The 535,678-nt window shown below is 31.3% G+C and overlaps 18 protein-coding genes and 3 long non-coding RNA genes across 45 annotated transcripts; 11 read left to right on the top strand and 10 right to left on the bottom strand.

Annotated features, from left to right (window-relative positions):
* The first annotated feature begins 10,906 nt into the window (after positions 1-10,906).
* Positions 10,907-27,098, top strand: LOC130901106 (tau-tubulin kinase homolog Asator). 3 transcript variants are annotated; one of them, XM_057812206.1, is made up of 17 exons: positions 10,907-11,111; positions 11,942-12,056; positions 12,127-12,296; positions 12,358-12,553; positions 12,617-12,788; positions 13,953-14,170; positions 14,233-14,463; positions 15,933-16,062; positions 16,126-16,466; positions 16,528-16,774; positions 19,983-20,278; positions 20,802-21,078; positions 21,139-21,321; positions 22,630-23,026; positions 23,079-23,238; positions 25,434-25,623; positions 26,178-27,098. In XM_057812206.1, exons 2-17 carry the CDS (start codon positions 12,003-12,005, stop codon positions 26,342-26,344), a joined length of 3,429 nt encoding a protein of 1,142 aa, XP_057668189.1. In that variant the 5' UTR covers positions 10,907-11,111; positions 11,942-12,002; the 3' UTR covers positions 26,345-27,098. The 3 variants fall into 3 exon arrangements, with proteins under 3 accessions (XP_057668189.1, XP_057668191.1, XP_057668190.1); XM_057812208.1 differs by having other exon boundaries at positions 11,063-11,176; XM_057812207.1 differs by lacking the exon at positions 10,907-11,111 and adding an exon at positions 11,759-11,873.
* Positions 27,099-29,334: 2,236 nt separating this feature from the next.
* Positions 29,335-48,788, top strand: LOC130900391 (choline/ethanolamine kinase). The gene is made up of 6 exons (XM_057810951.1): positions 29,335-29,818; positions 30,024-30,139; positions 32,934-33,258; positions 43,003-43,282; positions 47,695-47,990; positions 48,049-48,788. Exons 1-6 carry the CDS (start codon positions 29,792-29,794, stop codon positions 48,136-48,138), a joined length of 1,134 nt encoding a protein of 377 aa, XP_057666934.1. The 5' UTR covers positions 29,335-29,791; the 3' UTR covers positions 48,139-48,788.
* A 48,811-nt stretch (positions 48,789-97,599) lies between these two features.
* On the top strand, positions 97,600-149,329 carry LOC130900815 (alpha-1D adrenergic receptor). 3 transcript variants are annotated; one of them, XM_057811706.1, is made up of 4 exons: positions 97,600-97,845; positions 125,936-126,013; positions 144,022-144,156; positions 145,871-149,329. In XM_057811706.1, exons 3-4 carry the CDS (start codon positions 144,029-144,031, stop codon positions 147,282-147,284), a joined length of 1,542 nt encoding a protein of 513 aa, XP_057667689.1. In that variant the 5' UTR covers positions 97,600-97,845; positions 125,936-126,013; positions 144,022-144,028; the 3' UTR covers positions 147,285-149,329. The 3 variants fall into 3 exon arrangements, with proteins under 3 accessions (XP_057667689.1, XP_057667686.1, XP_057667688.1); XM_057811703.1 differs by lacking the exon at positions 125,936-126,013 and having other exon boundaries at positions 97,644-97,845; XM_057811705.1 differs by lacking the exons at positions 97,600-97,845; positions 125,936-126,013 and adding an exon at positions 142,412-142,716.
* A 2,678-nt stretch (positions 149,330-152,007) lies between these two features.
* On the top strand, positions 152,008-155,405 carry LOC130902230 (D-altritol 5-dehydrogenase-like). The gene is made up of 8 exons (XM_057814186.1): positions 152,008-152,273; positions 152,372-152,810; positions 153,030-153,157; positions 154,238-154,404; positions 154,481-154,678; positions 154,737-154,923; positions 154,998-155,105; positions 155,161-155,405. Exons 2-8 carry the CDS (start codon positions 152,670-152,672, stop codon positions 155,270-155,272), a joined length of 1,041 nt encoding a protein of 346 aa, XP_057670169.1. The 5' UTR covers positions 152,008-152,273; positions 152,372-152,669; the 3' UTR covers positions 155,273-155,405.
* A 146-nt stretch (positions 155,406-155,551) lies between these two features.
* On the bottom strand, positions 155,552-158,281 carry LOC130902231 (regucalcin-like). The gene is made up of 6 exons (XM_057814187.1): positions 158,027-158,281; positions 157,766-157,927; positions 157,510-157,713; positions 157,124-157,339; positions 155,835-156,004; positions 155,552-155,748 (listed from the first exon to the last, which is right to left on the bottom strand). Exons 2-6 carry the CDS (start codon positions 157,920-157,922, stop codon positions 155,593-155,595), a joined length of 903 nt encoding a protein of 300 aa, XP_057670170.1. The 5' UTR covers positions 157,923-157,927; positions 158,027-158,281; the 3' UTR covers positions 155,552-155,592.
* A 3,183-nt stretch (positions 158,282-161,464) lies between these two features.
* Positions 161,465-180,667, bottom strand: LOC130902228 (P protein-like). 6 transcript variants are annotated; one of them, XM_057814178.1, is made up of 15 exons: positions 180,460-180,667; positions 179,650-179,805; positions 177,698-177,858; positions 174,797-174,981; positions 174,448-174,714; positions 173,123-173,326; positions 171,756-171,871; positions 171,562-171,700; positions 169,930-170,065; positions 169,676-169,872; positions 166,559-166,652; positions 166,304-166,446; positions 164,595-164,853; positions 163,368-163,461; positions 161,465-161,633 (listed from the first exon to the last, which is right to left on the bottom strand). In XM_057814178.1, the coding sequence occupies exons 1-15, from the start codon at positions 180,486-180,488 to the stop codon at positions 161,549-161,551; spliced, it is 2,265 nt and encodes a 754-aa protein (XP_057670161.1). In that variant the 5' UTR covers positions 180,489-180,667; the 3' UTR covers positions 161,465-161,548. The 6 variants fall into 6 exon arrangements, with proteins under 6 accessions (XP_057670161.1, XP_057670166.1, XP_057670162.1 ...); XM_057814183.1 differs by having other exon boundaries at positions 179,650-179,766; positions 180,460-180,650; XM_057814179.1 differs by lacking the exon at positions 180,460-180,667 and adding an exon at positions 180,318-180,448.
* Positions 180,449-181,147, bottom strand: LOC130902229 (uncharacterized). The gene is made up of 3 exons (XM_057814185.1): positions 181,012-181,147; positions 180,756-180,930; positions 180,449-180,704 (listed from the first exon to the last, which is right to left on the bottom strand). Exons 1-3 carry the CDS (start codon positions 181,072-181,074, stop codon positions 180,583-180,585), a joined length of 360 nt encoding a protein of 119 aa, XP_057670168.1. The 5' UTR covers positions 181,075-181,147; the 3' UTR covers positions 180,449-180,582.
* An 8,137-nt stretch (positions 181,148-189,284) lies between these two features.
* On the bottom strand, positions 189,285-190,200 carry LOC130901494 (uncharacterized). Of its 2 annotated transcripts, none has more exons than XM_057812924.1 (3): positions 190,072-190,200; positions 189,949-190,003; positions 189,285-189,846 (listed from the first exon to the last, which is right to left on the bottom strand). In XM_057812924.1, the coding sequence occupies exons 2-3, from the start codon at positions 189,991-189,993 to the stop codon at positions 189,331-189,333; spliced, it is 561 nt and encodes a 186-aa protein (XP_057668907.1). In that variant the 5' UTR covers positions 189,994-190,003; positions 190,072-190,200; the 3' UTR covers positions 189,285-189,330. The 2 variants fall into 2 exon arrangements, with proteins under 2 accessions (XP_057668907.1, XP_057668908.1); XM_057812925.1 differs by having other exon boundaries at positions 190,076-190,176.
* Positions 190,201-190,877: 677 nt separating this feature from the next.
* Positions 190,878-201,964, top strand: LOC130901493 (CUE domain-containing protein 2). Its single transcript, XM_057812923.1, has 5 exons — positions 190,878-191,045; positions 191,970-192,152; positions 192,284-192,458; positions 192,602-192,755; positions 196,132-201,964. Exons 2-5 carry the CDS (start codon positions 191,981-191,983, stop codon positions 196,492-196,494), a joined length of 864 nt encoding a protein of 287 aa, XP_057668906.1. The 5' UTR covers positions 190,878-191,045; positions 191,970-191,980; the 3' UTR covers positions 196,495-201,964.
* A 443-nt stretch (positions 201,965-202,407) lies between these two features.
* Positions 202,408-214,152, bottom strand: LOC130901000 (lachesin). The gene is made up of 7 exons (XM_057812040.1): positions 213,956-214,152; positions 213,107-213,324; positions 211,071-211,251; positions 210,818-211,009; positions 210,423-210,734; positions 210,079-210,193; positions 202,408-207,377 (listed from the first exon to the last, which is right to left on the bottom strand). The coding sequence occupies exons 1-7, from the start codon at positions 214,014-214,016 to the stop codon at positions 207,356-207,358; spliced, it is 1,101 nt and encodes a 366-aa protein (XP_057668023.1). The 5' UTR covers positions 214,017-214,152; the 3' UTR covers positions 202,408-207,355.
* LOC130901001 (uncharacterized) lies at positions 212,281-217,201 on the top strand. Its single transcript, XR_009060235.1, has 3 exons — positions 212,281-212,665; positions 212,727-212,847; positions 216,857-217,201. It is a non-coding gene; the product is annotated as an uncharacterized LOC130901001 (long non-coding RNA).
* Positions 217,202-224,917: 7,716 nt separating this feature from the next.
* Positions 224,918-397,132, top strand: LOC130901877 (calcium/calmodulin-dependent protein kinase type II alpha chain). Of its 11 annotated transcripts, XM_057813522.1 has the most exons (17): positions 224,918-225,176; positions 238,634-238,728; positions 246,496-246,555; positions 269,093-269,147; positions 277,929-278,067; positions 282,068-282,349; positions 285,486-285,608; positions 287,987-288,070; positions 288,127-288,169; positions 312,495-312,584; positions 336,082-336,138; positions 352,993-353,130; positions 364,527-364,589; positions 369,123-369,198; positions 370,300-370,394; positions 376,430-376,544; positions 381,423-397,132. In XM_057813522.1, the coding sequence occupies exons 1-17, from the start codon at positions 225,112-225,114 to the stop codon at positions 381,556-381,558; spliced, it is 1,716 nt and encodes a 571-aa protein (XP_057669505.1). In that variant the 5' UTR covers positions 224,918-225,111; the 3' UTR covers positions 381,559-397,132. The 11 variants fall into 11 exon arrangements, with proteins under 11 accessions (XP_057669505.1, XP_057669506.1, XP_057669511.1 ...); XM_057813523.1 differs by lacking the exon at positions 336,082-336,138; XM_057813528.1 differs by lacking the exon at positions 352,993-353,130.
* On the top strand, positions 350,079-351,868 carry LOC130901878 (uncharacterized). Its single transcript, XR_009060333.1, has 3 exons — positions 350,079-350,114; positions 350,177-350,230; positions 351,462-351,868. It is a non-coding gene; the product is annotated as an uncharacterized LOC130901878 (long non-coding RNA).
* Positions 397,133-400,968: 3,836 nt separating the features above from the next.
* LOC130901874 (uncharacterized) lies at positions 400,969-414,475 on the top strand. Its single transcript, XM_057813520.1, has 10 exons — positions 400,969-401,080; positions 402,619-403,175; positions 406,959-407,140; positions 407,659-407,892; positions 408,929-409,592; positions 412,265-412,503; positions 412,560-413,018; positions 413,337-413,549; positions 413,610-413,999; positions 414,319-414,475. The coding sequence occupies exons 2-10, from the start codon at positions 402,782-402,784 to the stop codon at positions 414,472-414,474; spliced, it is 2,931 nt and encodes a 976-aa protein (XP_057669503.1). The 5' UTR covers positions 400,969-401,080; positions 402,619-402,781; the 3' UTR covers position 414,475.
* A 1,117-nt stretch (positions 414,476-415,592) lies between these two features.
* Positions 415,593-438,507, bottom strand: LOC130901875 (uncharacterized). Its single transcript, XM_057813521.1, has 4 exons — positions 438,324-438,507; positions 418,383-418,644; positions 417,482-417,639; positions 415,593-416,341 (listed from the first exon to the last, which is right to left on the bottom strand). The coding sequence occupies exons 1-4, from the start codon at positions 438,334-438,336 to the stop codon at positions 415,869-415,871; spliced, it is 906 nt and encodes a 301-aa protein (XP_057669504.1). The 5' UTR covers positions 438,337-438,507; the 3' UTR covers positions 415,593-415,868.
* On the top strand, positions 432,042-435,344 carry LOC130901876 (uncharacterized). Its single transcript, XR_009060332.1, has 2 exons — positions 432,042-432,132; positions 434,910-435,344. It is a non-coding gene; the product is annotated as an uncharacterized LOC130901876 (long non-coding RNA).
* Positions 438,508-440,780: 2,273 nt separating the features above from the next.
* On the bottom strand, positions 440,781-453,147 carry LOC130901431 (RWD domain-containing protein 1). The gene is made up of 2 exons (XM_057812825.1): positions 452,492-453,147; positions 440,781-451,694 (listed from the first exon to the last, which is right to left on the bottom strand). Exons 1-2 carry the CDS (start codon positions 452,982-452,984, stop codon positions 451,462-451,464), a joined length of 726 nt encoding a protein of 241 aa, XP_057668808.1. The 5' UTR covers positions 452,985-453,147; the 3' UTR covers positions 440,781-451,461.
* A 1,592-nt stretch (positions 453,148-454,739) lies between these two features.
* LOC130901432 (HIG1 domain family member 1A, mitochondrial-like) lies at positions 454,740-455,603 on the top strand. Of its 4 annotated transcripts, none has more exons than XM_057812827.1 (3): positions 454,740-454,984; positions 455,090-455,182; positions 455,303-455,603. In XM_057812827.1, exons 1-3 carry the CDS (start codon positions 454,975-454,977, stop codon positions 455,485-455,487), a joined length of 288 nt encoding a protein of 95 aa, XP_057668810.1. In that variant the 5' UTR covers positions 454,740-454,974; the 3' UTR covers positions 455,488-455,603. The 4 variants fall into 4 exon arrangements, with proteins under 4 accessions (XP_057668810.1, XP_057668812.1, XP_057668811.1 ...); XM_057812829.1 differs by having other exon boundaries at positions 454,754-454,874; positions 455,087-455,182; XM_057812828.1 differs by having other exon boundaries at positions 454,761-454,874.
* Positions 455,604-457,557: 1,954 nt separating this feature from the next.
* LOC130901322 (vascular endothelial growth factor receptor 1-like) lies at positions 457,558-501,930 on the bottom strand. 2 transcript variants are annotated; one of them, XM_057812625.1, is made up of 26 exons: positions 501,510-501,930; positions 498,355-498,476; positions 496,437-496,620; positions 494,371-494,507; positions 494,155-494,317; positions 493,467-493,615; positions 492,131-492,278; positions 490,382-490,508; positions 486,948-487,129; positions 484,996-485,150; positions 484,549-484,690; positions 481,386-481,562; positions 481,179-481,331; positions 479,703-479,827; positions 476,644-476,806; positions 476,461-476,567; positions 474,300-474,450; positions 471,778-472,002; positions 468,955-469,123; positions 468,301-468,422; positions 466,859-467,019; positions 465,220-465,342; positions 464,455-464,666; positions 463,541-463,646; positions 459,883-460,093; positions 457,558-458,243 (listed from the first exon to the last, which is right to left on the bottom strand). In XM_057812625.1, the coding sequence occupies exons 1-26, from the start codon at positions 501,577-501,579 to the stop codon at positions 457,906-457,908; spliced, it is 4,122 nt and encodes a 1,373-aa protein (XP_057668608.1). In that variant the 5' UTR covers positions 501,580-501,930; the 3' UTR covers positions 457,558-457,905. The 2 variants fall into 2 exon arrangements, with proteins under 2 accessions (XP_057668608.1, XP_057668609.1); XM_057812626.1 differs by having other exon boundaries at positions 485,005-485,150; positions 501,510-501,880.
* Positions 501,931-503,160: 1,230 nt separating this feature from the next.
* On the bottom strand, positions 503,161-510,296 carry LOC130901325 (chitin deacetylase 8-like). Its single transcript, XM_057812628.1, has 5 exons — positions 510,097-510,296; positions 508,024-508,226; positions 506,979-507,362; positions 506,466-506,658; positions 503,161-503,416 (listed from the first exon to the last, which is right to left on the bottom strand). The coding sequence occupies exons 1-5, from the start codon at positions 510,259-510,261 to the stop codon at positions 503,228-503,230; spliced, it is 1,134 nt and encodes a 377-aa protein (XP_057668611.1). The 5' UTR covers positions 510,262-510,296; the 3' UTR covers positions 503,161-503,227.
* Positions 510,297-517,834: 7,538 nt separating this feature from the next.
* Positions 517,835-524,971, bottom strand: LOC130901324 (chitin deacetylase 8-like). The gene is made up of 5 exons (XM_057812627.1): positions 524,720-524,971; positions 522,761-522,963; positions 522,257-522,640; positions 520,253-520,445; positions 517,835-518,111 (listed from the first exon to the last, which is right to left on the bottom strand). The coding sequence occupies exons 1-5, from the start codon at positions 524,882-524,884 to the stop codon at positions 517,920-517,922; spliced, it is 1,137 nt and encodes a 378-aa protein (XP_057668610.1). The 5' UTR covers positions 524,885-524,971; the 3' UTR covers positions 517,835-517,919.
* Positions 524,972-535,678: the final 10,707 nt, after the last annotated feature.

Raw genomic sequence — 535,678 nt, 5'->3', positions numbered from 1 at the left:
CAAATAAAAAAAAATCAAAGTCGAGTTCACAATTTTCTTATTAAAATATCGCTTTAATATACATATCAACAATCCCCTGTAGCATTAATAATTTTTTTCCGTCTAACTAGAACAATGCTCCGATCAATTTTAACGTTTCAATGTCCCCTCGTATTTTTTCTTCTATTAATTGTTCATTGCCCTTAAATCTCGCTTCCATATACATATCAACAATCCCCTGTAGCATTAATAATTTTTGACCATTTGTTTCTAAAACAATACATCGTTCAATTTTAACGTTTCAATGACCCCTTGTACTTTTTCTTCTATTAATTGTTCAATGCCCCTAATCTACCATTTATCCTTGGATGTTTCCTTTCGTAGAAATGGGCCAATAACTTTTGTTAACCCAAATAAAAAAATCAACGTCGAGTTCACAGTTTTCCTATTATCAGTATTTTTGGCAGCATCACCTGATGACCCATTTTTAACAGGTAATTAAAACATGGTTCCTATCTTTTTCTCGTATTAACGTTTCGTTTTATATATTTTCTTTAGAAAAAAAACAAGGTTGTATTAATTCATGTTTTTATTTTTGGAACTTTGGGATTATTCATGTACAGGGTGCAAAATCAAGGAATACAAACGACAAATATTTTATTTTAAATTTTAGAAAATTTTTTTTGTACCAGCTACTAAATCTACTTCACGAACGTTAATGGATATATGTGGTAATAAAAAAACAAGTGTTGACCACTATTTTTGGTTGATATTGTGGTGTATTTATTTTCGGAACTTCAGAATTATTTGTGTACAGGGTGCGATATCAATACTATAAAATGCATTCTAAATCATTTTATAGGTAGATAGTGATTACTAATGCCCGAATTTTTGTTTTTGGGTAAATTGGGTGTTTTTCACAATTCATGATTTACATTGTTAATTTCTTATCCTCGGATTTATTTATTTATATACAGAGTGTGACTAAATACTACATACAATCAACGATATGACAATGAAATAATAAACAGTTATTATAACTAATTCTATTAGGATTAATCAGAGTTTTGCACAATTTTTGATCCTTATTGTAGATTTTTTATCTTTATAACCGTGGAATTAATTATTTTTGTACAGGGTGAGATATTATTACTGCAAATGTACATTCTTAATCAATCCAAAGGTAAATGATAGTCACTAGTGACTGAATTTTGGGAGAATATGAATATTATTCGCAAATTCTTGATTGATATTGTTGATTTTTTATCCTTGGAACTTCCGATTCATTTATTTATATACAGGGTGTGACTAAATACCACAAACAATCAACCTCGAAATCACAATTTTTAATTGGCATTGTAGATTTTTCATCTTTATAACTGTGGAATTATTTATTTTTGTACAGGGTGCGATATATATAGATCTCACTTTTCGTCTTCTTCTGGCCAATGGTCGTTCTCTTTTCCTTCTTTTCAGCCAGGACAGTACAACCCCACGCAATCACCACAACCCCAGCCTTGCAGAGGAGCAACTCCTATATCAGGACCAACTCCGATTTCCCTTATCCTACCTAATAATCATCTAACGAATCTCTTTTCTCGCCCAATTCTTGCTTTGAATTGTAGAATTTTCCTTTTTGGTAACTTCAGAATCATTTATCTATATACAGGGTCACTATTAACTAAATCTGTTGAAAACACAAAGGAGCGTGTGGCAATTTAAAATTTTTTTAAATTTTTTTTGTACCAGCTACTAAATCAACTTCACGAACGTTGTTAATAATGGATATATGTGTAGAAAAAAAAACAAGTGTTTACCAGTATGGCGTAAATACTACGAACATATAATATAATTCGATTCTCTCACTTGTGATTCACTATTTCAATGTTTAGTGATTGAAAATCACTTTTTTGTGTGATTTATTTCAAATATAGTTAATGAAGAAAAAATTTGAAGGAATGTTTTCATATCAACGTGTCATTAACTTTAATAGGAATACGTATTTTGAAAAACTATTTCTTAATTTGTTATATTTAATAAAACAAAATTCATAATAATAGTTATGTAATGCTAAATCATCAAAATTGATTGAATTCAACGTGTGTTGTTTATAGAATAATCGAATAATCATATGATTTCATAGAATAAATCCAAAATACTTAAAGATTGATTCTTTTTTTATGAAAAATGTCCTATAAGATAAGGTTAATTCTGAAAACTGTGTTTTCTTGTTCATTACACTGAATTTATAATACCTGTTCAAAACAATTGAGCTAAATCGGCCGATTTCGGTGGAAATAGTGAAATTCATTTTTCCAATCTAAAAATATACTTACGCTTATATCGGAGTGGAGGTATCAAGAAGCTAAACTCGTATTTTCATTTTCATACTGTGTAAATCAACACGTAGACGCCGGGTCTATTTTTTTTTGATAATATATAAACCGCCGGGCAATACCGGGCGACACATATGATTCTTTTTTTCGAAAAGTGCTTCGAATGAAAAAACTTTATAAGGATATTGATTTGTTGTTAAATATTTGACAAAATGAAATGGTAAGTCAATTTGTGAATACGTGGTGATAGAGGACCAACTTTTATCAAGTGAATTAATAAACATTATTAAATTTTCTAGTCTACTATTAGATAGATGTTGATCTAAGAGATGTTAGGTACGAGGATGGTCCCAGGAGTGCTTGGAAACAGAAATTAATCCGAGGGGGCTAAATCTGGCAAATAAGGTATATGAGGTAGCAATTCAAACTTTGTTTCATTAATTTTGGTCATTGCAATAACGGATGTGTGAGCTGGTGTATAGTCTTGATGTAACAACACTTCCTTGCGGCCGTTTTTGCTCGATTTCTTCGGTCAAACGTTGCAATAAGTTTACATAATGCACTCCGTTGATAGTAGTTCATTTTCCATGATATTCAATGAAAATTATCCCAAAAAACCGTCGCCATGACCTCGTCTGCAAATGGAACGCTATTTACCTTCTTTAGAGCTGATTCTCCCTTTTCAGTTCAATGTTGTGTGAAATGAAACCCACGTTTCATCCATGGTTATGAAACCGAGAAAAAATACGGCTTCATTTCTGTAAAACATTCTGAATATACTGTTTATACCATCAATACAACAACACTCACAATTTCACTGTCTGACGCGTGTTTCGATAACCAAGTTATCATGTGAAACTAAAATCTAATGACTTGACTTACCTGTTTTATACTAAATTTTCCCACCAATAAACCTTCTCCCGCGAAAAGTAATTCCATCGGGAAAAAACTCTTTGGCATTCATTCCTTGACTACTAAACTATAGAATGGGCTGTAAGGAATTGGCTCTTTTTCCCTATTTAAGCTACTCTTACAACTAGCAATTTCAACATTATTAATATTTATGTCATGATTGTGACTGGCTGCGTAATCCGCAATACCTGATTTTCCGGACCGTACATATTTCAAATGAGCTATGTGCTCTTTAAATCAGACAATAACGAATCTCTTAGTCTGCCCAATATATTTTCCGTCACAATCACCACAGCTAATTTCATCGAGCGTGGATCCAGGGGGGACATAGCCTCCCTTAAACCCCAATTGATTAATTCGTTTTTTATAAAGGGGCGTTGTGATATATGAATCAAAGTTGATGAGAAATTGAGGTAAAAATTGCATAAAAATCGTCAATTAACTTATATTTTGTGAGTAAAAGGGTTAAAATGCGATGTCTTGGGGGGATTCGTCCTAATACTAATGACCCCCCCTTTATCAAGACCCTAAATCCGCCCTTGAATTTCATATATACCACTCTTCCAATTTTGTATTTTATCCATTGTTTTAATGTATTGTTGGATTTATAAACTAATTTAAAACCCACTCTGCTAAATGTTCCTCCCAATCCTTTTGTATAAAGATGATTGAAAGATATCAGAGCAAATTTTTCTTGTTTTTCATTTTGGGTTTGTGAAAAAGTGGTTTCACGTAGAGATTTCTTGAACCTAGGACGATTGATTAACCTATTTACAATTTACAATTACTTCAAGCAACTACCGCCATCTCCAGGTCAAGCCAGGTATTTCTGGGAATATCTCCGCAGAGAATTAGCCATAAAAACTATATATCAACGTGTTCGTATTTTTTTTTGTATTTTTATGTTTTTTGGTTAAAAATTGTTTCGAAAGGTAATAACTAACTTTCTATAGTGGAATCAACACAAATTAGTTATGATTTAGAAAATTGAAAAAAATACTACCGAGAATCATAAGTTAACTATTTTATATGTTTGTTTTGATCGTTATGTCGATAAGGTTTAATAATGTATACTTGAGCAAACTTTTGTATATATTCCAAGAAATGTTTTTTCATATTCTCGCCAGACGCGCGAGGCCAGCTGCTTACATTTCATAATAGTAATTTGTACGTAAATCAATAAAGAAACAGGTAAAATTACTATTTTCATATACTCCTTGTAAATACATTATAGAGTTTTTCCTAAAAATTTATGTTTTTTAGCTAGATCATTTCTAGACTCCTACTTATTGAATTGTTTCTAAATTGCAAAACTTGTTAAAATCAACAGATACATTCAGAACTTTTTGGCTCTGTTACAGATTTTGTATACACGAAATTTTAAATTAAGAACTATCATGTGTCTCGATAAAAAATCATTGATATACATTATCCCAAAACTAAATTATTTTTTAAAAACATAAATAAAATGTTCAAACATTGTCTACAGCGAAAACCAAAACTACAAACGAAATTTACAATCAATTTTATATAACGAGATGAACTAGAAGATGGTATTGCAGATATTATATAATATAATAATAATATTTTATTGTTCCTCTGTATACATTTATAATACATGAACAAGAGAGCCAGCCATGATTAATCGGATTCATGCAACCCCTTCAAAGACCATCCTCTGAGGGAAATAATATTGATATCTTTTTTCAAACACACTTATTATAATCTCAATTTTCATAAAAATCTGAATTCAAGCTTTACTTACCCTCTTCTACGAAATCTTTCCTGTGCCGAACCGGGCTTTTTATTTTTTGGGGGGGTATACACTATCTCTTATTGCAAAAAATTTAAAATCTTAGATTCTATACATGTTTCGGGTGAAATGATGTTTAAATATATCATTCGTTAATCTGTTGATATTCTCAAACACGTTTATTATCAATCAAATTCATGCAACCCCTCCAAATCATCCCCTAATCATATAATCTCAACGAATCTTTTATAATAAAAAATTATTCAAAAGTGTATTTATATTGAATTGAGAATATTCGTCGATATTTTTTAGAAATGTTGCTTTTTAAATATTTCAACCCTTATGAAACCCACCTTCAATGACCAAAAGTTGCAAAATTGCAGTTAAATTTTTTTTACAGAAATAATAATTTTTAAAACCAAACATTTTTAAATTAGAAAAAAATATAGAAAATAATTTTGAATAATTATATTTCATCATCACCAATATCTTCCTTCCCTTCTCGTTCGTGCCAGCTGTTGCTCGATTGTACGCTCCATGTTTCTCTTTTTCCAATGCTCCAAAATTCGTGTTCCGAAATTTAAAAAAAAATGGTTGGTTTTTCGACAATAGCTGGCTAATTTTTTTTCAAACTAGAAAGTTTTTTAAAAAAGCATTCTGTAGGGAATTTCAAGTACTTCAACAACATATCAATTAAAACTTTTTTCAACGCCCGGTTTTGAAAATAGTGCAGCTCAAAGGGGTTGCATAAGCCACATTTGGTACGCGAATGTAAACTTTGAACTAATGAGCTCAAAATTTTTGGCAAGAAAACCTTTAATTAATTAATTAATTAACATGAGAAACATTCTCTACGTGGATAGTTTTTCGTTTATTTGAGAAAAAAAATTTTTTTTTCAAGATTACGGAAAAGCAGTGTTCAATTTAATCATAATAAAGTTAATTGCAAGTGGATTACGATTAATTTGAATTAGGGTGGTGATGGCGAGGGTATAATAATAAGAAACCTTATTTTTGTTATAAATCAGTTAATTCTTATGCAAAAGACTTTTGACAGGGCTCATTTGGAAAGTTTTTCTATGTGCTTTGAAAAATATTTCTTGAGCTTTTCCCAAAAATTTCATCAATTTCAAAATATTAGAGGTTGAAGGTTTTCAATTTCGGATTTTCCCAAAAATAGCCATCCTTCAACGAGCAATAACTCAGTTAATATTCAATTTGAGAGGTCTTTAAAAAATGAATCACTTTGATTTTTCATTGCAGTGTTCGATTTAACCAATTAATTTTTCTAAAATAAGCATTCAAACAGAACAAATCACATAGGTCATATCAATAATACATAAATAAAGTTAATTTCAAATGGATTACGATTAATTTCAATTAGGGTGGTGATAATTATTAAATTTTTTCGAAAAATAAATAAGAAGAAACCTTATTTTTGTTATAAATCAGTTAATTCTTATGCAAAAAACTTTTGACAGGGCTCATTTTGAAAGTTTTTCTATGTGCTTTGAAAAATATTTCTTGAGTTTTTCCCAAAAATTTCATCAATTTCAAATTATTTGAAATTAAATATTCAATTTCAGAGGTCTTTAAAAAATTAATCTCTTTGTTTTTTCATTAGCTACATTTTTTTTAAATAATTATACTGTTAAATGATTTAAGTTATTCATGAAAAACGCTAAAAAAATTTGCGTTTTGGGTATTCGAGAGCTCAATACTTGCTTCTTTATAACGAAATTGTGGCTGTCGACCCACTATTTTAGTTTTGCTGCTTAAATTTTTCACAGTAGCAATCTAAAACCTTAAGGGTCCTTTGCAGCTCTATTTGAGTCCCAGCAAAGACCATATCATCGGCGGAGAGTAGCATAATAATATTTTTATTGTTATCCAAAGCTACTTCTTTAGTACCATGATTTTGAAAGTAGGATTCCAAGTCTGTGATGAAGAGAGGGAATACCAAGGAGCTCAGGGAATCTCCTTGTGGAACACCTTTAGTTGTTTCAAGTTTTTCGAAGCTTTGATCATCTTGCTCAATGAACAGTGAGTCGTAGAGAATTTTTACGTTTTTTTATGTTCTACAGAGTCAAATACTTTCCTAAAATTAACAAATAATGTAAATAATTTTATAGAGGGCAATCGTAAATAATTATTTCTAAATGTATAGAATAAAAATGTTTTCTTCGCTAGTTCGCGTTTTCCGATATCCTGTTTGGCATTCGGGTAGTAATTCAATTTTTTCAGCATAATTTGTGAGTCTAGTGCTAATTAGTTGGGTAAATAGTTTGATTGTGTGATTTATTAGTGCAATCTTGCAAGAACATTGAAGATTTCATCGGTAGAGAACGGTGTATCAAAAAATGGATGTAAAACATCTACATACCAAAAAGTTTAGAATTATATAATATATATTAAATAAACTAGTGGATTGTGTGGAAAAATGATTAATAGTCCGGTCAATATAGACATTTAAAATGACAAATATTGGTGGAGAGCTGGGGTTTACCATTACAAATGAAGTTTTAAAAATCCCCATCGATCCTATAAGAGCTATAATAGTTATCCAGGGTCCAAGGTCAAAATTTGAGATTTTTTGGATTCTTTTCAAACCAAAATTGTATATTTTAAAATTCTCTACAAAAATGGTTTCTGTGATTTTTTTTCTAAGAGTTACCATTTCTGAGATATCGCTATTATAAGTTTTTTTGCCGTGGTTTTACCCTGTAGGCCTACTCCACAAACTGTCATGACATATTGATATTGCTATTGATTATTGGATTAACTATTGTTTTGATTTATTTAGATATTTTAATACTCTTGAAAGTCTACTTCACCAGTCATGTCTTCTTCGATTTCTTCTTCCTTTTCCTCTTGCTGGATACTCATAAATTATTCAAATCTGGCTGAGTCATTGGCCTCTTCACTGAAATCACAGGAATCTTCCTCTATTGTACTAAACTGGGCATTTGAGCAAGACTGACTGGCAATTGGTACACCCTGCAGAACACAACAACCCGACTTTTTTTCAGCCACATTTGGCACTACAACCTTTTTTACAATTGCAAAAAATAGTGCTTAGGAGTATTTCTGGAGCAGGTTTTAATCGGTTCGAGAGTATTATCTATCAATTTCCAAGTCCGGTTATTTGGATTCAGTTAAATATCGGTATTTATCAATGCAAGTAATTTTTTTTTTGGAGCTTCAACAACCGCAAAAATAAAGCGAATTCCTTCCGTAATTATTGTTTGAGGTGTGGAATCAATTTCTGTAAATACTTTAGCGCAGTCAGTCAAATCTTTTCTTTTTCGAATAATTCAAATACTGACGTTTGGCACCTTCTGTATATTGCTGACGAAATGTCGCAGCCGGTTGAAGAATATATTTCTGTTCGGTGTTGAGCCCTTGCAAGCTTTTGAAAATAAATAATCGTATCCATTGGAATCGTTGCAGTAGTACTAACAAATCAGAATCTTCACCAACTGCAATTGTTATGTTTGTTGCATTAAATTTTTCTATTGCTGTTTCAATTATGAGGACATCTACGTCATTTTGAGCTTGTTTTGAGACACAAACAGGTATTTATACTTGTCTTAAAACCCTTATATGTATATACGTGGCTTATATATGTATGTATAATGTGACTCGCGATATCTCAGGAATGGTAATTCTTAAGAAAAAAATTATAGATATTATGTTTGTAGAAAATTTTAAGATCTACAACTTTGGTTTCAGTTATTTTTTTGACAAAACTTACCGTTTTCAAGAAAAATCCAAAAAACCTCAAATTTCGACCTTTGGCCCCTAGTAACTAGAAGACATAGGATCGATGGGGATTTTTAAAACTTTATTCGTAATGGTAAACCCAGCTCCCCATCAATATTTGGCTTTCCGGGAATTTTTGTTATTTGACCACTATTTTTATGTCTAAATTGACCGGACTATAACGAACGTATAGTTTTGTTAATAACACTAAAATGTTTTTCTAGACTATAAAGAAATTTCAGAGTTAAAATTTATTTCTGTTATGAATAAATTTAGAAATAAACTAAATTTCAAAAGTGTACTAATAAAAAAAGTTGCTACATCAAACGTTAAAAATAGTTTACATATCTTCACAATCTACATAGAACGTCTTAAGATAAAATTCTCATCATAAACAGTTAACCTAAGAACTTCAGAACCTAATTTAGTCTCGATTATATGTTCAGTATATTCAGAATAAAATTTTTATCTTTCTCTAAGTCAAAAGAAATAATATGATCAAATAATAAAAAAATTTCGAGGTTAGATACAAACACGAGATACCTTGATTATGAACTTGTACTCGTAATTGGAGTGTAATGCCCCGAGGGCTGTGCTCATTCACTGCTTAATGTTTTAGTACAATAACTTGTGGAATATTAAGTTGAACGGCCTACTAAAAAATTTGGTTTATTACTATATTAAATCTACCAGTTCGTGGGTGTTTGTATACAAAAAAATTTTATTTCAAAATAAATATTTGTCTCATGATAGTACAAGTGTATTTTTACGAATGATTTTTATTGTCACTTTTGTTTACTCCCCGAAATGCAAATGCAAAAAAGAATGTAAGTTTTTATGTACATACTAATGATATTTTTGGAAAAAACAACTACTCGAAATAAGTGCTTGTTTTTGAAATAAAAAAATTATGTGAAATTTATTATTTATTCAGAACCCACAATAATTTCTGAATTTTTATAAAGATAGCTGTTTTCAAATATTACAATTGTCTATTTAATCATTAAGTGAAATTATTTATTATTACTGTACTGAAATATATTAACGAATTTAGATAAAACACGTGTAGTGTTATTTTTGGAAAAATCAACAGTTGGCAAAAACAAATTTAGAACCAGTAACGAGTGCAACGATTCGTTACTTTTTCATTTATACCGCTTAAGCATTTTTTTTACCCACTGATATTTTTTCTCATTATCATAACTAATTGATTTGTCAATGAAATATGACAAAAATAAAATCTTCAGTTTGTTCAATTTTCAAAATTAAAATATGTTTCTGCTTAACTATGTTGAACATATTTGCCAGAATGGATTATTGTGCAATTAGTGCCCTGTCAACAAACTTAAACTATAACGTCTATTTTTTTTTGAAATTCGAACAAGTTAAAAATACATTTTTATTTTTAATGATGCTAAACACAAAGCATCCATTTCTAAAAATTATAGCAGGCCATCGTTTAAATTGACAATTTCACATAGAGAACCGAAAATATTTATTTTCGTTTCTTTATTTTAATTATTTATAAAATATATTCTACCTACGCCTATGAATTTGTGTATCTTTAGATGGTATGCGGATTTAAATCGCATTGTTGCACTCTAATCTACAATAAATAACTAGTTCGATGACCCAAACATTTCAAAATTAAAATAAAGAGACATTTAACAAGTGTTAAATATAATTAAATAAATATTTAATATTTCAGTATATTATGTCATACTGATATCGTGCTGACATCCATAGATTAATATTTGAACTTAGTTTACTGATACTTATGCAACACATATTTCAAATATTTGTGAAATATATTGCTTGCATCAGAGTAATTTGAATATTATATGGTTAAATGTTTTTTTTTTCTATTAAAATATAGTAAAAAACCTCAATTTATACTTAATTTTAAATAAATAATACTCTTTCAATATATCTACTAAAATGGGGCATAAAATAAACTTAACCTGATAGGTATGCAACTCATATATCACGTTTATAAAAAAGATATTAAAATCTTATTTATAATAAATATGAATTTTTAGATAGGGTATTTTTTAATCAATTAAATAAATATAATTTGAATATGATAATATAATATTACGGTTAAAGCTGTTTGAAAATAACTTTATGGTTTCCAAATAGACATTTACGTTTAGTATTGTCAGATGTAAATTACTTCAAAATTACAGTAAATATATGTCAATTTCAATCTTTTTAATTTGAAAATTGCATATCTTGGAAATAATTAAAAATTGTAGCTGTTATTCAAATATCATTCAAATAGAAGCGGCAACTGTCTACATAACATCTTGAAGCTAACTTCAGATCACCAGGAAAAATGGCGTTCATATTGATTAACACCACAATTAACTGTAAGAAATGTAAAATTTTAAGCCTTTTAAGCAGTTTTATTGGTATAAAGCCGTGTATTTAACAAGTATGCATGCTTTCATGTTCATCATTTATTTGATTTCACAAGATTTATTGCTTGAGGAGCTAAATTTTTGCACAACGTCCTATTGATAATGTCAAGCCAATTTTTTTTATAATTTGCATGTTTTGCAGTGATATATGTTTGAAAATGTTTCGTTATATGCATACTAAGTTTTATATCAACTTTTATATACATTTTATTTATGGCAATGATGAATTATTTGTGATATAATTTTGTACCTGTCAGTAGGTAGGTCATATATCAGCTTTTTCTAATTTTACGTAAAAGTTATTTTTGGCTCTGTATTCATAAGATTTATTGTTAAAATTTTCTTTTCCTCACTTATTAAGGTATTTTCAAATTAAATTATAACTTTACTGTTGAATAACTAAATTTTTATATAAAGCGAATCGTCTTTAAAAAAGTTGTTTTAAAAAAATTGTACTAGTGAATATTCTTATCAAAGATGAGTATTATTAAATCCCTTAATATTGTGGAATTTCCCTTAAAAATCAATAATCTTCGGGCGTTTCATAAAATCAGAAGGACATTGAGTCCTTTTACTTTGCGGAGCATGCGCAAAAAACAGTCAGCTGGTTTTTGACGCGGTTTTGTCCATTTTCAGGCAATTTCGTTTACATTAATGACATGCTGGTCCTCTATCACACAATAAAAACTAATTAGGAATTGATTGTTTTCGGTATTAATCCAAGCATTTAACATCATATTTACAATGAGTTATGAGTAATTTAAATGTTCATATTTCAGGCCAAAAAAGTTAAGCTGGGAAGGTCATTTAGATTCCACAGATCAAAATAACAATATTACAATGACATCCGAAGATCTTTTACAACCAGGGCATGTTGTGAAAGAACGATGGAAGGTAATATATAATTAATTATCTATTTAGCATGTGAAATTGTTTTTCTTTTTCTGTTTTGGTCTTGCAATAGGTGGTAAAAAAAATTGGCGGCGGAGGTTTCGGTGAAATTTACGAAGGATTAGATTTAATTACTCGCGAACAAGTTGCACTTAAAGTGGAATCTGCCCGACAACCTAAACAAGTGTTGAAAATGGAAGTAGCTGTCCTTAAAAAATTACAAGGAAAAGAACACATATGCAGGTAAATCAATGAAATTATTATATTTTGTTAAAAGTATGTTTATTGTAATTTTATTTTAAAGATTTATTGGCTGTGGTAGAAACGATCGCTTCAATTATGTTGTGATGCAATTACAAGGTCGTAATTTGGCAGAATTAAGAAGGGCCCAACCGAGAGCTGCCTTCAGTTTGTCCACTAGTATGCGATTAGCTTTACAAATTCTCAGATCCATCGAAAGTATACATTCTGTTGGATTTTTACATCGTGATATTAAACCTGTGAGTAATTTAATGTTATTTCTTTTAGATTTATATAAATTCTTGTTTTTACTAAAATTTCAGAGTAATTTTTCAATGGGTAGGCTACCATATAATTGTAGGAAAGTGTACATGTTAGATTTTGGTCTTGCCAGGCAATATACGACGGCAACGGGCGAAGTTAGAGCACCCCGTGCCGCTGCTGGTTTTAGGGGAACTGTACGTTATGCCAGCATTAATGCTCACAAAAACAGAGGTATGTTGAATATGAACAGGTTTTAACTTTTTTGATCAGTTTTAACTGAATTTTCACTGTTGTGGTTTTATTCTTTTCAAAAAAGTTTTCTTTTCATATCAATTTAACGAAATTGTGTTGATTATTTATCAAAATGATTGAAACTCTTTTCATTTTTTTAAATATGCTATAATAATAACTTCAAATCAATAATACTAATAATTGCTTGCATACATTTAATTAAAATTGGCAAATATACATGGGAACTAACTGAAACTAGTATAACAGATATATCTTATCTTGTTTGCCGCGATGAGTAATAACTTTTATAATCCTAAATATGAAGAAAAATTTGAATTACTTTGTGATAATTCATCAAATTTTAAGTCCAAACCAATTTTTTTCTTATTTGGTGTGTCATCGCAGTTCCGATTCGTCCTACAGGATGATATAGCATATTTATCAAGTTGATACAAGAATAACTTGTTTGCAAATATTCGGGGGAACCACTAAAAGTAGTGTACTAAATCTTATATACTATCTTATTGAGTTTGAGAACACAGTGGTTTATACAGGGTGGTATATTGAAACGTGATGAATAAGAATTTTTGAACATCTTAAACATAAGAAATATTAATAACTTCATAATTCATGAAATTTGTGACCAAAGTGATTTTTTTGTGTTCTCAATATCCCAATTCCTTGTAGAAGAATTAATCGTTGGTAAATATATGGAGGAAACAATAAAAGTTGCATAGCAATATTATTTACTGTCTTGTTCGCTTCTACAGGGTGATATTCTGAAACTTGAAGACTAAGAACATCTTAAACTTCATAAGAATTTTAAATAACGTAAAATTGCAAGACTAAATAAATTTTTTTTAAATTTTGTATGTCACAAAATCTCATTTCCTGCTACACAATGATATAGTTGATCTTGGTGATTACAACAATGATTCATTTATGTTAATCACAATTTGAAAATATACATAGGGACCAAGAAAAGTAGCATAATAGATCTTATCAATCATAGTTTGTCTCTAAGGGGTGATATATCAAACTAAGCAAAGTTCTGATATTTTGAGTCTGCAATTGTTTTTTTTTCTTCTTATATTTCGTATGAAATTAAAGTTTGAGGTTGATATATCAAATTTTTCATACAGTTTCCAATCGAATTTTTTATAGAAATGGGCAGACACGACGATCTCTGGAGTTTATTTTACATGCTAGTCGAATTTGTTAACGGCCAATTACCATGGAGAAAAGTCAAAGATAAAGAACAAGTTGGTTTGATGAAAGAAAAATATGATCACAGATTATTTTTGAAACATTTGCCGTCCGATCTAAAACAATTTCTCGATCACATTCAGAGTTTGGAATATTCTGATAAACCCGATTATCAGGTGAGATTTTTCTTGTTTGTTACAAGTATAAAAAACTTTTTTATTTATTTTTCTTTTTTCAGATGTTGATATCTCTGTTCGAGCGTAGCATGAAACGAAGAGGGGTGAAGGAATCAGATCCGTACGATTGGGAAAAACCGACGCAGACGGATAATCAAATCGTATCGCAACCGACGGTGACGGGTACGACGACGCAACAGGCCACCGCTCCCACGACCGTTCCCAGACATACTAGACACACACCCACCACTGATAATAATCAAGAAAACATCGAACCCACCGACAACAAAGAGGTCAGCACATTGAATAATTGTAATAACCTTTTTTTTGTTTTATTATTTTTGCGTGATGTTTTTTTTCATAATTTTATATTGATTAATTTTGTTGACTCAAAATAATTTTTTTTGCTCTTATTCGATTGATTAAATATTACATATCAAGTTTCCTAGTAGAATTTTTTTGGGACAAACAAAAAAATTTATATATTTTCAATGATTTTGTTGAAATTTTCGTATAAATTGCATGAAAAAAATTTATTTTTGGTAAATAAACTCTTGTTTAGATGTTTTTTCATATAATTATAAATACGAAGATATCAAATTTCATTTTCCTCATATTTTTGATACACGCTTTATATTCAAATATATAGTATGTCACAGGTTTTGGAAAGTTTCGTTTATCTTGAAAAAAAAATCAAAATAGTATTGATTAAAATATCGTTCAGATCATACAAAATGTCCCAAATATCAAACTGACTTTGTTGGAAATACTTTTTTTCGTTTTTTGTCGATTTTATTTTATAAATCAGATTATTTCATGTATTAGATTTTTTGATACACACTGTATAATCATATAATCAATATTTAACTATATTTTGAAGAATGTTCATAGTTAACTAAAATTCATTTTATCTTATTTTATAGAATAGAATAAATTGTATAAATAAACTGTAAATTGGCCGTCCCAAATGATAAATCTCTATCATCTATCAGTTTTTTGATTATTTGTTAGGTATATCTGATTTTTTTTTCTTGTCCAATTTCAATTTTTCTTGTAGAATATTTTTGATACAAACGGTGTATATGAGTAGATAATGACTCAATATTTTATTAATCGAAATAGAATTGATTAAAATATCGTTTACTTCATACAGAATGTCCCAAATATGAAACTGACTTTGATGCCAATAATTTTTTTCGTTTTTTGTCGACTTTATTTGATTTTCATGTATTTAATTTTTTGTTACACCCTTTATAATCAATATTTGATTATATTTTGAAAGACATTCATAGTTAATAAAAAAAATCTATAAAAATCATTTCATAGAATAGAATAATTTTTCTTTAACTGTATACTGGCTGTCCCAAATAAAAAATAATTGCGTGTATCAATTTTTTAATTATTTGTTAGGCTTATCTCAATTTTTCCTGTGGAATTTTTTTTAGACAAACGGTATATTTAAGTAGAGAATGACTCAATATTTAATTAAGTTTACAAAATTCTCAAAAATCTCAAAAAAAACTTCGATTTTCATTAAATAAAATTGTGAAAATGTGATGTATATATATTTTTGTTGCATTTTTTGCAGTTTTATATAATTTTCTTACTTTTAACTTGGTTTTCCACCATTTTGACTCTTGATTTAACATTTTTAAATAATGTCTGACGGTTTTGTGACACTTTTTTGCCTAATTTTTTAGCAAAAAATACAAATCACTTGTATGAAATTTTTGAATTACTAAAATGTTTGTATATATTTTAGGCCCAACTAGACGCGAGAAGACGTATAGAAACAGAAAATACCGCACCATTAGTAACAGATACCCAAATAAATGCATCCAGACCAAATGTTGACAAAAACTGCAACGCAACTGCAGTAGAACAAGTTCAAGGTAATTAATTAATCAAATTAATCGTATTTTTTCTTTATATTTGATATAAAAAAAATTTTACAGCTCGTAAACGTCGTGCGACATCCCACTTGGACCAACCGCCTGATAGGTTAGATAATGAAGCCGTAGCTTCGGCCAAATCGACGTCGGACGCCGTCAAACCGGCGCCTTTACGTAAAAGTCAATCCGGTGTCGCTACCGTGGGTAGATTACGCGTCGTTACACCGCCCACGCCGGCTCAGCAAGTACAAACTACTGCCAGTTTGGTAGATTCGCCCGCTACGCCGGATCAAGAAAAACCTAGAAGGAGACCACCGTCGGCTGTTAGGAGTTCACGTTCCGGCATGAGGGATCAAAGTTTGACCCAATTTGCTGTTATGGACGACGAAAATGTCAGTCAGCAGGTTAGATGAATAATGCGAGCCACTCGTATCGACCAGATTTAATACTGAGTTTCTTTTTCAGATGACCAGAGGGGGGGCTTTAACGTTGGCGAGTCAGTGGAAGTCTCAGTTCGATGATAGTGAAGAAACTACGGATAACGAATGGAAACCGGAAAGTCCAGAACATAAGGGTACCTTAGGGGTGCAATCCGAAGCCGCCGCCGCCGCAGTTTTACCTCCGATATTGAGTAGAATAAGCGAAGATTCACGTACTAGTCATAGAAAGTATATAAATATAGCCGGTATTGAGGAATATCCGGAATTAGTCGGTAAGAATTTATAATTTGATTTATCGTTGGAATATTTAAATATAAATTTGTATAAAAATGTATTATTGGTAATTTTTTTCTATTTCGTTGTCGAATAATATGGAATTGTGTGGAATTGTACTTGAATATAAATAAAAAATTGATTTTATCCGGCTCTAAGGACCATAATGTTTCAAACTACCCCCGCATTTAACATCATCCTGAATTTGTTTGAATTTTTTCATTGAGAATGCTTCGTTTTATGATTTACTATATTGGGATTGAATAAAATTGCACAATCTGTACAAAAATCTTATTTTTTAATAAAAAAAAGTTTGTTTATTGATCATATGAAAAGGTTTATGTATGGATCAAATTTGCGCTATTTTCTGTAATAGTTTTATATATTCGTAAAATGAGGACATTCTGGCTCGAAGGACCAAAATATTCATAATTAGATTCGAGAAATGTTTGAGGAAATAATATTTTTTTTGGATATTCTTCAGTGTGACCCAATATAATTACAGTTTCTGAATATTAATCGTGTTGCTGTTATTGTTTTTCCAAGTATTTTTTGAAATATCCGGCTCGAAGGAGCAAAATATTCATTATTAGAAATTAAACTTGAAAAATGTTTGTGGAAATAATGATTCTTCATATATTCTTCAGTGTGACCCAATATAATTACAGTTTCTGAATGGTAATAGTATTGTTACTGTTTTTCTAAATATTATTGAGAAATCCGGTTCAAAAGATCAAAATATTCATTGTTAGTTAGATATCAAACTCGAGAAATTTTTGTGGTAATAATGATTCTTCATATATTTTTCAGTGTGTCCCAATATAATTACAGTTTCTGACTAGTAATCATATTGTTGTTGATTTTCTAAATATTTTTGAAAAATCCGGTTCGAAGGAGCAAAATATTCATTGTCAGATATCAAACTCGAGAAATTTTTGTGGAAATAATGTTTTTTTGAGATATTCCTTTTGTATTGAAATTTTTCTAATAAAATCTGGATGCTATATTTCATGATATATTTTATTTTAAATTATGACAATACTAAAAATAATGTAACTAACGAATATTTTTCTTTCCAAATATTTATTAAAAATATTTTTTGACAGAATCCGAATTATTCTTAATCCAAATTAAATACGTTTTTCAATAAATTCGTGTATTACACTGACCCAAAATGAGAAAAAGGGGGGGTTTATTATAATGATTAACGATTTTATTCTTACGAGGGTATCACCAGTTTTAGCAAAACCGTTTTGATTATCTGTTCTAAAAACTAATACTAAAATTTTTAAACTAACACAGTTAAATAACACCATTAACTTTACAATTCGGTTAACGTTTTTTTTATTCTATTTGTAGACAAAATTCGTTTCGAACGAGAACAAGGAAATGGCTGTTATTTTTTGTGACAATAATTATATTAGTTATTTATTTGCTTCATAAATCATTTTATTTCACATGGCTTCTTTTTTATTTTAACTGTCTTGCTTCCACTAACAATCAGCTTCACTAAAATAAAAAAAACTTTTAATTACCAGCATGAAGCCTGGTTTTATTAATAAACCATTAACAATGACAATACCTTCGATTATTTATATCAACAAAAGGTATATACCATTTACATATCATACATACATATTACATCATTTATTCTACCATATATTTATTTACTCAAAACTACACACCCTATATATTGAACGAGTGGTGATTACTATAAAAATTGTACTTATTTTCTTGACACCCCCAACGACAGGACAGAACCCTTCGTTCTAAATGATTAGTAAATAAATTGATTAACGAAACAAAAACGTCGTACGAGGCGAGTTTTTAGTGGTGTTGAGGTTATTCTATCAACACAATTCGTACTAATTGATCAGTTGAAAAATTGACCAAAGAAAAACTTCGTAGAGTGCGAGTTTTTAGTGCTATTGGGGCTATTTTCTTTTTACCCTTCATACCAGTTGATCAGTAAAAAAATTGATTAAGGAAACACAAACTTTGTACAGGGCGAGCTTTTAGTGCTATTGAGGTTATTTTTTTTTTCACAATTCGGAATAAGTGATCAGTAAAAAAATTGACGAAACTAAACAAAAACTTTGTACAGGACGAGTTTTGAGTGCATTTGAAATTATTTTAATCACACCCTTCATACTTATTAATCTGTTGGGGTTATTATTTAATTTGAGCTAGAAATTGTCGGTTTAGTGATTCGGTGGACACACCTGGACTTTGCATACAAAAATTTTGGTTTATGTTTATAAAGAAGATTCTAATTAAATCGGAAAGAATGGCTGTTTTATTTAAAAGAATAAAAACGTGCTAAATTGAGTTATTGATAAAAGAAATCTGTATCATGAATTGTCCATAATTTTTTTCTATTGAAATAAAGAAAATTAATTTCCTTGAATAAATGATGTTTTATTCAGGCCGCCCTTTTCTTTTCTTCCCAATGAGACGCTAATGAACGCGCGTGTAATAATGAATAAAAAAAAGATAACATTTTTATTATAAAGTGTATATCCAGATGATTCTGGTTAATTAAAACATTATACAGAGAAATAAACCCGAGAAATAGCCCCCGGCTCGACGTCATTTTCAAGGTCAAACGATATAAGCTAGAAAATAACTTTCGTTTTCAAGGTCAAGGTCAAGGTCTCGTCGCGGTTTCATTCTATTTTGAGATTGAAATTAATTTGTCGTCAGATTTAATTATTTTATGGTATGATGGAATAATAAATTTGTAACTTTTGTAAAAAGCAATTCAATTATATAGTTCAGATTACATAAAATGTATTTTTTATAATTATTATAGTCTTTCGTTAATTTTTGTTTATATTGTGTTTCAAACATAAAATAAAATCGATAAAAATAAATTATAAAACTATTCAGTCTTCTTAGTCTTTATTAAAAACAAAAAAATTGATGTTTTGTGTAATTTTTTCAATATTCTACGGGGGGGGGGGAGGGGGCAATACATTCTAATTATTTATAGCAAATATCTCGGTTTTCATCGTCAATACGTAAAAATTTTATTTCCTACATTTTTATTTAAATCTTTTTGTTACACCTCCTTATATTTTCGAGATAATTTGATATTTTTTTATTTCGTTTTGTAAAAATAAAATGAAATGATCGTAATATTTTCTGTCTTCCATCGATATTTTGATTGATTATTTTATTGGACAACAATACGTTTTCATGTTTCAGGTGGACTTCCTAGAGCTTGGTCGACCCCTTGCTTAGGTCCTTGCGTACGGTCCACTTTGAAACCGCCGCTTTTACAACAAGCCGCTTTCGACGATCTCGTTTTTAAAGTAGACGTTATGAGAAACGTTGCTTCGAAACATTTAATCAGCGATCAAGACGAAGATACCAAAGTCATCATCGATTCGTATAGATATTCCAGTTTACCTGGAATCAATCTTCCCGATGTCGAAGGATACAAGAACGACGACAAAAATATACAACGAGATCAAATCGGCGAAGATGAAGGACTGCAAGAGGTGAGATATATTTTGATTTATCCCTTTTTTATTACCCTCGTAGCGTTTACTAGATTTTTTTGAGTTATTTTGGTGCCGTTTTCATACATTTTTTGATTTATCATCGATATATTTTAAAATTTATTCCATCATTGGTGCCTTTTTATACATTTTTTATTACCATTGTAGCTTTTACTACATTTTTTTAAGTTATCCTCAATGATATTTTGAAATTGAATCATTTATTGGTACCCTATTCATACATTTTTTGATTTATCATCAATTATTTTGAAATTGACTCATTCATGGCGCCTTTTTTCTACATTTTACATTACCCTCGTAGCGTTCACTACATTTTTTTTAGTATCATCGATTATTTTGAAATTGATTCATTTATTGGCGCCTTTTTGATACATTTTCCATTTACCTCGTAGCGTCTACTAGAATTTTCTCAGTTATCATCAATAATATTACCCTCCCTCGAAGAACTTTTCAATTTTTTTTCGTCGAAAAAGTGTTTTATCAATCGATTGGTAATTTCCAGGTGGCGGGAAAATTAGAAATAAGAGTAGTGCCAAAAGAGCAATTGAATAAAAATAAAATATCTAGACCGCAAAATTTGGTTTCGAAACCCCTGGTACAAAACGGCAATCGAGAAGGACCTAACAACGATATCCAAATAAACAGCAAGGAGTCGCCGCAAAAACCGAAAATAGAAAGAACCAAAAGTATTTTGAAACAGAGCAGCAAAGAAAAGAGCGACCTACAAGAATTGTCCAGTCCGAAAAGGGAGAATATTTCGTTTGCTCCTGAGGTTTTAGGTGAGGATTAACGCCGTTAAAAAAATTGCTAAATTCAAAGATTTTGCGTATTTTTTTCAGATAATAAATATTATGTGGAATCGTTGGAAAATTGTAACCCGATGGTGATAAATACTGGAATTCAAACGGCAGAAGATCGCGAAACGCAGTGCGACATTAAAAGAAACGTAGAGTTGGATAAAATTAATACAGTGTGCGTTGAAACTGGTGGTGTGTCGCCCAAAACTAGTGATAAACAAATTAGTAAGTATCTTTCATCGAATACATGAAGATTTTTATTTGTAGCAAGTCGAAATATATGATAAATTAATCAAAGGGTTTGTTTGTTGATGCTTTTTTTAGTATTTTGGCAGGATTTTGTGATTCAAAGGCCATTAAAACAAATTTGATCCCCAAACTTTATGAAAATCTGAAATAATTTTTTTTTAATTAAAAAAAATGGAAATTTCACCTCAAATTAGAATAAAAAGTGTTGTTGATGCTTTTCTTTAATATTTTGACAAGTTTTTATGCTTCAGAGGACATTAAAACAAACTTCATGGAAATTTAAAAAATGTACGAACAATAACATTGAAAATGTTTGCTTGGCATACTTCTTCACTTCATATTCTTTCTTTTTATAGTACATTCTATTTAAACGTTTGTGTTCAAAATGCAAAAAATTGCTAACCTCAAAATAAATTCAATATTTTTGCTTAATTTACTTTTATGGTAGATTCTAATAATCTGATATGTATGAAAAAAATACATTTTCAACTTTAGAAAACTTCCCAAAATAATGGAGATAACCTAACCTCAAAATAAAATTGAAAACGTCTGTTTGATATTTTTTAAGCTTTCTATTCTTTTTTTATGTTAGTTTTTAATCTTTTGATTGTCAAGAAGGAAAAAATACATTTTTTCTTCCAAATTTCATGAAAATTTTTCTAAAAGAATATAAAAAATTCAACCCAACATAATATTTAAAATTTTTGTTGAAACTTTGTTTCCCCAATTTAATTTTTATGGTAAATTCTAATAGTATGAAATGTAAAAAAAAATACATTTTCAACTTCGGAAAACTTTCCAAAAAAAATCGAGAATAAAATTGAAAATGTCTGCTTGACACCTTTTTACTTTTTCGGTTTTTTTTATTTTATGACATTTTCTGATGTTTCGATTGCCAAGAAGAGGAACAAATTTTTTTATAGTAGATTCTAAAAGTCTGAAATATTACTTTTCCATTCTCTTATTTTGTGACTGACTGAAAAACAGTATTTTCTTCAAAACTTCATGAAAATTTCTCTAAAATAATTAAAAAAAAATAACTTCAACGTAATGATTCAAATTATTGTATAACATATGTTTACTCACTTATTTTTATTTCAAAATTCAAAAAAAATGTCCAAACTAATAAAGATGTTTTTTCAACATATTTTCACTTTTTCCATTTCATTTTATGAAAGACTTTAATGGTCAGATACCAATGATCGACTGCCAAGAAGATATAACATTGAAAAAGTCTATTTGACACATTTTTGGTCATTTTTTTTTTCATTTATTTCGTGACAGGTACTGATGTTCCCGCTGCCAAAACTGAAGGCGAGACTAGCAGTACCGAGACGGATCACAAAGTGCCGAAAGAAGACGCATCTCAACAAGAAGATAGTTTGGAAAGTTCAAAAAAGAAGAAGATCTATCGGAAATCCAGCGTCGATTCGGATCGTTTGTGTCGAAGTAATTCCCCGAAGGCCGTTTTGAAACCGTTAGAGGCTGTGAAAAATAACGCGGGCGATTCGAAATCGTCCGAAAGTAGTTCGAGTACGCAGTACAGAAAAAAGGGAGGAGGCGAAGGTAGAGGGGAAAGTAGGGAGCAGAAGCAGAGGGTTAAGTGTTCACCGGGACACGATCTCGGTACTAATACTAATAACGTTACGTTTGTGTCCAGTACTAGCATTCCAGAGCAGAGGTAAGTTTTGGTACATTTGAACTACTGGTTGTTCGACAAGGAATTTTTTTAGAGAAAAAAGGTCTATAGCGAATGGATTGAGCCCCGGAATGGATGAACAGTCTGAGTATTACGATGCCACTGAAAATACTATAATGAAGGATAAACGTCAGGAACAGGACGACGAGGATAGCGGCGTCGATAATGCTAGTCAAATTTTGAGAGAAACTTCGGTAAGTACTACAAGGAAATTTCCAACTTTTATATTTTTCAGTACGAATTTTCTACAATTTTTTTTTGCTTGTCGTAACAGGAACCTCGATTATATATCTATATATATATGTTTTATTTTAAACATTTTCTACGTTGTTTTCATTTTTTTTCTATCTTATAAGTATCGTGTTACTTGAAGCAGGTCTAGCAGTGGGCAGTTGACCGTTTAGCTGGGAGCTGCTGTAAACCTCATTATGTTTCATCTAAAAAAGTGAGTCGTCTGTCGGTTATTACAGGCTTTTTATGACGGGCTTTTGACGTAAAAAAATGGAATGTAACTCCGAAAATCGCTTTATTGAAATTTTCTTAAAACTATGAGTAGATGTGGAAAAAAATCTCGAAATAAAAATGTGGGGATTGACTTGGACCGATTTTGACATTTTTTGTAATAGAAATCGGAATGTTTGATTTTTTAATTTTTTTTATTTTTATTCATATTTGAAAAGTTGAGGTTTTTTTTAAATGTGTTTACTGTGATTATAAAACATTTAGCTATATATTTTGAGAAAATAATTTTTCTAAATTTCAATAGAATAAAACATTTTTCAAAAATTTTTATGTTTTGAAATTTAAATTTCCACATTTATTTCTTAACAAGTTTTTGAAAAAATGTTTAATGAAGCTCTTTTTGGGATAATATTTATTCATTTTCTACCCTCCAAATGAAATTTGAATTATAGATTTTTCGAATCATGTTAATGATTGAGCTCACTTCTTAAGTGGTAAACTAAAAAGTCAAGGAAACGTGGGTAATAACTGAATTAATTTCGAAAATTTTATCTTGAGATAAAAATGATCGTTTGTACAAAAATCAATATGTGGTATGGTGCTTCTTCTTTTCTTTAGATCATCAAAACTTGTGAAAAAGGTATTACGTAGCATTTCGTATATAAATAAAATTCAATGACCAAAGTTATTATAAGAAAAATTCAATAACCCAAAATATTACAGGAAAAGTACAGCGACAACATTTGTGAACTAAATTTCACAGTTACTTAGTCGGAAAATTTTAGAATCACACTGTATACTCATTTGTGGTGTTTTCACGACTCTAAATTCCATAAGAACCGTCAAATTAACACGGTTTCGTTTGCAATAAAATCAAAATTAATTTAGATTCACACTTTATACTTTTGATATCCTTTCTTGGTCATTTATAAGAACAGTGGAATTGATTCGGTTTCATGTTCAATAATTGGTAATATCAAAATTACTCAATATTCACACTGTATACTTTTTTGTAACTTAAAACGGCATTCTCACCTCTTTTAATTCATAACAATCTTCAAATAAATTAGATTTCCCTTTAATAAAATCAAAATTAATATAGATTCACACTATATACTTTCGATACACTTTTTTGGTACTTTCTACGGTGCTTAAATGCCATAAGGACCTTTGAATCAATTCTGTTTCGTGTTCATTAATTGGTAGAATCAAAATTGTTTTATATTCACACTGTATACTTTTTTGTAATTTAAAACGGTGTTTTCACGACTTTCAATTCATGAAAATCTTCAAATTAATTCGATTTCGCTTTCAATAAAATCAAAATCAATTTAGATTCATACTGTATACTTTCGATACACTTTTTTGGTACTTTATACGGTGCTTAAATGCCATGAGGACTGTTGAATTAATTCGGTTTTGTGTTCATTAATTGGTTCAATCAAAATTGTTTTATATTCACACTGTATACGTTTTGTAACTTTAAACGGTATTCCCACATCTTTCAATTCATAACAATCCTCAAATTAATTCGATTTCGCTTTCAATAAAATCAAAATTAATATAAATTCACATTGTATACTTTTTTGTAACTTTTGTAAGGCAAACTACCTCGATTTCAGTTTCAATAATTGGTCATAGGTAAAATAAAATTAATTTAGATTCACACTGTACACTTTTCGGTAAATTGAAATTACTTTAGATTCACACTTTTTATGTAAAAAAATTTCTTTGTAATCTCAGGCACGTTTTGTTAAATTTTCATTTTCAAATCGATAATAAATTAGATTCGTAAAAAAAGTGAATTAATTAATTAAAAAACACTGAATACAGTGTACTTCGTTAGTTAGGATCAAAAAAATTATATATTATTTCCTTTGTGGTTTTTTGAAATCGACGTTCGACATTTTATTTTTGTTCGTTGCAGGTAAGTCCGGCGATGGAAGGTCGTTTTTCGAAAATTCCAGTAGCTGTTACAGGCAGTGGTCAACGTATAGCGAAATGTATGTCTTGGTCGGGTGATTTGACGCCGGGCCTTAGACGACGTAGACAAAATGAAAAATACGTAACCGATCCCAGTCAGCTTAAGCTTAGATTTAAGAGACACTCTAGTGGCGGTACGTATTTTTTTTCGCGATTTTCAATCTGAAAAATTATTTTTTACATTCACATTATTTTTTTTATTATAATTTTTGTTAATACTAAATAAATAATTGATATAGATCCCAAAAAAGTTGTGATATAATTTGTACCGGATTTTTTATTTTTTTTTGATAGGTATTTATAGGTATACATAATAAATAGTCGTTTTTATTAAAAATATCAATTTTAAAAACTGTTTCTAGAGATTAATTTCAATAATTCAAGTTATGTTATTAAAAAAACCGAATTACATAAATATTTATCATAAAAATTAAACATTTGAACAAACCTTTTATAATCCGAGTATTTACTTCGACCTTTTAAATTATAAAATTAATTCCTGTTTGTTTAACAATAATTTAGGGATATTTACAGAGGAAAAAATGTCGAAAGGGTCGAATATTTATAAAAAAATCCGAAAAAAATGAATTTGTCCTCTTTCAGGTATAACAAAGTCCCTTACGAATCTATTTCGAACGTTGCAGTGGATGCGAGAACGTTGTGTGTCATGGTTTTTGTGTAATTTCAGGTCTACGGGTACGAGGTATATCGACATGCCTCATAGACGCTCCAGAAAGTTCGCCTGAATCGTCGGAAGGACAACAACAACCGCCGCCACCTCCTCCTCCTCTTTCGCAAGGGGATCCGCCGTCTGAATCGCAGGTGCGTTGCCGTCGATTCAGACCGATCACATAACCTAACAATTTTGTTGTGAAAAGGGTGCGGGGCACTCTGCGGACGTGATTTTTTAATTGTTGTTGTGATTCGGGGGTACAAGATCTCGGCTTGTTTAGAAAAAAAAATCTATATATATATACGAGGTGCGAGAAAATTAGTAGTTATTACCTTCCAAGTTTTTCTTAGATGCCTCGAATAAATACTAAATCAAAAATAATCGTTACGCGACGTATTTTTGGTGGAAAAATTGTTTTTCCCAAGCGGAAAATTTATTGTTGATGACACGGATTTTATAAAATATTTTTTTGCAATCTTTTTTTTTTTCTTCATGAAATTGTGTTTTGGTTGTGGTGTTATTTTCTTTCAAATAAAATCTCGATACCAATTTTTTTTCTATTTTGAGTCTTTTTTTGTTTTATCTACAATTGCGCCATTGCCATAAAATAATTTATAGAATCTACAAAATTTTTTCCGAAAATTCGATTAATAAATTATTTTTAACAATTTATAATTTATTTTTTTACGAATTTTAAGGCTGATTTAATAGATCTCGATATATATATATATACCTCACACTGTACGATAGGTGGTAAAAACGCACTATGTTTTTTTTTGTTGAGTTAATAAGTAGAAAAAACTTGTGAAGGGCTAATTTCTATTTTTTTTTCTTTTTTTTTTTTGGAGTCTCATATAGCATTACTATAGTAATGCGTAACGTATTTTATAGAGAAAAGTGTCTTGTGTAACAAGAAAATTTTGAAAAAAAAAATAATTTATTGTGAAAATGTGATTTTTCTCTATTAAAAAAAAATTAAAAACACGCTGTTTTTGAGCGGTGGTGTGACTCACGCGTTTTATTATTTTCTTTTTTAGTTTACAGTTGATGTTGTTTACAAAAAAATTGTTGAATCGATTAAAAAATTAACGAAAATCGCGACAAAATATTCATTTTTAATTGAAACTTTCTACTGGAAATATCTCAAAAATCGTTTTTTTTTTTTAATTTGAATTGTTTTTCATTTGGAACTTTTCTTGTCTAAAATACTGTGGACATCGTTTTTTTCTAAAATGTTCCTGCTAAAAAACTTGTCTGAAACACCAAAAAATCATTTTTTTGTATCAAAATACCTGAAATCATTTTTCTGCGAAATACTTCGAGAAAAAAAATTTGCTTCAAATTTTTATGAAATATTTTTTCTAAAACTGTCTATTTAAAACATTTGAAAACCTTAATTGGCCGAAGCATGTTTATTTTCTGAAACTCAGAACCACAACATTTGTGTCTGAAACACGTAACATATTTATTTCTATCTATTTAAAAAGCATGTCAAAAACAAGATTATTTCATTTCAAATATTGTGAAGTTTCATTATTTACTGAAACACTTAGACAAACAAATGTATTAACACTACGAAAAAAATTATTTTGATTAAAATTCAGGGAAAACATTAGCTTTATATGTATAGTACAGTAAGAAAAATTGTAAGGGATCGAAATACCGTTAAATTTCAGTTTTATATTGAATTTTTCAATATTTCTCTATTCCTATATTAAATTAAAACAAAAAAATAATTTTAATTGAGAATTCACAGTTTTCGTTAATTTTTTATTTCGTATATTTTACTATGCTAAAAAATAAAAATTCTAGTCACCAGGTACTATCTGTTATTTATTTATTTAATGTTTTTTTTTTCTATATTTAAAAGTGGTCTTCTAGTCGAATAGTAGTTTCTACAGAAGAAACTATGTATTAAAAAAATAAATAAAAAATTTAAATACTCTGTAAAATAATGATATTGCAAACAAATACTAGCTATATATATATAAATATATGAAAAAAAAATTGTACTGTAACTTGTTATTACTTTATAGACTGCTAAAAAAATTGTTCTGATTTTTTTCTCCATTTTCTCTGTTTTATTATTATTACTAGTGCATTATAAATTATTATAGTTACAAATGAATCAAATAAAAATCTTTTATTTATGAATAGAAGTTTGTTTTTTTTAAACCTTGAAATCTACCTAAATAAGTTGTTTCATGTCAATGGGACAAGCTGTATATTTATTCGCCATATTAAATTCTATTTATGTCCAAACGCACGCACTACAATTGAATCAAATAAAAATATTTTATTTACAAACGAAAGTTTGGTTTATAAAAAAAATCTTGAAATCTAACTAAATAACTTAATTCATTTTGAAGGAACAAAATGTATATTTATTTGTCGTGTTAAATTCCATTTTCACGCAAATACACGGCGCTACATTTGAATTGAATAAAAATCCTTTATTTACAAATAAAAGTTTGGTTTAAAAAAAAAATCTTGAAATCTAACTAAATAATTTATTTCATTTTAATGCGACAAGTTGTATATGTATTCGGCATATTAAATTCTTTTTGTACAAAGGCACGGCGATACAAGTGGAAATAATTTGTTTCTACCCAAACGCACGCCGATACTGTCGTCCCTGACATTAAATCGTGTTATTTAAAAGTAAAATTAAAGAAAACTATGAAAATTGAAAATCAAATGTTTCCATACTATTGTATCACACCCCGTAAACACGTTTTATTGGTAATAATAATTTTGATTCGTCATAAAATGTATTTAAACAGTTATCAAAACGTACGTAATTATTTTTTGCCATAAATTAGTGTAAATATGCAAAACAGTATCGCAAATTTTTTTAATCTATTATCAGGTTAAAGTTAGTATAATATTTTAATTTTGTCATGTACAAATTAATATTACTTAGTATACAAATTTTATACAAAAAATAACATTTTGATACGCCACTGTTTGTCTAGTATTTCTGTTGTGTCCTTAGAAAACGGGCCACGTCATTATGCAGCTCGAACGCACTGTTGCCAAAACTGGGTTTTAAAAATAAATTACGTTTTATCAACAGCTCAACTCGATAATTAACTGTAACAACAAGTTAATTAACAAATAATTAAAATGTGTTTTCACGTATACATCGTCTATTTCAAGTTTTTTTTCATACAGAACCGTAGTATTATTTACAACGATAACGAAAACGTCAATAATTAGGATACTATTTGTTAAGTTATTCGCTACTACAACTTCATTTATGTAATTACGTATACTTATTTTTCTCTTTACTTCTAAAAATTTTGTTTTTTATTCATATATACTTATTTTATTAATTGTTAGTTAGTAAATATAAAATAGATATGGCAACGTTGCTATTTTCTTAATCGCCTGATATGAGATCGTCACTTCCACGAGAAACTAGCATTAAAAACATTCCATTTTGAGCAGTTGGAGAGATTAGAAGTGTTTAACTCGTTCGAATATAATATTTATATATATTTTTTGCTAAAATATTTTGATAATAACATTAATTTACTCTGTGATAAGAAAAACTTGTACCACTTAAAACAAACAATTATTAATAGGAAAGATTTAGTAGTTTCTTTTACCCTGTGATTATTTCTAAGATGATGGATATTGTACCAAAGAATAAGGTAAAATTAATTAATAAAAAATATATTTTTTGATAATTTCCGTATTTCAATAACGTCTGCGTAAAAATATCGATCTAGTTTCACTACAATTTGTCATTTGCCAATAGCAAACTCCCTATAAGATTTAATATCTTTTATATTAATATGTGATATTATGAGACCACCAATAATTCCTTATAAAATTTGTTTGGATTTATTTTTGAAGCCCGCTTCTGGAGACTGTTTCGAGATGAAAGAATTAACGGCGAGGATATGTAGAGATTACCTTCACGGTGCTTGGAAAAAGGTCACTGCTAACAATATCGGTTTCAAACATATCTGGTAAGTGAAAAAGTTTTAAAAATTTTCCTTAAAATTATCAATACAATATTTTATTTCGGGAAAAAAAATCTAATACATTGAAATGTTAAATAAACAATAATGAACTCTAGATTATTTGTTTTCAAATATTCCTTATCAAAATTATATTCTTAATAATAATAATACAAAAATTTTGTAGTTCTTATTAATACGTGTATACCTGGTGTATTAAAATTATACTTAATATAATTTCAAAAATAATTCATAATAGAAGTAAAGGCAAAGGTATAATTAAGTTATGTTAAAAATAATGAAAATTTGATAACAGTATAATCAGATAAATTTTATTTTATTGCAAATTTTATATATTACGTAAAATATCTATTTGGGTCAATGTTCTTGCAATAAACAAACATCTATTATCATTTTTTTGAATGACTCTCACCTTTACTACGAGCTTTGATTTCTTATCTATATTATTCCTGATAGATTATATAGTAAATGATAAGATAAAAGTGATCAATAAGTGTCGTAGTACTGTATTTGTACTATTAGAGGAGAAAGGCTTACTAATGATCTCTCATTCGTCATTTCCATGTTTTCCTCCTCTTATTTGCCAATCCCTGTCCCGAACACTTCTCAATTCTTCCCAAATTTCTATTAAAGATTTTTCCTAGGTTAATCTCTTCATCTTTCGGTCTTGGGTTTTCTTGTAACCTGGTGCTCCCAAGAGCTGTTTTTTTATCGAGCTCTGAATTTCCTATACCAAGGGCAAATCTAAAATATCCCTTACCCCATGTAAATGATTATATATTTGTTTTTTTTATGGGTTGTTGATGGTCAAAAGTCATTGTTCTATTAACATAAATCCAAAAATAACTAATATGTTTCTTCATTTCGTCAGTTTACTGTATATATTTTTCTTTTATTCGTTATCTGATATTTTTATACGACGTCGTGTCTGGAGAGTTATTTTTGGAAAACAGTAACCTTATAGTCTTATTTGAAACGTTAACATACTTTGGCATCCGACATCTTTTTCCAACACATTCCTCGTTTTACAGAATGAAAACTGATAAGACTAGTTTGAAAATAAACTTGTTTGCATTAAACATTTTAGGACAGATAAAAATGTTTGTACACAAAAAAGTAATAAAGATAAATATTACTAATAAATAATTCGGTGAAGGTTACAACATTTCATGTTGATTGATATCTTCTGATGTCTATTGACGTCGATTGAGATTGAATCACATCGAATCATGTATATTCAGGTGAATTGGCGTCTACTTTTGTCAGATATTGTCCATTAACATTCCATAGAAGATGATTGAGGTCGATTGTCACTTCATGTTGATTGATGTCTATTGGGGTGGAATCACATTGATTCCTCTATATTCAGGTGAATTGACGTCTACCTTTGTTAAATCTTGTCCATTAACAATCCATTGAAGCTGACTGAGGTCGATTCTGACTTCATGTTGATTGATGTTTTCTGATGTCTATTGACGTGGATTGAGATTGAATCACATCGATTCATGTATATTCAGGTAAATTGGCGTTTACTTTTGTCAGATCTTGTCCATTAACAGCCGATTAAGGTCGATTATCACTTATAGAACAGCAACATTAATTTCCAAAATTATCTTAATGCAGTTTATCAAAAGATAAATTTTGACGTGTGATTTAGCTTCTAATCTAGATAAATTCAGGTTGAAATGTGTTTTATTTGGTTTGGTTTTTCTAGTTGCGTAATAATTTATTATTCTTTTCCACAACTACTGGAATTTTAATTATTTGTTTTGATATTATATAAAAATTATGAATTAACCTTCACGAAATAGAGATATTATTTATTTGAGACGCAATTTAAATAAAACCTTTTCTTGGTATGCTGAAACATTAAAACGCGTAAACAATTTCATGGGAATATATATATAATATTTTGACAAAGATATCGCGCGTAATACAATGATAAAAACAGAGGCGTCGAATTACGTAGGAATTTAAAATAAGAGATGGAAAACGTACTTTGCTTCCTTGAAAACAGAAAAATACAATCTCCATCCCCCTTAATTTACGGGGATGTATTCATATCTAGTTAGCCTAAACCAGTTCCATGCATAAACAAAATATCGCGTTACCATAGCAGCGAACAATAAATTATTAGGAGTGTAAGGGTAAAGTTCGACGTCAAAAAAGTAAACTAGAGTTACGCAATAAATTAAAAGCAAAAAGATGTCCACCGAAATTGTGAAAATCGAAAAATTGGAGTATCGAGCCATCATCAAGTACTTACATATATACATCAAATATAGTATTTAAAAGGATTAAGAGGTAAGCAGATTTACGAAGATACCCTTGGTGATCAATGTCCTTCGTATGCGACCGTGAAAAATTGGACTGCAAGCTTCAAAAGAGGTAAATTTAATGAATCTCACCAAACGACGCTTCTGCTTATCGCAGACTGTCTGGCAGGAATATTTTAAAGGTATTGTGTACATACGCCTTCCGACAACTTCGGCCAACAGAAAGGCATTTATGTTTACGATTCGATGTTTTCATTGGTAAACAGTGGAGATGCTGAGTCCACGCGGACTGACGGCTTGTTAGCACCGCTAGTTTCGTTACTTAATACCAATACCTCGTATATTGTTTTGTCAACCAGAGAGATTTTTGTGTTAAATAGTGAATACGCGTTAATAAATTAATTAATACTGTATGTATTTTCTACATCGCTTAGTATGTAAATTATTTCGTATTTGTCGCAAGAAGAATACTTTGAGTTATAAAATGGCTTCCCTTTGTTATATAGTGGAGGTCTTTCTAACCATCTGTACCACGTATCTCTTCCTGGCGGCTTATTGACTGAATCCAAACAAGAAAACGAACCCAAAGACGTACTAATTCGAATTTACGGCCAAACTCATGGAGAAGGTGCTCTCGAGGCTCTAATTACCGAATCGGTCATCTTTACTTTATTATCTGAAAGGAATTTAGGTCCGAAATTACACGGCATCTTTCCAGGCGGAAGAATCGAACAGTACATCAATGCTAGACCACTTTTACTTGAAGAATTATCAGACGAAAGGTTGTCCGTACAAATAGCTAAAAAAATGGCGGCTATTCATTCGATGGAGGTAAGTTTTCGAATAGTTTGAATTAATTATATTTCTTTTCTAGATTTTTTTTTATCAAACGAGGAGGTAAAAAATATTTTCAATTTTTTTTAATTGGTTTATGTTCAGCCCATGGTTACGTTATTTCAGATGCTAATTTGGGTGTTGGAAATTAACGAATCTAATACTTTTTGTTTATTTTTTTTAAATAAAAAAAAAAGAATGTTGGTTAAAATGTAATGATTCGTTAATATCCGACTAATTTCGCTAAAGAACGTTTCAAATATAGATATTAAATTCCCTTAAAAAAATTAGAATATCATTGATTATTAAACTACGAATTTTTACTTTTTATTTATTTCACAGTTTTTCTTGCTAAATCCTCATGATTTTGGGTCTTTTTTCGGTCTTTATTCAAATATATTTTGACTGCAATGAACTACGTGTCTTTCAAATCAAGTGATCTCTTATTTTTATTTCTTTCATCGATTATTTTCATAAAGATAATTGGATACTATTTATTTGTCGTTTTTTTGAAATAAGTCGAAATTTGACAAATTTATTAATAAAAATATTTGTCTATATTTGAAACGGACTTTTTTTCATTATTTTTAACAAATCTAGAAACAATTTAATAAAGAATCGGTCAAAGATCATCAGTAAAACTATGAATGAATTTTTGATTATGGTAAATGAAGAAAAGAGTTTCTGAAAATTTTCTTTACGTAAGATTCGTATTACAAAAAATATCATAATGACAGAAATTTGATAATAAATTCGTCAGGCTGCAGCTTAAATGTAGTAGACCTACAGGGTGTTAGAAAATTCACCAAAAAATAACGATTTCTTTATTTTTAAATATTTTTTTGATTTATTTTCATATTTTATAAATTTTTCGTCAATAATAGTTTTTTTTCCGAGTAACTTCTCGTACACATTTTCACAAAAATTTAGTAGGATTTGAAATAAAAATGTTTTTCTATTTTTGTTTCATAACTTCTTTCTTTTTGTTATATAACTCGCTTTGTATGATCACGAGATTGATGTGGTGTTTTTTCTATGATACTACCAACGTTTCTCTTACAATTTTTTTGTATTACAACGTTGCCATTCATTCCTCAACTGTAGGTACTATGAATTTCTCTGTGGTTATTTTTCAAAAAAAAAAAAAAAAATGTACGCCAAATTTAACCCAGTGTATTTTTCACAAATTTGAAACGGGGGGAATCCAATATCAACTGTCAGTTATATACTCTTTTCCTCAATGGATTCATGTCAAAAATATTTCGATATCTCCAGTAGCTTCGGAAATATAGAATTTTTTATACAAGCATGTCAATTTTTTTTGTTAATTTCTGGATTTTTTTAACATAATAGTTGGAAATGCACGTTTTTAGCGAAAGTATGCGAAATCTATGGAATTTTGTATATAGTTTTCCGAAACCTAACCTAACCCAAAAATCACGCTAGTTTTGGGATCAAATGTCTAGTTTTCCGGAAAATCGTAAATTTTCCTCAATTTTCTGCCTCTAATAATTCTTTTTCTGACATACAATTCACGTGACTTCCTTAATTTTTCGTCTATAATAATTTTTACTTTGAGCAACTAATATTTTTTTCGTACCCCTCGTGTCAAAAAACCCTTTTCCACAGAAATTTGACATTTGAAATCTGCAAGAATTTTTTTTTACTTCCTGATATAAAATTTTGGTTCATAACTTCTAACTTTGTTATATAACTCGCTTTATATGACCACGAGAGGGCGTTTCTCTTACATTTTTTTTGTATTACAACGTTGCCATTCTTCAACTGGAGTAATCCAATATCAAATGTCGGTAAGATACTCGTTTCATGTCAAAAATATATCGATATCTCGAGTGGTTTTGGAAATATGGAATTTTTTATACAAGCATGTCAATTTTTATTGAAAGTATGTGAAAAACTATGAAATTTTATATATTTTTGACCGAAAAAATGTCTAGTTTCCCGGAAAATCTAATTTTTGTGACTTCCTTAATATTTCATCTATAATAATTTTTTTTCCTAGCAACTTTTTTTCAAAATATTATCCATTTTTGTTAGAAGAGTAAGGAATTTTTTATAGTTTGAATCGTTGTTAATACAACAAAGAAATATAAATACAATAAGAGATAAGGAAAAAAAAAACTCCATCCGAACATCTTATTTATATAAAAGCCATCGAACTTTCGAATGGAAAATAATCATTGCTCCTCATTTTAACGGAATACTGGGTGTGGTATATTTACGTTTGATACAAATTGGAACATTTCAGATCACATTGTTCAATATTATAATTGTAGTTCAATAAACTTGTTAGTTTTTTCTCATAATTATTTTTAATTAACTAATTTCTTTCTTCAATTTACTATAAAAATAAAGCGAATGCTTTTTAAATTTTGTTTGATTGATGAATAGGGTAATTGTGCCTAACTTATGGGGATATTTAAAATCTAAAAAAGAAATTGATAAAAAAACCCCTGAGGTCACACAAAATGTTGTACGAGAATTCAACAATCGCCTCGGCTATTGTCAAAAAGTGAATGGTGATCATTTTGATCAATCACTTCGGAATTATTTATTCTAACTTCGAGTTTTTGAAGAAATTAGTTTGTTATCGACCTTATTCGAGAAATTCAATCATTACTGCTTCAGGTCATGCGATCCTGCCAACGCGAGCCTTGAGTCTCTCTATCCATCCCTGTACCAGAGATTCATGTCCGTCCCATCCTCCAGATACTTGCTCCACATTTAAGGTTAACAATAATTTTCTCGTCTGATCCAATTTCTAGTAACTTATCTAATTGGAAAATTTTCGTTCCTACCCCTAACAGAATTGACATATTGAAGTTATTTCATGACAATAAATTAAGTGCTCATTTGGGCATACCTAAAACTGATTCTCATAACTGAGAAGTTCTGTATATCGCCAAGTGAATAAATGCTCAGTTTGTGCTTCTTGTAAAACCCAAAATTTGCCTAAGGCTGGTGTTATAAGTCAACAAAAAAATTTTGAAAAAAATATATTTATTGATCTTCTCTTATCTCCGTATATTTTCCCAGCGATGATTAATAATTTCGATACACTTTTTATAACAATCGTCAAGCTCCTACAAATAGCCATTAACTGCCGACATCACCTCTTTGTTTGGAAAATCTTTGGCAACTGTGCTTTTCTTTCAAGACTGAGAACAGAAAATAATCTTTTGCTAGAAAGTATTCGTTAAAAGGCAATCGAATCGTTATTATACGCCGTTATTTATACAGATGCACTTAATTGTAGTCTACTTGGAATTTAGAAAACAATCATTAACGTTAAATTGCTACAACTGAATATTAAATTATAAAACGTAAATAGACGAGTAAAATGTTCCTGCCTGTAAGGGGGTTTGGTTTAAAGAGAGTATCACACGTGAACTGAGTTCATTTTGCACCACATTCGTTTTTTTTCTGGAAAACAAATACCATAAAGGAAAATTAAATTTTTTGCAAATAAAATATAATAAAAAAAATCTTTGCAATTCCAAAGTATCTTTATAAATAATAATGGTAGTCAGAATCGTCTGAATTAGAGTCATCATTTGATTAAATTATTGAGGGTTGTAAATAGAGTGATACACAGTTTTTCCAAAGCTCTTGGCGGTCTGCTACTAGAACTTTCTTTACGAGATCAACTACTTCTTTACTCAGTTCTGGACACTGATCAAATCTTCATTCGCCTATGGTCTAAAGAACGCCATATTTCTATTTATTTAAAGAAATGTATGAATTAAATGAATCTCACCAAACGACGCCACTGCTTATCGCAGATTGTCTGGCGGGCATATTCGTTCCAACATATTCTTATTTCTTAATTTGGTATGCGTGCCGTGCGTATTTATGAAATATTAATTGTTCCCCGTATAACAATCTTCTGCAATTGATATTGGAAAAAACTATACATTGCCAAGCGCTGGCGTAGTCACCCTATTTCTTATTACGACGTGTTGTTTTAATAATAAACTTACTTTTTTTCCTTGTATATGTTGCTAAACAAAACGAAAAAGTTGTAATTATTTAATGTAAAATAATTTCTATTCAGTTGATTAGATCATTTATTTAGAAAGTTTTGCTTGATGATCTGACCTATGACATGAACGTGTCTAATAGAGGAAAAACCATGTGCTGACATATTTTGTTACCATTCTATCACACATATGTGGTATGTGATTGTTATGTTCTAGCAAAAATTGAATTGCGACACACATTGCGTGCCAATGGCGTGCCCTAAAGGCGGCCCTACGGGCTGAAAAATTCTATGGGATCCGTACAACCGTAGGGAAAATCATCATTAATAATGATTAAAAACAACATGTTTTTTGCTTATTTGTCACGGTTTATTTTTCATTATAAGGTATAAACAGTGTTCATTTCCTTGTCATTGTTTTTATTTTTTGCTTTTTCATTTCATTATTTTTTTTTTATACCTTAAACAAATGTTTTTGAAACTTTCTTGATTTTACTAATTACATCGTGGTAAACTGCTCACACTTTAATTATAACGAAACATTTACATTAATTTCATCATTTCTTTATTTTAATCGAATAATTATTTGTATAACGATAATAAAATTATTTAATACCTCCAATAAATTAATTTTATCTATACAGAATTATCTTTTATAACTAGACCTTGCCGAATCATTTTTTTATGTACACTCAGCATCGTTATCGAGAAGTTGTGTGAGCATTTTACAGCTTATCAAAATCATTAATTTGATAAAAACAGGGAGGAAATTTTTCTGTTGTTTACAATTTTATTTCAACGATTTATTAATTTTATTAATTTCCGGTTGGTTTCTGATCAATATCGATATAAAAATCAAGGTTTTGAATATTATTTAGTTGCGGTTAATCATCCTTCGATTTGCTTTTAACATTTATAAATCTATAATTTAATGAAAATAATTATGAAACTCGACCTACAAATCTTTAATTTTCATCTTAGGATTTCCAACAGATATATTTTTTTTCTCTCAATTAGGTTATCACTATATTAAATAAATATTATTAAAAGGGTCCTCTAGTTCCTCGGCTGTTTTTTTATTGCATTTTCAATATTTTTTTTTATGGGTAGACCATTGAAATGATCAAGTCAAAATATATGATGGAGTAAAAGTTATAATGGTCGACATGAAGACATCAAGTAAAAGTGGGGCTCGACAGTGACCAAAAATGCGGATGTTCTGCTTATCCGAAATCAAAAAAGTAAACGACATTATAATCTTCATATTTAAGAGTAGGAATTGAACTATAGGGAATTCTAAATTACAAAAACTTAATTTTTTATATACACCTTTGAAAATTTTTATCACGTTTGTCGCTCGTACAAAAATAAACTATCGAAGATATCATAGTTAAGTCGATGGTTTATAACATTAAAAATGCTGTACAAATTTGAACAAGATCGGTCCAGTAGTTGGTACCTGAAGTACCTTGCCCAACCAAGAAAACACAATCATTTTGGAAAAAAAATATTTTTCAACGTAATATCCTGTTAATTTTTCCACTGATGTTCAATAACTAAGCTGGAATTTCTGGAACCGTTGAGGATATTCATAGTGAATAGACTGTTTACACCAACACTCACACTATTACACTATATGACGCGCGTTTCGATAACCAAATAATCGTCTTCAGAGACAGTTTACCTTCAGTCTTGTCGAAACGAGCGTTAGACAATGCAATTATGAATGTTGGTGTAGTTGTAGTAAAAACAGTGTATACACAATGTTCAATAACTTTTTCGTAATAAGAATCGTCAAGCTCCTCAAAATAGCCATTAACTGCCGACATCACCTCTGCAAAATCTTTGACAACCGAACCATTTTTTCAAGTATGAGAACAGAAAATAATCCGAGGGGGCTGAATCTGGCAAATAAAGTGTATGAGGTAGCAATTCAAACATTACTTCATTAATTTTGGTCATTGCAATAACGGATGTTGTCTTGATGAAACAACACTTCCTTCTTAGCCAAATGCGGCCGTTTTTGCTTGATTTCTTCGCTCAAATATTGCTATTAGTTTGCATAATACTTGTTTTTCCTTTTTCAAAATATTCAATGAAAATTATCCCACCCGCATCCCAAAAAATGACCTTTCCTGCAGATGTCTTTTTTTCTACAAAGTACTCCCTTTTCAGTCCTCTGTTTTGATTGTTCTTTTGGGATGTGAAATGAAGAACACACGTTTCATCCATGGTTATGAAAATCCGGCTTCATTTCTGTGAAATATTGCTAAACACTCGATGGAAACATCATTTTTGTTCCATTGCGTTCCAAACGCGGCATTTATCTTGCGCACAGCATTATCTAAATTTTCAATCAATCAACATTTCCGGAGTGTTCCCTTCATTCAATATTTTACTCTGGATAACAAAGGAGCAGCCTCACCCAGAGTAGAATCTATTTCATCTTTAATACTAGTTGGGCTAGTTACAATTGATGGCTGCTAAACGAATACTAAACAACGTGGCGTCTTCAAACTTGAAACATATGCTGTATATATTGTGTATTTTCTAATACAGTAACTACCGCCATCTTTAGGTCATGCCAGGTACTTCCGTGACTATCCTTGTATAGTACGCTTCGCAACTGCCACAGCTAATTTGAACCACGGCGTCTTACTCATAATTTGGAAGCGTGTTTCAATAGTCTCTATTCCCCTTTACTCAGTCCTAATTCACGAAAGGTTAAAGTCATAGATGAACCATATCCTATAGACAGCTAACTCGAGTTCCCGTTTCAGCCCCATCTCTTGGTTCATGACCAGTACTAAACTTACATGAAATGACAGTTTCCTCTCTGCTTTTGGCGGGATACTTCAAATTCAAATCTCTCGACCAGTTATTTTTCGAAACAATTCAGTGGAGTTGTATCAACCAAAACGATCACGATCGTTGGTCTTAAATATACTTCCTTTTATAATTATGCGGTGAATGGGGCTTCATAAATAAAACAAAAAAAAATCAGCCGAACAATTTTTTTATTCGTGTTCAGTTTGTTGCTTATGTGTCACTGAATGCGACCATTAGTCAACGCCTCTCGGCTTTCGGAACAGCCCGGCGCGCTCTCCGTTCCAGGTTCGTAATTTGAGAACCCCTTCGAATATCGAAAAATACACATTTTCTACGCATGTTGTAGATGTGATTTATGAAAAAAAAATCGATTTTTTCGACTCGAGAAACTAGAGGAACCCCTCAATTAAGATAAAATACAAGCCACGGAAATTACGTTCCAATCATTAATCATTATCCAAACAAGTAAATTTCCTTCTAATTTTTATCTACATCATAATTTTTTCTACAATTTTCAGTATCATACTACAGGTACATTAAAATTTCAGACGCTTTAAACAGTCCATAAATTGTTGAGAGTATCTAATAATTTTTATACGTTTTCGTTTCCTCGTATAATATTCGCGATTCCTCCATACACTTTATACAAATTTATCAGATCCCCAAATATGAAAAATATTTTATAAGTCGGTAATTTTAAAATTTTCACACTTTTCAAGGTTGTAAATGGAACAGAAAAGTATGCAAGCAATTTCTAAATATTATTTCTCGACGTGTTCATAAATGTCATTTTTTTTTCTAAAAAGACATTTTCAGTGGTACTTACTAACTATTTAGGTGTCCAACACCCAAGATATCATCATCATTGCCCCCATTAATATATTTTAGCGACAAATAGGTATTAAACTTGAATAAATCAGATTTTTATGAAAAATTCTGATTGCGTTTTGTAAAAAATAATATGTGGTGTATTAAAAGCACGTTCGGAAATATATTGCTTCTACTACTAAATTCACAGACCTAATAACACAAGATCCAAAATACCTCATTGGTAAAATGCATCTGAAGGCGATCGAACATTGTTAGTGACCAAGTAATGAGTGCAAAAACGAGAGGACTATCCTTGTCAGCTTAAAGTTGCTTTCCGGCAACGACAACGCTGCAAAATGCGTACCTTCTTATGCCGCCAGTATTGTACTGATTATCGACCAATTTCTCCTTAAATAAAACATTTTTTGTAATATTTGGTTAGAACTAAGGAAATAATCTTTATGTCGAGAATAGACTATGGGGGATAAATATGGCCGTGATGTGGAGGATCCAGGATGATACTTTCCAGTAGCTCTTCTATCTTCCTCTTGTTGTCCAATAGGTAGTCGACGTTCACCTTGAAGGCGTTTTGAATGACGTCATGGCATGCAAAACAAAACCGTTGGTGATATTCATACTGAACACACTGTTTACACTACCACAGCACCAACAATCACGATAACACTGTGAGGCGCCGAAACTTCTAGAATATTCAAAATTCCAACGTGCTTCAACTCGTGAATCTAATTCTTCTGTTCATAATCCCGACCGCGGAAACCTTTCCGAACATTAAAAAAATAGACTATAATAAGTGGCTCCTCTTCTTTCTTTGCTATGATTCTTTTCGGTGTCTGCACTACTTCTAGTTGCTCTTTTGTATTCCTCGTCTTCAGTATCTGCAACTTTCTCTCCTTGATTGTCGTGAGAAGTTTACCCATTTACTGTAGGACCTCTATGTTTGTCTTATGTTCCGTCCAAGATATCCGCAGCATCCGTACAGAAGAACAGAAAATATGTAACAGCGAAGCATTCTGGTCCGGAGTTCCAGGCCGAGGTTGCGGTTTGCCAGAAGTGTCCTCATGTTGTTCAGAGTTTTCCGCGCTTGCTCAATTCTTGATCTAATTTCGAGTTTTGGGTCGCATTGCTGGTTGACGAGCGTGTCCAGGTAGAGATGGCACTTGTTCAATGATCTCTCCATGGAGTCTTCGAGTGGCGTTTCTTTGCATTTGAAAAAACCAATAATTTGGTCTTGGACGTATTCATATAAAGGCCGAATTGCTCGCTATATTCTACAATAACGTCCATAAGAGATTGAAGATCTGGTAGGCTACAGGTCACTACCAAGGTATCATCTACGTAACGAAGATTATTTATAATGTTTCCATTGATCTTTATAGGTGCAGTTATAGTATCTAACCATCGTTTTCTATGTTCTTTAGTTTATGTTTTGAACGACGTAATTCGATAAAAACTGACAGTATCCCTTTCAGATCTACTTCCACGCTTTATCACCTCTCAAAATGTAGGCATAGTAAAGAACTTTTTGATCCACATGAGATTGGCAGATTAAATAAAAGTTTGGATGTAAACAATTTGGTCTCTTGTGTTATTAGGTCTGTGACTAAATACCATTTTTCAATTATTTCCATTTATATATGTGGCGGACCGGTTATCCGGTCAGTGTGATACGACCTTAAGCGATTTAATAAATCACGCACTGTTTTTTTTTTCATCTTTTAAACGTTTTTAATATCTTGAGTATATTAAATTATTTTTAATAACGTAGATTAATTTATATATGGTGAAAAAATAGTGACTATGTATACATAATTTTATTTAAAAATATTATTCCAAAATTGTTGCGATATTATCGTTTTTTCTTTCGACACGAGAAGTATACATAGTCAAAATTTGAAAATTTATTAAAGAATCAAGAAATTTTCTATTAAAATAAAATTTTTGAAATCACCACATCGCCCATGGGTTCAAAAACATATTAAAATGAATGGCGAATGACAATTTTTTGCAGAAAACATATTGTTTCAGCTAAAATATTTTTTTAGGAAAACAGACAGTTCAATAATTGCTGTAAATATTTTCAGGTTCCGTTACATAAAGCGCCTGAATGGCTATGGAATACTCTCGATAGATGGTTGTGCACGTTCGATACCATGCAACTTAACAACATGCCACAATCGATTAAAATACTTTTAGAAAAAACTAATTTGAAAAGCGAATGCGACTGGTTGAAAACGAAATTAGAAGCAGAAGATAGTCCTGTCGTTTTTTGCCATAACGATTTTCAGGAAGGAAATATACTCCTTCCCATAGAATCCGATAAACAAAATAACAACGATGAAGAACCCAGGCTAGTTATTATTGGTGAGTGTCGAGATATTACACTACCGGTCAAAAGTTTTTGCTCACCTCACAATCCAATCATTAAATTTCAAAATAATACACTTTTCAAAATTTTTCTTTATACGAGGATATGTTGATATTTTATCGATTAGTGTCTATTCTTCAATTATAAATTATTTTTTCGGTGTTTATGATTGTAGTTTAGTCCCAGTGGGACACAAAAACGTGCTGTGATTTATACTTTTGGACCAAGACATCTTTTTGTGAAGTTTTCAAAAATTCATTTTTAAAATTGGTAAAACCAAATAACTAACAGTTGAAATACGTTCAATAATAGCAATAGTTTAGGCAAAAGAAACCGTACCTTTGCACCGAATTAGAAGTATCTTCACTTACCATTAAAAATTTTCGTCCACCAGGAGCTTTGGCGATAGGGAATGTTCAGGGTGGTATCGAAAAACCATAATTGATCAGATAGCAGCTCAGATCCATGAATCTGGGGATCTGCCTTTGAGTACTTCTACAGTGAAAAACTGGTGTTTTTGTAAGGGTGGCAATGAAGAAACTTTTTTGTAAACGTCAAAATAAAATTAAGAGTACGCAAGTGGTCTAAAGAACATTGAACGAAAGAAAAGTAGGAGACAATTTGATGCAGTGATGAATGAAAGTTTGAAGCTTCTAGCTCCAGTAGGAACATTTTTTTCCATAGGTGAAAAAAAGAACAGTTAGATAGATAGATAATTCCAACTGCAATACACAGCGTATGCTCGGTGTTGGTTTGGAGATGTTTTAGAGGAAGGACGACTGGAGACTTGGAAAAAAAGATTTTGATGAAAGAAACAATGTAGTACGTTCTGGCCAACGTCTAATCAGCAGAAAAATCATCTTCCAGCATTACAACGATCCCAAACATTCCTCGAAGTTGTACAAAGAATATTTGGTAGAAAGAAGGTACTTAAAATAATTATTCATAATAATTCCATTCTACATATTTGGAATATTCAGAGAAAAGATTATTTGTCGAAATTGTTACAGAGAATGCCAAAATTGTTCACTGAAATAATAAAATCAAAAGGGAGTTACATCGATGAATCAAACATTTTAAATTACAGACTGTAGTTTTATTAATATTTATATTCTTATATGAATTGGAACGGAAGTCTTTGCCAGCTAGATTATAAATGTTTTAGTAGTGGGAATATGACAAAAGACATATTGTACTAATCCTAATATATTCCGAGCTTTCGAATACTTATCTATTAATTGTCTGAGAAATAATTAGTCAAGATTCGCAGCGTTTTAAACTTGACTATTTCTTTTAAAAAACTTTAAATTCGTCGATGTCAAAAATCGATATTCAAATTGACACAGATTAATGTTATTGATAATTTATAACAAATCATTTTGTACATTGATTTTTGACATCGATGAATTTAATGTTTTTTAAAGAGATAATCAATTTTAAAACGCCGCAATTTTTTACCAATTATTTCCCAGACGATGAATAAATAAGTATAAGCTCGCAATATATCAGAGTTAGTACAGTTTGGTAATATATTCCAATGTTTAAAATATCAAAATCGATCGTATTTTTATTTGTTATGTATGATGTAAACTATAGTTGGGGAAAAAAAACTTTTGATATGTAGTATACTTATTAGAATGTTATTTAAAACTCACAACGAAAGTGTAAACATTTCTTCAGAAGTAGGTTTTTGTTTATTTCCATTGGTTATTCCTCATTATAAATGTTTTTTTTTTAATTATTCGATTACTAGACATCATTATCATATTTTGAAATAAATGAGCGGAAAAACATCGTTAAAATTATTTTCATTTGGTGTGTAGTGATAAATATTGTTTGTTATAATGAACTTAAACTCGAATGAATTCTCAAGTCAGTAATTTCATTAAATATATATATATATTTAAATATATATAATATATATATATATATATATATATATGTATGTATTTTGAAATTGAAATTTTTGCAAAAACTGGAAACATTTTTATGTTTTGTTTCAACTTACGAAAAATACTGAGTGAGTTGAGAAAAAAATAACTAAATTATATGGACAAAAGACAAAGGGAATCCTGAAATAATTTTAAATATTTTTTTTAATTACTCTGCACCAATACCTAGAAGATATTATCTACAACACTCTACACCTTATTATTTTGATTTCATAAAACCTAGACTCCTTCCAAAAGCAATTGTTTGTGGGTTCTTGTGTCCCACTTTCCTAGGTGCTAGTGCTACTTTTTGGAGATACTTAAACCTTTTAGTGAAATGGGTAGGACATTCGCAGAGTAGATGTTCTGCTGTTTCAACGGCTTACTCACAGTCGTCCTCTGTCATGCCCATTATCCAATGCGGTATTTGACAAAGCACTTACCTGTCAGAAGACCGACTAACAGTTTCATGTCGTTTCTGGTCATCACGACTTCTTAGCTGATATGGTTATGAAACTTTTGGGGTTACCTTATGCCTGGAGTGTTTTTCTAGTAAGGCTCCGTCTGATTCTGTAGCAATTTGTTCAGTTCGTTATTGATGTGCAATCTCGTGGGGCCACAGTAGGGTTTTGAACAGTTTTTTGCAAAAGGCTGTCTACTTCCTCATTTCCTGGTAGGCCTTGATGGCCTGGAAGCCGTATGAGGATTACTTTGTTTTCTCATATCCCATAAAAGTAAAAGAGAACATCCCATAAAAGTTGGGATGTTCTCTCAATAGCTTTCAGGACCTTTAAGGCCACTTCTGCTTTTTAGAGAGGTTTTCTATATAAACACTCCTGAGTGCAGTTGTTTATTGCTAGCAATTCTACCTGAAAAACGGTTAATGTTGTTCCTAGAGGTATAAGATTTTTGTTCAGAAACGTCCAGTCCAGTTCCTTACGCTAGCTTCGAATTATTTCTGTATACATTCGAGCTTGCGGAAGATCTTTGTCTAACATGCTATGCATTTGGTCCATTGGTTTGTCACGACTTTATTAGCTCTGAAATCCTTAGGTGATGTATCAGATTTCCTGGCTCTAGTTTTACTGTCTGGAGTAGCCTGTGGGCGTCGCTAAATGTTCAGTAGAGGCAGGTTCAGTAGCGCCTCTAATGCTGTTGTAGGACAGGTTGACATTGACTCTGTAATACCTAAATAGAATATTGTTAAGTTTTTTTTAAACAGTTTTCGATCACCAAACAAGCGCTGCATATGTGATCAAGGTTTTGATGACTGTTTGGTATGTCCAGAATACCATTTGAGGTTTTAGGCCCCATGCCTTGCCAATAAGCTTGTGACAAATTCATATAACCACAGTAGCTTTTGCAATTACCTTGTGGAGGGGATTGTTCCAATTAAGTGTTTTATCAAGGATGACTCGTAGATATTTAGCTTCATTGGAAAGTATTGATTTAGTTTCATTAAAGATAGGTGCGCTCATATATGCCTTCCTTCTCCTTGTAAATGAGTCTATTGATGTTTTACTGGGGTTGATCGAGAGTTACTCTTCATCACCCCAGATTTTGATTGTGTTTAGGGCCGTTTGCATTCAGATCATCCACATAGCATAGAACTGTAAATTCAACTCTACTAGTTCTACTGAGGATTTTATCCACTACCAATGACCATAGTAGAGGTTATAGGACTCCGTCTTGCTGACAGCCCTTTACTGTACTAGCGGTGGAAGTGTTTTCGTTCATTTGTGTTGCTTTGTAAAATATGCATAAAATAATGTCCTTTAACAATTTTTTGTCATGAAAATGTTTAAAATCTTAGTTCTCAAACAAAAGCATCAAATTCCTGAGGACAGTAGAGGCGACAAAAGATAAATGGCGTACTGGAGGCTAATCGGCAAATCCGCCCCTAACAACTAGGCAATGTAGTGGTTGACTTGCCTTTTTTTTTGCTGTGGAATGACTTTTTTGCGAGAGCGGTACTTCTGAGGTATGGCTTTTTCCATAGATTTTAAGAAAAAAGAGGTGATCTTGATCTTCTGGTCTCCAGTCCGTTTTAGGTATAAATACTAATTTTGCCTCTAGCCGTTTTGTGGGTATATAACCTACAATCAAAAAGATTCTGAAGGTATTTCTTTATTATTTCAAAGCTTTTTTGCACCGTGGCTGCCATCTTTGCTAGGTGATTTATAGGGGTTGAAGCTCCCAATCGCCCACTTGCTAATGTTTATTGAAAAGATTATTTGTTCCAGAATTATGCTTCTCCTGTTAAGAACATTCATTCCTTCTCTCAGTAAGTTCAGGTTTTCAGCATTTTTATTGACTTCTAAGCCGGGAAAGTGAGTCTTTGAAAGTATCTTTACACTTTTTGCCCATTGTTGCCGCATTTCTCGTTTGGTTTTTCAAATAAGTTTTGGCTAAGACTTTTTCAATATAAAACAAGAATCATAATGTGAAAAATTAATTAATGTCTTTTTTTATGTTAGATTTCGAATATTGTTCGTACAACTACAGATCGTTTGATATAGCAAACCATTTTGCCGAATGGGTATACGATTACAAATACCCCAAACATCCATTCTTCGAAGAAGATTGGAATAGATATCCGACAGAAAAACAACGATTGAGCTTCATTAGAGCCTATTTGCGCGAAATCGGTTCGCGAGAAAATCCCAAAAAAGTTTTAAGGGAAGTCGAAGTTTTCACTATGGCTTCTCATTTATTTTGGGGAGTATGGGCGCTAATAAACGCCGAAACATCCAACATCCCCTTCGGTTATTGGGTGAGTATATTCTATTAATATTAATAATTATTTTGTGATTAATTTTTTTTTATTGTAGGAATATGCGAATTGTAGATTGTCCAGTTACTTTCAGTTGAAGCAGAAGTTGTCGAGTAAATTCCAACAAAAAAGGAAAATGGACGATTAAATTTAGATAAAATAGAATATCGTTTTGTTAGTGGGAAGAAATTTTCGAAGAAAAAAAATCGTAACTGTGATTCTATGAAGAAAGAAATTGAGAAGCGGAATTTTTTATTGAAGATAATAAAATCACAATTGAATTAAATCCAGCACCTCTATCGATGTTATATCTGACAGAGTAACCCAAAATGGTCTTTTACTGAGATTTTTGGTGCCGAAAATTTTTTTCCAATTTAATTCATACGGGGGACGTTGAAGAAATTCTCTTTATTATAATCTGAAGTGAACCAATGGAATTTTGTGATATGAAATATTTTTTTGCCATATTTTTGGATTACTCTGTAAAATTATGAGATGGAATACTGGTTAGACTTAATTGAATATTTGTTTTTATATTTTTTTATTGTTATATATTTTTTTAGTTATTAAATTTTCTTAGATCTTGATGAAATGTGCTTATTGTTTTCGAGACTGAATTTTATTTAAGGAAAATATATGTTTATATATAAATATATGTGTGTAAATAAAAGGAATTAAAATGCATATATTTGCATTACATTATTAAACATGTCTTTTTTTTAATATTTATTTAACTTTAACAAAATTTGATTCAATAATTTTTTTTTCGGATATAAATAAATGGAATAACGAATTATCTTTTATTTCTTATTTCTTAAACCTTTTATATTTGTTTATATTTCTAAATCGTCTTGATTTTAGGTCTTCTCGGATTTGTATTAGCTTTTAAGACAGGTAAAAATTTGACGTATCGACTACTTTCAGTTTTTATCAAATTATTATTATTATCTTTTAATCTTTATCTACATAAAAAAATTAAAATAATATTGTATTAGCAATTAGTTTTGGAGTTACCCCTGTAACATATACTATGGAATTGGGAAACTAATTTGAGCAAATTTCGAGATTTTTATAAGAAAAATTTGTATTTATCACAATTTTCAAAAGTTTAAAATGATTGATTGATTGATTTTTTAGTATAAAATTGAAAAAAAAAATGATGCTAAAAAATCAATTAGAAATTTTACTTGAAATCGATAGCATGATTAAATACAACGCCTTTCAATTAGATGGTGCTGAAGTATAGAAATACACTAAAAAATTGAAACTTCAAATATTTATCTCTTTCAAAAATTATTAAAAAAACCAATTTTACAACAGAAACAACCTGAAACCAAAAACCTTTACAAGCATAAGAATTAAATTCCTTACAAAAACCAAAAAAGAGTGGCAATGGTTAAACATTATTGTAAGGTGTAAAAAGTTAGCCATAAAATCCTAAGTGTATTACAATATTACATCTTTGAATTAGATGGTACTAAAGTTCCATTGATTTTTTCAAATATGACTTTGGAAGTATCGGAAACTGTATTAACAATAATCGTTTAACAGTGAATGGTTTGCTTTTAAATTTTTAAATTAAAACAAACAAAAACAAAATTTTTTTATAAAAAAAGATGGAGAAAATGGTTAAAAATGATTTTAACATACATTGAAATGAATTGGATTTGTACATTTTTTCTTAAAATTGAAAATATAATGAAATACAAGTATAGAATAGTGCGCAAAGTTTATATAACTGACAGTTTTTGAATTCGATTATTTGTATAATCGATTATTTTAAACAGTAGAATCCATTTGACTTCGATGATATGAAATGCTTATTTATAATTCTGGAACTGAATATTTCACGAAAGATTTAGAAAAACTATAAATATGGAAAAAATGGTTTTGAAGCATTTCTCAAAAAATCGATAGTGTATTAAAATACATCTTTGAATAAGATTGTGCTGAAGTATGATTTTTCAAACATGGTTTTAAAAAACTTAAGTATTTAAAACTGTATCCCGAATAATACTTTGAAAGTGAATAATTTCCTATTAAATTGATAGTTTTTATTGGTTTAAGACTTTCGGTTTAGATGGCGCAAGTATAGAAATTCGTAATACAAAAACTGAATTTTTGTATTACGAATGGAAAAAGTGAGGATGGTTGAAAATTATTTCAACATGCATTAAAATGAATTGGATATGGACGGTTTTTCTTAAAATTGATAATGCAATAAAATACAACAAATACAAGTAGTGCGCAAAATCTACATGACTTTGAGTTCTCAAAATCGATTATTCGTATAATCGATTATTTTAAACAGTTGAATCCGTTTGAGTTCAATGGCATTAAAATACTCATTTATAAGTATGAAACTGAATATCTCTCAAAAAGGTTTAAAAAGCTATAAATATGAAAAAAATGGTTTTGAAGCGAGTAGAATCGATTGAAAGTTAACAGTTGGTCATAAAACCAAAAGTGTATTAAAATACGACATCTTTGACTTAGATTGTGCTGAAGTATAATCGATTTTTTTCCAATAGACTTTGAAAGTATTGAAGACTGTATCACGAATAATCGTTAAATAGTGAATGGTTTCCTTTTAAATCAATAGTTTGTAGTAATTTACAACCTTTTATTTCGATGACGTTAAAGTATAGGAATTCGTTACACAAAAACTGAATTTTTTTATAAAAACGATAAAAAAAGAGTGAAAATGGTTTGAATGTGGACACATATTTTCTCAAAATCGATAATGTGATGAAATACAACGTATAGGATTTGGGATGACAGGTCACAGAATGAAAACTTTTTTGACATTGACAGTTCTTAAAATCGATTATTTTTAGGAGTACAATGCATTTAGATAGAAATAACTACACCTATTTATAAGTCTGTAACTGAATATTTTACAAATTATTTAGAAAAATATTAAAAAATGGTTTTGAAGCATGTGAAATCGATTTAAAGAAAGTTTCTCAAAAAATCGATAGTGTGCTGAAATACAATTTCAATTAGATAGTGCTAAAGTATAATCGATATTTTTAAATATGACTTCAATAGTATCGAAAACTATATTACCAATAATCGTTTGAAAGTAAATAATTTTCTTTTAAATCGAATTTAACACCATTAAAATGAATTGGATGTGGAGAATTTCTCTAAAAAACATTTTTGGAATGCGCAGAATCAATGTGACTTTGACAGTTCTTGAAATCGATGATTTTTTTGCGTAAAAATCGATTATGTTAAGAAGTACAATGTTTTTGAGTTAGATGGCAAAAAACTACGCATATTTATAATTCTGGAACTGATTATTTCATAAATGGTTTAGAAAACTATAAATATTGGAAAAAAAATCATTCTGAAGCGTGTAAAATTGATTGTCAAAAAATCGATAGTGTATTGAAATACGACATCTTTGAAGTAGATTGTGCTAAAATACAATCGAATTTTCCAAAATTGGTCTAAAACAACGGGAATATTGAAAATTTGGAGTGTGGAGATACCTCTATAATTGAGAACACAAATAATCATTTTAAAGCAAATAGTTCTCTTTTAAATCTATGGTTTGGAGAAATTTAGAACCTTTGATTTAGATGGCGCTAAAGTACAGAAATTTTTAAAAGGAGTACTGAATTTTTAATACAAAATTAAAAACAAATTGTTTTGAGGTATGAAAAATGTTTGGGAAGTGAACAGTTCGTCATAGAACCGATTATAAAACTGGTAAATTCTAACATAAGCTAAATTTCTAAAATTCAAATTTTTCGAAATATTTTTTATTAGGAGTGCGGTTAACTAAAGTAACAATGGATTTTAGTACCAAATTTGACGTTTCATATTTTTTTTTTAATTCGATATCCAAAACTATGTTTATATTCACTTATAAACAACATTTTAATTTTAAAATTAATGTGATATTGGTAGACAACTAGACGTACAATTAAACGTTTATTTGGCAATCAATTATACTGTACAACATTGTACAGTGTAGCAAACTAATGTCATTATTTTTTTACACGTTTGTTTGATTATATTCTAATTTCTTCCTAATTATAATTATTAATGAAAAACTTGATGAAGAACATCAACAAGTATTTTTTAAAAATGATTATAAATAAACGGAGTCAATCGAATTTTGTCTCTATTGTCATCAATTAAAAATAAAATTGCGTGGGGAGCATTTTTTGTCACTTTTATATAAATAGTGACAAATGTATTTTTAAAACTTGGCATAGTATTTTGAAATAGCAAAATATTACCAATAGATAAATTAATGTCGTTAATAACAACTGATTTATTAAGAAAATCAATTTGGGAAACGATCGCCGTTAGTTTAAATAGAAGAAGTGTTTTCAAGTTTATGTCTTAGTTCGATAAGGGGTGAACGTCCTAAGATCGTAGTTCTTGTTACGAATTCTCCGATAATTTATATTTATCATCAAACGCCTTTGGTCAGGCTACATTTTATCAAAAATTTCGTATAAATCTATTGTTTGTCTTGTTTCGATATATATCGCGGGTTTTGTTACGAATTTTCCGATAATTTATATTTATCATCAAAGCCTTCGGTCAGGGTACATTTTATCAAAAATTGAGTGAAAATCAGTTGTTTGTCTCTTTAATAAGGGCCGTTCTGGTTTTTTACGAATTTTCCGATATTTTATTTTTATTATCAAATGCCTTTGGTCATGGTACATTTTATCAAAAATTTAGTGAAAATCAGTTGTTTGTCTCTTTAATAAGGGCCGTTCTGGTTTTTTACGAATTTTCCGATATTTTATTTTTATTATCAAATGCCTTTGGTCATGGTACATTTTATCAAAAATTTAGTGAAAATCAGTTGTTTGTCTCTTTGATAAGGGGTCCTAAGATGGCCGTTCTGGATTTTTACGAATTTTCCGATATTTTATTTTTATTATCAAACGCCTTTCGACAGGCTGCATTTTATAAAAAATTTCGTATAAATATATTGTTTATGTCTTTCTTCGATAAGGGGTGATCGTCGTTATTGTTACGTATTTTCCGATAATATATTTATCATCAAAGGCATTCGGTCAGGGTACATTTTATCAAAAATTTAGTGAAAATCAGTTGTTTGTCTCTTTGATAAGGGGTCCTAAGATGGCCGTTCTGGATTTTTACGAATTTTCCGATATTTTATTTTTATTATCAAACGCCTTTCGACAGGCTGCATTTTATAAAAAATTTCGTATAAATATATTGTTTATGTCTTTCTTCGATAAGGGGTGATCGTCGTTATTGTTACGTATTTTCCGATAATATATTTATCATCAAAGGCATTCGGTCAGGGTACATTTTATCAAAAATTGAGTGAAAATCAGTTGTTTGTCTCTTTGTTAAGGGCCGTTCTGGTTTTTTACGAATTTTTCGATATTTTATTTTTATTATCAAATGCCTTTGGTCAGTGTACATTTTATAAAAAAATTAGTGGAAATCAGTTGTTTGTCTCTTTGATAAGGGGTTCTAAGATGGCCGTTCTGGATTTTTACGAATTTTCCGATATTTTATTTTTATTATCAAACGCCTTTGGACAGGCTGCATTTTATTAAAAATTTGGTGAAATATCTGTTTGTCGTCGATTGTCTGGCTTTAAATTTAGTTTATAATAGAAGAATTTATGGGTCTAGGTAAAGGTCGCTCAACATCGTATCAATTGAAATCCGGTTTTCATGATAATTGGCTGTCATATTAGAAAATTGAGTCGCACAGCAACCAGACAATGACGGAACAGGAGTGGGAATATTATTCGTAAATAAATATATCCTGACCTAGTCCAACAAACTGCTACTGAATTACCGGTCAGTAGCGTTTCAATTTATATATCTAAAGGACCCAAAGTTGTACCAAAATTAGGATTATTTTGTTTAGTACTATAGCCGTTTTGCAATTAAAACATGTTTAATATATACTGGATTTATATATAGAAAAAATAATTTTTAATTATTACTAATATTTTTATTCCGATTTACATTTTGGTACAAAAATTGAAAGACCACTTTAAAACATTGTATTTACCCTTTTCTCATTATCTAAAAATTGAAATAGAATAAAACTGTTTTATTTTCTATTACGAGGGGTTTCTACTAAGTTTTGAGATAGGTTAACACTGATATTCATTTGTCAAATTTGACATTTTCATCATAAAGTTTGATATTTGACATGGTGCTATTTGAGTTGTTTACAGATACTTGAAACATTTACTATTGATCCAGAAATTGAATATAATCGTGAAAATTTTGGTGCGATGATTTTCTTTGACTTTCGACGTGGATTAAAACAACTTCGCTTCGACTTTTGGTGATAACGCCACCGTGTTTCGCTGGTTTTCTGAATTCCAACTGATATTGCAAATATGTATGTACAAAAATAGTTGTGTCGATTGGTGCAAAGAAACGCTAAGAAAATTCAATTCTGATGCTTCAAAAGACATCTATAAGATCATGACAGGCGACGAATCATGGATCTATGCCTATGAGGCCAAAAATAAATAACAATCGACTGAATAGGTCTTTCAAAATGAGCCAAATCCAACAAAAGTTACGCACGAAGCACTTCAAAGAAAATAGTCGCCTGTTTTTCGAAATAACTGGTCGTGTTGCCCCCGTTCTATTAGAGCAACGTAGAACGGTCGATTCTGAATGGTTTACCAGCATTTGTTTGCCAGAAGTGCTCGAACAAATCAGGGTAACCAATCGCAGAAGACGAATCATTTTCCACCACGATAATGCGAGCTGTCACACCTGAGTTTAGACAAAATCGTTTTCGAACACTCAAAACATCGAATTGATAAGTCCGTACAATCCTAGTTTGACGCCCAATGATTTAAAAAAGTAAATTGCGGGTCAACGTTTTTCTACACCTGAAGAAGCGTTCAAATCACAAATTTGGGAGGTACCTCAATCGGATAAATGTTTCACTAGAAATCATACACAAGTTCTAGAGGAGGATATTTTATAAAACAATAAAGCAATATCCAAATATAAATATTTGTTTTCATTCGTCTATTCCAAACCTCAAGTAGCAACCTTCGTAATTATTCTTTTATTTTTGATCCCATCTTTTAAATTATTTTGTCGTTCGCCAATGAATATGATAGATCGCGCATACGACTTTTGCTCTTAATTGATAGATATATTTAGAACATAAATTTAGGTTGTTCAATTTGAATGCATTTGGTTACTGTAGCGATGCATGTACCTGAAATTAATGCGAAAAAATTATCAAAATGTAGGTCATACCTTTTTATTGCAACATCGCTAACTCTGTGAAATTAACTATAAAATATTAGAAATTATATAATGGTACAATTAACAGAAATTTTTCCTAACACTTTTTATTTGTTCAAAATTATGTAGTAAATTAATTAAATATTTGACTAGAGTTGCTTTGACTGTTTATACTACCACGACACCAATACTCACAATTACACGTTTCGATAACCAAGTTATCGTCTTCAGAGACTGAAGGTAAACTGTTGAGTTGCTTTAATGATGATGATATTGGATTATGAAATAATTATTTTTCAATAATATTTTCGTACAGTTTTTCCTGAATTTTATTTTATTTCGTATACTCAAAAATTCCCGTATCTTCAAAAAAGGTGATTCTGTCTCTAGGTTAGATAAAAAAATCGAAAATATTTGAGGTTTGCTCAGTAAAAAAATTTCGTAACGCCAACGGTATTCAATATAAAGGGTGTTGAAGAAACAAAAATTATACACATTTTTTACGATTTTGCCGCAACTACTGTTTTGTAAGTTGGTACCTTCAATGAATTTGTTTCGATGTCTGATTCTCCAAGAGGGCGATAGTTCCAGGTTTATAACTTATGTCTTCTATGAGAGTCAGACATAAAAATAAATTTATTGGATGTATCAGCTCCCAAAATATATTCGTAAAAAATGTATCTTGAATACGAATGGCGTTACGAAATTTTTTTACTGAGTAAACCCAGAATATTTTTTTAAACACTCTGTATATAACTCACTAATTGTTTTTGAAATTTTATGCATTACGTAATAATTTTAAAAAGTTGTGTAATTTATATTATATGAAACATTTATTTTTGGACCATCAAATCAAGTAATTTTATTGAATAAAACTAATTTTTAATTCAAGAAAAAAGAATGTTAATTTATGAAAACGAACTCACTCATCAATACACGTGCGCTTTTTACTTATAGTGTCCCGAATATTTTTGTTTGCATGTAGGTTGAGGGAATTTCCACGAAATTAGTGAAAAATTACGATCGGTTGTAGCTCGGTTGACAACGGACGGAAATTATTCAGTAAAAAAACGTGGAAACTTTTTGTTCAAAGACAATTCGAATTAATTAAAAATTGATAATGAAAATTTGTAATTTTCTTATGTCGAGATTCGATAATATCGATGATAATGAAAATGTGGTGATTATCATGGCAGTATATTGAATTAAAATTTCTGAAATTTTACCTAACTAATTTTTTATCTATTTTTTTAAATATATCGTACGATTAAGTTAAGAAAAACGATTTTGATGAATGTCCAAATTATTTTTATTCATTTATAAATCTCAAGGTTATTTATTTTCGTATTTTCTGTCCGTTGTTAGATGAGAAATAAATTTGTTGTCTATACTTGTTCGAATAAATTAATCCCAATTTTCTCAACTGGAGACTGTTCTACAAAAGATGCTATTTTGGGTAATTTGTTTTTAACGTTTGATTTGTAAATAGCTATAATCCTAATGTTTTTTTACATAATATCAAATAATTACGGTTATTAATTATTTTTTCAAATTACTATTTTTTTCATACACTTTTATTACGATCTATACTGGTAAAGTCAACTTTCACGAACGAAATGTAGAATAAGACTTTTGTTATATAATTCCGATATAATAAAAAAAATACCGCAATTGTCATACACATTTTTCTTTATTTTATTACAATAAATAAATATAGTACCAATAAAATTATTTATTTAAATTAATAATAAAGATAAAATGTATATTTGACTTTACGATTTAATTCCACCGTTTAACGTAAAAACTAAAAATCGTTTCAATACTTAAAATATATTAACGAAATATGTGGGACATTAACAAAGTTTCATATTTTCAAAATATGCTATGACGTAAAAAAATTTCTCATACGTTTCTGAGTTATAGGCATTTAAAATTATGAAAATAGAACTTCAATATTTAAGTATATTTTCTCTAATTATACATTCGAACATTATCAATAATTAATGAATGGTTACGTATGTCCACGTAATGTGTTTAAGAAGTTAATAATTCTACATTACTATCTGAAGGTCAGGGGCGGCTCATGTCCAATGGTTAACAATCTGTAACTTTTACAGGGTCTGTAGAATCTGAAGATAGCAAAAATGATTTTTTCAATTGATTTTTAAACAAAACGACACTCTTTGCTTAACTCGATAAAATTTATTGTTTAGGAGATATGTAGATTTTCAGATCGTTGTACATTTCAAGGAAACTGTTCGCCAAAAAGACATTCTGAAGAAAACTATCATCAATTGTAGTTATCTGATTGATCAGCCTAAATCTTATCAAAGCCAACAAACGAATTTGTGCAAACGAAAGGAGTCACCAAAGAAGTACGGGAAAGATACTTCTGGAAACTTTATAACACCATAAGCATAGAAAACTACGCGTCAAATCATCAAATATCACTGAACGAAGAAGAGGTAATAGTGAAAAAAAAAATGAAAAACAGAAAAGCCCCCGGAGCAGACCTCATTCCAAACGAACTTCTAAAATATGCCGGTCTCGAGCTAGGTAAACATTTAAAAATTCTCTATAACAAAATTTTAGAGACATCGGAAATACCTACGAAATGGCACAAAAGTATAACTATTCCTGTATTTAAGAAAGAACAGAAGACGCACCCAGACAACTACAAGGGCATAACGCTGCTGAACACAAGCACGAAACTCTTCACTAGCATTTTAAAGGAAATACTTGAAACACAAATAACGAACAGGGAAGAACAACAAGGTTTCAGACGAAACAGATCCACGACCGACGCCATGTTCATTATTAAACAACTAAAAGAAAACTCGATCGAATTTAATACACCAGTGCCTCATATGTCTGCCTCATCGATTTGACCAAGGCATTTGATAGTGTCCGCCTCTCCGACATCATAAATATACTGATATCGAAAGAAACGCCAGATACCATCGTAAAAGCTGTCCGCAGTCTCAATACGAACAACACGATCATAGTAAAAGCAGGAGACACTTATACGGAAGAGACACCAACACCAGGTGGCATCAGGCAGGGCGACAGCCTCAGCCCATTTCCGTTCAATCTCTTAATGGACAGAATTATAGAGGAAGTATCATCACTAAATATGGGATATAGAATGGGACAGAATAAAAGAATCAGCATGGTATGCTACGCCGACCTACAGAGACAACTACACAAATTCTGCCAGGTCAGCCAAGCGATGAACATGACTATATCCACAGAAAAAATTAAAAGACACACACAGACGAATCGAAATCTCAAGTCGGTACGGGTATCGAAATCATTACACCAACCTCCAAATACATACTAAAAGCTCCTCCAGCCCCATCCTCTTTCACTGCTGATTTATATTATGCAATATATCGAGCTACACACATCGCTGCTTCATCAAACGAACCTATTGACCTCATACTCACAGATTCCTTTAGCTTAATCCGAACTCTTCAAAAAATTCCTTAGCAAACAAAATCAAGCAGCAACTGCAATATATACAAGACAACAACCAAAAAATTACATTTTGTTGAACCCCCTCAGACACTGGAATAAAAGGAAACGAAAAGGGAGATCTTGCAGCTAAGGAACTTTTTAACTACTGTCGATATTAAATCAATCCTAAAGCGTAAAGTGCTTAATGAATGTGAGAAAAATTGGTCAACGTCCACACATAAACCTCGTGAAGTGAAAGACTCAGTAAAACCATGGTCAATACTACCGAAAAATCGCAGAAGTTCTTCTAACGCATCTCCGTATAGGCCATACTCGACTGATCCATAGCTACTACTTATTTGATGCGAATCCTGAACCAAAATGTAGCAACTGCAATTGCGAATTAACTATAAAACACATAAACGCAGAATATTCATCTTTTAACTTAGAAAGATCATTATCAAATCTACCACTCGGAACAATACGTGAAATTTTAGAACCTAAATACAATATTACTTACTTACCTAAAAAATTACCTTAAAAAGATCTCGATCATAAACTTAATTTAACAAATATTTATAGATACGTAAAACACTTAATTTGTACTGAATTGCTAATAACCAGTATACGGTTGATGCGAATTTTGTAAAAATAAAAAAAAAGGTTAGGGAATTGACAACTAAAAAGAAACCAAATGGCCTACGGATGTCGAACTTAATATCCGAAAACTTAGAGCTTATAAAAATGTGGAAGATTTACATAGAACAACTTTTTGATTATGAACCTACAAGTAAATGTACACAACGATGACGTGTCTGCGCCTCAAATTCTAAAATCCGAAGTAGAGGCAGCCACACCGTCCTTAAAGCACTACAAAAAATCGGGTCCTGACAACATACAGAGTAAAATATTGAAATTCATGTGCGAAACAGAAAATCAGTTTCTTAAGATTTTTGAAAGTTTCCTAAAGACTGGCTGCAATCAACCTTTAGCGCTACCCTTAGAAAACCAGAGAGAGAAAGAGAAATGGTTTATTGTCACAAAATTGTTACAATTTGTAGACAATAGCTTGTAAAAACTAAAAAACAAACATAAAAAAACTAAATAAACATACAAATACGCCCTCAAATTATTGCGGAATGATGGAAAAGAGGATATCGATTTGATTTCAATTGGCAAGTGATTGTGCATTTTTTTAATTGTAAAATATTGAGCTCTGAACGTGGAGTAGGTAGGTAAAGGTCGAGCTCCGCGTTCGTAAGTGGATAACCGTGCAACGATATTTCTGAAATTGGAGAAGCGTGCTTACGAATTAGGCAAACGCAGTTTGGTTTTAGTAGTGTACTAAGTACAAGAGAAGCCATATTTAGCCTACAGGTTCTCATCCAGAGATGCAGAGAACCTGTGCTTTATCGATTTCTCTTAGACTTTCGATAACGTCATACACGAAAAACTTATCTCGAGGTTCTTAGAAACACTGGAACTGACAGCGGTGGAATTGCTGTCAAGAGGGTAGTGCGACAGGGTTGCATTCTGCAAAAAGAAAGATTGAGAAGAACAGTGGTAGAAGTATCAACAATATTAGATATGCCGACGACACTGTAATTATAACAAATAACAATGAGTAGCTACAAAATATTATGGAAAAATATACGCAGCAAGTTAAAAATATGGACTCTGGACTCTCCTTGAATATTTCAAACACAAAACATATGATTATTAGCAAAAGTCAACATCCTCCAGAACGTTTAACGATAAAGATCACGAATAGAGAGAGTTCGAGATGCGTAGAAACTATTTACCAGCAAAGATATTTCTTTACAACTAAAATTAAGACTAATCAATTGGTACATATTTTCTGTTTTGCTCTATGGTGTAGAGGCTTGGACCACAACCGAGGCTCTTTTAAAAAGACTGGAATTTTTCGAAATGTGGAATTTCCTGGACGGAGTATATCACGGACATGGAAGTTGAGCAGAGACTAGGGAAAGAGAAGGAAGTCGTCTTTACAATAAAAAAACGGATACTGGAGTATTTTCACCACATTCTAAGACATGACAAATACCGTCTTTTGTAGTTGATTGTCCAAGACAAAGTGGAAAGTAAGAGGGGACTGGGGAGAATACGGCATTCATGGTTGTTGTGTCATCTGTTGATCTGTTTAGAAACGCAATAAATAAAACAAGAATAGCATTGTTAATAGCCAATGTTTACAACGGGTAAGGCAGTGAAAGAAGAAGTTTTGATATTTTTGAAACACAAAATATAGATTAATATTTTTTTAAATATTGGTAATAGAAAATACTGTACTTTGAAGAGTCGACGACTCAAGGTAAAAATATCCGTAATTCAATTTCCAACTATCGATATAACTTTTATGTACCCATTATTATGCAGATATGTACTTATAAAGACAATACACGGTTTTTCCAGTAAAAACAATTTGTTTTCCTCGTTTAATTCGTTGTAATGATTTCTATTTTATTGTTAAAACATCTGTAGTCTTATCACATAAAGATGTAAAGTTTCTATTAATTTAATCATTTATAACGAGGACATTTTCGTGGGATTTTCTGTTGATTAACCGAAAACCATTGATTTCATTTGACAATTATCTTGTATATATACAGGGTGTTCCGGGACTTGCTGCAAAAAATTCAGGGGTTAGTAGATGACGTGAAAATAATGCTGTGACATAAAATAGATTTTCTCATACTTTATATGCCATTAAACTTGCGATATCAAACTTCTATTTAATGATTACGATGTCCATGTAGTATATTTGACGGAATCATTCTACACTACTTAAAAGCCAGGGGCGGCTCATGACCAATGGTTAACAATCCGCAATTTTTTCAAGGACAACCTGTACAAACTAAAGATAGTAAAAAAATTCTTTAACAAAACGGTACTTTTTGTTTGACTGACGAAATAAAATTTATGGTTTTGTAGATATGTAGATTTTTAGATCGTAGTACATGCCAAGGAAACAGTTCGCTATAAAGAGACATTCTGAAGGAAATTATCATAAATTGTAATTATTTGTGGAAAATACTTACAAGGAGATATCAAAACACAATCAGACATTTCTAATTGAACTATATACTGTCGAAGATCGTGATTATCAAATAAAAACAAAGAAAACTATAATAAATGTCCGAAGTGGGTACTTTGCACTTCTACACACTTCCGGAATGCTCTTCCAAGTTCAAAGTTCCGTACACTCCGGAAGTGTGTAGACGTTTTTATTTGATAAATTGTTGGCTAACTAGTTAAATATTTCTACATTACAATTCTTTTCTTAATACGATAATCGACAGTATACCGTTCACTTAGAAATGTTCGATTGTGTTTTAATACCATAAATTTTATCGAGTTAAGCAAAGAGTAACTTTTTTTTAAAATATCATTTTGCATCAAGTTCTTGATGCTTATAGCTATGTATATATGTTTTCCGAGAAAGTTTAAGCAACATTTGATCTGTTTGTATTATTGTTCGATTCAGGTCACTTAACTAGAATTGTAGAATAATATTCGAAGCGAAACTGGCAGATTTCTGTTTTTAAATACTAATTAAATACTTACGCAATGTTGTTTCTTTCGCCGTATGTGATAATAGGATAGCAAACATCGGCCACCCTGTAGTATCTACCTCCACTTCTTTCTCATGGTTGCTTATAGTGGAATGCATGCAGACTTCACTTTTATATCAAGTCGTTTCAAAACGATCATCCAGTTCACTTGAAGTAGTGTTGAAATGCTGGTACGTGCATTTCAAACAGACTTCCATATAAATGAATGATTATATTAATTCGAAAAGAAACCAAACGAAAAGATAAACATTCGGTATATAATAAACTATATTATAGACTATAGGTGTTGGAATATGTGTCATTAAAATATTTAAAACTGTGTCAAGTTTGTGGGAATTTCAAGGAATATAAATGAAATACATCTTGATATACGTAATATATAATTGGAGGTAATTTCGTTTCTAATTACTGTAGATTTAATAATTTCCTATTAATTGAATTACTAAATGTACCAAATAATAAGGTAATTATTTTGTTTTTGTTTTTAATAGTCATTTTATTGCTATCCTTATAGTTTCCTGTTAGATACCAAATTTTAGTCACCGTTTTACGACTACAAACGGTTTTATTTGAGTAAGGGTTTATAAAAATTGTTATTGTTGTGTATCTTTTATAAAACAATCCATTTCATGTCTATAACACTATAAAAGAAGCTAGAAAAGGGCACAACTATTAACAAAGTAAAAAAAACATCAAATCTCGTTCTTCGTTAATGTATTAATCTCATCTTTGAATCATGACTTGTGGTGTCTGTACTTTATATTGGACATCTAATTGTCAGGAATTGTGTCAAAAGGTTTAGTAAATTTTTAGACTCAAAGGACGCGTGGTTCTAAATCTAGTGAGTACAGCGGACTTGGACAAGTAACAACCAAAAACTGGCTAATCAAAAGTGCTTTGTACTACGGTGCCTTATCATGATAAAGAAAAAATATTTGGCCCGTTTTACAGGTGTTTTCTTCGTACATCAAATTTTGAACGAGAATTTTTGTCTACTTTCCGAACATTTCCACCTGGTTTTGAGGTTGAAGCACGTCAGGAGTGTCAATCATCACAGATGCTTCGTTTAAGATCTACAATACACAATAGACCCTGGAAATGATAAAGTGGTCATAGTTGTAGTCGAAACAGGATCAAATTTGTACCCGATTGTGTCAACATAAGAGGATGCGAGTTTTGTTTCAGAAAAATTTATAGAAAAAATACGTAAATAGATTTTATAGCTTTATTTGTTGTATTCTATAATTCGCTTTGCAAACAAAGTTGAAATTATTTCTAAAATCGGAGTTGGCATTGGAACTCGAACAATAAAACTAATAAAAACTATAACTACATACGTTGACAGTTGGTTTAGAGCAACGGTCTTCTTCCAAGAAAAAAAACATTAAGGAATCTCAACTAATTAAGTTGAGGTTGTACCATTAAATACATAATTGCACACTTTATTAAGTTGTATGTTCTAAATACCGGGAATGATTCACTTTTATATGTTTATATAACAAATAGTGGACTTTGTTATTGTTTGCTAGCTTTGTGAAAGTGCACGCAAATTAACCGTACCGCTAAATAGAGAACACGAGTTCAAGATGTCGTCATTTCGATGACATATTTGAACGCGTGAATAAAGATTTTATCCCTAAAATTGAATTCATTCGTACAAACATTTCTAGATGAACTGGTGGGTTAGTTTATAGTCAGCTTAATTTAGAAATTTGCAGTTACACTAATTCCCACCAAGCTGAAAATCGGTAAAATTGTTTAAAATATAATTAAAAATAAAATTTGAAAGTTCATCATCATTCCCGAGTATGGAAAAAATTTTATTCAAGGTTGAAGTTTGATAAAATAAGTTTTTCGCGATTTTCAGCAAAAAGGTAAGTTTTATGATAAAAATACTACAGACACAAATTGTAGGTCATGAAATTATCTACAAAAAACGTATTAATACTTTTTTCCTACGAGCCACTGTTTCTGAGACATAATGATTCAAAAAGTTGTAAGCGTCATGAGGTAGTGTAGTCAGTGTGTTTTTTAACGTAGTTTTTCCCAGTAGAACTATTTCACGTGTCTGTTAGGATTAGACTATTACAAAATAATGGAAATTAGCAGAGATTGGACAGATAAAAGCGATTTAAATTAAAAAAAGTTAAATTTGATCGTCAAAGTCGCAACTTTCAAATTATTCTTCTTCATCTTTATCTTTATTTTAAAATGGGATCCGGGAAACGGATCCTTCACTATTAGTGATTCAATACTAGGGTACGACCGGCATTGAGATGGTGTACATGCCAGAGAACAAAATACTCCGTCATTTTTGCAACCACATTTAGCACTGTAGCTGCCAAAAATTGTGTTCAGCAGTTTTTCTCGAGAACAGTTTCTAATGTATTGTTGACCAACTTCCAGTCTATAGGGTCTAGCTGACAACCAAGTCACACTTAGACTTGGTAATATACCAGAAAAAGATGTTAATGACTAACAACTGAGGTTGGAGGAAGACAAGCCAATTGAACTTGTTTTTTAGTTTTAGTATTTTTAACGAAACATGCATATCGATACTTATCTAAGCAGATAGTTTTTTTGATAGCTCCTTAGGTGAATACCGTTGGTAATAACTTGTTGTTGAGTTAATTTATTGTTTTTAAAAACTTCAGCACATTGAACCGAATCTTGTTTTTTCAACATTTTGAAAATGCAGATGTCGTTTCTCAACCAGTTATTGCGCTTAAAAATAGTACATGATTATAACACTTTGCAAAAGAAGATAAACTTTTTGATGAATAGATTTCCGATTGATATTGAGCTTTTCCTGGTCTTAAGAATTAATTAATCAATCAATTAAATTGCTCTATTGATGTTTCAATAATCAATACATCAGCATCATTATTAGCTTGTTTTACCAATATATATTTTCATCAGTAAACTTTTCTTTCAACATTGAAATAAACCGAGAATTGTTGTGAGTTCATCAAATCGAATATCAATTGACGAAGATGTTTCCAAAGTTCGACTACGTTGTTTTGCAGCTTTGGTATTTCTCGAGCAATCATTATAGCCATCAAATACGACAATAACTCTGGAACCAAAATGTCGACGTATTTATCTAACCGTAAGATAACGTATGGCGTATAAATTAGGGGCTGGGTTTCATTTTATCTGATATTCTTGTAGTTATAACTTATGTATATTTTATAATTAAAGTGTAAGTTACCATGACCGATAAAAAATTATTTACAATTACAACTCTAGAGATGCAGATTCGTGGCAACTCATGCATACTATGATGATTACAACTTTTTGAATCGTTATATCTCAGAAACTATGGCTCGTAAAAAAAAGTACAAGCACATTTTTTGTAGATAATTTTATGATCTAAAATTTTTGTCTGAAGTATTTTTATGATAAAATTTACCGTTTTGCTTAAAATTCCGAATTACATTTTTTCCATACACGGGAATGTTGGGGAACTTTCAAATTTTATATTTAATTACATTTTAAGCAATTTTACTGATTTTCAGCTTGGTGAGAATTTATGTAGCTTCTCTCCCATTTTTTGGTCTAATTTGACCGGACTATTATTATAAATAAAACGTTTATCGTTATTTAATCGATATAATAAGTCACGTGTTATATTTATAACTTCGAAATATATATCATATGTCAAAACACCACGTGATATAAACAAATAACGTGTAAATTAACAATTCTTTGATTATTGTAAATAAAACGATGAGGAAAATCCTCGTGAAAATATTACTTGACCCAGTTGGAAAAGAATAAAAGTGTAATTTATAAAACTTTGTTTATGTCTTTGGTAACACAAAAACAATAAAAACATGTCCTTTTTCCTTTATTACGATGGATTACGATATTATTGTTCATATTTTATCATCTTATTGATTTTTATGATAAATCTACGATGTCTACGAATTGATCTTCCGACTTTAAAATTAGTGAATTCAGATCGTACCGTCTTGTTAGGAATTATTAAAGCCAAATAGCCCGTTCGGTCGAATAAACAATTCTATAAAAATAAATTATAAATTCATTTAACGTTTTTGGGACGATCATAAATTTTTGAATTAACATTTTTATGGCAACTCAAATTCCATACACGTATAAATTTCAGGAAATAGAAGTTGACTTTGTTTTAGTTTAGTAAAGTGTGAGATCATCATGGTACAAGTGTCCAATATAATCGATGGTTAACCTGTCGTACCCGTGATACGAGGATGATCCCAGAAGTACCTGGTCTGGCGTCAGGTATTTCTGAGACAATCCTCGTACATCCATATCCTTCTAATGTGCCTAAAAGATGTTCTTCAATATGATTTCATAAGTAGCCACTTTTTTAGCGGAAATCTGTATGACGAATAGTTCGCGAGATACTTTGCATTTTTATCTGTTTGCCCGGAACAATATGTCAAATAAAACAAGTTTCTAGGTTATTTTTCAAGCGAAACTATTTTTGTCCAATTCTAACCTTACTTTGTTAGAATCGTTACTAAATCGAATTCATTGTCACAATCTTAGAAATTTTGCAGATGATTCACATTTTTTATCTGTACTTAAATAATTTTCAGTTTCACGTTACTAAAAGATCTGAAAACATTTTAAAATGTCAAAATAAACTTAGTTAATTTGTTTTTTGATATCAGACAGAACGAGTGATTTGTTTACTGTTACTATTATTCGAGGATTAGTTTACTGGTTTTAAAATAGTGGATTTCCTCAAATTTTGTTTATAAACAATTTAAAAATAAAAGATTACTCTTAATTCGAATGATGATTCACTCTTATTTACTTCCAGAATCGAGTTCTTTAACCTTTCTCATCGATTTAATTAACTGCTTAAAAGAAATTAATGATCGAGTAATTGAAATATATTTTGGAACGATTTAATATAAATAAAATAATAATTTCGCATATACCTCGTATACTTGTTCGATGAAACACAGTCATAAAAAAAACATCGGAAATTATATAATTATTGCAACTGTTAAGTTATTCTAAATATATAAATCTAGGTCAATATAAAATAATTACTTTCACAAATTATTTGCTTTGTCTTGAAGAGTACCTCGTCGTATCATTGTATATTAAATTGAGACCCCGATATAACTCATAAAGCAGAGGTTGCGCTATTAAAAACCTCTTGAAAATGAAAGCCTGAACGTCGAGATTCAAATTAAAAATGCGTCCTTAGGATTCATTCGTTTAAGGGCCGAAGTAAATAAAGCGTCACAGTTTTACCACTTAGTATCTTCATAAATCTGTACATTTTGAGTACAAGACAACCATAATATATGAGGCTTAATTCGTTGATTAATACCACATTTCAGACAGTAGAAACCTAACCAAAATTATCTCAAAAAATAGGGATTACCGTTGTCAAAATAACAATGAATAAGCTATTGCTATTTGGATTTTACGAGGATGGTTCTAGAAGTACTTGGTTTGACTTAGAGATGACGGCAATTGCTTGAAAAAAAACACTGTATTAGAAAGTATACAATCTATACAGCATATGTTTCAAGTTTGAAGACGTCTCGTAGTTTAGTAGTAAGGAAAAAATTTGACAACCAATATGAAAGCTGAACTAGACTTTACTCTTGGTGAGACGGCTCCTTCGTTATCAACAGTAAAATATTGGGTAGCAGACTTTAAACGAAGCCGTATTACCTGTGAAGACCAGTGGTCGACCCCAGAAATTGTTAAGTAAATCCACAAACTGGTCCTGGATGATCCTCGATTGGAAGTGCGCGAGCTAGTACACATAGTAGTCATTTCAAAAAGTGTGGGATATCACATATTAACTGAAAATTTGGACACGAGAAAGCTGTGCTCAAATGGGTGCCACATTTGCTCATTTCTATCGAATGTTTGGCAATTTTTTACAGAAATAAAGCCGAATTTTTACGCGTTTCGCAACAAAGGATGTCCATCATTTTACACCAGAAACAAAAGAACAATCAAAACAGAGGACTGAAATGGATGAACCGGCAACAATGAATACAAAGACCGTTCATAACTTTTACAACGTTTGAGTGAATAAATCAAACAAAAACGGTAGCATTTGGTTAAGAAAAAAGTGTTGTTTCATAAAGATAATGCACCAGCTCACACAACCGTTATTTCAGTGACCAAAATTAATTGATTAAAGTTTGAATTGCTATATCATGCACCCTATTAGCCAGATTTAGCCCCTCGGATTATTTCCTGTTCTCAGGCTTAAAAGAATGGCTCGATGGAAACAGATTTTCCCACAATAAAGAGGTGATGTCGGCAGTTACTGGCTATCTTGAGGAGCTAGACGATTCTGATTATAAAAAGGGTATTGAACTTATTGAACATCGCTGAGAAGAGGTACTTCTGGTAACTCGTCGATATACCATCCTCGTATATCAATCGATTCAGTATTCGTTGCAAGGATTAGAAAGTGGTTTTAGTTTTGGTTTGATGCTATAACAACAAAGCGTTCGCCAATGTTTTAATAGCTTTGTTCGAAATTATTACCTTGTGAAGGTTATAAGTACACAGCTTTTATTATTAATTTTAAATAAACTGCTAAAAATTTAGTAATATTCAAACGGTACTAATAAAAGTAATTGTATTAACCATTTAGATATTTTCCATTTTGGTAAATTAAACTATCGACTATGTTTTTTTCCGTTTAAAAATTAATTGTTTATTAAATTTCTGTAGATATATTTATTTGAATGGAAAATATAGTTACCCACTACCACAGATCAAATCAATTTTACCAAAAAAAAAATTGAATATTTCGTATAAAACATATTTTAAATTATGCGGTTTTTTAACATTAATTTGAGATAAAGCAGACTAATAGGTGTGTCTTATTCGATTTTTTTTCCTTAAAGACGTTGAACTTTGATTGTGAATGTATAAATTGCAATAACATGCGTACAATCAATTTAATGGGTACTGATCATTTATACAATACCCTTAAACGTATTGTCGAAGTAGACCTCTATGTTGTCAGTATATTTTGCGATTTCACATTGAAAGTTGATGATTATTCCTCCTCTTTCTTTTTTACCGATAATGTATACAGGGTGTTCCGAGAGGTATTAAAACACAATCAAGCCTTTCTCGTTGTATAAGAAATGTTTTTTATGTCACAGTTTCATTTTCATATCATCTACTCAAACCCGAATTATTTGCATCAAGTCTCGGAATACCCTGTATGTTAATATATGGCAACACTGATGTAAATATATCAAATCTGACAACCATCATAGAATTTGACATTTTTAATGGCGAACATACCCAGTTCGTGTTGTCATATGAGTGCTATTTGAGTTTACAGATATTTGAAACATTGAAGTTAAAAAATAGATTTGAATCGCAGACATTTTCGTATACTTGGGTATTAGTTCCACTCGTATACATTCAATAATGCATGCTCAAAAAAAGCTCGTATCGATTGGCGCTAAAAAAATTCAAGTGCGGTGAATCAAAAGATTTCTATAAGATCATAACAAAGGACGAATAAGGTTCTATGCGAATGAACCCACAAGTAAACAACAATCGAGTGTATGGGTCTGTCAAGACGAGCCAAATCTAACAAAAATTGTTGGCGCACGAAACAAACGGTCGCCTATTTTTTTCGAAATAACTGGACATTTCGCCACCGTTCTATTAGAACAACTTAGAACAGTCAATTCGAGATGATACACCAGCATTTGTTTGCCAGAAGTGTTTGAAAAAATGAGGAAAACCAATCGCAGAAGAGGAATCATTCTCCACCACGACAATGCTCTCACACACCAGCTCAAACAAAAACTGCCGTACAGACCTTGTTTGGTACTCAATGATTTCACCTTATTCCCGCAGATCAAAAATATATTGCGTTCAAATCAGATATTCTGGAGGTAGTTACCTCAATCTGAATGGAGAATGTTTTAAAAAAACAATAAAGCCATATCCAATTATAAATATTTGTTTTTATTTGTCTATCCCAAATCTTAAGTAGCAACACATTTAATTTGATCATAGAGCTCTATCATGTCAGTATACTTTGAGATTCCATTCCTCCTTTCTCTTTTAACGACACTGTTTATATGACAATATGTGCAATTTCTAACTTTGGGAAGTGATATGATATTTGCAGTCGATATACATATGCGAACTCGATTAAAACTTATATATGGGTGATTATATGAAATGTCAGTAACCTGTTGAACAAGGTTACTCTATTAGAGAGATGTTCATATCGACAATATTCATGCAAACCGCGACAAAAAAAAATGTCCACTATTATTACCATATCGATCGACGTACGATTTTGGTATAATGACAGGTGTAAAGTGGTGAACAAAGCGGCATATTTGCGATACGTGTGTGGTTTTTCAATTTATAATCCGATACGGGTTTTCTATTGATTACTCGCTAGGGAATTCTATTCGCGATAATGATAGGATTTAATGAAGGGATTATTGAACACCGGAGACTCGGTGGAAGATTTAATACAATTCATCACTTAAAATTTATCTGTTTTTTGTGAAACATTTAGCAAAATTAGAGAGGTAATATTCTGCAATAAGGAAATAATTATAAAAAATGTGGTAAACAAGGTAACAAATATTACAAAGTTTCCCAATTAATGTTATTTCATTTCAACAAATAATTGTAGCCTTCTTCTGGCCTTAAATGTTCAATGATTCCCCGCATCAGTAAACTTTTCATTTTCGTTCGATTCCTTTTATTTATATAGAGCTCGAAAACCACTTTTCTTAGATAATTTAATAAACGTTTCAGTTCATTTCTTTCCACTAGGACATGTTCGCCCTTGGGATGTTCGATCAAGTGAAAACATAAGTTCGTTATTCGTCTCAGGGTCGGTTTAGGTTACAAAATTACGAGTTATCAGTTTTCTTTCCTATTGACAAAAACTGAAAAGATCTTACTGTGGAGATTCAGGAAGTTGTTCTATTAGTAATAATACTAGTAAGAGATAAGTTTACCAACTTAAAATTTATTACAAATCAACTGCTGAATTGATGTTCTGCATTCAAATAAGTTCGTTGAAAAACATCCTTCTGTTATGTAAGAATTTTAGAAATATCATGTAACTGAAATTGCCACATATACTTTTAGCAACGATTTTATTTGCTTATATTTTTTGTAATAATTTCCTAAGAGAATATAAATAAAACAATTTTCAATTCAAGCTCTTTACATATTCAGTACTCTATTTAAATTTATTATGTATCAAACTTTTATAAGGTCTTTATTCAATCCACGATATTGACACGATAAAATTTTTAGACGTAAATATGAACGTTTCACAAAATTTCCACAATATTAATAAGAAATGGAAATACACTTGGCAACGGGAAAATTCCAATAGATGTGATAAATTTAGTTTTTTCCCCGTCGTTATGTGACAAGTAGAATTTATGACAAAAAAACACCCCGACATTGTGCATGAACTTTTATACGCGGTCTGGCTTTTAAATAACGAGACTGGTAACGAAAAAGAGTTTTATTATAAAAATTCTTCTACATTTGAATGCTCCCCTTCAATATACTCTCTACACACACCCTTCCATACGTTTTTACCATTGATCGAAGCAGTGCTGGAAGTCTTCTTTGGTGAGGACCTTTAGGAACTCCGCCGTTTTTTGCTTTACTGCTTCCATGGACTCAACTCGGATCCCTTTCAAAGTAGATCTTTTTCTAGCCTTTCGAGGAAATCTGTGCAGACCCGTTCACGCAAGAGCTTTTGGTCAGGAGTCAAATTTTTTGGCACCAACTTCGTACAGACTTTTGTCATGTGTAATTCCTCGTGTAAAATTTTTCTAACAGTTTCTTTATCGGCGTTTACAGCCTCGGCAATCATCCGAATGCTCATTCGACGATCTGTACGCACAATTTGGTTGATTTTGATCACTGTTTCCGGAGTTGAAACAGTCACAGGACGACCTGGGCGCTAATCATCTTCAGTGCTGTCTCGGCACTCACTAAATTGCTTACACCACTCAAAAACTCACGCACGCGATAGAGAATTGGCCCCATAGGCCTCTAGCAACAATTTATAGCACTCATTTTTTTCAATTTGAGATTGATACGCTGCTCCTGTTTTTCGTCACACATGGTTTTCGGCACGAGAAAAAAACACGTTCGTTTCAAACCACTACTACACAAAGACCCGTCTAGGGCGCCTTCTACAAAAGGCGTCAACCAAGTACAAACACACTGTCCAGTATCCAAACTTGTCATCAGCCAACAGACCAATCCCACATAATGCCAAATTCCCTGTTCCAAAGCCTCCAAATCAAGTAGAAAGTCAAGACTCTGTTTCTAGTCCGGAATTTGTTCTAAGTCATCCTGATAAAGTGTCTCAACAGAGTCACCCAAGTTATGACCCGTCAACTTCAAAAGAACCGCATTTATGGATACAAAGTGATTTGAACGATTTAGAATGTGATTAGAATTTGTCTATAAAACAAGCTGAGTTTTTGGGATCTAAATTAAACGATTAGATTTTACTTCCTCCTGGTACAAAAATTTCTTATTCTCGATATGGTGACCATGAAATGTAACCCTACTTTTCTAAAGCAGATGATTTAGTCTCTATTAATAACATTCCTATAGTGATGAATTTATTGAATTTAGAATATGATCCATGTCACTGGTAATTGCTTATTGATTTCTCGACAACTAGCTTAAAGCAGTATTGCTGTACAACGGACACAAATGTCTTTCAATGATGGTTGCCCATGGTTCTGATATGAAAGAGAACGTGAAGTTCTTGAGAAAATTGAGTACAATGAACATATTTGGAAAATTTATGGAGATTCTTTTGCTTGTGCTACAACTTGGTTAGACAAGATATTGCGGTTTTATTTGCGAATGGGATTGCAGAGACAGAAAAAGTCACTGCACAAAGAAAGTATGGCCCCAGCGTTGATCACTTACTCCAAGGGAGAAGAATATTAAAAATGATCCTTTAGTGAATCCTGACAACATACTTTTACCACTGTTGCATATAAAGCTCGGTCTAAAGAAAAATTTTGGAAAAACTATGCCTAAAGATGACAGTGAATTCTTATACCTGAAAGAGGAATGTCCCAAACTCAGCGAGGCAAAAATTAGAGGGAATATTTATTGGCATACAAATACGGGAACTATTGAAGGATTCTAACTATGAAGGAAAGCTGATTGATCTGGAAAAAGTCTCCTGAAAATGTTTTATGAATTGTCCTGGGAAAATACATATCCTACTCTGTCGAAAACGAAAACGAAAAAGGCGAAAGATTTCATCACGACATTTCCTTAATAGAAAAGCGCTATCAAGGAAAAGAAAGTCCAGGAATGCTAGTAGGTTACTATTGGAGACTTAAAAGGGATCTACCAGAAGCCAAACATTCATGAAAATCATAACTATTCAATGTACATTGAGGAATATTTTTTCTAGGTGTTAGTAATTCTTATACTTTTTATAAAAATATATGCCTGATGTATAAATTTTTTCCATTGATATACTATTGTTTAGTACATTCAAATTTTGAAATAAGCTTTCGTGTGACAAAAAAAGTTAACCAGTGTAATATTCGAAACAACGTTCTATGCACGTGTAAATACAAATTTGTTCATTACTAACTAGTCAATTTAATTTGTATTGCATGGTAAAACTGTTCGATGTATCTAATAAATATAATTATCTAAAAATAAAACGTCTTAGTTCCAATAATAGAACAAATTGTTGACTAAGATATGACCTTATATAAACTATTTACAATCGGTAACAAAGAGTAGTAGCATGCTTGTATAAAACACATCCGTCTAGACCACTTTTATATAGCTACAATAGTATAACTTTCTCGTTCATATATTGTTTTATTATTACATAACTCTTATTTTAAAACACGTGTGTCCACCTTTATGTCAACAAGTATATAGTTGGTCTAAATATTCGTAAATATGACATAGATCACTTGTCAGCACCTTTGCGAAAATTGAACGTGACGCATCTAATTTAATTATAATAATATAATTTACGAATATCTTTAGAAGTGTTTTCGAAGATCTTAAGAAAAGAGGAGTTAACAGTAGAAATTTATGAAAACTTGAATGAATAATAACTTATTTTTCTGCTAAAAATAAGTTATTAGGTTCAAATTTGTGTAAAACGAAATGTTTTAAAAATTTTTAAAAATATAAAATTAATTAGTGATAATTGTATTCAATGTAATTTATTAATATTGTTTTGTTTGTAAAAACATATGAACGAATCATACAAATATGGCCCCGTTTAAAATTCATGTTGGTTTTCGTATTTTCGTTTATTCAGGACGACCTTGTAGTTGTCAATTTTGGTAAATCGGAAATTAGACGAGAGATACACGTTCCAGGAAATGGAATTTCGTGAATCGATGTTGACAGGTTGATAGTGCTCATATGGGTCGTTTGAATATGTTGGAATTCATAAATAAATGATATAATGATATTTCTGAGTATCGATAGGGTTAAAAATTACACTACAAATTCTTATTTTTTTACATTCTTTCGTTGTTTGTTCTAACAGATTTCTTTAGCTGGGTAGTTACATTTTCAATTTTAAAATTTTACATTTGAAATGGATCCTGATTTCTAATAAGGTCAAATTGAATATATTTATCGTTTTTTATGTTTATCAATCGAATGGTGTCAAGTATATCAGATATTAATAGATCAGAAGTAATTTTTCCTGTTCGTTTTTTATTGGTACATCACTCATCTAAAATCTCAATATGTTTTTTGTATTTTATATTATAGACAGTAATAATATTTTGTTCTTTTTGTAATTTATTTTGCATATCAACCAAATATATTTTTATCTTATTTTATTATTATTATTATTAGCGAAATTAGGTTTTTATGATAATGAAAATGAAAATTTAGATAAAATGATTGAAGGAATTTATATATTGATTTTTATAACAAATATTAACTATCTAAAATCAATTTGTCATAAATCACGAGGGTTGCTACTTAAGTTATGAGATAGACAGATTTATAATTGGATTCAGCTTTATTGTTTCTCAAAATATTCTCAATTTAGATCAATTTATTTTTGCATGCGCTTGAACTAATTGAGGGAGCATTTCCTTCCTTTCAGATTGAGGTACCTCCAAAACATTGGAGGAATCATTGGATGCCAAACAAGGATTGTACGGCGGATGACCGACCAATCAATCTGATGTGTGAAAACTCGCATTGTCGTTGTGGAGAATGATTCGTCTTCTGCGATTGGTTCCACTGATTGTTTCGAACACTGTTGGTAAACAAATCAGAATTTACAGTTTTACTTTGCTCTAATGCTTCGTACGCGAATAACTTTTATTGGATGTGGCTCGTCTTGAAAGACCTATATAGTCGAGTGCTGTTTAGTTTTCGGTTCATAACTATAGACGTTTTTTGAAGCATCGCGATTGAATTTCTTCAGCATTTATTTGCACCAGTCGACACGAGCTATCAAATTATACGGTATCCAATCTTTTTGACAGCCAAATGTTCATGCAATATTGAATGTATGCGAGTGGAACTAATATCCAAGTAAGCCTCAATCACGGTACGTCCCCTTACGATTTTGCAATATCAGTTTACGCACAGCATCGATGTTTTCTGGCTCAACAGCCAATTTTGGATGTTCTTCATGAAAATAATCCTGTAGCGAATTGCCACCACGATCAAATCCGAAAAACCAGTGTTGGTTTAATGCACGTCAAAAGTCATAGAAAAAGTTCGCGATTCAATTCCATTTTTTGACCTAGATGAATGTTGCAAGTATCTTTGAACAACTCAAATAGCACTCGTATGAGAACACATCGAAAATGTCAAACTGGCCATATCTCAAAACTTAAATAGCAGCTCTCGTAATATCGTGCAAATTACGAAGATTATAATTAAAAAAACCAAAACCAAAATAATTAAATAAAATAGAATTGGCGAAATGTTTATGTTTTGGAATAATTTTGGTCTGTTTTTATTTTGTAATAATAAAACTTTCCGTTTTGTCGTGATTTTCAGAACAACCAATCAATTTAATGAAATATGCATGAGGTTACAATCAGACATGGAATATAAACAATAAACAACCATTTCACAGTTCGTCGAAATGTTAAGTAATCATTTTAGAAGCAAATCGTCTAAGGAAATTTACAGTCAATTTCATATTATGATAAATATTGTCATTGATATAAACAAAATCGCAGTAATTTTCATATAATTACAATTTAATTGTTGTGATTAAGTAATTAACAAGATAGAAAAATGTTTTAAGAAATCAATAACGACAAAATTATTGACTGAAAGTGAAATTAATGCTTATCATGTTTTGAAAAAATAACATTTTATTAAAGCATTTATTTCGACTTATCCCATACATAATGATATAATGAATTATTAAATAATGGTATAATAAATTATTAAATGATTTAGGAAAAGTAGGAATTTCGTTTTGAGAGCTCTTAAATATTTTAAAACAATTCTGTAAGAAATGCAATTGAACGTAAGAATCGTAATGTTTATGGATCGTTGCTATACAATTGGCAATAAAAATATTTCAAAGACATATTTTTACGATTAGATAATCGACAATTTGAACGCTTGCGAAAAATCTTTATATAATGGTGAAATTCTTCTAATATGTAATGACGTTGGTATTTATTTAAATATTATAATACAAAGGTGGAAATAACTATTAATAAAAACCATTAAATGATGATCACATTGTATAATACGATCAAATTTTCATCTCCTTTTTATATTATTTTGTTATTCTTTCATCATGTCTGAAATTTAGTCTCAATTTTTTCAAATTTTAATCAGTGGTTGAATACACAGCCACCATTTTTTTGAAATACACGATGTTAGAAATTTTTTTTTCGTAAAATGATGATTATTTGGTAAAAATATATTAAAAACAATACCAATATCAATATCAACGATGACAATTATCCATTGTGTATTTCCTTGTTAGAGTTACGTCACGTAAACTGAAAGAGACCTTGATTATTTGTATCACAAAAATACCAACACGTTAAACTACGTTTTAATTTTTGTGAAACAAAATTTTCTATAATGCATATATGATTTTCTTTTTTTTTTGAATTTGAAAATACATTAATTAAATCTCGTATTCAGTATCCAATACTTATTTTTAGTAGAAAAATAGTCATACAATATATAATGAATATATCAAACAGGGTGTTTCTAAATTCATGCGACAAAATTCAAGAGATGATTCCTCTTATGAAATTGAGATGGGACTTTCCTCAGCCCACCCCATTCCAAGATATCACCCGTAAAAGGTGATGACTAAAATTGAGTTTAATTTTTTTTTCTAAACGTAGGCTACGTTCATCTATTTAGGCTAAAGGTAGTTATTTCTTTTTTCTCTGCAGCTATTGGTTTTTTGAGAAAAAAAAATATTTTTAAATAAAATAAGGATTTTAAGTTATAATTTCTTCTTCTTCTCCATCGTACGCTAGAACTTAGTCCTGTGTTTGGATCAATGGTTGCCTAGCTGCAGCTGGGATGATGAAGACCAGCTTTCATACCAGCTTTGGTGTGAGAATATGCGTTGTCTTGAGGAAGAAGCACTTTCTTTCTCTTCAAATGCCGTCGTTTTTTTGTGATTCCTTTTTTTAAAGATAGACGATAAAGACAATGCCGTGACTATCTTAAAAAACGGTCGCCATCACATTTCCAACCGATGCAACCGTCGTTGCTTTTGGCTAGGTTTACCTTTAGCACAGTTTCAGTAGTGTTGTGGTAGATTCTAGTTTCAAACTGTTTCTTAAGCGCTTGGAAATGTTTATCACTCATCCATCTTCAGATATGCCGGTTATCGCAGTTCTTATCCTACATTTTAAAATTTAGGTCAGAAACTTTTTAGACAACCTTCGTCCGGAATTATACAGAAGCAAATCTATTCAGACACTCAATATGTAATATTTCTATATACTCATATATTTTTTAATTGCAAGTACATCCGGATCCCATAACTTTTTCCCAGCTTCTTTCCTAATCTATTTCTTTTTATCTTATTAAACCTAACCTAACCAAAGCTGGTGGTCGGGATGTATTCAGTTTTTCTTCCTTTGCCAACCTATTGTCTGACATTCTGTCCACGTAGTCTCTCCATTCCCGATTTCTCGCCCATCTCACTACATCCTGGATGTCACATATCTCCGTTATTACATCTTTCTGAGTACCCTGATATTAATGGCTCCTTTGTTGCTTGAGCTTTCACTGCATTCTTTAGATTTCTATTATGTTCGCTACTAGATATTTGAATGACATCACTTGTTCTTCACTCTGATCGTATATTGCGAGTTTACATCTTTTCGGCTCTCTGGATACTGTAAAAGATTTGGTTTTCTTCAGGGATATTTGCATGGTAAAAGCTTTTGTTCAAACCTATACCTATACTATAGCCTTTGAAAGTTATCTTCGTCTTCTGAGATGATCACTGCGTCATCAGCATAACATACTATTTTTATTTCCTTGTTTCACATTCGGTATCCTCTTCCAGCTTGCTTTACCTCGTTTATAATCTCATCCATTATGATGCTGAAGGTCAGGCTGAGGCTCTCTCCTTGTCTGATACCGGCCTTCACAGGTATTCTACTGCTCAGTTTATTTTCCATTCTAATATATGTGTAATTATCGGTGTTTAGGTCTTCTATTACTTTAATTATGTTGGGGTGAACCTTCCTTCTCTTCAGTAGAGTTGTTACTTTCCCTTAATCGTACTCTATTAAATGCTTGGGTGAGATCGATGAAGCACATATCTTTTTGAGCTCTATAGCCTTTTCCGTTATTTGGCGGATCACAAAAATAGCATCTATAGCACACCTGTTCATTCTGAATATCTGCTGTTCCTCAGAGATACCACATGACATCATTTCTTCCGATAAAAATTTAGTGAAAAGCTTTTGTACTGCACTGCAAGCTATAATTTCATTGTATAAAACTTCATCTTGAAAAAAAGTTTTGATATGGAATAAAATAAGGGTTAGTAATTTGCGAGTGTACGAAAATTACAGAGTTCCAAGTTTCTAGCTTTTACAAAAAAAAAAATTAAAACTGAATTTTAGTCTCAATTTTTAAGGGTGATATCTCGGAATGAGGAAGGCTGTGGAAATTTTGTTATGAGTAATACTCATCTTAATTTCATACAAGCAATCACTTCCTGAAGTTTATCGCATTTTTCGAATTCAGAAACACCTTGTATATGTCAGACATCGAATAATATAAGTCTGACGACATTTTTTAATTTAGATTTTTTTAAGTACAATAACTTCGACCTGTCTCCAATTTTCAAAAAGAAATATTCGTTATTTTACCCTTGCTGTGTCATTTTTTTTTATTTTGTACCGTCCCACTGAAATAAATTTTGGCAAACATTTGCGGACACGCTGATTGACATGTTGGAACGTGATGTACAAAGAACGAGATTATTTAAATAAATAAAATGACGTTCTCTTAAAAATAAATATTTTTTTATAAATGAATGAAAACGCATCTTGTCTTGTTTATAAACACACATGCATTTATTTTGAGGACATTTGATGTAAGCCATACTTTGAGAAACATTTTGGAGGTGATTCGGATTTGCTATTCAATCAAACTTATCAGATATATGTCAAATGTTTCAATATTTTCTTTTAAAATATAATGAAATGCTTGAAAAGAATTCATTTATCGTGAAAAATACACCGATATTTATCAATAAAGTTGAAACAGATCTTTCCGCATTCATGTCTTTCTTTTCAACGGAGAAACGACTACAGCTTCGAAAAATTAGGCACTAGTTTCTCATGGTGCGATTCTAATCTTCTCTGTCTCAACGTTTCTAAAACCAAAGTTTTATCATATAAAAGTACATTGCAGCCTTTTGTATTAAATAACACCACCATTGACGTTGTTGAATCTTCACTCATTAACTTTCCTTCTGGGGTACGTGTGGTGCGACTCAATTTGAGCGAATCTTCAAACCACAAAAGAGAGCTGTTAGATATGTACTCAGAATAAACAGCAGAGCTCACTGCAGGGACGTCATCTTTGAATCCGTTTGCCTAATTCGTAAGCACGCTTCTCCAATTTCAGAAAGATAGTTAATGCACGGTTATCCGCTTAGGAACGCGGAGCTCGTCCTTTACCTACCTACAGAATTAGTTGGGGGCTCAATATTTTACAATTAAAAAAATGCACAATCACTTGCCAATTGAAATCAAATCGATATCATCTTTTTCCGCATTCCGTAATAATTTGGGACATATTCACTGGAAAGTGTCTTCTTCTCTGTAGACGACTTCTAATCTAATAATAATATTTAATTCCGGGCATGCTGTATACTGGTTTAATTTTTGTTAAGAACTTATATACTAATTATTACCTATTACTATTACTTATAATTTTATTACTTATTGTGGTTTTCTTCCGTATATTTATTTGAACATTTATTTAGTTATTTTCATGTTTGTTTTTGTTTTTACAAGCTTTTGTCTACAAATTTTAACAATTTTTTGACAATGAAGCTTTTCTCTCTCTCTCTCTCTCTCCATCTCAAAATCGATGGAAGTTTCCTTAGGTGAATAAATTAAAAAAAAATACCTAACGTATAATGAAAAAACCAAGATATCAATCTAATTAGTATCTCTACCATTTAATTAAATTAAGGTCAAGATTATTCTCGTTTTGGACTAGCTTTGAATCGAACTACTTATTTTCAGATAAGGAATGTAGCTCATCTCTAAAATTAATCTCATTTTCGTTATAACCTTTGCATAAATATAAGAGAATGAATATTGTTGATTAGTTTCAGAAAGGAAAGCAACTCATTCTATTAAAAATAAAAACACTAGTTACTCAATCAGAAAATATCTACTCCAATTTGTTTCTAATGTCTTCATTTACTACACTCGCGTACATAGAAATTGGCCCAATGTGAACTTTTGACTGTAACTAATTTTTTTTTTTAAATTATTCATCAGATCAAAAAAATGATTATGCTGTTTGAAAGACAATTTAGAACCAGTTTTTTCACCCTACTAACTATTATTTACCGAATAACCAAAAATTTGGTTTCTTCGCCGAATTATTTGCCAAATAAGTTATTAGGCAATCACAAGTGCCAATTGAAGAGTTTCGTAGAAACTTAACCTAAAATATTAAACATCTAAAGTGGTTTGTCTATTTATCATATCTTTATTTGATTAGTTTATGTTTCGAAATATTCGTCATTTAAATAATTAAATATTTAGAATGGATGCTTTCGAAAAATGAGAAGATTTGTTTGATGAGGAATTGATTGAGGAAACACAGCAAATGCCAGAATAACGAGCTTATTCCGTTCGTCATAAAATTGATCATTACAATTTTTGGTCCGATGATGAATTTTATAAACGGTTCCTATTAAATCTTTCTTTGTATGTGATTTTGTGTTTTTATTAAAATTTTTTTAAAAATTTTTCAAGAGCTGTCTCGCCAATGAATAAATTATTAAAGACCGCTTGACATGATGCAAGAAATAGCATGAAATTAATTGCAAGGTCAATATATTGCTCGAGGCAGATTAATATTGCACGTCGTTTGATATTTTGCAAGTCTCTTAGTATTGCATCATGGCTGCCCCTAACAAAAATTTCATAAGTAAATTAAACAAATTTCTAACGTCAAATTTCATTTAATATTTTGCGACCGGTTTAAAAAGTAAAATAACGAAGCTAAGTGAAATGGACAAAAAAAGTGGTCAGTGAAAATCTGGCACTAATGCATGCAATAATCAGTTGCACTTCATTTGCGAATGCTTTTGATCAAGAAATATTGCGACTTGCATTGCATTGCACGTTGTATTGCATCATGTCAAACGGCTTTTATATAAATACTGCACGTCTCTTGCCATTACATCGTGACACTAGTCAAAATTCCATGAGTCAAAGTAAACAGTTTCCTAACCTCACATTTTATTTAGTATTTGTGTGTGGTTTAGAAATGAAAATAACAATGCTAGGTGAAGTAAACTAGCAAAAAGGAGTCAGTGCATCACTATCAATAATTATATCGTCTCTACCTTGCTTCTGGAGTCTGATGGACATAAAAGAGCACCCAGAAGATGGTGGTTCAAGCTCTGGCTAGATAGAATATGGAGAAATATGAGTTCAGCTATAAAATTAAACGAGAAAACATACAAAAATTAGTTTAGAATGGATGAAGAAACAGTTAAAAACCTCTTAAACAAAATAAAACGTACGATAACTAAGAAATTCTTGTCAAGAGACGTACTATCAGCAGATCAGAAACTCATTGCTCCCTAGAATTACACGCAATAAAAATGTTATCATACTGATAATATTGTAAGTGCGAGATCTTGCATGGCTGTTGACATGATGCAATATAACGTGCAATACAATGCAAGACGCAATATTTCTTGATCAAAAGCATACGCAGATGAAGTTTATCTGATTATTTCATTCAAAATCTCGCACTTCCAACATTATCTATTTGGTGCCAATTTTATTATGTGCAAGTTGCAATTCTAAGCAGATGTTGAGTTACTTTTCGCGAAACAACCAACCTGTTATCAAGCTCAATGACCTCAATAACCACTTTTTTCTTGTTCATCTCACCTAACTTTGTTATTTTCCGTTCCGAGAACGGTTCAGATTAGCAGGTTGGAACAAACCTATTATAACGTGAAGAAACCGGCCCTTAATATGCTTTAATGTGAGTATAAATTTAACAGCAAGTCTTATTTTTTCTATGCATGCAACCCGAATGAAACGTGTTTAGTCGCCCAAGTTATTGCTTTAATCGAAAATGAATTTGGTCAGCGAGCTGTTGCTAGACAATTGAATATGAGCAGCGCAGCGGTTCGAAGAATGTGCCAGCGTTATGAGGAGACTGGATCCTTTCATAGGCAACTTGGAACAAGCAGAAGCCGACATACACCCGCGAGGTGCGAGGAGTGACTATAAGTCAGTGGACAGTAAGACGAAGCCTGCTGGAAAATAACCTGACCCCTGAAACATCTGCTATTTACACAAAACTTATTTCAATTCATCGGCAAACACGCCTGCGTTTTGCACAGGATCATCTGAATTGGACGTTGGAACAACGAGGATCTGTTCTGTTTTCAGAAGAAACTAGAATATACCTCCATGGTAACAACCAAAGAAGGAAAGTGTACCGAATATCAAGAGAGCGATTTGCAGATTGCTACTTTTAAGATTGTTGTGCTTATGGAGGTGGTTCCTGCATGATCTGGGGTGCAAGCACGAACCGGCTATGTGTTCATTCGCAGTGGCGACGGTGCTCACAGGAGAAGAGGTTTATCGGCTGATAGATCTATCGGGGAGATTTTAGCTATTCATGTGGTACCTTACGTCGATTACATTGGAAACGAATTTACTTTTGTGTATGACAATGCAAGGTCGCCAGAATCGTGCAAGATTACATTGCAGAAGTTGGTTTTCGGGTTAGGAAGTGACCAGCATACAGTCCTGACCTAAATCCGATAGAACAACATTTATGAGATGCGCTAAAAAGACGAATTAACATCCCACAAGAAACAATACCTGATCTGTGCCTAATCGTATGAGAGATATTATTAGAGGAAGATGCATTAATTTTACTATTTTAAACATAGAAAGTCGAATTAAGTTTTTTGATCTAATAGATTTAAAAGAAATATAGTTAAAATCAAAAGTTTATAGTGGGACGATGTCTTTATTGCTCTATTTGCCTCTATAAACTAATAAATAGATATTTAAAGCAATTCCTCGTTAAAAATATTTATCGGGACCTAGATTTTTTCATTTCCATAACGCTGACCGATATTTTCGAAAAAAACTTAAACGTGGGCTATTAATGTTATATACAACAACAAGGAGAAAAAAAAGTATTCAATATGACTAATATTACATAGTACACACTTTAACCTAAATGTTATGTTAATTTCCTAAATTATTAAATGAAGTAGAAACGCCAGGACTGGACTCCACCACAGCAAATGATGGATGTATTCTATATATCTAATAAAAAACATCAAAAAGATAAATTAGCATGAATTATTATAAAAATAGATCCCATTAACATTAAAACTCAAGGCGAAGCCAAGCTGTTTTATTTAAATTATGCTATACCTATTTACATAGTTTGATTTATATTTCTTAAAGTGGTCGAATCAAAACTCTGATATTTATTAAGTTTTCCACGAATAGTATATTTTACCTCAATTTTTTCCAAACCCCCAAACTTTATTTTCCTTACAAAAAAGATCATATCAAACTATGAGTTGGCTAAGTGCCACCCTGGTAAAACTGAAGAGTTATATAAAAAATCAGATACATATCGTGTATGTTTTAGCAACGAGAAAATTATCTTCATCGATACAGACCCGGTTTATTTATTATTGGCCGGATCTTGACTATCGGTAGGATGTGAATGGAGTAGAGAAAATGTCGAGTGGTGTTTTTATGACATGTATAATTTGTGACCACGCACAATTTGCCTACTTGACCTCGCCTTTGGAATTTAGCATGAATTTAGTAACATTATCGACCAAATATGACTAGAATACTTATGTAGATATCTTCTTTTCACATAAATAATCAAGTAGAATTATATAAATGTCATTTAATACACAGTACTTGAGATAAAAAAATTGTTTAACATTTTCTAAGATTAATTACCAAGAACTAAAGTCTATTTATCAGAGAAAAATAGTAAACCAAAATAATGATCAGTACGTGATCAACAAGTGAACATCCCGGGAGATACTTGGCGCGGCATCGTTATTATTATATAATTATAATATATCACAAATAAAAAGCCCCGTGGGAAAGGGGAGGGCCGCATCGCTGCAGAAGCCGCTAGATCATGTATAGTACAGAGACGGCATTGTATTATCTGCTCACTGCAGTTAGTTGTTGACATTAGCTATACACCGCTGAAGAAGAGAGCTAAAAAGCATCATTTTAACGCTAGCTAAAAACAAATGATTATTTTTAAAAATGAAATGCAAGAAAATTATGACAAGCCTGTTGATGGCATTATTTCCAAAACAACAAATATTTCGGAAGTATCTTCTTCGAGTGTCTACCAAATCCTTCGTGTGTACAATCGTGTGGCCGACCCAAAAAAGGATCCATCAAGAGAAAAATTGACAATTCAATTGATGAATTCGACAGAGGCGCCATCAGAAGAATTGTGCACATTTTCTTCTTTCAAATTGAATTATCTACAGTGGATAAAGTTCTGAGAGTAGTTATCGAAGATAATATTTATTAAAAGAAATGGAATTTCAATACAAAAAACGAAGAAGGATCAGTTTATTATTAGAAAAAGCTGAAATAATTGATGGAGGCGAGGATACCTTAGAAAAAATAAGAAACTTCGTGAGTAAAATAGAATGGATACAATACAATACAATCCTTAAGGCAAGCATTCTTGATTTTATTAAAAATGTAGTTAATGTTACAAAAAACTATTTTACATTTTAGTGTCAAATGTCTTTGTATGTATTTGTGTAATCAAATCTAAGAAATTCATTTTGTTTGACTTCTACTTATAGCACTGTATCTTCTCTTCTTATTTGATCGAAGACTATCTACAAAACCATAAAACATGAATTAATTTCCTTATCTGTATTCATTAATTTCTCATTTGCTTGTCTAATTGTAAATATCAAGTTATTTGAGCTTCATTCATTTCTAAAGCCACATTGTGAGCTCTCTTAAATTTCATTTAAGTAAATACTTGTTTGTAAAAAGATTTTTTACTATTATTTATTATTGTGTTAGATATAGACTTAGATAATATCCATATTTATTACAAATCAAGGGAGTTCAATTAACAGCACATTTTATCTATTCAATTTTAGGAAAGAGCTAATTTGTCTCATCGATACTGAAGATGGTTCTCTACCAAATACTTTATGGGTATTTGAATCGATAGAAACCTGGAACTATGACGAGGAAATAGACGGGGTCTCTTTCAAAAATTGGTTTTCGAAAACTCTACCGAAGCTTGTAGAGAACTATTTTGTCGAATTAGACGATGCTTTGTATCACACGGGGAAACTTCCAACAATGGCAACAAGGAAAGCAGGTAGTCAAGAACGGCTCACTTCTAAAAATATCGATTTTGATGAAACAATGGTTGAAGCACAGTTTTCACATATTGTCAAAGGGCATAAAAATAAGTATAACTTACATTCCTACCATCATGAACTGAATCCCATTGATTTGATCTAGGCAGATGTGGAACAATATGTAGTAGCAGAAAATGAAACATTTAAATTTTCTGACCGTACAAATACTTTTCGTGAGGCTATTCAAAAAATTACACCTGATAAATCGAAACAGTGTATTCAACATGTCCAAGAAGAGATTGAAGCCAAAATGTGGAATATTGCATTGTCATTGATGTGTTGAACTCGACAGAAAATGGAGGTTTTATTTTTTCTCATTCTTTAGTTATTTGCTCATGGAATTTTTCTATTTACTCTGTTCAATTCATTTGAAAAACAAGTTTTTTTACTAACGTCAAGGGTACTTATAGAGGGCAAATATTTCCATCAGTTTTATTAAAAAAAAACATTTATGTAACAGCGGTTTCTTTGGCAATCTTACGTTATTGGTGGTCTATTCAAGGTTGCTTTGCATCGATGTAATACTGAATATGTTAAATCCTACTTATCATATATCAATAGTTTTTGTATCACAATTAATTTTATATATAATTTTCACTTAACAATAGGGATGTATAGAAATGATCTGGTTCGCAAAAATGCTACTTCAGATTCTTCTACGAGGATGGTCCCAGAAGTAACTGGCCTGACCTAGAGATGGCGGTAATTACTTGGAAAATACCACGGTATTAGAATATACAGCATATGTTTCAAGTTTGAAGACGCTACGTTTTTTAGTATTTATTTGGCAGCTATCAAAAGAGAACGTTTTCAATAAATTTGTATACATGAAAAAAATTGATCATAGTTATGTGATACAATATATTTATTTGAAATGCATTAACCCTACCAATATGAAAGTTGTAGTAGATTCTATGCTGGGTGAGACTGCTCCTTCGTTATGAACAGTAAAATATTGGTAGCTGAGTTTAAACGAAACCGTACTACCTGCGAAGACCAGCATCGAAATGGTCGACCAAATAAAATGACGACTCCAGAAATGTTGAAGAAAATCCACAAAGCAGTACTGGATGATCTTCGACTGAAAGTGAGGTAGCTAGCAGACTTAGTAGGCATTTCAAACAGTGCGGTACACCCTATATTAACTGAAAATTTGGACATTAGTAAGCTGTGGGCAGGATGGGTGCCGCGTTTGCTCACAATGGAACAAAAACAGCATCATGAAGATGTCTCCATTGAGTGTTTGGCAATGTTTCATAGAAATAAAACCGAATTTTTGCGTGTTTTCATAACCATACATAGAACTTTACACCCGAACAAAACAATAATAAAAAAATGGACTGAAAAGAGAGAATCGGTTCCAAAGAACGCATGGGATAAATTTCATTGATTATCTTGAAAAAGAAAAAACTATCAACGATGAATATTATGCGAACTTTTACAATGTTCGAGCGAATAAACCAAGCAAAAACGGCCACGTTGAACTAAGAAGAAAGTGTTGTTTTATCAAGGCAACGCACCAGCTCACTCATCCGTTATTCCAATAGCCAAAATTAAATTTGAATCACTACCTACGCGACCTATTTGCCAGATTTAGCTTCCTCTGATTATTTTCTGTTCCCAGACTTCAAAAAATGACTTGATGGTGTTTGTGTGTGTGTGTGTGTGTGTGAGTGTGATCATTCAATTTTTGTGTTTTCTTTGTTAAGCCAGGTAATTCTGGAACCATCTGTCTATCTACGACTATTTTTTCTATGATATTTTGAGCAATTTGTATATTTTGTTCAGTCATTCAAGAACATTAATTAGGTCGTTGCTCTCTTCACACGCTTTTTTTAAAGATCAATTTTGTCAATGAGCCTTTTATACATCCGACCGGTTAATAATAAGTGGGAATAAAGAAGCTCCAGTATATTTTGATTAATAATCAGACCACGTTTTATATTAAAGTTGGTTAAAAAAAAATAACCGTAGACACGGTATTGCAAATTTCAAATTATATCAAGATTCTTATCGTTAATTAATTAGTTAATTAAAAAAAATGTTCATTAAAATGTAAAGACCTTCTTTTTTTTCGCTTTTACTTCTTACAAAGGAGGAATAAAATTTATTTTGGATAATGGTATTTATATAGAAGTGGAGCTCAACCCCTTACTCCAAAAATTTATTGCTGTACTTGTAGGGGGTGGAATAACTTATGTTAATATGAAGGGAATATTATTTTTAAGGAATAAACATATATTCCTCATTTTTAACATAATTCTAGTTTACCGTTTCATGATAAATTATCAACAATTACTAAATAATTAACAATTACATTTAATATGAAAGTCGCCATCTGGGAATATCGAAAAGCGTCTGTTGAAAGGAAGCAAATTAAGGTGGCTCTATAGTACCAAGTCGAAGAATTTTGAAAAGACCGCCACTAACTTTTAGAGTAAGATAGTAAATTGAATTATTTTTTGAAAGTCATAACTGTTTCAAACAAACTATTAATATAAAAATTCAATCGGAAATTGTATATAAATATGTGACTGCTAAAATCATATCATTTCCACTTGCTACACCAGAGCTATTTTGGCGAATCTTTTTATTATAATTTGCTGTTTACATTATTTTTCAAATAATCTCCCATACAAGACGGTTCTCATTAACTCTACCTTCCATACACGTGCATCACGCTAAACTCGCTCCACGTTTCGGGTGTATGCACCGGAATCAGAATCTACGAAATTATAAGTATAATCAACTGTCAAGTGGTTGTAAGCTATAATATTAAATAAAAGAAATAGATACATTTTTTACAATAAGCTTTCAACGATTGACCTTTTTTTTTGTCCCAGAGGTGGGGTGGAAGCTAATGCCTTCCTCACAGCGGGCGGGTGCAATGCTGTGAGTTTGTGTGGGACTCTCACCCACTAAACCACCCTCCTCAATCCTTGAGAGTGTCGTACGCCGGGAGGACAACAAATTGCCATTTCATCAGCGTACAACACTTTATTCCCTTAGATTTTTTGAGCTGTTTCTTTGCTTTACTCCTCTCCACCTGCCCGTCAAGACGAGACGAGAAGAGAGGAAGTTACTGAGCCACTCCACCAAGGTCTTACAGCTTCCAGGAGTGGCTCAACGATTGACCTAATCTAACCCAATCTAACCAAACCTAATCTAATCTAACCTAAGTTAACCTAACCTAACCTAACCTAACATAACCCAGACAGAGAGAGCAAAAAGCTTTATTATCAAAAAATTGTTACAATTTATAGACAAAAGCTTGTAAAAACAAAAAAACAAAAATAACTAAATAAAAATACACATAAAATGAAATTTCAATATACAGAATAAAACCACAATGAGTAACTAACCTAACCTAACCTCAACTAACCGAACATAACCAATTTTTTGCCCTGAGGAGCTAATGCCTTCCTCACAGCGGGCTGTGCGAAATGCTGTGAGTTTTGTATGGGACTCTGACCTCACTAAATCACCCTCCTATTTTATCCATCGTTGTGTGTACGCCTGGAGGACAACAAGCTGTCATATCATCGGCGCACGTCGCGTATTTCCTTTCTCCTATTTAACCTTGTGTGTTCCCGTCCTCCTTTTTGGTCATAACGTCGGTCATGAATTTCGTTACCACATTCCAGGATTCCTTACTGTTAATCATGTTACCTATGATCTCGCCGACCGGTGGCAATTCTCTTTGGTTTTCGAGTGTTGTCCTTTTCTCACTCCATCGAACACATTCGTATAGGACAAGGCTCGGGTCATCCCTCTGGCCACATGTTGCACATATCTCAACCGTGGTTTTCTGGATTCTTTTAGAGAATGTGCCGAATTAACCGTGTCCCGTAAGAACCTGCGTGACGTAGTAAGAAGTAGTTCTGTGTTTACAAGTGACCCAACTTCTGATATCTTTTATTAGTTTTTTTGTCCACTGGGCCTTTGTGTCTAAGCTACCCCCCTCTCCTAACCTAACCTAACATAACCTAACCTACTTTAACCTAACTTAACCTAACATAACATCATGTGGTATTGTTGTAGATGACCAATATAATTGGATAATTATTGACATTCAATATGGATAAGGTAATGAGTGTTATGACGAAAAATGTGTCTCCCCCACCTTTACAGTACTAACAACAACAACCATATAAGTGAGAAAATATTTTTTGGTTAGGTTAGGGTGGAGCCCAACTTTTAAATATTTACCTGGATAACCTCAATCACTTAATTCTTGATAGTCAGCAAATTTGAAAAAATCTGACCTGTGTTTTAATAGATATTTCACTAAGTTATCAATTTTGGAGTCTCTATAATATGATTTACTCTTGCTCTGGTGAACGTTCACTAAGTTTTTAATTAAAAATCTGTTTTTAAGGATGAACTTGAGCTTTTTTTTATTTCAGTAATACACGCGAGCAACAAATCAATTTCATTTTTTGTGGCTTCTTCATTGTCTTTTCTAAATTTTAATAATGGTTTCCTTTTGTTATGAATTATATCTGAAGCTCAACCTTGTTTTATGATTGAAAAAAATTCATCTATTATTTTATTATGCAATAATTAGACATCAATGGTTCCAGAAAATTCTTCAGAATCTTAAACAGAATGGCTGTTATCGAATTATTAGTTTCTTCTAAACTTCTTTATAGCATTATTTTTTTGTCCATGGCAACTTTCAAACGTAAAGAACTTTACGATCTTCCTACTGGTTTATTTCTGTTAGACTGAAAACTGGTAAATACTGTTATTTTATTTACAAACTAAATTCCAAGAGTTTGTTTTGAACCGTTTAAAAACTATTGTTTATTTATAAAAAAAGCTGAAAGGTTAAAAGTAGGTCAATCGATTAGTTATTTGGTTCGATTTCATTTGTAATGAAATTTTTATTATTTGAAAATATTTAGGCAATTTTTCATCCATCGGAATACTTGACCATGAATTTTTAAATTTTGAAATACGAACAATATATTTTCTTCAATTTCCTTCTAATCAATCAAAATGGATTCATTGAAAACAAGTTTTTTTCAATGTTTTTCGCTCGAAATTTCATTATAACCTTAATTAATAACTACTGTCATTCAAGATCAATTTTTATATTATGATATATAGTTATAAAAGAATATAATCTTAAACAAAGTATTTATAATTATTAATTTATTTCTGTCGTTATAAAAACAAGTGTTTGTCATAAAAAAATTATGTTTATTATGCTTTATTTATTAAATTATAGTTCAGTTTCTTTGATATAAATACCCCTTACTATACGAGAGTTCCTACTAAGTTCCTCCATTAGAATAAATACACTTTCCATACAGATTGAGGTACCTCCAAAACATGTTATTTGAACGCATCAACCGGTTCTTCAGGTGTGGAAAAACGTTGACCTCGCAATTAATTTTTCATCTGTTGGAATAAGAATAAATCATTAGGTACAAAACAAGAACTGTACGGCGGATGACCCATCAATTCGATGTTTTGACCGTTCAGAAACGTTTTTGTTTGAACTGATGTATGAGAGCTCGCATTGTAGTGGTGGAGAATGATTCGTCTTCTGCGATTGGTTTTCCTGATTTATTCTGGCAAACAAATGTACAACAAAGGTGTACCTTTTAGAATTGATTTTTCCAGAATTTCTTTGTACCAATCGATACGAACTCTTTTTAGAACTAATGTCAAAATATGTCAATCTTTTTCACTGCTGAATGGAATGGAATATACCCGTATGTGGCATAACGATTTTGCATTATCAGTTCGCGCACAACATTGATGTTTTCTGGTACTACAGCCGATTTTGGACGGCCTTCACGAAATTCATTTCGGAAAACCAGCGAAACACGGTAGCTCGAGATGTTGGTCATCACCAAAAGTCGAAGCGAGTAGATAGGCATAATGCTGTTAGTTTAATCCACGTCGAAAGTTATAGAAAATCATCGCACGAAAATGCTCTCGATTTATTTCCATTTTTTGACCAAGATGAATAATTTTTTTAATAAATAGCACTCGTATGACAACATGTCCTGGGTACGTTCACCATTAAAAATGTCAAATTTGACATATTCACATCAGTGTGTGTGTCATATCTCAAAACTTGAGAAAGAACCCTCGTGTTACATTAAATAGAGACGAAGTGTTTATTAGATAGGTATTTTTTTTAAATTTAATTGCAAATTTACAATCTACCCAAAAAATACTGAGTATTAAGTAAATTTCTTGCTAAATGACTTGAGGTGGGTACCAACCACTGATGGGTCTCCGTAGATCGCTCTATGAGGTCTTCTAACCAGCGTCTTTTCAATCTTTTCTATTCCATTGGATCAGTGTAAAGCTTGGATATTAGTGGATTTTGGTGGTTTTCGTTGCGGTTTTTGTTTCTTATCGCTGATGTCTGAATAACTTCATTGATGGTTCGAATACCGAGGTCTGTGTATAATGTGCGTTTGCTTATAAACCATGGAGCATTAGCTATCATGCATCAAGTATTTTAGATTGAGAAGTTTGCAGTATCTTGGTGTTCGATGTTTTACTGCTGCCCTATAGCTCTATGCCAAATGTCCGTATTAGTTTTAGGATGATTTTGCACATAAGTATCTTATTTTCCATTGTTAACTGATCGTCTGCCGATTAGCCAGTTCATAATCTGAAGTTTTAGCTTTAGTTGTGTTTTTTTAGCTTGTATGTATTTCTTCCAAATTAATTTTTGGTCCAAGTGTAGTCCGGGGTATTTGACTTGTGTTTTCACTGGAATCGGCATATCGTTAATGGTCACTTGCGAACAGACACCTCGTTTTGTGGTGAACGTGATTTGTGTGGATTTGTCAGTGTTAATTTTCATTCTCCACTAATGTAGCCATTCTTGTAGAACATTTAAGTGGTATTGTAGCTTTTCTGATGCTCTTTAAGGGTCTGTACCTGAAGACATAGATAGGAATTAAATATGAAATTTAAATACATATAAGTATGTCAGCTTTGGTCCATGAAGAGGATATCTTAGTTATCGAAACGTGTAATCGCAAGTATTGGTGTAGAGGTAGTAGTGATTTATGTGTTAATTTTTAGAATATTATGAATAATTCAGATTTCTAAGCCGTTGTCGTTTATTTTCGAATGTTTTCAACTACCGACAACGTCGCTGACTAATTTCATTTTTACTTTGCTTTATTATAATTAATAATAATCAAATTAAATTAAATTCCATTTTTTGACCAAGAAGAATGTAAAAAACTCAAATAGCAATCGTATTATATTCATATCAGTGTTGCCATAACTCAACACTTAAGTAGCAAACCTCGTATCATTAAGAAAACATCTTAAAAACCGTTTGAATATTATCATTTTGAACATATAACAATATTCGGTGTCGTTTCACGATTATTATTGAGTTTTTCCATTTAACAATAATATTCTATTTCTGTAACAGGACACGGGATGTGTATTCCTTTCTATCACGTCTATTTACACATTCGCTACCCACACACAATCCGCAATGGTGTGAAAACTATTGTCTAATGTCTATTATATTGTGTGTTGCGTTGTCTCATTAAAATAACATGTCTCTTTTGTATATATAGATATGTTTCAATATTTGAATAGCTTAATTATAAAAGCGTTCTATCAAGAAAGTCTTATGAATTATTTCTTCTAATGTTTAAACAATAATTTTTGAAAAATCAACGTCTTCCATTCATATACCTTCCTGCACGTGTTTAAATTCTACTACATGAATTTATCCTGTAGTTAATAGTCGGAAGCTGAATAAACGACACCATCATCACACATCATCTTCTGATAGAGTAGACTTCGTTTTTCGTGCCTTAAAACTCTCTATATCAGAAGATATTATTCGATTATGGATACATTTACCTCTGTTTTGTAAATCGTGACCTCACGTTAGTATTTCCCATATGGTAGACGTCGTCATTGACCATAGTTCAGTGATTATGCATATTTGTGGAAATTACCAGCGATTAAGAATGTAGACGAAAAATGTTACCCTATTGACATCGAATCGCATTTACATACAATAACAAAAATATTAAATACGCGCGTTTTGTTTTGTTAATTTTTTTTAAATCGATACATCAAAGAGTTAAGAATAATAATATTTTCATCGAAAAATATCGATTTATGCTAAACTAAATAAATAAAATTTCATTATTATTCTTACTAAAATACACTGGGAAACTTGTTATTTTACTTAATTAAACCGAAGATTCGAAATTAATTTGACTAGCAATGCGTGAAATTAGTAAATAAAATATAATTGTCGCTATTCGAAGGTTCGTTCAACCCAAAAAGCGATTTTCATTTAATACATATTCATTATTTGTTTTTTTTTTCTCAGATATGAAACGAAATTAAAAGAAAATAAGGATGTGTCTCCACATCGAACCAAATATTGTAAGTAAACATTTTATTGCATACAATCCATTCAAATCCTGAATTTAATAATTGGATCAATTTGTTTAGTGATACGATTTATCGGAAAAGTTTTTGTCACTTCCATTAAACTTTCTCAAAGTTGCAAATTACTTCTGAATTCCCACAATCACACAGATGTGCCAGACTTATTTACAGGATTCATTTAGGTCACCGGAGTGTTTATTTGCAGAGTAGGATATTTTACTTTTCTTACGAACCATTTTTAAAATAATTTATAAGTTTCTTCCGCTGACTGTTATTAACAGATTCAAATCATCGGTCAAAACAGTTAACATACATATCCTGTAATATAAAAATATTTACGTTAAAGTTCAACGTTTTTTTCTCTACAACTATTATCTGAAGATAATTTATAAGGGTCTGAAATGAATTTTAACTTGAATAAAATATTGACGTTTTTATGTCTAGTTCAACGTTTATTGAAAAAGATACTTTTAAAACCACAACTAGGATTAAGGTGTTATCGTGGGAAGAACTGTCTACCTTATAATACTGAAAAAAAATTTGATTTTCAAAAAACAACCTACATACTCCTACTTCTTCGAAAAATTCTAGCCAAAAAGTCTGGGATAAGCAGTGGCGCGGCTTGGTGAGATTAATTTAATTCGTAAATTTCTTTGAATGAATAGAAATATGGCGTTCTTTAGACAATGGGCCAATGAAGATAATGAAATTGTAGTAAGAATAATGACAGGGATGAATTCAATAATAAAGATTTAGATATACAAACACAGCAAGTTATTTTAAATATAATAATAATAATAAATAATATAACATCATACTACTCGAGGCAACTCGATATAGTAGTGGTAACATATCTCGAATTTTAGCATTTATGTCTGAAAAAAAGGCCCACCAAACAAAGGATTGCTCACTGTTAGACAAGTTAGAGAAAATTTATTATATTGCCAAGTTGTGCAAAGACCAGGATCTCAGACTACCTCTTTACTATTGTATATTTAACACTATGGTAAAGAGGTTTTAGAACTCATAAAGAAAGTTCTAGCAGCAGACGCCAAGAGCTTTGGATAAATTCAGATAATGACTCTAGTTCAGGTGATTTTGACTGCCATTATCATTTATAAAGATACTTTGGAATTGAAATATTTTTTTTCTTTTGTTTTATTGGCAGAGAATTTATTTTCCTGTAAAGTTTTTGCTTTGAAATTTCGTTTTCCATAAAAAAAACGAATGGTGTACAAATAGGGCTCAGTTCACGTGTGATACTCTGTTTAAACCAAACGCCCTTACAGGCAGGTACATTTTACTCGTCTATTTACGTTTTATAATTTAATATTCAGTTGTAGCAAGTTAACGAGGTATATTAATGATTTTTTTCCAAGTTCCACTTAATACTTTCTCCCAAAAGATAAACATATTTTTAAAAGTAATTATAAAAATAATATATTTATAAAATGAGATATCTACGCCTACGGTAGATCAAACAAAATTGTCGGCAAGGGTTTTTATAATCTGCAATTGATATTGGAAGAACTATAACTATGTATTAAGTTATACAATATGTCTCTTATTTCATGCTCCATTAACGTATCGTCTCGGATTACCTAATTTCTGTCGTATGTCTACCTATTTAACTTCTAATTACCATTGTATTCGTTAAGATTTATTGTAAACTGACCGTCCTCAACGTCTTACTCATGCTATTCCATATGTCCCTTAGACACTTGAAGTTCCATTAACGTATCAAATTACTTACCCTTATTTTTGTATTGATGTGACTTTAACGATCATAAATATATTTAATTATAGCTTTTGTATACAATAGAATTAGTATTTAAGAGAGCATAAACACGCTTAGAGTGTTCTATATAGTCTTGACATCCAACAATTACAGTAGTCAGATTACTGAAACCATTTTATTTATTTATGTTAATAAATAGTTTTTAAAGTTGTGAATTAAGTTATTTAACTCGTGATTAAGCCATACATCACAGCATCTTACGACCGTTTTTTATCTAAAAGTAAGAAATAATCATATGGAAATAAAAATATTGTCGAATGCTCCATTTTGTTTTTATTCAAACGGTTTCTATTATCTCTTAAAACGATAAGATTTATGTTTATAAATGTTTACTTATTGTGATATTATATCAATAATACGTTCAAAAAAAAGTGTTGTTAATACTGATTTTCCATTTTGATATTGGACCGGATCTTGTGGATTTCCTTTTAAAGTTAACCTTGGAACACTAATATTGATTGTACATATTTACTTCGCGATAAATAAGGGCCAATAATTACACAAATTGTGCAAGACATTTAAAATTTTTCAATTATTAATATCTTATTAATATATCGAGATCCTTTTCGTATGTAACTTTTTTAAAAACTCTTTTTGTTTTTCTCCCGAAAAATATATCAGCCATCAATGTTTTACTAGTTTTTCAAGATAAATGATCGTTTCAAAAATTTTCGTGGATATTATCCTATATAACAAGTTTTTAATCTCCCAATATACGCACTTCCCTGTATTAAAAATATTCGGGCCTAAAATCATTTATGAGTTGATAATCTCAACGCATATCACCTCACCTTTTGTAAAAAATCCCCGTGTAATGCTAATTATTTCTTTTTTTATTTTTGAATAATTATGAATGTTCAGTAATATGTTTAAAACCCGCCGTTAAGTGTTGATTTTTCACATAAAATAAAAGCAAAACCGACTTGGCACTTACCCAGGTTAAGAAGAGACATCAATATAGCTTCGGACGAGTCTAGAGCCTCTCTACACTCTATATAGTAGGTTTAGTATTCAATCGACGGTCGTCGCGTGAAGTATCGTCAACGTGCTTTTACAACAAAGCTGCCATGATGCGAGCTTTCACATTTCCTAACCTCACAATTGTTTTTGTTGTAATTGTAACTTAAACGGGGTGGTTTTAAAGCCGTTTCTCGTGATTTAATTGTGTATTACTGCTCCTGTATATCATAGGGTGAGAACTGTTTTATCTATGTAACAATTTCACTTGGAGCTGCTTCTTGTTCTAATTTTCTTTTACAATTAACATTTGAATATAATGTATGAAAATAAAGTTTAATCATAATAATACATTATTATACTTGAGCATATTGTAGTAAATTATTAAATATTTAAAAATAATGGACTCCTGCTTGTTGAGACAGTATGAAATAATAAGTGTTATTTATTTCTATATAAAATTGATTTTAGGTCTTTTCTGTGTTAAAATTTTCATATTTAATATCATATTTTGATACTTAAAGAAAAGTCGAAACGTCAAAATGTATCTTTCTTTTAAAAATTATCAAAAAAAAATTAATTTTACAACAGAAGAGATCTGAAATCAAAAAAATGAAGGTTACATTTTGATATTATGAATAACCAATTAAGTATGCTCCTTTTTTATATCAACAATTACTAATAATGTTTCATTCTTCCTGTTTATCATTTATTGAAAAAATTAAATGTTACAACTACTCGCTTCCCGTTAACATGGGTCTCAAATCTTATCATTTATTGGCCAAATGATACTATCATCATACTAAAAATATTGCATTACCATCTTCTGACTCAATAATCTTGCAAAACCATTTTTTTGAAGGGGAGGCAACGGAAACGTTTGTAAGGAAAAGATTTTATTGTGTTATTTATCTCGATTCTTTCTATATTTTTGGGATCTCTGTAACGGTTACATTTGTTTTTAAATGATGATTTTTTCTCAGTGTCTTGTATATTGTAAAACAATGGGGTCAAAATACAATTTTGATATAATACAGGTACTTGATCTGTTGAAAAAATGTAAATTAAGTATCAATGAAAAACAAATAATGGAGATTACATAAAACCATTTCGAATATACATTATTTTAGTAAATTTATACTGATGTTTGTTTAATGATAATATTTATATATAGAAATGTTCATACATTCAGTACAACTCTAATTTCTCTCAACTTCCAAAAAAAAAGGTTCAGTTTCTTTATTTAAGACAAATTTCGTTACTGGAGTGTTCTTTTGAAATCTATAATGGTCACTGGAAGTTAATTATGGACTATACAGTGTATACAACAATTCCAAAAATTTGATAATTTGGCATATTTAAAATTTAGGTAAAACTACTTTAAATCTTTTCTCTACTCGATTGAAACTGGAACTGCTGGAAAATCCAAGGCTACCAAAGTTTCCACCTCTGATTTCCATGAACCTACATCGATTTTAATGAAATTTTGAGAACATGTAGGGAAAACCTCAAAAAGCAAAATCTACCCTATGCCGATGTTTCTTTTTTTCCTGGTGGATAGTTCCACTCCAACTAGGGGGTGAACATTTTTTGTGAAAAATAACCGCGGATATCGATAGAGGACCAAAACAAAAATTGTTCTTACCATTTTTTTAAAAAAATCAATAGTTTTGGATTGAAATTTTGAGTTTTTACGTTTTTAATCGATTTTCCATGATTCTCAAAAACTTTTATTTTATCACAAAAAGCCAAAATTTGCTTTAGGCATAATACAAACCAAATTATGATTTATTGAAGCTTGAATATTTTTATAGAATGAAAATTTTTTGAAATTCAATGTGGAGTAACGGAAAAACGGTCAACTTCTCGAGGTAATTGCATTTAATCTTTTTCAAAGCACTTTCGAATAGCTTTAAAATGAGGGTTAGTAGAACCCTCTAGGATGAGAATTATGGTCGAAATAAAATAGATTTATATTTGTTTTTTGTGAAACAAAAACTCAAATCAATAGTTTTTTAGTTATGCGCGATTGCAAACTAGAATTTTTCTTGAAAAAAACCACATTTTTAATCTATTTTTCGTGAATAACTCAAATACTTTTGATTTTATCAAAAAAAGTGTATGAGATAGAAGCGAAGCTTATAAAAAAACAAAGAGATTGGTTTTTTTTAATTTGCTTTGAGTATAATAAAACCGAATTATGATTGAATATTTTTATCGAACAAAAATTTTTGAAAATTCAATGTGGAGTAACGGAAAAACGGTCAACTTCTCGAAGTAATTGCATTTAATCTTTTTCAAAGTACCTTTAAATAGCTTTAAAATGAGGGATAGTAGAACTCTCTAGGATGAAAAGTTATGATTGAAATAAAATCGATTTATATTTTTTTTGCAATAAAAAGATAATTCACTGCCGATTCACTTTATTTACATACTAACAATCATTTCTGAAAGTTTGAACAATTTAGAATGCATAATAGAAGAATATGTTTATAAGTCCAAACATTATTTTCGAAAATTTCAAAAATTCCTTTTTTTTCTAAAATTTCGCTAAATTATAGTATATACTTAAAAATCAGTAGAGAACAAAAAGTTACTATTTTTTTTTCACAAACAGTTTGCTTCTTTTAATTTTTGAGAGAAAACTTGCCCGAACATTCGAACCCCATAAACGTTGCCCTTTTAAAAATAAGTGTGTGCTAAAGAAATTTGTTACTTTTATAAGCTTATAGGTAACGAAATGCCCTATAAAACTACGTTTTGAGCGACTAAATAGCTTCAAAATTCATCGAAATATTGCCAAAAGACAAAATACACTTTTTTTTAATTTTTGATAAGGTTGGATTTTGGAGCAATCACCTCCTGAATTTTGTCTCAGAAACACTCTGTATTTTTGTACGCCCAGTTAATAGAGGGTGAATAGAAAGTTGCATTTCAAGTGTAGGTGTGATGAAAACACATTCATCGATTTTCTAACAGTATTTGATCAATAGCTACATTGGGATTGGGCTGCATACATCTATACATAATAAAAACGACCTTGGAAGAAAATCTCTTAAAGGAATGCGGTATATTAGGATCGAATATGATTTGTTTTATTCGATTAAGAAATTCCTCTTTCTCGATTTATGTTGAAATACTGCATTTAAGAATTTATTGGAAATTACTAGAATATTCTTTGGAAATTGGAAATTCGTAAAAAATTTTAAATAGCTGACGCAATAAAAACCAGTTTTGTTATTGGGTATATCAGTTTCTTCATACTACTTATTGCGATTACTACTTGTCTACTTTGATTTATCCACTTATTATTTTTTTTTAATTACTTATTGTAGGAATTCAAAATATACCAATACGAATTGCGTCATGATATCGAACGTCATTATTTGCGTTCGATGATAAACCAAAAATTGTTTACTACGAATAATTGAATAATAACAAAATTATCTCTAAATTGTAAAAAATGTAACAATATCTCATCACGTCACGATGTTACAAAATAAATTTATATTTACTCAAAACTCATTATCTATACGACGAAAACTTGAAACATACTTATGGGAATACATAAATTTGGTTCTTACGATACTGAATCATACAATATAGTACAGGTAAAATAGGATTAAACCCGAAATTAAATTGTGTGCTTCTGATTCTAGATTCTCAGAGGTTTTCGGTTAATGAATAAATTTATCAACTCTTAACAAAATTAGGGGCACGGGTTTTCGAAATTTTGGAACTTGAAAACTAAGAGGAATTCGAAAAAAACTGCTTTAACAAAAAATGTAGAGAACAAAATTTTCTTCAAAAAAGGTCTCCAGTTATTTTTTTGTTGGAGCCTTTATTTCTGAGTAAACCTCCCTCAACGCCGGAAGCCGGAGCATCCGCGAATTCCTGTCAGTGCGAATTCAAGCCAATTTACGTTCTATGCTCACGTGGAAACTGCTCTAACTCTTGGAACACTACTTCGTTATCAAAAAATCAAAATGCATCATAATTTTCAACTTGGGAAAATTTCGAAAATCTTGGCTACATAAGCATTTGAAGTTTCAATCGATATATTTTATCACCCGCCATATAAACAATCAAATCCAACGAGAAATTCATCGTTCCAGTTATTATCAATATTTTCATGTGTGTACATGAACTAATTCTTAGTTTCAAATGAACTAAGTTTTAAAAAACGTGACCATAAACACTATATTCGTTCTCGATTGATTATTATTTCAATATCGACATACTACTTAATAGTTCCTTTTTTACAAGAATGTGGGTACTCATTTTGTGCTTTTTCATTTATGGCTCCGGCACTTTTTTCGAATTCTACGTAGTTTTCGATTTATTTGCGAATCAAAATATTTTTGAGCGGTCAAACCCATTTTATAATGGAATTGAAACCTTGTTTGTACAGAATGTCGTGCTCCACATTTTTTGTCCCGACAGTTTGGGTCGAAATCCTCATAGTTTTCGAGTTATCCGCAAATCAAAATGTTTTTGAGTACGTGAACTCATTTTACGTGTGAAAAAATGTAGAGAATTCTGTGCTGTACATTTTTTGCTCCATCACTTTTTTGCATTCCTTGTAGTTTTCGAGTTATTCGCGATACAAATTATTTTTTAGTGTATAAATCCATTCTAAGGTAAAAATTTTTAGGCTAGGAACATATACTTCAGATACTTTTTTGTAGAGAATTTTGTACTCTACATTTTTTCTTACGTTATTTTTTCTAATACCTCATAGTTTTCGAGCTATTCCCAAAATTTCGGAAATACAAAAAAGATTTGCTAAACTTATTGAGTATCCCAAAACCTCCCAGAATCTAGAAAGTAAAAACCGCCCAATTTACTTAAGGTTTTAGCTCAAAAATATAGAATAACTTCTGTAGCTACATTATATATTTCTAAATTTAACCATTTCTTGTATCCACGCCCCAATTTCTGGAAATGAAATGGGTGGTAAGTCAATTGTAATTTTTGAAATAAAATTATGCATGTTTAAGATTCTCTATTTATGAATCAAAAATTTAGTTGGCAATATTAAAAATGTGATAAAGAATCGGCTTCTCAAACATGGTCGTCATAAAATAAAATAGAATTCATTCTACTAAATAAACACATTATAGTGAAACAATTAGTAATTTATGGATTTGTAGAATTGTAGATAGCAATGGATTCTATTCATACACAATTTATAAAGAAATGTAAACTAATTAATTTCAGTTCTAATTTTTGTTGACTATGTGTATATATAATAAATTTACCAATAATGTCTAAATAAAAATTGACATTTATTAATTTTTGATAAGGTAATAACGAAAACCTCAGGAACGACTGTTCTTAACACTATATTTCTATTTTGATGGTTGCAACAGTATTTTAAATATTAATAAGCCTTGAGGATATCTGTTTACTGTTTTACGATTTTACTGGTTGTGGTAGAAGAATAATTTTAGAAAATTTTCATTCACATCTGGTTTTGTTCAAGCAATGTTTTTGGTAAAATTTCAGGCAAACAAAAGTTCCATAAAGTAAAAATTAACAAAGCATAAGTCAATGTTTTATTCTATGCTAATTCAACATGACGTTTTATTTTTAATTGGTTTGTCTTGATGTATTGCCAAATATATGTTTTGCATAAAACCATTGTTTTTACAAAATTTAACCACGCTATTTCCCTAAATATATTTGTAGTTGTTATATTTTGATATAATAGATGGTTGCCACATATTTTTGAGATGTAAAAACTTTGGAAAAAATAATTTTTCTTATTAAAACAGATTTCTATTTTGATATTCATGACGTAGGTGATCTATTGATTAATATAAATATATAAATACACTACCAAATAATTGTTAGTGTCAAATCATATTTTGATAGAGACTGAAAGTAGTCGAGATCTCAAATATTTGCATAACTTCTTAAAAAAGCTGATTTAAAACAGAAGAGACCTAAAATCAAGACGATTTAGAAACATAAACATATTAAAAGGTCTAAGAAATAAAAATTTATTTTAATATATTGATATACAATGTAGTCTATATGTCTGGAATAAATTCAAATTAGCGTTATTATGTACTATGGGGAAAAAACCTGAAATTATAAGCACCCCTTGAAAATTTTAAATAAGAAAGGGGGTCCTGTGGCACTTTGTTGGAAGGGGATTTTAGTCCTTTGTTTATCAATATATTTTCTTAAATTTGGTGCAATCATAACTGAGAAAATTAATTTTTAAGATGTAAAATTTTGATAATAGTGTCCCTCGGTTGGTTTGCAAGCCTGGCCTAGGCGTGACTGCCTAGATAAACCCAAGACTGGTCTGCAACCCTGGACTAGGCTGGTTGCTTGTAAAAATAGATTTTTAATATATTGTTAATAAAATTTTTATGCAAAAAAGAATTTTATTCATAAAAAATTATCACTTTTATTGTCGAGATATCTATTATGGATAAAATATTAGAACAAAACTTTATATAGTTATTCAGAATTCTGCCAAACCTGACTGACTATAGGATGGCCGAGGTCGGTTACCCAGAATTCAGCCAGGTTTGGGTGAATATGGGATGGCCGAGGTAAAGTTACATAGAGTTCGGCCAGGCTTGGTTGACTGTAGAATGGCCGGGGCTAAGTTACCCAGACTTCAACGAGGCTTGGGCCATTATCGGTTTGCGAAGACCGGGCTTCCCAACACTGGCCCAAGCTAAGCCCCGTCGTTCAAGTCTGGGGGTTATTTTGTTAATTTCTTCCGTTATCCTAGCGTTAAATCAGCGATATTTTCTGGTTTATTAGAATATACTTTAGAAATAATCGGGTATTTTCGTATCTGTTCTTCTAAACATCAGGAAAGAATTTCTGAAAATACTAAAATATTAGTCAAAAAGCTAGTAGGCTGCTGTCATTTAGGTATTTAAAGCTACTAAAAGACGTCAGTATAATATTTGTGCGCGTTTTGAGTTTAATCATGGCCTCATTTGTCCTAAAACAAGTTAGCAAAATTGAAAAAAAGTTTCGTGAAATTGGACATGTAAAAAATATTGAAAAACCAGGTAGAAATGTTCAATTAAATGATGAAAAAAATTAGATGTACTTCTAGAGATTGAGAAAAATCTGCATAAAGATATTATGTCATAAAGAAATCTCAGTTATAATTGTACCAAATTTAAAAAACTTTATACTGCTGTACAGAGGAGTAGAATCCCTTTCCTCCTTTCTTATTTAAAATTTTCGAGAGGGTGCTTATAATTCAGAGGGGTGCTAGAGGGAGAAAATATTTTCATACTGTAAATTGTCAATTTAAGAATAAAAATCGACCCAAATAGTGCATAATAACGCTAAAATTGAATTTATTCCTTGCATATTGTATAATTAGTAAATGTAAACATTTAACATGTAACATTTATATTAACGTGCCCTTTATATTACCTGCCAAGAATTTCAAAACTAGCGCCACCCAACGTCTCAATGACAAATTATATAAAGATTATTGCTGAAATAAAATTTATTTTATTTTTTCCATTCATTATTATTTATATCAAATAAACAATTATTGAAGCAATAAATTTCGTGTTCGTTGGTAAAATTATGAATGTTGTATTTTTTCTTTTTAATGAAAATAAACAAAGGTAGAAGCAAACGCAATAATATTGTAGGAAAATATCAGCATACGTTTCGTTCGCACTACAAATAGTTTTCTATTCAATGATCCCACTGAAATAAAAATATTCATCTGATTATAATTGTGGCATAAACCACAAATCGATACTCTTATCTAAATATTTATTTAAAAAACGTCAACGATGCGCTTCCATGTTTTAAATTTAATGTTATCTACTTCGGCAAATTATTCATTGTACCAGGCGGCGACGATAATGAAATGGTAACAGATACTAAAGGTGGAACCGAAAAATAGAGAGAGAGAAATTCTTTGTCAAAAAAATTGTTAAAATTTGTTGACAAAAGCTTGTAAAAATTAAAAAATAAACATAATAATAACTAAATAAAGATACAAATAAAATAAAACTTCAATATACAGAAGAAAACCACAATGAATAACAAAATTATAGGTGAAAGTAATAGGTAATGATCAGTATAAAAGTCGTATATAGTCCATAGCAAAAATTAAACCAGTATGCAGACACTTTCCAATAAATGTGCCTTCAAATTATTGCGGAATGAGGGAAAAGATGATGTCGATTTGATTTCAATTGGCAAGTGATAGTGCATTTTTTTGTATTGTAAAATATTGAGCACTTAACTAATTCTGAATGTGAAGTAGGTAAAGATCGTGCTTCGCGTTCCGTGCAACGACCTTTCTGAAATTGGAGAAGCTTGCTTACGAATTAGTCAATTGATTAGATTCAAAGATGAATAAGAATTTTTAATCTTTTGAAGAAGACCCTTCAGTGAGCCCTGCTGTTTAGTTCGAGTAAATATCTAATAGCTCTTTTTTTTTGAAGTTTCGAGATTCGTTCAGATCGAGTCGCACCACACGTACCACAGAAGGAAGGGCATATCGGAGATGCGTCTCAATAAGGGCATAATAGACTGTTGAGGAGGTGGTGGTATTTTTAAGTGATAAAACATGATTTTAGGGTGATTAGTTGAGTAGATATGATCCTATAAAGTGTCGTTAGATCAGGGTTGCTCCAAGAGAAACTAGTGTCGTCTGTAAATAGACATATTTTACCCCTGATGTCTAGATAAGCGATATAGTTTATAAACTGAAGAAACAAAATAAATATATACATATATCCAATATTTTTTTCAAAATATCTTAAAAATGTGTCTTCTATATACTCTATATATTCTACAAAAATATTATTCTTCTGTGATCTTATTTAAGGGCCCTCTAGTCTTTGTGAGTAATCAATCTCATAGGTTTCGCATGGTCTTTATTAACATTTAAACAAGCTTTACAAACCAAACAATGTGTTAATCCTCATATGCAAAACTACCAATTGAAATAGAGTAAATTCACAAAAACTATCGAATCAATCATGATAATCCTACTTCAGTCGCTAGCTTATATTATATTAAATATCGGTTCAGTAGTTTTTGAAATATTGTGGTCACCGTTTCGACAAATGGTATTTCCAGAAAAACGCGTTCGAAAGTTTGCGCATGTGGTTTATACTAAAAATTCCATATCACCGTCAATCTGTTATGGCTGGAACAAACAATAGGCCTGCCTCTTCTTCTTGGAAGTCACGCAGAGCTATTCCGTCTTCCCTTTTCGCTATTCGAACCTGTTTTACATCACTCATGCACTGGTCTGAACGGTCGATCTGAACGCATCAAGCTGGAGAACCAATTTTCACTCCCGTAGTATCCAAGGTTTTCTGGATAGATCCAAATCCTTAGATTATGACAACGAGAAACATGGCGATTTCAACCACTTTTGGCCTGGAATGGAGGTGCTTTGGAGCAAAAGTACAGATTAACGCAATGAGCGATTTTGAGTTTCCGCTCCCAGGCACCTTCTTTACAGGAGTCCTCGTAAATTGGCTATATAACTTTGTTCCTAATTCACAAAAGGTTCAGTAGCAGCTACACTTAGGGATATCAAGACAATGGTTAACGCCTCTCGGTTTTCGGAGCAGCCCGGCGCGCACCTCGTATACCTGCTCCGTTCCAAGGCCGTAATTTACGAACCACTTCGAATATAGAAAAATTCTTTGGCACACATTGTAGATGGGTTATGGAAAAAATCGATTTTTTCGACCCGAGATACTGGGGGACCCCTTTAATGGAAATATTTATGTATAAAGTCTATTTATTGAAGTAAAACACTAAACCAAAACAATGATCAGTGCGTGATCAACACGTGAACATCCCGAGCGAAATGAGTTGCGGTAAGGTTATTGGTCCAAATTAGTGGCACCTAGTATACCACAAATAAAAAGCCGCGTGGGAGGGGCGTTAGATCAGATGTAGTACAGGGAAGGCATCCTATTATCGTACTGCAGTGAGATTGTTTTTATTTGTGAGGTCCAGTTTTAGAGCGTTTTCCTATATTTTTCTATGAGTAGAATCAATTTTTTGAGGGTTCCGAGCCCAAATCTAGTCGAGTAACTTGTTATAAACAATTTAATTGTTTATAAATGCGAAATTATTGCAAAATTGATGTTTTTTTTCACTTTAACGGTCATTACTAGGTTAAAACATGACATAGAAATGTTTAAAGCAGCTCATTTTAAATTAAAACTTCTAAATGAGATTTGGTACACCTTTCAAATATATAATAATTTAGAAAAACGAGATGCACCTTATAGTAGCTTAAAGTGCTAATGAATATTACTTCTTTACAGTAACTTAATTGAAGTTGATTTTTTATGATCTCAAAAATATATTATATATCAAAATGAGCAAAGTCCGGATAATACATGCTGCTTCACAAATCAAACCTGAAAAATTTCTTCAATCAGTTTCTCATGGTAAAATGTATACATTATACATTTTTGAAACATCAAATTTGTCTTTCTTAAAGTATTATAAACACATTTCTTCTGTGCTCGCAGGTTTAACTGCTCTAGAAATAGAAATTTCATTACAAAAGGTAGAATTATATTAATGCAAGTTGTCAATAAAACGAGCTCAGTAAAAACATTCGATGAGTTTCATTACCAATACTTTTTTGAAAGTAAAATTATAATGGAATTCCACTAACTAAATTCTATCAGATATCATATTTTAAGAGCTTTCTACGAGATCTGGCTATTATTTTTTCCATTGATCGAAGCAGTGCTGGAAGTCTTCTTTGGGGAGGACCTTTAGGAGCTCTGCCGTTTTTTTTGCTTTACCGCTTCCAAATCGGGTCCCTTTCAAAGTAGATCTTTTTCTAACCTTTCTACCCTTTCAAGGAAATCTGTGCAGACCCTTTGACGTAAGAGCTTTTGGTCAGGAGTCAAAATTTTTGGCGCCAACTTCGCACAGACTTTTGTCATGTGTAATGCCTCTTGTAAAATTTTTCTAACCGTTTCTTTTTCGGCGTTTTCAGCCTCGGCAATCACCCCGATGCTCATTAGAGGATCTGTACGCACAATTTGGTTGATTTTGGGCGATCTTGGCGCTGGTCATCTTCAGTGCTCTCTCGGTCCTCACTAAGGCGCTTACACCACTCAAAAACACGCGCACAAGATGGAGAATTGTCCCCATAAGCCTTTAGCAACAATTTATAGCAATCAGTCGGAGTTTTTTTCAATTTAACGAGAAATTTGAGATTGATACGTTGCTCCTCTTTTGTTTTGGGACGCACTACTCGTTTTTTACTCCACCCGTCTAGGGCGCCCTCTAGACGCGCAGTCTCGTTATTTAATAGCCAAACCTCGTATGCTACTCGCGAGCAAAATAACCATTTTAAAATTACAACGTAACAAATTAAATCAAAAAGATTTTATATTTGAGACGTATGAAACTATTTTAATTCCAAAAAAAAAAGCTTCGCTGTATGAAATGTAATGCAAATTACCTAGTCTAAATTACCGTGCCTTTCTTTTTGTAAATACAACAAAGATAACATGTGTAAAAACGATTGTGGTACGAAAATAGATTGAAAATACATATTGGTACTTTAATTTTCGTCAAAACAAGTTTAAAAAAAAGGTAAGTTGCAATGAAACAATGAAATAATAAAATATTCTAATATTAATATATTTTTGGGACCATAAAAAATTAACAGTTTAAAACCTGCAAAACTTTAGAGCTAAGGGTCGAAAACATAATTGGAAGTGGTCAAAATGTTAGTATTGATTAGCACTTGAAGGTACCCTTAAAACACTTATAAATAAATTGTGGTGCTTTTTTTCATAGAAATTTGTGTATTCCAAATTCTGTAACTTTTTAATAGATAATATTTAAAAGGTCTACCACAACTCATTTTGAAGCTTAAACTTTAACGTATAAAATGAGCTGCTTCAAATATTTTTATGTCATGTAGGAACCAAGTCACGACAGATAAGTAAGAAAAAACATAAAGTTGGCAATAATTTCGCATTACATTAACAATAACTTTTTGAATATTGATTTTTTGCAAAAAACTTTGGAGAAGTCTTTTGTAGATCTTTTTAAAACAGATCTTTTTTATTGGAAACTTTTTTCATATCTCTTTGTTTAAGAGTTATAGCTTCATAAACAATTTGCTTATAACGAATTACTCGACTAGATTTGGGTTCGGCACCCTCTAAAAATCGATTCTACGCATCAAAAAACATAGGAAATTGTTCCAAAACTGAAGGGAGTATGAAACGGCTACGGGACCCCCCGTAGATGCCGTACGGATAGTGAGAATGATAAATTATTAATAAATGTAGAGCAAGTTCGTACATTTTTATAGTTTTTTATTCACATATAAATTTCACGTTTCAGTATTTTAAATTGTGTAACGTCACAAAATTATTGACCCCCCGTCCCTTGTCACACTCCAGTGATACCTTCCCTCCCCTATAATAGTGATGTAATATATAAATTACCACCGAGAGCTAATAAGTTTTATTTTAACGCTAGCCAAAAACAAATTATTATTTATAAAAACGAAATTCAGGAAAATGATGACAAGACTGTTAATGACGTTATTTCCAAAACGGCAAATATTTCGAGAGTATCTTTTTTTTCAAAATGTGGATAAAGTTCTTGGTGGGGTGGAAGTAGCACACGTGCATCGAGCATACACTACCTGTGTCGAATTTGAGAGATCGTTCGACGAGCGCATAAGAAAATTTGATCTGCAGAAGTGAGTCCTAGAGATGGGCAAACATACGAACTTTTGAATAATTATTATTATTAAGACAAAACGAAAAACCATCAGCAACATCTCAAATTTCCCAAAATGAGCAAATGAGTACATTTTTGGTATTAGGTTCAAAATAATTAAATAATTGCATTTTGAATTTTCCACAAAAAGCCTTTTAATTTAAGAATGGTTAGGTTAGGAGACTATGACTATAATCGCATTGATGAGAAAGTATTAACTCTTTGTTACTCTGCTGTTAACTCCTTTATAATTCTTCTTTTATTTACGATAATAAACATTCCAAGCTAAACGCAGGTATTGAAGATACCGTCTTTATACCTGCAAGTGTGCGCTCGATGCACGCATTCAAAGTTCTTAGAGTAGTTAACGAAGATTTCGAAAGCTCAACATTTTATAATTTATTAATAAAAATGGGATTTTATTAAGGTGTAGACGAACACAACCGTGAAATTGAATGAACACTGACTTTATTGATAGTAGTTTCTTTTTTTTATATTTTGACGCAAGGTTAGATAACTTGAAAAAAACTGAAGTAATAAAAAAGTAACTACAAACTGCACAGGTGCGGTATCATCTAACTTACGATGACACTGCTTTCACCATAACAGTCACAACAGTCTCCCACGCTTATTAAGACGTTATATAGTCTTTCAAGTAAGAGAGCACTTTGCGAGTACGGTGATATCAGTAGTGGGAGGCTCTGGAGCGGCCCCTGCAACTGGAATATCTGGTGTTGTAGTCTGTCTCAGGCCGGAACTTGAAGGTCTCCCCCGTTGAGTACGGTCAGAATCTGGATCATGAATAGGTTGAAAGTCATGTAGTTTTGGAGGAGAATGAGCAGTCGAGGTAGGTTGCAAATAATCGCCCTCTGGTTTAGGAGCAAATGAACCTTCTTCTTTGGAATTTCTGAATGCCGAAGCTGATCAATGTGACGCTTCATCTCCACTTGTTGATCGTCGAGCTGAATGATGTAGTGAAGTCTTCCGAACTTTCTGAAAATGGTACCAAGCTTCCACTGATTCCGGTTGTTGGCATACCCGTTGGTTACCCGTATAAGATCGAAATGCTACATTTGTCATTTTGAATTCATTTCATTCAGTTTATGATACTGGTATGAAGTGTGAAGTATGTGAAGTATGAAGGTGAACCCTGTTAGGATCAACTTCAAACTTCAGTGGATGACCCTGAACATGAACTGTGACCATATACCGTTCAGAATCAGTAGTGCGGGAGCTTTGGTGTTGAAAAAAATCAATGATTTGATGGCAGCCATATTTTCCGAGGGAGTCTTCATCCTCAACGAAATTTATAGATGGAACGTCTTTGGATTTGGAATCATGTTTCTGATTTTTGAGAATTGTTTGAATGCAAATTTCGACTATGTGACCTTTACGGCTACATCCCGAACATTTTAAGCTAGATTTTTCGGTGCGACATTCGCTGGTAGAGTGATTATCTCTGTAGCACACCACAGGAAAAGGTTGGCGATCCCTAATTTGGCGAGATTCAAGTGTGATTTTGACTGGTTTCGCTTAGATAGAGTGTCCCGGTGGCGGGAACCTTCTCGAGTGCGCGACTTTGACGTGGGGCGCGATTTAGAGTGGTACTTAGAAACCTTATGCACTCCTTTAGTTGATCCGTTCTTTATCTCTAATTTCGAAGCTTCCAATGCGTGTGCTTTAGCGCAAATATCACCAAACGTTTGCAAGTTCGACTGTAAATGCAGTTCCCTAATCGAATTGTCTTTGATTTCCCTGATAAATTGAGCACGGAAAAATTTGTCCACAATTGAAGTGACGCGTGTGCATTCACATGTAGATTGAAATTGACAGTTAATTGCAAGTCGGCGTAATTTGGTTATATCTTGCTGGTAAGTTGAGAGAAAAACATGTTGAGAAACCACCATACTTTTCTTAGGGCACCAAAACTTCTCGAGTTCTTTGACCAATGACGTATACTCAAGATGAGCAGATTTCTTGTGTGAAATTTGAGAGTTGAGAAGGTAATAAGTCGAAGAACCTACAGAATTCAAAAGCAACTGTGCACACATTTAGGCTCGGTTGAAATATTCTAATTTTCGAATCTCTGGAGATAGATTTTGAAGGATTCCTTATTTGAGTCGACATGTTCGAAGGATTAGATTAGAGCAAGATTGAACTGACCTGAAGGACGAGGATCATCACCAGAATTAGCAGCTTGAACGGCGGCAGTTGAAGCGACAGTAGATTGTTGAATCACCGTATCTAGTAGCTTCTTCTGTTCATCTTTGAACGCAGCCAGTTACTGTGCGAATTTTTCGGCATTCAATGTTTATATCGTCGCCACTATTATGGTGTAGACGAAGTGACGAACACAAAAGTGAAATTGAACACTGACTTTATTGACAGTAGTTTCTTTTTTTTTATTTTGACGCAAGGATAGATAACTTAAAAAAAGTAGAAGTAAAAAAAAGTCACTAAAAACCGCATCTTATTACTGTTTCTAATTTACTATGACACTGCATTCACCATGACAGTAACAAAAGATTTCAATACAAAAAATGAAGAAGGAACAGTTTGTTATTAGAAAAAGCATAAATAATTATGGGAGGGCGAGAATATTTTAGAAAAATTAATGTAATGTAGTGAAAAAAATAGACAAATTTACTACCTGGATGAAACAAGAGTAAACGCTGGACATACCAAGGATAAGGTTTGCGTGGACTCTTCCATAAATCCTCAATGCAAGAATTTTCGGATAAGATGCTAGGTATATATAATCATTTAAAAAAGTAGTTCCATATTTTGGCCGTTCACTTTATATCTACTCGAAACACTACGTTTAAATTGTATATTTTTGTAATAATGATTGAGCATAATTATTTAAAATTTATATTATTAATCTGCTGTATAAAACCGCGAATTTTTCCTTAAATGCGGTCCTGTTAAATGCTTCGCTTTGGCGTTTTCAGCCCTAAACACGTACACTATGCGTGAATATGTTTCAATTTACAATTTTTCTTCGATAAATAGACTTCAGTCTATGAATAAAGATCAAATTCTTTGTCAGAGTTATATAAGAAATTTTAATTGTAAAATGTATCAAATACGTCAATGCAAACGATTTAAAGCCTCATTAACACTCAAACGTGAGTTAATAACAATCAATTTTAAATTTATTTTTATTTGATTTCTTTAATAATATTAACAAGTTTTTAACCGGATACATTATGGTAGATAAATACGTTTCGTTAAAATGAAAAGTAAACATTATTTTCACGAAAAATTATATAAAATGGAAAATATCAATATTTACGGATAACGATAAATTCAGTTCAATTCAGTATATTCGCGATTTGTTTTTAAAGGTCTAAATCATTCTTATCAAATGTATAAGACAAATATTTCATATATTTCTATGAATGGGTGCATCGAGCGCATATAAGAAGAAAAATAATAACAAAAAGTTGATAATTTGACCTTTATTCATAGACTAAAGTCTATCGAAGAAAAATGTAAACCGAAACATATTTACGCATAGTGCACTTGATAAGGATTGAAAACGCCAAAACCGATCATTCAACAGGACCGCATTCAAGAAATAATTTGCGGTTTTATACAGCATATTAACAATATAAATTATAAATAATTATGCACAATTATTATTACAAAAATATACAATTTAAACGTGAAGTTTGAAGCAGATATAAAGTGAACACACAAAATATAGAACTACTTTTTTCAATGATTTATTGATATCTAGTTAGCCTAGATCAGTTCCATGCGTAAACAAAATATTGCGTTACCATAGCAACGAACAATAACTTATTAGAAGTGTCAGTGTAAAGTTTGACGACGTTAAAAAAGTAAACCAGAGTTACGAAATAAATTAAAAGAAAAAAGATGTCCACCGAAATTGTGAAAATCGAAAAATTGGAGTAACGATCCATCATCAAGTACCTGTATTTAAAAGCGTTAAGAGGTAAGTAGATTTACGAAGATGTGCTTAATACCCTTGGTGGTAAATGTCCTTCGTATGTGGCCGTGAAAAATTGGATTGCAAGCTTCAAAAAAAAGGTAAATGATGACCGATCGGGAAGGCCAGTTTCTTTGTCAGTCCCTGGAAATTGCGATGCAGATATCTGAAGCTCTGAATATTTCATACGAACGCGTTCATGACGTCAATTTGGACATGGGAAAAATTGCTGCAAAATGCATTTCCAAATTTTTCAACGTTATCTCCTATCAGCCCAATTCCCTTTTTTCCGCGAGGTTCAATTAGTTCAATACCCTTTTTATAATAAAAATCATCAAACTCCTCAATAGCCGTTAACTGCCGATATCACCTTGTAAAATTTTTGACCATTTTTCATTTTTCAAGTCTGGGAATAGAAAATAATACGAGGGACTAAATATGGCCAAACCATTGCATTTTTTGGAGCTGGTTCTCCCTTTTCAGTGCATTGTTTTGGTTGTTCTTTTGTTTCGGGTGTTAAGTGAGGGAGCCATATTCCATCCATGGTGAAACTGCTTTATTTCTGTGATACATTGTCAAACACTTGATGGAAAAATCTTTACGACACTGTTCTTGTTCCATTGTGAGCAAACGCGGCATCTTCCGCATAGCTTTCTCATGTCTAAATTTTTAGTTAATATGCGATGTACCGTACTTTTTAAAATGCCTACTAGGTCTGCTAGGTCGCGCACTTTCAGTCGACGATCATCCAGTACCCCTTTGTGGAAGTTGTCACCTTATTTGGTCGACCACTGCGATACTGGTCTTCGCTCGTTTAAATTATGGTACCCAATATTTTACTGTTGATAACGAAAAAGTCTCACCCAGAGTACAATCTAATTGAGCTTTCGTATTGGTTGGGATAAGATTTTTCAAATAAAAGTATTGTATCACATAACGATGATGACCAATTTTTTCCATGCTTACAATTCATTGCAAACATTCAATATTGATAACTGCCAAACAAATACTAAACAACGTGGCGTCTTCAAACTTATAGATAGATTTTTCAAGCAACTACCGCGATCTCTAGGTCAGGCCAGGTACTTCTGGGACCATCCTCGCATTAATAGTTTGCAAAAATGTACTGTTTTAAATATACATTTTTCCCGACAGGATATCGTTTTTCAATTATATTGTTAACAAACATCTATATACTCAATAAAAATATATATGTCCACACTTAACGATGCAATTAGTCCATAAATAGATGATAATTATACGCAAGTTACATCGCGCGATGATTACATAATCGCTTGGGGATTTGACTTGAAAAAGATATTTTCTTCGTAATCTCGGTTTCCAAAGTGAATCTAGTGTAATTTTTAAGTAGAAATATTGTTGCGTCAAAGAAGAGGAAGTTAGGTCATCAACTTCCGTAGTGAATTCATTGAATCTGTAAAAATTGATCCCAGTTTAATATTAATTAACAATGGTTTTTGTTTAGAGACTTGAAATTTTCCCAAAAAAATGCGACAAATGAAGTTACGATTTGAAAGAATTTTTAAAGAAAAGTTGTTATTATTTGAGTCACTTCGACTAACATATTGTGTTCGCACGTTTTACAAGAACGCTCGTTCACATGTCTTGACAAGCCGACTGTGTCGTTCAGAATATGGTTTAAGACACATTAATGAAGCTCCGAATGCAAATTTAATTAAAATATGCGTTAAGCGTTTTAAAGAGACCCGTTCCACGTTCAAACCACCAGCAAAAAGTCGTCCAAAAACGTCTAGGACCACAGACAATACTGATAGAGTGAATGAGTTAGTACGAGAAATCTGCATGTGTCTACTGGGAAGCCATCGGCGATTTTAAACTTTTAAGCTCTAGTTAACAAAGGTATTAAAAGATACCGACTCTGAAGCAAGATTGGCATTTACCGAAGAAATGCTTAGTCGATTTTCCACTTTTGACAACATCCTTTTTTAAGATGAGGCTCATCTTCATTTAAATGGGTTCGTAAACCGACAAAATTGTCATTATTAGACCGAAAAAAGTCCAAAAATGAAACACAAAAAACCACTGTATAGTGCGAAAGTATCAGTGTGGGTAGCAATCTTAATCAAAGGAATTATTGGCCCTTTCTTCTTTGAAGATTCCTGAGGACGAAACATCACCGTTAACACCGATCGCTATGTTGCGATGCTAGAGGGATATTTGACTCCAGCGAGTTCAAAAATAGCGAATACGACAACTTGGTTCCAACAAGATGGAACACATCAAATGAATCTAGGGCAGCTGTAAGATAGATGTTTCCTCCAAGACTAAATTCTAAAGGAGATGATATCCTCTGGCCCCTACGTAACCCTGACTTGACGCCTCTTGATTTTTTTGTGGGGACACCTCAAACATAAAGTCTCCATGAACAATCCGAGGAACATCAATTACTTATTCTACCATAGGTGTAGAGGTGATACTTCTCCATTTAATTTAATTAATTAATCTTTTACTTCCTGTTTAGCTTGTTTTCCAGTTCAGTTCGTTTCTCTATTTCATATTTCATCGATTTTCTTCACCTCATATCATATTATCTCATTTACCCTATTGGCTACCTCTTAGTCCATTCTTCCATCCGGTCTTACGATTGTCCCTAGATACTCCAACCTGGTAACGATCTTCTTTTCTAATTCTCATATTTGCACAGTTATTTCTTCTGGGTTTTTTTTTGGTATTTCCATTATTTCGGTCTTTTGTATACTTATCTGAAATCCGTATTGTTTTCGTCATAATAATTTCCCATTTAAAATTATTTAAATTTAAAAACATTGCACAAATGTAGCCTAGACAGAGATACAATCTCTTGTGTGTAAATTAACTCACCCCCGGTGCGACCCATTGTGAGTTGTTAGTCATTTAGTTGAAGGATACAAAAACCTTCCTAATTTTTACCCTCTCGGATTACCAAATTTATAATAATGTTAATGTGAGAAATCATAAAATAAGCTAATTAAACTCAAGATTTATTGTATTCATTGAAATTTATGGCACACGATCTTATTGGGGACCTACATCGTAGATGATTGATTCCTTGTGTCCCTTTGACACTTGAGTTCCAATAGGTGTCCAATTACGTACTTTATTTTGTATGGATATGACGTTAACAACCATACTTATAGATAATGATAACCTTTCATACAATATGATTTTTCAGTATTTAAGAGCGACCTGTAAATAGATAGATGTCTTAATAGTTTGGTGTTGTATGGTTATTACTTAATAAATAGTTTATTTCAAAGTAGTTTTGATGTTTTAATATAACGAATATGGTCAACCATCATTGGTTAGCCCGAAGATAGATAGTCTCAATTTCTTCAGCTATTTCGTCCATGACTAGAAGAAACAATCTCTGTCTACTTATATATAATCTTAATTACGTTTATCAGTTGTTAACTAAGTTTTCTATTCTTCATTATTTCCCATATATTTTTCTAGATCAACTGTTTCAACATAAATCCCACTATCTGCATCTGTTATTTGCCTCAAAGTGAATATCCAATATTCCGTTGATCTATTGATTCTAAATGCTTCCTGTGTGTCATTTAATGGGTTGTCTACTTCCTGTCCTAGTCCATCTTCAATTATACGGTCAAAGAGCTTGTATATAGTACAGAGTAGTAATTTTTGCTATCTTTAAAACTTCTTTTTTTGTGGATGGGTGCTATCATTGCTATTCTCCACACCTTTCATTCCATGCTACTAGTAAAAATTCTTTACCCTTATTACCTAAGTACTTTAACATTTCCGTCTTTATTTCATCTATTGACGGTGCTTTATATATTTTTAGTTTTTCTATCGCCTCTATTAGATCACTTTTCATTTCTGGTCCTGGCTCTGCAAATCGTATGTATTTAGATTTCAATGCCAAGCGACGAAAAAATATGAACTTTTACTTCTTTTTTCCCGCGAAATAAAAAATTGGCTACTTATAAAGCCTAGTATGCGAGGAAAATGAATACAATGTTCAGCGTTCGACGAAATATCTTTTGACAGAATTAATTTTCTCTAAATTGATAGGATTAAAAATTATTTATTGTAATTATACTGATAATATTATAACAGCATAACAATATACTGTATTTAACCTTAGTAATAACGATTCTGTTTATTTGAAGTTTACATTCCACTCGCACAAATGAGTACCAGTTATTGTTCTTTATAAATATTTGACGAATATTGTTTGATAAAGTTCATCCAACTGTTATAATTTTCAAAGTACTCGTGTTTATAGATTACTGAACATTTTCTAATGAACCGAAAAGTCACATCATCCAATTAAGTCAGTAGTAGTTGATATTTGTGAAAAAAAATATCATTTTCTGTTTACTCACCAATAAATTATTCAAATATTTTCCGAAAATAACTATGAATGAAAATTTAACATAAATAGGAAGTGATGTTGACTTTAGAATTACCGTTAAGCAATTACGTCAAAAACACGCAGAATAAGTAATAAATATATGCAATATCATACTTGTTGTGAATTATAAATACACGTGCATATAATTAAGATCTTCATAATAGAAAATTTTTTGCTATTCAAGCTTAAATGTTAATACGAAGTCAAAAACCCAGACATTACGTTTTATTTTATAAGTTCACAAAGGTTATGGTTATATATGTATGACATGCATACGTTTTGCTAACTTTTATCAAATTCAACAAGAATTAGATTGAGGTTAGAAAATAAATGAATGGTTTTGTACTAAAATATTATCATTTATACCGGATGTGATCATTGTTCAAGTTATTTAATTTGATTCTTCTTTCTTATGCTGACTCCATATCATCTAACCCCTTCAGCCCTGTCTATCCATCAATAAAGCTCATCCCATTTATTTCACCACAGCTTCTCGACGGCACAGACCTCTCACAAACAAGCCCTTTTCCTATTCCCACTACCCCAACATGTACCATTCACCTTCTTAAATTCAATACATTCGTTACAAGACAAGACAAACAAAGAAATCGAAACTGCTTTCAAAGAAATGACAAATAGTAGCAACTACGATCTATTTTTATATATGGATGCTAACAAAGAATGAAACAGGAATAGGAGGCTCAGATACAACGTCACCATCTCCAATCAAATCATCTCTAATTCCAACAACTTGCAGCGTTCATACAGGTGAATAGAGGAGAGGAACACCCCCAATTTTTTTGATGCACCGACCAACTTCGTTCTAGTCGCTAAAAGAGGTATATCCTTATATTTTTGGGGTCGCTGAATACGAATAGGATATTTATGTTTATCTAAAATACGAAAAAAAAATGTTTTGCGATTTCGTGTGTTCAACTCGATGTATCTTTGCAACTAATCGTTGTATTTTGATGAAAATTTAATGCCATATACTAGAGCGTATTTTTAAAGAAGATAGACTAGTCCAAATTTTCCAAAGCATTTTCCGAACGAACAAGAAATTTTAGAAAATTTTTCATGCTGTGACTTTTTACATAGTAATGCAAAAGTTGAATAATGAAGTTTTTAATTTCTTTTTTCTGAATTCATAGTATTGAAAATTACAATGCAGAGAAGTTTTGTGGAAATTTTCATATTTTAATATGCAGTAGAAAAAAATACACAGCGCACATGCATGCATGAATCTTTTTCCGGCCATTTATGTCATTTAATATTATATATTAATAAATATATAATTATTCAATATTTTTACATCGTAATAATAAAAAAGTATGTAGCTTTATTCCATAACGTATGTTTCATATTAATTTAACATTCTTGAATAAATATTTTTTCAATATACGTCGGATATTTTTCGCGGAATATCAAAAGTAAAACCAGTTCGTGTTGTCAATTTGCTTTTTCAGTAAGAAGAAAGTGCTTTCGAATAATGAAAATAAATCAAACCTTACCAAATTTTTATGTGAATATTTAAAAAAACAGCTACCTAAGTATCAGGATTGGTAGCGATAAAAAAGTTTGGTTGGTGTACTAGAGCCACGAAAATCCACATTTGTTATTCAAAACAGCTCTACCTTCATTGACGAAAGATTTGATTGCAGTCATATTTAAGCTGACACTCGTATAATTTCCCAGTTATACAGTATCGAATTTATTAAAATATAACGATTAGTTGCAAAGATACAGCGAAATCGTAAAACATTTTTTTTTTCGCATTTTTAGTTAAAAACTCGATTTTGACCATTTAACCCCAATTTTAGATAAAAATAAATATCATATTCGTATTATATTCGTATTCAGCGACCCCAAAAATATGAGGACCACTTTTAGCAACTAGGACGAGGTAGGTCGGTTTTTTAGGGGTGATCCGCTCCTCTAGAACCACTTAGCATTCTACAAGCCATCAATTTCATCTCCCTTCCTTATAAGCAGATTGCAATATGTACAGACTCACTCGCTTCAATTTCATCTAGTAAAATTATATAGACCAATCTCTGACATCATAAAAAATAACAGTTACTGTCATCTGGTTACTTTCCCAGATTGGTAACGAAGTAGCAGACCAACAAGCAAAAAGTGCTTTAACTAATATCATTACCGACAATATAACTATCCATAAGGACTTAAAAAACCAGAATAACGTGGAAGTAAAACTTGACCACTTCGCAGGCTTCTTCAGACAAGATTTAATTATTGCAAGAAGGATAAGAATCGGCCACTCAAGACTCACTCATGATTATCTAATGTCTTCTACCGCCAGATCCATTTGCACCAGGTGTAGTTCCAATTTGACGATATTGACTGAATGCCACAAATATGACCACCAAAGATTGCAGTTCCACTTCCAAGACATCCTGAGTGACTTGGAGCTAACATCTTTCGTGTTTTATTTATACTATTGTGGTGAATCAACCACGTATACTTTTTTTGTTAGCCTAAATTTCGTATCGAATATTACAACAAGTGTTGATTTATTTTTAGAATGTTTCTGGCACGCCACCGCTTCCCTAGGTAAACTAAAATGAAAAAGATGTAACATCTATAAACATTTAATTTTTATTAGTAACTGTCCTTATATTCAAGGGGAATCACATGCAAATATTTGAAATATAATTGATTGTTTTGCAAATATTAATATTTATGGAATTGAGATTTAAAAACGATAATGACGACAATATCGTTATAGTCCAGTCATTATAGTGGGTTGACCTCTGAAAATAGACGTAATCCTAAAACTATTTTCACAATTCACATATAATTACCTAGATGGTCGTGAGTTTTAAAGTCTTGACAAAAGGACACAAAAATCGATTTTTTTATATTTTTTGCAATTTTTTCGTTCCCTGTGGGTTTTACGCTATTTGTATTCCACATCAATATTGTAGAGAATTCATTCTGAACAACTTTTGTATTCAACATTTTTTTATACCTTGAACTGTTTCAAGAGATAGAGCGCGCGGCCAGAGAATTATCTCAAATCAACTGGTAGTCCCGATCAAAAACTCGTAATATTGAGGTTATAATTTATTAATAGATAATTAAGATTAAATTAAATCTTTCTTTATAATAATTCTAAAATGTATCAATTCAATAACACTCATCATCTCTCTCAGTAATTGAAAAATTACTAAGAGACATACTTCAATTACATTGTAATTATATTCTCATTTAAAATAATAGCATTTGAAGTAGAAAATAATCAAGTACGTCTTAAAAATCCGTAAACTTGCTGAAGCATTCGAAGAAGAAGACTGTCCGGTTCACAGATTATTTGAGAGTGGAATGCAAACCTCATTAGTAGTTTATAATACTCCGAAATCTGTAGACAGTATCGATCCTCACCGTTATGCTTTATACGTCAAGTCAACAAAGTCGAATGAATCTATCAAGCACTTATCAAATATTCCACCAACGAGTGGAGCAGCTCACCCACCAGGAGGTTGAACAATGCATAACGAATTCCTAGAACATATCATGACTATTTTACCACCTGCACCAGATGAATTACTCAATACAATATTCTGTAACCGCAAAAGCAGGGTTGCAGTGCTCTTTACCTTACGGCTAGTGTAACGGATAAGCTTATCTGATGATAGAACCTTTGACCCAGAAATCATGAATGATTTGGAGACAAATGTCGTTGAAGACGGTAATGAAGATGAATTTGAAATTCTGCAGCAGAGGGGGGATGACGACGATGATGGAAAAGAAGAAGAAAATGATGTTTGTTAAAAACATTAATCAAAAATTTATTTTTTCTCTTTTTTATTTATGTAGAAAGTTATTAGTAAAAGTTATATTAGAATTAAAATTCAATTTAAGTATTTTCATTAACAATTCCTAAGTACATGGCCTTAAGTGTTATTATATAAATTGACACTAACCATAAAAAAATGAATTTAATCTAAAAGTTAATAAAAAATGATAATTATATATTTAGCAATAAATTATAACCTTAATGTTACGAGTTTTTGATCAGGACTACCAATAAAACTCTTACCGCGCGCTATACGGTCTCTATCTCGAAAACAGTTCAATGTATAAAAAAATGTTAAATACAAAAGTTGTAGCGAATTAAATTCTCTACAATAATGATGATAAACACAAATAGCGTGAAACCCAAAGAAAACGAGATATTTGCAAAAAATGTAAAAAAATCGATTTTTGTGATCTTTGAACTCTGATTTTAAAACTTGCGACCATCCAATTATATGTGAATTTTTAGAATGCCAAAATACAAGTTTTTACGTATGTTAAGATGACTGGACTATTATTAAAATGTAATAAATAAAATGAAATCCACTGGAAATACCCATCATCAGTTACCTCAATCCATATTTTTAGATAAAATACAATGTATTGAAATTGTTAATAGATACTAGTATGAATAAATGGAAGTGGTTTATTGAGATGAGTTAATTTTAAATATATTCAATCTACAAATTTTCCCAATGGATGTTAGTTATTTTGGAAGGATGGAAATTTGAAATGAAATATTAGTACAGAATATAATTGATTGAAACCTCGGATTCTTTTTGTTTTTTGAAGAAATTTCATTCAATTTTCACTTTAAATATAGGATATACCAAGTCAAATTAGGCACAGATGATTTTTTTGTACTTTGAACCAACATTTTGCTTAATGATTTTATTTTAAATATACCATTCGTGCACGTTTTTTTTAATAAGAATCAATTTGTTGTTTATTGTTTATTTTTATAATTAGGCAATCCAGGAAAACAGTTGATTTACGTAAAACTGAACGAGCTAGGTAAGAAAAATAAAATTACCCTATAATGGATTCCGGGACATGTGAAATGAAATAGCTGATAAGCTCACTAAAACGGGGGCAGACAAGCCCTTCATGGGACCCGAACCTTTCTGTGGTATATAGTACTTTTTTAATTTTATAGCTATGAAATTGATCCAAAATCCATTTTAAAGAAAATTTCAAATGATACAATTCCTGATAATTCGTATATTACGTGATTGTTCGGTTTTTAAAAACTCAAGGTTAAAGAGCTCAAGAACAGGGGGCTTGGCTCTTAACTACAATCTTTAATCTGCGATATCTTTTTTATTTTTTGTCATACAATAACAAACGAAAGATCAAATCGTTAAGTAAAAAAAAATTATTTTATTTCAGATATTTTTTGTAACTGCTTTATTTATGGAGATATTAACCAAAAATTAATTTTTTTTTAAATTCGATTAATTTTTTTTCAATAGTACTTAAATTTTCAAATATATTGATCACAACTTGTTTAAACTTACGAGGATATATTGAAAAATTCTTAGCCTACTATAGTACCAAACAAAATTTCAATGTCAAAATATTTTATTACTCAACATATTCTTCTTAATTAATATATTACAGCGAACCTGCAACATCTCTAGACCTTTCAAAAAAAAAATGTTTCTTCTTGCCCTGCTATTATTACCTCCTCGTTGGAAGAGAATTTGCGACCTTTTAAACTATTTTTAGTTGAGGAAAAAGATGATAATCGGACGGAGCCAAATGTGGTGAATAAGGGGGGTGTTATAGTAATTCAAACCCTAAATCACGAATTTTTTGCATGGCAGCATGAGATTTGTGTGCAGGGGCGTTGTCCTGCAAAAACAAAACACCTTTGGATAGCTTTCCGCGTCTTTTCTGTTCAATTTCTTCCCGTGGAGTGGTCAGTAGTAATATCCAGTTATTGTTCTACCCTTATCCAAAATATCAATCATGATTACTTCATGGCAATTCCAAAAAACTAAAGCAAGAACTTTTCCAGCAGATTTTTGGACACGAAACTTCTTAGGTCTTGGAGAACCAGAGTGTCACCATTCCATCGATTGTTGCTTTGTTTCTGGATCGTAAAAATCTACCCAAGTCTCATCTATAGTTACAATTGGGTTTAAGAAGTCTACATAGTTTTCAAATCGAGCACAGATCGAACGCGATGCTTCTACCCTTGCACGCTTTTGGTCAACATTCAAACATTTGGGGATCCATTTTGCAGCAATTTTTCTCATGTCCAAATTGACGTGAACTATATGATGAACGCGTTCGTAAGAAATTCAGTGCTTCAGATATCTGCATCGATATCACCAACGGTATTAAGAACATCTTCGTAAATCTGCTTACCTCTTAACCCTTTTAAATACAGGTACTTGATGATGGCTCGATATTCCAATTTTTCAATTTTCACAATTCCGGTGGACATCTTCATTCTTTTAATTTATTGCGTAACTCTGGTTTACTTTTTTGACGTCAAACTTTACACTGACACTTCTAATAATTTATTGTTCGTTGCTATGGTAACGCAATATTTTGTTTATGCATGGAACTGGTCTAGGCTAACTAGATATCAATACATCCTCGTATTTAACATATAGTGAGTATCAAAATAAAGTATATTACGGAGTGATTATCTTTAATTTTTATATTCACGGAAAATTCATTACTTTTTGTATCATCCTTTTTTTGGAAAATTTTATAAAAAAAATTATTTTTGTTATAACTTTGTTAATTTTTATCCAAATGATGTGAAATCAAATTCATTGAATTTTGTTTTAATTTCGTTCAAAAAATACATTTTTTATAATATTTGATTAGCTTCGAGATTATCATTAATTAGCCATATCTCTATTATTTATTATTTTTACACTTATATTTTCAAAAAATCGTCCAAAAATACTCTTTTTTATACGAAAATTGAATCATTTCAACTACACATAACTTAAGAATTAATCGCTTAAATAAATGTTTTCAAATAACATTTATTACTTTTTTTTATCTATTTCTGCACTTCTTTTAAGATTATATTTCTCACCCCCTAGACAATACCAGGTGTAAGAATATTTTTAAAATCGATTCTCACATTGATTTTGACTTAATGTTACACGGGACCAAAACTCTTTGGAAAAACTCCTGATTGACTGGACTATGAATTCACAAACCACAAAAACTTATATATATATATATATAATACGGTAAAAGTATTTGTTTACCCCACGATGGTCTGAGCATTAGCTAATTTTGACAATTCGTTAGATCGCTCAATAGTTGACAATCTGTTTGAAGATTATTTTTTATTGTTTAATATAAATAAAAGTACAAGTGAGAATTTTCAAAACAATTATTACCTATAGAAAATAAAATTTAGATTTGTCTTTTTTTCAGGTAAGAAAATTCTGTTGAAAAAGCAGTACGAAGAAGCTGATGGCTACTAGATAATGTTTTCAAACTACTACTTTAGAAGTGAGTTGAAATTTATTTAAATTTCTTTTAAAATGAATTTCAAGAAATTCCCCAAATTCCCCTTACATTAATAATTGAATATTGTTTACAATTTTTTATTTTCAATTATCAAGGGACATAATGTCATGTTATAATGTCATTCGTTATTGATTGCAGCAAACAAAAATATTGTGATTATATAACTGACGTATGGAATCAAAATATTTCATTCATGCTCGTCTTAATTCTCTAGAGACTCATAAAATATTATTATTCATTATCGCGCTGTATAAAACTCGAAAGTTTTTGGATTTATTAACGAGTACTCGTATTGTCACACCATATACATATCGTTAACCTCGTTTTTTCCAATTTCGATATTGATAGTTTCAAAATTGACCCAGACATTTCAAATATTGGGTAAGTATTATTTTTTTAAATAACAATCAATATCAATGTACGAAATATTATTAAAATTGACGGTTTATAGAAGGGTAACTGTGCCAGTGGTCGGCCATGTCACGCCGCTCTGGACATTAGCATATTACTAAAAAATAAAGCAAAACTCAAAGACTAACCATTTTAAATGTTAAATATAATAATTATTGCCAAATACAATCACTTGATCAGATATTTACATTCATATTTATAATGATGTTTGTTTTAGCATTGATCACCTGTAACAAAAGAAAAATTTTATGTTCTATTTAAACTATTTAAATAATTATTTCCATTTAAAGTTTTTACCGTTACTTTCAAATCTATATCAATTCCAGCTTTGAACTTATATAGGATAACAAAATAAAAGTATGTTTTATGACTGTCTAACTCCAATTTTTACGTTGTGGCTGAGCTTCTGAAATTCTTTCTATTGAATAAAAGAAAAATCTTCAGGCTCATTTATGACCTGCGAATTGTCATCAACAATAACGGTATTTGTATCCTCAGAAAAATTTGTGTTTGCAAGATTTACTATTTCAGGCTCTACTGTTTCATTGTTAGTTTCTGTCTCAACAGAATTAAAGCTGCAGTCATCGATTATCGTATCATCATTGCCATTGCCATTGTTATCATTGTCGTCATGAGTAACAGTGGCTCAGCTTTCTTCCGCAAATGAACCTTTTCATATTTATACACACATACACCGCCATCTTTCAAAATCTCTCAAAATCAGTTTTAATTACATCCTCTGAATTAAAGTGTAATTCACAAATAAAATTGGTAGCTTTTAATTCTTGTCCCAGAGCAGAGGTCCATCTACTACGCAATTCAATGTCCTTAAAAAAAATTGTGTTTTTATATTCCACCAGATAAATAAAAATATATTTTTTAAATATTGAAAAAATACATAAATTTTAAAATTATTCGTTAATTGTTAATAACATGAATTTTGCATATTACTTTGAGATTATACTCACTTTTGGTACTTTGAATAATGCCACTTTTTCCACCTTCCCTATGTTTTCGTAAAATTAATTTTAAATAAATAAATTAATATTTCATATTTAATTAATTAATTTTAACATTCTCGAGCTAGCGCATGTTTACATGTATAATAAAATAATAAAAATAACTAATAATAATAACAACGGTACGTCATGAATACTTGCGCAGCTAGTGGCAGAAAAGAGAACTATGATTTGGGTTTATTATTGTGTACATGAATACTATGAAAAACCCTACACCGTTTAGACTCCTTATATCTATACTTCGTGGCCGAGTCGTAGAAATGTTAACAAAATAATTTGTTGTGCTGTTATTTATTAGAGAATTTTGACAGTTTTATAGTATTTCCAAAGTCATTGATGCTTATAAATTAATTTGACTTGTTTTATACTATTTTCAAAATATTGGTGACTCATCAATGAGGAGTTTGGAGGACTCATCAAGGGAGAAAACTTTTTGTATAGTACTTTGAAAGTCATTTGAAACCTCTATTAGTCATATATGGAAATTCTGACAATTTTCTTGGAATTTTCAAAGTTTTTTGAAGTTTCTGTGATTCATCAACGGAGTAGACATTTTTTATAGTATTTCTAAAGTTATTGATACTAGTAAATGGATTTGACTTGTTTTATAGTATTTTTAAAATATTAGTTACTCATCAATAGAGAATTTTGATATTTTTTTATCAGTTCCAAGTTTGGAGGACTCATCAAGGGAGCAAACTTTTTTGTATAGTACTTTGAAAGTCATTTGAAACCTCTATTAGTCATATATGGAAATTCTGACAATTTTCTTGGAATTTTCAAAGTTTTTTGAAGTTTCTGTGACTCATCAACGGAGTTGACATTTTTTATAGTATTTCCTAAGGCCTTGATACTAGTAAATGGATTTGACTTGTTTTATAGTATTTTTAAAATATTAGTTACTCATCAATAGAGAATTTTGATATTTTTTTATCACATCCAAACTTGGAGGACTCATCAAGGGAGCAAACTTTTTTGTATAGTACTTTGAAAGTCATTTGAAACCTCTATTAGTCATGTATGGAAATTTTGACAATTTTCTTGGAATCTTCAAAGTTTTTTGAAGTTTCTGTGACTCATCAAAGGAGTAGACATTTTTTATAGTATTTCTAAAGTTATTGATACTAATAAATGTATTATGGACGCAGAAAATCTCATAAATTACATATATTTTGAAATTTCTATTCTACGAGAATATTTTTATATTAAATAAGCGTTAGATTTTAAGGAAATGCATTTTTTTGGTAGCTAGCCGAAAGTATTTCGAAAGAATAACCTTCACACCTTTTACTGTGTGAAATTAGTTCCATTCTAAAGTATCCGGGATCCATTGTTAAAACGAGCACTTTCTGTGTAAATGTGGTATAAATGTAAGAAGTGAGATAATCTCAAGGTTGAAGAGTTTAAGTCTACCGTTATTAGTCTAGTTAATACGAACGGAGGACTTCTATTTTCGTCCAATATTATCGAACACAATATTTTTCATTTTATTATTGTCAGTTTACCTAATCTAATATTGACATTTCAAGAATTAATGATAACAATTTGTTCTGGTTCCCTGGAGTGATGTTTGTTAGGCGTATCGGGATAAATATGAGCGAACTAGTAACCCGATTCAAGAAATTTTTTCTAAAAGGTCAAGCATATGCCAAAGTATAAATAAATTATTAAAAATAACTGATGTAGCATACATTTCAATAACTTATAATAGTCGTATTTTTAATAAATTCATTCGAAAATTTCCCTGTAAATCTTCTTTGGAACAATATCAGTTGGTTATATCTTTTTTTTTCATATGTACATAGTGTTCCTGGACTTGATGTAAAAATTCGGAATTGAGTGAATTTTTAATGGATGATTACGTAGGTCCATGGAGTATGTTTGAGCCAGGTGTAGCTCATGCCAAATGATTAACAATCAGTAACAATCATCTACTCAATCTTGAATTTTCTTAATCAATTTTCGGAACATCCTGTATAATCCCCGTATATTTGGAAGTCATGATTCATTTGAATCTTTGCCTTTGTTTATTGTACAACAAATTATATTGTTGTTGTAAATTTTTTTGGTAGAGAAAGTAAAATCATTTCAATTATTCTCGACGAACAATGGAGGGCGTTGAAAACTGTTAATAAATCTACGGTTAAATAGAATTGTCTGATCGTTGACGGAGAAAATTATTGCAACACCTTCGTATGTAAATCTTGAAGGGATAGAGCAAGACAGCGTGCGATGAAATGCAAGACGCAATATTTATTGATCAAAAGCATGCGCAGATGAAGTTTATCTCATTGTTCCGTACAAGATCTTGCACTTGCAATTTTATCGATTTGGTGCCATTTTTATTGTGTGTAACTTGCAATTTTAGAAAGAAATGAGTTTCTTCATCGATTCTCAACTAATTTTCCTATTTTTTCTCGTCTAATTATCTAACTAAACTGTCCACCAGACTCCAAAAGCTAGATATAAGATATAATTATACCCAGTGATGCAACGATCACTTTTTTCTTGTTTACTTTACTTAAGGAAACTTGACATGGTGCAAGACAACGTGTGATGTAATTCAAAACGTAATATTTCTTAATCAAAAGCATGCGCAGATGAAGTTCAGATGATTATTTCATGCAAAATCTCGCCTTGCGACAAAATCGGTTTCGTGCCATTTTTATTGCGTGCAAATTGCAATTCTAGGGAGAGCTGACTTTCTGATCTGCTGATATTACGTTTCTTGCCAAGAATGTCTTAAGTATCTTATGTTTTTTCTTTTCTTTAGCTATAGAATTAGACGAGAAAAATTATATTTCAGAATGGAAAAAGAAACATTTGAAAATCTCCTAAAGAAAATAAAACATAAGTTACCTAAGACATTATTGGCAAGAAACGTAATATCAGCAGATCAGAAAGTCAGTTCTCCCTAGAATTGCAATATGCACGCAATAAAAATGGCACGAAACCGATAATGTCGCAAGACGAGATCTTGTATGAAACAATCAACCGAACTTAATCTGCGCATGCTTTTGATCAAGAAATATTGCATCTTGCATTGCATCGCACGTTGTCTTGCACCATGTCAAGCTTTCTTAAGTAAAGTAAATAAGAAAAAAGTGGTCGTTGCATCACTGGGAATAATTATATCTGCTTCTGCATTGCTTTTGGAATCTGGTGGACAGTTTAGTTAGATAACTAGACGAGAAAAAATAGGAAAATTAGTTGAGAATCGATGAAGAAACTCATTTTTTTCTAAAATTGTAAGTTACACGCAATAAAAATGGCACCAAATCGATAAAAATGTGATATCTTACATGTAACAATTAACTGAACTTCATCTACTTATGCATTTGATCAAGAAATATTGCGTCTTGCATTGCAATGCACGTTGTCTTGCATTATGTCAAGCGGCGTTTAAATGTCAAATAATGTGCAAGATTTTTTTATGATCTCTATCATATTTCGTGAGTAATTTCGTTATTTTTTCGATTATTTGCTTTTTCCAATTACAGTGGAATTCTACCGACTTCATTAGAATAATCGACAAAAAACGGGAATTACCCATCCGGGCAACAAAAATATCAAACAGATACGATTTCTTTATGCAGTTGTTCTTCTTTTTGATCGATGTAAAACCCGAGATTACGCAAGTGAATCCAATTAAAATTGTTAAAAGAACACATATTGAGAACGAGGATAGCAAACTGTTTAATTTATAATTATCAAAAGAATTAATTAGCTTTGTTTTAAATTGTCTAGATCGTTTTATTTTATGGAAGTATGAAAATTATCATCCACGAACAATGAACGTTTAAGACTTAATGTTTTAGGGATATTCTAACTGACTTTAAATAATTCCTAAATGTAGTTGAAATATTTCGAGTAATTCTTTTGAAATATTTATTTAAGCATATATAATATAAAAATTATATTATTCTTATGATGATTTCATCTATAAACAAATAGTATAATTCGATATTAGAACATGTTTAGTATTAGCGAAACTAATAATTATTCTTCCTTTGCTTTGTTAGCAAACTTCTTTATGTAAACTCCGATTGCCATTAGGTAATGACCGTATTGAAATCTTTTCATTTATTATTAAATCGAACGTGTTTCTGCAAAATGTTCGGCGCTTTTATTTGAGGAAGGAACTTGACCCCGTTTCGTCAGTTTGCTTTTAAGTGTCTGCAATTTTATATACATTTTTGTTTGAAGACACGTTTAATAGATATTTCAATTTAGTTGAAACTTAAATATGTTACAATAGCGGTACATTATTACGTTATTTTTTCAACGGATTTGAACCTTAGGGAATACGATAAATATTTTAAAACCAAATGGAATATTAATATCACGTTTAGTTACGTGAAAATTAATTAAATCATTGCAGGAAGAATTGAAAACAGTTGATTTTTTTGTCGAAAATAATACCATGTGCGAAACAAATAACCTCGCTATCTCTCTTACCGGATTGCAAAAATAGTGAACCTCCCATGACAAATTACAGGAGATCCTGTCGAATAACGGATGTTATTATTCGCATTGTTGTTTATTTTTTGATTAATAATACTATTAGCGATGCCAGAAGCTTGATTTGGAGTGAGATTTTTACATCTTGTTGTTTGGTTCATTATAGTTTTTTGTAACTTTATTAGAAGTTCCAGATATAAGATGTTTTGATATAAATCTTCATTGTTACCATTTGTTACGAGAGTTGTTTCTTAAGTTTTGACACTGATGTGAATATGTCAAACCTGACATTGTCATCATAAAGTTTGACATTTTTAATGCTGAACATACTCAGAACGTGTTGTTGTTCACACATACTTAAAACATTCGTCTTGGTAAAAAAATGGCATTGAATCACAAACATTTCGCAGTAGATTATTCACCATCTCGAGCTACCGTGTTTAGCTGGTTTTCAGAATAAAATCGTGGTTGACCTTCGCTACAGGATGAATTTTGTGAACGTCATTCAAAGTGGGCTGTTGTGCCAAAAAACATCGTGTAACAAATAGTTAGTAGTATTCGTAGACATTCAATATTGCATGGCTGTCAAAAAGATTGGATACCGCATAATTTGACAATCGTTAAAAAAATCTTGAGTCGATTGGTTCAAAGAAATACTGAAGAAATTCAACCACTGTGCTTTAAGAGACGTTTCTAAGATCGTGACATGCGACGAATCGGAACATAACAACTATATGGATCTTTTAAGACGAGCCAAATCCAATAAAAGTTGTTCGCGCACGAAGCATTTCGAAGAAAACGGTCGCGTGTTTTTCGGAATAACTGGACGTGTCTCCGCCGTTTTATTTGAGCAACCCAGATCGGTAAATACTGAATGGTATACCAGCATTTGTTTGCCAGATGTGTTCGAATAAATTAGTGAAACCAATCGCAAAAGATGAATCCATCCGCCGTGTTTGGCACCCAATGATTTCTACTTATTTCAGCAGATCAAAAATAAATGGCGAGGTCAACGTTGCTCTACATATGAAGAAGGGTTCAAATTACATATTTTCGACGTATCGGAATTGAAAAAATGCTTCGAAAATTGGTTTAAACGAATGGAAAAGTATATTGATCTTAATGGAGGATAATTTGAAAAACAATAAAGCCATATCTAATTATAAATTTTTTTTATTTGTTTCAAAACTTAATTAACAATCCTCGTGTTACAAATTCTGATTAATATAATACATTTTTGTTTTTTGTACACTTCTTAAAGAATTGATAAATGAATTTTCAAAATTGATGGGTGAAAATACTGAACCAAACGGCCATATCTCCTACATGATTGCCTGATAAAAATGCGCAACGTAGGCAGGAACTTCGAGTCTCTTTAATAAACCGTGACATAAAAGATGAGTCACGACTTGGAGAAATTAAAAAAAAATTCTCGAAGGAATTCCAAAAGTACTGTAAGAAACTGTTAGATTCTTTCTCGATTTACATTTTCGATGGGTTGTTTGTCTTGTACGATAAACGGGTATTCCCAGTATCTGCTTTCATTAAAATTCCAGATAATAAAATTAAACATTCATCAGTAATAAGAAAAAGGAAAATGAAATTTATGATGCTGCTTTTGATAAATAAAGATGGATATATATGTTACCGACTAAACCCGATTTCAGGACAAACTAATTTTGCCTAAACTAGTTCTTCCTATAGGCGATATGATTAATACTAATTTGTCTTAAGCCCGATAGGATTTTCATAAAAATACGTACATGTCAGGACTTGTACATGTGTGAGTACATTATAAAGTTTTCTTTTTCTTCCATATGGATGAACCTACGTTAAGTGGAAATGCAGATCAAAAATAATGGAGGTAAAAGTTTTTGACAAAAATTTTACAAAGTGAAAGTAAAAAGTTTTCTCCTTATAATGTGTTAGGTTAGGCAATGATAAATAATCTGCAATTCTAACTGCCACCAAAGTACACCATGTTAAAATAATAATAATTTTAAAAATTCAGCGCTTTGATTCACTGGCCGACAAGATTTTCCTAACACAGGCGAGACCTTTATTTTTAAAATGGAATTACCCGCCCAATAATAGAAAAAATATTTATTAAGCCCTAACACGTACCACTTTTCAATAGCTTAATTATCCCTGTTTACATTCGCAGGAAGGTAATTTTATAAAGGGACGGTTAATATCGGTAAATTTTATGGCTGAAAAAATACTTGAACTGTATTATTCAGATTATTAAACATAAAAATAACATTAACAATTAGTATTCTGTTGAGTTTCATAGCGAGTGGTTCACTGTTTATAGTGCAAAAAAAGGTTATAAAGACGAAAATGTCGAGTCAAATGCACAACAGCTGCAATGTTTCTCCTGATAAATTTTGCTATATTTGTGGAGAATTGATAGAGAAATCGCAAGCCAGTCTATTTTCCGGAAACATGAAAAAGCCTATTTCAAATATTCTGGTACTTTAATTGGAGACCAAGACAAGCAGTGGGCCCCCGTGTGTGCTGTGTTAGTTGTAGAGTGTCATTGGTGCAGTGGATGAATGGGAAGAAAGCCAAAGAGACAAAAATTACGCCTTAAAAAATGCTACATTTTCTGCATTCTACAGTATGGAAAATTCCTTGTGTGCGTGTACGAATATTGATGGTCTAATAAAGGAACTTGATAGTTTAAAAGCAGTTTTATTACACCTTGGAAATTTAAAACCGTCTATACCAGTTGCTCATTATGTGAAGATGAAGAAGAAAATATTCGCTTGCGTTTAGAGAAAATTAACTACAACAATATAAGTGACAGTATGTGGCGACCTGAAGGTAATTGGAATTTTAATGGGACTTCGGGGAGGGTTTACGAAACATTGCTATTTTCTTTGTCTATGGGATAGTTGGGCAGTAGATCAACACTATGTTGAAACAAATTGGCAAACAAGAATTGAGTTTCAACTGGAATCTCAAAATGTTGAGTTTATACCCCTTGTAGATCCCAAAAATGTCCTTCTACCCCCCCTTCACATTAAACTTGGATTTATGAAAAACTTTGTAAAGGCTATGGATAAAGAAGGTGATTGAATCAAATACCTTAGAGAAGTCCTTTCCCAGTTACATGGTGCCAAATTAAAGGAAAGTATTTTTATTGGGCTATAAATTGATAGACGATGACAATTTTGCACCAGACAGGAATTAGAGCGTGGAAGGCATTTGTTGTGTAGTGAGGGGATTTTTGGGCAACAATATGGATCCAAACTACCAACAGTTAGTTGATGAACTTCTAAACGCTGACAAATCTCTTGGTGCTCGAATGTCATTAAAAATTTATTTCCTCCATTCCCATCTGACATTTTTTCCCGAAAATTTGGGAGCTGGCAGTGATGATCACCAAGATATTAGAACAATGAAAATTCGCTATCAAGGACGATGGGATTCGGCCATGATGGGTGATTACTGTTGATTTTTAAAAAGAGAAAGTGTAATCCCTTAAAAAAGGATGAAGTAGAGCTATTTGATAAAGTGATTTTTTTGCAAGTTTTTGTTTTTAATAGATGTCAGGCATGTTTATTAGATGTAAACTAAAAATATTGTCAATATATACGATTTAAACAACGTGAAAGTATTTTTTTTAATAAATATTAAATATTTTACCAATGACTATAGCTTGAAAACCTTACGTGTTACTATTATTTTTTTTATATTTTCGTATTTGTAATATGTTAATCATTCTTGTGTTACTACAAAAAAAATTTTGTCGACCAGTGTATTGCTTTTATTAAAAAAAATATTCATTATTTGTTATAGTATGATTATTAGTATTACCAATTATCCATAGCTTTTAACGACGAGAATAGTGGTTTTAATAAAAATTATTATTTTTCCAATTGAGGAGTATTTTATGCAGTGTATCTGTTTTTTTTTGACTTTCTAGATATACTGTAATGTTGAGACTAGGCCGTACACTAGTTTATTCTAAAGTGTACGTATTTATATCAAGATTAACTAGTTTGCCTAGGCTAAACTGGTTTATCCTATCGGGCTTATACTACTTATACTAATCCTATCGCGTATAGGAAGAACTAGTTTAGCCTAGGCAAAACTAGCTTGTCCTGAAATCGGATATGGCCTGTAACATTTATAAAAAATTTCAGTCTACTAATATCGACTTTGTACCTAATCCACAGCAACTGCCTATGTATATATGAGTCATTATTGTATAATATTTAATTAAATGCTTTACCTTGATCAATTATTCACTGACAAAATAACGTAGGTGAGGTTTGCAAATTTTACAAAAATAATCAATTCATAATAACAATCAAATCTTTTGGAAAATCAACAATAAAAAAGATCCAAATTAACTATTTTCTATGAAAAATCTTACCTATTAGTTTTTTTTTCGATTCTGCATTTGGTTAAATGGATATAACAAGTTTCTTATAGCCTTGAATGAATATATTCACCTCGTTATGTTAAACTGGAAATCAAGTTGAAAATATTTCGTATTAACACGACTCTCTTAGTTAATAGTTATTTGGGATCCACGCTTTGTCGCTTTTCGCTATAATTTATTAATATTCCTTGAAAATAGACTAATAGAAATAATTTTACTACTTCAACCCTGGATATATACTTAAATTAAGGGTATTTAGTTTACCAATTTTAATTTGTTTACCAAGATATTTTATTTCTTTTTCATTTTTTTAATCTCTAGGAATTTTTCCAATATATCAAAAACTGGATTTAACATTTTGAATGATTGTAATTTCTTGCGATTGTATAGCTGAATACATACGATAAATGTAAAAATTGTTTTACTTCTACAGTCCAATAATATCACATAGTTCGATTGAAAACGAAATATAAACATTTCCGTCAGGAAATAGAGCGGCAGAATTGTTTTTGTTTTACCACTTTCTGTTTAGGTCACGAAAAACTTCAAAACATTCAAAATGGGGCCTGTTCAATTGGTAATATTTAAGATTGTTGTTTTTATTTTTCTTTTAACATTTTCTGGTTTACTTTTAGAATTTCGTTACAATATATTTGGCTTTTTATTGTTTTATTTTTGAAAATACCTACTTTAATATAAATACTTTCTAGTATTCATGAACAAATAATCAACATTCTTGATAGAATTTTGAAAATAAATAAACAACGTAATTATCACAAATTACGGGTAAATATAATACTATATTTAGAAAATAAATTGACACATTGGAAGAAGAAGCAGATGAATCTAAATTTAAGCATTTAACAGTCACCTTTAGAAAAAAAAACAATCTCTTAACTGGAAATTGATACTATGGTAGATTTATGGTTTCAATGAATAAACATTCATATGCTTTCTGCAATTTCCATCTCATTTAGCATAAGAAATTTGGTTTTAAGAAACAAACACCCAAGTCTGTCTCTGTCTTTGGGGAGTTTTTTACAAAATGGTTTATTTTTATTTATCTTGGGTAGGCATATTTCTTCCAATATCAATAGCAGAAGACAGTTAGGCGAGGAACAATCAATATTTCATAAATACGCACAGCACTCATAAGAAATTAAGAAACTAAAAATAAACTTAACTCCCCGTATATAAAAAACATCTAACAAACTGTCAGTCCACGTGGACTCATCATTTCCACTGTTTAACAATGAAAACATCGAATCGTAAACATAAATGCATTTCTATTGGCCGAAGCCTCGGAAGGTCAATGTATACAATTTCTTGGAAATATTCCATCCAAAAAGTCTGCGATAAGCAGTGGCGTGGCTAGGTGAGATTCATAAAAATAATTATTCATATTTTTGGTTTGCCGAAACCCGCTATAAGAGTTCAGTTTCTTTCAAAATGTATTTGTAAAAGTATTTACACGTCAAATGTTTTAATAAAATTCGACAACCAAAATTTTGGCAACATGTAATCTGATGCGTTTTTTCGTCCATTACTGATCAAGGAAAAAGCTTTTTCAACGTATGCGTTATGTCCTGTGATAGCAAAGCAATATTAACAAATAATTCGGAATTCTGGAAAGCAATCTTGACTTAACAACGATTTAAAATAGGCCATCCATTTCTTATGTGCTTTCAGTGGGCAAAAGTTTTTTTCAATTCTTGCATTTATGCTATTCATTATCTCAGAACAGTTTTCCAAAACCTCATTTACAGAAACATCAGCCTTCTATGTATCTTTGATGTAGCCTGCAGTCTACAAATATCCTTTCTATAACTGGAAAAGACTCAGCCAGCGCTTCTTTGAATGATAAAGTATTTGTTTAAAACTAATACATTTGAGCTCTTTTGTACGTACGGTAAATGTAGTCTAATTTCTGCCTGAGCTCGTTTGCGAAATATAAAAAGCCTAACTAGCCGGACCCAAGCCCACCTATGTCTGGCTTTTTCCAGATCCTTAGCAAAGCTCAAATGATACAGCAACATTTCTTTTTTGACATTTTTCTAATTTTGCGTAGGATAAGAGACATTTTTTTATGTGAAAGGTTTGTTGGAGTTGGCCCTGATATAGGATTTGTTCCTCTGTAGAGTTGGGATTATGGTAAATTGGTTTGTGCTTGTGCTGTCTAGGGAAAGGAAGAAAACCAGCGATCGCGAGGCTGAGGTTGTGGTATATTGGTTTGTGATAAATTGGTTTGTGTTTGTGCTGTCTAGGGAAAGGAAGAAAACCAGCGATCGCAGGGCTGAGGTTGTGGTAAATTGGTTTGTGGTTGTGCTGTCTAGACTACGAAAAGAAGTAAAACCGCAATCAATTGGCTCGAAGAAAACGAAAAAACAACTCCAGCCTAAACAAAAACGGTCCCTTTCAGTTTGGGAATATATTTTTTTTGATGTTTTTCTGTTTGTTTTTTTTTTTAATTAGAGAGCGGGTAATTGGGGTACCGGCGGGTATAGCAGCGGCTGCATTATTTCCTATCGTCGGCCATTTGGCTGGTGGACCGATTCACCAGGTTACAGGAAAACCTCAGAAAACATGCAACACCGACGATCGAAAAAGTCTGAGTGATATGTTTTATCTTATGAATATGGGAGAATTGTCTAGGAAGTTAAGGTACATTTCAGGCTGGGCTTCTTATGCTAGCAGTCGAAGAGGCAGATAGGGGAGATAGTTCCGTTTGTGCTTTTATGCGAGGGGCCATCTATTGGCGAACCAGGTGGTAATAAGAGTTTCTTTGGCAGCGGAATTGTTTGATTCGATGGTACCAATCACATAGCGGGCTGGAGGTCATTTAGACGGCTTGGGATGGGGCCTTTAAATTAGCGCTTTTGTGATAATTGAACTTTTGTAGAATATGATAAATTTAGTTCAGTGAACAACGTTAAAAATATATATATCAGAATTCCAAAAAGACGCATGGATTTGTGTGAAATTTTGGGATTAAGTTCTATTTATCCTTCAGAACAAAATATGTGGAAATTTTTCTAAGCGACGAAAACTACCCCTTATTGTCAAAATTCAATAAATTAAAAGTTGAAGCATTGAGTAAGTTAAAAAACCATTTGTAAGAATAAAATGAAGATCGCATGATATTTTTGGATACTATTTATGTTTTTCAACCATTAATAAATGTATTTCAACCCTTAGAAAACAACCCTTGTTATGATAAAATTTATCAATAGTTTAAAATATGTCGTAATAAACTAACTAGAAAGTATTGTTTTATTATTTGAATTCTACTTTTTGGAAATTGATTTTAAATTGATTATACGTAAGTGATCACAGTATATTTCCAATGCTTTTATTTTTATAGCTATTAAAATGATGTTTTCACAAAACACTATTATCAATCTCTCTCCGTATAAAAATCGAGGTTATTTTAAATATTCAGTATTTATTGATGATTAGTAATATATACTGACCTTTCAGAAAATTGAAAATTATGTAATAATTTATACAAAACGACTATGTTATCGGTGTTCCGTGACATCTTCCCTATAAAATATTGACTACAATATTATTAGACATAAAGATTTTATGAAATTTTCTATTCCGAAGACGATTTTCAAACACTTTCATTGGGGTCACAAAAAGTAAACCAAGAAACCTACATAATGACAAAAAAATTATTAGATAATGTGAAATGTCGAAACGATTTCACAACGAGCACGTTTTAAAAGGTATAATGTAATAAACGATTATCTAAATTATAATCTCCGTCGAAAATCACTTATTAGGAATTCAAATAGGTCCAAAGTTGTATATTTAGTGTCGAAATTGAAGGAAATAAAAATCCATTTTGCTTTGTTTCAAGTTGAAATTTCTGTACTTGGACGCACAATTAATCTAAATGTTGAACATTTTCAATAAAACGTTCATAATTCTATTACATTCGTTTGTATGTGTCCCGGAATATTTTCCTTTTGCTAAATACAACAAAAAGCTTTTTACCTACTATTCCTTTTTCAGTTTCACAATATGGTCATTTTTTTTAAGTAAAATACGTTTCTTCTTGGCTATTTTGCTAGATCTATGGAAATTCTATTATACAACACTGTTTACTATTATTGTATGTGTTTATAACACAGTCTCCTGCAGGTAGAATCTTCAGATTTTGGTATTTCTTTGAGAAAGATCCTTATCGACCGAAAGATATTAAATAAACAGGTCATTATTGACCCCCTATACTAATTTATGATTGAACGGACAAAATAAAATGCAAAAATGAAAAATAAAACACGAAATAAGACGTTTACAGGGTTGTTCCGGGACCTAATGCGAAAAATTCGAAACCCCTCGTTCATGAGTTGTGAAATCAGAACTTATTATTAAGTACGTCCATGTAGAGTGATTGACGGAATAAATAATTCTACACTATTATCTGAAGACCAGGAGCGGCTCATGCCCAATAGTTAATAATCCGTAACTTTTACAGGACTAAACAGCAAAAATAAATTTTTCAATCGATTTTTTAACAAAAATGTACTCTTTGTTTAACTCGATAAAATTTATGGTTTAGGAGATATGTAGATTTTTAAATCGTTGTACATGCCAAGGAAACCGTTAGCCATAAAGAGATATTCTGAGGAAAATTATCATAAATTGTAATTATTTATGGAAAATACTTACAGGAGGTATTAAAACACAATCAAATATTTCTAATTAATAAATAAATAAACATTTGTACTACATAATAGCGAAGATCATATTACTTGCATGAGGAAAAACTTTTTAGAGATTAATAATTAAAATATGAAAAATAACATTTTTCCTAATAGGTGGATTGGTCCAGGAGGTCCATTTGCATGATCACCACGCACCACATACAATGGATTCATTTTTTTTTTTTTGGTTAGGGGATAAAATTCCATTGTACCGCTATAAGCCAGAATCTTGGAACGCTCTGCTCCAAGTTCAAAGAAATACCCTCCGTAGACTCGGAAAGTGTCTAGAAGTAGAAGGTACCCACTTCGAACCTTCTCCACGACCCAACGCTTGGTTGGACCGTCCTGAGTCCTTGAAACATTACCTAACACTTGACACATCTGCTTACCCATTGTAAAAAAACTTACTTCTCATATTTTTTATTTTTTTAAACATAATTTGAATAGTATTTGATTAAAATTTATAATTAGTATTTACACCTTTACATTACGTAACTGTTTTTGGTAAATTTTGTTTTTAAGGGTATAAAAAAATGGCAAAGTTAAAAAAACGAGACTTTTATTATAAAATATAACAATATAAATACAACAACAAAAAATTGTTGTTATGATCACAGTTATTTATATTTTTTCACAAAAAATGAAATACAATATTGTGGTTTTCTAAAACAATCACTGCCAAGATAATCACTTCGGATTTCTGACAATTTTTCCAGATAAATTTATCAATTTTGGTTGGGGCTCAATATGTTAATATCTTCTATAAGTATTTTCAATCAATAATTACAATTTATCGTAATTTTCTTTATGGCGAACGGTATCCTTAGCATGTACAACGATTTAATAACTACATAATATCTCCTAAATCATAAATTCATCAAGTTAAACAATGAGTAGTACCTTTTTGAAAAAAGTTCAATTGAAAAATTCATATTTTCTATCATTAGATTTTACAGGTTGTCCCTATAAAAGCCCCTGGCGTTCAGATAGTAGTGTAGAATCATTTATTCTGTCAAACACACAACATAGACATACGTAATCATCCATTAAAAGTCATTATGTTCGAACTTATAATTTAGAAAATATACTTAAATATTCAAGTTCTGATTTCGCAACTTCAAATACCTATAACTCAGAAACGAGGGTTCGTATCAGAACTTTTTTTGTCACCGCATTATTTGCAAGTCATTTACTCATTCCCATATTTTTGCATCAAGTCCCGGAACCGTCTATATCCCAAATAAATAAATTCTCATATAATTTGTTGCATACGAAAGTATGTGTCTAAATTACGAAATGAAAAGCACCGTAAAGACTGTTCAAATATAAAGTTAGCCTTTATACTTGTCGCAAAGATAACAAAGTAGAGAGTTAGGTATTTTTCACACAGTCGAGCTTTTAATTTTGATTAGAGTTCAGTTTGTAGCTGACCATCGACAAGCGTACACGATTATCGTTGTGGTGTCGGTATCAGGACGCGAGAATATTTATTTTGTTCTGTTTGTTGGTAAATTTTGTTTTTCGAAAATATGTTTAAATGTTAATTCGTTTTTAAATACGTGATTAGACGAATATATTATGTGGTGATATGTGCTCAATACGCCGAAATCTAAGATAACCTTTGTGGATTATATGATACATACTAATCGTTTTTTTTATTACCGAAATTTTTCAATAAATTTTTGATATGTAAGTATTTTTTTATTCATTAGGTCTCATAACAGATTAAATTCTTTTTATATTGAGTACATTTAAGTTAGAAAGAATGTAAAAAATCAACTTTTGGTTGGTGTTTTTTCGAAAGATTATTTTTTTGCGGAATATGCATACTAGATGCAGATATTTGAATATTGTCTGTTCAAGCGTTTTCTTCTCTTGTTTTGCCAGATAATTTTAATCAATAGTGCAACTTGGTACTTACTATATAAGAGCTAATATTAGGCCAACTGTTATTACTGTTATTTGATTCCCTTTGGAGTAGAATTTTTAGCTTGATATCGACGTGTCTGTCACAAAGAATTGTCTCTTCCATTTGAATATAATTTAAAGTTATTTAGGCATTTCTTAGATTTAAATTTCTTCTAAATCTACTAATACAACATATTTACAATGACAAGGTTTTGGGACTTGTAATAAATACAACAATTAAATGGTACAATTATTGTCAGAGTTTACTTGAATCCATATTACCTCACGTATCTTATGTTCTTTTCTACTGAATTCAAGAAAAAAGATTGTTTGTACTTAATTTTCCTAATTTTAATAACAAATTGATTTAACTCTTCAATCGTGTTTATAGTAAGTGTCGATCATGTCATTAATAATTTTTTTTAGTATTGTGAAATCTCCAAATCATAAATTAGTTTAAATTTTGTTTTTCTGTTATTACCAGGAGCTTCAACATCGTATAGATAAGCAATTTATTTGTGTTATTAATAGTGTATGGAATTATAATTAAATTAATCACGTTTTTATTTTTACTATTGAATCAAATAAATGAAAACATACAAAAAATGATAAGGGGTTATCGGATTCATTAAAAAAATTTCCACTAGCATTTCTTCAGATTCATTCATAATTTTGACTCGTAGATAATTAAATTTATTAGATACTGTAATACGATTTGTTGTTCTGGTGTTATAATTTAATAGATTTACAAGACACGATGATATAAAATGCATCAACAGTATTGACATCACGGGTCAACAATTGTATTCGAAGAAATGTTGAATAACAGTACAATAAAATTCAAAATACTTCACCAATTGAACACTTTATTTTATTGTTAAAAAGTCTGAACAAGATCTTTTCAGTAGTTTATTTTGGAGGTTATCCAATGACGAAATTGATTTCCATAAAGGTAATCCGCGTTTCAAAATCGGTCATCAAGTCATCCAAGACCTCGTAAAAGTTTAATAAATTTGAAATTCATTTCTATTGATTTCTGATAATTGTGAGAATATTTTATATAAGATTGTTCTCTTTTCATTTCAGGCAATAAATGGATTCCGATTACCATTGGCTCATTACTATTGGGCTTGTCACGTTCTCAGTGATTGCAGTTACAGCTAATTTTGTTTTATTGTTCGTATTTTGTCGAAGGAGAGGACTTCGAACTGTTCCTAATAGGTAAATTATACTAATTATTTATGATATTAACTGCATTAATCATTAATTAATAACATTGCATATATTTCACTTTTTTTATACGAGGCATCTCCGATAATACATTTCGTGCGTGAAAACATTTTGTATTCAACCTTATATATACACATTTCTTCTCTATACGAGGATGGTTCCTGAAGTACATAATCTATACAGTGAATTTGTGGACAGGGAAAAAATTGGTCTTAGTTACGTGATACAATACTTTCATTAGAAGGGCGTTAGCACAACCAATATAAACCTGAACTAGATTCTATTCTGGGTGAGACTGCTCCTTCGTTATTAGCAGTAAAATATTAAGTAGCAGAGTTTAAACGAGGCCGGCGGCCGGCCTGCGAAGACATGCATCGCAGTGTTCGACCAAAAAGGGGTGATGCATCCAGAAATATTCAAGAAAATCCACAAAGCGGTACTAGGTTATCGTCGGCTGAAAATACGCGAGCTAGCAGATATAGTAAACATTTCAAAAAGTGCAGTACAACGCATATCAACTAAAAATTTGGTAGACGAGAAAGCTGTGCTCACAATGAAACAAAAACAACGTCTTCTGGATGTTTCCATTGAGTGTTTGGTTACTTTTCACAGTAATAAAGCCGAATTTTCACGCCGTTCCATAACCATCCATATGTGATGCGCGTGGGATAATTTTTATTTACCAGCTAGAAAAAGGAAAAACTATTAACGGCGAGTATTATGCTAATTTATTGCAACGTTTGAGCCAATAAATCAAGCAATCAACGGTAGCATTTGGTTAGGAAGAAAGTGTTGTTTCATCAAGATAATGCACCAGCTCACACATCCGTTATTTCATTATCCAAAATTAATGAATTGCTACTTTATGCAACCTATTCGCCGGATGTAGCCACCTCGGATTATTATCTGTTCTCATACTTAAAAAAATGGCTCGGTGGTCAAAGATTTTCCGACAAACAAGAGGTGAAATCGGCAGTTAAGGGCTATTTAAGGAACATCTTATTATTGAATTTCGCTGGGAACAGTGTATGGAGCTAAAAAGACATTACGTTGGAAAATAAATATATTTTTTTCCAAAATTTGTGTATTTTCTTTGTTGGGTACCTGAGACCATCCTCGTATGTACTTTGTACACAAAAAATTATTTGATGTCTAAGAAAAACAAAATAAACGTAACGTTTATTTTCACACATTTCTTAGTAAATAATATATTATTTAATCACTTGTGGTATATAATAGTAAGAAACTGAGTAGTATACAACGTGTCATGTATAGAATTTGAACCTATTCCGTTTTAAACTATTATTATCTTGCGCTTTTTCTTGTGGTTTTTTCTCCTCATTTAAATTCTACCGCAAGTTTTTCATTCTAAATGTTTGACGTCAATTTTTTTAATCACATACCGTTTTTCAGAATATATTAACTACTTACGAATGTTATAATAACGAGTGAATATGTGTTTTTATGTAGCTTAATAAGTTTCAACAATTTTATTATAGAATATTTTTTTATGTTTTTAATTTTGTGCCTATTAATATATTAGTGTATAATTAGCATTAAATGAGATGTGTATATCGATGTTACAAAATTTTGTTTTCACGTGTTTTATACTACGATTTATAATCAAATTTCTGTTTTATACTTTAATCTTCTCATAGTATTAAAGTTTCTATAACGATTTGTGATCAAAAATCTTTATTTCCAGATTCATCATTAATCTTTTGGTGACTAATCTTTTGTCGAGTATCCTCCTGATACCTCTTCTCCTAGTGAATCAAGAATCTTATTCATCTCTATCGACACTACCGACGACGACAGTTTATTCGGAAGGATTCAGAAACGATCCAACATCAAACACCTTCGAAGTGATAGTTTCTGGAAATGTTTTACCGATCGATCAAAACGGTACGAACGTGTTGTGCTATTTTGCTCAAAGTACCACGAGTTTTATTTGCACGGCATCCATTTTGAGCATCCTACTGATCGGAATCAATCAATATTTCGGCGTTATACACTCGCTGAGATATCATTTTTACATCAACAGATGTCGATCCAGTGTTTTTATCGGCATAAGTTGGTCGATAGCTCTAATTTGTGCTATTCTGAGTTCTTTAACTTATAGTGATAGTAGTATGTGGCATTTTTGTAAAAATAGACCACCGCCAAGTGACAGTGTACGAATTTTAAACACTCTATATGCTTTTAGTTATTTTTTTCTTGTGATATTAGCACCTTTCGTAGCCATATGTATAATTTATGTTTGTATTTATACTGCCGCGCATCAGAATAGTGAAAGGATGAGACGATCGGCTTCGGCTCCTTTGAATCCTCAAATCGATTGTACCATACACGTTCCCTTAAAAGAATCTAGTCATCACAAAGATTCGTTGCCGAAGGTACATTCGGCACCGAATTTTTCAACATTAGACCACGGGAAAAGTTTCGTTATGGAAGAAGAAATTAATAAAAAAGTCAATAGAAGCTCGAGCGATCGAAGTACCAATAGTTTTATAAGTAATTTGAAACATAAAATATCGAACGCGTCCGTTTTTAGATATAGGGAAGAAACTAGAGCCGCCAAAATTAGTATTTTAGTTATATTTCTCGTATTAGTGTGCTACGTTCCGTATGGTATCAGTTTAGTTTTGTGTTCTAAATGTATCGAAGTAAATACGAGTCAGATATTTAATTATCTCTCGTTGATATTATTAGTTCTCTCGAATATAATTTCTCCTTTTTTATTCGGTTATAGAAACAAAAGAGTAAAAAGGGAAATTTGTAAAATGTTCAATGTCTCGAATCAAAATCATAATTTGGAAGTCGTCGAAAGACCCAGAAGACAATCGACGGTTAAAAATTACAGTTTCGATTATATTCCGGAAACTATGGAAAATGATAAAACCGAAATTGTAGTCGAAAATAATCACGTGATACCCGAAGTTATTGTTACTTGTAAAAACGAAAATGACAGAAAAAGTATATTGAAACGGGTGTGTAATACTTCCAATTGGTCCAGTTATAAAAAATGCAATTTTATAACCGTACCCGATAGTTGCATAAGCGCCGATGCGAGAGGATCTTTTTCCAGTGCCAGCACCCAAATGTCAGTAGAAGAATAATTCCAATTACACACCGAGAGAGTAGATAACTTACCATTGGACATCTATTTGCATAACATTTATCAAGAATAAATAGATATATAACTGTTATTAACCGAGGCTAATAATATAAATTTATTTATAGAATTGTACATTGCAAAGTAACGGTTACCGCTTTAATGATATCATACAGGGTGATCAGACTAAACAACAACAAAATCACTAAATTTCATGGTTATGTATAAATTATTTCCGAACGTGTTTAAAATTTATTTCGTTTCGTCTATTTTTAATAAATGTTACGTCTCTGGGAATTACGCTGAAAGTTGACATAGTTTTTTAACTATAATTTTTTTATCGAAAAAACAAATTTGTCAGTGTCGACGATATAAATAATATATAATATTTAGGTCTTCGTTCCTATTATTTTTTTTTAAATATTTTCCTTGTTATCGTCACAAAATTTTTTTTGGAATAGAATGTTTACCAAAAATAAAATCCTAAGCTTCAGCCTATTTTTGAAAATTTGAAATCAAGTTTCGCTTGGTCCCGTAATTTTTAATGAAATAGACATTCCCTATCCGCTAAATAATGATGGTAATTTATTATTCTAAATTTGAACCTCATCAATTTAATCATTTTTTAAAGAAATTGAACAGTGGGATGAACGCGGTCAATTAAGCAAATCTATATTTTTTCTCATAATCGTTTCATTGCATTATTAGCATACAATTTGAATTTTTTTAATTAAGTACACTACTACATATTTTTGAACGTCTATTTAGCATTCAAATACCTCATCCAACTTGGCCTCGTGTTTGACGGGTTTCTATAATGACAATATATTCCTTTGGTGGAGAATAGGCCTTCGTAAACCACTTGCTTCCTTTTGTATGTGTGCGTTGTTGACTTATATGCTTTATTTCCACTTAATTCCCTAGTATTCTCCAAGGAACTCGACTTCCAAATGGAAGAAGTAACAACTACTGAGCGTTTATTTATGTTTTTAATTGCCTTCTGCAATGCGCTGTTACTTCTGAAATTGTCACCAACTCCGCTGATTGAAAGAGATTCTCAACTACACGTTTTTCTTATATGATGCTTTTTCGAAAATTTTCCGCGGTCTGCCTACATTAGTCGAAACGATATGGAGGATCGCAAATCTCGAATTTGATCTCTTCATCCAATCAAATTTTTGTTAGTTGTTGAAGCAAGCCATCACAGATTTTGGAGGCATAGCAAGCTAATATCAAATCCTTTCAGATTTTCTGGTGAAGTTTTCAAAATTAAATTTGAACGAAATGAGCTTAAAGAAAAAAGAGTTCTTATCTCCCTTTTGCTGCTTCAAAAAAGTCCCTCCTCGAGTGTTCTGGTTATAAAAAGTTTGATCATAAATGGAAAAATATATATTGAAAAGATGTAAGCAAATATTGTATAGCCATGTCTTGTTTACATCATTCCAATATCAAATTTTAGTATTCTGAACATGACTTTTTTCCACCTAGATCAAACAGTGGATTCGAGTGAATAAACGAGTTGTCAGCTTTTTTTTAGCAAGTTTATTGTTGAATGTTGCTTGGTTTGTTGTACTCTCCGGTTTCATTAATTGATTACTTTTCCTATATCCAAACGGCAGACAATTTTCTCAAAACTTGATATAACGTGAGATATGAGGTACCATAACGAAACTTCTGTCAAACAGTAATAATAATTTGATTGTTCCATTCTTCACAAAATATCTTATATTGAACGTATTTTAATGTGGAAATTAAAAGAGTTAGGTTCTACTGTTCGTACCTATCATTTTGTTTAGTAACAGTATTTTTTTGAAAAAAAAAAAACTGTTAAGAATAAGTTCGTATTTTTTTATAGACTGATGAATTTTTTTTATGAATAAGTTATATAGAGAGTATTTTATATTAAAAGTTTTTTGTAAAATCATATTGATTATTCAATTTTGTTACCTACATTTTTTTAGAGTATATACCTATATTTGTATATAAATTATTTATTAAATGTAATCGTGTAAGATGCTTTCATGTCAAAATAAATATTTTAAAAATATATTCGAGATTTTATTTATTTCAAGGAAATCATATGAAAAAAAAATTATATATAATTAGTGAAACTTTGGGAACATCTCGAATAAAACTGAAATAAGACATTACATACTTAAAAAAAAACTTTTATAGTTTTCATTTTACTTATGTACAACTTTTGATTCTGCTAATTCAATCATTATTTATCAGACTTGAAGTTATTCCCAAATGAAGAAAATTAAATCTTTATCTTTGACGCTATCTATTAACCAGATGCTAAACTATAAGATTAAAACAATTTTAAATATACAGATTTCTGTAATAAACTATAAAATTATTCCACAGATATTCATTAATCATATGAAAAACTGTCAGTAAATATATGTCATGCTGAGACTTAAAGTTTATATATTTATATTTCTAACAATTTTCATTCCTGAATCTGGAAAATAAAATCTTGACGCTATCTATTAGCCACAAGCTGAACTATCTGTTTGGCAAGCTTACAGATTCCTATGAAGAACTGATTTTTTTTAAATTATTAGATCTAAAATATGAAAAACTATATAGAGCGAAATTCCCCAAGAGTTCACTAGGTGAATATATTTATATTTCAGGAAATTTTTACATTCCACTACTCAGTTTGCATTAATAAGATATAAAAAAAATGCATCTAATACTCGGAATTAGTTTTACAAAGAATACAATAGTATGGACAAAAAATGACTGAAAATAGAGTTCGGTAATTTAAATATAGATGTCAAGACAAGTTTTTTGTCAACATAGAATAAAAATGGGTATTATTATAGTTTAGTAATTCACATATAGATGTCCCTACAACTTGTTCATCAATATGGACAGAAAATCGCTGATAATAGATATTATAGTTCAACAATTCACGTTAGATATCACAATTTTTTTGCAATATGAACAAAAAATGATCGATAATAGACATGATAGTTTGCAAAGCATATATGAATGTCACGGCAAGTTATTTCTGAATAAGGAAGAAAAATGAACGATAATAGACATAAAAGATAATAGATTATAGTCCGACATTTTAAGTGTAGATATGATGATAAGTTGTTTGTCAATATAGACAAAATATGGCCGATAAGAGACATTATATTTCATTAATTCATATATAGATATCAAGACAAGTTCAGAAACTTTCGTATAGATGTCACGAGAAATTATTTTGTAATATAGACAAAAAATGACCGAGATTAGACATAATAGTTCTGCAAAGCTCGTATGGATATCACCATGATGTAAAGACTACAAGGTGTGCTATCGCGCACCAGCTGGGAAGCAGCCAATGAGAATTCGCTCCCAAGATGACGCGCCAATTTGAAACATTTGAATTAAATACATGATATAAAGACTACAAAGTCAAATGTTTCAAATTGGCGCGTCATCATGGATATCACAAGTTATTTGTTAATGAGGAATAAAAATGGCCCGTAATAGATATTATAGTTCAGTAATTCACATATAAATATCACGACAAGGTGTTTGTTAATGTGGACAGAAATTGACCTATTTTGATCATTATCACCTGTATTCTGATCGATCCTAGTCATTTGTAAATAGTTCTTCGGAAGTAAAATTTGGATTTTGTCCATAATTTCGAAATGGTTGATTTTCGTTGTAGTTGTTATTATTTGACGATAATTTGTGATAATGCGGATAGTTTTCTGGAGATTGTTGACATAGGTGTTGGCTTAGGACGTTGATTCATGGGCTCTTGGTTTGGTCTGAAAACGTTTTGAGGAGGTCCAAAGACTTGTCTGCTCATCGGATATCGTCTGGGGACATTTGTCTAGGATATTAGGATAGGTTGATTAGGGAATTGATTATAGTCTATTTCAGAAAGGTATAGAGTAATAAAATGGGGAATTCCGTCCAGTTCGGCTCAATTTCGGTGTCGGCCATAGGTGTAAGAGCGTAAGATGCGTAAGAGAATTAGGAAAAGTATGTTTTCTGGCCTGGAGTGTCAATATCGAAATATTGTGCAGGGATTACTTAGGTAGCAGATTATACAGTTACGTTTTATATTAAACAGGTACCGTTTAACCTTCTAATAGTGCCTCTGCCTAATTCCAACCCTATTTCAGACTCGACTTTCCTTTTTATGAGTATCCTACCGGCACGCCTTTTTGCACACTATTTTCAGTGTTTGTGAATGGATAACAATAGGCTGAACCCATAAATTGAGCCAAACCCGGGCAGTACTACCTGCACTTGATAAAAAGAAAAAGAATTTTACAATGAAATGCCAAACTATGAAAGTGGCTTGAATATTCGTTGGGTCACTCTGGGGTCCTTTTGCATCTCCAATGAGATTTTATTCCTCTATACCTTTCTGAAATAAACTATAGATGGTTTATCGTTTTCAACAAAATGATCCGGTTGTTGGTAAGACGAGGTGGATGCTCTGCTATTGTCATTTAAATTGCCGCAAAACTTTTCAAAGTTTTCAAATTGTTAGTTGGTGATTTATATTCCGTTTACTGCTGATAATTTTTTCGTTATCTATTTCTATATTTGGAATTAAAATCTATGTTTATAGTAAGGAATCTTTCGCAATGAATAGAATTCAACTATCTTTACTAAAATCCTTATACAGAAGTTGTTGGAAAGGTAAAGAGGAAAAGGCACTTACAGATTGTACGTCAACTCGATCGATCTGCTTTCCCCGTCCTTTTTCGAGATTCGACGCTCCTGTTTACACTAGTTCGAAATTTTATAAGTTCGCAATACGGACTTGAGGTTTAGAAACTCCAAGGTCCCGAATCTCACTTCCGACACTATGCGACACTTCCGAAAGCAACGTTAGAATAAAGAATGAATTATTAAAAGAATTACAGTTTGTATTATCCTCCGTGTTTCTGGAGTAATCATAGTTATTGTATGCCGTCAGCTCTTAGTTTATAACTAATATAATTTGGAATTACACATGGATGGAGCAGTAAGTTGGTTTTTATAAATAATGTCTATAAAGATGAAAAAAGCTGTTGACTGTTAACAAGAACCTCTAGTTACAATGAAAATGTATTCGACTTTCAGAAAGTTTATATATGCTATTTGGTTGAAGAGCGTGCTTGGAAGTGGTTCAACGGTTTTGGGACCTATTTTTGTGAGCCTCTATTATCGAAAACAGAAGAAGAAGATTAAAATAGCTCAACTAAGAAGTCTCTCAGCTAATATTCGTTCCTAGTTAGAAAAACTAAGTTAATAAACGTACTGTATAAAAAAAAGATAACATGTTTAAAAATATTTCATTATCAAAAGTATAAATAATGTTTTTAAAATGTTTTTAACTTCACATATTCTGTGAAACTAGCTAAGAGGAAACATATCCAAAATGGAAGCCCTAAATTTTACTTTGAAAAATAAAAGATTGGAATTGGAGCAAGTACCTATACCAAAAGTGACTGAAAAAGATCAGGTGTTAATTAAAGTGGCATTTGCTGGAATTTGCGGTACGGACCTTCATATTATTGAAGTAAGTATAGTATGTCTTAGCATATTAATTGTAATTTGAAATAACAAGTTATATAGTTGTTTTTGTAAATTTCATTATGGATTAACTGATATTTCAACATATTAAAATTAACCTTGAATTATTAACAATCTTGCGTCAGAGTTTGATACAAACATTAAACAATATAAGTAAACGAAAAACTACTGTTTGTTTTATATTCTATATTGTTTTGTTTTTCAGGGAGAGTTTCCTTGTAATCCAAATAAAACTTTTACTTTGGGACATGAATTTGCTGGAACTGTTGTAGAAATTGGCGCTGACGTTAACATTTTCAAAAAAGGCGATAAAGTAGCTGTCGATCCCAATAGGTAAGGCATCAAACCGTGGATAGAAATGATTGTTTTATCAATGATTGAAAAATATTCTAGTTTTTCGGACGGGTAGTTGAACATATTATGCCTATATGTTTTGTCTGGCGTAGGGTCTCATGCGAATGAAAATTATTTATATGAGAATTATTTATATAGATATTTAAAATACTTGAAATAACTAAAATGTTTCTTTGTATACTACATTAATAACTTCTGTCCGATTGTGTGGAAAACGGACATGATTATATTTTACACATCAAATCTTCCAGATGGATTGAATTTTTACATTACTTTTAACAATTATCGTCATATTTCAACCCTATCATATATAGTTCTTCCAATATCAATTGCAGAAGACAGTTATGAGAGGAGCAATCAATATTTCATAAATACGCAAGGGACTTATACCAAGTTAAGAAATGAAAAATAGTGTTTACTCCCCGTATAAAATTCGCTAAGCATCTAACAAACTATCAGTCCAAGTGGACTCATCATCTCCACTGTTTACCAATGAAAACAGCGAGTCGTAAACATAAATGCATTTCTATTGAAAGAAGCTGTTTGTACACAATTTCTTCGAAATATTCCTGGCTGCGATATGCTGTAGCGTCGCTAGGTGAGATTCATTTAATTCATAAATTTCTTTAGATAAATAGAAATATGGCATTCTTTAGACCATGGGCGACTGATGACAATGAAAATGCACAGTTTTTTACCTTAAAATTTCGTTTTCCAGACAAAAAACCAGTAGGGTACAAAAACAGCTCAGTTTACGTCTGGTATCCCGTTTAAACCAAACGCACTTACAGGCAGGTACATTTTACTCGTCTATTTACGTTTTATAATTCAATATTCAGTTGTAACGAGTTAATGAGGTATATTAATGATTTTTTTCTAAGTTCCAAGAGGACTACAATTAAGTGCATCTGTCTAAATAACGACGTATAATAATAACTTTATAAAATAAGGTATCTACGCCTATGGTAGATTGAACAAAATTGTTCGCAATTGATTTTTGAAAAACTATATGTTTCTTTTGGATATGTTTATCATGGATAATTAATTAATTAATTTCAGTGGATGTTTCTGCTGCGATCACTGTCATGTAGGGAATCCACACTTTTGCAATAACGGAGGAATTAATAATACTATAGGGATTTTCCAGAACGGAGGCTGGGCTAATTACGCTTTAGCACCTGTTCATCAGGTATACAAAGTTCCAGATTATATCACTTTGGAACAAGGTAAAGAGGAAATTTCTTATTTTTTCTCATATTTCAAATATGAAATAAATTAAAGTCTTGGTGATATTTTTTTAAGCTGCTCTATTGGAACCACTATCATGTTTGACACATGGATGGGACGTTATCAGTCCTGTGAGTATAGGGCAAAAAATTCTCATTACTGGTGCTGGCATTATTGGTAATCTTTGGGTCTGCAATTTGCATTTACATGGTCATCGGAACGTAACAGTTTCTGAACCAAATAGAAAGAGATTGGAGATGTTGAAAAAATTAAGTATGTGAAATTAATTTAGACGAAATTTATTAAATCTCAAAAAATTATCAAATTTTAGATACTGGTTGTAAATTACTTACACCGGATGAATTGAAAAGGAATCAAGAAGCTGATCCTAATTATTTGTTCGATTTAGTTATAGACTGTAGTGGATATGCACCGGCGATTGAACATGCTGTTTCTTTGTTAGCGAAAGGTGGAAAACTTTGTATTTTTGGTGTTGCTTCACCTCATGCAGACATTAAGTTCGTATTTTTATCTGTTTATAATATTTATTTAACTTATTTATGTATGTATTTTTATAATTTATTAATTTCAGAATTAAGCCGTTCGATGTTTATTTTAAGGAATTGAAAATATTTGGTGTTTTAGTTAACCCTTTTAGCTTTCCAAAATCAATCGGTCTAATTGAGGCCATGGGAGACAGGTATTGATGAAAAACATAATTATTGAAAGTATTTATTGAATTATATATTTTATAGGTATTTGAACTATGAAAATTTGGGAATAAAAACATTTTCTTTGAAAGATTATAAGGAAGCGATTGCCTTGTTGAAGACTGGCACTATTGCGAAAGCCATATTCAAAATGTGAACCTACAATATTTTTTCGCCATTAGAAAAAACTATTTAGGAAAAATTTTATCATATATCGGTGACGGCAGTTATGTAAAATATATAATCATTTTCCAAAAAAATAAAAATTTCATAAAAATTCAATCGTATAGTGCTTCATTACCTTTGAGTCCATTGACTCCTGAGCCTGCGACTCGGAAAAGTATTTCAGAATATTTACCGAATCTGTTGTATATTGATAAAATTTGACAATTACATAATGCAGGAGCCGCTGCGAGTTTAAAAAAATATGAAACTATAATTTTTCACGATTTATTCAGTAATTATAAACTTTAATAGTTAAATTACAGCTTCATCAGCTTGAAATCCTTTAACATTCAAGCCTGTGACACGGAAAATCGATCCAGGCCATTGTCCAAAAGATCTATCTATAATAGATCCGCTTGTAACATAAAGTTCGTCCAAATTAGGTCCTCCAAATGAAACTGATGTTATCTGAATAAAAAGAATCATGTGAATCATTAGTTTTTCAAAGATTTATGCACAACAATGTTGATATATGAAGTTGCTTCAAGACCAACCTGATCAGCGGGAATTTTAACAGTTTGGAGAATATTTCCTGTTCTCGGATCAATGTTATAAACGGCGGCTGCACCAAACATAGCTACCCAAAGATTACCATCAGTATCTATAGTCATCCCATCGCATAAAATATCTTTATTTTCGTTTTTAAATATTGTTTTCTGGTTTGCTGAAAGTGAATAGAAGTTATTTAAAATTTAACTTTACCTCTGGTACACATCACTCAATAATTTGTGTGACTAACTAGGAAAAACACATTTTTTTGCCAAAAATTGATTTTATTCATCAATGTAATCTCCTTCAAGAGCAATAAAATCATTATAGCTTCTCGATGCCGTGCTTGTAGACCTGAATTTGTCTTTTGCCTCATATAAGCTTCAGTTTCAGCAATTGCTTCTTAATTTGAGTTGAATTTCTTACCGGCGAACATTTTTTGAGATCAGCAAATAGCCAGTAGTCACTGGGGGCCTAATCTGGACTATACGTTAGATGAGGAATAAATTCGAAGTGTAATTCGTTCAATTTAATCACCGTTGCCATCGACTTGTGAAACATTGTTTTTTTAATCAACATATGAGGCCGTTTTTCTTTGATTTTTGTATCCAACATCTCTATGTAGTATTCGCTATTGATCGTCTCTTCTGGATATAGTCGATGAACAATATTCCATGTACATCTCAAAATACTGAAGCCATAACATTCCCGGCTGACTGTTGTGCTTTTGGACGCTTCGGAGCAATGGATCCATGTTTCATCCATTGTCACATATCGGCGCAAAAAGCCTGATTTCTTACGTGGAAATACCGCTCTGAATGAGCAACACGTTATTGTTTTTGATCGACTGCAAGTAAACGCGAAAAAAGCTTTCTCATCTCGCGCACTTTCAATTTACAACTGGATATAACAAATTTGTGGACTTTTTTGATGTTTTCTGGAGTAACCACCTCAATTGGACGACCAGAACATTCACCATCAAGGTTCTTTGAAGCAGAGTTCGGATAACACAGTGCTGAGCTTGTACAATATTTCTTTTTTTATCAAGAATTGATGATAAATTAACACACGAAATTATTTTGAAAATAACAAAAGTAGCTTCACTTAATTGGCTGCAACTTTTTTCTGACTAATCGAAATGTCTTGAAATGTTACATATAATCTTTTGAAAGTTGGTACTTCATAAACGTCATATGGACATGATAGGTAGCGTCATCTGTATGTCGGTCACACGACTTATTGAGTGATGTTATGGTATGAATTAGAAATGGAAATATAAAAAATAAATACGTACATAGAGTTCCTTTTTCGAAATTAATATCGTATTGATCAATGCTGTAGCGGTACGAATCGATATAATACATTTTTTCTCGAACATAATCGAAGGCTATACCATTTGATATACCAACATTGTGTCTATGAGTGTTAATAGTGTTATTGTAAAAACTATAAAGTGCACCTTGATTATCCTCAATTCCATCAACTTTAGCAGCCGATTTTGACATAGTACCTAAACAAATCGATATTTTACATAAAAATTTCATTGATAGTTGTAAATTACAAATAACCCAAGAAAGAGAAGAAATATGATTATCAAAGATATAAGAAACAACAAAGGAAGGTCGAAAATGAACTAGATTTGAGTTGTTTAAGTAAATATTTATGAAAATAAATTTTTACCTAACCATAATCTTCCGGTTTTATCACATTTTCCGTCGTTGAAAACATGAACGGTACCTTCCTCGACTGTACAAAGTTTTTGAATAGCTGTTACCTCTTCACTTTCTCCGTCCCATTCTATTAAAGCGACAGATCTATCCAACGTAACCAAAAAATTATTTTTTTTATCCTTTATTGGAATTATTATCGATACATTGTAATTTCCTAAGAAAAATTGTAACTATAATACTTGGTAATATTACACCGGTATACTTACCAATTCTTGCTTGGGTGTGCTTGTTTTCACGTGGCACATATTTATGAATTGTACTCGCAGTTACGTCGACAAAATAAAGACATTGAGTATTATGATCCCAATGGGGGCCTTCACTCAATAAAAACCCATTTAATAATTTTTCTACCTTCGGAGTCATTATTTCTAAATAGAACACGGCGATTATTATAAAATCAAGTGTAAACTTATATCTAAATAAATAGCAGTAAACGGATAGATTTAAATATTATATATATTACTTACTCTATAAATGGCTTTCAGTATTAAGAGTACACTATATACTAATTCGATCGTACTCGATTCTATTTTGTTTTACATACGTTTAAATTATTCTTATTTCTATTTAATGAGTAATTATAAGTCAGGTATGGACTAAGGCATTATTATACTTCATTTAATCACTTGTTTCGAAAGCCTGTTTCTCGGAATATGTAATAATTTATCGTTTGAAATACAGAAAAATGTATCTGCGTTTCATGATGAAGGTCACGAGAGTTGGAATTGTTTTGCTTTTTAACGTAATCCATTCATAAATGTTATTGAGGAGATAATTTTATATTTATAATGATGATAATTTTGTGCACTTTTGTTAACTTTCTTTGACAAAAACAAAACGATTACTTGTATTCTTTGGAATTCAGATAATATTCAAGAGAAATTTTCAACATGTTAAATAATAATTTATCATAATTCAAGGATATTTTTAACGTATAATAATAATCTTATACAATGCGATATATTTTAGCGATATTATGTACTATGTAAAAAAACCTGAAACAGGTCGATTTTTATTTATAAATTGACATTTGACAGACAGTATAAAAATAGTATCCCTCTCGAGCACCCCCTCGAAAATTTTAAATAAGAAAGGGGATCGTGTGGCTGGAAAGGAATTTTAGTCTTATGTTTAACAATATGAAGTTTTTAAAATTTGGTACAATCCTAACTGACAAAATTGAAATTTTAAGATGTGAAATTTGGTAATGTCTCTATCACAAGACTTCAAAATAACAACCATTCACTTCTTGACTATAACCGAGGCGATTTTGGAATTCTCGTACAACATTTTGTATGACCTCAGGGGTTATTTGTTAATTTCTTCCGTTATCCGAACTGTTAAATCAGCGATATTTTCTGGTTTATTAGAATATATTTTAGAAATAATCGGGTATTTTCGTATCTGTTCTGCTAAACATCAAGAAAGAATTTTTGAAAATACTAAAATATTAGTCAAAAAGCTAGTAGGCTGCTGTCATTTAGGTATTTAAAGTTACTAAAAAAAGTCAGTATAATATTTGTGCGCGTTTTGAGTTTAATTATGGCCTCATTTGTCCTAAAACAAGAACTCAAAAGGAGGTTTGTGAAGTTTTTATCAATAAATACCCGTTTCGAAGTCTATAGCTAGCAAAATTGAAAAAAAAGATTCGAGAAACTGGACATTTAAAAAATATTGAAAAACCAGGTAAAAATGTTCAATTAAATGATGAAAAAAAAATAGATGTACTTCTAGAGATTGAGGAAAATCCGCATAAGACAACTCGAGAACTTCCCGTCTACAATGATGTAAGTAAATCATCTATTTTGAAAGCTTTGTTACCTTTACAATGTTCAGTTGGTACTCAGTAGTTAAATGAAGATGATCTTGATAAAGGGCAAGAATTCTGTGAAAAGAAGATGGACAGAATAACCGCAGATTTACAATTCATAAAAAAATTTCATTTACACGAAACGGCTGATAAACAGTGACGTTCACACTCAATATCCTTAAAAAGTGAACGTTTGAGCTGGTATCATTAACAATAAAATTATTGGCCCTTATTGTTTTAAGGGCGTAGTAAATGGTGAGGTTTATCTAAATTTATCTAAATCTAGGTAGATTGGAAGACGTGGAACGATCGAATGCCCGGCTACATCCCCCGATTTGACTCCTTTGGATTACATCTTATGGGGTTATTAAAAATCTTGAGTATATTTTAATGGACCAGACAATATTACTGAATTAAAAGTGAGGATAACGGAAGAAATTAACAAAATAAACCCCGAGGTTATACGAGAATTCAAAAATCGAATCGGTTGTCAAGAAGTGTAAGGTGGTCATTTTGAACATTTAATTTAAATGTAAAGTACATTAAAAATCCATATTATGCGACATTATTATGGTTTTTTTCACATAGTACATGATAAAAGTAAAATTTAATTTATTCCATACATATTGGACCGCATTGTATATAAAGAGCTCGTGTCTTGACATACATTTATGAAATTTTATATGCATATTCAGTAGGGCGGGAATCGGCTACAATCTATTTTTTATAGATTCTTATACGATCAACCCTTATTTTTTATTTGTTAATCATAAACTCCAATATTTTTGGCAAGATTTTCATTTTTATTTTGTCATGATTTAGAATAAATTCATATTACTCTCAATTTTTCACCCTTTCCCACTCCTATTTTCCCATAACGATTTTTAACTTTTATTTTATCCACAAATCTGCAATAAGGTTGCAATATGGTAATCGAATATAATAATTGTACTACGATAAATTCTTATTCAGAGTTTATAATTTCAATTTCCAGTTTTCTTTTCTGAATTAAAATTGCTCTCCCAGCGTCGCCGGTCGTTCATCGCGATGGATGCCCATCGATCAGTTATTCCCGCCAGGTGTCTATCGTTGTCACATCTCATCCAGCAAACATCCCGGAGGTAGGTATGAGAACAAAGCCGATCTCATGTTTTACTCACTATAAAGTTTTCGGCCATTTTTATCGATCGTAGCAGTGACTTTTATAAGTATTATTTTAATTTTTCTATGCAGCTCTCATGTTAATTTATCATTAATTTCCAGGGCAGTAATTATTTATTCACAATTTATTAATAACTGATAAAGACAGTTTTTACTCTCATATGAATAAACATATGTTGTGAGCTCCCGCTAACAACGGCCATTACCGTACCTGTACTTATTGTACATAACATTTTTTGGAAATAGTTTCAAATCAAAACAGAAACATGTGCGTGCTTTATTATTGTAAAAGGAAAGTCAAATAATGAGCAAGCGAATACACTATTTCTCACAAATAAGTATTTTAACTTGATTTATTTACAGGTTATATGTACATTCAACAATGCTATCAAGACTTAAAGGGAGCAATTTGAGTCGTCGAACAATCAAATCTCATGCAAATCCAACAAAACAATGCAGATTTCCGCGTGAGTATGACACAGTTACGCATTAGATGAACGAAATCAACAAAGACAATTAGAACGGAGAGAAGCGCGCTGATTCGTAGTCAACAGAATTGACCAACAACGCCTACAATTACTTCGAGCATTTGCATTAGATTAATTCCTTCAACTAGCATTCCAGCACGAGTCTGATGTTGAATATTATGCGCATTCCAAAGTGGTCATCCGTACTTTGGACAAGGACTTGAACACTTAAATTTAAGAATGAGTTAGTCAGGATGTGCTGCTCATCAGGAGAAGTGTAACTAACCACCTAACCATTGCACGGCTTACTTATTAGTTCATTCCTCTTTCAATTATAATTATATCCCCACACACTTATAGTGTCAGTTATTTTTGAAAATTTTTCTTAAATATTTCCCAGAAATAATGTATATTGCAAAACAACGTTTTTCGGGTCAGTTATATTTGTATACTTAAATAAGATGAAATTAAACATGGTTTTACTTTATTTACATAAATATCATTTGATAATTAAAACAATATATTCTTGAAATGAACAATAAAATCTCTACTTATTGCCAATTTAAAATGACGTGACATAATAATAAGTACAAAGTTATAACAACTGTACTGGATAACATCACTGGCAATCCAACTCTAAAACAAAAATATTTCAATCGTAAAAACGTTTCGAATGACATAATAGTTATTTACGTTATAAGTTCGGGAAGTGATTTAGTACGGTACGAGATAGATGTTTATGGACGAGGCGACGAAGGAGCCGAGTCAAGAATATCTAATCGAGTACCGTAATAATAACTTTACGGACGTATATCGTAATGTTTTTTCATATGTCATATTTGACAATTTTACTGAAAAATAGCTCCTTTTACTATTCTTTTATTATAAAAAAAAATAAAATTGCTGAGAAAAGTGCGAAAGCAGTAGGCCAAATTATTCGAATTAAGTCTTCGAAAAAGTACGAAAACGAATAAGTGAAACTTTTGTACAAGTGTTAAACCAAATCTACACATCTTCCAGCATTATTGAAAATAAAGAAGCACATCCAGTAATTCCTACAATAAATGTTTCTGGTAACATTACTGTTAACATTCAAAAATTAGAATAAAAGTTTAGTTATTGTTAGTTTAGTTTAGTTAACTGATTTTTTATTTCTAATTATTTAACGGGATTGGGAGAATTTAAGAGTACAGAAATTATTAGTGTAAAGTCCACTTTACAATACGAGTAATGTACTGAGTGATTTGATAGAAACTCATTTATCTAAGATACACAAAAGAGAATATGCATGTATTTTTTTATATTTAATTCATTCTTTACATAGCTATAGCTCGATAGAAAATATATATTTTGTAGAGAAAGTCAAAATAATGTAATTTTTGAAAAGGTTCAAAAGCGTGAAAAAAAATACCGTAGTGGTTCAGTTTTTCATGCTTTTAACGCAATTATAAAATTGTTTTATTAAATTAGTGGGCTGTGAACTCTTTCTTGCTCATGGCAATTCGTTCCTCTTATAAAATGTCACATTTTTATTTCTTGATATTCGTTCAAGAAAATCCTTTTTGTGTCTAATTAAAAGGAGTGTAGTATTATTATTAGTGATAAAGAGTAATAGTGAAGAAAGTTTAAACTGCACAACAGAAGATGTTTAATTGGCAACTGCAGCGACTATGAATCTTCTCTCTGAGAAATCCAGGGAAGAACAGTATTTGAAGGAATATAAATATTTTATGGAGTGTACTAAAAAAGGCATCAACAGAAGTAGCTTTCTTTGAAACTAAATCCAAAATGTGGAAATCTTCAACACTTTGGTTAGGTTAGGTTCTTTGAACCTTACTTTACAATTTTAAAAAATGTTCAGTTGGTCAAAAGTTATTAACATCGAAAGTTAGTAATAATAGTCGATTTTTAAATATGCATTATACGGAAAAAAAACAAAAGACCTTATCCTCTTAAAATGGGCCATATTTGCATAAAAAATTGTCATACTTTGTTTAAACAATGGCGATTTAAACAAAACGTACTAGTTTTTCGCAAAAACGTCGAGCATATTGGATTCAGCGACTCAAAATACATAAAAATTCCACTGTTTTATCTTTGGCTCTATGATTGCACACGGCAGCATTGACCGCACCCGGACTACTAGTACCGATTGATGATAATGATTAATCCAGGACGCCACCACCAATGATAATGCGTTTATCTCTCGCTTATTTTGCACTCTTCAATACATATTTTAAACAATTGAGAACAAATGAAATGAGTAAATAATGATTTTATAATAATTTTGCGACTAATATTTCTGAGAAAAAATAATGAAGTGAATAGAAACTATTATTGTTATGTTTTAGAATATTATTATATGCTTACTTTAAGAATTCTAAAAAAGTGATTCGATAACCGTGTTGTTCTGCCACACCTGCACAAATAATGTTTGAAGATGATCCTAACAGAGTACTGTTTCCTGAAATTTATAATTTTAATTTATTTCAATAACTATCAACTGTCTGATAATGATTTAAAATGAAAGAAAATTTGAAGATGGATCTCTATATTTCACACTGATTTATCATTTAAAATAATTTGGTCCATTCAAGCATTATTCTCCATCCTACTGTAAATATTCATATTTCGCCATAATATTGGATCTGTGATAGTTGAAATTGCCAATTGACAATAATATTGTTATACAAGTTGTTTCAAAAAAGGTGATCCCGTCTTAGGATACATAGAAAACGTCGAAGAAAAAGAACTTATACATATTTTTTACGATTTTGCCGCAAATACTGGCAACATTGTCTTGAAATTTTACACCAATATGTCTTGGAAGCTGGTACATTCAATGAATTTGTTTTGATGTCTGACTCTCATAGAGGACGCTAGTTACACGGTTCGTACCAAGTAGTTTTGAACATAACAAGTTATTAATTCTTATTATTTTTAATTAGTAAGCATCATGTGAATTGAACATTTTTTGTTGCGTAAAAAACCATATACATTTAAAAAAATTGTTTCTTGTAACGTTTCACAAAAATCCAGTCTAATCAGTATAGGATCTTGTTTTGCAAAGTTAAATAACTATAGGCACTGAGCTATTGGAGGCATTAGTATGAATCAAACAGCAATTTGATGATCGTGTATTGCGGTTCTGGGAGTCAAACTGTTGTTTGTTTCATACTAAGGCCCCCAATAGCTGAGTACCCATAATTATTTAACTTTGAATTTTACACGAAAATAGTATTTTCTCTGAGTTTGTTATGAAAAACTGTCATTCATTGATAGTTATGACGTTGAGTCAATAGTAATTACATTTCTGAAACCTTGTTATTTATTAAATTAGATATTGTTAATCAAAATAATTTTAATACGAAATTTTTTTACTGAGCAAACCCTAAATATTTGTCAGTTTTCTATAAATCCTAGAGACGGGATCACCTTTTTTTGAAGCACCCTGTATATTTATCACAAAATATGAAATGTTCTCTGAACTTTCAACTGATTTTTTGTTAAATAAATAAGACAAGGGTTATTGCCAATATGACGGTTGAAGACAACTAAAAAACTCTTATGTATATTTCAAAGAATAATTTTACCAACCTCCTAGACAAGATCCAAACGCAATAGCCCAAATTAGTGGAGGTAATGGTAAATGTAAATCCTCATTATTGGACATGTCTGCCGCTATTCGTATCATCATTGTTGCGAGTGGTAGATTATCTACCAAAGCTGATACTACAGATGACACCCATAAAATTAAAACTAATGCTGTGGCCAGTCTTGATTCTGGACCTACGGATGTAATTACATATTGCGTTTGTTTTCCTACCCAATCGATTAATCCCAAATGAGATAATGCCTGAAAATATCAATTCATTTTTCAAATGAAATCAAATATGTTTTTTGTAGTAAATAAACGAGATACTATATTTTATTTTTGTGATAGATACGAAACAATCACAAATTATTTTAGTTATTACGTTGGGCTTTTCTACCAAAAAGGTGAATTACCTCAGCTTGAAAAAATATGAAAATTAGATAGACAGATAAAAATGCTGCTTTTGTAACTACTGTTATTTTTTTCAATTCCGACAAACTTGTAAAACGTCGGTTCTGTAATCGTGAGAATTAGCTTTTATTGAGACGACAAATGATTTTAGATGTTTTGAAACCCGGCGGGTGTAATTTGGGCGCTAACCATCCTTCTTTACCTGTCTGACCAAGAAGGGTAGATAATCCGACATGTATTTTCGGCGCTATGAAGTGCAGGTAGGTCGAGTCATAAAATAACCCAATAGAGGGAAAGTTGATAGATTTTTAAGTAGGTTAGGTTAGGTTAGGTTATGTAAATCTCTTATTTCTATGTAATATATACTTAAGTGCTAAATAAAAATATAAAGAAATATAAAATTTACTTTATTCTGTAGTGTTGCAAAGTAGCCCCCTCTAACGGTAAATTTTTTCATACCTTAAGTGATAATAGGTCATTTCTCTTATAGGAAAATCTAAAAATACAAAAATATATCTTATTATAAATGTCGGTGATTTAATAAATAACTGTATTTCTTAAATCATATACTTCAGTCGGTTAGCGCCCAAAATACACATAGGATTAAAATGACCCTTCGGTCTTGGCCAGTACATTAATCCTTTACCGCCCAAATTACATCCGCCCTTAAAACCAGACGGTTATAGATAATTTACTTTAAGTTTATGACAGGGTTGATAGTTGGGACATTTTAAAAACTGGATGGAGGATTAGAAGTAAATCGGTGAAGTAATATAAAAAGAATTAGGAATCATATACCGAGCAGGATTAGTTATCAATAAATAATTTTAGGAACATATCTGACGACCAGATGCTCATAAATGAACGATTTTGGGTTTATGATGCGGTCGATAGTTGTAGATATTGGATATGGGCATTAGCAGGAAATGTTTGAAGTAAGATTCTAAAAATTAGAAATCGTACCATCCAGTAAGATACAGTTAGCTGGTTCATGTATGTTATTGAACTTGGAGCCGTTAAACAAACATAAGTCACTGATTCATTATTGAAAATAGATGAAAATTGCTGAAATTTTTGAATATAAATAATATAGATATATGAAAATAAACCGCTTCGGCTTTATTAAGGTCGGGTTTTAAATTTCGCCACGAAATCTTTACCTCCGTGGTATTAGAATTCTTTTAATATGTTGACGGTTACTTTATAGTCAAGGTAGAAAACCAAAAATGGATTTGCGATATCACGAATAATGACGTTTATTTAAAAATATTCAATAATATATAATTGAATTTAATCTCACCTCCATCAATATGAATAAAGATGCGAAAAATATCAACGTTGACCATTCAACTCTGGCAAATATTCCTTCTAGATCTTTTGTATCATAGAGCAGAAGAAGGAGTATTACTCCCAAAAGTGCTGTCCATCCAAGACCAAGGTTGCCTAACATTGAAACGTATCTCATGTATAATTTAATATAAATCATAACATTTTATTCTGCACTTCGAATAAAATTCTTCATTTGTTATACCGAAAATTAAGTCGTTATACTTACAGAAAGTTGGAAATGAATTCAAGAAAAACACGCTTATAACCAGGGCGAGCGTTATCCCGGATTTAATCAACAAAGATTTATTTCTTATCGGATACTAAAAATGAAACATGGAATGGTTAAAAATAAATGAAAAGAAAAAAATATTGGTATATATTCGTATAATGATAATGTTATTATTGCTGGTCGCCTTGATGGATATTGGATGTTGGCAATTCGAAAATATTTTTTGTTGTCTATGGTCTAGCGTCATTTCGGTTATAACCTCACTTTTCTAAGCGCTTGTGTGAAATTCAATTCAGTGTCTGTAAAAACTTTTTTGTAAATAAAACCTGGTGCTGTTATTGTACTTTTTTATATATTTGTTATTTAATGTTTACTTTTTTGCATATTCCTATCATACTGGGGGGCTTTTTTGATGAAACAATTTATTGTTTCGTATGCATTCTAACCTAACTTAATAATTTTTCCGCGGTGTCATATATAGTTTCGTATGCGCTGGTTTTTATGGCTCTCAGAAGCATGTTAATACTATACCTGGGGACGGCTCACTTAGTAATGATGAATTAGCTTCCGATTCCGATAGTGACGATCTCTTGTTATATCCGAAACAGATAGGGATCGCTCTGATGGTGAAACTAACCCTCCACCAACCACGCAGAAAAAAGGAAAGGCAAAAAAGATAAACCCACTAAAATAATACTTTATTGGAGCCACGCAGCTCCAGAAATGGAGCAATTTATTGGCAGGGTAATATTCATGTCAATAGTGAAATTACCGATCTCAAGATATTACTCGAACAAGCCTTCAGGACAGTCACAAATTTACGAAACTATGATAGATTTTTGTTATAAACAAAAATTACACTTGAAAGACAGCAATAATTATATCCCGTTGGGCAGTCCTAGGTCATGATACGTTATTCAAAGTGCGCTCACTTTTAGGCATTAGGCAGCAGCTTTTACTAGTACCCAAAGAGGAATATCTGGCAGTTGATGAGCAGATAACTCCCTTCATCATGACCTGAAACAATCCAGCGAAACCTCATAAATGTGGATATAAGATTCAAGTTCTCAGTGAAGTTATGATTTTGAGATTTTTGCTGATGATGAAAGTAATATACTACCTGAAGGTGCACCAGACTTGGGTGTTAGCAGCAATGTCGTGACTCGTCTTACTGTAATAGATATGTTAATTATAAGATCTATTTTGATAAGTGGTTCAATAGCATTAACTTTTGCCTCAAGTACAGATTCATTAATATAGATAGGCCGCCAGAAAAGGAGTTAAAAAATTAAGAGCAGAACGTGGATTTTTAATTGACAAGGTTGCTACTATTAACGAAGTTGGTGTTGGTACCGTTACTTGGTTTGATAATAAACCGGTTAAAATGCTTTCGACTTAGTAGAGAATCAACGACTACAAAATGAAGGTACTTTAGAAAAGGAAAACTATAGAAAAACATTAATTGCCCTCAAGCAGTTGAAGTATATAACCGATATATGGGAGGGGGCCTTGATTTATTGGACTCTATGCTTGATTCGTATAGAATTCATTTGAGATCTAAGAAATGATATAAACGAATATTTTTTCGTATGATAGACATGTGTGTTGTGAATACTTGGATTCATTGGCGCAGAAAAAATTCAGACGATTACATGTCTCTATTTGATTTCAAGCAAGCTATTTCAGAATGCGTAAGTGTTGGGTAAAACTGTAATGGCGTGAAAAAAGGGCGTCCTGTAAATCCCAGTAGAGGTGAAACACCAGTTTCTAGGTACGGAAGTCCTGCTCCATCCAATCCAGGCCATCCAATGGTCTATTTTGTAAGAACTGACAAAATAGACCATTTGCCTGAATGGATGAAAAACCGACAAAAATGTCGATTTTGTGGTGAAAAAACTTAAAGAAAGTGTAGAAGATGCTTATTTTCTTATGTTACAAAGACATACGAAACTGTTTTTCGGTATTTCAGATTAAAATTATTATAGTTTTTATTTTATACCAAATACTTAAATTCATATTTGTTCCTTCATTCTTCATACGAATTTAATTTCGATTTTGTAGTAAATTTTATCTCTAAGTAAAGCCCAAACAACTATCAAATATTTTTTTCCATGTTTTTCATAATTCATGCAGTAGATGGTTAACTAAATTACGGTTATTACATTGTAAATATACCGCGAAAGTGTTCAAATAGTCCGGAAATTTTTTGTTATATGTGTAGAGAATCCATTTCTACATCTCAGCGTCGAAAATTTACGCCGTTCCCTTAATTGATAAGTGCTTTATGAACTATTTTCGTTTTCCTGTGCGCCACTAAAGCTAAACAAGAATCTCGACGTTTTGCCTTTTGGTATATCAATTATTTGGTCGGAATCAATACATTATTGTTATGTTTGTTTGATTCAAACAAAATGCGTCATCACTAAATCTAAACACACTGTCCATTACCCAAACTTGTCATCGGCTAGCAGACCAATCCTACATAGTGCCGAACTCCCTGTGCCAAAGCCTCTAAATCAAGCAGAAAGTCAAGACTCTGTATCTAGTCCGTAATATGTTCTTAGTCAACCCGATAAGGTATCTCAGGAGAGTGACCCAAGTGATGAGCCGGCTACTTCAAAAGAACCGCATTTATTGATACAAAGTGATTTGAACGATTTAGTACGTGATTTGTCTGAAAAACAAGCTGAGTATTTGGGGTCTCGTATTTACTTTATCCTAGTACGAAAATTTCTTATTTCCGACATCGTAAATGATTAAATGAAACCTTACTTTTCAAATGATTTAGTTAATGTAATAACTTTCCAGTAGTGCCGAATATTTTAAATGTCCAAGTCACTGGTGATTGTTCATTGACTCTTTAAAAACTAGCTTGAAAGCAGAGTTGCTATACAACGGAAACAAAAGTCTTTCAGTGTCGGTTGCCCATAGCTCTGATAATAATGAGACTTCCGAGAACTTGAAGTTCCTTCTTGAAAAATTTAACTACAGTAAACATGTTTGGAAAATTTATGGAGTCACTATCTTCCAGTTTCTTTCTTTTGTTAGTTTTTTTTTCGCCAATTAAAATTATTTTTTATTATTTATATGATTTATATGATTATTTCACGTTACCTGTCTTTTTAAATCTTCTATCTGTTCCACACGTGTATCGTAAGAAGTGAAATAACAATTATTAACAGTATCTTTCAATTTATTTTGAAGTTGTGCTGTTTGTTTTAATAACGTATCTTTAATTATATTTTCATCTCTACTGTAACTACTAACAGAGGCTGCAGTTCGTTCCCAAGCAGCTATTTCTCTTTTCAAATCTAAACAAAATAAGTATTATAAAAGACATATCACATATACAAAAAATTCTGACAAACCTCGAATTTCTTGTGGTTCATCGGACTGATAATATTTCATGTCTCTGTACAAAATTTTTATTTGCAGACCGATTACGAAGAGAGTTATACAAACTCCAACGCCCATGTGTAAAGTAAATGTACCGAAAGTGACACCCTAAAAAGTGGAAAAAATAGTTTATCATTTTAACTGGTGTGAGAAAGTCATCGAAGTTTAAGATATTAGAGAAGAAGGTCTGAATATGTGTCCTGATGCTAATACGGGTCACCCCAAATATTTCGGAATACTGAGAGCGCCATTCTCCAGAATATACCTCAAATTACTCTCACCGTGTCTAGTTTGATTTATAGATGCGTGCTGAACTGCTAGACAAAAACAATCGAGCCCCCGGAAAAATTTCATTTTCAGTAAAATTGGAATTAATTCACTAGGTAAGTAAAGATCACTTTTTCTATTGACATTTTTGTCTTTAAATTCAGAGTTAGCTTGCATGTTGTAGTAAAAATTGCAAAAATGTCTCCACCTAACCATAAATAAAATAAAACTGTAATTTCCACAGAACATTTATGGATAGCTTCAAGGCTTATTATAGAGAAAGATCAGATGCTAGGTATATGAAAACCAAAGGGCCATTTGATCAAGCAGAAACAGTGGGGAAACATTTTTAAAATCTCAAACTGCCGAAATAGAATCAAATGGATTTAGAGTAACAGAGATTTTTCCATTTAATCGTAATGTTTTTTCTGATGCTGACTTCATCGGTGAGCAAACTGAAGCAGAAAAATCCTGCAATACTTCGAGCAAACCAACACCTGTAGGCTCAGTTGATTTAAAGGAATCAATGGATGAAAACCTGGACAATGATCCTCAATCAAGCTGCTTATAGGACCTCGACCAGAAGAAAACACTGGACCTCAATTTGCAGCAAATATGGCAAGAAGTTCCAAGGAAGCTGATACAACTGAGTAAATTTGAAAGAATAAAGCAGGGCCCTTGAAAAATTTCGTATCTCTTTTCGACATATCGCCAATATCAAAATTGAGAAAGAAAACATCGAATCGAGGAAGAAAATCTTCAAAATGTCAAATAATCACCTCCTCTCCTTGCAAAATGGAATTGGCAACATCAAACAAAATATAAGTAGCAAGGGAAATGCAAACTAGAAATGACAACTTCAAAGGGAATCAAAAACTGCTTGGTCGGAAGAAGGGGAGGATGAGGAAGATTCAGATGATTTTTCTCCAGCTGATGAGGATAACGATATGGAAGAAATTGGTGGCATTACAGATGTGGCAGACGCGGTATGCATGTTTTGCGATGATCATTTCAAGGACAACCCAACGATGAGGCCAGTGTTTAATGAACAATGTGCTGGAACAAAAAAAGACGCTTATGTCTGCGACTATTGTCGCTAATTTTTGCTAAAGTTCAACTTTTTATCAAAATATTTCTTGTTTCAAAAAAAAAGTTTTTTATTGGCATTTGACTACTGTTACAAAATATTTTGGTCCTAAAATACTACATAAGGAAGTAACAACAATCTGGGTGCTGAATTTTATATTCATAGGACTACATTATTTTGAGTTATTATCAAATGTATAAGAGGGGGCCATATTCGGACCTTCTCCTCTATATGAATTGAATATTCTTACAGCTTTAACTACATCTGGATAAGAGGCAATTAAGACATTAGGTGGATCTCCGATCGGCGTTATAGCTCCTCCAATATTCGCGGATAATACTGTGTAAATTAATATTTGAATCGGATTAATTTTCATAACTTCACACAACCTAATGGAAATTACAAGAATAAGATACTAGTTTTAAGTTCATCTTAAATGCTTACTTAATCGTAATGGGTGTGACGAGGAGAGCTGCAGTGACCGTATCCAAAAAACAAGCAGTAAGAGTTGATAATCCGCATAGAAGGTAGATCAGTGTCCACAACTTACCTCCAGATTTCTGAAAGTGACATATTTTACCACTAGTTTCATGATCTATTACTGAGAAATAAAAAATCAAGATTTCAATTCAGTAATTTTTTCAAAAAGAGTGTCCTTACATTTTTTTGAATAACTTTATTTATTAATTAAACGTTTTACAAAAGTACTAGCAATTGTTTGAAACTTAAATCAGTGCTTTAAAGCTCCGGCCTTGAGACTTAATTAACTTAGAGTGAACAGTCTCAAGTTGTCGCACTACGCAACTTATTTTCTCACAGTACCTACCAAGTCTTTAAGAATCTTCTACATTTTTTAACAAAGATTTGTTGAAATAATTTCATTACTTAAACTATTAAAGATTAAACAGATAAAACAGGATTATCTAATACTCTGTTAGTTCTGTTTTGCGATAGATATAAGTCTGTATTTGACGTTGATTTGTAACTGTGTATTTTATTATTTGAATTAAAGTTTGTATTTGATCTTTGCAGGTTATTTAATATTTTATAAACAAGTTTACATTGTTCAAGTTGCAATAAGGACTTGATATCTCTAACTCTTCATGCAAAAAATTTATTGGTGTGGGATAATTAAACAAAATTTTTAAAAACTTGTTTTGCATGATTTGAATTTCATTGAAATTATTTTTCCCACAGGCTCCCCAAATGCATAAAAATTCCTATACCTAGAGGATTTACTTTATTTACTATTTGATTTATAATCATTTGACAATTTAAAAACTCCCATCTATTATCAGTCCCAGATATTTAAGTGTGACAACTTTTTCCGAAAGAATCTTATTGATTTTTGAATCAAAATTGTTTACTAGTTTGTTTCTTTTTAAGAATTATATACGTGGTTTTTTCAATATTTATTTTTAACTTGTTGGAAAACAGCCAACGGCAATATTTATTAAGGTCTTCGTTAATATGTTTATTGTTTGCATTTGTCATTTTCAACTGTGTATACTAATAATGTATCATTTGCAAATATGTAATGCCGTGCTTTAAGATTTGCAAATTGTAAGTTAAGAACTTATTTTTAAAGCACTATTAAGCACTATCTTTAAAAGTATGTTCTAGTGAATTACTAATCATAAATTGAGCCATGCGTTTTTTAAGTACTCGAGAAGTTTCTATAAAACATTTATAACATAATTGTTATTTTCAAAATTAATCACGAACGTTTGGGATAATGATCTACATGAATATGCAGTCAAGATTGAAGCTTAATTTCATAAATTGACGTATCGATTATTCGAAATACGTACTTGGAATGCAATAACTGCGATGTAATCAAAAATACCGGTTTCGCTGAAAATTGATACAATTGTCATCATAGAAAACAACAGTATCAAAGTTTCAATATCTATCCAAGATATTAGCTCTGCCATTGATGGTCTTTGGTCGTAAGCAGCTAAAGCTGCTACAGAAATTGTGCTTGCCAAAATAGAAGCCATAGTTCGGTGAATTACCTGAAATGAAAAAATTTGTCAAAATGCTAATAAGCCAATTAAAGCTTGTGGAACGTTTAAGTTCCTCCCTATCGAGCGTTCGAAGAACCATAAAAGTATTTAGCTGCTGCCACATTTTTGAATTTACTTTTGTTTCTACAACGTACTCGAAGATTTTCCGACGCATATTATTATCGATTGTTGAATTTTTTGGTGTTTTTAGAGGGTAAAATCCTTCTTATTTATTTTAATTACGATCGATAATAATATGCGCCGGAAAACCTTCTTAGACCTTTTGATATATCAATGCTTCTAAATGTTTTTGATTTTAGGTCTCTTCTATTTTAAAATTAGTTTTTTTTAATAATTTTTAAGAGATTGATAGAAAATTGACGTTTCGGCTTAATTTTAGTCTTTATCTTTGATTTTATTTCATTTGTATTTTTAGCAATAGGTTGTTGTTTTAATCTGAGATCATCAATTTTCATGATATTTTTCTTTTTGCATTTATTAAAAAGTGATTCAGCTCTTTTTCGATATTTTTTTTTCAAATTTTTGTAAAATATCAATAGGAATTACTTCACTTATTTTGATAAAGACTGAAGTCGTAGTCGAAACGTCAATTTTTTATTAATCTTTCAAAAATCATTAAAAAAACTAATTTCAAAACAAAAGAGACCTGAAATCAGAACATTTAGAAGCATTGATATATCAAAAGGTCTAAAAAATAAAAAATAAAAGAAATTTATAAATTGTATAACACATCTGACACTGACTTAAACATTGAATTATCATTTTCAAACGTCAGTTCTGACATTTCTATTTCACCTATTTATACACGTTTACTATATTTAAATCAGTTGCTCCTAAGCTTCCTGGAATCTTTAAGTATCATAATTTCAAGATAACATACCCTCAATATTCAACTAACCTCACCTAACCTATAAATTACAATTTCACTTATAAGGACCTAACCTATGAAATGTTTGCCAAGATTTCCGGTGATTTTGATATTATTAAAGCTTGTAAAAATTTTTAAACTCATGGAATTCAAAATTCAATATTCAAATTGATAGAAATTTTGATAGAAATTTCTATATATATATACATATAAACGGTTATATGTGATTAAATATATTTACCTCAAATATAATAGTGGAATAAAGTATTATTAATATTAAAGCAGCGTACAAAACGCCATCTTCTGGATTGGTCGGCTGCAAATTATATTTCATCGATACTGTAAAATTCGATTGTAAATTTGTGTTGAATTGTAAACTAAGCAAATGATAGGTGAAATTTTTTGTTTCATATGGTATCAGCTGAAACACTTTACTACATTCCGTTTCTGGTATCTGATCAAGAAATTTGTTATTTGCCAATGGTAGTTGCCAATTTTCCGAAACGTTCTAAAAAAACCAATATTTGATTTGTAAATTTAGTAAAGTAAAACGAATTTTTATCGATTAAAGGATTATCATTGGGTTTTACCTGTAGTGAAATAACATTTGTATTATCAATGTACTCTGGATTGGTGGGTACATCTTTCATCACCATAAGTTGTACCCATACATCCATATGTTCTCTTGTCAAGTTTGCATAATAGGGAGGAAGAAATCGGCCATCTAGTATCACTTTTATTTTATTATCTTTTGGAAGCTCGTAAAGAACAAAACCTAAAAATCTTATTTTTCAAGTATGCTTCATAATATCGTGATTCAAATAAATTTCTAGTTTTATTTTATTTATTGGGTCAATTTTACCGCCTCGGGTAAAACTGGAGATTAAACTAAAATTTAAACTATGGCTTGAGCTCAAATTTAAACCAAGAATAAACAAGATTTGTTTTAAAGATAATTGTGTAACAGGTTGAGTGCCGACTACTCCAATCGGAGTGCACTGACACCGATCAACGACGCCGACTACTCCGATCGAAGTGATGTGTATGCTTAATTTTTACGTACCAATATGCAGTCGTTGCTAGCAAGGGTATGTTGGAGCTGCTCCAGCGTCCTTCTAAAAAAATTTGTAGCAGTGGTGACGAATATTTTTCGGAGTCCGAAGATGAAGATCATCTCTACGAATCAGAGTCAGAAAGTGATTCAGATGCAGATAGACATGATGATGACCAGTAGTTAGGAAATCGACCGGCTTCGCCTGTAAATATCGGTCCAGCTCCGACTAAGGCACAAGCAAATTTCCAGTGGACAAAAACATATACATTAAAAATTCAAGAAAAATCAAGAGCTGTTAGTACCGGTTCTGTGCAGAGGCAGACCTTTAGATTTTCTCTGCCTTATAATTGACGACACTAATTTATCGCAGATTATGGATCAGATAAAATGATTATGCTATTCAAATTTTTCTCAGCAGTGAAACATCTGCAAAGTCACGTATCACAAATTGGAAGCACCTTACAGTTCCAGAATTGAAAATTCTGGAAAATGGACCCGCTCTTCAATATATCCATTTTCCGGAAGCATATCTCAAGGAATAGATTTCTTCTCATCTTGAGGTGTCTACAATTTACATCTACCAACACTAGATCGCTTAGACAAAGTAAGATCTGTGGTCCAATCTTTCAAGGCAAATATGATGTGTTGGTGCTGAAATTCTGCGTGTTTGAAGGCTCATCAGATGAATATGGCGGAACTGGACATACAACCAAAGTAGTTATGCACTTACTTGAAGAAAAGTTAGGTCAAGGACACGCGGTATACCTTGAAAACTTTTACAACAGTGTTGTCTTAGCTATAAGGTTTCTGGAAAATGACACCTATTGCATCGGTACCCTAAGAAGAAGGAAAAAACGAATCTAGGTACTCTAATGGCATTCATGTTGGAAAATGGAAGAACAAACGCGACGTCACTGAATTTGGGAATGAAACTGGCATTTTCTAGAATAAAAAGGGGTAAAAGCTGAAAAACCTAAAGCCATTTTATACTATACATAACTATATGTCAGGAATTGATCACCCAGATCAAATGTTGAAGTACTTTCAATAGCAAAACGATAAGGTGGTTTTAGAAACTTTTCATTCATGTTCTGCAAATGAGTTTAACTAATGCATACTATCTACATACTTTGGTGGTCGTCGCCTTCGTTTTTATTACTTTAGACTGGAGGTAATCGGAGATCTGTTAAACCCAACTGATGATGTCTTGTCCGTTCTCTTAACCAAAAAAATAATCCGAAACCATGAGTTTCTAGGAAGGAATGTAGAACCTGCGGGCAAAAAAAATGAGGAAACAGACGACGTTTGAATGCAAACAACGCCCCTGAAATCCTGGTTTTTGTGTAAATTGATTTGAAGACTTTCATAAAAAAATGTAGTTCTTGTCAGTCTGGTATTTCCTATATTTTTTGCCACTTGTTTATGTGATTTCCATTTTCCTGGTTATTCACTGTAAACTAATAGATCGTAATTTTCTTTTGTAGGTATAATATCTTGTTACCAGTGTACTTTTAATGTGATATTCTTTATGTTTTTGTTTGCTTTGAGAAAATTTATTTATGTTGTTTTGATTTTATGAAAATATTAATGTATCACGCCGACCGCGCCGATGGGAGCATCTTTTTTTTTCGCTAATTTGAAACAAAAAATATAAACAGATAATAAAACTATAATTTACATGATTTATGGCATAAATAAAGGCAACAAAACAAATAAAACCTAATGGCGCCTGAGGGTGCCTCAAAAATATGGTCGGCAGTCAACCTGTTAAGAAAGTTGTATAAACAAATAAGAAAAATCGTGCAATTTCTGTGAAGTAGTACTTTTGGTTTACATTGTGAAGAAATACAAAGAGACAGTCGAATCCAAAAAAAGTGATACCGTAAAAGGAAAAAGAAAAAAAAGTGAGAGGAGTTGGCAATGGAATAGCATGATGAAAATAGCAAAAACGGTCATGTCATTAAATATAAAGCGCAAATCCTTAATAATTCTACCAAAATGCTTTATAATATTGTGAACAATATCTTCTTCTTCTTACGTTAGGACTAGGTCCTGTATTTTCATCAAGGGTTCGCCAGGAGTAGTTGGGATGCTGAGGACCATCTTTCATACCACCTTATAGGTGGTCGTCCAGGAGGTTTAGGAGGTTTATCCAACGGCTTAGCCTCGGATGTGACTGGATGAACAATATGAAAAAGTTAAATTCGGATCCTCCATTCCAATATAAACTAAAGGTTAAACTACCATCTGATCGCCTGTAACGTTTAAGCCGAAGTTTATAAAAAGTGGAAAAACCGGTATCCACCGCTTAAACCGACGCTTGAGTTAAACTCCATTTGTAAAATTGGGCCTTAGGTATAAAGTTCAATTTGAAGATTGTGATTTTGTCATTTCTAGGGCTTGCGCATACTAGCTGATTAAAGAACACTGCACTTACTGTAAGATGAACCATTTGGAATATTTAGTTCGTATGATTCCTTATCTCTTTCGTTATTCACCCACAGTGCGTAACCGCAAATCAACCATACTAAAACTAACCCTCCAATTTTGAGTATTTTATAATAATGTTTCACATCATATTTCATTCCTTCGGTGTCCCTATGAAACAGAAACATATAAGCTATGTTTAACAATTTCGATATTTTTTCTACATTCTCACTATTTGTTGTTGAATTTGAAATTGTAAAAATTGAATTGAAAAATTTCATGATAATTAAAAAACTGTGGTACCATCAATCGAGGGACTTTGCCCATTTTTGAAGTTACAATCAAATTTCAATTTCAGATATTTGTAAATGGTTTTTCCAGAAAAAAAAATACCCAATTTGTACGACTATGATCTGAAAATACTGAATCAATGATTTTTCTATTACATCATTAAATCTTGTCGCAAAAAATTGAAAAGTGTGTAGGCGAAGTCATCACCATTTTCCTATATTTATAGGTTCATATTCCCCGTGTCTGTAATTTTACACTCTGCCATGTTAAAAGGATCAGGATTGAAGAGCATACATAATCAAATTTAATTCATTTAGTGTATATTTTTATAGAAACTTGAATTCTTCAATAAACTCATTTAGATCACACTTTAAAAATGTCTAATGAAAATAAAGGATGGTTTAATAAACACTTTAATACACACTTCAAAAAAATTAAAAGACACTTCAGAAATATTTGGAAAAAATGGAAAACTCCTCTTCTTTCTTGTGGATTATCTGCTTGGAGAATAATGTCTGTGCGTGGAATGCTCGCCTCATCTAAAATTTCAAAGAATCTGAATGTTTTTCCCTTGTGAGATGTTTGCAAGAATGAAACTCGTATGTCCCCATCAATACAAAAGCTTAGTATTTTTGCCACTGATTTCTTTCCTTTAAGTTCAACAACAAAGAAATTTTCAGCATTGCATGTGACGTTATCTGATACCATACGTTGGACAGAGGAAACAGTTAGTCTATAGTCTTCTTCTTTATGGTCCGCCTCATATTAAATCGAGGAAAGACTAGAGTCATGCACAGAATATTTGTCATCGTCTTCAATAGTACTCTCGCTTCCAGTATCACGTTTTTTTTCTCAGCTTCCGAAGTACTTGGTATTGTCAAATATTTTGTTCGATTTGTAATGTAGGTAGAAAAACGTAATAAGGTTATAATAAGACTTCAATAATTTTTATAGATGAAATTAGCATTACAATATTCAAAAATGGTAATTTAATGAAGATTAAACAAGAAAATTAGGTGGGCAAAGAAACTCCGTTTTTCTGGTGAAGTACGAAGTGACTTTACCCACAAAGTTTCCTAATTTTAATCAAACGAATTAAATAAAAACAACAGCTTATAGTCAATACTCATTATATACCTAAATAAGATATATAGTTGATTTAACTCACCTTTCGTTCAGGGAGGCTCCACAAACTAAAGTTCGACACCACTATTAAGCACTTGTTGAATGTTTGGTAGAGAAAACAGCTGTTTGGAATGATCAGTAATTCCTAGACCGCCAAAAACTCAGGGGTGCCAACATCTGGGAAGGTTGATCTAAGTACATTAGGCGCTTCTGGTGTAACTTGGATCAACCATTTTTAAGTACTGAACATTTTCTCATAATCTCGACAAAGATACCCCGAGGGGAAAAGTCCTCCCAAATGACGGTAGTTTTATTATTAGCCTAACAGCATATGAAATTGTACTGTTTCTATACCAAATAATTATTTGTTTGCTAAAGACAATAAACATTTTTTCATTGTAAATAATAATAATTCAAGTGTCTAGAGTAAACTAATAGGAAAAAACGTGCTTAGTTTTTTTATTATTAGATACTAGTTTTATTCCAATGAATTTATTTTTTCGTACTACATTGTTTGTCATAATCGATATAAGAAATAAGACGTACCTGTTTTGTAAAAAAGCTTGTCTTGTAATATCTTCTGTTTCTGTGTTAACACCATTAAATCTTGAATTTATAGTTTTTGTATCCGGTACTGGTACGCTGATTTTTACTTTGGATGTACTAGGAATGTTGATACTTTTAAAAACTGTTTTGCTGGAACTTGTTTGTTAAACATTTTGCAGAGGACTAATATACGTTTAAAATGACAGGAAATGCATTCAAATTATGGTAGAAGGTTATATGATTTAATATTTTAAAAATTAGATATCATCAATTTATTTGAATAGATATTACGGTGAAATAACCTGGCCTAGTAGATACTATATTATATAAAAAGATTCTTTTACACGAATTTTTTTCCGAGAAATGAGTATATAGGAAATTATGAGGCCAAACCTCTAAATTATATAATATAGATTTTCTGGTATCACCAAGCTACATTCATCTAGAATTGAAATAACTGAACAAAACATTGAAAACGATAATAAATATTTTATCCCGAAAATAACTCGAAACGTAATTCTCGATCGAACAAACAGTAAAAGTTATTTAAATACCAAAATGAATTCATATATTTATAAACTAAATTTTGATTATTACAAATTAACAAAGTTTTATTTATATATTATTTATAATTGTACGACATGGATTAATGAATGTAAAGAAATCACCTTATGCTTAATTCCTTTTCCATTTTAAATAGGTATTATAAAAATAATCTAAAATACGTTTACTTGCACTGAATTACAAACATACTTTATAAAATAAAAGTAGACTAATCAAGTTTGGGAATAAAAGATTGTTTTTACTTACATTTCTTTATTGTACGCATTGGCCCACATTAAATATATTTAATAATTATTAGATGTTTTACAACATTCCAATTTAGGACAAAATGTTATAATAAAATTAATTTCAAACTAAGTTTTTAAGCAACTAGGATTCGCAAACATCGAGAGCTGCAATATCAGTGCATTCCATAATTTGAGGAACTTTCTTTAAACATTCTTCGTTAAAATCTGGGAATTCCTTCATTGTTTTCATAACGTCAAGTTTACCTGAAAATATATTATATTAAAATTTTTGTAAAAGTGAAAATGATGTAAAACCTTTTTCATCAATCAACTTTAGAGATATAAATATACAATGAAGGTAACAGTAACAATCTTCGTCTAGTTCTTCTATAGATTCATCTTCCATTTGTTTTACTTTTTCTTTACTAATACCAGTTTCCTTAATACAAAAATCTTTAACGGTGACATTACCATTCTCTGAAGGTTCGCACTTAAAATAACAAAAATATTTAAATAAGAAATTTATTATGAATGAAATTTTCTTTAATGAATCAATATGAATAAAACTTACATTTCCTTCTAATATAATACTACCTATGACTAAGATACTAAACAAAAAATAATTTTGAATCATGTTATCACTTTGCCACTTTTGGTAATCTGATTGAACTAAAAAATACGAATTTATTTAAATCTTTTTTATTCGCTGTTGTATTACATAATTCAAATTGTCCAGTAGCGCAGACAATGAAATTGCAAATTAATTAAATTACAATAATAATTTGTTAAATTATGCCTATTCTATTACTATGGCAAAAATTTGTTCGTGTATAATTTTATCCGTGGATTATAATCTAGAGATTCTTGAAGACAGTTATATAAATTGTTGGGATTATGGATTAGGTAACGGCGTATTTATGAAAAAAAACTAAATACGTTATCAATTGGGAGATTATTTTTTTTCTGTTAGAGTTTCGAAGGTATATCCTTACAATGTTAAGGATCGGAGAGAACTAACTACCTCCTATCTAAACTATATATTTTGGGTTTGTATTGCATGCAATATTCCCACACGCCCTCTCAAAAATTAATCTTATTTGTGATTTAAAATGTCAATTGGAAGAATTTATTTATAACAATATGGTAACTAAATACAATATTTGAATACCTTACTTCTAATATTAATCGACATACCTTCCGTTAACTCTTTGTTTGCGACGGTTATTATATAGTGAACCGATATCTGCCTATCATCACGATAAGGGAAACCCATAAAAAACCTTATCAGATCAAAAAAATTATAATATTTTATCTAAATATTATTTATTAATCAATCGTCCATTCCCATTTTTGCTCTCAACTCCAGGAATTTGGTATTGGCTTCGTCACATGTCTGCAATTTTCTTGCCAGTTAAAATACGTTTAACAATAAAATTTGATGTCAATATATTTTAATTCTTTGTGGCTTGTAGGATTATTAGATATGCTAATACACCCACTGTTATCTTCGTATATTAAGATACGTTCTTTAGTTTCCAGGTTTATACCTGATGCTAAAATCTTTAACCACATTGCCTCTTTGACAGCTTCATTCGGCGCGATATATTCAGCATTTGTGGATGAACCTGTCACAGATGTTTGTCTTTTCATATTCCAACGTAATTGTACATCTATCATACAACTTAAATAAATAACTCGTTGTACTTTTTCATTATCGTTTCCTCCCCAATCAGAGTCAACATATCCTGTAAATATATTATCATATGTTCCCTTTACATATTTTAATTTTAAATATATAGTACCTTGCAAGTACCTCAGTACTCGTGTTAAACATATCCAAAGTTCTTGGTTATATTTATTCACATATCTGCTCAATATATTTATAGTTAGAGTTAGATAAGGTCTTGAACAAACCATTAAATACATTAGACACCCGATGAGACTTCGACACAGAGCATCGTAATTTTCATTGGATTCCAACGCCTAATTTAAATTAGTTACTAGCGGTATACTCACATATTCACAATATGCCATATTAAATCTACTTAATACTGCTTTAATATATGTGTTGAATCAATCATTGAAAATGTATTCATTAATTAATGTTTAAACTTCTCAATGGTATTTTCATCTCAAGTACAAATCACTAGATCAACCACACATTGTACAATGTAAATATTTTTAGACTAACTAATATGTACATAGACCGATCCACATAAGAATTTTTAAAATCTATTTCTTCAAGAGTCCTTCTAAATATTTCAAACCAACATCTGGCAGCTTGTTTCAGGTCATTCAGCTTACAGACCTGATTGTCATTACTTTCTACACCCTTAGGTACTTGCATATATATCTCCTCTTTTAAGTCACAATTTAAAATTGCAGTTTTCACATCCATTGGTGAATTAACACGCTATGTTGATTTGAAAAGGCTATTAAAAATCTAAACGCTGAAATTTTGCAACTGGAGCAAATGTTTCATCATAATAACAAGATATTTTTGAATAAAACCCCTAACAACTAAACAAGATTTATACTTGATGGATTTCCGAACTCATCGTCATTTATACAGTATTTACAGTCTACAATATTTATGTTACTTGGTTTCGGTACTGAAGTCCAAGTATTATTTCTCATTCTGTGGAACTTAGCTACGATCTTTTGAATCCATTCCTTCGTCTAAGCACTACACTACCGTTATCTTGAGACGAAGTATTATCTGTTTGTTTTCCAACTATGTTTATCTGTATGTCGTTGAGGTATAGTATTTTCTGTATTTCAAAACTGCTATTACTACTATTATCAAGATTTATACAAAGGTCGAGAAAGAAAGAACTTTTAATTTTGGTCTCGACTCAATAAAATTTGTCTCGTCTACAATTACATCTCTCACTACCACATATTTGTCATTCCCCACTGTATACATCTTATACTCATTTGGCTCGTAACCTACCAGTATTCTCTTTGATTAATATTCATCAAATTTGTTTTTACTGGTTTTAATATGCCTATCTCGTACGGTTGAACCGAAAATCTTTAGGTATTTCAACTGTGGTTTCTTATTATACCATATTTCAAATGGTGTTTTATTTGCTTTCAATGATTTAGTTGTTGTCGTATTAATTAGATATGTAGCAATTAAAACTACATCACCTCAACAATATTTTATCTAATTTCGCACCAGATATCATTGTTTGCTCTTTCTCTGTGTTGGTCCTGACGATACTTTCAAATACATACACCATTTAACTGTGTATTAAACCTGAATTCACATTTTACTACATAATCTTTAAACATTGCAAATACATCAGATTTATTTCTAATTAAATAAGTTACACAGTAATTAGTAAACTCATCAATGAACAATACAAAGTAATTTTTATTATTTATCGTAGAAGGTGTGATGGGACCACACACATCTGAATGTATGTTAAATAATGGTCTTTCTATGTAGTCTTGCTTACTGTTTAAGCAAGCTTTACATAAATCATTATTAGGTATTTTTTCACTTAATTTTTCTTCATCATTTACTACTCGTTTTTTTCTTATTTCATTAAATTTATCTTTTCCGATATGGCCCAATCGCTGATGCCATACTTTGTAATTGGATACGTTATTTGAATAATTATAAAGCTTTTCCTTACAAAAAATTCCAGAGTAAATACGAGATCTTTTTTTTCAACCTCCGATAGGCTGTAAATAAAAGACAAGTTCATATAAAATAATAATTTTATTATCAAAAGATTGGTACACTTTTCGACATAATCACTGAAGAGAGTGAGACATTTGTCATATCTGTGGAGAAGCTTTTCAATACCCTCTTTAAAGAAAGTTGCCCCCAATGAATTCAAGTAGACCTTGAGTCTTCTGGAAATTCCGTAGACAAAGCGGTAATGGTAAATCTGCGGCTTTCTTTAACCACTCTGTCAACTCGTTGAACCAGGTCTTCTGAAACGACAGATTTGCGTCCATGGCTCCCTTCATCATGCACATAATTACCGCCATCTTCAAACTTTCGAAACCATTCACGCACAACACCATCACTCATAACGTTCTCCCAATACCCACTACTCATTTTCCGATGGATTTCTGCAGCACTATGGCCCCTGTAGAAAACGAATCACACTTCGCAATTCACACATGTCGGTAGCATTAATAATGGCGAGAGAGACAGTCGCCTACAGTGCATACCCGCTTTTTTCAGCTCGCTTAGAGTCTGCACGGAGCAATCGGAGGTTAAAAAAAAACAGCTCTCGTAGATTGTTATTTCAGTCATAACGATCTTACCATTACGTCTTATTTGCACTCAATATTCATTGAAGTTTACCGAGTATCCTGTTTGGTACATCTTGTACACTAACAACAAATTATACGATACAGTACATTCTCGATTGTCTCTTGAACTCCTTGTATTGCTCGTCAATACGATGGTTCCCATCTTAGTTGCAGTAATGAAAGCTCCATTCTTTGGAGGTCAGGTCAGAAAAAGTGTCAGGTCCTCGCGGTTTATCATGGTCAGAGGCACCTGAATCCAATAAAAAAGGAATTTTGTTTTCTTTATTTGCTATCTGAAAGTTTCTGACTAAAAATACAAAATAATCTTTTTTTCTGTGGATCAGCTTGGATTGTTTGAATTATTTTTGGTCTTTCTGTATTTGGTATGTTTTTTAAACTTTGCAAGTAGTAACGACATTAAACTTTATAACGTCCTCTCCCTCCGTAATGATACACTAAACATTCTTCTTGTTATTTGCACCATGACACTTTGATCTGACAATGCCACGATTATTTTCTCACGGTTTCCTAAAAGCTTTATCATTGCGTTTTATGTCATTAGGTTTCTGCTCCACATGAAGAACCTTTTTACTTGTATCAAGATTTTCATTCACTAGCTTAATTTCATGATCTAATAATCTTGAATTTACTAAACTCTACGTGATACTGTCTTCCGATAGCCGTTCTCACGCCATTCTAAGTAGTCGGTAAGGTCATTAATAGTTGGGACACTTTATCAACTTCTGAAATTGTTGCTCCGGCAAAGTACATAAAATGTTTACACAAATCTGTTTCACCTCCTAATTCTAAATTAAATAATTTCATTCGAGCTCCTAGTTGTATCACTTTACACTTTTTCACTTAAAGATATTGTTTAATACAGCAAACATTTGTTTTTTCGACGAATCCGGTTTCACATAACTTAAATCGGACAAATATTCGATTAACACATTTTTCGCGGTTGACTCTGATTTCTTCCACTTGTTTTTATCGATGTTTATCGATCACATGAATGACTTCGGGTTCACTTAAAAGACTAGGGATTCTAAACAATCATATATTATAATTTTCAAGGTTAAAAGTTTGAATGTTTCTTTTCGATTTTAAATTTTCCATACTGTCTTTTAAACAACAATTCTAATAATTGGAAATAGTTATTTTCTCTGAGAATCACTTAACACATTGATTATCAATTGCACTTTGAAATTTAATTTGTACTTTAATATTTTTTTTTTCATCAATCAAGAACATAACCTGGGCCCGTAACCTGTTAGGATTATGGATTAGGTAACGGTGTAATTATGGAAAAAAAACTAATTACGTTATCATTTGGAAGATTATTTTATTTCTATTATAGTTTTGAAGGTATGACCTTACAATGTTAAGGATCGGAGAGAGCTAACTACCTACTACCTAAACTTAACATATTTTGAGGTTATACTATCGATTTTATATTTAAACTTATACCTGGTTCTATGACAGATGTTTTAAAATAGAAAACTTTACTTCCATAATTATATTTAATATTAGTTAATATTATAAAAGTATGATATCTTAAAAAAGACATAAATATTAAACTCAAGTGTGGAAAGTTTAACATACTTATTTTAATTACTACTATTCTATATCTCATTTCAAATTTAGTTAAATTTAATGAGAATGATTTAAATTGATTTAGAAATACTATCAACTCTACTAAAAAATTTATTTTCAGAACATGTACTTCACTACGTGTTCAGAAATGTAAATTGTTGTAAAGTGTTTCATATTCAGTTTTATTTTATTTTAGAAGGTTGTAGTTATGAATCTTGTTTATAATACCCGCATAACTAAAGTTTTTGAAGTAAACATTTTTTCGTACCGTATAGCAGACGACACATTGTAAAGCATAAAGATGCGAACCTATTCACTTCAAATTTATGAATAATTCTGCACAGACATTTTTAATTCGTTTCTGGGAACTCTTCGATTGCATTTAATAATTTTATTACCCTGGCTTTTCCCAGGTAAAGACATATATTAGAATATGGTCCTTCGACCTAACTTACTCGATTTTCTATCTCAATATTAATTCATTTAATTAATTCCGTCGACTTTATTTTAAATCCATTTAAATTTGAAATGAGTTGATGATAAACAATACTACGTTTAAAAAAAATACTACGTCTATGATAAGTGGAACGAAATTAGTATTATCCGTGTTAATTACTAGCAAAAAAAACATCATGTTACTTTTTTTCACAGATGATAGATCAATCTAATTGATGTAGCAGAAATAATTGAGACCGGATGTATACAACTGTGAAATATGAAGATCAGACTAGTAGTTTTCCGTTCTATAGACTACACAACAATAACTTTAAAATAATAAATATTGATAGGAAGGTTAATTCCATAATTAATTAATTATGTAATCCAATGATTCAAATTTCAAACTTGCAAAGTTCTACAGAATGATTTTTTTTTTTGGAATATGTTCAGGGGTGTCCTCTGAATGTAAATCCAAGTAGACGTCATAGAGGGGCCGTCCGCATCAGCCGCCATGTTGAAAAACACGTTTTATCGAATATCTCGCGAACCACGCCTCGTACGACAAAAATAGTAGAGATAATTTTTATAGGTAACAATTTTTTCCATCTCTTTTATTTCAAACTCCTTTTGTATAGCGCATAGGTTTTGAATTATAGTGCTCCAAACTTTTTATTATATGGTTTTTGCTAAATTCATGATAAAGCTCACGATAAATTAAAAATGGTGGTTACTGAATTTGTAGAGCATGAAATTTCCTATAAATTTGATTGGAAACTTTTTTCTGTAACATTCATAGTTTAAGAGTTGCAGCTTGGTAAAACTTGCACCTCGTACATTATGAGTGTTCGGTATAGCTACATCGACAAGAAGTACTGATTTGACTCTTCTATCAACCACGATACCACCACGATGTCAGGTCTGTCTATCGGTTTATCAGTTTATCGGCGATAATGGAACTATCGTAGTAAAGTCTAAAATTGTTATTTTCGAGCACTGTTTGCGGCTAATGTATATGTTTTTGAGATTTTCGTAAAGTAATAGTTTAAAGTTCATGGCTTAACATTTAGATTATAATAGATTTGGAAATGTGACTTCACGAAATTTGGGACCATTATCCTCTCTTGACACACAATGTCACACTTAGTCGACCCCCTCCCACTCCCTTAACGTAATTTATAAATGGCCCCATAGGGCCTTATCATACTAGAGGATTGCGAGAGGAGCGGGCACCCAACGTTCACGCCGCTCACGCGCAGATAATTCGTTGTCGACGCGCTACGAAATCACTGCGAATAGTAGCGTGGACGCCATCTTGTACTATGTACTTATTTCACTTTAAAAATATACCTTGTAGTAATTACGAGCCTTTCTTTAGGTGTCACTGATAATCTTAAATGTGTGTCTTCATGTCTAAGTCAGTTTGTATCAGATGCAACAACTAAAATGGAGGTCTTGACATTCGCAACTAAGTACGAATTTTTTTTAGATCATTTTTGATTCGTTTGCAAAACAACACAAAGTAGTCGCTCTCTTCTATTCGATTAATTGATAATGGGTCCTCCCAAATTCGTCAATGCTTTCGTTTTCGTCTCCGGCGTCTTCAAAGTAACAAAATCCATTTTATTAATTTCGGCCACGCGTCCGCGACATCTGCGGATTTCTGTGGCTTACTAAATTGCAGCAGTGTTTACTTGGTTGCCTACAGCGCGGGATGCATTATAATTTTTTTCCAACTTACTCTTTCGTTTGAATTCTAAAAAAATAAGGGAACAAACGAAAAAAGATATCGTGAATTGAATATCGTATTGATATTAATTTCAGAAAACAAAAACATGTCCAAAAATATAGCTGAGCAAGAAACGAAGATTAAATAATCACTTTTCAACTTTGTTAAAAATCACATACCAGAAGCTGATTTGAATTTAATAGATGAAATTGTTTTATCTTATGTTATTGCCGTATTGGAAGATGTAGGAACAGATCCAGTTTTTGACGTAGAGGGTAAGTAGTTACTTACAAGTAGAGGAATGGATTGAATGATGAATTAAATTAAACTAAGTTTATTATACAATTATTCAAACTGTTTGTGATTTGAAGTTTTTTATTAGTTACTTTTCCAAAAATTCCTTTTAGGTTTTTGTGAGATGATGGCCGCTTATTTTCCTGAATTTGAATCAATTAATCATGCTTCTGATTGCCAATGGATGTTTGAACTGGAAGCCAAACTGCAAGAGGCTGAAGAATCCACAGAAAAAGATTTTACAATAAATATATCTCTTCCAGAAATCTTACCAAAAACTAAACCTAGGTAAAAAAATGTTTATAATCAAATTTATATTTTTTTCTTCGTGTAAACAGTTTGAATATATATAAAGCTTCAATTTATGTGAAAACCAGTTTGTTACAAATTTTTTAAAGTGTTCTGATCAGTTCTGATGTGGATGCCCACAAGAGGGATTTATTGCAATTTTTTTCCAACTTACTCATTAGTTTAAATTCTAAAAGGATAAGGGTAGAAAGGAAAAAAAAACGATGTCGTGAATTGAATATGTTATTTCTATTAATATTTTTTTTCCTATATCTTTTACACAAATCGTGATCCCATTAGTATCGGTTGCATTTCTTGTCCCATAGAATTAAAAGGTAATTTTGGTTCCACCATTGGTACCATTTGATCTGCTCCAGGTTGCAACCATTCTTGTGAAGGGAATTGCGCCTCGGGCATATATTGTTGTTGTTCTAAAGACACATCAGAGTTTGATACCAAACAATATAGGAGCTTATCAATATCCCAGCATGCTTTAATAGTACCTGACGGGAGTAGATTGCCAAGACATTGATTGAAAGAGGCAATTACTTTATTATTGTTATTAAATAAAGCCGTAAATAAGTATTCCATGAACTTTGATTTCATTAAAACGCCTTTATTGTTGAGTGTACCATCTTTTTCAAAAACGCACCTTTGAATGCACAACGCTGCTTCTCTATTATTTTCTATTCTATTATTTTCTACCTCTAATTTCGAAGCACATTGTGCATAATAATCCATGGTTCCTAAATTTCCACCTGTAAATGGATTTTGAGTCATAGACTTAGTTACCTAAAATATAAATGAAAAAAATATGAAAATATTTTAGATATTTGGTATGTTTTATTGCAATTCATGAATGTAAAATTATACTATATTAATATTTTTATTTACCAAAAAACATAGTATTGCCAAGCTTAAGAATATTGTACGGGCCATTGTAGATCACCTATAAATTAAGTAGAATCTATGAAATGTTCGTGAATTTATACTTTTCGTAATTAAAAAACAAATTACCTACACTCTCCACTATTGAACAGATACTTCAGAATTCAGGTGCAAGAGACGCGAATACTACTAAATCAGGAGTATATTTTACGCTTGGTGATATCTTATATAAAGTAAAATTCATTTACAACAAAAAAATAAATTTCAACAGCAATAAAATATTTTATATTCAATTGAATTATTAAAAGACAATGGTGTGTGTGGGAATTTACGACTTTAGTTTATTTAATAAATTGACTGTCGACTGATATGATAATTAAAATTGGAAAATGAAACAATAATAAATTAAATCTTCAGTAGATTTACACAATATTGCTAATTAAATAAATATTTTGATAAATTTGACCAGATTATAATGGTCAATTGAAGAGATTTTCAATATCTGCGTATATCCATTCCTTAACTCAAGATGAATTACATAAATTAATAGAAAATTTTCTTGATTTTCTTATTAAATTCCATATTAAATACTAATATAGAAAAAAATTTCTAACCAATATTTAGACACGAATTTACAATAAAATCTTTTTATTTTTACCTAAATATTCAAAAAATTCCAAATAAATATAATTATATTCTTCCATGGTTAGTTTTTTATTGGTATAAACGAAAATAAAAGCAAAAAATACGAAAAAAATATCAAGCTTATGTATACATAATTTTAAATCAGTTCCGAACAATTATTCATGGAACATATAATTTTTCTTATATCATATTTATGTATGGAACGATGAAATGCTTGTGAAACTAGCTTAAGTGTTAAAATTCCATGCTGAATTCAGATGTTCAATACAGCGCCCTCTTTAAATCTTTGTGCTAGTTATCAACTAGAATTTTACCTGTTTGTGCAATTTGTTTGTTATTGATTGATTGGTAGTATATCTATTTGGAATATATTTAAAAATTAAGAATTAATGGAATAACTGAATTATATTTATAACGTTAAATAGTGAAAATAATTGGTTTCAAATAATATTTTCCATGTAAGTTTTATTTATGGAATGTTTGTAGTTTATCATTTTAAAAGCTTTTTTTAAATTATGAAAAAAAAAATGTTAAACTCTAAATTTACGTATATTAAATGCTTAATACTATTCGAAATCGTTTTATTAATAATTTAAACGGGTAACTTGAAATATATTTTTTTGTTTTTTATCTATTAGGACTCTAGATGTACTAACAAAAAATAGTAATAGCTTGTTCAATAAAACTCTTTGTTGAAATTTGTGAACTACTTTACATCCCTTACACAAATTAATGAAATATTTCAACAAAGAATTATAGTAATAATGATACAAATTATTATATTAAAAAGTATTTTTTCTTACAATTTATAGGAGAGTATTGAAATGTTATATGTTTAGGTTTCAAATTATTAGGCATTAAATAACAAAAGATACACAACAACATTCAATATAACTGTTTCCTGAATATATAATAGGTGTATGTTTTTCATTTTTCAGTTTGGATTGTATTTAATTGAATTTTCTATAGACTCAGGTACTTATCAATAAAATATTTATTGGAATGAATATTTGTAAAATAATTGTTCACATTTTATCATCCTTAGTAATAAACATTATCTATTTAATAGGTATAAATAACAAATATCAGCAAATTTTATTGTTGTTACATACATAACATAGCAACGGTTTGTGCACAAACTGGTTGTTCTAAGTCTTTCTTAGCTTCCATTTTGAATTTTGCATCTCTTATGTACCTGGATGTATAGGATGTGATTTAAATGTGCTATATATTATCAAATACAAGTTGTATTTCATTTCGTTGACAGTTCAATTTCATGATATTTTATTATTAACCATTTAATGGTTCACAATCATCCCCAGGCATGAATTTTCTCTTATTTTCAAGGATAATAATATAAATTGTATTGATATTAATTTCAGAAATCAAAAACATGTCCAAGAAAAATATTGCTGAACAAGAAACAAAGATTAAAGATTCACTATTCAACTTTGTTAAAAATCACATACCTGAAGCTGATTTGAATTTAATAGATGAAATTGTTTTATCTTATGTTATTGCCGTATTGGAAGATGTAGGAACAGATCCAGTTTTTGATGTAGAAGGTAAGTAATTACTTACAAGTAGAAGAATGGATTAAATGGTGAGTTAAATTAAACTAAGTTTATTATACAATTATTCAAACTGTTGTGATTTGAAGTTTTTTATTAGTTACTTTTCCAAAAATTCCTTTTAGGTTTTTGTGAGATGATGGCCGCTTATTTTCCTGAATTTGAATCAATTAATCATGCTTCTGTTTGCCAATGGATGTTTGAACTGGAAGCCAAACTGCAAGAGGCTGAAGAACCTGAAGAAAAAGGTTCTACAATAAATATATCTCTTCCAGAAATCGTACCAAAAACTAAACCTAGGTAAAAAAATGTTTATAATCAAATTTATATTTTTTCTTCGTGTAAACTTTTTGAATATATAAAGCTTCAATTTATGTTAAAACCAGTTTATTACAAATTGAAGATTTTTTAAAAGTATTTTAATCAGTACATTTTTTTATTAGGACCACAAGTATAAGTTCTGATGTGGATGGCCCCAAGAGGGTACATAAGTTATCTGAAATGAGTGATGGGGGATCCACAGATAGCTCCTGCTGTGAATTTCCAGATGAAATGGATATTCTTCAAGAAATGTTTCCTACAGTTTGTTGCATAGAGGTATGAATAACCCCATAGTTTTTTATTTGGTAAATAATATTTTTTACTAATATTTTCAATCAAAAGTTTAGTTTTATTTTGAGTAGCTCAATTAGACAATGTTTTATCATAACTTTTGCTTGTAACATAATTTTAGATAAAATAAAAAAATCTTCTTTGGATGATAATTGAGTATTTTAAAAAGAAAATACTTTTTTTGGGACAATGTGTAGTGCAAAGTAATTCTAATCAATAAATAATAACCATTAAGTGTTTTATAAATACAATGCAGAGTTGATTGGTAAATTAGAAAATGCTGTCAAGCATCAATATCAAAGTGATTAGAACATTGTTTTTTGATAATTAGTTTATATATATAATCAAGACCTTGAGGTTATTGAAAATAATGAAAGTGTTTTGATTTGTCATTCATGATTCTATCATCTAAGTAAGCATGAAGTGGTAAAAGTTAATATCACTTGATGGTTTCAAATATTAAGCTGACCATACGTCCCGTATTGGCCGGTACAATCCCAGATTTCCACCTTGCATCCTGGATTTTTCTAGAAGTAACATTTGTCCCTGATCATATTTATATTTAAAATCTTAGCTAGAGTGGAAACTGTGAAATATTTTTGTAGCTTTGCTGAAACAGAATTTTCAATGTTATTGAGAAACCCCCAAATAAGGTGGCTTGCTTATAGTTTGTACTAAATTAGATAAACTTGAAGAAGAAAAAAAAGTATCTGAAAAGCAGATTATATAGTTTCGAGCTGACGCTGGTTAATTTTATCAGACTGCACTCAGTTATTCACAGAAATGGACAAAGATTTCAGGACCTGTATGGTCATATATGGATTTATATAGTGACCAGTATGGGTTGAAATTTAATCTTCACTTGTTAATAAAATTACAATAACCCATCAAATTTATGAAAATGGTATAAACTACGAGTATGCTTGTATGAATCTATATATTATGGAAGAGAAAATTGCATGGAAAAGTAAAGGAACTGCATCAATCCAATCGTGGATTGAAATGGTCTCTCACTTTAATAATTGTGAACTTCCATTTTCAAATTTATGAAAATTAGCAGAGTTCTTTTTCTGCTTGCCTGGCACAAATGCTTTTATGGTTAGAAAGTAACAAAACTCCATTTGAAATAATCACACTAAAAACGATATTACTTACTAAAGTTAGTTATGAAGAACATTCTACAGAATGTACACAATGCTTCAAAGTGAAAAAACCTACTGAAAAAGATCTGTAGTTCAGAAAAATATAAAAAGTTTTGTACTCAATAATTCTGATTAAAAAAATTCGATTCACTTGAAAAAAAAACATTAATTTTTATGATGCCTTTAAATAGTATTTGCTAAGTATACTTTTTATTAAAAAAATCATATTCAAGTTACTTAACTTACTTACTTACTTACTTACCCCCCTCACCTGCTACAAATTCCCGTCCTGAATTTGTAATAAAAAAAATATGGTCACCTTATATACAAGTTGTTTCAAAAAAGTGATCCCATCTCTAGGATAGATAGAAAAATATTTGGGGTTTGCTCAGTAAATAATTTTTTACGATTTCGCCGCAACTACTGGCAACATTGTATTGAAATTTTATGCGAATATGTTTTGGAAGCTGATACATAGTATTTATTTCTGACTCTCCTAATGGGCGTTAGTTACAGAGTGCTACAGGTGTTTTGTTTCGGTTTTCTCTTATACCTGAAGGATTAACGAGACTTCTCACCCTTCATTATTCCACTCCTAGCACAACCTTTAAACAATAGAAAAGAAAGCAGAAAAAATCTGCAGAGGCTTAGTCATAAACAACCATGAAAGTAAAAAACTTGAGGATGAAGTTATGCGTGAATATTTTTATGTTATTCAAATAAAACTAGTTTATATATATATATATATATATATATATATATATATATATATATATATATATATATATATATATATTTTCTTTTTCCATTTCTATACTGCAAAAAAAACGATCTGTTCTGACATTTGTGGGTCGTAGGTTTTTATATTTTTTATCAATGTTTACCAAGTTTAATCTATTGTCAGATATTTCACCAATAACAGTAAATCGACTTTGAACATGAGTTTTTGTATCGGGTACTGTGGTAATCAAAACATTTCCGATATTATTAATATCGTTACACTTCATTCTGAATACAATAAATTCTACGCTTACATTAAAATTATTCGTGGTCATACCTTTTGAATGAGATAATGATCGTCTGGAGCTTGCAACAGAAACTTATTAATTTCTTCACGGAGAAATGTTCTAGATTTTTTGAGTCTATAGCCAACTGATTTATTTTTCAAATATGCAATGAGTTTTGAGTATTTACTGATGTCTTATGTCGTTATTTACCATTAGGGTGCCTTCCAGTTTTGAATAAGACGACCAAAGTGCTGAAGACTTCCACATTTGGATATAGTTTCAAAGCTACTTCTATTTATGCCTTGTTTAGTACGCCACTCTGTAAAAGAATTATATTCCTTTAAATCGTTATCTGGATTTATCAGGGAAAAAATGAACTCCGGTACATTTTTCAGGCTTTCGACCGATCCAAAAATTACATTCTTTATGAATGCAAATGAAAAAAAAAAAACGTGAATGTTATAACGGACGTAGAAAATATATAAATAGGTGCCTATTAGCCTAGCGTTACCGCATGGTAACGCAAAGAAATATTTTAACCTAACTACAACATCCAAATAAAAATTATTTCAAATCCGTTAGAGCTCGATACTTTCATATATAAGGAACAAGATAGATAAACATCTCTAACCTCAAAGAATGATAAATAAGAATTTTGTACTTAGGTTCCATGTTTTTACACACTTTACAAACGATCACTTTTCAAACCGACAAAACTCTGCTACAAAAAATGAATAAAAGTTCAGGCTTGCGCTTTGGTCATCTCTCAATTATAAGCTGGTGCCATCTTTTAGTAGATGACTGCTTTACATAAATTCGTAAACGCGTTAACATATGGTAAAGTGGGTTAAAGAAAAAGTTTATGCTACAGAGGTAAGTTCACTTCAAGAATTAAAAGACAGAATTCAACGTCACTTGAATTTGAATGGTGCTTTATTTCACTTGAAATTTTGCTAAATAAATCGAATATTGAAAAAGTCATGTTCAATACTACTTGGTACTAACGAATAAAATTTCAGTAAAATGTTGCCGGTAGTTGCGGTAAAATCGTAAAAAATGTGGATAATTTTTTTTCTTCGACGCCCTCTATCTTCAATACAATCAATTTTTAACTTATCAAACCCCAAATACTTTTCAGTTTTCTATCTATCCTAGATACGGGATCACCTATTTTTGAAACATCCTGTTTATTGAAATGAAAAACTTTTTTAGGTTAAACATTGTTTGGCAATAGCCGCCGGGGATATCGAACGCGCCACACAAATTTTAATTGATCGCCAAGAGAACGGACAATGTTTGAACCAAAACAATTCGCTGACGATTCAAGTGGCCAAAAAAACGATAGACGATTCGGAATTGAAAAATCGCATCATAGAACGATATTCTTATATCGATAAAGATGCTTTTGCAAAAGAACATAGGCCGGTGGCGCCGAAAGTAGAACCGAAAAAGATGGTGCGTTACCGCGACAACAAAATAGTAAGTTTGAAAGGAGAACGTTTTACGGAAGTTAAAAAAGGCGAGGACGTAGACGACATTTCTTTGAAAAAAAACAAAAAAGGCCATACTCCGTAACCCGTAATAAGTTTCAACTTTCCCCGATCGGGTTTCAATATTATAGAACACGGCGGCGATTTTAATTGGCTTTATTTATATAATGTATTATGTGTATTAACCGCTAAGGCGGTTCGTTTTTATTATCAATACTCTCGATTGTTTTGTTATCTCGAATCCTTTCTGAGGATTTTCATTAGTTTTAAGTATATATTACGAAGTGTAAGGTTCGTAGGTAATATTTTGAATTCAGGTAGTGAAATTATATTAAGTATATATTTAATTCGCCTCGGTTTTAACTAGCTATAAGGAGCAAGTGTTAGGTTAGGATGTTATTATTTCGAACACCAAAAAAAATTATTTTTCTAATTGATCTGTAATATTTTATTTTGCAAATCTACTGATAGTTGCAGTATAGCAAAATACCTAAACTCAATTTGAATCTCATCTATTTATTTCTATTGAAATATATGTTTTAGCGATATATTTTAAACGGTTTTTTTATTTTTTTTATTCTTATTCAATATAAGCAACCACCCTCTTGAATTCTAATGTGTTTTAAAAAAATGTGATAAAAGTTCGAAACTAATATTTCTACACTTAACTACTTGCTCCGTTTTAAATGTATTATTATTGGTATTACTACATTAAGTATGTTAAGCTAGTCAAATATTTAATGAAAAAAAATCCTATTTCTTCACTTATTAATCATGAGTGTAAGATGGTTACTCGACTACATTTTGGATAAAATTTACAACAGTTTATTACATTAACTGTTAGAACTTTTTTGTAAAACTTTTAAAGCCACAAACAGAACTATTCAAATCACTTTTGCTGCTTATAACAGATATTTCTACATAAAAGTCAGTGGCGTATTTAAAAAGTAATGTTTTTATGATTGGGTACAAACTTGGTATATTTTAATGTAAAATTTTTGCAAATTTATCTTCTGAATACATTGATATATCACAACCTAATCTTCAATAAGTTTTAGCTTCAAAAATCAGAAAAATTCATATTTGAAACGTTCCGGGGCAAAGTGATCTAAGTGCCAAAATACGGAAAAATGAAAAAAACTGGTCAGTAACTGAAATTTCTCCATTTATCTTTATTAAAAAGAGCAAAACTTATACAAAACATATTATAAAAAAATTACAATTAAAAAAAAGAAACTTCTGCACAATCATATACAGGTAGTCCTCGATTTTCGTACAATTCGTTATTTCGTACATTTTTTTTATACATAATCCACAATTTGATCGAATTCCAATTTGAAGCACGTCGCTCTAATTACGCAAAGCACTACATCTTATTGCTTAAATTAATTTCACGTAAATAAATTTCAAAACAGGCCCTACAGGAAAGGCGGAAGTAGCTAATTTGCAAATCTTCCCCATCTCAAATCTAAAGCAAACAAAAGAAATAGCAAACAGTTTTAAGGTAATACATTCCACTGGCGGTTATATTAACCGAAAGTACATCCAGACAACATAATGGGTAAAAACAACATTTACGAGTTTCATCATTTAATAAATATTCTGTGTATAGCTACTTCACTACGTACACGTGCATCAGAAATTAGCGAAAAACTTATATCAGCATGTGCTTAGCACGGCAGATATAAACTAACTAGTTACAACACGCAAACACGAGGCGTCTAAAGGTTGCATATACAATGATGTGTGGACTGTGAATAAATACTTTACTTTTTGTGCTAGCAATTTTGGGCCAAATTACCCACTGAGCCATATTTACCTTATATATTTACCCCTTTTCGACTTCATGAGTGAAATCGGGCAACATCGGAAAAAAACTATCAATAATGAAGTATCCATGTAAACGAGACCGCTTCTGTTCAACTTCTAACCATGCAAAAACCACGCACTTTGTCACTTCATTTAGCAAAACATCTTCTACACAATAATAATACGGAAAACACGCCAATGTAGTAAAAATACACTGAACAAAAGGGATGAGGATATTCTCACGCTCTTTATCAGCTATGACGTGCCTGTGTTTTTCTTATTTGATTTGTACTTTACAACCACAGTATCATCAGCAAAGCTGATCATTTGTCCCATTTTCTTCAATCAAAATATATTATTCATGTAAATAATGAATAAAAATGGACCCAAGACCGTGCCTTGAGGCACTCCACATGTCACTTCTTTTATTTTGACCTGTTATTATTTATTATACTTATTCCTAGGTCCTCTAAGGTTTCTAGCATTTTTTATGCATGTGTCATGTGTGAATGAATTCATGGCCTAGTATTAAATAAACAAACATAAATATGGATTCTTCTTCTATTTGAAGCTGAAATTTATTGAAGATTAGGTTGTGACACATCGATGTATACAGAAAAAAAAAATTTTTCAAATACGCCACTGACTTTTATGTAAAAATTTTAATTATAAACTGTTTTCATTTTTTTTCTAGCTTATACAGGACTTGAGAAATAATAACATCTCCAAAAGTGAAATTTTTGTTTTCGCCTTGTATTTCAGGAACAAAAGTAATTGGAATATTTCCGTTTGTGGCTTTAAAATTTTTACTAAAAAGTGATACGGGGTCGCGAAAACCGCATGTCGATATCTTTAATAATAGCTGAGATACAGTGCAGTATCAACCAAATGGGACACATGTACATAAGGTGAATGAATGTACTTGAGTGACCCATCTTTTACAAAACTTTATTTATTTTTTTTTTGTAAATTTGGCTTAAAGTAACCATTAATCGTATTGAATTCTTAATTTGGATAATTTCGTTTAATTGAATATATAGTCCGGCCAGTGTGTGTTGACTTATAAACATTCAAAATATGGTTTTTTTTGAACGGTGACCAATCGGTGAAATGATGTAGGGCCAGAATTGTTTTATCTTTTTTGTTCTTATTATGTTCTCGACAATTACATTCTGGTATATTCTGGATTTCAAGTACTGTTTAGTCATATTAATGTAACTCTTATTGCATTCCATTTAACACGACGATTTATCACATTTCTTCTATTATTCTAGTTTATTATTTTTTGTAAATTCTAATTGTTTTAAGCCAATTTTATATTACATTAATGTAAACTGTGATTTCCTCTATTATGTTTTAAATAAAATGAATCGTTATTTTGAATTCTTAGTTGATTGAAATATGATTTTCAATAATTTAATGTGAATTCAAAATAATGGTTTGCGATTAGTGTTTAAGGGACGTTCTACTTTTCTACGGACAATTTGAGTGATAATTTTTTTTTATTTAAACAAAAATTAAAAGTTTATTTTTGTTATAAAAAGTAATTTTAAATTATTGTCCGATTATCAAAGATTTCAGAAACATATTATGCATCGACGTTTTATTTATACCTTTTATTTATTTTAAGTTTTATCGGAATATAAAATAAACAACTCAGTCACAAAAAAATATATTTATTAGTTATTATGTAAAATAATTTTTTTTAACTAGAATACACGACACTATTTTCTCTCTAACTTAAAGTCACCACCTAGCGCCAGCCCCCAATATTAATACATAGAAAGATGATTTTTGAAATTAGTTGAATTGATATTATTTGCTGTTAAACTCTGCACATGCATATGGTTTTATGTATTTGTGGAATCATCATCAAACCTTTCAATCCTTTAGATTATGGCAATCGAGTATAGCGCGTTAAAATCCTTATTTGAGGTAGATTACTCCTCGTTTTCTTATTTTTGTTTTCTTTATAGATTATCGTTTATCTTGGCTGTTTTTGTTTTTATTTTCCATTCCTTTTGGTTCCGGCATTTTGCCCTTCAGTTCAGTTGAGTCTTTTTGCTTTTATATATCTCACTATATTTTCCTTCTCCAGCTCTTTCTCTATTTCTTCGATTTTCTTTGATCTCCTTTGTCCCTCGTGTGTTATGTTTGGATCTGTTATAGTTCTCTCTCGGTTCTTTTAAGTTCTTTTTCCCTTTTGTTGATTACTGTTGTTTCCATCCATTATTCCTAGATAGTTGATACTATTTCATAATTTTATTTGTTAGTTTTCAGTTGGTTTGCTCTCTCTTCTGGTTTTCCCAAATTTTTTTCCTATATTTTGTTTTGTCTGCATTTATTTCCAGTCCGTAATTGCTTGTTTCTTCTCTTAATTTGTTGATCGCCTATGATAGTCACATCATCCGCGTAGGCTGCTATCTGTATTATGCCTGTTATAATGTTCTTATTCTGTAATCCTGCATTTCTCACAATACCTTCCAATTGGTTACATTGGATCTCCCCGTTTGACGCTTTTATTTGTGTCTGTCTTTTCTGATGTGCCTTGGAATCTCACTTTAATGTCGCTCTTATTAATTTTCTCAATTTTTTTGGAATTCCTTGTCTCTCTAGTTTTTATTTTCTCTCTTTTTATTGAATCGAAAGCACTTGCATTTGTGGAATACTAAAGTTTTATCAATGTTACTCTTTGACGTTATTTTTTTAAGCGAGGTCGTTTTGTAACATTAGGAGGCGCAAAGAGACACTTTTAGAATACTATGTCACAATGATTTTGTAAAAAATTTAAATAGGATTTTAGTTTTACTATAATCTCTGTATGGTCCAAAAAATCTTGTGGAAATAAAATTTTAGAAACTACAATTTTGGACAGGAGACGCGTCATTTTCTGTAGAAAAGTAGAAAGCCCCTTATATTATTTTATTATGAGTCATTTCTGAGTGCATTCTTCTAGTTAGTCTTTTGAATAAATAGTTTTTGAACAGAACATAGACAGCTTGAATTTTGGAAAATGCATTTTTTTGTATATTTAGAACTGTCGTAACTGTTATGTATCTAACCAATGATGGTTGACCATATTCTTTGTTTTAAATAATTAAAACTACTTTCGAATAAACTATTTATTAAACAAAAAAACATGGTTCCAATACTTGACGAATGCCAGACTATTAAAGACCTCGTATCTGTTTACAGACCGCTTTTAAATACTAAAATCCTATTATACAAAAGGCTATTAATAATTGTATGTATGGTCGAGTCACATCGATATAAAATAAATTACGTAATTTTATACGTTAATGGAAATTCAAGTGTCTAAAGAACACTTACGAGTCAATTAACGATGATGTGACTCCCCATTAGGATCGTGTACCAAAAATCTTAATAATCCTTGAGTTAGGTAACTAAGTATCACCCAACCAGATGATTATCAGATTCTAATGGTTCCCATCAGGAGATGAGTAAATTTACACACAAGAGGTTGTATCTCTGTCTGGGTTATATTCGTGCCATGTTATTAAAATCAAATAATTTTAAATAGGAAATTATTATGTCAAAACAGAAACATTGATTTAAAAATATGAAGTTTATGACAATTTTCAATGATTAATTTGTGGTATGCACTCAACTATATTTTACGGTTCGTATTATTATCAGTGTTGTACAAAGGAAAATTTGTGAAATATTTAATATTTTTTTTTTATTATTTCTATATCAATTTTAAAAATTAAATTTTACCAATCAAATGTGTGTCATTTATCTCCTATGTACCTAAATACAACTTTCTCAATTAACCAAAAAACCATCAAAACTACTTACTTACTACATAAGAAAACGATTCTCATTGTTTTTCAGTTGTGACGTCATAGGTTTAATAAAAATATTGAGCAGTTGTCTGCTTGATGTTCACGAGGTTATCGTTGCCGGCAACGTAACATGTGCCTTTATAATACAGTTTTTATTTATTAGTTACGTATGAATAAAAATTTTTATATATATAAGAATAAAACCTTTTATAGGTTAAGTTATTACATTATTACATAATCGCGTTAAAATTTAAAAGCATGATAAACTTAATTACTATGAAATATTGAAATAAAGTATATTGGAATCTAACTTACCTTCATTGAAATGATCCTGGCAACAACAATTCTTCTACTATGGAAAGGGAAAATTAAATAAAGAAAAAGTTATTTAAGTTTTTATTAAAAACAAAAATGGACGAATAAGAATTACAGATCATAAAATTTACCCAATACAAAAAAAATAACATGTATCCAGTCTCTAAAAGGAATGTATCTTATATATTGAGTAAGTCGTTTATTTAAAATTAAAACCGCCATTAATGCATATATGAGGGCCAGTTTCTTGTTTCAACAGTGCCTATATATAACTAAGTACTACAGATCCTGGCCCGCTTGTTTCAAATTTCTCAATTAAAATTGATAATTAAGTAGTACTTAATTACTTCCCAATATATTATAATGAAATTTGTAATATCTAGATTAGGTTACATTCCTCCGAAACCATCCCTTCAGGTACTCATTTTCGTTTTTCGTATGAACAATCAAATAATAACCTAACCTAAAAATTGTAATAATGTTTAGGTTAGGTATAGTATAGATATAATATACTAAAGTTTTAACGAAAGGTGCTACCTAATCTAGAAATTATTTCAATTTTTTTCCTTAGGCCATCTAACTACTTTTTAATCAAATATTTACAACGAATCGATTTATCGAAATTTATTCATCTTGAATATTTTCATTTAAATAGAAAAAATATATTTGGGCAGTATTACAGAGGGAATCTTAAAATCCAAGTCGGGACCTTGATAATTGCAAACTTTTAATAAGTAGAACAAAATAGGTTCTAGAAAATTATGATTTTTCAGTCAATTACACAAACACGAAAAGAAAATACCTTTTTTTGATATAACGTTTGCTTTTGTGATAGTTATAGAACTAATGCTCATTGTCAAATTTTTTTCTAAATTTCAGTTAGTTATAATACATTTTGAAAATACTGCGAGATCAGAGTACAGTGCCTCCAGATGGCTCTCGAGTGATAAAAAACGATCAGATGTTTTGTACATGTCTAGAAAATGTTAAAATGTAATCATAAAGGTGTAAATATGATGCGGATGCATTTTGTTTTATATGCGGTCAGTTTATTAAAGTTCGAAACATAAAATATGATCTTAAGACCTCACGTTCTCTGTGAAGCTGGAGAAAAAAAAAACAAGGGGCCGAAAGAAGTGGAGAAAAATTAAAATGCTATGGACCTAAGACGGTCCTTTGGGACGAGAAGATCGTTCCTGATATTTTAGGGAAACGAAAAAGTGGATCGTTTGCCCACATTAGTATCTGCAGATGGCAAGGAGAAATTACTTAAAAGTGGTACTGGTGCAAATGCAGTTTATAATGCACTAACTGAGTGGGGTTTGGAGAAAATGGTAGTTGGCGTGTGTTTCGACATAACAAACAGGAATGAAAAATGGAGCTTGCAGCCATGGTCGTAAATATTAGAGTGACTCCAGGCCTTGGGTCTATAAGGTCTGTTGCGCTATTTTTATATATAAATAGTCTTTTATAAACATTAATTTCGTGAATAAACGTCGATAAACGATTATCAAATTATTTATTTAATAAACAATATTAATCGTTGTTAATTATTGATTTTTTTAAAATTATATTAACTACTAACTAATAATGTGTTTTCTATAAAAATAAAAAATTATTTAATATACATACATAAATTGTGCAATTAGATTATAAAAAAGTATAAACATGTATAAAAATGCCTTTAAAGCTAAAAGCTAATTTTATATGGGTTAATATACAGAATTTGAATATTTATTATTGTTGGTGCTATAAATTATTTCAACCTTAAAGATATTGTCAATAACATTTCTTGTTTGTTGTTGGAAATAACAAGTCACTATTTTTTTTTTGAAAAATTATTTAGATTTAGTGTAATTTAAAGTCTGTTTTAACTGAATTTTAGTTTAAAAACAGATAAAATCTTGATAAATCATCAAAGAATATATTCAGTTCAGACACAGTTTGCTATGCCACACGTGAGGGTGACTAGCAAGTCTTTCCTTAATTTGTTTTTACGAAAAAATGACAGAAGAAAAGTTAATAGGAACACAGAGAGGAAAATGGTTTCGATTCATTCGGGATTAATTAGCAAAATCAGTACCACTCATTTTAGTTGTAATTGTAAATTATTCACTGTTTTTTCTCTTCGGTAAAATAAATTTATTCTTCATCAAGTAATAAAACATCATTTCCTCTTCAGCATCATCCGATTCTGATTAAGAACTTTAGTTCAATAACAACAATTGTTTTGTACGATTGTCAAAAATGTCAAGATATTTTTTGGTGCCGGCTAGTGCCTCGAAGTGCCAATCAAATCCAAACCCCACCGTTTCCTATTTGAAAACGCGTGTCTCAATATGTGGATCCCCACTCAGCACGTGTAGCATGTACGAGTCGTATCACGCTACCTCACATGTGCAGCGTCCTCTTTCGAGGTTTTTTTTTTCGTCCACTTGGCGGTAATATAACCAGCTTTCACCCTCACTACCATAAAATAAAGATAATAATAGATGGGTATTTCCGCTAATTGTACCTGAGTCTGACATTCCGTGTGCATACCGTGAAATCTTACTTAGTGCTAAATCGTAGATTTTCTACAGCTGAAAATTTATTTTGTGAAGGAAGCATATTTTCTTTTTGATTTGTAACTATAATAAATGTGTGTTTACGAACATGACAAAAATTTTGTCAAAAGTCTATTCAGATTTTTGGAAAATTCCTTTAAATCTTGGTGTCTTCAATCGAGGACGCTGAGCGTCGAAGATTTTCCAAACTGATGTATTTTGTAAATTTTTAAATTGGTTGCTAGCAAAGCACTCAATAGCAATTAAAGGAAAAAAAAGTTGGTATACGCATATTATAGACATGGCAGTGGTCAATGCTTTTTATTGTATCTTGCAGTAAACGGTAAAAAATCGAGAGATTTCCGAAGACAAATTGCAATTCATTACATAGGCCACGAGTAATAAAGAGTCGACCACTTAGCTTACCGTCGACATCAAAATCAAGTGTTGAAAAACTACATCGGTGTCAATTTAGCTATTGAAAAGGCAAGCCGAGGCATTGCGGTAAATGTAACATTAGGTTCCGAATGTTTTATAAAATTTCACAAAAAAAATTACATTTTTATTCTTTTTATTTTAGAATGGCGTTTTAAATTAACCCATCAAGGCCTAATGTTACCAAATGGCCACAGTAAATATATAAATTTACAGCATGAATTTAAAAAAAGCTTAGGAAAGTATCGGATAAATGGCACCATATATATTTACTTTGATGTGTATAACGTCTTCTCCATTAAGTTGGAATTTCTGGAACCGTTGGCGATATTCATACTGAATATACTGTTTACACCACCACTACACACTTTTCTATTCATGACAAGTTGCAGCTAGTGGTCGAACAGCTGTTTGTCAGCAGATTAAAGAAACTCCTCGTGGCCGTGCCGATTAAAATGGACATACGGTTCGAGAAAGTACAAATTCTCTTTTCACCGGAAACAAATATTTGATAACAATGATTGTAGCATAGATAATTGGCAGCTTGCGCGGAATTGGTCTTAACAGAAGAACATAGAATTGATCCTACTGAAGATGATATAACCAACGATATCAATACTAAAGGAAAATTATATATTACAGAAGCAGAAATCTTTAAAAACGGCACTGAAGACAGACTATCAGAAGAGAAAATTGAAAAGGTATTTTCAGCTTCAACTACTGTAAAAAATAATTAGCGTTGGAGTGTTGGCGGTCTTCAACTTATATCCAAATCCTTTCCCGAACCAGACTACAATCAATATTATAGTACGTCCCCTGTAGAGTTGTTTGAGTGATTTTTTGATGAAGATGTTTTCCAACATTTGCATACAGACAAGAGATTATGCACTTTTTAAAAACTATGCTGATCACATTTGATGAACTGTAATACTTCATTGGAATTCTTGTTATTAGTGGGTATAAAATTCTTCCCAAAAAACGTAATTATTGGGACACTCAAGGTTATATGCACAATAATATGGTCTCAAACGCTATAAAAAAAGCCGATTTTGCACAATATTACAATTTATACATTGTGCGAATAACAATGCAGTTGTTAAAAACGATAAACTTTTCAAATTGAGGTCACTCTTGAATGCTGAATCAAAGGTGTCTTAAAAAATTCGTCCCCCAGCAAAACCTAAACTATGATGAATCGACGATCAAATATTTTGGCCGTCATCCAAGTAAGCTATGCATCCGTAGAAAACCGATAAGGTAAGTTTTTTCTTTTTACTAAAATTTTTGGAATTCTGTATTTATTTCTGCCATTTGGAAACACGTTCGTATTCATATAAAACTAGTTAGTCGACAAAAATCCAAAATAAATTATTTGGGCTCTCATAGATTAAAACTTTTACTTTTAATTATAACATTATATATATATGATTCAACATTATTTGTACTTCATATATTTAGTTGTCTACATAAATAAAATTTATAGTTCCAACGTCCTCATTCGAGTACGGCCCTATAAATACATTTAGAAATAGTATCGTTTGAAAAAAAAAGTAAATTGGGCGTTAATGGGTTGATAAAATTATAATCTTAGTTTATTTTTAGTCTTTACGTGTAATGCTATTGACAATAACTTTTCATTTAATCTACAATGTTTTCATATTTAATAAAAATTCTAATTTTTTATTAAATTTAGTTGTTATACCTTTATGTGCGCCGGTATAATACCATTTCGATTCAACCGATCACTATTTAGTAAATTATTTGGTATACGCTATAAACATTGATGCACACTCTTTTTCACAATCTTTCTTGCCATATTCAGACAAACTTTCAAAACTACATAAATGATAATTTAATTTAAACTGAATAAAAATTCTTTAAATGAACAATTTTCTGTTGGAATCATTCTATTTTTGAAAACTAGTCCGAATGGTGCTAATCTTAATTATAAAATATCAAAACTGTTGTGAGTATTACAGCCGAAACTGCCGGGAGATTCTTTATAGCCGAATTCAACCATATAATACCTGGATAGTTAGGATTGGGTTCGGAAACTTCTGCAAAATATGATTAACAAATTTATAATAACAACAAAATATCGTTCAATTTCAATGACTCAAAAGTATAGTATTTTTAATAATTTAAGAAAGTGTCTTTTATTACTGAAGCCTATATAAAATTTGAAAAGATCCAAAAGTCGTAAATTCGAGGCTATTTATCATGGAGGACATCATGCACTAATATTAAAATACCTCTCATTTTCCTTATAGTTTAAAGAGAAATTTGAATTTTTTGGAATTTATTCGATTTCAACACAAACTGTTTCATGGCTCGAAATGACTGACACAGACAAATATAACGATTGAGTATATTTCTTGCATATCATATATCAACTGGAGGCTAGTCACTTTCTTGTATCATGAAATATTTTATACCAATGATTCAAAATAATTTTTAACATATATAAATATAAAATGAGAAAAATGTAAGGAAGCATTTTTTTGTAATTAATAAAACTACTTCTAAATATACAACACATTGGATTCATTACGTACATGCAAAACATTGCATCAAGCATTGCTTATATAATGTAGCAATAAATTCATATTAGGCATACACAATCTTGGAAATTATGGTGCTGTACCAATTCCACATTTGATTCCTATTCACTATAATTCAAATATATGAAAGGTTATTGTTTCAAATTGACCATTGTGTATAGTATATTTCTGGTTTCTTACATTTGATTCATTGATACATTCTATGCAGAATTGTAATCGCCCAAATTGAGCTCTTTTGACTCTTTATTTTGTGAGTGGTCCACCCCTATTTAATTACCGCTTATCACATATTTATGAAGCATCGACTATTGTTCTCCATTCCTTTCTGTTCTGTATCTACTTTTGCATATCTTGCACAATTCATCTTCTCATCTATTTTTGGTCTTCCAATCTTTTCTCGTTCGGTCTCCATTTTTCCATTTTTTCAATCTGTCTGTACCATTGTATTCTTTCTGCTGTAATTGTATTTACTATATCCTCATTTTCTAATATATTCTTAGTTTCACAGTTCATAAGTTCTCTAGACTTATATCCAACTTTCCCTTTCCAATATCCACATATCCTATTACTTGTATTGATTTATTAATGATACTTCCCTTATTAAGCCTTCAACTGCAATGTTAAACAATACCGCTGAGAGTCCATCCCTTACCCCAGCATTTAGCATAGTCATTTTCACCAATCATATCAACTTTTGGGGTACTTGTAGTTTTTCCATGTCCTTTATAATTGTCCTCCTTTTCAATCTGTCGAATGCTTACTTGATGAAAAGCATTTGTATATTAATGTTGTGCTTATAGCTTTTTTCGATTACTTGTTTTATAGTATGTATTTCATCTACTGTTGATTTTCCTTGCTAAAACCTTTTTTAATATTTCCCTACTTCTGGTTCCATACATTTTTCAGACTTCCATTTATTAATGTTGTAAGTGTTTTGTATATGGTATTAAGCAAACTAATACCTCTATAATTGTTACATATATTGGGATTTAATCCCTTCATTATTGGTATAATTTCTATGATCTTGAATATTTTGTACCTTAGGTTATCCCCACCATATTTTATTAATTCATTTACTATTTCGTACGGTCCTCCTGATTTATTGTTTTTCAGTTTGTTGATTATGTCACTACATTCTGCTTTTGTCGGTTTTTCTTCATTTTCTAGTATTGTATCATCTTTGTATTCACTATCTTCTTCTGTTAATAATTTTTGAAATGCTGTCTCCATTCTTTTTGTTCAATATTTGTTGTAGTTAGTTTTCTATTTTGTTTCTTTATATGTTGGTATAATTTAACATTTATATCATAGTTAGTAACCATTTCAATCCAGTTTCTTTTTTCTCTTCAATTTTTATTGTACATTCCTTATCAAACCATTGGTTATTTTTTCTAATATCTTTTTTACCAATGATTTCTTGTGTTGCATTTATAACACTTAATCTTAATCTCTTTCCATTGCTCATCAATAGTATTTTTTTCTTTGCTCTTTTGTAGTTGCTTTTCTATTTCTTTTCTGTATTCGCCCTCCCTCGTTTTCAGTTTCTGCACATCCCATTTTCTGCTTTTCATCATCTTGTTCACTATATTTACCATTCTCAATTTAATTTTTATTATTATTTAATGATGATCAGTCTCAACACCTATTCCTCTGTATGATCTTACATCTTGTATAATTTTTTATCTTCTTTTTGATATTAATACGTGATCTATTTGATTTTGTTCCAGGTATCATCTACGTAATTTTATATTCTTTCTTATGTTTAAAGCTAGTGCTACTAATATTCATGTTGGTTTCCTCGACTAGACGACATATTTGTCTTCCATTATCGTTCATTGTTTCGTGTAAGGTGTGTTTTCCTGCTACACTTCTTAAGTAGTCTCCTTTCCTATTTTTGCATTCATATCTCCAATAATTATTAATGTATCATGTCTCGTGATGTCTTCGCATAACTTAACCAGGTTTTCATAGAATTCATCTTTGTCTTCGCCTTTTGCTTCTTCTGTTGGTGAGTAAATATTAAACATTGTTATATCTGCTATACTATTTTTTATTCTTAGCTTTGATATTCTCCCACTTATAAATTTAATTGAATACAAATATTTAAATTGGAATGCATAGAATGATATTTCGCTTTGTTTAGATATTATGTGGATAGAAAAAGTTATGCGGTTAAAAAAATGAATTGAAAACTTACCTAAAAATAAAGATGACCACCATAAAGAACAGGGCAGCTGTACTAGTTGAAATTGTAGCGGCGCCAGCATACCTAGCGGTACCACAGGCAGGGGGACATACAGGGATGATTGTTTCTACACAACAAATACAACACATCTAGCTATATAATCTAACTACACAAACAAAATTAGAATGCATTAACAAAATTATAAAATAAAGATACATAATGATGAATGCTTTCTGAAATAAACATTAGTTTTGGAAAAAACATTCAAAATGCACATATATTCTAAATATCTAGTTTTACTAACTACGAAAATTTTCATGACTATATCAAATGAATAATATAATAGAAAAACTTACCGAATAATTCAACCCTTCCTTCAGCAGATCCCAATTTATTTGCAGCTTTGCATACATATTGTCCATATTGCCTTTTTTCAATTGTAATAACCCTAAGGGTGGTGTCTGTAAATTCGTCAGCGACCGCAAAATGTGATATAGAATAATGTTGATTATTTGATAAAGTAATATCGTCTTTTTCCCACGTTATGGCAGGAGGAGGGTAAGCTTCTACGTGGCATTCCAAATCCATGTCAAATTGAAGTGCTTGGCCAAGTCTAGGTCTTGGAACTACAACGACAGGAGCAAATTCGACTTCCACAGCAATGTTTCCTAAAAAAATGATATTATTATAGGTAAGAATAAACCAAATAGTAGCAATAGTTGATTTAGATATTATTTTGAAAGATATTTACTTTTTGTTCCTCTTCCGACGCCATTTTCAGCAACACAATAGTAAGTACCTCGGTCTTCTTTGCGAATTGATCTGATCTTCAGAATATTTCCTCTGTAAATTGAGCCACCTGTAGGCAATATGGCATTATTTTCACGTCTCCATGATATTCTAGGTGTTGGATAACCTCCTGCATAGCATTCCATTTCAACAGCTAAATAGAAAATTGAATATAATAAACAAATTCTTGGTGTAATAATTGAGATAAATAATACCTTCTCCTTCTGATACAACTATTGATCTTGTTGAATTATCGGAGATGAAAGGTGGTCTCCTCACTTGTAGTTCTACTTCTGCTGTTACTCTATTGCTGGGTGATATAAGAATTTGACATTGATAGTAACCTGCATCTGTTTCTTGAATGTCCTTAATTTGTAGTAGATAGGTTGAACTACTCTAGAAATGCAAAACATAAAATAGATCATATATCTGAATTGGATTTTTCATAATACCCAATTTTGGGAGTTGATAATTCTTTGTATAAGAATCAATTTGTTTCCAATTCAACTACTCGCATACTTGTACAATGACCTACCCAATGTTCTACCTCTTTAAATTAATAAAACAAATACTCCTAGTCACCATTATGCTCATTCAATAAGTAAAAGTACTATGTTGTGAACTGAATCAACACATTTCCTACCAGGACCAGTCAAATGACCATTTTTAAATTTTCAATTGGAATTTTCTACATACAACATAAGTGAATCGCTTTTAAACTTTACGACTTTCCCTCATATATATGTATGATATATTTTTGAAGATTTCGTAATAGCTCTCTCTAAGACTTAATGCCAAAACTATAAAGTCGTTACAAAGGAAAGATAATGTAGTTGAGGCGCGATTTTATCTGATAAGTGCCTTCTAGAAAATGGTTTATGGTACTCCAAGTGTCAACAGTCTTGCTCGACTATTAGTGTTTATATCTGATTATATCTAATCATTTTTTATCTATTTTTATTTACATTTTTATATTTTATTGTCCTCCAAATGTCAAGACGTTTGAGAAGTGCGAATGTATTATTAATAAGAAAAAAAATATTGATGCAGAATGTTTTGAAGTTGAAGAGAATATTTTGAACATATGCAGATTATTGTTTACTTCCTATAGTGAGAATGGGAAATAGGTAAGTGATAGATGGAACTGTTTGGCAGGAAGTAAAAATACAGTCCAATTCTGGAAGAGTACCTAATCATAATATTTTTAGGGAGACATCATCATGAAAGGCGAAGTCATTATGACATTGTGATAATTGATAAGAATATAATCGAGCTTATAAGACAAAATACAGAGGCATTTAAATTGTTGGAATATAAATAAGAACTGGCTACTGCAAAGTTATATGCATTTTTTGCAATTCTGTATGCACACAGCACATATGAGGCTAACAATATAGATGTAGCACTTCTATGAAAGTAGAAAAGACATGTAGACATAGTAGACATGACTTTATGGGGATTATGAGATTTATTCAATTTGACGACAGAAATCAACAAAGCCAGCAGTTACAAACCAATAAATTCTCTATGATTTTTGAAGTTTGGTACAAGTTTATTGACAACAGTCAAAATTATTATAAATCAGGACCATATATTACTATTGACAAACAATTGTTTCTGACGAAAGCAGAGTGTAGATTCACTCAATACATGCCCAATAAACCAGACAAATTTTAGTCAACATTTGATGTATGTATGCAAATGTATGATAAACTGCTTTCCATACTTGAGAAAAGATTAAAGTAGAGAACCCTCAGTTCATCTGGGAGAGTTTGTCACTATGAAATTAGCAGAACCGTATATAGGATTAGTAAGAAATATAACCACGAACAACTTTTTTACAAGCTTATCTTTAGCAACAAATCTTTTAGGAAAAAAACTACGATTGTTGGGACAATTCGAGCAAATAGAAAAGGGTTACAAAGAAAGAAAGAATAAAATATAGATGATGTACTTTACTATGTACTAATAAAAGAAAATATATTTATACTGGTAAGCTGGCTATTGGTCTGCATTCAATATTGAAAAATAGTTGTGAAAGATAAATTCATTTACTGGCCATGGTAGGAATAGGAATACGTGAAGTATCAGTAGGAATAATAAATAACACTTAATCAAGGTAGCAATTACAATAACTTTTTCTTAAAATGATTTATCATTCTATATATATATAATAAAAATCTGTTAATGTATATTTAAATATTTCAAATGTAATATTCATCAAAGAAATATTAACCAGTTGAGTACTTACAGGATCATATCTCAATGAAAATCTTGAATCATGTAAAATCAGTGAACTACCTGTAGAAATTGGTAAACTGAGAGATGTTTGTGTTTTGTCAACTTTCATCCATATCACAGAATACTCCTGAGTATATTGTACAGAACACAGAAGTTCTACTGTACCACCAATATCTTTGATTTGAGTTTGAGTTATATACGATATTGTTGGGGACCTCTGAGCATAATCTATAATCCAGAAATAATACAAATATATCAAAGACTAATACAACAAGATATTGTGTCTGAATTCTTTATGATCTTGAATGATAATGCAATTGAAAATTATTATGTGATGTAGTGTGATAGTAAATAGTGTGTTCAACAAATTCCAACTTAGATGAACTACTAATTTTAATTATCAGCATTGTTCAATATATTCCAAAAATCTAAACTAAGTTGAAATACTATTTTATTTTTATGATCTATTTGCTAATAAGATACATATACATTATTTATCAACTTATTAGATACTAAAAATTATTAATATTACATACATTAACTTATCAATTAAATATTTGATTAGCTTTCCAAATAATCAAATAAAAGGTCGTTTATAAATTTCTTATAGGCATAGTAAGTAAAACACGAAATAAATATCAATCAGGTAACAAATTTTTAGAAATTAAAGCTGTTGTATAATTATGGGTGTAACCTATCGTCAAACTAAACGTTAATAACAAAGTGATATCAACTTATTTATTATATTAATGATAGCGTCATCCGTAAGATATGTTTCACAAGTTTCTAATAGATAGACTATGAAAAATCTCTATATTTTTTAATAAGCAATTTTCAATTATGCAAATTCTTCACTTACTATGTTGCACCAACATAAACACAAACGGTAAACAAAACAAAATATAATGGGTCGCCATCATTGCAATGCTATAACATCAAGTTACAAGTCACTAATTTAACAGTGTGTTATTGGTTAAGCGGACTTAGGACTTTGGGTGTACTCCTCCCTCTTCTGTTACAGTTGTCTGTTTCAATAATTTCTACAGCAATATACTACTGGTGGTTAGGAAGGTTATTTGACTTTAAATTATTTATTTCCAGTTGTTTTGTACGCACAATTTGTTTATATTTATTCAAAAAATTAGATTCTAAGTAAAAATCTTATAATTTTTTACATGCGTTCACTATATACCTATATTATCTTTAATTTTTTGGCGGAAAACCGAATAGTTTTTTTAAAAATTCTGAAATTTTTCCGATCTCGTATTGATCCATCGACAATTAATACAATATAGTAAATTATTTTATAAAATTTTATAAATTATTTTCTGGGAAACCATTCTTCCGATTGAAAAACTGATATGATTTTCGGAATCCCATAATAAGTACATGATACCATGTAATTTTTTAAATACCCTTTGGTATAAAAATAGAATGAAAACTTTATAACTAGTTGGAAATGGTTTGTGGAGGGGATTAGGTATTGGTTCCAAAAAGTTTTCAACAATTCTTTTTTCACATAGAAATATTAATATCAATTACGGTTACGTAATATAATAATAATAATAAACTGTTGTTTTTCAAAATAATTTGAAAAAATTTAAAGATCATAGGACAAAATTTATCATTGGTTAATACTATTTATAAATTTTTGAATACACTAGCTACTTTCCATTTACATTCAAGTGAACTGAAACACTCAGTTATATAAGTATATAATGATATTATTATTTATAAAATTAATTACATCCTATTTGCAATGATTTAGTATTGTATATTTACTTGCTTATTTCGATGACAAGATCTGACAACGTGATGTCCTTGTTGGAGCTCTTAATCAAGTTTGTTTTGTGAACTGGTGAGTGACTGTGTGATAGTTGATCATGAGCATGTCAGGATCATTTGATTTAAAGGTTTCTATCGAGAAACTAGAGGATCAAAGCAAATGGTCGCATTAGAAAAGACAAATCACCTTACTGCTGAAGCATCAAAAGGTTCGGGATGTGGTAAAGGGTAATTTGACATTGGCTGCTGATGGTTCAAATAAGGATGAATTCGAAACCAACAACTCGCTAACTCGGCTCTTTTTTGTGAATACGCCGATTGCTTCTAATGAGGAACATAAATATATTTATATTTCTTTAGTTTCTTATTTTCAATCGTCTTGATTATAGTTCTTTATTTTTTATTAGTTTCAATAGTTTTTGAAAGATAGATGAAAATTTTGATGTTTCGACTACTTTCAAACTTTACCAAAATATGATATTGAAATTGACAATTTGCTTATTTATATTTTTATTTGATTTTATTTTTTCCTCATCTGAAAAATAATTAGCAATTTAATTATTTGTAGTTTTGTTAGAATTTACAAAATAGAGATATAAATTTTACAATTTTTCCTTCATAATATACCGCTTGGCGCGTATGAATGATGCAGATGCATATATTGAAATAACCGGATATAAATACGTCAAAAGTGTTTGTGCAGAGCAATTACTTCACATCATTTCAATTGACAACATCTTTACTTGGTTTCTTAAAAGAAACTCTTCAACCAAACATGAGACATGTTTCAGACCAACCGGTGAATATTTTTAAGGTGAAGCCGGATCATATTTGAACGGAAATCCTGTGCATATTATCAACCAATTTTTTCCAACAGCGCCTAGCGGTTATAAAATAGTAGAGTCAGCGCAAAATATCTTGTATTACGACGCCGACGTCAGACGATCAACAAAATCAAAGTAAACATCATTTATCAATTGAGAAATCTCATTAATTTTCAAGGTGAAGAAATAGCTGTTACTTTACACATCAGAAAAGTATAAGTCTTAAAATTTGATTATCCACATTCCACTAAAAATAATAAAAGACCCTCCATTTCTGCTAGAGGTATCAGTTTGATGGAATCGGAGACACTACACACAACCAAAAATAGACAATTGTTGAAATCTCTTGGATTTAAAGTACTAATATCCTACTGATGAAACCTTCAATCATACCACTATTGAGCCATTCCAATTTCACACATATCGGGTTGGTAAATTGAACTATAATGATTGATTCGATTGACCATTCAGGATATTTGTCAACAACGCTATCGCATTTTTATTTCGTGATTTAAACGGTGTCGTAATAGATTCATCCAAGGATGGTTTCCAAAAATTAAGAGTGAAAATGTGTTGGTTGACGTAAATGACAATTTCAATGTTTGTATATCATTACCATGCTTACTAATCAAACAGACCGAGACAATGGCGCTTTTTGCGGGAATTCGGTTGAACTATGGCTGTTTTTGTAGAACTACTTGATTTTTTGGTAGCTGTAAATTCGTTCTTTTTGTAGAATCTGACTTTCCGGATCAAACAGGTGGCCCCTGATTTATAAGTGTCAATTTAAACCGCGAAATACGAATTTTAGGTCAATGGTCATTTTTGTAAGAAACGCATCAATTACAAAGGATATAAGTAAAATTGATCATTACAAACTGACAAACTTGCGTATATTTTTCGATTTAGAAAGATATCCATATCACGATCTAAATTTAGATTTGCCTTCTTGTATAAGATGTTGGTCAATTCTCAAGATTCCTATGACCATCTTCAAATTAACCAACCTAATTTTACTCCATAAGAATTTAAGGATAATGCTCCTTTTGTACGCATTGATTGTTCAAAACAAAAAGAAGTTATTCAATTTGGTAGCATTGTTTTAAGAATAGAATTTGAGACTGATGAATCAATATCGAATGACGTTTCAGCTTACTATCTTATATTACATGGAAATGAATTTTCCGATAACCTGTAATACATTATTAATGCGAATGTTCTGACTGTATAAATAATTACAACCAACTAAATAGTCATCGACTGGCGTAACTCAAACAAGAATGTGACACCTCTACATCAATTTGGTAATATGATGAAGCATCTAATGCGGATATGGTTTATATTGAAGGACGGGAAAATAACATCTACTTATTTATGGATTCGATTCACCTTTAGAACACTCCAAGCCAAAATATTTTTTTTATAAAAGCAATGTATGTGTGCGTGCACTATCAAATGTATTATTTTTATATGATGCTTTTATAATGAAATAAAAAAATGTTTTCAATATTTTATTCTTTTCGTAATCCTCCACATGTAACATCATCATTTTAATTTACTGATGGACGCATTTCCTTTTTCTATCAAGATATGTATTACAAATATAGTGAATAATTTTTGCATAACCCACGTAAACGCTAACGTCATTCTTTGCAAACCATCTAGAGACTTCTTCTATACCATCTGGAAACTTCTTCATATCGGCAACACCCCCATTGGCCATCTCCCTGTTCATCCAATTCAGTGTCATAGAACATACCTATTATCAATTTCAAAAATTCAAATGGTATGGGAAAGCCCCAATATTTTGGTCGGACAACCGATTCTATGTGTATTACACATGTAAAGAAACAATACAAAATCAAAATGACATCTGTGGTAGTAAATGTAAGATTTACAGAAATTGGCAATTTTGCTGCATCCGATTGCATATATGCCTTGTGAAAATTGTCCGAAAAGGTTGGCTTGTCCGACGCCTTAAGTGACACATTATTAGATATTGCCCGTGTGTGTGTATAAAAAAAATTTTTTGCAGAAAATTGACAGCTTCGTGACAGCTTGACAGGCGAACGCCCCCCTACTATAATGCGCCCACTCCGATATTTGTCCGACTGCACCCAAATAACAGATACAAAAAGTTTGGGCGGTTTAGTCATAAATAAAAATTTTGTCGATGGTTCCAAGGACTAATTGAGGTTGGTTTTGACAAATGCGTATATTACATAATTTCTGAAATATTGTTTTTTTGTTGATATGCAAACATTGGAAACTACTTGTGTAAAGTTAAACAAATATAATTTTAAGAATAAAAAATAATTCTTATTTCCACAATGAAGTTACATCTTCTCGAATTGGACATGTAAAAGCCATAGTCTCTTCATTTCATATTTGAAACGATGGCTGCTAAACTGTACACCAATTTGATTGCCTACAAAAACCAAAAAACATTTGAAATCTCAATAAATTTAACGCATTGAATAGAATCACTGAATAGGCGCAGAATTTTGAAGCAACCATTTATCTTTTATCAAGTTTAAACAAAAACAACTTATTAGTTATTACTAAGGAAACCCAAATATACATAGGGTATATCTTAATGATAGATAGCAAACTGAAAAAATATTTGGTGTTTGTTCAGTACCAAGTAGTATTGAAGATAACTTTTCCAATATTAGACTTATTAAGCAAAATTTCAAGTGAACTTGAACATCATTTAATTTCGCACCAAAAACGTACTCTTGATAAAACTTGATTCAGTGTATCGTTTTAGGAATATTTTGATTTTAAAATTATGAAATAATAGCCGATCCTGGTATGAAGTAATGATAAATGTATTGATTAAACAAAAAATCACAAGATGAAAATTTCTAAAAAGGCTTATAACATAAAATAGAATTCAATAAGAGTAGATGTTCAAAATGTCCTCCGTTTTCACGAACACACAAGTTTATCCTTTTTTCTAAAGAATCCATTAATCTCCTAAACGGTTAGGAGTCAGCTATGAGGTCTTTAAATTGACGTTGAATTCTGTCTTTCAATTCTTGAGGTGAATTTACTTCTGTAGCATAAACTTTTTCTCTAAGGTGCTACCAAACTGCCTAATCCAAGGGATTGATATCACATGATCCAGGAGGCCAATAAATTGGATCTTATGCACCCCTACCAATCCATCGATTCGGAAAATGGTTATTCAACCAATTATCACACCTTCTATCAAAGTGCAGTGGAGCTCCATCGTGCATAAAAAATACAGATCTTTGCTCGTTTAGGTTTAATTTTCCGGTTTCAGAAATGTAATTACTATTGACTCAACGTCATAACTATCAATGAATGACAGTTTTCCAAGGCAAACTTAGAGAAAATGCTATTGCCGTGTGAAATTCAAAGTTAAATTATTATGGGTACTCAGCATTGGGGGCCTTAGTATGAGTTGTTTGTTTCATACTAAGGCCTCCAATAGCTCAGTGCCTATAGTTATTTAACTTTGCAAAACAAGGTCCTATACTGATTAGACTAGATTTTTTATGAAACGTTACAAGAAAGGAAAGCCCTCAGTCCCAATTTTTTAAAATCTATCCGTTTTATCGATGGGGTCTTTTTAACGCAACAAATAATTTTTAATTCACTTAATGCTCACTAATTAATAGATTAATAGATAATAATAATTAATAACTTTATGACAATTCGAAGTTCAATACCATATATGAATCATGGGTCAGCGAACTGTAACTTCTCCATCCCCCGAGGAGTTTTGTAAGGGACGAACAAAACTAGTTGTAATGGTTGTGTATCTTGTTGGATTTCTGGCTCTTTCGAAATCTTGTGTAGAAGTATTCGGAGTTTGTACAATCTTATTATTGTGTAGAATCTGCCTTTTGTGAACTGATGGGTTCTGATTACAGTCGTTCTTCTTCGGCGATGAGAATGTGGAGTTGATCCAAAAGAATTTTTTCGATTGTTAGAGGTTTGATCGAAAGTATCAGGGTGTGTGTGAGATGGTTGGAACCTAGGTAGGGTTAGAGCTTCTTCTCGTATCACAGATCTTGTATTTTTAAACATTTTTAAACATTTCTGTGTTTGTTCTGATCAGCGAACTGCAACTACTGCAAAGAGTCTTGTTATGTAAGAATTATGTGCTATATCTAAGGCTCCGATTTATATGCTAAGAAGTATGGGCATATGCAGGGTGTTTCGCATAAGAACCAACACAGAGTATATGGGTATAGGGGAGCCTAAAATTTGACGATTAGGGGCCATTTACCTTCATACCAAGAAGTAATGGTACATAGAAGGCGATTGAACCATCCTGTAGGGTTCATTAGGAATGACTTCACAGATGTTTTCATATTATGCACAATTTAATTCTAGAACTTGTTCTATTCTTTTAGTTTTACGAAAAAACTTTGTCTCTTTCAAAGAAAAACATGTTTTCAACAATGTTATTTATTTCAATTATTGGTGACTTAAAAAGTCTCTTACATTGACATTAAATTGAGGTGGTGCTCCTTTATGCATAAACCTATGTTCCAATTTCAATTGTAACGGCAAATCTTCAAATAAATGCGGAACACAATTTTGGAGCAAATGAGTTTGACTAGTTAGCCGATTCAGTGAAATAATTGATCCAATCAAACATGATAGATAAGGTCAATCCAAACTCATATGAGTGTTTTCATCTTAATATTCATGATAGTTACGCATACTTGTACTACCCCTACGAGTAACGTAAACCAAGGTTTGAGGTAACAACTCTTGCACTTTTTGAGCATGTGGTATCCAAAATAAGTTTCGCAGACTCATATGAACAGAACGTTCTCCATTAGCACTATGAAACTTTCCTGTTTATTGAGTCCGCCTTTTAACGTTATAAAATGTCTTCCTGTGAGGAACCAGGCGATTAGCAAACTTCTTTGACTATTATTCCGCGCTTTTTGTACAGTTTCCTTCACAAAAACCTAACCAGCTTGTGACTTGTTTCTAGCTTTTTCTTTGATTATTCAGCTTTTCCTTGGAAATGACCAAGTTTTCTGAAAAATTACAAAAGTACAAAAGCTCTAGATTAAGGTGTTGCCCTATAATTCCTCAGTGACGCAAATTAGTATATATTGTAGTAAATTGCCCCTAAACATATATTTTGGGCACCCTTATACGGCCTATATGCTATATATTTCCATTTTAACTTCCACAACGCAGTTTCCAGGCCACAGCATAAGTAATATTGACATAATAATTGGAACTATTATTAATAGAACAAGAAAAGACAATTTTGAGGAGTCAAAAAATGTTAAAATCCGTTCAGTCAACCCGGAGTAATTTATGTTAAAGGAAAATGCTTAAAATTTACACATATCTCGTGATACGAAAAAGATATCGACATTAGGTTTTCGCTATTCTGTTGCTAATTTAGTCTACTTTTATATTCCTTAATTAAAACTGCATGTTTCCATTTAACATTTTTCAGAAAGAAATTATGTATGGAGCGAATAATTGCGTTGTTCCATTGGCTTGGCATTTCTTCTAGTACCCATATTTTTCTCAACATGCTGAACATCCGATTCCGAAGAACCCCTCCAACCACACTAAATTACTTCTATTGGTATTCCGGCACTCTTATTTTTTTCCTATTTCCACAATTTTATATTTAGATAATATGAAATAGCAATTTGGTTTAATAATAATTATAATACAATATTGATATCTTACTCCGGAACTTATTTAATGTAGTTGCCACGTTCAATTTTAAGGTAGTTGTTTAAATAATTTTTTGGCTTTGAAGATGATGGAATTTTTTATCAGATCAGAGGTGGGTATTGTTAAGTGAACGTCCAAATTTTTTCTTCTAGTAGGGTAACTATGAGTGGGTCCCTCAGTTCAGTTGTGAAAGATTTTGCGAACCAAACAAACGGATTTTAAAATGAAAAGAGTGAAAAGAGTTGAAATTTTGTATTTTTTAAAATAGAATTCGCAATGCGTTCTATCTGACGGGTAGTTCTGCGAAAACCGATAATTCTGAAACCAAAAAGGGTAGCTCTGAAATTTGAACTCATTTTATATTTAAAAGAAAAATAATACTAAAACATATATATTCTGTACACTACTATCTTTATTACACTTCATTTCTTGAAAACTATAATATATGATTCACATATTTGACTAGACTCTCTTTTTTAATAAATATTGACTACCATCAAATCATGATTGAGTTACTTACAGTATTATATAGTAATGAACAGTCACGAAATCAACAAAATAATAAAAAATTAGAAACGACGAATCTTCAACGCTGGTTCTTTAACATTCTTGTGTTCTGATGACTCCGTAGAAGTAGAATCAAAGATCCCATGAAACCAATCCTGATCCTTGGCCTTAATACAATTTTTAACATGGGGCTTAGCAACTCAAATCTGTGCAAAAACTTTGGTAATATTTGGAGAATTATCTAGTTTGATTAATTTTTTTATTACATCTTTTAGAGTGTGTGTAATTCCATATCAATTATTTCATTGTACTCCATAAATAAGTTGGACAAATTTACTTCTTTAGCAATCATTTTATGCAAGTTTTCAATGATCAAAGATGGATCAAACACTGTAAACTGCTTTTATATTTGCACAGTAGTCTGGTCTTGATAGAACCTTTGCTGTGTATAATTTATCAACGATTCTAAAGCTTCAAAATATATAGCTTCAATATTTTTTTTCTCAGACACGTACAAATTATATTTAACTGAACGACGTTTCATCTATGTTAACTGGATTCCTTTCAAAGTAAAAACTTCGTTCGTGTTTATAATTTGTACATTCAAAGCTGCTACCCAACCACCAACAAGAGGTTTCGTTTCCAATTCTTTCAACCTCTTACACACTTGATTCGTGTACTTCGTCATATCTAATAACGAGGTCGTATCTCTTTGAAGATTTTGCTGATATCTTGAGTATACTTCTAATATGTAAGCTAAATATGATAATAAACGTAAAATATTTATGCTAGTCAGCATATAATATTCTTGAGTTTCTTTTTGCGTAAGGCACTTACGTGAAAGAAAGAAGCGATCGAAGATGATTCTTTGATTATCTTTCCTAACTCATGTACATTTTAAATCGTTGAGCCCCAGAATAATTTAGACATAAAAAGTATCAAATTTTTATACTGTATTTATAGTTAGTGAAATTATTTAATATGTGGATGCAAATAATTATTTTACTTGTGCACAGCACACCATATTTTCAGAATTGGTGGTAAATAACAGTATTCTTCGGGAGTTAGACTTTTTACAAATTCTTCAAAAAGGCACCACAGACCATTGTTTTCTCCTGTATTCACGGAGGCTCCATCCTTAACCAGTGACGAAATATTTTTCATAATGTTTGCTAACTTTTCTGATCCAATTCATTCATTTATAACAGCATTGAGAAGTCCTCAAAAGCTAAAGCTCAACTAGAGAAATAGTTTTAGCCAGTGTGAATTTTAACAACTTGTGTTCTGTATACTGATCCATCACAACGTTATTGAATAGCTAATTTTTTATTCATAGTACGCTCCAAATTTGGTCTATCACATTTAACAATAATTTCAAAAAGTTTTTAACAGTGCTGGGATTGACATAATGAAAGTCCTGGTTCAAAATTGCAGTAGTATCATTTAAATAATTATTTTCGCCCAAAGAACTCATCACAATTCTGACTGGAAAAGTGTTTGCTGAAAGAGTCAATTTTTTCGCGCTCCCATACGCGTGGATCAGTAGATTTCCAATTTTTTTAGCTAATAAAGAATTAGTTTCAGCTAAGCAACGACCAATGGGAGTATTCTTATGTTTTAGGGGGTTTTAGTTTTGACTGCAAGTTATCTTTGAGACATTATTTGTGCACCTGACTTTTCGTGTGTTCCTCTACAATTGCATCTCTGAACCTTTCTCAGTCGTAATGGGTGCTTGCTTATTATTAGATGAATTCTGCTTTACTACGTCAGGAAATGAAAAACAACATTTGCATTTCACGTAGTGCTCCCCATTGCTGTGAAAATGAATTAAAAGTTCCTTTCTCTTTATAAGATTTTGATTTTCACTAAAAACTCGCGTTGCTAGCGTTGGTTTACTCAGTCCTTGGCTTTCTTGTTGCTTATTTTTGGCATCATTTTGTGATTTGTAAAGTATCTCGTCCAATATTTGAATCATCTGGATTATTAGAATTGGGATCTATAAAAAATACATTCATCATGAAAAAAAAAACACAAAATAGCTACTATAATATTATTTAAAACTTTATGTTTATGCGTGAATAAAAAAAGTACTTTACTTAAGCACTTTGTTCAGGTTTTAACTTCCAAGTTCTCACAGGATCATTTAGAGCTTTATTTCTCATGTATCCTATCGAGGGGTGGTTGGAATAATAATCCAAACTGACAACAATTGAAATGATCACTAAGACAATTATTATTCAATCAAAGCAAATTTAAGTGCGAATTGTTGCGAGTTTTGACAATATTGGACTCCGGCCGGCGTTTGAATTTACGTCAATTGTATTTTTTGTTGTGTTCTCAGAAAAAAGCAGCGAGGGCGGAAACCAGACTACCCTTTTTTGGCTCTACTTTCAGGGCTCTGTAAAAATTATAAATAATTGAGTTACAGTACAAATTCTTATTTTTTTCACTTAATTGTTTATAACTTTTGTAATTTTTTTCAGCGGCTTTTCGGACTATTCCTCAAACTTTCTAGGTAACAATACGAATCGAATGACACCTTGGTCGTAATTTTCGGAGACTACTGAAAATTTTTACAAAAAATCGTGCATGTGAATTAGACCATTATGTATATATTGATTTTAGAATGAACATTATTATTATAATATATTATTATTAGATATATTTTTTCAATCGTGTATTTATTGCTAAACACAATGATAATAAAGAAAAGCACATATCAGAAGTTTTTGCAAAAATAAAAATGCGATGATGATTATAAATAAAGTTGTTAAACTTATTTGCGTTGCTAATTATTTATAAATAAAAATTTAATATATGCTGTAGTTACTAAGAGTTTTCTTACATTAATTAATCCATGTACAATAAATTCTATTTCAATACTTCAGAAAAAATTCATATAACGGGTATATAAATAATCAATTGGTTTTAATTATTCCGTTAAGCTCAGACTTAAATGGAATAAATACGTCAATTACCATGAAAAATTGGAAAAGCTGGCAACAGGCGCTGGGAGCCAGCATACAAGTTGATATTTCTAAAGTGACCTGCGCCTTGTCCAGATCCCTACTGTGTATTATGGGTAGCATAAGCATAACAAATTATTGACAGTGGTGCGCGGCAAGCCTACGGATAAACGTTTCGTTCTATCCGTGCATTTTTATTCTAAAGATCGAATCGTAGAATTTTAAAAGGTTTATTAGTGATTATGGCAGTTCCGCTCGCTTGTACGCGTTTCAGCGATAATTACGATCTTAAAGAAGAACTAGGAAAGTACGTATATTCTTATTTTTATTTATACACGTCCAATTTTTGCGCCGATCGAAAACCAATGTAGAAGCTAATATTCTAAAATAAACTAAGCTTTCACCTGTTTGTGTGCGTTTTAACAGCGTGAACTTATAATAATAATATACTCTCCAGCGAATTCGCCGAAAATGTTTGTTGGTTTGGATATCTGCATTGCCATAGAGAAAATCAATATTCCAGAGGCTCAGCCCTGTGCAGTATGACAGGTGGTTGTCTCCCTATAACAAAAATTGGGTTATTACACGATTATTACTAAAAAATGGTATTATTTAACGTTACCCTTAGTCTAGGAATGGAATTTTTTGTCATATTTGAATAAATGAGATCAGTTTAATTTAAATCATCATAATAATTTCATTTTCATCTCTATTAATATGATATTAACTGATGTTTGTCCAGAATAAAATTTAGTTGTAAATCTTACTCCATCCTTTTGAAAGTTTTAAATATATATACAGTTTTTTGTTAAGCGTTACATTGATAAAAAAGTGGAAGAGCGCATACGTCAAAAATTCCAGTTTTTTATTTTATATTATATTAATCTCAATAAAACTTCAATTGAAACTACATAATATTGATATATTTGTAACAATATTAGGTTCCATAATTTCATGCAATTTTGCCAAACGAAAATCGTCTTTAATTTTGCATTATACGTTTGCAAATTTAGAATTGCTTGTTTATAATTTGCATATTGTATGTGGTCAGTTATCCGTATATAATAAATACATGAACTGTATAACAAATTTATAATATTGATATTAGAACGATATTAATTTATTGAAACGATTTTTGGTACAAATTCATTAATGGTATACATGAGGAATCACAAGTATAACTTGAAAAAAAATATCGTTTTAAAATACATACTAATCAGTATAACAATTTTCCTCTAGGTGGCCCAATCTTCAATTTCAGCTAACAAAAATATAAATATAAATTTTATAACAAAATAAATTTTAATTGAGAAAAAACGTTTTACATTGATTAAGATTTTAGTTTCATTTATGGGATGTTTGTGGGGCGAAATAATTTGTTCGGAATGTTATAAACATTTGAAACTATTTAGGCATTTTTAGTACAAAGTTTTATGGAGTGTTTTTCATATTTTGTCATTTGTTTGCAAAACTTCATCAGAAGTTTCGTTTGAAATTTTATGTGATTTTGATACGTCTATATACTAGTTCAAATCGGAGTTGAACCGACACTATTACTAAAATTATGAAGGTAAATTTATTCGATCCGGAGTAATGTCTAGATCATTGTGCAAAAATAGTTAATATCTGTAAGAAATTTCGAAAGGTAGAAACAATCAGTCACTCAAAAAATAGTGTCTGGTTTATCGCTTATAGCGAAGGTTATTCGCTTATTCGAATTATTGAAAATTATTGAAAAAAGAGAAGGAAATTTACTAAAAAAAATTTTATGCCCAGGATTGTACTACCATTATATATAATTTTAATTTAAAGTTGAATATAGCTGCATATTAGTTGGGTTGCGCGCATCTCCTCAAAAGCGAGTACTTCAATTAAAAAAATGTTTTACTGAAGGTAAACTGTCTCTGAAGACGATAGCTTGGTTATCGAAACGCGCGTCAGACAGTGTAATTACGAGTGTTGGTGTAGTGGTGGCGTAAACAGTGTATTCAGTATCTCAACTAGATAATGTTGTATGGAAATTCAAAAACCAAATAATTAATACAATCAATGAATAATAAAACATTACATCAAATTAAAAATAAACAAAAGAGTAAACTTGATAATCTTATTAAAAAATTAATTCAGTGCTCAAAATCCAAGACAATTGGAATAAAAATATTTCAAATAGGGAGAGACTAGTGATAGGTTATTTTAGTTTTCGCCCTAAATTTAGTATTGAACCTAATTACTAAAGATACTCCAATTAAAACTGTGTTAGTACAGTAGCACAAATGTTGTAATGTTTTCAAAGTACTTTGTCGGTATTCCGTATCATTTGCAAGTGTCATGTTGAATGCTCAATCTTCTAATAGGTACCTATAGTATTCAAAAATTTGGGCACAAAATTTATAATTTCGATTTAACTAAACTGCGTTAACTATTTTTAAACATATGTATATTCTGGTATTAAATTTTCTATTTCATAATTTCAAAAATACAACTACATTGAGAAATTTAACAAAACTTTTCTAAACTTTTGTGAATGTCAAAGAAAAGTCACTATGAAAATATTCTCATTTTGACAGAAGGTGAAACACCAAAACGTTGATACGTCGTCAAGGATATATTCAATCAATACGCGGTAACTACGCGAATTTCATGAATTTCATTGGTTTACTTAAACTTGGGTTGTATAATCGTTTCACCGAATCTTGTATGAATGGCATGCTATTTTTCATTACAGAACAAGTTGTCGTTTTCATGACGCTATTACAAGTAATGATGGACTGCTTGTAATGTTTTGGCGTAAAAAGTTAAGTAGAGAAATATTCGAAGCCACTTGCAAGTCAATGATTATAAATGTAATTTGATATTGAAGTACAGATTTATGATAAGAGATGAAACACCATTAAAATCATCTGAGATGCTAATATATATATCTTTTAAAAACTATCAAAAGTTGGGCAGTTGTGTGTCTCCTTAAGATTAGTTTTAGTAGAGTATTGTCAGCATTCAGTGAGGATGTGCTTAATATACGCAGGAATGCGACGCGATAACTTTGGCAGAGATGGCGACTTTCTGACGACATCAAATAGACCTAAGTTTTGTGTAATGCGGAGTGTTTTCATTGTCACGGCTTCTTTCCTACTCAAAAAGTTTAGGGACTGTGGAGAAGTAGATTGGTGGCATTCTTGTTCAATCTCCCTTATTCTGATGATAAATCAGCTCAACAGCTTTTATTCTCTTCTTCAAAGCAGAATTTATCATACATCTTTATCCACAATACATTCTCCATATTTAGAAACTAACTTTTTTCATCTACTCTTGCTAATTTCAATGGATGCCAGCATTTTTCCTATTCTTCTGTACTTACATTTTTTACTGTAACACGTTTACACTGTGTTTATAATGCAACTTAACTTTGCACCCTTTATATATTTTCAATTTATCTTGATTATATTACCAATATTATTGTCGAGATCGCATAACTTACTTCATTTAATCTACGGCTATTGACAGGGAAAAGTTCATTCTTTTAGGTGACAATATCTCAATCTGTTATAAGAACTGATTTGAAATTACGCAATTGCTGAGTAGTTATTTGACGGTCTATCGATATTATATTTCTTATTTCATCTTGATTATTCGGTTTCCTATTACAAAATGTTTTTTTAGATATTTCCAGAAAAAAATCTTTCACATCATTTTTTCACAAAATTCCAATCTGCGGTCTTGATTATGTTCTGATAATTTTTTTACTTAAGTTATTCCACGAGTTTTAATTTTCTTAATAATGTTACAGCTAAATCTCACACTTGCATCTTGTGGTAACGCCGTTTTCCAAATGGATATAAAAGAATTTGCTCCAAAACTTTGTATACCTCCGAGAATATGCATTTTTAGTTGCAGTTTTCGATCGGTGGTCAGTTTTGGTGCTATTTTTAGTTCTTCAAGAAGTTACACAATTCTTCAAACTACAGTTTTAGTAATCTGGCGATCTTTCTCTTCTTCCGCTGAATTCCAATAAAGAAATTATTTTGGCAGTACTCCTTTCGTCATTTGCTGGACATGACCATACCATTCTAGTTGCTTCATTCTTCATCCACTATTGAGAGAATATTTTTCTCTTTAAGCTACCATACTTCGCTACCGTATGAAACGATGGTTTTTACAATTGTCTAAACAAATAATCGCTGCTTATTATTTGTGGGTACGTTGCTTTTCCATAAAACGTATTTTTAGTATTGATCGCTTTTATTTCCTGGATATTTCTGTCCTTAATAGTGTCCAACATTTCTTCACTTGTACGTTTTGTATTCAAATATTTGTATTTTTATCACCACTCTATACATTGACCGTTTTTCTGTGGTATATTTTGGTGATCTTCCAGTACACATATTTCTCGTTTTTAATACTTATGTTTAGCACAGAGAATATTTTAAAACGTGTGGTATATAATCAGCCTCCCTTTTTTAACCCCATGTTTGTAACAAAACCGCTGAAGAATGAGTTTTTTATTATTTTTATAAGGAAGCCCTCCTAAACTTCCTAAATGGCCGCTATGATCATAATACTTATGTTTGTGTCAATACTTTCCCATAGTGTGACCAGATGTACACTATCCTAACCTTTTTTAGTTCCACAAACAATAGGTGGAATTCCTTATTTGCGGCTACCCTTTCTTCCAGAATTTGTGTAAGGAAGCATAGTTGGTCGTCCTGTCGCAAATCCAGCTTAAGTTTTATTGTGAGCGAACTCTCATTATACGCATAGTTATCCTTTTCTATTTGATAAACTTAGTGAAAAGAATATGATTACTATAAACACATATCACTAATGACAATGATAAATACTTTTAATATAATTAATAACATTCTTTGACACAATTTTTAAATAATTAATACTGTAACTATATAGGTATATGGCGACCACGCCATGTGCCCTCGCATTGAAAAATAAATAATACATGCACACTCACCTTTCTTTTATTTCGTCCTTAATGTCTTAATAACATGCAATTGAAATAATCCTCTCCAATATACCTGGTACACATTTTAGGATAAACCATACTTTTTTGAACCCAGGCGAGACGTTTTGAATCGAGGAGAATTTCATTCTCGAGATAGCGGAGTGAGCAAAACTCGATCCTAGATCTCGGCAGAGACATTACTCCTAGAGATTTGGCAGATTCGGCACGCGCGACTTTAGTTTAGTATATCGTTTTGTATATATTTTTGTGTATATTGTTTTTTTTGTATTTATGTATATATAGTAAGTTTGAGAAGTTATCGAATTATAATTATTGTTTTACCTTCTCGCAATCTTCGACCCTAAGACTAGCTCCAATAGGTACAGGTTATACTGTTAGAACATTGTTAATAAGTTATGTTTCAGTTACAGCACTCTTCTCATGGATTTCAATATATTGTTCATTGTTGTAAACAGAAATCGAAATATTTGTGTCACATTATTTCCTAAGATTTCCAAATTTTCGTTCATCACTCGCTTAGGTCTTCAAGTGTAGGTTAATGTTCTCTGTACCACTTTAACTAGGATATCGTCGATTCTCAATTTTTTGTATTATCAACTATTTTATTCCTCTTTCTGCTTTAAAATATTTACCTAGATTTATTTGATATTTCCTATAAGAAAGCAGTTATCGCTCAGTATATGTTCATATTCTCCACATAAATATGAAGTAACCTTGGAATGTTCACGAATATATCGTTTGTTATCGTTATAATAAACTGTGGTTTGATTGTAAACAAGACATTACTCAATAGTCGATATCCATTAGTGAAATTAATCAATTTCTGATTAAATTCGATGAAAATATGTTAAAATACTTTGTTACTTAGCAGGCGTTGTTTAATATAAACCTTTCACATGTGTGTTCATTGAAAAGAAAGATTTCTATACAGTCTGGTGACATTGCATAGTCCATAAATCAACACAATTCTTGAAAAGATAGATAATTCCGAGGACAGGTCGATTTTCTATCTTATATATTAAAAAAATTGATGATTTCCATTCCGAGTCCGTTCAGGCGTTCTACCCAACCGATTTGCTTAATTTTTTTTTCAATGAAAGGTATTGATGCACAGATCAGCCATCAACCATCGGATTTCATCTAATTCTCACCATTCTCAAGTTATACTTGAATGCGATTTCCCCCTGTACATTACTTATGGGAGCTTTTCACATACACACGTTCTATCCTCAATATCTCAGGTTCTATTCAAGATAGAGACTTCGTTTTGGTTTAAGAACATTCGCTGAAACATCTTCTTTCTTTTGAGTTATTGAACACTTAAATCGGTTGAGTTGGAGAGGAGCTAGGCGCGGACATTCAATGTGGAGTTATGGATTTTTGTACGTTTTTGGCAATTTTTCTACATTCAAAGATCTATATCTAAGGTTCTAAAATAGCTACAGAGTTCGTTCTTTTCTATTATAATGATTTCTGATACTTATTTAATGGATTCGATGCGAGCGAAGCCGCGGGTAAAAGCTAGTTTTAAATAATTTAACTAGGAAAGTAAATTCACTCCGACATAATCGTTGCTATTAAATATTATTAAAAAAAATCTTTCAAATAGTATATGCAATTCAATTTTGATTATTGATTCATATTTTGGTTAATCTGATTGCAGATCTAATAGGTGGTGAAGAAATGCAAGACCAAGATCAGGTTAGTTTGGTCTTGCTCTTACATATTTCATGGTCATGGTATTACAGTGTAAGGTCCAGTATTGGTATAGCAAATCCTGTACGTTTTTGTTAGGTTTTTATTGGAAGCAATTTTCCAAAGAAAATAACCACTCAAGTGATTCCAAATCAATAGAGAATTAAAAAATAAGATATAGGCAGTGTTTGTCAAAATGAAAATTCTAGTTCTTAAACGTTAGGTATTCCAGCGATGAATTTTATTATGTAAATCACCTAATTTGTACAAATAAAAACAGTGGAAAAACAATTCAAGTTAAAGAATCAAATTTTTTGCTTTTTTCAGCCTTTTTAACAATTTTACTTACTCGCGTGAGCTAATAGTCCGGTAAATAAAGGTCGAAAAATTGAATAAGCGAGTAAATTCTGGAATGTTCATTCAAGTTTTAATTTGTGCCGATATATCACAAGCTATGACATTTAGAGAAATTTTGTTTGGGTAAAAATGAAGACCAGTTGATTATATACAAAAATTGTACCAATAATTTTTTCCCAACCTCAATAAATCTTGCACAAACGGAGGTTAACAATTTTGATACTCAAAAATATGAAATTAGAGACTTACGGGTGTGAAATTACGCTAAACGTCATGTTTTGGACTTTATGGACGTATTGAAATGACGTTGTCACGTTCCTTCCTTTGGTAAATATACCGCGGCTATACGGCGCTGCGATTCTGATTTCTTGCCCGGAAAAATGTGTTTGGGGTATATTCATTAGTCATTAGTCATTCACTTTGTGTGAAAAACATTCTTCTAAGTCGTACACTTATTTATTTGTTTCCTGAATATTCTTGACAATTTTATCAATCTGAAAGGTGGTTTCAGAATTATTGGAATATTAAGGCTTGTCAGTGTTAGAATATTTTGTGCACCTTCGTAAGAAGCATGCTCTACAACTGGTATGCTATCTTGCTACGGCAGTCACTTGTGGAAATTCTGTCCAGTACCACTTTCGTCTCTTCCTAGTTCACATAAATATTCATTGTACTAATAAGTTATGGCTGAAAATCTGGATTTCGTTCAACATTGGAGGGATATTTCAACATTATGGGTTATTTTTGAACCTGGGTACATTACAAACAATTGATCTTAAATCGAATGCATCATCTGAGCGCTGTATATCAAATTTCCTCCGTATTTTACTATGTAGCGTACGTTGCACTCTAGATAGACCTTACTTTACACAGGATTTTTTTCCCAGAAATAGATGATGCTTCCTCTTTGTAAACCATAATCAGCATATCCAGGCCTCCAAGACGTTTTCAGAAATAGCCTCAAAACCAATAAAGCAAACCAATGTACCGTTTGCTGCCATGATCCTACAATAAAGTATATATCGAAACGTTTACAATATGTCCCCCTTTTCAAATTATAATTACAAAGAATCTCAAATGTTTTTTGTCCCCTTTTAGCATTTTCTGCCAAATAGAGGGTAGAGTACATTTTCAACATTTATTACGTTGATTTACCCATCGAGTTGATAGCAATGAAAATGTTTTTCATTTTTTGTGTATTTAAGAGCTCAGGCTTTACAAATTTTTTATTTAATTGACAACAAATGCGTGCAACGTAAAAACAATTCACTCCTTTCAGCGTTGTTTTATTGAAGTTTTTAGTTAAATAGTAATATTTTTATTTCAGTGCAACAAATATTTCTACTTTGATATGGAAAATTTGCGGCTTCTTTATGACCCATTTTTAATGTAGATTTAATAACTTGATCGTAACGGGTCGACTATTGAGAGGTTCTAATAAACATAAAAATCCTACAATAAATTACGATCTTTGAAAACATTGAGCAAAAACAGCTATGTGATTTCGAATAGTTGCATATTATATAGTGATTTGAAATCTGTAAATCATTATTCAGGATGTAACAATAATCGAGTGAAACTTCTAAAAATATATCTCGGGTCACATATCTGTAGCCATAGTCTACGCTATTTTCAACATGTCTTCTATAAATAACGTTTGTCTAATATTTTCGGACTCACTTTCAGAACTACAAATGTTTATAAACGTTCTTATCGATATTTTCCACAATATTGTGCATTATTTTGACTCTGTGGCGTTAATTGTTGACCGAAATTTTTCTTTAATTTCTTTGTCTAGTAGACATGATGGATGTATGGCAGATATGGCATGCACGATTTTGGGTCAATGCTACAGCTAGGTACCTACAATTTGAAGTTTTATACAAGATTCTGAATTTTATTAAATTAGAAGTATTTGTGTCCCGTAAAAGAATTTAATGAATATGGCAAAACAGTCGTTAAATATAGATGTATAATATAATAATAAACAAAAACTAGCTACTCAATGTATTTATATACCAAATGACAAAGTATGATAATGTTATTTTCAATAATCGTTGTTTTATATTCACTTCATGGCAAAATTGAGTTCTTATACATACATACAGTAAACCAAATAGTAAATTAAGATTTTTATATATAATATTGAGGAAAATATGTTTTAAATATTGTTTATTTCGAAAGCAATCAATGAATAGAATCAAATAATGGATATTTTTATTTAATTGAAAAATTGCATCTAAATGTTGAAAAAAATTAAGTAATATATCATGAGGCAGATTCAGCTAAAACTAAATCCATATCCGAGTATTGGGGGTTTCAAATAGAATAATGAAATCATATCTGTGTATTTCAAAGAGATGGGGACTGGTTGCTTATTCCGTTGCTTTGGATCAGAAAGTAGAACACTTGGTAGACCTATTCTTGCGCTTCGGGCGATTTAATTCATGTCTTCTGGCCATGATCCTTTGCTCACTCTTTGCAAATCGGTGGCTATATGACATAAATTTGAGGTTAAAGAAAGTATTTTTGAGCAATACCCTATCGTTGAGATTTTATCTTCCACATCTACCTCGATAAAATACACCGGTACGAGAGTTATATTATCGCTTCCACAACGTATTTGGTATTGGTTCAGCCGAAGTTGAAGCAGATCTTTCCGCCTTCAGGTCTTTCTTTTCAATGGATAAACTTCTACAGCTTCAAAAAAGTAGATAAAAGCCATAGCACTTATAATTCCAGTAGCTCTTCAGGTAAATATGAAAATTTTTAGTTAAAATGACGCGATCAGAGAAGCAAACACCCTCTGAAATACTGAACGATTGCATGCTCGGCCTGTTTTTTATTAAAATTCAATCCTTAAGACACAAAACAGATGAACTGTATCTTTCACTAGAGGAGCTTAATTTTCCAGAAATGGTTGCCATCACTGAACATTAGTTGAATAATAATGAGTCTGCTCTTGTCAAAAACTGTACACAGTAGCCAGATTCACTATGATCATGTCCACAAACAACGACTTTTCTGAAATAACACAGTTCAATGATTTACTATATGAATTCGAATTTTCTATCGTCTACCACAAGACTTATGACCTCTATATTGTTTGTATTTACAAAAGACTGACGTGCATAATTTCTGTCACAAACTAGTGACTCTACTGGAGTCCTTACCTCTAAAAAGCAAACTTATTCTTTGTGGCGATCTTAATATTGATTATTCCATTGTGTATGCTAATCTCCGAAATATCATCTCCAGCTTGCTCTCCTCCTACAGAAACACAGCAAGTAGATTTTTCAAAACCTCAACCAGTACAAAATAAGAAGAAAAAAATCAATAAACTAGCCACTACCACTTCGGATGCCATTAATATTGAGTCACTATTACAACCAACTAAACAACTGATTCAGGAAGCATCACCGCCATATGTTCTAAACTATATCCAATTAGTAAGCTTCTTAGAAAACGTACACGGCTCTTCCACCCCTCTAGAAATTGCTTTGGAGTACACACAAGACATACAAGGCCTACTACACATGATGACAAAAATATATCCCAAGTTGCAGGAAAGAGTAATGAAAACCAGGATTACAAGAATCAAGAAGAAAATTCTCAATAAAATGAAACAAGATTTAAATAACCAGTTTGACGTGTCGAGTATTTACACATATCGAAATGCTTCAACTTTTAATTAAACAAACACTTCCAAAAGTCATCTGCCTACAAGAGACAAACTTCAAAACAAATATAAAACATTCTTTAAAACAATTTTATGCCTATCACAAAATCAGAACCAGCACTAGTAAAGCCAGTCGCGGTTAAAATAAAGTCCCCAACACAATTCTCTATATGTAACATATACCTTCCCATCAGATACGGAAATTACCTCCAAACAACTCGAATCGTTAATAGATCAAATTCCAAAGAAATATTCCATATATTCAGCAGAATTGGTAGCAATCTCCAAAGCCTTGCATCACATATTACAACAGTGCGAATCAAAGACAGTAATTTTTACTGATTCCTTAAGTACAATTCAGGGAATATCGAGGATATACTCAAACCAGCTAATGTTATGCCAAATTAAAACCTACCTTGAAGTACTTCACAATATGAACAAACAAGTCGAGTTCGTGAGGATTCCATCCCACGTCGGTATAATAGGAAATGAGAAAGCCGATCGGGAAGCTAAAGATGCCTGTAGTAACAATAGAATAGAAAACGGACCTCCTGAAATTCCACATTCTGACATTAGAAGCTATATTAAACAACATTCGACGGAAATATGGGAAAAAATCAAAGATAATAAACTACAGCGTATCAACCCAAATCTACTACCAAATAGGAAAATATCACAAAGACGACTGGATCAAGTGATACAGTATCGCATGAGAATAGGACACACCAAGTTAACCCATGAGTACCTATTGAAGAAAGAACAACAAAAACTGTGCTTTCGCCTGCATACTCCTTTAACAGTAGATATTATTGTCGAATGTCCACTCTACCATCAGGAACGACTAGAAAGTGAACTTCCACGTGAAATGAAAAGTGCGCTGGACTATGTCAACAGTGATAAAATTTCTAAAATTGACTAACCTGTACAAATTAATATAGTGCTTAATTGTTTTGTAAACTTAGATTAAGACTTTACTCACATTGTCCCGCCTCCAATAACCTTTCATGGTTGACGCGGTTCTTTTGTTAATAAAAAAAAATTATTATAATAGGAGACTCGCCAATTCTCGTAATGTTTTCTAAAGAAACATATTTCATTGTGAGTGATCTAAGAAATAAGGCTTCTTCATCGAGCATAACCTTAATATTTACTTTGTGAATGTAGCCAAAAATTTATCAAATTCTATAATTCTTTCTCATGATCTTGTTTCATATCTCCCTGATGGTAATGCTAACTTACACAGTTTCTTATTTATGCCTGTAGTTTTAGCAGAGCCTCGCAGTACAATAAGTGACATCAATAATAAATCCCCGTCTGGAACTGATGGACTTACATTAGAAATGTTTTAGAGCCCGATCGCATATTAAATCACCTTACCATTTTAATTAATGTTTCATTTCAAAATGGCACTTTTCCCAATTGCCTTAGGATGGCTATAATTATTCATCTTCAAAAAAGAGGAGATGAAAATCAATGAAAGTTTGGTCAAAAATAGGCTTTTATCATTTCTGTTTAAATATAAAATACTCGTAGTTACTACTCATCAATTTTTGTTTTTTAGTAACAAATGCACAAATTATGCTTTATTCTCACTCCTAAATAATATTTTTATTAACAAATTAAATAACAAATACAACAGTGCTACGGCTTCAGCGGACACCTCTCGTATGGTTTAAGTCATACCTTACCAACAGAAGTTAACTTTTAAGGGTTGATACAACGATGTCTTCTTGCAAGCCAATAGAATGTAGAGTGCTTCAAGGTAATAGACGACAAAAGTATTTCCCAGGCCTTATTGAGTTTAAGCAAAATTATTCATATTTTTTCCGTCAATTCGTAACTGTAGATGAAACCTGGATTCACCATTACACTTCTGGAATGAAAAACAAGTCAGACAGTGAATAGCAAAGGGAGAACCTCCAAAAAAAGACAAAGACAGTTTTATCGGTTGGAAAAGCGATATTTTTTTGAATAATCATGAAATTGTGTAAAATAGTAACAGGAGCATTTATTTTCTGCATTGTAAAGAAATAATTTGAGTATTCAGATAAAAAACGACAGAATTGATAACAACCGAATAAACTAAATTATATTAATAATTTTTAAATTAACTAAACAGACTATTGCATCAAAACAATTTTTATAGGAATTGGTTACATTGTGTCTCGTTCACTACCTGACGGGTCAAGACGGTTGAAGACCCTATTATTTGGATGTGAAAATACAATTAGATCGGGAAGCATTGCCACATGAAGATATTCTAAATATCGCTTGAATTTCCGTGAAAAAATAACGATCAACAAATCTTCCCCTTATGAGTCCTACCCAAACATCAATTTTTTGGAGATGAGAGATTGTTTTGTCTGAAACTACTAAGGATTTTTCCGAGTCCAGTAGCGACAATCGTGTCGACTTACTGTACCACTCGAACGAAACCTTGTCTCGTCTGAAAATACTACACTGTTGAAAAAAATTTTTTCATCTCAATGCCTCATGAATATTTCACAAAATTCCTAAAGTCTGTCCGGATAATCTCCTAAGAATTCGTGACAAGTTTATCTTTGTATGGGTGCAGTTTTTATTTCGTCAATAACTTAACCAAAAACGACTAAATATTCTGTTGTATGGCAATTTCTGGTGTAATTGCGTGAGAGTTGTCTTTGCATCGTTACTTATGCCTATCCTTCCATATTATGAAGCAGCAATTAGTATATGGCTTTCAAAATACTTTTAGTTAAATAAAGCACATACATTTTCAAGACTATCGCCGTATTCTACCACGATAAGAATTTCTATACTTTTTCTTTCAGTAAAAGACGTAATAATAAAAATGGTTTGAGCCTATTTATAAGTCTGACAATGTCAAACAGTTGTTTTATGAAAACAAATGTAACTTCAATTTTTAATGCTTTTAATTATTCAAATCAAGTTTATTTTGTTTTCTAATTCCATTTTTTTAGAAAATGAACATTTTGTGAATTTTGTGCATTACCTTATTATAACTGTGTATACATTTCAATTTTTTTCAGGCATCTTATCAATGCTTTCTTTTTCATTTCAGAGGTGCATTTTCTGTAGTAAGACGATGTGTTCAAAAATCTACAGGATTGGAGTTTGCCGCTAAAATTATAAATACCAAAAAACTATCAGCTAGAGGTAAGTAATAGTTAAGTTTCGGTAGATTTGAGATCAAAATTCCACTCTCTAAAACGAACGGTGTAATAAATAAAAACCCGAGACAATTTGACTGTTCCCCGATTTTTTGTTAAATTATTTTTCATTTCAATATTTCTCCGATGACACTGGTTACGTGGCTTGTAAATAGGCTTACATAAAATAGTGTGTTGTGCTACCACCTGATAATTTCAGCTGGTATATGCCGAGAGGATTTAATGAAGCTCAGACAATGCAGTAGTGTGATTGTGGCGTGAATGACTATAACAAGATGTTACAAAACTTCGCATGGGCCAAAAAATTGTTCACCATACCTACCAATAAAAGGAAGAAGAGACGTACACCATTCTATACTAATCGCTTAAATAAAAATCGATATTGGGAAAAGCGTCATATGGTAAGGAACATTAAAAATGTCAGACGTATAATGAGCAGGAAACCACTGCCTCTGTTTCGTTGATCTTGAACCTCAAACTACTGATGAACCAATATTTGAGTTACAATATATTATACAACAAGAAATATACCACAATGTACAGGATGGTCGTACTAAAACATATTGTATAAAACCATGTCACTGCGTCAAATGACACATGATACAAAATATTAAAGGATACTATCTTCCAATTACAGAGGATGTTCTGCTTATCTTGACCTCCTAAATGCCAGATACAATGAAAATATAAATAATAATGAACGAACAAATAAACTATGAGATTTTCTAAATTATTGCACTAACCTGTTTTTTCAACTTTTGAAACATAACATCATGATTTTATCCAGAAAGCCTTTTAAGATACTTCAGACAGAATAAGCCACAGGCTACATATATCACTACATGAAGCAAACCATATGTCCTTCCAGAATTATGTCTCGAGCCATTCTTCTTAAGACCACTCTATTTGAATACAAATAAAAAAAAATTCAAACGACCGACATCAACAGATTAGGATTTGAAACACACAAATGAATTATTACTATTTTACGATTATTGCCTTTTAACGTACGATAGTCATTGCACAATCAAACATACAAACGTGCTAAACGGTGAACACAATACAGTTTAATGCAAAGGCTTGAGTCTACATTTCATCTTTGGATTATGTGCTTTCTAGATAATTAAGCGTTGTCAGATTTCTGTTCCATTTCGTATTACTTATTAAATAGAGTGTAAACCCGCTAGGAATCTCCGTTATTTTAGGCAAAAATGAGAAATTCTCGAAACGGTCAATTGTTATTTTAATCGAGGTTTTTTATAATTTACAAAAATTATTACCTCTTTCACCCACCACTAATCTTGATAGCTACCACTCAAAAATGTATCATAGTTTATTTTAATCTCAAATATTTGTTTATTGAAAACGATTCATTGGTTTAAGATTCATATTTTGCGAATAACAAAAAAAGGTACACGGGCTTTACATGTTGAACACTCGATATAACAAAATGATCTAATTTCCATTTTTGAACGCTTATACCGATTTATTATTTCTATTTTTGTATTTTATTAGAACGTACCATGGATAGGACACTTTTTTAAAAATCTAGTTGGTGTGACTTAGATTTTGAGATGTAAAAAAACCAAGCAGTCATCAATAATTGACTGTAAATAATAATGACAAAAACAAAGTGAAATTAAAACTTTGATGACTTTTTTATCCACAACAATCAAAATGGTACAGTTTCGTGGCTTAGTAGAAAAATGTAAAGTAGTTCCAATATTCAATGAACATTTTCCAGATAGATATTATTATAGACTACTTTTGAAGCTGGTTGTGTAGAAAAGACTAAGAAAAAACAAGTGGATATTTTGTCTCAATTTATATTAAATCAATCCAGTCCAAGTACAAATATTGCTAACTGATGCGATGTAAGTCACAGAACCGTTTTAAAAATTTTAAAATAGCAAAAATTTCATCTATATAAAGTGAAAATGTCGCCCGAATTCACAGATGGTGATCCAGATCGACGGCTGCAATATTGTGAAACCATAGATAATAATATTTCACAATATTTCTATATTACTCATCAGCAGGATGAAGTTCTATCTCATTACTCTGCACGAGTTCGAAATGCTTTAAATAATGTGTAATTGAGAAGGTGGATTGTGCGTCGTGGAGTCATTTTATGGACACCAAGATCACCAAATCTGACTCCTGTAGATTTTTGCTTATGGGGTTACCTTAAATTCAAAAAGTTTGTGAGCCATTTGACGACACTTGCTGATTCCTACAAAAGGTTAGGGAGGATCTACTTCTGCCAGAAAGTGAATGGATAACATTTTAAACATTTTCTGTAGGAGATCCAGTTTTCTTTAGGATAATATTTCTAGTCCCTTCAATTTCAAAGGATTAATGTTTCTTGATCATTTTTATCAATCAATTGTTTTATCCAAAATTTTAAAATCATACATTTTTAAGTTCTGCTTTTCAAACACTTTCCAGCAAAGTATCGCACAACTCCCCTGGCTATATAAAAAATCTGAGTGGGTAGCTGTCAAAGGTAGGGGGTAGAAGGGATGAAAATTTTTTGTATGTTATAAAACACCTCGATTAAAATAAAAACACCGTACATACTTAAACAAATTAATCAGTATTCTGATACGTGCTGCACCTTAATTACGCTGCTTAATCACCACACATACTTAGTTGGTGATGACCTAAATTTCTACCTAATACCTTTTGTACTGATTGAATATCATTTTAATCGAGCTTTTTATTATTAGCTTGGATTATCAACTATGTCAACAATTAGTACACAAAAAAGGTTGTTTCCTTTGTATTCGACATATTATGCGATGTTAGGACTAATTAAAATTTATTCATTTGAAGCAAGTTACATTTTACAATTTATATCCAGTAATATTTTATTTCTTATATGTAATAAAGAACAGGAAAAAAATTTCCAATTAATTGTTATTGTTCAAAAATAGAGCTCATAAGATTGTCATTTATACTATGTCCCGTATAGGTGTATTCATGATTTCAGTTTTCTTTTTTTGTATTTCAGTTTGGTTAAAGTATCCAAATACTGCTTGGCGTTTGATCAAGAAATTTTTTACACCGATAAGAATTGATTATAATGAAAAAGATACTCCAGTTGGTTTGAATCCAATAAATGCAAATCATAAAATGTCACTCAGATATCGAAGCGTAATTTCAGACATAAGTAAAACATATTTACAGAGAATTTATGAAGCAATCAGAATTTATCCTTACAAATCTAAATTTGTTACATTTTAGAAGAAGGTGAGGAGGCAAGGCGATCGCAATTCAGTTTGTGAGATTTAGAAGAGTTAATTTAAGCTACAACAAACAGCGCAAATATATGTAAAACATTTCATCTACAACCTTTTATTTCAAGCAACTCTAGTGCAATATGATAGTCCCAAGGATCAGCTACAATTTAGTTATCTATCGACGGGTGACTGAAGTAGTAACCAATCATCAAGCTATAAAATATCAATGGAAACGCGGGTCTTTTCTAACTAAGAAACTTTCACAATATCTCATTTTGCACTAATTTTTGTTTTAAATAGAATGTTCAATAAATTAATCATGTTCTATTTCAAATATCAAAGTTAAATAATTATAAGGACCATACAATTATTATATCATTTATTACTCGCACTAAATCTGATAAAATTCTGGGACAATTATATTTATGGTCGAATCGGATACCTTAAACAGGTACATTAATGACTTATTCGAATCGCACTAGCCAAATACTTTTTTTATATATGTGGAGTTAACTAAGTAAGTGGCATCAGCCTCTTGCTTCCTTAATGAAGTTTATTATAGTATTCAAGTAGTTAGTCCAGTCGTTTAAGCTTAAATTAGATAAGAATCTCGGGATTCGAGATACCCAGCTGTAAGTCTGTAAATAATTGTATATTGACACCCTAAAAGTTGTATCAAAACCTACATATGGTAGGGTGTACGCAACTATTAAATTTCAAGTTCAAAATTCACAAAAATCGGCTATTTGCGCTTTTTTTGTAAATATCTCATTTCCTATGGGTTTTTTGCTATTTGTATTTATTATCAATATTGTAGAATACGTAATTCTTTACCAATTTTGTTTAAAAAAATTTTTTATATGGTGAACCGTTCTCGAGATAGAGGGCGGAGAGCGCGCGGTCACAGGATCACTTCAGGTCAACCGGTGCAGTTATAATAGATAGAAAGATATAGATTTACTTTTTGCATTTTAATTGGGCATAACTGTCTTACGAACAAGAAATTTTCTTTGAAAAAGTTGAGAAAGGAAATATAAAAACGGAAATATACTCGACTTAAAGTTTTGATAATTATCCTCATTCCAAAACACATATTTTATTTCTATACGCATTAAGTGGCTGTGACACAACTTCTGTGCTTTTTAGAAAGGGAAAAAATAATATTTTAAAGTTTTTGAGAAACTGACAAATTTGGATGAACTAGCTGCAGCATTTGAGGAAGAAAATTGTTCGGCCCAGAGATTATTAGAGAGTGGAAAACTCAAACCTTATTGGCAGTCTATAATGCTCCGAAATCTGTGAAAAGTCTCGATCATCTTCGTTATATGCATTACGTCAAATCTACAAAACTTAATAAACCTGTGCAGCTTTGAAATATTCCACCAACAAGCGCAGCTGCTCATCAACATTTCAAACGTGTATATTATCAAGTTCAAACTTGGTTAGGGCATGATTTGGAACCCCAGGTATGGGGTTGAGCAATGCGAAACGATTTTCTGGAGCCTATCATGACAATTTTACCACCTGCTTCAGAAGATTTGCTAAATACTATTTTCTGCAACTGCAAAAGTAGGAAAGCATGCTTGCAATGCTCTTTAGCTTTTGGCCAATGTAATGGGCAAGTTTGTCTCAATGCTCTACCATATGAGAGCGACGTTAACGAAGATGGAACCTTTGAACCCGAAATCATGGAAGAACTTGAGACAAATGTCGTTAAAGACGATAATGAAGACCAGTTTGAAATTCACCAGCAGCCGGAAGACGACGATGAAGAGGAAGAAGATGATTAATATTATAAATTGTAGTTTTTGTACCCTTTATTCCATTTTTTTTACTTTCAATAAAAATAAATGTATTGAATGATATTTTTTAATAAAAAGATTAATTCATAATTTATTTGTTTTTTTTTTCATCATGTCAGAAGTTATAATTTAATTAAATTTTAATTATATTAATTAATATTAATTAGGTTCAAATTCAAATATAATTCCTATATTTTCTGCAATTACATGGGCAGGTAAGTGTTGTTAAATAAATTAATACTGAATAAAAAGTGGATAGGTTAGGAAAAAAATGTTAAAATATAATATAATAGTTAATAAAATTTGACAAATATTTATTATCATTGATTTATCGATAGTTCATCATCTACATATGGCACGTTTTCGACCGGGGCACCGACCGGTTGACCTGAAGTGATCCTGTGACCTATCTCGAAAAGGGTTCACCGTAAAAAAATTTTTTTTAAACAAAATTGGTAAAGAATTTCGTATTCGACAATATTGATAATAATAAATAGCAAAACACCCATAGGAAATAAGATCTTTACAAAAATAGCGCAAAAAACCGATTTTGGGACCTCTGACCTTTAAATTTAATAGTTGCGTACACCCTACCATATGTTGGTTTTGAGACAACTTTTAGGGTGCCAATATACAAGTATTTACAGACTTACAGCTGGGTATCTCGAATTCCGAGGTGAACTTAATATAATGACTGGACCAAGTAACTTTTTTTGTGCTTGCCAGGAGAGAGCTAATGTTCATTGGGAGAGGAATGTTACGATCAATCAAAGAAATATATAAATTAGATATCGCCGCCTCATTTTTGATATAAAAAAATACTTGCTCCACAATTTTTAGTTAATTGTTTTTTAATTAACGTGTACTTTGTAATAGTTAAGTGTTGTTTTTTCAATATTTTTGGGTCTTCGGTTCAGAATTGTGAAATATGTAGAAAAACGCATGTTTAATAATGTTTTATCCGTTAATCTTCTATTTTTGGTAGTAGAATTATGTGGGTGAATTTATAAACACAGTCTCTTACGTTCTTAATTTATTTGAACACTATACACTATACACTTAACTTATAATAAACTTATTACTAAGACTTAACTAACAAATCGCCCGCTATGATAAAAACAAACATCAAACGAATTCCTTGAGGAGCACTACTGGAGTCACTCAAGGATTGGATCGATTGCAATTGTCGAAATTTTTAACGATAAATCTATATTTGATCATTTAAGATATCCTCTTACAGGAGTTGGCAATATTATTTTAGAAACTTGTACTATTTTAAACAATTATTGTCAGATAAGAGATGTCACCGCATATCTAATGAATATCCAAATATATATCCAAAGCAAAATATGGCACAGAAATGATGAAAATAATAAGAAAAAGGAGAGAAATTCAGTGACAAATGGAATAAATAGATAATCCATTCCACAAAAAGGGTCTTGAAAACATTCCGCAAATGCAACTCTATCATTTGTATCTGTTAACTTTTACTCTTCTATTTGATAGACTGATCTTATTCAGATTTCTGCGGTATAAACTGTAATTCTTTTTCACTACATAACCTATCCATTTTTAAAAGAAATAAAAGTAACAACTGTGGTGAAAAAAATGAATTTTAAGTCACATATTGCAAGTTAATTTGTTTATTTTGCCATTAGAATGCAACGATAATGATGTCTCATCACTAAAATAACTAGTTTACTTTATTATTTTCAATTGTCATGTTTTCATATTGATATGAATTTTATAATTTCATAGTATAGGTAACACAAGGAAACAAAGTATTTGTGGATAACAGGTCTTTGGAACATTAACAATTGAATATTAGGAGTATTAAAAATATCTATTTTATTCTAGTACTTTCGTAGATATAACCGTGCGCCATCCTTGTGGATTCTCAATCACCACCACCGTCTACCAATACAGTTTTAGTGTCCCATTTATAATCTGGCATTAGTAATCTCTAAAAAGTTGGCAGTTTGCTTATTCTACTGTCCAATTTTGTATAACACAATATTTTGTACTATTTCAGTCCAACAGTCGATTATTAATATATTTTTGGCAAATATCATTTTTGTCGATAATTGTAAAACTTTGGGTTTATTTAGTTTCAAGTCGTTGGTAATCAATATATTTATTCCATTTTGATTATTTTCATTATTTAATTCGTTTGTAATATGCTCCCATGCAACCTAAGATAATTTTTAAAAAAATTGTTAGGATGCCAAGAATCGGGGGTCTGGTAACATAAAATATAAAGAAATTGAAAGCGACTTACATCGGTGTGATGAAGAGGTGGGTGAGGATAACCTATGCTTATCAAACGCCAAACGAAGTGTATCAGGAATACTCGGCGGCCTAGTGAGAGAAGACAAAACGAAATAATATTGGAAATAGTAAGAAGAGACACCGACGATATTCCGTGGTACTGATCAAATCTCAAAAATAAATGGAAAAGTGCAAAAACTCAACAAACTTGTTGATTCAAACTGGAGGGATTGGAGTATTGGGATGTTTGTGAAACGTCATATGAAGAAAGAACCTTCCAGTATTTATTTAGAACATCAAAATTTCATTTTGTCCTATAAAACGCATTCACGTATTCACAATAAGATTATAATATCGTTTATCAATTATGTAAGTAATATTGAGATCATTTTTAATATTGTTATTCTCAAATATGGTCCTCCAACATTTCTTTTGTTACAGATTTCCAAAAATTAGAACGAGAAGCTAGGATATGTAGGAAACTTCAGCATCCAAATATAGGTATGTTTAATTGATTCATATCGATAGTTGCCTATAACATACACGCATATATACCTCATATAACCTTCAAATCATTCATCATCAGCTTTAGCTAAACATCACTCTCTATTAGACACATGTTAACTCTTACTGATGAATGTTATTGTTACGCAATGTTAATGTATTTTTTGTTTTTTCATTGTAAATATAGTTAACAATCCTGAGGTTCTCAAGCATTTAGGTAACCGTTATTGTTTACTATTCGATTGATTTTTTTCGTTATTATTCATGTTAGTCACGTGCTTGCATGAAATTAGTTGTACACAATTTTCTTTGCTTGAACAATTGGATGAATTGAAGATAAACAAATAACAGACTTATCCATACCTCTTCATACATTTTAAGCAGGTATAAAAGTCAGTCTATTCATTCCTTTAGTAGATGAAACATATATTTAAGCGCTTTTTTATTGGGAATGTGGCAAGGAAACACCAAAGTGGACTAACTTTAATATATTTTCCGAGCTTTCGAATCCTTATATATTCATTGTATAAATTTTTAAACTTATAGAATTCAAAATTCAATATTCAAATTGACGTTGATAGAAATATTTCTACGATTCATATAAATTTCTTTAATTTCTTAGACCGGTTGATTTTGTTTATGTTTCTACATGTTTTTGATTTTAGTTCTCTTCTGTTTCAAAATTAGTTTTTTGATAGAAGGTGTCGTAATTTGCTGCAGAGGTAGATTCACCTCAAGAATTCAAAGACAGAATTCAAGGTCACCTTAATGTCATCATTGCCGTCATAGAAGATTAATGGATTCTTTAGAAAAAACTTGTTTATTCGTGAAAATAGAGGACATTTAGAACACCCACTCTAATTGAATTCTATTTTATTTTCTTAACTTTTTTTCAAATTTTCATCTTTTAATTTTTTGTGTAATTATTACATTTATCATTAGTTCATATCAGCATCGGTTATTTCATCATAATTTTCAAAACAAAATATCCCGAAACGGTACACGGTATCGAGTTTTATCAAGAGTACCTTTTTCGTGTAAAATTAGATGATGTTCAAGTTCACTTGAAATTTTGCTCAAGAAATCTAATATTGAAAAAGTTATATTCAATACTACTTGATACGAACCGTGTAACTAGCGCCATCTATGAGAGTCAGACATAAAAACAAATTCATTGGATGTATCAGCTTCCAAAACATACTCTTATAAAATTCCAATACAATGTTGCCAGTAGTTGAGTCAAAATCGTAAAAAATGTGCTTTTTCTTCAGCGCCCTTTATCTTGAATACGGATGGCATTATGAAATTTTGTTACCGAGCAAATCTCAAATATTTTTCTTTGTTCTTTGTATCCTAGAGAAGAGATCACCTTTTTTTGAAACATTCTCTAGATTGACTGAAGAATTATGCATGTAGAAAAAGTGATTTTTCAACAGGACAATATACCTTCTCATACTGTGGCTAAAATTCACGAATTGCATTCGAATTGGTGTATCATGAAATCGGGCTCCCAGCGACTTTTTCGGTTTTCTAACTTTCAAGTTTTACTTCTAAAAGAGATTAAGAACCAAAAAAGTCTTTCTATGGTAAGTCGATTTTTTTTACACCGTATACCCACGAGTGACTGATTGTGACTGATTTTTAGCTCTCAATGACTTTGCTTAATATAGTTGCCATCCATCCGAAGACTTACAACAAATCTATGGAAAATTGTATAAACTGTTGTCATGCTTGTTTAGCTTCGAAAAGAGTCCATTCCAAAGTTTTATAATTCAGATTTGTATTAAAAGACGTAAGAATGTTGATTTTTGATCAATCCTGATCAAATTTGATCTTATTATATCCTTGATAATAACAAAATCATAACAGATATAGATGATAATTTATCGTGTGCATGAAGAAACTGGCATTAGAATTATTTTTCTGTTTATAAACCAAATTTTTCAATTAAATCACTACAAGTAAGTTTTCAAATGATGATGATCACATATGGTTAAATACAGGAACTGGAAAACCAGAAACAGATACCATATTCAGAGTAGAATAAAATTATTTGGGTCTGAAGCAGAAATTTTTAAACTCATCTGCATTCTTTTTGTAACTACAGGACATTGTTACCAAAAACATGTTATTTTTTTGATAAGCTTGCTGTTTGAAAATGTAAATTTATGTAAAGTGTTTTATATTTATTTTATAACACCTGCATAACTAAAGTATTTTGAGTAAACAATTTAAGGTCAACATATTGTAAAGCATTTGTATAGATTGTAAAACGTGAATGGGACTGAAACCTATTTCATGACTAATTCTGTTCAAGCTTTTTTATCCCTTTCTGGGATCTTTGTTTGCAGCGATTATTTAATAACTTTAATGGTCTGGTTTTACCTAGATAAAGACATATTTTAGAAGATGGTCTTTCGACTTAGCTTTCTCTTTTTTGAAAAGTAGTAACATACTGTTTAATATCCAATACCGTTCAACAAGTTAAATATTCCGAACTATTATTATGATTAAAATTATAATTATTGAATTATTAACTCAATATTATTTGATTTAATCCACTTCTTGGACTTTATTTTAAATCCCTTTAAAATTTGAAATAAGTTGATGAATAAATACACTTGCAGAACGTCCATTTCTGTGAGTTGCGCATTTAATTCGGGTTTATTCAAAAAGCAGCGAAATGTGTCATTAGTTGAGTCCTGTTCTTGAAATATCTGCAATCAGTCCCATTAATGTTTAAATCCTTGCTCATTTTATTCAGAATACTCTTTTACACTTGTTTTTTCTCGAGCACTTTTAATCTTCCAATTTTTTACTTCGAATTTCTAACTAATGTGTAAAAAACTTTCAAAACATTCAAAATGCTTTGACATATTGTTTTTAAAAAATTTGGCACTGTAGCTAGAGCTTCCCCTCATTGCCTTGTAGAAGAGTTCAACAGTACACTATGACATCTTTCTAAATGTATACTAGGTGCTTAGCTATTTTATCTAAGCTCGTAGCTTTGTTTAGTACGCAATACTGTGAGTGCAATACATTTGTTCGGCGTATAATGCGCCTATTTCTATTCACAAAAAGTGATGACTTGTCTTTTTGACGAGCTCCTGGTATGCTTGTATAGGTGCTGTAGACTTGAAGTCTGGGTGATAGACTTATACTTCATTTGCAACCAAATGCCTAGCAATTCTCCAAGGAATTTGAATGATTATTGTTCAAGCAGGTAACAACTGAACGCTACTGCATAATTGAACGAAGCCTTTTCTCTGGCTTTCCTATGTTAATGAAACCTTTTTGCCAAGCTTCGAAGTCTTGAGTCGACCAATTTTGAGTTGCCAAAAAAACGCTATTTTGATGTTCAGGTGACAACCCATTTATCATAAATTTTGGAGAAATAATTACAGTGTCCTCCGCTGACTATAGAATGTCTTTTGCTTAATAGAATAGAAGCAGTTCATTTAGTTTGGTTGAAATGATGTTTGAGCTCTATGACTCATGTGGTGAGTGTGTCACATAAACAAATATAAGATTAATATATGCTGTAACCTTAGATCCTCGGCAGGAAACCCTTTCTCCGGAAGTGATATTCGGCTTCAGTTAAAGTATTTAAATAGCTGGTACTCAGATGGGGTGAACAATCAACATTAAATTGGACGCCACCAGCTTTTTAACGAACGACGTTACAATTAATATAAAAAGCGGAAAAGCTGGAAACACCTTCTGAATTAAATAAAAAATAAAAATTAAACAATATAAAACTATCCCCGGACACGATTATACAAATTAATATTTATTGCTAAGAACAAGAAAAAAGTTTTAGCAACAAATACATTTATACAAATACTAAATTCGCATTAACTGCATAGCCAAAAGAGCACAACGAATAAAAACAGTTATAAATTAAAAAAAGACAACTCAGATCTATTTATATATTAAAGGTAAGGCTGGGACTTCATCTACGGGAATCCGGGATGGTGGCAGCTTTCAACTGGGCTCCCAGATGCTGAGGTTTAGTTTGTAGTTTGTTGATTGGATCCTTGGTGGTTCAAACTCCCCACCTACCAGCTGTAGAACAGGGAATATAATGAATAAAATCACCTCAAATTTAGTAAAATTCACTTTTATTTGGAGTGTAGGTAGGTAGAGGAAGAAATCGAATCAATTTCGAGGCTTTACTGAATTTTCGATTGGAGTGGAAGGTCGATAACAAATTAATTTCTCCAAAAACTTGAATGGTAGTATAAATAAATCCGAAATTCTGATCAGGATTCTGAAATATGACAAAATCTTGTGGCCTGGCGCGACCACCAAAAGTGTTGTAGCTCTGAGTATCAGTCATTAATCGTTATGACAGTTATTCTACTCTCTGATTATTCAAACCATCTATTTATTTTATAAGATTCAGAAATAATATTTGCAATTGGAAGCCACACCGAGAAATTCAAAATATTTATCGAAAAGCATATTCTCGAATAAGAAGAACACTTATGTGTTTCTATAAATATTTTAAAGTGATTATTGATTTTCCGTCTCATGATTCACTTATTCTTATCATGTGCTCTATTTTTCTTCTTGGGATTATCGATTTTATTTACGGAAACTTTTCACGGTTACTGCCTAACAATCGTACTCGTGTTTTATGTTCAAATATAGAACAACTCTGTACAAATTGAAAATATATAACTTGTACAGTGTGTCTATAAAATAAAGCATACTTGCAGTTTAACACAAAGGGTGATGAAATTCTATGAATTGTTTGTTTTTGAGGTATGAATTTGAAAATTTGAGGGATTATAATCAACATTCTAAAATTATTTCCAACCTTACAGTTTGTTCCAGATTGCTGTACTTTATCAAAGTTACAGTTTTTCAAATGAAACCCTATATATTTTATTGCATATTTGCAATCAACTTCACTTTCCCATTATATTAATATAGGATTGTGATATATTCAATGGGCATATGAAAAGTTATAACCAATTTTCCATAAAAATCGTAACAAGTTCAATACTCTGTACAATATTAGAAAAATTTTGATAAAATGGAGATTTGTTGTTGCGTCCAAAGCATTCGAATAGTAGTGAAAATTCTAGAAAATTACAGGGTGGATCAAAATACTAATACATCATTTTCACGGTTTTTTCGAATGAATCCTCATATATATTATATGTGAATATCAAAAAGTACTACCAAAATACTTTTTTTTTATCTTCAATAATAATTCCTTCCGAGAACAATGATTATCAAATTTTTCTTTCGACTACTGATAAAATGGAATGTTTTATATGCAAGCAAAGCACTAAGCTTCCAAGCACTCAGCATTAAACACGCAAACATCAGTCCTCATCAGCCCTAATATCCAATCCCATCATCAACCAAAAATTAGACACATTACCTCCCTAATCAGCAATTAACACATCCAGCACCCCAGATGTTATTAAAGTTACTTGCTTTACTGCAGATCATCCAAAACCACCAGTAATTCCTACAAATAAAAGACCCTTACCAAATTTAACTGACACTGAGTCCCCGTTGAGACAGTTGAAAATATAATTACGGGAAACACCGGGGCAATAATATCCGCCTTGTAGAACAAATATTCTATTTCATTTACACAGCCTTTTGAGCAGTTTATAGCTTTTCTAGAAAACATATATCTAAAGACCCACTATCAGAAGCCCAATCATTTTTCAGAGGCATCAAACTATTGCTTGCTGACATGCATACTTTTTATCCCGACCTTGCCAAAAGATCTCTCAAAAATCGATTCACAATCGTCAATAGATGATGACTGAATGTCTGACAGTTCTCTCATTTTTCAATTTTCTTACTAAAATCTTATACAATGGAATTGTGATGTTTTGAACGTATTCAGGAAAATCACAAACGGGAATCCAAAAGCTTTATTGGTTACCAATACATTGGGACCCAACTTCATAAGAGCTAGCGGTGGTACCTCGATATTTTTTTCTAGTGATTTTTATTCTGTAAATGTGTCACTAGTCTCTCCAATGGAAAGCAGAATAAAAAAGCATTTTGGAATAACTATGTTTCCACACTTACCTATAATATACCTCCGGGACAAGTGTGGACAAATCTACGACAAATAGAAGGCATTAAAAAACATAATAAAATTCCAGCACTGATTATTTAATGGTAACATTGTTATTGAGAAACAGAAAATCGCAAATTCAATAGCTACTCATTTTGAAGAGAAATGCCGACACAAGAACCATGATAATGAATACCATAATTAACAGAACGAGCTCCCACTTCCCATCTCTCCCATTTCGTCTAGTGTTTTTGCATGTATTGACGGCCTTATGATCTCATAATAGAAAGTACAATATTTATACAATACAAGAAAATTGTGTCAACTCTATAATATCCGCTAAACGCAAAAAAAATCACAAAAAACGAATAAATACGTACAACTTTGACCTAATCTTAATAACCAAGAAAACATTCTGATTCCAATGTGACGACATGCGCGAGGCGTGTCAAATTTGTGCCGACAATTCACCATACCGGTGTATGTGTATCGTGTCTTGAATTATAGGCAAGACTAAGCATAAAAAAGAATAAAAATTAAGATAAAGATACACAATATTCTTGACTAATTTTTTATTAAGACCTTGCACTCACCTTTTTAAAAACAAAAATTTTGTTGCAAGAACCCGTCGCACTTTTATCATAACCACGGATGTTATTTTTATAATACCTTCTCAAGTGTCAGTAAAGAAATAATTCATAATACCATTTGATATTCTAGCCGTGTACTATTTAACAAATTGATTATAGTTGAAATATTCTTTTATAAAAGCGTAAAAATATGTAAATCTTTGAATAAAAGTGAATTTCCTTTCGTTTTGTTTTTGAAAGTGTGAATAAGATTATGCAATCAACGGTTTTTATATTTTATTAAATAACAAAATACTAAATATACTGAAATCTACAGATATCACGGTTTTTAACTACCCCAAGTCGTTAATGCTGAGAACCCACTGAGCTACTTACCTTTCACCGCCTAGTGATTGAAATATAAGCAGGTTATTCCATTATAAGGCGCTGTAATGGCAAACGACAATATACAATGCAAGACACAAAATATATTAACTGAAAGAATGCAATTCATAATCGCATCTGCCATTTTTATTGCATACAAGATATTGAGAAGCCTAGTTATTTTTGAATTGAAGCACTTTTTCGTCTTTTGTGATGAATATATTCTCGTTGGCTCGTGATTTTTGTTGCTGACATTTATTTACTCAAAGATTAATGTTGGAGGGTTGGCTGCCACGCAGAAGAGGAAAGGTTAGTTTTGGGTTAGTGTAAGCGATTATATAATGACAAGAGCCTTGCATACTGTGAAAAAAAGTGCAAGATCATTTCTTACACGTTGTTTGCTTCATACCAAGAGGCACCAAAGGTAATACAATGGGTTTTGACTAAGTAGTAGTTACATTATATACAAACTTATTCATTAGAAACTCAAAATACGATTCAAATTTTCTTCAAATAAATCATTTATCATTTTTCTAAATCTATACAAATTTCGACATATTCCTGTATTCACAACCACAAATAAAAAAAAATAAATTTTGTAGTGAAGAAAAAATGGAGGAAATGTTTTTGTAACCTTGCCATGGATCACTCTACAAAGCTGATAATAATTTGTTTGAGAGATATGTTTTAGATTTATACTAGTATTGGTAGAACTACTAAACAGAGTCTCTGTGAAAGGTCTACATCAACTATAGACATATTATTTAGATATACAGTTGCCTTCGATGGAGATATAACGATTATAGGTTTTTCTTTCCCCTCAAAATAAGTTTCAGTTTCGGTGATAATCTCAAATAGAGAATAGGGTATTCGGAAGCAATTTAAATCTCAATTCCATGCAATTGTAAACACGGTGAATTGTGTCGATGAAACAGTACTATATTTTTCTTCAAATACAACCCGTTTTTTCGCAATTTCATCCTTCAAATGATTTAAAAACGTGTAATATACCATACGCATCCAAAAATATTGATGTCATAATGTTGCCAAACGACTTTTTCCTCTTTGAAGTAAGATCATCACGCGAAGTCCATTGGGCTGACTGTTGATTGGTGAAAAATGATAGAGTCATGTTTCAGAGTCATCAATCCGTTGTATTTGGTCGATTGTGAGCTCGCGCAGCACTCACTTTGAACAGAGCTTTCGCACAGCCAAATTCACGTGAATTTGGTTATCTGAAATTATTTTGTGGAATTTTCTCATATTTTCATCGGTGACAATTCCTTTGGGGCGTTCACTATGTGCATCGAATTCGATTCTAATTTCTCCTTGTTTTAACTCAGCAAACCACTTTTGAACGGATAAAGTCCAAAAAATATTTGTTAATCCAAACCCTTTTTGTAATATTCTTTTTTGAATGTCACAAAAACTGTTGAGAGTATTTTCAATTTAAGCACATATATAGATACATATAACGAGGGATATTAAACTGTATTTGGTACCATTCTAAGGTCATCTTATCAGTGTTACAGGTTTTTTGCAGTTTCGCAAATTTTCAACTATTTTAGTCACTACACTTTTGTTTACATGATTAATAATTAGTTAATGAAAGATTCTTTCTTAGGGCGTAGTAGGTCCACGAATATTTTTACCTAAAATTTTTGTTAATAATTTCCTTTAATAATATATAATAATTATAATAATTATTCCAATTCCATAATTCCGAATTTTTCGACTGTTGCCTGTGTAAATATTTCGAATTATCATCTATTTACAATAAAATCAAATAATGCCGAATAGACTAATTTTGGAAGTAAATTTATCTATGAAAAATATTTGTTTCCAAGTTTGGGATAGTTATTAAAAATAGTGCTTAGTGCTTCTTATATATATACTAGTTTGTATAAAAATCGATTTGGTAGTGGAAACTATCTTTGTAGTTAGTTTAGATAGAAGAGGACCCAGTTGCAGACGAGAATTCTATTGATTAAATCAAAATAGCTAATATGATTTCCAATTATCGCTGAGAACATGACACCCAAAAAAAAGGGAATAGTGAAAACTTTTAAATCTCATTTTACGTCTAATAATACGTACATACATGCAAAAAAATTCTAGTGAATTCATGTATCTCTGGATCAGAAGAATATTGTAGTGGCATTTGAATTGTAGTTAAATAAAAGTATTAGCTCTAAATGCGGAAATAATGGCCTGTAATTTTTATTAGTTTCAGTATTTAATAACAATAAATACATAACATTTTATGGAAGCATTTCGTTCAGTCGTGCTGTTTTGGCTACAATCTGAGGTTAATCTCTGTTTAAATCATTATACTTCAAATAGGTGACAGTTTTCAAAAGTAGTAGTCTTATTCGGAACCTAAGTGCTCCCAAAACCATAACTTAATCACTAAAAGACTTCCTATTCTGTATTTAACGGATTTCATATTTATCTACAAAAAGTCGTAGGAATGTCTAGCTCTCATTCTTTTCAGATGAATATATTTCTTAAAACGTTTAATACATGTGACATGGAAAGCATTCATTAGATTTAAAGAGTATTCAGACACGATGGTCGCCAACTATTTTTTTAGAATATTTACACCGTCGTTGTAACAGTCATAATTGAATCAAATTGATTAAAATTGGAACAAAACCACTTAGGTTTGTTAATTTTTCGGTGTTCGGACACATCAAAAGTGGATTAAAACAAATGATTTTCTAGTATCGCATATTGTATATACAGTGCTTTTCAGATAAAAGTATCCACCTTTAATAACTTTTATAATACTGGTATTTAGAAAAAATCCAAAAACACGTCAATTTATGTTGGAAGGGGCAAGCATTATGGCTTATTTAAACTTACTGGAAAAGCCACCCCCTCACCCCTAGCAGCATCCCCTTTATTTTTTTAAATTACTTTTCATATTTTTTATGTAAAATTTGGATACTCCTCTTTGAGCTGATTTCAAAAATGTATAATACTTGTAGTTTAAAGTGGTTAGTTTATGAGATAAACAATTTTTCTTTTAAGAGCACAAATTTTACTTATTATTTACTTTCACCTTATTTGCCTGTACTAAAATGGGTTGTACAACAGTTCAAACTCTTTAATCTTTTTAACTGTGCTATTTATTCTAGTTAAAAAATCCAAACAACAAAAAACTCTACTTTTTATTAAAGTTTGACATTGTCAACTAGAATTTGTAGTCACTATTGATAGTGTAATTTGATACATTATTTATTTTGTTTCTCTGAAATGGTTTACTCTTTGCAAGAAAGAATTGAAATTGTAGGTTTATACTACCAAAATATGTAATAATTGTGCAAGAGCTGCTGCTAGAATATTTAACGAATTACATGACGGAAGACATGCAACTCATAAGTATGTAATTCAACTGATGGAGAAATTTACCACAACAGGGTCTGTTTGCAATAAAGTGCATAAGCGAGAGGGACTCGTAAATAACGAAGCAATCCAAGTGGCAATTTTAGGGCAAGTCAGCTTAGAGGCTCAACAACCCCAATCGTTGTCAACAATAAGTAGAGCGATCGGTGTTTCATCTTCTACAGTTTTCCGAGTTCTACATAAATTCAAGTACCACCCATACAAAGTTAAGTTGGTGCACGAGTTGAATGAAGATGATTTTGATCGTCGTCTAGAGTTTTGCGAATCAATGACGCAAATTATCAATAACAATCCACAATTGTTAAACAATATTTGCTTTTCTGATGAATGCTCATGGTCATTAAATGGCTTAGTAAGTAGGCATAATTGTAGATATTGGGCTGAAAGTGATCCACATATTATGCGTGAATTCCATACACAACATCCCCAAAAGTTAAACGTTTGGTGTGGTATCCTAGGTGACCACATTGTCGGACCTTTCTTCATCAACGGAAATTTAAATGGTGAATCATATCTTGAGTTACTCAGGGAAGGGGTTGACCCACGTATTACAACAATAATAGAAAATGATGATAACCTTTCCGAAGATTTACTGGTATTTCAACAAGACGGAGCTCCCCCACACTATGCTATGCCTGTCCGACAATTTTTAAACGAAACATTCCCCGCTCGTTGGATAGTTAGAAGGGGGCAGATGATGGAGTGGCCACCTAGGTCAACGGATTTAACACCCCTAGACTTCTTTTTATGGGGGTATTTAAAAACAAAAGTTTATGCTACCCAACCAGAATCTCTGGATGATTTACGAGAGAGGATAGAAAATGAATGTCGACAATTAAATCCAGCCGTATTAAGCAATGTCAGAGAGGCATTTCAAAATAGATTATACCATTGTATGGAAGTGAATGGTACTCATTTTGAACACTTATCGTAACTTCATAATAAATAGCACAGTTAAAAAGATTAAAGAGTTTGAACTGTTGTACAACCCATTTTAGTACAGGCAAATAAGGTGAAAGTAAATAATAAGTAAAATTTGTGCTGTTAAAAGAAAAATTGTTTATCTCATAAACTAACCACTTTAACCTACAAGTATTATACATTTTTGAAATCAGCTCAAAGAGGAGTATCCAAATTTTACATGAAAAATATGAAAAGTAATTTAAAAAAATAAAGGGGATGCTGCTAGGGGTGAGGGGGTGGCTTTTCCAGTAAGTTTAAATAAGCCATAATGCTTGCCCCTTCCAACATAAATTGACGTGTTTTTGGATTTTTTCTAAATACCAGTATTACAAAAGTTATTAAAGGTGGATACTTTTATCTGAAAAGCACTGTATATATATCTGTGAAAGTGGGATCATTAGTATCCAATAATGATTATAAATTACTCCGCCGCACTAATTTTGTGGTATAAATAATAATAATAATTTCTCTCACAATTGACCATATTTTTTAATTCACTATAGTGTTTTTCATGATCAAGCGACGGGTATTAGCTAAACCTAGAAATTCAAAGACCGGCGTTGGACAAATTAATTTAGGGATTCTTATTGAATATTGCCAGGTGTATAATATTTTTTTTACATGCAATAAGTGATTTTCTAATTAGATAAATCACCAACGAAACCGACATATGAGAAAACCAACCATAATGACGTATCACGTAATAAGGTATTAATTTGAACAAATTTCATGAATTTCAAGTATTTCAACTGAAATGAGTACTCATCATATAATCTAATATGCATGTATAAATTCAACTACATATTTATATTACGAGGCATATTTTTTAAATACCGGTTTGTAATTAAAACAAAAGGTGCAAAGATATCGCAATAATTTTATTTTTACAAGTAATCTTGTACCTTAATCTACTTTTCCACATAATTTCCGTGAATATTGAGGCCCTTGTCATATCGTGACACCAGTTTTTGAATACCTTCCTCATAAAATTCTGCCGCCTGACTTGTTAACCACTGTGTCACAACTGTCTTGACTTCGTTATTGTCTTGAAAACGTTGACCGTCCAGGTGTTTCTTCAAGTTCAGGAATAAATAGTAGTCGCTAGGCGCCAGATCAGGGCTGTAGGGAGGATGATCTAGAGTTTCTCATTGAAAAGATTTGTTGAGATCTTTGGCCCGATTAGCCACATGCAGCAAAACGATACCCTTATTCAACATGCCACGTCTTTTGTTCTGGATTGCACGACGCAGATTGTTCAATGTCTCACAATAAGACGCTGCATTGATTGTCTCATAGCGAGGCCGATTCTGGTGTGACTTAGGCCACCCATGTTTCGTCACCAGTAACAATTTGGTCTAAAAAATCTTCACCTTCATTGTGGTACCTCTGAAGGAAAGTCAATGTACTGCATAAACGTTGGGTTTTGTGCAAATTTTGAAACCCAACGTGAACACAATTTCCGGTATTTCAAGTTTTCGGTCACAATGCGATATAAAACATTACGAGAATATTGAGGTAAGTAGTCACATAATGATGAAATTGTAAAGCGTCTGTTTTCTCTCACCTTTTCGTCCACTTTCTGCACCAAATCTTCATTAACGACGGAAAGACACCCACTCCGTTCTTCATCATGCACATTTGTGCGGTCATCTCTAAGGCTCTCGCCCATTTCCTTACCATTCCATCACTCATAATGTTTTGTCCGTAAACTTCACAGATCTCACGATGAATACAAATCGGTTTTACGTCTTTAGCACTAAGAAATCGTATAACAGCCCGTACTTCACAATCGGCGGGACTCAAGATTGTCGGAGGCATCTTAAACACTCAGTAAACAACGTACACGATGAAGAATCAGACTGTAATGGCGTCAGTGCGTAGACACGAGATGTAGGTAACCAGCACACATGTGCGGAACGCCGACCTTGGGGTTGCGGCGGCGGAATCGCAAAACGGTACTTACTTAAAAAATATGCATCGTATCTATAAGGGCAGAATCAATTGTTTTTCAATTTTTAATTTTTGACAAAAATCACAATGGGGCGTTATTTTCCATTAATAATAAATTAAATTGATTAAAAAGTCAAACCTCATGTATGTGTGTTGATTGTAAATAATTAAAATTTTATATTAGATAATAATACATTGCATCAACTCTCTAAAAAGTTTTAAAATCAAGATTGCTGTTGACCGTTTTACGTTTCCCGATATTTTATACTCATTGACATTATCAACCGTTATTTATGTGTACAAGAATACATATTTCTACTATGTGTATCTAAGTAACATAGATGATGATATTATTGACGCTGTTACTACGATACCTTACAATAAGCACTAGACAAGTAAGTTGAAAACTTAATGTTAGTCAATCAAGAGTAAGTAATTTTACGAAAAGATCATCTGTAACCATATCATATTCAAATGATTCAAGGACAACATCCTAGAGATGAAATCCATAGTTTGGAATGTTGTAGATAAATTAACAATCATCGATCAACGCTGTACAAGACCCTAATTACAGATGAAGCCCAATTTACAAGAAACGGAATAAATGATTCCCGTAATTCATATGTGTAGACAGAAGAAAATCCCCATACTATTCGAGAATGTCGTTTTCGGTTAACGTGTGTCGTAACTGACTAATTAGTAGGACTTTTTTTTGTGTGTGTTTGTTTTTGATGTTCCTTCAAACGGATACGTCTAATTGAACTTTCTACAAAATATTTAGCCGAATTTGCTTGACAACACCACCGATGTTATACGAGGGACGTATTTCCAACATGAAGGGGCATTGACACAACAACTAAATAATGATTATTGTAACAGGTGGGTAAGACGTGAAGGTCCTATTTCATTGTCTTCAAGATCCTCTGCTTTCAGTCCCGTTGATTAAAATATTTGCGAACAATTGGAGCAACTAAAGTCTATTTCAGAAAGGTATAGACCAATAAAATGGGGAATTCCGTTCAGCTCGGCTCAATTTCGGTGTCGGTCATAGGTGTAGGTCTTGAAATATTGTGTAGGGATTATTTAGGTAGTAGATTGTACAGTTACGTTTCGCGTTTAACAGTTACCGTTTAACTTTCTATTAGTGCCTCTGCCTAATTTCAACCCTATTTCAGATTCGACAATGACTTGAGTTGGAAGTACACCGTTTTCAAATTATTGCGGGGGAGAAAGATAGCAGGCCAAGTGGAACCTCCCAAGAAAAGTCTAGGCTGACCCGTAAAAATCCTTGATGAAGACACCAAAATTGTAATTCGACGCAAAGTTCACTTTTTTAATTTTTAAAAAGAAATACCCACCCCAGATAAGATTTTAATGGAGCTTGGCCAGGATGACAGTATTCCGTTGATAACTGAAAAAATTTTATGAACCACTTATCATTCGGATGTTTTTGAAGACTATTTTGATGAAATGTTAAAATATCTTCCGGCTGATGCAGTAGTAGTTATGGATAACGCAAATTATCATTCTCGACACATAGAGAAGACTTCATCCTGGAGAAAACAAGAAATTATTGATTGGTTAACCATCAAAAGTATTTAATTTGAAGAGAATTTGATAAAAAAAGAACTATTAGCTATAGCAAATTTACACAAACATCGTTTTATGAAATACGCCGTGGAAGATATGGCAGAAAAACATATTGTAACTGTGCTGCGCACACCGCCATATCATTGCGAACTAAATCCTATAAAACGTATATGGGCGCAATTGAAAGGATTTGTAGCAAGACACAACATGACATTCAAAATGAAAGACGTTAAGTTACTGTTTGATCAAGCCATTACGGAGGTGACACCAAAGAACTGACGAAAAGCAGTCCAGCATGTCATTAAAGAAGAGGAGAGAATGTGGGATTTTGACTACTTGATCAATCGGACCGTCGACCCGTTAATTATAACATCAAGAGATGAGAGTTCCTCATATGACGAAGAATATTGTGATTTTTTATAATATAATTTCTGTATAATGTATTTTTTGTATAATTTTCAATAAAAAATAAGTGTACCTGATACTATTCACATAATGCCTTATTTTTATTCTGTTAACATAAAATTCTTTCCTTTCCTACCGGCTCAATCTCATATAATTCATACATCTTTACCATTTATCAAAGAAATTACTTCTAGGCTCACCAAACTTTTCAATCACAATAACAAATTCAAGATTGCAAATTAAACAATTTTAACAAGCAGATATATCTTTTCCAAAATAAAAGATAAAAGACATCTTTTATTACTATTATTATTATATTATTACATATTATTACATCTTTTATTAAAATCATGGTCCGAAATCAAATGAAATTGGCGAAAGAATATAACAAAACATGCTTCCTACTACAATGTAGACAAAAGAAGAAAAAAGAACATTTCTACAGAATAATATCAAGCATATTGAAAAAATACTCATACGCCAATAATAAGAGACCAACAATAATTATTACATCTATAGCAGGTTGGTACATAAGCTTTTAAATGATGAAATTGTAATCAAAAAACAACTTTAAAATGATATCTTACAATTTAAAAACCAAATGAATTCACTTTTGGAAATTCTTAGAGCCGACAATACGTTATTTATAATAAATTATTTCTTAAAATTAAAAACAAAAAAAAAGAATAAACTTAACAATCTTATTAACAAAAAAATCAATTCAGTTCTTAAAACCCAAGATAATTGGATTAAAAATATATTTTACATATATATTCTACAGTTTCTATCGTTAGGGCCTAAATTCAGTATTGAATCTATAATTACTTAATATATTTCAATTAAAACTATGTAACCAATATTGATTATATATCTTTCATACAAAATGAACAAGAAAAAAATGTCGTTATAGCGAAAGCAACCAACATTTTAACTAACCACATTCATGAATCAAAGCAATCATCTGCTTTTGAAGATCTATTGCATAAAACCAAAAATTTTTTAAAAGAAAATCCAAATTTAATAGTCATACCATCTGACAAAGGTGAGGTCACAGTATTTAGATTTATCCAAAGAACTTATCTACAATTATACATCATACAAAGAACTTAATAATTTTGTAATTTACACTTAAATATATGCCTTACAGCTCTACAACATAAATGTAGCGATATAAGCAAAAATTGTAAACTTAATAAAGAAACTCAATTAGAATTAATAACATTTATTTTTAACAATACATATTTCTCTTATAATAATAAAAATTACGCACAAATTTTTGGAAAACCAATGGGGTCTTCAAAATCCCCTATATTAGCAGATTATGTAATGGATTTTATCTTGGACTTTGTAATATCTGATTTACCCTTCAAATTATTCTTCATTATAAAGTATATCGATGATATACCTGTAATTTTATCCCTTCCATATAATGAAATTGATAATTTATTATATTACTTCAATAGTTTTGATTCCTATATACAATTTACTATAGAAAAGGAGAAAAATACTGAAAATTCGTTACCTTTTTTTGATACTAAATTTATAAGAAACGAAGATAATAAAATTTTAATTAACTGGTATAGGAAACCAATAAGTTAGTGGAAGATATATCAATTATCATTCATATCACCCACGTAACACTAAAATTGATTCGATCAAACAGATGAAAAATAGAGTCCTCAAAATTTCTGATCTAATTTCTCATAAAGAAAATATTAAAATACTTCACAAACTTTTTGTTAAAACTATGAGTTACATATCTTTTGAAACGAATTTTGTATAATTCATTTGACATTGACACGAACATTGAATCATCATTTTTAAACGTAATTAACATTTCTATTCCATATATTAATACACCTTTACCATATATATAAATTGGTCAGTAGAAAAGGTCACTGATCAGTCGGGTAACTTCCCACAAGAGTGATAGCAGATTATATCCTGATAGAAGTTCATTAGCGACTCATGTCTATAATGAAGGACACAAGATGAATTATAAATCTGCAAAAGTTTTGATAACTGAAAAAAAACTGAAAAAAACGTTTATTTTGAGAAACAATATAAATTGCCCAACATGATCATTGCATTAATAAGAAAACAGATTGAATTATTTAATTATGAATTCAACGTCATTCATAATCTAACCAATTCAAAATTAACCAGAATCAATATTTCTATCAACGTCAATTTGAATATTGAATTTTGAATTTCTATGAGTTTAAAAATTCATAAAAGCATTAATACTATAAAAAATCGCCGGAAATTTTAATTAATTATTGTTAGTAAAATTTTATTATTGTTATAAATTTATACATATTTCTTAAAATGTATTTGACCATAATTTCAGTCCCAGGCGATAAACGATAAATACATGATTATTCGAAAATATATATATTAAAGTTAGTCCACTTTGGTGTTTACTTGCCACGTTCCCAATAAGAAATAGCTTATACATATATATATATATATATATATATATATATATATATATATATATATATATATATATAAACATAAATACGTATAAAAATTTGATATCTAATGATTTTTCACAATTTTTTTCAATCTAACAGTTTATTATGCCAACTACGAAATTTTTTAGTTGATGTGTATATGTATTGGCTTGCGAAATATACTTTTTAATGTTGTTGGTACTGTATTGTACATCTTTGTACTCATATAAGAATAAGCGTTGATGTTTACACTTTGAAGATAGGATGATTAAGTGTGTATTAGGGGTAATGTACTGATGATAATGAGGTTCCTCTGTTCTTGTTAAAACATATTTGATACTAATACTGAAATAATGAAACTGCCTAATGTCGAGGATTGTGATTCTTCATAGCCAACATAACAATTCTCATAAATTACTGTCCACACGAGTAATTTGAAAAGTTACAATACTTCTAGACTTTTAGTTATTCCAGGCACAGGAGTATTGCCACTTGCCAATCATTTACAAAGCCGGAAACACATATTCTTCGTACTGTGAAATATAAAATATTATTTACTTTCTTTGCAATCTTTCACTCTTCATTAAAAAAATAAAAGAAAAACGAAGGCAGCCGAAAATTTAAATTTGAATATAACAAGAGAGTTAGAAAACCTTGTCTTCCGTTTATAAATTTTATTAGAGAACAGCGTAACAACAAAAATTGTATTAATAAAAAATAAATTACAATAAATATTCTCAAGTCAATATCTGAATTATCAGAAGTATAATTGTGACCTTCGAATTCACCTAATTCATTAGATTATTTTATCATTTTCTTCCATTTCGACAATGTTATAGATTTTCAAAGAGAGTGATCTCTGATAGATCCTGTTGGTTTTACAAAGTCATCTAAATGTAAACCTTTGTTTCCCGGGTTCGTGTAACAATGAAGTTACACGATATACTTACCTCGGATAACTCTGTCAAACATTTTCACTCGCGTTAAAATTTCAATCTCCAAAATTTACAATCCTCTATTAGGATCTACATCTTATATCAACGTTTTCGCAACAAAACAATCGAAAGTATCGATATACCTGTTCATATCTGACAATACAGTATTTCGTCTAGGTAAATAATACGTCAACCCAAGGGATCCACAAATTATACGTTTGATACTTTGTCACTATAACATTTCCTCATTATCTCGATGTTGCAACATTAAATTATAAATTAGTTTTTTTTTATAATCAAAACTAGTCTGTCCATGATTTTTTTTGTCAACCTATTTTGAATCTATTTTCTAATATACTGAATTTATTATAAAATATGTTTCATTCTTTTATCAGCCCGGTGAATGTTGATTTAGGTCGGATCTTCTACTAACTAGTTCTAATATGTATGAGTGATGAAGTTATGAACCAAATAAATTCGCTGTACTTTTTGCCCACATTCCATTTTCAAACAATGTGGAAAACTCGTTATGAAATATAATATACGATAGAAATTTTAGAATTCCCAGCAGTTGCCTGGTCTCCAGTATTATTTCAACATTGCTGTTACACTATAAAAATGCAAAATACGCAACACATTATTTATGATCATGTAAAATGTACCCTTTAAGATGCCTTGGCGGTTTCATGGAATTTACAAAATTCCAAGTTCATATATCTATTCACTCAAATTTCATAAAAAAATTAAGACTGATTTGTACTCAACATCTTGTAGAGGCTGAAAAAATGTTACAGAAAAAAGTGAGTAATGAACATCTAATAAATTGAAACTATTATGAATGAAGTTTGTTATAAGGCCATTAAGCCATCGAGTATATTAATTAATATACTTAGAAAACTGCCTTAGTAATCAATTTGTTTATGACAGTATCAATGAAGAGCCCTTGTTAGGTTCTCTCTGTGGTTCTTCCATGTAGCAAAGAATAGATAAAATATTTTTTTACTTGAGACTTATGAAAAATATAGGGATTGATAGAAGTATCAAACAATGAATTAGAACATATGTGGATCTAGGTACATAAGTTGTTGCAAGACTTATACGTGTCTTTAAAATATTCTTTTACAAGCACGAAATCCAAATATATCGAATGAAAATTTCTTTATACCATACGGAGTTTGTAAGCAGCCGATCACACTAGCACACCGTAAATATGAAAGCTGTAGCATTTTGATATTGAATTATGTTTTGTTACAAATTTTTCTCATTTCACTTAGGATAACTCGTATATTGAAATATACCAGCCCTCAGCGAACTCATATTGCAAAACGGCTTTGAAGTTGTATTTGATATTTAACGTAGATAACATACATTCGTTTAATTATTATATCATGTTTTTAAGTATAAACAGTATTGGAGAATCGCAAAAATTCCACTAAAATGACAAATCTGCCAGTCGAGTAAAATGTAGGAAGGAAAAAATCCTCCTTGATCCTTTGCTAGTATATTTTCGCAATGTACTTTTATTCTCCAAAATCTTTGCCTCGATAAGCGAAGGGATTGAAAAAATAAGCTAAAAGAGAATTGGTGATACCAGCTATTACGTAACACAGCTATGGTTAGACCCTTAAATTCAATGGAAATCACTATACGCCGTTATTTATACAGATGCACTTATTTGTAGTCCTACTTGGAAAAAAATCATTATACATCGTTAATCTGCTACAACTGAATATTAAATTATAAAACGTAAATAGACTAGTAAAATGTACCTGCCTGTAAGGGCTTTTGGTTTAAACTACCCTGTTAGACGTGAACTGAGCCCTTTTGTTTCCCATTCGTTTTTTTTCTGGAAAACGAAATGTCAAAGCAAAAAACATAAAGTAAAATAAATTATTTGCAAATAAACAAAAAGAAAAAAAAACTTTCAATTCCAAATTATCTTTATAAATAATTATTATAGTCAGAATCGTCTAAACTGGGTCATAATCTTTTTTTGACAACATTTGTTCAACACATTTTTTCAAAGCTCTTGGCGGTTTGCTGCTAGAACTTTTTTTACGAGTTCTACAACCTCTTCACTTAGTTCTGGATTACATTTTCGTAATTCTGATTTTACGTTTGCCCACATTAACTCTATAGGGTTAAGTATGCAATAGTACGGAGGTAGTCTGAGAAGAGTATGACCCCGTTCTTTGCACAGCTTCTTCTTCTTCTTCTTACGTTAGGACCAGGCCCTGTATTTTCATCAAGGGTTTGCCAGGAGTAGTTGGGATGCTGAGGACCAGCTTTCATTCCACCTTATAGGTGGTCGTCCAGGAGGTCGCACAGCTTCAATATAATAAATTTTTTCTAACTTTATACCTTTAATAACAGTAAGCAATTCTTTGTTTGGGCGTTTCTTACGATCACTAACAGGAATAGGAATATTTTTTTCAGACATAAATGCCAAAGTTTAAGTTAGTTACTACTATTATTTGGTATCTTAAGGAGTTGCCGCGAGTGGTAGTATGCGTTGTCTATATGTTAGATAAAAGCTGTTCATTAAACCACTTTTCAAATAATTCTGCTGTCATAACTATTAATAAAGCATTAGGCACTTAAGCTTCTTTGCTTCTAGCGTGTACTATTATAACGCGTTTCCATTTAGAACATGGCTTATTCAAACGCCAATTTTTAATATTGTCAACCCCTCCGAAATTTAATGTTTCATATAGATAATTTATGTATCTATTAGAAATTAGAAAATAGAAATAATATTGTCGCCATCGAACGATCCTTGACGATACGGTTATTGCCCTCCGTTTATTCAGTTTTTTGTGTTTAAAACCACCTGCCGACAAAACTTGACGCTATGTTTCTAAACTGGTATAATTGTATATCAGTTTTTCTGTACATGTTTTTCGGTTCTGTGAATGATCCACATCAACCCCCTTCGTAACTACTCGATAAGTGGGAAATTTATTTACCCATTTAATTCATCAATTCTTTTCTTATTATGATTGCATTATCATATTGCTGAATATTTTCCTTTTGTAAACATTCAAATATATTAAAAATAACTTGCTGTATATTCTCAGTATACTGTGCAAATTCATTGTCTTCATTCGCCCATTGTTTTGCAGAACGTCATATTTCTATTTATGAATTAAATCAATCTCACCAAGCCACGCCAATGCTTATCGTGAAATTTCTAGCAGGAATATTTCTAAAAAATTGTGTGCATACGGCCTTGGCCAATAGAGATGCATTTATGTTTACGATTCGATGTTTTCATTGGTAAACAGTGGAGTCCACGTGGGCTGACGGTTTGTTATATGTTTACCGAATTTTATACGAGAAGTAAACATTAGTTTTCATTTCTCAATTTGGCTTGAGTGCCGTGAGTATTTATAAAATATTCATGATATATTACAAACTATTTTTTTATCTCTTACTGGTTTACCATATTTTTTTCAGCATATTTTTAATGAGAAAATTTATCCAAGAAAGATATACAAATTGAAAGATTACAGAAATTCTTTAATATCTATTACAAAACACATGCTGCAAAATGAACACCATCGGAGATACAGCTGATTACCATCCATTTCACTTCATTTAGAATAGTATTTGAAAAAAGGCTTTACTATAATTATGTTGTCTTATGCACAATTTTTTATGCTATTTCTGTATTTCTTATATTGTATTGGCATTTAAGTATAATCGTTTTATAAAATACACTTTTATCTAGCCTTCAGCTTTTTGCAAAATTTGCAGATGCTCTTTTTTGCATGCCTACTTAAATTTTTGTCATAAAATTTATATATATTTTTTATATTCCAGTGAGATTACATGACAGTATCCAAGAAGAAAATTTCCATTACTTAGTATTCGACTTGTAAGTACAATTTTAATTTTTTTTCCCAGAATGCTTAACAATATTTAAATCAATTAGATAACAAAAAAAGATAATTCACTTTGAAAAATGGGGACTCATACTATTGAAAAATGAGTACAGTACTGTAGTGGCTAGCAATGCATTCATTAGACGTTCATGTCTATGATAACGTCTTGATCTGATGAACATTTATCTCCTGCAAGTGGATATTTAAGGTTAGGAAAAAGACACTAGGGACCAGTTTGGGTAAATAAGGAGAGTGGTCAACCCAATGCACTTTTAGCTATGATAATAACCGAAGTGTGAGAAGGTGCGTTATCTTGATGTAAAACCATTTTTTTTTATCAAATGCGATCGCTTTTTGTAGATTCTTCCTTTAAATTGGCAAGAAAGGATTGGCGATATTCTCCTGTTATTGTTTTACCTTTTGAAAGATAGTCGATTTACACAGTATCCCATGACAATTCCAAAAACGGTGGATACCACTTTTTCGGCCGATGAAAAGATCTTCGTATGTTTCGGAGCCGGTTCGCCCTTTACAATCTACTATCTTGACTATTTTTGTAATAGTTGATCCAAGTTTCATCTAAAGTTTCAAAAAAGTTGACCCATTTTGCTCAAATCATGTCAGTAAATTCTGGGAAATGTTCGTTTGCTTGTTTGGTTATAAGTGAGGTTATTGCAATTTGTGGTGGACTCTAACGCTCGTTGGCGGTTACGCTGACATTGCCATATTTGAATTCAGCTGTCCAAAAGTACGGTCGTACTTGATGGTGCAGAGTCTCGGTACACAATGTCTAGCAACTCTTCCATTTGCGTAAGCGAATTACCTTTCACACACATTTAGTTAATGAAATCTCGATCTCCATTTTTCCATTATCAGAAAAATTCTTACAACGACTCACTTATACGATTTTCAAACAGAAATGAAGCAAAAAATATGAACCAAAAAATATTCCATTTTGAATGATATCCGCCCATACAACATTTACTTTTTGAGGACGCTGCATATGAGCTTTTCACATTTTTCTGTTTTGAAACCTCCCCATTGTTCGTCAGCATGGTTTTAGGTCAATGAAACCGATATTAAATGTGGATCTTACGAAAATAAGGCAATGTACAAATTTTTTGTTCGTCTACAAAAACTGTGCGGTCAATTCTGCATATGTTTTTTATTGTACCAAGTTCTTCAAATTTGTGGAAGATCTTAGTAACTGGTGAAATGTGATTTTTCGAATATTTCACTTCAACTTGCCGCATGTAACCAAAATCAATATGCTATTAACATTTAATACAAATGAACTAGATTCAATTGTATACAGATATACTAAAAAGAGCCGAAATTTTCAGTCAAGAAACCTAGTTTAAAAATACAATTTTTCTCTTTTCTGGAGTACACTGTTCAAAATTGATTAGGATCAGACCCATTTCATGTTTTTTCTGAAATCTCTATATTTCTTTGTGTTGGCATTGCTGCTATTTCCCACAGAACTGAATTCCGTATGTCCATAACGATGCTTCTCTACACTAGTACAAAAGTTTAATTTTTCTTAAGAAGAAACTATAACGCTTTTATTAATTCCTAATAATAGTTATTTCTGTAACAAGTGTGCAAAGTTGTTTTTTTTTCACGAATACGAATATTGTTACATTGTCGAAAAAACGCCTTTACACACGAATTGCATACAATATTTTCTCAACTAGCCTCGTACTCTTAGCACTACGCTACGGACACCTTAATAATGATTTTCTTTACGCACTACCGTTTAAAGTATGTTTCTTCACGCACTAGTGCACAAACCTTACCCACTCGAAAGTGTCTCAAGAGAATGAAGTTTACGCACAGTAGTAAAAAAATAATATACTTAAATTAATATAAATAACATCCTGTTTCCCCATTTGAGAAACAGAATACATCTCTTGTCGTTTCGATTTGCCATTATAGTGGATTTAATAACATCTAAAATTATACATTTGGTTATACATTTAGCACCGCGTATTCATCTGATGAATTTTAGCACTAATACCTCAGATTCTGAAAATATATAAAACTTTATACAATACTTTTGATGTTTATTGCGTATGTACTGCCTCTTTGTAACCGCTCTCGCCACAGTATCATAGATTCATATAATGACAGTTCTTTTCCAGTGGGTTATATTATTATTATTAAATAGAGGCCATTTTTTTCTTGAAGAACCATTGCGATTCAATTTTTTTGGTGCGAATGGTTCAAACCTCAAGATAAGAAATAAATAAATAAAGGGACATTTCATAATGACTGATCATAATCTAGAACACATTTGTATAAATCATTTACAGCTTTTGATTTTGAGGTGAAATCTTCATCCTCGGACTTCCTATAGTTTATTTCAGAAAGGTATAGAGTAATATTAGGTATGCAAAGGGACTAGAGAGTCACCCAACGAATATTCAAGCCACTTTCATAGTTTGGCATTGCTTTCATTGTAAAATTCTGTTATCAAGTAGTACCACCCGGGTTAGGGTCAATATATGGGTTTACCCTATTGTGATCCATTCACAAACACTGAAAATATTGTGCAAAGGCGTGCCGGTAGGATACTCGTAAAAAGGAAAGAATTTTATTTTAACAGAATAAAAATTATGTATTATGTACATAGGATTAGGTGCACTTTTTTTCATTATTATTATACAAAAAATACATTATACAGAGATGAAATTATAAAAAATCATAATATTCTTCGTCATTCTTCGTCAAGATCCCACATTTTCTCCTCTTCCTTAATGACATGCTGGACTGCTTTTCGCCAGTTTTCTGGTGTCACCTCCTTGATGGCTTGATCAAACAGTACCTTAACGTCTTTCATTTTGAATGTCTTGTTGTGTCTTGTTACAAATCCTTCCACTTGCGCCCATATATGTTCTATAGGATTTCATTCGCAATGATATGGCGGTACGCGCAGTACAGTTACAATATGTTTTTCTGCTATACCTTACACGGCGTATTTCATAAAACGATGTGTATGTAAATTTGCTATAGCAAATAGTTCTTTTTTTATAAAATTATCTTCAAATTCGATACTTTTGGTGGTTAACCAGTCAATAATTTCTTGTTTTCTCCAAGATTAACTTGCGTTATCCATAACTACTACTGAATCAGCCGGAAGATATTTTATCATTTCACCAAAATAGTCTTCAAAACATCTGAATCCATGTCCTCGTGGTAATCTCCCGTATGGCACGACTGAAAGGTTAGCAAACCTTCTTTTAAAAGTCCCTCTTCGCTTCCAATATGGACGATTATTAGTCTTTTCCCTTTACCTGAAGGCACCTTAATACCCGTTGACAGGCCTTCCGTGAAAGCTTGGCGAGCACTGGTTATATTTTTGTCTTGCTACATTTTTGATACTGTATAACCATCATTAATCCACGTCTCATGAAGATAAAAGATTTTCTTCTGCTCTGCTCTGTACTGCTTCATACTTCTTAATTATTTTCGTCGCCAGCAAACAATTTCATCGCTTTCCAGTAAAAGTGCTTTACGGTTATGCTTTTCCCAGGCAAAATCCACATTTCTCAAAGCGGTCCATAAAAGTTTTTTAGTTATCAGCGGAATACTGTCATCCTGGCCAAGCTCCATTAAAATCTTATTCTAGGGTGGGTATTTCTTTTTTAAAATAAAAAGAGGGAACTTTTCTTTGAATTACACTTTTGGTGTCTTCATCAAGGATTTTTACTGGTCTGCCTGGACTTTTCTTGGAAGGTTCCACTTGGCCTGCTACCTTTCTCCCCCGTAATAATTTAAAAACGGTTGACTTTCCAACTCCAGTCTTTCGGGAACATCGGTCGACAGTTTCTTGTGCAGTAAATTTAGAGTAATAGTATTTTATGCAATCGTGTACATTTAAAATAATAAGTTTTTCATTCAGTGATAGTGGAGAATTATTGGAACATCTTTTCGGTTTCTTTCGTATTTACGGTTTAACAGCAAATACTGATGCGTTAAACTAAACAAATATACTTATACTTATATAATTATATATACTTATAAAGGTCTAAAAATTTTGGGTTGGGCACCAGTGCCCTTACGGCGCATGGTTAAGCCGAATCTGATATAGGGTTGGAATTAGGCAGAGGCACTAATAGGAGATACCTGTTACACGCAAAACTTTATAATCTACTACCTAAGTAATCCCTACACAATATTTCAATACCTACACCTATGGCCGACATCGAAATTGAGCCAAACTGGGCGGAATTCACCATTTTATTGCTGTATACCTTTCTGAAATAGACTATAACACTAATATCTTGTGAATGATGAAGTTATTAAACAATATAACTCTTCTTCCTTGCTCATCAGAATGTCTAGATTTTTAAACTTTCTTACTAGTGTAGGGAAATGAAGCGAACGATTCCGTAATATTATAAGCGTAGTAACCAAACTGTCAATTAGACACGCGGTACAAACATCATCTTATTCATAACTATTTATTTCACTAAAATCTGTTTGAAACAAGATTTTTGTTAATGATAAGCAATTTGAGAGATCTGAGCTGCTTATGAAGTTTCATAGATGAAAAATCAATGTTTTATTTTCCAGTTTGGTTTTACATGAAAAAATACACGAGTTTTCAGCGATTACAACAGGTTCGTCGCCTCACTTCAATTTTATTATCCATGGAAATAATAGAAATTGAAGTTTATTAGAACATTCCGAATACCAGTTTTGAAATTCATATTATATAAATTATTTGGTTTTTCGACACTTTTTTAGATTCAGATGGGAACGTCTTCTTCAGAATTTTTCCAACTTTCTTGTTCTTATTTGACGTTTTCTAATTTTTCAATCAAATAGTAGACATATTTTGTTCAGCAAACACACTCCGTTTGAAATTTTGGGTTTACAACGAAATAAACGCTTGAGAAATATATTTGGGGTGACCCAAAAGCAAAAAACAAAAATGTTAAAACGTTACTAAAGAATTCATGAAGGATAAAGTTCTAATTTTGAAAATGACTGGAGGAAAACTTTCCCAAAATGCAGACTATCAATAAGACATAAAAATATCTAGAAATTGTTTGGTATTTGATCATAATGCAATAAATTGTCTATTAACAATACTTTATTCGTTCGCCAGTGTTGGTGGAACCATGGTATTTTTTTGTATTGTTGTATCCCATATTAATTCCACGCATTTCTTTTTTATTATTTTGAAAATGTCTACTATGATACTTACTACCTTTTCATCAATTCAGGAATTTATCATTCTTTGCATGTGACATGGTAATTGTTTGGTGTATTCTTCGTTGTGTCTCATATTAACTTTAGACGTCCTCCTTGATTTTTTTTCCTTTTATTTCTTCCACTCTTCTGATCTTCATAAATTCAGTTTTAGATTCATTCCTAGCGGTTTTTTCGTTTATAGTAAAGTATAAATATTTTTGAAAAAGAATACTTAAAGAGGAAGAAATTTCCTAAAAAAAGTTCGTTACCTTGAAATGTACCTGCATTATATATAATTTTAATTTAATACAGAAAGTAACCCTCTGCGCCCCATTTTTAGTTTGCACGTACTGCCTATCAAGCGTTGTGGTCAGTTTCCTTGAAGACCCGTATGGGAAGGAATTCAAAATGTGTCTGCAGTGTTACTCCTGTTACTATTCTTAGTGCTGTGTTTCGAATGTTTTCTAGTTGGTTTAGAGTACTTTTCTAAGAAGTCGCATATACTATAGAGCCGTAGTCTATTTGTGAGCGAATAGTATTGATAGATCCCTAGGGTTTTCTTGTGTTTTCATAGTGTTTTTGACGTGCGGTATGTGGTACTCCTAAAATAATGATGATTGTTGTTAAGTTTTAGTCTTCTCGGTTGACAATTGCCCGTTACTTTGGACCAGTTTTTTTGACGTTGGTTCAAAGTTTTTTGGGGAATTGTTTCAGAATGGCCATTATATACCCTAGGTTTGACTAGTTTCGAGTGTTGGTTAAATATATCAGAAAGTGTTATACTTATGACCTATTCTTGAGGAGTTCCGTTAGTTTGTTATTTTGACGTTGGAGTGATAAGTATTTTTATAGACTCGTACACGAATGAAACGATTAAAAAAATCTAGGAATTTCCCGAGGTTTCCTTTAGTGCTCCATGAATGAAGAGATTTGATAATGCTATGGTGCTAGGTTGTGGGGAAGGCTTTTGTAATATGTATAAAGGATTTCGGATACTATACTGCTCTAAACCTTATGCTTATTTTAATATAAGGCTTCTGTTTTCTCATGTCCATAGAAGTATTTTGTTTTGATTCAGCTCTTGGGCAGTTTGCCTTTGGTATTGGTATGACGATTGCCTATAACGATGTATACGGGAACATATATTTTGTCTTGATTGGATTGAATATTTGGAGAAAATATGATTTGACAGTATACGAAAGATTCTCGAGAAAAATTGATGGAATGTTATCAGGTCATAGAGCAGAATTTATTATTGCGCCTATAGAGAAATTCACTTGATGAGGTATGTTGTTTTCAAGGTCGTCGTAATCAATTATTTTTTAACTAATAATAGCTGCGAAAAATATGATTTGGTATTTAGATGTAGGTATTTCAAAACCAGAATTTTTCTTGAATGAAAATCTTCTTTCCATTTTGTGTGAATAATTTTGTAGATAAAATGCATATCTTGTAAGGTATATTTTATGCTGGCAAACTGTTCTTAAATTCATTAATTTTAAAATAATGAATTAATGATCGCATGAATATATATTCATGACGTCGTTTTCATTACTTGAATAGTTCATTTACATACACGTCATTTTATTTTCGGACGATTTTCCTTGAAAGAAAACCGACTTCACAATAGGTAGTGACAGTACAATAATAAAAATTTGAGCTACTCATAATTGATACCTAAAAACTGTATACGTACCTCCATAAGAAAATGCGCTTTCTCCACTTTGCGTCGGGCATCATACTATCAACCAAAGGAAACGCATATTTTCCTCACTTGGTAGGAATAAAACCTATCGTCACCTCTACTGTCAATAATGTATGAAAATATTTTGATATTCGTGTCTATAGATTGATATAACTATTGGAGTCAGATTATATGAATATAAATATTTGTAGTTCAACTCAAGAATTGCTGTTCAGGACAAACCTCAATTTAGAAATGACAAGACACCATCGGCGGTTATCATTTATGATAAAATAACTATAAGAATTGCTGCAAAATACTACAAATTTCACCAGCGGATTATTTTTCATTCCAAACGAGCTTTCCAATTATGGCAGTAGAAAATTCCATATGTCGACTGTGTTTTTTTGGAAAAACATTAAATAAAAAAGACAATAATCTGGACGTTTTAGTAGAAAAATTGCAGACTACATTGCAATTATTGTCACCAAGTAAGACAGTGTTCGAAATGAAATGTAGTACCTCAACCAAAGAAAATAGCACCGAAAAATTATCAAATAATATTGAATCAAACTTCTAATTTGTTATGATCATTGGTACGTTGACAATGGTGCAATTATATTTGTAACATAAAACTTTGAGTCTTTCAATGAAGATCATTGAGTGACAAATGTTACAAAAACTTTTGCAAAAGGAACTATTTTGATGAAAGCTTGTGTTATTAGAAAAACTGATAGATGCTAAATAAAACATGTTCCTTTGATTGCCAAGAATATTTTCTTAGTAACAAAAATTCACAGGAAAATTTTGGAAAGAGATTTTGAAACGCACAAAACGCATTCGTCTATAGATTTGGTCTTGGATGGAGAAATAGGGGTTCGGAGAGTAGACGCCAGTAAACAATGACCAAAGCCTTATTGCGGTCGAGGTTAGTTCTCTTGAGAAGTCTAATCTGAGAAGGTGGAAATGAATTTATGAATTGCTTAAATTGATATAATGTAGTACTGTTGCTTTTCTGAGTGTGCTGATATTTTTTAATGTCAAGCGGGACAGAAATTTTCTGCTTTGTGTCTCAAGTCCCCCCGATGGTCTCCGTGAAATGTTAACCTAAATAAGTGAGCCGCTCAAATATACTTTTTCGACAAAGCAGCATCCATGCTGTATTATATTTTATGTCGCTAGAAATGAGTAAGGAATAATAGTCATCTACAAATAGAATGATAACCACAGACTGAATCAAACTCCAAAATAATGTCGAATATATGACCGTAGTCATTCATACCAACGAAAAAAATCTAAAGATGTATTATAAGGAAACAGGAAAAGGGAAGACCTGTCAATTCATGAAACAAACGTCTGTTACCATTCGAAGGAACCAGAAGACAAGAAGAGATATACTATCACAATTCGACAAACATTATGAGAAACGGGGACTGGATATTTTCTTATTTACTGTAGATGGTGCACCCGTTATGATCGCGATACAAAGAATTTGTATCCCTGCATTATTCATCAAGAAAGTTTATGTGATAAAACCAGATTCAATAGATTTTATCAACATCCCTTAAAATAATTATTTTTTCGCATGGATCTAAATTCAAGAGCTTCAACATGTTTACCGAATGCATTCATTTGACTGAGAAAGGACATTTACAACACTTTCAAATAGATTTAATGCCCCCTTGTTCATGGTTTACTCCATTTGTCGAAACAAATTAATCCAACATGTGATTGCAGATCCATCTTTCTACAGATACTTAAAGTTTGTCATCTATTTCATCATCCATTTATGTTAATATAGGACTTCATTGATTTTGTTCTGGATTGTACGTAATGGTTGAAAGTTTAAAATGATTTATTTAACGTCAATTACCTTTTGTTGTTGCAGGGTTACCGGTGGTGAATTATTTGAAGATATAGTGGCCAGAGAATTTTATTCAGAAGCTGATGCTTCGCATTGTATACAACAAATATTAGAATCAGTCAACCATTGTCACCAAAATGGTGTAGTTCATAGAGATCTTAAGGTAAGAGATATTTATTATTGTAATGATTCTCTTATTTATTTATAATTAATTAAATAATATACAGAAATACCTCAAAACGAATTTATAAAAGCTAAAGAACTTACACTTACAACAACATATTTCAAAAATGAAAATGAAATATACAAACAAATTGATGGATGTGCTATGGGAGCTTCCATTTCAAGTGTTATAGCACAATTATTAATTGAAGATTTGAAAAAAAGTGTTCTGAGCAAACTTGATTTAAATATTCCATTCTTTTTCCGATATGTAGATGATTGCATTACTACTATATCAAAGAATCAAATCGAAAACATAAATAAAAAATTCAAGTCACAAAAAACATCAGTGATAATAAGTTTGGCTAATAGATCTATCCAACTATCAGATCCTGAATTCGAATCCGAAACATCAAAACATAAAACATTTTTCCTCACGATATGTACAAGGACTTTTCCAAAAATTATCGAATTATTTCAATAAATATGATATTAGTATAAGTCATAATGGACATAATACTTTATCCAAATATTTCACTAAATTAAAATCTAAAATACCAAAAACAAAAGAAGTAATATTATATATCAAGAGCCTTGTACTAATTGTGAAGTTGTCTACATAGGGCAGACATCTCAGTATTTAGAAAATAGACTAAGAGGTCATCAATACGTTAAAAAAAATAGAACTGTAATAAGGAATCATGAAGTATCAAAAAATTCTTCTTATTTTTATGCAAATAAAACTACAGGGCCCAACACTCGTAAAAAAAGAACTATAATTATATATATATATATATATATAGAAACCAGGTCACCTCAAATACCTCATCCACACGAACGAATGAACTGAAGATGATACGGAAAACCATGATCTCACAGATCCGGATTTCATTCTTCCCAACGCATCCGAACCTCATTTAAGCACTCAGCATGAATTTAAACCACTTAGTTACAGATATAAAACGGTGTTCTCCATGGAAAATAATTATTATTCTATCATTTCGTAAACTTGTCCTAGAACTTCCTTTTTCTGAATATATGGGTATCTTTACTTTACTTTACGTGTACTGGAATTTCGTCTGTCGTTTTAATTGAATGTTCTATTGTTGAAGTAAACGTTAATGGATCACCCGGTTTTAGAAAACATCAGAAAATTTCTTACATAATTTGATTTTATTACTTTTTTCTTCTGAATTCATATGGTCTGTTCAGATCAATTTTCTAATATCTGTTTTTGGTACCGCTCTATTTGTATTATATTGACTATAATTTTTTATGTTATTTTTTCTCTTATCTTTTTTACATCAGTTAAATAAATATATAATATGAAATATATTGTAACATTATAATTGAATTCTTTAAAATTAGGGATCTCTGCCTGAAATCGTATTGTCCTACTTACTAATGAAGTTTTTATATCAACTTTAGAGTGATACTTTTCAGAAATAACGGGTCTAAACAAAGATTTATTACTGCCCGTATCGATAAAAAGTTTCAATTTAGGATTGTCGATTTCATTATATGGATTCGAGAAAATTTTCAAAATTATCTTCCATTTCTTCATTTTTATCATCATATCATCATAATCGTTTTATTCCTCAGATGTGAAATATGGTTGTTGCTTTTTTTTACGTTTTTCTTCGAACCAAACACCTGTGCATTGGTCAGATAATTATGACGTTACTGTGGTGAAGGTTTTATATTAATCGGTTGACTAGGAAAACTATCAATGTTATAATTATAATAATTATTATTATTATGCGAAAGACTTACGCACTACTCAGCTCAGAGCCAATATTATTTACCTATTCCGGATACAAAGTATCAAAAGGATTAGATTCGGTTCACATAATAAACTTGCGCACTCTGTGGCAAGTATTCAATATTACAGTCTTCTGGATATCGGCGAAGGAGTTTTTTGGTAATCCCAGTTTGGCGATGCTATAGTTCAGGGTCTTAGGTATAACGCTGGTCGCTGGATAATTGATCTATCGCAGTAGAGTCTGAAATCGTCATTTTGAAGCACCGTCTGCGGCTTGTACTTGTAAAAGTACTGAGTATACCTAACTTATTGACCAGTTTCTGGTGGATGATGTTGCACACTTAATTATCTCGGTGTAGATAGTCGCTATTATATGTTGAGTGGTCTCTGATGTTTATTGACACTTTCTACATTTGTCGGATTGAGTGTTCAGATCCCTAAAAAGATTTTTCTTCTAGAGTTATTCTTGTTAATAACTGGATAGCCATTATAAAGCCTTCTGTCTCTGGAAAGAGATTTCCGCTAGTAAGCCATCTGTTCCAAGGCTTTTCTAACTTCTCGATGCCGTGCTTATAGAAGGATTTGTCTTTTGCATCGAAATAAGCTTCAGTTTCAGCAATTGGTTCTTCAATTAAGCTGCATTTCTTACCTGTGAGCACATTTTTGAGATTAACGAATCGCCAGTAGTCACTGGGGGGCCAGAACTGGACTATTCGGTGTCTTGGTGAAACAGTGGTTTTTTCTTCGACATATTAGGACATTTTTCCTTAATTGATATATCAACTCCATGCAGTATTCGCTATTGATTGTCTCTCCGTTTTGGAAATAGTCGATGAACAATATTCCATGCGCAATCCAAAATACTGAGGCCGTAACCTTCCCAGCAGACTCCTTTTGGATGCTTCGGCCGTGGTTCACCGGCTGCAGTCCACTCAGATGATGATCTTTTTGGTTGATGTGAAGTGATGTTTCCATGTTTCATCAATTGTCACATACCGACGCAAAAAATCTGATTTATTATGTGTTAACAAGGCCAAACTATTCATTGAATCATCATCACGTTGTTTTTTTTTCGACTGTGAGTGAACGCAGCACTCAGTCATGGTCAAATATTCATACATAATTGTAAACACACTGTCTTCTGATATCTTCACGGCCTCAGCTATCTTCAATTTACGATTAAATATAACCAACTTTTGATGTTTTCTGAAGTAACCACCTCAATTGGACCACCGGAACATTCACCATCATCGGTGTATGAACGACCACGTGTAAATCCAATAAACCAATAACAAATGGTTTTTTTCGATGGAGCAGAGTCCGGATAATACTTTTGAACCTATTGCTGAGCTTGTACAGTATTTTTTTGCATCAAGAAGCAATGATAAATTAACTCACGCAGTTGTTTTAAAAATAACAAAAGTAGCTTCACTTAAACGGTTGTCACTTTTTTCTGACTGATCGAAATGTCATGATATTTTACACATAGTATTTTTAAAGCTGGTACTTCATAAACGTCATATGGATTTGACAATGGCGGCACCATCTGTGTGTCAGTCACACGATTTATTGACTGATATAATATCTCAAGTTGATTCCATTTTTTTATATTTTCTTTCTAACCATATTTTCGCTTTCAGATAATATTCCACGTTTGGTAGTATTTGGTCGCTTATTACAATTGTTATTATTATTTGTTTTTTTTAGTGAAATCTACTTGGATCGACTCAAGCTTATTGATTCATGGATTCATTTATATGTACATATTGTAACTTGTATTAATTAACTATGTCAAATATAAGAAGACAATTTTCAGAATGATTCACATACATAGGAACGAGGAAGCTATCAATGATAAACAAGAGCTAAACAATTTAAGAAATATTCTATTCTATAAAAAATATTTAATGAGGTTAAAAATAAACGTTTATTTTGTGTGTGATATTCTAATTAATATAAGTATGCAAATTATCAAGGCAAATCATATTTTGATACTGACCGAAATAGGTCGAAACGTCAAGATTATTTTTTTTTAGAACAAAGAAATATTTATAACAATTGTGATGTTTCGACAGGAACAAAAATAATTTTCCGATTATTGGCATTTTCGCGATAATACCAGCAGTCATCGGTTTGTGAATAATCAGATATTATGGAAAGTTTGATATGAGGCAATTTAAAAAAAAATAATTTATAAGTGAGAGTATGATAATAGATAGATTTTTTCCTTATATTTCAGCCTGAAAACTTATTATTAGCTAGCAAACAGAAAGGCGCTGCGGTAAAATTAGCAGATTTTGGTTTAGCGATTGAAGTTCAGGGCGAACAACAAGCGTGGTTTGGATTTGCAGGAACGCCAGGATATCTGTCACCGGAGGTGTTGAAAAAGGAACCATACGGAAAACCAGTGGACATATGGGCGTGTGGTGTTATTCTATATATACTGCTTGTAGGTTATCCACCCTTCTGGGACGAAGATCAACATCGGTTGTACGCACAAATCAAAGCCGGAGCTTACGACGTAAGTATATTTATTTAAATAAGGTATTTAAGATTGTTGGTCTAATTTCAATGTTTCTGTGCTAAATTACCTACATATTAAGTGAATACTTTCAAGAAACTGGAAGGTTGAACAAATTTTTATTCTTTAAGGAGCTTTTTTTTAATGTGGTAAGACTGAGGTTATAGAAAGTTGCCATATTTCTTTTGTAACTGGAACAAGGCATTGTTGTACGCCGATTATAGTATATTTTAAAAGTAGTCTTCATATCATGCTTGATTGTATTCATCAGGTGGAAGAAGAATTGGAAGTTGAAGAGGAGAATGAAGAAAAAATTCTGAGCTTCATAATTTATTGAGATTTGACCGTAATACCATAAGACACAATAATAGACACTGTTATTAATTTAGGCGACGACTCTGAATCCGTTAAGGATGATAGTGACACTTCTTTTAGAATAATTTATTAGGAATAACAAACTCAATAACTGAATAAATATTAACATAAAATAGCTACATAACAACAAATGAAATGAAATGAAAAATGTTCAAATTGATTTTCTAATAAATGTCATGGTTTATATCCATGTTTTTCTAGCCAACACTCATTTTGATTATGCGAATTCGAGAGATCGTACATTTCTTATACATGAAGAAAATCGAGCTGTCAATATTTGGCGCGTCAACGTCAGATATATTGACACATGAAGAAGAAAAATTATATATTCTCAACTGCAGAAGAAGCAAAAGCTTCTTAAATATATTATATCAGTATACTCTAATCCAATCGAGGGTCCTATCAGTGATCTTTCTTTCCATCTACTTAAGTCCTCCTCTACGTCTTTCAATACTTTGATCTGAGCCTTCTCCTTCTTCCTCTACATCCTATATCTCACTATAGCTTTGGCAAAGCCACTTTGTCATTCGCTTTCTACATTTGTCCTAGCCATTTTATCCTTAGTTTTTTTTATTCTCTCAACTATATTATTAAATTCCTTTTCATTCTGACACTCTCCAGACACTTCATTTTTTTTATGTATTGTGCTGCTTCAGTTTTCTCATTGACAGGTTCTCAGAATTCCTTAATTTCTGTTCTTCTAGATGGTTAAACTTATAGTTGATTATTATTTTTTTAACCTTTTGACGATTTTCATCAATTTCCGTTTTTTATTTCTTCCGATGGTCCAAGATTTCATACTGTTCCTTTTTACGACTTTCATACATTTCTCTTAACCTTTTCTATTAGTATATTCTTCAACATGTTTTCTATTGGGAATTTCCATTCATTTTCCAAATAAGACTCAAGATCTCGTTTATGATTAACGAAAAGTCCGGAAATTTGATAAATGACCAACTAGATTCTCAAGTTATTCCAACAAAATCAAAACGATTAACATAATTGTAAGAGGAAGAAATTCAACCAGTTTGCCTATGACATTCAGGATATATTGCCATAACCTTCCAATGGCTAAAATATGATTGCGGAAGAAACAAGATGATGCAGTGGATATCAATAGTAAAGGTAGTACATAGGCTGATGGAGTAACGATATCAAAAATCTCCACGGAGAAATTCTTCCAACGCGAAATTGGATAATGATGGCGAACTTTTTAAATCTATTATAAGTAATAGATTAATATCTGTTTTTGATAAGAAAACCTTCTCCCAATGTTCTGATTAAATAGACCATTTTTAAGAAATGTTTCATTTATCTCATTAACTTCTTTTCCCAGTGATTTCAGTAGTGGTGATAAGATTCCTTGCGAAAAGCTCTTCACTGTAGTGATAGTAGATGTGTTTCCATTTATTTTCTGTCTTTAAGTGGGGGATCTCATAAATTTGCTTTTTCACAAGCGAACTGTTTTGAGTAAAGTGGACTATGAGCGAGTGCTGCACTTCTGGGAATAATTTGCGGCTTTCTCCATAGTTTCTGAGAAAAATGAAGTGAGGCTGATGGGGCGGTAAAACTTAGGTCTTCTTTCCGTTGTTTGTATGAACACTAATTTCGTCAGTGTCCATATTTTGGATATGTAGCCTAAAATCAGGCTTGCTTTGAATTGCTTATTTGAATGTTCCTTCACAACTTCGAAACCTTTCTGTAGCAGAGCTGAAAAAATGCCATCTCTGCCAGGAAATTTGTAGGGCTTGGAACTGTCAATCGTCCACTATTCGGATTATTGAATCTATTCTAATAATTTTTTTTTGATATCTGAACCGAGAAAGTTAGTCTTAAGAACTTGATCTAGACTTGTTGTCAGTTCCTGTGACTTCCTTGTCATAGTTTAGTAGGGCTATTCTATAATGTGTTCAATTGCAAGTATTACTTGAATTTTTAAATTGCTTTCTCACCTTATTGCTTAAGCAGCCAAGTTTCCCGTTTTACCAAGGCACGTATGTATCTGTAGATAGCCTTTGATCCTAGAAATAGTTCATAAACATAAGAGAGAAAGATCAGTTCTATTTTAATAGTTTAATTGATGGTTGGTAGATATGTTTGAAATGCAACGATTAAGGAAATAGCACATTATATTACTAGAAGTAGAAGGCTGTCATTTTTGTTGAGCTCAGATTCTTACACTATCGAGGCGTTAGCAAAGTGGGAACATATAATGGGTCTTCTACTCCGAGTGACATATACCAATTTTTTTTCGAGCGTAAAAATAATACAGTGAAATTCTTCTTGGGATGTTTTGACAATACACTTTTCAAAACTCACAAACATCAAATTAAATAAAAATAAAATGCCTACTTAGTTACAACGCCCACAATAAGACGTTGCTATCGGCTCTCATTATTTTGTCACTAGTATAATAATAAGCGTTCATTATTTTACTAGTAAAAGAATAGGTTATAATAGGTTACGACCTGTGTCGTAGAAATAACGGAGAAAAAATATTTTTTTGTCGTTAGAACAGATTTTTATTATATTCATGTTATAGGTGATCTATTGATTGATATAATTATTCAATTTATCTTTGTCAAATCATATTTTGATAAGGACCGGAATAGGTCTACTGAAACTAATGCTCTATAAAGGAGACCTAAACTCAAGACGATTTATCAAAAAACAAATATATAAAAACGTCTTAGAAGTAAAGATTTAAATATACTATGTTAATTTACTTTCAGTAGTTCAAAAAATGTTTTTTACGTTCCAGTATCCGAGTCCAGAATGGGATACTGTGACGCCGGAAGCGAAGAATCTCATTAATCAAATGTTGACAGTGAATCCAGCGAAAAGAATTACGGCTGCAGAAGCTCTGAAACACCCATGGATATGCGTAAGTTTTGTATATTTAATCTATAACGAAATAGCTCTAATACGTCGGTATTTTTTTTTGGAAACGTTCTTTATACCAGATATTTGTCACTTTTAAAAATCTGTTTATAAACATGGTCTTATAAAGTTTTCTCACATGGTACGGCTGCTGATAAGAACAATTTAGAAAAAAATATCGCTTAATTTAGTAGTGATTATTTTTAAATTTTACAGTAAAGAATTAGTTATAAACTGTTCTATTATCTTTAATCTATTCTCATGTCGTTCTTTCTTAGTAATAATGGAATATTTTCACGATATGCGATTATTACTATCTTCAGAGAATGTCTTGGAAAATCTGAAGGAATCAAAATTTGGATTTTTCATTGGCTAAGCAAACTGAGTATTACAATGAGTTCACTAATCGAATAATTTTTCTTTCAACGTATTTATTGTCGCATCAACTTCAAATGTTATTAGCGAGATGTTAGTTTACAGTTTGTAATTGATGATTGATTGCCTTTTAGATAATTAATTTTGTTTGCAATTGTTTGCACAATTTTCTTTTAGTAGGGAGATTATATTGTTTGGATAGTTGTTAAGTAGTCTTTCATTTTCATACTTTTGACAGTTCAAGAATAAATTTTTCTCATTTCTGATTACAACTTTCACATATTGGTGGACACTCTCGATTCAATAGATAGGAGTGTCTCACTTTAGCCTTACGCTATCGATTCTTATTTGGTTCGTACAATTTTTGGAACTGTTTTTCCATGGCTGACCGCATGGTTTGATATATTTCAATACTGACAGCGATCTGTTCCACTCCCTTTGCCAATTGCACTGAATTCCTGTTCTAATGGTCGAGTTAAAATCATTACTATCACTTCGCGCACAATTGCACAATTAGGCACGTTGGTTCGCTTTTTCGTTTTCTGGGATTACGATTAATATGAGTTTTCCTTGTATATATTTTCTGTGATCCGTTGATAGATCAGTTACTTGATTTGTCAAGTGTGGTTTGTATATCGTTTAAGTAGTGGGCATATTATTACCTTTTCCAAATAGAACCAAATCAACGGTGTACAATCGAGATAGCGATAAGAAATAGGATGGAGCTTATTGGATACCATTTTGGAATCCTATTATTTTGTGATTTTTTGACAGAGAAGCCTCCATTTTTATTTGGAAGTATCTATCTGTGAGGAAATTGTTAATGAAGTATAGAATGTTTCCTCTCAGGTCCCACTAGTGTAATTTTGAGAATATGTTGGAACTTCTAACCATGTCCTATGCTTTGGAGATATCAATAAACACTGCTATTCATTATTAATTATTGGCTAATCATTTGCTAATTTGGATTTTAGTTCAATCATATCATTAGCTGTGCATATATTTTGGCAAAATTCACTTTGTTCTGGTGTCAATAAAATATTCGGTTCCAGTACCCGAGTAGACTACGATTGATACTTTCTTCCATGATTTTGCATAGTTTTGGTTCTCGTTTTATTAGGTTCCAAAATTGGAGTTATCACGGTTTCACGCCAGCTTAAAGAGAAGACTTTTTTAATCCAAATGTAATGGCATAGTTTTAATAGGTAATTTTTGATGGTATCTAAGAGTTTTTGTAGGAATACTATAGGTATTTGATCACGAGCAGTATATTTGTATGATATCAGAGCTTCATAAAATTCTATCTCGCTGAAAGTGCAATTGATAGGATTTGTTCTTGTTTCACTAGAATCTTTTAATATCCCTTCCGTTTAAATTATTAGAGTTATGTATGTTATATATTGTAAGGCTAATATTTATCCTATTTCACCTGATATTATGTATAGGGTGTTATATATAGCTAAAAATGAAATTCTTGGAGGTCATTTTAATCCAGACATCTTCCGGATGTTTTGCGAAACTAAGGATGTTAGTGTAGATTCGAATTTAGTCCATCGTTCTTGTTTACTCTTTTTCGTAATATATCTTGCTTGAGCTCTTTGTTTTTCACATTCAATTGAATTTTCAGCTGTATTATTCCGTTTAAACTTATTGAAAGACGATATATATGTTCTGATTGCATTTTGACAGTCTGTGTTCGACCAAAGTAGCAATTTGTGGTTTACTAATAGTTTAGTATATCCTTTGTGAACTTTTGCCATTTCTATGACACTAGATGTAAAGTTTTCATTACAACATTATCCCCTCAATTGTTTCACATAATTCTCCCGATTAGCATTTCATTTTGAGTTTATATTACCAGGTATGAACTGCCTGTTATCGCATTTTTTATCAGTATCAGTAGCTAATAATTGTATGTTAATAAATATTTCTATTTAAAAAAGTACAATGTATTAATGTTATAATCAAGTAATTCAAAAAAACTGAATAGATTTTTTTGTTTTTCAGCAAAGGGAACGTGTTGCTTCTGTTGTTCACCGACAAGAAACGGTCGATTGTCTCAAGAAATTCAATGCTCGACGTAAACTCAAGGTAAATGAATTTACACACGTTTTATAAATATTAATCGGTCCATTAATAAATTATAGGGTGCTATCCTTACTACTATGCTGGCTACTCGCAATTTTTCAAGTAAGTTAAGTAGTTTTCATAAATTGTTCTATCTAATATGCGTTTAGCTAATTACAAAAAATTGTGATTTTACAGAATTTTCTAATTATACATTAAATTAAATTTTCATAATTGTATGGCCTTATTATTATTTGTATTGTTAATTTTTGCAATAAAGTTAAGAACGATAACATGCTAGAATAGAAAAAACAGACCTTCCAAAAGATGTAACAAAAATTTAAAATTATACCTTCTATTTAAGAAATTGTATATGCCATAAATGTGTTAATTTGTAACAAAGCTGCGTATTGAAGAGAACAATAATCGGATATAATATTTTTTTAAACTAATTTTTTGTTTTAAAAATAATTGAAAGCAAGTATTTGGGTATAGCCATTCGAAAACATATCAAAATGTTTTATTTCAACTCAAGCAATTTATTATTACAGCACCTTATTAAGGGAAAAGTAAAATAGTTGCAAATTCCACTTTAGAAAATACTTAAGTCTAAGGCTGGTAATGAACCAAATTCTCCTTCTGTTGAAATTGTCTTATTCACGTGTCAAACAAAAAATAGGACCAACCGATTATATACGGTGTGCTACTAAAATTTAGACTGCCTCATAACACAAATAACTTGGATCGTCTCCTAATTTTGTTGAATATATATGAATTGTAGAATTATAAAGAAGTCTTTGCCAGCTATATTATGAGTAGTTTTTTATTGAGAACGTGGCAAGGAATACTTATATATTCATCGTCTTATTTATATTGTTTTTGACCATAATTTCAGTCCCAGACGATGAATACATAAGTATTTGAAATATCCCAACATTTTTAGCACTGGGTTCCACACCCACTATCACGTGCCTACCCACTTTATATAAGATACTTACAGCTTGTACAGAATTTATAAGAAACTCGAGGAAACATATTAGCAGAGGAACAGAAATGTTGCTGAAGAGATAACCAAAGGTCCAAAGAACAAATTATCCTGGACTCTGTGATACTTCGGCAAGCAAAGAGAGATCACCGTAGTATACACACTGCTTTCGTGGATTACAAGAAAGCATTGGAGGTGTTGCAGATTCACAAAGTTCACTCAACTACAAGCTTTCAACAACGATGAAGGGTTGGCGAACGAACCTACATCTTCAAATCGGTCCAAACTTCCTCAACATTGACAAAATACCCATTCTTAGGGGAATATACCAGAGCGATTCCTTGAGTTTGTTGCGGTTCTGCCTTGCAATGAAGCCCTTATCTACCATGCTCAATGATAAAAATAAATCATTTTCTCGATTCTCCACTAATATACATATGGACTTGGGACTGTCTAAGTGCAAGACTCTACATATCGAGAAAGCCATTGTCATTAATGGAAATGTGCAACTTCGTAACGGAGATATCGTACAGGCGATGGAAAAGCAAGCAGGCAAAAGCTAGAATCTAGGATCAATACACCCAAAGAGTGAAGTCACTTAAGAAGTCCGAATTAAATGCAGGCAACTTAGACAGTCCAGGCACTTAACACCTATGCCACGCCTGTTTTAACGTATTCTTTTGGAATCCTGAAGTGGACGTTGGAAAAACAGAGCTAGAGGGTATTCAGAGGTTGACACGAACAATGATGACGAAAAACAACAATCACCATTATCTACACCGGCATAACCAAGTGTGCAGGAACATCAATTGAGATTAAACAGATGTGGCACAGCGAAAATGTGGAAATAGTCTCAATTATTATGTCACCATCCGGGGTCGTGATTGCACAATAGCATCTCCAAACTGGAATTACCAAAAAACACCTTCCCTGATATTTAGAAGGTTGTAATATTGAATACTTGCCACACAGTGCGATAATGTCCCTGCCCGATGAAAATCTCTTTCATGCAAGTGACAGTTTGAGGTTAGAAAACAGCCTGTTGGGAAAGCCCTTTCTTTTTCTTCAAATGTGGTCGCTTTTTGCAATTTCTCCCTTTGCCTTACTAAGCTATTATGTATAATACTTTCCTGTTGTTGTTTCACCACAGTCGTCTACACTTTGCGGGCCTTTATCGGAGCAAGTTGGCCGTTCGCAATCACTGTTTTAACTATTTTTTCCTTTCAAGAATTTAATAGTAGATCTAGGTTTCATCAAAAGATTAGAAACGACACAAACAATTCGACTCATTTAGCTTAAACCGCGTCAATAAGGCCTGGAAAATGTTCATGCGAATGTTTTTGGTTCAAAATCAGCAAGCGTGGCACTTAGAGCGCGGGTAGCAAAAATGATGAGATTCAACATTCTGTATCTCACTTCTAAAAAGAAATAGACCCATTATTGTAATGGCAAGGTTAAAATTTCTGCATTCTGACCGTGTACTTAATATTTTTTTTCTACGATTTCTGCTAGTGCTATTTTCTACATAAAAATGATATTTTTTATTGATCACTATTCTCTTATTTGAAGCGTTAAAAATATTATTTTCCAATTTTTATTTTAGTTTGCTATTAAAGCCGGCTTTCCCATTTTTTTAAAACTACTATTGATCTTTTTTGTATTTTGAGTCCATTATTGTGCTGTTCCGAATTGCTCCGTTACTTGTTTTCCGTCGGTCTATGAAAATGATAACTTGGTTATCGAAACACGCGTCAGACCGAGTAATTGTGGTGTTATTTCATTCAACCTGTTCATAATAAATAAATGTTTAATATTCTGTTTGATTTTATGTTTCATATACTCTTGTTATCAAACAGTAACAAGATGTTTTATTAGAAAATTTTAGGTTACTAACCATATGCTTTGATCACAATTTTTTGTATAATATATTTTATCATCTTTGTAATAACTACTATTTGTACTACATCAAAACACACCCTACACTTAGACACACTTTTAGTTTTTAAAATCTTCAGTTAGTTTATACACTTAAAATTAGTTTTTTCTTTTATTCTACTTCTTCATACTTGTTCATTGCTTCAGGAGGTTTTTTCATAATTATTTCACATTAAATAAACTCGTACTAATGACGTTTAATATATTTTTGTTTCGAATTCATTTCTCGTAATTATTTATTTTTCGTTTGTTAACACTCTTTACAATTTTGTTGGGTTAACAATTATGATAATAATGTTCCATTTTCGACATTTCGTTCAATAAACAATAGGAATATTAATTTGATTATAAATAACAACAGAACGTAACTCTTTCATAGAAAATGGTATAAATTGAAATAATTCATAATAATCGATCCGCAAATGATTAATTATTATACTAAGCCAAAAACTATGTTTGACAATAATATTTTCTCTGCCTTTATAATGAATAAACTGTTGATAAAACTTGGCTTATCAAATTCTAATAAATGAGAACAGACCTAGTCAGTTCCTTCTAAGAAGATTTAATCGTTATACTCATTTCTTCCCTCAATGCAAATGCGATTTGTAATTCTTCCTTTCCTGGGGCATTTTTGAACTACGTCTCTTCGTTATTTGAAATCAAACTAAGAAGTTTGTTGTTGTTGTCGTAGTTTATAACTATACCCTATACATTTACTTAGTTTTAAGTATTCTTTGTACTTGTTTTTATAATAGTTCCATAACTGAACTGTATTTAACTGAGCTTTTTTGTCTTTTCTTGCGCTTCGTTGCCTATCGATATTTGTTTCAAAATGTAACGCGACTTCATTTTTTATTAGATATTGAAAACGTTTATTGATATTAGCTAGGCGTTAAAAGGAGCACTTCTGGTAGTAAAGGCTATAATACAAATAAAAAATATAAAACAAATCACCGTTCGGCATTATTTACAATATTCCCCTAATAAAATACAACATTATATTTCCCATTTTAAATACAACTATTATAGTAAATCAGCTTGTTTTTTTTTGTATATAATTTGGAAATCGGTACTCCATTCACATATCAGTTCATTCGTGTTTCAAACAAAAGGTGACCTTGTCTCTAGGACTGCTAAATACTGAGTAATAATTGGGATTTGCTTAGTAAAAAAACCTCGCCATATTCAAGATAAAGGGCATTGAAGATTAAAAATTTATACGCTTTTGCAGAAACTACAGGCAAGATTGTTATGAAATATTTCATACAAATATGTTTTGGCTGATGGATGCCATGAATTTGATTTTACTCTGACTCTCATAGAGAGCACTAGTTAACATAGTTTTTACTAAGAAGTATTGAACATACTTTTTCAAAATAGAACAAAATCTTGAAATTGACATAGGAAAATTGTGAAACTCAGCTTAGGGGGATGTATGTAATATTACTATTAAATCTGTCATTTTTTTAGTAGTTGATAGAAATTCTGCTGTCCAATTTACTTTTCTAGTTCATTCTGTTTCACCCACAGAAAAATGTATATTCTTTGCGGTCCCTGTACAAATCTTAGCATCGACAAAGGAAGGTGTTCGATGTTCATTGTTTCCAGAAATTTTAACTTTCTGACATAAGAAGCAAGAGTCTATGGAGAGAAGTGCAAATTTAACAGTGTCCCACACAAGTTGGATGGGATTTAAATTTAGAGACCGTGGTCTGATGTATAATATCCAATATAAAAGTGGTAATGTTCGTAACTTAGACTATCATTCGTTATGCCATCGAACTTTACTCATCGTCCTTGACAGTTTCTTTTTCAAGACAGAATTTTGTCTCCATTATTCAATTTTCTTAAGAATACGCTTGAAATTTTGCATAATTTGCTTTTCTTTGGTTTAACGGTCGTTTGAAAGTCTTATATTGATAGTGACTTCCTAATATTATTCCGATGAACTGATGTCTCTAGTTTAAAAAATGTAAATTGTTATTTTACTTAATCATATTGGAATATATAAACACTATGTTGCGAACCGGACTCATGATTTCGAATTGTCTTCCAAATTGGCTACATCGACGATATTTCAGTATGTGCAGATACAAAGAAGCTCAACAATATTACTCAGAAATTCAAAAGAGGTATACAACGGTATTAGTGACACTCACTAGTGACATATTTATCACTACCTTCTCTATTGGCCAGATCCATAGGTTAATAGATATAATATTTCGAGTAAGAAATCTGTCCAACTGTCTTCCTATACGAACCACAAGCATATGATATAGCATGAGGGACTACAAATTGAGCAAAAGTTCTCCGTTCTGCCCAAACAGTTTCCAGAAATATAAAAGTAATACACATAATTATCTAATATTATACTTTTTGGCATGTACGACACTTAAACTCGTATGTTCAGTTTTCTAAAGTTAGGGGTAGTTTTCCTGTATTAGCATCGGTTAATGATTTGAAAAATTAGTTCAGGGAAGCTAGGAAACAATCATTAACTTTTCCAAATATGGCATATATTGTTACTAAGCGGAAACGACAATTGTTATCTTAAATTCTTTAATAAATTCAGCTGGAGCTTGCAGTTGAAGGTAGAGCTTTGCGCACTAGAGAATCAAGACTTTTACGCTGAATTTTTTTTTGCCTGCAAAAAACTGCTGGCATTAATACTCTAGGAAATACCGTACCCTATAATATTATATAAGTAGATTTCGAAAAAATTTTAATCCCTTAATTTTCCCAATGTTGTTGAACAACTTGAAAATTTATTTTTATTTATGCGTCAAATTTATTCAAAATAACATACAGAATCATATAGAAAATTTTTCTAGATAAGTTGGTGTTTCCCAATTTTCAAAATTGCGACCTTATAAATTGATTTATATACATTTACTGCAATCGCTCCTTATTTCATGAATATTAACAATTGGGAGATAATATTCACATATTTTTGAATGCTTATCAGTACCTCGAGGAATTCGACTTTCATTAACCCGGCTTCTAATAATCGTTTTAAAAAAATATTTTCCGAATTGTTTGGTTTTTTAAAGACCTATCGTTTTATAATTCCTAATGGAAGCCAACATTAATTTTTCAATGAAAAATTATGAACGAACTTGAAGGTTCTTTGTAGTTCAAAAATATGTGAATGAAATTTTGAAAATTTTGTTTAAATTATTTGATAAACTATAACTCTTTCTCTGTCGATTACAGTGAACCTCATCTCAAAATAATTCATGTAATGAAAAAATATATTCATAAAATAAGTTTGCGCAGCCACTATTTTGGATTATCAGAAGTAAACAAATTTTCTAATAGTTTGACTATTTTCATAAAAAGAGGGGACGAAAAGTTTTTCTAAAGCTATTTATATGAGATTCTCTGCTGTACTTCGTCGCAAGCTCTAGTGGAATTTATTAGAGAATTTAGAAAAATGATCGTTGGCCAATAGGTCAAAATGGGACCAAATATTCCTTATCGGGAAAAGCTGATGTTGATTCCCCGGAGTAAATATCAAACGTTCGATAAAGCATTGCGTTCTGTTGATGACTTTTCAAAATTTGGTACGATATATTTTTAGAATCCTACTGTTTTTGATCTATATACAGGGTAAGTTTTTATTGCGCCTTCGTTCAATAAATACGTTATTATGGAAATTATCCGAAGAAGTTATTGACATAACTTATAGACAAAATGAAAAATATACCGATATTTAAAGGGGTTGTAGCTGTGTCATAAAGCAAGATATGAATATTTTTATATCGAAATTACTACGAAATAAGCAATATATGAATAACTAGTAAATAGGTGATTATTCTTTTTGCACAACAAATTGACGAATATTGTTCAGTAGTTGAAACAGAAATCATGGACTAATATCCGTGTATAACATCCTATCCCAAATTTGGAAATATTCTTAATTTTTTCTACATTTTAGTAATGCATTGTTAATCAATATAAATAAATATAACTCTGTCATTTTATTCGCTGTTGTTTCATGCTCTTGCTAGACATTCATATCCGAATATTAATAACTACTGATACGCTAATAACACACATTTAGCCGCCTCCGAACGTTGCGATGGAAAGCATTTTGATCTCTACTACTACTACTAGAATGTGTTAGGACTCTCACATATGTTTTCAGAACTGTTTTAGAACTGCTGAGAGTGGGATAGAACTCTCTTACCTCTACTAATATTGAGCGGAATGTTTTTAAATAATAGTGGTATATAACAAGATATAGAAAGCACCATTGACGGGACCGTTAAAGAAATGTGACTCAATTACGTGGTCTGGCAGATTGCTTACGAACTCGCTCATCGATATAACCGGTCCTGTCCTAATATGTTACCGAAGCTGAAGTAAAGGCGGTGTTATTATATAAGGCGATGGTCTAGCAGCCCATTCACGTCTTGGTGTAATTGCATATAATTCGAATGCAGATGATATCTGTAACGTAGAGTAGTACTACATACTTTTTGCCTTTGGTGGTAACGATTGTTATTTTTCTGTATTTTCCATATGCCATTCATTAAGTACGAACCAAGTATTCCAATAATCTCTCCAACGTTCGTGTACTTCTGTGCCTTCGTTTAGGATACCGCTATTGATATATTCTGGTTTCAACTATTTCTTATAATTTCTCCAACAACCACAGTTTTCGAACAAAGAAATTACTTGAACAGTTAATTATATGACTAGAGGAATATATCGGTATCCCAACTGAAGTTTAACTTGATTATTATGAAAACTTCCTATACAATAATGTAATGAAAATATTGTTGAAATCAGATTATTCTAGAGTGCTAAACTAATTTATAGTTTCATAATTTAGAATTGTTTATGCAATATAATAATGAATTTAGTTATAGGAAAAAGTAATCAAAAATGTAACATTTCAAATGCAATTAAAACAAAAATGCAGGATTATGTAAAAAGCAAAGAAAGTCATAAGTTTATTTTTTAATTCTTCCTGTATAGAAATGTTCGCCCATGATTTCGATTACAGTAAATTTGAAAACTCAACAATATTCATATTGTATGTAAAATAGATAATCATTTGCTTTACCAAAAACGTGTTTGCTTTGTTTCCCAGCTATGAGTCACTCTGTAGATATTGTCATATTTTTCAAATAATAATTATGTTACTTACAATTCTTGTTTATAACTCTTCTGGATATTAATAACGGAGTATTGACCGTTGTCACATTAAAAGCCCACTCTGTATATCATTATTTATTATTTCTAAATATACATAATTTAATAATTACTTTTTATTTTCAAATTTACTATCCAAAAGTAAGAGGTAAATACCTTAATTTTTCGTTATTGGGCTGATAAGTGTTTTTCAATATTTTACAGTATTTATAGTTTACTATAGTATGGTAGAGATCGAGATTAACAAGGCTGACGCTTATTTGGAATTTAAATAAATAAGTAGCCCATTTCAGTAGACTTCATGTAGATTTGGTCATATTTCTGTTATAAAATATGAAATTAAAGTTTCTATTGAAATGGTCACAAAAATCATTAACCTAAAATGATTGAGCTGAATTGTCAATGTACCAGAAAGCTAATTGTAACAAATTCAACAAATGCAAGCAGAAAAATTTGCAGCTCATCTACAGCTTGGGTAATCAGTTTCTAGATATCTTCCCCACATTTGACTTAATTGATCAATATAAAATTATATTTGAGCTTCAAAGTTGCTTCCTGTAACCTGATCTAAGTCTTTTTCACCGAAACATATTTTTGAGATAAGTGAATAAGTAGAAGTCAGATGGGACTAGATCAGTTGATAACAGAGATTTGTATGAAAAATGTAAAAAAATCTCTGCGTAAATTTGCATTTATTTCTGCTTGATTAAAGAAAATTAGAAGTTTTGTAGGACGTATTTTTCTCTAGAGTAATATTTGGCAAATACAAGAAAAAATTATGCAAGTCGTTTAGAATCGACATTTAGATCCCTATACTAAACTTCAAAATCATAGGTCAGTTGTAATTGATATATTTATTCCACAATCGAAGAATAATATTGTATGTATGTATGTAAATATGTATGTATAATTTGGGGTCTCGTATACACTACGACTCAAAGGATCTATTGTGTCTCCCTTCTTTGCTGCAATACTAGAGAACCCTGTGTTTAAAGCTGATCCATGAATCTCATTCCTTGTAAAAAGTCTAGAATGTGGGATGGCTTCAATTGCCAGAGAAATGGTGTCTTGTCCTACTGTGTCTTCTATTTCATACGCTTCCAGGTGTAGTGACTTGGAGTTTCACACTTTGAGAGAATGTGGTTAGAGGTTTCGTCCTCTGTGCATCAAAACTTGCACGCCGCAATATCTGCTACGTCTAGCGTCTTCAGGTGTTTGTTGAGGCGACAGTGCCCCAAAAGAACTCCTGTTAGTATTCATAGATTGTTCTTACTTATGTTGATAAATTGAGAATACTCTGGTTATAGTTTCACAGCTGTCTCAGCCCTTGTAAGTTGTCCCTATAATTGAGGTCCCATGAAGGGATTGTCTGTGGTATTCAGAATAGTTCTAGTACCCCCAACCACTGCCCAATATCTGATTATTGATCTCACAATTGCCATTTACATCCGCCGTAGAATCTTTGGGTTGAAATCCAAATTCCTCCCTGTAAAGTTTCTGCACACCATCAGGTCTTTGGTGGCTTTCGTGATTATCTCTTTTTCATGTTTGTTCCAGAGAAGTTTATTGTCTAGTGTGAGTCCCAGATATCCCCCCTCTGTTTCCACTCGATATCTTGCCCGTCTAGCTTCATGGACTTGTGTTGAGTTTTTTCTTCCTAGTAAAGGAATTTAGGTCTTTTTCGGATTGACGTTTAGCCCCACCGATCGATACCACCTTTTTGTATAGATGAGTCCTCTTTGAACTCTGTCACAAAGTGTATTCTCAAAGCATTCTTTTGCGTAGATGACTATGTCGTCTGCATATCCTTGACAGTGTATGCCAAGCTCCGTCAACCCGTATAAGAGTTCGTCTACTACTAAGCTCTACATAAATGGGGACGCGACTGTCCTTTGTGGGCATCTCTTGTTTGCAGTGATTGAAATTCTGTCTTGCTCTACTTTCGTTTCTACTGTTCTAGTAGATAGTAGTTGTGCCATCCATCTGGAGGTTGTCCTATCCACTCCTCTCGCATCTAATGCTCTTTTGACGGCGGCATGTGAAGTATTGTCAAATGCTACTTTATTAGACTTAAACAGAGACCAAAGTTTGTGATTCAGTGTTACGGAACAGGCGAAAGATTGATAAATATTGTTAATATTTCTAAATACTGCAACAAACAAAAGTTGCGTAACATGAAACATTTATTGTAAAAAGAAAAAATCAATATCTTATGATGAAACTGATGCAGGTACTTCAGTTCTTTTGAATAAAATAAGTGGTGTTTTAATATAGGCGCAATTTTTCAGTGTTCAATGAAACATGGTTTTCTGTAATAAAATATTGAAATATTTATTGATTGAAAATATACATTTGGAAATTATATATGAAACAAAATATCTTCTAAATGGTTTCCACGGCGTTATTGGCATATGCGCACCCTTTAGACAAAATTTTGGTTAGGTTATGTTAGGTTTGGTTGCAAGCTAATTAGCATTCGAGGTGTTAAATCTCAAGAGCGTGGAGGCCAATTCTGGTACCAAATCGAGAAATAACACGACCAGAAGGAAACTCGTGCAAGATCGTCAATGTTTCACGGACGGTATGACATAAGGCTGATAGCACATATCATCAAGATCATAGCATAACGTTCGCCATTCACGGTTACTGCATTACCTTCTTCTTTTTCGAAGAAAAATGGTCATCAAATGGAGAAATAACACGACCAGAAGTAAACTCTTGCAAGATCGTCAATGTTCCACGGGCGGTATGACATATTGCACCGTCTTGCTGATACCACATGTCATCAAGATCAATAGCTTCTAAATGAGGTACAAGAAACTGAGTTATGATAGCACAGACCATAATGCACCCCATACAATGACCCTTTGTGGGCGTTATCTTTTCTGATGAATCAAATTACGACAGTTACGCAAGGATCCAATTGGTGAATTCTCTTCGCTGTTTATGGTCTACTGGTAGAAGTTGTTGAGTCAGTTGAATTTTGTAGGTATGAAGCTGTAAATATTTAGTAAGATTTCGGTGAAAAGTGCCTGTCGAATTGACGTCTCTGTTGTCTCTATCACACTCTCGCAAACTGCCGTAATTTTTTGTTCTCTCTACGAACTCGTATCGTGTGTATCATATCACCAACCAAACCAGTACTAATAATTTTTGATTATTAGGACGCCTTGTTCCACAGTGTAATGCTCCATGTTAACTCAATCCAAACTGTAAAATTTCGATCTGCCACGCCATAATCACACAATGAAATTATGACCATTAAACATGGTGCGCAATTCAAATATTACGCTATATTGAAACACCCTTAGATGCATATCTCAAAATGCAGTTATAGTTCACAGTTTACAGAGAAATTCGATAGTCCTACATTTCTGCCAGTTCATTTAAAGAAACTCATCCTATTGTAACTGAAAAGGAAGAGATTGTAAAAAACTAATTCCAAGATAAGAGTAACAATTTATTTATATCAGACATTAAAAATCGGTATAGTAGAATTTTTTTCCACGATGAGAGTTGTCGAACCTAATTTCTTTACAAATACATAAAGGTCTTTAGGGAATCGACTTCCATAAAGGTGCAAATTATTTACGATTATTAGAATAAATAAAAATTCATATAAAATATTTCTGGATAAATCTTGACACACCGGGGGTATATTGTACTTATGATTAAATAAAATTGATTTTTATACTGAATTTCAGAATATATAAGTGTAGTGAATGTGAAAAACATTTTCCTCAACCTTTTCAGATAAAAAAAAACAAAAAAATTGATAAAGGCTTATATCTTCGCTGAATACGTGAATAGAGAACTTTATTTCCTTTATTTTATAACAGAAATAAAAATTGTTGTGTATCGTATTGTGCTTTTCATTAAAAAACATTTTTGTATTTCATATGTAAATCATTTACTTGTGAAAATACTTCCTGAATCGCTCTTTTGGTAAACTTCAGCTCCTATCTTAGATTTCGAATACTATTACCTTTATTGATAACGACTTTTTTGTATAAGTCAAACCTCATTCATTACGAAATTAATAAAAATTAGTAATTACCGTTGTAATTACGCAACAAAACAGGAATCTTTGAGACATTTATTCTTAATTCACTGAACAAAAAATAGGGGGTATATTTTTAAGAATTTCAGCTTCACCAACATAGATATTATATTGCAATAAATGAAAAAGTGGAGAGATTTTGATCACGAATTTAAATGTTTTAATTATCAATATTTGATGGATATTCAATGACTGAACCAAATTACTTAACTATGAACTTATAGATTGCAGTTCCCTCACGAATCCCCATCTACTTATATTTGTCTTAGCACTTACGAATGTTTTTTTATGTCGCTAAGTTTTTGAGGGGTAATTTCTGCACAAGTCTATCGAATTATTGCACAAAGTTCGCTTCTGTCCCCGTTTTGCAAATTTTCTACAATATATTCTCCAGAGAAAGTGTAGAATTGTTAGATCTGGAGGGTGCCCAATCTATAGCCTATGCTTCAGTTCTGCGATTTTGACCCGGTCATATATTTACCAAAGGATGTTTATTTTTCGTAATTTCTATTACTATTTCTAATTTAATAATAAACAGAGTTTTACCCACTATAAATTTATCCAATAAATAATGTTTTTGCGAGTATTCTCCCTGGTATTCTCTATGTTGTCTTTTCTATCAATTGGGCATATTAGTGGCTTCGACCATATATTTGCCATTTTCTTTTTATGTGTTACAGGGTGTATATTTTGGTTGTAATTTTTACTCACTATATCTGATTATTTCTGAGGGGATTCCGTTTTCTCCGGTACTTTCATCGTTTTTCAGTTCGTTCCTTCTCGTCTCTACAATTTGATTTCTTCACTTGTCTCTAAAAATTCTTACTCTATTTATTGTCACAGTGATCTTTCATTTGATCTAAGTATTTTCTAGTTGTTTCCTCTTTTTTATTACGAAGATTCGTATTGAAAGTTTTTTCTTAGTAGTTTCTGATTGTTAAGCTCTATATTTGATTCTTATTATTTTTGTCATTAAGGGATGCCTTGTATACATCATTAAACCGTTCTTCTTTCCTTCCTCGCCTTTACTTTTTTAATTAAGTCTCCTTTTGTTGTGTTAACATCATACACTGGCGTGTTTTGTTTTACTTCATCTAACTCTTTTTGATTCTTGTTTTATTCCACACTACAAACACTTCAACATTTTATGATTCAATTAGACTAAAATTGTAAATTGTACTTTTCTAATATTCTAAGTTTCGTTACGTAGCGACCGGCCTTCATAAGGATGATATGTCGTTTTCAAAAAAATTTTCGATAACTTCCAGATATTCATATCTCTAGATCTGCAATCGACTGTAGACTATTTCCTGTATATTCTTTTAGCCGTGTATTGGGTGAGAGTGGATTTGACACTTGTGAAATTATTCACATAAAAAACTCTCTCTGCAATAGTTCGTAATCGATACCTCTACCTTTTCATTTGTCTGAATGACAATACTAATGGATTTATACAATAAATTTACGCATAAGAATACGAAAATGCTTGTTTGAATAAGTAATTAGTTAATTCGATAAAAATTGATATTTATACAAAAAAGTGCGTATAGGTCCCTGAAAAATAGTACTTAGAGAATTTAGTTTATTTTTATTTAGTCGATGCACTGAAGCATGTTAGACATATATAGATATTTTTTCAAGTTATACATGCAAAATTTTCTACGTTCGAACTCGTATTATATGATCGAAATCGTATAGATATATGATGTATCCTTATGTATAGAAAGGATTATTTTAATTTTTTTTTGCCAACAACACTTTCAACACATACATCACACATGAACATATACCCACACACAAATATAATGCTATATTAAAAAACATATTTTCAAAGTTTAAAGGTGATTCTTATTGATTCGATTGATAATTTGTCGTTGTTAAATTGAAAAGGAAAAGGAGATAGAAGTATAATGAATTTGTTGATACAATTTTAACTATTTATGTATATTGAAAATATATTCTTAAATCTCTCAATAATAATAGCTCTCGACCTCATAATTGAAACGGCTTCAGTATAAGTTTTGTGTCTATCGCTAGATAGCGTGATCGAATTAAAAATATGGAACGACAAATATCACATACATACATTTTTGTTTAAGTTTAGACAGTTTTCTTGCAGAACGTATACAAATTACTTTTTCAAGTCGTGTTACAATATTTCTATTGGTAGTTCAGTCAAAATAGACATTTGACTTAGGCAAAATTCGCATAGAGCTGAAAATTGACAGAGACCTTAAATACATCATTATAAATGAAATATCAAAATCCTACTCCTACAAAAAATTTTATTGAATGTGAAAAGTACAAGAAGTTTTCATGATAAGAATTTTTTCTTTATATTTATAATTTGATTTCTTGGTACAGCAGAAATACAGACATACACATAATGGAAAGAGAATAGAATACTAATGTTCTAATACAGTTTTCTCATAATTTACCATTACTATTTGTGCCATAACACTTGATATGGGTGCCTTCATACTATTAGTTCTATATAGCTTCGATAAATTCGTTTTGATGTAAGTCCGTATATTTTCAATTTAGAACCAATTTTTCCTTAGTATATCTTCAACAATTGTTATAGAATTATTTCTTCTACTACATCTAACTAAATAAATACATAGTTAGATATTTTCATTGCTCATCACAAGGAGATCTTGAGGAAACTGTCTTCAGCAAACTTAACATATGGGTGATTCCATTATAACTGTGATATTCAATGTCCTGTATTGTTTTTTTGTACTAGTCATTAATTAATAATCAATTAATAAAAATTTTGTGTTAATTGAATAATTCTTAAGATATTTAAACATTATTTTTATACAATATAACTTGCCACTAAAAGAAAACTTATACTACATCACTTGAATGTCAGTACCGTGTCATGTCCATTCCTAGAATTTACCGATAAATTATTAATTTTTTTTGTCGTAACAAATGATTTAAACTAATTACCTTATAAATTCTAATGTTTATGATCAAACTGAGGAAAATTGATGCACTTGTTGTTTAATATCTTAAGTTACCATGTCAGTACCGTGGAACTCAAAATCCGACATTTGTGTCTTGCTCGTGATACTTTGAAGTTGTAGTAAATTCCTCTTAGAGTTTTATTTTTACAGTAAAATAGATGAATAATATGCATAAAAAAGTTAGAAAAGTTAAATTTTAAAATCTTGAAATTTTGAATACAAAAAATCACAGTTAGAACGGAATCACCCATATATATTCCAAATTTTTTCCGGTATGGAGATGACTGCAGTACTGCTGTACCAAAAAATGAAATTGAAAACACGAGACACAAATTCAATTCTTATAAAAATTTCAATACAAAACCGATTTTGATTAAAAAAATAAAATTAATTGTCTTGATGTTACATTATACGTAATTAATAATAACAAAAAAATACAGGATGATATTTAAAGCCAGTTAGGTTTTCACGATATTTAAAGTTCAATTCATATCATCCCTATGTCATAAAAAAGATTATTAGTTTGCCTGATAGTGCTATCAGATCATGAATATAGATGCACAGCTATTAAAAAACAAAGACTGCCATGGGAGAACATAATTGTCTGGAAGAAATTATCAATAACATTTTTAAGATAAGAATAAACTAATTCTATAATCAATTAAGGAACAAAACAGAATCCAAACATCAAAAGGCAGTCAGGAAGACCAAAATACATTATTGAAATATTTCAATAAAGTTAAATCTAAAACACTCAACAACAAAATAAATAATTTCATTATTATATTATAATAAAAATGAAAAATAACTACCTTGTATTGATTGTGACGCTGTTTACATTGGATAGACATTTCAGTATTTAGCAATACAATGAAAGAATAAAACTTTATCAACAAACCACGATTTTTCATAAAAATATACATTCAATTATATAAAAATTTAGTTTTTTTTGAAATCAAATACAAGAAAAAGAGAATTTCACAAATATAGAAAAGAGATATGTCAATAATAAAAAACACCCAAATAATTTAGGTAAATTCCAATGTAACAATAAATATTTTGATCTTATTTTTGAGATATGACTACTAAAATATTATATAGTGTGGTTTAAAGAAACTTTCATTTTAATATTCATTTTGTAGGTGATATATTTATTGATACAACTATAGAAATTCTCAATGTATAATTATACTTTCTCTCACTCTTCATTTGAATTGATAGAGTAAAACTTATCTAAGCCGAATTTTTTTAAGGATTTTTCCGTTCCTGTTTCATCGAACTCTAGCGGTAGATATGCAAAGTATTTTCCAGATGTTTCTCGATATCACATTTGCTATAAATTTTTGTCAAGCAGCTGAACTATGAACAGTTTCTAATATATGGCCGAAAGCTATTCACATTGAAACATATTTCTTGCCTCTACCTAAAAGTGTCATATATTTTATATATACATATATATCAAGTGATACGTCAAATAGTATTTTTAATTTTCGAATACGCATTATATTTGATATCCAGCAAATACCTTTCTTAACGATAATATCATTAATTTATGGGAAATGTGAAGTACAAGTTGTATGCAGAGTGTAAGATGATAATAAACTTTGCTTCGGAGTTATGGGTACATAAATTTTTCGAATTGTAAACATTCTTATCCCAGCCTAACACCTGAAAAGGTATAGACGCCTCGGGATTAAGTTAACGTATTCTCATGTCCTCTACTAGTTCCCTTAATTTTTAACATCGAGTTTTTGTACATGCTGCATAAATGGTTGATCTCTGAAATGATGTAATGTCTGTTTAATAGTGGTTTATTATTCAATTGCTCACCCGTTTTCTAAGTGTAAAAATCGCGTTAACAGGTTGAACATCTTCTCTATACAACGCGGTAACATGTGTCGAAAGCGTCAAGCTCATATTTTTGCATAACTCTAAATGATATATACTCTCTTCAGCTTATACAAATATTTGCAAATATAGCGAATTGATTACTGTTACTGATACTAATTTGATATTAATTTACCAAAGTAATATTTTTTTTCAACTAAATGAAAAAAGTCTTACGTAAAAAATATTATTTTCTTCAGTACTTATTTCAATTTTAATATCAGAGAAGCAAGCTACGTGTCGTGTCAATATACTCATTTATATTGCAATCAATTTTGTGATTGTCTATCAAAGTTGAAGTTAGTAATAGCTACTGTCTAATTTCCTAAAAGTCATTCTTTCTATTCTTATAAATATTTCAATATGGCCATAATTAAATGAGAAATTTCTCATACGCAGCCTACCAATACTTTGTCAATTTTCCATACACTTGTTGTAAACCTCAACTGAAATGATGTTCAGTACTTTGTGCGAATGACTTTTTATGAGTTCGATTAAATTATTGCGCGTATTTTTGAGTTTTGAAAGGAGGAAACGGTCACAGGAAGACAAATCTGTCGAATACGTGAACAATGACTCTATTTTCGTGTTTGGCCGAAAAATCAGTACAATCATGCTGGAATGTGACTTTTCACTTTGACGTGTTTTCTTTTTGTTTTTTTGGGCAGCTTAGATTTCATATTCATCAACTCACACCATGTCCTCAGCTGCATTGTTAAGTATCTTTTCTGCTACCTTTTGAATATGTTGAATCGTTTTGTAATGTTGATAGTTTCTGCTACCCCTTGACTTCATGACCTTCACCGAATGCTTTGTCTACTCAAAGTGAACTCCTCAAAACACAATCAACATTTTCATTCCGTAGGTGTAATTTCATTGGGAACATAAAATTTCAAGCTAACTTGCCGCTCAACTTTATTTCCACAGTCAAGATAGTCAAACTTTTTGCATTGTGAGTAAACAGCTGACAAACACACAGTAATTCAGATATGACGCCCAGCATCTCACGAATATCCAAAAAAGTTGTACTAATTTGGAAGAAAAATCAAATTTTCGAGTGTAGTTTAAATGGCCCCAGTGCTGGTCAAATTTGATGAAATCATCTACTATATACTGTCATATTTGACACAATATAAAAATTTCCCTTAAAATGTGTTTCGAAATTTGAAAATGACAGAATACATTATTCAGTTTACATTCTGATGAAAAATATTCATAGCCTCAAAATATAAAACTAAGGGATATTAAATATCTATCCATGTGATTTAAAACATTTTGAATGTTTTTGTTTTAAGTTGGGTCATTATAAAGAAGGAGTTGATTTTTATAGGTTATGCAGGATTAGGTTGTTACAGATGACGTTGAATTTTTTTAAAATTAGTTTCAAAATCTTAAAAATATGTACACATTCCACCAAGGTTGTTTAATTCAGTTCTTATATTAATTCACTAATCATCTAGCAATATATGTTGTTCCTAAAAATAGGCTTTTTTCGTAGTTATTTTTTGTTGTTAATACTTTGGCGGATTTATAATCCTTAGAATGACCTTCATAAAATATGCGCTTAGCAAGTGAACATCTGTAAGGGTTTAATTGGCTGTCATTGTTGTAAGATTATAGTCCGATTGATGGATGAGCTTTTAAATTGACTAATCTATTTTTATTACAATTTAAACAAAGAATATCATAAATTATTTTCTAGCTGTGGTTCTATTTTTGATTTTTTCTGTCAATAAAATGGATTGTAGTGTGCTGCTACTCTTACGTCGTTGTCGCAAAGGTTATATAGAATTCGTTTTAAAAAGTTTGTGCTCTGTCATTCTTTTCATGCAATATAGGATCAGAAATTTTTGGCGGTTTATTTTTCATCTGCTTGATTAAATATGAATAATAATAATGGTGTCAAGAAAACTCATATGTTATAGTAAATTGTATATTAGGATTGAAACTATTGAACTAAAATAATATATTAACAACTTCATCATATCGGATATATCTAACTATATAGAAATTACCTCAATTTATTACTTCCAAGAAGATAAATTGTCTTGATTTCAAGTCTATTTTGATTTAAAGTTGGATTTCAAACAAACAAAAATCTTGACATTCCGCTCTATTTTGATATTGATATATAACAGTTAAAACCGTCAAGATTTTGATCTGTTTTAAGAACCAATTTTTATTTAAAAGAGGTCTAAAATGAGATCATTTACCAAGAATTTATGACAGTATACGAAATATTTGTAAATGCTGAAAAATTGTTAAGGAAGGTATCCTATCTCTTTTACAATGCTATCTATCACTAGTTGCCATGCATTATAATTTAGTATAGAGCATTAGGTAGTTAGTAACTTTTGTTTTATTGGTTGTGGCGGACTTGTTCACGTCACTCTACCTCACTTCACTCTTCACCTTGATGCAACTAGAATGTGGTAAGAACACTGCATCCTGCATCAAATTTCAAATATCCTCATAATGAACTTTCCTCACTTTTTTTCTATCACATTTTTCGGCTTATAATTTGTTACCTAGATAGAAAACTGAACGGGATGTAATAATAGAGAAAAAATTCATGATCTAAATAGGTTAATTTGAAAAAGATTATATTAAATATAGACAAAATACAGTTAAATTAAAAAAAATAAGCTTCCTGTAGGTACAATCTTTAGACTGTGTGTAAACAATATCATCATATTTTAATTTTTTAAATCGAACCACGAAATGGTATACATCATGTCTCAATAAAAAGCACTCACTAAATAATTGTGGAAGTAATATCTTCCTAAAAAAGTTGTGACATACGTCGACTCTCATTTCAATGGTTCAATCGAATATAATTTAAATCAACGTACGTATTCTTTCCTTAAAATGTATTGCGTTTACTTTTTTTGAACACATCTGCAGTCTCCAACGATTCTTTGACGTTAATTTTCTAGAAATTCAGATTGTGTTGGGAATACATTGATTCAAAATGACCCTGGAAAATGAACCTGAGGGGTTTAGTGTTGATTCTGACATTAGGATCATATGGATTATGGGAATATTGAGATATTCGGATCAACTTTTCCCTATGCCTTGACAAGATGTGCATGCTAACGTCGATTTAGATACCGATTTATCAATTTTTGGCTACTAGGTTTATATCTACAAACTTGTTAATCCAATCACTAATCACACCTCCGCAGTCTTAATTCATAGGTCTTAAATGTTTTAATAACAAAAATTTAGAGCATTTATAAAAGTTGGTTCTATTCATGATAATCTTCTTTGTTCTTGTTAACACTGTCGTCTTGTATTTTCATCTATAGATGAAAGTTTTTCGATAAAAATTGTGAGATGTATTCTGACCAAAAAATAATTATGCTTTTTAGGATTTTATATTGATGTTTGCATTGTGGCATAAAATAAATCTACCAGTGTAAGGCACGTGGCTCTAGCGTAATTATTTCACAGCTTCTTTGGTTTTGTAACATCAATAATGATTTATAATATACCGGTGTCATGGTGTCAGAAAAATGAGAAGAGTAGTAAAAATAATATATAAGATAGTTTTTTCTCAAATCCTAATACAAATATGTTTTCTGGTCCCTTAAAATTTATATAATTTTTTTGTTTTTCCTGAGCTTTCTCATTACACTCTATTTGTCATCCTTCAGTCGCTAATTCAATAATTAAAAATATAATAGACTTAGAGTCGAGGAACTAATGCCATATTGGATATATCATATAAGCCCTGGAACCTTGAAAATTTATTTCACAGAGATAGAATAATATCTTGAAACTTGTTGAAAAATTTTCAGATAGCCACTAACTTGTCAGATTTAACTCAATCTAAATCTCCACATCCGATATATGCAACAATCGAATCAAAGTTCCTACTTCATTCACATGAGTTTCTTCACTTCGGAAAAACGGTTTATATTTTTTTAAATCTATTTTTGTATTTGGTAGCGAATTCTCATTGGCTCTCGAGAGATGCGCAGAACAAGTCGAAAATGAGCTCTCGGGAAGAACACACCTTGTAGTGTTTACATTATGATTAGACGTAGAAGCCTCGTATATGGAATTACTAATATAAAGAGTGAACTACGTAGACGCATCACGCTGAGATTCTAAGTTGTTGCTTATTATCTACAAATTGCGTTTCGATCGGTTTTCGAAACCGGAGGTTGAAGAAGTTATCCACTCTACACCAGTTTTAGTTTGAATTTTTCTAAGAGGAACTTTACGAATACAAGTATTATTGTAAAATATGTCTTCCTCTAAATGATAGTCGAAATATTTCACCGCTCTTTTAGAATGTCGATTTTTATCATCTTTCATTCCGTGTCAATTCTATTATGTGAAATATTGATCTGGGAACAGTAAATAATTGTTTGCAAAAATAGTAAAAATTTCACTTTAGCAATAAACTTATATGAGTATGAGTAATATTTCTTGCATTGAAAGTAAATATTACCATGATATTATAATAATATAATTATTTTTACTAGATTTGTTTATTCAGTATTTTCTATTTTTTCTAGTGGTGAATAAATTTGGCCCATTTTTCAAAATTATTTACCATAATTATTGCATGGTGCTATATTTTTCCTTTTTCTCAATATAGATTTAACTGACCTTTTATTTGTCTACCATGTGGCCAAACCATATTAGCTTTCAGCTATTAGTTCCATACTTACTTTTTTCCTTAGGGCTTTGTTTTTCATTCTGTTTTTCGTGTTATTGCCCTCATTCTTCTAAGAACTATTTGTTAGTACCAGCTTTCACTTTCATACGTTGTTAAGAACATACTCTCCCATATACCGTCATTTTGGTTCACTTGTTTATTTCTTTTTTGACATTGAATGACCTTGAAGGTGGATGATACCGTTAATATGCACAAGAGATACTATGATTTATGCACCCATCGTTTGTTCATTCACGGTCTAAATATTCCACTGCTTCGACTTTATCCATTTTTCCTACTGTACGTTATTTTCATCTGATCATTTCATTCTTTTATGTGCCTATAATACTTTTAAAGATTGATCTTCAGATTGTTCATGTAGTACTCGTACCCATACATTGGTGTTATTTCCTGAACATGCTTTGGTAGATGCACAGGTCATGAGGTCATTTGGAAAGGCGTATTTAGACAATTCTGCTTGGTTTAACCTACTATATCTCACTCTTAATTTCTTGGATTTCTTTTCTGTTGCAATTATGAAATCCATAACTATCATAAACAATAGATGGTTCAGTACTATAAGAGAAAGTGTCATAATAATTGCTTTTACGAGTGTGGTTATTAGATAATGAGAAAGACGATGTAGTATATTTTATTCTGTTTTCATACATTTTATTATCTTCATTATATACTTATTCTTCATCCCTGCAACGCTCCATGAGAGCCTTCCATTGTTACAAACAGTGGTGAAACTGTAAATCGGCTAAACTTCCGTAATATCTTTCCGGTTTACGGTTATAATAAAAACAAGCTAGATTAACGTCTTAGGACTTAGGACTCAAAATCCATTTATAGAGATTATTTTGAGAAACCTATTTTCAGGAGATGGATACTTGCTAGGAAAATACGTATAGTAACAGTGCTAATGTCAATATCATGTAATTCAAAATTAGTTAACATTCTACATTAATGACATTCTCTATTTCTCTATTTAAAGAGTCAGATATTCTCATTTATATTTCAGTTTACTACTTTTTCGTACTTTATGGAAGTAATTCAAATTGTATTAAATGTTTATATATACTATATGTTTAGTTTTCTAGGCTAAGGTAACAATAAATATGTGAATTGTTTTGTGCATGCTTTTTTCCTATTTTTCGATACATGTTACATATTAAAATCACAACTTCGTTATATCAGGCACCACACATCATATAAAGCTTATTTTTACTAGGTCATTCCATTTATTATTCGCTGAGTTATATTAAAAATCGTTTTGATACCGACTATTTCGAAATTACCGAGGTTTCACAATTTGTTATTAACGTTTGTTTGAATTTCATCTGTAGAGTAATAAAATGCCTAATAAGTATTAATTAGAAAGTTTCATGATTTCTCTGACAAAAACTGTAAGATGAATTAGTCAGAATTAGTAAAAACAAATAGGCCGAAAAAGTTTTAGTGAGAATCATTTACATATATGGGATGATAGAGGCACCAAGTACCAACCAATAAAGATAAACCACGTAAAAGAATGGTCAATAATTTGTAGATAAAAATTGCAGGTACATGAAAGTATCTCTCAATCAGCACTGTATTCGTAGTGAAAAAACGTAAGATTGCTCAGCAAGAATAAATGTATGAGATGAAATTTCAGATTTAAACCAAGTTGTGACGATTAGCAACCAGATACAGACTACGACGCAGATAAAAATAACTACAAACACGATTCCAGTGAATTTTTTATTCTGGAGTCACTAGGAACCAAACACATACCGTTTTTTACAATCGTTGTAGTTGCTCTGAGTCTATATTGTCTGGTGCCAGCTATCCACTGTGCCTTAAGAGCGGGGACCACGGTGCGGGCGAACGTGAGGTCTGGGTTTTGTAGAAGAAATTTGCACACACGATGTGGGTAAACGTCTGAATTGTGCTAGGTTCTCATTTTACTTCAACGTTAGTTTTTTTGGAAATATGAAATTGTCTAGACGTAAGCTATTCTTTGTTTACTTCGCTACCGAAGGAAGATAAAATGCTTCAGAAATATTTGGGTTCATCCTGTTTTAGGAAAATGACATCTTTAGGACGCAATCTATTAATTATTTCTTCAACTGGGAGATGATGAATTTTCCAACTAGTTTTCTGTAGCGTCATTTGATGACCTTCTACAGAAAATAAAGGTACACATTGAAGGACAAGACACCAACAACTATTTTGGACACCATCTTCCAACTGTCTCGATTGTTTTTGTCTTTATAAGTGTCTAATGCTCTCACCAAGAGTGAAGGAATTTATTGTCCAACACTCACAAACAACGATACACGTACACTATTATTCAAACATCACCAAATAATACAAGTTGTTTCTAAATACACTGTGGAAGATTGAAAAGGGACAGTCTTGAATAGACGCCGGGTGACTGTTCGGGTCGTGTGTTTAAAGCGCAGTCCGAATGAGTAGAGAATACTTGGGCGAACACCTGTACACTTTTTCGCCCGGACTGTGTGTCCCCAGCGTAACTATCCAACTTCGACTTCGATGGTTGTCCAGACGTAAAAATTTAAAACTCTGACGGTCTTCCTATATTTAAAGTTTCACTTTCTTCCATGTAATATTCATAAGTAGATAATCCCAAAAAACTTTTTAGGCATTTTATCACGCTGCGCGATTTTTTTTTCATTTTCAATAAACTGCATTGGCTTGTTTTTTTGAAATTTTTGGATTTGTGTTTTCGTCAGAATTAGCGACATTAATTAATGTGAACAATCAATTTCTAGGTAGGAGTATAATCGTGAAGAAGGGAGAAGGATCTCAAGTGAAAGAATCAACAGACAGCTCTACAACTTTGGAAGACGACGACATCAAAGGTAAGTTTTCCATTAATAAAATAAAACGTCTGTTATTTTTGCTGCTATAAATTGATGCGATTTAGAATATTTGTTGTGAAAACGAATTATTTATTAACATTTTTCTAGTCCACAATAAGAATGACACAAATTTTATCATGTTATAAATCATTTTCTCTCATGAAATGATAATTTGAGGATTACCTTTACAAGGATTACCATTAAAAAATTGTATCAGTTTCAGCTTTTGTGTTGGTGTTTCTTAGACGACAATAATTTTTTGAAAAGTGTCGTTGGGTCATGTCATCTAAGAACAATTATTATGAAAATTGTTAAGAAATAAGAATGAGCCTATATAAATTTATTAGTGTTAAATATACAAGGTGTTTTATTAATAATTGCAAGCATTTCAACTGTCGAATCTTGATTTCACAATATTTGAAATCACTTAGCCAAAATGTTGTCTTTTACCGAATTACAGTACGTTGTTTAAAAAAGTAGGTGTCTATTATTATGGAACTATTTTCCTACTTGGACGAAAATGAATAATTTTATTGAAGTGTTTAAATATATACACTACATAATGACTGTCAAACCATTTTCTGCAGACAAAAAAAAATTGAAAGCATAACACTGTGTCACTGTGATGTAAATGTAATCTAGATAATCTGCTTTTTCGATATAATTTCTAATGTAGCAGTCTTAGTCCACTCATATCCATCATGATTAAATGCATATTATAAAATTTTCCCAACATCTTTTTCTATTCTCAGCATAACGTCTTCTTCAGTGACAACTCGATAAATAGGAGTTTATTTGCGGGTCTTGGTGGCCCAATTTATCTTCTTATCCTCAGCAGACGTTATGCATCAACGCCAGGACATATGTCTCTCCTAATGTTTTCCACATTATTCTATCGCTTGCATCCAGTGTTAGCCTGCTATTCTCTTAATAGAACCAGCGTTTCTGGGGTCTCCTTACTTTTTTTCTGGTATCTTTTGGACGCTATGTTGTGATCTTTATGGTCCAGTTTCTTTATCTTATCTTCTAAAATGACCTACCTACTATCATTTTAACCTAGTTTTATGGTTTCTCGTTATAAATCCTATCTCTGAGCGAGATTCGTAATATAAATCTCTCCCTTGCCTTTAGTGTTGTTTCTAATCTATAAATTCGTATTGATAATATTTTTACTGACACATGCAATCTTATTACTACTTTGCTGCATTTCATTTCCAAATGTTAAAAAAAAGGTATATTATCCAACATAATACAACAGAACTCAACAATATATAACATTTCATTCTACACACACGTGCAATGACTATGAGCCTAGAAATTTTCAAACATTGGTTCATCACTCTGTGGCTTGATATTCTTACATCAATAGTCCGCATAGACTATTGTGCTCTATTGAATGTTAAAGTTTTATCAACAATATTTTACGTTTTTTACTTGGCATTTACACTCGCTTTAACGAATTGAGTTTTTGATTACTTCTTATGAAAACAGCTTCTACAAGATTAGAACCACTTACTATACTATATTATATAAACGTTTCTAGGTACAACCATTGTTGTAGAATAGGGGTATCTGATTGGTAAATCTTTCCTCAACCCTATGCCCCATTTAGTTGCATCTAATTGCAGTTGGAAAAGTTGTATACATACTATAATAGCGCAGTCCTGCACTCTAAGTCAAATATGATAAAGATACCCGAAATGGTTTCAAAATAATTTATATTTTAAGATGTTTAGGTTTGGTTAGGTCTTATTATTTTGAATTTAAAATGCAGTAGATAAAATGTTTCCAATTATTAATAAAACACCCTATTTAAGCTGAAACAATTCACAAAAATGTAGTAAAAACCTTGAATAGATATTAAAATTGAACATTTATTAAAAAAATATTGAAAACCGTCAGTATCAGAAATTATACATACAATTTTCAATTCTTGTAATAAAATGTGTTCCTCAATATTACAAAAAAGTTTCTCATTATCACTGTCTAACTACAAATAGTAAAAACTGTTGAATTTAGTTGTTTATATGCAACGATTGAAATCAACTAAATTCAATTTAACAAATCATCAATTTAATCCTTTTTCATGAAAAATTTCCCTTTCACAACGAATATGATAGACCCTGTATTGTTACCATTCATCCACATACCACTGGTTTATGTAGATTTACATGTAAAGTTTTAGATCATCCATATGCTGATAGTATTTACATCGATTCCATACGATGACGGGTAAAAATATCCATTTAAAATGTCACATATATGCCCACAGTTTGATTCTTATGCCTATATTCGTATTATCAAAAACAGAATATACAATGTATATTGCCATTATCAAAAATAAGTTAATCGCATCCTATTAAGGAATACAATTATCTTAAGAATATTGGTGGACGAAAGATTTCTTAAAAAAAGTTTATATTATCTGCTATCTATCATTAAATGAGATCTTGTACAACAAAATATTCGAGTCTTAAACAGCTGATGTTTCTTTTCTAGTATAACACATATAGAATCCGGAAAAGATCATTTATTATGATTAATTTTATTTTATTATTATCTATTCAAATTATTTACTGCCTAGCACTAGGAAAACATAAACCTAGTGATAAAGTTTTAACTCTACACCAACACTATAGTCCAGTCATTTATGGTATTTCAACAAAATCGTGCCTCCCTTCTTCCCAGAAACTCAGAAGCAAAGACATCTTTCAAAGTGTAAAAAAAATTATTGGGAAGGGGACAAATTCATACCCAAGAATGAAACCTCCACAGAAATTTTGTTGTATCATTATTGTGTGAGCATCCAGTTACCCTTAATTTTAAAAGTTAATACAACTGATTTTTGTTTTCATGAATATATTAATAAAAGTATAGATAAATATATTAATAAAAGTATTAAATGTATCTATGATTTTCGCATATATTATATTCTAAACACTTAACGGATTAATAGTATTAATTTAATTAAATGCATTTTTCAAGTCATGATAACGTTTCTGCACACATTTTAGGTGCATAAAAATATCCTCCTTCCAAACCTGCTAAGATCTCAGTGATTTGATAATATCGAAGTACTTACTCGTACACGTAAATCAGGATATACTGTCATATGTTAATACTTTGTTTCATTTACTGAACATTCATTCTAAAGTCTATTTATAGAAGAAAAATAATAACCCAAAACATAATATTCACGCATAGTGATCACAATGTAAACGTGAGGTTTGGATTACTTTGCAAAATTTCTTATTTTTCTAAGGTATTCTCGCCTTCCTTCCTCCTTCCTGTTTTTTGTATTGCAATCCAATTTCTTTCAATATAAAATGTTGATTTTTTAAAATCCGACAAGTACAGACAGAATAGCACTTTTGTAGAAATCATCAATTCAATTGAATGGAAATTGTTTCCTTGATGGATACTTTTTTGGATCGGCCACTGAATGATTAGCTTTGTACTCACATTCGATTCGGTAGACACTTGAAGAACATACTTCTGTTTTGGAAATAACGTATCAACAGTCTTGACATCATTTTCCTTCATTTTATTTTTATAAATATTCACAATCACAATTTTAGCTCTCTTCCTTCCAAAATATTGCGTTACCATAGCAACGAACAATAACTTATTAGAAGTGTCAGTGTAAAGTTTGACGACGTTAAAAAAGTAAACCAGAGTTACGCAATAAATTAAAAGAAAAAAGATGTCCGCCGAAATTGTGAAAATCGAAAAATTGGAGTATCGAGTCATCAGCAAGAACCTGTATTTAAAAGGGTTAAGAGGTAAGCAGATTTACGATGATATGCTTAATACCCTTGGTGATCTATGTCCTTCGTATGCGATCGTGAAAAATTAGACTGCAAATTTCAAAAGAGGTAAATTTTCCATTGAAGATGATGACCGATCGGGAAGGCCAGTTTCTGTATCAGTCCCCGAAAATACCGATGCAGTTCATGACATGATTTTATCAGTCCGTCGAGTTGGGCTAAAACGAATATCTGAAGCACTGAATTTTTCATACGAACGCGTTCATCATATCATTCACGTCAATTTGGACATGAGAAAAATTGCTGCATAATGGATCCGCAAATGTTTGAATGTTGACCAAAAGCGTGCAAGGGTAGAAGCATAGCGTTCGATCTGTGCTCGATTTGAAAAAGACTTCTTAAACCGAATTGTTACTATAGATAAGACTTGGGTACACTTCTACGATCCAGAAACAAAGCAACAATCGATGGAACGGCGACACTCTGGTTCTCCAAGACTTAAGAAGTTTCGTGATTGATTTTTTGGATATTAAATCGTGGTCACACTTCGCTACAAGATGAATTTCGTGAAGGTCGTCCCAAAACTGCTGTTTTGCCAGAAAACATCGATGCTGTGTGTAATCTGATATTGACCGATCGTCATGTGAGATATCGTGAGATTGAGGCATACTTGGGCATTAGTTCCACTGGCATATGTTTGACTGTTCGCGTTGGATACTGCATTATTTGATAATCGCTCAAAACCTAATCTAATCAAAAAAAGCTCGTTCTATTAGTGCAAAGAAATTCATAAAAAATGCAATGGCAGTACTTAAAAAAACGTCTATAAGATCGTAGTAGGCGATGAATCAAGGAAAAACTAAGTAAAAATCGACTGTATGGGCCGTTCAAGACGAGCTAAATCCAACTAAAGTTGTTCGCACACGAAGCACTTTGAAGCGAATTGTCGCCTGGTTTTTTCGGAACAACTAGATATGTCGCCAACTTTTCATTAGAGCAGCAGAGAACGGTCAATTCTGAATAGTAAACCAGCATTTGCATGCCAGAAGTGTGGAATAATCAGGGAAACCAATCGCAGAAGTCTGATTTCTTCCTATTCTCATAGATCAACAATAAATTGTGAAAGTTTTTCAACACATAAAGAATCGGTTGAGGTGTTCAAATCACATGTTTTAGAGATACGTCAATCGGAATGGAAAAAATGTTTCGACAATACATACGTTTACTTCGACAAAAATTTCAGTTACTATGTAAACGCACGCAGAAAAATATACTTTATGCATATCCATACGTAGTTCTTTGTATGGCTTAAGCTTAATCCATACTGACGCAGAATTTGATTCCCAATAAAAATTAATAAAATACTTAGACACTACTGAGTACAAATCGATGATCTTTTCAAAAGTACAAAATAAATAAGAGCCGACATAAATTGTTTTACACTCTATGCATACCGGCCAACAGAACTCAGGGCAAAGGGTTTGAAACGTCTTATTTAGAGTTTCAGATTTGGAATACCCATAAATTTTCTTTGAACCGTTAGATTACTTGCTTTAAGATTAGTTCCTTGAAAACTGCAATAGTAGTCAGAATAGTAGATGTATGAAATTGTTTTTTGACTTATTGTGTTTTCGTTCAAAGTTTGTTCTATTTAGTTTTCAGTTCTTCTTATGAATTTATTTTTTATAAATATCGTTATTGCTTTCCTATTTTCATTGTAAGCTTGATAGATTTGTTTATGGCAGATCGATTTCGTGCTGATTAAAATTTTCATATGGTTTATAAAGATGTGAGGATGAGGTATTTAACTGAATGAATTGATTAATTTTACAAGGTTGGTTTAATGATGACTTTTATGAAAAATTGTCCCTAATATTGTTTTTTGAGTAGATATGAAATTTTGGAATTTACTGATACCAGATTTAGTCTCTGACAAATTATAGTTCGACATTATTTCAATGGGGAGGTAAAATATTTAGATATTTGATAAAAAATAATATGTTGAGATTATGGATTAGGTAACGGTGTATTTATGAAAAAACTAACAACTCATTAATTGGAAGACTATTTTATTTCTATTCGAGTTTCGGAGGTATGTCCTTACAATGTTAAGTATCGGAAGGAACTAACTACCTACTACATGAATGATTGATATATTTTGGGTTTATATTATCGATTTTATAACTGTGGCTCAAAGAACCTTTTTTTTTCATTTTTTAGGTATTACCAAAATATATTCTTTAAAAAGGTTGAAAATGTGTTTAACAGATGTTCTAAAATACTAAACTTCACTTCCAAAATTATATTAAAGTTAATATTATAAAAGTATATCTTAAAAAAGAAGGATGTTTGCATTCAATATTCCCTCAATTTATTGTTATTATTATGCGGAAGACTTATGCACTACTCAGCTAAGAGCTGGTATTATTTACCTATCCCTGATATAAAGTGATATAAAGTATCAAAAGGATTAGACTCCCTTCACTTGCGCACTGCTTGGAAAATATTCAATGTTACAGTCTTCTGGGTATCGGCGATGGTGTTTTTTGGTAATCTCAGTTTGGCGTTGCTATCGTGCAGGGTCTTGGGCACGACGCCGGTGGCTGACATAATAACTGGGATTATTTCCACATTTTCACTATGCCACATCTGTTCAATCTCAATCGTTGATAATATCAATTATCATTATTATTATTATTCAGCTGCATGACAATATCCTAATCTGCCAACGAATCATTTCAGATGTTGGTTCGTACCTCCGCTCTGATAATTGTAAATGATTAATATTGTTAGGTAACAAATATCTATCACCATTTAATATTTCTCATAAAAAAGGGTCCAATCATTATTCCTCTAACTATTAACTATAACCGTTAAGCTTTTGTGGATATTATGTATGAATCAAATACAGATTATCCTTAGACCAATACCTAACATATCCTAACCAATACCGCAATTATGCCGATTTACAAATTCGAATAACAATGTTACTTATAAAGATAATTCACATAAATTTCATTTATAATTGCTTCGCAAAACTGTAGTCTTTCAGCAGGATCATTTTCGTTTATGGCTTGATGTAATAGCACTTTATGAGAAAGAATATCAGTCATTATTTCACATTACTTGTAATGTGGTTAGATATTAAACTTTTAGTTTAGTTTAGTTTAGTTCATTATCTTTATTCGTGTATCTTCTTTTTCTCCAACAACTATTCCTTACACTGCCAGTTCCAATAAATTTCCTCATATTTTGAGACACTATAGACTTTAAAATATTAAAAAATCTGTCAAGATATGTAACACTAAATAAACCCGCGACTTCTCTTAAATTGTAAAGATCTCTTTGTTTTTCAAAAACCCACAATCATCCATTAAGTGATTCTGTCACGTTCATTTAGTTCCGAAATGATCAATAATGTATTAATTTCAAATATTTGTGTTATTCGTTGTCCTTTTTTACAATGAAAAAATTTGAAATAAATGTGATTTGAACAAACATCAAAATGGATGAATATTTTTCGGCATACTACGTTAATTATATGGAATACGGTATCCGTCAAGTCAATGAAATAATAAACCTGGTGTCAATAAATTCATCAATATCATATCTACACAAAAAAATTATAAATACAGGGTGAGGCACTTAAAATATAACTCGATGACGTAATATCTCAATAAATGTAACAAAAACAAAAAATCTACAAAACACCTTCAGATAGTATACAAAATGTGCAAAAATTTTTGAGCCCACTTTACCCGACCCTATATATAAAAATCACTGTTGAAATTAAATCGGTAGTATTTTCTTCTCATTTTTGTTTTAGAATTCTCAATTTATTACCAGTATGATATTGTGAGGTTGCACAATGAATTTTGTAGCATTAAAAAGCCACATGAAAAGGCGAATTGTGATATCGAGTACCGCATTTGCTTTTTTGTGAGATTATAATTCAAAAAGGGACAGAGAAATTTAAATAAAATTACTTTTAGTTTGGAGAATAGCCTCAGCACGAGTTACTCTTCTTCCATTCACGAAACTGAACATCTATTGTCCTGCACAGGTTGTTTACTGTGATTTTATTATTTTGTTTATAGTTCTAATCAATTTAAATAATTTCGAAAATATATTCAGCAAGCGGATAACTTGCGTAATAATTATCGTTTCTAAGGTTTCTATTCAACTTGTTTACAGCATCTACCAATTTTTTCAAGTCAAAAGGCTTATTCGAAGTTTATGTTGACTATTCTGTTAAATCCCACACTATATTTCGAAATCCAGGTATAATAAGATTTGCTGTCGTAGAGAGCACAAATTTTTATGCCGTATTTTGTTATTTTTGTTACGAAACCACAGTTGCCTCGAAATTTACTGAGCATTTCAATAATTATGTACGCTTTCATATCAACATATGGAACAGGAAAACTACAATGGAAACAAAACAAGCTAAAATTATATACATATAAAACTATGGGATTCGAATTTATTTTGAAATGCAGAATGCAATCATGTGCTCGTTATCTGTACTTTGTCATATGATACGTTATTTCAAATGATGTATGTAAAGGAATACACAGTCTATTAGAGATTTTATTATCAATTACTACTTTCATAACAAAATCGAGATGATAGTAGAAACAATTTAAAAATATATTGTCTTCATGAAATTTCATATTATCTAAGAAGACGACGTATGTACCTTCATAATTATTTGCAAATGGAAATGAGGATAGCGCGAGTGGGACGTCTGTGGGACGGTGGAAAGCAGCGTTTACTGGTGTTCTATTTAGATCATATTAGAGCTTTCTAAAGAGAGGGACTCACTCACGCAACAGTTGAAGAAACTTTGGCTGAGCCCAAAGCCCAAGAAGCAGAATATATTTAATGATAAACGACAATTAAACCAAGTACATAAAAACCACTAGCAATATGATTCATAATAAAAAAAATACGGTAAACATCGGAGGTCATTTCTTCGAGATTGTTAACATATTGTTTATCTCGACAGTAATACAATACCCGAAATAAGTCTGCGAGCAGATGCTATTATGGCTTATTTAGTCATCCACAGATTATCATTTGTTTACTTAACATAGCATTGGTGTTTTTATATTTTTGTATCTAGGCTTATACATAATGTGAAATAAACTGAGGTCTGAAAGTACATTATCCATAAATATGATTTGTATACTCTAGCCATTATCCAAATTTGCAAAATGATTATCATTTTTTTATTAATATACAGCCCTTTACAATCTACTCTATAAACAGAGTAATAAGTAAATTGTCTATAATAAAGTGAGTCAGGAACCATCCATTGACGGTACTCTGAGAGTATTTATTGTGGGAGATCTTCTGGCCATATTCTCTTCAATCTTCTCTTTGCTAGTGACTGGTTGAATAGATTATTTATTAATTCATTGTTAAGGTCATTGAATCGATTTCTGTATATTGTGGAATAGTTCTTTATCATATATTTGATTAGTGGGATGTTCAGATCATTATGAATTAACGTACGGTGTGTTTTCGATTGGAATATTTGAAGTATCTTCGTATTTGAAGGTTTACTGCAACTCCATAGTTCTATTCCATGCGACCAAATTGATATGAATATAGTTTTGTGGATGAGCAATTTATTTTAAAGTCTTGGTTGAAACCTTTTGTTAAGTAACCAGTGCATATCTAATCTAACTGTTTTGGATATGTTGTCCATGTAAGTTTTTAAAAATCAATTATGCCTTAGAAATCTTTCTGAGAAGTGTCTCTTATATGGTAAATATGAAAAAAGTTATTGTTTATTTCGAAATCAGTTTTGACAAGACAAGCACAATAGAAATACAATATTGTCTGGTAGTTCATTTTAACAGATTAATGTTGTTATTGATAGAACTTTGTTTATTCATGATAATCTTTGACTTGTGAAATGAACATAAAATGTTATATTACACTATAGGGGCCGAAAATTGAATTTTGACCGAGACGAAACCAGAACCGAGATTTTGGCCCCTGTAGTACATACGATTTTTCTTCATAGCCAGTCGAAAGTACGTACTATCATGCAGGTACAAAAGTACTTAAACAACTTGTTGTATTTGCCATATAAAAAGTACTTTACTACAGCTAAAAATAAAAAGTTTTCGTTTTCCAAACAGTATTGCCAGACAGAATGTTTCAACGTATCGATTTGAAGTTAGGATAAGTTGTCTAAAACAGAATTTGAAATTTTAGGAAGCTTTTTGCCGAAAATTGGTGGTGAAGTTCTAGCATAAGTGTACGAAAACTATTAAGTAAAAAAACTGCTGTATCTTTTTCACATACAAATAGTATGAAAGCGCCTGATGATCCTATACGACTAGAGTATAGTTAGTAGTTTCTGTGATGAAACCCAACAGACATTATTTTCTAGCGTTCTTTTCAAGGACCAATTCGCTTATGCCAGAAAGTTATTAATTCTTGTGATATACACATATGGGATAAGAGAATTCAATGATATTAGCCAAAAAAGAATCAGTATAAATTTATGGTAAATATTTGCATAGGAATATTTGCAATCACTTAATAGAGCCATACTTTATGGACGGTACTTTGACTCCGCAGAAATATTTGTATTTTCTACAAACCGAGCAATGGAACCTATTTGATCATGTAGCATAGCAAATTTCAATGAATTTATTATTCAAGCATGATGAGTGTAAAGTTTCCTGACAAATGGATTAGATGGGCAGATCTATTTCAGTGGCTACTACGATCAAAGGACGTCAATCCTATAATTTTTTGGGAGGTGTTTTCAAAAATAAGTGGTTGTAACGCCAATTGAATATTTATTAGATACACTTTGGTTTTTTGGTTTTTGATTAATTTTAGTGAAATGTGCACATATTAGCCAAACGGCCCATTTATCAAACTGCAACCAGAGTACATTTTCGTCAGCCAAAAGTGTGAGAAAGTCATGTTCGATAATTACTACGAGTTGTGTGTCAGTAACTTCAAGGCAATACTATATATCTGTTCACTAAACCAACATAGACAATAAAAAATAAATAAAAATTTTGAGTCGGTAGGCCTCTAATTCGAAAATGAGTACTCGTATGGACAATTTTATATGAACTACTGAAATTATTTTGGCTCATCCTATATGCTCCTGACTGTTTCCCAATAAGTCCCAATTGGTTATTTTGGAATAACGGTAGAAGGTACAAAAAGATCTATTACTTTATTAAGACGCTGTATAAAGGATATACATTGTAAACTACTTATTAGGATTAAATTAGTTTCATTAAGCATGCACTCTTCTCTATTCTGAATAAACCAACCAGTTTATGTGGTACCTTAGAGACAACATTCTGATGTTAGTTAGTTAGGAAATTGGGTTCACTTTTGACCTTGCTCTCAATAGGGTTGAGTGTTTGAAAACTCTCTTGGGAATACTGCGGTTTTGTATTTGTCGCAGAATTTAGTATTATTCAGATTAATAATATTTTTATTTTAGAGCCGTTAACTATATTAGGCTTATAAGAAGAGAAAATAAGTTAATGTGACAAGAAACATTTAGTTGGACTAAAATAAACCTCATTGGGTGAAATTTCTTTATCGAAACTTTTCTATAATATCAAGTAGTCATAGACAATCTTATCATATTTTAAGGATACAAGATGTCAGACAACTTTCGAACGCCAAACAATTGTACAAGTTTATAGCAACTTATCATTTCTTATTTCGAAATGACTGTATTTTAGACTTAAATGACTGGACTATTGAATCTTTTCATATTTCTGAGAAGCATTTGGATAATCGTGTTATCATCTTAGTGACCAAAAAATTTGAGCTAGGCTAGACTTCCTTTAAAGCGCATAGTGAGCAAGTAGCAAAATTTTATTTATCCATGCTTGTTTTGCTTTGACAAACATTTCGCTAATTATTACACTTGATTCGGAAAATACCAACTGATCAATTTTAAACATAACACACAAAGAGTGACTTAATCTACGGAACGCCTCAATTCATATTGTTGTCAGATATTTACATCTTCCGGACCAATAACGAACTTCGTTATTTCAAATAGATAACCCTGTATATTTTTCTCTTTTCGAAATCTTTATTATTTTTCATCTAATGTTCCCTATACCTAAAGGCCATAATTTCGGAGTTATACCTACATTTGCGTTATCTCTACTGAAGTTAAAATAATACATGACGTTTGAATAAATTATTATTGTTGGAGTTTATTGAAAGTCAAAATGGATCTGAAAAAGAACGAATTGGTATTTGAATGATATGGTGATAGGCTTAGAAGTCAACAAGAAACATGTAAGATCTTTAATAATTTATATCCTAACCGAAATCCCATATGAAGATCTACATATTGAACACACTGTCGTTATCGTCTTCAGAGACTGAAGGTTAACTAAAATCTAAAATCTTGAATTTCCTGTTTTATAATAAATTATCCCATTAATTAACCCTTTCCCGCGAAAATTAATTCTAGCTAAATCCTTGGCGGGAATATTCATGCTCATTCTTTGACTTCTGAACTATAGAGTAGGCAGTAAAGAATTGGCCCTTTGTTCCTATTTAAGCTACTCTTACATCTAGCAATTTCAATGCTCTCAAATGCATCCAACAATTTATGATTGGATACATTTTTTAACAATTTTACACTATTAATATTTATGTCATGATTGTGACTGGCAGCGTGATCGGCAATACTTGATTTTCCGGTCCGACCATACTTCAAATGAGCTATGTGCTCTTTAAACCGGACAATAACGGATCTTTCAGTCTGTCCAATATACTTTCCGTCACAATCACCACAGCTTATTTCATATATACCACTCTTTTCCAAATTTGGTATTTTATCCTGGATTGCCCAACAATTGTTTTAAGATATTGTTGCATTTATAAACCAATTTGAAACCCACTCTGCTGAATATTCCTTCCAATCCTTTTGTATAAAGAGGATTGAAAGGTATCAAAGCAAATTTTTCTTGTTTTTCACTTTTGGTTTAGAAAACAGTGATTTCACATAGAGATTTCTCAAACCGTTGGCGATTGATTAACCTATCGACAATTCTTTTATAATAACCGTTCAGTACAGCTACATCCTCAATGAAGGATTTTTCCTTATTGTATCTCTCGAAGTGGAAAATGGATTAACCGATGTACCAGGAAATGGAGACTGGTCTTCTTATATTGGATGCAATGAAAAGAATCAGCAGGGATGTACCTGCACGTAGCAGTATTTTTCCTAAATACATCCTATTACTAAATTCCAACCTATTACTATTCCTAATTACTAATGTATCTAAAAATGGAAACTGTCCATTATTTTCCATTTCATAGGTGATGAATTTTTCCCATTGCTGTTCCTACGTCTTGCTTGTAGACTTCGTGGTTGTACTGAAAATAGTTTCGTTCCGTACATATTTTTGTTAACTGTAAATATTCTTCTATTACATCAGCTCCCAAATTATAAGATCTCATTAAGTTCTCAAGGTACACGAATGTCTGTGGGATCGGCACGATGGGATATAATGAACTTACATCAAAGGAGATTAAAATTTCCTCCTCCTTCTTCGTTAACCACCTGGAAATATTATAACTAGATGTACAAATTGTTGAAACAATAGGTTTCATTGCCTTCCCTGCTTTGTGAATTTTGGGAAGGCAATAGAGCTTTGACAATGTTGGATTACTTACCGATAACTTATGCCTGAGTGTACCGGTGACAAGGATCTTACAATTTCTAAAATTTTAAAATAATAATAATGAATTCCATACATACGGAATAACGTGGGTTCAAGAGTTGTTAGATGACGATTTTGATGGACGTGAAGATGTTACAGACCTAATGAAGAAATGTTACAATCAAAACGATCCAAATTTTTTGACTAATGTTATGTTTTGCGTGGCCACTTTTCGTATTAATGTAAACGTAAATATGCATAATTGTAGATACTGGTCACGTTACACTCCTCGTTAGATGCATTAATCCTACACCGAATATCCTGAAAAACTGAATATATGGGCTGGAATAATAGGCGATGAACTAATTGGTCCCCTTTTCATTGAATGATCCGGTGTATTTAAATTTATTGGAAAATAGTATTATACTTGAGTTGACTCGAATAGTTCCAAATCCAAATAAGCATTTTCAATTACATTTGAAAATAACATCATTATTAGAAATTTTCAGACAATAACAACATCCCAAAGGACAATATTTGCCTACAACAAGATGGTGCCCCACCTCACTATGCGCGTGTGGTGAGGCATTACCCAAAGGATATGTTTCCCAAAAGATGGATTGGAAGGCGATCACTTGACATGAATCCTCTAGACTATTTAGGATTACCACAGAGATAAAAAGAATTGAGTAGCCATGGATGCTGCAAAATATATTGCAAAGTTCTAAAAATCAAAATTCTACTTCACAAATGTGGATCTACTTCTTATATGACACAAACATTTAAAGATTTGTCTTCAGTTGTTGTGGGTTTTCTTCGCCATGATTTGGATTAATATTTTACTGAACCGGTTTCGTTTAACTTTTTACTAACTTACTGACACTAGACCTTGTTACAAGATTTGTATTAGTACATAAATTATTGAAGAATATTCAAATTAAACAAGTTTATTCAATCGTTTCGCCATCTATATATACAATATTTATTTCAACTTTGGTGGAGATAGTGTACATGTAGCTTTAACTACGAAATTATGGCATTTAGGTATAGAGAATATTACATGAAAAATAATCAGTATTTCTTAACGATTTCTAGAAACACAAAATATATAGGCTGATCCATTTGAAATAACAAGGTTCATTATTTTTCCCGCCATAATACCGACCGTATCACAAGAGCCGTTTCGGAGATAACGAGGCGTTCCATACATAATACTCACTCTGTATATCTTCGTTATTTTACGAAGAAAACTTGATTATCGAAACGCGCTTCAAATATTATTATTTTGTACGGAGCGTTTCATCTTACTTAAAAATTAGTAATTTGGAATTTTCTAATAAATGTAAGCTTTAAGTATTTAAATCTCTTCTTTACTTTGTGAATAATTACTTCAAAACAATGGCATCAAATAAGAAATAGATTCTTTATAGTCTTCACTCTATTTCCCAATCATAAACTAGAAACTAATTAATTTCAGATCAGTAAGACTCGAAAATTTTCTAGGAGGAACTGAATGAGCTTTGTATTTCGTAATACTCCTCTATTCATTCTCTGTTTCACATCAAGGAATAAATCATTGTTTTTATGTAAAAGAAGGATATATAAGTATATAAATAGATTATGATGGATGAATCTTCCACTTTGGTTTCAAAAAATAAATAATAATAAGTCAAACGTTTCAAATATAATATTTTTTTTTCAAATTTCCAATTGTGATGGTATTTTAATTATTCAATTGATTTACATCGATTGGCGATATTGAAAGTGGTTCTTCGTAATATCGAAGTAGTATTAAATACTTTATCGTTAGATTTACCAATTAAACGATAATTAGTTGAGTTGTTTTTAAATAATGTGCCAAATTTGTCGGCTTAGTTAACTTTCACAAGCACATAACACTGTCTAAATATGTATAGTTTGCAAAAGAGTGTTAAAATTCTAGATTTGTGCTATATATAAGTACGTAACTGAAGTTATTATGAAACGTCAACAAAAAAAGTTTCCAAGATCGTCTCTAGGGAACGTAGCCGTTATCTTGAACTTTTTAAATCATGCTGAATTTATAGATAGATTTAGATTTATCAATTAAACCAAGATTTATTAATCTGAATTTTATTTTAATAATATTTTTTGTGTAGATATTTATTAAAACATGGTGACTGTATGCGTGTGTGAAAGAAAAGAGATTGGAAACCATAGATTTTCTTGAATGATCCTGGAGAAATATCGATTGATACAACTTTGATAAAATTTGCAAGTAGATCTGAAATAAGTGAAAAGTTTAATTTACCTTGTAAACTTGTTGATTCTAAAATATAAAAGAGCTCGTCTTTAATTTATCGAGTCTAATCATATAGACTAGATAACAAAACATTCAATAGAATGAGCACATTGTGCAGGGAATGATCAGATCAACAGATACCGTAAACAAAAAATCAACTCTGATTTTGTATGCTCGAACTTGTTTAAAAGACTTAAGTATAGAATCCCTTGTTCATTTATTTTGGTCCTCGTTGAACTTAAAAATGTGAATTTATGAGGCTATCATCAAATGCTTGAGTGCTACGAAATTCATGACATTGTGCTGCAAAATAGATTTGTTGCTTTATCTTAAGGTGAATTTGAGAGAGTGTTTTCTCAGATGAACCTCATCACAACTGAATCCAGGGCGTCTTTGTGAACACAAATTGTTTCCTCGCTATTTTTTCTGAAGCTAAATGGGCCTACACTCACTTGTTTTGACCTTTCAAAGTTTGTGGATTCTTGGCTGCTTCTGGGACGGCACTCCGCTTTGGATACTAACACAGAGAGAGAGAGAGAGAGAGAAGGCATAAACTATGATAACCATACCAAGCTTAGGACAATTTTATAGAATGAAATGTGATATCTATTTTGGTTCAATAATTGTAGAAGTGAAGCATTGTTTCATTATAAATATTAATGCCAGAAAATTGTAAACCCAAAATATTAAAAGCTAGTAAAATATTGTTGAATATATGTATTTTTCTTCCCAAATTTGTTCTAAAAACTCAAAAAACATCCAACCATATAATAAAGGTACGTTATTTGCATCTTTTTGGGTTGAATGGTATTCAAGAGGCCTACAAAATATGTGGAAGTCACAGTCTAGTGGATCCACATTAAAAATTATCATCACTAGACCATAGTAAGAAAATTTGTATCATAGCAGTTTCAGTCAATTCAAATTGAGTCTGCTGGGATAATTTTTTGTATCTTCTGTTTCCTACAGATGGTTGGAAAAGCGTAAAAATGTCGTATTTAAAGTCAATATTCTACTAATGCATACATACAAGGACACAAGTATAACCCATATGACCAATAGTTCACAGTACTGTTACCTTTTTATCACAAATCATGCACTGATCACAATAATCAATCACCCTGTATTTGGTACATGGTAAACATCTAATTTTATTGGACCATAAAATCGCTGTACAATTACAGTCACTACATATAATTGTGGGCTTCAACTATAACATTTACAACACATTTTACGATTCTGGTGCTTAGTACGACTGCTGCTCTTGTCAATATAAGAAAATATTATTGTGCCTCTAGGAATGGTAGACGATAAATAACACAAAGTATTTTTCTAAATAAACACACTCCGGGTGGAGTGGAAAATTGAAAAATGTATTTCTTTTATATTTGACAAAAAAAATACATAGTCCCGCAGACCGTCACATAGCTTACTGGTTTCCCCAACAGGAAAAAATTTATCGGCAACAAGTAAAGCAAGTGATTATAGGTTTTGTTGAAATCCTCTCTAGCTAAATGTTTTCTACTACAGTTGTTTACTTTCAGTCTCTGAAGACGATAACTTGGTTATCGAAACGCGCGTCATACAGTGTAATTGTAAGTGTTGGTGTAGTGGTGACGTAAACAGTGTATTCAGAAAAAGTTTAATGCTCAAATTTTGTTAATTAAATTTTCTAACATCACTTCAAAAAATTATTAATTGCAAAGAACTGTTTTTTTGCGTTTTTCAAATTTCCTTAAAAAGTTCAAGCATCACAAACAGCAGTGATTAATTTAATATAATAGTTCCACATTCTCTGCTCAGCTAGTGAACTTTTTAAATATTTGTACCCATTTTAACTGTTACCGCTGACTTTGCCGTGTTTGGGATAATTCCGTAAATGGCCGGGTCAACAATTGAAAGGGTTGAATAATTTGCTTTAAAAATATATATCTACACTTGCTTCTGACGACCATCTTGGAAATTATTTTTTGACACGTTAAGTTATAAAATTTTCTGATTTAAGCCACTTGGTGATTGTCTAAATCGTATATCGAGATTAAAAATACCGATCAATACCAAAACGCATGGACGTTTTTCCATTCATTTATTAACAATTATGGCTAATAGATATTATATATTTGGAGGTTGGTTATGGTCATATTGAATCGCTGTAATGAATAAATGTCAAAATTATCGGTGACAAAATGCTTTATTACGAATACTTAAAAATTACACGTTACTCCATTGATACTGGATATCCTCTATCAAAATTTGAAGTCTATTGGCAGGTTTCGAAGCGGTGAATTTGAGTATCGCTTTTTTTTTTAGAAAAAATATTGTAAATAGGCAATAATTATATGTGTGGGTTTTCATAAATATGGATATTTTTTCATTCGTTACTTACATACTATTTCCATTCATCGTAAAATGTAGTTTGGGCCTTCGAGAAAATCTGAATAAGATGGGAAATGTATTAATTTTATTGATTGTTAAAAAAATGTTAAACTCAATGATTGAGCTGTTTAAAAATAGAATGAATCAACCACACCAACTGTGATTCTGAAAATTTACTAAATTTTTATCCAAGTACTTTTTAAGGCTTACATTTTTCTGTTTTATAAGAATCAATTGTAGTAACATTTAAATAGAAATTATGATACAATAGCCTACCACGTCTTTTAAATATTTAGTTTTCGAAGTCAAAACTATATTGTTTCAAAATTAATAAAGGTATTCTTACTATTTTTCAAACCTATGCGAACTAAATAGTGAATAATTTTTGTTTATTTTGTTATTAAACGTTGTAGCAGTCAAGAAAGATAACACAGCAGTAAATATTTGAGGAAAATGAAAATTTTTATAATTTATATTTTCTCATGATTGATAACTAGATGAATTAGTTTAACACTCGTTGCTTGAGTTTACGTTGGGCTTCTGGATGTATCAACAGATTCAATGTCAATCTATTTGAATGGTATCTTATTTATTTTTATAGCTTATGGATAAGATTTCGCACAATAACAAAATTTGGCACAAACCATAATTCAGTTGTTTGTGCTTGGTAGAGATGTGTTCGATTATTTAGAGTGATTTATGTACATTGGCCTTTACGGTTGGTGATAGTTCCGTTTTACTTCAATTTGCCATTTCTTCAACCAGTTTCCTATCTTGATGAGGTGAAGCTGTAGTGTATTTGATGCTACAATAGGACAATTGTGCGATGCTAATATGGTGGTATTGCTAACTCATTGCTTTTTAGTAGTTCAGCCTGCCTTGAGGATCGCCCGAGTTTATTTTTGCACAGTTCGTTTATCAAAGTATTTAACTATAAAATAACTGTCTGTGGGGTAGAAGAGAAGAATTTGGTGATAATTGATAGATAAGGATATGATGATTTTTTATTTTAAATCAGAATGCGTAATGTATAGGAACGATGCAGCACAATATCTTCTATTTTTTAAATTGTCTTTAATTATTTCAATTACCTGTTGAACTTCGATTATTTCATGCTCACGTATCAATTCAAATCAATCATTTGGTAGTATATTTTTTTGGTCAATGATTGGTTGCATTTTTTGAACAAGTAATTTTTCTACTACACGAAAGGATCCTTTATATCGCCAACGAGTTTTTTGGCTAAGTGGCGTTTTTAAATGGAGACGTTTGGTGCATTCAGCTTTTATAATAATAGTTTTTATTTTGCGACAATCCGAACTCTCTAACTATTCAGGTCTAGGTGTGATTGGACTATATGTTTTACCACATTTAAAAAGTTCTGCTTAAATCAATAATCTAATCGAGTAAAAAGAGTAAATAAAATTGATGCCTTGATAAGATATGCATAGATTTGGAAAATAGGATTGTTTCTAACCAAAAATTTTGGAAATAATATTATGTATAATTTTTCTACAACAAAAAATGTGCTATCGAATCTATATTAATTATGAACTGGATATGAATAATCAAATTTAATATTAGTGTGCAGAAATAATAACTAATATCATTATAAAAAAATTATGCTACTGTGTAATTGTTGTGTTGATGATATACCTTACACTAGCTAAATTATTTTAATTTCATGTTAGAAACTGTAACTCACATTTCAACAATCAAAATGATAGAGAGGGTTGTAATAAAAAATAATTAGTGTGCATCGCAGTTGGGGAGTAGTTTTTGGAGAGTGAAAAATAGGGAATAAATGAGATTATTGACGATTAAAAATCTCCATTAAAAAATTTGCAGATTATTGAATAAAGGCTTTTTCGCATAATTTCTAAACTTTCGAGAAAATACGAAAAATCTTTAATTTCTCGTTTTTTTATTCAGTTTTAACAAAAACTGTTAAATTTTCATCATCATTAATCATGTTCAAGTTATTTCTTTGTGTTTGTATTTATGTTTCAAATAAAAAACAAAATTTTTATATACTCGTACAAAAAACGTGTGGTTTCCAAAATATTTACTTTTTTGTACAATTACAGTTTTTAATGAAAATTTTCTTAGAATATCGTCTTTGCGGGTTCGTATGGAACTTTTTTTGTGCTCACAGTTACTTTTTCCTGAAAAAAAAATATAGTTCTAATTAGAAAATACTGAAAATGAGTATAAAAAACCTTCTTTTAGTAGATATATTTTCTCTGATCAAATAATACAATTGAGTTTAAAAATCTAGTGTGATTTAGTTGTTTCATTTGATTTCACAAGTACAATATAAGAGATATGTATAAATGAATATTAAACTTTTACAAGAATTTATACAACTCAATGCCACCACAAATCTCAATCATTTCCCATAGGATGAATACATAAGTATTCGAAAGCTCCGAAAATATATTGAAGTTAGTTCACTTTGGTGTTTCACGTTCCCAATAAACGCTCTCATATATATATATATATATATATATATATATATATATATATATATATATATATATATATATATATATATATATATATATATTTATATATAGTAGCGGTCATCAAAGGATCAGCCAGCTGGTAACCCCTCTGTAAATGGAAAAATGCCCTAGAATTATTCGAAGCTTACACGAAATCGGGATATCACACGCGAAATTCATAACTGGTGGATAACTTTCTAAAAGTAATGTCTTCGCAAGAAAGAGACAATAAAGAAATTAATCTCTTTGAGAAGTAAAATCGATTCGGGGCGCATACAAATTACACCAGAACCTGAACAACCACTGCAGAATGATGGTAATTTTAGAGCCTTAATGGGGTTCGCGGCTGAGTCTGGAGATAAAGATCTGGCTGAGCATTTGAAAACGAAAACGGAATAATCGACATTTGTGGTCAATTAACAGAAAATAATTGAAAAAGCGAAGAAAGCCATACTATTTGCGATTCTGGCTAACGAAACCACATAAGAAGTGTAGAACAAGTTTCGTTATGTTTCCGATATTTTGATTTTACAGTTAATAAACACCATAGACTTAAAGAGTTGTTCCTTGAGTACATTCCAACGGTCTATGTTTTAGGATCCGGTCTCGCAAATCTTATTATTACAGCTCTGAAAAAGAATGGACTTGAATATTATCATGTGGTTAGTCAAAGTTACGATGAGGTTGCAGCTATGAGTGTGTTCGCAAAGAATATCCTATTGCTATTTATGTACTCTTTAGTGCAACGCTCTCTCAACCTTGCTATTGATGATTCATGTTCATTAGCAAATGTCCGAAGGTTAACAGGGTGATCTCCACTTTTCAGCCGAGATGCATTCGGAGGCCTTATGCCCATTGTGATGCTAGCAAATGACCGAAATTGCATTGGGATTGTGTAAATGAAAATTCAAGAACTTGAAGAGCTACTACCCGTCGGTAAACCAAAAAGCTTGCTCTTAATGTGTGAAATTCGTTTGGTCCACAAACATGAAGCTATTATAAGATTCAGGAAAATTTATTCAACGATTGTGAATGCTCTCGAAGAACTCCAATTTAATCACAATAAGGAAACATCGCAACAAGCCGCCCAATTGCTAAGTACGCTTCGATCCTTGGAGTTTAGTGATTCAAACATATAGATGATGTTATGAATGTCTTACAGCTCCTGAGAAACAACACTGACGTTAAATATCTTCATCTCTATGAAGACGCAAAGTTTTTACTGAAAGAAAATCCTGCATATATCCTGCATACGCCACGCGTCATCGGAAGACAATTAATCACTTCAAATTTTGGCTACCATTCCTGTATCCACTGCTACCCCAGAAAGGTCTTTCTCGAGCCTAAGGAGACTGAAAAACTATTTAAGAAACACTACAAGTGAAAACAGACTTAATGGTATTAATGGTTTGGCTTTCATGAACATTCACTATGCCAAAAATTCATGCAGATGAAGTAGTATATTTAAAAGAAAAAGCCAAAAATTTCTTATTTAATGGTTTTAGATGTAGCGCAGAGGAACGATAAGAATTTAACCATTTCATTTAAAGTTAAGAACTTTATAAATACCTATGTCGTACTTTTTCCGATAAATATATATAGGATGTTTCTATATTCGACCGACAACGCTCTACCACAGAGAGATCTCAATAAATGACGGGGCTTAGTTGCTGAGTTACAGGGTGTTCAAAACACGTTTGTTTAGAGGCAAATTTCTACCGTTCATTTTAGCTCCATAAAAGGTTATTAGTTTTTTAACTAAAAATAAAGAGGCAATTTGAGACAAAATTAAAAAAAGAATTTGCTCCAGTGGTTTTAGTTTTTTTTTTAATAATTTTTGAAACAAACACTTCAAATTTTATCTTTGTTTCAAAAATTATTAAAAGGAGACTAATTTTAAAACAGAAGAGAACTAAAATCAACAACATCCAGAAGCATATGTATTTATGAATTGTGACGAAGTCTTCGACAGTAATATTATGGGCGATTTTTTTAATGGAAACGTGGCAATGAAACACCGAAATAAACTAATTTCTATATATTTTTTCTGAGCTTTCGAATACCTTTGTATTCATCGTCTGGGACTGAAATTATGGTCAAGTACAATATTAGATAAGTATGTATAAATGTATAACAATAATAAAATTGTAGTTACAATGATTAATTGAGATTTGTGGTGACTTTGAGTTGTATTAATTCTTGTAAAAATTGGAATGGAAACTATATTTATTTCATTTTATAAAAAAGTAGGTGTCTTATTAATAGAATAAGACTTGTGTGAACCCTCTACCGTGATTTTTCGTGAAGCTCTTTTTAATAAAAAACAAACAAATTATATTTTCTAAACAACTCATCTTTCTTTATACAAATGTATATATCAATCTTGATCAAGTTCAATTAATTTGGCGTGAATTAGAATTAAAAAACAACAACAAATATAAACATAGAATAGACATAGAAACTGTAGATATTTTCATAATCCACAACTTTTCAATTGGACGTATTTCAATTAAACGTCAACTTAACTGTAAATCGGAATAATACATATTATTTATACCCTTTTGAAACTACTCTCGATGTTCGCTGCTCATGAATTTTTGTTTGTTTCATATATTACAACCTCCGTTATCATTTTCAGGTGTTAAAATGTGGGTTACAATTTTTTCAATTTAAAAATCCTTGCCTGGAATATTTCTACGTAAATAATATGTCTAACCTCATATAATACAAGTAACAATGTTGCATTGGATAATATATTAATACATTTCCTAGTGATTTGTACTTTTTCTCGAAATACACATTTTAAGTATGTTAACAAGTAAATTGTAAGTCACAATGATGCCCTAACGCAAAAGATAACATGTTTATTTTCTGGGCAACGCTCAGAAGATAAGAAAGGTGGTGTCGACAGAAGTTCGACGGTTATAGCCAAAGATCCCGAAGGTAAAAACCTTTATTCCTAATTTTGTTTTTAACCCTAAAATTATAATGTTTAAATATCTTTAACGGAATTCCACTAAGTGTTTGATAAAATGGTTCAAAATAAATGTCCTTGTCATTTTCTCTATGTAGGTTACAGTGTTTGTTATTGATTTTTAGTTTTTCGAGAAGTAGGTGACGTTCGGTATTAATTTATACCTAGGGAGTCCACGGTCGCGGTTACCTTGGTTGCGTCCATGTAACCGCTAGGGTGAAACATATCCCTCTCTGTTACTATTTAGGGCTTCGTTCTCATTACTTACTTTATTAAATGGGATAGAAATATGGTTTATACGAGGTAGGCATCTAATAATAACGGAACATTTTATTGCATATCTTATAACTTTTCTTGGGCTAAGCGCGCACTACGAATATAGGTAGAGCTTTTGCTGAGCTGCTTATTACATTTTTTTCTTTGACCTCTACATACATTTATGAAACTAAACACTCACTTATTTATTTACCTTAACTGCGTTCCACTAATCGAACTGTAAACAGATCAATAATTTATTAAATTGTAGTCTGATTTGAAGTGTTACAATCCTCCATTATAATTACAATACGAAACAAATCAATAGTTTGTATAATTATTGATATAGAAGAGAATGTAAGAGAAAATGTTGATTATGGTATGGAATGGAATCCTCAATTTATCCCTCGGCCACTGTTGAGAATTTGCATTCTCCGTGCAATAGTGTTTCAGATGTGTGCCGATAACAGTGTCTAATGTATCCCAATTAGTATGACAATTTTTAATATTTCGGTATCGACAGAACAATTCATACAAATTGTGAAAAAACAGTTATCCAAATTTTGTAAATAATGCTCATATTTCTAATAATTATACTAATAATATTTATAACACTCAGTATTACTCAATTATTATTAATCATTCTTAGTTTGGCGATTTTCCTATGTTTGTAGTTGAAACACACAGGGTTTTTCTAAGTAAATAAGATTTATGTTTTATGTGCCATAAAATATTACCACTCAGGGATGGAAAGTTGGACAAAGGCAATCGAAACCTTTTTGTTGATTATTACTTACGTTTTTCAAAATAGTGTCAAAATGCGTTATGTACAATATAGGGAGGAGAAAAACCAATTTTACAAAGGTACGGCTGCTTGCAATACACAATTTCAAATAAATCTTCTGTCACTTCTGCATCATCCACTCAATCTCTAGTTTCAGTTCATGCAATATAGAGTTGTAAGCTGATTTTGCTTGTCAAAAAAGGAAAATTTATGTAGAATGAGATGCATTGATCCTGATCTCCGAAATCATTGCGGAAAATTGTTTGACGAGGTTGTTAAGATTTTAAAATCAGTGAAAATAACGTTTTTTGTGCATAAATTTTTACTTTTAATTCTACAGAAAAAGATCAAAAACTTTTTTCCTCAAATATATAGATTTGGTCCGAAGTTATGAACAGAACCCATTATTTACAATTAGAATACACCTAGTTGTGCCCTCAAATTCACAAATATAGTGCACGAAATTTAATACTTAATTGGTTTTCGAATTAAGACGTTATAAACAAATTAATAGATTCTCGCCCTTCACTACATTGCGCATCACCTTTACTTAAACTTTATTATTTTGTTAGGAAATTTCACTATGATAAGTCATTAGTCGTAATGTAAAATGTAATATATCGTATGTTCAATGTATTCTACACAATATCATTACGTACGCGAGAAAACTTCGATCTGAAAACAAATTGGTCTAGATTCAATGGTAAACTGTTTAAAATAGTTATTTTAAGGAAAACATATAAGAGGTGAAAGTTCGAAAGTTCATGCAACACTATGCAACCGTCAAATTCGACCTAGTATTGGTACTGTTCTCGGGAAATATTCAAAATAGAGTAATTTTTTTTAATTTCATGCTACTCGATGGAGGAATGAATCTATTCTTATAATCTGAAATTATCAAATTTCATATTCCGAACCGTTAATGGTGCTTTTATAAAATATCCAAATTTTTGCAGTATTTTTTCGCTGCCATTTATAATGTTTATTTGAAATGATCAAAATTTCTGTTATAAACAAAATAAAAAGATTCCGTAATATTTTTTTGGTTTCTTACAATTTAACATACGTATTATGAATCACTATATTTATTGAAGTTTCATTTAAATACATTGTTTATAGTTTCTAACAGTGAATATATGTGTTAATATTTATATGATAAACCCTTACGAGGGTCCCCTGAAAAGTCTCCTTTTAAGTCTATTTCCATAACAGTTGAATTCCTTCTCCTGAAATCAAGCGATAACATCTTCGTCTAATAAAAACGTTGAGGTTAGAAAACAGGAAAAAGTGGGTGGCCAACTAATTCGTAGGGCAATATGTAAATTTTAGCCATAGCGATCACTGGAGTGTGAGAAAGTGCTTTGTCCTGATGATAAGCACTTTCTTTTTCACTTGGAATTTCTCCCTAAACATTATTATGTAATGATGCTGTACTCCCATGACAATCCCAAAAAACGGTCGCTATTACGTTTGATGATGATAAAACAGTCTTTGGATCAATCCAAATTCTTCTTTGTTTTTTCGTTTTATGAGTGTAGTGATGAAGTCAGATGTTATCTACACTAGCAGATCGAAGCAAAAACTAATTCATTTTGCTTAAACTTCAGTAATGATGCCTGGAAAATGTCCATTCTACTGTGCTTTTGGCACTAAGTGAGCAAACGCGGTATTGAGTACCGGATTTGCCCATTTTTTCACGTTTTCAAATGCCAATAGCCTCTCCTATCTTTATAACTGTAATCTGACTGTCGTCCAGTACTATTTAGTACATGTTTTCGATGATCTCGTTGGTTGTCATAGTTTATAGCTCTCCCGAACGCCTTCCGTCAGTTAAGCTGATACGACTATGTTTGAATCCAGCTGCCTAAATTTTTTTAGTCGTAGATTTTGATACAGATCTCCGTACCTAATACTCCTTTTATTTGCCAAGTTGTATTGCCTCTTGAAAACACATTTTAGATGACAGTTCGTTATTCAATTTTTACCATTTTCCGTAAAATTTTCACATCGAATCGCTTCTCCGATTGTCAAAAGGATTTTAGTGAGTGAAATAAGTAACGCAATACGAAGAATTTTACTCCCTCATCACAAAGAGCTCATATAAATATCTTTAGGTTTGTTCCAACCTGTTAGTCGGAACCGTTCTTGTTCTTCCGGAACTTTTGCATAGTTTTCTGCAGTTGTATTAAACTTTTTGATATTATTTTTGGCAACAGATTACTCTTGACAAAAGTTTGTGTCATCAGCATATTTGTGAGAAATAATAACGTCAAATGACTCTTCACAGTGTTACGAAACAAGCGGCATAAGTTTACTAATTGATTTACAGATTTCGTGCCTATTTGTGAATTTGACGACATAATAAGGTGTAATATCGAGAAGTCAAAATAATAACGCCGAGTTTCAAATTTGTCTAATAATTTTAAGGTATATTATGGTTTTTGCTCAGAACTTCGGTCCTAATCAATACTTTTTCACGCGCAAATTATAGTTTTATAGATCTTTTAAGTAGAAAAAACTTATTAACATTTTTTCTGTGAAATTCAAAAGTAGAACAAGAATTTGCACAGAAAACGGTATTTTAATATCATTAAACAATTTCTTGCAACATTTTTAGATATCAGATCGAGTCCCTCAATTTTGCCTTCTTGGCAAAAAAATCAGCCACTTGGAGGGAAGCAATGTAAAACGGTCATTTCCAGGATTTGTTTCCTGCAGTAAATAACAATTCTTGAATATAGTGTAGAATTAGATTGCAGCTGTATCCTAAATCAATTTTCAATCTAGTTTTGTTAGAAGATTGCATTAGGTTGTTGATATTGATTTCATATGTTACATTAAAATGAGTTTGCTTTTAGAGTCTGGTCCACTTAAACAGCAATTTTTAGTGTTGTCTATTCAATCGTCATTCATTATATTATGACTTCGTCAAAGAAAAAATGGCCTGTTAGAAGGTCTGAAATTTTTTTTATTCGCTAATAATCTTGCCAACATTGCACCATGCTTGATGATTTTATAATCACCATGGGGATCAAACACCTCGTGGCCGTAGAAGTTTTCAACAATTAAGATGATTTATTATTCTTTAGCCTTGATACACTCCTCGACTAATACACTGCGGTTAACTTCTCAATTCACCGATTGAATTGGTTGAAAACCAAAAATTTTGAATTTTGATCAACGTTAATCACGTCACATCATGCTTACAGGCAGTCAATCAATTTCCCTTTCGTAACTATGTATATACGCTCTTGTTAAAGAAGTGAGTGTTTCATTGCTATTAATAAAAAATCTGCAATTGTAAATGGAAAACCTTAAACTGTCTTTTAAATTAGTCATTTCTTAAGTAACATTCAATCCTATTTTACATAGGAAAGGTTTGCATCTGCGATTGTATTTCGCGGTATAAAAATCGTACAAATAAGTTCCGTAATGCGCACTTAGTCTTACAATAAAAGCTCAAAAAAGTGATTCAACAAGACATCAGCTTTTCGCTAGATATATTCACAAAATATAAGTTTATTACACCAAGATGTATTGACATGAAAAGTTTCCTTTTATAACTTTATTTTCATTTTATGTAACAAACTTGTAGATTTCATTTTCCAAATGTTGGCTAGAGTCTAAAAACCAATGAAGTAATTTAAATTTTAAAAGCGTATTAATAATATAGTGAGATATAGGAAGCCGTATTCGAAAAGAAAGATCATAGATTTGTAATGAATAGAATAGCCATTGTTTGAGATATTGACTCAAAAATTGATCATGACCTAGTTTCGTAAAGTGCAAAAAATATTATGTTAGAAGATATGAGTTCTTCGTACATGTCGCCACATGCGCTATATAGAATTGTATGGAATCAGACAAAATTGATATTTACTAATTAATTTTTAACACACTTATTTAATTTTAGAGCCTTATAATTTCTGTAGAAAGAAGTAGACGTGTTATCTGTTATTAAGCATTATCGAGATATTGGCAGTTTGCTGATTCACACTATGGTCGTCGTTTCATCATAGTTCATTGTGAAAATAGTATGCCGATTGATTCCTTGTTAACATCGAAATAAATCCTAAAAAAAAATATTCTAAAAATATTAGAAATAATTGATAAAGAAAATCAAAACCATAAGACAAAATGTTGTTTATATAACATAAGTTTATGAGACAACCAATAATCAAAAAAACTATATAAGAAAGCTATAAATATAATTTCGAAATAAAGTGCTCTTCCGTTAAACCACGCACCATCTCACACTTTGTTAATCGCCGAAGACATTATCTCATACGTAAAAACCTATTATGAGGAGAAAGTGTATAGAATTAAAAAAATACTATATGGAAAAATAGGATTCAGTATGGAAAAAATGTTTTTCTTTGTAAGGTCCGAAACCCTCCTAAGCGTTACAAGCGTTACTGAGTCTCACAATACAATTTACAATAAGCATTTTGGAAAAATCATAAATTTTGTGCTCAAAATTGTTATTTTTGTTGTTTCAATTGTAATGTGTAGCTACACGTTGCTTTAATAAGTAAAAAAGCAAGAGGGTCGTATAGAGTCGGTTTATTTGTCTTTCCCTTCTAGGGAAACTAGAATATGTCTGTCATATGAATTAGAGGAAGTCAGCTACAAAACTTGACTACAAAATTGAGCTCATTTTCCTTATTTTCTGCCAAATATTTTATGTTTTAATATGTTTATATAGAAAACAACTCGAAATTACTTAAGGCTACCTACAAGAAATCGCCCTGAATGACTGCAAAAATTATATAATTTAATTTGTTTTATACTATGCTTGTTGAATCGCAATAATGTTCAGTTAGAAAAGATAAGTTTTAGCTATCTATTGAAAAACCACATCATTTCGTTTAATGTTTAATTGGAAAATATATACCTTCACCAGCTCCCTAATTTTCATGACTGTGTATTCAACTTATTTAAAATTAAATATAATTTAACCCAAAATGACATTTAGGTATAGAAGTTTTCGTTTCTGTTAAAATATTTTACTAAATGAAATTAAGAATTGACATTATTGGAATTCCTATGAGATATAAGAAAAAATATTTTATTTTGAATTACTATGCGCAATACTGTCAGTATAAGTAGAGATAGTTGTAACAATTGATACGTAAAAATTACAAAATAATTTCGCTGTTTGTAGACATGTTTATATTTACTCGCAAACGATTAAATTCAAATTACATTTTTGTTGTGGGAAACGTGCATTTTCATTTTAAGGATGGCACATTTTAACATAATAATTATAAATATACGTCTTCCTCTTAAATAATTTAAATTGCTGGTGGATTGAGTGATACATCTTTTAAAAATTATTTGATTACATTACGTATATAATTTTTATGAAATTCGATTATCCTATTAATGGATCAAAATTGATTTCCATCAATTTTATCTTTCATTTTCAAATGCTTCGCGCGCAAAAGAGAAATATATAATAGAGAGAACTTCATTGCTAAACACACGAACTAGATGACTTATTACTAAAGGGTGTGAAGCACTCATATAAGCAAACGCTTCAGGTCGCTTGACATGATGCAAGATAACGTGCAAGAAATTGCATGCAATTGAAAGATCAAAATATTGTATATACGAATATTGCACGTTGCTTCACATTATGCAAGTCTCTTGCCATTTGATCATGACTGCCACTAATCAAAATTCCTTAAGTAGAAGTAAAAAAATTCCTAACTTACAATTGTATTTAATATTTTGTGGGCAGTTTCAAAATGAAAATAATAAAGATAAGTGAAGGAAACGGCAATAATTATATCTGCTGCTACTTTGATGTTGGAGTCTGATGGACAGAGGAGAGAACCTAGGCGATGGTGGGCCAAGCCCTGCCTAGATAGAACAAGAGGAAAAATGAGTTTATCTTTAGAATTAAACGGGAAACATACAATAATTTGTTTCCATTTGTCTCCAGAATTGTAACTTGTATTGTATCATATCAAGTGGCTTTTACCATCACTCCGCCGTTAAACCGAAACAAAATACCAGAACCGTAATAATGTTTCATTTTAATTATCACTTTTTTCTACTTGACTTCAAGTTATTGATGACAGTAATTTTTGTAATGTTTTTCGTATTTAATAACACTCTTTCTATTCGTGGGGTGAATTTATAAACACTCTATACTACACGTAACTAACGTAATTATATTATATGACTATTTATTATAAACTAGACAAACTCGTCTATATATATCCAACCAAAGTTCTCAAAACTAAGGAAATGAAACAAATAAATAGACCTTCCTAGAAATTAGTACAAGAGAAACAATATAAACAAATCTGCTACTAAGATAAAAACTCTTATGAAAGCAAACGTGCCGCTCCTTGACCAAATTTTAGAATTCTACTTCAACCGGACATGACCGGCTTCAGGATCCATATCGCGGACTTGTTCGTAACAATATGGATGAGAGGGCAAGGTCTGAGTCCGAGAAAAAAAATAGATAAATAGTAGTTACCACCAATTCACACTATCACTCGGAGAAGCTAATTTATTAAATATAGCTCGAAACAAAACCGATTCCCGTCACCGAATCTGTGGAATGTTGAATAGTGCTGACTTAAAAGCTAGGAACCAAACATATGTTTAACAATAATCACTCGCACCCTTGCAATTTAAATTTTTCAAGAAGAGTAGAGAAATGACGGTATTAATATAAGTAGTATGGTAAAATGTATCCTTTTCGAAATCAAGTTCAACGAATTTCTTCACTTTTTATAAATATATATCCATGGCAGGATGGGTAATTTTCGTTACGACACTGTATAGTATTGTTTTTTTTTATGTTGAATTATTTTAAAGTGTATATTATTAAAAAATTTACTATTGAACGCACTACTTATACTTTAACCAGTATTGTAAATAGAAGTAATTCCAACTAAGTTTGTTTCTACCTTTGATTTAGTTGCTTGGAACGATAGATTTGTTACTCATCGCAGTTAACATGTTTTGTCGATTTAAAATCGAATTAGCCTTCTTTGAAAATAATATATTTGATGATAATTTGGGAATATTTAGGACGGCGACTGGAAACAAATCTAATAACATGAAAAAACATCATTTTCCGTATCAGTATTATTTTGAAGTTTTCTGCTTATGCCTTGAATTTAATATATTTTAAAATTCTCAAGATAGTACCGTTACTCGAGTAATATATAGCGACTAATATTAAGTAATTTTAATAATCATGGAAATCCATGTTGAAACAACTAATTTGAAATCATTTCAGGTAAAACGCAAACTACATCAAATTTGAAGGATAATGAGGAATTTAACCTACCTATTTAAATATTAATTAATTTTATTTATTATCTTGATTGGAAATTTTAATATAAAAAAATTTACTACTCCTTTTTTAAAATTCGAATGGGATCTGCTATATCTCGAATGAGACTATAGTTCAAAATACCTGTTAGCGGTTACCTCTCTCTACTTGTAATTGTTATCAGGGATATGAAAAGATCGATATCACGTTCTATGTCTCTAAGAGATATAGAGATGTAATTCAATATTCGTCGCAAGAAATAACCAGAAAAGTATTTGTTTTTCCTTTGAGACATGGGAGTAAACATCAAAACAAAATCTGTCTAAACCTTGCTAAAAAAAATTTATTTTCAGTTGTCTTTAAAGATTAAAGTCTTTATTTTTCACAATTCGGAAAAAATTTATAGAGTAAAATTGTTTTGAATTAAAGTTATACTCAAATATGCAATTACATCCATTTATTATAAAAATTCAGTTTTTGTGATTTTTTACTAATCATTCTGTATTAATTATTCTGACTGGATACAATTTATTATGATATATAAAATAAAAAATTTTAAAATTCATAGGTCCATTTGAATATTGGAGGTTTAAACTTAGACTTTTTAAATTTTTTACAAAAATACAATTCAAAACCACCGAAAATCTTAATTAATTATTTCCCAGACGATGAATATGTAAGTTTTCAAAAGTTCGGAACATATATTAAAGTTAGTCCACTTTGGTGTTTCATTGCCACATTCCCAATAAGAAACTGCTTATATATATATATATATATATATATATATATATATATATATATATATATATATATGTATGTGTGTGCTAGTTTTTTGGTATTCAGTATCTGAAAATTTTTTTTGAGAAAAATTTATTAGATTTCGTTTTTCCAAAATCTAAAAGATGTGAGGTATTCTAAGGTTATTTAAATCTGTTTTTCATCAAAACACTAATTATCTTGAGTAGTATATGGTCGTTTTCTTCTGTTGTAAAAACATTGGCAGATTTATAGTCCCTAGAATCACTTTAACTATGATAATTTATATATCATATATAATTTGAATCAGAAATTCAAAGATTGGTTTATTATTATAAAAAAATGTATCATTGAAAATAAATGTTATCAATTCCAACAGTTTCAGTATTGAATTTGCAATTTTTACCTATATCACTTAATTTTTCTTAAGATAATAGCAATATCAGAAATCTTTGGAACACTGAAAGGGTCTACAATATCTCCTATACTAGCAAATAATGTAATGGATTATATTTTGGACTTTGTTATTTCTATCAAGTTATTTTCCATCAATCAGATTACATCTCACAGCATAGCAAATTATATCCTGACTAAAGTCCACTTACCAAGTACGTTATTTATGAAGACCGTTCTAAGGATTTCAATTGTGCCAAAGTAACTGGTAGATCGAAGTATATATTAAGAAGAGTATACTTTAGTACCGCATTGCTAAATAACACAACAATATATTGGATATCTCCTCCAAAGAACGTAACATCCCTAATGACTCGCAGAGTCTGATCCTAACTGAAGACGGCACCAGCTAGCATTTTAAAATATAAATCCAAAATTATATATTTAATGAATTAGATCGAAATACTTGTTATCCTTCTAATTTGAGGTAGTTTGTCTCCAATCACAAGTGGTTTTTCAACATGATTTCTGAAATTATTTAATGTTAGTCGCTAGCTTTACTTCTATGATAAGGAATGAAATGTGTTAAGTATTTAAAAAAAGGTAGCAAATTATAAATATATTCTAAAAACAGAACAGGGGAAAATTGACTCATTGCCGTAATTTATAAATAATAGGATATAATTATAATTTGTAATATTTTGATATACGAGCCCTTTCCCTTAACTGTTGACTTACCTATTTATTTACAATTTGGAAATGTTGAAGTAACGTCACCTCTATTTTGTATCACAGCGGAAATTCTATAATCGAATCCCAAGTATCTTGAAATTTTGTGAATCCATGTATTATTCTTGTCGGACAGCTCCGAAGTATCTCATGCCACAATGTTTACTGTTAGTAAAAAATCCGTACTAATAGAAACTCATTCCAAAAGTGAGCAACTGCAGTCTTCCATCAAGTGTTTTCAGGTGCGTGATATCCTTTTCTACTTCTACTGATAAATTAAAACATCTTCAACTGAAATATAATTCCATAATCGGTATCAATAAAATCTTATTTTACGTTTGAGACGATCTGGATAGAACTGATCATGTTTTCTTGCTCATTCGTTCTGAAATGATGTGTGGATCTTGTGCGTAGAAAGTTAATCAGCCCATAAAAAATTTAAACAATTTTAACCATTGAACACATTCAAAAAAAAGTATTTGAATTATTAAAAAAGATCTTCAAAAAGATTCCCGGTACTCAACCCTAATTGTCGGTGGCGCGCATTGTCTTGAAAGCGAGTACGCCAATTTAGGTACTTGAAGTAAATTGCGAAATCAAAAAAAATATATTATCAAACCAACCCTTCAGAGAATTGATTCCCGTTAGAGTTTAAAAAAACCTTTCATTCTAGCTTAATTTCTAATAAAAATAGTTAAATATTGCATTAATGTGTTTATATATGTAAAAATATTCTAAAAGATTATGTTTCTCAGTTCTATTTCCAATATAATTGTGAATTAATCCATTGTTAATCAATAATGTTCAATATTTTCAAATTGTGTAGGCCAACTAAAATGGAAAGGAACTTGTATAGAGATTTTTTTAAATTCCAAATAAATGGCTTATATTAATTGCTTGATTTGACGATATTGTTTCTGAATTAATTCCTAATAATATATTTTACATATTTTTGCCAAATATGCAAGTTTAAATTTATATTGCATGGAAGAATGTTAAGTTTCAATTTTGTTATTTGTTTATATGGAATGTTGTGCTGTGGTTTTGCTTTACTTGCATTTTCTGTTTGTATATTAATTTCTAGAGCTGATATTATGTCTTTTTACTGTGTGGCTCTGTACCTTGCTATCCACTCAGGGAAAAGAATATAGTACTTCCGAATAAATATACGATTACATCTAACTATAAACTTTTTCCTGTAGCTAAACGAAGATACAGCATGAATTGGCTTATACCCAACGGTTTTAATCACGTTCATATTATTTAAGTCGCTTCAAATGCGTTTGCTTTTTGCAATTTCTTCCATGAACCTACCAACGTTGCTGTATACTATCCCATTATTGTTTAACCTCTTTGAGAATAGCCGATGAACATATTTGCCAGGATCGGAGCAGATTCGCCCTTTGCAGTCGTGGTAAATTCCTGTTTCATCTTAGTTATAAATCGATTTATGAATTTTGATCCAAGTGAACGAACTCAGCATCCAATGAGCGGAAAGTTTACGCATGCATAATTCTTTTGCCAGTATATGGCAAAAACTCTGAAATTTTAGTTAGAATCTCTCGGCGCATGCGGAAATATATTACCCATCTTATGTTGGAGCTTTTCCGACAACCCTCGTATTTATATTATAATCGACTTGATTCATTGCATTGCGATTATAGTAAAATACATGGTATACCTTCAAGTAAAAGACTGTGATATCTATCGAAACTTTCCAAGATTACTTTTTCCATAGAAAATTGAAAATTTAAAGAAAAATGTTACATAACCCAGCTTCCCTGAGTCATGAGGTTATATGAAATTAATTATACCCCATCCAGAATATGAAGTCTATAAAAGTAAATATTTAAGAAAATGAATAGACTGTTTCTGTATTATTATTCAGTTTGAAAATAATTGTACCCTATCATATCGGATCTAGATTGATGTATATGATACCAAACTCTAGTAGTTTTTAGTTCATATCATTCGAAACAATTTGTACGTCCCAGAATCATACATAAAAAATAATTCTATTTGGATACAAAAATAGTCAAATAATTAGTTTATATAAAGTAAGTGTGAAGTATTTTAGAGTTTTTTGGAAATTATGATCTGAATGTTGGGAAAGAAATGCAGATCAGGTTCAGTTGCATTCGAAAACGGAACGTGGTGAATGGGTCATAGGTATATGATGAATAGTAGATGAATATGATTAGCTGACGAGTTGTTTCATTTGTTCTTGATTCTTTAGTTTCTAAAAGTTATAAATTCCTCATCTATAATTAATTATTTGGAGTAGCGTAATTGATACATTGTCTAGGTAGCAGTTTCTGTACTATTTAGCTTTATGACATAAAAAATATTTTCTTATTGTTAAAGTTTGTTGTGTGTCGGTAAATAATTACTCAATTCTGATTGAGAAACCTTTTCGGGAAAGGTTTTCTCTAGCATCAGGGAGACTACAATATAGAACAACACAATAAGATTAGAACTTATTTATGTATATAAATTTGAATAATTCAACAATCACTGACAAACACACAAAAATTTCTTTAATTTATTATTATTAAATTAGACCTTTTTATATGTGAATGATGAATGGTTTTGATTTTAGGTCTGTTCTGATTGAAAATTAGTTTTTAAAACAACCCCTACCTATTTCGTTTATTATTATATTATAAATTTATATTTTAACAACACTGAAATTTCCTTTATCATTAGTTGTCATATCTCATAAATAAATAGTACCCCCTAATTGAATTATTCATGGTTACATTCAAACTTTTTGAATCTTATATATAAAAATGAATCTGAGTAATATATATATACAATCAGAAATTCAGAACGCCGGTAACAAATTGGATAGTTCTTTTTTGTGTACGTTATTACCACGGCAAATTCTGTACACAAAAAAACAATGTGAACAATCGATCAATTAACTAAAGGCTGTTTTATTAAGATTTCTTTGGCAAGAGCAACTCAACACTCAAACCTATTTAAAAAACCACATAACAGAAAAAAGATATTTGATTAATTGATTGATTTCAGTTGAGTTAAGATCCAGCATAGTATATTAATCACGAGTTTATAGTTGAGGTTATTATACTCATTATATAACTCATTATACGTGAGTAGAATACTATACTTTATCCACGACTACTAAATATTTTTGTTGAAAAATTTTGTTACATTATTAGAAACCCTTTGATTTCATTTTAACAAATATTTTATACAATATATTATTGTTCATTTAAACATAGTACATAGTTATCGAAAATTGTAACTATCGTATAATGTCTCCATAATAAAAAATCTATGTATCTATTTATGAATATAATTATGCGAATTGTCAAAGACAAATCATATTTTAATAAACACTGGCATAGTTATAAAAGTCAATAATTTTCCTTGTTTTAAAATCCAATCAGAAGTGACCTTAAATTAAAACGGTTCATCAACTAAGACATATAAAAAGGTCTAAAAAGTAAGAAATTAGAAAATACATCAGTAGTTGTACTTATTGTTACATTATAAAACTGGTTACGGAAAACACTTTAGCTCCTACAGACAATTCATTTTAGAATTGTTTATTTTAACTCGATGTACTAAAAATAGTTTTATTTTCATGAAGCTAACTACGATTAAAACATCAGTTAATCGTGAACTCTTACCAGCGTTATATATAAAACAGTCAGTAACTTATTTGTATTTGATTTTGTTCCAATACTGACGTCTGTCATTTGGTAACGACAGAGTTGTGTTTTTCGTAAATTACATCATTAACTGGTTAAAATTGGTTGTTTAGGTGACATTATGTCCGCCCTAGCGGCGGTTTGGGGCACTACTAAACGGAGGGATAGTGAGTATTTTGAACAAGATTGATCACGGCCGCATTTTTAGTCATTATTCTTGTATTGAATCAATATAATTGAATATTTTTTCAAATTTCCTTTGTTTTACACCTTGATTATACAGTTTTTTGTTAAGGTTTTTGAGGTTCCAACCTTATATCGGTCTATTTAACTATGAAATAATGGTTCACCTACCATATTCGTCATGTGCTGAAATTCAAATTTTAGTATACAAAGAAGCATTTATCATTTCAAATGATTACAGTTGAATTGAAATTTATAAAATAAATCTCAGAAATTTTCCTCAAATTCTTTAGGTTTAAGGTATGGTTTGTTTGTGAATTGATTTGTTTATCCTTCTTTTGAAAATATTTTTTTCTCTCGAATTATTTTCTCTTATTGCATTGTTTGCGTTTTAAAAATCTGTGCATAATAAATTCGGAACCTGACAGTTGTATCAGCCAAACTAATAATCATTGATTCTTCTGTGAGATAGGATGACATGAATTGAAGTTCAATTATATTGAGGTCCAAATACCATACTTTCCATCATGTTATTTATATTATTCTTAATATTAAATAGTGTAGCATCAAGAAAACATTTTTTATTCATATATGCGCATATTTACAATTTACATAAGGAGCAAGTATCAAGAAAATGTGTTCAACCTTATTGGCTTGGAAAGGAGCATCCATCGACGCTACTCATCATTGAGTATTCTTAAATTATTGTATATATATATATGACAATCAGGTCAGATTCAGTGTGGTATTTCCTAATTTGAACCACTGGTAAATAGTTCTGCTATTAGTTCGTTGTCGTGGATTTCTGTTAATTTACTCTATTTTTCGACTCACTATTTCAATTGCAAAATACAAAATAATTTTGTGTTTTGAATGCGAAATAAGTATTTTCGAAATCCAATTAAATTTTTATCAATCACACTTTTTAACGATACAAGTTTTTCAAAAAACGTCTTGTCTTATTTTTCTTCTGTGGTTTCCTATTATCATCCCACCATATGAAAAAGTGCTGAGCTTGGTAAACATATGTCGTCTTTTAAAATTACCTTTTTTATTGTAGGATAAGTTTTTAGTATCGCTAGGCCTTTACACTGATCTCTCAAATATTGTAGGGGCTCCAGGTCCACTGAAGTATTGACACAACTACCGACTGAATTTAAATTTTCTTTTTTGATGCCTAATCGTTTTCGTTCAGTCTTTATATATTTTTTCCAGGTGAATTTCTGATCGAGATGGAGCCACAGGTATTTTGTTTCCACAGCGACTAGGATTCGACAATTGTTTATAGTTTCTGAAGCGCAAGAATGTTGGTGGATGGTAAAGATGACTTGTTGACAAGAAAATTCAATTAATTATATAATTCATCTCGACTATGAATGGAAGTTTTTTATGATAAGAATTATACATTGACTGTAGTATTTTTTCTACGGCAGTAATACAACTAAGCTGGAATTTTTTAAACCCTTGGTGATATTCATAGTGAACACACTGTTTACATTACCACTACAGCAACACTACAAAATAAACTTCAGCCTCTGAAAACGATAACTTGGTTATCGGAACGCGCGTCAAACAGTGTAATTGTGAATGTTTGTTTAGTGGTGGTGTAAACAGTGTATTCAGTAGAGTACGTAACATAAGAAGAATGGAATATTCATAATTGCTTGAGAAAGCTTTATCAAGATCTCCAATTAATTGAGCCATAACCCTGGATGCAGGGTTATGGCTCAATAAAAATAGAGTGGTATACGAAACCAACTAGGTCCTCAAGATATTTGAACTTCAATTCATGTCATCCTATGTCAAAAAAGATCAGTGCTAATAAGTTTAGTTGATAGATCTATCCAACTATCAGATCCTGAATTTAGAGACTTATCTAATTAAAAAGCATTATTTATTATTATTTCACACAAATGCTAGCTAAACATGGATGTTTCCAACAACTGTTACAGGTCAGTAAAAACCCCACACTTTCTGCCAAGGAAATTATTCATCAAATAAACTCATACCGTCTTTAACTTATAATCCAAAGAAAGGATTTTCTTTCTTTAACTTTTTACTTCTTTTCCGGTAACCAGTTTTATAACTTGATAATAGCACCACTACTTATAAATTATCTAATTTCTTACTAGACCCGTTTTTCACGATAATTTGTCATGATTTTCTTCCATGGACCGAATGACGAAATTGTCATCAACATATCGTAACTAACTGCCTTGTCGAAAGAGGAAGATAAAGTCAGTAATTCAATACCTAATCCTGGCATTGAGAAGAATAGCTTACATTTACGCTTCAGCGTATTAACTAGTGTCTACAGAAGGAAACGAAGAGTCCCTTGTCAACAAAAGTGGACGAAACCTTTAAAACGACGCATGAGGATAGTGGCATCATCGTTTTACCACTGTTTCGGAAGCACCGACAGGTGGTGCCCTTCACTGGGAGCTATATGACAATGCTGAGTAAAGGCAACAAGTATAACATTAGTATTTATTTTGTAAAAAAAATCTCAGAAAACTGTACTCGTTTTTCTGGAATGTCTTCATTTATTTCCTATACCAAATCTGTTTTCTAGGGATGACATTTGTTTTTTACACTCGTATTGGCTAAGTTAATAATATAATCAATTTTTTTGTCACTAAAAATTGAAACTAGAAAACATTTTTTGCGTCTACAAAACTTCTAATCGATTATATTTTTTTTTCTTCGCCGACCTATGTTTTTAATTTATTTTCCATGTACTTACCAGGTCCTGGAACTCCTCCTCAATCACCACGAATAGCACCTGCATCTTCTGGTTCTCCTTCTAGTTCCATATCAGCTTCGACACCTAATCCAAGGCCTAACGCCTTAAATGTAGGTCAAGCTTTATTGCAAGGCATTCAAGGTTAGGTTAAAAGGGTAGTTTTCCTCAATTACTAACAGTTTTCTTGTGTTATTGACTAACTTGTGTTTTATTCCAATAATAATCAGTCAGAATATTACGAGATTATAGACAAAATTCGATTATACATCCGAGTCATATCTAGTAAAGCCGTTACTATAATCGGGATATATTGTCTATGTTCTCGTTGGTATCGTTACGATTATATCGGGTGTCCCGCATAAACATCTTCACAGAGCAAAGGCGTATAGGGGAGCCCTAAATATGATGAATGGGGATAATTTATTTCTATACCAAGCTGCATCCCTGAGGATTTATGGGCCTCGGAGTAGGCCCAACACGTTGAAAAAAATTTTGTACACTGTATGAGACTGTTCAAGTGCATTAAGTAATGGTAAGTAGAAGGCGACGAACCAATAGGAGCGACCTAACCTGAAAGTTCATAAATATAAAAAGTTTTATTTTCATACCATGGATAATTTGAATCTAAAATTTTCCTTACTCTTGTAATTTTTCATAAAACTTTGTCATTTTTAAGAATAAGCAAAGATATGTTTTCAACAATGTTACAAAAAAGTCAAATGATGACTATTAATTTATACATCAATTTTAACAATTTCTTATTCAGTTCTTCTAGTCATTAAATTGTTATAATTTTTTTAAAATTAGTTAATAATTTTTGTTTAGCGTTGAAGTGGGTATGTTAAATTTTTGTGAAGGAATCGGACTCCTTTAACGCTTCCCAAAGAAAGTAATTACCTCTAGCGAGGTCCTATGAACAAGAAGGCCAATATTGAGGATAATTATCGCCAATCCAGTCATTTGGATATTGGCGACTTAAAAATTCTCTTATATTGACACTTAAACATCATGCGTTAACCAATGTTCCAATCTCAAGACATTTTCCTTAAAAAATCTAAGACCAATACCATATCCACTTGTTCACTGAGTGAGAATTGACAACTCATTAAAAAACATACCATTTAATTTAATAGAAGAACTGAATTTCGTATTTCCAAGTTGAAGGGCTACAAAGAAAGTATTTTTTTAAATTTTGGGCCCTTCTTTGATGCCATATGACTCACCAGGGATGCAGCTGGCTATAGAGGTAAATTGACCCCAATCTTCATATTTCATGATTATGATTAGTTTATAAGTACATTTATTATGAAAATATATCCAATTTTTAAATTTGTAGTGATAGTTCTGTTGGAGACTCTAGAGGTTGTATAATGTAGGTACGTTTCTCATTTTGTCAATAATATTTTTATGCAGCTCCTCTATCAGTGCAGATTCGAATGTTGATTGATCTGTTACTTTAGTAATTTCTTGTAAATTCTCTCCCGAGTGTACCAAGACACTCACGAATAATTGGTAAGTCTCGATTAATTGTAAAAAAATAATTGTTATTAATACGTATTTTGACTATAATTGTTGGATTCTATTCAAAATAGTTGATCAAGCAAAAAAGTGCTTCATTTTCACACCATCCTTAAGTAAGTTTGGCCGTGGTTCACTTGGAGGTCTGAGGCTAATTGTGTTTCCCTTTATTTTTCCTAGGAAACTTAATTAACCTAACTCCCCTTTTTTTACGTTTATGGAATATGCTATTTCTTTGAGACAATTTACTGTGTCGTTCCCCAGCATTTGACGTCTTTTTTTTTCCAAGGGAGTATACCAACAAAGCAAATGTTCGATCCTATCTTCTTCATCCTTTGTGATAGTTATAATGACCAGTGATCACTTCAATGGTTTTCTGGATTTAGTGTGTTCTCTTCATTTATCCTTAGTGCAATCGCTCGACATGCAATAATATATCCTGATTTGTGGCTCTAATTCCTGTCAGCATCTTAACAAATCAATCGGTAGTAGTACTGTAACTGTTTCTTCGGCATAATCTATCGTCGTCCCATTTCTAGCAAGTTTGACAGCTTTAGAGTACGCTTCCACTTCATAGAGTCCAAGTAACCAGCAGGGGCTTACTTTAAATGTCACGAATCCAGGAGAGAGCTCATTATTACTTTTGATTCGGTCCAGTTTGATAGTATTATTTTGAAGGCTGCTTGGCTGTCTGATTATATTATTGTGTTTCTATTCAATTCACCACTTACCCTTAACAATATGACAGCTTTCTCTATTGCATATATATCCGCTTGAAGGATATTACACCAGTTTTCAGAATATACAACTTTTGGATATTCAATTTTTTTGACAACACACTGACTTATGTTCTATAATTTCTTACCGAGCTATCTGTGAAGATTTAATTTACTTCTAAATCCTTTTTTATTCAACGTTTTGAGTACATCTATGAAACTTTGAGATATTTTAAGTGATTTTAAAGGTAGTTCCCTGCCCCAAACAAAATTCAACATTCAACATTCAACATTAAATCCTTCGTAGTATGATAAAATAAACTTATATTGAAGAATGCAGTCTTGTCTTTCAATTGGTAATTCGAATCTAAATTAATTGGACTAAAAAAACAACATTCTACAAGATTCTTATTTAAAGGACGCTTCATTTGAGGAAAATACTGGCATTAATATATCTAAATTGATTTTAATAAACTCTTTTGCAATTATTTTTACACTGAAAATACTTGACAATATTTGGATTACTGAAATATCACCGAGTTACAAGGTGTTTCTTATAATAATTTAAAAACTATTTTTGACCAGCATTTTAAAACTTCTTGACGTATCATTCCCTTTGCAGTCAAAAAACTATACCCTTTTTAAACGGACCTTGCTACAGCTAGTGGTAAATGATTATTTTACCCGTACTCCACTTCTACGCCACTAGCAAAATTCTCCTTCCGTAATCCTACTGGATTAGAATCGTGAACTGAATTGCTTGGGTAACTCTGGAGGTATTCTTAGCCGTCACTAGTCCAGCTTCATACCTTTGCATTTGAAATACAAACTTGTTATTTGGATATCTGTGTATTTTATGCCCACATAGTATTGAGCTGTAGATAAATAATGTTGAGACTAAAAAATCCTGAGATATCAAGGTCATGCATTTGATTTCCTTCTCGTTGTCTACGTCGAAGCAATAGTTGTTGATTATGCTTGATTCTCACTTGATACCGGTTCAAGTTTTCCTGTTGTATTTCTTGCATTCGTTGAGCTAATTCTATCGTTGCATCCTGCATGAATATGGTCTAGTTTTTATTTTGTTATTGGCTTTCTTTAGAGTGTATTTATGTTTCAAAGATAATTTTTGAGACACCCTGTATCAAAATGTTTGTTTTCAACTACGTCAAATATTTTCATGTCTGTAATATATGAGCTGCAAAGATACATAAGAGATTAAATGAACTTAATCCATGCTTCAACAAAATATTGATTGATTGATTTCTGGGACATCCCATACTCTAAGTAGTGGTAGTAGAAATGACAACAAGCAAAATTTCTGTTTTTCAGACAGAGGCCGATTATCAGTATTCCATAATATATTCAATGCCATTTTATCTATTGGTTTTAAGTGGGTGGAAATTGTGTCAAAAGATTCCGTTACATACACGTAGATAGATTAATGTCAAGCTAATATAATTCATATTAGGCCAGGGCATTTACGAAATTACGTGACAAAATTAATAGTAGAAAAAAAACAACGCCATCGTGATCTAGGGGTTAAATAAAAGTTATGTGCATAAAATTCAACATTTTTTATCTATGCGTTATTTTTTAAACGATAAAAACACCAAAAAAACGGTACAAATTTTGTTATTTGCGTTTTGCGCTGAAACTATGCAAGACTCGTCTTTGTTACTATGGGCAATATTATAGAGAATTAAAAAATATTTAAAATAAGCTTTTATAAATTGAATTTCGATAATTTGTTGCTTAGATAATTTAAATTTCGATAATTTGTTGCTTAGATAATTAAACCGGAAGGAAAAAATTTTCAATTTTTTAAATTGTTTATAATTTGTTCAATTTTTAATATAAAGGTTTCTTATTCGTTGAAAATAGAGATCTCGAGGTACTTAATAAAAGCTGTAAAGATGGGCCCTGTGGCCCCAATAGTTTTTGCAAATTGACAATTAAATCATAGGAGGCCCTTTTTTTCAAAGGACCATTCTTGCTCACCGGATGGTTCTATCATCATTTGGAAATTCGCGTTGGAAAGAAGAAGAGTTGAACTAAAAATCCCTCATCTCAGTTTTTTGAATTTTTTTTGAGCTCCAAAAAGTGTTCAAAAAAGGGGTAAAAAAAATGTATAAACAATTTATTGTTTTTAAAACATTTTATAAAACTATCGTAATTCCAATGTTTTATTCGGAAAGCTGGCAGCTTAATTTGGGGCGAAGCTAGACATTTTCTTTTTTAAATTCACTGGGACTTTGTTTTTCAATATCAAGGAATGTGCTCAAAATGATACGCCAGATGCGGAGCGCTGAAAAATATTAATTATCTCAGTAACTATTGGGCCAATTTTGATCTTTTTTTCAAACTGGGCTAACCTGTTCAGCTAAAATTAGCTGTCACATTAGTTTTTTGCTAAAATTAATAATTTTCCCAGAATTTTCCCCTCTATGAATTTTGTAATTTTTTGTGAGACTTTTTTTTATAACAAATTGAGATTAAAAAACTTAAAAATAACTTTATTTTAAAAGTATAATTTCAGATAGGTAATCGTAAAAAACGTGCCCAAAAAAATGTAATATGTGTTTATTCTACAGACGCCACAGATGTATTAACAAAATTGGGCAAGAATATCACCCAAACCCAAATTTTCTATTGTACACAGTCTATAATGCAGCTGCTGTAGCACATAAAATAAAACTTAAATAATCCACAATAAATTATACAGATTCAAGCTGAAAAATTATTGTTTTACAGTATTGGGGTACAAATAAAAATATTTTTAAAAACAACTTACAAAAAAAAGTATTTTAAAATTTTTTGTATGAAACCTATAAATGCGTTCAAGTGAAGCAGTAAATACGAAATATTTCCCCATAAAATTAAGTATTTTCACCTAGAATCCAAAGTATTTTATGCCAGTACGAATATCTGTTTATTTAGTTAATAAATAAGTCTTACAAGAAATTGCAAAATTCATAGAGAGGAATATTCTGGGAAAATTATTAATTTTACCAAAAAAACTCAGTTAATTCTAGCTGAACGAGTTAGCATAGTTTAAAAAAAATATCAATAGTTACTGATATAATTAATATTTTTCAGCGCTCCGCTGATTTGAAGTATGTCGGAGTATTTTTGAGCGCCCCGTCTTTGCTTCTTTTCATTATCCCCACTCCTCCGCTGTCGCGGCTTCGCGGAGCAGCGGAGAAAAACAGTGTCACTTATACTGCTACCAAATGCACATTTTCAATAATAAATTATTGAAACTTTTATTGACAAAAATTTCAAGCTTCTCCTTACCTTACTCCTTTTTTGAACACTTTTTGGAGGTCAGAAAAAATTCAAAAAACTGAGATGACGGATTTTTAGTTCAACTCTTCTTCTTTCCAACGCGACTTTCCAAATGATGATAGGACCATCCGGTGAGCAAGAATGGTCCTTTGAAAAAAAGGGCCTTCTATGGTTTAATTGCCATTTTGCAAAAACTATTGGAGCCACAGAGCCCATCTTTAAAGCATTGAATAAGTACATCAAGATCTCGGTTTTCAGTGAATAAGAAACCTTTATATTTAAAATTGAACAAATTATAAACAATTTAAAAAATTAAAAATTTTCTCCTTCCGGTTAAATTATCTAAGCAACAAATTATCGAAATTCAATTTATAAAAGGTTATTTTGAATATTTTTTAATTCTCTACAATATTGCCCATAGTAACAAAGACGAATCTTGCATAGGTTCAGCGCAAAACGCAAACAACAAAATTTCTAACGATTTTTTTGTATTTATATTGTTTAAAAAAATTACGCATAGATAAAAAATGTTGAATTATAATAATAACAGGATGGCTTTGTTTTTTTCTCCTATTAATTTTGTCACCAAAAGTCTTTTTTTTTTTCGTAAGTGCCGGCCTATATAGAAATGAATTCTTGTTTCTCGGTTTAAGGAGAATATCAAGCAGTTGCAAAGTATTTAGTGTTTTGTTTGGTTTGGCATGTTTAGTCAACAGTAGAATAAGTTTGAATATATGTTTGTATGTTATATGAAAAACCTATTGATAATAGCACGCAAAAACAATATGGGATTGTATTAATTCTTTCATTTTATATCATAAATACTTAATTTACTAAATTGTTTATTTGGAAAAAAAATGGAACATATATCCATTGTATTGTAAAATAGAAATATGAGTAAGTAGAGTAATGACGAAAACTAAATGTGCAATTAATAAAAGCATATAACACAACTATTACTAATATTTAAACCTTGTGTATCAAATTTTATACACCAAAGTATAGTTTTTTGACAGATTGTTTTGACAAATGAAAAATATAAAAGAAAAAAAAATATTTGGAAAATAATTGTATGACATTCCAATAGTGTGTGAAATGAGATGACTTGGAAGCTTGCCCATTAGTCATAAATACGTTTCAAATTATTCTACCTAAATAGCAATTTTGACATCTTAAATGAAATTGACAAGTAGATCTAAACTTTGACGGTTATCCGTGCGTAGAAGGTGAGTAAGGTTTAAAAGTAGGATGTACGAATGTTCAAAAAGTAACTGTGGAATGTATTTACCGCATTAAACAAAATTATGATCAGCATTACTGTAAATATTCTATGGTTTTTTGAATACGATTCTTAGATACAATTATACAAATCAATTTCACACACACAACTTTATTACACTACAATTTTCACACTAATTACAACATTATTAAAATATTAGTAACTATCACCTCACTTTAAATTTCACTTGGTCCCACCCCGATTATCTTCTATCGTTCATCGCGTATATTCAATATTCAACTAATTGCCTGCTCTACTGTGAGGGCCTGCCTTCTATATGCTTTTGCAACAATTTTATTTAAATTCTCATTGTTTTCAGGGCATTTTTGCACGGCATTCGCTATATCTTTTCCTTTGTCCTAGAAGTTCTTCTTTTGGACCTTGGGAAGAGATATATCTGACAAAAAAAGGAACTTGTGCCGTACCTTTTTATTTAAGCTATTCTATCTTTCTTATACTTGTATGTTTTGGGTGTCCCTATATTTGGGTGTCAATTGCTATCAGAGATTGATCGTTTAAAAACTGAAGAAAAATATCATTGTATTACACGTAAACGTTTAAGAAACCTTTCGATTGCATATCCCTTATTCCCATATATGGCAGTCTGATTCGGAACGATTGGTTGGTGTTGTGATTGTATATATGTACTGTACATCCAACTCCATTTGTCGTCTAAGATTCATGGGTATCAATCCTATAAATCTACTATTAAAAATTTTAACACTATCTCGTTAAAACGACTAAATTTCCTATAATTAGGGATTATTCCTACACTGGCATCATTCTGGAAGGTTTTTGAACTATTCTTTATGGTATACATTGGATCTTTATCAGCAATTTTTATTACTATTCGCTTGAACAAATTGACATTATAACCTCTAAAATGAAAAAAAGACTGCGCTCGAGAAAATTCGCACATCGTTTTTTTTGGTAATAAATCCTCAACTCTTAGAGTATTTTTCAAAGTTTGTAACAATCCACCTCACAATTCTGATCTAGCACCCAATAAATAGAACTTCTTTAGGGAAATAAACTGCTGCCAATAAACTGACGGCGAAAGGTAAAGAAATCTGGTCTTTCGTTATGACAAATACCTCATGTGGCCTATTGTGGTCACTTTTTTGGCTATGTATATTCCATATACAATTGCGTAAGGAAAAAAAGGAAAACCTTTATTGAATCTTTCCGCTTTTTGATTTTCAAACGGTTGCTTTTTCTTTATTGTTTCATTGAAATCACGCTGAAGGTCAACTAAATATTACTATGGAAAAGTGGTATTTTTTAGCAATGTTCCACAATGCAGACTTTTACAGATTTTCTCTCAAATTCAAATCTTCTAACACAGGTTTAAAAATAAATAAAAACCTTTCTTCTTATAGTCTCCTTTTAGCGTGTGCAAAAAAAAAGTTTTCCTTACAAATCGATAATTCAATGATTGCCTCGACTCCTATTGACAGCCTATTGTATAGACAGAATCAATCTAGGACTCCAATTTATTCCTAGAAAATGCTGTCTGTGGATCAGAACAGCCCCTCAGATATTTATTGCTTCAGTGATAAATAAAACCAGAATGACCATATACTCCGGATGATACATTATCAGTTGTGAGATAAACATGTTTTTCGTGGAATAGGTTTATCGGTAAGAAACGTCCAATGGTAATATTGATTCTTGCCTAGTATCAGTCTTTAAATATGTAGCAAATAGCAATTCTTGGAAGATATTTTCATCTTTAATATGTCGAATATATCCGAGAATGTGTTGGATGTGAAGAATTATGAAAAATTTTTCCCACATCTCGTCTATCCGTCTCCAAAATGTGTTATCACAAGGCAATTTCTTTTTAATAACCATTGGTGGTGTGGTCTTGTGAATTATGTCAAATATTTACAAAAGTAAAGCGTCTATCGCACATCGTATCTGCATGAGGCAATTTTCTAGAGCTAGGGATTGTTGTGGAGTATCTTTCTTCTTATTGAAAAGAATAGAATCTTTTCACCCTCATTTCGAGATCAGTAGACATGTCAAGAGATTTCAAAATTCTCGACTCATCAGTTCATCAAATATTAATTCATGGGCCAATTACTTCAAAAATAGTCTTCTCCGTATTGATGCGTAATTATGGCCAAGGAAAAAGGCTTTAGACTTCATCCCACCAAAATTCAACCTATTTCCTCTGGCCATTGCTAGATATTTTTTGATACATTTAATGTAGTACACATTTTGTGAACGCCTCTTTCTGTAGGAGTATGATATTCTATACTTTCTGGATTCTTCTAATCATCTTAATATCGACGGAGCGTTGATACAAGAATCACATTGATATTTTGCCTGTAGCACATACGAGACTAAAGTCTTTCTTCCGCTAAAGCCAAATAAACTGCTGAATTGTTTCCTTCCTCTGGTAGCAATAAATTGTGGTAGCAACTGTTTTTTCTTTCTTTATACTGACCCAAAAGTATCTTTAGTTCATCCACAAGATCCATTTCTATGAATCAATTATTAACCGTGATGTTACGCGCAGGTCCAAATATAGGCTCTGTCATTTTTTCACATGACTTTACTTGTTTATTACTCACAAAGAAGGGCCCATCTAGTTGAGACCCTGAATAAATTTCCAATTTATACGTGTAGTTTATTGTGGCATCAACAAGAGGAAAATTTTATATCGTACCTTTTTGGCATGGTATGAGAACTGAAACACTATCATCTTTAGTGAGGAATCCCGGTTTTGTTTAGACATGCACACATGCATGATGATTTAACTAGAGATAAAATGAGGTGAAGCGAACGTAGCAACACTGAATTTTCTGTTGAACAGCATAAACAACGCCAGATAGTCCTAACACTCAAGGTCAGATTTAGTTTCCATCAAAAGCACTATAATTGTATATTGATACATTTGCTACCAAGATTCCCAGATTCGTTCCAAATTAAATATGGGTGGAAGAAGGTTAAGAACTAGAGATACATCTGAAGCGTATTTATCACCTGGTTATCAGTATGCCTAGCGTAGTAGGAGTATCACGGAATGTGTAAGAAATCGCAAAGCTTCAACCCATTATTAAGATTGGGTTATCAACACCTGATGTGAATGTATATTCACTTATTTACATATGATATGGGTGCCAAATATTTCTTAAATAGAAAATTTTTTACTCGGTGCAAGGGTTCTTGTCACTACATATCATTTCAACCCAAATTATTAGCTCGCAGTAGTAGAGTTAATTCCTTAATATTATCATTGTAGCTTATTCATTATCATCATTATTTCTTTCATTATAATTTTAGGATATCAATTTTGACCACTAAAATCTTAAAAATTGTTTCAGCTACTAAAAATTCTCTCTGGAACAAAATTTTGTCACTAAAAAGGAGTCTGTGCAATAAAGAAAATAATTAATGTAAGCTGTGTTTGTTGTCATGTTAATTGTTAACTAACTTGTTTTAAAATATAGATTGATTGAGAATGTTTGATATTTTTTTTTCTGAAGACCAATCAAAAAATGCAAAATATTGTAGTAATTTAAGTTCTATTTTTTTCTACTAATGTATGATAGATATTGCGATGTTTCGTTTATATTATTGATATTATATAAACATTCAAAACTTATTATACCAAAAGACGCAAAAAATACTCTCGATTCTTGAAATCCAAATTTAATAATTTTCATGCGCTGTTAAAAATGAGGTTCCGCGCGGCAATTAAGCTCGAGTGCGTCACCGGTAGAGAAAGTGTACCTAATATGGTAAAAAATGTTTTAATCCGTTTTTCAGTAAATATTGTCATTATTAATCAAGAAATTTTCCTCAATATTTTGTATTCACGTGAAACTCTCTTACACGAAGAAACTTTCTCAATAAATATGCTTCTCTGTTCACAGATGAGCAGCCCCAAATATCACACTAATTTTTTAAATCATCTTTATCACTAATTTTAAATCAATTTGTTTTTATTAATCTTCTGTCAACTGTATTAAATGAATATAAATAAATAATTTTGCATTTTTAATACCAATTATAGTACCTATCTACAATAGATAACGACTTAGATGTCTATTGGTACAAAGATATCTTAAAGTGCCCACCTTTATGAATTTCTTTCATTTCGTTGCTCATGTTTGCCAAGAGGTTGCCGATCCTAGATCCTACTCTGAACGTATTATTCTGAATCTTTTTTTATTAAACAACTCAATTTCTGTACTTTTTTCAACCAATCCGCCAAATATCGGTATCATCAGGCTTTTGCTTTGATAACTGGCAAGTGAAGTTTTGATACCTATGAAGCATCTTGGAATTTTTCATTTACCAATTAAAAGGGATATGGCAGATACATAGATTTGCACACTCAAGCATAATGATTCGATCTTTTCTCAATTCACCACCAAGACACAGGTAATTTTTGAATGTAAAAGTTTTATCTTGAAGGTGATATTATGTAATTAGTATATATGAAAAATTTCTGAAATTTATTCAAAAAAATAAACTAGTTTCTTTGGACACTAGAAAGCAAGTAAACCCTGGTACACTTAGCTAGATTATGAGATTCCATAATAAAAACCACACCTCATTTTGACTTATGGTGAAAAATTTGATATCTAGATGGAAAGTCATACATTATAATAATTGTTGCAGGTACTTTAAATTATTATCCTAAAACAACCTGTCTGAAAACTGGTTTTGCATGTTGTGCTTAAAAACGTACTAACAAAGCTTGTTTGCCATTTTATTTATAGAGATTCGGATAGTGTGCCCCGAAAAGACGTACACTCAACTATCCACAAATTCACAATCCTCAGGTATGAAAAGTTTAATTAAATAAGTAAGTGAAAAATTGCTTTAAAATATTAAATATCCATTTCCCTTTCCTACGGCGTTTGATGCGTATATTTGTAACTGTTACGTCACATATTTATAATTCTTAAATTTCGAAAAGAAAAACAATATTGTACAATTAAGGTTCAATCAATTTTTTCTCAACCTTCATTCTTTTGATAGCCAATCAAATTTAGTTTGTTAGTTTATCGGCTTGTTATCTATCCAAAAAGCAAGTATGAACAGGTAAGTATACCAATTTTTCGACTCATCAAAATTGGTTTCAGAAAATTTTTTTGTTACCTAGATTGATTTTTCAAAGTTCGTCGCAACGTGTGTACCTAAATCCCGCTTGCAAAAAGCCGTTTCTTAAAGTTTCCAGGACAATCTTATAAACCTGAAGTCTATTTTGAATGTGAGCTACTCAGTTATTGATCTGTGAGGATAGGTATTTTGTAACGTCAAACAAAAACAATAGCAGAAGTCAGTGAAGTTGCATTTATTGGTAATTTCTTCAACGTAACCGATTGCCACGGCTATCGATATGTATCCTATTTGTCGTTTGATTTATTTACCATAATTAGACCAGAAATGTACGTACACAACAAATATAAGCCAAATGTATTAAAAACAACCACTTTTTGTGCATTTTCCGTATTAAAGTATATTTCTAATGCAATTCCCGGACGAATGCAAAGTGACACGCACTTCCACGTAAAATTGCCTTATTTCTAATGAACTTTGCGAAAGTGCTTGCACATTCGCCTTTGCACCAGTATTCAGTTTATTGAGGTTAAGTTTAAATGGGCCGACTTTTGATGGATACAAAAATAAACGATGAATTTCTTCTCCAATGTTTATTTAATTACCAACCACTTGACGATATGTCAGATAAAGAGTAAAAATCTGTTATACAACAAATTGTTCAATTCGACCTAGTGCACTCGTGTCATACACGGCACGAAATGCAAAATCTTGCAACCTTTGAGAACTCTGTGAGCACGATTTTTAGCCTTGTATTACATTAGAACTACCAACATTGTGTCTCCTATGCCTAGCATGTGTGAGTGTGTGTGTGGTAATAACCAATATACTTCTTTTTGATATTATGTGAGCGTACATCGCTCAACTCACATCTTCAAAAAATTTTAAGATACGGCAAATGGCACTATTTTCAAAAATAAATACGTAGTGTACGGTGTATCAATGATTAACTTCTGCGGATTCTTTTCCTTTAATACTTGATTGCACTGATTCGACATTTTAGGAAAAGTGAGCCTACACTATTTGCTAAATTTGTGATATTTCTTTTTATTTCCATTTGTGCAACCGCAATACTGCTTCACTATATGAGTAATAAATAATAATACACATTTTTAACTGGAATACAAGCAGTAGCAACAGTGGTCACAAAAATTGATGTTTCTAGCATATGATTCCATTATTATGAAATATATTTTGATTTGACTTGGTACTCTGGTGTATCCCGTTATCTTCTATGAAGTGATTATTATCAGAATAATAAAACTGATTAACACCAGTCGAGCCAAACGAACTCTGATAGTTAATATATTTTTTACCACCAAAATTCATTAATAGTTTCCTTTCTATTGTCCGCAGATTTCTTAAGATTTGAGAAGGGTTGGTAACTACTATGGTAATAAACACAAAAAACGGTTGCATATAGTTATTTATAACTAATTGCGTGTTTTTGTAAATATGCCGATTAAATATAGTAACGACTCTTTTTGTTATATTTGTGGAGAGACACCATTCAAAAAACGGAATTTCACTAAAGTTATGATGTCTGTATTTTGGTTTCCCTTTGCCCAATCAAGACAAATTTTGGGCTGCCCATATTTGTTCCATAACACGTGTTAAGAATTTGAGTGATTGAAGAAAGGGTCATGTACGAAAGTTGCTATTTAAGTTTTGAGATGGACAATTGTTTTTCAAAATATTCTATACTTATATCAAAACACTCTTGCATGAATATGAACCAATTGTCATTTTTCCATTTCGATTAAGGTACCTCCAAAACATGTGATTTGAACGTATCAATCATTTCTTCGGATGGAGAAAAACGTTTTGCTCGCTTTGCATTAATCGACACGAGCTTTTTTTGAGCAATTGTCAAATTATGCGAACAATTTTTTTTGACAGCAATATGTTCTTGCAATATTTAGTTTATGCGAGTAGAATCAATGTCCAAGTATACCTCCATCTCACGGTATGCCATATGACGATCTTGCAATATCAATTTATGCACGGCATCGATCTTTTCTGGATCAACCGAATTTGGACGATCACTAAATTCATCCTATAACGAAGTGTGACCACGATCGAATGCAAAAAACCAGCGAAATACAGTCAAAGCGAGTTGATCGCCAATGTTTCAAGTATCTGTAAACAACAAGATAGAGTACGTTCACCATTAAAAATGTGAAACTTTATGATGATAATTTGAGATTTGATATACTCATATCAGTGTTACCATAAGTACTTAAGTAGTAAACCACGTACTGTGTTATTTGCTGTACCCATGATTTGGACCGAACCCAAAGATCACGTTTCAGTCTACTATTTTTGTCTTGTTGATATAAAAAGTACTAATTCTAACAGTTAGTTGCTTCATACTACTACTACTTCATATTGACAATTTACCTATACCATTAACGATTAATTCATAACTCTCAACTTTAACTGAATCTCGGGACGTTGATGACAATGAATTTGGATTTGAGGAAATCTCAAATAAACCGCACTTAATAAGTTGAGAAGACCTAAATGTCTTGATTCGTGACTTGAATTTGTCAAAAAAGTAGCAAGAATTCTCCAAATTTGCTACATCTGGATACTACTTTTCAAGTTATACTATTCTCAAGACGAATAGCTTGTTGTTGCTAATTTGAAAGAAAACAATAAAATATATATAAATATTTTTTGCAATACTGTGATGATTACAATGTTATCCTCGGTCTCCAGCTGGGTTATATCAAGTTCTGCTGTTTTCTTAGTGAAAGTTCATTTTCTATCATGGCACATTAAACTAGAATTAATTATAGAAACGAGCATGGATATCTTCTAAAAACATTGTTGCAAGTTTTCTAGGTGACCATAAGAGTGAGACGTACAAAGAAATTCTTAGCGAGTTGTTGATGACTCATTAAGCATTGGGTTACAATCAACCTCTCAAGATTCATTTTTTTGATATCTGTCTGTATTTTTGAGAATTTAGGAGCAATGAGTGTTGATCATGGAGACAGGTCCCATCAAGACATTTCATAGATTGAAAAGCTCTATAAGGGCAAATAAATGTTTGTCGATTACCGTAAATTCTTGATGTGTTTTTTCTTTTAAACGGTCACTATCTATTGGAAACTTATCTATAGAATACTTGGTCAATATTTTTTTTTCACTAACAATCATGATCAAAATAAAAAATTAGTAGAGTTCATGTGACAAGACAGTTCAAACCTTGTTTCCCAGTGTACTTTATTCAATTCCAATGCTTTTCGCCTTATTATTTTTTAAAAATTAAACTAATGGAAACTATTTTGAATAATATGTTAGAATATGTGATTTACGTACTCGATTAAATGAAGCGATGCCATCGGTTAAGAGTCAAAAGCTCAATAATTGCCAATTGGACCAGACCCAACGAATTTTACAATGAAAGCTACATCAACCGAAGCACAGTTTACATTCAACCCTATTTACATTTTAAGTGGAAACATAGCTATACTGAAGGACCTTCTTATTTCTCCTTCGCGTGTTTTGCATTTCAAAGGAAACCAATGAAAATTGATTTTCAGAGAAACGCTGGATATTTAAAAATATCTTGGGAGATCAGTAATTTCAATTAAAATATCTCAAAATGGGTAATGAGGGTCGTTCGATAAAATCATGTCTTCCATTTCATTATTTTGATACTCTCTCACCTCACGTGTATAATTTGATGAAGCTTCGCTTATGTTTGATTGGAATTCAATTACTGACCTACACCAATTTGATATATCACACTAATGCGTCTTATTTGTGTCATTTTTTATATATGAAATCATCGATTCCTTTTGTTTTCGAAGGAAAGGAACACATATATTGAATTTTCAATTTTCAATTGAAATATTATATTTTAAAGTAATTTGTGACGTACCAGTTACAAATAAATGTATAACTTTGAAGGATTCGCAATATTGTAGGTAACCCGATATTTCTTAAATTTCTTTTATATTCGCATCTAATATTCTGTTTTATTGTAAGTATTTTACTTCATCAAGCTTCCTTTTTGAATAATTTTTACTTTTCTTATCTATATGCTATGCATGATTAAAAATTCAGGTTAGAAAAATGGAGAATTAATAATAATTATTCATATGACTGTGAGGCATAAATCAAATTTTGTCAATCCTATAAAAATATTATAAACCAGTGGTACATTGTACTTCGTTTACATATCCTGGTTGTTTGGTAATCATTTTCGTTTGAAATATATTTTAATGATTATTTTTTCACAGCTCGACGACAAGAAATAATTAAGATGACTGAACAGCTAATAGAAGCTATCAATACTGGAGACTTTGAAGCTTACACGTAAGTATATCTTTTTGTTACACTGTTTATTCAGAAATTGAATCCATTTTATTAAATAGTTTCCATAACTCTAGGCTATTCGTTTTGGTTGAGATTTGTACTTACCTATTCTCAAGGATCACCTGCTACTATATTTGAGTCTTTGGTTAACAAAAAGTGCTCATACATTCATCACTGAATTTATTATTATTCAAAAGCTAGCTAAGTTGCTTCAAGACAAACTAATATTGTCCGTAAAAGGAATATTTTACCGCTGATGTCTAGCTAAGCAATGTTGTTGATATGTAGAAGAAACAAAATAGGGCCTAGTACTGAGCCTTGAGAAACACCATATTCTGTCCGTCTATATTTTAAATGGGTTGGGTTCTCTTTAAACCGGATATCAACAGACTTCTTAGTTCGTCCCGATTATAAAATCAACACATCTCAATAAATTCTTGGTTCTATAAACTAGTTTCTAACGTTCTTTTTTAATCCTTAATTAGCTGCAATATTTTATTTCAACCAACTTCAATTCATGAAGAAACTCTAAAACATTGTTACGTGGGGTTGTTCGTTCGATTTACATCCCTTACAATAATGATCATACTTCTTAAACTTTACACTACTGTCCAGTATATACTGTTTTATTCTTTGCTTCTTCTTCACTTTTCATCAGGAATTTATTATTGCGACATTTGCACAATAGCACTTGTGGATTATCTCTACCTGCCTTAGACATGTTTTTGTGTACCAGACCCATTTGATCGATTTATATTTATTGAAATGTCGTTTTTAAAAGTTTGATTCATACAAATCTTATCACAAAACTGAGTCAATTAATATTTTGACACATCTGGTTCAATGATATCCTCAGATTTCTTATTAAACTTTTGTTTTTGTATTTTTACTAGAATATACATGGAATGAATTTAAGTCGAAAATTTCAATTTGCTTTACTATTTTGTAATTTTCCATTTCTGTTCATATGAATAGTGAATTAGTTGGTGGAATATTTTACATTGTTACTTCGCGAAATATTTTCCAATTCTGTCTATAGAATCAAGGGTTCTCATTTCTGGTTCTGTATTTTGTAAAGATAATCATTTTTTTATTTTTCAGCAAAATATGTGACCCACACCTTACTGCATTCGAACCAGAAGCTATGGGAAATCTAGTAGAAGGGATGGATTTCCATAAATTTTATTTTGATAATGGTAAGTGTTCGCCAATCATTCAAATACATTGAACTATAAGAACGAAAAGTATTTTTCGATTGATGTTTATATATTTTCATCAATCGGATTTTGAGATCATGTAATTACCTCAAGAATTGTATAAAGATAAAACTAAACCCGTTGTCTGTCTAGCACTATTTAACTTGTAGTCGGCCGCAACGTCCATTATTTTTTATAAAAATATTTCCGAGATACCACAAAGTAAAAATTGCAATAATCCTTAGAAATGTGGCAAATACCAATTCAAGATTATAGACTCCATATGATTTTTGATAACTGAAAGATGATTAGTTTTAACACCTATTTCTCTATAAAATCTTATATCTTGTATTTGTTCTAATTTTTTGTTATTAAAATATGATTTATTTGGTTTCCCGTAATAGTCCCTGGTATCATCCATGTAATTTTATGTTCTTTCTTATGCTTAAAACTGATGCTAATATACATGTTGATTTCCTCGATTGAATTGTATATTCGCCATTCATTATTGTTAGATTTATTTTTCAATCTTTGTTTTTATATTCTACCTCTTTTAACATGACATATTCTAGTATATTTCTTCCCATCCCTTTGTTTATCATAAATCTTATTCCTTATTATCTTCCCCACCATAAAAAAAATTTTTTTGTTTGACATTTTTCCTTCCATCGTATTTCTTGATTAATTAATATGTATATTTTGTATTTCAACCTTTATTTTGTTTCTTCCATGTTTCGGATTACCAGTATTATTTTAACATTCCACGATGCCATTCTCATTAGACCTTTCCGTTTATGTTTCTTGTTTATACTCTTAGTCATTATCCATTCCATTACCTTTTTGAGATTCATTATAGCTACTCTCTTTTATTTTGACACTAGTTTTTTGATTTCTTCTAGTTGTTGCCTCTGTGGTCTGGGTACGAACGGTTACTGTGTATTTCTTATCATCTTTTTCTCTCAAATTTTCCTTCGTAAATGCATCTTCTCTGTTATTAACAAACATTTGCACTTTTTTCTAGTAGTCATCATTAAACCAAATATTGCTACCTTCCAGTTTTTCAGCTTGTTTCACAATTTCTACTTATTTGTTTCATTTTTCAATTTTCACCATAATTGGTCTGTTTTTGTTTGGTTTTTAATGCTCCTATCCTGTTGGATTCTATCAAATCTACTTCCAGGTCTACTTATACATATTTCACCTTGGAAGCATTTTAAAACGTTATCCATAACCCGTTGGCATGTAGCGGGTGCATTCTTCAGCCCAAATGGCATTCTTACGTACTAGTAGAGCCTGAATCGATTAGGAGTTTCAAAGGAGGGTCAGAAATTTCGACATATGGAAGTTCCTTTTTTTCAGAAAAAGAGTGGGCCTCTATTATGTTTTTACTTCTGTCCACGGTTCTAGGGGGAAATTTTCCTGTTCTTCTGGGCATCTGGTGATTGTTCCATTTCGTAGACGTTTTCTTCATCGTAGCTTTGTTCGATGTTGAACAGTTCTTCGGCGATAAATTTCGAGTGGGATTGAAGAGGTAATTGGTTTTGATTCAGTTGTCTGTTCCTATTTGTAGAAGCTGTCGATATACTCATGTGAGTTGGTTAGGTTAGGTTGTCTTAGATGTCTTAATTGTTTGTCTTATTTCAGATCTTGGTTAGTTATCCAGTTGATTGCCGTGGGGAATTGATTGTTGTTGGACCATTGTTTGTCGGAATGCTAGAGGTCGTTGAAAATAAGCAAATTGTTTCTAGACCTAAAAATTGTTTATGGATCGTCCTTGAATTGACGATTGAGGTGAATTATTACCCTTTTGTAAATATCAGATGTTATTTTCTTCTTGAATATATTGCATGGCGATTGCTAAATTATTCGTTCTCATTGCCCTTCTCGTAATTGAAACTAAAGGTTCTCGTAAGCCTGCTAGGAATGTTATTAATGCCTGTTGTCTGAAGAATGTCATTTTGCTACTTCTTATTTTTGAGTTCTGAGTGTCAATTTCAATATAGTTAGTAATACCGTTCAGAAGTCCCATTACTTTTTCATAAAACTGCGTTGGTGATTTTTGTATCCCCTGTCCAAGGTTAACTAAATCTCTAGTGAGGGAATTTTCATTTCTCTGGTCTCCAAAATCCTGAATCAAGACGTCTTTTACCGCTTCCCATGTTTCTTATCCATAATTAGAAACTACACCTTTGGCTGTACCAGTTAATTTACTTAAAATACCACGAAAAAGGATTTGGTTCTAATAATCCACTGGATTATTTTGGTTAAATAGTAAAGTCGATATCTTGATGAATCCAAATAGTTCATTTGTTACTCCATCAAAGCAAGGAATGATGCCTGAATTCTTCACGTGAAATAGAACCATTTTGTTGTTACCTCTGGTTTCTGTCTGATTATTATGATTCACATCGTTAATACTGAAGTTACTTAGATGATTCTAAATACATTACACAATTAACAATATAACGAAACTAAGATTAAAGTCAGACTGAGTTGTATAATTTTGGTTGGGTTAATTTATATAAAAAACATTGATGACTCGACAATCGATTGTTCTATTAAAAGTTTTGTCTATCTATAGTTCTTTCACTTAGATGAATTAACAAAATTAGAAAAAATCTGTGTAGTTTAAAAAATAATATTTCATTCATATTTTTTTAGAATTTGTTGAGTTAGCAGCAAATACAGCATTCGATATAATTTGTTCGTTCAACGTCTCTTTACGTAAGAACGAACTGATATATTTTGTATACTCTATCTTGAAGAGGTTCATAACTTGCATCATAGCGTTGTAATCCATGTATGTATTTTTCATTAAAATAAAGTGACAGTTATCGTCTTTAATCATTTCAATTATCTTAATTTATAATCTCAGACAATAACAATACGGTTCATTGGGAGAATAATAATAGAATGAAAGGAATACAACCTTTAGCATCACAGCACTATGAAGATGCTATCCACATCCACTGTATTCACAACATTGGTATAATTCCAGAACAAAGCAAACTTAGACGGCAATACTGCTTTTCAACCTCACTCCCAGCTGATTCCGATTGAACTTCGCGTTGAGGTTAGAAATTATGGCTGCTGGAGCCAGAAAACTTTATATCACTTCGTATCTATCAACGATACAGCTCAAAGGGCCAATGAACCCTATCGGTATTGTCTTAGATATCAAATTATAAATCAAGATAATTAAAATGATTGACCACAATATCTGTCCCTATAGTTTAATGAAAATATACGTATATGAATAACAACGGTATGGCGCACCAAGCACCTTCATACAGACTCTTGGCTGTATTAACAGTTGCCACCTTTATACTTTCAACAAAAAATATACAAATAATTTAACAGTGCTCCTCTAGATTGGCTACACCCTATAGATTTTTAAGTGGCTCAATGTTGAGTCCATAAATAATACATACGCTATAAAGTTTTTGGCAGATATAACTTTCTTGAATTAACCGCTTTCGACACGCGAGTTGGTCGATCTTGCATTTGCATACGGTGCATTGCAGTCATTCACGTTAGGTATTTTTATTTACTACACAGCTCTTTAGAAAAAATTGTTTGATTGCTCTGAATATCTTAGCAAATTTTTGTGTTCGAGTGTCTATATTACGAATTCGAGGATTGTTTGAAAAGTTTTCGACCTAACAAAGAAATAAGGCATTTTTTCAATGATATTTTTTAATATATGATAGGAAAGCACTTTCTTTTTCTTCAAATGCGAACACAATCCCATAACTAGCCCACAATACGATAGCAATCACATTTCCGGTCGATGAAACCGACTTTTCCATTTTCTGAGCAGTTTCATCCTTTGCAATCCACTGTCTTAACTATTTTTTAGATTTAGGAGTGTAGTGCTGGATCCGGGGGTCACCTACAGTTATGAATCAATGGAAAAAATCTGACTCATTCTGCTTAAACAGCGTCAATAAGTTCTGGGTGATACGACTGGTATTATGGTGGTATTTACATTGTTGTCAGATCTTCCCTTGTAATGAACTTTGTTATTTCAAATGGATCACACTATATATTTTGTGTTTTTAGAAATCCTAAAGAAATACTGATTATTTTTCATGTAATATTCTCTATACATAAATGACATAATTTCGGAGTTATAGCTACATTTACAGTATTTCCACCAAAGTTACAATAAATATTGTAAATTTAGAGGGCTAAGATTAAATAAACTCGTTTAATTTGAATATTCTTCAATAATTTATGTACTAATACATATCTCGTAACAAGGTCTAGTGACAGTAAGTTAGTAAAAATTTAAACGAAATCGGTGCAGTAAAATATTTATCCAAATCATGGCGAAGAAAACCTACAACAACTGAAGACAAATCTTTAAATATTGGTGTCGTGTTAGAAGTAGATCCACGTGTGTGAAGTAAAAAAATTACCAGTTTTAGAAAACATACAGTAATGGCGATTACAACAGATGCTCAAAATGTTTTCCATTTACTTCAATACAACAGCCATGCGATTTTCAAAACTTTGCAATGCATTTTGCAACATTGATGCAGTTTTTCTGCGGCTCATTTGGATAAATCTTTTACTGAACCAGCTTCGTTAAACTTTTTTAGTAATTTACTGACAGTAGATTTTGTTATGGGATTTCGGTTAGCATATAAATTATTAAAGATATTACACGTTTCTTGTTACTTTCTACTCCCATCACCATATCCTAATATCATTAAAATATCAATTCGTTCTTTTTCATTGTGGCGGAGATAACGCAAATGTAACTATAACTCGGAAATTATGGCATTTAGATATAGGGAATATTAGAAAAAATATTGAGTATTTCTTAAGGATTTCGAAAAGCAAAAAATATCTGAAATAACAAAGTTCATTACTTTTCCGGAAAAAGGGAGATCTGACAACAATGTAAATACCACCATAATTCCGGTCGTATCACAAGAACCTTGTACACAAAAATTTATAAAAATCGTTTCCGAGATAATTGAGGCGTTCCATACATAAAATTCACTCTATATAATTTAGTATATGGCAAATGCCGATAGTCTCTTCTATCTCTGTCAGTGTCAGTACCATTTGGTGAAGTATTATTTGGAACGGTAAATAAGATTAGAACATTACTGAACCCAGAGATAATTGTATCACAAAATTCAACCCCACTGTCGTTAAAAACCTTACAGGGTAGAAATTCATTTATCTACTCTGTAGTTTATACCCATCATCCAAAACACGGCAATGTTTTAATTGTTAGTGAGACACAGGTTTCACTAATCCCAGGAACTTATTCCAGGATATATTCATAATCTAAATTACTATTCGAATATCGTTCCTTAAATATTGATGTTGTCCATTTTACGCATTTCGTCATCAATAGTAATATATCCTGTTTTTGGTTGAAGTGTAAACATTAGAAAAAATGATTATAAACTCACAAATTTAAACTGGAAAAACAACTTATATCATAAAGTACTTTTAACTATATGAAATAGTGTAGGAAATGATGAATAAAAAATATTTTAATTAAAATCTCGAGAATGGTATACACGGGCTCTTTTTATGGTATAACCTGTACGACGTAAATATTCTAATGCAGGTAAATTATATCCAGGGATCGAAATATGTCGTGTGGTATTTATTTAAATTAACACATTGTATGAATATTGACCTAGTTCAGGATTTATCCATTTGTTATAACCTTTTGTATGCATTACATTACTATAATCAAATCTTAATTAGCAAAACATGTCTCTTTTAATAAATCTCGCCGTGAAGTTTTGTATTCAATTTTGCAATTTGTATTTGGCCCCGATTCACAAACTCATTATTATTTCAACTTCCTTTATATCCTAATTCTAATTATAGCTAATGATACCCTATTTAAAATTAACTTTTTTGACAATCTAATTTCTCTACTTGTATTTGTCTGTATCCACAAGTTAAAACAATTTGTAATATATTTAAAGTTAGTGTGTAAAATACTTGATAATGTTTAAATATGTAATTGTGAACTAGAGCTAATGTCATATATGTTTTAGTTTTGGGAAAGAACTGCAAAGCTGTAAATACGACAATTTTGAATCCTCATGTACATTTATTGGGCGAAGACGCTGCTTGCATAGCCTACGTTAGATTAACGCAATACATGGATAAGTAAGTAAAATGTTGAATTTAGTTATTAATTTGTTAAATAAATCACCAATAAAATAATCATCTTAAATGATTTTAAAAGACTTTTGCCACTCCGAGGCAAGTACTATTTTTCAATTTAGGCAACACTTTCTAGTATTAGAATACACCAAACGGTAGTTACGAGAAATCTTAGCATTAAAAACAAATTGAGAAAGAGAAATAATAGAAAGCTAAAAAATAGAAATTATCGCGTTCACTTAAGAAAAAGTTGTTGCAACTAGAAAATTAATGGAGATTGCTTTAAAGCTATTACTATGTTGTCTGTTGAGAATAATGGGGAAAGATGGTTCAATGATGAGATCAAAAAAATTAAGGAAGAAGTAACTGAATTAGGTACTAGAGGAGGACAGTCCAGATAATGGAACATTCGGGATAAAGAAGACGCAAAATAAATTGCTAATAAATTTGAGTAGCCATTACTAAGAGGTAAGCAAACAAAACAGACTTCTAAATAAAGGATTCCTCACATCGGTGATAACGAAAAAAAAGAGTAAAAAATAAATAGAATGGCGTGAATATTTTGAAAAATTGCCGAATAATCAAGAAGAATGTCCAGAAAAAATTCCTGGTAATTATAACAATACTAGCTGACCCGGCAAACGTTGTTTTGCCATATAAATAATTTCCTAGTAATTTCTAACTAATTAACTGACTTAAATTACCTACTTTAGTGTAATCTATGCGTGTATTTTAGATTTTGAAAAAATAAAATATAAAAAAATCCGATATTATTTTTTAGATTATATTTTGAAAAAAATGAATTTAATATATAAGTAGGTATAGGAAATGTTTCACCAGTATTTTGAATTGATTAATCAATATTCTATAGTTCAAAACACAAACTTCAAAATGACAAATAATTGAAGTAAAATAATATATTATATATTTCATTACATGTAAGAGATGAAATTATATTGTCTACTTATTAATGATTTATTGAAGGGCAAAACAGATCTAACAAAATCAACAATGTAATCCAGTACACACGCCTTCGGGAAGTTTGTGATGAACTAATTTTGGATGGTTAAGCTTATGTTTTATGAAATTACTAATTAACACACTAGGTGTTACCTACAGAATTTTTTGCAAAAAAAAGGAAAAGAAAACTGCCTCGGACTCCTGGATTGATAACCTGGGTATTTGCAGTCGATATTCCGTATCAAGCTTTCTAAATACGGGGTCTTAGAAGAAAGTAATACAACAGTTAATGCAATGTTCTTTATTGAAAATTAGAAAGAAAACTATCCTTAAAGACATAGCGATACAAATAAAAAGTGTTGGAAAAAGCATTCTATTCAAAGGGTACTACATAGTAACTCCAAATTGAGGCAGAAACGGTTTCTAAACGTTGCAAAATCGCAAGTTGATGCGTGCAACGAGCGGGGTTTGTTGCGTACAAACAAAGCTCTCGGACGGTCAAAGCAGTTTCCTTGACCCACGAATTTAAAAATTCGGCGGTTAAGAATAGTAAACCTATAAATATACTAAATACAAACTCATCTCGGATTCTAATTTGAACGGTGCGGCCTTTGGCTGTTATTGCAGACTCTTCTACTGACTTACTTCTCATAATTAAATAATTTATATCGACTAACCTGAGGTTCTCCTACCTAAGTTCAGAAGGACTTGAACGCATCAACCGCTTCTTCAGGTGGAGAACAACGTTGACCTCGCAATTTATTTTTGTTCTACGAAAATGAAAAGGAATCATCATCAACACTTCTGCTAAACAAATGCCGTTCTACCATACATAACTGACTGCTCTACATTGCTCTAATAGAACAGTAGCGACATGTTGAGTTATTCCGAAAAAATCGGCGACTATTTGCTTCGAAATGCTTATTGTCATTTTCGAGCACATTCTGCGACTGGTACTTGTAATATGATGTATACGTATTGAGAAGACCGAAGTCGGTATTAGCTAACACATTACAAGCAGATTGAGTGTTCGGATCCTTAGTAAAATTTTTCTTGTTGTAGTTATTCGTGTTAATAACTTGATTCTGGATAGCCATCATGAAACCTTCGGTCTCTGGAAAGAGATTGCCGCTAGTAAGCAGTCTGTTTGAAGCTTCTTTGTCAACATGTGGCTGGTTGAGGTCGTGATGATGACTACCGTGTAGTGCCTTTCATGACCAATATTATTGTTCCTTCGATAGCTCAGTTTGGATTATATCACCAACTACTACGAAATACGAAATCACTTCGAATCTCTGAGACTCTACTGGTGTTTGCAGTAGACCAGATGGCTTTAAATATTTGGCATTCGATACATTTGCCTTCGTATTCTGAGATTACTTGTTCCCATTCCAGACCAGTAGTATCTGCGTGCTATGCGTTGATAAGTGCGTTCTATTCCGTAATGCTCTGTAGCTTCTAAATCATGATATTCCTTCAGGATTACTGGAATCTGAGAGTTAGCTGCTACTAGCTGAGGTCCATCTTCATCAATTTCTAGTGAATAACGATAGAGTACACCATTGGACATAATATATCCTCTATTAGATAATTTTGTTGGTAGGTCAATAAACACTAGGTTAATCGATTCATCAGATTTATTTCTAGGTGGTCTGGATAATGTATCAGCGATAAGATTACCCATCCCCGTAATATAATCTATACAAGGCCCATCTAACAAGACGTCCAGTAGGCGTTTTCAAAGACATCAACCATCGTAGGGGCAGATGGGCACTTTGTACTACAGCAGTTAAATTTTCTATGTATAGCAATAGCCAGACCCTCGCGTTCTGTAGTACTGCAGTTTTGTTCTACTTTCCCTGGAGTAAGCAAGCTCCCAGAGCATAACTACTTGCGTCTGTGCGTAAAATATAGGGTAAATTTGAATCAGCTTGTCTGAGAATCAGAGCGGTACTTAATAAAGTTTTTAGCTGGTGAAAAGCAGCAAATTGTGTGTCACCCCATTTCCGTTTTGCATTTTTCTTTGTCAGAGTGGATAAAGGTTTTGATATTTGAGCAATCTTGTCTATGAACCGGCGGAACCAAAAACAGGTTTGCAGAAAGGATAGCAGTTCCTTAACATCTCTGGAAGGTGGCCTATTCCTTGTGGTGAAAAGATATTTAACAGAATCACAACAGAAGAAGCATTTCTCACGAAATAATTTTAACTAAACACTGTTAATCTCGAGAAAACTTTCTTAAGATCGAAAATATGTTCAGAGAAGCTGGTAAATATGACAATTGAATCATCGAGATAGACTAGCATGAATACATCAAGAAGACCAGATCGAAAACGATTTATCAATCTTTGAAATGTTGCTGGAACCATAGCCAAACCAATCCAAAAGGCATACGAGTGTACCTAAAAGTATCAAAGGGCGTCACAAAAGCAGTTTCTTCCCTATCAGAAGGTTTAACGCTAACTTGATGATATCCACTTTTTAAATCAAGGGTGGATATAAAGTTTGAATTTTTGGATTCATGAAGTAAGTCGTCTATTCTTGGTAAAGGCCATTGATCCTTCCTAGTCACAGACTTCAGCTTCCTGTAATCAACTGTCAATCGAATACCTCCATCCTTTTTGGGCGCTAGAACGAATAGAGCAGCGTAGGGTGATGCCCATTTTTAATTGTATCGCTTCAGAGAAGTTTATTCTACTCCTCCTTAAGTTGTTGCTTTTTGAATTCTGACTTTCGGTAAGGTGGTACATATATTGGATTATATTATGATAGTCCGGCTCTGTAACAGTGGCGGCGAAAATAAAATTGTTCTGTTACAATGTTAAATTTTGACCTTAGTTCATAGCACTTTGTCGAGCAGCAGCAAAGGATAGCCGACTATTTTACGCAAATCATAAAGGAAAATGTATCAATCAGATTGAGGGTAAATACAAGTTTTATAAGTTTCCCGAAATGGGCTAATTTTCTTCGATTTGAAAATGTTAACTCATACACAAATTATTCGTTTCGAAGATCGACTGCTAATAAAGTGTTAAGACTTTAGTAGTGCTGATATAACGCTGAATTTTCGACCAAGTAAAGCAACGGGAGTTGTGATGGCAGGAAAAAATATAATTCCAACAAAAAAAATTCAACTGTTCAACCGAATAGAAACGTGTCGCTAATGCAATGAACATTTAATAATTGTAATTTTGATATAAAGGAAATGTAATTTTATTGTATAAAAAAATATAAAATTAAATATCTACCTTTGCTTATGTGTTTTTACAGTATCTATGAAAAAACTACTCATACTACTATCAGAAAAAAAAGCATGATTAGATTTAATATAAAAACGTCATAATAATAGCATCGGACTTTAAATTTGCTTATTAATAATATTGTAAATAATATTTTTTTGCTCATAACTTTGGACCTAATCGATATTCTTTGACTCGCAAAGTCTAGGTTTGCAAATCTTTTGAGTAGAGAAAAACTTCTTAACGTTTTTTTTTTTTGGTAAAATTGAAGGGTAAGAAGATATGCAAGAAAAACATTATTGTCGCTGAAAACACACTCTTCATAAGCAATTTTTCGCAACGATCGGATGAGTGCATCTTAATCTACATTAATTTTCCCTGTTGCTCAACAAATTTTGCCACTAGGAGGAAAACAATGCTTACAACTCTATATTGCGTGAACTATTATTTGCGTTTACGGAGAAGTCGTCTTGATTTCATGACTCTTTTAATTGTTATTGCTTTTTAAATAGACACTCCTAGCATTTAAGACCAATTGAACTATTTATCAAAATATAATTTGACATTGACGATTTATCAATGTCGCAGCGTGTCCGTAGAATTATAGCAATAAAAAAAATAATATTATTATTACGAACTTGCTTTTAAAAGAAAAGAATCTAATATTAATAATACATTTTCAGACATGGTCAAGCACATACTCATCAGTCAGAAGAAAGTCGTGTATGGCATAAGCGAGATAACAAATGGCAGAATGTTCATTTTCATCGTAGCGGCGGCAATGGAGGAGCAGCTTTCGGCTTTAGTTTACATAAATAGAACTGCTGAGTCTTTTATATGAAATTTGCTTAACAAAATTCATAATAGACTATGATGTTTCAATGTGAGATTCTCAATGGTGATGTGTGAAATTTGTTATGTTTCTTCGTACTTAAGGACGTAGTACTTTGTTTTTCACACGCAGCTATATTTGACTTTACCAAAAAACTATTTGATATACATTAATATAGGAGCAAAGAAATATTCAATATGAATTTATAGATGGTTATTAAATAAAGACACAAAGTGATATAACGTAATAACTTTGTAAAAATAAAGCAATAGGCATTTAAGAAAATTAAAGGGAATCTATCGTTAAGTTTAAAGGAGGTAAAGTAGATAGCTTGTTGAAAGATTTGCGTGTAGAATCTGCTTATTTGTGCTCAACTTTCAAAGTATGATATGTAACTTTTAAACTGAATTATTGAAGGCACTGAAATATTATAGTTGTGTACCAAGTTGGACTAAAAATTTTTAATCGGGCAAAAAAGATGACTAAAATTCCATTATTTCTCTCAATTTATAGCTAAATATAAAATCTTGATGAAATTAAAAAAAAATTCCATTATTTGAATCAACCAGTAAAAATGTTTGTAAGAGCGCTATAAAATGGCCGATATTATGGCGGTATTTACAAATTTTCAGGTCTATTGTTCTTCTAGAAATATAATGAACTTTGTTGTTTCGAATAGATCACTCTGTATTCTGATAAATTCTATGTAATCCCAAAAATGTTTTATTATTCTTTTTACTATAGATTTAAAGGATTAATAATTAAAAAGTGAAAATCTCGAAAACATAAAATCATATGAAGAAAAATTTCGAACAGAAAATGTAGAGGAAAATGTTTCAAATAACTCAATTTTATAGCTTAGCTGCGTGCTATATTGAAAAAGTTTAAAATGTGGATTTTCCACGTTCTCGTGTTTTTAATTGTATCTACAAAATTTAGTAAATAATCACAATAATATGTCTTTTCCAATTTCTAATTATTTAAAAAAAAATCCAATTAGTTAAATTTAAGAAGCCCCCTTTTTATTTCTGACCAGAATGACACCTGCTCCCGAACAAGGCAGGTCTGTAGTTGGTGTTGAACACATAATTACTCTGTCTAACACCCGTTTCGAAAACCAAATCTTCAGAGATTGAAAGCAAATTGTATACAAAATGCATTACTTAACATTAGGAGGTGGATAATCAATGGCAGATTTATATTTAATATTGCCTTTGAATGATGAGGAAAAATTTTTATTTTGATTCCATTTAACCGAAAAACAGTTTTTCCAAATTAGACATTTTCTTATACTAACAAAAATAATTTTTTGATAAATTATAATCTTTTTATATATTGATAAAAAATATTACAAACTTGTTGTAACTAAATAAGAATGTACTATGACCCATGTTTTCAACATTGAAATCCATATTTAGTCGGGGAGAAGGAATACGTGTCTAAATTAACAAGAACAGATAATTTCATTTGGAAGCCAATAAAAAATTCAAAAAAGCCCAGAATACCAGCCGCACCTGTACGAAAAAACGAACATGAGCAGTGGGCTAGAAGCGACAAAGTAAAAGCAGATTTATTTGCAAATCATCTCACTACAGTCTTCCAGCCACTAAGTCACGAAATAGATCAAGAAGTAGAGAAAAACTTAGCAAATACAACAAAACGCAAGAAGCCCCATGAAAGCCTGGACTCCAAAAGAAGTGCACAATGAAATAAAATTAGTAAACCCGAAAAAAGCACCGGGCTCCGACCAAATAACCGCCAAAATGCTGATAGAATTGCCACAAAAAGGGGTAGTCATGCTAAATTACTTTTTCAATGCAAGTCTAAAACTCGGATACTGGCCAAAATCATATAAAGCTGTACAGATCATATTGATTGGTAAACCAGGCAAAGACCCGACCAACGTGTCATTTTACCGTCCAATAAGCCTTCTACCTACAATGTCTAAACTCCTTGAAAAGTTATTCCTACATAGATTCACTGAAGACTTCCTCCACAGGAATGGATCCCTTACCATAAATTTGGATTCCGACAAAAATATTCGACAGTGCAACAAGTCCACCGACTCACGCAGAAAATTAATAAAGCCCTGGAAAACAAAGAATACTGCACTGCTGTTTTCCTTGATATCGGACAGGCTTTTGACTGAATATGACATCAAGGGCTGCTGTACAAAATTAAACGAACTCTCCTCCCAAACTACTACCCACTACTGAAATCTTACCTAGCCAACAGAACCTTACAAACAAAAGTTACTACTACTGATGAACCATAAACAGCAGTAAAAAACGTCCAGGCTCATCTTAACCAATTGCAGGAGTGGCTACAAAAATGGAGGATTAAATTTAATGCAACCAAATCAATAAATGTAGCATTCACGCTACGTAAGGGTACATGTTCGCCAGTTAAGTTAAACAATACGGAAATATCACAAGCAGATAGTGCTAAATACTTAGGAATCCACCTAGACAAAAAACTTAACTGGAAACAAGAAATCACAAAAAAAGGAAAACTTGAAGAGAACTACATTGGTTGATAGGGAAAAAATCCAAAATCTCACTTGAAAACAAAATCCTTATCTACAAATTTGTCATCAAGCCTATATGGACATATGGAATAGAGTTGTGGGGCTACGCTTCCAAATCTAATATAAATATTATTCTCCAATCTAAAATACTCCGTCAACTAGTAGATGCTCCATGGTATGTAATAAATCACACCATTCACGTGGACCTGGGAGTGCCCACTGTATAAGAATTTATCCAAGAGAGGATTATTAAACACCATAAAACTATAGAAACCCACCCAAATCCACTACTAGAGGAGTTATTAACGCCAAGAAACGCGAAAAGACTGAAAAAAAGTTGGCCAATAGACTAAACTAGACTTAGATTATCTAACACTCGTGAGCAAATTAACCCATAGAATGTATAAAATATTCAAAAACTTGTTAAGTATAAAAAAATATTTAGTCGGGAATTGCTACGTAATCACTTTACCGAAAAACTTGATTTACTTTATACATAAAATACATTTTACTTATATTTCATCACTTCAGTAATCTAAATTCACTCCTAAATAATAATGATCGAAAAAAATTGATATTGCACTGACAAAATAGAGGATAAAACCAAATTATATTATAAATTTTTCAAAAATGTAACGCGAAACGTAATCCGCGAAAATAATGAAATTGAAATTTTATTATTCTTAAGTTATAGGATTCTGATAATTTCACACGTACAACGCCTGAGCCCCAATGGGAAGATTCTCTATTTCAAATAATAATTTAGGATAGAAAGAAGCCTTCCCAAACCAGAACGTAATGTAAAAGTAGAAATCTGTTTCAAAATTTGGATGTGGGGTAGTATGGCCATATATGTGCTGAAAGGGAAGAGGCTTTACCTTTATCTGCTCATGGAGATATATACATCAGAAAAGGATCTGTTTTTTTAGAGATTGTGTAGAAAAAATATAAAATTTTGATGCAATTTAAAATAAAAAAATAATTTTCTCAATATTCCACTCGGCTTAGCCTTAATTTTGAATGTATTATTGCAAATTCGTCTCAACCGATCTGAAAGAATTAGGCTAAATGGGGTGGTTCCATTTAAAGCCTGTTATCAGCAACCACTGAATCCTTATAACCCTAACTTTAAAAAGCCGCTGCAGGCAAAAATTACAATATGGCGGTTTGCTCTAAATTTGTAGTTTCAAATAAGGATGAACTTGCAAAAGAACCATACGCCAAAACGACTCATTTAACTAGTAGAGAAATTTTTAAGCCAGAAAAGTTGTTTAATTATTTTCAGATACCTAAACGATTTTATTCATCTCAGGTACTTTATTACTTCATACAGTAGTAAAAATACCAGAAATATTGACATTAATTACTAGATGGATAACTATAACTAAATTTATACCATTCTCAATATACTTTAAGACAACACATAATGGAGAAGAGTATTGAGAAGTAGAATGTTCTAGACAAAGACCAGCGTATGTTTGCATCCAATTTATCTGTTTTATATCTAAACACACTCAATAAAAAATACTGATATTAAAAAACCTCAAATTCCCAAATACCTATGTTAAGCATTTTTAGAAAAATTTTTAAGACGAAATTGATGGCTTTGGCAAGGAAACTGTCATGTAGATCAAAAGTGTTTAAGCCTATGAAATATTGTAAGAATAAAATTCTAAGAAAATATAAATTTTATTGAAGAATCATCTAATTTTTTCATTTAAATTAAGAAGACATCAATTACAAAAACTTTATAACCCAAAGTACAACAATATGACACAAATTCTTTCCTCTTATAGTGACTCATTTCATATAATAGTTATCTCAATTATCACTTTGTACTATTCATACTACTTTGCTTCTATTTTAAAATGTATTAAAATACTTTTGAAACTCGAGCTTCAAGTGTACGTGTTCATTTGGATTTTGAAAGAGATAGAAATACAATGGACTCATCTGCATGTGTACTACAAGTTGTTTTAACCCGTAAAAAAGCAGGGTAACAAGTTTAATACATTTTTAGAAACCTTTTCTAATCTCTTTTAAAGCACATGTTTCAAAAACAGACTTGTACACACTATAACGCATACTATAATTACTACAATTATGCTAATTATAGAATGTTTATTTACATTTAATATTATATCAATAATAATATTTAGTAATGTTTGTGGAAATCTACATTTAGTAATAAAAAAATTTTTAATTTTGAAACCCAAAATCGAATAAAGATGAATAGGCAACTTTATTATAGAGAAAAATAGTTTGTATAAGTTTGCATACAGTTTAAATTTTTCTCAGCATCAAGAAATTAATTGATACATGATATGCACTTCAACAACATCTGCAATCAAGTACTACCCTCTCACAAAAGTATATTGTTATTGTTCATATTTATTTATAAGTTTTTTAGATCTCTCATCTTCGTGAAGGATATTTGGTCCCGAATTAACATCTTGAGATATGAAATTTGCACTTAAGTCGTTGAGGTTCAGTTTTTTATTGGATATGTATCTGGGGTAATAAATGTAAATTAAACCATATATTTCTGTCAAAATTTAAATGTTCTTTTCTGGATAGTCTGTTAGTATAAAATCGTTAAAAAACATATCAGTTTAGTCCATATATTGTTCAGCTGGATTAAAGATGTGCATCTGAAAGCACCAGTTTGTCTATTCTTAAAGTTTTTTTTTACTTTTGGATAATGTATTCTAATTTTGGGGGTAGTTCTGAAAACTACTATGTAATATGTTCAAAAAAAGTTACTTTATGCGATTGGTATCTACTCTTCCAGAATATTAACCATATTCGTAGTTTTTTACACTATGAGTAATTTGAAATTACACGTTAAAAATAATCGATATTTCAATAGTAACTGATGTTGGAGAACAATTTTATAACACTTTTCATCTTGTTTCACGGATTATAAGGATATAATATAATTATATTTTTCAGATATACATTATGTTTCTTGTGTTTTGTGCCAAAAATATATGGGGGACTATGGAATGCATCAATTTTCCTATTAAAATTCTTCATAGTTTTGTCGACCATGTATGTCGAACCGATTCTTCTTTTCCAAGTTAATTTTTTCGATACAAATGATGGTTTCAATTTTGACACAACCGTCTAGTGAAGGCTGCTCTAAATAATCGTTTGAACCTATAAAGTAAACTCAGCTTTCCTTCAAAATAAGCACATTCATATGACAAATATGTGAATTAGGTAATAAAATTTCTGAACAATGGCTTAATAATCTCACCTAAAACCTAAAATTATATAAGAACTGTTTTTATAACATTATCTACTGATCACATCATTTCTAACGCATATTATCGAGTGCCCCCCTTTAATTTTTGATTTATCATCTCTTTAGACATTTATTTCTTGAAAATCATTATTGAAAAAATTGAAGAGAAATTACGGATTTTGATATAGAAAATAAATATCAAGAAAAAATGAATAAGAGATGTCTAGATGTTTCTAGTTTCGATTCTTTATTTTTATTATCCTTTTTTCCTAATTTTTTCGAATTGAGAATACTTTTAATATTCAAAATTAATTCATATATAAAATTTCATCATTGAATCGTTGAAAAATATAGATAAATACTAAATAAAAATGTTCTGTTATATCAAAAGAAAGGAAACTCTTTAGCAGCAACACTCTAAACATATCACATGTAGGATGCTTAAGATACATAAAGAGATACTTTTAATGGAACGAAGTTGAAATCCGTTTGTTCATTTAGAAGTTACATCTACTTAAAAGACATTGGATTATCCTCTATGACTTTATTTTGATAAATGAGTGTTATAACAAAAATTATTCGAGTAAAGTTATTTTAAAAAATAAATATTTTTGGTAACATTCAGGATTTTCATGAACAGTAACTTCCAAAGGTTCTAGATGGCGGTAATGCTTTTTAACGACGAATATTTTCCACGTCTTTTGGTCACTTAGTGCAAAAATGTCTTCACTGCAGGACTCTACGACTAATAATTTCTGAGCAACCGGCTAAATACAATGAATGAAAAGAAAAAGAATTTAAAAGAAATTTCTATATAAAGGCATCATAAATATCAGTACGGTTTAAATCAAACAAAAAAACCATGAATGGAATATTAATATTATTTTCTGAAGGTCTTGAGAACAAGAGAGAAGCCCAGGGATTGAAAATGGTTATTAAAAAGAGAAAAATATACAACCAACTAAAAAGAGGTTCCATCCTCCATTATTCTACTTGTTATTCTATCTGAAAGAGTGAAATCCGAAGCCCAAAAAGGGGAAAAGATAGTCTAGAGAAGGATAATAATAATTCTTACGATAAATCATTTTCTGCTTGTTTAAACTCTCTTTTACTGGTTCTTCTTTTCCAATTATTTTTATCATCACTTTTATATGCACCTCTCACAGACTTTTGAAGCAATTAACTAGATTCGATTGAGTAATCCCAATATTTGAATTTTGTTCCACGAACTAATGCAAGGCAGTTATTGTCTTGATCAAAGAAAGTCATTTGCTCTTCTATCTTTTGTAAACTGAATATCTGTCAGTTCATGGTCAGTAACGGTGCATTAAAATTACTGAATATTTCTCTCTAATAACATAGTTAATTACACCGATTTTCTCGAAGTGTAGTTCGCCATGTAATGTGAAGTTTATTTTCACTTTGTCAGCATACAAGTAGTAATCTCATTCATTATTTGTTATACTGTTAGTTACAACTAGTTTACTGGAAAAAATTTTGTTTTTAAAACATCAAAATTGAACCACAATAGTTGGAGAAGAATCCAAAACGTATCGGTTTGCAGTTATTCTTTTCAATGTGGGGGGTCGTTGATCGAATTTTAACTATTTTAAAAAATCGATGCGTATCTTACAAGTTTATTTTATTCGCCTATTAGAAGATAATGTTTATCCATTTTGTCATTTCTGATTTAATTGTTATTGTCTGGTGTATGAATGTATCTAAATATATCTTAACCTCAACAAATCGTTATTTATTAATAAGAATAAAACTTATAATGTAAAAAGTATAGGTTTTCAAATAAAAGATTGCATACAAAAATCGTTAATTACAATATTACATATAAAATGTTAAGATCTAAATTTAATATTGTTAATATCTCACAGCCAATTATGAAAACGTTTAAATCTTTATATAAGAATAATCTCATAGTTAAGAAGAAATTACCAAGAAAAAATTATTAAATTTCGGAGATCAAACTACAAATACAAGATTAACTTGACCTTGTGCGTAAATCATCAATAAAGTAGATAGTTTATGCTGAGGATAAATGAATATCGTTCTAAACTCAAAAATCTTTAAGTGAACATTTACCTACCAGTTGAAATTGGAAATATTTTCTGTTCACTACCTACTAATATAACTCCAATGTCGTGTTTCTTTTCTCAATTAATGTCCCACAACAATGAAATCTTGTCTTTGTTTAATATTTTCTTATAAAATTAACTAAAAATGATGTTTGACTAAGTGTTGATTAGTGTAATTTTAGTTACATATAGTATACTGTTAAGTGTGTTCTAATATAGTTTTGGCGGCAATTATTTTACATGTAATCTAAATCTATTGTGCCATATATATGTTTTCTCATTACATATAAAATATATGTATCTAAGTAGATAAGAATAATTGATTTAATAAAAATTTGTATTGAGCCTAATATATAAATATCTATGCTGGAAACAGGTGCCCAATATGGCTCGTGTCCGAAAGAATTAGACATTTCTCGATTTGTCCTTACTAGACTAGACTTGGCAGGTGCCGTAAAAATAATTCAGGGACTCTTCCACAAGGATAGGACTCTTGTTTCACTAATCCCACACAATCCAATTTTGTAACGTCACAAATTACATTGTCAAGAAAAATGGTCATTTTAAATCCAATTCAGACTCGGAATTTCTTTCAAACTTAAGAACCTAAACACATTCTATTCACCTAATAAAATGAGGCTTACATTATTTATTGTTATGTTGCTTGCTTACATTTTATTATAAAGTGAGGTAATTTCGGGTAATTCGTGACGTCAGAAGACAGTTTGATATATTTCTTTAGGTAGACCATCCTACTGGTGCATTCCAATAAGCGTTCACGGTGCCTAAATTACTCTTTTGAACGTTCCACATAGCAACTACAATCGTTGTGCTCGTGGTGAGAACGTCACTCATAACGTCATGACTAACGTTCACGGAGACCCTTATCAAAAGGTGGGTCGAGGTGATCCTTTTGAAGCATTCCTGTGACGCACCACCACGTATCGCCGCAAAATATATTTTGATTTTACTTTAATGTAAATCAGTTAAACTCTTCATTAAAAAAATAAAATAACTCACAAATTATAACAACCTTTTAAAGTTTTTGTTTTATATTTTCTGTTTTACCGTTCGTTAATATTTATCTCAACGCTCAAAACGCCTTAACTCATGGGTTTACGATTATAACTCTCTGTGCTAAGTGGAACGGAAAGAACGTGGTCTTGAACATTATTTTCGTGAGTGCTTAGTGGAGTGCACCCTATGCTTTGTGGAAGAGCCCTTGACATTGCTGCTTTTGTTGGCTTCTTTATCATTACTAAATAATTCTGTATGGAATTGATAAAGTAATGTGTCTTTTGTATTTTCGCTAACAGTTGCCTGAAGTATAAATATTTTTTGATCTTGTAGTTTCAAGAGGAAAAATTGAACTAGTCAAACCATTGATAAGTCGAGTAGCAAACATAACCTCGTATGGAATACGTTGAATGCCTCTGTAATCAATCGGTCCTTCTATAACTGCACAAATCGTAAGACCTCTGACCATTTGAATAACTGAGTTTCCTGCATCCTTTGCTTTCTCGATAGCTTCGTGTGTGGCGTGGTTTACCGTGTATTATTGGAGCATGAAACATGTCTAAAAAATTATAGATCATTTTATTAACAAACTTTCTGCTTTTGTCGCTATTCAATAGACAAAATAATAGTAACACAAAAAATGTTCATAAGATGATGAGCAACTTTTGGGCTGGTTTAGTTTTTAGAACTCCAAGAAATACAAATTTTGCTAAATGGTTTTATTGATTCATTATCCTTTGATCCGATCCTTTGATATCTTTTTTAGTTTGTACATATCACATAATTTCAAATATTTCTGGATAAATCACAGTACTTTTTAACATACCAAATCATTTCTTCCGAGTATTCCTCCGAGCTCTCTTTAAAATTTCATGAACCTCACTAACTTCGAATTATACCTTATTGAACCAAGATCATGGTTCTTATGTTTCGGTATAAGTTTTTGTTTTCCCTATCTTTATAATTTCGAATCTACTTAGGTTTCTACAATCTTGGTTACTTAGTTTTTCGCATTTTACCTTCATATGAAATAATACTGCTCAGTATTTACGGCAGTGGTGAAATTATTATTACTAATTTTTTCGATCAACGATATGAAATACCCAAAAATACTTACAAATTTTGTATTTACGATACAAACGCCAATAATACACAAACCGCACTTTACAAAACCAATTTGAGTTTTTATCTATTTATCGATCAAATGTGCATATGGCGAAGTAGCTGAATTGGGTTGGTCAGATGCCGAATCACTTACTTGTTCGGCATCATTCTGGCAAGTGACAAGTAGTATAGACAAATCGCCATATTTCGAACAAAAGCCGAATTCGGCTTCCGCCTCCAACATATATAAAGGGTGGGGCAAAAGGGGCGTAACAACGAATTTGTGACTTAATTATAATTTATAATTTTTACAATTTTCTTGAGTAGATATGATATATCCGAATTTACTGATATCAGGTTTAGTCTGTCTCTGACTTACGAATTACACTTTAAGTACATCAAATACAATTGTAAGTACTTATAATAATATCCTAAGTAATTATCACATTATATCGAAAAATGTTTATTTATTTTAACGTTTTTGTCATAGAAACAAACATTCCAATAAATTTGAAACAAGATATTTGGATTCAATACAGATTAATAATGTCGGCACTCAGTAAAGGTGAAAAAATTATTTTATTTTATGTTAGTTGTAGAAGTAGAAAGAGATTATTAAAAGAAGCTGTCGATTTGTTTATTATACATATATCGATAGAATTTCTCGTATTTCAAGTCTAAAATATTCCCGGTTGAAGGCAACAAAGAATAGCTATCAAAAAGAAAATGGACCCATGTAATTCCAAGTGTACAGGAAGAAGCAATTATGAATGAAATTGATGTGAATGATAGTTATTTGGATAACATTTTGTTTACAGTTGAAGCAACTTTTTATCTGAATGAACTTTCAAATCGACATGATTGCTGGATAATAAACTACGATGGATGGAAGAATGTCTTAGACAATATTTACAAATGATGAATATTAATTGAATCCTTTTCTATGAGAAACGAATTAAATGGTTATAGCTTAATTCGTTAGCTTTCTTCTTCTTCTTCTTCTTCTTATTTTAAGACTATGTCTTGTGTTTTCAAAGAGGCAGCCTAAGTTGTGATTCCGAGGACCAGCTCTCATACCAGCGCTTTGGTGGTCTTCCAGGCGGTCTACTTGTATTGGGTCTCTCTTCCTTTGCGATTTTCGCCAGTCGATCGTCGTCCATTCTATTGACATGATCTCTCCATGCTCTTCTTCTAGTTCTGGCCCATCTCACTATATCCGGAACGTCACACATTCTTCTAATTTCATTGCTCCTTATTCTGTCTCTTAGTGTTTTCCCTGTGATTGAGCGTAATGTCTTCATCTCAGTCGTTCTAAGAGTCCGCTTAGTAGTTGCAGTCTCCGCCCTCGTTTCTATGGCGTATGTCATTACTAGTCTGAAACAAGTTTTATATATCCGTGTTTTGCTTTCGATACTTAAAAATTTATTCCTCCATATCACGGTTCGAAGGAATCCCGATATCCTAGATGCTGCTGTTGTTTGCGTTTTGACTTCTTGTTTCAAGTTCCTATTGCTCGTGATGTTAACCCCTAAATATTTAAAAGACATAACCTGCTCTACACTTTTATTATAAATTGCCAGTTTGCATCTTCTTGGTTCTCTCGCTATTGTCAAGGATTGTGTCTTTTGTGTCGATATGATCATATTGCATTTTTCTGCGTTAGCTTTCTAATCATTCACAGTTATCAGAAGAAATTTGCTTTCAGCACCACGATGCTCTACCTGATTAGGCTGCTAGGGTTAGATAATACCTGAACATTGTATTTCCGCAGAGATGAGTGAGCCGAAAAAATATTTTGAGTGACCTACAAGGTCACCCGATTCATCTCCACTGGATTTTTTTTTGATTATATTCGAAGTCTATAGGTTAATAAGAATTACCTAAAACTTGACGAATTAATGAGGTACCTGGTATTACTAAATTCTAGAATATATCTACTCAAAAACATGAATAAAATCAAAATATTATCCATTGAAGTCATATCTCCTAATTATAACAAAAGAAGAAAATCTGTAAACACCTTTGCATAGTATAGAAAATAGACAAAAAAATTTATTTAAGAATCATTTTTCATAAAAGTGATAATTAAGCCACACATTCAGTGTTTTCTCACTTTCCTGGTATTTTCACTAGACAGTTTCATATAACCTTAGAAATTAAGTATATGCCGAAGATAAAATGAAACTCTTCCAAAAATTTTATCAAGTTCATATATACACTTGATAATAGATTGCCTTGTTAAGCATAAAGCAGCCGCTGAAAATGCCATATCGTGTATTTCAATAAATATGTTATTTAATTCCAATACATAATTAATAACACAATTAAAATACAATTATTAAGGTGATGTTATGCACCCAGACAAAAGAACGCAGACCAATACGGGAGATCTAAAATCTGGTCGTTAGGCTTTGTAAGTGGGTGAAACCTGTGTGGAAAATATAGACGTGAGATGGTCCCCAACCTGGACTGGTAATGTCGCGTTTCTCGCTCGCACGTAGAGAAATGTCAAAAATTACATTATTTTCTGATAAAGATACAAATAAATCAATTGAAATGATCAAGACAGTTCCAGAAGATAATGACAACTCGCACAGAGCTTTATAATTAGATACAGATACTAAATTTTAAGTTTTTAAGGGATGTTGTGCCAACATCAGGAACTTCAAAAACAGATATACAAGAAAGGTGTGCTCCAGACAAACAAGTAAAAAGTAATGCCAAATAAAAAAAACAGATTTTCATTTCTGAAAGAAAGACAAGGAAGCACACAAATTCAGCTACAAGCTTTGAGAAGTAGCCAAGAGTCAGCCGAAAAGAAACCATCATTTTCCGAAAATGTTGAAAAGTCATTTTCAAAATGTTGAAGAGCAATAAGCTCTCTTTCCAACACAACGTCCTGTTCTTTATCAAGCACCACATCACCAATCCCTGAAAGCTAAACCCAGAATGATTTGATTGATTTATCACATCGACAATACCTATGAGGAAACTTCAAACGAGCCATTTTCAACCGTTTTAAAGGATCATTTAACGATTCTTCATTAACATTAGTATATATGTTTACACCTAGCAACTCTGATGTTGAAGGCTACTGATATATTGAAAAAATGGATAATAGCAATTTGTATGAAAAATTAATTACACTAAATTTACGCACAAATAATTACGGCTCATTTATGTTAGGCAACGCATCGCTATTACTTTGCATACACTCTAAACATTCCTTCAAACTTATTTCAACCAAAAAGAAAACAAATATCTGCAGGAAGGACCAAAAATTTTTCTTCGGATGAAAAATGCACATTATGGATTTCAATAATTAAAATGTTATTAATAGATATATTCACATTCCCAGAAATAAAAATGGTAGCAAAATAAATGATTAAATAATGACATGACAGTAATTACAGGAATTAAAATCGTAATCTATATTATTAGAACTGTTATTAGTTTGAGTCCCCAATATAAAGCACCGAATATTCAATCGTATTATAGAAAACTAAAAACTATTCAATCATAGTCCTCAAAGATCTAATGAAACACACAATAAATGTTTCAATCCAAAATGTTGAACCAAATTAGAAGTTGATTCTTGAGTAATTGTGAAATGAAAGCTAAGGTATCAATAATACTTCCAATATTACTTCCAACCTCAAAAAATAGAAACTTTAAACCTTTATTGTTTCATTTATAAAAGATTAAATTTAATATGTCGAAAACGTAAAATGAAAGCAGCAATTTTAATTTTGTGAGAAAAATGTGTTCTTTTTCATATCTTGATATTACTCATTCCACAAATGGAATCAACAACATCTAAAAATAAAGAGTCAAACGACAATTACAATTGTGTACAAACAACTTGTAAGCAAAAAATTCGAATTATTGGTTGTGAAGTTTTACTCGAAATCTGGGGCTCCCCACATCTTTAACGCTGCGACCATCTTTTTAGGTTGAGAATACGACGACCACCTTCTAGTAACTTCGTGAAGTAGCGTCCTAGCATTATTTAATCGTTCTAAAACATGTTACAATAGTAAAAAATACCATTTTTCAAAACTATAAACAAAACGTTGATAAGCAATAATTTATTAATAATTAATAAAAGAAATTGAAAATGAACATTTTCAACTTAAATAAGAAATAAAAGAGTATTTCACAAGTATTGGTGGCTCATCCATTGACAAATTTCTCCTGGAGATCGTGACCCACCGGTTGAGAACTTCCTCCTTGTGTTATTTCTGGGACAGGAAGTACTGGAAGTGAATCTTTTGTCGGTGATTTTTGAAACATCCACGTAAAACTTTTTGCCTTAATTTTTTAACAAATTTTTCTTGAAGAGTTTTCGAATCTGAGTGTTCTTTATGAACTTGTGCTATGTAATATTTGAAAGTATCATTCTTTGTTTTTAATTTGACCAGAACAAATCGTTCATTTACATTTTTATCGTTTAAATATTCATCAGTATTTTCTTTAACAATATCTACTATAGTTTCAAATTAACTCTCTTAATCATCAAATATGAAATATTAAAGATACAACTGGACAGAGTAAGCATTGTAAATTAATAGGAAAAAATATGAATTTTTAAAATTTTATTCACATATTTCTATTCAATTCTAACACTTGAATTAAGATTTTTCGTTTCGTGATTGATTCGTTAGACTATTACATCCAATTTGTAAATTTCATTTTTTCATTGTCATTGCACCTATGAATATGTATGAAAGGCGCAGTTTTCCTTATCGCGAAACAACACTATAGCGCGGTAGCGGTACGGATTCGAGAATTAATAAAGCGTTAAGAAATATGTCGATGAAATTAAAAAAAATATTTTCATATTATCTATTGAACTACAGCTCTCACTCTATTGATTACAGCAAATTTTCAACTTTTTTAGGAATATTTTCTGCAAATTTCATTTTGTTATTATTTTTATTTTGTTACTTTGATTAGAAGTACCACATAAATAAACAAATTTGAAAATTGTTCAACAATTTTCGTAAAATTCAGGATTGAAATTATTTTGAAATCTACTCATTCAATGTTATAGTGAAAAAAATTGTAAGATTATATTCAAAAATATTAATTTACATAGAAAATTCAGTTTTGTTAGTTTGTATAAATTTTTGTGTGGGAAAAAATTTTATACAAATGGATTTAATTGCATATTTGAAGGTATTTTTAGTTCTTTTTGTTGTTAACAATATTGTTTTATATAAATATACTTTATATATAAAATATTTGTTGATTTGATGATTGCGTTTCAAACTTTACAAGATGTAGATCTTACTATTTAAAAAAATGGGAAATGCAATATTGAGATATTAATTATGAATTGGAATATGTATTACACTATAGTTAAACAACTTCGGCAGCTTAATGCAACTACTTCATAACGATTAGTTCGTAATTATTTGTAATTGAAGGGGAAGTTACTTAATTTTTAATCTCGATTTTTAGCTACAGAATTACCTATCAAAAAATGTAGCGAAATCATTTTCAATTGTTTGTAAATTATTATATCAATTTGTTCAAAATTATACACAAAAATCGAATAAATATTATTAAAATTGTAACGCTCGATTTTTTTGGTATTCTTGTAGACGTGTGTTTTTTGCACGGTGCACAGATAAATGAACTACAAATATTCAAGAACTTGATAAGAACAGTTGCGTTATTTAAAAAGCAAGCTCAAGGAGATGAACCTTATTACATTCGAGTAGTGCCTGTAGTGTAAATATACCTATGAATATGTCTTGAGTTTTTGTTAAGTTGTGTGAGTAGTGAGTAGTGAAGAGTAACAAATGAAATCTCATTATGGATCATAAGTAGGGCAAACCAAAGAATAGCTAGAGGAAGATGTGAAATATGAGAATAGTGTGAATTGTATACTGGAAATAAAAAAAATATAAATAAAAGCACTAGCAATGGAATCTATTGAGTAAAATAAGTGAAAAGAAACAAATATGCAGCTCAAACAGAGGATCTAATAACTTTTCAAAGAGTTAGCTGTAGGCATGGAATGACTTGATGATTATGATAAATACCATTGTTTTAATGATTCTTAGACATATTACAAGAAGAAAAAATTTTTTCAAATGTAGTACTAATTAAAGACCTCTAAAATTATAAATAGCTAGTGACACGTAAAAACCGCAATACATATTTATTTGTTTTTAATTTTAGAGATGATAGTTAACTGATTTTTTTAGAAAATGTTTATGTCACCTTCACGACAAATATTTTTTACTAGCATTGAATCAAAAAATTTTATATGTGATGTACTTTTCTTATTTTACATTTTAAAAAGTTGAAGTTTTTACTATTTCACTGTACTGTATTGTAAGTATATAATAAGCAAAGTACATAATGTATATATATATATATATTTTGTCTATTACATGGCTTCAAATTTATTCAAATTTAGATAAAGTTTAAAATATAATAAAAATTTATTTGTCATTAATACAAAATAGGAAAGTAAGTAACACTTACTAGTCGAATACGTTTCGTAATATAGTTCGAGATTAGTAACTTACATCCCGTGAAGTAGATGTTTTCTTAATTTAATTCTTTACTTTTCGCATGAAGTTTCGAATTAAAAGGCAATCTTTTGATCCAAAATTGCTTCAATAGCAAAAGATGGAAGTCATCTTTCATGGACGAATCAGCCTTCATTTCTAGAAATCTTCCTGAACTTCTTCTGGTAACTGTAATGCATCGACAACAAATGTCATGTGCCATATTGGTGACTCGGAATCAATATCTCGATACTATCGGCGAAATTTGTCTTCCAGAGCTTGCAAAGGACCTTTTATGTCAGCTTTCAAATTTGCGTCCAGTGTGTTATTTTTAGTTGCTTCGAACAGCCGAGAAAAAGAATTAACATATTCAGAAGATAATTTTTGACTCCAAAGTTGAAGCTTTGCTATGAACCCCTGAATATATTCATAATTGTTTATTATAGTACTGTTTCTGCCCTGAAGTTTCAAGTTAAGCTCATTCAAGGCATCAAATATGTAAGTTAAATAAGCCAACTTCCATTGAAATATGTCATCTTTGAACATTGTGAGGAAATTTTTTCTTTGAACTCGAGAAAAATAATTACCTCTTCTTTCAATTCATAAAGGCGATCAAACATGTTGCCTTTGGAAAGCCAGCGTACCTCTGTATGGAACAGAAGAATTTTGTGATCAGAATCGAAATCTTCGCAGAGTAAAGTAAATAACCGACTGTTCTTCATGTAGTTGACAATTTTTATAGCTGAGTCCAAAGTCTGGCGTAATTTCTGTGGCAAAGTTTTGGAAGCCAAATAACACAATGTGTACTAACCATTGCGGGATTTTTTCCCTTGAGCTTTTCAGCTTCAGTACACTTATCATTGCAGGTGCGCCATCTGTGCAAAGTCCAATGAGCTTATTCCAATCCAAATTATTTTTTTCAACGAAATTTGATATTGAATTAAATATATCTTCAGATAGTAGTACCTGCTGTCAAAGATTGGAAAAACTGTGTTGAGCACCTTATCAAAGAAGGAGATGAGTATGTGGTATCACCCGCTTTACAACCCTTCATAATACAATCAAATGATGACTCTAGTTCAGACGATTCTGACTACCATTATTATTTATAAAGATACTTTGGAATTGAAATGGTTTTTTTCTTTTGTTTATGCGTTAAAATTTCATTTTCCAGGAAAAAAACGAATGGGATACCAAAAGGGCTCAGTTCACGACTGGTGAAACCTGCTTAAACCAAATGCCCTTACAGGTAGGTACATTTTACTGGTCTATTTACGTGCATCTGTCTAAATAACGGCGTATAATGACGTCCAATTTATTATAATTGGATTGCCTTCTAATGATTACTTTCTCGCATGAGATAGGGGAGAGGTGGGCAAGTCAACATACTCGAAGATTAAATCGATTTATTTTGAAAAATATAAAAGGTATTATGATTTTAAAAGCTCCATAATATAAATAGAACATTCTATTTTAATATTTTCAAGTAGAAAACAAAACCAGAACTTATTTTAAAATAATAAATGTATAATAAAAAAAGTCATAACGTCATTTTGCCCTACCATACAGGGCAAGTTGGCATATACGTGGGTTTACTTACATACTAAGCATAAAATGATCAATTATCAGAACATAATTCACAAATGAAGTTCTTAGCCCTCATTGGTAGTCCTGCACACTCTGCACTCTACACTCCTGCACAATCATCGTCGTCGTCCTCATTAAAAGGCTCTTCTTAGTCTGACTCATTTTCATTGATTTTAACCGCCTCACTTATTTCACTCTTTCTTAATTTTCCGGTCTTCTTTTCTTTCTGAATTTCTTCATCTCCACATTCTAAGGTAACATCAAACACATTTTTCTTTACTGAGTTTTGCTTATTTTTTCTTACCTCCCTCGCTTTCTTAATATTCTCTTGTTCTCGAAGTCTCTGGAGGTATGGACTCGTGGTAAGAATATCTTGGTAATTATTGGCCTTCCTTCTTCTGGACTTTCTTGCATTTCCCTTAGGAAGAGGTGAAATTTGCAACAAAACATTTTTGACGTTATTAACTGAAGACTCTCCGTGTTCGTGTGGCTTTGTACCTGTTGAAGATGACTGCGGATCTTCTCCATTCAAATTTTCTGCTGCAGTGGAACGTTCACCCGGGTTAAAGGATTCATTGTTTGCATTATCGGCCTCAAGTGGTACGTGAGTTACTGTGCTGGGCAAATACATGTGTTCTGGAAACATATCCGGGTTGAAAGGCGAGATCCCTGTTGCTTTAAATCCGCTTAAAGCTATCGCTGGTGTTGCTGCTTTATTGTAGGCGGAAGAAAAAAGTGACGCGACTTGATAAAGAGTAATGACACGACCTGGATTTTCTTCCAACCATTGAGCTGCTGCTCCATCGTAGTACTTACTTAGGGGTTCGAAAAAGCACACATAAGAGGCTGCCTACCTGATTCATTGTACAAACATAAAGTCCCAACGGGCGCTCCGTAGTACAATGCTGCATTGAATTTCTTCTGAGGGAAAATCATAGCAGGTGGAATATAAATTCCCCCTGAACTCGTGCACTAACCACTACAATCGTAGTCGCTATGTGGAACTCCCAAAAGAGTATTTCAGGCGCCGTTAACTTTTAGTGGAATGCACTCTTTATCTATTCCATTTCACACTTCAGATTTTGTTTTTCAATAAATTGCGAGAAGTTGAAATCATAAAATGACTACATGATCATTCAAAATACGAATTTGGAAATATATCAGCCTGTATATTCAACCATACATACCAGATCTTAAATACTTATATAAGACCGTGATACATACGTGATTCAAATAAGTATATTTCTCTATGGTTTGACATCCGAGTATAAGTGTAAAACTTGCATAAGAAGAATTACTGAGGCATGCGTATCATTCTTTCATTTGACAAATACATGTTTCTTTGATACGGTATTTATATTTGAGTTGAGGTTATGGTGAAATTGGATTTCAGTGTAATGAAATACACTTTAAATGGTAAGTTGTTTTAACAAAAAATCATATTCAATTTTGCGTTTGAGAGTATTTTTTGCTTTAGTTTTCTATGATTTTATCTATTAGTTTGGAATGTATAGGAGAATGTTAAAATGCATTTTTCAATAATGTTGTATTTGAAAACACGTTTATCAAAAAGTATTGAAAAATTGATGTAATGCAAGCTGATAACTATGTCCACATTTCATATAATAACGTGTTAAATATCGGGAGTTATTAATTGAATTTTGAAAACATGTTCCTTATAGAATAATAAATAGTGTCTCAGTTCAGGGTGACTTGCTTCGAATTGAAAAATTGTGCAATCAAAAATATAGTCAAGTATTATACTACTACGATTACTGTCATGAATTGTTATTATCAAAGATCTTTTACGTCTTAACTTAGTTTTTCAAATCTTTGAAGATGTTTTGAGAAGCTTCACTAACAAATCAAGTTGTAAATGTTTATTTTGTTAAGATGATTTAATAAGCAATGATGCTACTGTCTGGACACATTTAAATAGAATAGCTAGATTGTCAGTGTGGTTTTTCTCCTTTTTAATATTCATACAGGGTGTTTCTATATTCGACTCACAACGTTCTACCAGAGAGGTCTCAATAAATGATTCATTTTGATATAGGAATACAAACCCTTACGGGGCCTAGTTGCTGAGATATAGCTAAAACCTGAACTTCTGATGTTTGTTTTTTTTGTCTCTTGTTTTCTGCCTGTTTAGGATTATTTTGAATAACATTATCTTGTTGTTGCTACTGCTTGTCCCCGAAAAAACAAACGTTAGTGAAATGACCTTTATGTTGACAAATTGCACAATTTCTATTATTAGAAGGGCAAACTTTATTGGCATTCACTTCTTGTATTTCTCATGCATTATTATTTAATAACTCAGCATGCTTCATTGTCACTATGTTTTAACATTCCTTTTCTTTTGGGTAAAAATTGATTATCAAAACAAGATAACACTTCTTGTAGTTTCGTGGTTTGTGTTTTATCAAATGTATTGTAAATATCTAAACATGCTTCTCCAAGAATATTTAACAGTAATGCTACTTTAACTTTTTCATCTGCAGTGTTTTTCCTGAAGCTAACAGAAATATCTCATTCCATTTTGGCCATCCGTGTGGCTCTTGTACGTTAAACGCTTCTGGGGGCTTGATGTATTCCATTTTTTATTATTATATCTAGTTTCACACAAGCTAACTGGTTTTATTGCTCACTGGTATTTCCTATATTTATATTTTTTATTATTAATACTACTTATATTTAATTGAAATATTTTATTATTTTATAGCATTCTTAGATTCATGGTTATTAAGCTACCATGTCTTATTACATTGCTCAGTGATATCAACATACATAAAAATAAGAATTAAAACTAGAGTTTTCTGGATAAATACCTTAATAAAGACAAAACATAAAGATAACTATAGAACCATTCCATAAACTATAAGTTCCTCCAGAGTACAATTTTAGAGTACTTGGTCCCATATTGATCCTATTTAATAACTAATTTTTTTAAGGTTTCCAGTATGAAATGTTACCTTTAATAAGTTATCGCCCCAAAAAAATTTGTTGGAGCTACTGGAAGTTTTAGAGAAAACCAAACTTGATCTTAAGTCCACAGTAAATGAAATAACTAACTGAATTATTTTGATAAATTCGGTAATCTCTGATAATTCTACTATGAATTATAAAATATTGGAAAAAATGATTCCAATAGATCCTACAATAACTCAAACACAATTGGAGGAAATATTACAATTTACGTTAATGGGAGAAGGTAACGCAAATGAATATGAAAAGATCTTACTGATGATTATTGATACATTTTCAAAGTTACACAGATTTGAAAATTTAATATTTAAAATTGTTACTGTTATAAATAACTACTGCGAAGATGTTTCAAATAAGAAAAAGAAAAAAGTAAATTTGGAAGTTCGAGATTTATTAACAACGAATATCCTGGCGTCAATATCTAGGATTATCCAGAATTTGGCCAGTTGGCAAGTTATCAACGTATTCAAGACTCTATTATTCTCATTGAAAAAAGTTGTGGACAATCTAAATGTTTTGGGTGGTAAGTAATTTTGTTTTTATTTTTCATGAAAAAGTTTTTTTGTCACTACAATAGGATATTTGACAGTAATATAAAAAATTATAATCATCGTCTCAAAAATTACTAAAATATGATTTGTGATATAATATCACATATTGTTTATTTTTTAATTACCCTTTAGGAACAAAAAAAATAAATTTCTAAAATTTAGTTTAAAACATAATATATTCCATTTTAATTGTGATATTCTTTTTCAAGAAATTAAATTAACATATCAGTTATATTAAGTATAGTTTTCTATGTAATTGGATAACTGTAATAATATAACTTACATAAATCAATTAATTTATATAATACGAATACAAAAATAATACATATTTTATAATCACTTTAAAGTTTAATCTTTTTTCACAAATTTTGAGCACATAATATTTATTGTAAAGTTTAATAAATAAATATAACAAATCAAAAAATCTCTTACAGTTACATACAAATTACATACAGTTAGAAAGCCTACACTCTAGCAATGTTTTTAAAAAATCAGAAGCTTCCTATCACCTTTACTTTTTTTAAACGCAACTTAAAGTTGAAGTTTAAAATCTTTTTTATCTTTTCTTTGGAGTTCGGCGGTCCACAAGTTAGTTTCTAACAATAATTCGCGACCAATATTAATTTTTATTGGGCATGCCATTCACCAAGATTCTAATAAAGAAAAAAAATTGGGTCTAGCAATAAAAATGAAAAAGTTACAGGGGGTCAGAGGTACAGAAGTGACAAAATTTCTAAAAAACAAAAAAAAATTCTATAAAAAGTTTTTTAAGACCTGGTTTTTTTTATTGCCTGAATAGATAGAAAATGACCCAGCTTATATGTTCATATCTTCCTATGTTCAACGATCTGCCGAACACCCTGTAGATAGGTTACTGTTCTTTAAAAATTGACCTTCAAAAAGTCACATATTATTCTTGGTTATGAATAAAATATGTATGATTAAATTAGTTTTATGTGCTTCCTTAAAATATTTCGGACTATAGTTCGACATGTTCTCCGGCTATTGCTTTGGTACTTGAATGAGGATAAACACTTACGTACCCTAACACATTAATAATATTTTCCACCGTTCGACTTTTACGTTGCGTGTGCGAGTCACAGGAAAACTCTTTTGCTGTGATATCGCCATATTTTTCTTAAAAGAGTCTAATAACTGCAATAACTAAATAGTAACTTCAACACGATGAGTAATTTTTGACATATATGTGAAAGTCTTAGCTCACTTGTTTTCAACAGGCAATTTATTTTATATACACGTTTTGTTTTTCTTTCAAATTTTACTTGCTGTTGTTTGACAAATATGTAAGTTTTTACTCATATTTTATGCTTCGATTCGCTGGGAAGCATATATAATATTTTTAAATAAGGAAAAATTTAACACAATTACTAGGCGTTTGAAGAATAATACCCGCCATTTACACATTTCTAAAAATATCGACATGCGGTCTTTGCTACTTTAATGTTTATTTAGTTTGTGTTTAAAAGATCTATTTAATATTTTGTACTTCTATTTAAGTTTGTCAAGAGAAATCACAATATCTATAATATATGAAACAACGCCCTGTAGTATTTATGTTGCTTATCAAATTGATTAGAATTTGTTTATTTTGTATTTCTGGACTTTCAAACAACATCCAGTTTATAAAACTCGGCTAAGCAGAACCATTTTTTCATAATAAGGTCCCACTCTTATTTGAGGAGACTTCGGTTGGTTCCTTTAGATTAATGGGCCTTTTAACTTAGCCGTTAAAGTGAAGTAGTCCCCTAAGTAATTTGTAAAGTTCTCTCAAGTAAGAGCTCCTTTAAGACGTTAAAAGGAGGTTGACAATACTCTGTCAATGAGGTTCAATCGATTGCGCCTATTGTAAACGGGAAATTGTCTATTCGATTCATCCCGAAATTGATTCAATAATGGGCTTAGTAACTCGAAATCGTTCGAAAAAAATACAAGCTGTTATAAATTTCCAAATAGTAGATATATTTTTCGTCTTCAGATGAGCTTGAACTCTAACTATGTAGCCTGATATCTAGCCATTATGTCAGAAACCTTTTATTTTTTTAACTTTTCAAAAAGATATCTGAGTCAGATTAGAATTCAAACATAGCCTACGTTTGCCGCTGAAGAAGACTTTAATGTGCTAGACTTTACCTCAAAGTTAAAATTGGAAAAATATATAGGCTGAATGGCAATTATGAAACAAGCGACTTAATTTAATGGGATTTTTAAATTTGAAGCTTCCTTTTAATGTACTATAAAACCGGCCCTAAACCTTGTCTAATGAAAAATTTGTTGAAGAATTCGATTATCGTATATACTGCCACTTAATTGGGTAATATATAATATATAATAATATATATAATAATATATAATATATAATAATATAAAATAAAAATTTTGCTTCTTTGATTTTATATTTTTAAATATTCCTTTTAGCGGTGGACTTGAATTTCTAAAAATAATTTCTACTTGTTTCTCGGAACCATTTTTGGTATAATTTTTCTCCCCCTGAAGCAGTAATAAAATCCGTTCCTGACATATGGCCGATGGCCGTTCTTATTTGCCTACACACTACATATCTATCATTTTAACCACTTTTTTCAAACCATTTTTTAATTAAAAGATGATGAAAAAAGTGCTTTTACTTTTCTTTTGAGAAATTATATTTAACATTCATTTAATAACATTAATCACATATATGTTATTTTGACTATTACAATTAAAACTAACCAAATTCGTTCGTTCGTAACGCATTGAAATTGTCTCTTGGCACATTCCTTTCTGTTTGAATAATTTTCTTGCGGAAGATGTTTACGCTACTGCTTGCTAAAGTAGGGACGAGTAAACACAACAGAGGACCTGAAGCCTTCTGTGGAAACGGCTATAAGACAATAGAGATAACACTTAAAGAAGATAGATAGGAAACAAATCATTTACTGTAACAATCAAAAGGCAAAGGTAATCGTGAGAAACTATGAACAAAGAAAATCTATTTAATGAATCAACGTAAGTAAGAATAATCTACGAATAGTCTTATCAGAGCATTGCTGCCTCAGTGGACACATGCTAGGTTCAGTAGAGAGGACAACGTGCAGATTCTGCTACGTACAAAACGAAATCTCAATCCATATGCTCTTGAAGTGTGAATTACTACGGAACTTCACAGCATAACACATGGAAGCGTATGAAATAGAATATGAATATCTTTGGCAGCTAGAGTTATCACACATTCTGAACTTTCTGAAATATGTGGGATTAATAGATCAGCTGTGAACACTGAGCATCCCCAGCAGGGAAAGGGGACACAATAGATCCTTTTCTCCGTTTACTTCGATGCATAGTTGCAAGGGATTTTCAAAAAAGCTACTCACATTTTTGTCTGAACCCATAAATTATCAATTAATCTGTTATTCCATCATAAAAGTCATAAATTGGCGTAATCAGGGTAAATACATATTTCAGTAGTGAAAATAATGGAACTGTATGTTTAAGTATTTAACCGTGTTTCGGTTCTAATTCTCTTCTTCTTATCTTGTTTAGTTGTAAAAAATATTCTATACATAGTCTATCTTTTACATAATACAAGAAAAAATTATGACTACCTTATTGGGCCTCCCTCTACGATCTCGCTACGATTTTCTAGAAAAATTATTGTTTAAATGTTTAATTATTAGAATATTGTAATAAATCATTCAGGTGATTTTCCAATATGTCAATATAAGTGACATTGTATTTGTATAAACATTTTATTGTAGCTAAAATAGAATATTGCTTCCACTTGGAATATTTGAGTGAATTAATGGGAACGTTTTTGTCAAGTATTAGAGTAGCGGAACATACTGTAGCTGTTAATGTAGTTGAAAAGACAAAAAAATGTCAAAAGGAATTGGAAGACATACTACATAATTTAGGAACAGGCCTCCTAAATAGAAAACATGTAAGTAACAATTAAAAAACCGTCCTAAGAAGTTTAATCATGAGTGACATTAGAAGTATTCACCCAGAAGGGATAATTGCTTTGGCAACATGATTATCCAATTTTGAATAGGCTATGATAACAATACAGGGCTTTTCAAAAAAGGTAACCGCGACTCTATGATAGGTAGAAAAAAGAAAAATAATTGGGGTTTGCTTATTGAAAAATTTCCGTAACGCCATACGTATACAATTTTTTTACGATTTTGACGAAATTTAAATTTTAATATTTAACATCACATATATTATCTTGAATGAATGTTAATTAAATTCCTTGTGAAAGCTACTAATTAATTATTATTGATGTAAGGTTATTATATTACAAAAATGTCTTTCTTCATCTCTAGATTTATCTTTGTCATTTTGTTATATCTTCTAGTATTTTATCAATTAATCTATATAAGTCATAAATTGGCATAATCAGGGTAAATACATATTTCAGTAGTGAAAATAATGTTTAAGTATTTAACCATGTTTCAGAATTGTAGTTTGATGAGATCCTTTTTAAATATGGGATACTATTGGGCCGAAATGAATATCATTTTGAAATATTATTCTTTGAATCAAGAAGATAAAACAAAAGCCTCTGCTTTGGATTACAATCTTGCCGCTTGCAACATAACTTATATACATCCTTATTTGAGTATTGACGAATGGTGTTCAATATCTGAAAGGATAACTAACTTTGGAGAAGTATCTTGTAAACAATTGTTGGTAAGTCGGAAAAAAATTATTAGGTATGGGTTAAAATAGATTTTAGGTTCGAGGAATAATTCAATCATAAGTTTTGCTAGATTTACTAAACTATCTCTTCCCTATTGGATTTAATATTCTCATTTATTTGTTTTGTGTGTATTTTGAACTTCACGCTTATTGTAAATAGGACTTGTTTCCTCTTCACTTCATCTATTTTTCCTCTATCTGGTCAGTCCTGGGTCTTCATTTTCGGTTTTTCCACCTCCTCTATTTTCCTGACCATTCTTTGAGACTCGTTTTCATCATATATCCATACCAATTTAAGTGTTTCTTTTTATTTTATTTATTATTGATATTTGTACTGTTCATTTTGTGCTCGTTTCTAATTCTCATTTTTTGTTTTTCCTATTAATTTTCTTACATTTTCCATTATAGTTCCGTGCTTTCTCTATAGATGGTTGTTTTCCGGATATTTCAAATTACTCTTTTCCTACCGTACCTACTTCTACTTATTTTGAGTTGAATTTACTATATACTAACTACTGTGCAAATAAGCACACGAATATGTAAAACAAGGAACTGGGAGTTTTCTTCATTTGATTAATAAAATAAGTATTTATCAATATTAGTTACAACTTTTGTTCTTATTTTAAATAATAATAAAATAAATCTTATTTTAAAATAATAATGAAGAGCCACAAAATTAATATATGTATATATTAGAAATACTCCATATATGACTTTAGTTTAGTGCTACATATTGTCTCTTGAACCTTTCTTAGATACTGAAGAGTTATGCATAATAGCTTATCCATTCAATGTCTTCTTTATTGCCCCATCTTGAATACATTATCTAATTAAATTGAAATACAGGCAATGATAACGATGTTGAGGGGTGAAAAATTTATAATGAATCTTTCAGTCTTCTCTATCTATAGAAATAGTGTCTCAATCTAGCCCTTTCTTTTGATACTCTTTCTACCCTAACTTATATAGTATACATAAAAATATTTTTCTAAAAGTAGCCTGATAGTAATCTAGCTTTTTTTTGTAGTATAAGTTATTTGTACAGAAAGTACAAGCTTTGTATATTTTTGAAGAAAAAGTTAGTGAAGAAGTTTTACAGGATCTACTGAGATACCTAACAAGAGATTTGAACGATATTTGGAAATATATTTTACAAAATAAATTTTTGAGCAACAATTTGTTACCTTTAATGGATCAATCGTCAATAAATGCTCTAACTGAAATATTGATAGATGAATTTGACAATTTTCAGAATATTCAACATATTTTTGATAACACAACTATTTTGAATGCTATTGTTTATACTGTCATCGCAAAATGTGATAGATTGATATCAAATAGAAAAAGAAAACACAACGAAGAAGGACAAATGAAAAAAATGCGAAGCACGAAAATATTTAATGAAATGGCGAATGCTTTATTCGAAGAAGAAAATAAAGATATAACACCTTTAAAAAAAATTAAACGAATAATGGAAATAGATATCGAAAATAATTTGGAAGTTACATTTGAAGAATCAAAAGTTTTGGTCCTTCTAGAAGTCGCAAGAAAATTTCCCATATTATTTTGTAAACAATCGGTACAAAATTATTTTCTTCTCTATTTGTTTTCTTTGCACAAGGATATGACTTCGGAATTTTCTAAAAAAAATTATACGAATCTACAAGTCAGTCTAGAAACTATAATTTTAGGTAAGTGATAATAATATGCGGTGTTTATGAGTTTTAGTTAATAATTTTTAAAATCAAGCATTCACCCACTGGCTATCACTACATCATCTTCTCCCTCCAGCACCATTCTCACAATTCTCTGTTGAGGGATTCTGGAAATGGGTCGTAACCATCTTCTTTGTGTTAGTTATTTTGCACACATTATATAAAAATATCTGTGTTAGCTTTTAACAATAAAAGAACTTTATATTATTATGCGAAAAACTTATGCACAACTCAGCTTAGAGTCGATATTATTTACCTATCCCAGATACAAAGTATCAAAAGGATTAGGCTCGGTTCATATTACAGCCTTCTGGATATCCACATCTGTTTAATCTCAATTGCGAGATCCGCGTATTTGGTCAGTTTCTCCTGGTGTTTGTTGAGAACGTTTTGAGTGAGTGTTCGGTATAACTACATCGACAAGAAGGACTGAAATGACTCTTCTATCAACCACCACGATATCAGGACTGTTATTCGTCACCTGTTTATTGGTGATAATGGACCTATCGTAGTAGAGTCTAAAATTGTCATTTTCGAGCACCTCCTGCGGCTGGTACTTGTAATACGGTGTATAAGTATTAAGAAGACCGAACTTGTTGGTCAGTTTCTGGTGGATGATGTTGCACACTTGATTATGACAGTGTAGAAAATCAGTATTCCTAACTACTAGCAGATGTTGCAAGGTCTCTGATGTTTGTTGACACTTTCTGTATTTGTCTAATAGAGTATTCGGATCTTTAAAAACATTTTTCTTGTAGTTATTCGTGTTAATAACTTAATCCTGGATAGCCATCATGAAACCTTCAGTCTATGGAAAGAGATTTCCGTTAGTAAGCAGTCTGTTTGAAGCTTCTTTGTCAACATGTGACTGGTTGAGGTCATGATGATGTCTACCGTGTAGTGCCTTTCATGACCACTGTTCCAGCTTCTCGGAGTCCAATACTATATTCAAGTCATATTCTGGAGATGCGAGATGAGGGGTGAGTAATCCTTATCCGCCTTGGATATAATCCGGTGTAGGATTGAGGTTTCTGATTTCCTATGAAAGAATTCACGTAGTTTCATTACCTTCAAGAGTGCAGGTTAAGAAGGTCGATCAAGCTTCCCCAACCTCTTTTCAGGGTAATGTTGTTCTAATAATGGATGACTTCGGGTGGTGGCGGTTGTTCTTTGTCATCATCTTTTTTAAGTCATCTAAGTTGAGAGGTTGAGTTCTGTATACAATATTTTTGACATATCCCCACAAAAAGAAATCTAATTCTATATATCCGCGCCTCTTTATCCACCGATTTGAAAAATTTGGTTCAGATACTGTCGAGCATTCATTTGCTAATGGGGCGGCGCTTTATCTTGCTGAAACAATACGCAGAAACTTGTAAGTTTGCTGGATCAGGATATAAGTTTGTCAAATTTAATACATTATTCCAAAAAACTCTATATTGTTTGTACAATAACAAAAAACAACTTACATTTTTATGATGTGACGCCATTTCACTGATAAAATAGGAGCTATTGAAGCTTTTTGTTGATAAATGTTGTTATAACTTTCGTTGGACGTAAAACAGTGTGACCAACACATTCATAATGAAACTCGTTCACTAATATAGACCTTGAAGCCGGTTCTGTTGTTAAGTTAAAGTTTGGGGAATGCGCCAGTTGTTTCTGTGTATGCTTTTGTTACCCGCTTATATTATGGTGTAATTGTTTCTATAGAGACAATTTCTAAGAAGGCTTTTTAATTTTTTACGGAAAATTAGAAATTTCCAGTAATCGAAAATTCGAAATTTCTAGTTATACAAAATTCTCAAAAGTGAGATAGTATATAAGAGTATCTAACAACCGGAGAGAATCAGTAAATAATTTGATGTCAATAAACCAAACGGTGTATTCAAACAAATTAGTGCTGTGAATAGTTGAGTAGAAGTGTTAGTGTATAAATTACTTAAGTAAGATTCACCGTGTGTTTAGATCAACGCACCTTTTACTAATTAAAAACTATTCAATTAAATATGAACATTATAGAAGATTTGAAGCTAAACAAGCGAAACAATCTATTTTAGATGAGTAACTATTTTCCGAATCGATGGATTTTAATCATTTGGCATTGACATTGCACAGTTTGGTAATATCTTAAGGAAAAAGTCTATGCTACAAAAGTATATTCTCGTCAAAATTGCAAGACAGAATCCAATATCATTTTAATGATCGCTAACCATTTAAAAAAGGATAGAATTACGTATTCGTGAAGATGGGGATATTTTGAATACTTGCTCTAACGAAATTTTATTTCATGTTCTTAATATTTTTCTTGTGATTTTCAAGTAATTAATAACTTCATACCAGCATTGGCTCTCACTTCAAAATTTTCAAATCAAAAATTCCGTAAACGGTACACAATACCAAGTTTTGCGCAGAGTACCATTTTGGCGTAAAATTGAAAGATGTTTGAGTTCTCTTGACATTTTGATTCATCAATCTAATTTGATACTTGTGTCGGCACAAAAATCTATACACATTTTTTTCCTCGTCGCCATTTATCTTGAAAATTTTTTACTAAGAGAACCTTAATGCACATGTTTTGAAACACTTTGTATAATTATCATAATTTTACACTAGTATACTATATATTCTAAATTGAAATGCTCTAGGAATCCTTCAACAGTATAAATACAGATTAGAAGATATATTTACAATAAACAACTTATGCGATGAAGTCTTGACCAATTTCATTGAATGGAAGAGTGTAGTTACTTTGATAATAGAAAATTTGTTTCGAGATAGAGAAGAAGTAGTAAATGTTGAGTCATTCGTTTTGCATATGGCAGATAAGTTGCATATATACACATACATGTATTGTGCTATTTGTATTTTAAATACATTGAACAAGGTAATTTTTTAAGGTTGATTGGGAAAGGGAACTTAATAACGAATAATTTTTTTTAGTATAAAAAACTAAAATTACCGAAGGAGATAAAAAGTATGGCTGAAAATTTTAAACTGATAATATGCAACAAAATATATGAATTAGTTCTTACAAGTGATCCGGAAGATTTTTTATTACCTGGATATGTGTATACTATGAGAATGTTCATAGCACAAGAAGAAACTGAAAAAATTTCACAATTAGAAACAATTTTAAAATCGTATCTAGAGTTTTCGCTACAAAAATATGAAGAATTTGATAAGTCCAGTTATTTGCAGCTATTCAATACAGTTTTACAAAACAAAACTGTTTTAAAAACAAACGTAGATGATCTACCATTGAAAATATGGAAAGTGTGCAAAAACAACCAAACAGTTTACAAAAGATTCGACGAATTTTCACCATTGATGCTTCTAATAGTCGGATGTGTTTCTAATGAAGATTTTTTTTCAATCATGGAAGATCTTTTATTCATTTCAGTAAGTATATCTTTTATTTTCCAAAACTTAGTTAACCTAGCTAACCACCCTCGAACCTCTTTTCCTTTTTATAACTTATTTTTTACCATTTCCAATCCAGAATAACCATTTATTCGGCATCTTCTCTCTTCGTCCAACTTTTAGCTAGCCTATCTGCCTTCATAGTAACCAGGCTTATTTTAGTATCAAGAATCCAGGAGAGCTAAAGACAAAGATAAAATAGTGCTCGGCGTAGATATAACTCATAGTTCATCATAAAATCTTGGCATTACTGAAGAAATCTCCTAATCTCAAATTAATTAACACTTCTATTTTTAGGAAAGTTTTTTGATTAAAAACAAACACGAGGCGTTTGGAAATGTATTGAAAACCTGGGTGGCGATATTAACTTCAAACATAAATTCTATCAAAACAAAAAAATTATTAGATTCGCTAGAAATACTTATATCGCAAATCATTCACCATTTCAGAAATGCCGATTATAGCAAAGACATACTCAACTTTGAGATAACAATAGTGCAGACAAAGCAAGTAAAATAGAAATAAAATCATTTTATTGCAGCTTTATTTCTTTTTATATATTTTTTCTAGCTCCATCTATCGCCATCTTTAATAGATGTTTTAATATTGAGTGCTACAATATCATTGAATAAAGAACAAATAGATTTCAAAGAATCGTATACCTTAGCAATATCTCTATTATCAAATTTATTGAAATACCGCAAATCTATTATTATGGATAGGTTACCACCATATTTGAAACAATTTAGAATGTTATTAAAAACTCTCTGTTCAAAGAGTAACGCGGATGAAACAACTGAGGAAGAAGTCGTTCAACAGTTATCGGATTGTGCTTTCCAATTAGAGAAATTAACAAAAAATTTAGTTGTCCACCAAAAAGATATGTCCAGAATCGCTATGTACATTATTGCCGATACATTGGAACAGTATGAAAAGATAAACATATTTCCAAAAGTTAAGGTAAATTTTTTTATGCTTCTAAATGTGTTCTTGATTTTAGGTCTTTTCTGTTTTAAAATTAGTTTTTTTTTAATAATTTTTGAAAGACATTAAATTGACGTTTTGAGTTCCTTTATTCTTTATCAAATTTTTTTTATCCTAATTAGCCAGATAAATAATACAGAGATAATACTGGTCTGTAGAAAATTATTATTTTATATATAACTATAGTAACTTTTATCCAGATTTTTAATATTATTATTGTCTGTTGGAAGTTCTCTCGTAATATTCATTTTAGTTGGTCCTTATTGAAAATGCATTAAAAGAATTTCATTTTCAGATGCACTTAAATAACTGTTTGTACAGTTTGTTAACTATATGTGATCAACATGCTATATCTTACTTAATGAGGGTATTATCCACTGCTTCTACTGAAATATTCAAAGTTGTGTATGAACATTACAAAAAATATTATAGATTTACAGGAAAAGCTTAAAGTTGTTGTTTTATTTCATTAAACCTTTAAAACATTAGAATGAAAATTTTTTATACGAGTGAAAATCTATAGAAAAAAATTTGGCTGTACGAATTGGCGACATGGCTCTAATAAAATGTGACACCTGGGATAAAAATCAGTTGAATTTATGCGTATCCGAAATCGACTTGTTATGTTGGTATAATATGTCAAGATATTTCGAAAAGTTTTTCTTTAATTATATGTGATCACTTAATTTTAATTTGACTTCTACTTTTTATACATAACACAATTGCCGATAAGAACTAACGCGGTCGGCTGAGAATGTGATCTGGAAAACTTTGTTTTGAGCTGCCTTTAAATATTTGTATTTTCAGCAATAGGTTGTTGTTTTAATATCAGCTCATCAATTTTCTTATTATTTTTTTCTTTGCATTTATTAAAAAGTGATTCAGTTTTATATTTTGGTCCCAATTTTGCACAAAATATTTCTAGTGACAAATATCTTATGTAATATTGAATGCAACACCAATCATTTAAATAACGAAATTCAAAATAAAATAAGATCTGATACTAATATTATCGCTAATTTCAAAAATAAATTGAAAAACAAACAATATCAAACCTCAAAATATAACTAAAACCAAAGAATTCATAAATAAAAACAGAAATCTCAAAATTTTGAAAGCAGATAAATCTAATAAAACTGTTATCATGAAATCAGAAGATTATAATAATAAAATGATGAAATTATTAAACGATAAGACAACTTACAAAAAAATTAAACAAGACCCTGCGAATTCTTATCAAAAACAAAATAATGATCTAATTCGATCTTGGGAAGAATAACTTTTTATTTCGCAATTAGACAAAAAAATTGAAAAACTTAATATTAGAACGTAATCAAGGACCAGCACTACTAAGGATCCTTAATTTCTCGGAGTTACTAATAATTATTAAAGTTACTTTTAATTTAATACCCAGAGCGTCTCTTGGACACTGTTTTAATTTCAAAAATTTAATAGCTTAATTATGATGACAATAAAAATCATAACTGGAAAACCGAACTGTCCTTCATGGTTAAAGGATGGTTTATTTTTATTAAAAAAAAAAAAAGAAAAATAAATGAAATGCCTTAGTACCTCAATAAAATATGTATTACAATATAAATGAAGACAATTGTGCATATTCATATAAAATCATATTCGATACTCAGAATTTAATAAATAAACATGTAACTGAATAAATGAGTAAAGTAAAAACACAATCTCTAACAATAATAAAGGCACCTCTAGAAGCCATATTTCTTTTCATATTATGCTTAACTCGCTCGCTTAATTATTAGATATATATTTTTTTAAATATGGATGGTTATTCTAGGCAGCATGTCTCAAGATTCAATAACATCTTTTCATTTATTGTACCAGAATTTCATAGTCGGGGAAAGACAGTTCCTGACCCCCATATGGTATGTAGCATACTCCATGACTTGGTTGTACTTTTCCGACAGTCAAGGAGCCATCATGGACAACACGACCTACATATAATGGTTCACCATCTTCACTTTGTCCAGCTGTTAGAGCATTTGGAGGGATGTTTCCTCGAGATGTGGCGACCCATCGTCCAGGGAAATCGCATAAAACTTCGTATTCTTGAACGGAATTCTCATTTCCTCCCCATGGGACGTACCCGCAACCATGACTTTGAACAAGTTTGCCTGGGATAAGAGCTCCATTGTATTGAGCTCTGATAACGAATAAAGGTTCGCCATTATCTTCACCACCAGCGTAAGCTCTTGGAGGTATTTGACCTGATCTACCTGGAGCCCAGCATACAGATGAAAAGTTGGTCGGAGGTGCTGTGTAATTTTGAGGAGTTCCACCATAGCCTGTAACATTTTACATATACATTATATTTTGGAAGTATCAAATACATCAATTAATACCCGGTCTAGTAAGCAAAATTTCTGTCAAATTTCGCTATTAGTCAAACTAGTAATTAATCAGTCTAACGCTTCTTCAAGTTTCCTATGTTATTGTTAATTAATTTTTTTTTCCTTGAAATAAGCTTCTATTTCAGCAATTACTTCCACTTTGATATTTTATTTTAGGGGCACTTTTTTCAGTTTTGAGAGAGCCAGTAGTCACTGGGGGTTAGATCTGAAGAATATAGCGGGTTCAAAAACATTACCAAATTCAATTAATTGAACTTATCAACTTTTCGACTTGCAAAAGTAAAGGTTGATTGTCTCTCGTTTTCTAGGTTATGTGGTTTGTAAAATATGACGATGGACAATATGTAATCGTTTTAAATCTCCGCAAAATTTTTTTTTCAAATTTAAATGAACTGACGAACGGAGGTATTTTCATTTGTTTGTTAATAAGAAATTGGTATAACCCTTTTTGACATTCGTATGAAGTTTGAGTTCCATATCTCAATAGTGCGAAAACGAGTTTACTGGAAATTTTGTGTTACCAATAGAATTGCACGGAATCATTGACAACATTGCATAAGTGTTTTGGGAAGACTACTTTATGCAAACGCAAGTATTTGAGTAGCATAAAGCATTCAGTGAGGGTCTTAAAGTGGTCGAAAATTTGCCTCGTGTGAATCGTCCATCTACTTTTGTTAACAACGATAACATAAAATGGAAATGGCTGATTTAATTTGTAATTGAATGCATCCAATTTGCGGTGATATGATTCTTTCGATACAAAAACTGTTGAAAAACCGTTGTTTTATATGTAAATGCAAGCGTCATATTTCAACATAAATGAGTCTATTTATTCGACACCTGTTTTACTCGATACTTGGCTAAGCTACTATATAATACAAGTAGTATAGTGGGGATGTACACAAACATTTTTAGTTTTTATACTTCAAAGTATGTCTAGCTCTCCCCATAACATATCAGGAGGAATTAATACTGACTATAAATTTGAATGAAGTATTTAGAATGATTCAAAGATAGTGATGACACTTTTAGAGGTCTAAACATTAAAATGTGTAACTAACTTTAGATACTCACCGCCACCTCCTCTGGGTGGTTCAATTATCCAAGAGCCATTAGCACCCCAGCCGGTACAGACTCCTACATATTCAATATTGATGGGTGCATAGTCATTCCATGACAGGAATGGTGCTTGTTCATTTTCCCTTCCAACAGCAATGTTACCGTTTTGCCATCTAGAAAAATGAGCAATAATGGATTAAATTACAATTTGTAAAAATTAGAATAACTAACTAGGCATTCCATTCCTCCATTAAATAGCATGTTCCAAACAAATACTTTTTTCCCGATTGTTTCCAGTTGTTTTAGGCCTTTTGACCTTTGGGTATTTTAGTAGGTGTTAAAACAATTTATAACTTGATTAGTTCATTAGCACATGAGGTATTATATCATATCTCTTAACAAAGAACCCTGTAAAATTTTGTTTCGCAATAGTGAGTTAGAGACGATACAATTCCCTGATAAAACTTTGTTTCTAAAGTACCCTAATTTTTTTATTACAACTGTATCTGTATACAACAGATTTCATCTCAATCCGTGTCATCGTTTTAGCACTTAGAGACAATTTATTGAATAAAAAATTGAAGGTTTTCTCAAAGCTTCTTGAATCTTTCTCTGTTTCATTATAAGAAATTTATTTATCGAAAAAAAAAAAAAATAGATGGCATTATGGAAGATTATTGATTCTTCTTTTCAATCAGATTTAGATATTTATTTGTCGATGAAAATTTAAATTTCTCAGAATTAACTTGTTGTTGAATGAAAAGTCGCATTTTTAATGAAATAATCGGGAAATAATAACTGTTAAATAGTTTTTGGACAACTTATTCTATGAAACCTAATATTTTTCCAATAAATAAATGTCCGAGGATTATTCATGAAAATGAAGAATCTATAATGAAATATAGTTGAAACTAACCTGATCCAAAATCCACGAAATTCATTTGGGTTCAAAATTCCTGGCGTGGGTACCTCAGCGACATCTGGTTTGGTTCTATTTTTTCGAATAATTGATTTGGAGTTACCCCAGCCGCCGATAAAAATTTCATACATTGGGTCGCATTCAGCGGCCTGTGTAGTAAGAGCCAAATGAGCATCATTGGCAGCTCTTACACGAAACTGTACAAATCCAGTGTTGTTTGGGAAGAAATTGTATTCTAATCTATCCTCGGTGTCCAATTCTGAAAATAGATGATCATATATTTAAATAGAGAATAAAAAAATTAAATACCTAGGTACAATAAGCAATTAAATAGAAAAAATAATAGGTATAAACCGAGCGATCAAAAACCAATGAGACCCATAACAATGTATGCATCAGAAACAATCACTATGACTAAAATGGAAGAAAAAAGAAAAAGGATAAACGAAATAAGTAACAAGACAGTGTCGTTAATAGATAATATTAGAATGAATACTTCCTATGCAAAGGATTGGAAGGAGAGTTTTTTTGTATGGCCTTAAAACTAGATTTTTTTATCGGGTTATTTAAAAAGTAAAATTTATACAACAGAATCTGCTTCAATAGAAGAAGTAAGAACATGAATGCTGTTTAGTAACGTTCGACATAATTTCGATTAGGGACTTTATAATTTTATAGACACCATTTTCACATTTAATTCATTTAGTATTAATTATTTTATGTATTATACTTCTAATTTAGTTAATATTCATCACATCATATTTGATTATATAGTTTTCTAACCTTAAATTAATTGAGACTTTTTTGTGAATAGTGTGAATATTAGAAAAAAAATATGGACGGTCATTATCATGAACATGTTTTCCCCTTAGAACAAAAACCGACCTGTTACGGCAATTTCTCAAAATCTAATAAATAATACTAAATATTGAGGTTTATGTTTTTGTGACTTACTCATTTTGTGTAATATCTAGCTTAATGTTCTTTTTATAAAATCATAATGTATACAAATTGTTCAAATATCAATACATTACATTTTACCATTTCATTTTTCTTGTAATTGGTAAGGTACTAGAAGTTATTTTGATGTTAAATTTCAAGAATACGACTACGTATTGTCATATTAATGAGCGCATACTTTATTGGTTAGTCATATATTGCATCGCTATTTTTAATAATGACGACACAGAGTTTCAATTCCGAAAAATGGAATTAATCATTAGAGAATTACTCATTGGAATCATAAGTATGATTTGATATGACTGTGAACTTTAAGCCAAGATGATAATAATTATTATTTTTAGCTAAATGTTTGAAATCAAAATAACGGAATTAAACCAAACAAATACTTCATCTCCACTATTCTTACTGTTTTATTCAATATCAAAGAATCACAGCCGATGTCCAAGATTGGTCTATATATTATTATAGTTGATAACTTGTCTTTATAATAGGTATATTTTAATTGTAAATTTATTTTTGAAACAGGTAAAATATTGGTGTTTAAACCTATTTCGGTATTTATCCACGAAAACATACAAAGAGGTATAAGAATAAAAATAAAACTTAAGACTTACGTCTGTCTCCCTGGTAATAACTCTCTTGTTAATGGCATTACTCATGCTATAAAACAGTTTCATTATTATCTATTATTTAGTTTCTCTCAGCTTTTTCTTTTTTCACTGATTTTTTGTCCCAAGTATTCAAATATTTTCACCTGCTATTTTCATACCACTATTTTTATGGTTATCTATTTATATATATTTTTTGTTGATAAATCGTCTAAGAAATAAGAAGTAAAAGAAATTTTATGTATTTTCAACTCTTCTTCTTCTTCTTCTACTTTTCCTGAGAGGTGGATTGCCAACTATCTTTCCACCTTTTAGGTGGTCTCCCGGGAGGCCTTGAGCCGGGCGGGTTGTTTTCTAGGACTATTCTCGGAAGTCTGTTGTACCACTGCCTCTTACGTTGTCTTCCCCATCTCACAATGTCTTGTATCCCGCATTGCTCTTTGACATCTGTATTTCTTACTCTGTCTCTTCTTGTTTTCCCCACTATTGTTCTCAGTGTTTTCATCTCGGCCACCCTCAGCATTTGTTTCGTCTTGTTGGTGTCCTCGCGGACTTCCGTGCCGTGCGTCATGATGGGTCTGATACAAGTCTTGTAGATAGTAGGCATCCTGATAGTGCGGATGCTTTGTTAATCTGGCTTCTTAGGTCTTTAACTGGGTCGTGGGTACTTGATATGTCTATGCCCAGATATCTGAATTGAATAACTTATTCTATGGGATTGGGAAGTTTTTTCTCATCTCATCATCTCAAGTTTTTTATAGTGCTTCTTCTAGATCTGTCATTAATTTTTTTTTCATATTCATCATCTGTTAATTGTTGTTTTATATATTGTTCGTAATCTACTTCTTTTCCATGACAGAACAAAAAGGCTAATTTTGGTTATTTATGCGTATGTTATGTTTTTGACATTGGACGAGTTACAAATAAAATTTATGTTTCTCATCATCATTCATTCTTTGCGCATTGTTTTCGCAAAACCATTCGCACTACCTTTCGCTTGGTATAAAGCAGGGTATGAAAACTCGCGGGTAGGAAACGTAGTTGGTTCATTGTTGAATGTAATTTTTTGCCTGTCCATCACGAAGAAAGTATAACAGTGCTTTATTTTTTATATTTGCAGTGTTTATAAACAAAAAACAGACAAGAGGTACCGCAGTCTTTGTATAAGAGGCTTATACTGAATATTTCCAAATAAATATTGAAAATTTAGATAACCGTGGGTTGCTTGTAAGTTTATCCTGTGTTGGATCTTTAGGTTGTGCAAAAAAGGAGTCGCAAGATATGTGCTATTTAAAAAATTCATCAACTGTCGAAAAGCCAACGTAATAAAGGAGCCGATTGAGTAGAGAAACAATTTTTTTTATACCATATGATTTGTCAACGAATTAAACAGATAGTTGATACAAATATTTATTTACTGAACTATTAAAATCAATCAAATCATTTGAAAAAAAAGACAGAGTAAATCTTCCAAAATCAGACAATATTAGGACTCAAAACACAGAGGAAAGGAAAAGTTCATGAAAAGTTAATGAAACTGTGAAATAATGAGGAATTGGTGAAAAGAACAAGGATGAAGAAGAATGCTGTTTTATGTTATTCTTAAAAAATCAGCTATCGTATAAAAAAGTTTTTTTTTTATTGTGAGTATAAAAAATATCGTATACTGCACTGTATTTTGGCGCCTCGTAGTCACGGAATATATAGAGATGATGTAACACAACAAGGATTTCAAATCGATTATATTATTACTTCCATGGCCTCTTTTCTACGACGTAATCTCCTAACGAGATCGCAGACGCTGCGGTGCCCACTACAATGACTATCACCCACTTTTCTTCAACGCTTAGTTTGTCGCTTTGACCGAGAAATCGGAACGAGTTTATACGAGGTAGACTTGAAAGAAAAAATGTAGTGAAATCGGTTGTCAACACTCGCTTTTCTGGTTTTTAGACATATATTTCTTCAAGTTTATTCAAAGCTGAGATATTTTCGATCTTTTTAAAATGAAAATTCTTTTTTTCTCATGAAATTTTTACTATTACAAATCGTTGCTCATGTTCTAACTCACCGTAATTCCAAAAATGCTTTTTTGATTTTTGAATATCATTCGATAAAAAATCTCTGTACAAATAATACAAAAATCTTGAAATCGATCTATGTTTATAAACTTTCCAAAAATAGTTATTTATATACAAGGGAAGAAAGTACTAGATTTTAGCTTGAGGTTGCCAAAAAACTGAAAGCTAAAATCTAGTATTTTTCCCGCGTATAATTCACAACTTTTTTCTGTTACGAGAAAAACGATGATTTAAAATTGAAAAATATTACAGCATTCAACTCAGAAAATTATCCAGATAAAATTAGTGAATTTTGAAATTAGTAGGCTAACAATAAGTTGTACTTAGAGCGACAATTAGACCTGCGTTGTTAAGAAAACTTTTAAAGTAATGAAATAGCCGTCAATTTAACTTTGTGATTTAACTTAAAAATTGTGAGCTTACTAGTTGTTTAGAAGTCATTCTCAATACAATAAAGTCAAAAATATCTGATTCTGAGTTTTCTTTGACTCCACCGGAATTAGTAGTTAAATAGCTAAAGTAGCGTCACAAAAATTATTACCAGATAAATCGCGGAAAATTTTTCAAGCCGTCAACAGTGAGGTAGAACTATTCAATGACTAAAGTATGTTTCGATCCAATAATAATGTAGGAAATGTAGAATTTCTGAAGCAAAATGGGAAAAGTTGCAAGCCCAAGAAAGCTGCGATTTTAACGAGTTCACGAATTCGTGATTTTTGAAATAATGCTCCCGATGAAGTTTACTTAATGGTCAAGGTTGTTGTTGTATTTGGGATTGCATGTCGAATTTGTGAGATCAGCAAGGAAATAAAGAATGATGTATACAGCAGATTTGTAGTTGCTGAAAAATATGTTGAATTTTACCTTCGTCCCGCATCAGCAAAAGATCGCCGCTTGTTTTGTATGCATCTCATAATGGAAAATGTATCAATCCCGTTGTAGGTAAAAACCAGTTTTATAAGGTTCCCGATTCAGTGGCTAATTTTTTTCATCAAGATGCTAACTCATATTCAGATCATCTATTTTGAAGATTATCTGCTACACTTTTAGTTGAATCTGGGGGAGACTTAATGAAAAATGGTGATTGGAAGTCATCAAAGGTCGCTAAAAGGTATGTTGATGAATTGTTAGCACACAGGACAGAAATAGCTAATAAAGTGTTTAGAGTGCATGGTGGTACTGAAATAACACCGAATTCGCCAACAAGTACATCATCGGGAATTGTGATGGCAGGAAGAAGAATATAATTTCAACACAAGAAAATTTGACTGTTGTACCGTAGTTTAAGGAACGTGTCATTCATGCAATGCACATATAATAATTGTACTTTGTATATAAAGAAAATTAAATATCTACCTTTCTTATGTGTTTATACAATATACAACAACCGTTTTTTCTCGACATAGATCGCGGTGTTAGAACTTAAGAGACGAAATATACTCATGAAACTATTATTAATGATAATATTACTTCAGATAGCATGAGAGAAGAATCAGGAGGTTACAATAAAAAATTGATCTATTTAGTTATTTCTTAATTGTACTGTCATCTCCGACTTAGTTCTCCACATCTAGTGAAGAGTTTAAGTCGGTGCGTGATGACCCGAACGGCAAACTGCTTAGTGGAGTAAATAATCTGTAGGTGTAGCATTAATACAACTGCTGTAGTTCCTAGATCGCCCAGTTATTATTAAAGTCAATGATTGTGACTTTAATGTTTCTCATTTTCAACCTTAACTCAGTCAAGTATACTTTGTACTATTATATTAAAGCATTAATATTTTTCGTAATATAATTTGAAAATGAGCGTTTAGTTTTCATTTCATTTTATCTGTCACTTAATATAAGTTTAATTGTTTATATTAAATATTCAAATCAAATTTTAGCATATTCCGTTGTTTTCGAGACAAAAGAGGAACAATCAATAACTTTAGAATTATAATATAGCTTAGTGGATCAGATGTCTGACGCCCCGGCAGGTTTTTGAGACAAACCGATCCCGTTTTCCAGGAAATAATGGAGAATTAGTTGGCACAAAGAAGATGAGTTAAGAATTAGTTAGATTTCAATCAGTTGCCTTCTACTAGTCAGGAAGAATCAACTAACGAATAGGAAACAGATGATGAAAACAAAGGTAAAAATTCGTGTGTTTGTTAGAGATACTTTAGCGGTAAATAGCTGCAAATGTCGCTCTTCACAACGACACATTTGGAATTTAATGCAAATAGAAGATGTTTTGGTAAGAAATCATGTAAAGTGTACGCTTATTAATACAATAATTGGCTGAGACTTAAAGACCACTATAATAAGTAAAATAGGTGATATCCAACTCCTGATGATGCCGGAATCACCCCAAAATAATAATGTTATATATGTCCTATATATAGTATATTTTCTCTCATATGCTAATACCTATGCTTTATTTTTGTATAAGCAGCGGAATAAACATTTTACCTGTTCAAAATAATTATTTTTTACGTAGTAGAATACAATACAATACTCTAAATTTTTTTCTTGTTACTTGTAGAAAAACTGCATTTCATTTCACTTAAAAATAGTATAGTTTGATTAAGGAATGATTTTCAAAGCGATAAGCATAGTATTGGGAGAAGGGACATATTTCTTCTTTAGATGACTTCATTTGCAGGTCACAAACAATGACATTACAATATTTCTTTAATCGCTATCTTCGAGTTGGATGTAGTGCCCTATAATTGTATACCATAACTCCAGATGGGTTGCAGTGTGACTTTCTATACTAGCAGTTGATTGTTGGTTGGGATCTTCGACCTGTTAACTGAGTTTTAGACCCAATTATTTTTTCTTACTACTCGTATGTGTGTTCTCTAGGTTAGTCTTCGGTCTATATGAATTCCAAAGTATTTTTTACTTTCTGTTAGCTCCAGAATATGCTTGTTCAACATCACAATTCCCCAAGTTTTCAGGTGCAATATTTGGGAAGAAATGGCAGGGTCCTGAAGAGATGTTAGCGCAACAGTAGAATCAGCATAAGTTGCGGTAGTTACGTTATTGTTTGTGAGAATATTAGTTGTGTATATAAGATAGGGAATCGGTCCATGTGCACTTCTCTGTGGAATGTCCGATATTATTGAATCTAGAAATGTGATGTGATCTTGAATTTTGACTTATCTGTTTATCTTGCAGGTAGGATATTAGGATAAGAAAACTGTTGTTTAGGACGTGTTTCCTAGTTTTCTTTAGTAGTCCATCATACCTGGGCATCCAACTAGTATTCTTCATTTTTTATATATTTTTCTGTTCTATGGGGGCATGTTGCGCTCTAAATCCAAAATGATGGTTAGGTAATAGTCGGGTGGCTTTAAAAATCTGTTCAATTTTCGTTATCAGTAATTTGTCTTGTAGTTTTGACTATACAACGTATAATAGGAGATCTGATCTCATCCCCCAACTCCTGAATATGCCGGGCGGTTTCCGAAACGAAGATATTTACGCTCTAAATAAAAAGATAAAAACACCGATTTTATCTGTTTTTCATTTAAACACAGTTTCACTACTTGAAACAATTTTCTTGTCGAAAATATTTTATTTTTATGATGTACATGAGGGGTTTTCGTTCCGCTTGATGTGAAAATACTTCGCCTAATTGGGGGTGACAGCATTTAGGCTATTGTTTCACCAAAGTAACGTGTTTTCTACATTCAGTTCAGTAAACAATGTTCAAGTTATTACTAAGGTATATAAATATATATATAGAGTGAGTGAGAATTTTTGTGTATAAGGGGGTCTTGTGATACGGTCGTTATTATGGTGGTATTTAGATTTTAGTCAGATCTTTCCTTTTTTCGAAAAAATGATGAACTTTGTTATTACAAATAAATCAACCTGTATATTTTTCGCTTTTCGAAATTCTTATTATTATTATAATCAGTATTTCTGAAGGATTTCTAAAAACACGAAATATATAGGGTGGTTCGAACGCAAAGTTTATATAGGAGGGTGCATCGAGGAAAATGCAAGATACGCAATTTTTTTATTATTTTGAACATAACACTAAAAAGGAATCAGAGAAAAGATGATTTTTTCTATCAATTTTTGTTCAATATTTTATATAATATTGAACATTTACTCATTTTAGAAAATCTTAGATGTTCCTGATGGTTTTTCGTTTTGTTTTAATGATAATAATTATTCAAAAGGTCCAGTTCCAGTTTGCCCATATCTTCTTTGTGCGCTCATCGAACGATCTTTCGGATTCGACACAGGAAGTGTGCGCTAGATTCACGAATGTGCCTGTGCGCTCTTTGCAGCTCACCGTAGATACCACCATAATATCGACCGTATCATAAGACCCTTGCGCACAAAATTTCATAAAAATGGTACAAGCCGTTTCCGAGATAGTTGAGGCTTTCCATACATAAAACTCACTCTGTATAAATAACTTAACTGTAGCGTTTACTTCTTTGGCTTCTGTTGCCTCAGCCCTCTCGATAAATTATTTTCAAGAATATTTTGCTAATTTAATAATTTTTTATTGTCTTCTTGTTGTGTTATTGATCTTTTTGTTGGACAATATCGCAAGATATTACAGTACAGACAGCTAATGTCGTTTCACAATTGTGACATGCCGAGTCACTCGACAAGAAGCAGACACACAACTTGGATGTGTCTCTACTTACTGGAACATTGATGGATGTATGGAAGATACACCCTGGTGATATCTTGTCGCTGTTATTATACGCTATATTGCTGTTACAATGGACTAATATTGTTTTGTCGAAATATTCGTTGAGAAAAAAGATGATACGCATCGGGGATTAAAATTGCACTGAAAGAACTATTAAAGATTTGATTTTCGTTCAGCACTTGTAGCAATAACCTCAGTAGATAATAAATTTTAAATTTACGATTCGTGACTAAATATAATTTATATCAATCAATCGTCGTACCTGCGGCGTTCGTCGTCAGTGTCGTTAATAGTATTTTTAGTGACAAAAAACATCCAGTCTTCAACTATTAACACAAAATCGATAATCATAAGTATATTAATAGCTATATCGGTTATAAATTATTTTATAGTAACTCATAAACTCCATTTGATCACGTGACTAAAAGTAATCAATCTTGAATTATTTTTATTGTGTTTGTTTCCTGTTCCCATTTTGGTTTCGTAAGAAAACTTGTTAGTTTTCGTACATGCCAAGGGATATTAGATTTTTATCGACAAACTACATCGGTCGTAGGAAAAATTCTTCTATATTTATAATGAAATCAATAGAAATCTGTTGACTTCTTCATTTAACAATATTATTTGAAATTTTATGGATTAAAACCAAAAAGATTTTCATACAGTAACTGTTCTAAAAATAAACTAAATCATAGACATTATATAAAAGTGCTAATTTGACTAAAATGATTCATACATATTGTGTTTACGTATAAATATCGACGTACATCATCAATGATGTCGTTTTAGTTCAATTACGTTAGGATTTTCACCTGCGAATGGAACGGAATAAGCTGAAACCTTTGTATGAACCTTTATTTAAGTACTCCAGCGAGGTTGGCATACTGTCGATTTATTCAGTTAAACGAATCTTCTACTATAAAAAGGGCATAATTGAAGCGACTGGATTAGCTGTTTTAAGTGTGGTAGATTATCTCGTTTGTTCTCTCCCTTTGACTCTCTTCCGAAAACTGGACGTGGAGCATCACCGGGGCGAGCGGACACTCTCGCATTCGCGTTCTTTCGTTGAGATTTATTACTATTATATTACATTATAACTACATTTTAGAGATCCAAAAAAATTTTCTTTTTGTTCTTTAAGCCGCGTCCCCACTGGACAAACAATGGACTAACATTATTTGCCAAACATTTGTAGAAAATTTCGACAAACTATTTTGTTTGACAAACAATGTTCACCGGTGTTTTTGATGTGGACGCTATCCCAACAAACATTTCATGTATGGAAGGAAAATGGGCCGTCATTTTTGTTTGTCTAGAATGTTCCCGTCCTAGATCGAACATTGTTTGTCAGTGACTTCCCCTACCACCTGTTTGGCTTGTTTTAGTGTATTTTGAAGTGGTTTTCCGGCGTAATTTTTGGATATAAACATTATCATTTGTATTTTTTTATTGAAAATATTCAATGGAAAAGTGTTTGTGTAATTTTTCCGCAAAATGAGTAATGAGTTTTGGAGCCAGGAGAATTTGATAAGGTTAATTAACGTTTACAAAGGTAAACCTTTAATGTGGGACACTAATAATGATGATTATAAAAACAAAATCAAAAGAAGAGATGCATTAGATGCCATTGCAAAAGATTTAGGTGTAAATAATGACGCCGAGATTAACTAATAGAAAATAAATATATTGAATCACCTACACTCAAGCATAGTCCTTTTGTCAAGGTACACTGCCACTATCAGAGGAGACCGCAGCAACTAACTCCTATTCTTTTGGTGTTGAAGGTGTCTTTACGTACTTTTCCAAACAGTTTACAATTGCGGTACAATTTTTGAAATGCTTTGTTGGGATACCTTAAATTAATACATCAACGAATGATAGGAGTCACCAGAAGCCAAAAACCTGAGTGTTATAGCCAGACGATCTTGAACGCTGATTGCTTGGCGAAAATTAGTACTTTGATTACTCGCTCGTCCTATCATCGATATTAACAAATCAAAATCCCAACACCCGGCTGTCAAATGGAGTTGCGCAGAACCAACTACTTTGCTATGTGCATCACTAGACGAAAAAGCTTGTATGATATTTCTATACAGACATTGAAGTTCAATAACTTTGGTATGAAATTTTTTTTAATCCTGCTTGGTTTTCGAGAAAAATGGAAAAAACGAATAATTTAATAGTTTTAATAAACTTAAGTTTCCACGAAAATATTTCTTCTAGCAAACCCAAAATATCAACTCTTAGAGGCCAAATACACTATAAGGTACAATTTGCAACCCGAAAAATCATCCCAAGGGGTGATTCGACTATTAATGGTTACACTTAAAATTTTCTTGTATGTATATGTAGGAATGTAACAAATGTTGAACATATTTCTTTATTTGTGAAACGGGTTTAAATATAGAAAAGTATTTTTCAATTATACCATGAAATAAACAGTTTACATTAAACATTCTATTTTTATATTCTAAATTATATTAGATGGAAATTTCAATATTTTAAAAAATCAAATTATCAGCAATTTGAATATAAAGTTTTATTCACAGGATGTTTAATTTCTGTTGAATATTGATAATGGAATATAAAAAGTTTCCCACAGAAAATAGCCCTAATATTTATTAATATTCATTAGATTTTGAGGAAATGCACAAACACTTTGATTTTTATTCTAGGAGTTACTAGTCTTGTCAACCTCTTCTCTTCCACTTCCGCAGCGCCTTATTTTTAAATAAGGAATATACCCTGTATAGCATATTAGAAAGACTAAAACCAAAATTGATTATTCATATGTTAAAAAAAGTGTTGACAGATGTCCATCATCCACTCAAATTATAAATCAACAGATATCTGTCATCAAAATATGTGTTTCAGCATCTCCTAAGATATCGAGGTGGACTATTTTTTGCGGCCCACTCTACATAAGAAAAAAAATTATGTATAATCATGTCGAGTGTTTTTGTCAACAAAATTTAGGCATATAATACTTCAATCAATTAGGGTATCATATTAATTTTTTTAAATGATTCCAATGTTGAGATTCTATGTAGATTGTCGAAATCAAGAATTAATTAATATGAGCATTATTGATACTGGAGAAAGGGGTTGAGTTATGGTGATTACCGTTCGTCAGAGTAAAGTAGATAATCGTAGAAAGATTTATTATTGCATTTAGGGATTCGTAATCTTAAATCTTAAGCTATAGGAATGTGCGTTGCACACGCACATCAATCAATCAAAAGGTTTTCCAATAAGAGGTGTTATTTTGAACAGCCCGCTATTTCGGTAAGTGTCACTTTTGAAGCTGTCATTTTTTGACATTTGACAAGTAGAAACTACGCCATTAATGAAAATGGAACGATACACGCTTCAACAACGCATTGAAATTATTAAAATTCATTATAAAAATGGTGAAAGTTGGGAAGAGATGGTTCGTAAAACTAAAACATTTTTGGGTCGACGTGAAGCACCTTCTCGGACCGCAATACAGAAATTGGTGGAAAAATTTGAGCTGTTGGGACAAGTTAGTGATGTGAAGAATAAAACCCGTGCACGTCGCTCAAGAACAACTGAGAATATTGCTGCTGTAGCCCAAAGTGTTGAAGAAAACCCAGGTTTGTCCATATCTCGTCGTTCTTTGGAATTAGCTATTCCACAAACGTCATTACACCGTATTTTGCATAAAGACTTGGGTCTTAAGGCCTATAAAGTTCAGTTTTATGGCCGGAATTGGATGGTATTGATTTGGACAACGTTTACTTTCAACAAGACGGCGCTACGTGCCACAGAAGCAACGAAACCATCGACCTTTTACGGGAAAAATTTCCGGACCGTGTTATCTCTCGAAGAGGTGATCACAATTGGCCACCGAGATGTTGTGATTTAACACCTTGCGACTTTTTCCTTTGGGGCCACGTGAAAGATAAGGTCTACGCCAACAGTCCAGCATCGATTCAAGACCTCAAAGATGGAATTCGTGAGTATATCGCTTTGCAATTTGGTTACAGAAAATTCCATGAAAAGGATATGGTCCCGTAAGCGCAGTCGTGGCGGCCATTTGGCTGATGTTTTGTTCCATTATTAACGGCATACTTTCCTCTTTATAATGAAATAAACATCCGATCATTTATCTCAAAAAATGGCATTTTTCTTTGAATATCAAAATAACACCTCTTATTGAGACAGTGGATGGCATAGTAGTACTATAGCTAAGAGTTAGAAGATTGTGTCGAGTTGAAAGATAAAACAACACGAATAGTAGCTTGTAAATAATTAGAAAAACAGCGAAATGGAACCTTAATGACGAATATTATAGTCGATATTGATTTAAACGACACATCTTATCTATCGAATGACTTAGTTAATTTTGGGCCGAAATTTGATAACCTCACCTTGTATGAAATAATATAGCTAAATATATACTATGACGTTTAATTTGATTAAAGTATTTAATAATTATTATTTGAAGATGTGAAACTACGTAGGTTGCTATTTGTATTTCTGACCTAACATTGAAAAACAATGATCGAAACTGAATTTAATTTCATTGAGTTTCTACTAATTTATGAGCACTTCGTTTGAGAAAAGAAAAGTCATTGATGCCACATTAACTCGACTTTCTGTCAGGTTTAAGGTTCAATTATTTGAATAGTTGTATGAGAGCTGAATTATCTCCACGAAAAATTGTTACCCTCTTCTATGATGTTTTCAGAACCTCTCAAGTGATTTCTAGCAAACAAACGGTTGTGTACTATTCTGAATTCGCCGCTTTACGGAAGCTCTATGCCAAAGAAACAAGCAATCATTTGCTTCGATATGCTTCTTCCGCGAACCAACCAATACAGTTGATGTTTTATTGGGGGCTCATATTAGTGCAATCGAACTCAAATGGTAAAATGTTAAAGTTGAGGTTATCCTCAGAATGTAAATTTAGTAATTATAGGAAACTTCATGGCGATTTGTAGGTAGATAATAGCGAAATGGTATAATTAATAGCCGAACAATCCTGTTTTCACCGTAGTGATTAAAAAAATACATGGTACCATTTTAATTATTCAGAATATGCTTTGTATTCAGTTTGATGAACATCTAAAGTATTTCTTGAAACATTGTTGTAATTACATTATGGATTTGAACCTGTGAATTGTGGTAATTCATAAACTCAACACCTTAATTATTCTCAAAACACTATTTTATTCAACTAAAATTAAAATTCCACATTGATATCATGAACATAAAGTATTATTCCGACCAAATTGAAAAGGTCACATGACACGTAAATAATTCTATGACACAGTTCTAAAAATAGATGTTTGTGTTACACCATTCTCGTAATATAACAGATTGAAATGCTCAAATGATCTTGGAGGTCGAGGCATGGGCGTGACCATTAACATCATTAATATAAATTCAACGAATTTAATAATGTATGTAAGTACTTCAAATTCCACAGTACATCCAATTTTTTAAATTCGTTTTTCAAAAGTTTGGCTTATTTTTCTATCTATTATTAATGAAAATCAATTGATGTAGTATTTCTATTTAGTTTTTAGCGAAAAATAGAAATTTTTATGTATCTAGCAACAATATTCTCACAGTTCCCTATGGTTACATTTTCATTTTTTTTGGTAGTCACTGGTACATTTTTTTCATATAATGAACTCAAGAAACTTGACAACTGTCGTATTCCCTTGTTATTACTTGATTAGACATTATGAATTTTAGTAGAGTTAAGTTATCATGATTAAACCTGTTTTCAATTGATAAAAAAGATTACAAAAATTCGCAACATTTGTTAAATCAGTGACAATACAATATTATGTTTTTCATTGCCGGATTTCCGGATCTTTTATTTAACATTCAAATATACGTCCGAAGTTTAGTTCGAAAATAGTTCATATATTGTATGGTTTCGGTGTCAAAAACACCGTTACGAAATTCCGAAGAGAAGTGTCGTGCTTGTGTTATACAAAAATTCAAACCAACTTTCAATTCGTGTTGAGTGTCACGTAATAATTTGTATTCCTTACCATTCTGTTTTAATGTTTTCTAATATGATTAAAATTTAAATTTGAAACAATAAAACGTATAAAACATAGTTGACAACATAGATGTTGTATTATTAATTTTCATTTATTTATTTTTGGTCCGTCCGTCAGGGTAGAGGGCGACGACAGGGTAAATAGAATCATTCCGATAGATATTTTCCAGAAATGCTTATACGTGGTACATTGAAGGAGATTAATTCAAATTTAATTCTACCTTTTTTCTTATTTTCAATAAAATAACTATCCATATTTTATATCATACCTCGTAATAGTTAGCAATCTGGACTGTACTGATACTAGTAGTATCAATTAATGGTTTAATAATCAATTCTATATCATTGTATGTTCTAAACTCTGAACAAGTTTTCTAAGAGTATCAAGCCGATCTCTAAAAGAGTCACCGAGGAGAAAAATAGATAAAAATACATTATGACGTATTTTGTATAAAACCCTGTATAGGTGAGTAATTATTACTGTAAATCGTTAGAAGTAGGTTTATGGTGTTCACTCAACGCGTTATATGAACATCAACTCTATTTGTAGGATATGATTTTATAATTTGGTGATTAAATCATCATTTATAAGCACTAACGAAATGTCCACATTTAAATATTTGATGTTTTCTAAGCTTTAAACTCGATTGCTCACTTCCGTTTTGTAAAGATGTTTGACGTCATAAAAATGATAAAAATCATATAATAATATTTATAAACATATTTATATATATATTATATATTAATAATATTATATATTAATGATTAATGTCAAAAGTACGTATATAACATATTTGAATCTGTTACGCACTGCCAAATGAAAGTTTTCAGAAAAATGAAAAACAATTCGTTCTACTGCTTTAAAAAATATCTTGTTTCTCTTAACTTACTTAAATTCAAAATTATATACGAGGGTCGTTTGAAGTGTACAAACTCATTCTGAAGATGTCAGCAGATGTTTGAGCATTCATTGAGATATGAGGATCACTAAAGTTCAGTTATGTTGGACGCTTAGTTTATGTTTGAGAGTTGTATTGTAAGTATGTAAAAATGAGTATCGAGCAGTCAATAAATATTTGTACGCATTCGCAAACATGAGAAGAATAGTATCAGCTTGACTGCCGACGGGAATTCAGGACGGCTAAAAGCTGCGACAATAAGAGATTTCATCAAAAAAGTTACTAATGTTTTTGTATTGTTCTTGATTCATTCACATAGAGTCGAATTTTAAGAAAAAAAAAACTTATTACATCCATTGTTAGATTACATCCATGGTTGTAACGCTCAAAATGATGTAACTTTGGTTACAATAAATCTCGTAGCAATTTCACATATTCTACAAAGTTACTTAATCACCGCGTTACTTTTTAAAAGTTCAAGTGAAGCTTGGTTATAATCTAGAACCGGTCGACAATACATTAGAATCAGTGCAAACGTTACTCCTATCTGCGCCGGAAAAACTGCAAAACATGATTGTTTACAAATATAACAATAAATTTTTGAATCCTTATATCTCATAAACGGTAGTTCTGCGGAAAAAAATTATTTGGACATTTTTTATAAACAATTATCTGATCTTTAATTTTTGTCTGAACTAGTTTGATGTTAAATTTACCTTTCACAATGTTTTTGTGACCTTTAAACCCCAGTAAATTTTTTTCCATATCTTGCATCCATGAGAATTTTTTAAAATTTTATTTACATATATTGAACAATCGTACCAATTTTGAGCTAGGTGCGAATTTTTGTACCTTCACTTCTATTTTTTTAGTCTAATTTGACCGGATAAAAATGGCGTGAAGTACACTAGCTGTGTAAAAAATATTTACTAACATCAAATATTAGGTTTAATTTTGAATAAAAGACCAGATAATCATGTAAAACTCAAACAAGACACCAGACTAATTACAGAGATTTTTAAACAAAGCCCCAGACAAGAATTATCTACTAATAAAGGTAGGTTTTTAAAAGGAACTGCTTTTAAAATTCCTATCGCTTTTTGTAATGATTAATGGATTTTTTAATAGATAAACAGATAAATATTGAAATGTCCATTTCACATGCTTATAAACAAATATATGTACTTTTTAACGAGGTTCTCAACATAAACCTCGGTGGTGTAATACATCATATATTTTAATTTTCAACCTGATATTTTTATTTGTAGATTGCAATGGCTATATTTGCGTAGCAGGGCACGTCTTAGAAACGAGTTATAAAAATAAAACCAAGTTAAAAATAAGAATTCGCCATCGTGAATTTATTCATCCTAGCAGCTACTCATCAGTTACGGAATTACCAACAAGGAGGCGTTGCTGGCCTTGTTAGAAGGAAACGAAATTGACCAAATATACGTGCAAAGAATGCGGCCAATAACTTTGCCACATTTTTTTTCCAGATGGATGCAATATTGATGAATGTAATTGTGATGAAGATCGAAAGAAAAATTAAAACGATGGGAGGAAACTGTTATCTGAATCTTGTTCTGGGTTAGGATCTGCAATCAGCTGAAAAGTGGTCTACCTGAACCCGGGTTATAGTTTTTGAAAAGTCCTTATGTTATATTTTCATTTGTATTCTTAATAAATAGTCTTTAATTAGTTTTCTTCACTTTTTAATAAATCAAATTATTCATTTAAGCTATTTAAACAGTTTTTACCTAAAACATCTTAAAACAGAATGATTAATAGTATAGAATTCATTTTTTACCCAAAATTAATTTGATCTATTTATTTGATCATCTCACATTATATTTATCTATTTAGTCACTTGCGAAAATTAATTATTTCTGTTTAGTTAGTGACGACAAAATAGAACAGATGCAGATGCGTTCACTAAACTACTGGGTGAATATCTTACATAAAATATTGTTGAAAAGGATCAAATAAGGGAGTGTGATCAATAATGGTAAATCCGGTACATTTCTTTTGTACAGAAACGAGGAAGCCCGTTGTCCCAAAATATACGGTTGTATTTCAGCACAATACATTTGTGCTTATATAAATAAATGAATGATTGGTATAATTATTTTCATAAAATCAATTAAAAATATTTAAATGTATCGAAATACGGCTGGATCAAATATATTTTAAACAACATCGGTGTATTGTTTTTTTGATAATTAAATTTCAAATATGTGTAAAAATTGGCATGAAATAGACAAGGGCATATTTATTGCTCTCTCCCATTTTACTTCTCTTGCCCTTACTTTTATATATTGCATATACTATGCTGTCAATAATGTTCTGCGATATTTACACCATTTTTGCAAAAAATACCATAGTTTATAGTTGAATTATGGATGATCAGGAAGATGGGGCGCATAGGCCTTGTGATAGCCCCGTCGTGCCTCACTTAAAATTATCAAAGGGCGGTGTGCTTTAAATGGATTTTACTTTCCGAAATATTTGAGTAATGAGTTAATTTATCGAATCCAGAAGTTTGGGATGACAACATTAAGACGAAATCAATTTTCTGCACAGAATTTAATGCCCCTATTGTAGTTTGTAGATGGTGTCTTGGATGTCAAAAGGCCAGTCACCAGTTAAATTCCACATTAATTTAGGTAAAGCTTGATATGAGGCAAGCCTTAGCTTGTCACCAAGAATGAGTTATGGTCACATTGGTGGTTTTGCCAATCTAGTGAGAAAATCAGCCTCGTCGTTGCTCTAGTTGCCCGAGCAACGAAAGTCTTAATACTTAGAGTGCCATCTTTGAAAAAGGCAACAATGATATATCATTTTTACTTTTACATCAAAAGTATATTCAACATTTTGCAAAAACAATATGATCATTGATTGTAATAAAACAAATATTAACTAAATTAGAAGTTAGGATACCGTAAAACATTTTCGTCGACTTTTCGAAGCATTTTAGGGGTAATTAAATTCACGTCCTTACTATTCGCAATCTTAATTCTTCTAACAAGGCGGTTTGTGTTTTATAAATTTATGCTGTTCAATAAAACCCACAAAAAATCGCATGCATAGGAATTCCAAAGGTAGGTAAATGTTGATTGAATAAAACTGATTTGAAATAGGATGCTGCGAGATCTACGATGGAAGCCGAACATACATAGACAATGGGTCTAATTTAGAAACAACTCATCGAGTGGAAACCAGAAGACTTAGAAGAACTGAATGACCGAAATAAATGGAAATTAGTAATTATCTGTACCGTATATGTCAATAATAATGGCTCTAGATCATATATCAATAATTAGTTATTGTACAGCTACGAGAAACAAAATATAAAAGTTAATTTTAATAAATTAACCTATTTGAGGAACATAACAAAAATAATTATTGCATACTTGACAAAATGCTGCTTATATTTGATATTGCAAGCTTTAGTCCATCTAATCAATATGAGGAGGGAGAAGGTGTCTTATGAAAAGACACCCGTAACTCTGGTTCTACTTAATCGATTTATATGTTTTTCTCGAGGCCTATATTTTTTGGTGGCAGCTGTGCTAAAAACGGTTATAAGACCGAAAGCCATTTGATAATAACCTGACTATTTGAAAGTTGTTTATTTGAAGATACAATAAAAAATTGTTTTCAATTAGAAGCACTTTGAAAAAGACACTACCGCTAAATTGGAGAATTTTCTGATGAGAACATTTTATAAATAAAAAATTATTTTGAATAGTGCTGTTTTTATTAGTCGTTTCAAACCGGAAATAGTACGACACCAAATATTTTATATCTATTCAAATTCTAAATACCAATTTTTCATTTGCTAAGTATGTCAAGTTTATCTAAAACGTCTAATTAGTTCTTGCAGTCACCTTTTATATCAATATAAAACTGATCAAATAATAATGAAATTCACCCTTATGGTTTTTAAACTTAGAGCTGTGTAACGTTTCATTAAGTTTGTAAACGCTGATGTATGTACTGCACACGAGACTGTTTTATTCCTCATGTGTTGATATAATGTAAACGGAGACAATTATCGAAGGAAAAGATAGTGTTAGCGTGTTGGTAACAAACGATTCATTAAAAATATACCCTATACGACTTTATATATCTAATTCATAAGGTTCAAGTTACATTAGACATTGAACCCGACTATTAATACTTATTTTTTGAATTCTTTCTATTATTAGAAATCAGCTTTTGGTTGTGATATTCAAGGCAACATAATTTTTATAACTATCGTTTCACGTGACAAATTACAAAAAATATCAAAATGGTCTCAATTGATTTGAAGGATTTGTTCTTTATATAAATAATTTAGAAACGTAACATCAAACGTTAATTTTAGAAAAACAAAATAGAATATCTATCTAAACTATTAAAATAGCTAAAATGTCTACTTAATAATGTCTACTAATAAATTTAACTTTTTTAAGAGATCAGTAATAGGTTTATGAAAAAAAGTTAACCTTATTATTATATTCATAATGAGAATGACACCATTTAAAAGTAAGAAATATTCACGTGCAAAAATGCAAATCTTTTGCCGGTCTACTTATTTCTATTTAGTTTCAACAAATATCAAAGTACGATATCTAAAATATTTATCAGTACAGCCTATAAAATCTTTATTATCAATTAATTAATATTGTAGTACTTACGAATAACACTCATGATGAAATTCTTAATAAAATTCACTAAGAGGAAGACTACACTCGACGTTGGAATTTCAAACTGAACTTCTGAATAGAATACGTGGACACCCAGAGCTAAAAGTTTCTATAAATTACAGGAGTGTGCGCGTCTTTTGGACAGATCCGGCTTGAGAATTTTTTAATATCGCTTAATGAATCAGCAGAGAGGAAAGATGTTTCAGTAGTTAAAATATTGAATCAAGGATAGGGACTCAAACTTTCCTATTACATATTTTGATAATACCTATAAAATTGGAATCTTGAAAATACGAAATAGTTTCCTTATATATTTAGTATATGAAAATGAAGTGCAATCAATACAATTACTCGTTTTATAATATATGAATGAATGAATAGAAAAGTTAAATATTGATTTCCAGTGAAAAATGAGCATGTCCAAAATGAGATTCGTAAAAATCAATATCTCGTATACTAGTAGATTATATAATGGATTATATTATAAACTTTATCATATCTATTTCACCCTTCAAGGCATTTTTCATTAAAAAGTATGTAGATGATATGATTTTATCCCTTCTATATGATGGAACTGATAATATACGATTTTACTTCAATGGATTTTATCCTTATAAAACAACGTAGAAAAAAACAATAAGTTCTGGGAGATATATTAATCATCATTCAGATCGCCCGCGTAACATAAAGGTTAATTCTATCAAACTGTTGAAAAATAGAATCCTTTAAATATCTAATCAAATATTTCATAGAAAAAAGCTAAAAATACCGTACAAACATGTTAATGAGAACTCATAACCGTCATATTTTCATTGATGAAGCTAAATTACAATTACATCTCACAAAAGTCACAGCAAATTCACTGCAAAATTATTAACAACAGAAAGAATTACAAAAACAAATTCTATTAATATATGTATTAAAAAAACTGATACAAATAATCTTACTGTAATCTATTCATATCTTTCATATTTTAAGAAAACACGTTCTATTAAAATTCAACGTCATCTGTAAGGACCTACAACCCAACTTTGCATAATCTATTAATGTTAAAGGTCATTCATAAACAAACAAAAGGAATCTTTTCTTTTGTATTTTGTATTTCCTCAATTTCTTATTTCTTAGACCTTTTGATTTGTATATAGTACTTGATTTTAGGTCTCTTCTGATTTAAAACTAGTTTCTTTTATTATTTATAGCTATGAAGGATAACAAAGACCTAAATAATGTAAGTAAAATCTATAGCTCTAATTTGTAAATCCTTATACAACTACAAATAATTTAATTGACGACTGCTTCGTATCTGAGTTGTAAAAATTGAGGAAACATTAATATTTCTTGTTAAAACAAAATTTGATTTAATTCTTATTTTGATATTGATATTGAAAAAATATTTAACAGTCTAGGAATATATTGTGATTTGCAGCAATTCGGAAACGAAAACTGAATAATTAATTTAAGATTGTTTTTAGAGCTGCAAACCTCAATATCTCCCTAGCTCCAGTTCTATCTACTACCAGTTTTGATTTATGGCTAAAATACAATGTAAAAATAGGTATAAAAGCATAACAATGTTAAAAATTACTTATATTAATTAATTGAGGATTGAGGTGATAATTTGTTTTCATTAAAAGAAATATAAAATCCATAAGGAAAAATTCACTAGGCTCGTTAAATAATAAATTTTTAATAATGTTATACATTTCTAATTTAAATATTATTATTACTGAAACCGTCTATTTCGGTCCCTGGAAACGAGTTTTTAGTAATCTTTGCAGTGTACTTGAATCCTGGCCTGTTGAAAATATTGGTGAATATAAGAGGGAGAAGTTATTATAAATCGCGTCATTCCTAAAACAACTTGACCAAAATGTTCCACTACCAAGGTTTGTACCAATCGAAATACATGTCTATAAATAGATGTTAATACATACATTTACAATGTTTACAAATTTTCTAATAATAATGATTAATAATTAATAATACATACCTGTAACTAGTAAATAATAATAATAGTGTAGGACTTGATAATATAACTAACGGTGGCAATGAAAATGTTTTTATTTTATTATTATTATTACAAATTTCAACTTACTGTGTTTGTTTAGATGAATTTTCTAATAAAATTTTCATTTCATTAACTTAATTATAGGAGATAGACAACACATTAAACGGTACAAATAAGCAGAATTTAGATGCAACAAATCAATGGTAGATCGGATACTCACTTTAAAACAAATAACAGAACAATTATTATCATTTTTTTTTTTTTCATTTACTTCTGCTATATTTATGGAAAACGGGATGTATTGTAAAGAGGAAATAAATAGGAAATTTATTAGATAGTTTTTTACTTCGGAGGTTGTAACTATTGTTACTACAGGTAAATAAATATTTACGAAATAGTCCATCAAATAAAATTTAAACCTTTTCTAGCTTTTTGTAGCATTTTTAATTTTTTGAAAATATAAAATAATTAAGATATTTTGTATATAACCATGTACATTCTTCGAAGGAGTGTCACAAAACAACCATCAAACCACCCGGGTTTGATATCAGTTGCTATGACAACCCAGGCGTGTAATTGTTACTAAAACATCAAAGTTGTCCAAAACGTCTTGGAAGTGACCGAATAAGTACAATCTTCTTCTAAATTAAACCACATTAAACCGAATCCGATACAATAATATTAATGGATTCATCCGACGAAGAACTTCCCGTAGCCATTTTGAAGGCTGCAAATGAAGCTAATTCCGAGCTGTTACCTGCCAAATCCAGACTAAGGTATGAGAAGCAATACGACCATTTTGTTACATGGTATAAGGAGAAAGGGGCCAAAACTTATAAGGAAGAGGTATTTCTGGCGTATTTTTCAGACCTAAGTAAGGTTTTGAAATCTAATACATTATGGTCTCGCTATTCGATGGTAAAAAGTTTAGTAAAAATAAAACAAAATTTGGATATAGGAAACTTCCATAAGCTGACGTCGTTTTTTAAACAAAAAAATATTGGTTTTCGAGCACAGAAAGCTCAAGTTTTTACCAAAGAAGATATATCCAGGATTCAGCTAGTTCCCAATGAGGTATACCTGATGGTTAAAATGAGTACCATTTTTGCACTGGCTGGCGCTCTCCGCAGATCCGAGCTTGTAAATATCACTATCGACGACATTCAAGATAAAGGCAACCTAATTGTTGTGAAAATTTCTGATTCCACAAATAATTCGTCAAGATCATTTGTTTTAACTTAACGCTGTACAGAAAGTACGCAGATTTACGACCACCTACCACTCCATACCACCGATTTTTTATTCATTATAAGAATGGAAAATGCTCAGTTCGATGCGTTGGCGTAAACACTTTTGGTAAGATGCCAGCAGAGATTGCCGCATATTTACGCCTACCTAATCCGGAACGTTATACAGGACACAGTTTCAGACGTTCTTCGGCAACGTTACTAGCAGACTCCGGCATAGAAATAACTAACCTAAAGCGCCTCGGTGGCTGGAAATCTACTACTGTCGCTGAGTGCTATTTGGATGTCTTCGAGAATCAGAAGAAAAAAATATCAAATAAAATTCTTTGTACTACAAATGACTTAAAACCGTTGCCGTTACCGTCACCGTCATCTTTATGCGAGCTGCAACCGATGCCATCCTCATCGACGTCATCTACCTTCCAGTTGAAACCAAATAACTCCACTGGACCGGTAATTCTTACTAGTCTACAGAATGCAACAAATTGTGTTGTCAGTATTAATATTTCTAATAATTAGTAGTTTTTAGTTAAAGTTTTGTATATTATTATGTTTGTTGGAATAAAATAATTTTTGAAAAGTATCACTTTCCGCACTTGTTAGGAAAATAACTATTTATCAATATATCTTTTTGAACAGTCATTTGAGAATTCGGCAATATATGTCTTCTTTCCCAACTTTTTCTACTTTGCTTGTCCCATGAATAAAATCAAACAGAAAATCAGACTATTTCTTGTTTCCGTCGAATAATCTTACTTACTAACTTCGCCTATTATTTCACATGGAATCACAAGTGAATATTTAAAAGCTTATTTTTCAAGAAACTGAAAATGTACGATCAGTACAAAGAAATTGTAGTATGCAAAGTTTATAATTTTTAAAAACAGAGGATGCATCTGTACTTGTCTTCATAAATACGTGTATTGTTGAAATACACTTATTATTTATTCTATTTTAATTAGCATGAATATGTGATTTTTATAATATGAGTAATTCTTATTTATTAATAAACATTTATTCATTTCCATAGTATATGTTACATATTTATCCAATTGATTCATTCATTATTGTGGGATAATAGACCTTCTGGCAATAGTATAAATAACTTTATCAAATCATTTTCAAATTAATCATATACTCAATCAGAGTATGAATAACGGTGTTAAGAGTATTTGGATTTTCTCATGGGTTACGGCCTTCAAAATATAAGCGTCGAAATTAATGATAACTTCAAGACTTCACAAAGTATTGACGACGGGTGAGGACAATGGATGGCACCTTCACGGAGAGTGAGGAGGACAAAGTACAGCTCTTCCTGAAGACTTACTTTCCGGAAAGTGGCAATCCAGCCTAAGTACACACTAGGACCGAACATAGCAAAACTATGAGAGAAACTGCTGCAATTGCAAAGCAAGTATACAGCAGTGAACACCTTTCAACCGTTCAAGTCGCCAGGAGTGGACGGAATCTTTCCAGCCCTCCTCCAAAGGGGAGAGGAGGATATCTTGCCACACTTGATCCACCTCAGTAGAAGCAGCCTAGAGCTGGATTACACACCAGAGTCATAGAGAAGGGCCAAAGCAACATTAATACCAATAGTAGGGAAAAAGAACAACACACATTTCAAATCCTTCAGACCAAAAATAGCCTCACCTCGTTTCAATTCATAACGATAGAAAAAGCTGTCGACAATACATTAGAACAGCGATTCTGAAGTGGAAACCTCTCCATCCATGTCAATTTGGATACCAAACAGGCAAATCTACCGAGACTGCTTTGGTACAATTGACAACTAAAATTCAGAACGCTCTGACGAACAAAGAAAACGTAGTATGTGTCTTCTTAGACGTTGAAGGCGCCTTTGACAATATTCCGCACGACGCTGTCAAAAGAGCATTAGATGCGAGAGGAGTAGATATGACGACCTCCATATGGATAGCAGAACTACTATCTACTAGAACAGCAGAAATAAAAGTAGGGCAAGACACAAGTGGGAGTCGCGCCCCAACTTACATGACTTATATAGATCAGCCTAATTTTCTTCATTAGGAATCCTCAGGTCAATTAAGCTAAACGGGCAAGTAATCGAGTGAAAAACAGAGAGAAAATATCTGGGACTCACATTAGACAATAAATTTCTCTGGAACGAACATTAAAAAGAGATAATCACGAAAGCCACAAAAGCCCTGATGGTGTGCAGAAACTTTGCAGAAAGGAAATAGGGTTTTAATTCAGAGATCCTACGGTGGATGTACATGGCAATTGTGAGACCAATCATCACATATGGGGCAGTGGTTTGGGTTACTAGAACTAGTCTGAAAAACAATCTTTCAAAGGTACAAAGGCTGGCTTGTTTATGTACAACTGGAGTAATGAAACAGCTGCACTAGAAGTGATTCTAAATCTCTCACCTTTTCACATAGTACTGGAAAGCATAGCAGAGAAAACATCACTTAGAATGTTCAGAAACGGAATCATTAAGGAAACCGTTCCTAGATAATGACCAACCCTGGGACACCAGCGTACCAAGCATTTTTGAAGCAGAAATTTATGCAATTGAAAAATGTGTTCGGTTCAATCTAAAGAGGAACTATCGCAAACAGGAGATAAGTAGTAGTCAAGTAGCCATCAGAGCACTAGTCTTCAATATCATGAAACCCAAACTCGTTTGAGATTACCTAGAAACATTAAACGAGCGAGGCAAGAAAAATAAAATTACCCTACAATGGATTCCGGGGCACACTGGAGCGAAGGGAAATGAAATAGCTGATAAGGTCTTAATGGGACCCGAACTTTTCTGTGGTATTAGCTAAAGAACAATGAAAAAAGCACTCAAAAAGAAAGTAGATGGGACTAAAACCAATTATCGGGGAAACCTAATGAGGCTGAGATAGAAAAAACTCTTCTGGGAAACTATAACCAAAGTAGATCTGCTATCCACATTTTCTCGAAGTGTCAAACACTAAAAAGTTCCCAAGCACTACACCTGGGAGCTCTTGAAATAGAAGACTAAGATTTCTAGCAATTAAAGCCATCCCACATTCTAGACTTTTTAAAAGGTGTGGGATTAATGGATCAGCTGGTTCTTCAGTATCGCAACAAGAAAAGGGAACACAATGAATCCTTTGGGTCGCAGTGTATACGAGACTCCAAATCTATATATCTATATATACACACATACATACATTCAATTTTAATTTGATATGATTTATCATCAAGAATTAATAGACTTAGGTATTGCTTCCGATTTTCCCTTCTCAAAGTTCAGGAGAAATACCCGTTTGATTATAGGGGCAATGATGAATCAGTTTCATTTCTGATGATTATCTAATGAAAGTCTACACATATTTAGACATCAAGTTACAGGATGAAAGTCCCATTGAAGATATAAATTGTACAACCCATTCAAATAAAAAAAAAATCTTTTTCATTCTTAGTTTATTAAAAATTATTTAAAATCACTTGAGAAATAATATAGAACAAGAAATGCTTACAGATTTAGCCATTATCTCAATCGAATCCGAATTCTATGAAAAAATTAATTTTACCGTAATTATTGCGTCCCAGAAAGCTCTAAAAGTTAGTTTATACTTAATTATTGGAAATAGATAGGATTTGTAGGAGAACTGGTTTATATACTTTTCATGAGACTCGTGTTTACTTTGGTCTTAAATTCTATTTTCTGAGTGAATACTGTTGTATTGTATCTCTAATTACGGAATATCTATTTTGTTTGATTTTAAAGGCCATATGTTTTAGTACATTGGTATATTTGAGTAATTAACCCGACTGGCTCAAAAATAAACGTTTGGTTCCCAAGTTTTTTACATTTTTATTTCTTAATGTTTTACTTTTTGTTCTTAGACGGGTAGAGTATGTTATCGCTAAGTAGTAGTCAAAATATGAAACATTCTCAAGAAATCTGCACATCAAGTCCTTACACGTTACATACTATCGTTCGTCTTTCTAAAAAATTTTCAACTTTTAAGTATTTTCCGTTAAAATTTTTATATGCACTTCGTGATACTAAAATTTTGTTCTAATTCTGTTGATTCTACTATCACACTAACACTCATAATTACATTGTCTCAGACAATGAGAACTTATCGAAATTTGCGTCTAACAGTGTAATTAGGTTGATGTAGTGGTAGTAAGCGATATAAATATCGTCTACGGTTCCGGAAATTTCATATACATATTTGTGTTGATAGTCAAAATCTTAATCATGTAGGAATTAGTATTGATTAAAATAAAAAGAATTGAAGATAATTCGATATGTAAAACTGACAGGTATTAAATGTTTATTTCTGATAGATTTAGTTAATTTTTCTCGCTATATTTAAATTAATAAGAAAGAAAACGTTAACTATAGATACATCTTTATAAATAGGTTTGTGATTATCCTATGTTTAATGCAATAACAGTGGTTTCCCGCTTAATTCCCGACACAGAGAAGAGGCGTATAGAGGAGCCCAAAATATGACACTTGTTCCTTCAATGAGAATTTTCCACTCACCAAAAAAATATAAAGATTTAATTACTAAAAGAATTGAATTGCAAATTGTCAAATTTGATGTATGAATTCATAGGCACTTCTTGACTTTTTTGTAACTTTTTAAATAACATTGTTGAAAATATGTGTTTGGTTATTTTGGACTTTTCCTTGATTAAAAATAGTTCCAGCATTAAATTATCGATAGTATTGAAATGAAATTTTTTAAATCAACACTCATATAAAAAACTTCTGTGAAGTTTTAAGGTTAGGTCATCCCCACTTAACCCCAGAATGGATCGATCGCTTTAAGCACAGGATGTTTCAAAATTTATGCAATTGATGAGGTGATTGCTCGTGTGAAATTAAGATGGGTCTTTTCTATAATAAAATTTCCTCAGCCCACCCCTTTCCGAGATATCATATGTAAGAGGTGGTGACTAAAATTAAGTGTTTATTTTTTAAAATTTTAGTAATGCTAGAAACTTTAAATTCTATTATTTTCGTGCACTCGTAAAGGACTAGCTACTGGTATTTTTTCAATATTCCTGTTAACATTATGAAATAAGCAGCATTTGCTTCATTTGATATCAAACTTTTTTTTCAAATAAAATTATAGTTTAAAATCCTTGTTTTATTCTTGAATTTTTTTCCAAAAATCAATAGCTGCAGAGAGTCCCGTAGAGTGTAGCTTAGAGTAGATTTTCCAAGGGCTCTATTGGTTAAATTTGACCATCAGTTTTTGGAAATTTCAACTTTTCTATTTTGATTTCGTCGTCTTTCGTGTGTATCATGAGTACGGCTTCTGGAGCAGAAAATTCTTGAATGTTTTCCTTTGTGTAAAGGTCACCTTCATCAACAATTATTGTTTCTTCAATTAACAGGACACAACTTTAAAAGGGTGAACTATTCTTATCAACATACCTTTAGATATTTCCTGCACAAAATTTTCTGTTGCTTTGCATTCGGTGCAGTTATCAACATTCGGAATTAGACATCTCGATGGTACATTCTTGATAAGAAGAGCATCTTTGGAGTTAATATGAAGAAGTTCGTTTTTTGAAGATTTTAACTCTTTTAACATTTGTTATACCTATTCCATGAAATAGATTAATAAGCAAATGGTTAATTAAAATTATAGGAATCTATATAGTTATGAAATGTGAAATATTCCTTTTGTTCTCTTGGTTATTGGCTCATTATTTATTCAGTGCCCATAATCTCTGATTAAATTCTCAACGACAGTTCTTTTGTTACTATTACAGTCCACAATCAGGTTTCTTTATTTCTTCTTTTTCTCCGTTAATGTTAGTACTTCCTTCCAGACATTATAAAATTTTCCATATAACCTTTCTGTCTTATTTCCATTCCATTCATCATATTCTACTATTTTTATCGATATTTCTTTCACATCATATTATTATTATCTACTTTAATTATAATCATATCATGTTGAACTACTAATTGTTTCAATGCAGTTTTTTCTTTTTGAATAGCTAAGCCTTTAAATTCAGGATCTGATAGTTGGATAGATCTATCAGCAAAACTTATTATTACTGATTTTTTTGTGACTAGGATTGAAGTTTAAATATCTTTAGGTCTCAATTTTTGCACGAATTATTTCTAGTGACAAAGAATAACCTGAGACAAATTTCTTATGTAATATTGAAAGCAACACCAATCATCTAAATAACGAAATTAAAAATAAAATGAGATCCGACAGTTATATTATCACTAATTTTAAAAATAAATTAAAAAACAAACAACAGAGCAACATCAAACCTAAAAATATAAATAAAATCAAAGAATTTATCATTCAAAACAGAAATCTCAAAATTTTAAAAGCAGATAAATCTAATAAAACTGTTATTATGAAATCAGAAGATTATAATAATAAATTTATGAAATTATTAAATGATGTGACAACTTACAAAAAAATTAAACAAAACCCTGCGAATTCTTATGAAAAACAAAATAATGATCTAATTCGATCTTGGGAAGAACAACGTTTTATTTTACCATCAGATGAAAAAAATTGCAAATTCACAATGCTTTACCCCTTAAAATAAATGGTTTACCAAATCTGCACAAGCCTGACATTCCCTTTCGACCTATCGTTTCAAATATTCAAACTCCTCTTACCCCAGTATATATATATAAAAATATATAATGAAAAATGGGACGAAATTAAAGAATATACAGAAATACCTCAAAAGCTATAGAACTCACAATTTCAACGTTAAAGTTATGTCGAGCACAGACGTTGATATCCTAATTCGTTAAAATGTGAACTTTGAATTTGATTGAAAGCCTTTTTGGCGGCTGCAACATATGGAGGTGATGATTAAGGAAAATACCAATTAAGATTCGTTTTATTCGATTTCGACTTAATTTCCTTTGATGATAATTGTACAACTAAAGGTAGCGACGACAGCAGGAGCTTCAGCAACATAATTCTTCAACATTTACTTTAATACTAATCATACACTGTACGTGCAATAATCGAAAAAGGAAACTGATCTAGTTAGAGGATACTTTAATAAAACAAAAAATTATATTTCTATATATTTGTTTTATAGAGTTGAATCATTAATTAAATATATGTATTTTGTAATATATCTATTCCTTGGGCGCTTTTCCTATTAAACTAGTTGCAGCACAAATATCGCATATAACATACATTTAATCTAAGCACTTTGAAAACTGATAAAATTATGTAGATTTCTTAAGTGAATGTATAATATTATAACAAAAATCACTAAAGTTCAATTTGACATCAAAAGTTGAACCTGAAGTAGATTCTTTTTGATGCATAGGACTCAACATTTTCTTCATCATATTTAAGAACTTCCACAAACTTTCTTTCACAGAAATCTTGCTTCTTTATGATTCGTTGGGATTTTTGATTTTCGTAATTTTTCTTCATAGAAAGCACCAGGTGTCCCAGTCATATCCTCAATAAAATAAGTTACAGGATTCGTTATTTTCACTTTGAAAATAACATGTTTCGCTTTACTTATTCCCACGATATCTCCAACTCTCAATTTTCTAGGTTCCGCAATTTTCAAATGACTGAGTTTATTATTTAAAATCAGCTTTTCGTTGCTGTCATTTAATTCTGGTTTACAACTTGTCCTACTGTTACATGTTTCGTATCAATGTATTTCTTAGTGATTTGAGGTAAAACAACGATCCATTTGTATTTATACTGATAAGACTGAAGTGTTTGTGAATTATCGTTTTCAGCGTTCTAATAACTCTTTCTGCAATTTGATTCATGGGTATGGCAGTAATGTAATCATCTAAATATCGGAAAAATAATATTTTATTTTGAATTTCGTTATTTAAATGATTGATGTTGCATTCAATATTACATAAGATATTTGTCACAGGTAATTGTTTGTCACTAGAAATATTTTGTGCGAAATTAGGACCTAAAGATAAACCTTCTTTCACTTCATTTGGTATCACAGTATGAATTTTCGATCCATTTTGATTTTATTTCATTTGTATTTTTAGCAATATGTTGTTGTTTTAATATTTGTTTATCAATTTTCTTCTTTACATTTATAAAAAAGAGTTAGTTCTTTCTCAACATCTTCCTTCAAATTTCTGGAAAATATTTATAGGAATTATTTTATTTATTTTAACTGTTATGTTTTTGAAATCATTTTCCAATTTTCTTACTAGAGTAGATGATTCGGTAATAGATAGTTGTATGACTTGGAAAATAAATCTAGATAAAACGTGATTTTGATATTCATGCTGCAGGCAACTGTTTCTAAATTTTATACAGGATAATTTTAAATTTAGAAATGTAGGTATCAACTTATCGTTTTTGCATCTGAATAGAAAAATTATTCGGTTTTTTAGTTTTGCAATTTTGTGGAGGATATTTTCGAAATTTTTCAGAGTCTGTTTGGCTTCAGTTCCATATGTAAGTTCAACGTTACGGTAGGTAGGCATTATTTTATCCATGCCGGTATAAATTTAATTTCTTAAACCTTTTAAGTTTATGTTTCTCAATATTCTTGATTTTAGGTCTCTTCTGTTTCAAAATTAGCTTTTTTGAATAATTTTTTAAAAAAAGCGAAACATCGAAACATCTGGGACTGAAATTATGGTCAAGTACAATATGAGAAATATGTATAAATGTATGATGAAATTTAAATTACAATAATCAATTGAGATTTGTGATGGCTTTAAGTTGTATAAATTCTTGTAAAATTCCTATAAATTTAATGTTTTCTACCTTAGTTTTAAGTTGCAAACTCTATATTCTGTATTTGAACCTAGTCCTAACAATTTTTCTCTAACAGATTTGTCGCAACTGTTGCCGTATCTCCTTTCCCGATTTCTACTTTTGTCTATGACAATAGAAAAAAATACATAGATATGTTGATCAAAGATGATGACAATACATATATACCATCAGTTTTGAGTATGAAAATAGACTAAATTATATAGAAAATAGCTGGCAAGATTTCTATGAAGGACCCCGTAATACGCCAATGGCAAAAGTGTCCCACTTATAAGTGAGTATAACAGGGTACCAGTCCTAAACACTTTTGCTTAACTTAGGAGTGTGTGACCATTAATGTGTCTTACTTACTAAATATGTCTGTCAATACCTCAGATAAGCATTTCAAATGTTTCAACCCTAAAATCATTCTTTTTAAGATTCCCATACAATAATCACACATACATTTTACTGATAAAAGTTGGCTTTATATTGGATTCCACTAGCTTTTGGGTCCATATAAACAGTAATTTGGGGTATCAAGACAAATAATGTTCAAGACTTCAGCAAATAATGAATTACACTATTGCCCTCTTATACCGAGAGTACCCAATGCCCATTAAATACTTCTTTGGGGTATCAACAGACATATTTGAGAAAAAGTTGGACAATATTAACCAGTAATAAGAAAGTGTAAATTAGAATGGTACTTCGTTATGTTGACATCCACTAGCCCTAACTTACGACTTATTGAAGTTTAGAGTTCAAGCCCAATGAAATACTAATGTGAGGTATTGACAGACAATTTTAACCAAACATTTCGCCATATTAATGGAAACCACATTTTGATTAGGGCCAATATTATTGATATTTACATTGTTAGTAGTTTTTCCTTTTTGTGGAAATAGAATTAACTTTGTTATTTTTTTTGTTTGTCATAATCTTTGAAGAATGATGAATATTTTTCATGAAATATTAAAACAATCCAATGAAACAAATCTAAAGTGATAACCGAAGTCATCATGAACCCAAATATGGACTATTCTTAATATACATGCAATTTTACACCAAGAAAACATATTATAGTTAATATGCTATATAATAACAATAAGAAAAAAACAGGAATTTGTAGAAAACATCATTCAATCTGAAGAATCACTATGATAATTATTAGGATCGAAATCTTCATCATCTTCATCATCATCTATATCGAGATCATCCAAATCCTGAAACAATGATTCATCAACTTTAACTGCATCTCCTTCATCCAAAAATTTGAGATCTGATTCATTAAGAGTATTATCCTGAATAAATAACTCTCGACCAGTCAGTTTTTTCCCTTCTTTTTCTAATAGTTCTTTTTTCTTTGTAATACCTAAAAGAAAATTATTTAGTCAACTGAAATTGCCTACTAAAATTTGGAATTTTAGTAGAAACATGTTTTAAGATAAAAAGCTCTTAATGTTGGAAAATATATAAAATATGTACTTTAAATAATTTATATTATACAAAAACAAAATTAACTAACCAACCATTTATGTTATCTCTTCATATATTATTACGATATATAGAAATTGAGGTCGCTATGAAATATAGGTCAAAAATTTCATTAATTTATTGTTAGTTTATATAGTGGTAGTATATATTTAAATTGAGGCTCAATACTATTTTCCATTTGAGATTTTAGGGGTTCTGCCAGCCTCACTAAATAATTGAAAATTATTATAAACTTCCTCTCTTAAAATAACTGCATATTTTTGGAATTAGTAACTGATAAACTAACCCGATTTAAAAGCAAACTTTAAAAAATGTAAACACAAATTTGATACAAATGAAAATAGCAATAGCATTATTTGTGAAAAACATTCTTATTGAGGGCATTAAATTGAACTTTGTACAAAGCTCTTCATATAAGACAAAAAATTATAATTACAAAGTTTTATTAACATTAACTTAAAGATAAATAATTCTTGTAAAATATATTTTAAGTTAATCAAAACTTTGATTTTTTATATTTTGAATTGTGTGTACCCAATTTGTGTCCATATATTTTGGTAGGAAAAATTGGTAATAAAGCATATTCCCTATGGTTAACATTCACTTCTATGGTAATTTCGAGCCTATAGTTTTTACTTTTTACATTTTGACCAGGTAAGTAATATTTTGCTTTACCTAATTCGTCTTCAAACAGTCTCTTCCACTTCATAAATGTTTCAACAGTAACTCGAGTTCCTTCGAATCTCTTCATTTCTGCTTCTTCCTCTTCCTTCAATCTACGGGCTATCTGTTCTTCTTTTTCTTTCTTAATTTCTTCCCATTTCACATTTAACCATTCTTGGGCACTGGAAACTAATGTGAATACCATAACCATGCCTAAATTTTCTTGTATCTGTTCATTTAAGTAATTTAAAAGTAATTGTTCATATTCGTCATCAAAATTTTCACAATTATCAATTTCTATTATAGGTGCTTCTTCAGGATATTTCGGAGTGTATGAAATAACAAGATCACAGCTCAATCCATTAGCCATATATGGTTCGTATTCTTCAGTTTTAATTGGAATTGAAAATTTATGATACGGTTTAGTTGAAATTATTTCGAAGTCGCCGTAGTAAATTGATTCTAGTGCTTCTATTTCATTTTTTTGTTCCTCTTGATAATCCATGTCTTCCAAAAAATCTTTTGTATAAGTAAATAGTAATAGAGTTGTTAGTTTTAATTATTTAAATAATATTATAAACTAAAGTTTAATATTAAACGATACAATTCACTTAACCCTCATTGACATATGTGAGTTTAGATGTAGGTTAAGTTTGTTTTTACGGCGAAATATTGGATGGGTACGTTCCATTTGATACCTATGATTGTAACATCCTACTTGTATTCCAAAATAATAAACAGTAATTGTAGTACCCGCATATCACCTATATGTATAAGTGGTTTGTGTTAGTACTCCCGACAGAGGTAATGATGTCATGGATTGAGGCTGTTTCGATATTAAATATATTAGCTATTAATATACGTTTATTAATTAAAAGATAACCAAAATCAAGGCCATCAAAAAATATTAGTTATGCTATTAAAGAAATTTATTTTGATGTAGATGAAATAATAATTACCTACCATAATATTAAACTCCAATAAGGAAATGAAACAGATCTAAAGAGTTGCAAAATATCCTCCAATAAATTTTTGTACTGAGAACAGAAATTAGATGAGCAGATTCCCGAATTTGCATATTTTATATGAATATCAAAAATTGAGACAAATTAAAAGGTTCTCTAATTTCAAATAATAAAAATTAAAAAAAATAAATAACTTTTAATAAGTTGTAAAGAAAAAAAATTATTAAAAAAACAAATAATCTAATATCTTTCGTATTTTTATTCATTTTCCTATGTAAGCTTATGCTATGTTGAAACAACGATGTTTATGAAAGACAAAAAAATTATCTTCACGTAAATATTGGTCTGGTGTAGTACAGGGACAGCATCCGGAATCGTATTTTCGTACTGCAGATTTTTTATTTTTGTCAGTTGCGTAATTTTCTTAAACTTGTCCGAACGGATACTTGGGTTCAACCCATACCAAAATGGTCAATGTCACCTGATAGGGAATAAGACAATGTATTTGTTGAGGTAAAAAATTAAGATTTTATTCTAATGTTTCAATACACATATTATTTATAATTTATATTATTATTCTGATGTATGAAACCGCAAATTATTTCTTGAGTGCGGTCCTGTTATATGCTCGGCTCTGGCGATGACTCGACAATTGGAGTCTCTGATGAAAATCCCGTTCTGGATAAAGATCTACCTGATATGAGATCATATTTTCCGAAAAGCAAAACCTGTCAGATGATTTCATTTTTCCATCGGTATACTAGGGTATATAGGATCCTAATATATGACACAATTATTTCTATTACTTTCTGAACAACAATGAACATGATTACTTTCCGAACATTCAAATATTGATTGCGGTAAAGCGGTCATCTTATCCAAAAAAGAAGAACCTACCATGTAAATTATACATTATAATATGATTGCTTAAAATGGCACTACTTTATCGGGAATTAAAACAAAACGCTGAAAGTTGTTAGAGAAAGATAAAATTGAAAAATGAAAAAGTATATTGCATTTTCACATATTCAAAAATGCTAAGTAAAAGTTCGTGTTTTATACCTATAAAGTATTAATTTTAAATTTATATCGTCCTGAATTGATTACGAGAGGTATTGTGGAAAGTTATTTAAATACTACTTTTAGCTTTGAGAAAGACGTATTTGAATTAACCCCATAAGAGAAAAATCTCCTTAATCTTCTTTCCGTAGGCAACGGTTGGTGAATAGATGACGCTATCTTAATTTCTAAGTTTATTTTAATCTCTACACTTTTATTTTCTCTATGGTTTGTAATGTCATTCATTTAAAGCAAACTAACCTTACATAATGGAAGTTTTTTAGTTTCATAATCATTTTCGCCCATTTGATTCATGACAGTCCAAGGTCAAGTTTAAGTATTACAGAAAAATCCAAAATTGACTCATTCAGGTTTGTTTGAAATTAGGAATAGTGGATTGGATGTTGTAATTTTTAAATAGTGCTTTCCTTTTACCATTTTATTTTTGTACATAATCATTACAGAGCAATCATGTCCATTAGTAAGTAACTACACTTGTTATTTTTTAATAATATTGCACCATAGTTTTTACTTTTTAAGTTCAATACATAATAAAAGCTATATATAGTTTTTTAATTTTTAGCAGCAATGAACGAATCAAGCAGAATGTTCTACGAACAAGAAAGTCAATCAGATCGACTTGTTAGAAAATCGAAAGAAACTCCATTTTTTCCCATAGGTAATATATTTTCATTAACATATGTTTATTAGCTTGGTTATTAAAGCATTGTTATATATATTTTACCAATAGTTCAGAAAAAAACTGTGATTTTTATACTATTCAGATATTTTTTTCTAGCTATTGGAGTATGTCTTGCTGCTGTAGGTTATGGAGTTTATGCATTTAAAAATAAAGGCAAAATGAGTACAAGTGTGTATTTAATGCATCTTCGGGTTGGAGCACAAGGAGCGGCTGTAGGTTCATTAACTTTAGGTTTAATCTATACAATGGTCAACAAACATATACTCAATAAACCTGAGTAAATTTAATAATTTTGAAGTGTAGGTTTTTATGTAAATAAAATATATTATTTATAATAGTATGTATATATTTGTTTCAAATGTTAATTTATTTTTGAAATATAATTTGCTTACCTCCATGTGTTTAATGTGAAGTATTCAACATATGAAATAAAATATAAATGGATATGAATTGTAGATATTGAAGATGGTAGTGGTATTAAAAGACAATGATCGACAAAATTTATTCCAATGTAGGTGATAAATAAAAATAGCAAGAAATTCATAATCCTTCGAGAGCAGAATTGCTAAGTCACAAAATGCAAACTTGACGGACATTTTTAAAAATTTATATTTTCATAAATTTATTTCAATTACTTTGTTTTATTGTGCCACAGCATAAAAGACTGCTACCTTTCAGAATATCAAAATGCAGCATTTGGAACCAAAAAGAAAAGAACAGAATAGCTTCATTGATAAAAAAGGGAATAGTATAATATTTAAACACAAAAATACTACAGGCTTAAGCTACTTGGCCTGGACTTACACATAACATATCTTTGGTATGTTCTGTGTGAACTTACAGTTGAATATCATGCAATAATCTTATTGAAAACAACATTGTTACAAATAAGAAATATTAAATTATGTATTAAATAAATATAATAAAATTATGACAATGTAAAATTGTATTATAAGAAGAACAAGTCAAAATTTTTAATATGCTTGATAAAACAATTAAAATTCTCTGCTTGTACATTTCTAAGTTTTCAATCCTAATCTTCAATTTATACAAATCATAAACTATATGAATAAATTACTAGAATATTAAAACCATTATTTTCAAGATTACTTCTCGTTTCTTATCATTTGTGGGAGGCGATGGGTTATTGTCATGTTCTTGAAATATTTAATGTCATCTTGGTAACGAAGTTTTTGAGGGCTCATATATTCTTAAATCTTCTTTGTCAGTACATAACAATACCCTGTTTAACACTAAATCACAAATTTCATTGCAAGAAATTTTCCCATCTCAATTATTTTTATTTTGTTCTTAATTTCTTTTATTTTGTTCTTTATTTCCATAGTAACTTTTCTGTGGTAATTATTGGTATTTGATCTTTTGATATTAATAATCTTCTCTCTCTCTCTAATATTAATGTCTTCTCAAGTATACTTAATTTCTTCCAGTTCATCTAACAACCCTATAACCCAAAAATGAAAACTTAACAGCTTTGGAAATAGATTACAACTTTTAAAAAGTCGAACTATACAAAAAATAAGTTATAATTCGAATTTAAGTGAGATAGATAAGAGATGCCATATTAATCATTGCGAAAAAACGGCATTGAACACCTTTATCGCAGGATGTTCGGGCATAATAAGAAACTATATGCATTTTAAAAAGCCTAGCTCTTTGGAAGACGCTATGACACGTCGATGGGTTTGAAAATTTTGAAAAATTCTATGAGCCTAGGTTAAGATTTAAGATAATTAAGTTAAGATAATTAATAGAGGAAAAGTTCTACAAAAATAGTCGTTCCCTGAAAGATAAACAGTGTTAGACCGATATACCAATCATTCAGATATTTTCGTTTCTATTGATTAACTGCTGGTGTCCGATTTTAACAAGTTTAACAAAAAGGATTTGTGATTGGAATTAAGCAATATGTGGGATGTCGTTTAGATAAATGAGTTTTACGTTCCATCATAATATAATTGACGAAGAGTCGGAAGGTTTTGATCTATTGTAATTGAAAAATTAGTGCTTAAATATGCGCAGGAAAACTTTGAAGCCGGACGTCGTTTTAGCATTTCAATTTTTCTGTAAATACTAATCGTTTCTTTCCATAGGAATATGACGGAAGCTGAATACTTGAGAAAACAAAAAAAATATCTTACCAATATTTTTGGAGATAAAAATTCTGTTATATATACTAAAAGCGATCAATTCAATCTATAAATCAGCAAAAAGAATAAAAAAATAGTTCTTGTATTTTCTACTATGGTTACTATCCTTCACCATCTTGCTTTTTGTAAATTGCTGTATGTGAGTATTAAAAAAAGGTCATGGAAATAAATAGAAATAATACATATATTTGATATCTTTAATCGAATAATTTGACATATTCATGGAAATATTTAAAGCGCTTTGTATGCAAAACAATTCCGGTTCTATAACTGCGTATATTTTTATCGCATCACCTCATAAGCAATTATATCAATGCGTTAAAAATATTTCCGTTCACTTTATAAAACAAACTTTATTTGATTCATACTACTACACTATAAATGTTCTCTCGTTCTAGCTTAAGGCACTTAATTTAACCGATTCATTGTTTTTGATTCATGTGCTTGAACTAAGTACTTAATGTATATTTACAATATGTCCTCAGACAAAAATAGATTTTGAACTTGCTTTTTGTTTAAGTCTTGGTTAATTTAATTTGCACAACCATATTTTCCTCTTTTCTCGTTCAAGTTCATAATATTTCCACTATCATCCACGGTATTTTCTTTCACTAAACATTTATTTTCCAGCATGTTCACATAGTTATCAACTGATTTTAAAATCATAGTTTTGTCCTTGATGTCGTTCTCCATAATCTTTGGTGGTAGATGGTAACTTGGGTTTGATACTCCAGCAGGACTAGCAGGAAGAATTTTATCATTATTGTCGTGTACGTCACTTTGTAGCATTGGCATCAACTCATGACCATTGGTTTCATTCGATGAACGATTCCTTCTGTTTTTTAAATCAAAATTAAATACTTCTCCATCTGAAAGTTGAATTGATTATTTATTGAATAGTAAAATATTTTCTAAAGAAAATTAATGAAGAACACAGCGTGCAAGTGTAGCGAAAAGATAATTAATAATTGAACTACATATTCTGGAACCAAAAATAACTTGATTGAAATAACCTTTCTAAAAAATCGATCGATCGATAGTGTAGTAGGTACACCAAAAAATGTTTTAAACCAACTTAAGTTTTATTTATTAATATAGAAATACAAAGCTTTATATGTGACAATGTTTGTTGTTGCGGAAAAGTCTTTTTCTAAATAGTTCTTTTGTAATTGTTGATACAGTAGCCATAACTTTGTCAACCGATTGTTACGTTTATATCCACTTTTGAAGGCTTTAAGCGGGACCGAAAATGGGCCCTATTAGGACCTATTAGGAACGAGGCTGAAATGGTCATGTGAAACGCTTTCATTTGACATATCTACAATCTCTCCCAATTTTAGTTTATGGTGGTTACCATTACAATTTTCTGGACGTTTTTATTTTATATTGAAACCATTTTGAAACCAAACTGATTTTTGGGCATCATTTGTACTTGTAGTGTCCCTTTTAAACACAGCACATCAGTCAATTATGGTTGATTGTCCCAAATATTTTTATTTGTCTCTAAGGTATTTTTTTCAGTTAACAGTATCGATTATCTACACAGGGAGCTATTTTTTACGATGTTGAATTCAGACATTCCAAAGTTTTAACAACAAATATATATAGATTGAAAACTGGTTTGAAATATCGCAGTAAAAATCATTTAGAACCAACTAACAATCAATGCTGGGATATTTCGCATTTCTAGGTTACATTTAAGATGTCACTAGATGTCCTATTTGGTATTTCTTGATTTTAAAAAGTATTCAATAGAATAATATAATAAAGTGATACCTGAAACAGTGAAAAAATGGTTTTATTGGAGTGATCTAAAATGAAAAACCGTATTTTTGAAACTTTATATGATATTTTATGGAAATTATCGTTATATTTGTTCTAAACATAATTATAATTATATGTTAATGAAAATCTACCATTCGCTCATGAATAAATTAAATAAAACCGAAAAGTTGCTCATTACTTATTTTCTACTCTAAAATTTAATATGGAATGAATCTAAAATTTCCCGCCCGAGGGGTTTTCCCTATTTTTCACGGGAAGGGATTTATTGATGGGAAAATTTAGTAGTTAAGTTAATAATTTCACCTTAAGTCTTCGAAGATGATAACTTTGATATGAAACGCGTCAGACAGTGTAATTGTGAGTGTTGGTGTAGTAGTAGCAATAAACAGTATGTCCACTATGAATATTACCAACAGTTCCCGAAATTAGTTGACAATATTTGTGAAAACACCGCAAAAGTAGGTATAAAACAAATCACTAAAATAAAGCGTAATGATTACAACTGCAGCGAACAATTAACTTAGTATACTGGGTGAAATCAAAAATATAATCTCGAAATGCAATTTTTTTCCCTTGCACTCTTGGTTAGTTTGTTGTTATTGAGAAAAACATAAAAAATGTATTTATGGTACCCTCTATCACAACGAAAATGTATCGATCGATGCAATATGATGTAAAAATCGGTTTTTTTTATGAATTTTTCAAAATATATTCAAAACTCACCATCTGTAATCCGAGGACTGAAGATGGTATTAGGTTCCATACTCATATAATCATCTTCGGAAGGAGACGAATTTGTCATTATATCATTAACGTAATTTGGACTTACAATTACATCGAAATTGGGTGGACTCAACATAGAAAGATAATCACTATACGACTGCAACATTTTGGTATTTATTGCAAGGTATGGATCATTGAGATCTACATAGTGCTAAAAAAATATTCAAATATATTGTATAAATAATGATTTTAAGTTTTAAAATAAATGAATTTCTTTTATAATTATTTTTATTTCATTTTATATTGACGTCTTGCTCGCCGCCAATTATCACAATTCAACCAGTAATAATTTGAATGGAATTTCATCCTTCTTTTTGTTTACTTTCGTGATTATTAGGAAATTGGAATTCATTTTAAAAACAAAAAAAGTCACAGATACATACTGATGTAGTGAATGAACGTATAAGATATTAAAAATATCTTTTACTTGGCAGATTCCCTTCCGATTGTAGGCGTAAGATATGCCAAATAACCGCAGCCAGAGTGTTATTTTATTTTATTCTAATTCTGCTTTTATTTTAATTTTTGATAAATTTTTTTTTATAATACTCGCTTTGGAGTTATTCCCATAGGAATCTAAAGGCATGATGCCCAATTGTATATACAATTCACGTAGTCCACTGCATGTACATATTTCATCGAAGTATGTACAAACATGTAGGGTAGCGCCGTTCAGTTGATGATATAGTGTTTTAATGGAGAAATTTATTTCTATTCCGTTGAAAACCACATCTCAAATTTTAAAAAATACTTGGTCTGATCAAACTTTATCCAGACATTGTTTTCCTAATTGATAAAACTTTTTTAATTTTCATATGAACTTTCACTGCCATAACTCAATGAGTGTGTGTTTGGCATTGTTTGTTTATGATGTGAATAGTTTGTACGAGTGTAACAACATGAGCTTTGAGATAGACAAATGAAAACAAATGTCCATATTTGGATATTACTTTATTGTTTTTCAAAATATTACACTATTGCAAGCGTTTGAACCAATTATCGAGGCATTCGAACCTTCAAAACAAATGATTTCAACACATTAACCGTTTCTTCAGCTGTAGAAAAACGTTGACCTTGCAATTTATTGTTACAAAATAGTTCGCGAAATGGATCCATAAGCCCGCCCTGTCCAGCTATTATGGAATTCTCGAATTCGGCAAAGGCGGCAACCTTTGATATACGATTGAAATACCAGGAATTCTAAAATTCGGCCTTTGATGTTCGCTTTTTATATTTTTATTATAGCAGGCGGTTTATTCACTTAGTTTTTTCTTCTTCTTCCGTGTATTAGGCGTAGTCGCCTGTTTTATCTTAGACATCCTTGCCTCCTATCCTGCTTCAAGGTTGTCACTCTACCTATTTTTGGGTCTGCCGGTACTCCTTCGGCCCAATGGGGATTTATCGCGCGCTCTCTTGACCAGTCTGTTGTTATTCATACGACTTATGTGCTCATTCCATTCTTTCTTTAGTGATAGAACCCATTCGTTGACGTCATCTCTTTTGCACAATCTTCTGATATTCTCATTGCTCTCCCTGCCCAGTAGGGTTTTTCCGGCTATCCTGCGTAGCACTTTCATCTCTGCTGTTTCCATCATTCTTTTGGTTTTCTGATATTCTCATTTTTCATTCTTTTGGTTTTCGCTGTTTCTGGCCGTGTCACTGCGCTGTAGGTCATTATGGGTCATACCGTGGCCTTGTATATTCTCGATGTGGCTTCTATTCTGATATGTTTATTTCTCCATATGATATCGTTCAAACATGCTGCTATTCTTAGAGCTTCAGTTTCTTATTCCCTTACTTCGTTGTCTATGTCTCCAAATCCTGAAATCTCGATTCCTAGGTGAATGTGAATTTCATTACTTGGTGTATTATCTGGTCAATGAGTAGCTTACATCTTAACGGACTTTTGGATATGGTCATACATTTTGTTTTGTTGTCGAAATTAGTTGATCGGCACACTGGTGTTGGTTGAATCCACATCGAAAGTCATAGGAAATCATACACGAAAATGTTCGCGATTCATTTTTTGACCAATATGAATATTTCAAGTATCTGTAAACAACTCAAATGTCACTTGTATGACAACACGTTCTTGCATAAGTGTAGTGAGATAGCAGATGTTCTCTATATCTTTTTTCGATCAACTCAACATATTTTGGTTAATGTTTTGAGTATTGAGAAGGTCAAAAGACCAAAACTGATTATTTAAAAAAAAGTTAAGTAGAGGTCTCAAAAGAGATGCTTAATAATGTATCCGAGAACACTACATTTGTTGAACTCATCATTACTGGTGAAGAGATGTGAGCTTATGAATATCACGTCAAAGCTGTCCATTAAAAGCTCCAAAAATAAACCGAAACCGACAAATCTTCTCAAAGTTGGTCAAAAATCAAAAATCATCGTTTTCCTCCATTACTGTGGTGTGGCACTACAATCCCAAACTAACCGGAATGGTGGGAACACAATTCCTGGATTTTTCAGCACCATCACATTCCAGTTGGATTATGATTGCTTAGACAAACAAGAAACGAGATTCATTACGTAGCCATAGCATTCGCGAGATTTTTCTTCTTGTGATTTTTTCTTCATTTCGAAAATTTGCATCAAGATATGCGCCATTGAAACCTTAAAAAAATTCGCTCAAGGTTCTGAAGACCATCGCAGCCGATGCTTATAAATGTATCGAGAATTGGATATGCGTTGGAAAGCTTCTATATCGCCTCGAAAAGAGTATATAAAAGGTGATAATAGGGATTTGTATTATAATACGTAGAAATTTAGATTTTATTGGTCAGTCAGGGTTGAATTTGATCATGTGGCATTATGTATCGTTTAGCGGTTTTCATAAAAAATGTATCAAATACCCATACATTTACTTTATGAGGACTCTCTATTTGAGCTTCACATATATCAAGTATGGTCTTTTCTATTCTCAAAAACGATGATTGTTGGTGTCAACTACTCTCTCTAAATAAAAAGTAGGTTTATTCAAGTATACTTCACTCAAACTTAAAATTGCTTGAAATCGAACTAATTTTGTTTTATACGAAAGTTAAGTAAAGTTATTAGTTTTAAACTAGTTAAATCAATTAAATATATTCCAATAACCACATAAGAACAAGAAAAGAACGAAAAAATAAAAGGCATGGTGTCTCCATTGTTTCAAAAGGTTTTTAATTGTATTTGAAAAAAAAAACGGATCGAATACCAGCCAAAGGGATGAAGATAAAAATTTCATTTTATTGGCGCCGAGTATAGTCAACGTAAAATCAATCTAATCAATGAAAATAATTGTGGATTAACAATACACAAATGCTTGTCGATGTTAGTTTAAACAAATTAGTTACAAAAAATAGACTATATTCCAAATTCATCCCATAGATGAAGAGGGGTGACAGAAGGAGGTCAATATTAATATTTTTCGAAATAGCTTTAGTATTGTATAGTTCATGGTTGTTTGTATGTTACTTAAGTTGTGGAATATTCTGTTTATACTTTTCTTATAGTATCAATTTGAAGGGGGCAAACATCTACGCATGATAGAAATTATGCTCAAATAATGAAATATATCGAAATGTAATGATAATAACAACTTTACTTTTCTCAATGTATCCTCAAGTAAAGTACCAATTCTTTCAGTCAGTTTCGTGAAACTCGGTCTCAAAGCTGGTTTAACAGACCAACATTCTGTCATTATTTGATAGCTGAAAATGATAAAATTGATTAGATCAAAGTTATGTAGGTGTAGATTTGTTGAAATTGAATTCCCTTAGTTAATTATTACTTGTGCATATCTATATAGCTTCTGCAAAACCAATCACGTGGAAAGATCGACAATCAAATCAATCAATAACGAGAAATATCTGATGATAAGAACAAGATGTAGAAGATTCGAGGAGAAAGCTGTAAATACTAATGAATAATTGAAAATTATATCTATATGGTAAAATATCACACATAAAAAAATATAGAACATTTAAAAAAGATAACAAATTGGGGAAAATAATATTTTAGCCTTTGAAATGGTTAAATAATTGCTATATTTATGAGTAATATTAGGCGAGATAGATTACAAAAATATGAAACCGAATCATTAGAGTGGCAAAGGATAATAAAATTATTTAATATTAAAACACGTAATTAATCTACCATGGAAAGAACGATCAAAAAGGAGAATTCTGAGAAAATAATACGACGGAATCAACACAAAAGAATAACGAATGAAGAATTAAAATTTATAGTTGGTCGAATATAACATATTTTGTGAGAGCACACCCAGTTGAATCACGTGGTTTTTAGATAAACAACGGATGCTAGAAGTTCTGCCATACAGAAATACAAGTGAAAGATGGTGAAAAAAGTCTGTGGATGACAAAAATTACGTAAATATCATTAATTGCAACGGGAACTGAAGGATGTGTAGGAGAAAAGTACAAGGAATGAAGTATCAGTATTCATCCATATAACTGCAATTGATAACTTTGATATTTGATCTATCTCTGAACCACTTACATTTCTTTTGGACAATTATCAGGGCTCTCCAATCTATAACCGTCAACCAATTTTTGGTATAGTCTTTCATCGGCTGGTATCCCAGGATATGGTGATCTGCCCAGAGAAAAAAATTCCCACAAAACTATTCCGAAGGACCAACAATCAGACTGTGTGGAAAACACTCGATCTCGAATAGATTCGATGGCCATCCATTTCACTGGCAAAGGACACTGAAAATATTATTTAACTATTGAATATTGAGATTCATAATTTAATTCATCACAATATGACGAAAGTCTCATTCATACACATAATCTCATGCCAATCTAAAAATTTTAATTTGCTTCTATACTGTATACTGTATAGGTACCGTGAATTTTCGCAATCGGTCACTGAAATTTTATATTATGCCAATAATACTTCTCTCTTGCAATAATTCTAGAATATTGTAGAAACATATGTCGGGTCACAGTTAACTTCTTCTTCCAGAAACATTTAGAGCAATAGTTACCCAATAATACGTAGAGCCACCCACCATCCTTTATACGGTGGTGTGCGGCTTTTTAACCGTTACACTATATTCCATCAATGTCTTCACCTCATTTATCATAACTAATATTTGTACATTAACTTCAGCATATACTTATCATTTGCTGAGATATGATTTTGGAAAACTGAGCTGTATAAATCTCCACTCTACTATTTACAGTTAAGATTGAAGCCGTATAGTTTCATAGAACGTTTCAAATATTCTATTGAAGTGATAAATTAAGGTTTACTCACGTCTCCTTTTTTTCTGTAATTATCATTTTTGTACATGCTCTTAGCCAGTCCAAAATCACAGATCTTCACGATATTATCTTCGCTCAAGAGAATATTTCTAGCAGCTAAGTCACCATGTAGTACCTGAAGTCATATTGGTATATTATAAGATTTTTTGAGAAAAAGATATTGTTATGTAATTCATTTCAATTAAGATGATGATATATGTTATTGCTTTAGAGAAGTTGTAAAAATTATGGAGAATTAAAGAATTAAGGAAAAGAATCAAATTTATATAGCACTTAATTAAAATATATCACTAGGTGTCTGTAGCTTCTTCCATTGGAAGTAAGGAAGATCATTGGTCATAAATGCCGTACTAAACGATTCTCTATTCCTGCAGTGGTTTGAGCTTTTGCAAATCTGGAGACCCCATTTTTTCGTTGGGAGAGCTGCAGGATTTAAACTAGAGGCCATTTGCATGGAGGCTGGTTACAATGTTTCATTAGAACAAGGGTTCCAGTCGTTAATAATGGTTTTGTTGGATCCTTCCATTTATATTGCTTATGTAGTTGAGAAATATATTTTCGTTTGAAACTTGTCCTTGAGTCGTGATAATCTATTTGATGGATACAAGATCAGCATCAGGAGGTAATATACAAACACGATAACGTCAATATCAAAATATATAAGATATTTTTGCATATTTAAAACGGCAGATTGATGGTTACAAAGCCAAAAAATATAAATTTCTTACTTAAGAAAGCATAAACAAATTCTTGAAGGAAAAAAATACTTCGACAATTGAATTAAACACATGCAAAAGTGTATTTTGTTCAATGGAGTATTTTTCTAAAAACAACGAAATGCCCAATTATAAATATTTGTTTTTGTATCTATCACAAAAGTAGCAATCCTCGTATTGACTGAAAAATCATGCATTCATGACCAAAAGCTCATTCGAATGAATGAAATACAGTCAATTGCGAAAGGCAAACCTGCTATGGAAAAGGAAAAGACAACTTCATTGGCCGGAAAAATTATACCTACCATTTTTCGGGATAATCATGGGATTGTGTTAGTCGGGTATCTTCAAAAAGGTGAAACAATAACACATCATTACTTGATAAGGTAAAGGGAGAAAATGAACAAACTATCACATTTAAAGAGAGTGCTTTTCGATTTCACACATCGTCATTGCTAAAATTTACGAATTACTAATTGGTGGACCACCTGATATGACCTTAGCAACTTCTGTTCTGTTTCCTAACACTGCGGGAGAGAGATTTCCATCAAACGATGAAGTTACGCAAATATCTATTTTAGGAAGAATGATTTAGAATTGTAAGAGTTTAGAGCATAGACTTAAAAGGAGACTAGGTTAAAAGTAGAAATGATTATGGAACAAAAATTCTTTTTAGTCGTAAACTTTTCAGACAACCATCGTATAAACGTCCATATTTGAGACATGTGAAGCTCCAGAGAGTCTTGTGTTGAAACATGTGCAGCATATAAAGTTTTTTTGGTCTATTTGCTGTCATGAATCTAATTTGACAACCCAGGTATTATACTATAAGAAACTGTGATATTTGTTATGTTGAAGTTCGATTAAGTGATTTACAATAATGGTGAAATTTTATAGTGAATGTTATGTATATACCTTTCGTGAAGCCAAATATTCCATACCCCTGGCAACTTGAAACGAATATATGATGAGATCCTTCGTACTTATAGGTTTCACTGTTCCTTTATAATCCCCTTTATAATTTGAACGCCACTCTGGCTGTGTACTATTGTTACTGAGTAGAACGCCATCATCGCCTATAAAAAGTTCAAATTTTTAATAGGATTACTAAAACGATATTTTTATTTATACGATTCCATCCAAACATCTATTACATTTGTTGTATATCTATTTATATTATGTATATATTTCTGTTATCATGTGATCTACGTTTCAAATTCATAGGTTACTTATAGTCTTCTAATAAGAAATATTTGCTATAGAAATTTGACAAATCATTTCGTTCTGTTCGTCATACAGCTATAAAAGCACTATGCCATGTCGTCAACTTGAAGCTGAGTGCCAAAGAAAACTTGAGCTCCTATGATATAGGAATTAAAAGAAGTAAATGAGCCAATCAGTTAATGAGATTACTTTTTATTGGTAGTAGGAAACCGAACGAGAAGAACTATGAAACTGATTCATTTCAAAAAGTTCCTTTAAATACTTCCCCTTTTCGTTGGTTTTCTTATATTATTCCTCAGTTAGAGACTGATGAGATTAGGTCTAATGGAAACTGAAAACTGTAGAATTCATGACGAGAAGAAATTTATATTCATTTACCTTAATTCACCTAGCTCTAGAATTTCACACTATTGCAAACATTCATAAAGAATGCTCGCTATTGGAACACCTTACAACTGGATGGCAGACTGTGGATGCTGAAAACAGCTCTAATGATGAAGTTAATGTTGAATGTAACTCTAATTTACATCGATAAAGTTTAGTCTGCCAATAGAACAAACCTATAGTTTGGCGACCAGGCGAGACAATGTGTAACTTCACAAACCATCATGTTACACTTCAAATTTGTACACAAAATGAAAAGGTCAAAATCTGATAACGACGAAGAAAGTATTTTAAAGTTATTGATCGAAGAATTATTGATATCAAGTGATAAGAAACTATGTGCCTTTACAAAGCTGATGTCCATTTAAAATAATAACATCTCAAAATCATTTGATCGTGCTTTTGTGAAACGATTGGAATTTTTTTCCTACAATTCAATTGGTTTGAATAATTTGAGTATACAGATTGCCGTAAATCTTACGTAAACAAGATGTTTCATAATTCTGAGAAAGATGTTAGTTTTAGTTAGGTTATGGATATTGTACCTACCTAATAATTGATAGACTATCACAGTTTTGAAACGATAATTTTACATTTTATTTCCATTACCTTACGAAAAATACTTCATAAATATAATTTATTTATGTCAGTTCATAAAATGAGTATCGCTGTATTTTACATTTATTTATTAAAATGCAGATAAGTTATTCTATTTTTTTAGATATTTATCCTTAAAGAGTCGAATTTACCTGGATTCGATGTAGTAATTTCGGTACTAAAAGAATTTTGATGAGCTCTATAATCACCCATAGCACTTCGAGAATTCGAAAAACCCAAAGCTGCATATTTCATCAAGGGAGAGTTAACATTGCTGAAAAAATAAAATTTTATTTAACCAACAATAAGTCCACAGTTTGACGGATAGACACTTCCACACTTCGCATTTTGATATTTTTACTTAGAGTTCTATCAGTTGCGAGAAGTTTTTAGAGTGAACAACCTCTTTGTTATATGAAACAGTGGAAAGAATATACTCATATGGCCCACTACTAAGGGGTTACTAGAGCCATTGGGTTTTTAGACAATTTCATAATCTTGTCGGCCAGTGTTATAACTACGTTAACAAAATGATTGATCTATTCGAAAAAATGTAGAGTCTAAATTTCTAAAACTCAACAAGCTTACAAATATGGCATTAGCGAAAGACAAAGCTCTAGCTGAAAAGAAAACAACTTGTAACCCTCATTTATGTGTAAAGGAAAAAAGAACAGCAGCTTTCAAATTTTTCAAACAATAAGATGCTTTAAGATCATGAAAAATTAGCAAAGCGAAAAGATGTTTAACTAACTTGACATTATTCTAAATATTTGAACTGGGGATTATGTTGAAAATAGAAATCTTACCTTCTGTTGCTCGATAGAGAATACGTTCTATCTAGAAGTTCCTGGCCAATGAGGTAATTAATTTTCCCAGTCTGCGAATCGATTTGATTTACAAAATGGTCGCGATGTTTCAGTAAATAATTTTGTAGATTACCAAATCGACAGTATTCAACAATCACCAACAGCTCTCCTAAAAACATTAATGACATACAAAATTTATCAAAATGCAACATCTGTAATACTTTTCCACTTATTTGTTATTTCTCTTACACCGAAAAAAAAAAAATTGTAGAGAAAAATTTGAGCAAATTCCAACAGGATATGATCTGATTTTCAGTATCTAACTTCGTCTGGAGCTTATGTACAGAATCACGCCTCTCATCATAGAAAATAGAAGAAAATCAATAGTTGATTTACAAGAGAAAGTGGGAATATGGTTCCAATGATCATTTAGCTTGTAGGTACAGCTAAAAATAGTGATAAAGAGGAATTCAAGGACTATTAATTGAGATCTCGATGATCACTATACAAGTTATGCATTCATATTTTTCAAGAATAGGAATATTATATATAATAATCGTAATATAAGATTTTATTAGAAACTATTGTTTTGTCGAGTATATGTTATTATCAATTGCAAAAATGAATAAATTGAGAACCAAGTGCGATGAAAAATCTCTAAAAAGAGCATTGAAATCCTTTTCAAAACCGGTACCTTACACTAATTTTTTTATTCGAAAAGTTGATCTATCAAATTCCAGGAAAAAAGTTAATGGGATCTTCAAATGAAGGCCAACGGTATGAAATCATAGGTTAATTAACCCCATAGTGTTAAAAAATCGAGATGGATCAACACGGGGAAATGGAACCATCGATTCTTCTTTCCAAGACACCTTTTCCAAAAGTCAAATCCACAAAAAGTAAAGAAATAGCAAATAAAAATTTACAGGAAGATTAGAATAATTGGTATAGTAGAAATATCGATTTATCAATTGTACGACGGAAAGTAAATTTCAATAAAAAACTTAATTAAGTGTGAGGAGAAAACATCTAGAAAATGTATTTTTGGAAATTTCGACGAATACGCGTTTTTCTGTGCAATCACCTTTCATTTGTCTGAGCTTGTTTTCCAACAAGCTATTTTTACAAGTTTCGTAATCGTAGGAAACCATATGAGGTAAATATGGCGGAGGAGACTATTGATCTGCAGCAATAGCATTATTATGGTGATGAAACAGAATTCTTTTCTTCAATAAATGCCTATGTTTTACCATAAAATTAGCATAATATTGGTCTGTTGCTGTTTTCTTTTTTATATAATAGTTAATAAAGATTTGGAATCCGAAAACACTGTGACCATGAACTTATTGGCCAAAAACGATACTTTTTTTTTAAAGTATCCAAACCATCGTTTGAATTTTCAAATTTGGTGCTCAGCATTTAGCAATCACAGCACCCTCTGTGCAGATCGTTTATTCATACAATATCTTTTATGCATAATACTGTATAACCGTTACTTAATTTATTTCGGTAGACATATCATGCACTTTTATTCGACGATCGATAAATACTGACAGCATCGTTCGTGTTAATATGGCCATTTTTAAAAGCATATAGCTACTTACGAATCATTCCATGAAATCTATCACTTTCAGAAAAATATTGGCGTAACGTTTCTTGGTTTATTTAAAAATTTAATCAACACTAAGAATTGTTTTTTATCAATTACGGTTTTCTTCATATTAGTATTAAATCTAATCTACCTCTCAGATTTATATAAAATTTTCTCATATGGCGTAAGAAATTTGACGAAAACTAACAATATAATCCCCGAGCCAGAGTGTAATCAAACTTTCAAAAATCACTTTTCCGTTAGACCACTTTTATATAAATTACTAGGAGTATATGAAATGTACACAGTACTCCTACAGGAAGAGATGGTACAAGATTTTTCTCATGTCTTTAAATTTAATAGCAGTCCAGTACTGCCCAAAATACCTAAAAAATTGAAAGGACCGATTCTCGATTTTTTACACCTATGCTTTGACATCGTTTTAAAACAAAGCTGGAGGAAAATTAGTAGAAGACTACATATGAATCAGGAATCTGGAGTGTACACCACATCAGATGACCACAGTGAAGGGTCTCTTTAATCTGGGTTCCTGATCTTACAGGCATAAAAGGAAAATACTCGCCAAAAATGGAGAATGAACATCTTTTATTTGTCCGAAGTGTGAAGGTGTAGAAAAACGCTCTTATAGTAAAACGTTTCAGAAGAAAAATAAAACCAAAACAAAGTACGGGGGAGATGACTTCCAGGCTAGGTAACTCCAACATAAAATACAACTTCTCCATATTTTTCTTAAAGGGTATTACCGCCACAGGAAGAGCTTAATAAGATTAGATTTAGCAGAAACTGGCGAGTGTATATTATAATAGGATAATAAAGAAATTCCAATTAACCAGTTCTAAAATGTCTCGCTACAGCAAGTATACGCAAATAGTGCTTCAGAAACTACACCTCTAGAAGACAAGATCCAACTTAGTTATAACTGTGAACCTATAAAGCTGTGAATGCTGGATACAGCTCTGATAAAGGGAACAATAAACATTAAGTCTTCAGAGTAATGTAACTTAGATCTACATAAAGTGCTAAATATGTAGATCATGGCTTAACTACTTGATATGTTGCAGGGTGTTCGCAATACAGATGAGTAACATTGTATAAAACTTGACACATTCCATTGATATTTTGTGAATATCAATACTGCCAACATGATATTTCAATTGTTTTTTGACTACTTTATTTTTATAATGAAACTAATAAACTTTTCAGTTCCTTACTCTTGGCAACATTTTTTGTACAAGCTCCAAGTAGATTGACAACATTTAAATGTTTTCCTAAGTGAACCATTATCTTCAATTCAGAAGCTAGTGCTTTTAAATAGGTGTTGTCTGCATTTTTTTTGGTCATTTTCACTGCAACTGTCGTCATTGGTTCGCCTTCTATTATATATTTAGCTTCTCCTTTTAAAACTACACCGAAAGCACCCGATCCTAATTGCTTACCTGAAATATATAAATTATTCATCTTATTGCATTATTTGAAAAATATGAGGTGGAGGAATGTATTGGGTTATTAATTATATCACACAAACTTCTTATATCGCTTATTGCGTATAATGGACACCTTCAGATAATAGTGAGGTTACATATTCCAATGTTTTTATGCCCTTTTTTTACTGAATATTCAATCACATAAGACTTCATTTTTTCACTCTTTCCAGGTTCTCTAGAATCTTTGTTCTTTTAGCGAAGTTTACGTCCAGCAATATACCCTCTAACACCTCATGTTAACTATTGGCGTCGTTTTCTTTAGTTGTTTGTTGTGCCTTGGTACTAATAGTTCCTCTAATTGTGAGTTTGCATGAGATTGTGATGTTTTTTGTTTCTATTTATAACAACTTTCTGTATTGTTGGTACATCTGGATGTTGTGGTACGATAAATACCATAGGGCATCTATTATTGTTATTATGAGTTGAGGTAACTGGATGATTTGTACATCAGATTTTGGAGCGCGACCCCATAAATCGTAAGCGAAACATCGGATCACATAATTTTTGCTTGCATCTAGATAGCAATTATCCGTTTCTACATATCCGAGTTGACTCAGATCGAAAGTGAAAGTTCAGCTCTCTGAAGCCGTCTCGAAAAAGAAAAACAATGTTCTAGGATTATGGGAACAGCTGTACATGTATAGTAAAGCTCTAGCACTATAGATATTTCAGAACAAACCAATTATCTTACTAATTCGCAACCGCTCTTACCATTGGATATTTCTTCTTCATTTATCCTTTGAATCCTGTTTTGCTTGTCTGCAGTTCGGCCTTCTTTGTTGTTTGCTATTTCCGTATTCTATTTTCTTTTAGGTCTGCCTCTTTTCTCATATCACCTTAACTGTTTTGTGTCTTCCTTCATTCTCACGATGTATCCAAACCATTTCAACTGTTTTTGTTAGATTTTTGTTTCACCACATTACGTTCAATTGACGTCTAGTTGTATCGCTCCTTATTTAATATGTGGTCTTTTCACACCTATTATTTTTCGCAGTATCTTCATTTTACAACTAGTCATTTTTTACTTTAACCTGTTGGTTCGTTCCTATGAATCGCAACCATAGACCAGCAGTAGTAGTAGTACTGACTCGTAGACTTTGATTTGTGTGTATTTTTTTTATCTCCTTTTTGTTGAAAAATATTCTGTATAGTGCCACGTATGTGGATATTGTCTTATTCATCCTATTAGCCAGATCTTCGTCAATTCTTCCATAGAGTCTCACAATTGTTCCTAGATACCTAAGCTTGTTAATGGTCTTCTTCTAAAATTTTTGTACACATTTTTCACAGTTATTCCTATTTATATTTTTATTATCTCTGTTATGTAACAACACAGCTTTTAAAGTATATTTCGATGAATCAAGCGCCATTCACAAGAAGAATACTTGATATCGAGCTCCTGCATTGAACCATTGGCACCCCCAGCAAGGGAGATCCACTCCTTAAGACGGTGAGAAGTTATGACTGTTACCTTGACAACCACCAATCACGTAGCAAATCTCTTTTTGAACAATCAACTATAGCTCGCCGGAAATGCAACCAGATGTGATTGAGGGATCGATTACTATTCCTCAAAGTATTTTGAAGAACCATTATTACCTTCTTTACTTTGCAAAAGAATATATTGTCAATACAAAGGCGCCGTTGGTATTGGTAAGTCGGCATTCTGAGCAACTGGTCTTATAATAGGTTGCAAATTTGGATATTCGATCTCAAGCTTTCTTTTTTCGGAATAACTTTCAGTCTCTGTCGTACTATTGGAATTGGATATTTCTTCTCTTCCCTTTCATCCATTGAACCATTGACTCGCTACAGCTGCCATAGCATATATGTGGAGCCTACTGTTTATTTTGATTTCTGATTACAATTCTGATTACAGTACCAAAATGACTTCACCATAAATTCTCCACAATTAACTTGTCAGGATAAATTTTGCAGCTGCGGCTCGTATAACTTATCATTTTTGCCGTTACAATTATTTTCAACTTAACACAGAGTCATTCAATTCAAAACACTAATTTATACCAAATAAAAGAATATATAATGCACTCTATGAATTCTATTTACATATGCAGTCCAATTTAATAGAACCTCAGAGAATTTATTACCTGCGAATAAAAAAGGATCTAAAGAACATATTGGAACATATTCCTTATTATTTGAACTGAACAAAAAGCATGTAGACCAATTATTAGTTAACTATAATAAATTAAGTGAAAGTATTGTTGGCAAATAAAGAAAAAAATTACCTAATTTTAACTGTTCAATCGGAAATTCCCACTTTCTATCGTAGGGCAGGAGCTCCGCTTGATCGTCTATTCCTAATTCAGGATTAATATTTTCTACAGCACCTTTTTCAAAATTAGCTAAGCCTAATATTTCTAACTCTCTCTTGAGTTTCTAGAGAAAAAATACATCAGAATGATTGAAAAATAAATAAAACGAAAACTTAATAAAAATTAAGTTCGGTATTTTTACAAAACTTTATAAAATATAAAATTTCGTTTATTATTGGATAGCCCCGTGGTAGCTACCTTACTTTATTATAACAAATGTATTACTTTATATAAAATACGCATATTTAGATTATAACAATAGCAGGTACTAGATATTTTTCTATCATTTAAACAAAAATTAAATTATAGTTTAGAAAAATTGAAAAGGATGCTTTAAGCAATAATCAAGTCAAAAAGTAAAAAGCAATTCTTGGCATAAAATGAAATTACTGATTATAATTGATGTTACTATTATAAAAGCACGGGGTGCTTTGTACAACATTTTTAAACTAACTTTGTTTGGTAACCAATACATGGAACGGGAGAACCCAGTATTTTCCTGGAAGGGTTTGAGGAGAATTTCAAGCGAGCTTCCACACAGAATACCTGTGGTTTTGAAACGACCGCAGATATTATGCAAGCTCAACTACCTCTTCGATATGGAAGTAGCCATCATCAGGAGAATTCACCAGCTCCAGGAAAGTACCACCACATATATCTCCGACATGCAGATCCTCATCCGCCGCCATTCCAGCCTCACCCCGGAACAGGAATTGTATTGCCTTTAACCGAATCTTTGCATCCGCCCAGGAAAACTAACTACTACGCATCGAGATCGAGCTAGCCCAAGCACAGCCGTCGAATATCCAATTTATACCAAGCTCAGCCTCACACTTCGACACTGTTACCACGCAGCCATATTTATCCGACCACTTTCACTGTTGATTCCACTAGTCTCACCCAGCCGCTGTCACCGTAACCGCTAGGACCGCCAACCAAAGATCCGCCCCCACAGCAAGTTTTGCTAAGAACCGAGAATGCTAGCAATGTGGACAGCACGGTCATTTTCGTAATGAGCAGCCCTCTGAATTTTCTGCTCGACACGTGAGCAAGATGAAGTTTTGTCTAGGAATTTTACGTGTCCATGGTTGGGTAATTGCAAGGGCGCTGCGACAACATGAGGTCTGCGCAGCAAAGCCATTAAGATGCCTCACTTATCGCGTTACTCCGTCCGTCACAGAAAAACCAATCCCGTGTAAATCTGTACTCCTTAGTTCCCCTAGGCAGAGGATTGTATCACTCTTAGTTGATGCCTTTCGGACTACTTGCCACCCCTGTCCCGTTCCAGCACCTCATGGATAGAATAATTCGACCAGACATGGATTACTATTGCTTCGATTATCTGGACGATATCACAGTATTGGGAAATGCCACTTTAGTAGGAGGTCCCTCAGATTCTTGGGTCATCTTGTCACAAAAGAAGGAAGCTGCACGGACCCAGATAAAACAACCGCAATCGCCGATATGACCGCTCCGACAAATGACCGAGGCCAATGTCGCTTTTTAGAAATAGCTTCCTGGTACAGAATGTTCATACTATCGTTTTCTGATGTTGCAGCACAACTGCACTGACCACTGAATAGAATAGAATATCAACCGTTCTTCGGATGAAGGAGAACATGTCATTGCATACGCCACCCGCTTATTAACCTCCACCGAAAATAAATATTTCGTAACGGAGAAGGAGTGTAAGGAATCGAAAAAATGGGTACCGCTACCACTTAACCGTGCTTTCCGATCACCAGTCTCTACGATGGCTTCACTTTATTAAAAGCACCGCTGGCCGACTTGCCCCATCTAGCATGTTCTTACAGCCGTACGACTTTGATATAAAATACTGCAATACCTGCAATTTTTTTATAACCAGTACCCAGATGGGTATTTTTAGTTGGAGATATGAAAGAGATCTTGTATTTGGGTATCAGTAGGGTGATCGGACATAAGTTTTTGTATTCAAGTTTAGAAAATCTGAAACAATGAGGGAGAGTGTTTAAAAGCTTCGCGTATAGCCAGACGTTCAGCAGATAGAATTTTTGAGGATTAAAATGAGAATAAATAATAAATATAAGCTCACCCTTTCTTTTTTCATTCTTAGTGTCAAATAGGTAACTACAGCAACAAGGACAAACAAAAGTAATACTATTATAACAATTAACCAATCTTGTACAGCTTGTGGGGCATCTGAAATAAAATTTAGTTTGTATTTTAAAATTATCGATAATGATAATCCACTAGGAAATGAATGCGATATCCTTACTTTTAAATCTAAGTGTCACCTCACGAAAGTCACGATTGTTTTTGTATACAGCAACACATTTATAATTTCCAGCATCCGCTGCCACGGTTTCGTTAAATACAAGAATTTGCTTCTCTTCTTCAAATTGTATTCTAGATCCGTTCACTTCGAAATCAATACCATCCTATAATAATATTACAAACTAATAGGCTTAATGGCTAAATTATAACTTATGCAAAATTGTTTCAAATAAATTTTTCAATTCTTCATTGATCACTCTATATTTATAAAGTTATAACTTATAAAAAGAAAGAAGTGGGCTGGTAACTATATATATTTTTAATATTTATGTTATTGCTGTTAGCTTCAACTGTTCGATCAATTCGATTTTAAAAATTATTTGAAACGAATACACTATAAATCGTATCAGAGTTAAGTGTACGTTATTACTTTATTGATGATTGTTGATTTTGAAGATACAAAGTGATTGTTACAACAAGAAACCGTTTTGTTTAATGATATATATCCTGACAGACTTATCCCCAATGAATTTTTTTCTTTGCGGTTATTTGAATTCTATAGTTTATAAGGATTTACCTTAAACTTTTGACAATAAATATTTGATCTCGTCAATTAAAGGGTGTAAAATATGACACGACGAAGTAATATCTTAGAGCATTTAACATAAACAGAAAAAAACGATGGAAAATCGAACTTTGACTAAAAAGACAAAATTCTGAATAAGTTTGAAAAATATTAATTCAGATAATCTTCACAAACATCGGGGTTAGTAGTGAAGTTTCATGATTCTAGTTATATCGCAACTCTCTGAATCTTCAAGGACTATGACTTCTTTTTCATTAGTCGACTTTTGACTGTCGTCCTCAATTTTTATCTTTTTCTTATTGTTTGCAGTTTTATCATTAAGTTTCTTGTTTTGTTTTGTAATTGCAGCAAAACTATGCCTTTTTCGTGTGCGAACATCAAAGGGTCAAAGTTTTGCTGTATGTTTTGTGTCCATCGAGCAACAGCAAGACATTATATTCCTTTGTTGGGTTAACGACAGAAGCAAAATGTTCCAACCATTGACAGAACAGCTCACGGTTTCCATTGGCGAAATAAATTGACTTTTTAACTACTGGTTAATGCTCCAATTTTTTTCCCTTACCACCTACAATTTTTTTGGACTTCTTTTGCACTGTTTCGAATCAGCTCTCATTAACATTAAATATTTTGCCAGCATTCGGCAAATCTTGTCCTTATGTCGTTTCATAGGCGTAATACCAGGCCTTCCAAATTTCATTGTTCTATTAAATTTGTGTTTCAGTCCATTTTTTCGGCCGTTTGGTAAGTAAGTCTCCCAACATCTGTAATAATTAACACGTGTGTTCCTTCAAAAATAATATGTGCTATACTGGAAAAATTTTAAATTTGTAGACAAATACCGCTGGTCTTCCTTTATTAATTTCAATACGTTTTTCTGAATATTTTTTAGGTAATTGTATAGCGTTTTGTAGATCTCCTGCTTTCTATTTAAAATATTTTTGTTCAGTCTTTAGCTTTACCGCAATAAAATGTTTTTGGTAAAGATTTGTTGAAGATGTAATGTGATAAAATGTTTTGACAATGTCGGGAGCTGTTATGTGTAATTTTTGTGCAAATTTATAATTTTTTATCCAACAATACAAGTAACGTTGTTCAGAAGCTGAAAGACAAATTAATTTTCTCGAAATTTCACAATGAATCTGTGGAAATTCATCTTGAGTAAATATTCATCATCTATTTTCTACTTCAACCTAGGGATTTGCAAAGTGGTGACTAGTGGTTAATATCAACTCCTTCTGGTCGAATTCGGTTTCCCAGTAGTAGGCACACAATAAAAATATACTGTATAAGTTGTGTTAAGTACTGTATCCACTTGTTATAGTTTCTAATATTTCAACGGGTGATAATATTGTCGTACAAGATGAAAACCCGACAAGTCAATTTGGCAAACAATTTTGTGCAAGATAATGATATCGAGCGTATATGTCTAACCAGCATGTTTTGACTTAGTCCGTATTTGATGCATACATACGATTCAACAGGAACGCAGTTTTTATCAAATTCAAGTTTGAAGATGATCCTGATATTTGTAAAACCAGACTCTTAAAATTATTGACGAGCACTCAGAAATCAGTGCCAGGTGCCATCAAGTAAATGTTAGTAATTATGTCTGGAGAATTTATTGCGTCTATATTACATGCGATGTTTTTATCATTGACTACCTAATTTGAGATAAAATTGTGAATAATGAATAATATTTTCCTGCCAATATTCTATTTACAAATAAAAACAACAAGACAAAACATGCCCAATGCCCATATGGGTTTTTCTTTTTCTTCTTGCGAGCGAAGTCCTGTCGGATTATTCCAAAATATCCATCATGCGTGAATTACATACACCGTTTTATTATGAATGGTACATTCACTGGAAGTTTATTTTCTAAAAAAAACGATATCTCTTACAGGGCGAAAATAACATGTTGAACTTGAATCATGTGAATTTACATTATCCCACATGTGCACATTTTGTCTTGTTGTTTTTATTTGTTAAGAGAATATTGACAGCAAAATAGGGATTATTGGATTACCCTTGGATCGGATGAGTAATTCCACACCCGTGAACTCTAAAATAATATCTAGGTTTTCATCTAGATTATGAGGAAATATTTGAAATCTATCTTTCACACAAAATCGCATTATAAGAGGTTGCAATGTATTTGCAACAATCCAGGTCTCTTTTATTATATTCGGTAATTAAACATCGAGTACATTCTTGTATTTTGGATAGATGTGCACATAATGGACATCTTCTATGAAATGTTCTTTTCATTCTTTGTGCTTATCACAATATCCACTTACGGTCGAAGTTTATATATGAAAAGCAATTCAACACTCTATAACTAATCATGTAATAATAAACAAAATTTATTACATTTCTGAGCTGGAAGCAATATTAAATATAATACAAAAAAGATTAAAATCAATATACGATACTTCTTTAAAATAAATTTTGGAAAATATACTGATTATATTCACCTTGTACCAAAAAATTTTGGGTTTTGGCAATCCTTTAACCATACAACGCATTGTAATAGATTTTGGAAAATTTTCAACCATTTCTTTCTCCATGTTTGTAGATATAATTTCAGTTTTGATTGGATCTATAATACATATATGACATTAGAAGTTTTTAAGGTACAAGTTGAAAAAGAGACTGTTCGTTGGACTGATGTTGAACAAGGACGCTGTTGGAAATTTATTGTACCTACATACATATGTATAAAAAGGTCTTTTAAAAATCATTTATATAAAACGAAAAAAAAAACGAAAAACTCTTTACAAGTTCATGGTACAGAGGCTAAAACATCTACATGAATTAACTTTTCTTAACAAAATTCAAATCACTGTGATCTCAATAATACAACGGGCGACGCATTTGAGCACCATGTAAATGGGTAATGCTTAGGTGCTTCGTGGGAACAAAATGATCGTTGCTCAAAAAATGGCAGCTGCTATTCGACTTACAGTTTGGCTTTTCCAATTAAACATCTTATTCATTGTGATACCGAGATAGCTCACTTCATTAGAGAAACTCAATTCTGTTTTAAAGATCGAAGGAGCTCTCATACAGAATTTGAAAGTTGTGGTCTTGGACCAGAATTGTTCTTTCATTGGCATGACCTCTGTTGTGCACCCTTGACCTTTCTGGCTCAACCAGCAAATTATCAATAACCATTGTCAACATGATGGAAGAGGATATCCTGACTTAGAGACATCTTCTTATTATGAAAAGGTGTATTTGCAACATGAAATGGATTCAGTCTAAAATAAATTTCTCTGTTTTGGATTATATCGCTGCTTACTGTACTACTCCCTCAATGTCGATAAAAGCGCCCAAAGCCGCACCTTTCTGGTGACTTGCTCTGTTGCTCTCGTGATATACACTACTACGTCGCGAAGACTTATCTACTTGGATTTACCCAATTAGTTTGCATGTTGTGACTTGTGTAATGTTTTTTCGAGAAATGCTCGATAGACTAATAGGTCTAAAAGGTTTCGCTTGTTAGTAAGTCGGAATTTTTGGAATCGTTGGTGATATTCATGCTGAACACACTATTTACACAACCACTACACCAACATTCACCATAACACTGTCTGACGCGCATTTCGATAACCAAGTTATCACCTTCAGAGACTGAAAGTAAAAGAGTTTACCTTCAGTCTCTGAAAATGATAACTTGGTTATCGAAACGCTTGTCAGACCCATCCGATCTTATAAAGCGGAGTAACTGACCGCCGTTTTCCAATCACTTTTTTTTGTATTTTTGAGTTACTCTTTATCGCATTTCTTCAAATTCACCCCAGTAACATTATTAATGGTTGTAAGTGCCCACTGTAAGTTTTATTCCGATTTGTCTGAAGAAAACGTGGATATTCTTCACGCTTTTTCAAAATAGTGACATTTGTTTCATATACAGTCATATAAAAGTAGGAAATTCCTCACAATATTACCTGTTATTGTAAGATTTATGTACTTAGTTTCTGTTCCTCCGTTGCGAATTAATGCCTGACAAATGTATATTCCGGAGTCATCTCTATTACTATTGACAATATTTAACGTTATACTAGATGAATAATTAGTACTACTATTTTTAAATTTCATTCCTGAAAACATTACCAGTATGAGTAAGTGGGAATATATTTTCTATTATCACTCACTTTTGGTCTCTTGAATAAAATTTCCATCTAACAACCAAGCGACATCACTGTAATATGAAGCATCAACTGAACATTTCAAAGAAACATTCTCACCTATAGCGTAAACAGCTGTTTTGGAGACCAAATTAACTATTGCCGTATCAGCAAATCCAGAGATATCAAATCCTTCGAGAACATCTAGAAAATTTTTTAAGTACCTAAATAAAATTCCAAGTTCAAAATCAATCAATTTTTTCATCGTGCAGAATACATTCAAATAGCATATATTACAGCATTTTCCTCAAAATCAATGGGTTTGCTACTTAGTGAGAACATATTTTTCTAGAACTAATTTTAGTAAAAGTAAACAAGAATTTTTAGAGAACTTAAGTTAGTTCGTAGATTCGTCACATGTGCCACATTATTCTGGTGTATTTTAAGGTGACCCCGTCTTTAGAATAGAAACAAAATTGAAAAATAATTGAGGTTTGCTCGGGAAAAAATTTTCGAAGCAACGAAAAATAATTTGAATTATTTTCACTACTGGCAAAATTGTAGTGAAATTTTATACGAATATGTTTTGGAGCTGTGAATTTATTTTCACGTACCAAGTAATATTGAGCAAAACGTTTTTAAAATTAACTCAATTAATTTAACAATTTAAACCATTCAACTTTAAACCACTTTTGGTACTCGGTTCTGTTTAGCAAATACAAAATATTTCATTTTGAAAATTATGTAGTAATAACCGATGCCGATGCTGGCGTAGAGTAATGATTAAGTTGTTTATTAAACAAAAACTCAAAAACAGATAATGAGAATGGAGACTGAGAACAAGATAAGATACAACCAAACTGTGCAGTCCAAAGGACTAGAATTGCATGACCAAGGAGGCCAATGAATGAGAGCTTCTGCATTTCACCAATCGCAAAATGATTACTAACGACGACACCCTCTTTCAAAATGCGGTGGAATTCAATTGAATATAAAAATACAGATTTTTGCTCGTCTACTACCTCGAATAAGCGATTCTTTTAAAAACCAAGGTACACAAAGTTACTGACCAAAAATTAAATTTAAATCGCAACCCACTTGTTTTTGATCAAAATTCTATTTTTGCTATTGTTTGTTGGATTTTCTTATGCGTTGTTGTCATTTTTGTTCCTCTGAAATAAATAACTAAGTCATCTGCGTATAATGCATTTTATTGGTGATTTACAGTTTGCATTAATTGATTTATCGCTATGAGAAATAATGTTGTACTGAGAATCGACCCTTGTGGTATACCATTTTCTTGTATTTTCAACTGGGAGTATACTCCATGTATTCGCACTTGATACTGGCGATGTTCTGAGAAGTTTCAATATGTTGCCTCGTATTGATCAGTCGTAGAATGTTTTAATTATTGAGTATTTTCAGAATGTCTCATACGCTTTACAAATATCAAAAAATATTCCGATGCAGTGTTGTGTTATTGTCTCTGGGTTTGATTTCGGCTTACATGGCTTAGAAATGGAGATTATGATAGAGGTTGTCCATACTTTTGGTTGTTTTTCTTTTGTCATTATTCGATTGTATATCTTTAATAAATGTTCCAAACTTTAGTTATTTAAATTTTTTAGAAAAATAAGAGGAATATTGTCTGAGCCTACACAAGTGTTTTTAGGGTATTGTAATGAATTTTTGAGTTATATTTAAATTGTTGGTTTGTTGAATGTTGTTAATGTTTATTTCTTTGGATAGCCTTGCAACGATCTTTCTGAAATTAGAGAACCGTACTTACGAATTAGCCAAACGGATTCAAAGATGAATAAAGAAGGAAGAGTCAGAATTTTTAATATTTAAAAGAAGTCCCTGCTGTTTAGTCCGTATAAATATCTAGCAGCTCTCTTTTGTAGTTTTAAGATTCGCTCAAATTGAGTCGCATTACACGTACCTCAGAAGGGAAGGACATATCGGAGATGCGACTCAATAGGGGCATAATAAACTGTGAAGGAGGTGGATAAGTTGAGTTTTTTGGAAACTGAACTCAGTGCAAAGCAGGAGGAACTTAATTTTTTAGATAAGGCGGCAAAATGTAGATTCCATTTGAAAGAATTGTCCACAACAAGCCCTGAAATTTCACAGATTCAACGACGTCAATGGTGGTGTTATTTAATAAAAAAGGCTGCAAGGTATTTTTATAGGATAATGGTTTTAGAAACGTTGAGACAGAGAAGATTAGAATCGCACCATGATTTAAGGATGATTATGTCACTAAATATGGTCCTATGAAGTGCCATTAGATCAGGGTTGCTCCAAGAGAAACTAGTGTTGTCTGCAAATGGATATAATTTACCAATGATGTCTTGATAGGCGATGTCGTATATAAACAGAAGAAACAAAATAGGGGCTAGTACTGAGCCTTGGGGCACCCACATTCTATTGGCTTGCAAGATGACATTGTTGTATCAACCCTTACGAGCTGTTAGTTGGGGTTAGTTAGGTAAAAAATTGTACTTCTTCATCGATGTCTGCATTTTCATCTATTCTATGGAGATTTTCTTGAATGAATTCTCGAAATTTGCTCCAATTTGCTGAGTTAATTTCCCATTTTGTTGTTGGATGCGGTATAATTTCCTCTTCATATTATAGGATGGTGGTCACTATCATATAAATACGTTGATACATCTCAATTCAGCTTTTCTGAGATAGATGGATGACATATCGTTAGATCGATAGCAGAGTCATCGCCAGTTCTTATGTCATGTATAGTTTTTTGTCCGTCTTTCAGGTGGTTAAGATTGTACGTCTTCAACATTTTTTCAAGTTTTTCCCAAAAAAGCAGTTTGTTTAGGGGAGCCCCAGAATTGATTGTGGGCATTAGAATCTCCTACTTTTAACTGAGGAGCTGGAATTTGCTCTAGTAGCTCAGTAATCTCTTCGGTCGTAGGCTGATTATTTGGGGGAATATATATGTTACACAAAAAAAGCTAATCGTATCTTCCACTCTTCCAAAAATTATATTGTTTGGATGTATTGTTTGACTTAGAGCTAGCCTTAAGGTAATCTTCTAACCTAATGTTTTCGATGGCGTCAAACAGGATAGCTTGATTTCTAGATGGGAAGTTGTTTAATTTAGTTGGTTAGTTTGCTACTGAAGAGTATGATTTCGGTGTTGATTTAATTTGTGAAATAAACTTACCAGTAACATTATATCGAATAATTCCATAAACAGAGTCTATTACATTAGTTGCAATACACTTTAGGACCACTGATTGAGTTGCATTGATCTTTAGTTCAGAAACTAATATTGGTGGATTGTTCTTTGTTATTTTACCTTCTAACTAAAAAATAAAGTTCATGCTTTGAAGGCAAAAAGTAAATATAGTGTCATTTTATATACATTTTCATTCCTAGATGCCTCGGCTATTGACGTGAACGTTCTCAAAATTGTATATTGAATTAATATTAATCATAATAGTTGGCGGCTTATGGTAAACACTCAATACGTCTTTATTAATAACATAAAAAATGCCAGTGAAAATTGATTTCATTTTAATAAATGATTTCATAAATATTTAACCAAAGTTCTATCAGTTTTGATTTGCTGAAATACCTTGTCTATGTATATTAAAAACAACCTACTTACTATACTTACGTGGCTATTACCATATCTTAGTTCCAGATAAGATTCATCCTCCCACGTTATTTTGGGAGTGGGATTTCCCTTAGTAATGCATTGCACAGTACCTTCTTCGCCTACTAAGTGGAAATGGGCAGTCTTAAGAGACACAGAAGGCTTGGCTAAAAAAATGTACAATCTTAGGTTATCTAATTCCAAACGGTATTCTCAAAAAAATGTCGAGAAACAATAATTAAAAGCTAATGCAGGTGTTACGACGTTACTGCCATCACTGTCAACTAAGTTGGAATCTTTGGAACCGATGGTGATTTTCACACTGTTCACACTACTACTCACAATTACACAGTCTGACAAGCGTTTCGATAACCAAGTTACCGTCTTCAGAGACTGAGAGTAAACAAAAAGTTCCTTGGCTGGAATCTTCACATTAGTTTCTTAACTACTAACTATAGAGTAAGGAATAGGTACTTTGTCCCTATTTAAATTTTTTTCTACATTTGATAATTTCAATGCTTTCGAATGTATCCAACAATTTATTCCTGGATATATTTTCTAACAATTTTCAATTATTTATATTTATTTCCTGATTATGACTGGCAGCGTGATTGGCAATTCACGATTTTTCAGTCCGTCCATATTTTAAATGAGCTATGTACTCTTTACACCGTAGTGATCTCTTACTCTGCCCGACCTACCTCCCTTCACAATCATTATAGCTAACCAAATTTGTAATTGTCCTTATATTATCTCTCCATGTCGAGTGGAAAGTGAATTAAGCGATGTACCAGGAAATGGAGACTGGTCATCATCTTATGTTGGAGAGAATCAGCCAGGAGGTACTTGCACGTAGCGGTGTTTTTCCTAAATACATCAAATTCTAACCTATTACTATTCTCAAGTAGTAAGATATCTAAAATTCATAACTGTCCATTTTTTCCCATTTCATGAGTGAACTTTATAGATGGACATTTTGAATTGATTTATAAAATGAATTCTTCCAAGTGTCCCTTTTTCGTATTTAATATAACAAAAATATCATCCGCATACCCTGGGAATTTGTTGTTCTTTCCATTTTATTTTGTTTTGAAAAAGCATTCGTAGGAAACAAATTCTTTGTTGTCTTAGCATTTATCGTACATTTTTCACAGTTAAGACCTTTCTATATTCAATTTTCTGAATATACATACGATCTTGTTTGCAGGAGTATTTCAATAGATAATTTTGGTAAATATCGAAATTAGAACTAAACGTCAAAAATAATTTTAAAAATAAAATATTACTATTGATTAAGATACCTGGGAGAACCATTTTATCGAGGGTAAAAGTTGACATTTTTCAAAAAATGTTTTACTACTGTTATGATCATAAATTACTTTAACAACCTAAAGTTATTAATATAATTGATATACAAATTTTATTTGATCTCATGATTGAACACTACACTTGAATAATAGCTCAGCTATAGACATCCCTGTTGTTAGTTGAGTTTTGTAAATCTGTCAAGAATGAACACCAGAATCATTATTATTAAGATAAAGTTCAGAACGGTATAGAAACTTCTTAACACAATTTAAGAAAATTATTTTATACATTGAAAATATATAGTGTGGTTAAAATGTCATTTTGGTTTTGGTCATTATAAAGTGTTAGATCCGAAAATATCATATCAGTAGATCAAAGTATCCAGAATCACTATTTTAAATTGCATTTCTACGTTACCTCTTCATTTCCGTCAAGTTGTACTAAATTTTCAATCAGAATTCAAACATGTGATATGTGGAGGTCCATTTAAATAATGATATATTTGATATGTTCATCTAAGCTAGAGGATTTTCGAAAATTTTAGTATTTACCGATAAGACCAAAGATGTTAAAAATTTTTCATATATATGGGGCTACGGTTAGTGATAAATCATTTTTAGAACCATTTTATAAATCAACATTGGAATATAACTTACCTGAAACGTTCACGAAAAATGGAAGGTATTTTTTGATTCCATTGTTTCCAATTAAGGTATAATTACCATAGTCATCTATATTAATATTCTTAATTTTCAAACTAGTAATGTTCAGTTCTTGACTGTAAGTTACTTCGTACTTGTCGTTTTCTGAGGCAATTTCATTTTCATTATTATTGTACCTATAATTATTACTCATTATTCACTATTAAAAAATATACTTAGTAATGGCAATGTGTTACCCACAGAACAAATAATTTCTTGCCTTTGATCTTGTGGCAACATGATCATATTTGAAGCTGGATATTTTAATAATATCAACGTTTTATCTTTGACTCTGTTCTTCTGAACGAATTTATGTACAAACATCGCGTTGTACAGATAAATTTAGTTATTAAAATTTAGTCTACTTGGATTAAAAAATATAATTTTTGTTTCTTTTCATTCTTGAGATAGATCATTACTTTAAATTCGCACAACAATAAATAATTATTTGGATATATTAATCCAAAAATTAATTCAATAGTTTCAATTCTTTCATTGTAATTTATTCGCAACTATTTCTACACCCAGCAAAATGATCAATTTTCATGTTTAGATCCGTCTGACTGAAGGTTTAACAATTGAATTATTGTATGGTAAATTAATTTTAGGTTTTTGAATACTTTAATAACATATAAACATTTCAGCTATACTAAAATATTTTTAAAAAATTCAAAATTAGAGTCTAGAACAGTTTAAGCAACAATAAAAATATTTGGCGATAATAGATTCATGTTGCAAAAAGTTCAATAAAAACAATTACCAGTTACCAGCTCTTGTACCAAGAGTGTGTTGTGAATATATTAATTAATACTTCAGTTTTTAAGTTGAATTTGCAGTGGTATTTGTTGACATTATTTTTATTTAATGTTTGCTTTTCGATCAAGACAAAGCGGAAAACGTGAATAAATGCAACTACACAGTTGCAAAATTTTGTCTAAATTATCTAAGTATTGTAGTAAGATATAGTCGTCAACCTGACTCAGTTTTACCGATACTACCAAGGCCAATCGACACATGCTCTTCCGAGCTGTCTAATATAACCCGCCTAGAGCAGTTTCCTCAAAACCTACTCGACAGGAAGACGTGGCTTATGAACAGCGAATTCGCCTGCAGACGCCCAGAGCTCCAATTTATCGGCACTTATTTGTTTTTGAAGAAGTTCAAGCCTGTGCAATCAGTTACCAAGGTACGTCTTAACCGAGCACTACAACCTAAAGAAGTTCAAGATTAATATCTCCATAAGCATCTCCACATGACAGGCAACACTCTCATTACTCGATTGTAAAAGTGCTTGCTTTTTATATAAAATAAATCTGTTAATAACCAGTTTGGCAGATTACTGTTTAAAAATTTCAATATACCTATTTTATTTTCGAATAAAATTAAGTTTACTCGAGGAATACCGTTCCCTGCGTACGTGAGATTTAATTAAACAGTATTATACGGATTATTCTCAGGTATTCCCAAACGTTGTACTGCACCGGCCTTTGCAACACATATGATTAGTCTTCTGCCTAAAAGGCTTTAGTTTTGGCAATAACTTCTTTATTGGCTAATTTTGTCCAGCAAGCGTTCTTTTTTATTTGTGAGAATAGGAGAAAATCGTTGAGAGACAGAAGTGAAGAATATGGTGGAGGTAGAAGAAATACGATGCCTAATTAATGCATTTTACCTTTCGTTTTTTCATTTGTGCATTGTGTTATTAAAACAGCACATTCTTCTTCTTCATATTAGGCCATTTTCCCGTCATTTCGTCCTTCAAACTTTCCAACTACACAACGACATAGTCGCTGTTTATAGTTGTTCTCTCTTTAAGGCAGTTACTAAATATTATCTCATGCGAATCCAAAACAGCGATGCCATGAACTTGCTAGCCGACTTTTGTGTCTGCTCACGCTTTGGAATCGATAAATCCTGTTAGGTCAACTCGGCCGACTATCTCTTGGTCTTCAATGTGAAATGAAAGCTATGCTTTATCCATTGATCTGAGAAAATGTGGGTTTCCTACGGCTGAACAGCTCCAGAGACTGCTTAAAATAATCAATTCGTTGTTGTTATTGGTAGATTGTGACACGAGACACCCATTTTAAACATAGCTTTCGCATAAGTAAATATTCATTTACTTTATGTCCAAACTCTCCTTTGATGTCTTTGGGATCTTAGCTATCTCAATCAGTTCCATTTTACAAATTATTTCTTAATGTTTAATTTTCCTGATGCAAAGTTCGAATGATGTTTATCAAACCAAACCTTGACTTCAATAGTATTTCTTCGCTATAACTCCTACAATAATAGTACTGTAGCTGTCAAATTTAGTACTTGTAGTCTCACCTACATGCAAGCCTCCAAAATGTTCTTCCCATCTAATATAGTCACAAACCACCTATTTTATAGATGTTTCACATAGATGGCTTAAGGCTGAATCATTCTTATGATTCAATTTCAGAGCTATAGATGGGTCTACTAGCATATATCAAGCTGGAAAATTTTTGACAAAATTGGAAAATTGAATGTTGATAGACATTGTGCAATTTCTATTTTTGTATCTTTTCGATTACGTATAGTGCTAGTTGTGATTGTTTCTTCAAAATGACTGTGGTACGAAAAATTGAGAATCTATTATAATATGATGCTTTTATTCCTAAATTCTCATAAGGACATAAAATATTTTAATAGATGGCTGCCGGCTATAAACAATACTAAATTAACTGCAAAGGATGTATTGGGTATAACTTAAGATGTAACATTTAATTAACAATTTTTGTAGGCAATATTTTGTTTAAAAATATATTTTTTCTTCTAGTTTTATTTTTACCTTATTTATAAATATATACACGTTATGTTTAGATTATTATTATAATTAAAGGATTATTGGATTATTAGATTATTTTCAAAAGCTTTTTTATCTACCTTTTACTTGAGTATCGAAATAAGTGCTCGTACAATAACTCAAATATTTTTCTCCTAACAAGATTGCAACTACTAAATTTCCAAAAAAATTTGAAAATCTGATTTGAATTTGAAGTTCTGAGGTAGCAGTATGGACTACCTTCAAACAATTCAAATTACGCGCCATAAATAAAATTTAAATTCGCTTCTTTTATGAAAGATGCCGTAGGTCAAATTCAGACTCCCAGTCGACGTCAATTTGGTTAGAACAAATAAGATTGTCGTAATCCATCTAAAAAGGTGATCTGTGAATAAAGTATAAAACAGAATATTTTTATATCTGTTTTATGGTAAGTCATTGTTTTTTTTTAATTTTCTCTGCAATATCCCTATATTTCACGGTTGCGTGTATTTGGAAAGTTCTGTAATGGTGAATGAACGTTTCCATAGAAGAATTGTGTTGATATCCGTTGGCAATTCTATAAATTGATGGAACTTACCAAGTGAAATTAGGTTGTGGATGGCCCCATACCTCAGCTTTTAATTCCACATATTCATCTCCGTCCTTTGTTTCCCGATAACTGGAATTGTCTACGTCGTACATCGAAATGAATTGTTCTGTTTTATCTGAAAATATGAAAAATTCACACACAAATCTTAGTTTTACAGGTAATTATTACATAATTTTACGCACGATTTTGATTACTATTATCAATGAATATTATTATTGTTATTATTATATATATGTTCTTGATTTTAGGTCTCTTCTGTTTTAAAATTAGTTTTTTTTTAATAATTGTTGAAAGAAAGATAAATTTTGACGTTTCGACGAAGTATCCAGCAGATAACAAGATAATTTTGTTACTACAATATTTATTCAGTTTAGAGTTGTCAATAAAGTAATCATAAAGGTCAACGCAGTTGTCCATTGTGCTGTTACCAAATGGTTAAATTCTGTTGAGTGTAGAGGGTGAGTGTACATGCATCCATTGCTTTGATTAAAAAGCCATCAAGTAGCAGTTTTTTTATCAATTGCGTAGTGGCTGTTATAAATGAGCCGCAATATATTCTCAGCGCTTAATGTTTTCCAAAATCCGGTGTACCTGTTTTGGGACAGCTTCTAAACTAATTATATGAATCAAAATTGTAATAAAATATTAGCCATTACCTCACTTAAGCCTTCCGATGTTAATCGGATTATCAAATATAGGTTAGGTTAGGTTAGCGACTCCTTCACAACAGCCACATGGGATTCTGGCAAATATTAAACGCTCAGAACACGTTGGGGCTTTTTTATAATTCTTATTATGGCCACGATTCGACGTGTTTCTAGATTTAGTAGATAAATTTGAGAAAGGAACATTGTTGTATTTCACAAAATCGTTAAGTTACAGTCAATACTTTTTTTCTAGCGTTTACTGATATGAATTACAAAAAATATACAAAAAAGTTTTTGTTTATTTTCGTTTGAAGCTCTTAGTGTCAGCAACATCTTTCTGTCTTCTTGACAGTAGTGTTAGTATCAGTGCCATTATCGTTTGAATTTCGTTAACAGAAATGCACAAAATAATCATTCTACAAATGATTGGTTATGGACATAACACACAGTAACAAATGGAAGCTGTTCGTTTCATCAAATATTTCCTAATTTGTCGCATATATCCCAAGGAACAGCTTGGTCATGTGAGACAGATAAAAAAGTAGCTGCCAATGCAGTAAGTGATGATACGAAATTGGATATTATGTTTGAGTTTCAAAAAAATCCACATCACTCTGGCTGGAAAGCAGCCCCAACGTGCAATATTTGCCACACAACAATTTTTTAAATATTGAAGGAACATAAATGAGAGCACATTTACCTTTTACAGCATGTTAATTGTCAAAATTGAGGCTAATTGGTATAATGAGAATCCTCACTGGATGAGAAAATAACATACGCAATATTCTCAACATTTTGTTTTCCAAAAGATAGTGATTTTTGTAAATGAACTGCCTATTCCAAAAGATGAAAGTGAACTTCGTAATTAAGTATTCCAAACGATAAAACTGAGCTTCGTTACTGAAAGAAATGTGAAGTGAAATCGATATAGAATGCTGATCATTCATTACAGAACATTGTACATTCCTCTAGTTTATAATGTTAACCGAAACAAGAGGCATCGAATGTTACGACACATTTTTCAAGCGAACACTCTAAATTGAGATAATCAAGTAACTTAGTACCTTATTATACTAAGATATGAACTTACCAAAAACATTTACTGTAATGTTTGTAACATTAAAGTGGCCCTGATGGTCAGACACATTGCAGACGTAAGTTCCCCTGTCGTCTAATGTCGCATTAGCTATTAATAAGGAGCTTCTTGTATCGTCAAATTTGATTACCATCCTTTTTGACTACGGAAATACAAAAAATAGATAACAAGTGTGGTGGTAAATAATAAAATGTGAAATGTTTTAATGATATTTAACCGTTTTCGCAATTTACATCTCTAATTAGATCGGTTATGTGGTTCCATAGAACAGACGATTTCTTCTTTTACATGGTTTTTGGAAATGCAAATATTCCCAAAGTGTGACTATTAGCTGAGCATTTTGAAAAGTAAGAATATAATGAATTGCTTGGTATGTCAGGGAATAAAGGAGAGAATATATTTTGTCATATTATGTCACATTAGCTATGAGTGTAATAGAAAAAGTTCATCACATTTTCCTAACCTCATTTACGACGAAATTTTCCTCTCTCTTCAACAACGTCTTAAAATTTTAATCCAAAATAACTGATAAATTATGTGTGAACATGCGAGAAACCACCACTAGAATCTTATAACCTATTAATTTGCTACTCAAACATTAACTTGAAATGCGTGTTAATAATATGACATCCTTTTGAATTCTAGAAATGGCTTCGTTCATGAGAAAAATCCATTTTGAAAAATTTGGATTGAAAGCTATTATTTCTTGTGAAATTTGATAAAAATCCACTCTAACCGAGTTGTTCTTGAATTATCTTCCGATTACTTAAACAAAACGTATTTGTTTGTTTTGCCAACTTAATCAACTAAATTTAAAATAATATTTTCTTTATTAATGGTTCTTGTTGTTCTTGTTCTACCAGATTTTTTTTTGGTCTCACATTCTTAGTTTCTCGACAACGTCGTTCAATGGCTCAAAATGTATTTTTATTCGGTGTAGTAGTATAGGAAACTTTTCTGTATACGCGTAACAGCTACGCTGGATTTAATTTTACAAATAACAAGGTTTTGAATATCAAATTATTGGTGACTTATCGTCACCAATACTTTCAAAACTATCAACGACAGTTTTCCATGGTAAATTAAGAGAAAACCAATATTTTCTGATTAGTGATTGTTTATGTTTATGATATCTAACCAACGTGATTTTTTTGGTGCTGCATATCTCGTATCATTCAATATATATTAATTAAGTCCTTACCTACTTTGTTTCCCAAAATCTCGAATAAATAAATGAAATTTAAGCGACAAGCATCTATCAAAACGAAACAGCGGTTTAAAATGGAATTGAAAAATGTATTTATTAGTAAAATTCAAACTAAATACTTACGTTAATTTGTCCTGTGGGTGGAATCCATAAAAATTCCTTCTTGACTTCAGGATATCGTAAACTACAAATTAGATGCATGTTTCCACCTACAACTGTATGTCCCTTATTTTGATCCATAATTACGGGGGGAGAAAGAGAGGAAATGCTATCTGAAAAATAAAGTTTTTTAAATAACCTTAATATATATCAAAAGTATTTCAATACACCGCAAGTTTTACATTATTTATTACAGCAAATCAAAAATATATGACAATAACGATTTATAACTTTTCACTCAAAATTTTAACGTTTTTTTTTAAACCGCCTTTCTCTTGTCTTGTGCTGATTTTCTAACGAAACCGGTTCTCTCTCACGAATATTCTAAAATGTGGAATCTCCGATCATAGAAAAGAGTAGAATTACTAGAACCATCGATTTCAGCCGCATCTTGCATACAAACCCCAAATTACACAGTGGTCTCGTCTTTCTTTTGAGAAGGATCTTCGTAGCTGGCTAGCCTGAAGAGCTCTCCGATCGTGTTTGTACCAGGCTGGCTTATATTTAAACATATAATCGATTTTTTTTATTTTATTCTCCAATTCAAAGTACAGTGCACTTACTTTACAAAATTAATAATCTACTTAAATACATCAGTTAACACGAACATTTTTTCACTTATTCTAATTTCAATGAAAGTTCCAGTACACACCTTCAACTGTTAAGAAAGTCTTTATTGTCATTTTTTTCTTGTCTCTTTGAAATATACACATATAGAGAGTTTCTTGTAATTCTCTGGTGTCATTGGTTGAAATACCTTTATAGTGATTGTACTTGTACATGTTGTGATTTTTAGTAAGGACGTTCAATGGAACCTTGAAAGTATAAAAAATTTCATCAAAATATCCATAATTTACATAAATATTACCTCTCCCGAGCACCTATCCATCATTTTTAGACTAACATTAACCGCTGGTGATGTTGGTCGGCAAGGCATTTCAGCAATGTCACCTTTTCTAACGAAAATATTTAAGCTTCTATCAAATACTGCTAAATTATTCTCATCTACAAGTGAAAAGATTAAATTCCACATATGTTCAATAAAAATGATAACCAGGGGAGTTACAAGGACAAAAGTCTCTATGGTCTGAATAAATTTCCTTTATTCAATGTCAAATTTCTTTTATTAACAAATTTTAGTTTAAACAAAAAGGATAATTACAAATTAGAAACTCAATGTCACGGTTCAAAAAGCGTGAGGTATTCAATATCAGTCGTTATAATTTCTTACTAGTTTTATTCCAAAATCATTTATTCTTTTGATTTATTGTCTGTTGCCATTGTGTTCCTATTTATTCTATTTGTTTGTTTCATGTTTTTCTTGGTATGCCCCTTCTCCTTGTACCTATAGTTTTTGCTTTTTAAATCCAATCTTGTTCCATCCTTTTCTTCAACTTTGTACTTTTTCTTTCTTCCTCACATGTCATGATGTATGTTTGGTCTACTTATTCCTTGAATTTCTTCGAGTAAATGGGATCCCATTCAATATTAACTTAGGTTTTGTTCTCTATTTCCTTATTTACTCCAATACTTTTATGCTATGGTAGAATTTTCTGTTTTTATCACCACATTCATTACTAAGTTGGAATTTCCGGAACCGGTGGAGATATTCATACTGAACACACTGTTTTCACTACTACTTGCGATCTTGGCGAATTGATTGGATATATAGAAATTTCAATTCATTATCTTCCTCATGACGCTAGGAATTTTGTCTGGAAAGCGGGCAGAAGTCAAATCTCGAAATACATTGTCTATTAAAAATAAAAATCCTTCAGTCAGCAACAGATATTTGAATACTGTCAGGAGTTTGAGGAGAAAATATTGTTTTCACTAGAAAGCAGATAAAGGAAACAATGTTGTTATAATGGACCAGAAGGACTATTTCGAGAGGGTGAATAGCCTAACTAAAACAGGACCATACACTAAAATCTCAAAGAGTCCGCTCAATAAAATGAACACAAATGTGGAAGAAACACTTAAAAATTGTCAGAACTTTGTCAGCAGTACACTCAGTTATCCGTAAATAACCCAACGTTGTAAAAGCTCCATAGGTAGGTTTCAAACTCCTTCGTTAACCATTTGGAAATATTATAACTAGGTGTACAAATTGTTTCAGCAAACCTGAGAGTTTTTCAGTGAAGAATTCATTAGAGTTCATCAACAAAATGAAGACTACAGAAATAAGATAATATCCTTTGATGTAAGTTCATTATTTCCCAGCGTGCCAATCCGGCAGACCTTCGAATACCTTGAGAAATTATTGAGAATTGGGAAATTGTTGGGAAAATTCAGTATAAAACATGTCAAGTTATTGAGTTTTAGTTTACCTTCAGCCTTACACTCTTTTTGACATTTGTTTTAATTTTCTTGTATGTTAATGGCGATCATAAATATCTTCTTAATAGTCCATTTACATAGAAAGGTCATCATGTGGTAAAAATCACTTTATAAAGACTTGCGTTCACAGGATTCAAACAGATGTAATTGAGTAGATCTTGATTAGCTTTTGCCTACGAATCTCTATGCTATATTGCTTTTTCTACCTATTCGGATATATATTGATATTTCGTTGAGTATTTGTCACAGTTTTTACTTGGTAATGATAACACTTTTATATTATTAATATAAGTAGATAAATATATCTGCGCCTGAGTGAAGAGATTCTCACTATAATTCCATTAATATTTTGGAAAAAACTAATATGAAATACAATTCAGATGAAATACAGCTTAGGGGATCGATTCGAATCAACAAAAATATCATTAGATGCACTATTTCGTAAGAAAAATAAATTAGCATGATGTGAGCTTTTTCATTGAATGAAAATTATATTATTCTTAATGTCATTATTTGTTGTTGAGGATAATATACTGTGGTGCTTATGAGCAGAGAAAAAAACAAAAATTTTTGATTAGTTGTAGAGCAACTTACCATTAACGAATAGATATATTCCATCATTTTGATTGCTATTGTTATCTCCACTATTGTCGAATGAACAATTATAAAAACCGACAAATGGATAGGACATATTATATATATGCAAACTTAGTATGTATTGAGTTCTGTACTGAGCTTCTTCCGTCTCAAATCTTGTCCATCTATTCATATTTTCTTTCTTCAACAATAAAAGATAAGGTCAAAATCTTTTTAATTTGAATACATGGTTGTTCATAACAATTGGAACATATTGAGGGTGATTACTTGAAAAAATAGCAAATATATTCAGTAATATTCTTAGTGACATTACAAGTTCGCCTACAGAAAAAAGAATCTGTTTTGAGATATGGCAACACTAATGTGAATATGTCAAATCTGACAGTACCATTATAACGTTTGACATTTTTAATAGGGAACTTACTCAAAACGTGTTATATTACGAGTGCTATTTCAGTTAAATGCAGATACCTGCAACATTTATCTTTATAAAAAATGAAGTAAAATTTTTGTGCAATGGGGCCGGATATTTAAATGCGGGATAAGCTGGTGAGTCCATTTTCTCTTGGTATAGGCGTCCCATAACGTTTGTCAGTGATCTATGCTATTTCTCCGCCCATTTCTCCTGAACTCTATCGGACTCAGCGTGTGTGTGTGTGTGTGTACATGTGTGTGAGCGTATGTGTGTTTTTTTTATAAGAGGGCGGAATTCTTTTTACGGATTCCAGGCATAGGTGGTACGCCTGGATATGTATGACTCGACTTTGCGGCGCTAGTGCCCCTACTCACTAAACCCTAAACCTCTTATCTTCTATCCTCTCATCCCCCGCGGACCCGCCTTTTAGGCATTACATCGCAGAGGGAGGAATTAGCTGCTGCTCTTCCTTCTGGTAGCTAAGATTTTATATCTTCTTTCTTCTAGTGGACGTCATTCGCTCTTCTTCTTTCAATGGAACGCAGTTCCGTAAGGACTTTCGTGACAAACGAATTGATAGCGTTCCAGGCAGCTTCTGATGACAGCATTTCTTCTACTATTGTCTCTGGCTGGATTCTCTTCTTTAGGATCGTCTCCAGCTCATCTCGTTGTGGTTAGAATCGTGGGCAGTCAAAGAAAACGTGCTCTGCGTCTTCATTGATTCCTGGGCAGGACGGACACTCCGGTGAATCATCATGCTTGAAGCGGTGAAGATATGTCCGAAAGCATCCATATCCTGACAACATCTGCGTCAGATAATAGTTGACCTCGCCATAACTCCGATTCAACCAAACGTCGATCTTTGGTATGAGCCGGTATGTCCATCTTCCTTTTGTTGCGGCATCCCACTGCGATTGCCATCGTGTGATGCTGTTCTGCCGTTCTTCAGCTCTGAGTTCCTCGGCACTTAGTGTAGTTGACCTCTTTCGTTGGTAAAGGTTCCTTCTTTCCTCAGCTAGAACTCTGAGTGGCAAAGTTCCGGAAATGACACAGACTGCTTCCTCCGATATTGTGCGGAAGGCGCTGGCTACTCTTACGGCATTTAGACGATATACTGGTCCAGCCTTTCTCCATGACTCTTGCAGCTCCAGCGCATCTGCCCAAATGGATATTCCATAAGTGAGCACCGATGTGACAACTGATGATAATAGTAGTCTTCTGCTCTGCTTTGGGCCGCCGACGTTAGGCATCAGTCTTGCGAGACTATGAACGTATGTGTGTGCTTTCGAATTTGTCGACTTATATATCTGACAGTCCCCTTTAATTAAATTGTCATCAATTGAAACAAAACTATTTAATCAATCGGATATTTCTTTCACTCTTGCACATGGCAGCATTTTGAGAGAACTCGAGCAGGAAAACCCTATTTGCGATATTTTTTCCCTAATGAACTGTAGATACTGAATCCCCCACTACACTAATTATGAAAAACAAATTTACCTGTACTTTAGGAATTGTCCACTTTAGTTTTTTATTTCCTTCACAAACAAGAGTGTAGTTTGAATTCAGTTCGATAATATGATCTCCTCCATTATTTAAGATATTAGGTCTCTGGTTAATTGCTGGAACAGAAGAATTATATCAATATGTTACTACACACACCGTTCCAGATGGAAAAAATCAGAATATTAGTACATCAGTATTGACTTCCCAATACCCTATAAAGTTGTTGGATTTTATAGAAAAATAATGGAGGTGCGTAAACAAAGAAAAATCAAAGAAGAGTAAATTAATCCAATCAGATAATGGCAGCAGCGAGTGCATAAATTTCATGAGTGCGTAATGGGCTTACAACTTGTGTAACGTACTATACTTTTTCTACGTCCATTAATATTAGTTGTTAATAACAATTGCATAATTATTTTAAATCGATTGTGCTTTATTATTTAATGGTGAGAAACGGTTATTTATAATTGTAGTACTGCTCGGTACATCTGAAGACGAAGATTCATAATTGGTAATAGCCTCCGATATTCGTAATGAGTAGTCATTTTTATTTTCGAGAGACTGATTCACATAGCTTTCCGCTACTATAGGAGATTGCCAGACACCAAGTCATTTTAATGATAGCATATCACCTCCTGAATCAACAAATCATAGTGTCTGATGATCTCCTGAAACAATGGCCGGTATATTGCTTTGGTTCCGGCAGCTCAAGATATTCAGCAATTTTATGAGATGTATTACCGATTGTGTTGATCCCCACAACCTGTTTTATGCATTATCCATTTCTGTAATTAAAAAATAAAGTATTCTCCGAAAAGGATTTGACGTTATGGCAGCTTGAGCTTTTTCTAAAATCTCCGGCGGAGTTCTCATTACTTTTCAATTAATTTCATTTCATTACTTTCACTATTATCAGACATATTCGTAGATAAAGTTGAGACAATATTTTGTTCAAGCAATTGACAATATTAATGACATAAGATTTATTTTCATAGCATGCTACTTAAGAAAACGTGTCCTATTTTTAAAGAAATTGTATAATGTGCTGCCCACATTTGGGGGCATCACTCTTTCAATTTTCGGTTAATCTTTCATAGGTCTGTGTTTATTACATAATTAATTGTATTAACATGTATTTACAAAAAAATAGATGGTGACACCGTAGTTAAGTAGACTTCTAAACATATCTTGGCATTTACAAAAGGAGTTAGTCGATGTTTGCTTGTAGGGTGTTTGAAAGATGCAAATTCGATAATTACCTCCCATAATGTTCGATAAAATCTGGTCATCGTGGAGACTATAAAAACATTTATGAACACAAAGATGAATGATTACATGGTCTAACTATAATTAAAACATTTCATACTAATTGTCTATCCTGAACCAGTTGATATCACAGTAAAATTATGAAAAATTGGTAATTGTTCAAAAATAGAAGTTTTTGACTAGTAAGATTATTTAACTAATGCCAGATTCTTGGGATAACTACATAGTACGTTGTATTAGTAACGAAACCAATTTAGAAAACGCAATTTCGTATTTCTCTATAGAAGCATCACTTCTGTTTTTAATATTTTTTCAGTTATTTAATTTTTCCCTGACTTCTCCCTATTTTTTAGTATACAGTATTATAATGAAATATATTTTTTTGTATTGAATTTTCTATAACTATACATTGTTGAAAATTTGTGATTAAGAGTTAGTTTAAACATACGGATTACCACTAAAACCATTAATATTTATCGTACATCCTGGAAGCTTATGGTAGATATTCCAGCTGTTATCATTTTTCCTAAAAATATTTATGATTTAAATAGAAATACATAAAAGTTGCGACACTTTACAAAGATAAAGACCAAGCTTTATCGATATGATCTACAATTATTCTAAATTTTGTGGGAATGCACAATTAATAAACACTTTGAATTTCAAGTATGAAAACCGCTTTTTTATTTCATATTTTGATTTTTATTCAATTTACATTGTTGTTAGATATACGAGGACTAATTGACTTTCAAGTGTACTAGCACAATTAGTAATGGAAGATCTTGAGGAAACTATCCTGAGCAAACTTGATATAAATATTCCAGTCTGTTTCCTATATATAGATGATTGCATTACTGCCGTACCAAAGAATCAAATTTAAAACATAAAAAAAAAATTCAATTTTCATATTAAAAAACATCAATTCACAATCGAGGTCGAGCAAATTAATATATTCAATTTTCTTGATGTCACATTATATAAAATTAACAATAACAAAAGAACAGAATGGTATACGAAAGCAACTTGAACCTCAAGATATTTATACTTAGATTTAGATGCTTAGCTGTTCAAAAAGCAAAAACTGTATTAAAAGAAAATAATATACGAAAAAAATGATTAATTATAATATTCAAGAAAAAGATAAACAGATACAAAACCAAAAAATAAAAGAAGTAATATTATATATCAAGTGCCTTCTACTAATTGTGACGCTGTCTACATAGGGCAGACATTTCAGTAATTAGAAAATAGACCAAGAAGTCATCAATACGATAAAAAAAATGGAAATGCATCAACTCATCATGAAATATCAAAAAAACATAAATTCAATTATAAAATTCAAACATTCTTGAAACGAAATTTAATACATGAAAAAGGGAATTTTTAGAAATGGTTTACATTCATAAGAACGAAAAAGCTATAAATGATAAAAAAGACCTGAATAATTTAAGTAAAATTTATAGCTTTATTTTGTAAATTCTGATAAAACAACGAATAACATATTTGAGATGTAATAACTAAGGAAAAATTCATTTTTCTTATAAAAACAAATTTTTATTTTGATTTTATTCTCATTTTGATATTCATGATGTAGGTGATCTATGAATCAATATAAATAAGCAAATTGTCAGTATCAGTATCATATTCTGATCGACTAAAATGAGTCTGTTTCAAAATTAGTTTTTGCAATAATTTTTAAAAGATGAATAAAAATAGACGTTTCGACTTTCCTTTAAGTCTTATATATAAGAACAAAAACGCATAAAAAATGTCGAATAGTTATCTACTTCGAAAGATATCAATCAGTAAGATATCTGGGTCTTATATATAATGAAATTACTATCCTTTTCTCATAATATGATCTAAGAAATTTAAAAACTCACCCAATGAAACATTAATCATGAATTCACTTATCAATACTACTGAAAATATCACTTTGTTCTTCAACGCCATTATTAGAGCAAATAATTGTTAAAAATAAAAAAGTACATAGCTAAAATTATGTTCTCGCGACGAGTTTAATAATACTGGCAACACACGATGAGCGACATGATAGGATCAACAAAAGTGAATATAATATCTGCATGTCGGAAACCAAATCCACATGAGAATTATCAGCTGTATATCCTCGTTATTATTTTTGATTGTTTTGGAATTTTTAATAACTGTGAAACTTATTTCTCTAAATACAATTCGTTTGCTAGTAGTTATAAAGATTGCTTGTTGCGTAAATACTTTTATTAATTAGAAACTTGCCGTGCAAGAGTTTCCAGCTATAATAAACGAAACAAAAACCGAGAGAATAGTATAAATGTTGTATTCGGATCTGCGCAAAAGCTGGAATGAAATTGCTTAAACACAATAATAATTATATTTCTGATTTTTAATTTTCGCGTATGAAGAAAGTATAAATCACAATTTTTCGTGAACCATAAAAATTATAATAAAATAAAAATTTATATATATATATATACTTTTTTTTTAAACCGGGTATTGCCATATGGCAACGTTAGTCTTTAGCGATATCACAATATTTGATACTGTCCAATGTAATATGTCCAATATTTTTACTTTTAGAGAAATATTATTTATTTATAACACAGAAACACAGAAAGTTTAAAATTGGGAATAAAAGTTAATAGTACAATTTAAGCAATGCATTTAATACACATAGTACGCATTTTCTCCAGCACAACGCTGCCTCTTTCCATTTAGAATAGCTGTAAGTAAATGCCCAGTATTTTCAAATCTGAGGTCATCTGATACTTTACAGAAAGGACTGCTAGAATTAGTCATACTTGGAGGGCCCCCAGGCTTTGAGGAATGTTGGCTTTCTCTAAATAGGCTTTCACAATTTGTCTTCTAAATTGAAGCTGTGCTACTGCTTTTTTGGATAAAAACCACAGCTATTCTGGATAGTAGCATCTACAAACCAGGTGAATAAACAGAAACACCATTTCTTGCTATGTAATGCTATCCGATATCTGAATATTTTTTCATCCGTTCAATTGGTACCGCCCATTGAAATATTATACCTTACTAAAGATGTGCACAATTCTTTTATCTATCTGTGAAAAAGTTTTACATTAGTTATAGGTGTAACTCCATAAAAGGGAGAAGCCACTGTCACTATATTATTGTCTACCCATATAACCAACATTACGCCATTATTTTTCTCAAGAGCTGAGTCATATGAGCCTTTGGTAATTTCTTCATAATAGCTTTTGATGTCAAAGGGCAACTTTTTGGAATTTTGTGTACCCTTATTGTTCCGGCGACTGGATATCCCATTTGCTTTAAATGATTTAGAATATTAAGCCCGGTAAACAGATTGCCAAAAAATAAGGAATAACGGAGTTTTCTTTTAACTTCAGATAACCTTTCAACATCGAAGTTTCGTTATATTGTTAATTGTGTATAGTTTTAAATTTCTTGTAAAAGTCACAGTTAATAAAACTGTTTATAAAAAAGTGAATTTTCCATATTCCATATAATGATTCATATTTTACGTAATTTATACATGAAATAAATATATTGATCTATTCATATTTATTTATTTTTTCAGTAAACAACAAAATATTATGAATTTATTATTTTATTTTCAACTACCGTTACCATCAGGATCATCGAGCCAGGGATAAACAGTTGGACATGGCACACAAGTTACCATGTTTCTGTCTTCATTACCTTTCTTTAAAGTACATTTTTGTTCGTGACAATTTGTTGGATCGGGAATGTTCTCACTGTTGAATTCTGATATCGGTACTGGATTTTTCATAAAATCTAATACCTGTAAGTAAAGCGATGTATTAAAATTAATAAAAATCTCCTTTAGTGAGTTCGATTGTGAACTTTTTTCATGGTTTGATTCAAATCAGAAGTATAGAGGTAAAGCCTTTGCTACTTTGTGGTGCAATGGACCTCTATGATTTATTTTATTAAAATAATGGTCAATCTAGTTATGTTACATTAGTGTTACATATTTCCTTTAATTCGTGTATAAGTTGATAAAACTAACATAGATTTTGATTGACTAAAAATAAATGACCCGATGTGTGAAAACAAAGAATAATTAGAATAATAACTATATGACTCGACAGCACACATTGTATATTCATATAAAACCGTAAGATACTGTTGATAAAAAGTCGATCTGATAATACGGTCGGTTTCTCTAATTCCCAAAAGAAATTTTTTGGATTCGACGTGACATCTGTGGTTGTGAAGACTGAAATTCGTGTGAATAAGTATATGCCATATATGTAATACTCCTATATGGACAGTTGGTGTGGGAAAAAACGTTACGGTGTCTACAATATTTATTTTCTCTCTCGTTCGAGACACTTTATCTATACTGCGCATGCTTGAGAATGCGCAAAACCGAGCTGGAACCTCGGAGGATAGAAAAAGTGTTATCATTCTGTCTTCCCTAGTCGAAATAGCTTCCACTTATAGAAACTGTCCATATAAAAGTATGACGTATATGGTATATGCGGATAGCTATAAATAGGCAATTTCAAGTTTTGTGAAGTGATAACTTCAATATAGAAACTATGGCGAGTAGAGGTAAAGATAACCGTTTTGTATGGGGGAGTAGTTGAAAAAGTGTCCAGCTGTGAACAGCAGCTTATAATTCGAAGACTCTCCAAAATAGCGCAAGAGTAGCAACTGGAAATGATATGAATTTAGCAGTAATATATTTTATGTACAATTTTCGAATGGATTTGTATATTAATAGTTTCTTTGAAATAGTTAGACTTTCAAAAAAGAATTTAATTCAGTATCCTACTCCAACAGTTTGTGGCGCTCTTCTTCTTCCACTTGCTACTATATCGCTACCTTAATTTGATTCCTTTCAACAGACACTTTTCGATACACCGAGATGGTTTTCCTTACCTCTACGCTTCATAATAAAAACATCCAAGTAATGTCGAAAAGTGAATGATAGATTTCGTGCCTATTTGAATGCATGATGTTATACACTAAATCGATGAAGGGTTATAAAGGATTTGAGGTCGATTTGTTTAAATAGTCTGGTATATAAAAATTTTATGAGACTTTGCATTCTTCATAAATTCAATCGAGAACTTTATGGGAAATGAAGGGGACAGATAATCCTCACAATAATTCCTTATTGTATTTCGAAGAAATCTTATATCAGGCACTTGATGATTTCATTGTTGGAAATTATTTTTGCGACATAAGAAAACTTATTAGGCAGAACTGATCTGAAGTATCTTGTTTGAAGTATAGCCGCTAAAACCTGCTTATTGTGGTGGACTACCAACAGGTTTCGCTGTTCAGATGATGTATTTTTTAAATATTGTTGGAACATTTTATATCTGCATCTGCAGTAATTTTAGTTTTCGATCACCTAAGCTTTTGTGTTTACTACGTAACACGACTCATGACATGCAACCAATGGATGAATCAGTATTCTATTCATTTGAATCACATTAAGGAGTTTGAATATAGAAATATTTGTTTTGACCACATTTCGGCAGAAATTCAAGAAAATTAATAGGTTCGTTCCAACCCATCAAAAAACCGTCCTCGGTACGCTGATGATTCTGCGCAATAAAGATTACGTGTTCCAACCGGGCGGTTACCGTTATACGAACAATTCTGTTTTACGTTCCAACAGACTTAGATATCGTTTGTAAACCGTTTCCAGGACGGTCTTTTCGATACTTGGAAGATAGCAAGTACAGTTATAAGAACCGTGCATAGCCGGAGATTGCGCAGAAAATATCTATAAACGCTTCCAATAACCGTTCCAAGAATGGTACCGACTACCGGCTTGGAACAAACCTAATAACATACTCAATAACTTTATTGCAACATGTTTTTACCCTTCTAATCACTCGAGCACCTATTCAAATCAAGTCTGCCTACTTAGCGCCGTCTACAGTTGCAGCATGCACAAATAAATGGTACAGAATGAATATAGTGCGAAGGATAACGAAGGAAATAATAAGCTCAACATCTCTTCTTCAAGCTTATCTAAGAAGTCAAATCAAGAGAGAAGTAAAGAATCATCTAAAATATTTTCCTATTCTTACTAAATTTTTGAATCATCTTTAATAAAAATTTATGCTATTTAAATACATCTGAGCAATTGATTTCTTTTTCTTTTCCCTAGTTTTTGGTGTAAAACTCTTCAACGCCCCCTTAATTGTCTAATTTTTTTCTATGACGAAAGATTTGAAAATATTCAAACAAATCGAAGTTAGATACTGCAATATCCGGGCTACAGGGATCTATCAAAGCTCTCAAATAATTTCACTCAATATTTGGCGAATGTATGTGGCCTGAAGTTGTTGTCGTGGAAAACAACTGTATTGACAGCTCAAGACGGTTCTTCCATTCTTTCAAACCTCCTCGTGTAATCTGGCCAATAGTTTTTTTCCCAAATTATTTGATAGTGATACCTAGCTATATGGATCAGCTGCAAAATTTTGTCAGGTTTCTCACAAAAATGTAATTTCAAATGCCAATAGTGAAAGGTGCACTAAGTTAGGTCATCGGACTAGTAATTCCCCATTCCCATAATTAATCACCTAGAATATCTACTGTAAAAATTGGAAAATACTTTACGTATAAGTATTCGAGAAGTACGTAGCCCTTTCCCTTTGAAAATAATAATTTTCCATTTGCCCTGAATGCATGCCTTGACCACTTTTTTTCGCCGTATTATCTGCCTGTATCAAGTTATCTTAGGCCAAATTAAGGAGTACAATATTTTAGTTGTAAAGTTTTGAGTTCTACTCTAGATATGTTCTACACTTAACTTGCCTGATTACTCAACAGTACTTTACCAACAATTACTTGATTGTTACCTGTTTTTGACTGACGAAAAATACGTCCGATTTATCCCTCATTCTGTCCATGAATTTTGTAAAGCCCTCGAAACTATTCGCAGTGAAGTTGAACCAAAATGAATCAATAGACAAAGTCATTGGGGCCCTAACAGTTGTTCTCACTTTTTCTATCTGGTCGGTCAACCAATCAGCGATCTCTTCAGAGCTTCCACTGAAATTAAACATATATAAAAATATTATCCAATATCACCACTTAAATATTATTCATATTTAAACACTTCACTTCACGTCTGCAAATATATTTTTCAACTTTTATCTTTGGCCTTTGAAGACGAACTTGGATGCTGTATCGATGTAATTTGATTCGCCTCATACAACCACTTACAACATTAAGTTCATAAGTTGAAATCATTTATAGACCATTGATAACAGTCATAGCAACCAAACAAGCAAAGAGTCAAATTTCATATTATAAATTTGAATTATTCATAATTTGATTACGAATAATCTACAAGAATAAAAGTTCATTACCTGATACTACAGGAAGCTAAATTATTACATTGTGTACCATCTGTCGATTGCAAGTCATTGATAGGAAGAATCCAGAATCCTGGAAATGATGAGGTGGGACATTCGGCTCCCAAAAGACATGCCTCTGTAGATAAATAATCTAACGTGTAGGGAAATAACCTTGTATATGATAAAGAAGGCCATGAACTGTCATAAGTGAGTTCAGCAGTTATATAAGCTTGTATGGAGCTGTCGCCAGCAAGTTGCAGTTGAGGTGTTCTTGCTCCCACTATGGCTTCTGATGGTACGTTGGCGAATTTTGAAATAATATGTTTTTGGCCTTGGAATTCTTTAATCAATGTATCCACAGAAGCTGTCCTCCAATAATCTTGATAAATGTTTCTCCTATAAAGGAAAGATCTATTGATATAATCACACATAATCATATAAAGGCTAAGAAAAAGCTTTGAATTTTATGATTTTGCAGTACGCCTCGTTTCAGTATAGAAATCAGTAAGAATAGAGTAAGGATTTACTGTAATATTACATGAAAACTAAGGAAACCTGGAGCGTAGTCACAAACAAAGGCAATGAATATATTATCACAACGTGTTTTTGTTGATTGAACTTGTTCGCAGTTTTCATCAAATTTATCACAAACTGCCAAAAAAGGTAATGTTTGCTAGATATTCGAAAAGATAGATGACTTTTAAAATGAGTTATGTTTGCAATGCCGCTAGACAGTTGATATCAGTCAATTGTGAGAGGAATAATCATCTGACCAGTTCAGAATCATATTAAAAACACTTATTTGATGTTTCTGGATCTCAGAACCCATTTATCGAGGCTCTATATGTCGGCAATTAGTAATTAATTTAGGAAAAAATGTTAATAATTCTATTAACAAGCGCTCTTAAATGAACCAGTCTAGGTCCAATTTCATCAAACCATATATTTTCCAGATATAGAGTATGTCTTTGCCTACAATTTTAATTAGTTAATTTTCTAGTATAGACCAAAATTATTCCAAATTAGATATTATTTATTAGTTTCAGAGTATACGTACGTTATAGAATGCACAGCGATTTCCATTCCAAAATTGTACAGATCGTTGACTCTTTTATAATTCGTATATTCATGAGGAACAAAGAAAGTGGCACTTATTCCGGCACCATCGGGATTAACCCGACTCGAGTCGAGAAGCAATGGAACCCATACATTTGTGTAAAGTTCATCGGTAACAGCATCGTCAAAAACTAAACTAATAAGCTGAAAAGAAATTGTTGAATTGAATATTGGTTCTCATCGTTCAACCAATATCAGAATTTCAAGAAATAATTAAATAAATGTGTTTAGTAGCAGGTTTTTTATAATACATTTAAAACTAGAATATCTGTGGATTGTTAATGTTCTGAAACTCCATGCAATTGCCAATTGTGTCTTGTACGAGATCATACCACTCCATTTTTCTGCTTGTATATGTTCCTTAATAAATATATATTGTATTGGTTCTTTCAGTCGCAATCTTTTGGTTGACATGTGTAAATACGAGTATTAAAGAATATTGAGGAAAATATTTTTTTCTAGTAATTTATTCTCCAATCACGAATCTCGCACACATTTGGAATGTTGGAAAAATAGTTATACTGGACATACAAGTTAGTAATAATGTCAAGTTTCATTTCAATCTTTGAACCAAATTTATCCACGATTTAGCGACCAATCGAAGCCCGTTTATTAATAGTAACAACAATTTGCATTGTTATTGTTCACTCGCGTACGTACTACTTGATTAACACAAATAAAATAATATCATGGATTTGTCATAATAATCTCAACGAAATGTGATATAATGTATGTATAATGATAAATAATTAAAGTGTGTAAAGTTGAACGGTCTAACTTCTATATACAATATATACACATTTTTGTTAGTTATTTGAGTGAATAATGTTCAGGTTTGAAAGCGAAATTGATACATTATTGTCCAAGAACTTAGTAGTCAGTCTTTTCATGGCGCAGTGAATTGCTATAAATTATTATACCGACCTATAAAAATGTGATTTGATGTTTTTTTTTGCAAGGAAAATTTGTGCTAGCAAATAAGCTTCATAATATTCAGTTACTCCTCAGTTGTCAACGACATTGTTGCAGAAAAAATAATGCTCATTTGTCAGAAAGCGTCAATGCCTACATTACCCGTTATAGGATTGTTGAAATGATCAAATATATGCTACAGAGCAGTCTAATTTTCTTAAAATATGTGGGATATAGCAAAGATTAGACGAAGTCAATTTATTGTATAGAGACATAAAAACGGAACACCATTCATCACCAAACTAAAAAACTCATAGAACTTCTATTTTCGGAAGCTATGGGCTTTAAACTATTCACACCATTCATAGCAACCCTAATAATAAAACGTGATGGATGCTATGGGAAGAGGTGACAGAAAGAGGGAATATTGCCTACACTAAGGCGGTTAAGAAGAAGGTCAACCAATAAGCTAATTGTATGGTAAAATAACTGTAGTGATGCTCAAAATGAAACTGGAACTGAAACTATATGTTCCACTTAATTTTTACATGCATAGAGATAATGGAGGTGATTTATCTTAGTAGAGAAAACATTCACGACTCAAGTTTCAAAGAATATGTTCTATTATAAAATGTTTTGGAACAAGATCAAGGTAGTAATTATGTAAGCATAACATCAGTGCGTTCCATTTTGTTCGTATTTGTATAAGGCAGTTGATGTACTCGTATATTCGTGATGACTAGATGTGCAACCATTCATAGTTCAAACAATGGTCGTCATTGATTCAATCAAACATTTGATAGGAAGGAACAGACGTTACGTTGGACGATTCTTCGAAGGAAGTTGATTGTTAAATAAAAAATTAATTATTTCAATAAATTTCATATAACAAGACCCACACATAAAAAAAAACAGCAATCTGTAAAGCTGGACGTTCAACAAAACGAGAAAATATTCAAATGCGGCACAAAGTATTTGTTATCACTCATAAAAGTTCATTATTTATTTTTCAAGGATAAATAGTGCAATGGATCCAAACTGTTTAACGCTATAATCAAACTCGAAATGTTTACTTTCAAATTCTATTTATTTTTGGACTTACTTGTGGATAATTATCGATGTCGTTACCAAGAGGCGATGGTGCACTTGAACAACGACAATTTGGGAGGCTGCATGCATCTAAATTGCAATCTTCTGCTTTGTCGCTTATCACCAATTGCGCTAGAAAAAGAATAAATATACACACCAAACGGATTTGATGCTTCATTTTAGATACCAAATGTCATCATGCACTTAACATAGATATATTTATAGTATTCTAAAATTACTGATATTTTCTTATCGCCTATATCACATATTTATTGATAGCTAATATTGAATGAAAGTACTTGTTAAACATCATTATAAATCAAGTTAGATCAATAAGCTATTTCTACTGTAGATGATAACTCGGTTTATTACAACCACTTCCCTTGGTTAAATAAGTTAAGATTCAAATTATGTTGCCAAAAATTCTTAAAGTTCATCATAGAGCGTAGTTGGGTATGTCGAGTTATTATGTTTGCTAATTCCACACTGGTCAACAAAAAAAAATATTATGGCGCATGCTTATATAAGCAACAATATATAAAAATAGCATTTGAATATAGGAAATATTTACTCAAAACAAAACTGATTTTAACATTTTTCAGATTCGCACCAAAAAATTCCTTACGCGTATAAACCAGGACTGAATGGTTTCATGACTGTGTAATTAAAACCCTAACTTTAATCCCCTTCACACTTTTTCTTAACTTTCTTCGGTCGTTTTTTATTTATTTCATCCCCATCTAATCTGTATCCAGCTTGTAGTAATTTTTCTTCTCCTTCCTCCAATACCATTCTCACAATCCTCTTCTGTGGCATTCTGGCAACGTATCTTAACCATCTTGTTCTGTGTGCTCTAACTATTTGTGTTATTTTCGGTATCATCATTCTCTGTTTGTACACTTTACCATATATTGTCTATGTTTCTTAGGCATAGTTAACTGCTGGTTTAACAATTGTTCCGTACACTCTTGTTTTTATTGCCCTTGAAAGGTTTCTCAGTATTTTTATAGAGAATCTTCTTGGTATTCTCAAATTATATTGTCTGCTGAACATATTTCGGATTACTTTGACAATTACTTTATACACGCGAATCTATTAAAGTAAAAAAAAATTGAAAATCATATAGAATTTTCTTTATTTTAATTTTGACATATATTGAACTGTATGTTCAGTTCTATTTGAGGCTGATACCGTCATAAAAGAAAAGCATCTGAGTGCTTGTAGAAATTCATGAGACAATCTCACAGATCCCGTTCTACCATCGATATCCACTCCAATAACCCAAAATACAGAAAAAAATTTCTGCACCTTGTTCTCCAGAGTTGGAAAATAAACCACTCTTTCAAGGTAGCTATCCCCAATGGGAATTGAAATCTGTACTAAAGATACTGCACTTGTTCGATCTCAACTCAAGGCCTTAATAAATTATTAAGAGTCATTTAATATTATTGGCACCAATTTGGAATTAATGATATTTTCTTGATGTTAATATTTGAATATTCTTTTAAGAAAATTTGTTTAAAAATTTGAAGATGTGTTACTGTTTAATTAGAATACAACGTATATATACTTAAGACTCATATTATCTTTTTATGTGGTACAGTAGAAATTGTATTAATGGCAGAAAAGAAGAAAATATAATATTGACTGAGAAGCAATTATCAAGAATATATTCACGCTGTCATTACTACATATTAATATCTTATCGAAAATTTGTTATAGTTCTCAAGTAAAGAAAATATCTGGAACCTATCCAGAAACAATGTTTTTTGAAGTAGTTTTTTCTTAGAATCCATAGAGCTGAAAGTTGTCACACTGTAAATACTTTCATGATTTGGAATTTTTGCATTATCAGAATGTATATAAATATGCACATATTCCACTCTAATTTGATAATCAAAGATAATATGTCGTAATTGAATTTGAAAGATGTTACCAAGGCCAGTATACTGATAACACGATAAAATATTTTAAGTTGACAAACAGAAAATGCATTTTTAAACATTTTGACTCTATTTAATACAAATCAATCACAAGTGGATCTTCAATATTTTTTAAATATAACGTGTACAAATTTTATTTATTTTCATTGAATTGTTTTTTTGGGCATTTTTCTTGTTCATACTTATTTCTAACTAAAAAAGAAATGACAATCATGTATGCAAAGGTTTCTGAAAAGTTTCCGACCTCAACTTGAACATTTTAGCACTTAGGTATATGAGGTCAAAACATGACTCTCTTATAGACAATCAATTTGATGGAATATTTTGCATTTTTCAACATAACACCAAATATTGGTCATCAATGTACACCATTCGAACTTGTTTTGTATTAAAATTAGGACTTTCCATTTCAGTTGGATCATATATTGATATTTGGATGGTGTTATGGTAAATTCTAATTATTCTTTTTGTTGTCATTATTTTCATTCACCTTTTGTTATAAAAATTACGATCAGTTTTTCCCAGTCTCTATGACTATGTAGAATCCAATGCCATCCAATATTATCTTCTACAGTGTTAGAAAATTGTCGATTTCCGAATATCTGTAGGGACTAGCTTCGTTTCTCAAAGCATATAAGTTTACCTTCCGTCTTTTATTGAGGATGTTTGCCCTTTACCTTTCTTTTCAATATTGACGCTTCAAAGTTCACATTTTTTTTAATAACGTATATAATCATCATATTTAGTGGATCTCATGGCAATCCAGGCATTTTGTTTTTTCCCTCATCAAATGTTTGATTGATAACAGCTTGTTACAAATTTTCAACAGAAACGGAATTACTTTCTTTTAGGCGGTTAATTCATATTTCACGTTTTTTACATCTTGCCATTACGCCATTACATGTCAGTTACTATATGGATATAATTTTTTTAGTAATTAAAATTACCAGAAAGATAAAAATTGACATTTCGACAAATTAAAATGCCGTTCAAAGGACACCAGTTCCATGATGAAGAAACTGTTCAAACTAATGTGATGAATGCACTGATTTGGGAAACTGACTTTTAGGACTACTTCAGAATGATGGGAACATGTGATTCAATCTGATGGTGACTACTTTTAATAATAGTCTATGAAGATGATATGGAGAAAATCAGTACAATAATATACTGCAAATCTCGTATGCATATTTCGTGATGGTTGATTAGATGAAAAGATGTAAGATTTGAAAATAGATTAACTTCACAAAATTACATGTGACGACTGTACATCAAATTAAAAGCTCTTGAAAATGAAGTACTCACATCCTCCTATTAGTAACATAGTAGAACGGAGATGTTCATTAGATAACAAATAATGTTTATTTTATTGATAACAAATTCTAATGATAAAAACAGTATATACATTCAGTTGATTCTTATCAATGGTGTCAGACCAATCGTTCTTAGTAAACAATTGATATGAACAATTAACAAGAAATTCAAATTCAACAGACTAGATACAAATTATTGATGATATCAATTAAAAAAATTGTTTTTCTATTCTTTAGATATAATATCGCCAATACGAAAATGTGAAAAAGTCCGTAAACTTAGGGACTTTAAAATACTGATTACTAAAAAGCTATTCATACACTGGTTTACCAGGTGTGGCAGTTAAACGGTACAATTGCAGTGAAATATTTTGTTTTGAATTCGTAGATTTTCAATTATCTACCACTCCCTCTTTTGGAACACAGCCTATTAAAATACGAGTAGGTTGAGATCAAATTATTATCATTTTACAATGATCTTTAATAATGGTACAAAAGTGCCTATCTGAAACCAAAGCTACAGGACCTTGTAAACATAAAGTGCTAAGGAAATAACGTTAGCTATATTCACCGCTAGCGAATGTAATTCATACAATTGGGTGGTTGTTAGAATTTATTGATCATTTTTTATTAACTGTTAATTTAAGTTGTTAATGCTTATTTATTCTTTTATCATCTAATTTTTAAGTATTTTAAATCAATTTACGAGAAATGCATATTTGTAGTGCTTGCAATGTTTCAACACAGCTAAGAATATTGAACTGAGAGTTCTTCTATTTCAATTTTTGAAGATTTGAGTTACAGATGATTGGTATTTTATGGTTCATATGAATTCCTTTTTTCTATTGTTTTCTAACCTAAAATTTCTATCATTATGACCATATCAAGGTAATCTATAACACTAGAGTAATGAGTTAGGAAGGAATTCATGGTAAGCCACACTACACTAATTGGATAATAACGTAGAACAGCACATTGATATTAGACTGACTTGGAAGATGTTTTTTTGGTTCCGGATCGCGGATGTGTTACGTCACCTATAAAGATGCATTCGACAAATGTAAGGTCTTCAACTAAGTTGTTAAGCATCTCTTTTGTTCCCCGCACTCGCCTTTGCTTTGGCAAGTTGTTAACGACTTCACGACCTTCTCTGAACGCTCCGTGTCATTCAAATACTTGCATTCGCGATAAAGAAGACTCATGAAAACACTTCTGCAGCTCTTTCAACTTCTTAGACACAACTCTATTGAAAATATAAAATTTCAAGCAATCTCGTGCTTTCAAGCAAACGGTGCTTAAACTAAAACCAGCCAATGAATTTCTAAAAACGTGTGTTGCCGCCCCTCGCTGTAATTACAGCTTTCATTCGTCTTGGAAGGCTTTTAAACTGGTTCTGGACGTATCCTTGTGGCATGTTAAAAAGAACATTTTGAAGATCATCTAGTGTTCTTATTGGTGCCGGATGTTGCTGAATTCACCATCCTAGATAGTCCCAGACATGCTCTATTGGGTTAAGGTCCGGGCTACGTGCAGGCCAATTCAGGGTGGGTATCTCGACCTCTTCTATGTACTGCCGAACTACTCTAGCAGCGTGTGGACGAGCATATCGGTTCAAGGATATTGGTTATGTACCTGTCAGCATTTAGTCTTCCATCATTCTCTGGTACTAACTCCGTGCGACCCTCGAAAGAAATTCCTCCCCAAACCATGATAGAGCCACCACCAAAGCTTTCAGTTTGACAAAAATTAACCTGATTGTGCCGTTCACCATGTCGCCTATAAACTGGTACACGCCTATCTGATGAATACAGACAAAATCTTGATTTATCCGTGAATAAAATATTGGACCAATCTTGAATATTTCAATTTGCGCGTTCTCGAGCAAATTCTAATCTTGCTACTCGATGTTCTCTGATAAGACGTGGACGTGGACCTCTAGCTCGCACTCTGGCTGCTTCTCTCAGCCTATTTCGAACAGTTTGTAGGCTTATTCGGACATTACCAGCAGCCAACAGATCTGTTTGCAACCTTCGATCGGTAGTATGCCTAATTCTTAACGCCGTTAACCTCAAATAACGAGCATCTACTACCGAAGTTACCCTTCCGCGGCCTTGTCCGGGTCTTCATATTAGCTGCCCTGTTTCTTGGTAGTGAATAACAACTCTGGATATGGTGCTTTGTCGAACTACAATTACCCCGGCGACGTATCTTTGACTGCGGCTATCTTGTATGAGCGCGATGATTCTAGAGGCTTCTTCATTCGTCACATGTCTTGTTAAACGTTGAAGCACATCCATTATTAACAAAATAAATTTAAATTTTCACTATACAATTTGCTTTGAAAGTTCTCGATCGAGAAAAAATGATTTACTCGATCATTTTTGCTTCCAAAAAATTTATAAGAAATTGTGATATTTTTTGTCCATGATAAGAAACCAGAAATATCTATTAAGTTGGTACATATACAGATTGTCCCAAAAAACTAAAATTGAGTATTAAAAATATCCTAAAATATCAGTAAAGCGATAATTTTTGTGGGGTGTATAGTTATATGAAAAAAATTCTCCAAAAGATATATAGATAAATATTCCTCCAAATAAATTTTTTCATAGCTAAAAATGTAGTTAACATTTATTTTACTAGAACGAAGTATACTTAGACGACAAACACTAAACTTTGAACAAAGTGTACTTAGTTTAATATATATTCCGAACTTATGTATCCATCACGAGGGATGTAGTTAATTGAGGAAAGTGGCGTATTGAAATTTATTTTCATTTAACAGAATAATCAAATTCATAAGTTTCAAAAATCTATTCAAATGTGACATAAATATGCAGTATATATAGAACTAGGACATTGGGATTGCAGTAAATTTGGAATTGAGGACTCTTTAATAACTAGAACTCAATTTTCGTGATCCAAAAATAATGAATTACGTTCAACTTAAAGATGGTTTCCCACTAAAACATGATTGATGAATAATACATATTGATTATGAATTCTGAGATCACTTAAGTAGTCAAAGCACAAAAAACCATTTGAAAATATGTAAAATATTGATAAAATACTAGAATGATAGAATAAATTTTACTCAAAAATAGTGTGATACAAATATTTCAGAATTATAAAATAATATTAAAATTGAATTTTCGTTATTAATACCATGTGTTAGTATCGGCCAGTTGAGAAATGGAATGCACCGGTATGGTACTAACATTTGACCTTATTTGAGGAGGGATGTTGAAAATTACAAATAGACGATTATTCCAATAGGAATAATTAGATTGGTTAGAGAAACTTAACCGAGTTGACTTAGTAAATCGGCCACTTTAGAAAATAAAACCCTTAGTTTTTTCTCGACCAGACTATAATGCATGTATGATACGCACTTGTGTAAAGAGTATAGTGGGGGAATACCCTCCACACATCCAATGACTATTTACAGCATAGAATCAGCCCTAAAAGCTCCTAAGTCCTGGGTCGTAATTGTCACCGGTTCATTAACTGTCAAGTTAAGTTTAATAAAGTATTATTATGGTTAAAATCATGTGATTCCCGAGAATCTAGTGAAAGAAGTTAGTAAATTCCACTATGATGGTTAATGTCTGTTTTTTCTTGATACAGTTGTAAAGTTCAGAGATGTAGGCCATTTCTGGGAAGCTTGTTTTTGTGTTGTGTTTATCAGTTGCCTGCAGTGTCAAAATCCATCTGATGATCATTATAAATTAACATGTTTAGCCAGTACACATGTTTCAGAATGGTGTCTACAATAGCTTTTTATGAGAAAAGATTCTATTGGGTAAAGATCTTACGGTTTGACCGATATATTATTTGTTAGTCTTAACAAAGTTTGTTGAGCCTAGAAGTAATCTCTTTTATAAAGGTAGAGAAGTATCAAACTTTGTATAATCTAGATGAAGCGTTAACTTCGAAAACAGTGAATTATTTATTGCACAAATCGTTATGATTCTGAACGACATACCGTTCAAATTGAACATCAATTTCTTTCCCATGTTCCGTAAGTCATTCGATCGTGCGCCAGACAACAGAACTATCAATGTCAAAGAATAAATCATTTTTTTCTCATAAGTATTTTATTTTTTCTAATTCCTAATTTAATAGTAGTAACTAAAATTGGATTCATCTAAAATGAATCACTCAAAAGAATCCTTGTTTGCATATTTTTGTCCAAATCAATCATCTTCAGTTTTCAATAGGTTCGCCATTATGAATAAATCAAATTTTTAAATCAATGCAAGGTAGGTGTTGTCCGCTGTTTTAGATACTACAATTATTGTTCCACACCGATTCACAATGTTTCAAAAAACAATATTTTTAATTTTGAAAAATTTATAATATAATTTATATTTGAGAATGGGTAAATAATCTGTTCGATGAAATTGTTTCATGGATGATTCCTCGAGGTGAACATTCAAGATGATGAGTATGAATGAGCCCCTAGAGAGCAACGATATAGCACAAAAATCAAGAATAAGATGGAAACATCTTATATTTATTTATTTCATAAGATAATACATATAAGAATATCATTCATAAATTTGTAGTTTTCCGTTAAATCAACTACCATTACCATCAGGATCATTGAGCCATGGGTAAACAGCTGGGCATTGCACACAAGATATCATATTTCTATCTTCGTTACCTTTCTTCAATTGACATTTTTGTTCGTGGCAGTTTGCTGGATCGGAAGGAGTGTTGTCACTGTTAAATTCTGATATTGGTACTGGATTTTTTATGAAATCTAAAATCTGAAACGAGATAATTATAAATAGTGCAAATACTCAGCGACATTACATGCGTAACACCCAGAAGGAATAACTTGACAGTCATTTTGGCATTGATCAATAATGAAAAGATGTAGAAAGACTTTTAAAATTTTGATGCGCCCTTAACAAGACAGTTCCATTACCTAATTAATGCAGAGAGGTCATTTCTAAATTGTATTCGTGCACTTGGAATCGGTGTTCTAGTCTCCAAGAAAAGTTGAATGTATTTTAGTTTGTATCTTATTCAAAACAATCAAAATGCCGTTTAAAAATAAGGTGGAAAATAAAGTTTGAACGAGACAAAGTCGTGAAATTATAAACAAGCAAGAAGCAGAAGATGAAACTCCCACAATAAAGATCTCTCGAAGGTATGTTCGATTTTATTTATCTTTAGGTTGCACTTTTTGATATTTTAATATACAAAATTTGAATGTTCCAAGGTTCAAGATGCAGTCAATAATATGAGTCTTATAACCATTACGCAGATTAAAAGTGAAGGCAACTAGGTCAATAGTGAGTTAATAGCGATATTTCAATAAATAGCTCATGAAAACTGCCAATTGTGGTTTATAACTATAATAGCGCTTTTTTACGCAGAACATTGAAAAATTCAATGTTACAGATTGTACCTAACTTTTGCATCACTCTTCTGCGAAGAAATTGGCTATCGGGGAAATAATCATAATGGAACAGCAGTCCATTCAACAGTTAAAATTAAACATCCTTTGGTTTCCTTGAATAAAACTTACGTTATTCCTCTCATTCACACTTGAAAGTATAGTGTCTCATAATAGTAAATGCTGGAGGTGTACCAGCGTACCCCATTCATATAAACTGAAAATTTAATACCTAATCTACAAACCGGAAGTATAAGTGATATTGAGAATGCGCCCTATGATAACAATTTTAAAAGAGAAATTACCCAATCTTCACCTTTATGCAGAAATTGTGAAGATTCCGAAACATTTCATTTGACGAAGAACCAGAAACTATACCCCCTTATAGAAATGACGATCCCATTACCTTCAAGTGACACAGCGTATTAAGATTGCCTCTTTACCATCCCGATTTGTATTCAACTGAATTGGTATGGACAGCAATGGAAATATATGTTGCTAAGAAAAATTCTACGGATTGATATTTTAAATAGCCATGGAGAAGTTTTCGACGGAAATAGAACATCTACAAGTGAAGGAAGAACTTTTACGAATGAGTTAAAATGAGGTTTCATCGTGGGTTTTGTAGTAGATCAAACTGTTTATTATTTTAAAATTAGCAAGCGATTCATGATTATTGTAAACAATTTCAATTATTTTCAGTTTCATTCACTCTTTTTTGTCTAATAATACTTCTCGATTTTTCAAATGTTTTCATAGAATTAAAATCAAAAGATAATTGTTTTAGTTTTTATTCTGAGTCCTACTGATACTTTGTTATCAATTTTATAACACAGAACAATAGTTTACTAAAAATGGAAAAACATATTTTTAAAAAAACAAAATTCGAAGCAATTCATTGAACTATATGTCAGGAAAACGACGACGTTTTCGTTTAGCAATATTTCTGCACCTTTACCATTGGAGAAAAAAATTCAAATTTGAAAGAACAATCGTAAAGAAGGTATATATCTCATTAATTATATGTTTGGTATGTTTAACAAAGTAAATCTACAGCTGCAGAGTGACGATCTGATCACAATTAAAATAGAATCAATATTATTCGCCTTTGCAAATAGAAACATCCTTTACAAATAAAATTTAACAAGAAAAGAATATTCACAGAATACCCATGTTGACTAACTCAACCAACCTTTAATTTTTTTCAAAGTAATTTGGTAATTATGGTGTGATGTATCAGTTCATATTGGGTAAGGGGCCTTTTGGCCAAAATATTTGATCTTCCCTAATTTATTGCCTTTATTGATTTCAAAAATTGGAATCAAGTTGTTAAGAAGTTTCTAAAATTGTATTGTATTGTATTAAAAAGAAAAGTTCAAAATTTGCATGTATCAACTTTTCCATTCTATTTAAAACGCACTCTTTCGAATTTGAAATAAGAAAGCAAATAATGTTATTATTGTTATCTCTATATAAAATGGTATATAATAAAATTAAATTACTTACTTGTTTCTGACTGACGAAAAAGACGTCGGATTTATCCTTCATGTTGCTCATGAATTTGGTCAAACCTTCAAAACTATTAGAAGTAAAATTGAACCAATATGAATCAATAGACAATGTCATTGGGGTCTTCGTAGTAGTTCTCACTTGCTCTATCTGGTCGGTCAACCAATTAGCGATATCATCAGCACTTCCACTAAAATCGTGCAATATTTGTAAAATACCATCCACAATACATGATAATAGTTTACAAAACCATAATATTTTATACGTTCGTTACAACAAGAAATTTCAAGCCAATTCGAGAAGAATTTAGGATTTTGAAATGGGTAGATATCCAACTTTTGCGTATGTTGTTGGAATACATGAATAGGTTTGTTGTGGGTCATTACCAACATCGTATTATAATCAACCAGTCAATACTTTCTGTTAATCTTCGATTTCTTACATTTAACATTATAAAAATACACCAACGCTAGGATTTTTACAAGAAATTTCGAAATGCAGTGATTTGTAAATAAGGTTCTTTCAAACCAGTTTCAAGTTGTCTCAATTGTCAATTGTGATAGCCTCAACCATTTGTTGCCATCCATTATATCTTTCTACCCAGGAAAATTTGTAAAATTAAATCAGAAAACGCTTGAATAAATCACTGTGAAAACAAATGATAACATATCTAGTCCTATATTTGACTCTGCTCTTTAATATCTAACTGTCACAGCTGATTAAATCGATACATAAATAATGATCGCAATCAGCAGGCGTAGAGGTAGCGGTCAGGAACATGTTGAGAGTTTGATGTCAAGTATTTTTCTTTTCTGTCGATTGTGAGTTCATGAAAGGTTTATTTTCAACATAAATATGAATAAATATATTTTGGCTTTATTAAACTTAAAAAGTGTTACATTAAATGGTAAAAGTGGTGGTAGTTTGTCTAGTTCTTTTTTTAAGAAATACGGTATATAATTGAAATTATAGAGAATAATTATAGCTCCAATTAATTTTTCTCATCTTTATAAACGAATTGATTCATTTTTCTTATACGAAAGTTAGAGTTTGATTATAGAAGAGAGTTGATTTAAGGAATTAACTTCCGCTACCGCTACCTAGTATAAATCAAAGGCTCCAGAACGTGTTGAGTTTGCAGCGATGTGTTACCGAACTATTCTGCTAGTTTTATAACATCTGCACAATGGTTTCGTTCAATGAATGCGGCCAATGTCTCATAAATATTGATAGAGTTAATCATCTTAAAGATTATACCAGAAGCCATTTAATAACCATTTCCACGAAGTTTAACTTTAAACACCGCTTTAGCAGCTAAAAAATCATATGGAGAAATATAAACACGAAATGAGGTAGACGTTAGATCGGCGAATTGATATACTATAAAATATCACTATTCCATTTTTCACTCGTAATAGAAATCAACACTAACTGTTGATAGTTGATATGAAAAGAAAAGAGAAAACTTTTAACTTGAAGTGTTACTCATTTCTCATAGTTAAATTCTAGTACTACTTTACACAAATCATTGTTTTTTGTTTTTGGAGATATTGACCATGAATTGGTTAATTCTACAATCAAGTGAATTAAATACAACTGTGAATAGTTTCTGCTTTTTTTGATTGGTTCAACCAATCTTGTACCTCGAATAAAGAAACCATAATATCACTAGTACCTTTGTGACTATATTTCTCATACGACGACCAGTCTCATCCATAACACAGCAGCAGAACAATTATCATATTCATGCCTTGTTATGTTTACCCCGTAAATATCTCATATAACCAATATGAACAATTTAACCCATTTTATTTATCCTGTAGGTTCTCGAAATATTCACATTGAAGGAAAGAACAGAAAGAAACTCAAGAAATAACAGAGTTTTAAACTGTGAATAACAACAATAAAATATCCCATTTTTGTTGAAGCTATTTTACATTTATCTTTCTCTATGTCTAATATGGTGGTCCTTAATAGGGATAAAAGTTTTTCATACATTACCTGATGTCACAGGAAGCTAAATTATTACACCCTGTACCATCTGATGATTGCAAATCATTAATAGGTAAAATCCAGAATCCTGGGAACGAGCCAGTGGGACATTCAGCTCCTAAAAGGCAAGCTTGTGTGGATGCATAATCTAATGTGTACGGGAAGAACCTTGAAGATGGTAGAGAAGGCCATGAACTATCGTAACTAAGTTCAGCAGTAACATAGGCTTTAATTGAATTATCACCAGCAAGTTGAAGTTGCGGTGTTCTCGCACCAACTATGGCTTCTGAAGGTATGTTAGCGTATTTTGTAATAATTTGCTTCTGGCCTTGAAATTCGGCAACTAAAACGTCTTCAGATGCTGTTCTCCAATAAGATTGTTCACTATTTTTGCTGTAAATCGTTTATACATTTTAAAGTTTCGCAAATTAATATGTTTATAAAAAATATTCTTATTTTTCTCGTACTCCAAATGATTTCACTCTACATCAGATTATGTAAATATATACATACGTTATGGAGTGTACAGCAATTTCCATTCCAAAATTGTAAAGATCGTTTACTCTTCTATAGTCTGTATATTCATGAGGAACAAAGAAAGTGGCACTTATTCCAGCTCCATCCGGATTAACTCGATCTGCATCTAAAAGTAGTGGAGCCCATCTATTTGTATAAAGTTCATCAGTTACGGCTTCGTCAAAAGCTAAGCCGATCAGCTGGAAATAAAAAATCAAATCTATCAATAATAAAATACAAATAAGAATGTTTATATTCAGTTTATCAATGAAGAGTGTCAATGGTGTTAGTAAACATCGTCAATTAAATGAAGGTGCATTAGCTATCGATCTGTGTTGTGGTCTATCCCAATGTCTCGTCATTTATCATATTCTTCATTGAAGTGAAGGCAGCAAACAATACTCAAGAAAAATGATAAGGCAGAGAATTGAATTTTATTACACCATGAAAATTATTGGTGAGGGAATAAATGACTAAATGCATTATGCATTTTGGTGCAGATGATATTTCAATTCTACAAATATTTAGCTATAACTATAAAATATATTCTAGCCGAAATGACCAAAATCTCGATGGTCTAATTCTATTAGCACGTATCACCACAAAAAAAATTTAAGGCCAGTCCATTTTACCCTTATTCTGCCATGAGTCGAGATACATCATTGGTATTGGAAACTATTTGCGTAAAAAATTTGACAATTCTAATAACCCGTAGAGCAACATCAACGACAATCCGTTTTGTTGAGTTTACATTTAGATTTCACGTATAATGAAATGTTTCTAGGGACATTTGGTACAGGAAGGGATATGGTTCACGACTGGATAAAAACAATAAAAACAGCATGAAATTAACATCACTAGTTAACTGGTGATATAGGATACAAGAATAAGTGTTGATAAACGCAAAAAAGTTAAAGCATTTTGGTAGTTTGACCAAGATATCGTCTTATTTTTGCTAAAAATTTCCTCTGAATTGAACCTAGACGTTTTTATTAAACACTTTATAAGGAGATAGAACCGAAAACGATTTTTCCAATCTAGTTTTAAGCGGTTTTATTTTCGAACATCTTGTGAAATTAATTATTAAGCATTGAATCAGCAGAAAAATATTTGCGATATTTTATTTGGATTCAAAACCAAAAACCAAGAGCTAGCAAAACAGTGTGTGAATTTTCGGACATTAAAAACTCAGCCGTACATTATTTTTCTGTTTATGACAAACACACTCTCGTTTGTAGGAACTAGCGGCTTAACTTAAACAAAGACAATTAATATGCACTGACATTCTCTAAGAGTATACTGAATTTTATTAAATAAGAGTTCAATAAGAATATCCCTATAAATGTGTACTCAGGCTGTTTTTAACAAAATCGTAACTGTATTATCTTGAATTCCCTTCTTAATTAGTCTATTCAACTAAAGTACATACTAAGCAGATATGCTTAGAGACAAGTCACAATCAGATGTAGTGTGCTGTCCACTCACTTATGCAAAAAATCGTTTCTTTGAGTTACCAAGTGACTAAACTGCTATTAACGTAGCATATGATTTTCTTAGATTGTAAAAAAAGAACAACTTGGATCTACAACAAACTATGACCAGAAAGAAACGTAAGCGAACAAACTGTGACTTCAGAAAACAGTTATTAAATACAAGATATATTTTAACGGCAAACTCTAGAATCTTCTGCCATGAGTCCTTAAATGAAATACAAGGCACGCACAGATAGAGCAAAAAAAGTGGAAGAGAAATTAAGCAAGGAAATTGAACGCATGTCGGCTAATTATTGTCATAGCATACCTAGAAAAAATTTTGATACTCATAAACCAAGAAATGCTTTCCTATAAAATATTGAAACATACAGTTACGGAGTATTAGAATTAGACCATCGTTATATGTTATCGAAGCATGAATATTTTCAATTATAAGTTATTTGTGTAAATACGTATAACTCACTTGAGGGTAATTGTCGATATCAGAGCCAAAAGGTGATGTTGCACTTGAACAACGGCATTCTGGAAGGTTGCAGACATCTGTTTTGCAATCATCAGCTTTATCGCTGATCACCAACTGGGCTAGTAAAAGAACAAAAACACACACCGAACGCTTTTGATGCCTCATTTCAAATACGAAATTTGAGTATGAGTTGATTTCTTATACTTATATGTGTTTGTATATATACAAATCTAGTACATTAAGGAGTAGTGGTATCCTCTTATCGCTTGATGCATATCTATCGACAGCTATTTTGAATAGAATTGAGTAGAATATGTTTTATTTGCATTTATCGTATATTTTTGTTATATCCAAACACTTGAAATTTTTAATTTTAAAATTTTTGTTGTAACTATTGACACTTTCTGCATATTAACAAAAATTGTAGTGAACCAAATTTATCTCTCTTTTATTTGAAAGGCAATATATATGTAATATATAATCATGAGCCCCTGTCTACTCAAAGATCTAAAACCGATTTTCTTTTTCTTCTTTTCATGAATAAAATGGTCCGATTTTTTCATATTTTTTGCCAGTTATTGCTCGGTCCTTTATTTTTGTCTTCTTTCAATATTTCTGAGATTCTGCTGATTCCAGCTTCTTCCTTTTGTTATTTGATTATTCTTCCCACATAGCTTCAATTGATCTATCATTTATCATTCTAGCCATTATTCTCTTCTGCTTGCTGTTCTGTTTGGTAATTCCCAGCTTTCACTACCATGTGTTAATCTTGGTCAGTGTACTGTTATTATGGTTTTGCTAGTGATTCCTTTTTTTCTCTACGAATGAACTTGAAAGTGCATGATACAGTTTCGAGAACCTTTCTTTTAATTTTGTATCGTATGTTTCTCCTCTGTGTATTGTCATTGTATTGCCTAAATAATTGATCATTTCCACTCCCATTTTTCCCTAATATCATTGTGTTCAGAAATTAAATTTCTTCTTTGCTTAGTACTTATGACTCTTCAACTTAATCTTCATATTTCTTTTCTTTAATTCTCTTTCCGATATCTTGGGGTTATTTATTGAACAACATCTGCATACTACTCATACTTCTTTATTTTATGCTTCAATTATATCATCCATCCAACAAAGGACTGAGTGGCCTTGTCTATCTTAGTCCATGTTTTATTTTGAGGCTTTGAGGTTCTGAGCTGTTTTTCCAGATGTAACTAGCCTCTCTTGTTGGCAAATAGAATTTTGATTGTGTATTCAACAGTCTTCGAGGTCTATTTCTTTGGTTCTGGCTGTCCTAAACTGTTTCTTGTTTGTTTAAAAAGATACGTTTCATTTATTCATACAAAACATGTACAATTATCCGTTTGCAAAATACTAAATAGATACTAACTCGTTTGTAACATTTTGTTTCAGTTTTCAGAAAAAGTTGAATTTATTGTAAAATGATTAATATATCCATATTTCCCAATCGAAGCCGCTTTTAAAATTTTGTAAATTGAGATCTCTAATAAAAATTTTAAAAATAATTTCGGAAGTTATTTATTTGAAATGAAAAACATCATATCTTACTACTTAGAACTGCAATATAAATAGATAAATATATTAGCTTATCAGATAAAACCAGTTGTATTTCAAGAATATACCTAATCCTGTTCTATATATTCTTGATTATAGTCTATAAAGAAGCCAATATAACCAAATAGCGAAAGTCAATGCAAATGCAATCTATTTTTTGTGAAAAAAAAAAATGATTTGCCATTGAAAAATTTTGAAAATGACATGTCGATACAGTAAAAGATCCAACAATTAAAGACTTTAACTAACTCCCCTCACTATATAACTATCAGAAAATAAAACAAATAACAATATTATGATATTATTTTATATTTTCTTATATTATAATATTTAGATATTTCAAAACACTTGAAATTTCCTCATTAATACTTTTTTCGGTAAGTCGCCTAGAGGGCCTCTTCCTTATAAACCATTTATAGCACCTACTATCGTATTTATCGAGATGAAGTGGTTAGTTCATTTCTATTTAATTTATACTGAAATAAATATAAAACAATAAGCAGAAATAGAATACTACTAATCTTCAAGTACCACTGAATGGTGAATAGTTAATGGAAATGAGGCCTGGAAATAGTGGAATCAAATCAAAATATGTAAACGACTCTATTTCAATGTAGGATTACCGGAAGCAGATTCAGTGTTGTCAGATGCTTTCAACGAATATGGATGATAAAGTCGATATGCTAATTTGGAAGAAAGACATAAAGACCTCATCAAATGTAGCCTAATCATCACAAAACTGCTTCAAAATTCGCAGCATTGTGGAGCCCTTTCGAACCCTTCGACGTACCAACCTGCCCGGTGATGTATCGGCTGCTGGGACGAAGTTTGGACCTAAGATGTAGGGACCAAGGGAGGGTGGAGAAATGTGAAAGGTGCACGGCACTGTCGTACGAATAGTGGAATCCAAATATCATATAAAAATTATTACATTACCAGCAGATTCTAAACCACACTTCAAATAAATATAGGTTGATTACATAAAATTACATTTCTTATTATTCAAAATCTTTTTTCGGTAAATACTAAATGTTTATTGTAACCTAAACTTAGAACCTTCCTCCTTTATCCGGGCTTGGGGCCGGCAGCATGACTACTGAGCTACTCATTCCACCTAGTAACTATGCAGGCGGAGAGAGGAATAGTGAGGATTGCACGAGATAATTCACCATTGGGGAGAAGAAATATGGGAAGGCCACGAAAAAAATGGAGTCATAATCTTACAATCAATTGAGGCAATAGAAATGCTGTGAAGAATGAACAGACAATCTGCCTAAATGGAGTAGGAAGAAGAAGAAGACGACATTTTTTAGTATACTATGGAATTTGAACCCGTATATATTCATCAAATTACATATATAAAGATGATTTATTGATTTTAAATCCATATTTTTGTCAGATAATATTATGAAATTTAATCATTCATATCCTAAAACCATCTACTGAGTTTATCAAATATTGAATTAGTCTTAGTTTCATAAAAGTATGTCACATTGAAAGTCATTGAGAATGATGGATTAGTCGATAACAAACTTTAATATCTTGTATTAATTAAGACAACTTCTTATCTTACATTTTCATAATTACAGGACATAACTGAATTATTTTACTACTGATGCGAGTTGAGAGTCTGACGAACATCTAACCGGTTAACCATTATTTATCTCTATTTTCCTCATTGTAAATTGAACCAGACAAATTTTTGCAATGAATTTTGTAAAGATAGTTTATTGACCCCATTAATACACATAGTATAAAATATATATACAGGGTGATTGATTAGTGGGATAAAGTTCAGTGTCTATTGTCCTTTGAGACAACAATTTGAAAGTTTGAGAGATTATAGCCATCATTAGTTCAAACATTTTTAAATTATTCACACTCTTACAGGATGTTCCAGAATGCTGTGCCATATCAGCTTGACTTAGTTAGTTGGAAAGAAAATACTGATATTATGTAGGAAATAGTTTTTGATATCCTGCATATAAATACAGTTTTGAAGAAAGGGGTGGTTTAGACTAGACTACAAATTGAGGTGAGTTCCAGTCTAGTTTATCAGTCTTCACTGCAAAGTCAATACGAGTGATAGTGGTTATTGCAATGACGCAAGTGAAATAAACTATAGCGGTCAATTGAATGGAATTTTGGAAAAGTATGAAATGGCTACCATTAACGAAACACAGTACAGTAAACAATTTTATACAGATATGTGTCTCTTCAAAAACACGATAGATAGGCAACGTATAACAAGTTGCCTATCTAAAATCGCACAGATTTTATAAATCTACTTTTCCGACCAATTAAATCGGTTATGCATTTTTTCGGTATAGGTTTAGCTTTTTGCAATCTACTGTCTTGACTATTTGTTCAATCCAGGAGTGTAGTAGTATGGTGGATTCAAGTTTAATTTAAAATCATGAATTGATACAGAAAATCTAATTATTCTTTATCTGCGACAAGGTCTGGGAAATGTTCTTCAAAAACGCACAGATAACTTACTCGTGTATAATTTTTCAGTCAGTATATGGCAAATGCGTTTTTTTGATATGCCAATGGCCTTTTCAATCTCTCTAACCTGAGAAACTAATATTTAATGACAGCTCAATATTTCTACTTTCAGAAACATTTTCACAACGACTCACTTATACCAATGTTAAACAGAAACTAACTGGCTGAAATTTTAGTGGAAGAAAAAACTAAACGCATACGCAATAGTACTTATAGCACTGGGCTCTATTCAGTTAGCTATAAAATTCATCCAATAATAACGTATGTTTCTATACGTAATTATTTGTGGGACATTTTGCCCTATGATTCTGTCGTCTGTCGTTTTCCATATGTGTACGGCCGCCCAAACGATATTGGTTTTAATAAAAAACTGTTTTTTAAAACATTATCATGTTCCGGATTTGGCCATTGGAGTTATCTGACCTTACAGTCAGCTTCCGTTACCTCGTCCCATAGCATGAACCAGATATTATTGTTAGAATCGTTGTCATAGATGATGTGGTTAATATATATGCCCAACTATCTGCCGAATGACGCTCCAAAAATGAGCCGAAACCGGAAACACGTCAAAGTAGGTCGAAAATCAAGATTATGCTCGTTATTTTTTGATATGGTTCATCCTAAACTCGTTCCAGGGGATCAAACGATAAACGAGGAGAATTACTTGTCCAGTTTAAGGCATCTACGCGAAGCACTCTGAATTCTCTACTTTAAATCAATTAAAATTTCTTGAACCTCTCATAACCAATTGTCGAGGTATTGTGTTCATCCTAACCACAATAAACGTTTTTTAAGCCATGGAATTCACAATATATGTAAACAATGAGTAATTAGTTTGATTACAAAATTTGATATGCAGGTAATATTTTCATTAAAATATTTCCTCTCTTAAATTATATTCTTCTGTTTTGACTGCATGGATAAATACTTCAACCTAGTCAGAATGTCTGTCAGTTATGTCATGTTAAATAACTCACTCGCGAGAAAATTTGGGTGAGGTTGGATAGTATCTCTATATCTCTCACTGTAGCGTTATACTTCACTTTTCATGGCGGGGATGTGTAGATCTCTTTCTATAACAGAATTGGGAACATACCATGGAACGTTAACTAAAATTCTCAAAACTTTAATTTGAAATCTTTGTATTTGAAAAATTTCTAGATTTTACTGGGAAGCAGATCTCCACAGCTGTATTCCGTTTGTCCAAATGGGCTTTATAATGGTTTTATATACTAAAATTTCATATAGTTTGTTGTTTGTGTTTGGCGTTGTAGTCCTCTCTTGCCGAAACATTGTTGTTAAGTATTTTAAAGAGAGTCGAGTGTTTATTTTTGTATTATATTATAGTGGTTTCACCATCGGCCGTACCAAGTGTGCCAAGCTGAACCAAAAAGCTTAGCTTTCACTTCGTGGTCCATTTTCTCTCTGACCCCCTCAGTCCCCTAAATTTTTTAGCGTATTATCAAGAACAAAATCTGGGACTTCTTTATCAAGTATAATATTATTCCTAAATTCAGATTTCACTATTGAAATTTCATTGAATTATTCAAAAAAGTTTATACGCGGAGAACTTGAGCACAAGCTTGAAATCCGTGATGGATACTGTTGTAAAAATTGTCAACTCTACGATGTCTAGCTATTAAATAACGAGACTGGTTACGAAAAAGGATTTTATTATAAAAATTATTCTACATTTGAATGCTCTCCTTCAATATACCCCCCTCCCTTCGCTAAACACCTTTCCATACGTTTTTTCTATTGATCGAAGCAGTGTTGGAAGTCTTCTTTGGTGAGTGCCTTTAGGAGCTCTGTTGTTTTTTGCTTTACCGCTTTCATCGACTCAAATCGGGTCCCTTCCAAAGTAGAACTTTTTCTATTCTTTCAAGGAAGGAAATTTGAGCAAACCCGTTGATGCAAGAGCTTTTGGCCAGGAATCAGATTTTTTGGCACCAACTTCGCACAGACTTTTGTCATGTAAAATTCCTCGTCTAATATTTTTCTAACCGTTTCTTCTTCGGCGTTTACAGCTTCGGCAACTATCCAGAGGCTCATTTGACGATATACACGCGCAATTTGATTGATTTTGGTTACTGTTTACGGAGTTGAAACAGTCACAGGGTGACCTGGGCGATGGTCATCTTCAGTGCTCTCTCGGTCATCACTAAAGTGCTTACACCACTCTAAAATACGCGCCCATGGGCCTCTTGTAACAATTTATAGCACTCAGTCAGAGTTTTTTTCAATTTAACGAGAAATTTAGGATTTATACATTGCTCCTTGATACATTGATACAACGCAATACTCGTTTTTCACCCCACCTGTCTAGGGCGTCCTATAGGCGTGTAGTCTCGTTATTTAATAGCCAGAATTCGTATTGCTGATCGTTATTCATTTCTCACAGACTATTCAAATCATTTGTACAAGTCACAAGAATCGGGTACAACTGCTCTAGATTTGTATGATTCCTCGAAATCTTCTTAAATGGAGATATATGTATTTATTTGCGACTTCACCTCTCATACATATATGTACTGTCCAAATCCAAAGGGTAAATCAGTAAATAGTTTTTCAAATAAATTTATTTGCTTTGAAAAAGTCATATTAACAAGAGTGAGTGAGACAACTGATAGAAAACTGCTTTTGTAAGTAATATAAAAAGTAACTAGACGTGAATCAAAAATAGAAAAGAACAAGGATAGCAATGAATTTTTTTTTTAATTTTAAATATGCAGTCTGTGGTATATTTCCTTTTTGATCAAAATTTTGTTCATCATGTTTTTATTATTACTTTTAACAATTTTACAATATTATAAAATTATAGTTTCCTATAATGACTCTTTGGCTTCATTCAAAATTGCATATGGGCAGAAGATTTTTGATCTCTGGTCTATATCATCTGAAAATGTTTTGAAAACGTTGATTTCCATTCTGTATGCTCAACATTATATTTCTATTTTTCAAATATAAAAATACAAAAGTCATCAATATAAGTTGATCTCAAACGGTTGCATGTCAAGTACTAACCGTAACCGCACTTGATAACAAAAGTTATGAAATAATAACATTTGACATTAATGAATTTATTTGACATTAGTGGGTTATTTATTTCCCGTTAAATGCGGCAGAAAATATCTTGTAATTACCAATATAAAATCGTATTGTCCAAATTTATCTTGTTTCACTAAAAGTTCAGTCACTATGACCTCAACAAGCATCAACGTAGGTTTGGGTGAATCTACAAGAAATTCAAGTAGAGTATTGAAACCACCGGGTGGTGCACAGACAAATATCTTTGGTAATACCGACAACGAAGCCAATACAACAAGAAAAGATGCTGCCGAAAATACTCCAGCAAATACTGCCTCGTCACAGACAAATTCAGAGAAGACTCCCGAACTAAATAAAGAACCACCAACTCCTCAACGAAAAGGACGAATCCCTCCAGGTGGATATTCAACAAAACTTTGGTGAAGTTGAAAGACCATAAATACTTTGTAAAAACATGTTATTTATTCAATATATTTGATGATGACTTCCAATTCTAAGTGATATACTTTTGATATGGAATATTTCTATGATCTTATCTCCATTGCAGATCATTCTTTAAATTTACAAATTAATATTTTTCTGATTAAAAAAATACTAGTATAATTCATTCACACTGTTCTATATTTTACAAGTCGTAAAAACTATATTCTCCGTAGTGATTTAGATTAAGTTGTAATTTCGGAAACCATTGGCTATATTCATACTGAACACACCAACCCTCAACCAACACACACAATTATACTATCTGGCGTACTTTCCAATATCCAAGTTATCGTCTTCAGATACTGAAGGTAAACTGTACTTTGTCTCTCAGACAATATCTTGATTATAGAAACGTATTTATGAGTGTTGGTGTAGTGGTAGTGTGTGAATAGTGTGTTCAGTAAGTGGTTTAGGTTTGGAAGGTGTTTAGCTTCTGTTTCTGAGATGACAGTATGAGCTATCTTAAAATAATTTGAATTAAGCGCCATTAATAAAATTTGCCAGTATTTTATGGGTTAAAATAAATAACATTGTCGTAATCCACCATAATTTAGGTATTCTGTGACATGACCATAGCGGATGCGTCATCTGTATTTATCATAATTAAGTCTAGTCCCCGTTATCCAAAATATTGTGAATTGAATTCTGATGGTGAACCTTCTCTTCTTGTCATTACTTTGAATAGAGAATATGGATCCATGTGGCCTTGGTCGAACTTAGTGCCTAAAATAAAGTGTCGCCACCTTTGTGATCATACTGTCAGGTTTGACGGATAGAGGCGTCCACAAATCGCATCTTTCAAACGACAATTATTAAGTTTGATCTCTTTCCTTCTAGTTTCTCATTAGAATTTTTTCAAGTGAACTACCATCTAGACAATAGCATCGTCCTCATTCGGTTTCCGTTGTCTCGGCATAACTTTTAAATCTTTATCAGAATCTTCAGATTTATCAGCAGAAACTGCATTATTTTGACGTTTCAATTTGTACTTTGACTTCTCCTGTTTTTGAGATAATTTTCTGTTTTAAGGATTTCCTGTAAGACAAGTTTCTTTTAACGACACGCTCTATTGCCTTCTTCTTAGTTTTATGATAAAGAGGTAATCACAATGGATGCTTAGGGACTGGAGATATTTCGAAGGGTGAATAAACTTCTGGTTTGAATCTAAGTCTTCATCTTTGATAGTTTCAAATATGGATTTCTTCACTTTTATATACTTTCAATCGCCCTATGAAGGACTTATCCAAAAGCTGCAGCTTGTACGTCGGGTGAGGAGGCAGATATAAAATCGATAACTTTGATATTGTGAGTGTGGGTAGAGCACCGTTGAGAATTAACAGAAGGGGGTTTTTTCCATTTGGTTTAGTGTACTGGATGAGGTGACAGAATGACTGGGTGAAAATAGAGGACTGTACCAAACCGGATGAGTGTGCAGCTTCTACGGACTCAGGAGAAGCTGCCCTTCATGAACTTAATAATTTCATATTTGTCTTAGGAAAAATAACCAAGGGAGGGATGAAGTTTCCGGTCGCACTCATTCAAAAAATAACTGTAATCAGAGCCCCTCTCTGTTGAAGTTAGTGAAGCAACTTGACGTTTGACGACAACTCTTTCTTTACAAAAACCTACAAATCTAAATGATGGCCCCATTGACTTCCTTATTGACAATTTTGGATGTCGCTTCAAAAAATCAATCCAGGCTGCCTGCTAATCCAGATGTAGAAAATGGGTATTAGATTTTATTCCTTATAGCCAATTTATAAGTCTAGTGCTTCAGAATTAACATTGTGAGTCCGAAAATGTGTACTCCATTTTTGAAATAAAATCAACTAGTAGCTTCTCTAGCTCTGGTCCTAAAGCAAAATTTATTCAAGGCTTAGTTGCTACAGTCTTATCTGATGGAACTGTGTTAATTTGACGAAAGAGCGTTGTACGAGGAACCCTATAGGTTTTGGATGCTTTAAGATATCCCATTGTTTTTTCTTTCACTGCCTGGGTGGCTCTTGTATTGCTTTCGTTTATCCTAGGAGATAGACGTTCATGGCGTCCTAAAGAAAACTTGGTATAAATATGGAATACTAATATTCCATATTACCAGCAATCCTTATTATCCTTATTTCAGATTAGACCTAGGCTATTATAACAAAAAACTAAACAAACATTTCGTCATCGTAAACTTTGATTTACATACAGTGGCATAGTAAGAAAAGAATTTTATGATTTGGATATTGGGAGAATGCAATAAAAACGCCTTACAATCAAAATTGTTGTTAACAGTCGAAACGTTCACTATTATTCGTCAACTAATCCATATCACATAGTGATACATACAGTCAAACTAGGTGTTCGTTGAATGTATTCTTCTCCGTACACGCTAATCAATGATTTAATGGTGGATTGAATAAACTAGTTCCCCAAAGATGGATCGGAAGAAATGGTCCAGTACAGCATTTTGGAACACCCTGTAAGATTGTTTATAATTTCAAAATATGAAGACTAATGATGACTATAATTCTTCATATTTCCAAATTGATATATCAAAGATCAAAGGAGGCACTGAATTGTATCACACTAATCAATCACCTTGTATACAGGCAATTTTGGGTAATCAACAACATTTATTCTCAAAGGAAAACAGCCAATGTAGGGTTTTGTTTAAGTTAATCTCTTTTTATGTTTTATGTTTATATTTTCAAAATGTTTAATACTTTATCAGGGCTACAAAACAAATATTGTTAGAAATTAATGGAAAACTTACTAGTAGTTGAATTCCATGAAAAATTATTATAATCTGGAGAACATGAATGTTATTTTTCTTTTGAAATTGAGGATTAGTTTGAGATGACGAGAATATAATAATATAAGATATAACAGGTAACTTCAAATAAAGGTGACATAAAATATGGGACATTTAACTCCGGTCGTTTACTCTTTTTGGCGACTAAGGCTTCGCGACCCCCCTGGTTTTTATAAATGGTACCAAGAATCTACGCAAATGGATTACTGGGTTTATAAAAATTTCTCTAAACACACACAAATAATCTCAAATTTAACGTAAGAGGACCGTATTTGTTTTTTATTATTCCTAATTTATTCCCAAGATATATTACCGTGAGGTGTATGGCTGTAATTGTGTTAAAGACATGTTCGGTGTATAGATTCACAAACAGCAGTCGTTTATTAATTTAATGAGCAGCATACGAAAATTCCACCGCCAGAGGACGTAATTTAATACCAAAAATTATAAAATGAATAATTTACAAATTGTGCCTAATTAAGATGCATTTAAACTATGATTATCGTATTCTTCGAGAAATTCAGCGTATATTTGATTCTACAAGTTTTAGT

Source organism: Diorhabda carinulata, chromosome X, assembly GCF_026250575.1.
Source record: "Diorhabda carinulata isolate Delta chromosome X, icDioCari1.1, whole genome shotgun sequence".
Taxonomy (NCBI): Eukaryota; Metazoa; Arthropoda; class Insecta; order Coleoptera; family Chrysomelidae; genus Diorhabda; species Diorhabda carinulata.
This window is presented reverse-complemented; position numbering and strand designations above follow the sequence as displayed.

What these genes read in the sequence shown, in the direction of transcription:
- LOC130901106 (XM_057812206.1), top strand. Translation starts at nt 12,003, where the DNA reads ATGACATCCGAAGATCTTTTACAACCAGGGCATGTTGTGAAAGAACGA. An exon ending in GGAAAAGAACACATATGCAG is followed by an intron (nt 12,297 to 12,357) that starts GTAAATCAATGA and finishes TTTATTTTAAAG; the next exon opens with ATTTATTGGCTGTGGTAGAA. An exon ending in GGAATATCCGGAATTAGTCG is followed by an intron (nt 16,775 to 19,982) that starts GTAAGAATTTAT and finishes TTCATGTTTCAG; the next exon opens with GTGGACTTCCTAGAGCTTGG.
- LOC130900391 (XM_057810951.1), top strand. Translation starts at nt 29,792, where the DNA reads ATGATGGATATTGTACCAAAGAATAAG. An exon ending in ATCGGTTTCAAACATATCTG is followed by an intron (nt 30,140 to 32,933) that starts GTAAGTGAAAAA and finishes TTTGTTATATAG; the next exon opens with TGGAGGTCTTTCTAACCATC. An exon ending in ACCCAGGCTAGTTATTATTG is followed by an intron (nt 43,283 to 47,694) that starts GTGAGTGTCGAG and finishes TTTTTATGTTAG; the next exon opens with ATTTCGAATATTGTTCGTAC.
- LOC130900815 (XM_057811706.1), top strand. Translation starts at nt 144,029, where the DNA reads ATGGATTCCGATTACCATTGGCTCATTACTATTGGGCTTGTCACGTTC. An exon ending in CTTCGAACTGTTCCTAATAG is followed by an intron (nt 144,157 to 145,870) that starts GTAAATTATACT and finishes CTTTATTTCCAG; the next exon opens with ATTCATCATTAATCTTTTGG.
- LOC130902230 (XM_057814186.1), top strand. Translation starts at nt 152,670, where the DNA reads ATGGAAGCCCTAAATTTTACTTTGAAAAATAAAAGATTGGAATTGGAG. An exon ending in TCACCTCATGCAGACATTAA is followed by an intron (nt 154,924 to 154,997) that starts GTTCGTATTTTT and finishes TATTAATTTCAG; the next exon opens with AATTAAGCCGTTCGATGTTT. An exon ending in ATTGAGGCCATGGGAGACAG is followed by an intron (nt 155,106 to 155,160) that starts GTATTGATGAAA and finishes TATATTTTATAG; the next exon opens with GTATTTGAACTATGAAAATT.
- LOC130902231 (XM_057814187.1), bottom strand. Translation starts at nt 157,922, where the DNA reads ATGACTCCGAAGGTAGAAAAATTATTAAATGGGTTTTTATTGAGTGAA. An exon ending in GCACACCCAAGCAAGAATTG is followed by an intron (nt 157,714 to 157,765) that starts GTAAGTATACCG and finishes AATTTTTCTTAG; the next exon opens with GAAATTACAATGTATCGATA. An exon ending in TTTCGAAAAAGGAACTCTAT is followed by an intron (nt 156,005 to 157,123) that starts GTACGTATTTAT and finishes ATTCACTTTCAG; the next exon opens with CAAACCAGAAAACAATATTT.
- LOC130902228 (XM_057814178.1), bottom strand. Translation starts at nt 180,488, where the DNA reads ATGTGGGCCAATGCGTACAATAAAGAAAT. An exon ending in GAATTCATTTCCAACTTTCT is followed by an intron (nt 166,447 to 166,558) that starts GTAAGTATAACG and finishes TTTCAATGTTAG; the next exon opens with GCAACCTTGGTCTTGGATGG. An exon ending in CTTTATTCATATTGATGGAG is followed by an intron (nt 164,854 to 166,303) that starts GTGAGATTAAAT and finishes TGATATTTTCAG; the next exon opens with GCATTATCTCATTTGGGATT.
- LOC130902229 (XM_057814185.1), bottom strand. Translation starts at nt 181,074, where the DNA reads ATGATTCAAAATTATTTTTTGTTTAGTATCTTAGTCATAGGTAGTATT. An exon ending in GTATTATATTAGAAGGAAAT is followed by an intron (nt 180,931 to 181,011) that starts GTAAGTTTTATT and finishes TGTTATTTTAAG; the next exon opens with TGCGAACCTTCAGAGAATGG. An exon ending in AAAGTTGATTGATGAAAAAG is followed by an intron (nt 180,705 to 180,755) that starts GTTTTACATCAT and finishes ATATATTTTCAG; the next exon opens with GTAAACTTGACGTTATGAAA.
- LOC130901494 (XM_057812924.1), bottom strand. Translation starts at nt 189,993, where the DNA reads ATGGCCCGTACAATATTCTTAAGCTTGGCAATACTATGTTTTTTG. An exon ending in TGGCAATACTATGTTTTTTG is followed by an intron (nt 189,847 to 189,948) that starts GTAAATAAAAAT and finishes TTTATATTTTAG; the next exon opens with GTAACTAAGTCTATGACTCA.
- LOC130901493 (XM_057812923.1), top strand. Translation starts at nt 191,981, where the DNA reads ATGTCCAAGAAAAATATTGCTGAACAAGAAACAAAGATTAAAGATTCA. An exon ending in GTACCAAAAACTAAACCTAG is followed by an intron (nt 192,459 to 192,601) that starts GTAAAAAAATGT and finishes TTTTTTTATTAG; the next exon opens with GACCACAAGTATAAGTTCTG. An exon ending in CTACAGTTTGTTGCATAGAG is followed by an intron (nt 192,756 to 196,131) that starts GTATGAATAACC and finishes AAACTTTTTTAG; the next exon opens with GTTAAACATTGTTTGGCAAT.
- LOC130901000 (XM_057812040.1), bottom strand. Translation starts at nt 214,016, where the DNA reads ATGATGGCGACCCATTATATTTTGTTTTGTTTACCGTTTGTGTTTATG. An exon ending in TTTCATTGAGATATGATCCT is followed by an intron (nt 211,252 to 213,106) that starts GTAAGTACTCAA and finishes TTGCATTTCTAG; the next exon opens with AGTAGTTCAACCTATCTACT. An exon ending in GTGGTCATCTTTATTTTTAG is followed by an intron (nt 207,378 to 210,078) that starts GTAAGTTTTCAA and finishes CATATTTTGCAG; the next exon opens with AAGTTTCCGAACCCAATCCT.
- LOC130901877 (XM_057813522.1), top strand. Translation starts at nt 225,112, where the DNA reads ATGGCAGTTCCGCTCGCTTGTACGCGTTTCAGCGATAATTACGATCTT. An exon ending in TAGTTCATAGAGATCTTAAG is followed by an intron (nt 278,068 to 282,067) that starts GTAAGAGATATT and finishes CTTATATTTCAG; the next exon opens with CCTGAAAACTTATTATTAGC. An exon ending in TTAACGCAATACATGGATAA is followed by an intron (nt 376,545 to 381,422) that starts GTAAGTAAAATG and finishes ATACATTTTCAG; the next exon opens with ACATGGTCAAGCACATACTC.
- LOC130901874 (XM_057813520.1), top strand. Translation starts at nt 402,782, where the DNA reads ATGAATTATAAAATATTGGAAAAAATGATTCCAATAGATCCTACAATA. An exon ending in TATCTTGTAAACAATTGTTG is followed by an intron (nt 407,893 to 408,928) that starts GTAAGTCGGAAA and finishes TTTTTTTTGTAG; the next exon opens with TATAAGTTATTTGTACAGAA. An exon ending in TCTAGAAACTATAATTTTAG is followed by an intron (nt 409,593 to 412,264) that starts GTAAGTGATAAT and finishes GAAATGCTCTAG; the next exon opens with GAATCCTTCAACAGTATAAA.
- LOC130901875 (XM_057813521.1), bottom strand. An exon ending in TTTCGTGGATTTTGGATCAG is followed by an intron (nt 417,640 to 418,382) that starts GTTAGTTTCAAC and finishes TCATTTTTCTAG; the next exon opens with ATGGCAAAACGGTAACATTG. An exon ending in ACCACCCAGAGGAGGTGGCG is followed by an intron (nt 416,342 to 417,481) that starts GTGAGTATCTAA and finishes AAAATGTTACAG; the next exon opens with GCTATGGTGGAACTCCTCAA.
- LOC130901431 (XM_057812825.1), bottom strand. Translation starts at nt 452,984, where the DNA reads ATGGATTATCAAGAGGAACAAAAAAATGAAATAGAAGCACTAGAATCA. An exon ending in ACTGTTTGAAGACGAATTAG is followed by an intron (nt 451,695 to 452,491) that starts GTAAAGCAAAAT and finishes ATTTTCTTTTAG; the next exon opens with GTATTACAAAGAAAAAAGAA.
- LOC130901432 (XM_057812826.1), top strand. An exon ending in AACTCCATTTTTTCCCATAG is followed by an intron (nt 455,183 to 455,302) that starts GTAATATATTTT and finishes ATTTTTTTCTAG; the next exon opens with CTATTGGAGTATGTCTTGCT.
- LOC130901322 (XM_057812625.1), bottom strand. Translation starts at nt 501,579, where the DNA reads ATGGCGTTGAAGAACAAAGTGATATTTTCAGTAGTATTGATAAGTGAA. An exon ending in CATTACAGTAAATGTTTTTG is followed by an intron (nt 490,509 to 492,130) that starts GTAAGTTCATAT and finishes TCATATTTTCAG; the next exon opens with ATAAAACAGAACAATTCATT. An exon ending in TTTTATTCAAGAGACCAAAA is followed by an intron (nt 481,332 to 481,385) that starts GTGAGTGATAAT and finishes TAATGTTTTCAG; the next exon opens with GAATGAAATTTAAAAATAGT.
- LOC130901325 (XM_057812628.1), bottom strand. Translation starts at nt 510,261, where the DNA reads ATGAAGCATCAAATCCGTTTGGTGTGTATATTTATTCTTTTTCTAGCG. An exon ending in ACATCGATAATTATCCACAA is followed by an intron (nt 508,227 to 510,096) that starts GTAAGTCCAAAA and finishes ATTTCTTTTCAG; the next exon opens with CTTATTAGTTTAGTTTTTGA. An exon ending in TTTTCGTCAGTCAAAAACAG is followed by an intron (nt 503,417 to 506,465) that starts GTAACAATCAAG and finishes CTTTACTTACAG; the next exon opens with GTATTAGATTTTATGAAAAA.
- LOC130901324 (XM_057812627.1), bottom strand. Translation starts at nt 524,884, where the DNA reads ATGAGGCATCAAAAGCGTTCGGTGTGTGTTTTTGTTCTTTTACTAGCC. An exon ending in TTAGCTTCCTGTGACATCAG is followed by an intron (nt 520,446 to 522,256) that starts GTAATGTATGAA and finishes GCACGATTTTAG; the next exon opens with TGGAAGTGCTGATGATATCG. An exon ending in TTTTCGTCAGTCAGAAACAA is followed by an intron (nt 518,112 to 520,252) that starts GTAAGTAATTTA and finishes ATCTCGTTTCAG; the next exon opens with ATTTTAGATTTCATAAAAAA.